Source organism: Schistocerca americana, chromosome 2 (assembly GCF_021461395.2).
Source record: "Schistocerca americana isolate TAMUIC-IGC-003095 chromosome 2, iqSchAmer2.1, whole genome shotgun sequence".
In the NCBI taxonomy this organism is placed as follows: domain Eukaryota; kingdom Metazoa; phylum Arthropoda; class Insecta; order Orthoptera; family Acrididae; genus Schistocerca; species Schistocerca americana.
Genome location: NC_060120.1, coordinates 686,015,192 through 686,453,479, shown reverse-complemented (window position 1 = coordinate 686,453,479; position 438,288 = coordinate 686,015,192). Strand labels below are relative to the sequence as shown.

At 41.0% G+C, this 438,288-nt stretch overlaps 1 protein-coding gene and 2 non-coding genes across 3 annotated transcripts; all 3 read left to right on the top strand.

Annotated features, from left to right (window-relative positions):
- Window positions 1-102,834: 102,834 nt before the first annotated feature.
- Window positions 102,835-436,794, top strand: LOC124594792. Its single transcript, XM_047133210.1, has 23 exons — window positions 102,835-102,853; window positions 161,284-161,505; window positions 161,621-161,805; window positions 210,414-210,484; window positions 229,324-229,388; window positions 252,165-252,309; window positions 258,975-259,062; window positions 261,303-261,381; window positions 266,139-266,495; window positions 306,064-306,308; window positions 313,064-313,189; window positions 332,258-332,395; window positions 343,990-344,149; window positions 374,796-375,165; window positions 375,242-375,417; window positions 387,491-387,717; window positions 388,117-388,281; window positions 402,751-402,937; window positions 410,933-411,137; window positions 426,699-426,834; window positions 428,196-428,371; window positions 433,076-433,352; window positions 436,575-436,794. Exons 2-23 carry the CDS (start codon window positions 161,322-161,324, stop codon window positions 436,629-436,631), a joined length of 3,819 nt encoding a protein of 1,272 aa, XP_046989166.1. The 5' UTR covers window positions 102,835-102,853; window positions 161,284-161,321; the 3' UTR covers window positions 436,632-436,794.
- On the top strand, window positions 199,894-199,968 carry Trnas-cga. Its single transcript has one exon. It is a non-coding gene; the product is annotated as a tRNA-Ser (tRNA).
- On the top strand, window positions 250,953-251,027 carry Trnas-uga. Its single transcript has one exon. It is a non-coding gene; the product is annotated as a tRNA-Ser (tRNA).
- Window positions 436,795-438,288: the final 1,494 nt, after the last annotated feature.

The following is a 438,288-nucleotide window of genomic DNA, read 5'->3' as shown; positions in this document are numbered from 1 at the left end:
TCAACCGTCAGCATGAGAATACTGCATATCTCTATGGCCACATCTATTTTAAATTGGCAGAGGTGTTGTAACCTTGGAGAGTCATAGACGTTGTATGTAGAAATAGTTTATTTTTGCTGCACTGTGGTCATTGCTCAGTCTCATTTGGGAAGCAGAGATGTCTATACACTTTGAATTTTTCCATAGTTATTCATGAGCCTTATTCTGACCTCATGCACTAATAATGCATGAAATATTTGTTTAAAATATTATGTTGTGTTAGGCTAATCATTTTCTTGCTCTTTTTTATCCCACCTGGGAATGTTGTCTGACTAGCCCACACACAGTTTCCCTAGTATTAAAAGCAGGATGGTTGGGAAGCTTGTTTCTTGTTGGTCCAGAGAGAAAAGGAGGAGGGGAGGGGAGTGCTTTGCAGTTATATGCATAGGTGCCAAATTTTTACACTAGCTTTTCAGAACTCTTTTCCAATAATCACATGGGTGGGATGGTCCTCCTCGAGTGCGTGCTTCCATATCAGTGTATTCTCTACTAGCAACCAGGTCAGTCTGTCAGGGATGACTACACATGCATTGTTAAAATGTTTCCAATGTTTTGTCTTTGCTGGGTGGTCAGATAGCTTAGGTTTGCAGTCCTCTGTTGATCACAGCTCTGTACACACGAGTGCTCAAAGTGCTGCATATCCTATACAGACCTCACTTATCACAGTAGAGTCATAGCAGCTCCTGCAGTTGGCAGTGGTGGTGTATACTGTATTCACATGTCTCGTAGATAAACCTCAGAATTTTGCTATGACACCATAAATTTTGTGAATATTTGCACAATATGTTGTGATGTCATTATTTCTGCCATTAGGAGAACACTCTCATTTTATTGCACACACTGCCATCACACACACACACACACACACACACACACACACACACATACACACACTCACCCACTCACACACAGACACACACACACATGTATACACACACACACACACACTAGTAATGTAAGGATGATGTAGCAAGAGCTCACTTGTTAATATGTAGCACAATGATATTTGTTAATATTTACGCTCTTTGCAAGAGTGTATTTATTGTTAAATATTACATTATTAGTTTATAAATCATACTGTGATAATTGTTTAACATCTACATTCTCTTGAGAGTGTAGTTCTCATTAAATAATGTGTTGCAGTAATTTGCAATAAGAACATATTTGCCAATTTGTCATGGTCCATCTGAAGTTTCGGATGAGATTATGTCAAACACTATACATCGGGTAAAAATAGTGGGTAAGACAAGTTCGTAAACTCAAAGGGGGACATCAAATGATACTACACATGACCCCCAACCCTCGCCACCTTGGGTGGGATGGGGGGTAACTTATAGATGTTAAATGGAAACCCTCATTTTTTATTGCAGATTTGGATTCTCCACAAAATAGCACTCAAGTTTTGTTTGAAACATTTTTTAAACCATTGACAGATGGTACTGAAATCGAGAAAAAAGTAAAATTGGGGAAGAACTCTGATTTATTTAGAATTATCCGAGAAAGACGTATCAAATCGATAAAAATGTGCACCAGTCCTTTCGTTACGCTAAGTTAAGCTATTTTTGTACAAAATGTACTGTATCCTACTTAATGGTGTTCAGGAACGTTTGCCACGACCTCTTCTTGCTCTCACGAATAATGCGGCGACATCTTGCCCTCGCCACCCGAAAGTTCCATTGTGTGGGAGACCATCAGGAGAATTTCTGGCAGAGGAGGGAGGTGCCCCATAGCTGCTGTAATGGCTAACGGCACTCTCCACACGGATCCGCGAGACATTGCCCAGACTATGGCAGCGTATTTTGCCACAGTTACTGCAACAACCAGTCAGGATCCAGGTTTCCAGCACCATAGAGCGGTTGCTGAGAGATGTAGTCTGAACTTCCAGTCCACCTCTCATGAAGTTTACAACTGCCCATTTTCTATGTGGGAGCTGGATTCTGCATTGTCTGGAGCTCGTGACACATCCCCTGGTCACGACAGGATCCATTACAGTATGCTATGGCACCCCACAACGCGCAACAGAGAACTCCTCCTCGCACTTTTTAATGACATTTGGGCGTCGGGTCGCTTTCCTGACGCGTGGCGTGAGGCAGTTTTAATCCCTTTTTTAAAACCTGGGAAAGACCGCACGAGCCCAAGTAGCTACCGTAGTATTGCCCTCACTAGTTGCATAGGGAAGACCTTGGAGCGGATGGTCAACCGCCGCCTTGTCTGGATGTTAGAATCCCAGCAACTCCTTAGTTGCTTTCAGTGTGGGTTCAGGAGGTTTCGTTCCACCTTCGATAACCTTGCCCTCCTGGAGGCGGCTATACAACAAGCTTTCCTACGCCGTCATCACCTTCTAGGTGTATTTTTCGACATCGAGAAGGCCTACGATACCACTTGGAGGCGTCTCATCCTGGAGCAGCTTCACGAATGGGGTTTTCGTGGTTGTCTTCCTCTTTTTATTCAGTCTTTCCTCTCGCCACGATATTTTAGATACCGAATTGGTGACGTCCTGTCTGATCGCTTTGAGCAGGAGAACGGTGTCCCTCAGGGTAGCGTTTTAAGTGTGACTCTCTTTGCCATCGCTATTAATAGCATTACGTCCATAGCGAAAAGTCCTGTCCAGTGTTCTTTGTTTGTGGATGATTTCTCTTTGTTCTGCTCTTCTTCAAGCCTTGCAACGACAACTCATCAGTTGCAACTTACGATTAGGCGTTTGGATGACTGGGCAAAGAAGAATGGTTTTAAGTTTTCCACCGAGAAGTCTGTATGTGTTCTTTTTAACCGTTCTCGTTCGATTTTAACCTTTCCTGAGTTGCGGTTGAGGGACACTATTCTTACTTTTAAAGACACGGTGAGATTTCTGGGGCTCATTTTTGACTCGAAGCTCACGTGGTTACCTCATCTTAAGGACCTGAAACGGCGGTCGCTTCAGGCTTTAAGTATTTTAAAATGTCTTAGCCACAGTACATGGGGAGCTGACAGGACTTGTCTGCTCCAGTTTTACAGGGCGTTTGTGTGATCTCGGCTCGATTATGGGTGCACGGTGTATGGGTCCGCGAGGCCTTCTTACTTAAAGATTTTGGACGTTGTCCACCATGAAGGGCTTCGGTTGGCCACTGGGGCATTCCGAACTAGCCCCATACCAAGCCTCTGTGCAGAGGCAGGTGAACCGCCACTTCATATGCGGCGACGGCTACTTACAGTACGCCAGGCGTATAAAACTTTGTCCACACCATACACACCTGCGTACCATACCGTTGCTCAGCCTCCTCTGGCACGGTTATTTCATAACCGGCAACGTGCGACGCAGCCCTATGGGATTCGCACACAGGATTGCCTCGCTGCGATGTCTATGGCTGGTCTTCGTGTTTTACGTCGCGGTTGGAGCAGATCTCCACCTTGGCTCCTCCGGATACCCAAACTTATTTTAGATTTGACTCGTTTTAAGAAGGATGGCACGCCAGATTTTACATTCCAGTCACTGTTTTTTAACATTGTTGATGTGCATCACGGTTTCACTGTCGTTTACACTGATGGCTCCAAACAGGAGAATTTCCTTGGCTGTTCTGTGGTGTTCTCTGATCATGTTACCCGGATTCGCCTCCCTGCTGAATATACCGTTTCGCAGCGGAGCTCCACGCGATCCTGAAGGCACTGGAGCCGATGCATCGTGTTCGGGGCGATCGATTTCTTCTCTGCTCTGATTCTCTTAGTGCCTTACAATCACTGCAGAAGTTATACCCGACTGAGGAGATGGTCCAGCTGATATATGACCAACTGTACTTGCTCCAACGGCGGGGTAAAGAGGTATCCTTCTGCTGGGTGCCTGGTCATGTTGGCATATGGGGCAATGAACAGGCCGATTAGGCTGCCAAGGAGGCCTGCAGAGAGCAGGATGTGGTCCAGTGTCCTATCCCCTTGCAGTCGGTCATTGCTGCACTCCACAGGAAGTGCATGGAGTTGTGGAAAGACGAATGGCTGGCGGTGACGGCCAATAAACTGCGGTTGGTAAAGTCCACCACTCGGCCGTGGCGTTCCTCCTACCGGTTGCTCAGGCGGAAAGAGGTGGCCCTCACACGTCTTCGGATCGGGCACTGTCCTCTCACACATAGCTTTTTATTATGGCGTGAGGATCCTCCGTTTTGTGATGCTTGTGGTGTGCACATCTCTGTCCGGCACGTTTTAACAGACTGCATTTTATACTGTGACACACGGTGAAACACGTATGTAACATAGCAGCGATGGCGAGGCATTGTAGCATCTGTGACCAGAGAGTATGCGCTTGACCGCGCGAGTGTTGCGAGCGGGTCTCAGTCTGTCGGTCAGTCGTTGCGAGTCTGTAGCTCTGTCTAGTTGAGAGCAGTACTCTGTCAGTAGTAGTCGTGCAGTAGTCGTCGCGTGCGGTACGCCAGTAGTCGTCATGCAGAGCGGTCGATCAGTGGTAGCAGCCCAGTGGGGTTGCGTGATGAGGTCTGGCGACAACACTGGTCAAGATGCTGAATGAGGTATACTGTTAATTAAGATAATCATCGGATAATGTAAAGTTTAATTATTGTAACTAATTTTCAACAAGTGCCCCCAATAATAACTTTGATTTCAAAAGCAATTTTACATAAAATTTTCATTTAATTGAAGTAACTATTTCGTTCCACTTCCCTTAAACAAAAGTTTCAGTTTTCAATTAGATTACAAAAAAAAAAAGGGAATATTATTATTTGCAATGCAGTTCCTCCAAGCGGTGCGCAACAACAAGAGCAGAAATTTGACTAGGTGTTGCAATGAGGTAAGAATTTAATTTTGATTTTTTCACAGGGCCAAAGACCGATATTTCGGTTTAATTGAATCATTATTATCACTGAGATTTTCTTATCACTGAATGGACCTTAAATTTTTATGAAGAACTTATACTTGAGTCAGATTGCGATTCTCACTTTTATTGTCATTAAATTTAATTGCTAGGGAGGTTACGTTTGACTCCTATTCATTTATTATTTCTGTCTTTAAAATTTCAGTGGAGAGGTTACACATAGAGCTATGTCCATTGGCATTCCTAAATAATATTTCTGTCTTGTAAAAATCTTGTGGGGAGGTTACACTTGGCGACACCCAGTCCAGGATCGAATTTCGTTGAGAGTCTTTTGAGCGACAGTCAGATATCTGCTCTTATTTGCTTAGATATAATTAGGATTTGGCGCAACGCTTTTATTAACTTGTGACTTTCTTTCTACAGGTCAACGGCAATTTGTTGCTCTATTGTATTTGTGTGTTGCCTTTGCATTTGTGCTTATTTGTTTTTGAATAATTGTGACTACTGTAAAAATGCCGCGAAAGACTGTGAATAGTGTATCGCGAGGTATTACGAACGAAACTACCGATTTAAACAACTTTACCGATAGGACATGTGACACGCAGTGTAATGATGACAATCCTGCGTTCACTAACAATCAGTGCATTCCAACCACTAGTGATGACTTTTACCCTGATAATGAACAAACGAACTCAATTGTCTCGTCTGTTAATTTGACGACAATTGATGACGCAGAACGCTCTATAGTAATGAGCGCTGACGAGCTTAACACACCCGATTTAAAAAATCCAAGTAATGTACAGACAAATTTTTCGAATGAAAATGGTCAGTGTAGTGAAAGTACGACGGATTTATTTAATTCCGAAATAATGTCTGACAGTGTACATCCGACTGACAAACGTTTTTCTAAATCTGAGAATAACCAAATGGTTACAGTAAGCGAGAAAGTTCCAGATCCACCACTAAACAGCACAGAGAGTATAAACGCTAACTTTGGCTTTGAACAAATTATGGCAAGATTGCTCAAACAACAATTTAGTGAACAGGACAAAAAATTTAATAAAATTAATGAAAAACTTGACAATAATGACGTAAATTTCAGACAACAGAGTGAAGATTTTAAACAACTTAGGGAACAGAACAAACAAGATAATGAAAATCTCAAACAACACTTAAATGAAAAATTAGACGACAATTCCAGACAGCTTAGTGAACAAATTAGAGCCGTTGCCGCGCAGTGCCATGACGCTAAGGAACAGTTGCGCTTGGAAATTGAGGCTTGTTCTCAAAAAAATAGCGAAGAAATTAAGTCTGTTGCGCAAGAATTAAGGGAAATGCAGACAGCCGCAACAGAAACACTCAGAGACGAAATTAGCGGAGTCGCTAAACAATGCTCTGAAAAAGCTGCACAATTACGGGACGAGTTTAAAGCAATGACGGTAGAACTTTCGCGCACAGTGGACGCAAAGATAGACGCGAAATTCGAACAACAGAATACTCAGATTGACGAACGTTTTAATCTTCACATACAAAACAGTGATACGCGTTTCCGTAAATTTATTCAGGATCAAAACAAAGTAAAACGACAAGTAATGGAAACAATCACAGCACAGAGACAAGAAGACAAACGTAAAATGTTCGCGAAAGCGAAGACGTATGTAGACAATAATATTACTACAGTGTCCGACAAAATTAATACCATAGAACAATTGAACGCGGAATTACGGGATGAAATTTCTGATCTTAAATCAAAAACAGATACACACACAGGAAATATTCAAACAGTGACAGACAGATTCGAACAATTAGATCTAACACAGGATTGCGATGTCATCAAAGCTGATGTTAAAAAACTGAGCGAAACTACGCGTAAGTTGCAAAAACAGATTAATGCGTCTGATTCTAAAACCGATGATCAGGTTAAAATGCTGTCTGAAAAATGTGATGAATTGGCCAGTCGTATTGATGTCATCGAAAATACTAATGACAATAAATCAGACGATACTGCACCGGTTTCATTTATCCAAACACCTGAATTTCAAAATTTACAGCAGGCAATTAATGAGATCGATTCGTCTAACAACACGTTACGTAGGAAGTTATCAAATTTACAACAAGAAGTAACAGAGATGAAAAGCATCTCAGTTAATAACACATCACAGCAGACGCCACTTAGCAAACATTTGTCAGACTTACGCAGCGCGTATAATGTGAGCAATTTACAGAGACTACGAGACGTAAAATCCGAAAAGCCACGCGACTTAAAATATGAAAAGCTACGCAACTTGAAGTACGAAACGACACAGACGAACAGATTCACACACAAACCTGAACGTGTTCTCAAATTCAGTGATGAGAGCGTTGATAATAAGCAATTTGTATTTGTAAGAAAATGTAAAGAATTTAATAATGACAGAACACAGGTACACGCTTTGAGCTATATACGACAATTTGTTTTTGTACTTTCACCGCTATTATCTGTAATGGAGAAACTAGCTTTGAATCTGAGGCGACAATTTGCTATTGTATTTTCATCAGCATTATCTATTATGCAGAAATTTGAATTAACATGGTTACAACAATTTGGTTTTGGAATTTTACCGCCATTGCCTGCAACGCTAAAGCTAAAATTTATTTGCAGTGCGTAATAGACCTCAGGGGATTCATTACGCTTTAATGAATATGTGCCGTAGCGAGCATAGGGCCCCGAGCTGTAGTAGTGCTGTTTCATCTTTAGTTTTCTGCACTGCTGCCTTCTCTTCTACTATCCTTTATATCTATCAAAACTGCTTTTTAACTATTGCTCTACCTAGTATTACGAAACGAGTAATGAAAACACGATATGACAAATCTTTTACCGAATGTGACAATTTTCATTAGGCACTCCAGAATCACGAGAACTTAAATAACAGATAAAATCGTAATAATCAGTATGTACAAAATTTTCGGCAGTCGCAACCACATTTTTGTAACAATAGATGTTTTTCACCACAATAGCATGAAAGTCAACCGCTTAGCATACCTAACCAACAATGCAGTCTACAAGGTCAACCAGGCTTTAATGTTCCGCCGCGTGCACGTATAGTCCCAGCTCCAACAAATAGTAATGCACGGGAGCAGTGAAATAACTATGTACAAAGAAGACAGTATTTCAATTCCCATCGCAATACACCGTATAGGAATGACTATTACGACAGACGTAAAAATAACGAGCACAATTTTCAGCGTACACTTAATAACAGTCGATCTTTTCAGCAGCAGGAACATCAGCAACAACATATTATCACGAATGAAACAGACAATAGGTGTCATCTATAGCGTAACACGTCAGTAAGAAATAACAGAACAGTTCATATAGTGGATATGCCACAACATTCTCCCGTAAATAATAACACGTACGATAGATTTTAACCAGATACAGCTCAGATGGCATATTACAGAAACGCAAACATTACTTTTGACACGCAGAATTTTGTTCACGAGAATGTTATTTGAAACATGCTTTGTTGAATGCTCCACTGTTATCGCATCCAGATCTTACCAGAAAGTTCTCCATTGCCACCGACAGTTCTAACACGGCTTTAGGCGTACATATTTTCCAGGAAATCGAAGAAGATGGTTCTACAGTAATTAAAAACATCGCATTTGCAAGTCGCATTCTGTCACCTGCTGAACGAAATTATTCTGTTACAGAACTTGAAACATTATGTGTTGTATGGGCTTTCACGAGATTTAGGCATTTTCTTTATGGCAGACATACCACCGTTTACACAGACCACAGAGCGATACAATTTTTACTTTCGGCCAAATTCACGCATGATAGATTAAGCAGATGGAAACTTTATTTACAGGAATTTAATTTTACAATAGTTCACATTCCTGGCACACAAAATGTTATAGCAGACGCACTATCGCGTTCTCTCGGCAACAATCAGCAAGACGTAGCAACCAACTTCTGCAAAACAAATTTCAGTGTCATGTACATTCAGCAAGTTGCATTTGAAAACTTTATTTCATCGTCATTACAGGACGTAGCACAAGAACAAAATAAAGACAATGTGTGGAAAGAAATTAAACACCTTTGGCAAGATAAGAATAATGTTACGATTAGGAACCACTACACAGTACGCAATGACATTCTGTTTCGCCGCTCTCATCCTGACAGCAACAATTGGTTATTATGCATTCCTGACGAACTGGTTAACAAATTAATTTGGTACACTCATTTAAGTTACGCACATAACGGAGCACGAAAATGTTTTCTTATACTGAGACAGAACTGTTATTTTACCAACATGGAGAAACGTATACGACGAGTTTTAGCGTCGTGTAAAATTTGCCAGAAAGCTAAATCAGACACCACTTCACATATTCCTCCTTTATATCCCATTATACCTGTTAAATTAAGACACATGGCCGCAGTAGATATTTTTGGTCCGATTCCGAGAACTAACAGAGGTTTTTGCTACATCTTTGTCGCTGTTGAGCTCACTTCAAAATTTATTACTTTCACTCCATTACGCAAAGCTACTGCCAAAACTGTTTCGAAAGCGTTTGTAAAACATTTTCTATTTCATGTAGGGCATGTGATGAGAGTAATTTCTGACAATGGATCTCAATTTCGTAGTAGTGTATGGACACGCATGTTACGAGCCAGAAACATTCCTCCGATCTATATATCCAAGTACCATGCTTCTTCGAACCCCTGTGAAAGATTAATGAAAGAAATTGGTAAGCTGTGCCGAATATACTGCCACAAAAGACATATTGATTGGGATACACACGTACTCTCATTCCAAGATGTAATTAATTCCATTCCAAATGAATCCACTATGCTATCTCCGTCTGTTATATTGAAAAACGTTGAACCACCAAACAAAATTAAAGAATTAGTAAACTTCCCTAAATGTCGTCGCCTACGACACCATGAAATAATTGACATTGCGCTGAACAACATCAAACGTGCCGCAGAGCGCCGGAGAAAACAGCAAAAACAGGTTTGTAGACGCCGCGACTTTCACGTTGGACAGAAGATATTAGTACGTACACACTATTTATCCAGCAAAATAAAAGGTAAGTGCAGTAAATTTGAACTTCTATACGCAGGTCCATATCGGATTCGCAGCATCCCTCACCCCAATGTTGTACACGTCGAAACTTTGAGAACCAGAAAATCGAAAGGCAACCACCATATCTCAAACATTAAACCGTTTATTGAGTGAAGACACTTTATGATTCAACACACTATGATGTCATTTATTAATGCAATTATTTCACTTGACTAATTACTGATGATTATCGCATTTTTTCACTTGAGTAATGACTTCTTAATGAGACAACAAAAATACACATATATATTAAATAATGCTTAGTAACTGGCTAGTAATTGCCACTGTTATTGTAATGAGACTACTTATAATCCCCATGATTATTAATGCTATGACTATAATTAACTGATTTTTAATAATGACTTCGTAATGATCTGAATAATAATGAATGAGGAACAATGCTTTATACTATTCGATACCTGATGGCCACTGAGTGCCAATAATTAGTGTCACTTAATGAATTGTTATATATAAAATAATGCTTAGTAACTGGCTAGTAATTGCCACTGTTATTGTAATGAGACTACTTATAATCCCCATGATTATTAATGCTATGACTATAATTAACTGATTTTTAATAATGACTTCGTAATGATCTGAATAATAATGAATGAGGAACAATGCTTTATACTATTCGATACCTGATGGCCACTGAGTGCCAATAATTAGTGTCACTTAATGAATTGTTATTAATTATGCCATTAATTAGCTCTTGTTTTCAATGTTCATACTTTATAATTGGAAATGAATGTGACTGTTTAATAATGCTTTGTAATTAGAAGAAGGCTAATGATTCTTACTAGATTGGAATGACACATAATTAATTAACTATGCTATTGTTTCATAATGCTTTGTGATTAGAAAAAAAACTAATGATTATTACTATTGGAAGACAAATGATTAATTAATTATGCTATACTTTATAACTGGAAATGAATGCTATTGTTTCATAATGCTTTGTAATTAGAAAGCTAATGATTATTACTATTGGAATGACAAATGATTAATTAACTATGCTATGCTTTGTAACTGGAAAAGAATGCGATTATTTAATAATGCTTTGTAACTAGGAAAAGAAGATTACTGATTCTATGTAAAATAATTAATGAACATTTTTCTGTAATACTACATACATGGTACAGAAATGTTCAATAACTGGGCTATGAATGCCGCAAACTACTACTGTAATTGACAATATTATGTGACTTAATGTCCTTCACCTTATGAGCTAACTACCCGGAATTACTGCAATGTCCATTTGTCCTGTTTATCCTAGTGATCATGGAGCACTATCTTTGGTTTTGCACTAATTCTACGTTGGCGTGCCTTGTAAGAGCGTGGTGTTGACACGACATGCTGTCCACCACCGTGAGCGATGAAGACGTTATTATGGTCCCACTGTTTGGTGTACCTAATATACTGCCAAAATAAAAAAAAAATGGAATATTACTACGACAGTTCAGTGTCTTGGCTACGCTGATAAATTCTGAGGGGAAAAGAACTTCAAGTTGTGTCACTTGGTGTTGTACTTCTGTGGAAAGATATGGACTTTCAAAACAGCTGTGTGCAATCTAAAGTGCTACAACCATGATGCAATCCTTCCCTTTCCTATCCTAATTCTTGTCACATAGTGAAAATCATTTTTGCTAACATTATTTATGTTCATGGCTATACATTTTTTCAATTCGCTAAACTCCAGTGCGAGTACACTTATGTCACTGGTCGACATGATATTTTTTTGCTATTATGTTTATTTATTGCCAAAATGCTAAAGACATTTTTTTGATTTGTTCTGAAGTACAGTATATGTGCACTTTTGTCTTTTATATTGTATATACATTTTTATTTTCTGAACTACAGTGCATGTGCACTTCTGTTAGGTGTTAATATGTTTTCTACTGAACTTCAGTGCCTGTACACTTTTCTCATTTTTCAATATGATTTCTACTATTCTGTATATTCAATACTTTAATGCGAATGCACTTACGCCATTTGTTACTAATTGTACATACATTTCATCAATTACTGATATGTTCTCAACTGCAGTGCATGTGCACTCATGTCACTTGTCAACATAATATTTTTTGCCAGTCTGTTTATTTGTTCTGAATATGCTAAAGAATTTTTTTTTCAGTGCCTGTGCACTTTGTTATCTGTCAAATAATTTGTATATACATTTTTCTGATTTGCTACTATGTTTTGTACTCACATTTTGTCTTTGTCTGATATATTTTGTACTTAGTGCGTGTGCACAACATTTAAATATTCTGTAAGTTGTAGAATTTTGTTAATTAAAGAAAAATTTTGCCGCGCTTGGCAAGTCCAAATGACTCACCATCGCTGCCAAATTTTTGCCCCCCCAGTGGAGGGTTATGAAACACGTATGTAACATAGCAGCGATGGCGAGGCATTGTAGCATCTGTGACCAGAGATTATGCGCTTGACCGCGCGAGTGTTGCGAGCGGGTCTCAGTCTGTCGGTCAGTCGTTGCGAGTCTGTAGCTCTGTCTAGTTGAGAGCAGTACTCTGTCAGTAGTAGTCGTGCAGTAGTCGTCGCGTGCGGTACGCCAGTAGTCGTCATGCAGAGCGGTCGATCAGTGGTAGCAGCCCAGTGGGGTTGCGTGATGAGGTCTGGCGACAACACTGGTCAAGATGCTGAATGAGGTATACTGTTAATTAAGATAATCATCGGATAATGTAAAGTTTAATTATTGTAACTAATTTTCAACAAGTGCCCCCAATAATAACTTTGATTTCAAAAGCAATTTTACATAAAATTTTCATTTAATTGAAGTAACTATTTCGTTCCACTTCCCTTAAACAAAAGTTTCAGTTTTCAATTAGATTACAAAAAAAAAGGGAATATTATTATTTGCAATGCAGTTCCTCCAAGCGGTGCGCAACAACAAGAGCAGAAATTTGACTAGGTGTTGCAATGAGGTAAGAATTTAATTTTGATTTTTTCACAGGGCCAAAGACCGATATTTCGGTTTAATTGAATCATTATTATCACTGAGATTTTCTTATCACTGAATGGACCTTAAATTTTTATGAAGAACTTATACTTGAGTCAGATTGCGATTCTCACTTTTATTGTCATTAAATTTAATTGCTAGGGAGGTTACGTTTGACTCCTATTCATTTATTATTTCTGTCTTTAAAATTTCAGTGGAGAGGTTACACATAGAGCTATGTCCATTGGCATTCCTAAATAATATTTATGTCTTGTAAAAATCTTGTGGGGAGGTTACAACGGGCAGAAGCACAAGTTGATGGGGATCTGCCTTCTGTTTTAGCTAATGATGAGTCGTGTGTGTCTAGGGTTTTTAAGTTTTGTGACGTGTCTGGACTCTGGGATCAACTTTTAGGCTGGAGGTTTTAGTGTATTGCAGAGTGGCTGCTCCTCCCCTTTTTTCATTGTGGTCAGCCAGCCACTTCCATCTGCTACATTGTTTTAGCTCCCTCTATCATTTTCTTCCTGTCTTGTCCATGTTTTACTGTTGACACCCTGCTTCATCCCATGCTTCGGTGTGGATGAGCACATATTTTTCAACAATTGTTACCCGTGTTTTATGTTCCGTTTTATATTCCTGTTCTGGGATTTTTCTTGACACCCGTCTCCCTATGTTACTGAACGGGCGCTGAAGACCTTGCTGTCGTGCGCCCAAAAACCCCTCTACTACTACTCTACTACTACTGTATCCTACTTTTAGCGCTGCCCAGGAGCAACGGCATGAACTTAGTAGAATGACGTTGCCATAGGGTGCTTCATTAGCGTGAGTCCCTCGCCTCTCACATGTTGGATTGATTCATTAGTGTGAATCACCTTGCCTCTCACAATTTGGGTGCTTAATTAATGAAATTAGCCACGAAGAAATTGTTCAAAATTATCCCCATTTGCTTCAGTGCATAAAGTCAAACGTCTGCGAAAGTTGTCCACCGTTTTGAGTAGCACATCCCATGGTATGGCTGCACACGCTCTTCGAATGCATTGCTCCATATCGTTTCGGATTGTGGACTGTCTTTCATAAACAATACTTTTTAAATAACCTCACAAGAAAAAAAATCAGGAGATGTTAGGTCTGGTGAACGTTGAGGCCACTGAATTGGTCTGCCGCGTAATATCCACCGACCAGGGTACTGTAAATTTAAAATATTCCACACATTTTTAGCATAATGGGGAGCTGCTCTGTCCTGTTGGAACAACATTCGTTCCTAGTTTCTAAATCAACATCTACCATTAGCTCCAACAAATCATGCAGAGATGTTATTAATAAGATTCCCCAGTAACATTTCGGTCAAAAAATACGGTCCTATCAAGTAACCGTTTAAAATTCCACACCAGACAATTAACGACCATTTGTGTTGATTGTCAACGTGTCTGTACTAGTGTGGATTGACAGGGGACCAATAATGACAATCATGACGATTTAATTCGCCATTGTTTTTGAATGTGGCTTCATCAGTGAACATAACGTATGTAAAGAATTCATTGTCACCTTTTATCATTTCCAAGGTCCATTGGCAGAAATGCACACGTATTTGCATATCTTTCGGCGTGATGCCTGTGTCAGTGTGATATGATACACATGATAGTTATGTGCCTTCAAAATCCTCAAAACAGTTGATTTCGGTATTCCAGTTTGTCTCTTAATCGCATGACTACTCATTTCAGGATCCAGTTGAACACAGACAAGCACAGTAAGGGTACAAACCTCATTTTCATTGTATTCGAGATGACAAGGTGGACGGTGCATGCATCCATTTCGAGCTCGCTGAGTGCAATTTCGAATAATGTTTTCGCTTGGATGTCGTCTGTTTGGGAAACGATCAGCGTACAATTGTGCAGCTGCAGCGTAATTATTATGGCATTCACCTAATATTAACATCACATCAACAATCTCTGTAGGTGGATAGTGAGCCATGTTTCGATAAAGAATAATTTACTTTCGTCAGTTGATGTTTACAATTCACAATCTGAATGTGAAGTGACGTCTGGTCGCATTGCACCGCCCTTTATACTGAGACATAGTTCACAGTTTGGCCACAGCAGCACCAATTGGGTTAAGTAATGCAATTGTGAAAAGTTCTCTAACGAGATTTGAATACCATTCCGAATCCCTCCATCAAAAACTGTGGCAGATAGGATAAATTTTGTAAAAAAATAGCTTAATTTGGCATAATGAAAGAATTGATGCACATTTTGTATCGATTTGATGTGTCTTTCTCGGATCATTCTAAATAATCATTCAAATGATACGTGTAGTATTATTTGATGTCCCCCTTTGAGCTTACGAACTTGTCTTACCCACTACTTTTACCCGATGTATAGATTTCGAGATAATCTCATCCAAAACTTCAGATGGACCACCCTGTGTTAAGATATCTCAATAATTTTATTTTTACATGAAAGCCTGCACTTAAATCTACACACTGACGCCATTACAGTCTGATTCTTCGTTGTTTATGTTGTGTACTGAGTGTTTAAGATGCCTCCAATAATCGTGAGTCCCGCCGACTGTGAAGTATGGGCTGTTATAAGACTTCATAGTGCTAAAGGCCTAAAAGCAGTCGATATTCATCGTGAGATCTGTGCAGTGTACGGAGAAAACATTATGAGTGATGGAATGGTAAGAAAGTTGGTGAGAGCATTTAAAGATGGCTGCACAAATGTGCATGATGAAACCGGAGTGGGCGTCCTTCAGTCGATAATGAAAGTTTGGTGCAGGAAGTGGACAATAAGGTGAGAGAAAGCAGACACTTTATGATTTCCTCCTTGTGGGATGACTGTCCTAATGTTTCTCATACTGTTTCGTATGCCATTGTGATCGAGAACTTGAATTACCAAAAATTGTGTGCATGTTGGGTACCGAAATTGTTGACGGATGTACACGAAACCAAACGTTTAGACAGTGCATTGACTTTCCTTGAGCAGTACCACAAAACGGTGATGATTTCTTAAGACAAATTGTTACAGGCAATGGAACCTGGGTGGCCTACGTCATACGAGAATCAAAGCAACAGTCCATGGAAGTTGAGCAAGGGCATCGTTTTGCTGCAAGACAATGAACGTCCGCATGTGGCGAATCAGACCAAAAATCTCATCACATATTTTCGATGGGAAACTCTAGATCATCCACCGTACAGCCCTGATCTTGCCCCCAATGGCTGCCATCTGTTCCTGCACTTGAAGTAACAGCTGGGCAGTCAGCGTCTTCAAGACGATGACGAAGTCAAAACAGTGGTCATGCAGTGGTTAACAAGTCAGGCAGCAGACTTTTATGAGGAGGGTATTCAAAAACTGGTACAACGTTATGAAAAGTGCCTCAATATTGACGGAAATGATGTATAAAAGTAGATTAAGGTACAGGCTTTCATGTAAAAATAAAATTATTGACATATCTTAGCACATTTTTTTTAAAATTTGAAAACAGTACCTACTTAAAAAACATGCCTCATATATATATATATATATATATATATATATATATATATATATATATATATATTGATTATCCTGAGGCAGCTCATAGGAAACCAGTGTAGAATCTGTATCTATGAAAGCATGAAAAAACCGTGTGACAATGAATAGTGAAAAATTCGAAACCATATACACTCCTGGAAATTGAAATAAGAACACCGTGAATTCATTGTCCCAGGAAGGGGAACCTTTATTGACACATTCCTGGGGTCAGATACATCACATGATCACACTGACAGAACCACAGGCACATAGACACAGGCAACAGAGCATGCACAATGTCGGCACTAGTACAGTGTATATCCACCTTTCGCAGCAATGCAGGCTGCTATTCTCCCATGGAGTAGATCGTAGAGATGCTGGATGTACTCCTGTGGAATGGATTGCCATGCCATTTCCACCTGGCGCCTCAGTTGGACCAGCGTTCGTGCTGGACGTGCAGACCGCGTGAGACGACGCTTCATCCAGTCCCAAACATGCTCAATGGGGGACAGATCTGGAGATCTTGCTGGCCAGGGTAGTTGACTTACACCTTCTAGAGCACGTTGGGTGGCACGGGATACATGCGGACGCGCATTGTCCTGTTGGAACAGTAAGTTCCCTTGCCGGTCTAGGAATGGTAGAACGATGGGTTCGATGACGGTTTGGATGTACCGTGCACTATTCAGTGTCCCCTCGACGATCACCAGTGGTGTACGGCCAGTGTAGGAGATCACTCCCCACACCATGATGCCGGGTGTTGGCCCTGTGTGCCTCGGTCGTATGCAGTCCTGATTGTGGCGCTCACCTGCACGGCGCCAAACACGCATACGACCATCATTGGCACCAAGGCAGAAGCGACTCTCATCGCTGAAGACGACACGTCTCCATTCGTCCCTCCATTCATGCCTGTCGCGACACCACTGGAGGCGGGCTGCACGATGTTGGGGCGTGAGCGGAAGACGGCCTAATGGTGTGCGGGACCGTAGCCCAGCTTCATGGAGACGGTTGCGAATGGTCCTCGCCGATACCCCAGGAGCAACAGTGTCCCTAATTTGCTGGGAAGTGGCGGTGCGGTCCCCTACGGCACTGCGTAGGATCCTACGGTCTTGGCGTGCATCCGTGCGTCGCTGCGGTCCGGTCCCAGGTCAACGGGCACGTGCACCTTCCGCCGACCACTGGCGACAACATCGATGTACTGTGGAGACCTCACGCCCCACGTGTTGAGCAATTCGGCGGTATGTCCACCCGGCCTCCCGCATGCCCACTATACGCCCTCGCTCAAAGTCCGTCAACTGCACATACGGTTCACGTCCACGCTGTCGCGGCATGCTACCAGTGTTAAAGACTGTGATGGAGCTCCGTATGCCACGGCAAACTGGCTGACACTGACGGCGGCGGTGCACAAATGCTGCGCAGCTAGCGCCATTCGACGGCCAACACCGCGGTTCCTGGTGTGTCCGCTGTGCCGTGCGTGTGATCAATGCTTGTACAGCCCTCTCACAGTGTCCGGAGCAAGTATGGTGGGTCTGACACACCGGTGTCAATGTGTTCTTTTTTCCATTTCCAGGAGTGTATATATATGTGTGCGTGTGTCTGTGTGTATGTATATGTATATATACTCCCAAACCATATACATGGTTTGGGGGTATCAAAATAAATTGTTGATGGTGTACAGCAACCAGCTACAAATTAGTCACTTTATTTAAAGAGAATGTTAACAGGTTTGGAATTTTTCACCATTCATTGTCACACGGTTTTTTCATGCTTTCATAAATACAGATTATACACTGGTTTCCTATGAGTTGCCTTAGGATAATCAATAATTTACGAATTATAAATGTGTTACCAAAATGGATTCGTTATGTATTTGTGTTGGAACGTAATTTACATGAAATGTCCATCTGGGGCATTTGTATTAGCAGTTTTCCTGTAATTAAATGCGTTCTCAAGCAGGTTTGTATTTTCAGTCAGAAACGTTGGACTGCATTGTAAACCACTTTTGTACAGTCACAAAACGAATTTTCAATTTGTGCCAAATGTTTTGACTTATGACATATGAAAGCAGATACACAGTTTGCATTGTACATGAGTATCAAAGATGCTGAAACCGATGATACAAAGATATGGCATTGTTTTAGAGGAGGGTGGAACGAAACGTAAATTACTGTTATGTTATATTGAAATATGTGATGCACTACAATTTTTCCATAGCAACAACACTGCTGCAATAAAGTCAGATCCCACAATGAAATTCCAAAATAAACTCAGTAAGCTTCTAAATAACTGCAATTCTTTATTGAACACATATAAAGTGTGCAGCTGTCCAACAATGAATCCATCAGCACCAAAACTATGTGCACAGCTAAAGATATATAAAGAAAGCTGCTCTAATCACGCAATCATGAACTCAAGAAACAATCCTGTTTATTTTATAGCCTGTGACTGAAAGACATCATTACTAAATATTATACCTTTGAAAATAGCTTCCCCATACACAACACACATGAACTCATAGCCTCTAATGAAGACATGCACATCCCACCCACAGCTAAACTTGCATTACTTGATGTAATTGATCGATACACAAATAAACCTGTTAAAGAGACTATTAGCATTATAAAAAAAATCTGCTTAGCTAAAAGACAATTAGTACTGCAGAGACCTCTGAACACAGAAATACTCACACTCATCCTGAAGCAACATTATTTTAGCTTCAACAATAAGGTTTACCAACAGCATTATTGTTTGGCAATGAAAAGTAGCTTAGCTGGGATATTAGCAGACATTCCCATCAACCACACAGAACAAAAATATTTCTCAACTAATCAATAAATCACTAACAAATTAATATACTAAAAAAGTATGTTGATGCTACAATCCTGCTTTTTGATGGTGCAAACAATAAAATTGGTACACTGGCAACAGAACTCAGGAAAATGTATAAAACTATTAAATTCGCAAATGAGCATGAAGCAAAAAGAGCATAAATTTTCTTGATCTTAAAATCTGTAACATTATCCATAAACGTCGGTTTAGCATACACAGAAAACCCACCACCACAGATGTCATCACTGACAAGTCTTCATGTAATCTCAACCAGCACAAAATGTCATATTTCAGAGCCATGGTGCACCAAATGCGAAAGCAACAAAATGAAATCTGTTTAATTAAAACAATTGCTCACATTAATGGCTATAATCCTATAATAGTTGATAAACTCCACAACAAAATAAAAACAAAACCACAACTCCATAGAACAGCAGTTCACACATTAGGCGTATTCAATCCAAATTAAATCAGTCTCCTGCAGAAGCCAAATCTGAATATAGTGTTATCCAATACACATGCCCAGTATCATGTTAAACTGCAACTTATTTAAAAGGTAGAATATTAATATAATTTTCTCTACCAACAGTAAACTCCAGCAAAAAGTGATCGACAATGTAACATTTTCCAAGGCTCCCTACAGTAAATAAGCTCCAATGTGGTTCAGCCCGAAATTCTACACTGGCCAGACAGTGAGAAGTTTTGAGAATAGGTACAAAGAACACCACTTTGGCCTTAAGGCTCGCAAACTTGAATAAATCTACATTTGTAGCCTCCATTGCAGAAGAAAACCAGTCAGTAAGATACTGAAAGCAATATGAAAATGTTGCACTTCAGGGAAAAAGGAGACACTGTGAATATATTAGAGGAAATAGAAATATATACACACAAAAGCACTTCATGTCATAATATCGAAAATGAGCAGACTGAATTGGCTAATACTCCTTTCCTGAAAAACTTCCAGAAAGTACTTTCTATGCATCAATATAAATAACATTTGTACAGCTGTCTGCAGATCAAGTAACAAATCTTTCAATATTGTATGTACGTACAATAGTCAGTACTATTTACGGCAGTAAATACTAATAAATTCTAATATATTATCATCATCGATGTTCAAAGCATGTAAGAGTTTCACACACTTCTAGCTCACACTTGTATCTCTATTGTTGTATAAAATAAGTTTTTAATGCTGTAATATTCGACATCCCATGTATTTATCGTTTCTGTCTGCATTTAATGCCTTAGATTTAACATAACACACTGTTTCAATCTTTCATAACAGTAATTTAATTTTCCTGCCCCCCCTCCCCCAAAAAATTCCATCTCTTTGTATCATTGAATAGTAACATCTATGACACTTATGTGATTTAAAAGCTGTGTATTTGTTTTCATATGCTGTAATGACCAAACATTTGGTGCACATTCGTTTTGTGACCGAACGAAAGTCGTTTACAATGCAGTACAACGTTTGTGACTGTGAAAACATATACATCCTTGAGAATGTATTTCATTGCAAGAAAATGCTAAAAGAAATGTACCAGCAGGCATCTAACGTAAGTTGTATTCCAACTCAAACATGTAGTGGAACCATTTTTGTTATATGTTTGTCATTTATGAATTATTGTTCATTCTAGGGAAACTCACAGGAAATCAATGTATAATCTCTATTGATGAAATGATGAAAAACTGTCTGATGACGAATTGTGAAAAATTCGAAACCAGTAATGGTACTTTTTGAATAAAGTAACATTAAACCAATTTGTGCCTGGTTGCAGTACACCATCAACAGTTCATTAAGAACATATGTGTTCTTATACATCTGCCTTTAGACTATGGAAAATGTGGAACTATGTAGAATAATGTGTAAGAGTGGCGAAATTGTGGAAAAATCGAAAAACACGAAAAATGATGAAAATAGAGAAAAGCACAAAAAAATGAAAAATGTAGAAAATATCGAAACAACGAAAAACAATGAAAGAGCAAAACAATACGGAAAAAATGGAAAACGAGAGTACTTACATGTCTGTTTGTGGTAGGGGGGTGATGATTACTCTCTGCTGGCGCCTCAAATGATGAAATTCGCTCGATTGCAATAACATTAAATTTAATTCGTTATTAAAAAATACATGCACACTGGTTTTCTCACTAGATGTCAAGTGATAAAACTTACATAATTATATTAATAATAATAATAATAATTCATAACAAATATCCACACTCTTGTTATCTCCCTAGACCTCGAATGATGAAACTTACGTAATTAGAATAACTATAATGCATTATTATTTATAACAAATACCAACACCCTGACCTCTCCCTACAGTGTGCAGCTAAAAAATGAACTCACCCACTCAAGTGCTCTAGTTATAAAAGCAGGAGGGGCAAAGAAGTTGGAACCTCAGTCCCATTGTTGCAGGACTGACCTTCATTTCTCCACCAGTTTTGCCACCCTACAGGCATGGGTGATATATCAGGCTACATCCTGACTTCGAATATACCACACACACACACACACACACACACACACACACACACACACACACACACACACACACACACACGTGTGTGTGTGTGGGGGGGAGGGGAGACAGGATCATGGAAGTCCTTATGCAAACCAATAATTATTGGTCCTTTGCTTGAACAGGCAGTACCCTTACTGTTTTGGGAGGAGGGGGAAGCTGGATGACCTAGAATACGAGTTGCGCAATTGTGCAAGCTGACTCTGGAAGTCCTTATCATGATTGTGGTGCAGCCTAAGTGTGGGAGGGAATGGGGGTTGATCTTGAATGTACCTTGCACAATTGTGTCAGCTGTAACATGATAGTCCCCTCAAAAGCAAGTGTAACCAAGCACCAGAAGTCCTTCTCTTATAACTGCCACCTCATACCATCCTTATCAGTTGGTTGAACCAGATACAACCAGTTACAACCTGTTTTTGCCTTGAACTTGTACTGTGTAACTATTAATGATTGATTGAAACAGTAGAATGGAACACAGTAGAAGACAAGATATGAAACAGTGAAGGCAGCAATGGATCAAATGGGCATAAAGACAAGACCAAGTAGAAATCCTTGGATATTACACACAATACGGAATTTAAGTGATAGAAGAAGAAACTGCAAAAATGAAGAAAATGAAGCAGGTGAAAGGGAATACAGATGTCTAGAAAACGAGATTGACAGAAAGTACAAAGTCGCTAAGCAGGATTGGCTAGAGGACAAATGTAAGTGTCTAGAACAGGGCCTTAAGCACATGTAAAATTGCACACACACGAAGTGAAGTGTAGAAAATATTTGTGCAGTGCATCAGTGCAATTCAGCTTAATTTGTCTCAATAGATAAGGGCAAGACAATTACTAGAACAATGGAACAACCTTTTCCAAAGAAAGAAAAGATTTCTGAACATCCATTTAAATCAGGGTGTGAATTTTCCTTTTTTCTTTTGTTGGTTTTGACAGAAATTCCAAATGTCTGATCTGTAGTACAGTAATTATGTTGTAAGAAAATCGTCTATTGAAAGAGACTACTGCAGACTGCACATAGGAAAATGTAGTGTAACGATAGGGGACACCAGAGAAGAAGACTTACGGAAGTTGCAAACTCAAAATAATTCTGTATCCATAAGTGAGGTTTGCACAAGTACTTAAACATGTTTACATTTGTTAAAGGTCTTTCAAAATGAACTGAAGTTTGTGTATATTCCTCTCAATAACGTGTATTCATTTTCGCTTGTATTATTCCTAAAACAATATTTTTCACTAGTTTAGGGTGAAGAAGTTGAGGGATGCTGTGAAAGGATTCTTAGAGCTAGTTATAAAATTGCTCTATGTTTACCAACAGCTAGGAAGCCATTTACAAAGGGCTATTAATAAAGAATATCTTTTTAGACATAGTAAAGACAATGAATCACACATTAGTTCCAGCATAAGGCAGAATACCACTTTCCAGTATAACACTATCTCTGCGAATCAGTGGCATAGACTGTAATTTGCACGAACAATGGGCAGCCAAAATCAAAAACTGGTAGTGTACACCACAGAACTTGATGAGTCCAGAGATCAGTTAACCATTTTTTTTTTGTATGGCATGGATGACGACATACATGCAACGGAGGATCTCCTGGATCTGATTTCGATGGACCCTGCTACAGGAGCGGATATTTTATAAGCAGTTGAAGTGGCAGCTGAAGCAATAGGACTTACATGGGAAAAGCTGTTTCCATAACCACACATGGGGTGCCAGCAAGTGCAGTGCAGTAAAAGGGTTTATTGATCAGCTGCAGAAAAAGTTTACACGCCAAATTTACCTTTTCTTCATTGTTTTGCTCACCAACGGGCTCTTTGTGAAAAAGTTGTTGGTCTACAAGACGTGATGAACGTAGTGATGCGTATTGTGAACTACGAGTATATTCGTTCTCATGGGATCATTCAACATCTGTTCAAAGAATTTTTGATTTCATTTGAAGAAGAGTATCCAGATATTCCCTGTCATGCTGAAATAAACTGGTTGAGCAAAGGAAAAGTGATTTCCCGAGTTTTTCGACTACACCACTCTGTGGCCCAGTTTCTGGAGGACAAAGGAAGTCTGGAGCCACTTTTCCATGGCCCTGAATTGGCAGCTGATTCAGGATTTTTAGCTGACAATATGACTCTCCTAAAAAGTTGTACACTGAAACTTCAAAAAGAAAATAATCTCATCAACAATAGGGTCAACAAAATACAAGCTCTTCAAAATAATCTTCAGCCCTTCAAAAACAGTCGCTCAGAGAAAAGTACGTAACACTTTTGTGAGCTAGGCAAGTGATATATAAATTTTACCTTTAATAAGGTGCACACATTTTTGAAGTGCTTTATTCCAAATAGTACTATGGTTTTGTTTGACGGGATCTGTGTGGGAAGGAATGCACTTTGAAAAATATATCAAGGTCCTACAATCAGTCAAACTGAGTTAAAATGAGTTTAGCGACTGGTGCAAGGTAATAACTGATATATCATTAACAGGAAAATAAAACCGATTTTGTTAAATGTACAATTGTAACACTACATTAAAAATAAGAGACCACAGTACCTGTATATTAAAATATATCGCCTTTTAGTTTTTCGAAGTAACTTTACACATTACCTTCATTTACTAACATTTGGTTTTGTTTTATTGCAGGAAATTATTAACTTGCAGCAAATACATGATGTGTTCATAAAGGCCTTATAGATGTCAACTGAAAGTGCGCCTCCTGATTTAGTTTTTGTACTAACTGATTTGCAAACCAGTGATCACTGACGGGATTTATTTTACGATATGAAAAGTTAGCTCGGATTCTATCAGAAGTTGTTGAAGGAAGAATTTCCTTTGGTCATACAGAAGCAGCGAGGATTAGGGGTTTTGCTGTTTTGTCCTGTACACAAACAAGATTGCATACAAGTATTTCTGATTGTAATTTAAAAAATGCTCTATGAAGTTTTGTCAGCCGACCCCTTGTTTCAGATCTTAGTATCATAATTGCAAATACACAAAGAAGAAAATGGAAGAGAATTATCTTCTAAAAAAAATTTAAAGTTATTATTATTATTTAAATATCTTTTGCACTAGCGGTCATGTCCTACCAAACTAAACGCTCCGCCCTCTGCACATAAACATTTGGCAATGACGAAGAAAACAGAGGTGAAGTCTTGGAGAACGTCAACACAGGTGGAGCAAGCGAGTAAACTTAAGGAAAGAGACGGCGCTACTGTGCAAAGTCGAGGAGTCGGGGGTTGCACTGTCACAACATAGCGAAGCCATCACCTGCACTATGCACTGCACGATACGTTGGTGCAAATACCCTGGAAGTCCTGGTCTAGAAACACATGTAACTAGGGGAAAGATAGATGCCACGCATAGGACAATTAAATAGACGTTTGGAGGAAAGAAAAGCAACTGCATGAATATCAAGAGTTGAGAGGGAAGACTGGTAGTAAGCACAGAAGGGAAAGTGTATAGGTGGGAGGAGTATATTGTAGTGACTCGAGAATTTCGGTGTAAATTCTAGAGACACTCGGCCTTCCACCGTCTCGAACACCCGATATTTTAAAAGTAAGTAAGAGAGCAGAAACGTATCTACTGCGCCTCCGGTTTCTGTGTGCAGGTTGGAAGTTTGTAATGAGAAGACGATAAGTGGGGCAGTCGAACGACGCTGATAAGTGTTTGCCTCAAGAGCCATAGACGCTGTGTGAGAGGACACAAAATAATTAAATGCTATTCTCTGCTGTGTTAGTGAATGTGATCGTTGAAAAAAAATGAACATTGGACTAAAGACTTTTAACTTACTTCATTTCTTAGCTCTGAACGAAGCATGATGCTTGGGATGTCTATAAATTATTTGGTTGTTAAAACCAGGCAATTGTGATTATATTTAATTGTATCTAATGGGTATTGGTGTAGCTGACTTGCAAGAGTTTGTATGCTTAAATGAAACTTGTGGAAATGAAAATACACGTGAGCTGAACTGAAAGTATGAGAGTACAGAGTTGGAATAGAATAGAATAGAATAATTTTATTGTCAGGCCATTAAGGCAATGATGAAAGTCATACATATAATACAATATAATTCATGTTGCAATAAATCAATAGGTTTGTTATTACGGTGTAATATTACGATTGGTGAAATCCTACAAAGTCATACTTATAATACGATATAATTCTTGTGGCAAAAGAGTAATCGGATTGTTATTGCAGTATAATATTACAATTGATGAAATCCTTTGTTGTAGAATGGTTGGGCAACTAACCAGTCATACAGTGCTTATTTGAATGGTTGCTCTGGTAAATCTTGCATAGCTAGTGGAAGTTTATTAAATAATTCGTGCCCTCATTAGTTCATAACTGTTCAATGATTTTGAGAGTCTGTGGAATGGAGTATAAATACATCTATTCATCCTAGTGTTGTAGCAATGTATATTTTCTCTGCATTTAGCTTCGGGTAGATTATTTTTTGTATAGATCAAGATATAGTATATGCATAGGTTTACTACTGTCATAAATTTTTGCTCAGAAAACATAGGTTTACAGTGTGCCTTATATGATGAGCCTGTAATTACCCTAATAGCTTTCTTCTGCAGTTGCAGGACGTCACGCACACAACTGAAGTTTCCCCACAAAATGATACTATAGCTTATTATGCTTTGGAAGAATGAGATATATGATATTGTAACATAATTTTTAGGTACAAAATCCATTAGTCGCCTTAACAGATAGATTACCCTTGACCACTTACCACTAAGACACTTGACATGTTGACCCCAAGATAATTTGTCATCCAAATATACCCCTAAAAACTTAACATAACTAGGATCATCAGATGGTAGCTTGTCTTTTAGACTAAATACTATCTGATGAGCTTTATTTTCACTAAGCAAAAATCCATTTGCTTTAAACCAGTATGATGCTTGAGCAAATGTCTCTCTAACACAAGTTTTAAGGCTATGGAGCTCATTACTGCTGTTCAGAAAATTTGTATCATCTGCTTATAGTACAGTTTTTGATTCAATGCAGAACAGCAGGTCGTTAATCATTATTAGGAACAGGAAAGGGTCCAGTACAGATCCCTGTGGGACACCTACCTTAACTAGTTCTACACTGGACAATTCTTTGCCAACACAGACAACTTGCTTACAGTTCTGTAAAACTGATCTTAATAGTTTAAGACTACTACCTCTAACACCATAGAAGTTCAATTTTTCAAGTAGTAGTGTAAGTTCTACACAGTCATAGGCTTTGCTTAGGTCACAAACAGTGACTTGGGCAAAGTCTTTATTCTCAAATACTTGATGGATGTATTTTACAACAGCATCTATCACATTGATTGTTGACATGCTTTTCCTTAAACCATATTGAGACCCACTAATAATTCCTATATTATCAAAGTATTCAGATAATTGTTTGTAAATTGTGCATTCCAGAAATTTAGAAAAGATGGGACTATGGAAACTGGCTGGTAACTTGAGGCAGAGTCCTTATCCCCTTTTTTTATAAACTGAAACCAACCTAGATAGTTTAAGCTCATCAGGAAAATATCCTTCAGCTAGACATTTGTTTATACAATGTGATAGAGGGTACACTATATTGCCTATGACTTTCTTTAGTATGTTACAGGATAAGTCATATATGTCTACACTGTCTGATGATTTTAACTGTTTCACTATTCTTAATACAAAATCTGGTGAGACCTCAGAGAAACTGAAGATACTTGTATTTGTTGATGATCTACAACTATTTTTTTGCAGTAACTGTGATGAGCTGATTTCGGGTTTAGCAATACTACTTCCTACTTCTTCAACTGACTTAACAAAATAATCATTGAATTTTTGGGGAGAGATATTAACTGTAACACTTCATTCATCTTTAGCAAAACTATTTATTAGCTTCCAAGCAGCTTTGCACTTGTTGATGGATTTCTCAATACTTCTGAGATTGTGTGGTTTTTTGGCTTCTATGATAATTTTTTTATAATCATTCCTACGTGTAACATAGGCTAGTTTAGCTTGATTACACTTCAATCTACAATAACCATTGTGCAACAACATAACTTGGTTTTTCAGAGTGGTCAACTGTTCTGTATACTACATATTTTGTCTTTTTGGAACTTTAGTTTTCAGGACTCAATCAGTTACGGCTACTTTGAATTTTTTCTTTGGAATGCAGTCATTAAAGTGTGCCAAAAATACTTTAAAAACCTATAAAATAGTATATTTGCTGGCAAATCGTTACTTTAAGTATAATGTGTATCTCCATAATACTGGCCAAACCAGTCTCTGTCAGGAAGGGAATTACAAAATCTATGAATTTTTTCATCTGAGACAGGTCTGGTGATCACAATTTTGTAGGACAGGCTTAGTTATACTAGTCTTATCAGGAGAGAACCTACTATTATAATTTAAGGTTACAGAACTACGATCAGAAAATGCTAACTCTGACACATCACATGATTCGTCTATTGTTTTAAAATTCACAAAAATATTGTCAAGACATGCTTGTTCTCTTGTGGGCCTATTATTGACACAGTGTGAGTTGGATTGTTTAGTAGATTCTCAAGTTCAGTGACACTACGTTTGTGTGTTGTTAAATCAAAATCTGAATTCAGATCACCACCTATTACAATATCATAATTTATCCATCTAGTTTCGCCAAATACATGTAACAGCTGGTCCAGTTTCTCTAGAAATAGACTGATGATGCCCTTAGGCTCTCTGTACAGGGATATTCCAATAACTTAAAACAGTCTAAAACTATACCAGCAGCTTCAAAGTTCAGTTCATCATACAAAAAAATCTACTTCCAATCTACTGAGTGAACATCTAAATGACTTGTTAACATAGATTGCTACACCATCTCTTAAATGCAATTTTCTGCAGTAGCTATTGGCTATATTATAATTATCAAATTTAACAAATGTTAGGTCACTCTCAGTAGCCCAGTGTTCACTCAAACACAAAATATCAACCCCATTTTCTATTCCGATTATTGACAATACGTTCCTTATTCCTCACTCCTTGAATGTTAAGATAGCATATTTTAAGATCAATGTACCATTATTATTAAATCTCCTGCACTATTTACCTTATGGGCTTCTTCTCCTTGCTGCCTTCGACTAAAAAATCGTTTAGATGGAGAGGGGGAACTGTTTTTCACTTACCCACAACGCTTGACACTGCTACTGCTCGTTGAACTCTCTTCCCTTCTTCATTTTCATGTCTTATTTCAAGTGACAGAGATAGTAATTTTTTCAAACCCTTCAGTGTACAGAACTTATGCAGAGCCACGTCTGCACAGTCATTATTCTTGTAATACAGGCTTACAAGCAGAGCGCGATCCTGTATTGAGGCAGTCATGGCGAACGTCGCAGACGCGAAATGAGAAATGCCGAGTGGCCGGCGTGTTTATACCAACTTCAATGGGTCGTGCGCATGACCAGGTGTTTTCATTTACGTATTCTGACACATACAGCACCATCTATTGATCAATTTTCACACTATTTTTTTTCTTCTATCGTAAGTTATTCCACTCCTCCGATAATATTCCGTTGCAACTTGACGTCCTTCTGACCAGTGGTGTCATTTCTATTGTCTTTTGAAAGTTTAACTATAATTATATTCACACTGTATGTTGCTGGCAAGAGTTCTTTTGGAAATGCAAATCCCTAAATTCCAACAGCGACTCTTCCATATATTCATTATCACTTCCCTTTAAGAACTTCACTTTCGCTCATAATATAGTTCCAAAGGAGTTTGGCGAATGTCATTGGCCAACACTCCTTGTGTCTCATTCATTCTCCTCTAGGATATCCTAACGGTGTGATGTCTCTCTCACCCATTCCACACAGCCTATACCATAGTGGGTTCCATTGCCTTGTTCCACCAGTTCTCCATTGGAAACTGACACATGCATACACCCCCTGTGTCCACCAATACATTGCAATTCTTTTTTCCTACTATTCCCCTGATTGCATAATCTATCTCTGCATATGACTAAGTGGTATCTACGTTTACTGGAAATGCAGATAGGTGCACCTTGATTCCCTTTGGCGTTTATCATCTACCACTTTCCTGGTAACCTATCTCTGAAACTACTGTTCCCACTATGCTAACCTCTGCTTCTACTTCCACTGACCTGAGGCTGGTGACATTTCTTCTGTACATGCCCAATCCATAACACCTTTTATTCACCAAAGACAGTGTCTGTGTAGCTTGCAATCCGGTTGACATGTTAATTTCCTTGCATTCTACTGCCAGTCTGACAGCTGCAAGCAAATCCTTTGGAACCCCTGTTTGTAGTCTCGACATCTCTAAAGTTAATCCTCTTAAAAATGCATCAAATACGCGTTGTCAGCCTTCCATAAAGTTAGTTCATTCACCAAAGCATTCTGCTGAAAATTAGATATCATTGCTTTTCCGTATTCTATCCGAAATTTTTCTAGCGATGCCACATGCCAGTTCATTAACATTCCCAATATATGGGCATTTACATACTGGCGCCATAAGGGAAGTGAGAATAATGCGGATTATTTCGAGGTGTGTGACTGGTGGATACTTTCACCATCAGCAATTCACAGATCTAAGTTTGCACCTCCACGATCTCTCGTTATGATTACCTCTCAAACAGTCAAAATTGATTAATATATTAACTCTCCTTCTAACAGAGTGATATTTACCGCTTGTTTCTTGAATAAAAGGGAGCGCCATTCATCGCCGTATTTGAGAATGCAATATAATATGGTCATAAATAATGTCGCCGTTACATCTGAAAATCGCAGGCTGTGGTGCATTCAGCTATCATTTTCGTTGTGAACACTTTAGAAATGAAAGAAACTGCCTCCCTTTCCAGAAGATATATTGTAAACACTTTTACACAAATACAAATAACTGTCCTTCACACACACAACACATCCACCCAGAATCACAGACGGGAAGTGATAGATACTTGAAGCATGAGAAATTTGATGTCAGTTTGAGGAAACATGAGAATACAAATATATGTTCGTCTTTCTTTTCGTACATATCTCTTTTTGCCATGGGCATGTTTATATTGCATCTTTTGCATAGTATTTCGATATTCATTCAATGACTTATGCTTTATGAGTAAAACAAAACAAAATCTATTACAACTGCCCCCCTAATGTATGCTGGCGTTGTCCATGATTTCTGGACGACATTATATAGTAGTGGTGCATTTTACAAACATACCTAATATAAATAATCAAATTTCATATGAAAGTACCACTTAAATTATTTTTTTGCCTGGCTGGGGATCACACCAATTATTTTTGGCCAAGTTTATATTTTATTTATACATTGCACATGTCAGTTTTATTTATACTGCAATTAGTTTACACGAAATTTACAAAACTTTTGCTCCATTATTGGGGCTTGACCGCTACCCATAGTTTCTGCAACTACAAATCCACATGTTAAGTGGTGTTCTTTGTGCACATGCCTTGTGGTACCATCAGTGCATCTACAGAGAACAGTTCAGCTTCAGGTCTGTAACTTTGTAGATGATGACGAACTGCAAGTTGCTATAGTGTCCAGAGGGTAACTCCATAGAATGAGTGCATGTTGATATGTGTTTGGTTAAAAAGTTCAACGCCTTGATGGACAAGCCAGAAAGTTCCAACCATGTTTATATAGAACACGTCATCCATCATATATTTCAATGTCCTAAATGATTTTCCAGGTAAGTCCACAAATGTTTTAATTCCACTAGCATAGTAAAGTTTGCCGTCCAACTCCACTACAAAGGACACTTAGAATGTTTTCATCATTGTAGGCACATACAAGTTTGATCACTGTTTCACACAAGTGTGTCTCCTTCATTTAACACATGATAAATATGTGATATGTCTGTTGAAGTTCCCTTTCGTTTCACATATGTTAAACACCCTTTTCATATACATTTTTCCTTACATATCTTTATACAAGTCCATAAAATTTTACATGACTTACATAAAGAAATTAAAACATGATGTAAATTTGCTCTTGTAACTACACATACATGTCCTTTTAAAATTAGCTGGCATGTGAGGTCTAATAAATTTCACTAATATGCAAGTTTATATGTGAATTTGTCATATCATTTTCGATATTTGCATGACAATATTTAAGTACGAGTTAATAACATTTAAAAAGTCCTTTTCACCTTCAAAAGTCGTGAGGCAACGTTGCAGTGATAAGTTATTTCATATTTATTCTCACACATAATTTCTGTTTAAAACTTTTATGATGAGCTAGTACTTCCTTTCACTTATAAACTTATGATGTAATCTTTATTTACATGAATAATTTGCAAAACATGTTTATGTCAGGATGGAAAAAATAATATACATATCTGCAATCTGATGACATGTGTGAACTACTACATCATCTCATTTAACTCAAGGATTTCTAATTGAAGATAACTAACGAAAGTAAAACAGAACTTCACTGTCACGTTTCCAGCACAAACAAGCAAAACTGTGCTTAGCCACACCTCTCTCAATTCTACCAGGATGTGGTGTGCAAATCTACAGGGACTTATGATAAAGAATGTTGAAATCCATCATTTACACATCACACAATAATTGAGAAAATTCTCTGTGAACGATTCTTTGTGTTTTGCAACAAACTATTTATTCAGTGTTTGCAGTGCTATTGATAAAATTCTAACATCAATGTGTAATATAAGTTTATTAATGTCGTTTCCTTATAAGTACTTGTAATGATTGTACTTCCATGTACTAAATTTGTACTTTTTGCTGTGGCGTATAGCTGCTGTGTAAACTATAAAATGTGTATGTGTAAATACTTTACAATGAAAATTGTGTCAAAAGAAACGTTTGTGGAAAGACATTCAGATGAGCTATAATCATGTGTAATTGTGACTTGGAACTCTTGTATTTGGTGTTCATATGTGACAATAGCATTCTTCAATGTACAGTCCAACACCTTATTTTTATCCTTCAGTAGTACAAGACTCCATTTCATAACATTTTGCTTCCTTTCACTTCTTTATATTCACACATAACATTCAAACTGTCACATTCATACACAAATCTATATATAAATATTACTCATATTGCTGCATGGCCTGTTTCTTTTGGTACCAGCTACGTAAATTCTTTTTCTTCGCATCACACAGATGCATCCTTGCATCGTTCCCTGTAAAAAAATTAATATTAACTTATAATGTAAGTACATAGTTGCTGTAAGGCCAACTAATCTATCATTAACACTTATCATATATATATATATATATATATATATATATATATATATATATATACAGGATTATTACAAATGATTGAAGCGATTTCACAGGTCTACAATAACTTTATTATTTGAGATATTTTCACAATGCTTTGCACACACATACAAAAACTCAAAAAGTTTTTAAGCCATTCACAAATGTTCGATATGTGCCCCTTTAGTGATTCGGCAGACATCAAGTCTATAATCAAGTTCCTCCCACACTCGGCACAGCATGTCCCCATCAATGAGTTCGAAAGCATCGTTGATGCGAGCTCGCTGTTCTGGCTCGTTTCTTGGTAGAGGAGGTTTAAACACTGAATCTTTCACAAAACCCCACAGAAAGAAATCACATGGGGTTAAGTCGGGAGAGTGTGGAGGTCATGACATGAATTGCTGATCATGATCTCCACCACGACCGATCCATCGGTTTTCCAATCTCCTGTTTAAGAAATGCCGAACATCATGATGGAAGTGTGGTGGAGCACCATCCTGTTGAAAGATGAAGTCGGCGCTGTCGGTCTCCAGATGTGGCATGAGCCAGTTTTCCAGCATGTCCAGATACACATGTCCTGTGATGTTTTTTTCGCAGAAGGAAAAGGGGCCATAAACTTTAAACCGTGAGAATGCACAAAACACGTTAACTTTTGGTGAATTGCGAATTTGCTGCACGAATGCGTGAGGATTCTCTACCACCCAGATTCGCACATTGTGTCTGTTCACTTCACCATTAAGAAAAAATGTTGCTTCATCACTGAAAACAAGTTTCGCACTGAACGCATCCTCTTCCATGAGCTGTTGCAACCGCGCCGAAAATTCAAAGCGTTTGACTTTGTCATCGGGTGTCAGGGCTTGTAGCAATTGTAAACGGTAAGGCTTCTGCTTTAGCCTTTTCCGTAAGATTTTCCAAACCGTCGGCTGTGGTACGTTTAGCTCCCTGTTTGGTTTAATTGTCTACTTCCGCGGGCTACGCGTGAAACTTGCCCGCACGCGTTCAACCGTTTCTTCGCTCACTGCAGGCCGACCCGTTGACTTCCCCTTACACAGGCATCCAGAAGCTCTAAACTGCGCATACCATCGCCGAATGGAGTTAGCAGTTGGTGGATATTTGTTGAACTTCGTCCAGAAGTGTCGTTGCACTGTTATGACTGACTGATGTGAGTGCATATCAAGAACGACATACGCTTTCTCGGCTCCTGTCGCCATTTTGTCTCACTGTGCTCTCGAGGACTCTGGCGGCAGAAACCTGAAGTGCGGCTTCAGCCGAACAAAACTTTATGAGTTTTTCTACGTATCTGTAGTTTGCCGTGACCATATGTCAATGAATGGAGCTACAGTGAATTTATGAAATCGCATCAATCATTTGTAATAGCCTTGTATATATATATTCATATATATATATATATATATATATATATATATATATCTATATTATTGGTGTTTTGCCCTTAAAGAGCGCATTTGGACTCAACTACATGGCCAGTTCCTTTTGCTGCCTTCCTTGCTTTCCAAACTTCCCTCATTCGTTCGCTGTGTTTCTGTTTCCAGTCCTCTGTCTATGCTTCTTGTCGGCTTTGTGTCTTCGGCTTCATCTTGATTGCCCTTTTGGTTGTCCATATTTCTCCCATCTTCCAGCTGTGATCTTGCTTGCGTTCTTTGGTCCATTTTACGCCTGTTCGTTTGTCACATTGTATCTCATGTAGTTTACTTTTCTTAATGATGTTTCTGAATTTTATTCTGTCGTTTATTGTGTCTGCTGTTATGTTGAGTTGGTTCAGGTCGTTTTCTACCTCTGCCACCCATTTGTTGTTTCTAGTGGTTACACAGTCAAAGATCTGTTTGGTCAGCCTGTGTGATTGCATTCTGTATAGGTGTCCATAGAATTGTAGTCTGCGTTTTCTAATCTTTTCTGTGATTGTCTCCGTATGTTTGTATAGTTCCTCTGTAGGTTTCTTGATCCATATTCCATTGTTGTTAATTGCACCAAATATTTTCCTAGTATTTTCCGTTCTACTTTTTCTAATTGTCTGATATGTGTATGCCGTAGGGTTAGTGTGGCCTCTGCTGCATATAGTGCCTCGGGGAGCACCACGGTGTCGTAGTGGCGTAATTTGGCTTTTTGTGAGATAGACTTCTTGTTGTAATGGTTCCCCACTATTTTGAATGCCTTGTCCAGTTTAGTCTTTCTTTCTTCGTTTGAGTCTCTATTACGTCCACTCATTTGTAGTGTTTCACTGAGGTATTTGAAGTTTGCCATTTTGTAAATCGTGCCATACTTTGTGTTCAGAGATGAGAGTTTCTTTGTGCTCATAAACTGTGTCTTTTCGTAAGAGATCTGTAGTCCAGTTTTGGAAGCGATTTCGTGCAGTTTTTCAATAGCCTCTTTTGTTTCCTTTATATCTTTCGTGACAATCGCCAAATCGTCTACAAAAGCCAGGCATTTAATCTGTAGGTTTCCTAAGGTTATCGCCTGTTGTGATGTTTCCCATTCCTTTATTACCTTATCTAACACCAGATTGAAAAGGAGAGGCCATTGCCTTGTCAGACACCTGTGCGAATTTCAAAGGGCTCTGATAGTTCCCCACAGAACTTTACTTTGGAGGTCGTGTTGGTTAAAGTTTGATCTACGATAGCCCGTGTTTTGTTGTCTACTTTGTATTCTGCTAGAATTTTGAAAAGAGGTTTCCGGTCGATAGAGTCGTACGCCTTTTTGAAGTCGACAAAGGTAATGATCATGTTCTCTTTGTGTTGTAAAATCATTTTCAGGTTCCAAATTTGTTCTGCACAAGACCGCCATTTACGGAAGCCTGCTTGGTATTCCCCAATCAAGTGGTCGGTCTGGCATTCTATTCTGTTCAGTAAAGCTTTAGAGAGGATCTTGTATGTGACCAGTAGTAGGGATATTCCTCTTTAGTTGTTCGGGTCAGTCTTGTCACCTTTTTTGTGTAGTGGGTGTATCAGGGCAGTTTTCCAGTCATCAGGAATTTTCATGGTCTTCCAGATGTCTTCCAAGATCCTATGGACGTCTCTGGTGAGTTCTGGGTCTTGTAACTTCCAGATTTCCACGATGATGCCGTCTTCTCCTGGTCCTCTACGATTCTTGAGTGACTTGATTATTTCTTTAACTTCTTCTAGAGTTGGAGATTCACTATCTGGATTGTATGTGCTCGTTTCTGTCATCATTTCTTCCATAGGGGGGTCCGTATTGAGCAGTTTTTCAAAGTACTTTGCCAGAATGTCACAATTGTTTTTGGTATTGGTTTCTAGGGTTACATCCAGTCTTCTGAAGCACAAGTTGAGTAATTGATATCCAGTCATATTTTCTCTGAACGTTCTGTAGAAGTTTCTTGTATTGTTCTTCATGAAGTCCGATTCGATCTCCGTCAGTCGCCGTTTATCATACTGTCGTTTTTCACTACGAATGATTTTGCTTGATTGCTTCTGTGTTTTCAAGAAGTTCTTCCAATTCTCTTGGGATTTATGGCTACTAAATTTTTTCGATGCACTGATTCGTTGTTCAGTAGCTAGGTCACATGTGTGGTTCCACCAATGGTGTTACCTTGTGCGTGGTGCTTGTGCTAGTTTCATAGCCTCTCGGATTCTTTGTGAAAGTTGTGTCCAGTCTGTCGTTTCCTCCATTTTAATTTTGTGTAATATTTGTGTCTGGTTTTAAGTAAGGTATTCTGGATCTGATCCAACAATTTTGTTCTTCTGGAGCTTTTTCTTGCGCAAAAGACGAATCCTGATCTGTAGTAGGTGGTGGTCTGAGTCGAAGTAGCCTTTACGTGTGCCTATGTTCAAAATTTCTTTTTGTGAGTCTTTCTGGACTATTACATGGTCGATTTGTAGTTCTTGCTTTCCGCTGGGGAATTTCCATGTGGTAAGTTTTAGTGTTATACACACACACACACACACACACACACACACACATATATATATATATATATATATATATATATATATATATATATATATATATGTATATAATGCAAATGTTTTTAATTCATTATTTTCTGATTGATTCTCAGATTTCAACCTTTCTTAGTGAGACTGCAAATATTAATAGCATGTCTATCATTTTACCTTACTTTTCAATCTCTTTCATATTCATACAATAGGTGCACATAAAAGTAATAAGTATCTACCTAGATAGGGTACAGTGTCATTATCCCCTCTTGCAACTTATTCAGAGTGCGAGCATGTTTCTAGAATTATTCATTCTTTCGTGGTATATACAGATTTCCTATACTATAGCGCTTAATTTATTTTGTATATAGTCATAATGTAGATTGTGTGTATATTGTAAAGAATAACCTAGTAGCAGTAGGACAACAGAGGCATCAGCAGGTTACCTACATCAGGGGCAAGTATACATTCAAGAGCAAACCTATTGTTCTCTTTTGACTGACAGGTCCTTCACTTATTGCTTGGATTATGACCCTCTGGGGATAATTTGTCCTCAGAAACCTGCCTCTAACCCTCCCCCTCCTCCTATCAACCTCTCCAGAAGCCTCCAACCCTCCCACACGCCAATATAAGTACACCTTCAGGCTGACTTATTCGAATAGCCCCTCCCACTCTATCAATTTGATTGATTAATTAATTAAATTGATCAATTAATTAACCCCTCACCCTGGTAAATCCCTCAACCCACCCTCCCAAACTCTCACCTGGGAACTGGCGGGGCTGTGCTGGAGAGGAGGGATCTCATGACAAGAAATTCAACCACACAGCAAAGGGTATATCGTTTATTTATAAAATTTATTTTTCAGGGGTTGGATCTCTCTTGCTAATCATTCTTTGCTGTTTGGGAAGATGCAGGACTTGTAAAATACATCGAAAAGAATTAATTAATTCGATTGCTTTTTCTTATTCTGATCGCACAAGGAAAACCATCATGAAACACTCATCACATGTAATTACACTGTTAAAAATCTTTAGATCGTGAAGCACGCACCGTTCGCTGTCACCCAAGAGAAGGCACTAAGCCAGCTTGGGACCCCACAGCCGATGTCATGTTGGCTGCCACAGAGCCAGTTGCCTCGTGCGCTGCATAGCGACACGTCCGTCAGTGGCCGCAGCTCGCCGCAGAGTGAACAGGCGACCAGAAGGAGTCTTCCTGGTTGAACTGAAGAGCACGTCCAGCACAAAGACTGGATCAGTGGAAGAATGTGGTATTTCCAGAGTGTGCCAGAAACCGCATGCGAAAGTGTGTGAAATGTGCCACACTCCTACTGACACCCTGAGTGTAATGGTGGGTGCATGTGCTATGGTTTACTTCGGGAAAAAAATGAAGCGATCAGTTGCATTAGGTGGCAAATGCCTGAGGCATCCAGAATTACCAGATAAGCATATATTTAATTTCATAGCGTGAGATCCCCCCCCATGAACCATGGACCTTGCCGTTGGTGGGGAGGCTTGCGTGCCTCAGCGATACAGATAGCCGTACCGTAGGTGCAACCACAACGGAGGGGTATCTGTTGAGAGGCCAGACAAACATGTGGTTCCTGAAGAAGGGCAGCAGCCTTTTCAGTAGTTGCAGGGGCAACAGTCTGGATGATTGACTGATCTGGCCTTGTAACATTAACCAAAACGGCCTTGATGTGCTGGTACTGCGAACGGCTGAAAGCAAGGGGAAACTACAGCCGTAATTTTTCCTGAGGACATGCAGCTTTACTGTATGATTAAATGATGATGGCGTCCCCTCGGGTAAAATATTCCAGAGGTAAAATAGTCCCCCATTCGGATCTCCAGACGGGGACTACTCAAGAGGATGTCGTTATCAGGAGAAGGATAACTGGTGTTCTACGGATCGGAGCGTGGAATGTCAGATCCCTTAATCGGGCAGGTAGGTTAGAAAATTTAAAAAGGGAAATGGATAGGTTAAAGTTAGACATAGTGGGAATTAGTGAAGTTCGGTGGCAGGAGGAAAAAGACTTTTGGTCAGGTGAATACAGGGTTATAAATACAAAATCAAATAGAGGTAATGCAGGGGTAGGTTTAATAATGCATAAAAAAATAGGAGTGCGGGTTAGCCACTACAAACAGCATAGTGAACGCATTATTGTGGCCAAGATAGACACAAAGCCCATGCCTACTACAGTAGTACAAGTTTATATGCCAACTAGCTCTGCAGATGATGAGGAAATTGATGAAATGTATGACGAGATAAAAGAAATTATTCAGGTAGTGAAGGGAGACGAAAATTTAATAGTCATGGGTGACTGGAATTCGCCAGTAGGAAAAGGGAGAGAAGGAAACATAGTAGGTGAATATGGATTGGGGGAAGAAATGAAAGAGGAAGCCGCCTTGTAGAATTTTGCACAGAGCATAACTTAATCATAGCTAACACTTGGTTCAAGAATCATAAAAGAAGGTTGTATACCTGGAAGAATCCTGGAGATACTAAAGGGTATCAGATAGATTATATAATGGTAAGACACAGATTTAGGAACCAGGTTTTAAATTGTAAGACATTTCCAGGGGCAGATGTGGACACTGACCACAATCTATTGGTTATGAACTGTAGATTAAAACTAAAGAAACTGCAAAAATGTGAGAATTTAAGGAGATGGACCTGGGTAAATTGACAGAACCAGAGGTTGTAGAGAGTTTCAGAGAGAGCATTAGGGAACGATTGACAAGAATAGATGAAAGAAATACAGTAGAAGAAGAATGGGTAGCATTGAGAGATGAAATAGTGAAGGCAGCAGAGGATCAAGTAGGTAAAAAGACGAGGGCTGGTAGAAAACTTACGTAACAGAAGAAATATTGAATTTAATTGATGAAAGGAGAAAATATAAAAATGCAATAAATGAAGCTGGCAAAAAGGAATACAAACGTCTCAAAAATGAGATCGACATGAAGTTGCAAAATGGCTAAGCAGGGATGGCTAGAGGACAAATGTAAGGACGTAGAGGCTTATCTCACTAGGGGTAAGATAGATACTGCCTATAGGAAAATTAAAGAGACTTTTGGAGAAAAGAGAACCACTCGTATGAATATCAAGAGCTCAGATGGAAATCCAGTTCTAAGCAAAAAAGGGAAAGCAGAAAGGTGGAAGGAGTATATAGAGGGTTTATACAAGTGCGATGTACTTGAGGATAATATTATGGAAATGGAAGAGGATGTAGATGAAGATGAAATGGGAGATATGACACTGCGTGAAGAGTTTGACAGAGCACTGAAAGACCTGAGTCGAAACAAGGCCCCGGGAGTAGACAACATTCCATGAGAACTGCTGGTGGCCTTGGGAGAGCCAGTCATGACAAAACTCTACCATCTGGTGAGCAAGATGTATGAGACAGGCGAAATACCCTCAGACTTCAAGAAGAATATAGTAATTCCAATCCCAAAGAAAGCAGGTGTTGACAGATGTGAAAATTACCGAACTATCAGTTTAATAAGTCACAGCTGCAAAATACTAACGCGAATTCTTTACAGACGAATGGAAAAACTGGTAGAAGCCGACCTCGGGGAAGATCGGTTTGGATTCCGTAGAAATGTTGGAACACGTGAGGCAATACTAACCTTACGACTTATCTGAGAAGAAAGATTAAGAAAAGGCAAACCTACATTCTAGCATTTGTAGACTTAGAGAAAGCTTTTGACAATGTTAACTGGAATACTCTCTTTCAAATTCTGAAGGTGGCAGGGGTAAAATACAGGGAGCGAAAGGCTATTTACAATTTGTACAGAAACCAGATGGCAGTTATAAGAGTCGAGGGGCATGAAAGGGAAGCAGTGGTTGGGAAAGGAGTGAGACAGGGTTGTAGCCTCTCCACGATGTTATTCAATCTGTATATTGAGCAAGCAGTAAAGGAAAGAAAAGAAAAATTCGGAGTAGGTATTAAAATTCATGGAGAAGAAATAAAAACTTTGAGGTTCACCGATGACATTGTAATTCTGTCAGAGACAGCAAAGGACTTGGAAGAACAGTTGAACGGAATGGACAGTGTCTTGAAAGGAGGATATAAGAAGAACATCAACAAAAGCAAAACGAGGATTATGGAATGTAGTCGTGATGCTGAGGGAATTAGATTAGGAAATGAGACGCTTAAGTAGTAAAGGAGTTTTGCTATTTAGTGAGTAAAATAACTGATGATGGTCGAAGTAGAGAGGATATGAAATGTAGACTGGTAATGGCAAGGAAATCGTTTCTGAAGAAGAGAAATTTGTTAACATCGAGTATAGATTTAAGTGCCAGGAAGTCGTTTCTGAAAGTATTTGTATGGAGTGTAGCCATGTATGGAAGTGAAACATGGACGATAACTAGTTTGGACAAGAAGAGAATAGAAGCTTTCGAAATGTGGTGCTACAGAAGAATGCTGAAGATAAGGTGGGTAGATCAAGTAACTAATGAGGAGGTATTGAATAGGATTGGGGAGAAGAGAAGTTTGTGGCACAACTTGACTAGAAGAAGGAATCGGTTGGTAGGACATGTTTTGAGGCATCAAGGGATCACCAATTTAGTATTGGAGGGCAGCGTGGAGGATAAAAATCGTAGAGGGAGACCAAGAGATGAATACACTGAGCATATTCAGAAGGATATAGGTTGCAGTAGGTACTGGGAGATGAAGAAGCTTGCACAAAATAGAGTAGCATGGAGAGCTGCAGCAAACCAGTCTTAGGACTGAAGACCACAACAACAACAGCGTGAGATCGGATTTCACAGTGTATATTTTTGTAAAACGTTTTGCAGTATCAAGTCACTGCATATTCAGATTTCGAAATAGATTTTCGTAAAAAAGCATAGTATCAAACCCTCATGCTTTCAGATTTCGAAGTTAAGAAAAGTTTTGTAGCATGTGTGTTCAGATTTAGGCGTAAATTTTTTTTCTTATTATTTCAGCATAAAACCACCAAATCACGGAAGAGTTGGAGGCAGAGGTCCAACAGTGGCACCAGCAGCAATATTGTCATAAGTAGTATACGTATATTTTTCTTCTTATATGTAATATGTTGCTATTATTTAACGGTCACACAACGAGTCTTTGCTGTTGTACATGATTACGTGTATAATAATCCATAAATGTTACTTTTTCATAAGAAGTTTGTATATGAGTATTGGGGATAGGCCAATACAGCCCCAAAGAACCGTTATCAAAGATGGCGGCGATACGTCATCCAAGATGGCGGCGATGACATCACTCAAGAAGGCGGATTTTGGCGGGAAGTTTCAATTTTGGTGGGAAAGTGCCAGGCCCCCCTCGCCCAGAAAAATAGCGCAAAGTTCAAATTCCAGCATGATAATGCACCACACCTCACTTATCTCTACTAGGCAAAGAAAATGGCGGGAAAGAATTACTTGTCTTTATTATTTAAGCAATTTCAAGGATATGTGTTTGTCACTAGTTCTGGACTCCAACTGGCTTAGTTGATATCGGCGTCACCAGAGGACGCCAATGTGATGTCAGGTGATAACACTCATAGTGTTATTCAAGATGGCGGTACCCAGTGTGTTCACAATGAGCCTCAGAGACCAACTGGCTTAGTTAATATCGATGCCACCAGAGAGCGCTCTCCTGACATCAGATCATGACGCAAGTACTGGTGTTCAAGATGACTTCACCCAGTGTGTTCAATGCGAGCTCCAGAGCCCAACTGACTTAGTTCATATTGTGACCATCAGAGGGCGCTACCGTGAAGTCGCGTGATGACACAAGATCCTCTGTTCTATCTCGCACCACACCACTGGCCCGCGGGCGTCTGACCACTTATGTCACTCACCCTCGGCCGCAACCTCAATACACACACTGGACATAGTCTTCTGCAAATATGCTACTAAAGTAACACCCGCATCGCGCATCTAACCTATCAATTACCAAAGCACTTAATTCCATTTCAATTTTAATCATATTCAGTAAGTCAATTTACAATTTCAATATTCAATGAACAAATGAGAAGTTCCTCATTTTCCCACTATCAGCACGGTGTTCATTCATGACCTAGCACACCCCCACCCCTCGAATGCTGCACTCCTATTGGCAACTGCATTAGTCACGTGATTCGACTTCGTAGAACCTAGGACTTGGAATCAATTTTCATCAATACCGCACCCACCTGGATTTGAAATCAAATAATTAAATTTTCCACCACGATCCTCAACCCAGCACCACACCCCCTTACTCGCCTATGTTAGTGGGCAAACGTCCTCCAAGATGGTGTGGCGAAATGACGGGAAAACAGATCTGAACACAAGTCGTTATTTTGCAGTCCATGTCTTCACCATTACATTTATTGTCCAATTGACATAGTACACAATACTGCCATCAGATCGTACTGTCATCCCTCCTATGACCTAATCCCAGATAGTGCGCTGTAGGGGCGAGAATTATACTAAAATAACTGAGGCTGCGCTACGTTGCTGGGGAGAGTAAGGAAGGAGTCCAATCTATTTACTTTCGAACATTTTATTTAGAGATCGAATATATTTATCACACTGAGGCAAAATACTCTCCATTTTATCCTTGCGCTCACAATACACACTCTGCAGACAAGCAAAAAACTCCTAATTTACGCAAATAATTTACACAGTGTAAACCACAGTAATTTTACAATACAATATATAGACATTTTTGACAAACAGTGCAGTTATCTTTTATATCTGTACAGCACCCGAAAAAATTTTGTCTACAGATCATCAAACATATACCAGACTCGCAAGAATATTGGAGCATGAAACCTATCACCATTCCAGCGATATATCACTGAGTACCTTGTCGATCTAGTAAACATATAGTTCATATCCCCCATCATACAAAATCACCCCTTTTACATCAATGAACCAAAGTCACTCTCAGAACTGTTCCACAAATTCGCGATCGTTTCCCCTCTGCTTCCTTGCCATCTCGCTTTTCTATGCACATCTCCAAACTTGGGGATTACAAGAACACACTTATGTTCGCCATAATAGTATACCATTTTCGCTAAACATCTCGATATCAAGTACATAGCAGTAGCCTCTCAATAGCTAACGCAACACAATTCCCGACATATAGACTCGAAATCATTTATCTACAAACACGAAACTTTAGCTACGTGGAGCGTCCTCTGGACCACTGAGTAACTAGCAACAAACATATGAAAAATCATATTTACATCCGCGAATACCGATCTCGCTGATCTAACATACTCCAAATCGTCCATATAATTTACAAATCAACTAAGGTCCTTCTCAAGTCTAGAGAACAGGCAAACGTATCTTCCACACATATCTTCCACACACTACATTCGATCTTCTCTCACCTAAATAAAGACGCGAAATGTGCAGAAACAGTCAACCAAACAATTTGCTTGGGAAGTAATAACACTCCATCGCAATCATACCATTTTCTCATAGTTCCACTTGATCACGTAAGGAGCCGAGCACATACTAAGTATTAGTTCGCTATTTGGCCGTCTAGACAAGGACAAAGTCAACTCATATACATGCCTACAATCCAACGGACCCCTACATACACACGGATGCTGTTGTTAACAGGAAACGTGAATCATTACCACCAGGGACTATTCATACACGGATTCATTCCGGAAAACCGGTCGCGTATATGTTTATAATTATACTTACAATTAAATGTTACAATCGTGGTCTCAACTGAACGGTATTCGGCAATGAGCCAAGTTTGGGAAATACACTCGGTTGACCGCTGTGGCTCTGGAAATACCTGTACCTTCCTTACGACCAGAGACACTCTGCCATTCGCTATAGGAGTACTCCAAGTAAAATCCATACCCTCCCTGCAATAGGACATAGACATTTCGTTTACACAAACACATATACTTTATAAACCTTAGAACCCAGAACGAGCGGTTACGTCGTGATCGCATGGACAAATCTGACATAAAATCGATAGAGTTGCGAAAAATGTCTAGGGAATATGAATAAATTGATCAAATATACACCGAAATGTGGGGAAATTGAGGAAGTATTTGTGTATGTTCCGGATCGCGCCGAACAGTTTGTACATGGGATAAAGTATGCGCCAACAAGAGGAATGCGAGAAAACGTTGACATCGAAACGAAGGGGAATCAGGGAGGTAGTCATTTTTTTCCCATTGAGTCAGTATTACACTGTATATTTAGTGAATTATCGTTCGCCCCCGGTAGCTGAGTGGTCAGGGCGACAGACTGTCAATCCTAAGGGCTCGGGTTCGATTCCCGGCTGGATCGGAGATTTTCTCCACTCAGGGACTGGGTGTTGTGTTGTCCTGATCACCATCATTTCATCCTCATCGACGCGCAAGTCGCCGAAGTGGCGTCAAATCGAAAGACTTGCACCAGACGAGCGGTATCCCCGACGGGAGGCCCTCGTCACACGACATTTCATTTCATTGAGGTATCAGTGACACAAGCGAGTTGACTACTGTATTTGGTGCTTTTGAGGAGTACGGAGATCGGTTCACCTCTAAACTTCCTTGCATCTGCGTTATAGGATAACGGAGAGTGGAGGGGTTGATCGATAGAGAAAGGGTTATAACGAGGTACGATTTAAAGGTTGACTAATTCATTCTAGAGAAGGAGAAGTTGGTGCAGGTCAATTTTTTTTCCAGTGTTCTAACCGGATGCATGAGTCACGTGACAGCCTGCATTCTACTCGTATACAGCTACGTGTTTAGTATGTGGTTTAAAGTAGTGTCTACTTGCAATCGTTAACTTCGTACTTCCATCAGATGTGTGATGAAACTTGACACATTCCTCTAAACGAATTTTGATTTTATGCAATCCCCCTGTCGCATCTTGTGTGTAAAATCGAGACTTCAGGGTCATAACTAACTTAGCGGTAAGAGCTTGTGATTCGCTGCAATCCCTGTGTACACATTTGCCCGACTGGTGTGCTGTTTACACAGTCAGTCATGGAATGAGTTGTAATTTTCACATGTCGGACGCTGCTGGTATGCGTTTATCTGTTTCCTTGTAGGATGTATCCCCCGCTACTAACATCCATTTTATATATAGACCCGATGCCGGCATCGTATAATTTCTGAACCGTGATCGGATGTGAACAGTGGACATTATACGTCTCCGCAAAACTATATTGTGTTCGTATCATGCAACGTAAATGTTTTACGATTCAATAAGATAGTTCAGCACAGAGAAGCCAGGAAGAAGGATGTGTGTCTGATATGTCGGAAACGTATGCGATCTAACATTATAGCCAGTTTTTAAGTGCAGAGCGTTGTAGTCATAGGAGTGCGTGTGTTTATGTCCTCTCTCTCTTGCCAATACCTTCTTGGTATCGATCCTAGACTCTAGAACAATACTTTAGAATTGATAGCTTGGATGATTTAAGTAAAAATGTATCGAACTCCATTCGTCTGGAATTCGATTGCATATAAAAATCAGTCGGTTCTTGTTCTTCTTAACTGTATGCTGTTACATGACGGCAGTTTGAGATCTGTTACTATACAGCAGTAAGGAGTGCTTAACTCCTTGACATGGCCGCATCTCGAGAAATCTCATGCACTTGGATTGGTTAGGACTCGGAAAGCTTTATTCATACACGAGACGTGCAGTGTAATGGTCTTCTTCTGATCGGTTGCATTCGGTAATGGTGCTGCAGGGCGGGTTGGTCAATGAAGTGTGAGGATGGTCTTTTAGCCTAAGACGGCGAGAATGCTCTGTGACTCCCACACGCAGAGAGATGGATCCTAAATTAAGTACTATACTCGAGGTCTTATAAATATGTAGAGCGCCGTCTGGTATACTTTGATGATTAATGTGTTCGAGAATTAACTGTGAATGGGCGTGCTGAGCAGTCATATATCCATGTTCGTAATGATACTTGCAAATAGAGAAGAGATTGTTTAGCTATGATACTGAAATTGAGGTAACATGCTGTCACATGATTGGCCAGTGTGGGATTTAATGTAAATTTCTTCGCGCTATGAAGTGTGTTGCTTAATATTACAGTACATCAGCGGTGTCTTTTCCATCACATCCGTGCATTGGTGCGCCGATGGTTATCACATAATGATTGAGTGAGATCCCTTGTTTGAGTTGGGGAAGAAGTTTTGTGGATGGGTGACAATTTCTGGGGGTTGCTAGCAGCTAAACAGTGATCGCGTACATGAGTGCAAAATTAGGAATAACTCGAAATGGAACGCGGAGCCATCATCTATTCCGTCACTCTGACATACGAGTTTAAATGTGGAGGTCGTCAATCACTTTTGGACAGTAGTTTGGAAACTCTCCACGACGCTGCCAAACTGCTCTAGTTTCCTTATGTTGTAATTGTCTTTTATTTAAAAATCATCCAGTGTTATGCTATTCGCCATAAGAATATGATTTACACCATGCGGTGTCTAGTTTTCTGTGAGAGGTCGTGGATCAGAGCGTCTTAATGTCAGTTTAAAATGTGACATAGACCTCGAAGGCGTGGTAGAAAACGAAATGTTTGACAATGTACAAAAGCATGTTAGAAAACAGTGTTTGAATCAGGACCAGAGGGAGCGTCTCCTACGATAATTCGCTTAGAGTATAGGTGATAAAACTTTAAAGTGGTCTCTGCGGTGCCTGTATATTTAATATGATCGTGTCCACATAGGCAGGTGCAGCTTGAGGTGTGGGACTTGGTGAACTGTTAGGAGTTCCTGGATGGCTACACGCTACGCTATTCTGGGGAAGTATTGTGAAATTTCTTTTTTCGTTCTGGAGGCCGACCACAGCCATATATCACTGCGCCCGCATCGATGCCTAGGTGACTTGTAAATAGGATGAGCTTTTATAGTTCGTAATTGTTCTATGTTGGGGTGGGTATAGAATAACGAGGATAGCATGTTTGGGATCTGTAGTACTTGTATCTAGTTTGGGGACGTACCACATTGCGCGCATTTCCACCGAATGCTCAAAACACGGTCCTGCTGCAGTAACTCAGCTCGATTTGTTTCTACACGTGTTGCAGAAGGTGTTGGGTATGTCTTTCTCCGACTTCTGCTCAGTTCGGACTTAAGTTGGAACGAGCACTTGTGGGAAGCTGTAGAAATGGGTGTGACTGCAAGATGTGTAGGGTGCGATTAAAAGCAGGTTGTAATTTTACTGTAGTAGACAGGTTCGAGGAAGGTGACTCGTTTAGAGATATGAGAGTGCGTGAAATATGATTGACTTGTGGATGTGAGCCTATGCAAGTACGTATTTGAACGGACGTAATTTCTAACATATAGCATAACGCTATAGATCTGAGAAGATAGTGTATGTTTTTCTTCTTATGACCTCGATCAGCACATCAACTACTACTACTGTCTGTCACCACCTATAACTCGGTGGATATATCGCGGAACCTCTGATATGATGTCGAGACAGAGTGCGTTACAAATAGTAAAGAATTATCTAGTTCGGTGTAGTGTGATGGAGTCGCAAATAGCGCGTACATACCACGTTCCTTAGCCGAATCACTTTCATAGTTCAGTGATTTTATCCTGAGGTTGCTATTAATAGACACATTTCTACGATCACCGTTATGGTATTTGTCAGGAAAACACCACCTCATTCAGAGGTAATGTCTTATCTCCATTCGAAACGCGGGTATAGGTTTTAACATGTATACTTGGTGCACTGTAGAACCAAGACTGATTGTGGCAGTAACGTGCAGTAGTTGTTGGGATCGTGTTTTTTCTTTAACATTTGCGCGATTACGTCTATGACACGGTGGTATGACTCGCAGGAAAATGTAAGAGACGTGCACACCCATCGTTGATTTTCGGTCAGTATTATTTCGTATCATATGCATCCAGTTATTGATGAGGTAATATTATATTTAGTATTACTGCTGAATGTGTGATATGTTCGCATTTGAGCATCAGGTTTATAAAGTATGTGTCTTTGTGTAAAGGAAATGTCTATGTCCTGTTGTAGGCGGGGGGTATGAATTTTACTTGGAGTACTGCGATAGAGAAGGGAAGAGTATGTCTAGTCGTAAGGAAGGTACAGGTATTTCCACAGACACAGCAATCAACAGAGTGTATTTCACATACTTCGCTCAATGCCGAATACCGTTCAGATGAGACCGATTTTCTGGAATGAATCAGTGTATGTGAAGTCCGTGGTGGTAATGATTCACGTTTCCTGTGCAAATGTAAAGGTCTGTTGGATTACTGGAATGTATATGAGTTAACTTTGCCCTTGTCTAGACGGCCAGATAACGAACTAATACTTAGTATGTGTTGGGCAGCTTTCGTGATCAAGTGGAACTTTGAGAAGATGGTATTATTGCGATGGAGTGTTATTCCAGCCCATGTAAATTGTTCCGTTGACTGTTTGTGCACATTTCGCAACTTTATTTAGTTGAGAGAAGATCAAACGTGGTGTGTGGAAGATACGTTTGCCTGTTCTCTAGACATGAGAAGGACCTTAGTTGGCTTGTAAATTATATGGACGATTTGGAGTATGTTAGATCAGCGAGATTGGTTTTCGCAGATGGAAATATGATTTTTCATATGTTTGTTTCTAGTTACTCAGTGGTCTAGAGGATGCTCCACGTAGCTAAAATTTCGTGTTTGTAGAGAAATGATTTCGAGTCTATATGTCGGGAATTATGTTGCGTTAGCTATTGAGAGGCCTGCTGTGTACTTGATATCGAGATGTATAGCGAAAATGGTATACTATTATGGCGAACATACGTGTGTTCTTGTAATCCCCAAGTCTGGAGATGTGCATAGAAAAGCGAGATGGCAAGGAAGCAGAGACAGTAACGCATTTGTGTCGAGGGGAAACGATCGCGAATTTGTGGAACAGTTCTGAGAGTGACTTTGGTTCACTGATGTAAAAGGGTGATTTTGTACGATGGGGGATGTGAACTGTATGTTTACTAGATCGACAAGGTACTCCGTGATATATCGCTGGGATCTTGATCGGTTTCGTGCTCCAATATTCTTGCGAGTCTGTTATATGTTTGATGATCTGTAGACAAAATTTGTTCGGGTGCTGTACAGATATAAAAGACAACTGCACTGTTTGTCTAAAATGTGTGTATATTGTATTGTAAAGCTACTGTGTCTTACACTGTCTAAACTGTGTATATATTGCATTGTAAACATAGTATGGATAATGTTATGGCATGACTAGGGTGTATGACTGCGTGCCCTATCATGAGGGACGTATAGATTGAGGAGGTTGATAACGACGAGGGTATGAGTGAGAATTTTTAAGTGGAAAAGTATATTCGCTATAAATACTGAAGTACAGTCGTCAAGAGGAGAGATTACTTGTACATGGATAGGTGTCGGACTGTAGCAGGAACAGTAATATTTAATTGTAGTTACAGTGGTAAATATATTCCTGGCTTGCAATATTCTTGTGAGTCTGGTATGTATTTGATAATGGGGAGACAATTTTGTGGGTTTAACTGTGAATGAAATTTAGCGTTCTGTGTAATATAACGACTGAAAGCACCAGAAAGAATAGGTGGATCATGCTTCGATACCGGCTGCATAAGTGATTGGGCCTGCAAATCAGAATGCTCCATCGTTTGTGCTGGGATATAGGGGTCTGTACATAGCGGAGGGAACGTTTGCGTACGTTGAAATCTGGAGGGAAAAGACGTTAGGAACGCTGGGATGAGTGCATCCGATGTTATTTTCGTAAGGAGGTTCTGTTAGAGTAGGAATTTCCGTGCATACAAGCTGGGACATATAGAAAGCTAGAGTTAACTATATCTGGGAGAAGAGAATATACATTCCGGAGAGGTGGAGGAGGTTTTTTTTTTTTTTTTACAAAGCAATGTGATGTAAGAATAAGATAGGGACCGTTCATACATGGCGAGCCGCGGCGCAGACATTTCGCGAGGAGACTCGGTGTGAGCCATGCTGTGGCGGGCAAGCACAGCTGAACACGTCACGTATGTTCCGTCAGATGGAAGCAATTCTTCCATCCACGGTAAAGACAATACTGGCCTGAGGTGTCTCGAGTATGGGGCTGCGCCTTGGAATTCTGTGACATGGGTATAAGGGACACTGTATACACGCAACTTTCGCCAGCATTCAGGGGCAGCTCGTGGCCGTGCTCCCGCCCGACCACGTAAGCATGAGTGTCTAGGTGAACACGTATTTAGATAGGAATTTCAAAGAAATGAAGTATGAATGAGATGTCGCCGCTTGCAGTACACGGGCAGGGGCCTGTGCATGGTTTGACAGTTGACGGCAGCACCACGTCGTTGGGGCTGGCTGTACGCTGTACTGGATAGGGGTTGGCGGCGGTTGCTTGCGGGCGTTGATTGAATTATTTTGCGAGCAGGTGTGTAGGCTGTGCTATGAGTTATTTGAACAGTTTACGACTACTGAGCGTGTCTAGACACACCTGTGCTGAATTATTTAGGAGGAGTGTGAATGTCTGTAATTAAATTATTTGCGTAAATTAGGAGTTTTTTGCTTGTCTGCAGAGCGTGTATTGTGAGCGCAAGGATAAAATGGAGCGTGTTTTGCCTCAGTGTGATAAATATATCTCATCTCTAAATAAAATGTTCGAAAGTAAATAGAGTGGACTCCTTCCTTACTCTCCCCAGCAACGTAGCGCAGCCTGAGAAATTTTAGCATAATTCTCGCCCCTACAGACCACTATCTGGGATTAGGTCATAGGAGGGATGACAGTACGATCTGATGGCAGTAATGTGTACTATGTCAATTGGACAGTATATGTAATGGTGAAGACATGGCCTGTAAAATAACGACTTGTGTTCAGATCTGTTTTCCCGTCATTTCGCTCCATCATATTGGATGACGTCATGTGCTGTGCACATTAGTGCGCTTTAGTGCACATTAGTACACGTTAGCCTACCAACATGGGTGGCTAAGGTGGTGTGGTGCTGGGCTGAGGATCGTGGTGGAAAATTTAATTATTTGATTTCAAGTCCAGGTGGGTGTGGCATTGGTGAAAATTGATTCCAAGTCCTAGGTTCTACGAAGTCGAATCACGTGACTAATGCAGTAGCCAATAGAAGTGCGGCATTCGAGGGGTGGGGGGGTGCTAGGTCATGAATGAACACCACGCTGATAGTGGGAAAATGAGGAACTTCTCATTTGATCATTGAATATTGAAATTGTAAATTGACTTGTTGAATATGATTAAAATTGAAGTGGAATTAAGTACTTCGGTAATTGATAGGTTAGATGCGTGATGCGGGTGTTACTTAAGTTAGCATATTTGCAGAAGATTATATCCAGCGTGTATGTTGAGGTAGCGGTCGAGGGTGTTTGACATAAGTGGTCAGACACCCGCGGGCCGGTGGTGTGGTGCGAGAGAGAGCAGAGGATCTTGTGTCATCACTTGACGTCACGGTAGCGCCCTCTGGTGGTCACGATATGAACTATGTCAGTTGGGCTCTGGAGCTCGCAGTGAACACACTGGGTGAAGTCATCTTGAATACCGGTACTTGTGTCATGATCTGACGTCAGGAGAGCGCCCTCTGGTGGCATCGATATGAACTAAGCCATTTGGGCTCTGGAGCTCGTTGTGAACACACTAAGTACCGCTATCTTGAGTAATGCTACTTGCGTCATAACCTGACATCGCATTGGCATCCTCTGGTGACGTCGATATCAACTAAGCCACTTGGTGTCCAGAACTAGTGACAAACACATCTGCTTGAAACTGGTTAAGTTATAAAGACGAGTAATTTTTGCCCGCCACTTTCTTTGCTTAGTAGAGATAAGTGAGGTGTGGTGCATTATCATGCTGGAATTTGAACTTTGCGCAATTTTTCTGGACGAGGGGGGCGTGGCACTTTCCCACCAAAATTGAAACTTCCCGCCAAAATCCGCCTTGGTTGACGTCATCACTGCCATGTTGGATGACGTCATCGCCGCCAACGGTACTTTGGGGCCACAATACTTACATGCCCATTAATTTTTTTCATCATAGTATCTTGTATACGTAATTTCTTTCTAAAAAAAAATCAACATTTACACAGTATCTTATTGTAGATGATTTTGAGAATCAAAATCGATAAATGTTACTTCTTTTTTTCCGTACATCTCCATTAATTTTTTTTCAAAGTAGTACTGCGTGTACGTAATTTCGTTCTAAAAGTTTTATCATATACATAATACGTTGTTGTTGTTGTTGTAAATAATTACGAGGATCGATAAAACGTTACTTCTTTTATTTTCAACAAGAATTTGTTTTGTTTCAGTGCATGTCCAGCGGATAACTGACAACCTGGCTGTTGAAAGCCAGCAGCAGCAACAGTAGTATATACATTTTTCTTCTTCGTGATACTGTGTGTACCTGGCATGTTGCTGTATGACAAAACTTTCATCGTATTAATAAAATATATCAGACATTCTTTGTTGCAGATGACTTCGTGACAGAAGAATATAAACAGAGAGGGATATGTGTTGTGGATAAGCTGGAGCCATTGCTATACTCCTGTAAGTTTAATGTTTTGCGTGTGTCTCTGTTTATTGTTCGATAATTATGTTGCAGCTGATTTACGGAGCTGGAAAGATGGGTCTTCCCCAATTCAAGCGAGGACGAAATGCCACCTTGGTTGGAGGAGACGGAGAAAGACCTTCATCGACTTGAGGAGACGAGGGAGATGCCAAGGAGCCAGAGCGAAATAGGTAATACATACTCACTCTGCTTACAAATGAACCGTACGTATTCTTTCTTTCTTTGCAGCCGCTGGCGATGTCTGAAACATTGTGCTTAACTGTGTTAGTTTCTCTTTCTCTACAGCACCACCGTCCTTGCAATACGACGTGCTGTGGGTACCGGGGCGGCGAAGAAAGACACGCCTCGCCGACAAGGGCGCCGCCGCTAGAAGTCGCTGTCGCCACCGCCGCTGCCACCCTCGCCCCCGCCGACGCCCCAGGTCCGCTCTGGCGTCCATGGGCCACCCTGCCTCTGGCGAGTGGGTCAGGGCTGCAGCAACGAGGCTGATCGTACTGGCTTGGTACTACAGCATCTCCTCCTCCTCCTCCTCCTCCTCCATCTCGTCCTTGCTGATCTCGCAATTTACGACACATACCTCACAACACATAATAACAAGCGACTTCGTAATCTAGTTGTAGTTATAGTGTTTGAAATAGCAAAGATCCTGTGGCTAGTGGTAGTTCCCTCTCCTGTCATTCAGTGAAGGACATCAGATCAGTGACACCATACCATAGTTAGAATTGATTGATTGATTGACTGATTTTAACAGGAGAGCTAAAACAGCTTAGGTCTGACCCGCCACTGTCCGCACCGAAACTAGGTTTATTGTGCGCTATCGCTCCCCGTATATCTAGCAAAGCCAACCAGTGCCGTTAAATAGTGCAAGCAGTCCCTCTAAGCAAGAACTTGCGAAATACGTAACACCTACTGAGTCCAGTACCCTATTCCCATACCGCCTGAGCGTGGACAGGCCGACTTCTACAGTCGAATCCGCCGCGTTTCGGGACTAGGGGGAGTGGGGTGCAACACTACCAATCATTGACAAGCACCGAACTTGACTTTAGGATAGAATTAGTTGTAGGACTTAGTTTTTTGGTACTTATCTCTAGAAACCTGCAGAGACTAACAATTTGGCCTGCCCAGTGTCAGGGGCACGCTCATTGGGCTTAGCTCAATGAGCAAGGCTCTACAAGTAGGTTTATATTTTGACTGATACATATGTAACACTGTAGGCAGTAGTAACTAGTTAATAGTTAGGTTTATTAAGTAATTCCTATAAAATCAAAATCAACTAGTTTTGCCTATTGCAATTATCCTGCAGCTTACTCTACTAATTAGTTACTTAAATATAGTCACAGAGGGCGGGCCTATTAGTTATAGGGAGCTCCAACGTTAGGCGGGTTATGGAGCCCCTTAGGAAAATAGCGGGTAGGTCGGGGAAGAATGCCAGTGTGCACTCGGTGTGCTTGCCGGGGGGTCTCGTCCGTAATGTGGAGGAGGCCCTTCCGGCAGCTATTGAACGCACTGGGTGTGACCGGCTGCAGATAGTAGCACATGTCGGAACGAATGACGCCTGCCGCTTGGGTTCTGAGGCCATCCTTGGTTCCTTCCGGCGGCTGGCTGATTTGGTGAAGACAACCAGCATCGCACGCGGAGTGCAAGCTGAGCTTAATATCTGCAGCATAGTGCCCAGAGTCGATCGCGGTCCTCTGGTTTGGAGCCGTGTGGAGGGTCTAAACCAGAGGCTCAGACGACTCTGCGACTATAATGGTTGCAAATTCATCGACCTCCGTTATTGGGTGGAGAACTGTAGGGCCCCCCTAGACAGGTCAGGCGTGCACTACACACCGGAAGCAGCTACTAGGGTAGCAGAGTACGTGTGGCGTGCACACGGGGGTTTTTTTAGGTTAGAGGGACCCCCCTTGGCCGAAACGATAAAATACCTGACGGCTTACCAGAGAGGACATTATCATCGTTGATAAAGAACGTCCGTCCTCAGAGACCAAAAACAGGAAAAGTTAACGTAATATTGGTAAACTGCAGGAGTATCCAGGGCAAGGTTCCTGAATTAGTATCTCTTATTGAAGGAAATAGTGCGCATATAGTATTAGGAACGGAAAGTTGGTTAAAACCGGAAGTGAACAGTAACGAAATCCTAGACACAGAATGGAATATATACCACAAGGATAGGATAAACGCCAATGGTGGAGGAGTATTTATAGCAGTAAAGAATTCAATAATATCCAGTGAAGTTATTAGCGAATGCGAATGTGAAATAATCTGGGTTAAGTTAAGTATCAAAGGTGGGTCAGATATGATAGTCGGATGCTTCTATAGACCACCTGCATCAGCAACCGTAGTAGTTGAGCGCCTCAGAGAGAACCTGCAGAACGTCGTGAAGAAGTTTCGTGATCATACTATTGTAATAGGGGGAGACTTCAATCTACCAGGTATAGAATGGGATAGTCACACAATCAGAACTGGAGCCAGGGACAGAGACTCTTGTGACATTATCCTGACTGCCTTGTCCGAGAATTACTTCGAGCAGATAGTTAGAGAACCAACTCGTGAAGCTAACGTTTTAGACCTCATAGCAACAAATAGACCGGAACTTTTCGACTCCGTGAATGTAGAAGAGGGTATCAGTGATCATAAGTCAGTGGTTGCATCAATGACTACAAGTGTAATAAGAAATGCCAAGAAAGGAAGGAAAATATATTTGCTTAACAAGAGTGATAGGGCACAAATCGCAGAATATCTGAGTGACCACCATCAAACGTTCATTTCTGAGGAAGAGGATGTGGAACAAAAATGGAAAAAATTCAGAAACATCGTCCAGTACGCCTTAGATAAGTTCGTACCGACTAAGGTCCAAAGCGAGGGGAAAGATCCACCGTGGTATAACAATCATGTACGAAAGGTACTACGGAAACAAAGAAAGCTTCATCATAGGTTTAAGAGTAGTCGAATCATAGCTGATAAGGAAAAGCTGAACGAAGCGAAAAAGAGCGTAAAGAGAGCAATGAGAGAAGCATTCAACGAATTCGAACACAAAACATTGGCAAACAATCTAAACAAGAACCCTAAAAAGTTTTGGTCATATGTAAAATCGGTAAGCGGATCTAAATCCCCTATTCAGTCACTCGTTGACCACGATGGCAGCGAAACAGAGGACAACCGAAGAAAGGCAGAAATACTGAATTCAGTGTTCCGAAACTGTTTCACTGCGGAAAATCGTAACACGGTCCCTGACTTCAGCCGTCGCACGGACGCCAAAATGGAAAATATTGAAATAAACGATATCGGAATTGAAAAACAACTGCTATCACTTAGTAGCGGAAAAGCATCCGGACCAGACGAGATACCCTTAAGATTCTACAGTGATTATGCTAAAGAACTTGCCCCCTTTCTATCAGCAATTTATCGTAGATCGCTGGAAGAATGTAAAGTACCTAGCGACTGGAAGAAAGCGCAGGTCGTTCCCATTTTCAAGAAGGGTCATAAATCAGATGCGAATAATTATAGGCCTATTTCGCTTACGTCAATCTGTTGTAGAATAATGGAACATGTTTTGTGTTCTCGTATTATGACGTTCTTAGATAATACAAATCTCCTTCATCATAACCAACATGGATTCCACAAACAGAGATCATGTGAAACTCAGCTCGCCCTATTTGCCCAAGAAATTCACAGTGCCGTAGACACTGGCGAGCAGATTGATGCCGTATTCCTGGACTTCAGGAAGGCATTTGATACGGTTCCGCACTTACGTTTAGTGAAAAAAATACGAGCTTACGGAATATCGGACCAGGTTTGTGATTGGATTCAGGATTTCCTAGAAGAAAGAACACAACATGTCATTCTTAACGGTTCAAAATCTGCAGATGTAGAGGTAATTTCGGGAGTACCGCAGGGAAGCGTGATAGGACCTTTATTGTTTACAATATACATAAATGACTTAGTTGACAACATCGGTAGCTCCGTGAGGCTATTTGCAGATGACACGGTTGTCTACAAGAAAGTAGCAACATCAGAAGACTCGTACGTACTCCAGGAGGACCTGCAGAGGATTAATGCATGGTGCGACAGCTGGCAGCTTTCCCTAAACGTAGATAAATGTAATATAATGCGCATACATAGGGGCAGAAATCCATTCCAGTACGATTATGCCGTAGGTGGTAAATCATTGGAAGCGGTAACGACCGTAAAATACTTAGGAGTTACTATCCGGAGCGATCTGAAGTGGAATGATCACATAAAACAAATAGTGGGAAAAGCAGGCGCCAGGTTGAGATTCATAGGAAGAATTCTAAGGAAATGTGACTCATCGACGAAAGAAGTAGCTTACAAAACGCTTGTTCGTCCGATTCTTGAGTATTGCTCATCAGTATGGGACCCTTACCAGGTTGGATTAATAGAAGAGATCCAGCGAAAAGCAGCGCGATTCGTCATGGGGACATTTAGTCAGCGCGAGAGCGTTACGGAGATGCTGAACAAGCTCCAGTGGCGGACACTTCAAGAAAGGCGTTACGCAATACGGAGAGGTTTATTATCGAAATTACGAGAGAGCACATTCCGGGAAGAGATGGGCAACATATTACTACCGCCCACATATATCTCGCGTAATGATCACAACGAAAAGATCCGAGAAATTAGAGCAAATACGGAGACTTACAAGCAGTCGTTCTTCCCACGCACAATTCGTGAATGGAACAGGGAAGGGGGGATCAGATAGTGGTACAATAAGTACCCTCCGCCACACACCGTAAGGTGGCTCGCGGAGTATAGATGTAGATGTAGATGTAGCTGCAATTGTAAGCATTGTATCATTATCTGGACCCACTAATCATATAAGGTAGTGGGTTAAAATTGTATAATTATTAAGATTCTGGAAATAAAGATTTTTTTTTAAAAAAAAAGGAGTCCCTCTACCAGTTTTTTGTTAGACACAATTTCTTCAGGTCTAGTTGTCCTGAAGATTCTGTACCTTTTTCTCTCCAATGCCATGTATTGAAAGAGGTGTGTGCAGTTTCTTCATCCTCGTCACAGATCTTACATTTAGGGTCCTCTTCCATTACACCCATTGTGTGTAGGTGTTTTTTGAAGTTCCCATGGCCGGGCATCAGTCCAGTCATGAGTTTGATCTCTTTCATGCTCAATCCCAGGATTACAGAGCTTCTTTTAAAACATGGCTTGGGCATCATTACCTTACCATGTTTTTGTTTATGGACCTTGGTCCAATATCCTACGTGCTGTTTCCTAAGCCACTTCCGTAGTTCTAATTTGATCATAGCCTTGGTGATTGTATAGACAAGTTCCATAGTTAGAATACTCGGTGATTGCAGATGCCTTTGAGGAGCGAATCTCGTTCACGAGGATAGAGAATTCGTTGGAGGGTACCGCGACCCTGCTGGTTTTGTAACAGTGCATGTGATGACCCAATAAATGAAAGGTCTAGTTATATAGAGCTTCCTAAAGGTACAATGATCAGAGGGCATGCATTAATGTCGAAAATAAAAAGGATCAGGCACGTTTTGCATGGGCAGTCCTGGCTTGAGAGAGAAATTACGAGAAAAATCCGCAACGCACATCTCAGTACGGCAGATAACTTGACATTTATGAGTGTTATAAAATTGACGATATTGAGCTCTCCGTCAAGATCCAGGACATACCTAAATTTGAGGCCAAGTACACCGGAATACAGGTTCATGTTTATGACCTGGGGAAGGAAAGAAAGCCAAATGAGCAAGACGAGCATATTGTCGTCCGCCCCCTCCAGTCCTCAAAATTTGCTGGTGAGCAAAAGATGCATGTAAACATGCTGCTTCCCTCTGAGAGTAATAATTATCATTATGTTTGGATTAAAGACACGTCTAGACTTCGGTTCTCTCAACTGAGTAACTACAAGTGAAAAAGGCATATTTGCTTAAAGTGTCACAATTATTTTTCCCCAGACAAGTTACTAGCAGCACATTTAGTAGACTGCACTTTCAAGGGCCTGGTACATGTAATTATGCCTACCGAGGAATAGAAATTCATGAAGTTTAAAAATGCTCACGGGTATGAGGGATGCCCGTTCGTAGTGTAAGCCCACTTTGAATGCCTCCTCGCTGCTGTGACCCGCTGTGAAGGTGACCCTAGGGCCTTACATACCATCTTTACAGAAAAACATGGACCATATGCGACAATGTACCAAATTGTATCGTCCTAGGATTCAAGTCTTAACAGCTGCAAATCATATGTCGGGGTTAATCTTGCGGTTTGGCTGCTCACTGAGCTTGGAAAACTTTCATGGGAGGTTAATAAGCTTTATAGCGAGAACGTTCCCATGACCAAATCGAAGCAGAATGAAGATCTGTACAATAAAGCTGTGGACAGTCATATTTGTGGGTTTCCGTAAGGTTGGAAGAAGGAAACTCGTAGCACTGCCATTTTATGGGTAAGTTCTGTGGCACAACTCACAACACATGCAGTTTGAAGTACCAGTTGCGAAGGCACACAAGTTTTCTTCCATAATTTAAGCAAGTAAAGAATCATATTGTTTGTTTTCTCTAGATCTTTTCTTTTATATAATATAATAACAATTATGTACCATAGATAATATTGGCATACAAACAAAACAAGGAGAGATATGCTCTTCAATTGATCAATCGCCACCTGTTTGTCTCTGTAAGTGATAGCGGGCGGACGTACCACGAGTTCCGCCGAGTTAATATTGTTTTTAAAAAAAATGTGAATTCCAACCGTACATTAAAGAAGTGTTGTAGAAAGTTATTAGGAAAACAAAGTTTATTCGTACATTCATATTCTGTTCATCATTTCGCCCGCGTCGAGAATCCTGCATCAAGAGGATCGAAGCAAACGAGAATTTGCGTGAGCAGAGGAGAGGCCATCCGGAACCAGTATTGTATTACCAATCTCTATGCACAATAGCGGTAACAGGAAAAGGATGTACGTAAATTAACAAATGTTAATCTAATAATGTATTGAATATTGAAGGACTGTTGATATTAATGCCAGCTAAAGTTCACTCAGGTTATGAGTACTTTACAATTTCTTTCAATTATTCTTTCAAAATTTCTTTTTTAATTATTCAAGCAGCAATTTTTAATCAGTTTCCATTATATATAATATTTTATGCACGCCCCCCTATTCTCTCTAGACACTATTCAATGGCGACCGTTCAAAGGAACACCCCTTTCAATTGTTGAGATAAATATTTTAGAGATAAATGGTCCATTCTATCGTTACAAGAAACTGATGAGGCCTTTGTTGCATTTGTTAAATGTCCGTGAGATTGGGACTAATAAAAACTTGAAGGAGCAAACTAAAATTAAATTCAGCCTCCAAACAAGACGCGCCAGGAATGCTGATTCAGTGGTAAAGGTAGGAAGCTGCTATGCTGTATGCTTAAATGGCCGCGCTTGGCGGCGTCTCTCTCGACGTAAATAAACTCTTTTGCTTCTAATTAATATCCTTTACAGAAAGTTCATTTCTATAGGAAAGACGAAAATTTGTGTAAAGTGAACATTAAAGCGCAAAATAACTTATTAAAATTCTATAAGACTGTATCAGAGAATAATCAGGTTCATTAATGAATATGCATCTAAAACTGCTTTAATTGAAAGGTACTGATACAAACAAAATTTCGTTTTTGAAAATATTTTTTCATAATTTTGTTAAACATTCTTCACATTGGATTGGTTGGTTGGTTGGTTGGTTTGGGGAAGGAGACCAGACAGCGAGGTCATCGGTCTCATCGGATTAGGGAAGGACGGGGAAGGAAGTCGGCCGTGCCCTTTGAAAGGAACCATCCCGGCATTTGCCTGGAGCGATTTAGGGAGATCACTCTTCACATTGGAGTCAAAGGGAATGGCCATGGTTGAAAACTCATTACAAAATGCAATTTGCCAAGATGTCGGAAATCCGAGCTTGTCAACAGTTGAAGGTAATGCGCCAACTCGTGAACTGGCCGATGGTTACCAAAACAACGAGGTTGGTGTCCCACTATCGAAAAATGATGACACTGGTAATATAACTAAACATTATGCCACTTTTATGACGCTCGATGAGACAGTTTCTCAGATCTCTCCGGGGAACATTTTTTCATATAGTGAAACTGAAGCGCGCGACAGCGAAACTTCCTTTGATTATTTGCTCACGACGACGAGATCGCAAGAACACGAAACAGTTCACAAAAGCAGTGCTAATATTAGTGAGACACACACTTTGATACATCTCATGCAACTAATAACACAACAGTTTGCACCGAAAAATCAGGCATTTAAGGATTTCAAGAATAGGATTAATCAACAGTTCAGTGGGGTGGCCAAAACTGTACGCACTGACGAATTATCCGGCAAGATCACAGAACTCGGTAAACAACTAAGACAAGAAATCATTATCGACATGTCCCGCAATATAAATACATTAACGGAAAAAGTAACATCCGTAGACTATAAACAGGAACCACTTGTAGGTGAGTTACAAGACCCTACTGAAGCATATTCTCAAATTCAGGAGACGCAATCCGAAGTGGATGCGTCAGTAAAAATGCGACGAACGGAGTCAGCGAGCTGCAAGACGTATACAAAAACCTACCTACAGAAATACACAAGTTGAGTCTAAGAGTAGATCAGTTACGTTTAGAGTCAGAATGTGCCAAAAAACAGAGAGATAAGTTATGTGCAGATGTAAAGGAAATAACTGAAAAAGCTGAAGCCAGGATACTGGATAAGGGCAGCACCGTTGCTGAAAAGGTAGTGTCAGAATCCAAAATTAATGTAGATACTGTAGAAGAAGCTTTAAAAGAGAAAGTCGACTTCCAGCTAAAATAGATTCGGGTTTAAAGGAAGCAGAGGAAAGGTTTCGAGGCAGTGCTGATAAAACTACTGACATTCCAATACAACATATGACAGAAAACAAACCCATGCTTTTGGAGAAGTAAGATACCTTCACTGGTTACCCACAATACGGGGTGAGCCCGTCGAAGGAAAATAACGAAGTTTGCACAATGCAACAACACTTGTCGACAGTTGCACCTGTCGAGCAAGCGTAGCTGCCATTCGCTACGCCACGGGCGAGCACAAAAACGCCTGTCACCGACAGCGCGGCGTGTTTGTCAACATTACTTGCAGATGAGGGATTACTTAGGCATCCACAATTTCCGATATTTACTTCTGAAGGTAAAAGAACACACCCTGTGGTCTTTATCAGAGCATTTCGATATGTTTTACCTCGTACCTGGATCGAAGCCCAAAAAATTAGATTTGTTGTTGGGTATACACAGTGTGACTCTCTGCTAGGGCTACGGACATGGCGGAACGTTGCTACTATTATGAACAGTTGCCGCGCGGGATTAGCCAAGCGGTCATAGGCGCTGCAGTCATGGACTGTGCGGCTGGTCCCAGCGGAGGTTCGAGTCCTCCCTCGGGCATGGGTGTGTGTGTTTGTCCTTAGGATAATTTAGGTTAAGTAGTGTGTAAGCTTAGGGACTGATGACCACAGCAGTTAAGTCCCATAAGATTTCACACACTTTTTTTTTATGAACAGTTTGAGAGAGCATTTCTGGGTAAGTATTGGTCTGAGGCCGTACAACAGAGGCTCAGACGTGAAATATTCAACCCAGCTTCGTTCAATAGCAAGTATGGAAGCTTAAGGGGTTATTTTGAAAAAATATTTGAATAAAACCAGGTACTGGGCGAACCCGGTATCTCAAGTAGACGTGCTGAAAATTTTAAAGAGCCATCTTCTTTTCCACATTAGGGAAAAACTCATTACCATCCCGGAACACGACTCCGAACACTTTCTATCTGTACTGGACTCAATAGATTTGATATAGGAAGCGAGACCAGTACAACCCAAGCCTGTTAATACGCCGATAGCGACAAAGAGATTTACGGACCAACAAGTAGACAAGGTATTCGTAGTACAACACGGATGGCAATCTTAACCTCACACAAGCCTACGGTAATGGTAACGGTAATCACAACGGCGATGGAGAAAGCCGTAAATACAAAGGTGAATATAAAAGAAATGCGCAAAGATCTAACAAAAACAACTACAACGGGCGAGTAGGTACGGCCAGCCTGTACAAAAAAAAAAAAAAAAAAAAAAAAAAAAAAAAAAAAAAAAAAAAAAAAAGGTTCAAACGGCTCTGAGCATTATGGGACTCAACTGCTGTGGTCTTAAGTCCCCTAGAACTTAGAACTACTTAAACCTAACTAACCTAAGGGCATCACACACATCCATGCCCGAGGCAGGATTCGAACCTGCGACCGTAGCGGCGTGCGGTTCCAGACTGTAGCGCCTTTAACCGCTCGGCCACTCCGGCCGGCCCAGCCTGTACAATATGTACAGACACAAGCTACTGGCATTAATCATTCGATCGCTTGGCAAACGCAAAACAATAACAGACAACCGGATAACCCACAGACAGCGGAATTCGGCCAGCAAAGTAACACACATATGCCGAATAACACGCAGAGACATAGAGAATTTCAGTCGAGAGCCTCGCAGGATAGTAATTGGCGTAATCAAACACCAACAGTTCACAGTGGAAGTTACGCCGAATACAGAGACCGATGCCACCGCGACGCCGGAAAGCTTGAACCGGTCACGGTAGGACTCCGTTCTATGACTTTGGAGGGGAGCGGGGGCACGAGCTTGTTCAACACTTGCGTCATCAGATATGGTCAAGGTAGGTATACCCTCTAAGCTGTATATTTGTATAATAATATTAGATTTAGGATGCTGGAAAATCATATTCTAGAATTTATGTTGTTAGTTGATGAGGAAAAAGTTTTGTTTGTGTTTTTTTCTTGTATGTCAAATGTGTAAATGATATGGTTAGTGGATGTAACAAGGAAGAATTTTACTTTAATGTGTCTAAATACGATGATACTTTAAACACAACGCTTCACCTTGCGCGTAGCCCAGTTGTAAATGAATAAACGAACTTGTGATACGCACGGTAGCGCGCAATGCACTACACAACCCGCCGAAGCTAGTCAACAAACTGCAAGCGCGTGCGCGCCAGACAAACACAACTGGAAGTGTTGGAGCACCCAAAGCAAACAAACCCTGTGAGCTGCAGCCTGCACTAGCATTTTTTAAAGCCTATTGCATAAACGGGGACATAGAAAATTAAGGGAGAAACTATACTACAACTACAATGTGTAATGCAATGGAATGAAAGACGCTCAAAAACAAAGCATGAAAACATACGAAACCTGCCTGCAAAGTGTTAAGTGTGCGCGTGATGAACTAAAAAGGACAATACTTCGTGTAACATGGATTTCCTGTGCTCTACAACCTCGTAAAAACATGATTTTTTGTGCTAGACAACTTCGTACAAGCGGCAAGAAACACCTTGTAGGCGAATGTCAGATGTACGGCTGGAATCCCCATTGAATAAGTGCGAACGAGGAGGTGAAATACATTTTCCGGGCCGCTGATATGGAAACCAGTTGTCACCGCATCGAAGATTTCACAAGGGATCATGCCGCTGAACACGACCTTCACGAATTTGTGCGGTGAAGGGTATGTGAACGCACGACACGGGCACTCTTACTTCGTATTAAACATGTGAAAGCGAGCTGGGACGGTAACGGACGTAGAGCTGCGTGCGCATGCTGATATTAGTGCCAGCTAAAGTTCACTCAGGATATGAGTACTTTCCAATTTCTTTCAATTATTCTTTCAAAATCTCTTTCTTAATATTTTAGCAGTAATTTTTAATCAGTTCCATTACATATTATATTTTATGCACGCCCCACTATTCTATCAGACATTATTCACGCTCACTTTCTTGCTGAGCACTTGGCGGTCACAACATCTTCAAGGTACCGATGAAGTGGGGATTTGCCCGTACGACCGTTTCACGAGTGTACAGTGAATGTCAGGAATCTGGTAAACATCACATCTCGGACAATACTACGGCTGGAAAAAGATGGTCAAGAACAGGGCCAACGACGACTGAAGATAATCTTTCATCTTGACAGAAGAGCAACCCTTCCGCAAATTGCTGCTTATTTCAGTGGTGGGCCATCAACAAGTGTCAGCGTATTTAACAAAATATCGATATGGGCTTTCGGAGCCAAAGGCCCACTCGCGTACCCTTGATGACTGCTGGTCACAAAGCTTTATGCCTCGCCTGGGCCCGTCAACATTGACATTGTACTATTGATGACTGAAAACATGTTGCCTGGCCGGACGAGTCTTGTTTCAAATTGTATCGAGCGGATGGGCGTGTACGGGTAAGGAGACAACCTCGTGAATTCATAGTCCCTGCATGTCATCAGGAGACTGTTCAAGCTGGTGGAGGCTTTGTAGTGGTGTGGGGCATGTGCAGTTGGAGTGATATGGGACTCCCGATACGTCTAGATACGACTGTGACAGGTGACATGTACATGAGCAGCCTCTCTGATCACCTGCATCGATGTCCATTGTATATTCCGACGGACTTGGGAAATTCCAGCAGGACACCCCACACGTCCAGAATCGCTACAGAGTGGCTCCAGGAACACTCTTCCGAGTTTAAACACTTCTGCTGGCCACCAGACTCACCAGACATGAACATTACTGAGAGTATCTGGGATGCCTTACAACGTACTGTTCAGAAGAGATCTCCACCCCGTCGCACTCCTAGGGGTTTATGGACAGCCCTGCAGGATTCATGGTGTCAATTCCCTTCAGCACTACTTCAGACATTAATCGAGTCCATGCCATGTCGTGTTGCGGCATTTCTGCATGCACGCGGGGGCCCTACACGGTATTAGGCAGATGTACCAGTTTCTTTGGCTCTTCAGTGTAGTATGCAATTGAGAGGATACGAGGTGTACACTGTGCTGCAGTCTAAAATAGGCCTGTCGCCTAGTGACAAAAAAAGTTAAAATATGTAAACAAAAACATAAACAAGCCAAACATATCTGTACATTTATTTATTCATACACTGCGTATGTGTACCGTGTAAATATATATATCTACGCCCCATGTGCGACATGTAAACAGAATAATTTTTATGTTTCACCTGCCGCTAGCTGTCCAAGACTGATTAGTTTCTAAGTATACACAGTCCATCAGAATTACTGTGCCACCTATGATTTTGGGACTGTGGAAAAGAAACAGTATCTCCGCATTAATTTGTAATGCAGACTTATCCTGTACTACTGGAAAAAAAAGTTCTAAGAAATATTCCCATCCAGTGTTACCATTATAGTGCGTAAGAAGTATTTCTGCATTGAAATATCAGAGCCTAATTGTATCTCAAGAACTGAACTCTACCTTAAGATCTGAACTGTATCTCAAGAACTGAACTGTATCTCAAAAATCAAATGGTATGTGTGTGAATTGATAAAATGAAAAATTCGTTACCATGTGTCATTGTCGTTGTTGTTTACAAAGGCAACTTATCCCCTATTGCTTTGTGTATATAAAAAGAATGTGCATGACACAGACGACGTTGAAAGTTCCTGGCAGATTAAAACTGTGTGCAGGACCGAGACTCGAACTCGGGACCTTTGCCTTTCGCGGGCAAGTGCTCACCATCTGAGCTACCCAAACACGACTCACGCCCCGTCCTCACAGCTTTAATTCCGCCAGTACCTCGTCTCCTACTTTCCAAACTTCACAGAAGCTCTCCTGCATACCTTGAAGAATGAGCACTCCTGGAAGAAAGGATATTGTGGAGACATTGCTTAGCCACAGCCTAGACGATGTTTCCAGAATGAGAAATTCACATTGCACCGGAGTGTGCGCTGATATGAAACTTCCTGGCAGGTAAAAATTGTGTGCCAGACCGAGACTCGAACTTGGGACCTATGCCTTTGGCTCCGCAATATCCTTTCTTCCAGGAGTGCTAGTTCTGCAAGGTATGCAGGAGAGGTTCTGTGAAGTTTGGAAAGAAGAAGACGAGGTACTGGCGGAAGTAAAGCTGTGAGGAAGGGGTGTGAGTCGTGCTTGGGTTGCTCAGATGGTAGAGCACTTGCCCGCGAAAGGCAAAGCTCCCGACTTCCAGTCTTGGTCCGGCACACTGTTTTAATCTGCCAGCGCGTACTCCGCTGCAGAGTGAAATTCTCATTCTACAAATGACATTACTTTTCTGAAGATGGGTGCTATTAACGAAGTGAAGTTTAAGATCGAAGATAACAAAATAAATAGAACGGTCCCATGGGATTACCCCTATCGTGCAACACAGATTGGCTTATGGGAGCAGGAGGCAAGTGACAGTGTCTGCTTCCAAAAACATATAACAAACATATCTAAAATTATATCTCCTGTGTTTGAAGAAATCCACAGGCATAGTATCTGAGTAAAACTGTATACTATCAAAGGGGGAATATGGTGGGAAAAAATACACACGGACTGTGAGGTAAAAATACATTTATTTCCCATAAAGCTTAAAAGTAATTTTGCTTTTTGATAAGCAGACACAGAAAAAATATTTTCACACATCTTCTTCTTGAGTCGCTGGAGAACAAGACACCCATAGAATTCCAGGTCTTGAATAGCAGCAAACTTGAAGATTGGACACATCCATGAGATCTTCTACATCCTCTTAACGTCGATGATGGTATCTGTGTGGTCGAATACTCGAAACAAAGTCACCATATCGTTGTAGGGTATACCAGGATCATCCCAGTAAATTCGTATACCAGGATCTTCCCAGCAAATTCCATACTAGAAAATGTGTTAATCACTTTGCACTCTTCCATGTTTTAGCGCACCTCATATGTTTGCAAGCCCAAGGTGATGCAATTTTTGTTGAGAATGTCTATATTATTACGGCATCTTCTGTGTACGCTAAGAATGCAACATCTTTAAATATTGACTGCCTACGCTCATCATCGTAGAAATCCTGAACGCCTGCAATTATGTTCACACCTTGAGACACCATTGTGGATTGCTCTGGGTATGGCGCAGCACCTTTCCATTTATACAGCTCATTACACAACACCAATGATCGGGCAGTAACTGACCATAAGGTCAAGTAGGACTAAAGCATACGTTGCAGTGCGTTTCGGGAAATTTGCCAAAGATTCAAATTCGATTCGTGCAGCTACAGGTCCAGATTTAATTATCTCGTTCTGTTTTCAGCAGTCTGTTACGATGATTGCGTCAGCTCCTTGAATTTCCGTGGACTAAGTAGACACTCCTCCACTTCACAGTATGAAGTACAGAACCTCTCATACATGTCATATGCTAGACAGTACTCATTTTATTTCCACCGCAGGAGTAAATTATCATATGGGCAGAACTCAGAGTTTAGGTAAACTCCAGCATTAGTTAACTTGCAATTTTCAAATTTATTGGAATCATTTCCTATATTACCTCTTATACTGGTCTGAAACACAAGTATGATGAATCTGGGCGTCTCCAGCTGAGAGGAGGTTGTAATAGATCCCGTTTGTCTGCTTGCCGTCGGCAGCACTGGGTGTGTGTATTGTGTATTGAACCGGGGACCTAGAAACGATGGAGAGGCTTCGTCCCGCCGTAGCCCTCAGTGGTACACAACCCCATAACAGGCCACAGCATAGCACTGGGTACTCGAAAACTTCCCATGAACGGAAAGATAGCGGTAGAAATAAACTGCCATTCAGAACTTTTAAAAGCTTCAAACGCTGCTCATCCGGTACTGTGTTGTGTGACATTTTCCATATTATTTTATTGATGGTGATCTCGTTCTCCTGTTTAGTTCTTGAATGTTTGAGTTGTTATCCGTTGCACTCCGTACCAGAATGAGTTCCTGTTTAGCATTCAGAACAATTCGCCGCTTGTCCCCAAAGTACCCTATAAGCAATTTGAAAGATATACACGTAGTAAAGCTCTTCTATTCTTCCACTGTTCTATCGGCTGTCTCGTCAATGAACCATACATCATTTTCTAAATCGTTCAAATCCGAGGAGAAGCAGAGACATATGTTTCAAGAGTTGACGTTTTGCCTACATTGCGTGTACGGTCAATCTCGGCCCCGTTAAGTTCATATCGTATCTCATGAAACGGGAACGATAAAGCAGTAGGTGTAGGATTCGATGCCATTCTAGCATTACCATCCCTTTTCGTAAATGATCCATCAAGACATATGAAACTCTTGCATGGGAAGGTTAAAGTGTCTGGTGTTGGATGACAATCCTAATTTCACTGTCCTTGTCAAATGTGGTTGAGGCATAACGTTTATGGAAGAAGTATTCTTGGTTTACGGTTCTCTCATAATATTCCACCGGGGTAGTTATATCGAACGACATAATTGCGAGACTTCAGCCACTGATTTAAGAAACTCGTAGTTTGCATGTGTTATCACCTTGCTGTTCTGTTGTGAAGTGCCGCACTGCATGGTATGCACTTTGATTTTATACCTTACTCCCATCCTGTCTTCCTCGATAATACAGGGCTGCTGCGATCCCCTGACTGGTTGAAGTTCTCCTCCACCGCTTCTGGATCTCTGCACTTTCGAGGTCACTGGTTTAGATTAGATTAGTTTTTCGTTCCATAGATCCGTGCTGAGGAGATCCTCGTGGATGTGGAACATGTCAATTTTTTAAAGCTGAAATAACAATACTAATAGTATGAATATATACAATACATCATTTGTTTCTATTAAAAAATTCGTCAATGGAGTAGAAGGAGTTGGCCACTAGTAAGTCTTTCAGGCTCCTTTTAAATAGATATTTATTTGTAACAAATTTTTTATGTTTGCTGGCAAATTATTGAAGATGAGTGTTCCTGAGTAGTGGACCCGTTTTTGAACTAAAGTAAGTGCTTCTAAGTTCTTTTGCAGATCATTTTTGTTCCTGGTATTGTATGTATGAACTGAGCTGTTTGTTGGAAAAAGAAATATATTATTTAGGACATATTTCATTATGGAGTAAATATACTGAGAGGCAGTAGTTAGTATACCTAGTTCTTTAAAGAGGTTTCTACAGGACGTCCATGAATTTACTCCACAAATAATACGTATTGCACGCTTTTGGACTCTGAAAACTTTTGTTTGACTTGAAGAGATACCCCAAAATATTATACCATATGACGTTATGGAATGCAAATAGGCAAAGTATGCAAGCTTTTTCATTTTTATGTCGCCTATGTCAGCTAACACTCGAATTGCAAATACAGATTTGTTAAGGCGTTTCTTCAGTTCTGTGGTGTGCTCCTTCCAGCTGAATTTATTATCAAGTTGTAATCCCAGGAATTTAAGACTGTCAACCTCTTCTATCTGCTCTTCTTCACACTTTATGCATATGCTGGGTGGAAACCTCTTACAAGCTCTGAATTGCATATAGTGAGTCTTTTCGAAGTTTAATGTCAGTGAGTTGGCTTTAAATCATTTATTAATGTCTATGAAAATATCATTAGCAGATCTTTCTAGAGCTACACTCAACATACTATTTATTGCAATACTTGTGTCATCTGCAAACAAAACGAACTCTGCTTCTGGCAGTGTATCTGATGAGAAATCATTAATGTACACAAGAAAAAGCAATGGCCCTAAGATGGATCCTTGTAGGACACCACATGTAATTTCTTCCCATTCTGATGATGACTGATGACTTAATTTACTAGTCCCTTGCACTGACACCCTTTGTTTCCTGTTAGTGAGGTATGACTTGAACCATTTTGCAGCATTGCCCGTGACACCATAGAATTCTAATTTATTTAAAAGGATGTTGTGGTTCACACAATCAAATGCCTTTAACAAATCACAGAAAATACCTGCTGCTTGTAATTTGTTATTTAATGAATTAAGTACATTTTCACTGTAGGCGTAAATGGCCTTCTTGATATCAGAACCCTTCAGAAATACAAATAATATGTTATTTTTGGTCAGATGGTTGAGAAGCTGCCTGTACATTACTTTTTCTAAAATTTTTGAGAATGCTGGTAAAAGTGAAATCGGTCTGTAGTTTGATGGTATCTCTTTATTCCCTTTCATGAATAGAGGCTTAACATCTGCATATTTTAGCCAGTCAGGAAATGTCCCAGTTATAATTGACTTGTTACACAAGTAACTTAGAATTGTACTAAACTCACAGGAACATGCCTTAATTAACTTTGTTGATATTTCATCATAACCACTAGAATGCTTTGTTTTTAAAGATTTTATTGTGGAAGTTATTTCTTTTGGTGAAGTGAATGACATTTTCATGTACCTGAAGCTATTTGTAAAGGCTAGTTTCAGATATTCAAGGGCATTATTTACTGATCCTGACAACCCCATTTTATCAGTAACTGATATAAAGTACTTGTTAAATAGATTTGCCACGCTATGCCCATCGGATACTAATGTGTCATCTAGCCTTCATGCTATTAGCTCCTGTTCCTTTCTGGTTCTACCAGTCTCCTCTTTCACTATATCCCATATCGTTTTTATTTTGTTCCCTGACATTGCTATCTTCTTCCCGTAGTGCATTTGTTTAGATGTCTGAATTACTTTTTTTAATATTTTACAGTATTCCTTGTAGTTAGTTAAATCAGCAGCATTGGAGCTATTCTTGGTCGACAGATACATTTTCCTTTTTGTCTTACAGGAAGTCTTTATTCCTTGTGTAATCTGTGGTTTTATTATAGACTTCTGTTGTATTTGAGTAACTTTTAGAGGAAAACAGTTTTCAAACATGGTACTGACATTGTTCATGAATATGTTATATATTTCATTCACGTCATGAGCACTATAAACTTCTTTCCAGTTCATATCTTTGAGCAGTTTTCTAAAACACTCAATTTTTGGTTGATTGACTACTCTCCTGCACTCAGACTTAGCAGTCTTGATAATCTGCTTAGAATTTACATCCAAAACAAGGAGCTGCATGTCATGATCTGATAGTCCATTTCTTACACGTTTTATGATATGATTTTGTTCCTTTGATTTGTCTATAAAAATGTTATCAATGGCTGTCCTGGAGGATTTAGTGATTCTAGTTGGAAAGTTTACAGTTTGAGTTAGATTGAAAGACAACATTACTAACTGCAGTAAATGTTTACTGGAAGATTTCATTAGAAAATCTGTATTAAAGTCACCAGCAATCAAAATTTCTTTGCTTCTTTCTGTTAAATAACCCAAAAGAGCTTCTTGATGATTTATGAATAGATTATAATTTCCTGCAGGTGCTTGGTAAATAGTTTCTATTATATAGGATCTGTTATGGAACTCTACTTCTGTTGCACATGCTTCTAGATGCTGCTCTAAACAGAATTTATCAATGTCAATGTTCTTGAAATTATGGCAGTTTTTAATAAATGTGGTTCCGCTTTAGATGTAACCGTGCAATGATTTCCTCGCCGCGAAAATCGATAAGTTGGTTATCCTGGTCCACAATACGCAGGTCCAGGTAGTTCAAACCCTGAACTGCTATGTGGATCGTTGGTAGGGCTCTCAACGATCTTATATCCTGTCTCTACTGACGGGAAGAGTCCGTAAATTGTATGAATCAGTCTATTGTTGAGATAAGAGTTTGTCGCTACGTTACTTTCGACGCGAATTGTACTGACAGGAAGTATATCCACTGACTGGTCGGATCTGTAGAATTTATTAGGATCCTTCTTCAAAACTTGTGATTTGTGAAACTCAGTAGCCTTCCTATTGATCCTTTCCGGTTAACTCAGTCGTTGCACTCATTGTCTTTATTTCAGATTTAAGTGTGTTTATGTTTGCACGTAGTGTAATCCTTTGTACAGACCGTTTGAAAACTTCGTTGAATCGTCAATATCGTGTGCCCCAGGTTCTATTTCCACAATTTCTTTTCTACCATTAATTTCCAGATGAAGTTTATCGTTAGCCTCTGTGATATTTGGAATGCTGTTGTAAGTCTCCAGTCCAATAAGAGCAATACTCCACTCCCCGTTGCGTAAATCAATCGGTGGTAAGTAATTCACGGGTAATACTGACGATCGTTATTTTGAAGTCAGAGTGCACGACATTGTATAGGAACTTCAACTGACGGATGGATGCTTAATGCGTTTCCTTACATATATGCTCCTTCGTAAACCTTAGCAGGAACATGATGCACAGATGCCCGCATAAGCATGTATTGAGGACTTGGTAGCGATCAGAATTGTAGAACACAAGTCTTCTGTCGGTGAAGTATCGTTGTGACTCTTCCAGAGGTTGCAGATCACCAAATGAGTCGTAAGAGTAGACGCTATTTATATTTTTTCTTAACATACGGCACCCAATGGGTTTCTCGTCCCCCAGCAAAATCTAAATCCACAATTCTACATTCTCTGTATTTTCACATAGTCTTCGGTAACGTATCCCGCATATACACTCCAAGGAATCTTGGAATGCTGAAATTTTTCCTGACAAACTTGAACAGATCTGTATTTGTAAGCGGTCTGTCCGGTAGAACAGCTAAGGGGCCTTTTTTTTATTTGTCCTAGTCCTTTCTTGTATGGTTTCAGTTATAATCCTTTTCCAGTAGCTGCTGTTTTCATTATGCGGTTATGTCTTCTTGCTTATTCTAGCTGTTCCTGGGTGTTGTGCGTTCTTCACTGTTGTGGCAATAGCCGCAGCGCCACCAACCAGTGAACCCATAGCTGAGAGTCCTGCGAGGGCAGAAATGAGGAAGGGGATAATTCCACCTTATGTCTTGGGCATCGGTAGGACCCTGGGTGCTTTAACCGGTCCTTTATGCTTCAGGGCACATTTAGCTGCATACATCTCTGTCAGGATACAGTTTTACAAACACCCCTTCTTCTTCTTCGTCGTTGTCTTCTTCTTCAGTGCACGACGTGCAGCATTCATAACTTGCTTGAAATTCATCACCTCCAAGCCCAACTTATTTTACCACACATGGTTTTATCAACTGCAAGTGCCACAACGCGCTATTCTATACCAATATCCTTTCTATTGCGTATCGCCTTAGCCTTATCATCTAAACTCGATTCGCGACGTGACGTCCTGGGAGATCTTTATTTTTTGCGTATGCAATGTCGCGTTCCAAACACGCCTCGTCAAGAAAGTTAATCCTCTTATCACCATGGGCCAAACGTTTTTCGAGCTTTGTACCAGGTCCACAGCAGTTATACCCCGGAATGTGCAATTTCACTGATAGTCTGTCTAAAATACCACCGCCTCCTTTAATTCGCCTTCTACCACACATGTTATACCACTGTTCTGGTTGTACTCTGTGCACCCCATTATATAGCAAATCATCAGCGTCAAGTCATCTGTTTTGTGTGGCGAGAAAACCAAGCCATTTAACTAGTACTCTTTTCCCTCGACGTCTTATGAGCCGCTACATGAGAAACACTTGTGGTTATGAGCTCTTATGCATTTCATCGGTGTAAAAGCGTCCCGAAATTTCAGTGTCATTCCTATCCTTTAAGATGTAAGTTCTGAGATTTTTTTCTCTGCACTTTGGAAACTGTGAATATCTCACTCGACCAGTTCGAGAGGTATAGCATCTCAAATGCTGCCTTGTGTTTTGAGATACGTACCAAATCACCTACACTAAATTTCTGTTTACGTGGGTCCATCATTTTTATACCATAGTATGCCGTATACATCACTCCATCATTGCGAACATCGATTGGCCTTGTATTTATTTTGCTATATTTGACTCGATCATACTGTGCAGTTATTTCTGGGCGGATATCTGTCCATTTGTATGCGCCGCAAAGATGAAAACGCATTCACATTCGTACTTTTATTGTCATGTTCAGACGTTCCACGACACTTGCCTTCATCCAGGTGAATGTTGAGTAGTAATGTATCCCATACTATTGCATCACAGTCTTGAAATACCTATTGTAACACTCTCCACCGTGACTGGTTTGGAGGTTGTCTGGGTATCAACTCCTCCCTGTCTGCAACAAACGCTCAAACACATCTAGAACATTTCTGCACATTTTTGTTTTAACAAGTAATGCCTAGGCAAATTTGGAGTATGTATCAGTAACCATTAAAATATAATTGAATTCATTATTCTCGTGTGAATAACTTCTTGTAACTACAAGATCAGCCTGCCATAAGTTATCCAAATCTTTAATCGTAACATGCCCGCGACACTCTATTTTGCGAGCTGGTTTGTGCTATTCTCGAACTACTGTGTCCATACTTATTCGATTATGTATCTCTCCCTAAGCTCTGAAATTGTTGAGACAACCTCATTCGAATGAACTGCAGTGGCTGTAGCAGCTGATGCCATGGGCAGTCGTAGTCGATCTTACTGGGGTCGTCGTAGTAAATATACTGAGGAGACATTGTTGACACTTTTATGCTGAATGTCAGTACCATCACCATTGCTGTACCGGCCGACTAATAATAATGGTTTTATAATGTCTCTGCATTTCGCACTGCACTGATTTCTTACTTTCCTCTGTACACTAGTCACTTGTAGTATTTCACCATACATCCCCAGATCTTTGGGTGAAAATTTTACTGTTTTTCAGGGTTTTAGGAAAATGAGGATCCGTAGACCTAGTGTTCTTTGGAATTCCCTATCCCCTATCTGTGTTGTTTTTTCATTTAAGGTTATAGGCTGCGTGCCAAACAGCTTTTCAACACTGACACCGAATGTTTTGTCTATCCTAGCAATGCTATGATGGTTAATGAAACTAGCAATAGCATCATCGTTGTCGCTGTGTAATTTTGCAGGGAGTTCATCGAGAGATTCAGTATCTGGTTCAACTATTTCTCGCGGTGTCTGCTCTCGACCCAAATGTCCTAACCTCAGCAACTATAACGTCTCTCGAACGGCCTTCCGTACAGTGATGACCTTATGCTTTATTGACATCTTGCTATGTACTAAGCGGGGCGCTTCACAGGCTGCAACCTTTACAGTTAAGTTATGTACTTTCTTTTGAGCTCCCTCAGCTTTTACAGCTAAATTATCTGCTTTTTTTCTCAGAAGGATGCGGGAACATTTCTATTTCCTTCACCATAGCGCCTAATTCACTGATCAGTCTCACAAGGATCTGGGCGTACGTCCCTAGCTTCTTAATTTTAAGTTCGAGAGATTGAAATTTTCCATCTGTGTACAGACGTATTCTCTGTTTAAGAGACCTATCCACTCAGGCTGACACAAGTGCAAACTGTCCATGGTGTGATGTGTATTGATATACTCATCACGTTTTTCATAGCTACATAGACAGAAACTCCTGTAAGTTCCATCCATACCTAGCGTCATTCAGATTTTTTGGCTTATCAGTAACAAGAAACCCACAGTGTGTGATTCCAGCAATGTGCACATACCTTTACAAAATCATTGAATGACGTGTTGGATACTATATGTGCCAGGTAAATGTTTTTTAGATTCAAATTTTCTTGTCTGAAAGCTATAATGAGATTTGCATTATCCCTTATCAACTGTTTCAGGATTCTGGAACATGTCTGACTCAAATGAAATACGGCAATACGTTTATCACAACCAAAACAGAAATATCGTAGAATTTAATCTTGGGTATCCACAGCAACATCGTCAAACACGAACACTGTGTTTAGCTTTAATTTTTCTGGTGAGGGGGATTTGACACATTCACTGAGGCAGATGGAAAACTGCCTAAAAACCATCCACAGACTGGCCGGCTCACCGGACCTCGACACAAGTCCGCCGGGCGGATTCATGCCAGGGACCAGGCACTCCTTCCCAATACAGAAAGCTGTGCATTAGACTGCATGGCTACCTCGGCGGGAAGAGCCATACATAGTTTGCTCTGCTACTGAGGAGCGTGTTTAAGCTCTCAAACGTCAGTACACACAAGACTTCAAATATATTTAGCGCTACAATCTATTTGTGACACAAATTTCATTATTTGATTTGCATACTGTTTCCTTGTGATACTCAAGTACTGAAAATATATATATTTTTTTTATATGATGAAGGTGGAAGTGAGCGTTTTAGCGACGTATTTGACTCCTGTAATTTGCTGTACAATTAATTTTTACAGGTAGTACAAATGGATTATTTCACTCTATTTTTGATATCGAAATTGCGTCAGCTGGCCCTTTGTCTCCAGTATTCTGAGGAGAGATGAAAAACTGCATCTTCATGTTTGAAGACGTTGGTTCACACAGAAGTGACCTGTTGAGAGAGACAGAGACTGGAAGCAAGTCTGAAATTTGTAAATTTGTCGATCAACAGAATGCCTCCACTTAATACTTTGTTTGGGGGGAGGGGGGGGGGGGGGCAGGAGATCTAAGGAGGCCGAGATATCCAGTCCGTGGTCAGTGGTATTCAGTAACATGATCTGTAATTAGGAACTGGGCTGTTTTGACGTTCGTAGCGGCGCCATGATGACGGACATACACGTGGAAGATCCCAAACGGTGGCTACTGTACCGCACATCATTCCATTCCGTGGTGATTACAGTTATTATCTTATGCGGAACAAAGGGGGGGGGGGGGTGCTGTCATGATGTCTACCCAAGTGGAGAAACCCTGTCTCCCACAAATTGACTAAGTAAAGAATATGTATCAATATGTTGCTGACTTTGATTTCAATTCCGCCTGTTGTGAGATCCTGCTTCTCCAGCACAGAGTGAGTCATTTTCCTACACATTTGACACATTCTCTAGTTGAAAAATGCCACTACTGTTGGGAAATATGATCATCACGAAGGGGTGCACGTAGTCTGCAAACAGTGTACGACACTCCTTGGCCATCATAGTACCTTGCATGAGCTCTACTGGACACATGGATTCCCACACGAATGTTCCCCAGAGCATAAAGGAGCCGCACCATCTTGTCTTCAACCCCATGTCGTATGGATGTGATTTCATCTTGGTTTCGCCACGTGGTGAAGACACTCAACCACAGCACTCCTAGAAGCGTGACAAGTCGTGTAGTTTCCGAAATGCTTTTGCCAAGCGTATGGGCCATCAAAATCTGTCCTCAGTCAAACTCAGATCGCGCGCCTTCACCATTCTACACATGGACAGCACGCTCTCTGATACTACATACACTGTGTGTGACTGATTACCAGTCATTCCTCACAAGGTGACGTTGCTACAGCGTGGACGATCTTATATGTACAAAAAATTGGTGGTCATGTAAGTGTAAGTTGTATCCCATTTGAACAAATGTACTTTTCACCAACTTTCTCAGTTCCCTTAACATTTTGATAACTAATGAAAGGAAATTGAGCATTAAAATCACCAGTTATCAGTGTTCTGGAAGAACTGTTAACGACGGAAGGGGGACAAAGAGAGCATCATCCCACATTGTGGGTTGCATGCGTCAGAGGCAAGCATACATTCAGGGGCAAACCTATTGTTCTCATTTGATTAACAGGTCCTTAACCTATCGTTCTGCTAAGACGATAATGACCCACTGGGGATAATCCATCCTTATGATTGACAGGTCTTCAACCTGTTGTTCCCCCACCCCTCTCCATCCTCCTCCCCCGCCCACTCTATCGGAAATCTGGCACCACGTTTGATATAAATTTGATTGACTAATTGATTAAATCTATCAATTAATTAAATCCCACCTCAGGAGACCCTCCAGCCCGAAAATTGGCGAGAAAAAGACGCAGCTGATCTGCCATTTGGAGGGAAATCGATTGCAGTGTATGGAATATTGTTTAAACAAATTAGACAATATAGTTTAATTATAAATTTAAAGAATTTGGTGGGAATCGATTGCAGTGTATAGAATTTAGACAACGTGTGGCATATTGTTTATTTCATCAATTTATGGGATACGAGACTGTGTATGGCATATATTGTAGTTTATTTATTTATGTAAGAACTTGGGTGGGAAATCGTTTGCAATGTATGGAATATTGTTTAATCAATTTAGAAAATGTGTGGAATATTGCTTATTTAAACAGTTTACACGATAGAAGGTTATATATGAAATACTTAAACACTGGCGATGCTTTTCCATCCCGACTGCGCAAGGAACACCATCATGAAACATCCATTACACGTAATTATACCGTTAAAAGTCGTTCGATCGCGAAGCACTCGTCGTACGCCGTGCTGCACTTAGTGCCGGCTCGCTTCACACAGGAAGATTGCTCAGGGTCTTGCAAAGCGACGTGTATATTTGTGGCTGCCCCACACGCCACTTACAAGAGTGTCCGCTAGGGCCCCGCAACTGAAAGCCTGGATGCCATGCTAATCTCTGGACAGTAGCATCGGGTGGCGGTAAGCCTTTGACACTTGATACTTGAGAAATTCCTCTCGAAATACATGCTCTTGCTCTCTCTCTCTCTCTCTCTCTCTCTCTCGTCATGTAGCATCCCACTGTCGGGCCTGCACGCACCGTCGGATCGAACCACAAACAAAGCAGCATTTACCTGGTAAACCCCTGCAGAATACTGACACACGCGAGAACTCCTTCGAGGGCAAACGCCTGAATGAGAATGGCTTCTGCCGTGGGCTCTAAGCTGCCCTCTGTGCTGGAGGGGAGCGGTCTCACTACAGGAAATTCAATTATATAGCATAGGATATAATATTTATTTATTAAATTCAATTTGCAGGGGCTGTATCTTACATTTATGTGGTCATAAAAGCTCATATCCAGCAACTAGATGTTCTAATTATGTAATTACATTGCTGCAGACTGGAGGTGTCGTCTTATTGGAAAATTTTCGTCTGTGCGCTCACATTGACATGCAAGGATCGACTGAGCTAGTGCACAATGCCACCATCTAAACACATCCCACCTGCTACCCCTCGACCTCTCCCACACCCACCCATTCCAGAAAAATTGGTAGGAAAATGACTCACTCTGTGCTGGAGAAGCAGGATCTCACAACAGGCGGAATTGAAATCAAAGTCAGCAACATATTGATACATATTCTTTACTTAGTCAATTTGTGGGAGACAGGGTTTCTCCACTAGGGTAGACATCATGACAGCACCCCCCCCCCCCCTTTGTTCTGCATAAGATAATAACTGTAATCACCACGGAATGGAATGATGTGCGGTACAGTAGCCACCGTTTGGGATCTTTCACGTGTATGTCCGTCATCATGGCGCCGCTACGAACGTCAAAACAGCCCAGTTCCTAATTACAGATCATGTTACTGAATACCACTGACCACGGACTGGATATCTCGGCCTCCTTAGATCTCCTGCCCCCCCCCCCCCCTCCCCCCAAACAAAGTATTAAGTGGAGGCATTCTGTTGATCGACAAATTTACAAATTTCAGACTTGCTTCCAGTCTCTGTCTCTCTCAACAGGTCACTTCTGTGTGAACCAACGTCTTCAAACATGAAGATGCAGTTTTTCATCTCTCCTCAGAATACTGGAGACAAAGGGCCAGCTGACGTTTGAGGGCTTAAACACCCTCCTCAGTAGCAGAGCAAACTATGTATGGCTCTTCCCGCCGAGGTAGCCATGCAGTCTAATGCACAGCTTTCTGTATTGGGAGGGAGTGCCTGGTCCCTGGCATGAATCCGCCCGGCGGACTTGTGTCGAGGTCCGGTGAGCCGGCCAGTCTGTGGATGGTTTTTAGGCAGTTTTCCATCTGCCTCAGTGAATGTGGCTGGTTCCCCTTACTGCGCCTCAGCTATACCATGTCGGCGATTGCTGTGCAAACAAGTTCTCCATGTACACGTACACCTTCATTACACTACAACGCAAACATAAGTGTTACACTCGTCTGGTGTGAGACGTTCATTGGAGGGGGGGGGGGGGGGGGGATCCACCGAGGGTGAACCACACAACAACCCTGAAAGAGTGGTTCTGTGTGGGGTGGCAGAAGGGAGAAGTGGACTGCGATAGTCATCGTGGGATTGTGAACCAATGCGGCTGTGGCAGGGACGGATCCTCTCCGTCGTTTCTAGGCCCCAGTTGACATACAATACAATAAATACAATACAATGTATGACCCCAATCTGCATTGTTGCTAGATTTATTCAAGATGGCGGATCCAAGATTGCGGCAATAGATGTAGCAAAGTCGCAATGACATCATGGTGGGAATTTCAAATTTTGGTGGGAAAATAGGTCAATTGGGATACCTCCACTAACCTAACACCCGCCCCTCCCTCCTCCCCTCTCCCCAAGAAATTGGCGGAAGTTCAAATTTTAGCGGAAAAAATGTCAATTGGGCCACCTACACTAACCTAAGAAAATGGCGGGAGAGATCACTTGAGCTACCTCCACTAACCTAAGTCTTCCGATCACCATCTCTTCCTTGGAATAGGGGGAAAAGAACTCAGCCTGTTCTACGCTGCTGGAGAGGAAGGACTGTACTTGATTTATTTTCAGTGTGAAGTTGGAGCAATTTATCTAGCGATGGATTTCACATACTTCATTTATTACACTGATACAAAACACTCACTCTGACGAGCTCGGGATCACAATACACAGCCGACAGTCCTGCAAACTACTCGTAAATCACCGAAATAATGCACTTCAGACAATGATGTACAGACAAGTTCACTAGGAGTAAAATTGGCGAGATAATGCATGTATAACGATCTGCAAACACACTCACAATGCTTAAACAGCCAAAATAATGCAGTGCAGAAACACTTATTGTATGTAAAAACGGTTAGTGTCCTGCTATTTACCTGTGTTCTGCTTCATGTCAGCCACTCACCAACCCCATCCCATTAACTATTGTGCCACTAACACCATGTTGAAATAAAAAATTCATGAAAGTCAATTATGCACATTAATTACATTAATATCCGTCATGTGTGTGGAGTAGTACTTTTATCTCCCAGAATCCTTTTGGTGGGGGAAATCAATGGAATGTAGTTTAAACACAAATCGCTAGCAAAAAACACATACTGCCGTTCGACGCCCGACACCGTCTCTGCCAACTCCGCACACATGCTTTGTAGGGCCAGCTGGACTCGAGCCTCCGCTAAAGAGACAAAAGCCGGGGCTCGAGCCAATGCCCTCACGACACTGCCGCCTGCAGCCAGCAGGTGAAAATCGCGTCAGTTTTCGGGTATACAGTTAGAATTCTTCAAGTGTTATACTGACGTCACATGTCTATGTAAATAACAGCCAAGTCTACCTGTCGGAAATCGTAAAGATATAGACTCGAAATTGTTTCCTTAGAGACCCGAGACCTCAGCGAGGTGCAGCGTGCTGTAAACCACTGATTAACTAGAAACTTACCCCATCTGTTAAGATCATTATGTGAACACTCGAAAAAAATAGAGGAAACCGATATTTCCACTCGCGAATACCGATGTCGATGTATAACAGATTCAAAATCATCCTTATAATTTACAAAGTCATCTAAAGTGTTTGTCATGTCTAGAGAACTAGCAAACATGTCTTCCATCTGTCTTTCACCTGCAAGATGTGCTCACTACAATCGATGATCTCTTAACCAAATAAAGCTGGGAAATGCGCAGAAGCAGTCAGTCGGACAATTCACACGGGAGGTAATAAGGGTCCATCGCAAACACACGTCCACATTGAGTCTTCTCACCTAGCATCCCCATCAGTCAAACAAATCAGTAACAGCTTGCACTGTACGTGGTTGGGCATTGCCCTGCAAAATGATGGTCAGGTCCTGCAGAAAGTATCATCACTTCTGTCTCTAAGCTGGTCGTAGGTTGTGTTCCAAAAATGAATGGCCTAGAGACAGAAGTAATGACACTTTCTGCAGGACTTGGCCATCATTTTGTAGGATAATTCTCAAGCACGTACAGTGCAAGCTGTTACTGATGCTAAGTGCTATACCATCTACAACACTCCCCTGACGTAAGCTCTTGTGAGTTCAACTCGATTTCTAAACTGAAGGAAATACTTCATGGTATTCGCTTCAGTACTGCTACAAATTCGTCGCGTAATAGACTACGCCGCTCGATCTGTCAACACAACTGGCACTGCTAAGAGTATCCTACGACTTCTACATCGCTGGCAATGGGATATACACAATGCTGGTGACTACTCTGAAGGTCAGTAAAACTTTGAAATACGTATCTGTTTTGTACGAACTGTAAGAAAATAGTTGCCACTATTCAAGTTCCAACCCTCGTATCTAGTGGCAGCATGAGGGAGTTGCAAATACTGGCTTCATACCACGTTCCTTAGCCGAACCACTTTTTAAATATGGTGATTTTATTACAAGGTTGCACCGTCGTCGTCGTGTAACCACACTGTTGGTCTGATAATTTACACTCTGGCGATCACTGTCTATATTCAGTGTTGCTGTTTTCGTCTGGAGATACCGCTTTATTCAGAGGTAATGTAGTATTTCGATTTATAAAGCCACTATAGCTTTTAACATGGATACTTGTGCACTCTGGTAGAACGAAGACCGATTGTGACAGTAACATGGTCGTTGTAATTGTGTTTTTAACATCTGGTGGCTTGTAAGACGATTACATCTCTCTTTCTAAGATACAGTGGTTATCAATCGCAGGAAAAACTTATGAAACATGTCCACCCATCGCTGATTTTTCGCTCAGTATGGTTTCGTAACGCCAGCAATCAGTTATTGGCGAAGTATTGTACTTAGTAGTAGGGGATGCATGGTAGGTTCGCCTTGAGCATCAGGTTTATAAAGTATCTGTGTGTCTGTTCCTACATTTGCAAAGAAAATGATTATCTCCAGTCATAAGGAAGGTATGGATTTGATGTGGGATACTGTGATAGTAAACGCAAGGAAAGATTTTTTTTACTTGTAAAAGTATGTCAGGTCATAAGAATGGTACATATATCTAATTCCAGAGAGACTGCCGTCAGCAGGGGGTATTTGCGATACTTCGCTCATATATACACGGTTTCCTAGGGGACTCTGTCTAGGAGGGGGCGTGACGTGCAGTGATAGTGGCCTGTGGCGGGAATTATTCACTTTTTCCGCTAAAGGTAGGAGCCCTCCAAATGGAGAGACCGATTGGGGTACAGGAACGTAGCTGACCTAACCATGTCGCCCTCTAGAAGGGTGAATAGTGCACTAATACTCAGTATGTGTTGGACAGCCTTCGTGATCGCGTGTGTTCTCCGTGGAAATTCGAGAAGATTCAATGTGGACTTGTGATTGCGCTGGACCATTATTGCCTCACATGTAAATTGTCTGACTGACTGCTTCTGCCCATTTCCTGCCTTTATTTGGTTGAGAGAACATAGACTGTGGTGTGCGCATCTTGTAGGTGAAATACAGGTGGAAGACACCTTTGCTGGTTCTCTAGACATGAGAAACACCTTAGTTTTCATAAATTATAAGGATGATTCCGAATCTGTTATACACTGACATCAGTATTCGCGAGTGGAAATATCAGTTTCCTCTATTTTTTTGTGTTTTCACGTAAAGATCTTAGCAGATGGGGTAAGTTTCTAGTTACTCAATGGTTTACAGCATGCAGCACCTCGCTAAAGTTTTGGATTTCTAAAGAAATAATTTCGAGTCTATATCTTCGGAATTATACAGTGCAAGTGATACTGCTATCCAAGCGATATTTCTATGTGCTTGATATCGAGAAGTATCACATAAATGTTATAATATTCTGGCAAACCTTGTTAAAATACTTATGTTATGGTACCCCCAGAGTCTAGAGGTGGGGTAGAAAGAAAGCAAGAAAAGCAGTTTGGGGCCAGAAACAATGACTCCCTTGTGCCGAGGGGAACCGACCCAGCCTTTGTACAACAATCTTCACGGCATATGTACGAGTGTCTGGTGGTCGCTAGCTATATGTAGCATGTAGAAGTGATGATTTTCTATTGCGATGGATACAAATTGCATGTATAACACATAGATAAAATATTTGGTGATATTTAGGTGGGTTGGAGATCGGTTTCACACTGTAATATTCAAGTTCCATCGTCAATGCCCGAGCAGTGTAATTGAGGAACTGTCTTCCCATATTTGACGATCTGTCGACCACTTTTGCAAGGTTTAACTGTCAGTGCAGTATGGTGATCTGTACAAAATAGCTGAAAGTCTCGTCTGCAGAAAAAAAGTTAGGCAGTGCTCCCACACTGGCAGCATTAGTAATTTGGCAGGTAAAATGGGCTTCAGTAGTGTGTTTACATTTTGCGGCATGCACTGGAACTGTAGTGGTTATAAAGCTAAGTTATGACAAACTTATTTGTGCAATGTTATACAGTTAGTAAATTTAATAGTTTTCAGTGGTGTTTCATGCCGTTTTGGCGAAATAACGATTTAATAAACTTTTTGAATCGTTTGCTCGTTGTGTTTTTTAGAGTATTCTGTGCATTGAAGTCGTTTAGTAAATTTCGTGCTTTAGTTTTCAACTGACGTTTCTTATTGTTTCTAGTGAAATATTTCAGTCAAATTTTCATTCAGTGTTTTAACTTCGATTAGCGTTCCAGTGCCCGTTTGAATTTTTTGTTTTAGCTAATAATTTTGTGAAATTTTGTTGGTATTGGCATTAGCTGTGGTGTAGTAGTATCAATACAAATAGTTGCTTTCTTAGTAGGCAGAGAATTTCGAGACCATTATTGTCAGTTCTATAAATAGTTCTACTGGTGTAACTGAACTTTGGTAATGTAGATATATAGTTTATTTCAGTAACTGTAAAATTTTACTATGAGTGAGAAGTGTGGGCTCTGTCATAGGTTTGTGAGTAGTCAGTTATGGAGTGGGATTTGTTGAAAGTATTTTCACTGGCGGGAATGCAGTGGGGATGCCAGTGGTCATTTAAGTGAGATTCTCTCCTGGGAATGCAGAATCTGTAGTAGAAGTAAATTGATACAGGAATAGGGCGTAAGATCTGTGCCCTTCGGGTGCATTTACAACGCACAAAGGAGGAACTAGATAGGTTGAGGAGGGTGAAGGGTGGTGGGGAATGGGAAGTGGCAGTTGGCGAGAAGGCAGGTAGGAAGAGGAGGTATTCAGACAGTTTTACTTTGTGTATATGCAATAGATTTGACCAACTGTCAGAGTTGAGTGGAGAGGAGCCTCATGTAACTGTAGATGTAGGGAACATGCAGCAGTTCTTAGCAGTTATGAGGCCTAGGTCAGTTGCAAAGTCTAACAGAGAGAAGCTTCTGCTGCTAGGTAGTTCGCATGGTAGAAGTGCGGGCCAGCAGTTGCAGGAAGTGTTGGGGAGTGAGTACCAGGTCGCCAGCATTGCGAATTCTAGTGCAGGGTTGGCTCAGGTGACTGACTGCATAGGGGAGTTACATAGGAATTTTACGAAGGAGGATCAGGTAGTGATAGTGGGTAGAGCAGGGAACAGTCTTGATAGGGATGGGGAATATGGTGTAGGTGGTAACCTGGTAAAGATAGCTACTCAAACTGGTGGCACTAATGTACATTTTGTGCAAGTGTTTCAGTGTCATGATCGACCTCACCTTAATGTGACTGTTGGGCACGTTAACATGGGGCTGGGGAGGGTGCTAATGGCAGAGGGCATGGGTCACATCTCAGTGGTGCCAGTTGGGTCTATCAGTTGATCAGGTTTCACACTAGGCATGGCCTGCACTTCAATAGGTATGGGAAGGGGAGGCTGGCTAAGCTTATAGGTGACAGTGTAATGGGTGATGGTGGTGGTGGTGGGGTTACTCATGGAATAATTCCTGTAGTAGTTGTTGTTTGAGCTGTACCTTTTTTAGACTGAAGTCAGCTGATAGGTATACCTGCTTAAAGGAAGTCCCTCTAACTAAATGTTCACATTCCAAAGATGTAATGTTTCCATGTAGAGAAGGAATTAGCACATTTCATCAAAATATAAGAGGTATTAGAGATAAAGTTAGTGAACTGCTTATAGATCTTGACTGTGAAATTATTGGTATATAAGAGCATCACTTAAATAATTTGAGAATTCAGAGGCTCCCTTTACCAGGATACAGATTAGCTGGGTGTTTCTCAAGGAATTCCTTGCAGGGTGGGGGAGTGGCTATGAACATAAAAGTATTCCATTTGAGTCCATAGACGTATCACGACACTGCACTGAACAGATCTTTGAATGTTGTTCTGGGGCAGTTGAATTTAGTGAAATTAAACTTGTAATTGTTGTTGTTTATAGGTCCCCTAACTCTGGCTTCAGAGAGTTTTTGCTCAAGCTAGAGAGGGTTCTTGATTCACTTTGTAGGATGTACCAGAAACTAGTTATATGTGGTGACTTCAATATAAATTTTGTATATGATGGTGCAAGAAAAAGGATGTTGGTAGATCTCCTAAATTCATATGATCTGATGCAGATTGAGTTTTTTCCAACTAGGCTCCAGGGGAAAAGTAGCACAGCCATAGACAATATTTTTATTCATTCTTCATTACTAGATGGGCATTATGTTGGTAAAAGGGTGAATGGCCTTTCAGACCATGATGCACAAATTTTAACACTAAAAGGCTTTTTTACTCAAAACAATGTCATATTTAATTACAAACTATGTAGGAAAGTTAATCCAACAGCAATAGAGAGTTTTTAAGCCTTATCAAGGATCAAGAGTGGCAGGACGTTTACATTGCCAATAACATATATATTAAATATAATACTTTTCTTAACACATTTTTCATTCTCTTTGAGAGTTGCTTTCCATTAGAACGTTCTAAACAGGGCACTAGCAGTAATAGGCAGTCTGGGTGGCTAACTAGTGGGATAAGGGTATCTTGAAGAACAAAGCAGGAATTATATCAAAATCTTAGAAGCAGTCACAATCAAGTTACAGTAGCTCATTACAAACAGTATTGTAAGGTGCTTAAAATGTTATTAGGAAGGCAAAGAGCATGTGGTATGCAAATAGAATAGCTAATTCACAGGATAAAATTAAAGCCATATCGTCAGTTGTGAAGGAAGTGTCTGGTCAGTGGCACAAGATCGACAATATAGTCAGCTCACAGCACAAATATTTCTGTTACTGATAAATCAGATGTATGTACAGTATTTAACAATAATTTTCTGAGCATTGCTGGTGAATTAAATAAAAATTTAGTTTCTAAAGGAAATCGTATAACTTTATTGGCAAATGCCTTTCCGAGATTGATGTCTGAAATACTCTTCTGTGATACAAGCAAGAGGGAGATTGAGTCAATAATTAAATCATTGAAGACTAAGGACTCTCATGGTTGTGATGGAGTTTCTAGTAGAATATTAAAGTACAGTGCTGCACATGTTAGCCCTGTATTTAGCCATATTTGTAATTTTTCCTTTAGGGATGATCAGTTTCCTGAGCTATTAAAGTACTCCGTAGTAAAGCCACTTTGTAAAAAGGGAGCAAGGGATAATGTAGATAATTTTAGACCTATTTCTATACCATAAGTGTTTGCTAAAGTCATTGAAAAGGCTTTGTATGTAAGGATAATTGATCACATTATACCACACGATTTGCTATCAAATGTACAGTTCGACTCTAGAAGCTATTTAAGAATTGAAAATGCTGTATTTTCTTTTCTCTGTGAGGTTCTGGATGGGCTAAATAAAAGGTTTCGAACGCTTGGCATATTTTTTGATTTAACTAAGGCATTTGATTGTGCTGATCACAAAATATTGCTCCAGAAGTTGGACCAATACGGAATATGGAGAGTAGCTTACACATGGTTCACCTCTTACTTTAGCAAGAGGCATCAAAACGTCATTATTCACAATGTTGATAACGGCTGTGATGTGGGGTCTGAGTGGGGTACTGTCAAGTGGGGGAGGGGGGGGGGGCAGCCCAGGGATCAGTGTTGGGGCCACTCCTGTTCCTTATACATATAAATGATACGCCCTCTAGTATTACGGGTAACTCTAAAATATTTCTGTTTGCTGATGACACTAACTTGGTAGTAAAGGATGTTGTGTGCAACATTGGCTCAGTTTCAAATAATGCAGTACATGACCTCAGTTCAGGGCTTGTAGAAAATAAACTAATGCTAAATCACAGTAAGACTCAGTTTTTACAGTTTCTAACACACAATTCAACAAAACCTGACATTCTAATTTCACAGAACGGTCATATGATTAGTGAAACTAAACAGTTCAGATTTCTAGGTGATCAGATAGATAGTAAGCTGTTGTGGATAGCCCACATTCAGGATCTTGTTCAAAGATTTAATACTGCCATTTTTACTATTCGCACAGTATCAGAAGTGAGTGATCGTTGGACACGAAAATTTTTCTACTTTGCTTATTTTAATTCTCTTTATGTCATATGGTATTATATTTTGGGGTAACACTTACCATTCTAAAAGGATATTTTGGCTCAGAAACGGGCGGTTTGGGCAATAAGTGGAATAAGTTCACAAACCTCTTGTCGACCCCTGTTCACGAGTCTGGGTATTTTGACATTGGTCTCTCAATATATACGTTTCTTACTGTCATTTCTTGATAACAATGTTAGCTTATTCCCAAGAATAAGCAGCTTTCACTCGGTTAATACTTTGCAGAAATCAAACCTGCATTTGGATCGGACTTCCGTAACTCTCATGCAAAAAGGTGTGCAGTATACTGCTGCATCTGTTTTTAATAAGCTACCATTCGATTTTCAAAATCTTAGCAGTAATCCACACGCTTTCAAATCTAAACTGAAGAGTTTCTTCATGGGTCACTCCTACTATTCTGTCGAGGACTTCCTTGAAAAATTAAGCTGATTGTTATTGTATTGGTGATTGTGTTTATGTGAACTTATGGACTGACTTTTTTCGGGTTCATGAACATTTATTTTTATTTGTTATTACTTTTATGTTATAATTTCATGTACTGACACATATCATGACCCTGGAGATTTGCTCCTCAGTTTGATCCTAAGGAACTAGACGTGTAAATAAATAAAAAATAAATTCAGTAAGAGCCAATCAGAGTGCTCTATTCATTCGTAAAACATCCTTTGTGGTGTGATATAGGAGGCTCTACAGACTGGTTCTAGCAAGGTGGGGACAAGGATCTATGGTGAGATGCCATTCCTCATCCGCCATTGTGGCATTGTGACATCTCCAGCAGCTGTAGGGAACTCACAATTCCGGCCATTTTTCTCTTCTGCAGGGCAGTGCTTGGAATTATATTTGTGTAAAATTGTTCTGATTTTCCCGTCTGTGCTTAGACAGTCCTCTCTTTCTAAACAACAAGAATGCTTTTATGATTAATCTTATTTTCCTAAGCGTGCACATACATGATGAACATATGTTGAAAGCAGGATGTCTCGATTTCCAGGAAGGGTAGCATGGGATGCCTCGTTAGGACCATCACAAAGAATGTGTTCGGTGTTATTCTGGACTGTTTTCGTAAGCGTGTCCTGGTAGGGCGCGAATTTCCATGCAGACAAACTGAGACATCATGGAGGCGCCTATAGCAATAAAAGCGACCGTTAACTATTTCTACGAAAATTTACGATTGCCAACGGAAGACTTGGCTGTTATTTACATAGAGATGTGACGTCAATGTAACACTTGAAGAATTCTAACTGTATACCCAAAAATTGACACGACTTTCACCTGTTGGCTGAAGGTAGCAGTGTCGTGAGAGCGTTGGCTCGCGCCCTGGCTTTTGTCTCTTCGGCGGAGGCTCGAGTCCGGCTGGCCCTACAAAGCATGTGTGGGGAGTTGGCAGAGACGGTGTCAGGCGTCGAATGGCAGTATGTGTTTTTTGCTAGCGATTTGTGTTTAAACTATACGATTTGTGTCTAAACTATATTCCATCGATTTCTCCCACCAATGAGATGCTGGGAAAAAACTACTTCACACACATGAAGAATATCAATTTAATTAATGTGCACAGTTAATTAGCATGAATTTTTTATATCAACGTGGTGTTAGTGGTACAATAGTTAATGGGAGGGGGTTGGTGAGTGGCTGACATGAAGCAGAACACAGGTAAATAGCAGAACACTAACCGTTTTTACATACAATAAGTGTTTGTGCACTGCATTAATTTGGCTGTTTAAGCATTGTGAGTGTGTTTGCAGATCGTTATACATGCATTATCTCGCCAATTTTACTCCTAGTGAACTTGTCTGTACATCATTGTCTGTACTGCATTATTTTGGTAATTTACGAGTTGTTTGTGTGTCTGTACATCAGTATAGTGCATTATTTCGGTGATTTACGAGTGGTTTGCTGGTCTGTCGGCTGTGTATTGTGATCCCAAGCTCGTCAGAGTGAGTGTTTTGCATCAGTGTAATAAATGAAGTTGTGAAATCCATCGCTAGATAAATTGCTGCAACTTCACACTGAAAATAAATCAAGTACAGTCCTTCCTCTCCAGCAGCGTAGCACAGGCTGAATTCTTTTCCCCCTATTCCAAGGAAGAGATGGTGATCGGAAGACTTAGGTTAGTGGAGGTAGCTCAAGTGATCTCTCCCGCCATTTTCTTAGGTTAGTGTAGGTGGCCCAACTGACCTTTTTTTCACTTAAGTTTGAGCTTCCCGCCAAGGGGGGAAGGGGTGAGGGGAATGTGTCAGGTTAGTGGAAGTAGCCCAGTTGACCTATTTTCCTGCCAAAATTTGAACCTCCCACCATGATGTCATTGCGACGTTGTCACATCTATCTCCGCCATCTTGGATCCGCCATCTTGCATAAATCTGGCAACAATGCAGAGTTGGCCCATATATAGTTTGTCGTACTACTCTTTTCCACCACAATGTTTCCACTAAACATATCCAGTAAAAAAGAGTCCTGATGATCACACAAACTCGGGATCACAAATGCTCACTGTCCACTGACTGCAGGGTAGCCTCGTCCACACTGGCTGGGAGAGAGAGACCCACACCTGCACTAGCCACACCTGCCCATACCGAACGCATGCATGAATGCAGTACAATTATTTTAAATAATGAATGGACCAGTTGGGAACTAGATGTCACGGTTGGATTTTTAAAAGTACTATAGACTTCTTACGTTACTTCTCTCCACTACATTCAGAAGGAGGGAAGAAGGTTCTCTCTGTGTGATAGAACAGAGTCAACAACAAATACCACTGCAAAACAGACTTCACTGCAATGTATTGAGAAGCACACTATGGAAATGTCCTTTATGATTACAACCACTGGTGAATTATATACATGTCACTCTCATGTCACGAATAGACTCACCTTTTTCGAACTTATCTGCAATAGCAAGACTCTAATGTGGCTTTAGACAGTCCTTCTGCATCTTGTAACTGTTCCTCAGTCTCTGCCTTGCCCTTCCTGCAGCTTAGTCAGCTTGGCCTGACCATTCCAATTTAAATTGGAACTGCGCAAAAGTCGGACAGCACCATATCTACCATATTCTGCATCCTGTGGAGATAGTGGTTGAGCTGAATTAATGCGACAGGACCGTCTTTTTTGACCACTCGGTGGAAATGAGGACTTTTGTCGTAGTTCCACCAACGACCTATATTGTGTAAGGTCAGCGCCAAAACGAAGCTTTCTCCTGCAACACGACGTAGTATAAAAGACAGTATGGGAACTGGAAGAAGGACGGCGGTTTTGCAACTTGCATTGCTGTGTGTCTCCAAACTACATACAGGTACTGCAGTCCAAAGATCTGCATTCCTCAGGGTGCATTCACGTTTGTCACCCAAACATTCTATCGTCGTTATTTTGTACCATCCACCAGAGAAAAGTTACGAACTATAAAAGCCCTGTTAACGTCATCTGGCAGAGAACTCGATAAGATTTTTCTGGGTTCCTGTCTTCTCATATAGATATCGAAAACACATACCGTCTGTGTGCTGGCATCGAGTGTGTGTGGCGGTCGTAGTAAATATACAAGTATTGGTCCACTGGAGCAGTTGGCCAGTGATTAAAGTAGCTTGCACAGACCAGTGTGAAGTTTCATCGCCTGTGCTGTAGGAGGACCCTATCCCACTGACTATCAGTTGCAAGAGAGGGTCCCTGTTTTGCTGTCTGATACTACGTTGCTTTTCTGCTGTAACACGTCCAAGCACTGTATTGCTACAGCTTTGCACACAGACATAATTTTGTTTTCTCCACCATGACTTTGAGATAAGTGTCTGGTTCTAAACTGACGTTAACGAGTTTCGATAAAATGACTCTCACAGAAAACTGGACATCACATGGTGATGATTGAAATAAAAGACAGTCACAGTATAAGGAAACTGTAAGAGTTTACTCGCATTGTTGGGGGTTTCCAAACAGTTGTCTGAAGATGATTGATGACCTCTACATTTAAACTAATCTTTCACGGTGATAGGGTAGTGCTTGGCTCAGTGTTCTGTTTCGACTGATTCCTAACAATGCAATCACTGTTTCAGTGCTAGCCATTCCTGGAAGCTGTTGCCCCTCCACCAAAACTCTTTCCCCATCTCAAACAAGTGGTTTCAGTCAGTCATTATATGGCAATCACCATCGTACCAGTGGCCAGGGGAGATGGAAGAGATACTGTCGATGTACTGTAATAAGCATCACAGTTGATAGTGCAATCTATTTTAGCAGTTTTACCAGTTTTTCAGCCCTGACCACTGACATAGCAGAATGCTTCCCAATTTCTGTGTCATCACTAAACCGCCATTCTACTACTTGGTAAGTACCATATACTAGATTTTGAATGTAGACAGATGACTGTGCAGTACATCCATTCATTTCTCGAACACACACACACACACACACACACACACACACACAGAGAGAGAGAGAGAGAGAGAGAGAGAGAGAGAGAGAGAGAGAGAGAGAGAGAGAGCGAGAGAGAGATATATATACCGATCTACATATTTCTAGCACCTCGATCATAGGACGTAATTTACGTTTGCGATTGCCCATCTTTCCCTATTCAGATAAGAGTCACAGAACATTCTCACATAGTTAGGAAATCGTCGATTTAATTTGCAGTTAATAGTCATGGGTGACTGGAATTCGATAGTAGGAAAAGGAAGAGAAGGAAACGTAGCAGGTGAATATGGATTGGGGGTAAGAAATGAAAGAGGAAGCCGCCTGGTAGAATTTTGCATAGAGCATAACTTGTTCCAGACAGATTATATAATGGTAAGACAGAGATTTAGGAACCAGGTTTTAAATTGTAAGACATTTCCAGGGACAGATGTGGGCTCTGACCACCATCTAGTGGTTATGAACTATAGATTAAAACTGAAGAAACTGCAAAAAGGTGGGAATTTACGGAGATGGGACCTGGATAAACTGACTAAACCAGAGGTTGTACAGAATTTCAGGGAGAGCATAAGGGAACAATTGGCAAGAATGGGGGAAACAAATACAGTAGAAGAAGAATGGGTAGCTTTGAGGGATGAAGTAGTGAAGGCAACAGACGATCAACTAGGTAAAAAGACGACGGCTAGTAGAAATCCTTGAGTGACAGAAGAAATATTGAATTTTATTGATGAAAGGAGGAAATATAAAAATGCAGTAAATGTAGCAGGCAAAAAGGAATACAAACGTCTCAAAAATGAGATCGACAGGAAGTGCAAAATGGCTAAGCAGGGATGGCTAGAGGACAAATGTAAGGATGTAGAAGCTTATCTCACTAGGGTTAAGATAGATACTGTCTACAGGAAAATTAGAGAGACCTTTGGAGAAAAGAGATCCACTGGTCTGAATATCAAGAGCTCAGATGGAAACCCAGTTCTAAACAAAGAAGGGAAACAGAAAGGTGAAAGGAGTATATAGAAGGTCTATACAAAGGCGAGGTACTTGAGGGCAATATTATGGAAATGGAAGAGGATGTAGATGAAGATGAAATGGGAGATATAATAATGCGTGAAGAGTTTGACAGAGCACTGAAAGACCTAAGACTAGTTAATATTTTTTAGTTTAAGACATCTTCTGGCATTCGATTGTAATATGTTTAATGATTCGTTGTTTTTTCTAATCGTCTTCTTTGAAATGTAGATTGCCTCACGACCATGCAAGAACGCCACACATGCAGCCTGGATAATGCTAAATGAGTCCGAGCGGCCTTCGGCAGCCAGATAATATCTTAAGATCTCCTGGCTTTGTTATAAACATGGGTTCTCGCACCAGCCATTCTCAGGGCCGAATGACAAAAAATCTCGTAGGCATTGTCCATATCTTTCAATTAAATGTTGAAGGTCTTAGCAGATTTTACATATCAAAGCTCATATTAGACAAAAATATAGACGTGGCTATTATCCAGGAAACCCACACACAAAACATAAACCAGTAATTTCAAAGATGCAAAATACATGGATATGACCTGCTGGGAGCCATCTACCATCATTCATATGGAGTCACAACATCTCTAGAGACGCCAGTAGCGATAAACTAAGCTCCAGAATAAACTCAAATGTTGAACAATAACAACAAAAATAGCTGATGTCATCATTGTCAAAGTTTATAAGCCACCTCAAATATCTCGACCTGACAGTGTGTTAGAAATAAACACACACCCCGCAATATATTCCAGCAATTTTAATAGTCACCACACTGCCTGGGTATACTGAACTGCAGACGAAAATGGCCAACACCTTATAAACTAAGCTGATTACAATGATCTTAATTAAATTTTGTGCCAAGCAATATAATTCGTTCAAATCGTGTGAGTGGAAGTTGGAATCGAATCCGGACCTGTGCTTTGCCTCAGAGGTTTCTCAAAACTGACTGAGTCCAGGTTCAAGGAGAGTTCTGGACGATTTTACTCACGCCAACACCGTCTCATTAGCATGGAAATTGGAATTCAAATCTGGATCATCCATTATGCACTCGAGGATAAGGTGAAATTTTGAGAAAGTTCAGTGGGACACATTGGCTGCACAGTTAGACACAATCGTACGATAGATCCTCCAAAAGATACGAACTATGACAGATATGTCAAGGCTGTTACAAAAATAGCTAAAAGGCATGTACCCCATGGTTTCCGAACGGAATGTGTTTCAGGTTGTAATGATGATACAGAGATACTTTACCAACAGTTTTAGAACACTGGAGACTCTGAAATACCTGACAAAGTCCTCAAGCATCCAGATGTACAACATCACAAAAAATGGGAACAAACAATCAGTAAATGGAACTTCAAAAAATCAAGTAGGAATGCTTGGAGCCTCCTTACGCAGCTGTGTAGCCCACCTGAACAGCAACCTCAAGAAATATTGATCGACCAAGTTGTAATGCGAGTTGCAATGCTCTCTAAGATTCCAAGTACTGAGCAGTGTAAGAAAGATATTCGATACAACTGAAAGTATGCCGCCAAGCAACAACAGCTCATTCTGTGTGCTCCAGGGTATTTTCTGTCATGTAAATAAATCTCTAGGAAACACTAACCCTGACTAAGTTCCTGGATTTGATCGAATCCGCCCCAGATTCCTCCAAAACTCAAGAAAACATACAAAACAAGGCTAAGCAAATTTTTTCTGGCATCCTGGTAATCACACCAGTCTTTAAACATGGAAACAGAAAAGATTGTAACAACTACAGAGGTATCTCTTTAATCAGCATTGTGGGTAAAATCTTCTCAGGTATTGTTGAAAGGAAAGTGCGAGTATTAGTTGAGGACCAATTGGATGAAAATCAGTGTGGGTTTAGGCCTCTTAGAGGTTGTCAGGACCAGATCTTTAGCTTACGGCAAATAATGGAGAAATGTTATGAGTGGAACAGGGAATTGTATCTATGCTTTATAGATCTAGAAAAGGCATATGACCGGGTTCCTAGGAGGAAGTTATTGTCTGTTCTATGAGATTGTGGAATAGGAGGCAAACTTTTGCAAGCAATTAAAGGTCTTTACGTGGATAGTCAGGCAGCAGTTAGAGTTGACGGTAAATTGAGTTCTTGGTTCAGAATAGTTTCAGGGGTAAGACAAGGCTGCAACCTGTCTCCACTGTTGTTCATATTATTTATGGATCATATGTTGAAAACAATAGAGTGGCTGGGTGAGATTAAGATATGTGAACACAAAATAAGCAGTCTTGCATATGCGGATGACTTATTTGTGATGGCGAATTCGATTGAAAGTTTGCAAAGTAATATTTCAGAACTAGATCAGAAATGTAAGGACTATGGTATGAAGATTAGCATCTCCAAAACGAAAGTAATGTCAGTGGGAAAGAAATATAAACCGGTTGAGTATCAAATAGGAGGAACAAAGTCAGAACAGGTGGACGGTTTCAAGTACTTAGGATGCATATTCTCACAGGATGGCAACATAGTGAAAGAACTGGAAGCGAGGTGTAGCAAAGCTAATGCAGTGAGCGCTCAGCTACGATCTACTCTCTTCTGCAAGAAGGAAGTCAGTACCAAGACTAAGTTATCTGTGCACTGTTCAATCTTTCGACCAACTTTGTTGTATGGGAGCGAAAGCTGGGTGGATTCAGGTTACCTTATCAACAAGGTTAAGGTTACGGATATGAAAGTAGCTAGGATGATTGCAGGTACTAGTAGATGGGAACAATGGCAGGAGGGTGTCCACAATGAGGAAATCAAAGAAAAACTGGGAATGAATTCTATAGATGTAGCAGTCAGGGCGAACAGGCTTAGATGGTGGGGTCATGTTACACGCATGGGAGAAGCAAGGTTACCCAAGAGACTCATGGTTTCAGCAGTAGAGGGTAGGAGGAATCGGGGCAGACCAAGGAGAAGGTACCTGGATTCGGTTAAGAATGATTTTGAAGTAATAGGCTTAACATCAGAAGAGGCACCAATGTTAGCAGTGAATAGGGGATCATGGAGGAATTTTATAAGAGGGGCTATGCTCCAGACTGAACACTGAAAGGCATAATTAGTCTTAAATGATGATGATGATGATGATGATGATGATGATCCTGGTAACAGGATATATCCCTGAGAGCTCAATAAATTCGTCTCAGTACTGAAGCTGAACATAACAAAGAACCAACCTGAAAGCTACCAGCCTATAGCCCTACTAAGTTCATGTTTCAAAGTCCTAGAAAGAATGATTCTAGAGCGAATAAGCCATTAATACTAGAACACATTACCAATTAACAGGCTGGATTCAGATCCCCATCGCAATTGTGCCGTACAGGTACTCAGTTTACTAACATACATTGCGGCTAGGTTTCAGAAACAGTTGAAAACTACAGTATTTGACTTTACTGTGGCATATGATGTGGTTGCGGCATGCCTTTTCAATTAATACAGGAAACAGTAAGAGTAAAATGAGACATGTAAATAATGATGGGCGTGATGGGCTACCTTAAAGCTCAGTACTCACCACACTGTGTGTGTGTGTGTGTGTGTGTGTGTGTGTGTATGTGTGTGTGGTATACCAAATATGACATCTACAGTATTTATACTAGATGACAGACTTGTCCTTGCCACGTGCAGTGAGTTGATAGAGGAAGGCAGCAATATCGTATTGGAAGACCCTACAGTGCTGGGGAGATACTTTTCCGGCTGGAGACTAATTCTAAACAAGAAATGTCGTGCTTACACCTCAATAATAAACAAGCACATCTAGCGTTCCAAGTATATTCCAGAACTACTTAATTTGCTATAAGCCTTTCCCAAAATATTTAGGGATAACCATGGACTGAACATTATCGTTTAAAAAAGATCTAGAAAAGACACTAGCAAAACTCAACACCAGGAACAGTGAAATCCATAAACTGTGTGGTGACACTTGAGGTACAAACGCAACCAGCCTCAGAACACCAGCATTTAGTCTTATGCAATTGATTGACAAATACTGCTCTACAGTCTAGTCAAACAGCGAGCATGTGAAGAACAGTGACACAAACTGAATGAGACCATGATAATATTAATGGCTGTCTTAAAAGCACTCACCTACCTTGGATACCTGTTTTGAGTCATATTGCTCCTCCTCATATTCGCAAACAGGAAAAATGAGGTAAGGAATAGAACAAAATTTTAGCCAATCCCCACCTTCCACTGCACAGTGACAAGGCGGATGATGCTCTGCAGAGGCATAAGTCTAGATCTCCCCCACTACGATCAACAGAACTTTTGAGGGACCATTTCAAAAGTTAATGATATGTGAAGAGAACACTGAAAGCCTTGAAACCTACTCAGACTCCATTATCGACACCTTCACTACAGCCAGGAATGGAACTGCTTCGCCACACATGGAAACCAATCAACAGAAACAGAGTGTCACATGGAATCTATCGTAATTTATTTTATAAATGGGAAATAACCGAATTACCGACCTGCAAGTGTGAGCACCTTGTCAGGCTGTTCACCACATTGTCAACAAATGCACTCTTACAGCACAACCAAGAGAAGAATGTGATTTCTTCGAAGTATCAGACTAAAGAGTCTGATTGAATTAATAGACCCAACTTTAACATTTCATTTTATATGTACACTGTTTGTATGATTTGCTTTATCTTTGTGACTACACAGGAAAATCATATCAGTTTTTTCTAAATATTATTTTTATATATTATGCCAAATCTATGTAAGCCATACCAGTAATCTAAATAATAAACCACCCTCTTCTGCTGATCTGATGGAGGACTGTTTTAACACAGGATACATTTGTACTGAGATGTAGGCTATTTTATGTTCTGCAGCCACCTGCTAGCAATTGACTGTTTGAAATGTTGTTTCATTTCTCAGAAATTTACCTTGCAAAACTGAACAAGAACATCTTTTATGAAATTCTGTTTTTGCCATTAATAAACTTTATTATTGCAAGTTTTTTTAATTCTGGCACTGTATTCTGGTTTTTGTATCCCATATCCTCACTTTCACCATTCGGTACAGGACTAAGCGAATTTGCGACGTGTCAATTTTACTACTGGTGTGATCGCTCCACCATCTAACTGTGATGTCACCTCAGGGCTAACACGCATGGGTGAGTCCTGTCATAGTGAAAAAAATGCTTCTATCACTCTCACGTCACGCCATCAAAGTGAACTGCACCCACAAAAGGTGGCAATAACTAAACTTTTTTTCAAAATCCAAGCGTAATTCATTGATGTGCATTTTGAAGAGATGGTCATTATTTGCTAACTGATAAGATGTATCATAACAAAGAATAGTGGGTACAACACCTTTCGAGTGACAGGCTAATTTGTGGAAAGTTTTACACAATATTTCATAAACTTTAACAACGTACAGAGGAACGTTTTCATTATTTTCAAATGGCTTTGAGCACTATAGGACTTAACATCTATGGTCATGAGTCCTTTTCAAATGTGTGTTGAAATTTTTGATGGCTTACTTCTCATTTTACCTGCATTAAGACAGGAAAATACGAACATGAGATTGTCTGTGCCAGATGAACACAAGAAATTGAAAACATTATTCATCCAGTCCTTTAATTTTCATAGTTATATCCGAATAATCCAACTTTTTGTCGACAAGCGTCTGTCTTTTTTCCACTTCTATAAGAAAATCATTATCGGTATTATCTTCGTGCACAGTCAAGTTGTGCGAACTGCGAATACTTTGATGCAATGTTTGAGTGCCCCTCACTGCGTTTACATGCGACACATCTTCCAGAAGACGAAAACCGAATTTCGGAAACAGTTGCTCGCTGTCGCGTTTACATGTGAAGGTCTGAAGTGGATTTGCTAGCCCAGTTAAATGTGGTGCCAGGAAAACAGCTGTTTCAGTTCGTGATTTAGTCAGCACAATCGCTATTTATCTTCAATTAGACGAGGTATAAACAGCTTCAGTCTAATATTTCTACTCATCCTTCACTGCACAAAGTGCGACTCCGTCCATATTAGCCGAAAATTTTTAAAACCTAGACGAAACCTGATAGCCCAGGCACCTTTCAAAACCGGTTTCGTTTACATGGGAGCGAAAATCGATTGCGGAATTGGAAAACCGGCAACCAGAAGCAGATTTCCAGAATCGATTTTGAAGTGTTTACATGACCATCCAGAAGCGCTATTTGGAAGTCGGTTAACGAAATCCGGTTTTGGGAGCCCCATGTAAACGGGGTGATTGTGTCCATAGCTGGAAAGTAAATGAGGAGAGGAGAATGCTCGCGGAGTGACAATTTTGTCACCCATTCGCGTATGGCTATCAAAACCTGGCGCCGTCGTGACAGTTTGTCGCAGGATTGTTCGCGGGTCTGTTAGCAACAGACTGGACAAGAGTGACGAATCTAAAGAGTCACAGTGACAAAAATCAGCAGTAGCCGCTAGCCCATACCAACTCCGTTGACATTTAATGTGAATTTGCCTTATATCCATGGAGGTAAAAATAAGAGGAGTTGTCATGACGTCACAAACTTGAAGCCGACCCAAGAGAAGGTCCGCCATGTTAGCTACCCCAAAACATTCGCTTCTGGTGGTTTGATTCCGTGTAGTCGTGAAGTGTTTTGATAAAAAATGCCGGGCTTGCGTCGCTCACGGGTGTACTAATCGTTCTGATTGTAGTCTAAAGTTTAAACAAATCACATTTCATTCGTAAGTGGACTTATTTAAGCGCTATTTTCTTATATATACTTGAAATTCTGATGCACTGTAAAGTTTTACAGTATGGTTTTATTTCTGTGATTTAACTTTAGATTTCTATCAATCCAACGCGAAGAGCTGTCTGGAAGTGAGCATTACACTTGGTTTTCACTGTGTGGTTATTCTGAAGTAACTGAAAAGTCCTGGCAAGAAATATCCTGGAAATGGGGACTAATGTTTTAAAATGCAATAATTTAATATAAAACTAATGTAACTACATGTAGTTAATTAAATCTTCAGTAAAATGTGTGGAACACCTGTTACAGTGGTTAAATTATAAGTACTTAAATGGTTACATATTTGTTAAAGCAAAGTTCCCTATCGAAGTTCAGGCTTAGATCATTACATTAATCACTTTGTTGTCGTATTACCCTGTAAATTTCTGTTCTTTGCCACGCTGAATGTCATTTGGTAGGTACAATTTAAAAAGAAAGCAGATGTGGAAATTGCAATGGGCCTGACAATGTTAAATTCAGTTCTGTTCCTTCGTAATTTAACATATTTTTCACTTTGTTGACATGACAGCTGGCTTGTTTATGTCATCCCTGCATACATCTATGGGACACCAAAGGAAATAAGGTAAGTTTCTTGCAAACGTGAACATTTAAAATTTGCATTTGACTTGAAAATGCAACGAATACAAATCGGTGCCTCTAAACTATCAATCATCGTTTTTGGAGTTCTGGCTTTATCAATTATCGACACAAACAGAATGAAAGTGAATAGAAATGGATTAGAAAAGCACGCTTTTCATAGCACATACGTCTCTTCTCGATTATTCTAAGTGTATAAACAAAAAGGAATTACAGTACTGAGGCAAGAAGCGTAATATTTTTACGTATTACTGTATCGAATACGCATTTAAGACCAGAAAAACATTTGAAGTTGCGTTCCTTATGCTGTGTTGTTCACTAAAACAGAGTAACATTTACTATATAAAACAAATATCACGTGCACACGACATAAATAACGAACAAGAAGCAATTGTAAACACTCGTCTGCTAATGTTTTGGGGGATCCAAGATGGCGGCAGGCCCCGCCCACTGGCTTCAAAACAACGTACAGCGCAAGTCTGTAGCGCCATCTCCCCTTATTCTACCTCCATGCTTATATCTGCGGTTTAGTTATCTTTGGCATAAAGTGCGCCATTTCCAAAACTTGGAAACCTGTTGTGTGTTGTTAATAGAAGTTACAGAGTTTGACACTGTAAGTCCCTTTCGTTTGTATCTTTAATATCAGACAAAAGTGATTGATTTTTTAGGATAATTATGTTACCTTCCTTCGTCATAATGTTTTTGGCCGTTTGTGTTGGTCTTAAGCTTGTTTGCAAATGTGAACTTACGTGTAAGCCCTGTGTGAATTGTCATTCAAAACATAGAGGCCATAACATTTGTTGCTGCATCATTCCGAAGTGTAAGTGTAACTGTTTGTACAAGTCTTTGTTGCAAACGCCAAGTATTTTCCATACTTACGTTGGTAGGTCTTATGATTAGCGCCGAGTTTCTGTCGTGACATTTTTGCTAGTGCTGGTGTTGAATACTGTCGACACTTTTGGATACATAGGGCCGTTGTATTACATTACTTCATAGGCTTTAACAATTTTCAAAACTGTGTGCAAATAACATGCTCCTCAGTCCACACGTTTAATCAAAGGTACTACGAAACACGCATACGAAAAAGTTAAGTTTGTTAGGTTGCGACTCGGCGAGAGATTCTCAGTTTGGATAACATATAAAAATGCCCTCATACAGATATTTTGTTGGGAAATACATTAGGTGAATAATTGGAGGATATATCTATGATCAAATGACACAATTTCACTTTTTATTGGGCCCTTGAAGAAAGCTTTTCAAGCCCGTCTTCATTTTGCTAACAACGTTCAAGCATGACACTACAAGATTTGAATAAATATGGTGTGTTGAACACTTCAAAGATCTGGTCTTGGAAGTATGGAATATTGGTTGAAACATCTAAGTTACACACTTGCCGTTATCTTCATTGAAACTTCCCTGTAAAATGATTGCACAGTATTCAGTACGAAGATATGCTTGAAAGTCACATGAACCAACTGTTGAAATTCTTTAGTTTATTTCTTCAGTTAATAATTAATGATTTTTTCTATATTACAAAAAAACAAGCGTTCATATTTGTCATTGTCTCTGGCCATGATATCACCACTCACTGCAGTGAGACTGACTACTGAATTTAAACATTCAAGTAATGAAGTAAAATGGAAATGCCATGTGGCTAGGGCCTCCTGTCGGGTAGACCATTCACCTGGTGCAAGTCTTTAGAGTTGATACCACTTCAGCGACTTGTGTGTCGATGGGGATGAAATGAGGATGATGACAACACAACACCCAGTCCCTGAGCGGAGAAAATCTCTGACCCAGCTGGGAATCGAACATGGGCTGTTAGGCATGACATTCCGTCACGCTGACCACTCGGCTACCAGGGGTGGACAGCAATGAAGTGAACCTGGAAGGATGGACCTCAGATCGTACTTTTGTGTTCAAGCAAAATAGAATATGTACTAGACATGTGAGTGTGAATATATGTTGTGCAGTTCAATGGAATAAGGAACCAAATGATAAGATGACCTGGTTACTCTGCTAAAATATGTTAACATACCTTGTCACATGGTTGTATCAGAGCTGTCAGTATCAAAAAGCTGCATAGGCTAACTATGAAAGAAGAAGAAACATGACTATATACTAATTCATGCAAGATCATTGTATTCCAGGATATGATTATCTTACAGAACTACAGTCTAAGCGAGAAGCTAAGGCAGTTACTGAAATCCAAAGCTGATTTGAGAGGAGCAATAATTGTTTAGGAAGAAGAAAAGAGGGGGGGGGGGGGGGGAGAGTGAGAGCGCACGAGCGAGCTCCCCCCAGTGTTGAAACATTAAACCCAATTTTAATGGATTATAAAATCGTCATTACAGTAATAATAATAATAATAATAATCATGAAAAGTTTTGAAACCAGGCAGGGTCTGTTTCAAACATAAGTCTCACCATCTAGCCCTGTTTTCCCACCATCTTTCTTTGTATACTCTGGTTTAGTCCTCACCTTTTCTTTTTTAATCACTCTCCTCCACACCTTCCAGCCATCGTGAGACATTATTTATAAAATCTACCGTAGCGTTTTAGCTAGTTAAAAAAATGACCACTACTGCCTACTTATATGAAACTACTCACTGGTGAAACATAAATGACACTTGGAACAGAAACATCTTGATCTTTAGTGAAGAAAGAGGAATGTTAAAAGAAAAAAGTGTTTCTTCTTTGCTGATTGTAAGAAACTACTAAAAGCCATGCTACCACATGTGCTAGTTTTAGCACGCGATGTGACCTTGTAATTCATAAGGCGAGCTCTTGAACAACAGTCATCCATCACCTTCCTCCAGTGGGAGAAATAATATAAATAAGCACAGTAAGATGGAATGTTGGGAGCGTGCATCTCCTTGGCAATATATGCCTCTACATAACCGTTGTGGGCCAAGTTTCGTAGTTCACTTTGCCGCCGAAGATCAAAAACTGTCCTGGGCTCCTCACTCAAGGTGGTCTCTCTATCAGTGAATTGATTCTTGTCAAACACCTTGCAATCTGTTTTATGATTGCATACATATCCTTTGCTTATTGGTTATGTTTCAAATTCTTAAAACTCGCTCTCTGCCCTCGCTCTCCAACCCCAGTTGCGCTGAGTTGTATAATGAGCCTGACTTAACTGCTTCATCCTCTTGACTTGTCACATGATAGTCACAGGCCCTGGTTAAATTCATAATCAGTTAATTCAACATCTGAATGTTAATCAAAGACTCCATCCACCGAGCGTCTTCAACAATATTTAGCTAGAAAATCAAGCAAAACGCAAACATCTGTTGGCATCTGCCGACCAATTAGCAACATCATGTTGTGCAAACTGTTTGGAAGGATGGTACCCCAATGATTATGCCGGCTTCTTGAACCACAGGACCTTTGTGCTCCTACAGTGTGCTTTCTGAGACAGACAATCCACAACTGACCATCTGGTTTGAGAGAGGAATCAGATAAGCATTTTTCCAAATGGGAACACCTCATTGCAGTATTTTTTGATTTTGATAAGGAATAAAACACCACTTGGTGTCATCACATTTTACTTTCCATCCATGACTGGGACTTTCAAGGCTCCCTAGCAATTTCTTTGTTAGTTTTTATCCAATTGGTTGTTTTGGATTCAAGTTGGTACAGAACTAAGATCCTTGTGGGGACCAATAGAATGGCACCTTGCTTTGTTTCATGCTGAATCAAGGACTAGTGACCTCTGTTGGACCACTCGTCACATCTGCACTGTATGTCAACAACATTTGTGCTTGGTATAACTCCACCCATAGGTCTGCTGCCTGGATACTTTCCCATGACTTCTATTATCTTCCACAAAACTGATAGTCATGTATTTCTGTTGTACCACGGTCCATCCTGACCCAGAACTTTACTTGGATATGCAGCACTTGAACATTGTTGCACAGACCCATTTTTTTTTTGGACTCTTTGATAAAAGGCTGTTATGGCTGCCCCATATTTGACACTAACAACTAGCTGCATGCGGAAGCTTACTGCTCTCTGCCCATGTCTTTTGAGGTGCAGATCGCACTACTTTCCTACACATTTACGAGGCCCTGATCTAGTCCCAATTGGACTATGGTTGTCAGGTCTATGGCTCAGTGGCATTGCAGCTTTGAATTTGTTAAATACCATCCATAGTAGTGGAAAAAGACTGGTTACTGGCATCTTCGGGACTGGTTTCACAGGTAGTCTCCTTGCAGAGGGAGGAAACGAAGATTGTCCCTTCAGTTCTGTGATACCAACTTTTGTTCACTTACACAGTCAACATCCAACAATTGCCTAATCATCCAGTTTTGCAGATTTTTTGCTTACAAAGATAGCCCACTGACACCCATCTGTTGGTGGTATTACAAGTTGCTCTGCACCTGAAGGCCATTTGCCTGGACCTTCACCTTAAAACATGTTCCCCATATATTCCCACCCTCTGTCCTCTTTGTTAGTATCCATACTGTGAATTAGAATCGATCTATTTCAGGGACTTAGAAGTTTGTCACCCGCATCATCTTTCGGCGATTCTTCCTCTCTGTTCCTCAGAAGTACCAGGATGATTTACATTTACACTGAAATCTCTAAAACGGTGGATAGGATGGCATGTGCTTTTATATCTCTCACTGGTGAGGAACATTTGTTTGTGGAAACTAAGTACTATTATTACGGCAGAGCTGGTAGCCATTGAATGAGTCGCACCTTTTATTGAACAGATCTTGCTTGAGACGTTTCAATTTTTAGTCACTCATTGACCAGTTTCCAGGCTACTGATCCATGTTACTCTTGCCACCCTGCGATGTCTGCCATTCACAACATTTTCTCTGATCCTAGTTGTATTTCCTGCTCAGCTGTCTTTCTCAGAGTTTAAAGTCGTGCGTATCCCAGGGATTGTATGGCTGACCATTTGGCTAGAGAGGCGATTAGTTGCCCTGCATTCACTTTGATGATCTCACATGTAGATTTTCGGGTGCAAATAAGACTTCTTCTTACTTTGAGATGGACGACACCTAGTACTGTCCCCTCTAATAAACTTTACACTATGAAGGAGACTGCAGCTGCATGGAGCTCCTACCTTCCATTACTCCAAGAAGTAATCCACAGTCCTAAATGGCCTCCACATTGGTCATACCAATTAACCCATAGTTTTACTTTATGTGATGAGCACATCCACACGGTAGAGTCTTACAGACAGAAGCTCATGTCTTGATGGAATGTCGTTTGGGCTCCCAAAAGTTAAATTCGTATTGGATTCTTTGCAATATTGGCAGACGACCCATGGACAGTAGGTCTGGTTTTCTGTTTTCTCCATGAAAGTGGTTTTTATTCCCAGTTGTAACATTTTAAATTAGTTTTGGTGCGGGGGCAGGGTGGAATGTGTTGGGCGTCTCCCGCTGCATGTTGGGTCTGGGAGACCCTGGATCCAACCCTTTGCCAGCTTCCTTGGATATCCTTTTTACTTTGTTTTAATTGTATTTAGATGCTGTTAGCCACCTGCTGTAATGAACTGGGAGTGGGACAGATGTGGAAGGGACAGCACCCGTTACATGCAGAGCTCTTGGGACATTCACTTGGGGCCACTTAGCTTCTGACTTGATTATTTCTCAATTGTCTTATTTTATTATTGTCAGTCCAACTGATATCCATTACATTTTCAGACTTCTTGCTTTTACTGTTATGAATTTCCCTGTTAGGAGCATTCTTTACTCTGTAACTGTCTTCGCCCTTAATCAGATTGGTGGGGGTTTTGGACGTGGCTCATGTTCCTTTCAGCACATATAAACCCTGGGAGATCCTTCGTCTGCTCTGATCTATATGCTGATCCAATCCATATAATTTACTTCTCTTTAAATTAATTCTCACCTCTGGCACCAAAATTGCTGTCATACCTTGATTTTTACCACTCCTACATATTTTCATAATTCGATCAAGTTTCTGGCTGACATCACTAACTTCAGATGAATTCTCTCTTGACCAAGGGATGGATGACCTCACATTTAATCCTACCCACCCACCCAACCAGCCAACCCACCTCTGGTTTTGAAGGTATGCATGCTGGTATCATTCCTACTCAACGTGTGGTGCAAGCAAAGGCCAAAAGTGACTCATCTTCTCACACTCTAGCCACTAGTCATGGGTACAATGATGGCTATTATCTGTTGTAACTGTAAGAGTTATTTTTACCTCCTCTTCGAGCACTTCCTATCATTTCATACAACAATATGTATTACCTTACAGGACACTTACTTCCCTGAAATATATACCCCCAGCCCAAGTAAATATTGTGACTATTGCAGAAATAGAGTAGGTTAAAAAAGAGTATAATCAGGCTGGGTCTGCACATTGGTACCTGCAGATATTTTACTGATGAAGTACCACTCAATACAGCATTTGAGACTGTGGTGTGTTTCAGTGCCCACAGTCCCTTGTGGGACAGAGCTACAACATGTAACTGAGACTGTCAAATAGGACAAATGATTGCAGATCTTGGTCTGTGTTTATTGAACAGTGGCACTGAAACAGGGCAAGTACTCACCATTAATCTTGTGATCTCTAGCTCTAACCTCTTCTTCTCAGTGCAATGCCGTGGAAGATACATGGCAGCCTCTGTGAGTGCAGTCATTTCAGAATTGTCATTCCCTCCCAAACAGTTGCCTAACCAAGTGCCCACCATGATGGGCTGTCATATTTTCCAGCCACACCCAGAACCCCGCTTCAGTAACGAGTTTCTCAATTCGGTGAAGTCTTATCACTTTCTGGGGCTGGTCTTCAATGCCTGGCTGACATGGCTTCTCCATCCTTGCCAACTTAAGTGATGTGCTGCTCACATCTTAATACTCTTTGTTGCTTCAGTGACTCAGACTGGGGCTGCTTTACAAAGCTCTGATCCCATCCACATTGCTTGTGCTGAACTCGATACACCATTGTGCGGTCCGACTTCAGACAGGAACCTTTCGGACCAGCCCTATGAACAGCCTACTTGTGGAGGCTGGAGTTCCTCTGCTACAGATCAGGTGTGAACAATTGCTGCTCAGCTGTGTGATACCCATTCCTTGCTCCCCTATTCATCCAAACTACTGTCTTCTTTCGTGCTAGGGAGATCTGCCATCCACAACAATGTTCCAGGACTGGAGCCGTGACTGCAGTTCGCATATGGTGTCTCTACTCTTAACTCCCAACTTCCTCCACTGTTACCTCTTGTCAGGGAGCAATTGTATAAGCCTCTGTGATGTGTACCATGTCGTCGGATTTGTCTCTACCTATCTTTAGACCAGAAGACTCTGTTCACCCTATGATTTTTTGCTGGCTGTGCCTGGCCATCCTTGATGCATTTCCAGGGTCGAAAGTGGTGTACACTGAAAGCTCCATGGTTGACAGAAAAACTGATTTTGCATACTCACGTGCAAGGTACAGAGAACCATGCTCCCTGCCGAATGGGTGCAGAGCATTTACTGCAGAAATGATGGCCATTGCCTGAACCCTCAGTCATGTTTGTTCTTGCACCAGTGAAGCTTTCTTAACCGGCAGTGATTCCCTGAATAGTTTTCAAGCTATGAACAGTGCTATCCATGACACCCATTGGCCCTGACTATCCAGGATATTCTTTCTGACCTCTATCGTGCTGGACAGTTGGTTGCCTTTGTGTGGATCCATCACATCATGTTGGGGTATCAGGGAACAAACATGAATATGCTGACTGGCTGGCCAAGATGGCTATCAGGATGCCAACTTTGGATATATGGATACCAGAAATGGACCACTGGTTGCTCCTTCACCATCAATTGTTGGAGGCTTGATACACAGATTTGTGTGCCCTACTTTCTGTGAACAAACTGCGGGCAATAAAGGGGACCACGCCAATGTGGCAGTCTTCCCTTTGTGTCTCTCATGGGGAATCTACCGTCCTGTTGGCTTCACATTGGCCACACTTTGCTGACCAATGGCCACATCCTACGATGTTGTGCTGTGGTGCGTGCCTGTGTGTGGCTCACATCCTACAGGACTGCCCCAATTTGGACACCTTACATTGAAACCGTAAACTTGCTGACACTGCCTCTGGTGCTAGTGTGTGATGCCAAAGTGGCTGTGTAGGCTGCTTGAGGGATGTCCTGTCACCTGCTCTGAACCAGGAAACCTATGACTGCCTTTGCTTAGTTTTCTGGTTTGACTCCTACCCTTCCCTCCATTTTAATTATTCTTGTTCTTTTACATCTATTGTTGGTTTGCTGTCTCGTCATCGTCATTCTCTTTCCTGAGGTTTTATCAGCTTTTCCACTTTACTAGTTTTCGTGTGTTAATGGACAGTGAGGAAGCACCGGTCGGATGCCAGGAATACGTCTCCCATTGTGTAACATGTACTGCATCCCGAACAATAAATGGATAATTTTCAGCAAAACCTGTTAGGATAATCAGCTCATCTTCTTCTAGGTCAAAGGTAAGGGCTTTAACTCTCCTACTACCAGGATGTTTTGGTCTCTTTGGGTATCATTGGGGTCATATAGACCCTGAGTAACTTACACCAGATACGGTAGCAATATTTCAATGAACTAGTGTAAAACATACACTAGAGTTGTTCAATGTAACAGTAATGATTCTATTTTCATAAATTTTGCATCCAAGAAAGAAAGAAATTTAGGCTGGGCCCATTGTGCTACTCAAAAAACTAGAATAAATTTTAAAGTGTTGTAAATATGAAAATGAATGAAACATTATTGGATACAATTAACTCCGAGGGAGAAACTTATATATTAAAAAAAAAAAAAAAAATAGTTTTCAGAACAAGGGAGATATATATTCTCAGATTGCATACAGGGTCCCAGTGGTACTAGGAGGGCTAAGATGCAAATTATTGTTTGGCGATGGAATGACAGAACAAACTCCAAACTTTTGTTCCCACTTGGAACTTAGCAGGCCTGGTGGAGGTTTATAAAATGTATTAATTAATCCCATCTGACTATCTCTGTAACTGGAAGAATGCTATCCTTATTTTGGCTTCTTTATGCTCTTTAATTTTTTATAAAAATGGTTATAGAGTTGAACACTTTAGAGACCACTTTTCAGCCGTTTTTAGAGTTTTCTGATTCAGGCTCAGTTCCTGTTCATTAGGGCGTTTGATTTTACTTTCCCCAGACACTACTAAACAATTGTAAAACACAATAAAATGTCAGTTAATTTGAGTACCAGCAGAATATGGGACTATTTCTATGGCATCTTTGTCTAGTAATTCTTTTTTTAAGGCCCTACATGCTCGTGTTTTCTATGCTATCACTACCTGCTCTTTCGCTGCTCCCCCTCCTATTCTATTCTTTCTACAGCTTTGGAATGTCACTTGCCTGTTGCCTACCCTTCTGTGGGTTTACTGGTTGGCCCTCACCTCACTTTCCACTGCCGCTATTTCCATCTTCCCTCTTTTTCCTGGTCCCCATGTTTTCTCCCAAACACTCTGCCTTGGTTAGTTTTCGGATAGAGCTCTCTCAGGGTCTGAAAGCCTTAGTCACGTTATTGCGTTGTTTGTGCCACCCACTCTTGTGAGACTTTCGGAATGCTATTGTTTTTTATACCAGTGGCTCCAAATCCACCAATTGCATGTGATATGCCTTCATGTCTTGTGATGGCATGGAGCACCATATCTTGCCTTCCATGTGTGGTGTGTTTGTTGTGGAACTGATGGCCATTTACTAGGCTCTGTACTTTGTTACACGGTCCTCCCTCACCAGAGGTTTGCTCTGGATAGACTCGATGAGTGGTCTTCAGGCTATCACCTGGTGTTTTTCCTGCCACCTCTTGGCCTCTGCTGTTCACAAACTTGTTGCTGATTTTCATTGTGCTGTTTTTCAGTTGGTATCCTTTGGGTTTCTGGCCACTTGGATATCTTGTGTAATGAGCTTGTTGAATGTTTGCCTGGGGGTCAGCCATCTATTCCCTGTTCAGTTACCCTTCCAGGAGGAATTTGTGACTTTGTCGGATTCCTTTTTGCCCAGTTGTGAGCCGATTCTTGGGGTTCACCCTATCTCCTCTCCCAGCAAGAATCATAACAGTTTGGCCTGTGGTTTTTTACTCCGTGAAGTGCACCCATAGTCTAGGGGTAGCTTCTTTGATTAGTAATCAGAACGTCCTCGGTCCTAGGTTTAAACCTCTCAACTGCTTAAATTTTGAAAAAAAAAAAAAAAAAAATCGTCAGCAATGGGGCCAAAGACTCCCAGCATAAGGAGTCACCCTCATTCTGCCAGCAGCCTTGTGAAAAAGGGCAGAGGAGTGGACAGAGGTTCAGGGCACTCTCTTGCCTTTGGGGTGGGAAACTGTCTCTAAAAGGCAAAGGAATCAGCAGTGATTTGTGGAATGAGGCTGTAGGAGGCAATGGAAACCACTGCCTTAAAAACTAGTAGTGTTACACACAGGACATGTGGCCTGTAATTGAAAAAGTCATGATCTCACCATTGGCAAAAGATTTTGGACTAGTCCTCCATTCAGATCTCTGGGAGGGGACTGCCAAGGGAGAGGTGACCATGAGAAAAGATACAATAACCAACAAAGGGATAATGTTTTACAAGTCAGGTTGTGGAATGTAAGAAGTTCGAACATGGTAGGGAAGCTAGAAAATCTGAAAAGGGAAATGCTGAGGCTCACTCTAGACATTTGGGTGTCAGTAAAGTGAAATGGAAAGAAAGCAAGGATTTCTGGTTTAGGATGAGTATAGGATAATATCAACAGCAGCAGAAAATGGTGTAACAGGAGTTGGATTCGTTACAAACAGAAAGGTAGGACAGAGAGTGAGTTACTGTGAACAGTTCAGTGATAGGGTTGCCCTCATCAGAACTGACAGCAAGCCAACACCGACAACAGTAGTGGAAGTATACACGCTGATATTGCAAACAGAACATGAAGACATAGAGAAAGTATATGAGGATACTGGATGGGTAATTCAGTATGTAAAGGAAGATGAAAATCTAAAAGTCGGGGGGGGATTGGAATGCAGGTGCAGGGGAAGGAGGAGGAGAAAGGGTTACGGGAGAATATGGGCTTGGTACTTGGAATGAGAGTGGAGAAGGACTAATTGAGTTCTGTAATAAATTTCAGCGGTTAATAGCTAATACCCTGTTCAGGATTTGCAGGAGGGGGAGGTATACTTGGGAAAGGCCGGGATGTATGGGAAAATTTCAGTTAGATTACATCATAGTCGGGTAGAGATTCTGAAATCAGGTGTTGGATAGTAAGATGTACTCAAGGGGAGATGTAGACTCAGATCACAATTTAGTAATGATAAAGAGCAGGCTGAAGTTTAAGAGATTAGTGAGGAGTAATCGGCATGCAAAGAAGTGGGGTATGGAAATACTAAGGAATGAAGAGATGTGCTTGAAGTTCTCTGAGGCTATAAATACTTCAATAGTGAAGAGCTCCGTAGGCATTTCAGTTGAAGAGAAATGGACTTATCTAAACAGGGCAATCACAGAAGCTAGAGAGAAAAATGTAGTACAAGAAAAGTAACTGCTAAGAAAGCATGGATAACAGAAGAAATACATCAGCTGATTAACCATGGAAGTAAGTACAAAAATATACAGGGAAATTCAGGACTACAGAAGTGCAAGTCAGTCAGGAATGAAGTAAATAGGAAATAGAGGGAAGCTAAAGTGAAATGGCTACATGAAAGATGTGAACAAATTGAAAAAGAAATAGGATATTGAAAAATAGGAAAGTCAAAACAGCCACCAGGGTCAATCCATACCAAGTGGTCCAGCACTGGTTGCTTGACCATCTCAGAAAAATTTTATATTTGCTGGGTGAATTCCCCAATGCTTAGTAGCCACAAAATATTTTTTTAAAAATTTATTGTTTATTATTTTAAAATGGTGGCCATATTTGTTCCAGGCTGCATGCCTATTTTCGTATTTGCAAGCATCTACATTTTTTACAATTATTCAGTAATGGATTGTCCTAAGCCTTTCAGATAAAATGCATGTAGTTCAACACACTCTGGGCTACAAATTAACATCATTATCACTTATCTGAATGTATTCTTTAATATATTTTTAATAGTTCAAAGTTATCAGCCCCAAATAAAAAAAACTCAATTTATTAACAGTAGTTTTCCAAAGAAAGATTAATTTCTCAGCGTTAATATTTTTTGTGCTATTACACTGTATAGTATAGTAACTTTTTATTGAGTATCAATGGTGAGCAGCTTACAGTTAAAAAAATACATTATTTTAAAATATGAATTTCTTAATTTTTCTATTTTGTGGCCTGCAATATCTTTCTTGGGGGACCAGATGAAAATCTAAAAATTTCACAATCAATAGACCTTCATGATATCAAACTTAAGTATAAATTTCAACTTTGAGATTCAGTTGAAAGTTATGGGAAAAAGATTACAAACACGACTCAAAAATAAGTTTTTTAACATCTGTGATATCTGGTAGGCTAAGCAAATAAAGTATACCAGTTGCATAATGTAACACACCACATTACACTAGCTAATGATTATTTGTTGAAACAGTGCAGTGGTAATTGTTTCAGCAGGCTAACAATTGCTTCTGCAGGCCTACACAAGTCTGATTGTTGTCTTCCCCCTTACACCAACAATTGTCTACTCACATTTATTTAGCTAGAAGTTCTTGAAGTGTGCAGTTGAAAAATGGTGCCTCACTGTTCTGTTGGTATTAGTATTAATGAAGCATGTTATAAAAGTGTGTATGGAGTGTATCCTAAAGACATTACTTTAATCGAAGATTACAGTGAAGAAGAAAGAGTTGTTTTATTTGCAAGTTGGCCCAGAGGCCAAATCAACATGCAAGTACCATGAAATGAAATACTTAAAAAAATTTCATCACCTTTTTGGTCAGTCTTGCATGGACCCTTTGAAACCTATAACATAAGAAACCTATAACAAAAGGTCTGCAAGAAATAACATTTGATCATTATTCTAAAAATAAAAGACCTTTTTTCAATCTCATATCAGGAAAATCATTGTGTCCAACATGTTATTCTAAGATATTTGTAATTCACAAGAGGAAGGATAGTGAAACCTCAGATACAGAATTTTGTGACGTATCAGCAACCATTAAAAAAGTGGATGCAGCTTGTGAAATTCTGGATATATCGCCAGCTAGTAAAATTAGAAAACTAAGTCAAGATAAAAGACAAAGTGCCTTGAATACAAAAATTGAGAAAGTGGCAGCTACAGTCAAAAAGAATTTGGAAGTTTCATTTCAAGATACAATTTTTACGAAATCAGATGGAAGTTCTAAAACTTCACCAACCGAATGTGATAATTTGATAGAAAAACTAAAAACTAAATGCTGTACTTCAAGCGAAGAGGATAAAACTAAGATTATCAGTTTACTGCTGAATGCTTGGAGTTGAGCAAAAGTTAGTGATGAATTTAATGTGTCAGAATGTCTTGTTAAGTTAACAAGGCAATTAGTAAAAGAATAGGGAATTTTAGCAGCATTACAAAAGAAAAGTGCATCTAATTTGGTATATGAAAACGCAATAAAGTTATTAAGTATTATGACTATGACAATGACGGCCGTTTGAAGTCTGGCAAAGAAGACTGTGTTTCTGTGAAAGAAAATGGTTCTAAGAGTCAAAGACAAAAAAGGTTAATATTGTGTAATTTAAATGAACTATTCGCTGAATTTAAGAAAGAAAATCCTGACATTAAAATTGGAAGATCAAAGTTTTGCAAGTTGAGACCAAGGTGGTGTATTGTTGCAGGGGCATCTGGCACCCATAATGTTTGTGTTTGTTTGTATCATCAGAACATAAAGTTGATAATAGATGGGGCCAATCTTAGAGTTGACTATAAAGACCTTTTGGAAGTTATGGTACACAGTATTGTCAGTTACAGTTGTATGATCAAGGGAAGATGTGAAGATTGTCCAGACAAACAAGCTTACTTTATGTGTTTGAAGAAGCCGAAGACGACGATTTGATGCTTGACGATATAAAATACAAACAATGATGGGTGACACAAGACAGAACTGAAATGGTGACAGTCATAAAATCACGAGAAGAGTTTTTTGAAGTGTTGGTGGCTAACCTTGAAAATCTGAAAATGCATAATTTTATTGCAAAAGATCAAAGTAAATTTTTGAAAGAAAAAAAGCTAACCTTGGCAGCTGATGAATGCTTAGTTCTTCCTGACTTTTCAGAAAATTATTCCTTTGTTGTTCAAGATGAAGTACAAGGGCACCACAGGATAAACAAACAGGCCACAGTTCATCCATTTGTATTTTATTATAAAGATAAACTAATGAGCCACAGCCTTTGAGTCATAAGTGACTACCTTGAACACAACACTATAGCAGTTCACAGTTTTCAAACAAAATTAACAAACTATGATAAACAGCACCACCCTCCCATAAAAAAACTGATTTACTTTTCGGAGGTGGCAGCAAGTCAATGCAAAAAAAAAAAAAAATTATTAACATCTCCTTTCATAAAGAAGATTTTGGGTTTGATGTAAAATGGCACTTTTTTGCTTCATGCCATGGGATGCATGCTTGTTATGGTGTTGGAGGCTACAACAAAGCTAGCTGTCACAAAAGCAAGTCTGCAGTGGACCAAAGACAATCATATCATAACTCCTCAAGAAATGTTTCAGTTCTGTAAAAAACATATCAAAGGAATTACCTATGTTTTTGTACAATGTGAGGAAATACAAGAAGTCTATGACAGTGTCGTGAAGGAAAGGTACAACACTTGTCACAAGATTAAAGGCACTTGCTCTTTTCATTGTTTTGTACCCCATTCACACAACTTGCTGAAGTGTAAGATCACATCAACTTTGCCTGGTAGTGAACTTCATCAATGTGGAAAACTTGTTCTTCAAAATAAATACATCGTGGCTTGTTTTTCGATGAACAGTGGTGGATTGGTGAAGTTGATAATATTGACTGTCGAAACCAAGATGTACATGTTGTATTTTATCACCCTCCAGGCTAAGGACAACTTTTTTTAAAAAAATGAGAAGGATCAAGTTCTGGTGCGACTTAAAAATGTACAAAGGAAGCTGTCTCCTGTGTAATTTACAACTGTGACTGGGTGAACTTATAATCTAACACCGAAACTGAGTGAACAAATTTCTCAAATGTTCAATGAGCGATGTACTAAAAACAAATAGCAAGAGAACAATATAATGTAATTAGTAGGCTTATTTTCAATAAAAAAGTAAGTAATCATAGATATGCTTAAATTATATACTGTAACTGATACATTTTATTCCATAAGCCTAGATATTGCAGATGTTAAAAAAGTATTTTTGACTGATGTTTGTAATTTTTTCCCCATAACTTTCAATTGAATCTGAAAGTTGAAATTTATACTGAAGTTTGATATCATAAAGGTCTGTTACCTTGGAAGTTTTCAGATTTTTATATGGTCCCCCAACAAAGATATTGCAGGCCACAAAACAGAAAAATGAAAAAAAAATCCATTTTTTAAAATAGTGTATTTTTTAAATGTAAGCTGCTCACCATTGATACTCTATAATGTTACTATACAATACAGTGTAATAGCAGAAAAAAATATTAAAGCTGAGAAATTAATCTTTCTTTGGAAAACTACTGTTCAAAAATTGAGTTTTTTTAATTTGTGGCTGATTACTTTGAACTATAAAAAATATGTTAAAGAATACATTCAGCTAAGTGATAATAATTTTTATTTGTAGCCCAGACTGTGTTGAACCAAATGCTTTTTATCTGAAAGGCTTAGGACAATCCACTACTGAATAATTGTAAAAAATGTAGATGCTTGCAAATATGAAAAAATGCATGCGGCCTGGAACTAATATGGCCACCATTTCAAAACAATGAACAATAATTAAAAAAAATATATTTTTGTGACTACTAAACATTGGGGAATTCACGCAGCAAATATAAAATTTTTCTGAGATGGTCAAGCAACCAATTATTTTTTTCTTGGACCACTTGGTATGGATTGACCCACTGGTGAAATTAAATGCAAGGGTGATAACATTAAGACTGCAGTGGGAATTACACTATTAAATGTGGAAGAGAGAGCAGATAGGTGGAGAAAGTATATTGAGGGCATCTGTGAGGGGGAAGACTTATCTGATGATGTGATAGAAGAGGAAACAGGAGTATATAACGAAGAGACAGGGGATCCAGTATTATAATCAGATTTTAGAAGAGCTTTGGAAGACTTAAATAAGACAGAAGGGATAGACAACATTCCATTGCAGTTTTTAAAGTCATTAAGGGAAGTGGCAACAAACCTATTATTCACATTAGTGTGTAGAATGTATGAGACTGCAGATATACCATCAGACATTTGGAAAAACATCACCCACACAATTACAAAGAGTGTGAAAGCCGACAAGTGCAAGAACTACCACATAAGCCGCTTAACATCTCGTGCATCCACATTGCTGCCAAGACTAATATACAGAAGAATGGAACAGAAAATTGTGAATCTGTTAGATGACGATCAGTCTGACTTTAGGAAAGGTAAAGGCACCAGGAGGCAGTTCTGACATTGCATTTAACAGCTGAAGCAAGACTAAAAAAAAGAAAATAAAGACATGTGCATAGGATTTGGAGACTCGGGTAAAGCTTTTGACAATGAAAAATAGTGCAAGATGTACAAAATCCTGAGAAAAATAGGGATAAGGTATAGTGAGAGATAGGTAATACATGATAGTATAAGAATCAAGAGGGATCAATAAGAGTGGAAGACCAAGAAGGACACGGATTAAAAAGGGTGTAAGAAACGGATGAGGTCTTTTGCCCCAGCTATTCAGTCTGTGCGTCAAAGAAGGAAGCAATGATGAAAATAAAAGAAAGGTTTAAAATGGGAGTTAAAATTCAAGGTGAAAGGATAAACCACTCAGAAGACTGAACACTCAAGATATATTCTGACTTCCCTCCCCCCCCCTCCTCCCTCCCCCCCCCCCCCCCTCCACCCGACCCGCACCTTTTGGCCCTTCGCTCCAAGTGTACCCTCCCACTCTTCGTGTCACAAGTGTTAGCAGATGACCCTTGTGCAGTTACATCTGTCCTCGGTTTTCTTCGTGAAAGCAGTTTGGCCTTCCAGATGTAAGTGCCTGAATTTCCTTCCAGAATTATAGTACCTCAGTTAGCATTGGCATTGGTTTGGGAGGCCTTCAGCTTTGCCTTCATGCCAGGCACATTTTTCCTACCCTTTCCCTATGTTTTGTCTGGTCTTTTATACCATTGTTTTTCCCCTTTTCTTTTCGTGCTCCCCTGGTGTTGTCACAATTGAAGGGGGGATGGGTTGGTGGCGGTGCTGGTGCTCAGTCACATGTAGTGGCCTCTGGGGCACCTCTGTTCTTGCCCCCCCCCCTCCCCTCCCCCCTCATGTTCTTTACTTTTCCTGCCACCCTCACTTACATTTCAAACTACAATTTGCACACCATTCAGGCTACTGGAATGTACCCAAATGGTATTTCAGCTTTATAATGCAGTACAACCCTTTCAGCAGTTTGTCAGTGAGAGAACACACGAAATTTTGTTTTGTTGTGAAGATTGATGACATTCTCTTCATGTCTAATGGTGGAGCAGAGTATCTTGACTGGTTTTGCAGATTTTTGATGGCTGCATGAATACTGGTTGATCATTAATCAATCAAAATATGCCATTGGAGCAGTAATAATACAGTTTCTGGAATATTCAATAATCGGTGCACAAGGAATTCTTCTGCAAGAAAGTGTCCCCACAGGGGCCCCATGACTCTTTGGTGAGTATGTGTTTGGTGGCTACCATGGGGCCTCAGCCTCTGCATCACTGCTTTCACTTTCTGTGCTGCGAACCTTCACTTCATCTGTTACCTCCTCTGACTTTCTGTTGGATGGTCCTTTTGGTGCAGATCCTGCTTCGACTTGGTTCACGAGTTTGGTCTTGATTTCCAGTTTCACATCCAGTACTATCTTCACATTCCATTAATGGTTATATGCTCCCTATTCTTGGGTTTCCCTGCCATCTTTTCCAAATTTTACAGAAGTGCTCATCATGCAGGGACATTCACCCACTGTGGTGTACGCTCCACCTCTGTGCCCTTCTAACCTGGCACCCTGCCTTCTTGTTGTCATAGTACATATCCAAAACCTAGCATGGTAGCCTTCCTGTTATGGGGAGCTTGTCAAGTACTTGCATGCTGGTAGCACCTCACCTGACCACACAGGAATCGCACTGTTGGTGCCTGCCCTTCACAGTCCCCATGTATGCGGAATATGTGCCTGTCACAACTGGGCCATGGAGATTCCTAGTAATGGATTGCTGGCCAGGTAACATTTGCTGTGGCTGGGTAGCATCCATTGGGGAGCCCACTTTTGGAGCGGGTGGCACCATGGTGGACAATTCCCACATGAAGTGAATTAAACTTTCCCCTGCTGGTGGTCACGTGGCCACAGCAATCTCTTTGAATGTAAAGTTGTCCTATGATGCAGCAAAATATGATCCCAATGTGTTCCCTTCCCTGACACTGTGGGAGGAACGTAGGACTAGACGACAATGAGAAAAATTCTTCCCCCAATACCTGGTCTGCACAAGGACTGATGGGGACATCTTTTTGGCCACAAAGCCTTTATTTTTTGTTGAACACGTTGAAGACAAAGACAGGGAAGTTTCAGCCATGTCTAAGATACAGAGCGGTTGTCTCTTGTTCAAAATGTGATCTCGCACCCAGTCACAGGCGCTGCTCTCTTGTGAAAAGTTGGGTGACATTCCCGTGACTCACTCCTCACAAGACTAAGTGTGGTCCAGGGCATCATCTATCACCGTGATCTTCTTTAGCAATCTGACGATGAACTGCAGGCTGACTTAAAGTGATGGGGTGTGCACTTCATCCGTTGTGTCCATAGGGAACCAAGGGAAAACAGAGTTGCTACCGAGGCCTTCATCTTGACTTTAGAGGTTGATACATTACCTAGAAGGTCAAGATGATGGTTTACCAGTGGGACGTAAAACACTATATTCCTCCTCCTATGAGGTGCCTCAGATGCATGAAGTTTGGACATATGTCTTCTTGTTGCAGCCTTACTCCTGTCTACAGGGATTGTGGGAGTCTGTTGCCTGTGAAATTCCCTTGTGCCCCTTCCCCCATCTGTGTAAACTGTGGGAAGCTCCACTCTCCCTGTTTAGCAGATTGCATTATTTTGAAGCATGAGAAGAAAATCCAGGATTGTAAGACCCTGGACAAGCTCACACATCAAGATGTCAGAAAAAAGTAGAAGCATCTTAATCCTATGCAAATAACGCAATCTTAGGCTACAGCTGTAACATTGTCGCCATCTCTATCGATGGTGATTACCCTGAGTTGTGCCTCTTACAGTGGGTCCTCAGAGCTACCCACCAATATCTGCTCTCCAGGTGGTTGGGAGCCCTTCTTGTGCTTCCATTGCACACACTTCGGGAGAATAGGCTCCTCACCTACCAGGGACACTGGTCCCCATCCCCCAGCTGGAGGCACCTCATCCTTCTCCAGCTTCTTTTGCTAGAAAGAGGTCCCTCGGGATTCTCTCTTCCACAGTTTCAGCTGGTCCACAGCCAGATGTCAGTCGGTGGCTGAAGGAACCACAGGCTATCAGACTTCTTGTTCTTCCTCTGTCCCTGGAATCAGTTCAGGGAAATCTCCCCAGTCCTCATCCACTAAGGAGAAGGACAAAAGAAAGTCCTATAAGGCGAAGGAAACTCCAGTGGCCCCTATGCCACTGGACTCTGCATGTACTACTCCTGTGCCCATGGTGGAGATCCAAGTGGCCCAAGTGACCAGATCTTCCCAGACAACGTGCTGTAGAACCTATGTCATTGGATCCCCTGACGTCTCAACCTGTGGCAGCACATGACCGAGTCGTAACTTATCCCACCCTCGTCACTTCATGCCACCACAGTATTCAGACAGTGTGATGCTCCAGTGGAACTGTAATGGATTTTTCCACTACCTATTTTTCCACTACCTAGCTGAGCTAGGCCTACAGCATCTTTTAAGCACTTTGCTGTCTGTATTGCCATCCAGGAAACATGGTTTCCAGCAATTGAACCTCTGTCATTTGCAGCTACCAAGTTTATTTTAAGAATCGTACAGATTATGGGAGGGTATCAGATGGAGTTTGCATGTATGTGCTGGACTCTATATAGTGACCTTGTGCCCCTCGATACACCTTTGGAGGTTGTGGCTGTTTGGTTAAGGGCACATCAGGATTTTACCATCTGTAATGTTCATCTCCCTTATGATTGTGTTGTGTCCCAGGATTTACTGTCTGCATTACTATCTAGCTCCCCCCACCTTTCCTGATCTTCGGAGACTTCAAAGCCCAGAACCCTTTGTTGGGGTGGAACAATGATCACTGGCTGTGGTAAAGATATCAAAACTTTGCGGGCACAGCTCGATCTTTGCCTCTTGAACTGTGGTTCCCCCACACACTTAAGTGTGGTACAAGAAACTTATTTGGTCATTGAGCTTTCCTTTTGCAGCCCTAGTCTTTTAGCCCTGATTTTTCCGGTCCCTCCCTCAGCGTTACTCTCTTGGTCACCCGCCCAGATGGGTTCTCCGTAATACTGACAGGGATGGGTTCACCTCTGCTGTCATCCTTAGCTCCCCATCACAAGGCAGTATTGATGCGGTTGTTCAGCATACAACGGTTGTCATTCTTTTGACAGCCAGTCAAGCCACCCCTCTTCCTCAGGACTCCTCATTGGAAGATGGTACACTGGTGAACCCCAGAGATCACTGTGGCCGTTGGAGATTGTAGACAGGCTCTCAAATGCCATAAACAGCACCCTTCGCTGGAGAGCCTCATTGCCTTTAAACGGCTCTGTGCCTGTGTCTGCTACCCCATATATTGACGAAAGCAAGAATTGTGGCAATGGTATGTTTCCACCACTGGATCATGTACCTCTCCATCGCAGGCTTGGGCGAAGATCAGATGCCTCTAAGACTTTGTGCGGTTGTACCAAGTATTTCCATAGCTAGTGCTGTTTACTCTGATCCAGACACTGTCGTCAAACATTTTGTTGAGCATTATGCTTGCGCTTCTGTGTCTGAGAACTACCGCCCCGCCTTTCGGCTCATAAAACAGTAGGTGGAGTGATTGACCTATCTTTTACTACCCATCATGTGGAGTCATATAATACTCCATTCAGTGAGCGTCGGTTGGTCACAGCCAGTGAGCTCCCTGCAGCTGTTGGATAAGCAGCAGCCAGCAGCAAGTCCCACTCTTAGCTCACTTATTTGTTTTATAGTTTAATTCTTAATTTCTTTGCGTGTTTTTGGGTACTTGCATAGTTTAATTCACAAATTTCGGGCATATTGTAGTACTTCAGAGGTGTAGCATCATGTTTTAGTACCCGTATAGTGTAAATTCGCATAGTCGTCAGTTATCTGTTTGTTTTGAACGGCTTGTGAGATAGAAGAGAGGAAAAGAAATTGTTAGGGATGGATTAGTACAGCACCTGTTATGTACGGATTCAGGGGGAATTGGCCGCTGTCTCTAAACAGCTGGAAGCTGTGTTGGCCGTGGTTGTCAGGCTCCGGGCTGGTGTCCTGGGCCGCGATGACATTGGGACACCCAAGGCGAGCACTTTGGCCCCTCTGGAACCTGTAGCATCGCCTGGGACCTCTGATGCCACTACGTCCTCTGATTCGGACGTCCCTGCCGGTCGACACTTGCCTGACGGTGATTGGCGAACCTTGGTGGGGCCGTGAATCCCTGGGCGGAAGGCGAAAGTTGGTGCTAGCTGCAAGGCTGTACCCTTACGCCTCCATAACAGGTTTGAAGCACTGCGCACTGCTGAAAGTACTTCTAAGCTAGAAAGGGCGGCCTCGCCTGTTGTGGCAGTGACTGGTCTTCCTGAGAGGTCCGGACAAGTGCAGAGGGTGGGATTGGTTGTCATTGGGAGCTCCAATGTTAGGCAGGTGATGGAGCCCCTTAGGGATATGGCAGCTAAGGACGGCAAGAAAGCCAATGTGCACTCCATGTGCATACTGCGGGGAGTCATCCAAGATGTGGAAAGGGTCCTTCCGGATGCCATGAAGGGTACAGTGTGCAGCCAACTGCAGGTGGTGGCTCATGTTGGCACTAATGACATGTGTCGCTATGGATTGGAAGAGATTCTCTCTGGTTTCCTGCAGCTATCTGAGATGGTGAAGGCTGCCAGTCTTGCTAGCGAGATGAAGGCTGAGCTCACCATCTGCAGCATCGTCGACAGGACCAATTGCAGACCTTTGGTGCAGAGCTGAGTGGAGGGTCTGAATCAGAGACTCAGATGGTTCTGCGACCGTGTAGGCTGCAGATTCCTCGATTTGTGCCATAGGGTGGTGGGGTTTCGGGTTCCGCTAAATAGGTCAGATGTGCACTACACACAAGAGGCGGCTACCTGTGTAGCAGGGGCTGTGTGGCATGGACTGGGTGGTTTGTTAGGTTAGACAGTCTCGGGAAAGATCAAAAAGGGCTCCAGTCTCAATGGGTACACGGCAAAGAAACGACGAGAATCAACCAAACAACAGTCTATATTATAGTTGTAAATTGTAGCTGTCTTGGAAAAGTACCAGAGCTACAAGTGCTGATAAAAAGCACTGAAGCTGAAATCGTTATAGGAACAGAAAGCTGGCTAAAGCCGGAGATAAATTCTGCTGAAATTTTTACAGAGGCACAAACTGTGTTCAGAAAGGATAGATTAAATAAAGTAGATGGTGGTGTGTTTGTGTCTGTTGGTAGTAGTTTATCTTATAGTGAAGTTGAAATAGATAGTTCCTGTGAATTACTATGGGTAGAGGTTATACTCAACATCTGTACCAAAATAATAATTGGCTTCTTCTACCAACCCTCCAACTCAGATGATATAATAGCTGAATGGTTCAAAGAGAACTTGAATCTCATTACAAATAAGTACCCCATTCATACAGTTATAATTGGTGGAGACTTCAATCTACCCTCAATTTGTTGGTGAAAATATATGTTGAAAGCCGTTGGAAGACAGAAAACATCTTCTGAAATTGTACTAAATGCTTTCTCTGAGAATTACTTTGAACAATTAGTTCATGAACCCACACGAATTGTAAATGTTTGCAAAAACACACTTGACCTCTTAGCCACAAATAATCCCGTTCTAATAGAGAGCGTCTTGACAGATACAGAAATTAGTGAACACAAGGTCATTGTAACAAGGCTCAAAACCATATCAATCAAACCACTAAAAGTAAACACAATATATATCTATTTAAATCAGCAGATAAAAATTCGCTTGATGCCTTCATAAGAGTGAGTCTCCATTCCTTCCAAGCTAATTATGTAAGTGTAGACCATATATGGCTCAAATTCAAAGATACAGTATCGACAGCAATAGATAGATTCATACCGCATAAGAGACAGGACTGATCCACCATGGTACACAAAACACGTCAGAACACTGTTGCAGAAGCAACCAAAAAAGCGTGCCAAATTCAGAAGAACGTGAGACCCCCAAGACAGGCTAATTTTCACGGAAGCTCAAAATTTAGTGTGGATGTCAATGCGAGATGCTTTTAGTTGTTTCCACAATGAAACATTGTCTCAAAATATGGTAGAAAACCCAAAGAGATTCTGGTTGTATGTAAAGTACACCAGTGGGGGAAAAAAAAAAAAAAAAAAAGAAAACAGTCAATACCGTCACTGTGTGATAGCGATGGAAATGTTACTGAAGATGGTGCCACTAAAGCGGAGTTACTAGATACAGTTTTCCGTAATTCCTTCACAAAAGACGACAGAGTAAATATTCCAGAATTCAAAACCAGAACAGCTGTTAGCATGAGTGACATAAAAGTAGATGTCTTAGGTGTTGCGAAACAACTCAAATCATTTAAGAAAGGCAAGTCTTCCAGCCCAGATGGTATACCAATCAGGTTCCTTTCAGAGTATGCGGACACAATAGCACCTATTTTAGCAATCATATACAACCGCTCACTTGACGAAAGGTCTGTTCCTAAAAACTGGAAAGTAGCACAGGTCACAGCAATATTCAAAAAAGGAAATAGGAGTAACCCATTGAATTACAGACCCATATCACTGACCTCAATTTGCAGTAGGATTTTGGAGCATATACTGTTCTCAAACATATGAATCACATTGAAGAAAATGACTTATTGATACATAACCAACATGGATTCAGAAAATATCGTTCTTGTGCCTCACAGCTAGCTCTTTATTCCCATGAAGTAATGAGTGCTATTGACAAGGGATCTCAGATCGATTCCATATTCCTAGATTTCCAGAAGACTTTTGATACCGTTCCTCACAAGTGACTATTAATCAAATTGCTTGCATATGGAGTATCGTCTCATTTGTGTGACTGGATACGTGATTTCCTCTCAGAGTGTCACAGTTCGTAGTGATAGACGGTAAATCATCGAGTAGAACAGAAGTGATATCTGGGGTTCCGCAAGGTAGTGTCATAGACCCTCTGCTGTTCCTGATTTACATAAATGATCTAGGTGATAATCTGAGGAGCCGCCTTAGATCGTTTGCAGATGATGCTGTAATTTACCGTCTAGTAAAATCATCAGACGATCAGTTCCAATCACAAAATGATCTAGAATTTCTGTATGGTGCAAAAAGTGGCAATTGGCACTGAACAAAGAAAAGTGCAAGGTCATCCACATGGGTACTAAAAGAAATCCAATAAATTTTGGGTATATGATAAATTGCACAAATCTAGGGGCCGTCAATTCGACTAAATACCTAGGAATTACAATTACAAGCCACTTAAATTGCAAAGACCAGATAGATAATATTGTGGGGAAGGTGAAACAAAGACTGCGCTTTGTTGGCAGGACACTTAGAAGATGCGACAAACCCACTAAAGAGACAGCCTACATTACACTTGTCCATCCTCTGCTGGAATATTGCTGAGTGTTGTGGGATCCTTACCAGGTAGGATTGATGGAGGACATCAAAAAAGTGTAAAGAAGGGAAGCTCGTTTCGTGTTTACACACAATATGGGTGAGAGTGTCAGTGGTATGATATGATATGCAAGATGTGGTGGCAGTCACTGAAACAAACGTGGTTTTCTTTGTGGCGAAGTCTATTTACAAAATTTCAATCACTAACTTTCTCTTCCAAATGCGAAAATATTTTGTTGACACCCACCCACGTAGGGAGAAATGATCATCATAATAGAGAAATGATCATCATAATAAAATAAGAGAAATCAGAGCTCGAACAGAAAAATTTAGATGTTCCTTTTTCCCCACACGCCATTCGAGAGTGGAATGGTAGAGTAGTAGTGTGAAAATGGTTCGATGAACCCTGTGCCAGGCACTTAAGTGTGAATTGCAGAGTAACCATGTAGATGTAGATGAATGGAAATTCTCCAGTACTCTAGCCCATTGCTCTTATATGGCCACAGGGTCAGACTGCATCACAACCAATTGCTGAAACATCTCTCAGTGGATTGTCAGCATCACATCCTTGCTCTCTTTAATCAGATCTGGAATGAGGATGAGTCCCCATCTCAGTGGCAAGAGAGCATAATAGTTCCAGTACTGAAACTGGGTAAGAACTCTCTGGCAGTGGACAGTTATTGCTCAGTCAGCCTTACCATTGTTCTCTGTAAATTGATCAAACGCATGGTGAGCAAGTGGCTGTGTTGGCTCCTTGAGTCTCGGGGCTATTTGGTTGCATCTCAGAGCAGTTTTTGCAAAGGCCACTCTATTGCTGGTAATGTGGTTTGCCTGGAGTCCACCATCCATATGGCCTTTGTCAGTCGTCAGTACCTCATTGCTGTCTTTTTCGACCTACAAAAGGCTTATGAAACTACATGGTGTCACCACGTCCTTATCACATTACATGATTTGAATCTTGGTGATCCACTCCCTATTTTTGTTAGGAACTCCTTGTCACACTGTATGTTCCGGCTTCAAGTGGGTGCTTCACTCAGTACCCCCCTGTATTAAAGAGAACAGGGTCCCACAGGGCTCTGTCCTGATCCCTCTTTCTGGTGGCCATTAATGGTCTAGTGGCAACAGTAGGGTCATTGGTATCACTCTTTTTATATACTGAAGATTTTTCCCTTTATTATTGCTCCTCTAGTATGGATGTTGCTGAATCTCATCTACAGTCTATGAAACACACAGTCAAGGGCTCTTACCCATGGCTTTTGGTTTTTAGCCACCAAGATTCATGTCATGCACTTCTCTCTGCCATACTGCCCACTCCCAGAGCATTACCCACGTGATCAGTTACTTCTTATAGTTGAGGCACACTGCTTTTTGGGACTGGTTTTCAATTCCCGGCTGATGTGGCTTCCTCTGATTTGCCGACTTAAGCAAAAGTACTGGTGACACGTCATTAGCTGGGGTACAGATTGTTCTACTCTTTTGCAGCTCTATGAAGCCCTGTTTCTGTTCCATCTGGATTATGGGAGTCTTGCATATGGTTCAGCATCCCTCAACATTGCAGACACTGGACCCAATTCATTATTGTGAGGTCCAACTTGTGGCAGAAGCCTTCAGAGCCAGCCCTCTGAAAAGCATACTAGTCGAGACTGGAGTCGCTCCATTACTTATCAGGCGACAACCACAGGTGCTGAATTACAATATGCACATTTGTAGCTTCCCTGAACATCTCAAACACCATGTCCTTTTCTCTGGAAGGGAGCTCCACCTCCCATGACAGCAACCAAGAACTGGCTTTTCAATTGCTGCACGCCTCCAATGTTTGCTCAGAACTGCAACTTCTTCCATTGTCACCTGTGGTCAGTGGGCATTTCATCTGCCCCCATGGCTTGTGCTCTGACCTCGAATTTGTCCTGAAGTTTCCTTTCATCCAAAAGACTCTGTTGACCGTATGATTTTTCACCGCCTGTTTTTGAGACATATCCAGGTTCAGAAATGGCATTCACTGATGGTTCAACAGTTGACGGATGAACAGGCTTTGCGCACACACATTCACGGTGCAGTGAACTCCATTCTCTGCCAAACAGTTGCAGTGTTTTCGCTGCTGAATTGATGATCATTTAACTAGCTCTTAGCTATGTTCGTTCTTGCTCTGGCAAGAGTATACTAATCTGTAGTGACTCCATTAGCAGCCTTAAGGCTATAGACCAGTGCTACTCTCCTCACCCAATGGTTATGGCTATCTAGGATCTTATCTCCGACCTCCATCAAGCTGGACAGCCAGTTGTTTTCGTTTGGATTCCTGGTCATATTGGGATCTCGGGAAATGAATGAGCTGACCAGTTTGTCAAACTGGCTTCCAGGATGCGGATTCCGGAAATGGGGTTCCAGATCTAGATGTTTGGTTGTTTATACACCGTCGATTGCTGGAAGTCTGGAACTCAGAATGATCTGCCCTGATCTCCTCAAACAAACTGAGGAGACTACGACCATTTGACAGTCTTCTCTGCTTTTTGTAGGGAATCCACCGTCCTGTTGACTTCGCATTGTCCACACTTGGCTGACCTATGGCTACATTCTCCGACGAGGATCACCCTCAGTGCTGATGCGGATCCCGCACAATGGTGGCCAACTTATTCATAGACTGTCCTAATTTGGCTGCATTGCGGTGGTATGTTACTCTTCCTGACACACTACCTCTGATGCTAGCAGACAATGCCAAATTGGCTGACCTGCTGCTATGTTTTGCCCACCAAGGTGGTTTCTGTTCATCTTTGTAATATACCACAGGAGCACAGTATTTGGTTGCTGGATATGGACTTGGCAATGCCGGATTCCTGAGCGGGGGACTGGTAACCACCATCAGTTATCAGTCCTCTGTTACTGTAACCTCTAGGCATGGTTCATGGGACACCGTGTGGTGTAGCAGTGGAAGGTTGTGTATTTTGAAGAACGGCATCCTTGGCTTCACCTCCTGGACCTCTCAACCTCAAGGTGTGCTACATGCTAATGAGATGAATGGCTGTTGAGGCAAAACAGTGTGTAGTGGGCAACCTCTGGGGCACCTGCCACCCCTCAGTAGTATAATGCTTGCTCAGACCTGCGGTCTCTGCCTGGATCAACAGTTGTTTCCCTTGCATCTCATGGGATCCCTGTGGAATGGTCTCATCAAACTACTACTCTTGACGGGAAGGGTGTACTGTCAGGTAGCACCTACACCCACTTACCAAAGAGAGCTTGGTTGGTCAGTCCTCCCAGAAAGAAATCTCAGAATCATAGTAACAGGGCATTAGTGTGCCATAACACTATCATTGTAATCAAGAGAACAGGGAGAACCTTTGAGAAGGCATCCCCTTTCTATATTCACAAGGCATTGGAAGGTATTGCTGGGTCTCTAAAAAGTGCCAAACGATTTCGTAATGGAATGCTTCTAGTTGAAACTGCTAATTCAGACCAAGTATATAAGCTTCTGGGATGTAAGGGCTTAAGTGGCTACCCAGTCGAGGCAGACTTGCATACCATCCTTAACTTTAGTAAGGGCGTGGTTACCTGCTCCAATATAATGGAAGTGGACTCTGTGGTGTTACATGCAGAATGGAAAAAAATGTAGGCATCGTGGAAGTGCAGAACTATATGAGGAGAGTCAATGACAAATTGGAAAAATCTCCAACTTTTTTTCCAATGTTTAGTACTCCAGAATTAAATGAACATATCCTTGCAGGCTATATCTGTCTTAAGGTTCGCAAATTATTCATAACCTAGTGCGATGCTTTGAATGTCAAAGATGTGACGTTACCACTATGGGATGTTTTGGGAGGACTATGAGTGGCAATTGTGGAGGCTCAGCTCATGAATCGGGAATTCTTGTACACTTCCATCTGAAATGTGAAAACTGCTCCAGGAATCGCCCAGCATGGAGCCAAAGCTGTGAGGTTTATGAAGAGGAAAGAAAAGTTCAGGAGTTGAAAGTCAAGAGACGCAAACCCTAAGGTGAAGCTAAAAAAGCTTTCAAATCAATGCAACTTCAGATTTTTGCTACTTCTTTGCATCAGCCCTTAAGATGCCAATCGCCAAGTGTGATGGCTCCACACAAACTCGGGCCACAGATTAAAGTACAAGTACAAGCACATGCGCTTGGCGGCGTGCATTTGGGAGAAACGCTGCACTTGGAACAAAAGTCATTCGGAAGTTGTCGGCAATGGGCTTACCATCTAAGCCACATACAGTGGCCCACCATCAGAAGCCTACTAAGCTGTCCCCTCAATTCAAGCAACCACCTCCTCCTGTAAGTAAAGAAAAAGTCATTCGAAAAGTAGTTCCAAGTCAAAGAAAGTGGTAGTTAGATCTTCGGATCAGTGAGCTCTCTCCTTCTCTGGTGGGGACTAAGCTCTTGAGGATATGGACTTCCAGCTGGAGGAACCGGAGAGCCTGGTACCAGCTAATGTTCCCTCTGACCTCCCCAGTACATCAACACCTCTGAGGGAGAAAGAAAACAACCACCATTGCTAAACAATGGTAAACAATGGCTTCCATAGAGACTTCTGTGTTGCAGTGGAATTTAAATGGATATTGCTCACATTTTGAAGAATTACAGCTCCTGGTTCAAGAGAAATCGTTCTGCATCTGCTTACAAAAAATGTCTCTTAGTCAAAGACCCACCTGCATTATAGGGTTACCACCTCTAGAGGAAGGACAGTGTTACTGGAGACAGGGCTAAAGATGGAGTGTCTGTTTTCTTTGATGACAGACGCCACTCCTCTCCTGTCCCTCTTATCACAACCGTACAAGCAGTTGCTGTGAAAGTTCTAGCACCTTTACTATCACAGTGTGTTCTTTGTATCTTCCACCTAATGATGCTTTGGATTCTTATACACTGTCAGAACTCTTCCGGGCACTCCCAAGCCCGTTCCTCCTGGTGTGGGACTTCAATTCACACAATGTGCTGTGGGCCTCAGCCACCACATGCTCCAGGGGTCGGAAGATCAAGCGACTCGTCCATTCTGAGAATATCTGCCTCCCAAACATGGGTCAAATGACAATTTTTCCACAGCTAAAGGGTCGTTTTCAGCCATTGAGCTTTGTTTTTGTTTCGGAGCCATTGCAGACTCTGTTCAGTGGGAAGCAGCTACAGATGCAGATGTCACTAGTACAATACAAGTCCCCTTATGGCCTTGTTAAGTAATGGGGTCATGGTGGACACACTAGAAGACATGGCTCAGATTTTAGCTGAAAACCTTTTTATTGTCACTACCTCATCCAGACAGCTCCTGCTTTTCAGGTGTTCTATAGGACTGTGGAGATGAAGCAGCTCAGGTTCTTCTCACATAATGAGGAAGTCTGCAATGTTCTGTTCTCTATGTGGTAATTCGAAGCCCGTCTGGAGCCAGGCACACTGCTCCAGGACCTGATGAGATCCATTGTGCCATGCTTCAACATCTGTGTCCTGAAGTGAAAGGACAGCTCCTGTCTTGTTCAGTCAGATCTGGTCTGATGGACAGTACCCCATGATTTGGAAGGAGGCAATATTAATTCATTCTGGAAACCAGGCAAGGACCAGAGCACCCCTAACAGTTACCAGAGTGTAGCCCTTACCAGTTTTATAGGTAAGACTCTTGAAAGTAAGGTCAACCACCACCTCGTCTGGCTGCTCGAATCCTGAGGTCACCTCAGTCGCTCTCAGTGTGGTTTTACTGCTACAGTTTCACCCTTGACAACTTAATTCTATCGGAGGCAGCAATATAGGAGTCCTCCTTACGGTGAAACCAGTTGGTTTGCGTGTTTTTTGACCTTGAAAAAACATAAGACACTACTTAGAAGCACAACATCCTTCGGCAACTTCATGAATAGGGACTACGTGGACGCCTACCACTTCTTATCCAATCCTTTCTTGAGGACCGATGTTTTGGATATCGCGTTGGTGATGCCTTGTCTTATTGCTATGTTCAAGAGAACGGGGACCCCCAAGGCCGTATCCTCAGTGTCACATTGTTTGTTATCAATGACATTTCCTCTGCAGTCAGGAGCCCTGTCAAATGCTCTTTGTTTGTGGATGACTTTGTAATCTTCTACTCTTCCTCTGGCCGTATGATGATGATGATGATGATGATGATGAGGCAGGTACAGCTGACCAGCAGGAGCCTGGAAACCTGATTTTTGGTTCTCAACAGAGAAGACTACATGTGTCAATTTTAACTGTGCTAGTTGAAGTTTTGACCAACCAGTGCTCACAATGGAGGGACAGTATTTTACGTTCTTGAGAAACTATGCGCCTTTTGAGTCTATTGTTTGACTCGAAATTAGCTTGGTTCCTACACCTGAAAGACCTATGAACAAAGGGCTTCCATTCATTGAATATTTTGAAATGCCTTAGTGAAAAAACATGGGAAGCTGACAGGTCCTGCCTCCTGCAGTTTTATAGGGCATTGGTTTGATCACATTTAGATTATGGCAGTATGGTCTACGGATCAGGCCGTACTGCTTACTCAAGATGTTAGATGCTGTCCACAATGGGGCATTCAGATATAGACAGGAGTCTTTCGGACCACCCCAGTTAAAAGTCTGTGTGCAGAGGCTGGTGAACCACCCCTCTGGATTTGTTGTCATATCCTTTTGACTCGACAGGCACTGGAAATCTCAGCATCACCTCTGTCATTGGCATTTAGTGTTATGGTCCAACCCACCTTTGAACGGCTGTTCAGGAATAGGCCCTATGTCACCAAGCCATTTGGGATATGTGTACAGACTGTCTCAAGGATCTGGGTCTATCAGGCTTTCAAATACACAGTCAGGGATGTAACCTGTTGCTGCCTTGGTTTCTTCAGAGGTCCAAAGTGATTTTAAGCTTGACACAGTACAAGAAAACTTGTACTCCGGATTATGTTTTCCAACTTTGTTTTCATCCATTTTAAGTATGTAACACCGTTTTATCGTTTATACAGATGGGTCCCAGCAAGAGAATGTCTCGGTTGTTATGTTGTTTTTTCTGATACGGTTTTTAAAGTGCGTCTTCTGGAACATTTTACAAATTATGATGTGGAATTATATGGCATTCTGATGGCACTGGAGAGGAGACACGGACATCACCGTATAAGGTTTCTTGTCAGTTCAGATTCGCGTAGTGCATTACAAGCACTTCACCTAATGTATCCAGTAGACCAGCTAATTCAGCTCATTCACGACCCCTTACAGTGGCTCCAATACTGTGGTAAGGAGGTGATCTTTCGCTGGATACCTGGCCGTATTGGGATACAGGGAAATGACATGGCCGACAAAGCCATCAAGGAAGCGTGTATGAAAGGTGCTGTCCATCAATGTCCCATCCCGTTGCATGCCATCATCTCATTTTCTGACAGATGCATCATGCGTTAGTGGGAGACTGAATGGTTGCAGGTGATAGAAAACAAACTGCAGTTGTTCAAATAGACCGCACAGGTATGGCGGACTTAGTCAGTCTCACTGTTGGTAGGAGGTTCTGCTAACCAGACTGTGCATCAGACATAGCCCTTTAAGGGGAGATGGAACACCCTATCCAGACAATGTTAAATTTAGTGACTTGGCTTCCCTGTATTTCAGGAACCATTGTAGTCATTGTCATGAAACTTTTACAGGACAGTAAACTGTATGTTCTGAGTGTACTGAACTACAATAATTGCATTTCAGCCACTGCTTTCAGAAATACAATTTTTTAAATATATGGTTAAAATTTTGTGTATTTTTTGTATGTTATCCTGAATAATTTTAATTATACATAACATTATGCTCTTCTTTTAGTTCATTGGACTCAGGGTATATATGTTATTACTCCCTGATAATTTGAATACTCTATTCGAAGTGGTTTCTGGGATTTAGGGAAAAATGCAACAGAAAATGTAAATTTTCAGGAGCGGCTTCTAAAGTTTCAAAAGACTGTAACTCACTTAGTATATGCTTAGTTTCCTATTTTTAGTCACTCAGAAGCACCCTGCACCATACTGTATATCATCCTGTTGATCTTTTTCAAAGTTTTTTCTTCTTTCTGGACTCCTTAGTGGCCGACTGTGCTGCATACTCGTCTTTATCAATGCGAACCTTGTCCATCCGTTCAAGTTCTCTGATTCAGTTTGCTCCAGAATTAATTCCATTATGCAGTAGCTCTTTCACCCTACCAATGTTGCCATCATTAAAAGCAATAACAGCATCACTGACCCCTCACTTTAGTGTCTTCATACCAACAAAAACATTTTTTGGTAAGTGAGTCCATATAAGATTATTGAATGACTCATTGGGATTTTGAGTCTGACTATAGACACTTCTTCAATAATTCAGAATTTGTCAGGTCTCTGTAAATAGTTTTTATGATACCCATGACTGCTACTGGGATGGAATGTTTATGGCTGTATGAACTGTTTGCGCACTGGGCATTGCGGTAATTGCACCATGTAACAGGTCCAGGAGGGCAAAGGTGGTATACTGGTTTTTCATAAGTTGATAGACTGTGGAAGAAGGTAGCCTATACTGCCTGATTTATTTTCAACAAATCCTCAGTATTATTTCTAATGGCCCTCCCATAATACTGCAGTAGTTCATCAATATTTTTGTGTGTCAGCCTGCCTCTTATGGTTTTGCCATCAGAATGTTTCTTGTCTCTCAGACTTTGTTTCAACTTCCTCAACCTGGTGCCCATCCTCTTCTGGACATGACCAGCATATTTCAGTTTTGTGATAATCTTCTCACTATAAGGCTGAGTGGCTACTATACTGTTATATGCTTTTGAGTCTCCATCACCTAAGAACTTAGTGTAACACACTCCCCCTTCGTTCAGAGATCGACTAAAAATTTCAATAGCTGCAGAGGCCTCCATACCAGCACTTGTTCCTTCATAATTTATGTTACAGATATGCCCTACTTCATTCCCTGATTTACACTTATGACAATGTTTGGTTAAAATCTGAAAATCTATTACCTTTTCAGTATCCACGCTGGTCACCATAGCAACAGAATTCTTAGAACTGTGGCTGCGCTTGTGCCCAGTACCATCAAAAGCTACTGGAATGTCAGTCATACCATCATTTATTTCAACAGCTTCGTTTGCAGCACCCTTCATTGACTCACTTGCAACAGATTCTACAGCAACTCCAATAAATCGTGCATACTTGTTGATTTTACAAGGTAGGCGTGGCATATTTATCACAGCACACATTGTTTATGCTGCAGTAAGTCCTTTGCAAATAGCTCTCAATCAATAAAACCACCTAACATTTACTTCAAAATAATTGTCTTTACACTTAATAGAATTTCAAAATGAATGAGTATATTTACAACTGGCACAATTAATGATAAATTTCCTGGCTAATCCATTTTATACCTCACTGTCTTCATCTAAACTAACTGGCTCTTCACATATTTTACAACACACACACACACACACACACACACACACACACTCTCTCTCTCTCTCTCTCTCTCTCTCTCTCTCTCTCACCTGACTTCCTTGTTAGGATGTGTAAATCTATCAGAATATAACCTAACCTACCATTTACATCACTTTTGTTTTGAGAAAACTGTGTATCAAAACATTTTATTTTAATCTTTGAAGCACTGATCGGTGTATCTCTAAATACTGACGGGTTTTCCTGTATTTCATTGTCTGTAACTTCACACACCACATGCTGAACATGATGTTTCCCTTTATTCAAAAATCTCTTACCATGAAATCCACGTTTCTTAAAAACACTTCATTTTGCGGTCAGATTTTACTTTTTGAGAGATTTACCAATCTATTAATCACTTTTCCTTGGAAAAACATTAGCTCTTCGACCTTCAATGCTTGTTTATACTATGAAATGATACAGTACTGTTTTTGACAGTGCTACCAATACAAACACGTAATTTAACCTTTATATCACAGCAATCCACAGCCTTCTATATAAAAAATTACCGATTTTATTAGATCTTGAAGTAATGCATGTAAAAATATTCAACTATTGTACATTATATTTTTAAAAAATAAAATAAAATACTTACCATGTGAGTTTAGAAGTGATGTATATCATTTCATTCAGAAAATTGCAAATTTTATAGTGAGATAAAAATCCGAAAATTGAAAAATTTTTCCCATTCTAATTCCGGCGGTAGAAGTTTGTGAAGTGCCACCTTCAGTTCAGCATATTTTGACTGTGTTTCCTGTATACTGATATTAGAGCAGCCGTCAGTCTTGCTGGAGATACGAGGTGTGGCTAGAAAAAAACTGGACTAGTACTGGTGAAACAATAAAACGAATGCAATAAGGCTGAAAGTCGCGTGGCCTGTCACGTGACTCTCGCTCCGCCTACTGCTCGAGTTTCATCTGCCTCCTGCACTCAGTCTGCCCGTGGCGTCTGTTTTAAGTAGTTGACATTTTGTCTGTGCGTCGGAAAATGTTGAGTGTACAGAAAGAACAGTGTGTTAACATCAAATTTTGTTTCAAACTAGGAAAATCTGCAAGTGAAACGTTTGTAATGTTACAACAAGTGTACGGTGATGATTGTTTATCGCGAACACAAGTGTTTGAGTGGTTTAAACGATTTAAAGATGGCCGCGAAGACACCAGTGATGACACTCGCACTGGCAGACCATTGTCAGCAAAAACTGATGCAAACATTGAAAAAATCAGTAAACTTGTTCGACAAGATCGCCGTTTAACAATCAGAGCAGTGTCTGAGTTAACAGGAGTTGACAAGGAAAGTGTTAGGCAGATTCTTCATGAAAGTTTCAACATGAACAAAGTGTGTTCAAAAATGGTTCCAAAGTGTCTCACAATTGAACAGAAGGAACGCCGAAGAATGATTTGTTCTGACATCCTGGAAAACATTGAAAGTGATCCCACCTTCTTACAAAATGTTATTACTTGCGATGAATCGTGGTTTTTTACTTACGATCCCGAAACTAAACGCCAATCGATGCATTGGAAAACTCCTGGTTCTCCACGACAAAAAAAAAGCATGAATGTCAAAATCGAAATTCAAGGCAATGACGATTGTTTTTTTTTGACATCAAAGGGATTGTGCACATTGATTGGGTACCAGAGGGACAAACAGTGAATCAGCATTACTACATTAGCGTCCTGGCTACCCTACGTGAGCGAGTACGGAGAAAACGGAACGGTTTGTGGAGAAAAAAGTCGTGGATCCTTCACCAAGACAATGCCCCAGCTCACAGTGCGTTGTCAGTGAAGACGTTTTTGGCAAAACACAACATTCCCATCTTAGATCATCCACCCTACTCACCTGATGTGGCCCCCTGTGACTTTTTTCTTTCCCTAAAGTCAAGTCAGCTTTGAAAGGAACTAGATTTGAGACTGTTGAAGCAGTAAAAGAAAAAGCGACGGAACTAATGTATGGACTTACCGAAAATGATCTGCAGCATTGCTATGAACAGTGGAAAATTCGTATGGAGCGGTGTAGAGACCGAGGAGGAGAGTACATTGAAGGAGATAACATGAAATTGTAAATAATTGTAAATAAATGTTTTTTCCAGCATCAGTCCGGTTTTTTTCTAGCCACACCTCGTATGTCCACAATCCTCGCCAATACTGATTCCAGGGTTACAAGAATGGTGTAGTTTGGTAACTGTCAGGCCTCGTCCCTAAATTGGTGGGGAAGGGAGGCAGACTTTAATGCATTATAAACTGCTCCACTTGTGGGGACAGCCTTCATCCACACTCATGAGATTGGCATGCTGACTTTACGCCAGGGTGCTGCTGAACATGATGAGGTGCTGCAGGTTCCCCAGAAGTTGCCCGCTAATCAATGTTCCACCTCAACAGCCATGCATCCCATCAGTGCTCAGCACACCTTGAGATTGGCGGTTTTTTTTTATAGAGATTTATTCTGTGCTCACGATCCGAACGGTCAAGCCAAGATCCCCGTTCCCTGAGACACACAACGTTCTACTGCCGCGCCACGCGGTGGTCGCTGTAGCATGCCCAGAGCTTACAGTGACGGGGGACTGGCGCCACTTCCCAGTCCCCAGCTTAAGAACCCCGGGGTCACCAAACCCATACCCAGCAAATGAATGCTGAGCCCCTGAGGGCATATGGGGCCAGTCAGGAGGGGGGTGCAGGAGAGGAGCACCTCACCTCATTGACTACTGCAGGGGTTGGTGAGGTGCTCCTCTCCTGCACCCCCCTCCTGACTGGCCCCATATGCCCTCAGGGGCTCAGCATTCATTTGCTGGGTATGGGTTTGGCGACCCCGGGGTTCTTAAGCTGGGGACTGGTAAGTGCCGCCAGTCCGTCACTGTAAGCTCTGGGCATGCTACAGTGACCACCATGCGCCGTGGCAGTGGAACGTTGTGTGTCTCAGGGAACAGGGATCTTGACTTGACCGTTCAGATCTTGAGGACAGAATAAACCTCTATAAAAAAACCGTCAATCTCAAGGTGTGCTGAATGTTGATGGGATGCGTGGCTGTTGAGGTGGTACAGTGACTAGCAGGCAACTTCTGGGGAACTTGCAGCACCTCAGTTGTATAAGGTTTACTCAGGCATGCGTGGCTCTGTCTGAGTGAACCTTTATTTCCCTAGCTGCTCGTGGGACTGAGATAGAACCCTTGAAATCATAATCTTCTCCCCCCAGCGGAAAGGATGTACCGTCTGGGAGTATTCACACCCATTCCTCCATAAGAGTGAATGGGGCTAGTCCTCCTGATAATAACAATACTTGGGACTGCAGTAACAGGGCTCATGGAGTCATGAATAACAATGTGTTTCTGGTGATAAAGAGAAAGGAGGGGACATTTGAAAAAGTGTCCCCGTTTTATGTCCATAAGGGTTTGGTAGACCTTGCTGGAACATTAAAATCTATAAAATGATTGTGTAATGGATCATTGTTAGTCGAAACTAACAGGTCAAAGCAGGTAGGACTTCTTAAGAAATCGCAGAGACTGGGTGAGTATGATATCATTGTTTCCCTCTCATCGTCAAAGGGACAGAGTGCAGGAAAGGCACACGATGTTCAGGTCAAAAGCTGTCCTGAGTGCTGTTAGACGTCATTCTTTCCTGTCTGACTGATGAGGAGGACGTCATAGAGTTAGATGCCTTGGATCCAGGCAGCCCCTCCACTCCCCCTTGCTCTTAAAGTGATTCACTCCCCCCCCCCCCCCCCCCTGGTGCAAAGATAGGGGTGAAGTAAAACCGCACCAGTGACATGGCTTCCATACTACAGGACTCTTGTAGAGGAACTGAAACTCCTAACACAGGCACGTCCCTTGTGCTTTTTTTTTTCCTCCCACAAGAAACACGTTTTAAAGGTGCAGGGATATATGCTATACTGCAAGGATGACCTGTTGGGGGAAAGGGCCAAGGGAGGTGTCGCAGTGTTTGTCATTGATGCGCACTGTTCCTCTGCTCTCTCTAGCTACTGACCTGCAAGCAGTTGCAGTTCAAATTCAAGTGTGTTGAAGGATCACTGTTTGCTCATTGTATTTGCCTCCGCAAGGTGCAGTAGACTCTGAGGCTCTCACGGATCTTATCGCACAACTCCCTTGACCATTCCTCCTCCTGGGAGACTTCAGTGCCTATCATGTCCTGTGGGGGTCGACCAGACTTGCCCTTGGGATTGGGTTATGGAGGGCTTCATGATGTCTCACAGGCTGTGCATCCTCATCAAGGATACTCACACACATTTCTCTACTGCTACTGGGTCATTCTCAGCCAACGACCTCTCTTTCTGTTCTCCAACCCTCGCCAACTCTGTTCAGTGGGAGGTAATTGATGACCTTCACTACAGTCACCACTTCCCAATGTGCCTTCACCTACTAAGTGGCTCACCACCTGAAGTTAAGCCACCAAAATGGATGGTCAGCAGGGCTAATTGGTTGCATTTCAGCCAGGTCGCTGTGTTCAAACACTGCAACAGTGTCCAAGGATGGGTGAATCACATTACACGATTGATCCATCATGCTGCTGACCTCTCCATCCCAAAGTCCTCAGGTAATCCTAGGAGGCAATCAGTATCTTGGTGGACAGATGAGTGCTATTCCACATTCCAGTAAAGGTGTGCGACTCTTTGATCTTTTAAATGCCGACCAACAGCAGACAACCTTAGGGCCTTTAGAGTTGTGAAGGCCAAGGTTTGACACATCATTAGGGAGAGTAAGAAAAGGACATGGCAAGTGTTCATGGACTCCATCAATCGTTCCACTTCTATAAAAGTATGGGAAGCCATCCGGAGGATTTCCAGTAAATGCAGCCGTTTACCGGTAGCAGCAGCACTGAAACACAGGGGTGCCTCCAAACACCACCAGGAGACATTGCTCAGATGCTGGCCTAGCATTTTGCGCAAACTACTGCCAATACAAGCCAGATCAGGAGTTTTGTCGCTACCGTGCTACTGTAGGGAGGGAAAAGTTGGTCTTCAGGTCCAACAGTTCTGAGGCGTACAACTCCCCTTTCTCCATGTGGGAGCTCAAATCGGCACTGACTGAGACTTGTGTCACTGCACCCAGTCACGACCAAATCTGGTACTGCATGCTTCATCATTTGCCAGCGGCATCAAAGAAAATCCTCCTTGAATGTTTAAATCTAATATGGTAGACAGGCAACTTCCCCAACTATTGGAGGGAGGTAATTCTGATGCCTCTCCTCAAACCAGGAAAGGACTGCACATGTTCCAGTATTTATTGGAGTATTGCCTTAATGAGCTGTGTAGGAAAGACCCTGGAGTGAATGGTTAACCCTCGTCTGGTCTGGTTGTTAGAGACCAGGCAACTCCTTAGCCACTCTCAGTGTGGATTCTGAAGATTTTGGTCCACTGTCAACAATCTGACCATTCTAGAGGCGGCTGTACAGCAGGCCTTCCTCCGTAAGAATCACTGTATCGGCATATTCTTTGATATTAGTAAGGTATGCGATACTACTTGGAGGCTCTGTTATCTCACACAACTGCATCAATGGGGCTTTCGTGGCCACCTCCCCATCTTCATACAGTCTTTCCTGTCTCAGCGGATTTTTAGGGCCCGCGTTGGTGATACGCTGTCTGATCGATTTGAGCAGAGGACTGGAGTTCCGTAGGGCAGTGTTTTACGTGTTACCCTCTTTGCCATAGCCATCAACAGTATCACATCTATGGTAAGGAGTCCAGTACAGTGCTCCTTATTTGTAGATGATTTTGCTACTTTCTGTTCCTCCTGCAGTGTTGCAAAAGCGAGCCATCAGTTGCAACTTACAGTGTGGAGGTTAGAGGAGTGGGCTGCAAAGATGGGTTTTCAGTTTTCTGCGGATAAGTGTGCGTGTGTGCTTGCGTGCGTGTGTGCTTGCGTGCGTGTGTGCTTGCGTGCGTGTGTGCTTGCGTGCACGTGTGTGTTCATTTTAATCGTTGTCATAATTGTATTAATTTGCCTACTTTAAATATGGGGGACACCATCCTACATTTGAGAAACACAGTGCAGTTTCTGGGCCTCATTTTTGACTCCCAAGTGTTGAGGTTACCACACCTGGAGACCTGAAAGCCAGAACCTTGAAGGCACTGAACATCATCAAGTGACATAGCCACAGGCCTTGGGGAGCAGGAGGGTGTGTCTCATCCAGTTTTATCAGGCTTTTGTGCGTTCGCAGCTGGATTATGGTTGCATGGTGTATGGATCAGCAAGGCCCTCTTACTTGCATATAATTGACAATGTCCATCATGGGGGGGATTCAGCAGATCACAGTGTGCCACATTTTAGTTTGTCTCCACATTTGTTTGTTTTCATAAGTGTCAAGGTGCTGATGACCTTGCTGTTGGGCACCCATCAGGCCAACTTCTGTTGAAGGTTTGTCTGCCCTGATTGCTTCTTTGGTGAGTGTATTTGTTTGAGAGCCTACATACATTACAGTGGACTATGTCATGGACATTGTTGTTACTGACTTAAAGGGCGCAATTGCAGATGTGACTCATAGTTCACCTACCCCCATATCACCTCAAGCCCTTAGAGTATAGCCGGCCGGTGTGGCCGTGCGGTTCTAGGGGCTTCAGTCTGGAACCGTGTGACCGCTACGGTCGCAGGTTCGAATCCTGCCTCGGGCATGGATGTGTGTGATGTCCTTAGGTTAGTTAGGTTTAAGTAGTTCTAAGTTCTAGGGGACTGATGACCACAGATGTTAAGTCCCATACTGCTCAGAGCCATTTGAACCTCAGAGTAGATGTGCCAGTTGCAATAGAAGCTACTTTTCTGCAAGATGCTTTTAGAAGTTTTCTGTCTGGCTGGCATGACAAAATTTGATGTGTCACATGCGCCTTTATGTTGAAAGTTCACGTTTTACACATATCACAGACTGGTAATACACATTCTGTCAGAAACTGAAAATGGAATAGGTAGTAGTGATCGTTAATTAAAATTTGTGTATTAAAGTAATGCTGTAAAACCAACAAACTGCTCTTTTATGGTGATAGATCTATTTTAGTCACTCTTGCTCTCTTATAAAGTTGCTGTACTAAAATCCACTCTAGGGTAAACCACTCAATAAACACATTTATGTCATCATAAGAATCTCAAAAATTATAATGACTTTGCCTCAGTTTTTTCATGTCAAAATTTTTTGGTGTGCATAAATCACCATTTCAGAGATGCCCATTTCTCACGTCTACAAGTCACACCGTGACATCGAATCTTTGAAGACACATATGGCTTGCAGCCTCAATCATGTTGCATGGCTATATATTGCTGACAAAAATGATGTATGTTGTGCAAATTTTCTGTAACTTAATACACACACTTCTGGCTGATACATGATTAAACTACAGTGAAATCCCGCTTTTCAGAGGACTTGAAAAAAATGGTATGAAATGTGGGAAAAAGTGAGAAATAAAGTTTTAGCTGTTAAAGTTGTGTGTAGGATACCCCATTGCATTTTTGCATATAGAAATGTTTGACTCAGTTTTATACGTCATAATCAATGACTTTGGAAAGCAGGCAGCTGTTATTTAAACAATGAAACATGCACCAGTTACGTATTTTTTCATCCTTAGCACAATGCATTTTGAGAATTTTTTCCTCATTATCAAGTGCTAATATGTACAAAAGTATTTTGTATGGTGTTCGCGTATATGTTGTTCTGCGTCTCTTGCAGTGTAATTGTCTTTTTAATGTTATCAGGTAATGTGCCTCCTCAGTTATGTAGAAAACCGTGTACACACAAGCTATCACTCGCATTGTTTGGGTAACATAACAAAAAATACATACGCAAATACCGCACTTGACAACGAGAATAAATTCTCGAAACACGTTTTGCTTAGCATGAAAAATATTTAATTGGCACTGTTTAAACCAAAAACATTCGAGCAACACAAAGTGAGTGAAGGTGTCAAATAGCGTTACAAGTGGCCAAATGATAAAAATCACAACAGTCACGAAGCTGTGCATGCACAGTGGAGACAGTTTGGAAATGGTTGTGATTGGGCATAAGACATGAATTGCTCCAACTTGTACATGTTTACAGATTAAAATCCTAAGAGTAGAGTGCCCTGGTGTCAAGAAACTTAACAATGTAATGTTTGTAAACACTACTTGACTGCCAGTGTCATTTTACGTCAGTTTTTTGTCCATGGACATTTTTCATAAAATGTGTATCGCGGGAAGATTGTAAATATGTTCTTGCAAAATTGCATGTGAATAAACATTGTGGACCTAGGAAATTTGACTTGAATGATAAAAAATGTAGGTGACAGGAAAATGTTAATTCCGGGGACATAAAAGTGGGGTTATGCTGTATAAGATCAGCAGGGGAAGGAAAAATAGAAAAATTATAATTTTTCAGTCAGCAAGCTTGTACAGAGAGGGGCAGGTGACACATTTTCATTGATCCATGGTTCAATCTCAATGATCCCACACCCATTGCAGTTGTAACTGACGATGTGTTTGGATCAACAGGGGAACACCCAGAGGTCATCTGTTGCGGAGTGCCACGTTCAACTATGTGCGCTGAATGGTATGCTCTGAAACATTTGTGTCCACACTAGCATTGTACTTTGTCATCAGATCTACCACAGATTGCTGCCTATCCTGTTTTACAGAGTGAGCAAGCCTCTAAGCTCCACATTTTGTGATGAGGTGTGGATGTCCATCAGCTTGTTGGCTACTCTTGTTTCACCATCCTGTAATTATTACCATAGTCGCTCACGACTGTGGCATGTGAACAGCTGACCAGCATGCTATTTCAGAAATATTTATTCCCAACTAGCTGGCCATACCAACTTGGCCTTTCTCAAAATCACTTATGTCAGTGGATTCCCCATTTGTGGCCCATGTCATCGTAAGATGGTACCACATTCATATGTGCCCCACTGATGTGCATTTCTTGCCGCAGTCTTGCACCTGCAATGCCACCAAGCAGCATTCACTCTTGTGGTGGCCAGTAGCCGTAATGTTTTGGTCCATCAATGTTTGAAGAAAGGTCAATGAAGTTTATATTGCATTTTTTCTACAGGTTCATTGAGAAGTGGGTAACTTGAAAGAACCAGAGATTATTGAGAGTTCAAAAAGAGCATTAGGCAACAATTGTGACACAGGGAAAAGCTCTCTCTCTCTCTCTCTCTCTCTCTCTCTCTCTCTCTCTCTCTCTTTTATTTTTTTTTTAAAGTAAGTGTGAAGCCCCTCCACGTCTACACCAACATGGTGACGATCTCAATAGATCTAAATCTGTCATCCCCGTATTGTTAGTTACAAACCATGGGGGCTGTGCTGTTGTCCATGTATCTGGGTAGGACTACCCACTAACACAGGCCCATTGAGATAGTAGAAGTGGATGAAAAGCCATGAAGAACAGTGATTTAAAGGGCAGTGGGGAAAAAAGTGCCAAGGCAAAAAAAAAAAAAAAACCCTCTGTGACAGTCTGGACAGATAGTAAGAGCAGTAGTGGATTGCATGCCATCTGTGACAGATCATGTAATGGTAGGTTATCTTCGATGCCATGTTAGAGCTAATGTTCGCCGTCGTAAGATCTGTCCTGTGTACTGTGTCCTGTGTCCTATGTACTGTGCCATGTCAGTGGTGCCTTGGTGCAGCATCAGGCTGGCGTTAGTTGGCCGCAGCTCACTGATGTTCAGCCTCTTCTATCACCGTGTGGCACAGTTTTTCTGCAGCTGGTCTCTGGGCAGAGCTACTATGATGAGTGCTGGTTTCTTGTCTTCCTTGACAGTTCACTCATGTGGCTTGTGGCATCACCACCGTTGCCGAAGAGGCGATGGGTGTCTTTAGGAACGGTTGCCGGATTAGGCACCCAGCGGCTGGTCTAAGACCTTGTGCAAGCAGTGTGGACAGTTGTCGCAAGGCCGCCTCCTCCTCAGCAACTAGGGTTGCTGCGAATGGAGGTGCCTCTACAGCTATTATGACTTTAAGGGCCACTGTTGCCGCCTCTATGATGGTGTGAAGGTCATCACTCGTCTTCATCAGGGGTGGGAGGTGCTTTCTGACCAGCCGCCTTTGGCCTGTCTTCCCCGCTGCTGTTCTCCCTTGCCGCACTGTTGCAGCTGCCACGTTGCTGTCGGCACCACTGTTGCTTGACAAAGCCGGCCAGCCATGCCAGCTGGCTATGTGTGGCCCACTGCACCAAGCTCAGGTTGGCGAAACTTCTCTGAGGCCGTCGCAGTTGCGGCTGTTGTGCTCAACAGAGCGTTTTACACATTGTGTTACTTAGCGCCAGTACTAGGTCATATGGCCCTTGCATTGGCACTTGTAGCACTGGGGCTGAGGGTCCATATTCGCACAACTGCTTCTCCCTTCTCTAAAGGTGTCCAAGTTTCCTACTGGTGACATTTACCTTTCCACTGGTCATACATGTTTCAACAGCCTTGCATTTCTTTCCTAGCCATTCCTGCTTTCCTATTATGCACTTTCTGTCAATCTCACTTTTTTAGATGTCTATTTTCTTTTGCTTCTCTTTTTTATGTTGTTGTGGTCATCAGTCCTGAGACTGGTTTGATGCAGCTCTCCATGCTACTCTATCCTGTACAATCCTCTTCATCTCCCAGTACCTACTGCAACCTACATCCTTCTGAATCTGCTTAGTGTATTCACCTCTTGGTCTCCCTCTACGATTTTTACCCACCACGCTGCCCTCCAATACTAAATTTGTGATCCCTTGATGCCTCGGAACATGTCCTACCAACCGATCCCTTCTTCTAGTCAAGTTGTGCCACAAACTCTTCTTCTCCCCAATACTATTCAATACTTCCTCATTAGATATGTGATCTACCCATCTAATCTTCAGCATTCTTCTGTAGAATCACATTTCGAAAGCTTCTATTCTCTTCTTCTCTAAACTATTTATCGTCCATGTTTCACTTCCATACATGGCTACACTCCATACAAATACTTTGAGAAATGACTTCCTGACACTTAAATCTATACTCGATGTTACTCTTTTTTATATTTCCTCCTATTGTCAACTTACTCTCTCTTGTGTTATCCAATGATTTCTACTGGGCATTTTTCTTTTCTTTTCTTTGGCTATTTGATCCTCTGTTGCCTTCAACACAGCTTCTCTCAACTGTACCCGTTTGTCTGATATTTTATTCCTTTCTCCTGGGAGTTTGGCCTGAAGCCACTGAGGTGAGCAGTCCATTGCTGCCGCACACACACTGCTACTAAGGCTGAAGGAGAGAGCTTGCAAAGAAGTGTGTACTGTCCCTTTTGCGATGTTAAAGAATAATGCGTGTGAAATGTGTATAAAAATATTGAATAAGACCACACAGACCGGACTGACAGTCAATTGTGAAAAAAATATAAAATTATTTATAAAAAATATAACGTCGATACTATGGTAGGGAAAGACAATAACGATGATAAACAATATCGCAGTAAGGAATAGGGTGAAATAAAACATTTATATATTTGTATAACTATAGAAGATGGAAAAGATAAGTTATTACTCCCTCTTCTGCTGTTTCTGATTCTCATGTTACTATTGTTAGATAGATATTTTGTGTAGCGGTGAATGCTAGCAGACGTTCTTTTTGTTCTTTCGACTAGACGATAAAAAATGTGTGTATCAGGTTATTGATGGAAATATGTGTGTGAAAGTGAGTTCACTGTATTATTCCAAGAACATGCCAGCCTCTAATCACAATGTTTTAATTGAAAAGAGAGAATAATTAGTATTTTTCAGCTATCAAGAAGATGAAAGCAGTTATCACCGACTGGCAAAAAGTGGCCGCTATTACTCGGCGAACTTAGTACTTTTCTTACAGCTTTCCACGAGAGCAAAAGTGATAAAATCATTTTAAAACATTATTTAATTTAAATCTGAATAGTTCCACGAGTTAATTTTGAGAGAGTTCAAATACTTTCAGAGATACCATTTGTCGTAGATCTTTGAACTTTGACCTTGACTGTATTTAGATGAAAACCAGTTACGATAATCTTGTAGTGAGCCTGGTGCCCATTTAAATTGAAAACAAACATTTATTTTGGCCTCCTATAAGATACTCTGCTTCTAACGGTCTCACCTACGTAAAGAAAATAATTAATGCTAACCTCTTATCTTACGTAGTACCAAAAGCATAAAACCAATATAGAATATTAAAAGAGAACCGTTAGAAGTGTCTTGCTGTGGTAGTCGTGAATATAGAAAATTGTCGCATTGTTATGGCAATGAAGCAAATTATCAAGTCTCTCCACACCACAGCACGGGCAAAAAAGGAGAAGGCACCGCCAGTCGTGCAACTCACTGAGACTGCCGATTGATCCAAGAAGAACCGTGAAGAGGAGTCACAGCCTGCCCCCTTTGTACATTGAGGCAGACAGCACAGGTCGTCACGATGTCAAGCTGCTCTAGGCACAACGTGATCTACAAGTCTGTTGACTTAGACTCACTGATGTGTGTCCAAGCAGCAAGCATGGCTGTCCATTGGGCATTATTCTTTAACATCGCAAAAGCGACAGTACACACTTCTTTGCAAGCTCTCTCCTTCAGCCTTAGTAGCAGTGTGTGTGTGTGTGTGTGCGGCAGCAACGGACTGCTCGCCTTAGTGGCTTCAGGCCAAACTCCCAGGAGAAAGGAATAAAATATCAGCCAAGTGGGTACAGTTGAGAGAAGCTGTGTTGAAGGCAACAGAGGCTCAAATAGCCAAGGAAAAGAAAAGAAAAGAAAAATGCCCAGTAGAAATCCTTGGATAACACAAGAAAGATTAAGTTGACAATAGGAGGAAATATAAAAATGAGAAGCAAAAGAAAATAGACATCTAAAAAATGAGATTGACAGAAAGCACATAATGGGAAAGCAGGAATGGCTAGGAAAGAAATGCAAGGCTGTTGAAGCATGTGTGACCAGTGGAAAGGTAAATGTCACCTGTAGGAAACTTGGACACCTTTAGAGAAGGAGAAGCAGCTGTGCGAATATTAAGAGCTCAGGTGACAAGCCAGTACTAAGCAAAGAAGGGAAGGTTGAGAGGTGTAAGGGATATAGAGGAAGGCTACACGTGACAGAGACCAAAGAAGAAATAAATGAAGATGAGCTGGGAGATATGATATTGCAGGAAGCACTTGACAGAGAACTGAAAGACCCAAGTCAAAGCAAGGCCGCTGGGATAGCTGATCATCTCAGAATTATTGAAGTCCTTGGAAGAGCCAGCACTGACAAAATTGTTCCACCTGTTATTCGAGGTGTGTGTGACAGACATAATACCCTCAGAACTGAAGAGTGTAATTATTCAAATTCCAAAAAAGCAGTTCTGATAAACATGAATATTACCAGACTATGATGTGGTAAATTGTAGTTTCAAAATATTGACAGGAATTATTTACAGAAGATTGGAAGAACTGTAACAGGCCAATTTTTTGGATTCCAGACTACATTGAAGGACATGAAAGGAAAAAAATAGTTGAGAAGGGGATGGAGTCCCTCCCCAGTCTTATTCAAACTGTACGTTGAGCAAGTGGCTTGGTGGTTTATGTTTCAATCCTTGGTCAGTCCTAAGATTTTTGTGTGTCACTTATCACTACTTTCACTTCTGGCAGTATTTTTTGATGTGAAAAACGCTGAGTTGTGCTGTGTTTTGAAATCCATAATGAACCGCAGGTCCCCCTATAACTGGATTTGTAAGTCAGTTCAGAGGTTGGAGGAAGGCAACGACATTCCATCTCCTACAGGACAATTCCTGGTGAGCACTGTGGTGTTCAAAACAATCTTCAGATTGGTGACTGTGTTGCCTTACTTTGAAAAACCAGTAAAGGAAACCAAAGAGAAATTTGGGGGCTAAAGGTCAGGGAGAAGAAATTGAAACTTCGTAGTATTGCCTGTTGGCTTTCATCTTGGTATTCTCAGCCATCATTGGTTTAATGATTTTTCTGATGATGGCAGTGGTGGATGAATTCTTGACAATGTCAACCACTTGTGCTGGCAGAAGTCTGAAAAATGATTAAACAAACATCAGCCAGAGATCCCAGGATGAAAGCTAGCATGCAACATCTCAAAAAGTGGCAAGCAGTGAAAGCCCCAACAGTCTATATAAAAACTTTGAGATTTTCTGGTGACATTTCTGCCAGAGACAGCAAAAGGCTTGGTAAAGCAGTTGAACAGAGTGGATAGTGTCTTGATCAAAAGAGGTTATAAAGTGAACATCAACTAGGGTGATGGAATGTGGTTGCATTAAAACAAATGATATTGAGGGATTTAGATTGGAAACAGACACTAGACAAAGCAGATGAATTTTGCTGTTTGTGCAGTAAAATATCCAGTGAAAGAAGTAGAGGAATAGAATGCAGATTGACAATAGCAAGAAAAATGTTTCTGGAAAAGAAAAAAAAAATTGTTAGTGACAAATAGAAATTCAGGTCTTAGGAAACGTTCTGTAAAGGTATTTGTATGGATTGTAGTCTTTCAAATATGACTCCTGCCTCTTGTTTACAGTCACATATGTAACTGAAAATGTGGTGCAGATGAAAAAAGTAAAGTAATCTTATTATGCACTTTCTCTTATAACAAAAAGAATATTTTGAATTTTTGAGGAATATTGATCTGATGAAATTAGCTCTCGCTGTTTATCAGTGAGAGGCCCAAGTCATATTTTAAGACTATACAATGAAACACTGACTTTTAGCTCATGTCTTGTATTGTCCCAGTTTTCAAAGAAGTATTCACACAAATTAGTACATTTTTTGTTTCAAACTTTTATAACAATTCTATGTCCTTCATACTTTAATGTTGTTGTTGTTGTTGTTGTTGTTGTTGTGGTCTTCAGTCCTGAGACTGGTTTGATGCATCTCTCCATGCTACTCTATCCTGTCCATGCTTCATCATCTCCCAGTACCTACTGCAGCCTACATCCTTCTGAATCTGCTTAGTGTATTCATCTCTTGGTCTCCCTCTACAATTTTTACCCTCCACACCGCCCTCCAGTACTAAATTGGTGATCCCTTGATGCCTCGGAACACCACAAACTCCTCTTCTCCCCAATTCTATTCAATACCTCCTCATTAATTATGTGATCTACCCATCTAATCTTCAGCATTCTTCTGTAGCACCACATTTCGAAAGCTTCTATTCTCTTCTTGTCCAAACTATTTATTGTCCACGTTTCACTTCCATACATGGCTACACTCCATACAAATACTTTCAGAAACAACTTCCTGACACTTAAAACTACACTCGATGTTAACAAATTTTTCTTCTTCAGAAATGCTTTTGTTGCCATTGCCAATCTACATTTTATATCCTCTTTACTTCGACCATCATCAGTTATTTTGCTCCCCAAATAGCAAAACTCCTTTACTACTTTTAGTGTCCCATTTCCTAATCTAATTCTCTCAGCATCACCTGACTTAATTCAACTACATTCCATTATCCTCATTTTGCTTTTGTTGATGTTCATCTTATACCGTCCTTTCAAGACACTGTCCATTCCGTTCAACTGCTCTTCCAAGTCCTTTGCTGTCTCTGACAGAATTACAATGTCATCGGCGAACCTCAAAGTTTTTATTTCTTCTCCGTGGATTTTAATACCTACTCCGAATTTTTCTTTTGTTTCCTTTACTGCTTGCTCAATACACAGATTGAATAGCCCCCTGCGGGTTCGTGGGTTAGAAAAGGCTCGCGGTATTCCTGCCTGTCGTAAGAGGCGACTAAAAGGAGTCTCAAATGTTTTGGCCTTCTGTGATGGTCCGCTCTCGGGTTTGACCTCCATCTTCCTAAATTGTTCCGAAGAGCGAGCCAATTGGGGAAGGGCGCCTTACATGGTGCACTGTATCTGTCGTGCATTGAGACCTTTAGCCGGCTTTCTCGTCATTGCAATGGTGTCCAGCTCATTTTCCATCTCTTGGGCGAGGATACGTCCATGGGTGCGATTTCCACGCTGCACTGTGTAGTGTTGTTTTTTGCTGCGACGACGACCTCATACATTTTTGCACCTAAGATCCAGCACGGTAGCCAATCCGTTGTGGTGGGGCCGCCATGTACCCTGTTGGTTGTAGCCCCCTGACAACACAGGGATTGCTCTACTGATGCCTGTGCCGTTTACTCCCCATTTATGCCAAGGAGTAGATGCCCATCACCCTGGGACATCAGGACTCCCGGCAATGGCCATCCTGCCAGGTGGCCCTTGCTGTGGCTGGGTGGCGCCCATGGTCAGGGCCCTTGGTCGGAGTAGGTGGCATCAGGGTGGATGACACGCAATGAAGCGTGGCACATCATCTCTTGCTGGTGGCCAGCCACCAGCAGTCTCTAAGTGTTCGAGGGCTCATTTTAAAGGTAACGTTTATGACCCCAAATCGTTCCCATCCCTGGCCACACCATGGGAGGAACGAAAGGCAATGAATGACAGTGACACGTATTCGCCCCGGTATCTCGTCTGTACCAGAGCTGATGGGGAATCCTTTGTCTCCGTGAAGCCTCAGTTCTTTGTAGAGCATTTAGAGGACAAGTTTGGGGAGGTGGAAGGCTTGTCCAAAATGCGCTCTGGGTCAGTTTTGATAAAAACGGCATCGCCCGCCCAGTCACGCAGGTTACTTGCTTGTGACAAGTTGGGGGATCTTGATGCTACCATCACACCACATAAGAGTTTAAATATGGTCCAGGGTGTTATTTTCCATAGGGACCTACTTTTGCAGTCTGATGACGAGCTGCGCGCCAACTTAGAGCGTAGAGGTGTTCATTTTGTCCGGCGCGTTCATCGGGGTCCGAGGGACAATCAGGTTGCTACCGGTGCCTTCATCTTGCCCTTCGAGGGTGATACATTACCAGAGAAGGTCAAGGTGATGGTCTACCGTTGTGACGCCAAGCCCTATATCCCTCCTCCGATGCGAAGCTTTAAGTGCTGGAAATTCAGCCATATGTCTTCCCGCTGCACTTCCAGCCTCACATGTTGAGATTGTGGACGCCCATCTCATCCCGATACTCCATGTGCTCTGCCTCCCATCTGTGTCAACTGTGGAGAGCCTCATTCACCTTGCTCGCCAGACTGCAGGATCTTACAGAAAGAACGCAAAATCATGGAATATAAAACCCTGGACCGACTGACTTACACTGAGGCTAAGCGGAAATTTGAACAGCTACATCCCGTGCGCATGATGGCATCTTATGCCTCAACTGTCACTCCTGCTTCAGCTCCTTTAGCTGCACCACAAACAGTCAGCTCTCAGAGTCAGAGGACCTCACCTGCCCCCTTGACGATGGGGGCCCCTTCTCTTGCTGTTGCTCCCACACCATCCACCTCGGGAGCAGCACCCACTAAACCACCGGGGAAACCAGTCCCCACTTCTAAGCCGGAGAAGCGTAAGTCTTCTTTGGCTTCTCTCGGTGGGAAGGGATCCCTTCCCAGGTTCCTACCAGCGGCACAGCAGACACCAACCAGTGGCTGAAGAAGCCACAGGTCGCTGGTCGTCGAGCTTCGCGATCATCTTCGGTCCCAGAGACTGACTCCAATAAGCCCTCTCAACAACGACAACCAAAGGAACAGCGAGAGAAAACGACATTGAAGGCCGTAAGACCAAGACACCTGCATTGGCACCTACTCCACCGCTACCTACAAGCTCTGCGTCTGAGGATGCAGTGGAGATTCTTGCGTCCGCTGAGGACCTCGATCTCGCCAGTCCCTCAGACGCAATGGATAGCACTTGCACGGGTGCTCCATCGGAGGCAGCAGGTGACCCAGAGGCGTAATCTGCCTTCCCAGTCCCGTCACGCCTTTCTCAGCCATGGACAATTCCATCCTCCAGTGGAACTGCAGCAGTTTCTTCCACCATCTAGCTGAGCTCCGACAGCTTATCAGCCTTCACCCTTTCTTCTGCATTGCTCTTCAGGAAACTTTGTTTCCAGCAATGCGAACCCCTGCCCTCCGTGGCTATCGGGGTTATTATAAGAACCGGGCAGCTTATGAAAGGGTGTCTGGTGGCGTCTGCATATATGTCCTTAACTCTCTTCACAGCGAGTCTATCCCTCTACAAACAGCTTTAGAGGCTGTCGTTGTTCGGGTGTGGATGCCACAGGCTGTTACCGTCTGCAGTCTTTACCTTCCACCGGATGGTGATGTCGCACAGCATGTCCTGGCTGCGCTGATAGCCCAATTGCCGCCACCTTTCTTATTACTGGGCGACTTCAACGCCCATAACCCTCTGTTGGGTGGGTCAGTGGTGACAGGTCGAGGCGCCACCATTGAGCATTTATTGGCACAGCTCGATCTTTCGCTGTTAAATGATGGTTCCTTCACACACTTCAGTGTGGCGCATGGCACGTACTCCGCCATTGACCTTTCGATCTGCAGCCGTAGCCTCTTACCATCTGTCCAATGGAGAGTGCATGACGACCTGTGTGGTAGTGACCACTTTCCGATCTTTCTGTCACTGCCACAGCGTCAGTCTTCTGGGCGCCCTTGCAGGTGGGCAATGAATAAGGCTGACTGGGACTTGTTTTCCTCCATTGCCGCTATTGAGCCTCTCTCTAATGATGGCACTGATGCGGTGGTTCAATCGGTCACCACGGGCATCGTTACTGCCGCCGAATCTTCCATTCCCAGTTCTTCTGGGTCCCCTCGGCGGCGGACTGTGCCTTGGTGGTCGCCTGAGATCGCTGAAGCGATTAAAGATCGCCGACGGGCACTCCAACGTCACAAGCGACATCCCTGCATTGAACACCTCATTACCTTCAAACGTCTGCGTGCGCGGGCCCGGCGCCTTATCCGCCAAAGCAAGCAGGAGTGCTGGGAGCGGTATGTGTTCACCATTGGCCTCCATGTCTCTCCACCGCAGGTCTGGGCCAAGATCCGACACCTCTATGGCTATCGGACCCCTGTCAGCGTCCCTGCGCTCTCACTGAATGGAGCAGTTTGTACAGACTCAGACGAAATTGCCAACCGCTTGGCAGAGCATTTTGCTCTGAGTCCCGCTTCTTCCAATTACCCCCTGGCCTTCCGCTCCATTAAAGAGCGGATGGAACATCGGAGCCTTTCTTTTTGCACCCACCATTCTGAATCCTACAATGCTCCATTCAGTGAGTGGGAATTTCACAGTGCCCTTGCCGCTTGCCCTGATACCGCTCCTGGGCCAGATCGCATCCACTGTCAGATGCTGAAACACCTTTCAGTGGACTGCAAGCGACACCTCCTCGACCTTTACAACCGTCTCTGGGTCGAGGGTGAGTTTCCGTCTCAGTGGCGGGAAAGCATTGTCATCCCCGTATTGAAACCGGGCAAGAGCCCTTTGGAGGTGGACAGCTACCGCCCCATTAGCCTCACCAACGTTCTTTGCAAGCTTCTCGAACGGATGGTGAGCCAGCACTTGAATTGGGTACTGGAGTCTCGGGGCCTTCTGGCTCTGTCCCAGGGTGGGTTCCGTAAAGGCCGCTCCGCCACCGACAATCTGGTGAGTCTGGAGTCTGCCATCCGAACTGCCTTTGCCCGCCGTCAGCACCTGTTCGCTGTCTTTTTCGACATGCGGAAGGCATACGATACGACATGGCGTCATCACATACTTTCTACGCTTCATGGATGGGGTCTTCGGGGCCCTCTGCCGATCTTTATCCGAAATTTTCTGTCGTATCGTACCTTCCGCGTGCAAGTCGCGGCCTCCCATAGTTCCTCCCGAGTCCAGGAGAACGGGGTACCATAGGGATCTGTCCTCAGTGTCTGCCTGTTTTTAATCGCAATAAACAGGCTCGCTGCGGCGGTGGGATATTCTGTCTCCGCTTCCCTGTATGCTGACGACTTCTGCCTTTACTGCCGCTCTACTGGCATTGCAGCTGTTGAACGTCAGCTACAGGGCGCTATCCGCAAGGCGCAGTCTTGGGCTGTAGCGCATGGTTTTCAGTTTTCGGCTGCCAAGACCCGCGTTACGCATTTCTGCCGGCGCCAAACAGTCCATCCTGAGCCGTGGCTTTATCTTGCTGACGAACTCCTTGCTGTGGTGGAGACCCACAGGTTTTTGGGTGTAGTTTTTGATGCCCGGCTGACTTGGCTACCTCATATTCGGCAGCTTAAACAGGCGTGTTGGCGGCATCTAAATGCTCTGAGATGCTTGAGCCACACCCGCTGGGGCGCCGATCGATCTACCCTGTTACGGCTCTACCAGGTGTTAATCCAGTCTCGTCTGGATTATGGGAGCCTGGATTATGGCTCAGCATCCCCATCTGCGCTGCGGGTACTGGACCCAATCCTACACAGCGGAATACGCCTTGCCACTAGTGCTTTCCGGACCAGCCCAGTGGACAACATACTTGCGGAGGCAGGTGTCCCTCCATTGCGGTTCAGGCGCCAAAATTACTGGCCACTTATGCTGCCCATGTTTTTAGCTTGCCCGGGCATCCAAACTATCGTCTCCTGCTCCCGCGATCGGTCGTCCATCTGCCAGAACGTCAGCCCCAGTCAGGTTGTACGATCGCGGTCCGCGTCAAAGAGCTTCTGTCTGGGGTTAGGGTTTTCACTGTTCCACCTCCTTTTCGGGCCACTTTGCGTACACCCCCATGGTGGTGTGATCCTTGCCCTTGCCTTCGGCTCGACTTGGCACAGGGCCCGAAGGACTCAGTCCCTCCAGAGGCCTTCCGCCGCCGCTTTTATTCCATCCTGGCCACGTATCAGGGCTCTGACGTTGTTTACACTGACTGTTCGATGGTTGCTGGTCGTGTCGGTTATGCGCTAACTCTAGGGGACCATTCCGAACAACATTCCTTGCCGGCTGGCTGCAGCGTTTACACTGCTAAGCTGGTCGCCATCTTTCGTACCCTAGAGTATATCCGCTCCTGCTCAGGTGAGTCCTTCGTGATCTGTAGCGATTCCCTGAGCGGTTTACGAGCTCTCGACCAGTATTTCCCTCATTCTCGTCTGGTGATGGCTATCCAGGAGTCCCTGCATACTCTTGCCCATTGCAGCCGCTCTGTGGTCTTTGTGTGGACCCCCGGTCATGTCGGTATCCCGGGCAATGAACATGTTGACCGCCTGGCGAAAGAGGCCACCAGCCAACCATCTCTGGATGTTGGCCTCCCAGAGACTGATTTGCGAGCGGTCCTCCGCCAAAAAGTTTTTGCGCTTTGGGACGCTGAATGGCGCGATCGGATCACGCCCAATAAACTCCGTGCCCTTAAGGAGACGACCACTGTGTGGCGGTCATCCATGCGAGCCACCCACAGGGACTCAATCGTCCTTTGTCGGCTCCACATTGGCCACTCCCGGCTGACATACAGTTACTTACTGCGTCGGAAGGACCCTCCTCTGTGTCGCTGCGGGGTGGCTTTGACAGTGGCTCACATTTTGTTGGCCTGCCCCCTTTTAGCTGTGGTCAGGCGGACATTTGCGCTGCCTGATACGCCCCCTGCCCTTTTAACTGATGACCCTACTATGGCTGGCTTAGTTCTACGTTTTATTCGGGCAGGGGGTTTTTATCATTTAATATGAGTGTTTATGTTTTATTTTATTGTTTTGCGTTGATTCTGGCCTTTAGCCTACAGTTTTAAACTGAGTTTTTAATGTGTTTTCGGTGGTTGGCTTTTCCCTTTTTATTCTGTGGTCGGCTAACCACTGCCACACTCCGTGTGATTTTAATTTGTTATGTCTGTTCTTTGTCCGAGTTTTTCTTGTCCTGTGTTTTCTGTTGTCTCTATTATCCGTTTTTTACTCTGTGTGGTAGTTTTTAAGTTTTGGAACAAGGGACCGATGACCGTTGCAGTCTGGTCCCTTTAATCCCACAAACCAACCAACCAACACAGATTGAATAACATCGGGGAGAGGCTACAACCCTGTCTCACCCCCTTCCCAACCACTGCTTCCCTTTGATGTCCCTCGACTCTTGTAACTGCCATCTGGTTTCTGTACAAATTGTAAATAGCTTTTCGCTCCCTGTATTTTACCCCTGCCACCTTCAGAATTTGGAAGAGAGTATTCCAATCAACATTGTCAAAAGCTTTAAGTCTACAAAAGCTAGAAACGTGGGTTTGTCTTTCCTTAATCTTTCTTCTAAGATAAGTCGCAGGGTCAGTATTGCCTCACGTGTCCCAACATTTCTACAGAATCCAAACTGATCTTCCCTGAGGTCGGCTTCTATCAGTTTTTCCATTCATCTGTAAAGAATTCGCGTTAGTATTTTGCAGCTGTGACTTATTAAACTGATAGTTCGGTAATTTTCACATCTGTCAACACCTGCTTTCTTTGGGATTGGAATTATTATATTCTTCTTGAAGTCTGAGGGAATTTCGCCTGTCTCATACATCTTGCTCACCAGATGGTAGAGTTTTGTCAGGACTGGCTCTCCCAAGGCTGTCAGTAGTTCTAATGGAATGTTGTCTACTCCCGGGGCCTTGTTTCAACTTAGGTCTTTCAGTGCTCTGTCAAATTCTTCACACAGTATCATATCTCCCATTTCATCTTCATCTACATCCTCTTCCATTTCCATAATATTGTCCTCAAGTACATCGCCCTTGTATAGACCCTCTATATACTCCTTCCACCTTTCTGCTTTCCCTTCTTTGCTTAGAACTGGGTTTCCATCAAAGCTCTTGATATTCATGCAAGTGGTTCTCTTTTCTCTAAATGTCTCCTTAATTTTTCTGTACGCAGTATCTATCTTACCCCTAGTGAGATAAGCCTCTACATCCTTACATTTGTCCTCTAGCCATCCCTGCTTAGCCGTTTTGCACTTCCTGTTGATGTCATTTTTGAGATGTTTGTATTCCTTTTTGCCTGCTTCATTTACTGCATTTTTATATTTTCTTCTTTCATCAATTAAATTCTATATTTCTTCTGTTACCCAAGGGTTTCTACTAGCCCTCGTCTTTTTATGTATTTGATCCTCTGCTGCCTTCACTATTTCATCCCTCAAAGTTACCCATTCGTCTTCTACTGTATTTCTTTCCCCCATTCCTGTACAACCTCTGGTTTAGTCAGTTTATCCAGGTCCCATCTCCTTAAATTCCCACCTTTTTGCAGGTTCTTCAGTTTTAATCTACAGTTCATAACCAGTAGATTGTGGTCAGAGTCCACGTCTGCCCCTGAAAATGTCCTACAATTTAAAACTTGGTTCTTAAATCTCTGTCTTACCATTATATAATCTATCTGATACCTTTTAGTATCTCCAGGGTTCTTCCATGTATACAACCTTCTTTCACGATTCTTAAACCAAGTGTTAGCTATGATTAAGTTATGCTCTGTGCAAAATTCTACCAGGCCGCTTCCTCTTTCATTTCTTCCCCCCAATCCATATTCACCTACTATGTTTCCGTCTCTCCCTTTTCCTACGCTTGAATTCCAGTCACCCATGACTATTAAATTTTTGTCTCCCTTCACTACCTGAATAATTTCTTTTATCTCATCATACATTTCATAAATTTCTTCATCATCTGCAGAGCTAGTTGACATATAAACTTGTACTACTGTAGTAGGCGTGGGCTTCGTGTCTATCTTGGTCACAATAATGCGTTCACTATGCTGTTTGTAGTAGCTTACCCGTACTCCTATTTTTTTTATTCATTATTAAACCTACTCCTGCATTACCCCTATTTGATTTTGTATTTATAACCCTGTATTCACCTGACCAAAAGTCTTGTTCCTCCTGCCACCGAACTTTGCTAATTGCCACTATATCTAACTTTAACCTATCCATTTCCCTTTTTAAATTTTGTAACCTACCTGCCCGATTAAGGGATCTGACATTCCACGCTCCGATCTGTAGAACGCCAGTTTTCTTTCTCCTGATAACAACGTCCTCCTGAGTAGTCCCCCGCCCGGAGATCCTAATGGGGGACTATTTTACCTCTGGAATATTTTACCCAAGAGGACGCCATCATCATTTAATCATACAGTAAAGGTGCATGCCCTCAGGAAAAATTACGGCTTTAGTTTCCCCTTGCTTTCAGCCGTCCGCAGTACCAGAACAGCTAGGCTATTTTGGTTGGTGTTACAAGGCCAGATCAGTCAATCATCCAGACTGTTGCCCCTGCAACTACTGAAGAGGCTGCTCCCCCTCTTCAGGAACCACACATTAGTCTGGCCTCTCAACAGATACGCCTCTGTTTTGGTTGCACCTACGGTACGGCTATCTGTATCGTTGAGGCACGCAAGCCTCCCCACCAACGCCAAGGTCCGTGGTTCATGGGGGGGAGGCATACTTTAATATGTGACCAATTACAAATAACTCTTAACAACCACAATAATAACTAAACATATTCTAACTGGACAAGTTCATTATTAGTATTAATACTTTGCTAATTATAATGAAAAATTACATAAAGTGTTTTAAAAAATGAAGGAAATGTTTAACATCATTTGATTTCTTATATAGTTCCTTTTTTTTATACAAAATTTTGTGAAATATGAGTTTTAAACAGTTGGTTTCTGTAACATGCCAATTCCAACTAAATGACTTAATTATTTTGACTGCTGGTACTAATATTTCAGAAGTTTCAGTGCTAAAATTACATTATGTGAACTTTTCTCTGACAATTTTCTGTATTTCATACAAAAACTGCATTACATAAATGAATTATTATCTTTCTCGATGTGAAATTATTGTTTAAACAGAATGGCGATATATGTACATGAAAATCAAAACTATATAATTTTTTTTAATCTTATAAATAAAACAGTTAATACTTAGAAAAAGTTAACTATTCCAAATAGTGTTAGATAATGAAGTAATTTTGACCAAGGACATGTACTTAGGCATCAAGAAATCATCAGTTTGGTAATGGAAGTTTGTGTGTGTGTGTGTGTGTGTGTGTGTGTGTGTGTGTGTGTGTGTGTGAGAGACATTGACAATAGCTTGAATACAATAAGCAGGTTCAGATGGTGGATTTTGGTTAAGTAGTTACATGGAGAGATGAAGAGGCTTGATTGTGATCATATATCATAGAAAACCAATCCTTGGAATGAAGACCACAATGACATATCCAATTAGAAAAGCAATTTATTTATTGTTAGCTTCCAGTGTTTTATCTCATAGGCTTGGCATAGTTGTTTCATGTAAAATAAATATTCTTTCTATCATTTTAAAACAGGGTGGAGACATGTATGTTGCTCGTTACAAAAGATAAACATGTGGCATTACGCTGCCATAACTAAAACAAGTGAAAAGAAACTTGATGAAAGTTGTGGAGCCACTTTTGACAGCAGTGTAGACGGTAATATGGAAAGGAGTGAACTAGAAGCTGATCTGCAGCTACGAATGCAAAGAAGTCTTGCACAAAAAGTACTGGAAAGATCAAATTTGTCAGAAACTAGTAAGTCACTTATATAACATATTTTCCATTAACAATCCTTAATGAAGAGCTGAGTTTTACACATTTTTCTGTAAACATAGTCATGCCAAACTTTAAATTTTGTTTTGTTTTGTAGGTTCATTCCATGAGTCGCTTAGAACAAGTACGTCAGACTCACTTCCAAATCTATCCAGCCAAAGCTGTGCGGAATCAGAGAAACCAGAACATAATAAAGATAACAGTTTATTCCATTTTCTCAATAACATGAAAAGTGGTTCAATTTGTAATAAAAAGCAAATGGATACTTCATCTTCAAGTTTTGTAAGTATGGAATTTATTGTTGCACTGTGAGTGTAGTTTATAATTTTTTCCCTTGGATTTGAAGTTGTATAGGATTGTTTAAAACACATGAGCTTTTGGAAATATTCCTCCTTGGCATTGTCTGGTGACTGCTAATTGTGTAGTGGAAGCACCATCTGTTTATAGGTTCCACATGCCAGTCATGACAGCTTCGATGACGATGACGATGATGATGATGATGATGATGATGATAATACCATGTCATTAACTGTAATAATAGCTAAGCAGTGAATGGGTACTGCTATGGCCAATATTAATTTGTTTGGTTATGGAACTGAAACCTTACCAGATGTGATGATGACACATTAATGTTGTGACAGATGGTGGGAGCTAGTGTAATGATCATTGCTACCATTGTAAACCAGGTGAAGGATCACGCTGAAGATTTATTTTAAAGCATGTGAACATGAATAAAGTACAGGGTGCCCATGATTAAAGTTCCAGCTTCAAAACACTGTAAAAAATTGGGAGAAACATGAAGGAACACACAAAAATTTAACAAAAATTTTACCAATGGGTGGTGCTGTAAGTGTCCTAATGTAAACTGGGTCACTGTAAATGACAGGTGAAATGCATTACAATGGCTATGGTTTGAGTTGCACATTGCACCATCCATACCATTCAGTGCGTGTGACTACACAAGTTCGGCAGCCAGCAGTCATGGCATTGTTAGTTAGGTAAGCCCATCCACCATGGAAAGATCATGTCACATCAGATGGGAAAAATTGGATTTTAAATGTCCTGAGGCCAAAAACCTCGTAAAAAAGCAAAATGACATTGGTTTCTAATTGTTGAGAGACTGACACAAGACAGGCTCAGTGTGCTGTGCACTGTTTTCTGTCACTAGTTGAAACTGAGAAACAGCTCTTTCCACAACAGATTGGAGTTTCTTGGAGCTCACATTCAGAATGCGTTGCGGAGTGCGTGCCTTTGGTTCAACTCCGTTTGTAAATGGAGCTCTGAATGTAACATCTTTTAGATAACCCCACAGCCAGAAGACACATGGTTTAAGATCAGGTGATTGGGATGGCTAATTCTATATAATCACCAAAACAGTCTTCCTGTTACTGATAGACTGAGCAATACCGAAGACAGGAATTTTGTAGGATGGTGGAATTACCTAACAATTCCATTTTAATATTGAATTGAAGAAGAGACTTTCCCTAAACTTTGCATTTTTAAATAAATTACTTCCATTTTAACAATTAAAAATTTATTTTTGATGTTGAGAACATCCTTCATGTGAAATTGTAACAAAAGAACATATTTGCCTATTTTGGACATTGTATTTCAGATTATTATTCACTGCTGGCCAGGGTATTTTCCTGCACCAGTTTTTTCACTGCTAGATTGTTTCCTTACAGGAATGCTTAAAAACACACTGTGTCAGCCGTGTGCTACAGCAAGAGATGATATGCAATACTGAATGTGGAAAACTTGCCATTTGCTGCATACTGCAGACATACTTTGGAATACCAAAGAAAACAAATCTCTTAAGGACAATTTGGAAACTTCTGTGAATATTCAGTTCTTCAGGAAAAATTTAAACTTCACAACATGGAAAGTATTTTCACTATTTGTTACAGAACACTGAAAAAAGGAAAAAGTCTTCTTTTGCAAGTATCTAAGGGAGGAGATCATTTAAAATTTAGGAAAAAGAATTTTTTCCCTTATAACAATATTGCATTATGTTTGTAGCATATCTAATACCCTACTGAGATCCCGTTTTCCTTCAGGCATTGCTCAATGTATCACGTCCATGGAGATTGTTTAGCTGGTATTGCATCAATGCAGTATATGAAAAACATTTTTAGAGGTAAAAGAAAAGTTCATTTTTTAGTGCTCAGTTCAACCATAATATGCTTGGGCAGTCTTCTCTCTTTAAATTCTGTAGCTGACAACGTGGTGTGTGTGTGTGTTTTTTTTTTAATAAAAAGAGTCTACTTGATTCCAGGCAGTGTGAGGTGCACAATTCAGTTAGCTCTAAATGGTTTACCTAAAAATGAATTTTATCCAGCAAACTTACAAAGAGTATTTTTATAAAAATTCTTATGGTATAGAGAGGTAAAAACACTAAAGTACAGTGCCTGGCTATACTAGACTCTTTTGTGTAGTGTCTGTGTTTTGTGGATAATTATTCTGTGGGTTGTGTATTGCTTTTGGTTACTGTATTCTCGAGTGCTGTTTGACATAAAATGTGCCAGCGGCCAGCTGCTACAGATTCAAAGTCTGCACGAATTGTGACATGTGGCAAATGACATTTCCACACCGATAACACAAAGTCTGGCTATCTGCACAATCTGGCAAAACTGTAGGCTGTAGCAGTTCTTGGATGAAGTCATGCCTTGTGTTTGAGCTGTAATGCTAAGTCTACGCCTGTGATTTAGCAGTAAACTACACATTGTCTGAATACTTGGAATGCAACTTCTCACAATTGAAACCAGTTGTTCTGTAAATTCTTGTAGCACCTTCTCCCTGAATGTTAAGGTCATGAGTGTAACTGTAGCACAGCTACAATGCATTTCATTTTATGACACACCAGTAATAACAGTTCTGTCCAATAACATTTTTGTATTCACGCAATTTCAAACAACAGAAAATCCAGGATGCAATAACGACAATATTATGAGGAGGACAGATTGCTTCTCACCATATAGCGGAAATGTTAAGTGGCAGACAGGTACAGCAAAAGGACTGCTAAGCAAGTAAGCTTTCAGCCAAAACGCCTTTATCTGAATTTAATACACACACACACACACACACACACACACACATTCACACAAATGCAACACTCACACACATAACCATTGTCTCTGGCTGCTGAGGCCAGGTTGCAAGCAACTGCATGTGATGGGAGAAGTAGTCTGGATGGTAGGAGTGAGGAGGAGACTGGGAGGGGGAGGGATAGCAGGTTGGGGGTGGGGTGTGGGAAAGAAGTGAAGTAAAAAGGCTGTGGGTAAGGTGATGCAATAGAAGGCTGTGTAGTGCTGGAATGGGAACAGGGAAGGGGATAGGTTGGTAAAAGACAGAGTGGTGAAAGTTGAGACAAGGAGAGTTATGAGACCAAGTATGTATTACAGGGAGAATCCCCACCTGCATAATTCGGAAAAGCTGCTGTTGTAGGAAGGATTCAGATGGCACAGGCTATGAAGCGGTCATTGAAATGAAGAACATCATGGTGGGCAGCATGCTCAGCAACTGTGTGATCCAGATATTTGAAACCCTGGCGGAGAATGTGATTGAGTTGGGTACTGAGCTACGAGCAGAATGCTCCTCTGTGGCTGGATGGTGTGACCATTCCAGCACTACACAGGTACACAGCCTTGTATTCCATCAAGGCCCAGTCTTGTTACTTAACTCCGTTTTCTGCTTCCACCCTACACCCCCCTCCCCCCCCCCCTCCCCCCTCCCCACGCCCTCGTCTAACCTCCTGATTGCACCTACCCTCTCTTCACTTCATCCCTGTTTGTTCCCCACAAGAAGCACTTCAATGTCCCCTTCCCTTATTCTGCCATCCCTCCCTTTCCCAGTCTCCTCCTTACCCCCACCATCCAGATTGCTTCTCCCACCGTGCGTTGCCCAGTCTGACTTTGGCAACCAGACACAGTGGTCGCCCGCGCGCCTGTGCCTGTGCCTGTGCCTGTGCCTGTGCCTGTGCCTGTGCCTGTGCCTGTGCCTGTGCCTGTGCCCGGGGGCCCGGGGGGCCAGGGGCCCCGGGGCCAGGGGCAAATTTAAAACCTGCTTTGCTGCCTGTCAGACATTTTATGTTACTGGGCAAATGGTCAAACATTTTTTATTGCTGAATATTGAACTCTTCTCTGAGCTACTGACAGTTTTAACAGTGGGTAATACAGATCATTTTTTCCTCCAGTGTTGTAGGTATGTACATCACTATTCTCAATTTTTTTTGGATTATTTATGATGAATTTCATTAGTGAAACTATGTTTTGTGGTAGCGCAGCTAAAATGCCTAGCTCCTTGAAGAGTTATCTACATGACTTCCACAGGTGACTGGTGCATATTGTTCTTACTGCTCACTTTTATGCAATTGACGCTCTATTTCTGAGTAATGAGTTACACCCAGAAAATTATTTCATACAATGCTATTGAGTGGAAATACGTAAAATATGTCAGGAAGTTGATATGTTTATTTCCGAGATTAGCAATTGGAGCGTGGAATGTCAGATCCCTTAATCGGGCAGGTAGGTTACAAAATTTAAAAAGGGAAATGGATAGGTTAAAGTTAAATATAGTGGCAATTAGCAAAGTTCGGTGGCAGGAGAAACAAGACTATTGGCCAGGTGATTACAGGGTTATAAATACAAAATCAAATAGGGGTAATGCAGGAGTAGGTTTAATAATGAATAAAAAAATAGGAGTGCGGGTTAGCTACTACAAGCAGCATAGTGAACGCATTATTGTGGCCAAGATAGACACAAAGCCCATGCCTACTACAGTAGTACAAGTTTATATGCCAACTAGCTCTGCAGATGATGAAGAAATTGATGAAATGTATGACGAGATAAAAGAAATTATTCAGGTAGTGAAGGGAGACGAAAATTTAATAGTCATGGGTGACTGGAATACCCACAGACTTCAAGAAGAATATAATAATTCCAATCCCAAAGAAAGCAGGTGTTGACAGATGTGAAAATTACCGAACTATCAGTTTAATAAGTCACAGCTGCAAAATACTAACGCGAATTCTTTACAGACGAATGGAAAAACTAGTAGAAGCGGACCTCGGGGAAGATCAGTTTGGATTCCGTAGAAATGTTGGAACACGTGAGGCAATACTAACCTTACGACTTATCTTAGGAGAAAGATTAAGAAAAGGCAAACCTACGTTTCTAGCATTTGTAGACTTAGAGAAAGCTTTTGACAACGTTAACTGGAATACTCTCTTTCAAATTCTGAAGGTGGCAGGGGTAAAATACAGGGAGCGCAAGGCTATTTACAATTTGTACAGAAACCAGATGGCAGTTACAAGAGTCGAGGGGCATGAAAGGGAAGCAGTGGTTGGGAAAGGAGTGAGACAGGGTTGTAGCCTCTCCCCGATGTTATTCAATCTGTATATTGAGCAAGCAGTAAAGGAAACAAAAGAAAAATTCGGAGTAGGTATTAAAATTCATGGAGAAGAAGTAAAAACTTTGAGGTTTGCCGATGACATTGTAATTCTGTCAGAGACAGCAAAGGACTTGGTTGAACGGAATGGACAGTGTCTTGAAAGGAGGATATAAGATGAACATCAACAAAAGCAAAACGAGGATAATGGAATGTAGTCAAATTAAATCGGGTGATGCTGAGGGGATTAGATTAGGTAATGAGACACTTAAAGTAGTAAAGGAGTTTTGCTATTTAGGGAGTACAATAACGGATGATGGTCGATGTAGAGAGGATATAAAATGTAGACTGGCAATGGCAAGGAAATCGTTTCTGAAGAAGAGAAATTTGCTAACATCGAGTATAGATTTAATTGTCAGGAAGTCGTTACTGAAAGTATTTGTATGGAGTGTAGCCATGTATGGAAGTGAAACATGGACGATAACCAGTTTGGACAAGAAGAGAATAGAAGCTTTCGAAATGTGGTGCTACAGAAGAATGCTGAAGATAAGGTGGGTAGATCACGCAACTAATGAGGAGGTATTGAATGGGATTGGGGAGAAGAGAAGTTTGTGGCACAACTTGACTAGAAGAAGGGATCGTTGGTAGGACATGTTTTGAGGCATCAAGGGATCACAAATTTAGCATTGGAGGGCAGCGTGGAGGGTAAAAATCGTAGAGGGAGACCAAGAGATCAATACACTAAGCAGATTCAGAAGGATGTAGGTTGCAGTAGGTACTGGGAGATGAAGACGCTTGCACAGGATAGAGTAGCATGGAAAGCTGCATCAAACCAGTCTCAGGACTGAAGACCACAACAACAACAACAATTATATGAAGAGCATAAGTAGCTGAGCTTAATTGTTTGAGAAGCTCAGTAATATGCTTCTTCCAATTCGAAATTTCATTATGTACACTCAAAAATTTGGAGCATTCTGCCCTACTTAATGACTTCTGCTCAATTGTTGGTATGACACTCTCCATTGTACAGAACTGAATGCAATGATTTTTCAAAATTTGGGGTGAGACCATTTTCAGAGAATACTTAATAATTCTTTCGGAAATATCATTTATCAACTCTTCTTTTGCTTTATCTCTGATGGTACATCTGCAAAAAGTACCAATTTTGATTGTTGAATGTCAAGTGGAAGGTCATTCACATATGTAAGGAATAGGCGTGGATCCAAAAGTGAACCCTGTGTGACTCCCTTTGTGATTTTGCCCCAGTCACTAAAATTTTCTACCTCTCTGACATTATCTGAATTATTCACTATAACCCTTTGCATTCTGCTTGTCAAGTATGATTCATACGAGCGGTTTTTCTAAGAGAGTATCATGATCTTCGCAATCCAAGGCCTTACTGTTGAGTACATTACTTTCTTAAATATTTTGGAAAACAATGTCAGTACGGAAACTGGACTCTAATTGTGTAAGTCTCCCTTGTCACCTTTCGTATGGAGTGGTTCAGTAATTGGATATTTCAAACTGTCTGGAAAAATTCCCTGTGCCAGTGATGCATTGCTTGTATCACTGAGAACATTACTTATTGAGTTAGAACCACTTTTCAGAATTCTGTTTGAAATTCCATCAACCCCACAAGAGCTTTTATTTTTCATTTTAGAATTTTTATAATTGTATTAATTTCAGTGTAGGATATTGGTGCTTCTTCCAGTTGCATAAAGTTTTGTGGAATGACATTTTTAAATATATATCTTGCTTCAAGTGAACCATGTATTCCTATATTTGCCGCTATATTTAGAAAGTGATTGTTATAAATACTTGCAACTTGTGAATTATCAGTCATTACATTGTCATTTAGTGTAATTGTTATGAAATCTTGCACACTGACTGGCTGCCCTGTCTCACATTTGACAATGTCACATGTAGTTTTAATCTTATTACCTGCATTATTTATTTCTGTCAGCATATGCATACTTCTGGAGATGTTAATGACTTCCCTTAAAATACTACAGTATTTTTTTGTAGAATGGAAGTAATGTTGGATCTTGATTTAATCTGGCCTATTTCCCTCTTTCTCTGACATGAGATTTTCATTCCCTTAGTTATCCATGGCTTACTTTTTTTTTTTGAATCTTTTCAATAATATTTTAGGAAAGCAGTTTTCAAATATTGACACAGGTTTACTGTGGAATAAATCAAATTTGACATTAGCATCTCTTTCCATATATACCACATCCCATACCACCCATTTTAGCTTACTCTTAAAACAGTGTACGCTCTTCTCATTAATAAGCATCACTGTATTTGATGAACCTGCTTCAGGGTTGCAAGGTGCCATGTTGTTTATTATTTCCATTAATTGTGCATCATGATCAGATCGTCCATTAGCAGTTGGGTTTACGTTAATTGTTACAGTCTAAGCATTGCCTGTAAAAATGTTATCAATCAGTGGCCTGATATTTTGCTGCATTTGTTGGACAATTGACTACTGAAATTATATTGAAAGACCCAAATAATAATTCTGGTTCATTTTTCGTGTATGTATCTTCTAAGAAATCTACACTGAAATCTCCACAAACTACTAACTTTTCTTTTTGCCTGATGGGTAGCTCAATAATGCATATAGATTTTTCATAAATAGCGGAAAGTTTCCTAGAGGGGATCTGTAGACTGTTAAAATTATCAGAGAAGTATTCTGCAGTCACAAGTCACAAGCACATGCTTCTAGCTTCTGATCAACATAAAAACTATTTGTTTCAATATTTTTGACTTTGTGTCCAACTTCTACAATTTGTTTTGGAGCATCACTTTATAACAGTAAGGCATGTCATACTGCCTTGGCCAGCCGAAGTGGCCGTGCGGTTAAAGGCGCTGCAGTCTGGAACCGCAAGACCGCTACGGTCGCAGGTTCGAATCCTGCCTCGGGCATGGATGTTTGTGATGTCCTTAGGTTAGTTAGGTTTAACTAGTTCTAAGTTCTAGGGGACTAATGACCTCAGAAGTTGGGTCCCATAGTGCTCAGAGCCATTTGAACCAGCCGTGTCATACTGCCCAGAGTGGTGAGTGGTAGCTGATGCTTTTGACAAAGGGCGGGGAGTGTAGCATCGCCATAGCAGCCATTGTAGGGTGTCCGCAAATGGATCCTTCGAGGGCTCTGGCACATGTGGTGTTCAAAGGCAGACAGTCTGCCAAGAAATCTTTAGCAAAAATGTTATTGGATGTAACTGTTGTGTGGCTTTGGTACCATTACTCTCATTACTTCAGCATACAGATGAAAGATGCTATAAAAACTGAGTCAATGAGTGGTTTTGACTGCAAGAGGCTACATTCAGATGATGTGTGGTTTACCTGTAGACCGTAGGTGTAAATGTAGCATACCGGCTCCAATAGAAGACTATACTTCCTCCAGGAACTTCTGCAGCCTACAGTGTTACCAAATTTGAAGATAGCTGGGTTTAGTGTTATCAGCATGGCCATGTTATTTGTCCCATGTCGTGATTGGTCTGGACTTAGTCACTGTGGCGGTTAGCTGCTGGCCATGTTTTATTTCAAAGAGTGTACTGTAGTACTTCGGCACTATATGAGTCATGCATGGTTGCCTGTTGTGAACAGTTACGTGCCAAATATACAGGAAAAGAAAATATGTAGACTGCTGGTTTTGTGAAATATTAAGTTTTGTAATCTTTTAAAATAAAAGAGTGGTACTTGAAACCGAAGAGATAGAAATCAGATGATTTGCAAATTAAAACCAAATTAAACCAAGTAATAAATTTGTAAATGCAAGTATTAGCAGATGTAGCACATTTATTACTGGGCTATGATAGAATAATGTTCATCATCAGCTGAATTAAAACTTCAGTTATCATTGTGTGAAACACAAGAGAGAGACATGTCTTATCCCAGGGTGAAAGAACTGTGAGTGTAGAGCAACAACTAGGCTTAACGTGATTTGTGTTTTCAGTGTATTTAGTATCGTTACAAATTGTTTTAGTCAGATCCCTTGTGAAGTAATAATGTGCTGTAATCAGTACTAAGTATGCCATGATGTAGGGCTGTACAGTCACACAATATTGAACCAGATATATGTGACATACAGTTTGTTTGGCTCTAACATCCAGCTAACCTGCCTGTATGCACCCATAGCATCAGAAAATTGGGTGACAGGCATACACCAAGCTGTATATAAACTGTTACAGACTTCACTGCTTGAAAATCAACACACTAAATATGAAGCATATTTCTGCCTGATGCTAAACCATGGTCCTGTAGTCAATACAGGGTACACATAAAGTCTGGCAGCACTTTCAATTATTTATTACAAAAGAACTAAACATTGACAGATGTCATACTTATTGCATTTCGAAGAGAAACTCTGAAAGTTTTTTTACAAACATTCGATATGCGAACCATGAGTGACCCGGCAGTTGTCAATAGGATAATTGAATTCTTGCTATACATGTCCCAGCATGGCATAGTCTACTGTGGCAGTTGCTTCCCGTATTCTCTGCCGGAGCTCTATTACATCACGTGGTAGAGGCGGTACGTACATCAGATCTTTAATGTGTCCCCACAGAAAAGAATCACATGGAGTGAGATTGAGGAGGCCATTTAGTGAAACCGTTGTCCCCCTCTGTAGCATGGCTGATCCATTGATGTAGCAGCTTCGTTTTCGGGTACCCATGAACTTCATGATGAAAATGGGGTGGAGCCCCATCCTGCTGAAAGATGAATGGAGAGCCTGTTTGCATTTGAGGCATCAGCCATTGGTGCACCATGTCCAAGTAGGAATATCCAGTGACAGTGCTCTCGGTGAAGAAGAATGGCCCGTACAGTTTTCAACGTGACAAGGCAAATAAAAAAAAAAGAGAAAAAAAAATACCTTTGGGGAATCATGCTCAAATTCAATGCATTTGTGTGGATGCTTTGTACCCCAGATTCGACAGTTATTCCTGTTCATTTTCCCATTAGTGCAAAAAGTGGATTCTTCGTTAAAAATGGAGCGATCAACAATGCCATCCCCATCGTCATTCAATCGTTGCAACTGGGAACAAAACCCACAACACTTGTCTTTGTTGTCGTCATTGAGCTTCTGTACTAACAGGTAGCAGGCAAATATTGCAAATGGTGGTTTGAAAAGCATTACTTTCAAAGTAAATTTCCTTTTAAGCAAGATGAATTATGTTATGTGTGAGAATGTGCGATGAATTTCTTAAATCACAGAGCGTTTGACTCTCATTTAAAACTTAACACCTTGAGGACTAGCGTCTTAGAAGAATTTTGAGCCCAGGAAACCAGACGTGTATGTCATTATTAAAGTTTTACTAGCCACTTGTGTGATATATCTGTGATTATAACAAATGCAGAAAAGGCCATATTATAAGTGAAGGCTTAGCATTTCTTGTAGCTTATTAATCTTCAAGACTACTATTATATGAGGAAGCCTAGCTTTTCTTGTAGTTACTACATGTATATTAATTTAAATCAGTAGCTTTTCCTATTTGTGTGTTTGCGCTACTTATGTGATCTTGCTATAGGCTGACTACATTACATGCCTATGCTCTGAATATGTGGGTGTCATTGGCTGGCGAGATCACGTGACATGAACTATGATTGGCATACAAGACGGCATTGCAATCTCGATTTCAATGCTTCAGAAACTAACGTGCTGTTTTTGGTGGAATTTGAGTTCATACTTTCGTAATACGAAGATATGCAGCATATTGAAATACGAAAATATGCAGCATATCGTAATACAAAATATGCTGTGTACATATTGTTGCACATCAAAGATCTTTCAAAAAAAGTGTGTTTTTTTTTTGTTTTTTTTAAAGTTCTAAGTCGGTGTACAAGACCTTAATCGTTCAAAGGGTTGATAGGCTTTACAGTTCTGAGGGAAAAAAAAATACTGTCACTTAACACGGAAAAGTGTATTTTCATCTCGGAAAAAACTATTTTTAACCAGGAAATCACAGAAAAATCAAGCAATCTTTTTCCTTGTGTGCGTATACACCCTGGAGAAGTATTTGTGATTGAGTGTGTAGTTGGTCATGGTGACCAAGAAGGCTTGTAGGTTTGGATTAGTCAGACATGGGAGAGGTAGTATTCAGTGGTAGCAAGGCCATTTGTATTGGTGATGTTAATGTACAGGGAGAAGGCTTAGACAGTTTTGAGCAGGCTGCTGGGGAGTAAAGGGATAGCAACTGTGGAGAATTGCTAGCTGAATATTTCTCTTTTATATAGAAGGGTAGATTACTGGTGACAGGCCACAAGCCCAGCGATTCTCCCTGTGGATGTGCAGTATCCACCCACCATGAGGTGTGCAGAGTGGTTTGGTATATGATTTTAGGAAGTGTGAAGAAGCAAGAATGCAGACAGTGGTGGGGATGAGGACCAAGGTTCACTCGGGAGAAAGTCTGCGATGGACTTAGGAATTTGAGAAGGGACTGTTGATCATGCTGGATTTCTGGAATGGGGTCGCTGTGGGAGGCCTTGCAGTTGGATGTGTCTAAAATCTTGTGGAGCCTCTCTGTCAGGTAATACCTGAGATTCATAACCACAATGGTGGCAGTTAAAATTGTAGGTCAGGTTGTGTTTTTTTGGTGATGGATTGCATTTCTTTAAGTGTATTTGGTGTTAGATCGATGTTGAGAGGTTTGGGAAATGGTGACGATGCAAGGTTTGAGATACATAGTTCAGGAAAGTTGTCATTGAGTGGTTGGTGGGAGGGGGTGGATCATGGTTAGATGGAGGAATAAATTGAGTAAGACAAGATTCAGTACTGGTGTTAGATTGAGTTTGGTTGGTAGGATTGGTGGGGAAAAAGTTTCCACTCTAGGGACCAGGACAAGAAAAGATCTGTAGTGAGCCCAGCATTATTGAATTTGGGAGTTGGGCAAAATGGGAGGCTTGTATGAGAGCTGGGTCTTTTAGAGGACAGGTTAAAACTTTGTTGCAGATGTGTTTAGGCTTCGGGTTCTGTAGAGTGGCAGAAAGAAGTTTATGAGGGTGTGGTAGATGTAGTAAGTCCTCAAAGCAGCTGTTCAGTGGCTTTGATGTGGGAGGAGAGGAGGTCCAACTTGATGTAGGCTCTGGTGGTGGAGATGGAGGTGGAGGTGGAGGATAGCAGTAGTCAAATACTGGTGTACAATTGTAAAAGACTGGACAGTGTTTTGAGGTGGTGCTCTGCATGCTGCTCTAGTTCCTGGAGAGCGAAGGTTTGTTTAGAACATGGGGCACAGGAACTTGGATTGCAGAGCAGGAGAAATTTAGGGATGGACCAGATGTAGTCAAAGGAAACTTGGGCCTGAGCTATATGGTTTTGCAGGACTAGGTCGACTGACGGAATTTGAACAGATAGAATTAATTGTGGTAGGATTGGTTGCCGCCGGAGCTGGGTAGCATGGTGATCATTTGGAGGAATAGGCTATTTTATGTTAAAAATATGGTTCAGATTGTTGTTATTCTGATTGATTATAACATTCAAATAACATTTATGGTCAATATTCTCACAAAATATGTTATTTTTATGTAATTAAAGATCAAGATCTGGTCATATGATTGAAAATGCTCTGTTATTGGCTGATGCTCTGGTGACATCACAGGCTAGGAATAATATTAAGCTATATGTGTGTTACAGGAGCATTTGCCAAAGTTATGTGGTTTGTACATAGTTTTTCTGCAAACAGTTTAGCTATTAGTGATGGAGAATGCAATTACAACTTTTAAGTAACAATAGAAAGGAATTTTGTGAATGCTGTTAGTGGAAACCATGTGAAAGTTGATGCGTTGACACTCCACCCATTTAGAGTGGCGATATGTGCAACAACGGACATTCTTTTCCCTGCTCTGCATCATTGTTGAACTTGCTCAAAACTGACGAATTGGAGAACTTTTGCAAATGTGTCTGTATATTATAACTAGATTGTTGACTATCAGTCATGAGCTACGACCCAAAGCACAATGAAATTATTCTTGGGAAAACTTAGTGTCGATTTCTTCTGTAAAAGATGCTCAGCAGAGATACTGCTACCAACAGATGTTCCGTGGCACAATGGATAGCACATCTGGCTGCCAATGAGGTAGTCACCTGTTCGGATCCTGGAAGGATCATATATTTTTAAAAGTTTTGCACGCAATACGAAAATAGTTTTAGCAAGAAGGATTGTAGCGGTTGTTTGAATTGTGGAATGTATTATATATAGCTTCACATTAGTCTTAATCTAAGAAATAAAAAGCGGAGCCTAAATGCATTTACTTTGATAGCAAACAATTCCCTTTTTGAAAAGCATTGCTAGTAATGAAGATATTACCATACGCCCACAGTACAATGAAGTGTAGGAGGATGAGGTTACACGGAGAGATATAAAGTGTGTACAACATGCAGGTGACACAAACATAAGGGCTGTGATGTTTGTGAGTATAAACTAATGTCAGCGTCTGAAGCAGACTTACTTCATCTTTATGCAAGATGATGAAACTGCAAAAGCTTAAACAGTAAGAATCCTAGTTGGAGAGTAAGAAGATTAAAAACATTGTTTCTAATAAAGTAAAAAGTGTGTGGTCACATTAACTAGAAAATATCTTTTTGAATGTGACGTGTGAAAAGTGATTGCAAGTTTAAGCGCATGTAAACAGCAAGGAAAATAGAATAATATTCTGTTTCTGATCGGTGTGGTGAAGTTTTGTAATTGTGATTTGCTTTTCATATGAGAGGACTGTCAAGTCATTTTACCAATAAGTTAAAATGTTGTCCAGCTTAGATTCGAACCAGCAATCTATGGACTTCATCTTACATAATTTGATGGTCTACTGCTCTAACAACTGAGCTACCAAATGATTGAGGTGTAGTTGGGTCGACAATTTTCACTAGGAGTTCAATTTTGTTGAATGACACTGTTCTTTGTTGTAAAGTGGGAGAACATATCTTGGAGATAAGTTAATTTTAACTTCACAATGCAACACACTTTTAATCAAGTTAGTGAATGTGTGTGTTGAGGTGGTGGCAATTTGCTTGTGCAGTGCAACCACATTTTACACATCTTCTCATTATCAGGAACACTCAAAAACAGCTTTTCAGGAGTTTTTATAGATGTATTTATACAGTATGGTACTACACACCATTTTCAACCCATTTTCGGAAACGAAGCCCCCCAGGGGCTCAGCATTCATTTGCTGAGTACGGGCTTGGCGACCCCGGGGTCCTGGGGACTGGTCAGCGCTGCCAGTCTCCTGTCACCGTAACCCCTGGACATGCTTCAGTGACCACCGTATGGTGCGGCGGTGGAATTTTGTGTGCTGCGGGGAATGGTAATCTTGGCTTGACCGCCTGGATTGCGAGGAAGGTCAATCTCTATAAAAACCCCTCAATCTTACGGTGTGCTGCGCGCCTATAAGATGCATGGCTGTTGGGGTGGAACAGTCGCAAGTGGGCAACCTCTGGGGCACCTGCCACACCCCAGTTGTATAAGGCTTACTCAGGCACGCGGGGCTCTGTCTGAGCGGACCTTTAGTTCCCTAGCTGCTCGTGGGACTGCAATGGACCCTTCAACCTCTATGTTTCCCCCTACCAGTGGATTCGGTGGGCCACTGGTAGGAAAGCACACCCCATCGAAAAAGCGACTTCGTGCTGCGAGTCCTCCAGCGCCTGGTGTTACTAGAGATTTATCAGACTGTCGTAACAGAGCATGTGCTGATAACCAGAATTTGTTTTTGATCGTCAAACGGATGGAGGTTAGCTTTGAGAGGGTTTCTCCCTTTTACATCCACAAGGGTCTTGAGGGAATTGCAGGAACTCCTAAATCTGTGAAGCGACTGTGCAATGGGACTCTGTTAGTTGAGACTTCTAGTTCCCGTCAAGTCGCTTCTCGTCGGAAAGCAGCCTGTCTCGGAGAGTACGCTATCGAGACCGAGCTCCACTCCACTTTGAACTATAGTAAGGGTGTTGTGACATGTAGGAACTTGGTGGATATCCCCAAAGACGAGTTGAAATCTGAGTGGCCTGACGAAGGTATTGTTGACATGCAGCATATTATGAAACGAGCCAAAGGGGGCCTAGTCAAATCCGACCTAGTCAAATCCGACTCGTTTATTCTCACATTCAGTTGCCCGAGACTCCCAGAGCATGTTAAAGTGGGTTTCTTACGTTTGCCAGTTCGGCCGTATTTCCCCAACCCAATGCGCTGTTTTAAATGTCAGCGCTTTGGGCATACTATGTTAGGGTGCAATGGGATAGCCACTTGTGGTAAATGTGGTCAGCCTGCCCATGAAGGAGCCGATTGTTCATCGTCTGTGAAGTGCGTGAATTGCTCTGGGAGGCACCCTGTCTGGAGCCGGGTCTGCCCCATCTATCTCGAGGAATGGAAGATACAGGAGATCCCCTATGGTGAGGCCAAGAAGCTTTTTAAGGCCGTGCAGCCTCCTGTGTTTACAACATCTTTTGCTTCCGCTCTGCAGAAACCAGTACAGTTGACCACTGTTGCTACACAAATAAAGGTTGCTAGTGTCAGCACTAATACCTGCATTTGCCAGTGCACTTGTGCTGCTGCGGTTGTTTTGCAACCTGCAGCTCTCCCCACAACGTCGGACAAGGCTGTGGTTGCTGACATTGGGGTACTTCCTGCCCCTCCCCATATGGCGCCTTCTGCCCAGGTGAGTAAAGCTCCAACTGTTGACAAGGTTCTGCATTCTAAGCCCTCCAAGACAAAGACGCTGAAGGTGAAGGTTTTGCAACCTGAGGAGACTAGTCAGGGTCAGTCTGATGACGAGGCCACTGTACTGTCTGACATCTCCATTGGGTCGCCATCGAAGCTGATGGACATTGATGTCGACCAGGGGCGATCTTCTCACCCCAGGAATAAACCTCCGGCCAGTACGGGCTCTCCTCCAAAGCACAGAGGCAGGGTGAAAGTTCAGCCACCCTGATCACTGGCTCCCATATTACAGTGGAACCTGAATGGGTTCAGGACGCATGTGGCCGAATTACAACTACTTTTACGAGAGTGTCCCTTGTGCTTATGTCTCCAAGAGATACATTTTCGGGCCACTGATGCTCCTTCTTTACGGGGCTATACCATGTATCGAAAAGATGATCTGATGGGGGAAAGGGCAAAGGGTGGTGTTGCGGTTTTTGTCCGTGACATGCACCACTCATCTGAGCTCCCTCTTGTTACGGACTTGCAAGCAGTTGCAGTTGATCTTCTTGTGGGTCGGAGGCTCACAATCTGTTCCGTTTATTTACCGCCTTAGGATGCAATAGACTCTGAGGCTCTCACAGACCTTATTAGCCAACTCCCCTGCCCATTTCTCCTTCTGAGGGACTTCAATGCTCATAATGTCTTATGGGGCTCTACGACTACTTGCCCCAGGGGTCGCATTCTGGAAAGCCTCATGATGTCTGAAGAACTGTGCCTCCTCAACTCTGGTGCTCCCACTCATTTCTGTACTGGTTCTGGGTCGTCGTCAGCTCACCTCTGCAGAGCTGACTGGACACTTTTCAGCCATTTGGCTGTTTTGGAACACCGTGCTAGCGTCCATGAATGGGTCGACCATGTTACAGCCGTGATCTCCCATGCTGCTGAATTGTCGATCCCACGGTCCTCAGGTCATCCCAAGAGGTGTCCTGTCCCTTGGTGGACCACTGAGTGCCGCTCAGCCATCCGAGCCCGCCGTGCAGCTCTGCGCCACTTCAAGTGCTGTCCCTCAGCTGACAATCTTGCTGCCTTTCGGGTGGCAAGGGCCAAGGCGTGGTGAGTGATTAAAGAGAGCAAACAACGGTCATGGCAATCATTCTTGAACTCCATCTCCCGCTCCACTAGTTCTACGAAAGTATGGGAAGCCATCAGGAGGATTTCCGGGAAACGCAGCCAACTACCTGTTGTGGAATTGCTGCATCAGGGATGTCTCCTCACGGCGCTGAGAGACATTGCCCAGACACTGGCCATGCATTTTGCGGAATCTACTGCCACTATTAACTGTGATCCAGATTTCTGCCGCTACCGCACTGCCCTCGAGAGGGGTCACTTGGACTTCCGGTCTCCAAATTCTGAACCCTACAACTGCCCCTTCACAATGTGGGAACTGGATTCGGCACTGTTTGTGGCTAATGATACTACGCCCGGTCATGATCAAATCTGGTACAGCATGCTGCAGCACTTGTTGCTGCCATCCAAGGAAGTTCTCCTGAATTGCTTTAATACGATATGGTTATCCGGCATGTTCCCTGACTCGTGGAGGGAGGCGATTTTGATTCCCCTCCTCAAACTGGGGAAGGACCGAACGCATCCCAGTAGTTACTGGAGTATTGCTTTGATGAACTGTGTCGGGAAGATGTTGGAACACATGGTCAACCGTCGCCTGGTTTGGCTGCTCGAGACCAGGCAGCTCCTTAGCCACTCTGTGTGGCTTTCGGAGATGTCGTTCAACTATAGACAACTTGACCCTGCTTGAGGCGGCCATCCAGCAGGCCTTCCTACGTAACCAGCATTGTCTAGGTGTATTCTTTGACATTAATAAGGCGTATGACACTACTTGGCGCCGCGTTATCCTCTATCAACTCCATCAGTGGGGCTTTCGTGGCCATTTCCCCACCTTCATTTGGTCCTTTCTTTCCCACCACCTCTTTTGATATTGGGTTGGTAATGTGCTATCTGATTTGTACGTGCAGGAGAATGGTGTTCCTCAGGGAAGCGTTTTAAGTGTCACCCTCTTTGCCGTCGCCATTAACAGTATCTTTTCCACTATCCGGAGTCTTGCCCAGTGCTCCTTGTTTGTGGACGATTTTGCTGTTTTCTGTTCTTCCTCCGGTGTTGTCACTGCTAGTCGGCAGTTGCAGCTTACGATAAAGCGATTAGAGGCATGGACTGCGAAGACGGGTTTTACCTTTTCTGCAGACAAATGTGTGTGTGTTCATTTTAATCGTTCTCGATGTCTTTTTACCTCCGCTGAATTGCGTCTGAGGGACACCATTCGTACTTTTAGACACAATGTGAGGTTCCTGGGCCTCACTTTTGATTCCAAGTTGTCATGGTTGCCGTACCTTCAAGACCTCAAGGTGCGGGCGCTGAAGGCACTGAATATTTTGAAGTGTCTGAGCCATCGGTCCTGGGGAGCAGATCGGGCGCATCTACTGCAGTTTCGTAGGGCTTTCGTCTGGTCGCGTCTTGACTTCGGATGCACCATGTATGGGTCAGCGAGGCCTTCGTATCTGAAGAGTCTTGACGCAGTACACCATGAGGGTATCAGGCTGGCCACTGGTGCCTTCCGTACCAGTCCCATCCCCAGCCTGTGTGCAGAGGCAGGGGAACCGCCGCTCGCCAACCGGCGGAAACTCCTCATGGTGCGACGGGTGTGTCAATTCCTTGCCTGTCCTACCTCCCCTGGAGGTACCCTACCATGTCCTTCATCAGGGCTTTGATTATCTATCATCCTGCTCTGAAATGAGGTACATTCTACCCAACAAACTTCCAACCCCTCCCATAGTGGTGTTCCATCACCCACTCAACCTCCACTCCTCCTCCTCCTCCTCCTCCTCCTCCTCCTCCTCGGTTCCCTACATTGTGCTCAGTCGATGCCACCTCTTTTCAGCCCCATGCTAACTGTACAGATGCATCCACACACAAACTATTCGGTGGAGGGTGGGAGGGTGCAGTGAGTTGCCTTAGGTTTAGACCAGGAGGGCTATGGCAATGAAGGATGTGCTGTAAGGATAGCTCCATCTGCACAGTGCAGAAACGCTGGTGGGGGTGGGAAGGGTCCAGATGGCATGGGTTATGAAGCAGTCATTGAAATATTGCATTTTGCACTCTACTGCATGTTGTGCCACTGGTTGGTCCACCTTGTTTTTGGCAACATTTTGGCTTTAGCCATTCATTCTAGTTCACAGCTGGTTGGCTGCCATACCAATGTCAAACATTGTGCACTGCTTGCAGCAGAGCTGGTTTATAACATGGCTGCTTTCGCATGTGGATTAGCCTCCGAAGGGACAGGGTAAGCTTGTGATGTGACTGGAGTAGTAGGTGGTGCTGGGTGTGTGGATTGGGCAGGTCTTACATCTGGGTCTTCCACAGGGGTATGATCCGTGTTGCAGCTGATTGGGGGTGGGAGTGGCATAGGGTGGACTAGGGTGTTGTGGAGGTTGAGTGGGTGACGGGACACCACTTTGGGAGGGGTTGGAAGTATGTTGGGTAGGATGTACCTCATTTCAGGGCAGGATGATAGATAATCAAAGCCCTGATGAAGGACATGGTTCAGTCATTCCAGTCTGTGATGTAATTGTGTAACAAGGGGTCACTTCTTTGTGGTTGGTTCTTGGGATGTATGTGAGGATCAGGTGTGTATGGGGATATGGCATGAGAAATATGTTTGTGAATTAGGTCTGGAGGATATTGCTTGTCTGCAAAGGCCTTTTTGAGGTCTTCAGTGTACTGGTCGAGGGAGTTCCTTACTGCAGATTTGTCTACCACAGGTGGCCTGGCTGTATGGGAGGAAGTTTTTGGTGTGGGGGTGGTGGCAGCTGTCAGTTACTGTTGGTGACTGGTGGGTTTGATGTAGACCGAGGCATGGACAGAGCCATTTGAGAGGAGGAGCTCAACATCTAAGAAGGTAGCACAATGTTTGGTTGGAGGACCAGGTGAAATGGATGGGAAAGAGGCTGTTGAGGTTGTGGAGGGATGAGGATGAAGTGTGCTGGCCTTGGGTCCAGATAATAAAATGTCATCAATTAACCTGAATGAGACCAGAGGTTTTGGGAAGATAGGAATGTTTCCTCTAGGTGGCTTATGAAGAGGTTGGCATAAGAGGATGCTAACTGGATGCCCATGGCTGTGCCATGAATTAGTTCATATATCTTCTGTTCAAAGGTGAAGTAGTGATGGATTCGGATGTAGTTCGCTAGGTGTACGAGGAATAAAGTGGTGGGTTGGAATCTGCAGGGCGTTGGCAGAGGTAGTGTTCAATCGTGGCAAGGCAATCGGCATGAGGGTTGTTGGTGTATAGGGAAGTTGCATCAACAGTGATGAGTAGCTATCTGGGAGGTAAGGGTGTAGGTATGGTGGAGAGCTGGTGCAGGTATTGGGAGGTTAATTTTTGGTCAGTTGGTTGGAGAAGTTGATCCTACAGCTAGAAAAAGGAAGTACATTCCAAAAGCTAGCCAAGCTCTGTATCTTTTGTTTGTGTGCCTATCAATGTCACAGTGCTCCTTCCTTTCAGTGAGGCTCCTTTATTCCTAAATATTTCACAAAGATTAAACTTTCATAGGCTTTTAACTTCTTTTTATTCCACATTGTTCCCAGTTTCAAGTTTTATGGAACTATTTGTCTGACACTTGGAAAATGTAGTTAGGTAATATTACATTCATGCTGTACTTACGTTGTGATGGGCTGCTGTCTGCCACTCAACATGGGAATATGCCCCACAGCTAGTCAAGGTTACCATCAATCCCCAGGGACTGGTTGGTTGATCATCTGCTCACACACACACACACACACACACACACACACACACACACACACAGGAAGTGGGTTTTAAGGGAGAGGGTAAGGAGTCATTCCAATCCCGGGAGCGGAAAGACTTACCTTAGGGGGAAAAAAGGACGGGTATACACTCGCGCGCACACACACACATCCATCCACACATATACAGACACAAGCAGACATATTTAAAGACAAAGAGTTTGGGCAGAGATGTCAGTCGAGGCAGAAGTGCAGAGGCAAAGATGTTGTTGAATGACAGGTGAGGTATGAGTGGCGGCAACTTGAAATTAGCGGAGATTGAGGCCTGGTGGATAACGGGAAGAGAGGATATATTGAAGAGCAAGTTCCCATCTCCGGAGTTCGGATAGGTTGGTGTTAGTGGGAAGTATCCAGATAACCCGGACGGTGTAACACTGTGCCAAGATGTGCTGGCCGTGCACCAAGGCATGTTTAGCCACAGGGTGATCTTCATTACCAACAAACACTGTCTGCCTGTGTCCATTCATGCGAATGGACAGTTTGTTGCTGGTCATTCCCACATAGAATGCGTCACAGTGTAGGCAGGTCAGTTGGTAGATCACGTGGGTGCTTTCACACGTGGCTCTGCCTTTGATCGTGTACACCTTCCGGGTTACAGGACTGGAGTAGGTGGTGGTGGGAGGGTGCATGGGACAGGTTTTACACCGGGGGCAGTTACAAGGGTAGGAGCCAGAGGGTAGGGAAGGTGGTTTGGGGATTTCATAGGGATGAACTAAGAGGTTACGAAGGTTAGGTGGACGGCGGAAAGACACTCTTGGTGGAGTGGGGAGAATTTCATGAAGGATGGATCTCATTTCTGGGCAGGATTTTAGGAAGTCGTATCCCTGCTGGAGAGCCACATTCAGAATCTGATCCAGTCCCGGAAAGTATCCTGTCACAAGTGGGGCACTTTTGTGGTTCTTCTGTGAGGGTTCTGGGTTTGAGAGGATGAGGAAGTTGCTCTGGTTATTTGCTTCTGTACCAGGTCGGGAGGGTAGTTGCGGGATGCGAAAGCTGTTGTCAGGTTGTTGGTGTAATGCTTCAGGGATTCCGGACTGGAGCAGATTCGTTTGCCACGAAGACCTAGGCTGTAGGGAAGGGACCGTTTGATGTGGAATGGGTGGCAGCTGTCGTAATCGAGGTACTGTTGCTTGTTGGTGGGTTTGATGTGGACGGACGTGTGAAGCTGGCCATTGGACAGGTGGAGGTCAACATCAAGGAAAGTGGCATGGGATTTGGAGTAGGACCAGGTGAATCTGATGGAACCAAAGGAGTTGAGGTTGGAGAGGAAATTCTGGAGTTCTTCTTCACTGTGAGTCCAGATCATGAAGATGTCATCAATAAATCTGTACCAAACTTTGGGTTGGCAGGCCTGGGTAACCAAGAAGGCTTCCTCTAAGCGACCCATGAATAGGTTGGCGTACGAAGGGGCCATCCTGGTACCCATGGCTGTTCCCTTTAATTGCTGGTATGTCTGGCCTTCAAAAGTGAAGAAGTTGTGGGTCAGGATGAAGCTGGCTAAGGTAATGAGGAAAGAGGTTTTAGGTAGGGTGGCAGGTGATCGGCGTGAAAGGAAGTGCTCCATCGCAGCGAGGCCCTGGACGTGCGGGATATTTGTGTATAAGGAAGTGGCATCAATGGTTACAAGGATGGTTTCTGGGGGTAACAGATTGGGTAAGGATTCCAGGCGTTCGAGAAAGAGGTTGGTGTCGTTGATGAGGGATGGGAGACTGCACGTAATGGGTTGAAGGTGTTGATCTACGTAGGCAGAGATACGTTCTGTGGGGGCTTGGTAACCAGCTACAATGGGACGGCCAGGATGATTGGGTTTGTGAATTTTAGGAAGAAGGTAGAAGGTAGGGGTGCGGGGTGTCGGTGGGGTCAGGAGGTTGATGGAGTCAGGTGAAAGGTTTTGTAGGGGGCCTAAGGTTCTGAGGATTCCCTGAAGCTCCGCCTGGACATCAGGAATGGGATTACCTTGGCAAACTTTATATGTGGTGTTGTCTGAAAGCTGACACAGTCCCTCAGCCACATACTCCCGACGATCAAGTACCACGGTCGTGGAACCCTTGTCCGCCGGAAGAATGATGATGGACCGGTCAGCCTTCAGATCACGGATAGCCTGGGCTTCAGCAGTGGTGATGTTGGGAGTAGGATTAAGGTTTTTTAAGAAGGATTGAGAGGCAAGGCTGGAAGTCAGAAATTCCCGGAAGGTTTGGAGAGGGTGATTTTGAGGAAGAGGAGGTGGGTCCCGCTGTGACGGAGGACGGAACTGTTCCAGGCAGGGTTCAATTTGGATAGTGTCTTGGGGAGTTGGATCATTAGGGGTAGGATTAGGATCATTTTTCTTCGTGGCAAAGTGATACTTCCAGCAGAGAGTACGAGTGTAGGACAGTAAATCTTTGACGAGTTCTGTTTGGTTGAATCTGGGAGTGGGGCTGAAGGTGAGGCCTTTGGATAGGACAGAGGTTTCAGATTGGGAGAGAGGTTTGGAGGAAAGGTTAACTACTGAATTAGGGTGTTGTGGTGCCAGATTGTGTTGCTTGGAATTTTGAGGTTTTGGAGGGAGTGGAGCTGGAAGTGGGAGACTGAGTAGATGGGAGAGACTGGGTTTGTGTGCAATGAGAGGTGGTTGAGGTTTGCTGGAAAGGTTGTGAAGGGTGAGTGAGTTGCCTTTCCGGAGGTGGGAAACCAGGAGATTGGATAGTTTTTTGAGGTGAAGGGTGGCATGCTGCTCTAATTTGCGGTTGGCCTGTAGGAGGATGCTCTGAATAGCCGGTGTGGATGTGGGAGAGGAAAGATTGAGGACTTTCATTAAGGATAGGAGTTGACGGGTGTGTTCATTGGCTGAGTTGATGTGTAGGTGAAGGATTAGGTGGGTGAGGGCAGTGGATTGTTCAGTTTGGAACTGGTATAGGGACTGATGGAAAGAAGGGTTGCAGCCAGAGATGGGAACTTTAAGTGTGAGGCCTTTGGGGGTTATGCCAAATGTCAGACAAGCCTGAGAAAATAAAATATGTGAGCGTAATCTGGCTAGGGTGAAGGCATGTTTGCGGAGGGAATGTAAATAAAACTTAATGGGGTCGTTGTGGGGGTGTTGTGAGGGTGACATGGTATTAGAAGGTGGAAAGTGTAAGATGAGGTTGAAATGAAAATGAAAGATAAAAATATATGGGGAGAGATAAGGGTGAACATATATATATATATATATATATATATGTTGTTATGACCCTGGAATTACTTGTGAATTTTCAAACGTAGGATGAAGCACTTGTTCCTCAATTTTATACCCCTCCTTTAGAACATAGTAGGATATTATAGTTGTCCAAATTGATGCTGCTTGTTGATACAATTCATAAATGTGGTTATTTGAACTTTGTCTTTGTCAGTGGAGACCTGATTGAACTGCTAATCTGACAATTCCTGCAGTGGCATTGCATGACTCATTTCTATAAGATATTACAGAACCTTCCAGATGGTGGCATAAATTGGAAAGTTTTTATATTGGGACGAAGCAACAAATGTAAAGTAATTGTTTTAGCTAAATTTTAAAATTTATCATTGGCAAAATTTATTCAACACCTCTAAAACAAGTGAACTGGGACTATATTAACCAGAAATTGTAACAGATGCCATACAGTTCATCATTATAGTACATAACAGAAAGATGTAGCAGGTCATTGTTGTTCTAGTGAAACCTGGACACCTCATGTTGTATGACAAATGAGTAATTCACCGAAAACTCCATTACATTGGCAATATCAGTTGCTTTCAGCTTGGTTTTTGTTTCTTTGTAGTGATGCTATAAACGAGTTTTTATTTTCAGTACTATCAACTTCTTCAATAATGTGTCTATAGATTCATCTGTAGGTTTCTCAGAGGACTCTAACATTGTTCTTTCCATTGTAATCCAATGTTTGTAGATTGTTGTAGCCACCAAGGCAGACTGGAAAACAGATTTAATATGTTCTTTCAGTCGAGAAGAGCCCTACACATTTTATGTTTATTAAAAAAGGAAGAGGGTTGAAGTGGATTACAAATGACTCTTGATATGCAGTGGTAGTACGTTTTCAAGGGAAGTTCTTCCTGATGAGTTAAATGTGTTGCGCCATCCATCATAAGTTACACACAATTTTGAGGTTAAAGTTGTCCGAATTTTGAGAAATCTCTCTTATTGGTAGGATATTTGACTCTGAAATTGAGAGTTCCCGTAGATTGCACAGTATTAGTTTATTTTGCAATTGTTCTTTTTTCATGTTTCCTAACTTTCATGTAATCTTTTTTCCAGGGATTTGTTAGCCAACTTCTTCTGACTGGTAAAACTCAGTAACTAAATTCGTAGTTTCTTTCGGAGGAGATGACCCATCTTTCTTTCCCATAAACACATTAATAATGCCTTTGAGGCCAAGCCTTTTGTTGTTGAATCATGTGATTTTTTGCCCAAAAATGATTTTGAATTTTTGCGGGAGACCAGTTTAACAGAAGTAGAGTAAGGAACTGAATTTTATTTATAGTTTCTATTCCGAGCAAAAGTAATTTTTTTTAGATTTTCTAAAATGTCTTCAATTAGATCCAGGTGTTCGTGATTCCTCTGTGTCTGACTGCTGAAAAACTTTAGCTTGTAATGAAGTCAGGCCCTCTGCTGTCACTTCTTAACATATCCAGAGCAGCAAGTTATGAATTTAGCTTTTCCCATGTTTCACTAGTAGCATATTTCTTAAATTTCATTTATGGTTTTCTATTTAAGAGGTTCAATCTCAAATTTTCAACCATAAGTGTACATTCAACCAGTCTAGCACAATTTTTTTTGAACAGCTGGCTACACAGCTCATTAAGGCATCAGCGACCATTGGCGACACGTCAGGAGGGTAGCAAGTTGCATATCTGGGTTCTGTCTGCTTTTACATTTTATATCTTCAGATAGTCTTGCTAGGATGGGTAGGACGTGCACATGCTGTGTCCAGATGCGGGAGTTGGTCGCAGTTCACGAACAGCTGAAAGTGCATTTGGCTGCAGTCATCCACCATCAGGTTGCTGCCTTGGGGTGCAATGGTGGTGGAGACTGTGGAATGGTGCATGGGATATCCCAGGTGTCGCTTGTTTCACCCAAGGGCTCTGTTGCCCAGGTACCTCCTAGTGTTCCCTACATTGTGGATCTGCCCTTACAGCAGGGCAAGTGGCAGGTGGCACTACATCCATGTCACTGGAGACAGAGGACCAATGTCGAGGCTGACCATTTGGCCTTGCATATTCACCCTGAGGGTGAACGTGTGGCTGTTCCTTCAGCAGGGTCCGAGCAGGCACTCATATGTGGGGGTTTGCTAGTTTTTGGGAACTCCAACATTAGGTGCATTATAGAGTCCCTTAGGAAGATAGCGTTCAAGGCTGGAAAGAAAGCCAATGTGCACGTGGTGTGTCCGCCAGGAGGGCCTCAGTCGAGATATGGAGGTGGCCTTGCCTGCGGCTATTGAGTGTACAGGGTGCAGTTGTCTGCAAGTTGTGGCTTACATTGGCACCGACGTCGCTTGCCACGTGGGTTGTGACGCCACCCTCATGTCATACAGGTGGCTGGTGGAGGTGGTGAAGGCTGCTAGCCTCATGCACTAGGTGTAAGCAGAGCTCACATTTTCAGCATTGTTCCCAGAGTTGATCTGGGTCCTTTGGTTTGGAACTGAGTGGAGGAGGATCTCAACCAAAAGCTTTGTTGACTCTGTGACAATCTTGGCTGCAGATTTCTAGACTTGCGTTATGAGTGGGGATTTGTAGGACTCTCCTTGATAGGTCAGTGGTGCACTATACAAAGAAAGCAGCTACTCAAATAGCAGCATACTTGTGAAGAGTGTATGGGAATTTTTTGGCTAGGTGGTAGTTCAGTACCACCTAGCCAAAAAATCCCCATACACTGATGAACACATGCCAATCAATATGCAGAAAGGAAAGCCAGAATGCATCACAGCAAAGACACTTCAGCTGTTGAAATTTTATCAGTAAATTGTTGAAATATTCATAACAGAGTTCCTGAATTTACTACTCTCCAGGAATGTTCTCGCGCTGAAATTATTCTTGGGGCCTAGAGCTGGCTGAAAACTGAAATAGAAAGCTCTGACAAGAAACTCATTAAGTGCAAGGTTGCAAGTTAAATCTTTAGTGAGGCTCATTTGAAAGTGTTGTGTTGACAATTATGGCAGGAAAAATGTTAGCTGATAATGACTCATCATGTGTATTAGGAGGGGGACAGAAAGTGAGTGTCCAGGAGATCCAGAGATCAACCTTCTACAGGATGTATGTATTACACTTCACAAAATGGACATTGTTGATATTCAAGAAATTTTCAAAACAAACCTTTAACTTGCACAGTGAACACCAAGTGAAAAATGGTGCGTCACAGTGATCACAAAGGTTCGCACCATCAAGATTGAAGGTGAACTCTGGGGAGTTACAAACTCTACCTGGATTTTCAGCTAGGTATCCACTCTTAAAGAATGCATATATAATGATATTGGCCTAACAGAGTGATGAAAACTGATGGAATGTGATGGGATGCCATCAAATGCGAGACAGTCGGTCGTGGAGCTAATCGTGAAACTGACTACCCTGTAAGGTGTAGCTGTAGATAGTGCGATAATGTTTTATAAGAATGGAAAGAGCAAACTTCCAGAGGCTGAATTTGTCCAGTGATTCCATGTGATATGAATTGTAATGTCGTGCACTTTTCAGGAGGGATAGTTTGCTCTAAAGGAGTATGATTTCTATACACAGACCAGGAATCAAGTAAAAGCAAATTATTTTGACCAACTGTTGTCCAAAAGCAGTGCTCATACCATAGTTTTTGTTCTCTTATGCCCATTTTCCCACTCTTGCTTGCTGTGTTGTAAATATTCCATAGTAATTTTGTAAGGTCTTGCACATGAGAAAGAATCGGAGGGTGCAGAGCACCTCCAACTTCTTGCAGCACAATAAATAACTTCCCAGCCAATTTACCATTCAGATTAAAAGTCAGCATAATTGTATATGAATGTGTTAAGGCATTGATGTTAGTTAATCTTGAGACAGTTCTTCGTACTTCTAATACCCAGGGTTCATTCCACATGCATTTCCCCTGTAAATCCCAATAGGTCGGTGTTGAAAACTGATTCCTTAATGAATGATGGGATAAGTTTTTCTGTCTGATCTACGCCCGCATCTCGTGGTCGTGCGGTAGCGTTCTCGCTTCCCACGCCCGGGTTCCCGGGTTCGATTCCCGGCGGGGCCAGGGATTTTCTCTGCCTCGTGATGCCTGGGTGTTGTGTGATGTCCTTAGGTTAGTTAGGTTTAAGTAGTTCTAAGTTCTAGGGGACTGATGACCTAAGATGTTAAGTCCCATAGTGCTCAGAGCCATTTTTTTGTCTGATCTACAAAGATTCAGGCCGATTCCACAGTTTTCTGTGCTTCATCAAGTTGATGCTTTGTTTGGAATTTTCATTATCTTACGTCCTCAATTTCTGTACCACTATTTGAAGTTATGCAACAATCCCCCGCTTTCCTTGAAATCACGGTAATCTATGTTACATGAAATTTGATGTGAATGATATAGTAGGTCACTATCCTGAACATCCTGTGAACTGCAACAAGCACCCTTGAAATGTGCAAACACCAGTTTTTGTAACAAGTGTGTGTTATCCTCCCTTGAATATCTGTAGTTTTTCTTATGCTCTACACTGTCCTATTGCTAAGGACTTACGTAAAATCTGTTCATATTTTTTTTTAATTTTTTAATTTTAATCCTTTTCTTCTATGCTGTGGGTGATCTTCCATGTACATAATTATGTTTAGTACCTGCTCCTTGGATGACAATCGTCCTTTACTGGGTTTCTCTGGAGACAGAATTTGTGGCTCCCTGTCTAACAAGGATGGTGAACTACATGGCTCAACATTTGTTTTGGTATCGCTTTCACTTGTGAAGCTCATATTGTCACCATTGTACTCCTCATGTACATTGTCCATTCCGTCAAGCAAACACGATGCCATACTTTCCTCCAAAACATTAATATTTCATTTGGCAATTCCTTGGGTTCCTTTCTGATGAAATGTCAACTTCCAAGTGTTGTAAATATAATGCAGCGTTTGCTTTGTTTGTTGGCATTGTTTTGTACCAACACAAGCACTGTAGCACTGCTGTGAGTTAGTTGTCAATCAGCAGTTAAACTACACCCCATAGCCTCATGCTGTGCTCACCACTGGATACCTCCAATCCCCTGCCCCCTGTTGACATCAGCAGTGAACATTGTGGTTGCATGGTAGACAATGTGTGGGGCATTGAATGCTGTAGACATCGCATCACACTCAAGGGGTTCCTTGTGAGATACTTAGCAAGTCATGTAAAGTATATTGGAAAGACAGATTAGGAACCATAGGAGTGGAAGTGTTCATTGCAGTTGATAAAAATATTCTCTCTATTGAGGTCGAAGTTGTGTGCGATAATGAAGTTATTTGGTCACATATAACAGGTATAGGTATAGGTGGAACCAAATTAATTTTTGGATGTTTTTACCAGTAAACATATTCTATCCTGACAGTTTACATGCTTTTCAAAGGAAATCTGTGGTCAGTAGTGTGTAAATACCCAGACCATGCAGTACTAGTTGGAGGCGACTTTAAGCTATCAAGTATAGACTTGGATGTCTGTGGATTCATTCTCGGGGGTACAGACGGACAATCTTGTGAAATACTTTTGAACAGAAAACTGTCTTGTGCTGCCAGTTCGGCAACTCGCACACAAGTATTTTAGACCTTGTAGCTACAAAGAGGCCAGACATTATCGACAGTGTCAGTATAGAGCCAGGGATTAGTGATTGTGAGTCATTATAGTGACTATGGTTATAAAAGTGAATAAATTGGAAACAATTATCTGGCACAATCAGATCTACTCCAGTTTATTGGCTTCCACTGTTAACTGGTATAATGCCTCCTGATCTACGCAGATGTACTGCCCTTATGAGAAAATTCCACAATATCTCCAGGAATTCTAACCTACCCGTGCATAGCAACCTGCCACTTTTAAATCGTAAGAGAGAAATCACGCCATCCAACTCTGTGTGATGCTGCTGACATGATTCTAAGGATTTCAAACCTCTTGAAGGATGGAAAGGTCAGTGGGAAGCAGTGACAGATTTGCACCTACATAACATCTTCTCAGGTGCTAAACTTCCAAGTGGATTCGACCTACGATGCAAGACCTGGACTACTCTCAACAGAATCCGTACTGGCCATGGCTGATGCAGGGATGCTCTCTTTGAGTGGAAGAAGCTGCCTAATCCAGCCTGTGACTGCAGGGCTCCATACCAGATGTTCACCACATAGTCAGTGAATTCAGGATTGGATCCTATCACGGAGCCGAAGAGGACTTCCTGCTAGCAACTCCAGATGCAGTGTGCTGGATTGAAGGACTGGATATTCAGTTGTAAAGACAAACTTAAGTTTCTTGTGTGTCAATATGTACATATGTATATGTAATTTAATTTCATGATATGTCTGTATTAGCCATATGCTAAATAAATAATAAAGTGAATAAATTGGTCAAGAAGTCTAGGAGAGTGTCTCTTCTAGAAAGAGCAGGTCAGCAGTTGTTAGCACCACACGGACACACTGAGCTGACATCCCTTAGTACCAGTAAAATGGATGTAGAGGAATTATGGGCATAGTTTAAACACATTGAAAATTGTGGTCAAGAGAACTATTTGCCTAGTAAATGTATAAGGGATGGAAAACACCACCATTGTTTAACAACGAAATTCGAAAAATGCTGAGGAAGCACTCTCGGTTCAAAAGAGAACATGCAAATGACGACAGGCAAAGGTTAGTAGAGATTTGTGCATCTGTGAAAATATCTATGCATTAAACGTACAACTAGTACCATCGTCATACCTTAGCAAAAGATCTGGCCTAGTACCAAACAAAATTCTGGTCCCAAGTAAAATCACGAAGCAGATCTAAGGCTCCCATCCGGTTGCTCATTGACCAGTCTGGTGTGGCAGTTGAAGTTAGCAAAACAGAAGCCGAAGTTTTAAATTTTGCATTTAAGAAATCATTTATGCTGGAGAATAGTACATACTTAGCTTGCATCATTTATTGTGAATCTTCCCCCCCTCCCCCTCTTTTACACGAAATCCCAAGCGACTGGAAAACAAGTGCAGGTGACTCCTACACATAAGAAGGACAAAAGAACAGACCCGCAGAATTACAGACCAATATCTCTAACATCGGTTTGCTGCAGAATCCTTGAACTTTTTCTCAATTTGAGTAAATTCTTGAGACAGAGAAGCTTATTAGCACGAGTCAGTGTGGTTTTAGAAAGCACTGCTCATGTGAAATTCAGCTTGTACTTCTATCACATGATAAACTGCAAACTACAGATGAGGGGCAACAGGTGGATTCCATATTTATAGATTTGCTGAAAACATTAGACATGGGACCCCCTGTGTACTGTTAACGAAGGTACAACCATACAGAGTAGGTTCCCAAGTATTGCGAGTGGTTTGAAGACTTTTTAAGTAAATGATCCCAGTATGTTACCCTCGACAGTGATAGTTCATCCGAAGTGCCCCATTAAAGTGTGATAGGGGTATTATTATTTTCTATATACATAATGATCTGGTGGACAGGATGAGCAACAGTTTGCGTTTGTTTGCTCATGATGCTGCTATGTACGGGAAGGTGTCAGACGAGTGATTGTAGGATGATACAAGATGACATGGACAAAATTTCTCTTTGGTATGATGAATGGCAGCTAGCTCTAAATGTAGAAAAATGTAAGGTTATGTGGTTGGGAAGAAAACGCGAACCTGTGATGTTCAGATACAGCATTAACAGTGTCCTGCTTGATAGTGTCATATTATTTAAATGTCTGGGCGTAACGTTTGAAAGCGATATGAAATGGAAAGAGCATTTGAAGATTGTGGTAGGGAAGGTGAATGGTTGATGTAGATTTATTGGATAATTTTGGGAATGTGTGTTTTATCTGTAAAGGAGACTGGAAACAGGACACTATGGTGACTTATTGAGTACTGCTCAAGTGTTTGTGATCAGTACCAGGTTGGATTAAAGGAAGACATAGAAGCAATTCAGAGTAGGGCTATTAGATTTGTTACTCATAAGTTTGAACAACATGACGGTGGCTTACGGAGTATGTATGTAGATATTGATGTAGATGAAGCTGTTTTTCTCTCTTTGACTCTTCTATATTATTTCCATGAAAATTTTTTTCTGTTTAGTTGGGGACTTGGCAAACAGGACAAGAGTTCGATTTAATCCTGTTACTGTAGTTTCCTTAATTAGTTTGGTCGAACTATGTGAACGATTCTTTTCACTACACACACAACTCACATTAACACTAGAAATTTCTAATTCTTTCAGTTCTTGTTAATTTAATTCTGCAGGCAGAACAGATGTTTACAGCTCCTTTATATTTGTCTGGGGTGTCATATTTTCTTTCATTTGTGGCATTAACTTCAAAGATGTTTGTCATCAGCTGTTTTAGTGTATGCTAATTCTAGGGATTGAAGCAACGATGATTTACATAACATTTTTCTTCCATTTTAAGCAATCTGTGAATTATCCATCGAATTGAGCTTTTCTTAGATAAAGTAGTAAATTTTGATATGAAATTGACTAAAAACTATTACACAAGCACATATAACTCTATTCAATACACATCTGTATGACAGCCACAGCTGTGAAAGAACTAACCTGCTTAGATCAGGGGAACAAAAGAAAGTTGCTTGTTTATTCACTGTGCTTAGCAACCGACTTGTCAGCATCTTCTCACAGTGAAACATAAACAGCAGTTCATCGACCAGCCCCTTGTCGTGATTCATGGGTGTAGTGTAATGTGAGCAGAGCCGAAAGGTTTTGCTGCTGTTTTTATTTACTTTTTTCTACAGCTCTCCATTGAAGATACAATAAAAAATTTACTAATTGTTTTTAAATCAAATGCTGAACAATATGGAATAAATTTGTGTTTTTTGGAAAAATGACACATGATTAAAATTACATTAAGTGTAAGTTCTAAAAATGTTGCATAAATAGCAACCCAAAACTAGACAGTATTACTTTCATTTTGAATTTTGATACTTTGACTTTGCGTAGTTTCTGAGCTACAAGTCTCAGAATTGCATGAGTTTATTAAATTATAGTAACTTTGACCCTTAAAAAACCTGGAAGCACTTGTCATAGCTGTGATTTTGCAAAAGAGATTAACTTAACCTCTACATTAGAAGACAGAAAATTGAACACCCACAAAAAATTCAATGCTTTTATGATGTCCAAACTGAAGTGGAACAGCCCATTCCAGGAATCCAGCCTGATCTTGAGTCCCTCCATCCCAGAACCTCTCCTCTGTGTTTGCCTCTCTCCTTACTACCACTGTCCACACTCATACCTTCTGCATGCATCCGAAAATGTGATGTTATGGCTAGATATTGTACCCAACAGAGAGAATATCTATATAGAATTCTGAGTGGCTGGGATGGATTCGTCTAGATAGCCTGTGAATATGTTGGCGTGGAATGGTTTTAAAATAGATGATGCCTATAAAGGAGAAGCAATTGTGGGTGAGGGTACAGTTAGTTATGATGACCGGGAAGGAGGTTGTGGGGTTGGAGTCAATCTGATGTAGGGAGAAGTAGTTTTCATTGACAATGACTAGCAGGTAGTAAGGGGACATGAAGAGTGGAGAAACTGGGGGAATTGGTTGGTGTCTTATACGAGGGTAGGATACTGGCTATTTTTAAGTGTGCTTGTCTGCCCCTCAGCACCTTATCAATGTAGTGTGGAGAAATCCACCCTATTTCAGTGTTGTTATTCCATCCTGGATTTTCCGATGTTAGATTATGAGGTGAATAATTTCTTAGCACAGAAAAGAAGAGGGCTGGATTGAAGACTGAAGAGGTTGACAAAAGGAGAAATGGAAAAGTAGAGGGAGGGAGGGAGGCAGTGTGTGAAATAGTACTAATTTTGTTTCCTTTCTTAGTACCACTGATAAGGGAGTCATGAGGAAGTGTGTGATCAAGAGTGCAGAGTATACATGAATTTGAATGTAGGGAGTGCAAAATCTGCCCAGCACATAATGGGCAACAATGTCAGTGTTGATGATTGGTGTGAGACACTGGCATTGTTATTACAGCAGGTAATAGAAGTAGCTATGAGCAATAATGTGGATCCCCCAATACTACTTTGTGCACTCGCGAGGCAACATGCCTGACCATCATCGTGTCCTGCTCCGTCTCTCATGATCGTTAGTTCTATTAATCAAGTCATTTAAATGATGTCTTTTTCACTAAATTGGGAGGCAACGCATTTGAGCGTCTGTGGGGTCTGCCCCCTGCTCTGCTGAGACCATTGTCAGCACTACCATCTATGACACCACCCACAAGCAGCTGTTGGCTGTTCAGTTCTGTATTCCTGGCTCGCTTTTGCAGGTTTCCTTCAACAGATTTTGTACTGTAGTGTTTGGAATTATCTTCACACAAACACAGTTTACCTAATTTTACTGCCTCTCTCAAATTGTCTTTTTGATTTGCTTCTTTCAAGCTTAACTTTTAAATTTTGAATTGTCCTTCCTCCACTTTCACCTATAAGTGGGTGTCCTCAAACTTTCTCGAACTTGGGCCTCATACCAGTGCTGCAACTAAGATTGGTCTCTGCCATCATATAGTGCAATTGTGTGTAATTCACATAACATTAAGAAAAAAATTTCTTCTCCCTTCAAATGAAGCATGAAAGTTACTAACTTTTTCAAGCTGTATGGACTTTCGGCAGAGTATTTCTTGGTTATTGTTGGGTCGTAGCTACTGACTTCCACTGTATTTGCGCGTCCATATGTACCGAGCTACTGCTTAAACCTTTCTGAATTAGCACTATTTCAGAATATTGCAGTGAAGAAATGTTTGAATGGATAGCACATCGTTTGGATTGAGTGAAATAAAGTTATTTTAATTCTAAATCACAAATACTTCAGTGTTAAATGTAAAAAAATTAGAAGAGTTGGGAAGTACTGTTGTTGTTGTTGTTGCTGTTGTTGTTGTCTTCAGTCCAGAGACTGGTTTGATGCAGCTCTCCATGCTACTCTATCCTGTGCAAGGTTCTTCCTCTCCCAGTACCTACTGCAACCTACATCTTTCTGAATCTGCTTAGTGTATTCATTTCTTGGTCTCCCTCTACGATTTTTACCCTCCACGCTGCCCTCCAATACTAAATTGGTGATCCCTTGATGCCTCAGAATATGCCTCACCAAGCGATCCCTTCTTCTACACAAGTTGTGCCACAAATTTCTCTTCTCTCCAATTCTATTCAATACCTCCTCATTAGTCAGTTGATCTAGCCATCTAATCTTCAGCATTCTTCTGTAGCACCACATTTCGAAAGCTCCTATTCGCTTCTTGTCTAAACTATTTATCGTCCATGTTTCACTTCCATATGTGGCTACACTCCATACAAATACTTTCAGAAACGACTTCCTGACACTTTAATCTATGCTCGATGTTAACAAATTTCTCTTCTTCAGAAACGCTTTCCTTGCCATTGCCAATCTACGTTTTATATCCTCTCTACTTCGACCATCATCAGTTATTTTGCTCCCCAAATAGCAAAACTCGTTTACTACTTTAAGCATCTCATTTTCTAATCTAATTCCCTCAGCATCACCTCATTTAATTCGACAACATTCTATTATCCTCATTTTGCTTTTGTTGATGTTCATCTTATATCCTCCTTTCAAGACACTGTCCATTCCATTCAGCTGCTTTTCCAGGTCCTTTGCTGTCTCTGACAGAATTACAATGTCATCAGCGAACCTCAAAGTTTTTATTTCTTCTCCATGGATTTTAATTCCTAATCTGAATTTTTCTTTTGTTTCCTTTACTGCTTGCTCAATATACAGATTGAATAACTTCGGGGATAGGGTACAACCATGTGTAGCGGTATATAGTAACTTAAGTGTAGACTTCCTGAGGCATTCTGCAGATATGAAAAAGGGACATACTCTCAATCATTAAATTCTCTTTCCATTGTAAATTTCCAGGCAAGAATAGTGGACACATGCAGTATAGCAATTGTTAGTCCTATGGGTTCACATTTGTGGACTAGGTCACATTTAAAGTAATAGTAATGGGTTATCAGAACAAGAAAGTCTAACACTAGCATTGAAAGATCTTAAGACAGAAATAAAGACTATTCTGACTAACAGTAAATTTAAATGTCAGTTCTCTGCCACTAGAATCATTCATACAACTTGTGAAAGACCTATCGGTAACATTTGTTGTGTATGCATATGGCATAAATAATAAGTGTAATGAATTCTTCCAGAAATTTCCATCAAACATCCTATTGACAGACAGACATAAAGTGCATCACAAAATGCACCAGGGTACAGTATGGAAAGAATCATGTATTATGTCCTTATTTTGGGCTGAGACAATCTGAACTTAATTTCAGTTTCCAGTAAATGCTTCACACAATATCTTCAAATAGGTTGTCTTGACATTCCTTTCAATTCTTCTCTCAGTTTATGGTCAGTTTTTAATTTCCATCATTGTGTTTTGTAGAAAATTGCAGAGTGAAATAAGTTGGAGATAAAATAACAAATTTCTCTTTTTATTAGAAACCAAAATGTGACACAGAAACCACAACAGTAAAGAAAACCAAAGATATTTGTTTTATAATTTTACAGAGTGAACATTGATAAGTGCTCTCTGGTGTACTTTCTTTAGGAAAATTAGAAACAAGACGATCAGCTCCACCACCACTCAATATAACAAGCTTGTTTTTGTTGATACTTCACGTTTATTCTGTTGAGTTTGTTTTTGAGATCGTTGACAGAGCTTTTCTGTTTGGTGTGGACTTTTTTCTTGTTAAAGGTTTTATAAACAAATTTGCCAACTGTTTGTCAGAACAAACATGAATCTTCATTCTCATGGTTTTCAACAGTTTTGCATATATAATGATATTTAATGTCTTAAGTGTTTGGTACATTTTTATGATCTGTGTTTTTAATCAAGCCAATAGCACATTAATGACAGAGTGTAGTTCATTTTTAGATCTGAAAACAGTTCATTGAGAAAACCACGGAACCAAACAACTTCAGTAGCTACACATCTGGCCTATTTCTTGACCTTGTTACCCATTTGCCAATATGAACACAATGACACAAGTCCTGTTGCTAACCAGCCCACATAGCCTGTTGTTGACTGACAAGTGTTATGGTCACCACCAGAATGGGCATCAGAATAGACCACCAATCCAGAAGTTGGCTTTGTACCTTATGGTCAGACCTTTGGTCCCCTGTAGATACTTCATAATACTTTGAGCAGCATGCCAATTATCAGGAATTGGATTATGTAGAGACCAACCCACCATGCTCACATCGAACAAGATGATTAGTCATGAGACAGTTGCAAACATTAAGCTGCTGACTACCTGTTGATAGGCTTGTTATCCATATCCTTTGCCTCATTTTGTTTGCAGGATATTGTCTAGTGTGCAAACTGGTTCCAGGGTCAAAAGGAGTGGAGTTTGGTTTCATATCATCCATATGGAATTTCTGAAGCACACAGACTTATGTAGATTTCTTTTGCAAAATGGTTGTGTTCTATTTTCAATCCACTGAAGTATTTTCAATTGCCCACAATATTTCATATGTTGGTTCCACTGTTGTCAAAACTTTTCTAATATTTCTAGAGACTTATAGATGAGTAAGCTGTAATCCACATAAAGTGCCAGCTGGACATCAGTGTCATCTGTTAAAGCGTTTGTCTGTATTCAGTTGCTCAAATCCAAACATTGTGATAAACTGTACAAATTTTTGACTCCAACAGTGTGGTTATTGTTTGAGTTAATATAAACTCTTCTTCAATTTGCAAACAATATTTGAGTCCTCTAAAACACACATTTTTGATTATTTCATGTAAATTTCTTTCAGATCCCTTGACATCAAACTGCCAGATTTCCGTATCTTGTGAAGCTTCTATTGGTGATAACTCTAGGTTGAGTCATACAGGACCACAGGAGAGAACATCTCTTCATAATCAATGTTTTCTTGTTGCGAACAATCTTTTGCGCATAATCTAGCGATCAGTCTTTCCCTCAGAACCTTGCTTCACATGATAGAAACACTTAACACAGTTTTGAATTTTCTCTTCAGCTTGCCATACTGATGCGATTGTATCTTTCCTTTTTTCCTTCCTGTCAGAGTTCTACTCCTATTTGGCATGCTTACAGGTACACCGCAAAGAGTGAGAGATATATATGTAGTAGTGCCTATCTTCCAGAATGAGATTTTCACTCCACTGCAGAGTGAAAATCTCATTCTGGAAACATTCCCTAGGCTGTAGCTAAGCCATGTCTTCACAATATCCTTTCTTTTGGGAGTACTAGTTCTGCAAGGTTCGCAGGAGAGCTTCTGTAAAGTTTGGAAGGTAGGAGATGAGGTACTGGCAGAAGTAAAGCTGTGAGGACGGAGCGTGAGTCGTGCTTGGGTAGCTCAGTTGGTAGAGCACTTGCCCGCGAAAGGCAAAGGTCCCGAGTTCGAGTCTCGGCCCGGCACACAGTTTTAATCTGTCAGGAAGTGTCAGTGCCTATCTTGTTTCGAAATGGAAAACCTGAACTTTGAGGGGAACTGATATTACCTAGAAAAGTGAGCCAATTCTAAAAGACTCAGAATTGTGAATATATAGAAACAGAGGTACTGAGTTTGTGTTGTTGTTGCTGCTTCTTCTTCTTCTTCTTCTTCTTCTTCTTCTTCTTTTTTCATTCTTCTGACTGGTTTTGATGCAGCCCACCATGAACTCCTCTCCTGTGCCAACCTCTTTATCTCACAGTAGCACTTGCAACTGACATCCTCAATTATTTGCTGAATGTATTCCAATCTCTGTATTCTTTTACAGTTTTTGCCTTCTATAACTCACTCTAGTACCATGGAAGTCATCCCCTGCTGTCTAAACAAATGTCCTATTATCCTGTCCCTTCTTGTCAGTGTTTACCACATATTCCTTTCCTCTCAGATTCTTTGCAGAACATCCTCATTCCTTATCTTATCAGTTCACCTAATTTTCAACGTTCTTCTGAAACACCACATCTTAAATGCTTCAATTCTCTTGTGTTCCGGCTTTCCCATAGTCAAAGTTTCATTACTCTACAATGCTACACTCCAAACATACATTCTCAGAAGTTTCTTCTTCAAATTAAGGCCTTGGCCAAGAATTTTGGGGATGATATTTTGTCGAAAGTCAGATGGTATGTTACCTGACTCATACGTTCTACACACTGATGTCAATAATTATTTTGTTGTCTCTCCCCCAAATGATTTTAGAAATTCTGTTGGAATGTTATCTATACCATCTGCTTATTTGATCATAAGTCCTCCATAGCTCTCTTAAATTCGGATTCTAATAATGGACTCCAGTCTCCTCTAAACCGACTCCTGTTTCTTCTTATTCCTTAATGAAATTTGTCATTAAAAATATATCACTTTTTCAAACCAACAGCTCAATTCATGGAATCAATACTAGAAATAAGAATAATTTTCACAAGGATTGAAAGTCACTTAGTCTTGTACAAAAAGGTGTGCATTATTCAGGAACACACATTTTCAATAACTTGCCAGCAGCCATAAAAAGCTTAACAACCAATGAAATTCAGTTTAAGAGAAGCCTAAAGGATTTATTGGTGGCCAACTCCTCCTACTCCATTGATGAATTTCTCAGTAAAACCAACTGATATATATATATATATATATATATATATATCAGTTGGTTTTACTGAGAAATTATATATATATATATATTAGAGGGAAACATTCCACGCGGGAAAAATATATTTAAAAACAAAGATGATGTGACTTACCATACGAAAGCGCTGGCAGTTCGATAGAAACACAAACAAACACATACATACACACAAAATTCTAGCTTTCGCAACCAATGGTTGCTTCGTCAGGAAAGAGGGAAGGAGAGGGAAAGATGAAAGGATGTGGGTTTTAAGGGAGAGGGTAGGGAGTCATTCCAATCCCAGGAGCGGAAAGACTTACCTTAGGGAGAAATGTCTGCTTGTGTATGTGCGGATGGATGTGTGTGTGTGTGTGTGTGTGTGTGTGTGTGTGTGTGTGTGTGTGTGTTGGGGGGGGGGGGGGGGCGCACCCGCGTGCGCGCAAGTGTTCCCCCTAAGGTAAGTCTTTCCGCTCCCAGGATTGGAATGACTCCTTACCCTCTCCCTTAAAACCCACATCCTTTTGTCTTTCCCTCTCCTTCCCTCTTTCCTGATGAAGCAACCGTTTGTTGCGAAAGCTTGAATTTTGTGTGTGTGTTTGTTTGTTTGTGTGTCTATCGACCTGCCAGCGCTTTTGTTTGGTAAGTCTCATAATCTTTGTTTTTTATATATATATATATATATATATATATATATATATATATATATATACTTCTGCACAATTTCAGTGCAGTAATGTGTTCATTGTAAATAAGTATTATAGTAGTTGTGTTACATGTTTATTACCTTATAAATAAATAAAAAACTTTTTTGTTTTAAATTCAGTGCATTAGTATTTGTAAAATTACTTTCATATAGTGTTCATTAAAAAATGACGATCATTCCACTTGGGACCTGTGGAATGGTACATTAGCTTATTTGTTTTAGTTGTAAGTATTTGTCATGTATTGTTGTTTTTCTGACATGTTCCACATCCTGGAGGACCTCCTCACTACGGATCAGTTGGAATGAAAGTAAATCTAATCTAATCTAATCTAATCTTCTATCACTTAAGACAAATCTTCCCCCTCATAGAGGCCTTCAGTATACTCTTTCCACCTGTCTGCTGTCTCCTCTGCATATAACACTGGAATTCCTGTTGCTCTCTTAATGTTACCACCTTTGCTTTTAATTTCACTGAAGGTTGTTGCTGAGTCAGTCCTTCAGACAATCATTTCTGTTCGATTTCTTCCCAGTTTTTATGGAGCCATTTGATATCAGCTTCCCTGCACTTCCTATTTATTTCATTCCTCAGTGACTTGTATTTCTGTATTCCTAAATTTCCCTGAGCATTTTTGTGCTTCCTTCTTTCATTGATGAACTGAAATATTTCTTCTGTTACTCATGGTTTCTTTGCAGTTACCTTGTTTGTACCTATGTTTTTCTTTCCAACTTCTGTGACTACCGTTTTTAGAGATGTGCATTCCTCTTCAACTGTACTGCCTATGGAGCTATTCCTTATTACTGTCTCTATAGCCTTAGAGAACTTCAAACGTATCTTGTCATTCCTTAGTAATTCTGTATCCCACTTTTTTTTGCATTTTCATTCTTCCTAACTAATGTTTTGAACTTCAGCCTACTCTTCATCACTATTACATTGTGAGCTGAGTCTACATCTTCTCCTGCGTACACCTTACAATACACTATCTGATTCTGGAATCTCAGTCTGACCATGATGTAATTTAATTGAAATCTTCCCGTATCACCTGGCCTTTTCCAAGTATACCTTCTCCTCTTGTGAAGCTTGAAGAGAGTATTTGCTATTACTAGCTGATATTTATTACAGAACTCAACTAGTCCTTCTCCTGTTGTTATGAACCACTTACTGAAATTATGTTTTGGAGAATAATATGTTTCCAAGTCATTGTATAAGGCTTCACCTTGAAGCAATGCACTAAGTTGTTATGGTATTAGTTTTTTTGGTTGCACTGATATACTGGATGGTCAAACACACCCTTATTTTCATTATTTTCTGTTGTTTCGATTCAGACTGCATTATGTATGTCATACCAGCTATGCCAGGGGTTCCAGCTTGCAGGCTGCATGTGCACCAAAGCAAGTATCAGTGCGGCCCAAGAAGAAACCATCAATCACACGATCAGCAAGGGAGAAAAAAGGCCGTTTATGTAAAGATATGATAAATTGAATACTTTTAGTTGGGGGGGGGGGGCAAGGGCCATTAATCACCCTTTTTAAATATGCGTTTGAGCACACGTTTTCTTATCTGTAATAGTATTTAGGATATATAGTTTTCAGTAATTTCAGTAGAATCTACTGCAGTTTGCTAATTTGAGTGTCATGGTTTAAGTAGACAGTAACCATAGTGCAATGAATATGAAAACTAAATTATTGTTATCCAAATTTATTAATGTTACATATGTGATGCAAAGACTCTTCTCTGGTTTCCCTGGTGTACCAATGTGTATGACCACCTTAAAAACACAATCCCAGAATGATGACACTGAGGATAAAACTTCAATCTTCTCATAAAACATGTGATGCCCCATCTTCAGCCAAAGTTCCACTACTGTTAATTTATCTGGTTGCCTCTGGTGTGTATGGTGATGGTGTTCAACACAACATTCTTGCATGGTTCGTGTCTGCCCAGTATAAGATTTCTCACCTTGGCATGTGAACCTACATACTCCACATCTTCTAAGACCAATATTGTCTTTTACTGAACACAAAAAATTCTTCAGTTTTGCCGTTGGATGAAAAATGTACTCGGTGTCATGTCTCTTGGGGGTTCTTTCTATTCTTGAAGACATTCTGCCAAAATACAGCAAGAAGGCTGTTGCAGTGGGTGCTCTGCATCTTCTTTTACATCCCTACATTGAACTCGCTTTGATCGGAACATACTGCATATCTATCAGAAGAACTTTCTGTTGTAGCTCACTGGGCAGACAATCTGTATTGGAGACCACATGTGCTCAATGTACCAGATAGCATAAAATGCTACCGCACTGTACAGGATGATGACAGCTTCTGGCCTGCTAATATATATATGTGCGAGTTGTTTGCAGTGAACAGTATGTCCCAGTGTACCGTGAGCTTTTTCTAACCGTGACGCCAAGGAATGGTAAGGTGCCATCTTTTTACATGTGTACAGTGAACTGAATATTCGAGTGGAGTGAGTTCAGTCAATAAAATAGTTGGCTGTTGTGGGAGACAAAGGACGTCCTATAGTGGTGCTTTCACTTGTTCAAAATACTGATTACTAAATTGGACAAAGAAATTAGGTAACAACATGTTTAAGCAGTGCGACAATGTCTTTCTCAAACTCGTCACTGGTGAGCTCTAGTGTGTCCAGTAGAGATACTTTTGTAAAAATATGTCAAAGCTAACCAAAAGACCTGATGGTTGTAGTTTAAGCATCTTCAGGCACCTTATGAAGTCTGGATATGATGCTCATATTTGCCTATGAGGTCTCAACAGAGAGGTAAGATGTTTAGCCAGGAAATAGATAGGCATTCCACTGCTGGCCAAAGAGAAGACCCATCCATATGAGTCTTTGGTAGGCTATACAGTCTTGAGGGAACTGCAGCGTGTTGGTCCAGGTCCTTGATGATGATGGTCAGAACAGAGGTCTTGTTGAGTACCTCTAAAGTATTTCTCTGAACCTTGTCAATTTGATCCTCTCTTAGCTTGTGATATGCAGGGTCATCCAGCAATGCTGTAGTACTCAGTTTATAACTGGCGGAGTGAGACTTTCCTCTTGCCAGCAAATAAAATAACAGTCTTTGTCGGCTCTCAAGTCTCGCAGTCGTCCTTTCTGCTGAATTGATATTAAACTTTTTAGGTGGAGCTCTGGTTAAAATTTGGCAGGTTTACCTCCTAACCTCTTCTGCAATGTATCTTCTTCTATAGTGATACAGTCCTAGGTGAGCCTTTGCTTCTTCAGCTATTTTCATCTATGCTGCTCAGTATTTTGTATCTCTTTTATAGCCTCAGGCTCCCATGTTGATGTGATCTTCTATTACGTGAATCCACCTCCCTCTGGGTCTCCCTTTACCTCTAGCAGCATGGATAATAACTTTCATCATTTTCTTTTGCATTCTATCCTCTGCCATTCTCTTCACGTGTCCAAGCCATCGTATTCCTTGTGATTTGACAAATTTTGCAATATCTCTTCCTTGTAATAATGCTCATAGCTCAGTGTTATAGTGAATAATCCAGCCTTATGCCTCCCTTATTTGTCCATAAACTTTACGTAGTACTTTTTGCTCAAAGGATCTGAGAGTTTTTGTCATCCTCTGTCAGTGTTTGTACTTCTGATCCTTATGTGACAACTGGTTGAACTACGTAGGTATATATTATGAGATTTGTTGTTCTTGTAATAGGGCTGTTTCTGAATAGTAAATATGCTAAGTAAGCTCTGTTCCTTGCCTGTATCCTTTCCTTCCTAGGCGTTTTCAATGCTGTTATCATCCAATATTAAGGCCTCCAGGTAGTTAAAAGAGGACACTCGCTTGAAACATTTTTAATTTAAATTTAGATCTTTAGGGGTTCTTCTGGCCATGTATTTTGTTTATTTTCAGTTACTATGAGCCAGTTTTAATGCTTCTGTTTCCATTTCCAGGTACGTTTCTTTAATTATGTTGGCTTTCTTTCTACTAGTGCAATTTCGTTGGCATATGCACAAATCTAGCTAGTTTTCATAAATGTGGTGCCTCTTATATTGATTTTATTGAGGCTAGATCTTAGAGCTATATTTAGTAAGAGAGCAAAGAGACTATCACCTTGCTTCACTGCTTTTTGAAGACAGTGTTCACTTGTCCCGTTACATATTTTTACTTTGCTTTCATCTGTCATTGTCATTTTGATTATGTAAATTAATTTGGCACATGCACCAACTTCTCTCAGCAATCTGTATAGTTCTTGCCGATTTATGCTGTGAAAGGCTTGTTCGAAATCGATGTGTAGGATGTACAGATTTATATTATGTTTGTAGAACTTGTCTGATCACAAATATTTGACCAGTTGTTCCTCTGTACGGTCTAAAGTCACAGTAATATTCCCCAAGTATGCCTTGTGCCCACTTTTGTATCTTTTCATTCAGTGTCCTGTGAGATCTTAGAAGTCATGTTTAGCAGTATTATACCTCTGTAATTTTCGCATGCTGTTCTATCTCCTTAGTTGTAAATCGGGATTATTATTTCTTTTTCCTAGTTATCTGGCATAGTTTGTTTCCGATACATCTGATATTAGTGTGTGCGACTCCTTTATTAAATTTATTTCCATATCATTTCAGAGCCCGCAGCTCATGGTCTAGCGGCTAGTGTTTTTGCCTCTGGATCATGGGGTCTCAGGGTCAGTTCCCAGCTGGATTGGGGATTTTCTCTGCATGGAGACTAAGTGTTTGTGTTGTCCTTATTATTTCATCATCATCGTCTTCATCATTTACAACAGTGTCTAGATTGAATTGTGGAAAAATAGACTGTATAAGAATTGGGACTTTGTATGGGCGCTGATGACCGTGCAGTTTATCTCTCCACAAACCAATCATCATCATCATCATCATCATCATCATCGTCATCATCACATTTCAGTAATTTAGAGATTATGCAGTCTTCACAAGGGAGGTTGATTGTTTTTTATCTTGTGGGCATTAAGAGAAACCTCTTACAGCATTGGTTTTCTTGCACTGTTCCCCTCTTTCTTCCAGTGTGGCTGTCTGTTCTTCTGGGCTGTTATTTAGTGTGTCTTTGCGGTATTCTGCCCCTTATCTGTTCTTTCTCCCTTACCGTTTCTTCATCTTTACTTGAGCATGTATCTCTTTGACTCAAATCTACTCTTCATTTTGGCTATGTCACAATAGAACTTTCTCATTTCACTCTGTTCCTTTAGCTCTTCTAGTTCTTGATATTTGTTCTTGGTCCACACTCTTGTCATTCTCTTGCACAGCCTGCTAGCCCTTCTCCTTATTTTGCTATATTGTTCCATGTTAATTCTGGTTTCTCTTTGTAACAATCTTGTTTTCCTAGGTTCCTTCCAGTGCCTGTTATTTCTTGTGCAGCATCCTTAATGGCTTTTTAAATCCTCCTCCACCTTTCACCTACTCCTGCTGGTGTCTCTTCATTACTCAATTTCTCACTTTAGTATTAGTTGGTGTTTTTTTCATTTCTTCAGTAATTTTAAGTTTGTCTAAATTCCAGGTCTTTCTCTTTTCTGTTCTACTGCTATTCACAAACAGCAGTTTTACCAGATTGTGATCTGAATCACAATTTGTCCCTCTGCAGCTCCATATGTCTATAACGATGTGGACTGGTGGGCATTTCGTAAAATATGGTCAGTCTGGTTGGCTATTCCACTGACTGCCAACTTTAATGTCATACTCTTAATCATATTATTCTGTGCTCCAAATTGGCAAGTAGATCCCCATTCATGTGGTTTTCCTCATGCAATGAATGTTTTCCAGACACTTCTTGTTGATGCTCATTCCTCCCAATTTTTGTGTTAAAATCTCATACTACTAACATCAGCTCTTACTTACGAACTGCTCAACATACTTTTTCCTGATCCTCATAGCTGTTCTTTTATTATGCCCCTTTCTCTCCGTTGGTGCATTTACTATTGATATGTTCATCAATTTCTCTCTTATTTAAGTCTACACATTCTGACATTAATGGGTTCAGATTCCAATAAACTTTCCCTAGCTTTCCTGGTTACTATAAACCAAGTTCCAAATTGGCTGGTTTATTCCTCTGGCCCACTATATATTAATGGGTATTCGGATGTGTCGATCTGCATATTTCCTGGCCCTCTTATTTCCTGTAGTCCTACAATGTAATACTTAACTCCTAAGATTTCTTTGGCTATTTCTTTCATTTTTCCAGGCTGGAGCATTGTTCTCACATTCCATGTTGCTGTTGTCAGTATCCAAGGCTCCTGTTGAGTTTTCACAATTGCCTTTTTTTACAATTTGGGTTTGTCAGTTCAGTGCGCAATGTGTGGATTGTAGAACCAGGATTTTTTTATCAAGTTACTCCTTTAGCAAATCTGGCTTTACCACACCCCTAGAGCCCTCCTTACCTTCCGTTGCGGGACACGCTTTGTCTGGCTCCTCTGTCAAAACTGCTCTGGCTTGGGTGAGCCTACCGATAGCTATGCTACTGCTGGCACAGTCCTCGAGTCCAACAAGGCATGCAGACCCTCCTACCCGGCACTGAAAATGCTTTCTATAAGGCAATGTCCCTTTCTTGAGCACCAAAATCCCTGCATTGTCTGTGAGTGTAGTGCATTTTCTCCTTATGTTTCACCTTGAGACAAGTATAATTTAACATTTGGTGACCTTAGCTTGTTGTTTTGTTCGGTCATCTAGTGCCTAGGTAGTTCCACCTATCCGATCCCAGGGTACACCTGTGAAGTTCGAAGAGGTCTTTATATGCAATGATAGTAAATTTGCGGGAACCATGTGACGTTCCTGTCGCATATAATGTACCATCAGTCACTAGGGAAGCATTTTCTGTCACTTAATTCTAATGGGAGCCTCAGAGTCAATATTCAGTTCACCATGGAAGTGGAAAAAATGGCTCCTTGATGTCAAGGTTAGAAAAAGCCAATGATATGCTGGGTCATTGTGCCTACCACAAACTGACTCTCACAGAGGTAGATTTGCAGGCCACAAGCCGTTGCCATCCTGCACAATGCAGTAGCAGCTTGTGCTCTCTGGTATGTAGAGCCCACGTGGTCTCGGATACTGAAGTCTGCCCAGTGAGCTACACCATGTAAGAACGGTGTTCCAGCAGAACAGTTCTTCTGATAGACAAATATGCAATATATTCAGATTAAAGCGAGTCAGTGTAGTGATGTAAATGAAGATGCAAAGGCACCCATATGCAACAGCCATCTTGCTGTATTTTGGCACTGTGTCTTCAAGAACAGAAAGAATCCTCAAGGCACATGACGTCAAGTGTGTTTTTTGTCAGCCACCAGAACTGAAGAATTTGTTTTCAGTATAAGATGATATTGGCCTTAGAAAATGTGGTGGATATAAGATTGCATGCGAATGCGGGAAATCTCATATTGGGCAGACATGTCGAAACATGCAAGAACATTGTGTTGGAGACCACTGTCATACATGCAGGATGCAACCTGATAAATCGGCATTTGCGGGGCGTTACCTGAACATGGGACATTGCGCATGTTGTGAGAAGACTGAAGTTTTATCCTCAGTGTCATCATCCTGGCACTGTTTTGTAAAAAAAGAAGCCATTCATATTCATATGGCTCTCATTCTTATGAACAGGGATGCAGGTTTTCAATTACGCACTGGCAGCCATTAAACTAAAACCAGAGACAGGAGAACCTCTAGTTCATTACTGGCTGCAGCACATTGTTGAGATTAGTTTCAGCTTTTAATCACATGAGTGTGTGGCAGTGCACCCAATGCCCATTGTGCAGAGGGAAGGCCTCTCTTCAGTTCCCAAAACGAGTCACTATCGGTGCTGCTTTTATCTAACTGTGAATGGCTCCTTGTGCATGTGTGTTGCCTGCTCATATTCTGATAAATTTCGATGATACCACGTGGTTATCAGTCATGTCTTGTAGCAGTGATAGCAGCAACTACCACCTCCTGAAGACGTCAAACAGTTGTATCAATGAAATATTGTGGGACTTACACAATGGTGTATGGCGACAAACTAGAGAAGTGCATTTGGACAGATCCATTGATAAAGCCTGCAAAGTAATGCTTACAGTGATGGTTGTTCTGAACATGTACATGTTGGTGATTTTCAATATGCTTAAGGTTGTCACACATTGACCTGGAATCGCATCATAGTAGGCTACATTAGCAAAGGGCTCTCCAAAGGTGACACAGATGTTTAAAAACATTGAGATAGCAGAATTGCTTCAATTTTTGTGGGAGTTTAAAGCATCCCTTCAGTAATTTTTCTGCAGAATATTCTCTGTCGAGTTTCCTGTTTACAGAAGCTGCTAGTATATTGATCCCTGCCAGATCAGAAATAATTCTGATCTGAGCCAGTCATGGTTGCACTATTTGTTTGAATAGTGAGAAGTTGACCAATGAGCCATCGGGGATCAAATAATACTTTGTTCAGTACTTAATGGAAAAAATACTTTGGTTTCTGTAGTTATTGTTATAATGCTCAAATCCTGTGAACTTATAACATGCCAGTGAATGCATTGACTACTTATAGTTGTGGTCATTTTTGTAAAAACTTACTAGGTATTGAGCAACACATTACTAATGTTTGATTCTGCTGTTTGTGTTCTGTGTTTCAGGAATCATTCACCATTAAGAGATCTGCACATTCCACACCCAATGCATTTCCTTTAAGACTGAAGTCAGAGAAGTAAGAACACAATTATTTCTTCAATATACAAAGTACTTGTGTAGCAGTGAAACAAATTATTTAATTGGGCAGACTGGTTTTCATTTATAAGGGGTATTCATTTTTCTCAGTTGACATGTTATTCCTCATTTTATCCATAATTCCTAGAGACGGTATGCTAAAGTCTTAGCAGTTTCATGTTGTAACAGCGCTGTTTCATTTTACTTTATTAGTTTGTTCAAAATTTAGTAAAATATTTAATAAATAGGGACAGGAAGAAATAATTTTATTTTACTTTTTTATACATATTTTGGTGTTCTTTTCTGCCAATTTTGGCATTAGTTTTTGCCGATTTTTTAAATTAGTTTCTGAGGGTTTGTTTTATAAAGTATCTTATGTTCCTTATTTTTGTCTTATTTCATTGTTTTTCAGTGTTTTACTGAAAATAAAAATCCACTCATCAATTACATTATATATCTTGATTTCACAGGTCACATTTATTTGCATCATTAAAAAAGAAATCATTTGTATTAAACCCATTGAATGTAAGCAGTTAAAGAAAAAATAATTGCACACATTTACTGCTGAAAGTTTTTTGTCAGAAAGCATTGTCATAACTTCAAAATTATCTTGTGATACATTATGTGTAAAGTTTGTCAAACTTTTACTGTTGTGTTAAAATAGTCTCCAGATTCTAAATTTGAACTTGAAAGACAAATTGCTTTCAGCACAATACCAGACATTTGACAATATCCATATGTTCTGCTGGCATGGAAAGTTGTAAACCTTAAGAATGTCGTGGCTGAGACTTGCCATTCTGTGTATAGTCTGTCTGTAAACTCAAGAGCGAGCAGCACTTTTGGTGGGGGAGTGGCCTTTCCTGGAAGAATGCTGCAACCAGCCTACAGGTGCACACAAAATCTGTTGCCCGTTACCTGCCTAGTGGAGTAGATCGGAGTGCAGTGACATATGTTATTTCTCTTCATGGAATCTTAGTTGCCAGTGTCAGTCAGTTCACTGCGTATTCTTACTGATATACTTCGATATCCGGAAGTCATGGATAATCATCTAACATTGCAATACAATGTGCAGAATAAAAGAACAGGAGTAATGCACGTTCATTGTCGCTGATGTGATTACAGCGTGTATTAAAGAGGCGACACAAAAAGAACTGTTGGCTAATATTACCATTCCCTATTAAAGGTCTCCAATTTATGCAGACATCAGCCTCACCCAATAGGGCGCATAAGGAAGGAACACGAAAATAAGCCACATGGTTTACTGGAATCGCCAAAAAGGAAAACTAATAATTTTGGGAGGAAACCCATCGTTACAGATAGTTTCAAATTCACGTAAAACCTTTGATGCTTATAGAGCACCAAATCTCTATCTCGGTCACTATTCACCTAATTCTAAGACATATTGCTTAAAATGTGTGCACAAGAGCTATTCTAAACACTGCTGAAATTTCCTTTGAAACATGTACACTGGTTCTGGATTTCTAAGCAAAAAGCTTGACACACGAGGTGCGTTCACATATTAATTTTTAATTTTTGGTAAGAACTTTATTTGTTAATCTACAGCAATGTTATCCTCTTCAAAATATTCCCCATTACATACGGTACACTTATACCAGTGTTTTTTCAATTCTCGAAACACTTTTAGGAACTGTTTCTTCGTGATAGTTTATAGGTCTCTCAACTGTGCATTTTTAATCTCATCCATGCTTGTAAAACCGCTGTCCTTTTAAGGCCTGCTTTGAAATGTTTATTCCACTTGTATTCCCTTGGTTTACTTGTTACAGGCTCACCAAAAGCAATATTTAACACTTCTAAAAATTTCATACACTTTATTTCATTCTTATAACAAAATTTAATACAGATTCTCTAATCTATTTTTATACAATACAAGTAATCGTTGATGCTACCAAAACACATGTAACCTTTTTGACAGCTGAAACAGTGTAATACCCAATATGCATAACATTGCATGCATACTTTTGAGACATGTTAACGAAGACAGTGACAAAAAAAAATAGTGCAAATCGGACTAATACAACACACAAAATTATAAATTTCTGCTTACTTTTAAAACATGTTGCAAGAATTCTTAAGTTTCAATGCAGCCCTTCAAAGAAAACTTCTACCTTTTAGTAGAAACACAAAGTAAGAACAAGCTTTAAATTCTACAATTGATTACATTATATGGGGTTCATTTTACAAATAGCAATAGAGGAACATACATGCACATGAACAGGCATTCAGTTTTACGTTTGTAGTAGAATCCTGACTTCCGTTCTTATGTTAATATTATTTACTCTATAGTGTTTTGTTTCGGGAGAAGCTATCGTTTTTTGTATTCCTTATGGTCTTAATGCATTTGTCTAAAAGTAAACGCAGCCGAGACATATCTGTACATGGCGTCACCACAGATTAAAAGCGCGCACTGCGGCAGGGCCGGTACTACGTTGTGAAAGAGCCTGTAGAAGTGCCTTGTGACGTAGCTGGGCTGGCATAGTGGGGACTTGCTCGCTCTTCAGTTTACCAACAGACTGTACTGTTAGATGACCCCTGGATTGTCACTCATGGAGAGTGAAATAAGGCATCATTACAGCAGTGGATTTGTTTGATTAACTTCTTTGTTCTGTCCCTCAGCTGTAGCATATCAGAATCAGCTTGCTGGAGGCGTCCAGTTGCCTCTAATGTGAAACAATAAACGTCTGGCATTGCTGACAGTGCAAAGAGCAGAACTGAGTGTGGCATCATGCGAATGCCACAGTCAGTGATGTCTCCAGCTGCGACCATAATAACAGTGTGGCAGCGCTTGTGGCAGTACTACAAATTTGGCAGTGACCTCCTTCCAGCAAGCAGGCAGATCGCTGCTCTGGCAGTGGCCGGCCTTGTGTCTCATGACAGGCTGTTCTGTCCTGTGGTTAAGCAACAGACCCTGTACTGCATTCCATAATGTTGCTCAGAGTGTCACAGGCTCGTGGTGTAGGCTGTGATACTGAGATGAGAGTATTTTAGTACATGAATGGCTGAGTTCTTATACGCTCCAGATTATGTTTGTTTAGGGCTTGAGGTACATACTCTAAACACTGCCTTGGTGGTAAGTGAGGAAAGTCTTCCGTCCTTGCACTAACGTGTTGCAGTGTCGGCTGTTGCTATATTATGCCCAGCTGGCTCTGCTTCATAACCTCTGTCAGATATGTTTTGCTTCACAGTGCTGGCTGTGACTGACTCTGTTGCAGCTCACTTCCCCTCTGGCATAATTTTTGACTGAATACTGTCAATACGCTAAATTTCCGCCCTTTCCATCAGGACTCGGCTCCTCGGGTCGACCAAACTAGATTATCCTTTACACTATAATTCCTGGCCACCTGCCCTTCTGGCTTTCTTTCCTCTTAAGAATTATTCTAACAATTGGTTTCCTTAATGCTATCACTTAATGTTACACATTTCTATAGGCCCCCTAGCCCTGCTCCTTAACTCGTATACTATGGAACTTGTTTCATTACTGGGCTTTCTACACAATAACTTCTCTCTATTGCAAACTCGCAAGCTAAAATGAATTAATTATCCTCAATACTACCCCCTTATGCATTCTTATTCTTTCTGTTGCTTTTATGCTCAGGGTATCTAATCCACTGGAACCTGAATGATGGCTGGGTCTGAACTCACTCTTGTGCTTCATCTTCTATGTGCCAAAAGAAGGACTATGCTCTGAAGAGCAAGCGTATCTGCAGTGGCTGGCATGGCAACAGTCAGTGCTGCCTCTTTCCAGTACTAATTTTTCTTATATAAATTTACGTGTTGCAGTAAGGTTTCCGGGAGACTTGTCCCTCCTGCTGGTTCAGAAGCAAGTTTATAGACTGCATTAGTTCTGGCCCTAGAGTTTGATTTAAGCTAGTTAGGTTTGTAGCAGGTAGCATTTCCAAGGGCTCCTCTGGGCCGTACAAATGATGCTGTGAAACATTCAGGTGAGTTGTCCCTAAAATTGTAGTGATCATATGGAAAGTAGGCCCCAGTATCTCACAAGCTGTTCCCTTTCATAACAAACTGCTCCTGTTTAATTTTAGCCTCTTCGCTGACATAAGGTTCCTTTGCTCGAAACAACTAGCCACTACTACCACCTTGTTGAAGGTAGAGTACAACCAATGCGCCTCGACCTGTTGAAAGTAAAATTCTATCTTGACCACTTCTTTATAGCATTCCTTTACCTTCTTCTGTCTCATTAACAATTTCACTGTGCAGGAATCCTGCCCCCTTCTTACTACCATATTCTGACTGACTGTGATTTCCCCTAGTAGCATTGTTAAAACTTCATTTCCCCCATCTGTACATTTCTTCCCTTGTCTTTTGCAATTAATAATAATTGTTGCCTTTTTTTCTCTCTTACAAATTGTTTCAGTATTCCCCACTTGACAGGGTATAAATGAACTATGTAGCACTTGTAACATGTTTGTTTCCCTGTCACTGGTATAGAAATGGAAATGTAAACTTTTGCTTCACGACTTCTCACTGATGCTGTGGCTACCTCAAAATAAAAAGGTAAGTTTTTGTGCTCGGGTTCTAAAACCAACCTCAACTCCGGCAGTAGTTCCTTCTGTGCTTTCCTTAGATCCTCTAAATGCTGCTCTGACAAGAGATTTACCCCTAGCTGACCTCTTACAGCCTGCTGCATAGTCTCCTGTAGTTCTGTTACTTTCCCTCGTTCTTCACAAACACTGTCTTCTACAGACTGCTACCATTTTGTCATTACTACTTCCTTATGTAAGACTTCTACTTCAGTTTGTAGTTCCTTGATATTCTGATTAACTGCCTCTTCTGCAGCTCTGTCATACTGCATTACTTCTCCAGCAAGTGTCATAGTAGTTGTGTGTTGTCCGTTATGTCCTTCTCTGAAGTTACAATCTATGTAGTGTGGCAGTCACTCGTGGCTTTGTTCCCTTTTACCCACTGCTTAACCTCTTGTATGGTGTTGTTCACCCTTTGAATGTCTTCCTTGTCAGCAGTGACAGATATTGTTTTCATAAGACAACCTCCAGTGCCGATCCAACCTTTGTGTATGTAGAATAACCCTCAGTTCCTGGGTCATCTAACTTCTTACTTTCTCATATGCCCCATGTACTATCTCACATACCCTGGCATTTCCTTTGGGTATCCTGTGCCTTTCTGTTCCTGTATGGAATTTGTCGAATGCTTCTTTCCAATTTTCTCACCTCATTATGCATCCCCCATGTGCTAAATACCACCTGTATCACACAACGATTATTGGTGATCACTACGTTTTCATGCTTGGTGAACAGCACTTATGCCTCCACCTCGACAAAGATCAGTAGTCCCACTATGAACAGCATCATCTCACCTTCTCCGCACCTCAATTACAGGCGGGAATACTTATTGCTTTCCACCCTCTTCAATTCATTGCTGCTCTGCAACTGCTTATGCTAATTACACTAAATCTATACCTAAAATAAAAAAAAATCTTAAATTACTATCTCCTAGGCCTTAATCCATACGGGTTCCTTGTTGCCATTTCATTCATAACAACTTTTTTCTTCAGATACCTTTCTCCTCACTCCCCCCTTTCTGGTCTGCATCTCCTATCCCTGAAATAACTTATAGTCTCCCTTGAAAGGGTTTCAGCCACCCTACATGCACAGTCGTCGTTCTCTTTGGCAATTGAATATTGACATTTACTGGTGACATAGTCTCTACCACTTGGTATGGCCCCTGATACTTTGCAGAAACACTTCTTTCCCTTTCCCTTTGGTGTATATGAAGTTGATAGCATCACCCACCAACCAATCGTATACTATGGCATTATTGCCATAAGGCCCACTGTTTCTTCCTTTTATCTCCAGTGCTCGGGTATTTGCCCTCCTTACTATATTCCAGACGTCCCTAATCACTCTGGTAAATTCCTCGACAGACTCTCCAGTCTCCCCTTTCTTTGTTTTCTATATGATAAATGTCCAAGGCATTTTACGACCATATACTACTTTGTATGGCGATAATTCTGTGTTCGTATGCTGTTTTGAGTTGTAGGCAGAGACAACATACTTCTAATAGACATACCAGGTAGTGTGACATGAGTCAATGTAGGCCAAGCATCTTCCCAATTGTCCTGTACACTCTTTCACTACTTCCATTGGCTTGTGGATGGAGAGGACTCGTGCTTAACTTCTTCACATTCAATAACTTACATGATTCCTTGAATAGATCTGATACATGAAGTTCATTCCCTGGTCTGTTACTATTGTTTCGGGCATTCCAAACTTCAGTAGCCAGTTATTCACAAGTGCTTGTGCCACTGCATGCTGGTTTGGCATCACGACCATTTCTATGTATCTTGAAAAATGATCTATGATTGTGAGTGCGTACTTATTCTGTGCAGATGTATTATTGACTGGACCGAAAACGTCACTCCCCAGAAATTCAGATGGTTCTTATGCTTCAGGTTCAACAAAAATCTGCTCCCTGTGGGTGCTGTATTCAATTCAACTCATACTGGTCTACGTCAGTCTGCCTACTCCTCCACCAATAACTTTTTGCTACTCTTCTGTTGGTAGATTTGTAATATCCATGACCTGATAATATGTGAAGATGAGGTTTTTGTAGCACGTGGTTGATTAGCTTTGCTGGTATCACTTCCTGCAGTCCCAACTTGGTTTCTCTGCTTAGCAATCCACCCTCTACACAGAATTGCTTAAAATACTGCTTATATTTGCCATCTGCTCTCTGCGAAGTTTGCCATTCCTTATGCTCAATACCCCCAATATGCAATACTGCTACTTTCCTGCTTAAGCCGACCACATTTTTGTGCTTCTTTCCAGGTTTATGTGTGACTTCAAAATAAAATTCACTTGGTCTTGCTGCCCATCGTGCCAACCTACTAGAAGGATCCTTTAACTTGACCACCATTTTAATGCCACATTATCTGTTACCAGTCTAAACCTTTTACCGTACAGATAACATTTGAAATACGTGATTCCATAAATAAGGCTTAAAATCTCTTTCACCATTGCGGAATAATTTCTTTGTCCAGAATTTGGTTGTCTGGAAGCATAAGCTACTGGATGTTTCACGCCTTCTGTCTCTTGTGACCACACACAGTCAAGTACATGGTTTGATGCATCACATGATAAAACAAATATTCTCTGTCCAAATCCAGAAATACAAATATCGGACTCGATGTTAAAGCTTCTTTCAGCTCCTCAAAAGTGTGGTGGTGTTCTTCTGGCCACACACATTTAGTACCCATTTGTAACAATTGTGTAAACCGTATGGCAGTATTCGTAAACCCTTTTATGAACTGGCAGTAGTACTTTGCGATCCTAAGAATGATTGCAACTCCTTTACAGATTCTGGTACAGGAAATTCATGTACAGCGCTAATCAATCTTGGGTCTGTCTTGAACCCCATCTTTACCTACAATATCACCTAGGTATGCTACCTCTTCCATCACAAAATTATATTTTTCTGTATTCAGTGTTAACTTTGCTGCTTTTAACCATAGGAATACTTCCAGTAATCACTGCATATGCTGTTTCATATCACTCCCACAGATGATTATGTCATCGAGATATACTAAGCATTGCCATTCTTTTAAACCTCTTAGTGTTCTGTCCAACAATCCCTGAAACGTTGCAGGTGCATTTTTTAATTTGAATGAGATTCTTCTGAAATGATAGTGTCCCCAGGGTGCTGAAAACATTGTATTGTGTTGATCCTGTGGTGCAACCTGTATCTGGTGAGAACCACTGTTCATATCCACTATTAAAAAGTATTTGGATTGCCCTATGTGATCCAACGTTTCTGTGATGTTTGGCAAAGGGTAGGTGTCTGTTACGCTTTTGGGTTCCATCTGTTGATTTTTTTTTCTTTTCTTTTCTTCACGGTGATTATTGCCCCCGCCCCCTTTCCCATGCCTCCATCCACTATTATTTTCTTCAGTTGTTCCATCTTTCAGCTTTTGTTTGATAAATTACTTCACAATTGCCTGTTAGTATCTATGTATTCTGTATGGTTTGTGGTAGATGGATGATTAATTTCCCATTGCTATGTGGCGCTGTTAATATGCATAGCTGGAATCCTTAAATCCCATAAGTAATTTTTCCATCCATTCCCTATTGCTTCCCTGTAGGTGCTTCACCTTTCCTTGTAACACTTTTTCAATGGTGTCTGACGACTGTCCATTGCTGACACCCCTTTGTGCCTCACTCTCCTTCCTCCGGGATATTCATATTAGCAATTAACAACTCCTTTGTTAATCCTATGCCCTCTACACTAAAGTTATGTATAGAAACAGGTACCGCCTTTCTGCTATTTATTTCTTATACACACACAATACCTTTTTTAACTAAGCATCATACCTGATATAATACTTTATTCTTTTTCCACCACACACAAAATTTCTACCATTAAGCTAGACTTAACACTGACCTAGAGTGATTTCCCAGTACCCTTAGGTACACAATCATGCGAATCAAGTCTTAGTATGATCGTTCGCAGTTTAATCGGTTCATCTTTCACTACAGACTCCCCCTTGTGACTTTGCTACACTGGCATCACCTGACTGAAACATTTTTCTGTCAAGTTCCACCCTATGTTGCCGAAGATTAAGGCACAATGCTGATATAAGAAACCAACCCCTAGAATCATATCGTAGCCCACAATCATGTGTGGCACGATCTCTACACATTGTTTAAATTGAACTGTACCCAGACAAAAGTCTCTCCACCAACCCTAATAGTGTGACATCTTTATCCCCCCATTCCACACAATCTGTTTGGTGGTGGGTCCCATTGCTTAAGTTTCATCAGATCACTACTGGCCCCTGTGTCCAATAATATCCTGCAGTCCTTGATTCCTACTATTCCCGTTATCACACAATCCACTTCTGCATACAATTTCATAGCATCTTACAGGAAATGACTGTAGGTGGATCTGGGGGTTTCTGTTATTGTTTAACACCTTACTTTTCCCCAGTCCTCTACTGCTAAAACTATTACTTCCTCTTACTTTATTGACATGACACTGAGGCTGGTGACACTACCCTCTTACATGCCCGATTTGTCCATCATCTGAAAAATTTTATACGAGTTGCAAGCACTGTCCATTTACTCGACATTTCAGTCGACAGATCGATCTCCTCGCACTGTGTAGCTAACTGCAGCACTGTGCACAAATCCATGAGACCCCCTGTCCATACACATCTTGACATTTCTGAATGCAACCCTCTTAAATAGCATTGAGTGCCTTCTGCTCCTCTTCTTGCAAAATAATGTCATTGACTTCAGCATCCTGTCCTAATTCATAGGTGCAATCATTAATTTTCCTTACCCTCCGCACAAATTGTCCCACACAGTTTGTATTTCTCTTGGTTACTACCTCTAATTGTTCCATGTAGTGTCTGGCACTGTTTGGTTTCATATATCTCTGAATTAACCTTTCTTTAAATTCTTTGAATGTTGTGGCTTCCTTAAGAGCTTCTGTTTACTGACATGAGTTTTAACTTGCCGTGTTAGTCTGTCATACAACGCTCAATAATTCCATATCAGACCAACCTTCCATCTCGGCCAGACTTCCAAGATCTCCTACAAAAGCCTGCACATCCTCGGTTGGCTTATCCAAAAAGGAGCAATTAAACATGTGACTGACAAATATACACCCTGTTGTGATGAAACGCTATTCTACCAACCCAAGCAGTTTCATATTATCTGTATTATCCACTTTTAATCATGCTACCTTTTTTAACAATGTTGTACTGCTTTTGGCTTTGACATAGCTTGCGTCTCTGGTTCTGCCGAAGCTTTGTCCTTGACAACACTAATTTTGATGACTAATACTCACAAGGCAAGAAAACAAAATACATTATAATATTATATTTAATTATGAGCCATCGCGACTCCTGGCATTGCCTAGGCATATACCCCCAACGATTAAGTGTATAACATTTTACTGTAACTGGTTCCATACATAGCGGTAGTGATGATTGTGGCCCTCAAGGTTACACTGAGCACATCTAACGGGCACTAAACGATTGCGACTTCCATTACCTCCAAAACTAGACAAATCCACTGGTTCCCTAATCGCAACAAAATTTTCTCCATGACCTAAATAAAATCAAAATTTTTTGGACTTACAGTACCCAAGGCTGTAGGTTCACATGTGGCTCTTAGAAGGCGACGTCAGTGATCTGACACCAGCATTAGATGATCCATGGATTGTCACTTTGGAGGAGTGAAATAAGATGTCAGGATGGCAGTGGATTTGTTTAATTAATGTCTTTATTCTGTACCTTGGCCATAGTACATTAGGAACAGCTCGGTGGAGGTGTGCAGTTGCCTCTTATGTGAAACAATAGACATCTGGCAACTATGACTGCACAAAGAGCGGGGCTGAGTGTGGCATCATTTGAATGCCAATGTCAGCGATGTGTCCAGCTGTGACTGTGATGACAGCATGGCAGCCATGACCTCCCTCTCGTGAGGGTCAGCTCCCTGCTCCGGCGGTGGCTGGTCTTGTGACTCAGGACAGGGTGCCCTATCCTGTGGCCGAACAGCGGACTTCGTACTACATTCTGGAATGTCACTCTGCGTGTACCAGGCTCATGGTGTAGGCTGTGATATTTGAGACGAGAATATTTTAGTACACTAGTGGCTAAATAATTACACGCTTCAAGCTATGTTTCTTTAGGGCTTACGGCACATACTCTAAACACTTCTGTGTTGGCAAGTGAGGAAAGGCTTCCATCCTTCTGCCAGTTGGCAGTTGATGGTTGGAGTGCTGCACATTATCTGTGTATCCAGTAATGCTGGCAACTGATGTGTTATGGGGTCATATCAATCTGTAGCGCATCAAAAACAGCCTGAAGATGACGCACTGAAGTGTTGAAACTGGTAATAAAATAAAATCAAATGATAAGGATGGCTGTAGGTGTTTTTATTTACAGGGTGCGTCAAAAAAATGTATACACACTTTGAAGCGTCATAGAAAAATTTATTTCCCATTCTACAATGTTAAATTTCTGGAAATGGAAAGCTTAAAGTCCAATTGGAAAAATAACTGTACTTTGCAAATGTGATTAATGTTCAAACTGCTGGCCTTCAGCATCAATACATTTCTGAGTACGAGTCACCACTGATTCCATACATCGTACGAAAGTGTGCAATGAGATTTCTGCGCACATCACCTGAATCTTATTCCAAAGTGTGTCCAGGTTACGTGGTTTACGTTTGTACACCTCATCTTTTACTGTGCCCCGTAAGAAGAAATCCAGCGCCGTGAGGTCTGGAGAGAGTGCAGGAAACTAGATTGGTCCCCTGTGTCCTATCCACTGGCCTGGCACATTGTGATCCAGGTATGCTCGTACGTCCCTATGATAGTGCGGCGGGGCGCCATCTTGTTGGAAATAAAACTCACAATTACTGTATAATGCATGAATGGCAGGGAATATGGAGTCAGCAAGCATTGTTAGGTACGTTTCTCCGGTAACTGCACCTTCAAAGTGGAAAGGCCCAATGAGTCCCCTTGCAGACAAACCACACCACACATTTACACCAGGCAAATTCACAGCCTTCTCAACTGTAATGTGAGTATTATCTTCAGCCCGGTACACACAATTGTACCTATCGACAGCTCCATTGAGTTTGAATCGGGCTTCATCCGACCAAATTATGCTACCCATAAATCCCGGTTCACGTCTCACCATCTCCTGAACCCATTCACAAAATTCTAACCTTTGATCTGGATCGTCGTCACTTAGCTGTTGCACCAGCCTTGGAAAGTACACACGAAACTTGCCTTTCTTCAGAATGCGTAGCACACTACTAGCACTTACATTGCTCTCACGTGCCGCTTGCCTTGAAGATTTTTGAGGCGAACGCTGAAACAGTTCCAAGACCACAGTTGTGGAATCATCACTTGTAGCTTTTCTAGGTCGCCCTGATCGACCTTTATGCAAATCATACACTGTTCCATGAATTTCGAATTTGTCTCGTAGATGTGTAATTGTTAACCTTGAAGGTGGTTGTGTACCATACTCACTTCTCCACTGTCTTCGAACCGCAGCTACATTCTCAAACATCCAGTACCACTTAATTATCTGCTTCCGTGCTTCAAAGCTCAAACGCACGTCCGCCATGTTGCAGTTACTTCCTTGCCACTGCTGCCACCTGTTGAAGAAACATAACATTACTTTCTCACAGATATTTAACCTTGTAGAACAGGAAATAAATTGTCTATTACAGTTTAAAGTGTGAATACATTTTTTTAATGCACCCTGTGTTTCTCACGGTAGTAAATGGCTGTCGTCCCAGAGACCTCCTGTGAAAAGGATGGACATACAAAACAATTTAAATATGTTGTGTACATACAAGAATTCGAGACAAACAAGTAAAAATCAAAGTTTTAGTAATATTTGAATTATGATGTTTACTTTTAGGGTCTAAGCAGGTGTCACGACCCACACCAGCTGACAGTCATTCATGCATATGACAGGTGTGGCCGTGACAGGGCCTTGACGACACTGCACGAATCATATTGGAGGGGAAAGCATTTTCTTGAGGTGAATGGCAACTCAGCCACACTTAGCCAGCCATGAAACAGACAAAAGTAAATACATACTTCTGAAAATAAGATTACTGGAATATGAAAAATAGCCAAGCAGGAAAGGTTAGAGGGAAATCCAAAATTGTATTAGTATGCATATTGGTTGCATTTAGGAAACTTAAGAAAACCTTTGGAGAAAAGTGAAGTAGTTGCATGAATATAGAGACCTCAGATGGTTGCCAGAACTAGAAGGGAAAGCTGAAAGATCAAAGGCTTATATAGAATGACTATACAAGGGAAGTAAACTTGGAGGTATTATGGAATAGAAGAGATAATAGGTGAAGATGAGATGAGAGAAGGTACTGCAAGATAAATTTGACATTGCACTGGAAGACCTGAGGACATACCATGACAAGATTACTTCACCTGTTACGAAAGAAGTGAGAGATAAAATACTCTCAAACTTCAAGAAGCCAGGTGCTGGGATGTGTGAGTATTACTAAGTAATCAGTTTCATAAGTGATGGATGCAAAGTACTAACACACACTATCAACAAAACAATGGAATCATTGATAGAAGCTGATCTGGGAGACCATTAGTTTGGTTTGTGGAGAAATGTAGGCTCTCATGAGGCATTACTGACACCTCAGTGTAATTAAGATGATATGCTGAAGAGAGAGAGAGAGAGAGAGAGAGAGAGAGAGAGAGAGAGAGAGAGAGAGAGAGAGAGAGAGAGAGAGAGATTCATATAGAGCATTTGTAGAGTTAGAAGTAGCTTTTGACAATGATGACTGAACTATTCAAACTTCCGAGGTTATCAAGGATGAAATACATGTAGCAAAAGGTTATCAAAAACTTTATAGAATACTGGAATTGTAGGAGTCAAAGGGAATTGGTTCAGATGGGAGTGAGTCAGTATCATAATGTGTCCATCATGTTGTTCAAATGGTAAAAAGAGGAAGCAATAAAAGAAATTTGAAAAGAACAGAAATTCATAGACCACTGATAAAAATTTTTGTATTCAGTTGACATTGTAGTCCATCCAAAGATGGCAAACTGCTTCTAAAGACAGTCAACAGCAATACACAATATTGCCAGAAATCTACACTCATACATTCTCACTCGCACTGTTTTTCAGAACCCTTTTCACTGGTTGGATTTACATTTTTTTTATGGTACTCATTGTTTGAAAATATGCAATATATTGCAACACATTCAAAGGTTTTGACACAGTCTGTGAAAGATAATGAGGAAATGAAATGGAACAATACAGTTAGTTGGTACATAAAATATTAAAAACTAAATGTTTTAGGTGAATTTACCTGACACATACGATCTTGTTCTTATACAAAGGAAAATCCTTAAGTCATCTTGCATAAGTAAAGAAATATGCAAAATGCACTTAGCTAATTTTATGACACCTTCTACAGAAGTGTTTAAATGGACACTGTAGCATTAGTTTATCCCATTAAAAATGGAAAATCATGGAGCACAAAAATGTGCATCTTCTAGTTGACATTGCTGATGATCCTTTGAGGGGTGGTGTCAAAGTGAACATTGCCTGGAGATAATGGTAGCAAGCTTTTTGAATGTCATTACTTCTCTTAAACAAATTCCAGCATCAGAGCCCATCTATGTAAAACTGGAGGTGGTTGACATTGTCATTTCTTCAGTGAAAAAAAGCACAACTACTGGTTCTTCATGTGGGTACTAGAATCTGCTCTACCTGTGGCACAAGAATCAGCTGCAGGACCAAACTAAGTTTGTTACTATACATAGTGTCTCTTTTGTGCAGTGAACACTTACCATTCTTTTGTCCTGTTGTATGACATAATGAGTCATCTCATACTTAGTTTCCTCCGTAGCTAGATGGCAGGGCAAGGGGGCCTGCTGCATTGTGTGGTGAAGATGTATTTCTAAATTGTTTTAATAAAATCTGAGTCGTGGATAGTATCCCATCTCTTGGATGGCTGTCTAGTTCATTCTTTCCATGCCAAGCAAAATGTATTGCCAATTCTTGCACTTTCTTCTCAAATCATCTTAAAACCTACATCTTTTTAATGGCATCACACCTCACAAGCTGTGAACTCATCAGTGCTCAAAGTACAGCACATGGTATAGTGTTCCTTCAAGCCTATAGCTTCTATATTAACTAAGTGATTTCAGTAAGTGTTCAAGACACAAGAAATCCAGTTGTTGGATCTGATTCAACTTGGGTGAAGGAATCTTGCTTGCTTTCATTGAGGGTCACACATGTACTTCTTTGAAGTCAGTTTCACAACTGATGTATATACTGTAGTATGTTATAAATTGATGGGTAAACAAAGAAGCGTCACAAAGAGCTGAATGACAAAATAATTATTGAAACAGTTGACAGGACAACTCAAAACACATCGTGTTAAATAGCTGTTGGCTTCAAATCGTAGTGTTTATAGGTGATCTGTCACAACAGTGGCTTCAATTTATGAAGTGTACCAAAACATAAAATTTCTGAGAAAGTTGTAGACATTTTTTTGAGGGACCTAACAAGTAGTTAGATTTATCAAGATTCAAATTGGCAGAAGTTGCCTGTATATGCGAGATCTTAAGGGCATTGCAGTGAATAAGATCTATTTAACCCATAAAATTCACCTAATCAGATTCTCAGAATGCAATTCAAGCTGCCTGAGTAGCTCAGAAAAGCTGATGTTGAGAAGAAGGATCCAGATTGCAAAGCTTGTGAACAGCCATTGAACTCGAGCATGTTGTGCTTAGCAGTTCCTCCATTGAGTTGTGTCCTCCAGGACAACCTATCCTCATGCCTCCACTGCCTGAACACCTTCTCCCCCATCTGTTTCGTATGTCCTCCTCAACCCAACATGCCACGTTCTTAGACAGTGATCTCTACCTTTATGATGGTTCTATCCGTACATATGTCCACATCAAGCTTGCTAACCACCAACACCACCTGCATTTTGACAGATGTTACCCCTTCCCCATCAAAAAATGGCTCGCACTTAGACTGGCCACCCATGAATGCCGTGTATGCAGTGATGAGAAGCCTTTTGTCCAGTTTGCACTAGGCCTTCACAGACAAGCACTACACCTCCAAAACTAGTTCACAAACAGATTTCTCACTCCATATCCTCACATACCCTTCATACTCCCATCATTCCCAAGAACCAGCTGCAAAAGAGTGCTGCTGCATCACTCATTATCACCTTGGACTGGAGGAACTGAACTGTGTCCTTTGCCAGGGTTTTGACTATCTATGATCATGTCTGGAAATTGGATACATTCTTCCCTCAATCCTTCCCACTCCTCCTAAAGTTGTAGGTGGCCGACCACCCACCCTACACAGCTTCCTAGTCATTCCTTTGCTACTCCCACACCCAACCCCTTGTCACAGGGAATGTATCTCTGTGGAAGACCCAGGTGCAAAACATGCCAAATTCACTGACTCAGTACATTCGACTCAAGTCCTGTCACAACTTATCCCATAAGAGGCAGGGCCACCTTTGAAAACAGCTCTGCTGCAGTTTTTGCACAGCATTTTATGTGGGCAAGGCCACTAAGTATCTTTCCACTGAGATGAATGACCACTGCCATACTGTGGTCAAGAATACAGTTGACCATACAAATTGTGGAACATTGTGCTGAGCACAACATGCTAGAGGTCAATGGCTTGTTCACAGCCAGTGCCAACTGGATCCTTTCCCCCCATAACCAGCTTTTCTTAGCTATGCAGATGGGAGTAATCATTGCAGCACATCCTTTGTTCCTGTAATTCTTCTGACCTCTTATCTCCCTAACCCACTGCACCTACAGCCTCTAACCGACAATCTCCCCAACCTATGTCCTACCACCTCCTCCCAGTTCACCCTCTCATGGCACGGTCATTGTGTGTCACACGAACTAAGTGCTTCGGTGATAGTGCATTGTATTCCTATCCCATACATTTGTTTCTCTGTATAGCCACCCTACCTGACATAATCCCTCACACCTCAGTCCACCTGCTGGACTGCAATCCTGGCATTGTGTGTTCAGCTGACCTAATGTAGCTGCACATCATGTCCTTTGTTTAATCCATATTGTATACCATATTGTATCATCATCTTGTTATTGTTTCCTTTAAGCTCTTGCCTACTTGTAGTAGTTGCCACAACCATTTGACAATTTTTGATTTGCCCTTTTCATCATGTAACATCTTTTACTGATTGCATAAATACATTTGTCAAATAATTGCTCATTTCTCGTGTCTGTATAATCTTCATTCTTTAAAGCATTGAACATGTTGCATATTTTAAATTTGTTTACTTCTCTATTGGTAAATACATTCTCATAATGTATGTTTTGATTTCCTGACAGATAAATCTATATCTTTGTGTAAGTTGGTGTCTAGTTTTATTCTCCTTTTTAAATTTATCATCATTTGAAATTCTAAAGTAGTTTATGTCTTCTAAATACTGTGCAGTTTCTTTATTATTAGATAAAATATATTAAATTTATTCTTTAGTTATATTTGCCTCTTGTCAAGACTAGTTCTTATATCTTGAAGACAAATCTTGCTGCTCTGCCTGATATTCATTCAGTACATGCAATATTGCTTTTAGTTTATTTATAAGAAAGTTTATTAGGGAATTTTATCCCTCCTCTGTTCCTGTGTAGTGAAATATATGTCCTAATTGTAATTCTGTTTGTTCATTTTTTTTTTTTTTTTTTACTGAACTTTTGATAAGTCAGTGATCTTATTTAAATTGTCTTCCTGCTTCACTACCTATCATCAGATCATAGAGTTCTGCAATTTATTGTTCCTAAATAGACAATAGTGGGAATAGCTGGACTTCTAATGTTCCTTATGTTAGGTACTCTGTGTGATAGTAGATAGGGGAACAAAGTATTTGGCTGTGCTCTATGATCTTAAGTTATTGCTAGAATTTTGCTCAATCCACAACATCAAAAATATTTTTTTCAGTCAGGCCACAATTCCAAAATTACAGGTACCCCCATGAGTCAGTATGTACTCAAATAACCCTGATGATGGTATACTAGCTGGCTACGGCCCCGAATGGTTGTGAGACATATGAATGGCACTGATAAATCTCAGCCGGCTGCTGTGGCTGAGCGGTTCTAGGCACTTCAGTCTGGAACCGCGGTGCTGCTACGGTCGCAGGTTCGAATCCTGCCTTGGACATGGATGTATGCGATTCCTTAGGTTAGTTAGGTTTAAGTAGTTCTAAGTCTAGGGGACTGATGACATCAGACGTTAAGTCCCACAGTGCTTACAGCCATTTGAACCATTTGATAAATCTCCGGGAAGCTGTACTGACAGTGGTCGTGGACTAGACTCGAGCTCTTGAGAATCTGAGCCTGAAGTCAGTAGGGTCAGTTATCATGCTGATCATGTGCCACTTGAGCCTGCAAGTTTCCACTCACTGTTGTGAGTTGGCATTCAGTGTGCCTTTGTATCATACATAATGCAGTGAGATTGCAATGGATTTTGACTCATCACACAGTATGTAATGGGTTGGTGAGTGGCCCATCCATATTTGTTCCACGTTAACTAGCCCATCTAATTTGTCAACTTAAGAATGCTATGAAACGCATGACATGAATGTCTGGACTGCATATGGGTATCTGCCCTGGTTGGCTCCCTGAGTATCAATCCTCAATAATGTTACATTTTTATGTGTACATAGTAAATTTGTTTTAGCCTTGTGTATGAAGATTGTGTCCTGGTGAGAGTGTTGTTGCATGTTAGCTGTGGTAGGAGACAACCACAGTAAGTGGCAACTTGTGCATTGCAATGATATATTCATTTAGGTTACGACAGAATCTGATTTCAAGTAATATAATGTGACTAATATATTATATTACTTGAAATCAGTTTTTAGTCGGATAACCAATGTGTTTCTTGGTGTGGCTGATATCATCGGATAAGTTAATGACTAGTAGTCAGAAAGTGTAAAGCATTATCAGTACAGTGATGGGGTTGTAACTAATTGACAATGACTTTTATATATTCAGTGATGTTCATACTAATATTTATTTATTCTGCGTGAATGAATTAAACCTGCGGTGTGTTTTTTTTTTTTTTTTTTTTTCCCCCCCCTAGCCCAGTTTCAACAAGGGTGGTGTATTTAATTAGTTATTAGTTGTGACCTGTTGAATTTCCATCTTTGGGAGGCAAATGATAAAATCAAACTGCGCATCATATTTATTGATGAACTTTGAAATGAAAGTTGTCTGTATTCTTGAAATAAGCTTGGTGTTAATTTTTCCTTCATTTAAATAGCTGATGTGGTAAAACTACTTTTTGTTCAGGTTCCATAGCTTTGGCGATGACGATTTTGCTCCAGAGGATGCAGCAGATGAATTTATGCCAGCAGGTACTTTTTACTCTAGTTTTTTCCATATTATTTGCATCTAATAGCACATCATATGTTTGATGTGTGAACTAATACTATTAAGCATAGCAGGAGTAAACTAATTGACACTTGATGGATTTGGGCCACGAAGTATCATTTGTCTCATAGGCTTCAAATCTGAGATGAGCTATATAAAGAGCAGATTTGTTAAAAAAACACTAGAATGTAAAAAGTGGTATGGTTTTGAAAATTTATTACAATACTGCATTTGGAGTGGGACAAGTGGGGTTTTTGTGTGATGTATTCCACTCAATCAGTCACAGTACTGATGTGTGTGCCAACATTTACCTTATAAATATCTTGTGGTCGCCATTCTTGGTGCTATCCACTGTTGTGGACCTGCTATGCAGTGCCATCAGACCGTGAAGTGTTCTCTTGACAGTGGACTTCTTCACCTTTCACAGGGACAGATGCTGAAAGAGAGCTCTGATCTATTCAAGCTACTAAAATTATGTAAGTCACATTTGCAGTAACTGTTCTGTATTATAAAGTCAATCTTTCCACTGTAAAGCTGCTTTTACAATTGTGGATAAACAGATATTTCTTAACCTGTAGCTCAAAATAGATCAAAGCGTGATATTACAGAACACCAGTTCTCAGACATTCTTCAGTTGTTCTGGCAGTGACATGATTGGCCACACCATTTGGTCTGTGACTTCCAAGGCACCACCAAGCTGCGTCACCAAAGCATAAGCAGCCCTCCACATGAGGTGGGGACACCCACTCGCTGTCATGCCTTGTTGATGTTCTGAGTTGCCATGTTTTACATCGCATCTGCACATATGGCAAACCAAAGTGTGCACAGTGGGATGTTCCACGCTTATCGCCGGCCATTGTGGCAGAGCGGTTCTAGGCGCTTCAGTCTGGAACTGCGCGACCGCTACGGTCGCAGGTTTGAATCCTGCCTCGGGCATGCATGTGTGTGATGTCCTTCGGTTAGTTACGTTTAAGTAGCTCTAAGTTCTAGGGGACTGATGACCTCAGATGTTAAGTCCTATAGCGCTCAGAGCCATTTGAACCATCCACACTTATCAACTACCTAAACAATGTTGATGGTTTCCACAAATATCTTTCTTTTGCCTGGGTGGTTAGAAGTGGAACATGTTACTCCACATAACTGACATGTTACACCACATACCACAGTAAAGTATAGTACATTACCGTACAGTACAGTACAGTACAGTACAGAGCTGAACTATACTGTACTGTATTGTATTACGATGTTATTGTTTGCAAGAGTTCTACTCTCAGATGTACAGAGTACATTAACCTCTGAAATAAGTTATCCTTTTCTTTGGAATTGCGATTGCTTCTTAGATTCAAAGTTCCTTGTGGCATATTATAAGTTCAGAAGCACATCAGTATTGTAGTAACTGTGACAAACAGCTGCATTGAAATGAGACATATAATGAAGTAGAGTATATTGCAATATATGGAAAAGACTAGTATAGTAAGGGGAAAAACAGTGAAACCAACGAGAGTCAATATATGGATTGAGTGGGGAGTTAAATAAATGATGCACAGTGTGCTAGAGATAATTGGTGTAAATTGTATCAGATAAAACAATATATATTTCTGAGGAGAAGTTATTAGGATCTCCCTTAAATGGTAGGTGTGTGGTCAAATACTACTAGCAGCTTTTATAGCACTACACTGTCAGTGTTCATATATTTATGTAGTTAAAATAGTCACAGAAGAAAGCTGTTGAGATGAAATTTGTTTGTTATCTATGCTAGTATGACATGACATTTGATTTCTAGGATTCATTGTAATGCAGTGGGATACGGTAATGACAAGTTTAAATCAATAAGTTGATAGCAAAGCACATGCAGTAATATGGAGCCCTGGCATTTCAGTAGGTGTCCATTACCTCACATGTATGTTTTGTGAGACAATTTATACAAACAGGAAAGTGAAAAGGAAATTGGTGTATTGTATCAAAGTGCTGTGTAAATACAATAATCTACAAGTTAAGCATAAAGAACTGTGAATTAGGAGCCTATTTCTGAAGGGAAAATATAGATACAGCAGTGGGTAGTCATGTATGTTAAAGATAACATCCAATTCAAATTTTTGAAACTTTTTGCGTAGATCAACAATGGGAAGCTTGGGCATGTGAACTGATGTCAACAGAAAATTCTTTAATGATTATAATGGTATATAAGTCCATCCATTCATCCAGGTAATGGGAAATATGCAAATGCACAAAGATTGGATGTAGGACATAGTAAAGTGGGGACTTTGCATCTAGGTCTATTATGGTAGCTGTGAAGTCTCTACAGCAACCCTAAAGTGACAATTGTCTCTGATAAAGCTGTGTTAGGTGAAGGTTGCCAGTGGTGGAGAAAAATCATACTTTCAAAATGGAAAGGGGCCTCTAATGTAACCTAAAAACACCAATGCAAGAGCCTCAAGTCAATTGAGTGACATTTCACGTCCTTGTGTTACACCAACTATCAGAACCAAACACAGACAGATTATCAGGATGGCAACATTGAATGTTCTAACACAAAAAAAAAAAAAAAAAAAAAACTGAAGAGCAATTCTTTAAATATTCTCTGTATAAAGAGCATGCCATGTAATTTCGGGATATCAGCCAGATGATGTCTTCTTATCATCATGATACTTGAAAGGCTTTGAGGAGGGGGCACTGGATTTGGCAGAACTTCTTCTAGTGAAATGTAGGTGATACTCATGTTGTGTGACCCCAGAGTGAAGGAGAACTGTCACACTTTTTGTAGCATCTGAATTAAATCCAATTTATGATGGAAGTGGAGATAGAGGCTATAGGTATTTCTGGGGGCCTTGGTCAGCTGGAAAGTGGATGGATAATTGGGCCATTCCATTCACCACAAGCCCACACCTACAGACATGTGTTTGCGGGTATCTCACTTCCACCACTCTTCACAAACTATGGGTGCCCTTTGAATATTGATACACCAGACACGTGATAGAGACAGCCATGCAAAGATGCTAGAACACCTACAATCAGTGTTCAAAGATAATGGATATTCTTCATAGCAGATCAGCAGAGCTTTAAGGAGGAAGAAACATGACCACCCATCAGGTCAAGAGGAGGTGGTGCAGTTCAAATCCAGCATGTTCCTTCCATATGTCCACAATTTCATCGAAATTAGGCAGAATCCTGAGGAAACATTATGTCAGAGTAATCTTCAAGCCACCTTCAAAGACTTGTGTTTCTCTTAGTTTGTCAAAGGGTGATTGGGACTGCAGAGGGCTGGAATCTATGGAATCCTTTGTCAGTGTGGCAAATCCTACATTGGTCAAACAACACACACGGTATGTGAAAAGTGTATTGAACGTGATCGCCACACTTGGCTTTCACAGACCAGGAAGTCAGTCAGCCATAGCCGAACATTGTATTTCCACAGGACATTCTATGGTTATTCTGCTATAGAAGTCTTAGTCTCAAGATGATCATTCCACGATTCAATTATTGAGGAATCAGTGCAAATAAGTTTGACAGGAAGATATTAATCATGATGGCAGCTTTCAGTGAATAAGGTGTGGGACCCAGTGATTTCTTTACTGTCTACAGAAAGAAAACATTTTATGACTCATGGTACACCTAGTGACTGTTTTATTAATTTGACATTTGAATTTTAACTCTCCGAGCCCACATTCCGACAGAGAAAGCGCACACCAGGACACCAGGTGCACTCAGTGTGTATGCCTTGGGGCCTCATTCAACATGCCTCCCAGAGGTATCACCACTCTGGGGAGTCCGTGCGTGGCTTCCATGGGCCCCAGCCTTTGCAGCACCTTTTCCTTCTGTGCTGTGTGTCGGAACATGTCTGGGATATTGTTGGGAATGTGTTCTGAATTTTCAGTAGCCCGACATCAGAACAGTCCCCACACTGTTTCTTTCTTTGTTCTCCATCTCCTATCCCTTCTCTGCTTTGGCATTTAAGGTTCCTCTTTGTTTCTTCTTCCTCCTCCCTGTGTGCTACTCAAGGCCAACCCATCTGTCTGCTGCATAATAGGTGACTGGGTAATTTCCAGCCCTGAGTTGACAGGTAGGGTTTGCATGTTCCCCCCTAGAACAGGCCAAGACTAGGCAGGATGATTGCCTGAGCTGCTACCTTTCTAAACTGCCAGTTGGTCCTTCTGTTAGGAATTCGGGAGGTGTTACCTGAGGTGAGGACAATCACCCTAGATGGATTAGCTCCCCCAGCTGGAAGGGGTGTGCCATCAGAGATGCTGACAATCATGGGGGATTTTCTCGCAATGAGCCAATCGCCATCTCAATCTACGTCTACTAAACATAAACAGAATGAGGGTGAACATTCCAAGACACTCTCAGCTTCACCTCGGTTTATCGTGGTACCATGTGCTGAAAGAAGTCAGTCCTTTGCTATGGTAAATCTGTTTATTATTCAGAAGGGTATTGATGCAGTTTCAGGCCCTGTGAAAACCTACTCTCATTTATGTAGTGGCACATTGCTTTTGTAGACAATTTGTGACACTCAAGCCCAACAACTGCTTGCTGCTTTGCTCCTCTGTGGCTATCCTGTTCATGCTGAGGCCCATTGAACACTGAATCCTTTGCGTGATGTGATTTACACTAGACTGCTCATTGGTCTGACCGAGGGAGAAAGCCAAATTTACCTATGATCAGGGCATCACTGCAGTTCATTGGGTAATGAAAAAGGTTGATGCAGCCTGCACTCTATTTCTCACATTCGAGATAGTGCTCCCATCAAAGATAAAAGCAGGCCATGAAGTCATCACGGTCCGATTTTTCATTCCAAACCCAATGGGCTGCTACCAATGTCAGTGTTACAACTAACTCTAATATCCTGTTGATACACGGCCAAATGTGTTAATTGCGGTAGGGATGCTCACAAGGACGATTGCCAGTCTCCTCCTCCCCACTGTATCAATTGCAATGGTGAACATGCAGCCTCATCCTGAGAATGTCTTGTGTATCTTGATGTGTGGGCCGCCCAGGAGATCTGGAAGAAGGAAAAAAGTGCCTTACCCTGTCACTCACAAGTTGTTGGCTAGTCGAAAGCCCTGCGTTTTACTATCTGGCATTTACAGTACTGTTCTTGCTACACTTTGCTCCATGAAGGACACAGCCACGCAGACTTGCAACCTGAAATTCAGCACCAGGGTTGTGAAATCTCCCAATTCCACGATAGCATCCCTGTCTCCTTCGTCTCCAGTTTTGCTACAAGCTACCACATCTTTGCCTCCAGCAGCGGAATCACCTGTTATATGACTGATAGGCCAGAAAGGACAGAAAGAATACTCGTGCAAAGACTTTTTACATCCCTCCAGCCAGCAAACATTTGAGTCTTCCTCTTCCAACCAGAAAGGCTCCAAGAAATCAAACAAAGGCAAACAATTTTCTTCTTTGCCAACTCAGTGATCCTCTTAAATGGTGTCGCAGTGTGATACCCTCAGCCACTTGACCTCTAGTTCGACAATGTGCACTGTTAACAGTTTCTCTGCTCTGGAATCTGTAGGTTGACCTAGTGAGAATGCCGATGCCTCTGTATATCTCAAGGAACAAGATCCTCCAGCCTCTGTGCCATGTAGCAGAGATTATTCAAAGGCTGGCACTCGCCAGCTGCCGAGGTGACAATCCTTAATTCTTTCCCTCTTTCCCCTTTCCCCGTCATGACTCTCCTCCAATGGAATGTTCGCAGCATTAGATGGATCAAGGAGGAGCTATGGCTGCTCTTGGAGTCGCAATGTCCACTTGTTTCCTGCCTCCAGGAAACAAAATTGTGTGCTCTTGACTGCTTTGACGTCTCGCATTTTTCTCCAGTCTGCTTTGTCCTTCGCCCCCGAGGATAGCATTCCATCTCATGAGGGAGTCACACTGCTCATCCGGGATGATGTTCACAGTCAAATTATCTCACTGAACACCAGGCTGCAGGCTGTTCCAGTCCACATTTTCCTTTCTCGCTTCACCTTTTCTCCTCATAACATGTGCATCCCTCCATCATTTGGTGTCACCAGGGAAGACTTCCTCCAGCTTATTGGTCAACTCCCTCACCCCTTTCTGCTGCTCAGTGACTTTAATGCACACCATTCCTTCTGGGGCTCTTCCAGAACCTGTCCAAGAGGTGCCCTCTTGGCTGACCTTCTCAATCAACTCAACCTTATCTGCCTTAGAACTGGAGCACCCATGTTCCTTTTAGACTACTCCACACACACTTATTCCCATTTGGGCCTCTCATTCTGCACTGCCCAGCATGTCTGTCATCTCAAGTGGCCCATTCTCTTTGACATGTACTCGAGCCACCATTTCCTGTGTGCTGTCCATTTGCTGACTCCTACCCAAATATGTGTGAACCCAACTGGCAGCTTTCTAAGGCTGACTGAAGGCTTTACTCCATTACAGTGGTTTTCTCTGAACAACATTTCCCCAGTTGTGATGACCAGGTAGAATACCCTACCGACGTTATCCTTACTGCCGCAGAACGTCACATTCCTCGCACTCCATTTTTACCACACAGTGTCCTGGTCCCTTGGTGGACCGAGGCATGCCATGATGCATTTCACGCGTGGAGACGTGCTCTCCACATTTTTAGCGACCATCCTACGATGGCAAACTGCTTTCATTACAAATAGTTGTGTGCTCAGTGCCATCTCATTCTTCAAAGACAGGAAAAAAGCCAGTTGGATTTCATTTGTTAGCTCTTTTAACAGTTCCTCTACCTCTTCTACAGTGTGGGCCAACTCCTGGCGGCTCTTTGGGACCAAGGTCCATTCCCCAATTTGTGGCCTGGCTGTAGCTGATAATGCCATTGTTGACCCAATAGCCATCTCCAAACCTTAGGCCACTATTTTGTGGAGATTTTGAGCTCTGCCCAATATCACCCTTCCTTCATCCATTGAAAATGAATGGAGGCTGCCCAAGTGATTTCCTTCTCCTCTCAGAATTGTGATTACTATAATCCCCCCTTTACTATGAGGGAGCTAGATTATGCTCTCAATTTATTCCGATCTTCCACCCCAGAACCGGATGATGTTCACATTCAGATGTTGCAGCACCTTTCTGTTGCAGGCAAGCACTTTCTCCTTCATATATAATATTGCATATGGGCAGATGACACATTTCCTGGGCACTGACATGAAGCCAGTATCATATCCATATCTAAGCCCGGTAAGGACAAACGCCTTCCTTCTAGCTGCCACCCCATTTCTCTCACCAACTGTGTTTGCTAGATGATGGAACGTATGATTCATGTCTGGCTGGCATGATGGCTAGTGTTTCGCAATCTACTAACCACTGCACAGTGTGAATTTTGACAATGCCGTACTGCAGTTGACCATATCGTCACTTTGCCAACCCATGTTATGAACGGTTTTCTGTGGAAATACCAGACTGTGGCCATGTTTTTCAATTTAGAGAAAGTGTACGACACGTGCTGGAGGACTGGTATCCTCTGTACACTCTACACACGGAACTTTTGAGGCCGCATGGCCTGTCTCCTTCAGGAATTTTTAAATGACCGAGTTTTCAAGGTCTGTATGGGTTGTCGCATACCTTTAGCCAGGAAAACGGAGTGCCTCTGGGCTCCGGTCTGAGCATAATCCTCTTTGCTGTAGCTGTTAGCCCTATTATGGCCTGCCTCCCACTGGACACACCTGTCTCCCTTTTTGTTGACGATCTATTGCAGTTCTCCTTGGACTTGTCTCCTGGAGCGTCGTCTTCAGCGTTGTCTCAATTATCTTTATTTGTGGAGCATCAAAAATGGCTTTTGGGTATCCACGGACAAGACCATTTGTATGAATTTCTGGCGGCGCAGTGGATTTTTTCCAAAGTTTTTACAGCTTGTGCCCATTACTCGTCCATTTGTCGACACTACTAAATTCCTGGGGTTTATGCTTGATAGATAACTTTCTTGATCCTCCCACATCTCTTACTTGGCCGCACGCTACACAGCATCCCTCAGTGTGCTACGTGTCCTAAGCAGTGCTTCCTGGGGAGTGGATGAGACCACACTTCTCCATTTGTACTGATCCATTGTCTATTTGAAACTAGACTATGGGTGTTTTGTTTATGCATCTGCACATCCTTCCATCTTGCACTGTCTAAACACAATGGAATCCGTTTGGCCACTATCACCTTTTACACTAGCTCCGCTGAGAGTCTCTCAGCAGAAGCTGCCTAATGTCCACTGTCATAACAGCATGATATTCTACTCAGTAGATACGCATGCCGTTTGTCTGCCACCCATCCTATGCCTCCTCCTTCGATGGTTCCTTTGACTGCCAGTATGGGGCATGTCCCTTCTCTCTGTTACCTCCTGGAGTTCACTTTTGGCTATTGCTCTGGCAGCTTAACTTCATGCTACCTGCCACTTTCCCAATGAGTATGAACCCTTCACCACATTGGCTTTGTGCTGTGGCCTGTGCTCACCTTGTACTTAATTTGGTTCCTAAGGAAACTACCCCAGATTCAATATATCACTGCAAGTTTCTCAACCTATACAAGGAACTTTGCAATAGTACTTTTGTGTACACAGATGGCTCTTGGACTGACAAACGATTTCTGGTATCAACTTCTGGAACACTGCTGAGTAAGCCGGCCGTGGTGGCTGAGCGGTTCTAGGCGTTACAGTCTGGAGCCACGTGACCGCTACGGTCGCAGGTTCGAATCCTGCTTCGGGCATGGATGTATGTGATGTCCTTAGGTTAGTTAGGTTTAAGTAGTTCTAAGTTCTAGGGGACTGATGACCTCAGAAGTTAAGTCCCATAGTGCTCAGATCCATTTGAACCACTGCTGAGTAAACACTTGCGTTCTAATGTATGTTTACCATCTGAGTTATCAGTCGCTTTAGCAAGTGGTGTGGGAGCTGTCACCTAGGTTTTACTTTTTATCTGTCATAGCAATATGGCAAAGTACATTTAATCTTTAGTTGGAAACTTCTGTTGCTCTACAGCGTGTTTTATGGACCTTTCTCCAAGAGGAAGTCCTTGTTCTTAGCTCTCTCTCCTCTTATCAATTGGGCTTAATTTATAACTCCCTTTTCTTAATAATGTTCTAAGGTTCTGACATGGGCACATATGACATTAGTTGTTTTTGTGCCCTAAAACAAAACAAAACAAACAAAACATCGCACATCAAGTTGAAGAGGCTATTCCAGCATCCATTGAGGGAATAGGGTGCAACCAACTGTAGATTGTGGCATACAGTGGAATAAATTATGCTTGTTGTTTGGGCTCCGAGGTCATTCTTTGGTCATTCGGGTGACTGGCAGAGAAGTTTGAGAAGGCCAATCTTGCACATAGAGTTTCAACAAAGCTCATAATTTGCAGCTTTGTTGCCAAAACTTATCATGGCCCTTTTAGTTCTGATTCGAGTAGAAGGACTGAATCAGATACTTCCAAAGTTCTGTGTCAAGCAGCTTCCTGGATTTGGACCAGAGGGTTGAGAACTGTAGGATCCTCCTAAATACCGTAGGTCAGGTGTGCACTACACAACAGAATCTGTTACTCAGCTAGTTGACTGTGTGTGGGGTACGCAGAAGGCTTTTTAGATTAGGCAACTCTCCATTCAATCCATATAATGATAGCTGTATGAAACCCGGAAGTATCAGTGTAAGATAAAAGAAATGGGTCCCACAGGTTAGTGTTAAAATCCTAATGGTAAACTGCCAAAGTATTCACAACAAAGCACCAGAGTTTGAAGCGCTCATGAAAAGCAGTGAAGCTCATATAATACTAGGTACAGAAAGCTGGTTGAAGCCTGAAATTCATAGCAATGAGATGTTTGGGAAAAATTTAAGTGTACCGTCAAATGGGGTGATTTTGGACACCGGGGCGAATTCAGACAGCATGCCTTATTTGCTCTGTGCCACTGCATAGAAACGGAGTTACTTATTTTAACGTCTGTGCGCCAGTTATTTTAAGCTCAAGATTGAATTTATCTCTTCCCACAACTTTCATTTTGCATCAATTGATCCCTAGGTGAATAATTGACGAACAGTCTCAGTGTTAAAAATCCATGCATTATTGTAAAGTGTAAACTTTCTATTGTGCCGAGCGGGAAGTTATTGTAACTGTAATTGTTGATGCACTCAGGCTCAGTAGCTAACAGCATTGAGACAATTTTTGTACAAGTTTGTTGAGTTTCTTGTGCAAGGTTATAAAATAATGACGGTTTTTGTAAAGTTTTGTGTTGTGTAGGGTGATTTCAGACAATGCCAAGAACGTATAAGAGCAGGAGAGGTGCTACAATATGGTGTAATTATGACCCGGAACTTTTAGATAAAGCTGTGATATTCAGAGTGGTAAATTATCGTACAGAAAACTGTGAGATTTGTATGGTATACCTGAATCAACCCTACAAAATAAAGTGCAGAAGGCACATCCGAAAAGAAATGGGAGGACAGCCAGTGCTAAATAAAGAAGAAGAAGAAGAAGAAGAAGAAGAAGAAGAAATGTTGAAGCAAGGTATCTTGAGGGCTGCACATTGCGGATTTCCCTTCACTAAATTGGATATTAGATATTTAGTTAAAGGCTACCTTGATAAATCTGGCCGAAAAGAGAAAAAAATTTCATAATAATTTGCCAGAAGAAGAATGGGTGCATTTATTCCTCAAACGACAGTCAGAAGATCTTTCTGTTCGCTTAAGTGAAAATATTAAACGAGCTCGTCCAGAACTTATCTGTAATATATAAAATTCATTGTATCATTCCATATCACTTATTCGTAACAAAGGGCTACCTTAAAATGTGTAAAATGTCACCAAAATCAAATAAAAAGAATGTAGAATTTTTAAAAAAAGGCAGTAACTGTCCGAATACTGTAACTTTGGACAGAGATTTAAAAAAACACGTGTGTCCGAAATCACCCCACTTTATTTAACTGCCTCAGATAAATATACCTACACATACACTTTCTGGTTCTGGGATATTTTATTTGTTACACTTATACCCTATCACTTCCGTAACAATCAATTTAATCTAACGATATATACGAAAGTTACAATCAACATTATGACAAAACCGTCCAAAATCACGCCGTTTGACGGTATATTAAAAGGGTAGCAAATGTGGAAACGGAGGTAGTGTATTTGTCACAGTAGACAAGAAACTCAAATCCATCGAGATAGAAATTGAAGCTGCGTGTGGGACTTTTTGGGCAAGACTCGGTATGAGGGGTGGGCATAAAATGGTACTTGGATTCTTCTATTGCTCACCAGACTCATTTCCTGATGTTACCAAAAACTTTAGAGAAAACCTCAGTTCACTTGTACCTAAGTTTCCCCAATCATACTGTAATCATTGGTGGAGATTTTAATCATCCAACAGTTAATTGGAAAAACTTTTTTTTGCTAGTGGTGGGCATGAAAAAACATCCTGTGAAATGTTACTAAATGCCTTCTCAGAAAACTACCTAGAAATGGCAACAAATAGACCTGACCTTTTTGAGGACGTCCACATTGAAACTCGTTTCAGTGACCACGACATGGTTGTGGCAACAGTGATTACCAAAGTACAAAGGACAACTGAACTGAGCAGAAAGAGTTATATGTTTAGTAAACTAGATAAAAAGGCAGTAGTGTCATATCTCTATGAGGAACTTAAAACTTTCAGGACAGGGCAGGAGCATGCAGAGGAACTATGGTTCCAGTTTAAAAAAAAAAAAAGGCTGACCATGCACTGATATGTCCCCAATAGAATAGTCCATAACAGGAGGGAACTCCATGGTATACAGTCACTGTAAAGGAACTTCTAAAGAAACAGTGATTTGTGCGTAGTATGTGTAAAATAAAGAGCATAGCGCTAGAGATAGAGAGATACTGAATGAAATGCATTTGGCTGTCAAAAGAGCTATGCACGATGCCTTCAATGACTACCATAGCAGAATACTGTCAAATGATATTTCACAAAACCCAAAGTAATTGTGGTCATATGTGAAGGCTGGTCAGTGGCACCAAAGTTAGTGTCCAGTCCCTAGCAAATGAGACATGAACCAAAATTGAGGGTAGCAAAGCAAAAGCTAAAATGCTTTACTCCATTTTCAAAGGTTCCTTTACAAAGAGAAACCCAAGCAAATTGCCCCAATTTAATCCTCGTACAACTAAAATGATGAAGGAAATAAGTATTAATGTAAGTGGTAGTGAGAAACAGCTGAAATCGTTGAAATGGAACAAAGCTCCAGGCTCTGATGGAATCCCTGTCAGATTCTATACTTCATTTGCAGCTGAGTTAGACCTGCTTCTAACTATAATCTATTGTAGTCCCTCGAACAAAAAACCATGTCCAGTTCTTCAAACAAGGCACAGGTCAGAAGGGCAATAGAAATGATCCACAAAACTACCATCCAGTATCCCTGACATCAATTTGTTGCAGACTCTAAGAACATATTCTGAGCTCAAACATAATGAGGTATCTCGAACAGAATGACTCCTCATGCCAACCAGAATGGATTTAGAAAACATTGATCATGTAAAACGCAACTTGCACTTTTCTCACATGACATACTGGAAGCTTTGGATCAAAGCAACCCGATAGATGCAGTATTTCTTGATTCCTGAAAAGTATTTGACTCAATACCACACTTACACTTATTATCAAAAGTATGATCATATTGTGTATCAAGTGAAATTTGTGGCTGGATTGAGGACTTTCAGGTAGGCACGCATGTTACTGTGGATGGAGAGTCATCATCAGATGTAGTGTGCCCCAGGGAAGTGCATTGGAACCCTCGCTGTTCATGTTGTATGTTAATGACTTTGCAGACACTATCAATAGTGAAACTTCCTGGCAGATTAAAACTGTGTGCCGGGCAGAGACTCGAACTCGAGACCTTTGTTTTTCGCGGGCAAGTGCTCTACCGTCTGAGCTACCCAAGCACGACTCATGCCCTGTCCTTACAGCTTTACTTCCATCATACCTTGTCTCCTACCTTCCAAACTTCTGGAAATATCAATAGTATCCTCAGATGTTTTGCAGATGATGCAATTATCTATAGTGAAGTACTATCTGAAAGAAGCTGCATAAATATTCAGTCAGGTCTTGATAAGATTTCAACATGGTGCAGAGATGCTTTAAATGTTCAGAAATGTAAAATTGTGCACTTTGCAAAATAAAAACCGAAGTATCCCATGACTATAACATCAGCCCTGTGACTATAGAATCAATGGAATCGACCAACTCGTACAAATACCTGTGTGTAGCACTTTGTAGGTATATCAATAGTGAAACTTCCTGGGGCAGATTAAAACTGTGTGCCGGGCAGAGACTCGAACTCGAGACCTTTGCTTTTCGTGGGCAAGTGCTCAGTTGTGGATAAAGCTGGTGGTTAACTTCAGTTTATTGGTAGAATACTGGCAAAGTACAATCAGTGTACAAAGAAGATTGCTTGCAAATTATTCATGCGACTGGTTCTAGAATATTGCTCAAGTGTGTTGGATCTGTAACAGATCTTGTACTGGACTGCTGTTGAAACTGCTCGTCAATATTTTATAAACTTTTTGTCTTCAGTTACTTATTTTAAAGCTTATTTGTGTTAATATTTGCTGTAAAGGTAACTTATTAGTGGATTTTCATTAATCTCAGTCTTTCTTCCTGTGTTATTGACTCGAGTGGACTGTTATTCGTGAGTGTGCTTACGTCGTTCGTCCAAGCCTCGCGCCTCAGTAATGTGTTTACATTTTGCGGTGTGCAGTTGCAGCTGTAGCTGTTATTAAGCTAAGTACTGACAAAGTTGTTTGTGCACTGTTATACAGCTATTAAATTTAAGTTTTCAGTGGTGTTTCGTGCTGTTTGTGGTGAGATAAAGATTTAATAAACCCTTGGAAACAATCGCTCACTGTGTTTTTTTAGAGTTTTCTGTGCATTGAAATCGTTCAGTAAATTTTGTGCTTCAGTTTTCAGCTGATGTTTCTTATTGTTTCTAGTGAAATATTTCAGTATAATTTTCATACAGTGTTTTGGCTTCGTTGAGTGTTCCAGTAGCCGCATGAATTTTTGTTTTAGCTAATAATTCTGTGAAGTTTTATTGGTATTGGTATTAGCTGTGATGTAGTAGTGTTAATACAAGTACTTGCTTTCTTAGTAGACAGAATTTTGAGACCGAATTGTTAGTTCTATAAATAGTTCTACTGGTGTAACTGAACTTGGGTAATGTAGACGTATAGTGTTTTTTTCAGTAACTGTAAAATTCAACCATGAGTGAGAAGTGTGGGCTCTGTCGCAGGTTTGTGAGTAGTGGGTTACAGTGTGGGATTTGTTCAAAGTATTTTCATTGGGGGAGGATGGAGTGGGAAGCCAATGGGCATTCTAGCGAGATCCTGGCCTGGGAATGCAGAATCTGTAGTAGAAACACTTTTAACATTTTTGAAATGTTAAGGATAATAAGTTGCCGTCTCTTCATCTAAGAATAGATGATGAATGCAGCTAGCTGATAACTTTGTGTAATGTCTTGTCTGTATAGACATGTATCTGTTGCCTTTAAGATCCCTTCACCTTCGCACATAAATCTATACAGTAAAGTAAGGGCCTCCCATTTGTTGGCTGATCCGTGATAAGACAGGCGAAAAGTTAGACTAATGGAGGATTATTAGTATTATCTCTATTTTCATTCGCTCTCTCTCTTTCTCTCCTTTATCTATGTACAGTTTTTAATATAATATTTCAATACGTGAAATCAGCCAAATAGAATCTTTGGTGGAGTCCTTCGTCTTTGTAATCAGCGGCTGGCTTGCTGTAAGACATCTTTACATTTATTATTACTGTTAGACACTGCATTCAGTCGGGAGAATCAATTGTGTGGACAATTTGTTCCTTTTACGAAAGATTGCGAATTCCAGATGTGTACGAAGCCTTTTTGGACGATTTAACACAGACTCAGTGATTGCAGGCTCTCTTCGACACAGCTGAAACTTCCCCACTAATTACAGGGCCAACGTGATCATCAAATGATTCAGAAAAAACTCATTCGTTCATTCACTCCAGAACAAAAAAGTCACAAACCTTATCTATGAAGGAAATTGTGTATTAAATCCATCTCCATTACATGCCCAGATCTCCGGTGATTTTACGTCTTAATTATTTTCCGTTTACAGTCTCTTTCTCTTCAAACCAACCGCTAGCGGCACAAATGTTAATTGGCTCACTTTAGCGAGAAGAAAAGCAGAATATGTATCTCTCAGAAACTCGCCAATCCCTCAACAGATACTCCAGAAGCTGTCCTAGTTACCACTCTAACAACTATGGAGAATGCATATATGCATCTCTGTTATTTCAAAGAATAAATGCACTAGAATATACTTTGGCGTCGTCGAGCTGTCGCCTCATATGTTACGAGAAAATCAGATCAGATACTTTTCCAAAGTGAATGAATGTGGATGGTTTGATTGACAATGATTAATTGGTGTGTGGTAGAGGGTATTTTCTGTGGGGACATTACAACACGTTGATAGAAGAGCAGGAGCATATGATCTATGGCCTTCAGATGCAGTTACAATGCGCAGAGGAGGAACTAGATAGGTTGAGGAGGGTGAAGGGTGGTGGGGAATGGGAACTGTCGGAGTTGAGTGGAGAGGAACCTCTTGTAGCTGTAGATGTAGAGAACATGCAGCAGTCCTCAGCAGTTACAAGGCCTAGGTCAGTTGCGAAGTCTAACAGAAAGAAGGTTCTGCTGCTAGGTAGTTCGCATGGTAGAGGTGTGGGCCAGCAGTTGCAGGAAGTGTTGGGGAGTGAGTACCAGGTCGCCAGCATTGTGAAGTCTAGTGCCGGGTTGGCTCAGGTGACTGACAGCATAGGGGAGTTATGTAGGAATTTTATGGAGGAGGAACAGGTAGTGATAGTGGGTGGAGCAGAGAACAGTCTTTATAGGGATGGGGAATATGATGTAGGTGTTGACCTGGTAAAGATAGCTACTCAACCTGGTGGCACTAATATGCATTTCGTGCAACTGTTTCAGCATCATGATCGGCCTCATCTTAATGCGGCTGTTAAGCGCGTTAACATGGGGCTGGAGGGGGTGCTGATGGTAGAGGGCATGGGTCATATTTCAGTGGTGCCAGTTGGGTCTACCAGTAGATTGGGTTTCACTAGGCATGGCCTGCACCTCAATAGGTATGGGAAGGGGAGGCTGGCAAAGCTTATAGGTGACAGTGTAGTGGGTGGTGGTGTGATCACTCATGGAAAAAATCCTGTAGTAGTTGGTGTTCGAGCTGCACCCTTTTTAGAATGACGTCAGCTGATAGGTATACCCGCTTAAAGGAAGTTCCTCTAACTAAGGGCTCACCTTCAGAGTATGTAATGTTTCTAAGTAGAGAAGGAATTAGCATATTTCATCAAAATATAAGAGGTATGGTGACTCTGAAATTATTGTTATATCGGAGCAGCACTTAAATAATTTGACAATTCAGAGGCTTCCTTTACCAGGATACATATCAGTTGGCTGTTTTTCAAGGAGTTCCTTGCTGGGTGGGGGAGTAGCTATGTATATAAAAAAAACAGTATTCCATTTGAGTCCATAGATGTAACATGGCGCTGCACTGAACAGATATGTGAATGTTGCGATGGGGCAGTGGACTTTAGTGAAACTAAACTTCTAATTGTTATTGTTTATGGGTTCTCTAACTCTGACTTCAAAGCATTTCTGCTCAATCTAGGAAGTACCAGAAATTAGTTCTGTGTGGTGACTTCAATATAAATTTTCTTTATGATGGTGCAAGAAAAAGGATGTTGGTAGATCTCCTGAATTCATACAATCTCATGCAGATTGTGTTTTTTCCAACTAGGGTGCAGGGGAATAGTAGCACAGCCATAGACAATATTTTTATTCATTTGTCATTACTAGATGGGCATTCTGTTAATAAAAGGGTAAATGGCCTTTCAGACCATGTTGCACAAATTTTAACACTAAAAGGCTTTTGTAGTAAAACAAATGTCACATATAATTATAAACTATATAGGAAAGTTAATCCATCGACAATAGAGAGTTTTTTTAAACATTGTCAAGGAACAAGAGTGGCAGGATGTTTATAGTGCCGATAACGTAGATGATAAATACAATGCTTTCCTTAACACATTTCTCATGCTCTTTGAGAGTTGCTTTCCAGTAGAATCCTCTAAACGGGGTACTAGCAGTAATAGGCAGCTCGGGTGGTTCACTAGTGGGATAAGAATATCATGTAGAACAAAGCGAGAATTATATCAAAATGTTAGAAGTAGTCACAATCAGGCTACAGTAGCCCATTACAAATGGTGTTGTTGTTGTTGTTGTTGTTGTGGTCTTGTCTTCACTCCAGAGACTGGTTTGATGCAGCTCTCCATGCTACTCTACACTGTGCAAGCTTCTTCATCTCGCAGTACCTACTGCCTTCCGAATTTGTTTTCTGTATTCATCTCTTGGTGTCCCTCTACAATTTTACCCTCCATGCTACCCTCCAATACCCGTGATCCCTTGATGTCTCAGAATATGTCGTACCAACCGATCCCTTCTTTTAGTCAAGTTGTGCCATAAATTTCTTTTCTCCCCAATTCTATTCAATTGTACGGTGCTTAAAAATGTTATCAGGAAGGCAAAGAGTATGTGGTATGCAAATAGAATAGCTAATTCACAGGATAAAATTAAAATGATATGGTCAGTTGTGAAGGAGGTGTCTGGTCAGCAGCACAAGGTCAACGATATAAAGTCAGTTCATAGTAAAAATATTTCTGTCACTGATAAATCAGATATATGTACAGTATTTAACAATCATTTTCTGAGCATTGCTGGTGAATTAAATAAAAATTTAGTTTCTACAGGGAATCGTATAACTTTCTTGTAAAATGCCTTTCTGAGAGTGATGTCTGAAATACTCCTCTGTGATGCAGACAAGGGGGAGGTGGAGTCAATAATTAAATCACTGAAGACGAAGGATTCTCATGGTTATGGTGGAGTACCTAGCAGAATATTAAAGTACTGTGCTGCACATGTTAGTCCCGTATTTAGCCATATTTGTAATTTTTCCTTTAGGAATGGTCAGTTTTCTGAACAATTAAAATACTCAGTAGTAAAGCCGCTTTATAAAAAGGGAGAAAGGGATAATGTAGACAATTTTAGACCTTTTCTAAGCCATCAGTGTTTGCTAAAGTTATTGAAAAGGCTGTGTATGCAAGGATAATTGACCATTTTATATCACATGATTTGCTATCAAATGTTCAGTTTGTCTTTAGAAGTCATTTAACAACTGAAAATGCTATATTCTCTTTTCTCTGTGAGTTACTGGATGGATTAAACACAAGGTTTCAAACACTAGGCATAATTTTTGATTTATCTAAGGCGTTGTGTTGATCACAAAATATTGCCCCAGAAGCTGGACTATTGTGGACTACGGGGAGTAACTCACAATTGGTTCACCTCTCACTTTAGCAACAGACAGCAAAATGTCACTACTCACAATGGCTGGGATGGGGGGTCCGAGTGGGGACAGTGAAGTGGGGGGAACCCCATGGATCAGTGTTGGGGCCACCCCTGTTCCTTATTTATATAAATGATATGCCCTCTAGTGTTACAGGTAACTTTAAAATATTTCTTTTTGCTGATGACACTAGCTTGGTATTAGAGGATGTTGTATGCAACATTGGCTCAGTTTCAGATAGTGCAGTTCATGACCTAAGTTTATTGCTTGTGGAAAATAAACTAACGCTAAATCACAGTAAGACTCAGTTTTTACGGTTTCTAACTCACAATTCAACAAAACCTGATGTTTTAATTTTGCAGAATAGGCATAAGATTAGTGAAACTGAACAGTTCAAATTTCTAGGTGTTCAGGTAGATAGTAATCTGTTGTGGAAAGCCCACATTCAGGATCTAGTTCAAAGACTTAATATTGCCATTTTTACTATTCGAACGGTATCTGAAGTGAGTGATCGTTCGACACGGAAAGTAGTCTACTTTGCTTATTTTCATTCGCTATTGTCATATGGTATCATATTTTGGGGTAACTCTTCCCATTACAAAAGTATATCTTTGGCTCAGAAATAGACGGTTCGGGCAGTAAGTTGTGTAAGCTCATGAACGTCTTGTCGACCCCTGTCCACAAGTCTGGGTATTTTGACATTGGTCTCTCAAAAAAGAATATATATATATATATATATATATATATATATATATATATATATATATATATATATATATATACTGTTATTTCTTGTTAACAGTATTATCTTATTCCCAAGAATAAGGAGCTTTCACTCAGTTAATACTCGGCAGAAATCAAACCTGCATTTGGATCGGACTTCCTTAACTCTTGTGCAAAAAGGTGTGCAGTATACTGCTGCATCCATTTTCAATAAGCTCCCACTCGAATTAAAAAATCTTAGCAGTAATCCACGTGCTTTCAAATCGAAACTGAAGAGTTTCCTCATGGGTCACTCCTTCTATTCTGTCGAGGAGTTCCTTGAAAAATTAATCTGATTCTTGTTGTACTGTTGATTGCGTTTACTTAAACTTATGGATTGACTTTTTTTGGGTTCATAAACATTTTATATTTATCTGTTATTACTTTTATGTTGTAATTTCATGTACTGACATGTTCCATGACCTTGGAGATTTGCTCCTCAATTTGGTCCTATGGAACTTGACGTGTAAATAAATAAATATATAAACAGCACTGATAGAGGGGATATTGAATGTATACAGAGAAGGCCAGCATGAATGCTCACTGGTTTGTTTAATCTATGAGGGAGTGTCAGAGAGATACTGAAGGAACTGAATTGGAAGACTCCTGAAGATAGACATAAACCATCCTGAGAAAATCTATTAATAAAATTTCAAGAACTGGCTTTAAATGATTACTGTAGGAAAACCCCTTGCGTATCGCTCACATAGGGTTTGTGAGGATAAGATTAGGATAATTACTGCATGCACAAAGGCATTCAGTCAATCATCTCCCATGCTCCATACGTGAATGAAACAGGAGGAAATGCTAATAACTGGTACAGTGGGACATCCCCTCTGCCATGCATCTCGTGGTGGCAGAGTATAGATGTAGATGTATTATCACCACTGTACATTAGCCTGTGTGCTGTAGATGGATCAGTATTCAAAGAGGGCACTAAACACGACAGAGGTCACTTACATAGCAACTGTCTCTGTGCATGAATCTACATGCCAAATTTTTGGAGTAAAGTTAGCAATGTGAGCTAACAATTTACAGTGCAAAACCCTCATCTGAAGATGGTTGAATGATTGTCAGCTAAAATATCTTGGCAAGAAGTCATCATCAGGCTGCAATCCTGAAACTTCATGGAAAACTGAAGAGGTTGGGAGGCATCTACTGCTTCAGGTTTAAGTGAAACAAATTGGAAGAAAATGGGGTGAAAAATCTCGGACCAAACTACAACTCTCCTGTCAGGCAGCTAAATTTTCGAAGAATGACATTGATGCTTGCAATTTGTTAGTGAAAGTGTAATCAAATTGTCCATGGAACTGAAAGAGACAAAGTACAGCATGTTCAAAGTATTTTTGCCCTAAGTATAATATTCGAAAGGCTACATAGGCTTCAAAGTTACTCAGGAAGTCAGAGTTTTCGTCTGTCAAAATCTGATTGTGATGGGTGATTTTAATACATGTTTGTTAACAACAAACCAAATATCAAAGCTTTTCAGTCTAGAAATCTACTGGATCTGTTCGTGAGAAATAACCTAATGGAAAGCAGCACGTGGTTCAATATAAGGGACAACTATGAGACAATTATTAGCGTATGTTGTACAGGAAAGACATCCAATAATCCACAACAAAAGAATCCCAAAAATTTAAAAAAAAAAAAAAAAAAATCATGACTTAGTGAACCAAGCGTAAAGGAAATAATTAGGGAACATATCTCCAGGTTTATCGCATGAGAGCTGCTACTAACACTGAAGAGGATTGTGGGTACATCATAGGTAACTTCCTGGCAGATTAAAACTGTGTGCCGGGCCGAGACTCGAACTCGGGACCTTTGCCTTTCGCGGGCAAGTGCTCTACCAACAGAGCTACCCAAGCACGACTCACGCTCCGTCCTCACAGCTTTACTTCTGCCAGTACCTCGTCTCCTACCTTCCAATCTTTACAGAAGCTCTCCCGCGAAACTTGCAGAACTAGCACTCCTGAAAGAAGGGATATTGCGGAGACATGGCGTAGCCACAGCCTGGAGGATGTTTCCAGAATGAGATTTTTCACTCTGCAGCCAAGTGTGCGCTGATAAGAAACTTCCTGACAGATTAAAACTGTGTACCGGGCCGAGACTCGAACTCGGGACCTTTGCCTTTCGCGGGCAAGTGCTCTACCAACTGAGCTACCCAAGCACGACTCACGCCCCGTCCTCACAGCTTTACTTCTGCCAGTACCTCGTTTCCTACCTTCCAAACTTTACAGAAGCTCTCCCGCGAAACTTGCAGAACTAGCACTCCTGAAAGAAAGGATATTGCGGAGACATAGCTTAGCCACAGCCTGCTAATTCTGCAAGTTTCGCAGGAGAGCTTCTGTAAAGTTTGGAAGGTAGGAGATGAAGTACTGGCAGAAGTAAAGCTGTGAGGACGGGGTGTGAGTCGTGCTTGGGTAGCTCAGTTGGTAGAGCACTTGCCCGTGAAAGGCAAAGGTCCCGAGTTCGAGTCTCGGCCCGGCACACAGTTTTAATCTGCCAGGAAGTTTCATATCAGCGCACACTCCGCTCCAGAGTGAAAATCTCATTCTGACATCATAGGTAGTCCACGAATGTAAATAATGTATGAAATGAAAAGGAACACTATGTTGGATATGAATATTAAAATAGTTGTCAGGGATAAGATTTGCACAAGAAAAATCTTGCATCCAACAAAAACACAGGACTCTAAGTGCAATAAAGGAGAAACTCTCAGTTTACAGACAGAAGAAATTAAGCAGACTATTGGTTGTAACTGAGAAGTATTGAGAATTCCCATGTACACCTATAAAATACTCAAAAAGGCACATTGAATGCTGGGCGGCTGACCACATAGGAATTAAACTGGCCAATATGGCAGCCAGGATTTTGCGATCACTGCTGTGACGCAGTGCAATATCCCCAGTGTGTAATGGTCCTGTTGTTGGGGCCCAGAATCCTGCCTCACACCTAAACATATGAAAAGGTGTCTCCCTCCAGCATGCTGGTTCTGTGCAGCCAAGGAGAAATTAGTTTTCATTTTGGGGTTCTTTTAATATTTTTTTGTACATTTTGCTGTAACACAATAACACAATCTGATTTATTTTACATGTTTGTTAACATCCACACTGTGATGACAGTGGGCACATGCATGCATGTGCGTGTTAGTGTTGCTCCATCTAGTATTTTCTATTGTTTAGAAGAATCTTAATTTTGATTAAAAGAAATTTAATTTAGATATTTGCTGGAAAGATAAAAATTTTCTTTTTAATAAAATAGTGTGCAAGAAACTGTTGGAAGTAATATTCACATACAATCAAAAAAAGATGAAGCTGCCCCCCCCCCCCCCCCCCCCCCCTGAATAAGTTTAAAACTCTGACAACCTCTAACATATCTTGACTAATGACTTAAGTGTATAACAGAGTTCTGAACTATATTGTTTGCCATTCTTGTGATTTTTCGGTTCCCATATTCCACTGAATTAAAACTGTTAAGGTCAGTCCATATTTATACTGTGAATGTGAGCCTGCCAGATTTCTTCATTTTCGAATCAAATAGCTATAAATTTTTGAAAAGAGTGCATGTGGTTGTTCATCCATGTTGTTGTTTATTTTGCTTATATGTGCCTGTGGATTTTTTTTAGACCAGCTGCAGGACAAATTGCTGGCAGATGAAAAGTCATGGAAAAGGATGTTTGGGGACTTTCCAACCAATGAATCACAAATTAAGCATGGATCAGATGCATCTGGATTTTCTGGTATTAGTGGAGATGCAGAAATAACAGTAGGGTGAGTTTCCTTGAAGTTATGAGAATTTCTCATTAATTTTGTACTTTGTTTCCATAGTACACTATCTATGACAATGTTTTGCAGCAGTGCATACCATTAAGTTTTATTTCATATTATTTTAACTGTTACAATAGTGCATTACCTGAAAAGGTAAGCATTGGCATCGGTGGTTCTGAAAACCCAATTTTAAAGTTCTTGGTCTGCAGACTTAACACCAGGTTTATAAAGATGAGCGATTCCACAAACAAAATAATGTTTATCAAACAGTGGAAAATCCAGGATGGAATATTGACAATACTGTATTATGAAAAGCACAGTTTGCTACTGACCATATAGTGTACATGTTGAATCACCATCAGCCGTACCAGACTCAACCAAAGACCAATGTTTAACTCTGTCTGACTCAATTCACTCCTCCATCCAACATTGATCCACCCACACTGCCCTAAAATCACCCCCTGTTAACTTTCCAGGATTTCCTAACTTCTAATCTTGCCTCACCTTAATTCCCCAAATTCCTCAAAATGGAAGCTAACCTTACATCAACCAACTAAAAACTGATCCCGAACTTATCAGCATACCTGCTGACCTGGGACTCAACAGCTCCGCTATAAGGTTAGTAGCAATCTGTCAAAATGACATTTGTGTTACCTTGGGGTGAAAATTCTAGCCAGTCTTTCCAATCTTCAATGTTTAGATTAATATGGGAATTGACAATTGCAGTAGATGACATAACTGTATTTATTATAAAAGAAATAAGAGAAATGGATTTGAGAATATTGGAAGACTCTGAGGTTGGTTAGTAAATCCACCATCAACTCAAATGTTGCTTTAAATATCACATCATCATACTAGAGTGAAACAGCTGTACCGTTTATGCAGTGTGCCTGGTAATAGCAAAATAAAATTATAAAATTATGGGATAGAGTGGCTGGTAAGTACTTAAATTGAGGAGGAGAAAATTTTTGCTGAAAGTTCACACATTGTGTGAGATGCCATAAACCTCCCTAAACTTCTGAAACCATTAGTGCTGGGGAAGCAAGAGGATTAGGTTGTGTGTTGGTTGGGAGGGGGAAGGGGGGGAGGGAGGATAAAAAGGAAGGGCAGGTCACTCAGATTCCAGGACGACAAGCACCTACTTGTAGGGAAGCCACTCTACACTGGTGCCTTTTACACTAGACCAGTTGCGAGTCTGTATGCAGCAGCTGCCAAACTACCACTGTCCTACCACCTTGACTTTCTCCTCAGCAAATATGCATGCCATTTGCCTGCCAAGCATGGCCACCCATCCTATGCCACCTTCTTCAGTGACTCATTTGACCACTTATATGGGTCAGGTCCCTCTTTTGTGCTACCTCCTGTCGTTCGCTTTTGGCTCTTGCCCCAGCAGCTTGACTTCATGCAACTCACAATTTTCCCTGTGGGTGTGAATCCTTCACCACCTTGGCTTTGTGCAGCAGCCTATGTTCACCTTTGCCTTCATTCGCTTCCTGAGGACACTACTCCACCCTTGCTGTTTTGACTTCCGTTTCACAAACTTTGCATGGAAGATCGCAATAGTACCTTTGTGGACATTGATGGCTCTCGGACTGACCATGGTGTAGGGTGTGCCTATGTCATGGGGCACCGAAGTTTTTCAGTATCACCTTCCGGAACACTGCTCAGTATTTACAGCAGAGCTGTTCATCCTGTATCTGGCCATTCAGTACATCCGGTGCCACAGGCTTTCCAATTTCGTGATCTGCTCCAACTCTCTATACCCTTCAAACTCTCTGTGTGCTGTACACCGTACATCCCTTTGTGCAACGGGTCCAGGAAAGCTGTCACTTGCGCACTGTTGATGGAGCCACTGTGATGTTTATGTGGGTTCCTGGTCACATCAGTCTGACAGGAAAAGAGGCCCCTGATGCTGCTACCAAGGCTGCAGTCCTCATACCTCAGCTCCCTGTTTCTTACATTCCCTCCAATGATCTCTGTGTTGCTGTCTGTCAGCAGGTGGTGCCACTTTGGCATCACCACTGGTCCTCCATTTATAGAAATAAGCTCCGGGTTATTGAGCCTCTCCCAGCGGTTTGAACGACCTCCTCTCAGCCCTCTCGCTATGAGGAGATCATTTTAGCTAGGTTACGTATCAGACACTGTCTTTTTAGCCATTGCCATATGCTAAGTGGTACTCCCCTACCACTTTGTACTCATTGCATTCAACCTTTGAAGGTCCACAATTTCCTGATGGAATGCCCTTATTTTAACCATTTACGTTCTCATTTGTGTTTCCCATCTGAGTTATCAGATGTTTTAGAAAACGACGCATGGGCTGTCAACGGCATTTTACTTTTTTATCCATTCTAGCAATATGGCGATGACCAATTAAATTATAGTTCATGACCTCCATTTCTTTATGGTGTATTTTATAGACCTTTCTCAACGTCCGTTTTTAGCTGCCTTCTCTTCCATCGATTGGGATTACCATATAGTCATTTTTAACTCTTCTCTTTGTCTTCGTGTTCTAACAGTTTTGACATGGATGCATATGCCCTAGTGGTTTTTGCACCGTGAAATGAAACAAACATACATTCTAAATACACTTTAAGATTGTCCTCAAACATTTCCCTTCTGTCAGTTTTGAATTTTAACTTCTTTTCTGTATGTGTTATCAGGGTGTACATGACCTGGGAGATCCGGGGAAATCCCGGGAATTTTTTCATCCGAGAGAAAACTGGGAAAATCACGGGAATTTTTCATTGTTATAGTTTTCAGTTAGAACTTTATAATTCTGACTGGTGTGAACGAAAATAAAACTTAAATTGCAAAGGAAATGCGCCATGTACAACAAAACACAGTACTCATACATACATCTGCCAACAGCAAAATGTTTCAAAGGCTTTAGGAAGACTACGCAATGCTTAAGAACAACAAATTGCCTCCGATGAGCGTGCTGTCACAACTGTTTACATTAGCTCCATTTGAACAGTTATGAGCAGGCTCTTGCGCGTGCGCAGTTGAGTCGCATGTGAGTAGTACCTTCACCCACTTTTGGCTACAGAAGTTTGGCTGTTAGCTGTATAAGCACGAAGCAGCCAGATGCTAGGCAGAAAATTTTTACTACAGCGCCCAAGCTGCCAGATTCACACATGCACAACAGGCCTGGATCTAGGGGCGGGGGCAAAATGGGGTATCTGCCCTGGGTGGCAATTTCGTAGGGGGGTTGGGGGGGGGGGGGCAAATTCATATTCTTGTGGAAAAAACCTTGTTTCACAAAGTGCCTAGCATCCAGTGCAAGTAGGTCTATTGATTATTCATATGATTTTGAAACGCATCCCTCTTGGTTTTTGAACATTTTTGAACACATTCTAAGTTGGTGTCCATGAATCTTAAGCTAATTTCAGGATGTATGAGGTACGTGACGTCTCTGCCTGGGGAATCCCCGTCGCATCTAGAAATGCCAGTTGCTGTGTGTTTATGAGGCTGACTGGGTTTGCGAATGATCAGCCTTTTTATAATTACTAGCAAAAGCCAAAGATTCAGACTGCCAGAGTGGAAATAAGTGACTAATAGGAAGATTACGTGTTATCTTCTTGGTGTATCCAAGAAAATGAACAGAAAGTTTTTAGCCCGACCGCTACACTAGCAAGGACCAGTTTCACAGTCCCCGACAAGCAGGTGCTCAAAATCTATTCTGGGAGAAGTGTAGAAAATGCGTTGTACGAACCACGTAATAATGCCTAACCAGAGAATAAATGCGGGATAACTAAACCGGTGATTGTGGCAGGGTTAGCGAATTTAACTGATTGTGGCAGGGTTAGTGAATTTAACCAACGAATAAGTTTTGGCATTGGCAGGAATAGTTACAGAATTAGTGAGGACAAGATTGTTAGGATGAGGAAGTAGAAGAAATGGGGACATCAGACAAATTATGGAAGGATATGACGATTCCAAATTTATATAAAAATTTCGCACTACTACTTTTCAATCTCGTGCTTGAGAAGCTGGATCATATAACTGAAATGTGAATCTATTTCCGAACATAAAGCTTTTTGCTTGTAGTAGTCCTAATAGATAGTTTGGACAAGAAGAGAATAGAAGCTTTCAAAATGTGGTGCTACAAAGAATGCTGAAGATTAGACCTGTAGATCACATAACTAATGAGGAGCTAGTGAATAGAATTGGGGAGAACAGGTTTTGTGGCACAACTTAGGGATTGGTTGGTAGGACATGTTCAGAGGCATCATGGGATCACCAATTTAGTATTGGAGGGCAGCATGGAGGGTAAAAACCGTAGGGGGAGAACAAGAGATGAATACACTAAGCAGATTCAGAAGGATGCAGGTTGCAGTAGGTACTGGGAGACGAAGCAGCTTGCACAGGATAGAGTAGCATGGAGAGCTGCATCAAACCAGTCTCAGGACTGAAGATAACAACAACAACAATCCTAATAGGCATTTGATATTGGTACTTCATGAATTATATTCTGTCGTATCAAAAAAATGAGCATTTTTTCCAAAAGAGTCTCGTTTATTTGGTGAGTATTACAATTGCTGCAATATTAGAGGCCTATTTCGTTTTATCTAGCAGACAGTGACAAAATACACATTATCATTTTGAGAAAACACACTATTGGTACTATTTTTATTTACGGCACCACCATTTAGTATTGCCCCAGTTCGGAAGTATCGTATATCCAGGACTGATACACATGGCAGTCTGAGTTGTTGTGGTGAGGTGGGTGGTCTCCACATGACCTGTGTTTACATTCAGTGATTTTGCTGTTTCCTCTTCGTTTATTGCTCTCACATCAAATGAAAACGAAACGGATTTCTGTGGCCAGGAGCTATCAAGTGAATTAAAATACATTCACATGATTAAGGAAGGCTAAAATAAGTTATTAGTTTCAGATTTTATTTTATTTCCACTATTCTGACAGACAAGCATTAATCGCCTTGCAGAACAATGAAGTTTTTTTTGTCGGTTTGCTAAAGAAATTTGGCTTTTATTAATCTTTTCTGCTGAGGCAGTCCAGTTATTTGAAATGAAGTGATCAATTCCACACTATTGGCTAGTTACAACTGTTCACTGAATTTCAAGTGCACATTTTCATCTTCTAGTACATATGGCATTATACTATAATAAAGAACCAAACACGAGATAATACAGTACCGGTACTCCAAGAAAATTTGTATCCAAATCTGGACATATGAATGTGCAGTTTGAGGCGAATGATGCATATTAGTATGGTTCACGAAATTCCGATGTTCTTGGAGTGTCCTCTGATGTCTTGTTTCTTTTATGACATAATGTAAGCTCTTTTAATGTTTTACATGTACGAACATATGGACTTCCTGCGTCATCGTAGCTGCGCAAGGGCGGTGACACCTGTTACCTGGTGCTCTCTGGCCACTGCTTACACAAACCTATTTGTAACGTCGTCTTTGAGGATGACCATTAGAAGAATTTCAAGACCAGATGATCAGACATTTATGTCCTTATTAAAAATTTTACTGGCACATTTGTGTGATGTATCTTAAAGTGTAACATGCGCATAAAAGATAAACATTATATGTGAAAGCTTAGATTATCTTGCAGCTTATTATTTCTTGTAGCAACACTATGTGTATTAATTTAAACCATTAACTTTTCCTGTTTGTGTGTTGGCGCTACTTAACAGTGATGTTGCTATTGACTGACTACATCACGTGTCTTATGCTCCGAATATTTGCTGTCATTGGCTAACGAGATCACGTTACATGGGCCATGACTGGCTTACAAAACTGCATCGCAATCTCGATTTCAGTACTTCGGAAAGTAACATGCGGCGTTTGGTCGAATCCGAATTTATGCTTTCGTAATAAGAAAATATGCAGTATACATGTTGCTGCACATCCACAGATCCTTCCAAAAACGTGTTTTTTCCCCCCAAGTTTCGTTTTGTAAAGTGCTATGAAATTCTACACCGGTGTATAAAAGCATAATGATCCGATGGATTGATAAGTTTTACAGTACCAGGGACAAGTATACTGTCACTTAACATGGAAAAAGTGTATTTTCAGCCAGGAGAAAGTGTATTTTTAACCGGGAAAAATCCGGCCATTTTTTTTCCTTCTCCGCTTATACATCCTGGTCATAAGCTCTCACTGCTTATTAGAACTGCTTTGAAACCTTACATTTCTGTGGAAAAATTTGACAGCTGATCACCTGAATTTTAATCTGTTCATGTGTGGGGACACTTTTCTTTGGGTTTCCTGTCCTATCAAATCTTCTCTTTCCAGCATTCCTTTACCCCCTATCCTCCCGTCCTCTGTTCCCTCAGCCTGCGCTCTCTCTCTCTCTCTCTCTCTCTCTCTCTCTCTCTCTCTCTCTCTCTCTCTCTCTCTCTCTCCCCCTCTCTCTCCCTCTCCCCCTCCCTCCCTCCCTCCCCCCCACCTCTCCCTCTCCCTCCCCCCTCTCCCCCCTCTCCCCCCCTCTCCCCCCCCCCTTCAGTCTCCCTCCCTCTTCTTTAGTCCCCTCCCCCCCCCCCCCCCCCCCACCTCTGTCTAGCCCCCAACACCCCTTTCTCCTTATTTACATTATTCAAACATCAAAATTGCTTTTGAATTTTTGCTGCACTGTATGTTACGTGTAGAAATTTCAATGTTAATCAAGATATAGGAAAATTTGTTGTCATGTTTCAGATCAAGTGTATTAGGGTGTGGTGCTGGAAGAAAGAAAATACCAGTTGATGAATTTTTCCACCTGAAAAATGATGATCTGAATAAGAGGGTAAGTTTTGTGGTTAAGTCTCTTTACATTTCAGTATGTCATTCATGATCATTGGTGAAGATCAAAATCCAAGTGTCAGTTACATCATTCATAATTTCTTTTAGTTTCCTTTTGGGTTTGAATTCTTAGAGCAGTTAGGGAAATATTCCACGTGGGAAAATATATATAAAAAACAAAGATGCTGTTAACTTACCAAACGAGAAAGTGATGGTATGTTGATAGACAATGAAAAACACACAAATACACACACAAATTTCAAGCTTTTGCAACCCAAGGTTGCTTCATCAGGAAAGAGGGAAGGAGAGGGAAAGACGAAAGGATGTGGGTTTTAAGGGAGAGGGTAAGGATTCATTCCAATCCCGGGAGCAGAAAGACTTACCTTAGAGGGGGAAAAAAAGGCACACGCAAACACACATCCATCCACACATATACAGACACAGGCAGACATATCTAAATGCAAAGAGGTTGGACAGAGATGTCACTCGAGGCGGAAGTACAGAGGCAAAGATGTTGTTGAATGACAGGTGAGGTACGAGGGGCGGCAACTTGAAATTAACGGAGGTTGAGGCCTGAGGGGTTATGGGAAGAGAGAATATATTGAAGGGCAAGTTCCCATCTCCGGAGTTCTGACAGGTTGGTGTTAGTGGGAAGTATCCAGATAACCCGGACGGGTTTAGCCACAGAGTGATCCTCATTACCAACAAACATTGTCTGCCTGTGTCTGTTCATGCGAATGGACAGTTTGGTGCTGGTCATTCCCACATAGAAGGCTTCGCAGTGTAGACAGGTCAGTTGGTAAATCACATGGGTGGTTTCACACGTGGCTCTGCCTTTGATCGTGTACACCTTCCGGGTTACAGAACTGGAGTAGGTGGTGGTGGGACGGTGCATGGGACAGGTTTTACACTGGGAGCGGTTACAAGGGTAGGAGCCAGAGGGTAGGGAAGGTGGTTTGGGGATTTCATAGGGATGAACCAAGAGGTTAAGAGTTCTGCACCTAAAGAATTTGCTTTGCAGCATAGTGCAGGATAGAAATGTTAAGTCTACAGTATATGTCTTTCCTATTTTATCTTTTAACTTACTAGACACTAACACGTTTCATGGAAGATGAACTACAGAGGAAAATAGTATTGAAGAACGTGATAACATCTGTAAATTTAGCAGAGTAAAACACTTTTTTTAGTATTCTGAAAGCCTTCTCATATCCTGTGTGTGTATTAATAAATTGGGTTTGTTGCGGAGCTGGGAATTGTATCGAAAATTTAATTATAAAATGGTAACTGCAGATGAGTGATAATTGGTGTGGTGCAGGCAACTGACAAATAAATGAAACTGAACACATTCTCATTATGTCTTATGACATAGATCTCAGAGGACCAGAATGTTCTCAAATACAGTGTTTTGTATAGAACTGTGGTGCCATGTTAGTTAATCTTTGCTTAAAACATATTAAAGCATATAAAAGAGAATGTAAGCTGGGTTTTTCATTCTTTTTTAAATATCAGAGATGTTGATGAAAGTATACTCACAGGTGTGATTAGAACCCAGTAGTTTATTTTATTTGCGGATCTGTCTTATGAAAAAATCTGTTGCAGAGTTCTTGTTTGATAAGCTGATAACCCTATCATGCCAAAGACTGATGCTATAGTCATAATGTATTTTAATGCTTACACCACCCTCAGGTGGAATTGCTTTTTTTCTGCAACTCTTTTTTAGTGAACACAGGCCTTCTATCTGATGATGGTGCAAATGTTGGGAAAAAAATTGGAACTTACTAAAATATTACACTTAGATTAAAAATTGCAGTCTTTACAACTCAGAATTAATTAGATATGAATTTGTGTTTTACTTCTTAATTCTTACGAATAGCAGTGAACAATATGACCCAACGGTTAAAGTGCAGGGCTGATATTCGTGAAAAGGAGTGCTAAAATCCTCATCTAGTTGTTCTGATTTGGATCAAGGTTTTCCTAAACCATTGCAGCTGAATACTGACCGAAATATTCTGCTACTGATGGTTTGCTCCCTCTCTCTTTGTCTTGATGGTTGCAGGAACTTAAACTTTCACTATCGGAGGTGATACAGTTCTATCAACCATTTAAATCTTCTGTTAGTATCTCTGTTGTTGTTGATTAACTTCAAGCTGACCGCACAGATGTTTAATTTTCCTTGAGCATCTTAACAAGTCATTCTTTTGTGACTGAAATTTTGTCAACTCACTAAAATGCAATTGTTTTCAGCCATTCTTTGGTATCGATGTCACAAGTCCTGATGGAAAACAAGTGCCTCAGCCTCTTATAGATAGTTCATCGCTCAAAGGTCAGTACTTTCATATTTTGTTTAGTAGTTTTTAGTACTAGATGAATTATACTGAAATTAGATGCTTAATGATTTAATGCTCCAATCCTGGTTTATGTGACTCTGGTTGTACATGTGATTTTGCGTCTCCTGTATGCCAAGACAAATGTGATAGTCCTTACACACACACACACACACACACACACACACACACACACACACACAGAGGCACTATCACCTCCAGCAATGTCAGATGGAGTGGATAGTGGGGCACAGAAGAGGCACTGGGAAGAGAGAGGGAGGGATAGTTGGGTGGGTGAGGGAAAGATGCTGTTGTGCCGCCTGTGATTGTGTTCAGGGATGTGGTCAGGAGAGGATGGCTGTCCACTACGTGCAGCATCAGGAGAGCTGTGCTTGGGGGGGGATCAAGAGATGACATGCAGAAAATCAGGCAGGACTATGCAGGTGAACTAGGAGGGTAATATGTATGTAATAGGCTGGATTGGTAGCAGGGAAGGTGACAGGGCGGGTGGAAGACAGCGATTAATGAAAGTTGAGAGCAGGGACATTATGGAAACGACAGATATGTTCTAGGGACCCACCTGCACAGTCTTGGAAGTGGTGTTAGTGGGAAGGATCCAGATGGCATGGTCTGTGAAGCAACCATTGAGTTGAGCACACAGTAATGCACGGCATGCTCGGTAGCCTGGGTGGTCAAGCTTTCTTTCAGCCAGTTGTTTAATTTTTTGTTAATCAGTTGTCACGTCTGTTTTGTTTCGCTGCTCAGTACAATTTTATACTAGTTTTGGTAGGTTTTTGTGTTTCCTAGTTGCTAGTGCACTCTTTTCTTCGTGGACAGATTTGACAAAAGGAAAAAGAAAGCCTTAGACATCAACAGCTCTTCTCCATGTGAGGGGAGTGCAGATGAATACACCACAATCATATATATATATAAAAAAAAAAAACAAAAAAAACACAAAAACTGTGCCATCTTCGCATCTGCTGACCAAAACCAGGATCAAGCAAGGTCCTGTAGAACTGCTACTATAAAGAAGAATCTATTTATTTCTGATTTACGTTAGCAGGCAAGGGGGACAAGCCTGCACTGAAATGGTTTGATATGTGGCACAGAATTGTCAAATCAGTATATAGTACCTAATAAGCTGAAGAGACATTTGGAACGGAACCACCAAAGCGTCTCTCAGAAACATGCGAGAGTGTTTTCAAAGTCTGTATACTTCAATTCAAGCATTTTATGTCATGATGGAAAAAAATAAAGTCCTCAGATAAAGCTCTTTTAGCACAATTCTGAATTTCTGAAATGAATGCCAAGGAACTGTTTTACCAAATGTAAATAAATTGTTGCTGTTATGTTGGGACTGGAAGTAGTTGAACAGTTTTCAAAAGTACCTCTTGTCAAATGATACAACTCACGGGTGCATTGTCAACTTGCCAGCTGATATTCAAGATAATGTTATAGAAAATGTAATGAACATGTAATTTGGTCTACAGTTAGATGAAAGCACTGACATTTCTGAAAAAACTCAATTATTATTGTTTGTGAGATTTGTTGGTGGCTCAGAAATTAGTGAGCAATGCCTATTTTGTCGAAAACTGAGAAAAAACAACCACCACTGCAATTGATATATTAATTGCTGTTGAGAGTTTCTTTCAAGACAATGGACTCTAGTAGATATATTGCATTGTATAAACTGATAGCGCTGCTGAAATGACAGGAAATATAAAGGGGTTTCTAACTTTGGTGTAGAATAAAAACTGTTCAGTAATAACTACTCATTGCATCTTTTGGATCTCTCTAAGAGGGGATATCTAACTGCTTTTCCAGCATCAATTGAGTTGAATACAGAAAGGGGGGGGGGGGTTAACGAACACATAAAAGAGCACCTATCTGAGTTCCAAGAAGGGATATCCAAATACTTTCCCTTGATCTCGACTACTGGCTGGGTGCAGTTGATTGCACCTAATGAGAAAAATGTATCCAAAACAGAGTTAAACTCCTCTGAAAAAAGCAACTTATTGAAATGTGGTTGTATACAGTACTGAGTTATAAATTTAAAGAAAATGCTCCTGGTTTTTTTTTTTTTTTTTTTTTTTTTTCTATCTAAAGTCTGGTTATCAGAAATAAAGCAATATCTCTTTCGCTGTCCTCTAGGTCCTACTTGTGCAAGTGTGGATTCTCTACATTGAATAATATAAAATATTATTACAGGTCTCTCCTCCTCAATGTGAATGGCAAGATGATATTGTGTCTGCCAAGGGTTCGTCCGTGCAAAGATCTATTTTGCAAAAACTGCCAGGTCCAAATATATCATTAGTTTTAATTTTTGTCTGCTAATATTTATGATGTTGACAAAAAAATAATTTCTTTCATTGCATACATTATGTTTATGTTCATATGTTCCTATTAAATAGTCTTACAAATTTTTAAAATTTGCTTCTCATAGTTGTTTGTTTATTTAAAAAAATATTGCTTGTATTTTGTGTTTGTTTGCTTCTTTGCGTGTAAGGAAAAAAAATCACATGTAGTGGTGTGATGACAGTTTGAAACATACATTGATGTGCCGCAAAGGAAAAAAAAAGGTGAGAAATGTGGCCCTAGATGGTCTATGAATAGGCTGGCATTGGATGGTGCCCTACAGGTGCCTATGGTCTTACTAAGCCATGATAAGCAGGAGGTGATTATGAGTTTGAGCTAAGTCGAATTTTGGGAAAAAGCAGCGTCCACTGGTGACAATGACAGTGATGAGCTGTGTTGGCCCACAAGGACAGGTCTTTTTTTTGGGGGGTGGGGGGGTGGGGTGGGGTGGGGTGGAAGTGCAGTATCTGACCCCTATGAAGCATCCAGGCTGGCTTGTTTTATGTATTTTAGGACTTATGTAGGAGGTAGGCATGCAGAAGAATAAGTTGAATGAGCAGAGTTATATATTCTCATGAAATAGAGTCTGATTTCTAGTGTTGGTGGCAAAAAGTGTTCACTGTGGGTACCTGGAGATGGAGAGCAGGTCCTTCACAAGCACACCATGACTGACTGAATTTGCTGGTGGTGGGTGGTGGTGGTGGTGGTGGTGGTGGTGGTGGTGGCGGCGGTGTGGGGGGGAGGGGGGGGGACAAGGCAGGAATATGAGGCAACTATAATGTATTGGATAGCTTTTTGAGATGGCGCTTTAACATGATTCTCTAGTGTCTGGAGGGCAAGGGTTTCAATCTAGGATATGGCATATACAAATTTGGGATTGAAAAGGAAGAGGATTGCTTCAGCAGACCTAGGGGAAGGAGGGTTGGTCCTAAGTATGAAGGACTAGGTTGATAAGGGCTAATGAGTTACAGAACATGAACAGATAGAGGACATTGTGGAAGGACTGGTTGCAACCAGAGTTTTCTATATTGGCACAGATAGAAGGTACAAGGATCTCTAGTGGAGGATAAAAACACACACAGAAATATCTTAAATGTCTAAAATAAAAAGCAAGACTAAGTACAAAAAAAAGAAGACGGGTATGAAAACAAAAGTGGGATGATGATGATGATTCTACATTTATGTGTACACCCATACTCCGCAAACCACCACAAAGAGCATGGCAGTGGATATGTCCCTTTGTACCAGTTATTAAGGTTTCTTCCTGTCCCATTCACCACATATGGAGTGCAGGAAGAATGTTGTTTGAAATCCTCTGTGTGTGCTGTGATTAGAAAAATCTTGTCCCATGATCCCCATGTGAGCGATACGTAGGGGCTTGTAGTATAATTTTGTAAAGGTTCAAAGCTGATGGGTAGGAATGAGTGGAGAGAGGGTCTGGAGGATGAAAGGAATTGGTGAAGACAAGTATTGTGTGTGTGTGTGTGTGTGTGTGTGTGTGTGTGTGTGTGTGTGTAAGTAAAAGAGAGAGAGAGAGAGAGAGAGAGAGAGAGAGAGAGAGAGAGAGAGAGAGCTCTGAGCACATGGATTTAACCAGTTTGGAGATGATGTCAAATGACTCACTGGCAAGTCTTAAATGAGGGTACAGGGATCATTTCTGATCTCTAGTATTATAAGAGACTAAATCCAGATTTTGGGATGCAAGGATGAGTTGTAGGGCAAGATCCCATATCCAGAGTTCTGGGGAAAGTAATATCAGGTGGAAGGCAATACCATAGACACAGGCACTCACTCGCTCACTCACTACTCAGATATGTGTTTAAAATTGATTCTATGCAAGTTCTTCTCTTGTAATGCCTAGAAAATATCGAAAAAATGATTTGACTCTCAAAGTACTTGGTATTGAAACAAAAGTGTCAAATACTTGTTTATAACTACCTCCATTTCTACATCGCTACCTCCATTTCTCTTTCATTAGTTGAGTAATGATCTTATGTTATATCCATATTATTTTCCAAAATAAACTTAATCGTGTGCTTCAAGGTTTCCTGTTTCTGCATCTTGTCACGTGGTTGCAAAATGCTAATTTGGGCAAAAGATCTTTGCACATCTACATGCTCTGTTTAATTACACAACTGGAAAGCAACTCCAATCACATTGTTATAATGACTGTGTTGGCTGCATGAAGAACACACACTAACAGAAAATCGTTAAAGTGAGTGCGGTCATGTTCTTTTCTTGTGGATAACATCACCTGTGAGAAGCAAAATTCGACTGCATAAAGTGAAATTCACTAATCAAATTTTTGAAAATTTTTTATCTGTTAATGTAGAAAGATTTTAGAGGGTTCTACTTCGCAAGTGCCTAAGTCTCATGAGAGCATTTATGCATTTTTTTTCAGATACTTCAGATAGCAGTTTGACAGATAGTGAAATGCCATACAGAAAATTGAAAGTATCAGAAAGGCTAGAAGATATAACTTCAGAAAGCTCGCCAATAAGTGTTATAAGTGTTTCCAGCATTCAAAAGCTAATGTCCGAAGAGGAAAATTTATGTACTCCGCGGACTTTGTTTCAAAATCTAGTAAATTTTGATTCAAAAAAGCCTGTTGCAACTAAACCATTGAAGCAGACTGTGGACAATAAAGAATCTTCTGCTAAGAGTGATTCCTACTGGATAGAGGATAAAGAAGCATTTTCTTGCAAGACTGATGGAAAGACTCAAGTTGAGGAGCAAGATGACACGGCAGATAAAGCAGGTAAATATGAGAACAATAATAGATGTTTCCCTAATGTCCAACTTTGGTAGTTATTAATAAATCTTCAGAAATATAATCTCTGAGGTTTTCTCAGTGTGATTGATTAATAGTTCACTTCCAGGTGTCCTGACAAGTTGTTGTTTTCCATTTTATGCGCAATATTTCAATGGCTGACCAAATTGTCTTCTTCAGGTACTGCTAGTTTTGTTGTACATGTACTTGCTTCTTGGACTCTAAGCAGACTGGGAAGTGCTTTTAGTCTCATGCCACTGTTTGCAGGAGAGTTTGGTTCCCAGCACCCCCTATGCCTTCTGGTTCTCTCTCTCTCCCACACTGACTTTCTGTGAAATGCAAATTCACTCAGCATTTCCCAGCTCTGGTGGATGTGGTCAAGATCTTGCTAAATTGAGAGTGAACCTCAAGCCTTGTGTACATTGAAATCTCCATCCCTGTTTGTTAGGTCTTCTGACATCTTTATTTCAATAGACTTCTTAATTATGCTGTCTCAGAAACTTGGCATTTGCATCATGATACTGTTCTCATTGTATTTCATTTCATGATTAGAGCCAGTGCTAGGCACCAGCTGAATTGCTTACTTTTTTTCTTTTTTCTTTTCTTCTTTTTTAAATTTATTTTTATTTTTAGTGTGTTGCTGAGGTCCTAAACTGTTCCAATAGTCTGTTCTACATGAGTTGGTGCATTCACATGGAATGCAATATGAGCTCGGTTTCTGGGCATCTAGATTGTCGTTAACATTACAAAATACACTTTTTACCTTAGTTGAAGGTGGTGAAATACACTGCATGTTTCTGTAAGAACCTACAGTTATTTTCGGGTATTGGGTCAGCTTAAAGTAGGTAAGTGACTTTCAGCATTACTTCCTTGGTCTCTGTATCAATCTGTAATGGTTAATAAAAAAGAAAAAGAAAAGAAAAGAAAAGGTGGAAAATGTGGGTAGAAATGGTGAATAAAAAAGGGGTTTTAAAATCGTTAATGACCTTGAAAAAGGGAAAGAATGAAATGCAAATCGGACTTCGTATTACAGAAAAGCTATCAGACTTCATGATTCGGAAAAGCTATTGTTGGGGTTGTCCTTGTGGCGTTTCTGAGCAAAAGTCAAACCAGTTTCCACTACAAAATTATTTGAAAGAGAACAGAGAACAACAAAATATGATTAACAGGGGGAAATGGCGTAGATAAGAGTTCATTCATTACCAAGTTAATATGTCTTCTCTCATGCGGCATTCAGGTCTTGTTCTCCAACTATCTCCTGCTTCATTTCTGCATGAAAAAGTCATAACTGCTCCAAAATCTTGCAGTAAATTTCATCGCCCAGGAATTACTAATGTCTACGAATTAAAACCATCTTGATATTGAATGCAATGTATTTTACGGTTGCTTCCATCCTCCAAATTTCTTACAAGCTTCCACAATACTATATGTCTGCACATCAATAAGTTTTTATGTCTTAATCAGACCAAGACTAACGAATAAGTTTTTACATATGAATCATACCAAGACTAGTGAATAAGTGAAGTTAAGCTTCTGCTCTCATGAGACAAGAGCGTGTAGAAAACAAAAGGAGTTACCATTTTTGTACCTTCATTTTCTTATAAATATTTTCTCTGCCGTCGAGCGCTCATACAGCTGCGACGGTATAATGTATATCTGAGGGGACGAGTGTAGCGCGGCGAAATTCAAAGTCCCGCTACAAATCTCTTTCTAAGACATTCTTGATTTTCACTGCTGTGCACTTTCAGTGTGGCAACCTAAATACCCATTGCTTTGGAACACTATGTATAGGTGTTGTCATGCTTCAGCAAGGCTCTCCTTGTCTGAAAGTGCGAGCTCCTTCAAAATGCTCTCCTCCACAACAGATACACCGCTCCCAATGCTGTTTTCACTTCTGGAAGCGGTCTTGTTACTGCTCTTGCTGGATCGCATGAAGTGCTATCTACGTATTTTCTTTTATTGTGTCTATCATTGCAAATCTTTGTCTTGTCAACAGGTTTTTCAACTCTGGAAACAAACAAAAAAACGTCCACAGTGGCCAGGTTTGGAGAATATAGAGGATGAGGTAGCACAATTATTTCGTTTTTGTGCAATAGTCACACACCAACAGGAATCAATATGCTGGTGTATTATTGTGATGTAAGAGCCATGAATTGTCTTGCCATTCTTCAGGCTGTTTTCTTCTCACCTTTTCTTGCAGGCATCGCAACAAGTTCTGATAGTACCATCGATTAATAGTTTGTCCCTGTGGCATGAATTTATGATGAACTAATCCTTCAAGTTGAAGAAGATTATCAGCATAGCATTGACGTTTGACCAAACCTGACAAGCTTTTTTTTTTTTTTTTTTTTTGAACCGAACCTTGGTCTCAACATGATGACTGTAGACCCCTGTCTGTTATGATTCTCATAAGGAACGTAACATTCTCATTTATCTGATCCAAAAGCTCTTTGCAGATTGTGAGGTAAAGGTCTTTCTGGTCTTGACTCATGAGCCATGGGACAAACTTGGCAGCAACATGATGTATTCCAAGATGCTGTGTCAGGATTTCATGACATGATCCAATGAAATGTTTCATTTTCCTGCAGTCTCTCTGGCAGTCAGTCGTCGATTGGCACACACAGTTTCATTGATGTTCCTGACATGAGCGTCACCGGTGGATGTCAAAGGCAATCCTGAATGAGGGTCATCTTTAAATTCTATCCGGCTATTTTTAAATTGTGTGAACCATGCTTATCACTGAGTGCAGCTTAAGCACTCATCACCGTAGGCTTCCTGCATAATTTGATGTGTGCCTGTATAGGTTTTCTGGAGTTTCGCAGAAAATTTAATGCAGACGCTCATCTAACTCTTCTATCTTGAAATACACACACTGTGCGACGCAACATTCTACTCTATACACTATTGAACAATAACTAACATACATACAACAATGAAACTCCCAGCAGGTATACATTAAACACAGGTGTGCGCAAGATGTCAACCATATTTCATTCCAACACACCATTAGCAAGAAATTATGAATGTTCCAGAATTTATTGTGGACAGACTGCATACTCCTCAAAATGAAGAAACACAAAATAAAATTTAAATATGCTCATTCAACTTATGACACTACTTCAAATCTGATCATTTTAATTGATTTTAAAAAGCATATTTTCATGTCTTCTATTTTTTAAACATTGAGTGGCATAATTATCGATTAATGAAATGTGTTTTCACAAGTTACATTTTTTTAAGTAATCCAGGCCAGCATTTGACATGATGAATGTGGAAAACAAAGCAAACCACTCACAGTAAATTTCTCATTGCAATTGACTCTTTAACAGCCTAGGATTGAAACAAAATGTGTTTTATCCTCCCTCTCCCTCAACTTGGACAAATTATTGTGCAGCAATGCCAACTGGACTGCTGACACCATTCCTTGAGTACATTATGTGCTGTGTTGCACCCTGCAAAGTGTTTGAGAAGATCCCATTTCTGTAAATAGGAATCTTTTTGATTTTGATTTTCATGCTTTTTTTTTACTGTTGGCGCATTCTGGTCCATTGATGAGGTACAGGTGAACACACTTAAGTTAAACCAAAATAGTGTTCTTTAGAGTCTTCTACAATTGAAACTACTGTTGTGATTAAGTTGTGCAGTAGAAGGAGGAAGTATCCTTGTGGGAACTGGGGAAGTATATATATCAGGTATACTGTAGCCATGTTTATTTTATGCCCAGAATAGGTGCCTGAATACATGTGAGAGAGTGCTGAAATGGTCCCTTTCTGGAGCTTGATCAGGACTGTAAATGAAATGGAGAGAGTAGTTGGAGACTGTATTTTGGTAAGTTCCGTAAATTGTCATATCCACCTTGAATACAGAGAAATGCCAAAACCACTGCCATGCTACAGGAAAGGCATAGTTTCTCGTGAACAGCCTGTGTAGCCCAAATTCCAGGAGGGAGCATATGCTCCCTCTGGTAACATTCCCCTTCCACTTGTGGGTACTTGTAATTTCTGTTATTTTGCCAGCTGGTATGTGGTTGTATAAGTATTACTAACCATGGATTTTAGAACGCACTATTAATCCCCAAGAAATATGACAGTGCAATATGCTTAATTGATTCTTAAGATTCAGTTACTTGCTCCCTTCCTATCAGGATAGTATCATTAACTTATTTGCTTTGGTCGTTATTGTTTTTCTATTATCTTCTCGTGTGCAAAATATCAAATAATTGCCCCCCCCCCCTCCCACACAAACACCTTGGGCACTGTAAACTACTGTGGACATTCACATTGCCTGAAATAACTGACAGTAAGAGCAAACAGCAAATATTTACGGGGAACTGAAGTTTCTCAGTAATTCATGAGACAGTTATTGTTGCTTCTTGTAGATGACCATACTTTTACTAGCTGATTCGTATCAGCCTGCTTTCCCCTTCGCTGGTAACCAGCATGATACAAGGCCTATTGATGATTGTCAATGTACTATTCTTCCTCCAGCCTTATGACAACAACTTGCCTATTGTAATCTACACTTCAGGGTTTAGAGAGATGGCCTCAAAGTTCGAACTCCATTATTCACAGGGAAGATAATCTGCATTAACAGTCTGTGTCAATAAACTACACAAGAGATTCTCAGTTGACAGTTCTATTGCTACCTCAGAGAAACTCCTCATTAAACACCAACAAAGGGAGTTTATTGTCTTTGGTGCAGAATGGTATGTAGTCCTCACAGTTCCGAAGAGAAGATGTAAGGAAGCACTGTTACCCATTCTTTTAATTTGCTGTGTGCTCTTCAGATTATACAGTACATATACACAGCAGAGAAGCATCTCCAATATGTCAGGTGAACCTTCTAGCAGCAGGGTACTGAGCATGTTGAAACCCTTAGTAATTAGGTGGCAAGTGCACTACCGAAAGAGGATTGTGTGGGAATCATGGAATCATTGCATCTGAATGCACGATCCTTTTGCAATCAGTAATATAATCTCAGGGAAAGGAGATCCTTGGGGAATGAGCAGAAGAGTGGTTTTAAGTTAGGGAAAAAGATTCAATTGATCAGTCTTTCTTCTTCTTCTTTCTTGGCTCTACAGCTCATGATGAGCCTTGGCCTCTTCTACAATTTCCTTCCATTTCTCTCAGTCCTTTGCCAATACTCTCCAGTTTCTATAGCCCATATTCCTATGATCTTCGATTACTCCAATATCCCATCTGGCTCTTGGCCGACCATGTCCTCAGTGCCCTGCTGGCTTTCCTTATAATATTCTTTTTGGTACTTCTGTATCATTCATGCGAGCCACATGTCCCGCCCACCTCAGTCTGGATGATTTCACTATCCTTCTGCTGGGTTGGTCTTTGTATATGCTATACATCTCATGGTTGTATCTCCTCCTCCATTTTCCTCTTTCACAGGTTGGGCCAATAATTCTAAGTACCTTTCTTTCAAATGCATCCAGTATTTCGATATCTTTAGTTGTTAATGTCCAGGTTTCAGAGACGTATGCAAGCACTGGTCATATAAGTGATTTATAGATAGTTAATTTAGTGGTATGAGTCAGGAGCCTTGAGGTAAGAAGTTTTGTTAGGGCAAAATAGGCTCTATTGGCTATCATTAATCTCTGCTTAATTTCATAGGAAGTATCATTTATATGGGTAACTGTTGAGCCCAGGTACCTGAAATGTTCATCTCTCTCAAACATAGTAGTTCTAAGTTCTCGGGGACTGATGACCTCAGATGTAAAGTCCCATAGTGCTCAGAGCCATTCTCTCAAACATATAATTGCCTATTGTTATTGCATTTGCCATATTTTCTCTCTGCTTTCTGGCTTCCATGTATTTTGTTTTTTGTTCATTAATAATTAACCCCATGTTCCTACTAGCCTGTTCGAGAGCTGTAAATGTCTCTTCCATTGCTTTTTGCATTTTTGCTACTATACCTGTGTCATCTGCGTAGGCCAGTATCTGCACTGACTTATAGAAGATCGTTCTTTTTAATACTCAATGTATTGGACATCATTCCTCCTATTCTTATAGTACCTTGTGTTTCGCTCATTGTCATTCTCACCAGTCTTACCAACTTTCTCAAGATTGTCAGTTCATCTAGAGCTTGATATAACTGCTCTCTATTTATGCTATCATAAGCTGCCTGCTTTGAAATCTATAAAGAGGTGATGCATGCCAACCCCATATTTGTTTGTTTTTTCCAGAATTTGTTTTAAGATGAGTATTTGATCTATAGTTGACTTCCCGGGGAGAAATCCGCATTGGTAAGGCCCCATCTTCCTCTGTATGATTGGGAGGATTATGTCGAATAGTATATTAGAGAATATTTTATATCCCAGATTAAGTAGTGTGATCCCTCTGTAATTGCCACACTCCATCTGATCTCCTTTCTTATATACCCTCTTCTCATTGTTGGGGCATTTTCTCCTCTTCCCATATTCTGGTGACCATTTTTAGAAGGCTTCGTACCAGCTCTCTGCCTCTTTGCTTAAACAGTTTTGCTGGAATACCATCTATCTCTGCCGCCTTGTTGTTTTTCAATTTCTTCATGGCAGTTTTCACTTGTTCTATATTTGGTGGGGCAGTGTTGTTGTCTGGGTCCTCTTCCCCTTTCGTTTCTATTGGATTCCCTGGTATAGTTGTTCTAGGGTTGAGGAGACTATCAAAATGTCTGCACCATCTTTTGCATATTCCTTTTCCTTCACTTATTATAATCCCTATCTCATCTTTTATTAAGCTTGTTTTACTACCAAAAGGCTTCAGTGCCACATTCACCTCTCCATAGAATTTCTTATTTCATTTTTGCTTCTCATGGGCTCCATTTCTTTGACACTTGCTTTCATCCATTCTCTCTTTTCTTTGGTGAGTCCTCTTTTCAATTCTCCTTTTTTCTTTGTAATCTTCTACTATCCTCCTCATACAGTGTGAGTGCAGTGTCCTTCTGTATGCTTCATTCTTTTCTTCAGTTGCTATTTTGCATTCAGTATCAAACCATAGTGGTCTTAATTGTCTTGTCCCAATTCTAAGAACATCTGTTGCCGATGTCTCCACCATCTTTTTTATCGCTTCCCACTGATCTTTGATGTTGTTGTATTCTCCAACATTTTCCAGAATCCAAGTTATCTCCTCCTGACACTGTTCTCTAACTTCCACTGAATCTAAAGTTGTTATATTTCTGTGCCCTGGGTCGAACTCCTTTTGCTGCGCCATTGCCCCTCGCCCCCCGCCATCTGGTTTAGTTCATGTTCCCTTATGTATTTCTTTATGTGGGAACAGTGTTGATCCTATTACCATATTTCTAGATGCTGCGAACAGTATAATCTTGTTCCATTCTCATTACTTGTTGAATGTTTGGTGTGGGGGCCAATTATCAGTCTACAAAGCTGTTCTTTCCCCATCTGAGTGTTTAGGTCTCCAATTTTTATTTTAATATCATGACCTGGGCTCTCATCATATGCTCTTTCCAAAGATTCATAGAATGCTGTGGTATAGTCAATGACCACACCGTGGCGCATGCAGCTGCGTGGCCGCGGTCCTTACGTCATACAGCCAACAGCCGGCACGCCCCACTTATGCGCAGCTCTCCACAGCTGTACAGTGCAGGCGTGGGCCTCACACACTGAGTGCCCCCGCACTGTCATGGCAACCTCGGCTGGCGTCCTCCCGAGAGATAGTTGCGTGAGGCCGCGCTGCCAATCATAACAGGACATGACAAGCGGACTCGGTTATGGCGGGCATATTCCTCCGCCACTCGCCCTATATAGCCGCATACGCCACCAAGCCTGGCAGTCTCGTGTTGGGCTACCTACTTGCTACGTCGATGTCGCACCCAGGAACGACGCTACACTGTGCTACGACTGTTTACCATACCGGACTTGGACTCTGCAGCCCAGTCACTGCTCTTGATCAAGCACCAAGATGTGTTAGTATTGTGGAACTGTTGGCAATAAACAAAATTTGTAACTCACGCCAATAATTATTTGTTGTTTCTCCAATTACAGATACAACAAATACTTCTTTCTCTTCTTATTCACATTCTTCTGTTGGTGCATGGGCATTAATTATGGAATAGTTAAAGAATTCGCCCTTTATCCCGAGTGTTGATAATCTTGGGGTTTAAACCTTTTTACCAAATGCTTTTCTTCCCCAGCTCATGATTTCATTTGCTGCAGCTGTAGAATATATTTGCTTCTTTCTTTTCTAAACCTCCACTCCCTGTCCATTTAATTTCTTGTGGTGCTATTATACTTTGTTTCAGATTCATTATTTGATCCAGCATTACTTTCAGTGCTCCTGGGCAATATAGGGATCTCACATTCCAAGTACCAATTTATAGGTCTGATCTACGCCTTATATTTATCTTCTTCCTTATTTTCCCTCCTCCATTTACTTGTATTCCATTCTCATTGTCCTTTTCCATGCCAGGCCTATCTTCCTTCATCCTTCCAGCTTTACTTTGTAGAAGTTTCGCAACAATTGTTTTTTACAGAGCAGTCTGTCAACCCTGTATCCAACCCCTATCGGGGGACGGGTGATTTTTAATCAGGGTTTTCTTCCGTCAGGCTTTGGAGACACAACTCCCAAAAGCAACACAGCAGTTGTTGTTTTGCTAGTTTTGGTCCACCCCGGGTATTTTGTTTCCCGGTGTCCAACGTATCTGGTGAACGTTCCCCAGTCTACCATTTGGGTAGGCGCCCAATGAGAGACTAGCAACTCCACACAGGATTGATCAGACTTAACACTTCATTTTATAGTAACTTCTTGCACTGTCTCATAAAATTATACACTCCTAGCTTTTCTGAATACAAAGCACTGCACTTAAACCCATTGCTTCCAATTCTGTCATGAAGGCCCATCAGAATGTGATGGCACTATAATTGTTTATCAGACTTGTACTGATCATATTCAGAAGGCAAGTTGTTTAGCTAATTATATGCCCACCATTTTAAGTAATGACCCAACCAGAAACCAACACCTTTTAAATTCTGTGTAAGAATTATTATTTTAACCTTAAAATGTTGGAGAGGTGACTGTAATGTCTCTTCACTTTGAGACCTAAGGTTTCTAAATTTGTGATATCTATTTTTGTTTTGCTTCCTGATTCAAAGTACCTTGCATTGCTCAATTTTACCATATCAATTTGGTATATGATTTCTGATGTTTGCTCGACTTAATTGGCAATCTGTTTTTTAGTTTTTGGGCAAATCATTGATACTATTTTCACGGATGATGTATCAACAATTGACCTAATTTTCATTATCAGGGGTTCCAGGAAGTGCCCTTTTTTGCACACTGCCTGGACTCCAGTCAAACCCTAAAGTTTTATTGGTGTTGTGCACTTGTTCATAACATCCGTGCTTCTATTCCATGAAACACACATCCATTGATTGTTAATAGGCTGTGGTAGGTAAGTTGACGGACAAGATCTTAATAGTGTGCTGGGTTCCAAGCTTTACTTAAATTGAAACCTACATACCTGTTTATCATATCTTCAGCACACACCACTGGTCTTGTTTAACACATTGGAGGGCTTTATTAGTATCAAAAGTTGACCTCTGTTATGAATAGTTGGGTCACCAAGCGTGCTTTACTGTCTGGTTAGAGTTCTGTATTGAGCGTACGTGATATCATTGCTTGGACCACCCAAGGATGAGGGCAAGGTGAATCATTAGAATGTCATCACCGGGAATGTAGTTATCAATTTGCTTAGAAAGCAAAAACATATCATCACTAATTTTTAGTAGTTGGAAAGTGAATGTGTCCATGGAGGCACTTATTTTGTCAAAAGAGTCATTGTGTAACATTAAGCAAATAGTACTTGTACAGATAGGTCTGCTGGGATGTTTCCTTAGTCTTTATTTCCCTAATGGGGGTGTTAGGACCAGGCTGTGGAACAGTCCAGTAGTCAATTTGTAACTTCGGTATCTTGCTAGGCTTCTTGCTTCTCTTACTTTTTCTTGCAGATGCTGTACAGTACCAATGCTGCAAGGGTCCTGTTGTTCAGTACCATTGAACCCATGGCATAGCTTCTCCCCTGTGGGCTTCGATCTGTTGCGCCAAAGATGCTGAAGAAGAATTTTCTTGTTCCCGTGGTTAGAGAAGTTGAGCTCATTGTATTTCCTATAATGTACAGCTCGAACTTCTCTTAAGGAATAGACTATGCATGCGTTGCATTGACATCTAAGTGTTATCATGCGTCCATCTCATCTGAGACTCAGAACACTAGTGCAATAAAATCTAACCTTCAAGCCATGATGATTTCTTTGGTGTCATGGAGGTCACGTGTGCTCCATGCCTTTCCCTCATGGCTGGCTCCACGGAGCAAACAGCTCCACCCGGCAGACAGAAGTGCCCGTCCACGGCCCACATCGATAATAGTACTCAATCAGTATAATTTCAGTCCGCACAAACTGTCAAAAATCCTCGTGAAAGTGAGGTGCTTCCTCCTTACTAACTACCTTAGCTCATAAACATCTTTCATCGGTCAGTGGATATCAAGGACATGAAACATCTCATTTTATGACTGGCATGTTACACCTCAATTCACTGTTAAATAATGGCAGATCATTATGGTCCTGCTTCATGGATAAAAGAAACTGCCATATAAATTATCTCATTGTGACTGACTGTAATACTGGAAACATTACAGATGTTTCTTTTTAAGGCTAACTGCATGTATTGGAACAGGAAACAAGAAAATGCGTCTACTAATATAAGACTGAATGGCAATCCACAGGCATAGTTTCTTATGGCTTCATGAAAATAGGTAATGTCTGGAGAACATATAAATTCTTAGAACTTCTTCAGCTGAGCAGTTTAAGAATGTTTTGGTAGTTACAATAATTTTAAGATTACGTAACTGTATAGAAAGGTCCATATTCATTATGAAATCATAAACAAACATAAATAGTGACAAAGTATACACAGTGTAGGTAAAACACTTTTTCCCTCTTGCTTAGAGCCATTAGAGAACACGTCGTCGTCTGTCTTTCCTTTTGTGTTCAGCCGCTATTCTGCTTTTGCTCATTGTGACAGCCCTCAAAGTTGTTGATCAGTGATCTACATACTGATCGGTCCTCTTGATTCGATACAATGCTCTTGAACCATTTATCACAGACTGTTGTCCAATAAATTAAAAATCCGCTTCATTAGTCTGGTTGCATCCATCCTGAACTTTAGTCATTATTACCCTGTTGACTCCCATCAACTGTTAACTATCGCTGTTTAACTCTCCCCTTCCACAAAGTCTTTACTCTCCATTTAACATCCTAGGACCGATTATTTTGTGAAGGATGTAGTGCTCACACTTCTCAGCTTCTCTCATTTAAGCCTTTCCTGTAATTCTGAGGCATTCACTCGCATTCAGATGTTCGGTCTTGATCATTGTGTTATAGTGCCTGAAAGCAGCTTCTCTTTAGAGTGCCATTGTCTCGTGTAGGACACGCGCCCTATGAAAAGCAGCCTAATTCTTTTTTGCTGGTTTCATCTGCTCTATCTCACAAAGTTATCTGAAACTGCCCACTTTTCCTATTTTACTGTAAACTGCTGTTGGGTGATGAGGTGCTGTGTGGATGCTGGTAATGTACTTTTCTTTTCTTTTATTACTCATAAACAAGTGAAAATTATGAATTACATAAACTGTTGATGTTACAGACGCTGCAGTATCTTAAGGTAAGTGCCATTGCTCCCCGCAGCAATGTTGGCTCTCAGTGAGAACTGCCTTCCAAAAATAATCAGCCTCGAAGTACTGTATCTGTACTATTAGACAGCATTTGAGTCTAAATAAAGAACTTTTCGAGTGTTATTGCCATAGTTCCTGTCTTTAACAGTTATACTAGAAAGCTGAAATATTTCTTCTTTATTCCAGTTACGTCTTAAAAACTGGAATTTGTAGATCCATTAACTGGATCATTAACAACTGCTCGTACGTGTCACTGTAGGAACATTTCCCCTTATCATTTAATGCAACAACTAATAAGTGAGGTCAAGGAGGCTAAATGGTAAAAATTACTGACCAGCATCTGTATAAGATCCACGAAGTATATGCTATCCACATGTCCCTAAATGCACTGAGTATCTATTGGAAAGTGCACTACTGATGCTGCCATGGTGATGAAGCAGTTTGGTTCATTGATAGCCCAATCACACCTTAGTGTAAAACACTTGTGTAACACGCTAGATGAATTGAGTAATGTTTTGAAGCAATTATTCTTATTATAACAGCCTGAATCTGTTGCAGTGCGTGCATGAATGGGGGCGGGATCAGACTTAATTCTTAATCTGAGTAGTTGATGACATTCAGTGATTTCATTCAGTGTGGATTTACTTTAGATATGATGGTACATACTAATTACAGTTTCCATGTAGACAGCTTAATGTGATTGTGTTGTTACTTCTTGTGAATTATGTATGGTCTTAGACGAAAAAATTGACCTCCAGCTGGCCGCCACAGAGGCTAAGTCTGAGTTGTTCACTTAAGGTTGGCAACAAAGTTGATCACCCCTCAGAATTCCAAGTCCAGCAATATGCATGATCTGGCAACACTGTAGAACGTCTGGAGGAGGTGTTGTCGTTTCCTCAAGAGGCTGGAAGACTGTAGATGTTTGCGGTCTACTGGTAAACATTGCACAATATAGCCACAAAGTCACGGGATTGAATTTGCTCCAGTCCAATTTATTTCTTTTTTTCATCACATTGCTGTTGTCTGCAAAAGCAGTCAGTCTGATGGAGCTCAGAAATAATTACCTTCACTTTCTAACCTATCTGTAATACTGGAAATCTCCACAAAAATTTTGCCACCCAGGTCGTGGCTGTCTCGAAACTAAGTTTATGGTTGGGAGTTCCCCTACCCCACAGCAGCCAGCTACCATCTGGATGCCGTTTGCAATCTTCTTCCAACGTCGTACAACCATATGAATGCAGCGCTATGATTGCGTTTATCAGATGTTATTTTCTAATTTGAAGTTCTTTTCTCTTAAAGTTATGTATTGGATTTTGCATGCTCCAAACTTATGAGCGTTGTTCAAGAGTTGTAAAATAGTCACAAGTGGGAAAAAGTGTAACGTTTGCAACATAATTGTTTGCTCCGGGTTTAACAAAGGTATGAAGGCAGAAAGGCAGCTCGGAACACTTGCACTGTGTGTGGAGCGAGTGCTTTTGGGCAAAACGTATCGGCCAAAGGTTTTTACTGTTTCAAGAAATGCCATTCGTTCCGTTGTGACTCATTTTCTGCGCATTCAGGAAGTTTTGATAACTGATATATGTGATGAACCACAACCATTTAACTGTAGTAAACCATTTGTATTCAATAGATAAGATTCAGAAGTTGGGTGTAGAAATACAACAGGCTCAAACTGAAAGCAACAAAAATCAAAGGGATCTCTATTACTGCATTTTAGCTTAAATGTTACCATTTCGCTCATTGGGAATTCTTTTTCAGTACTGCTACTAGTGTCTAGTTAGGACATCTTTATCTTAACTTCCTGTTAGGAAACTGATGGCTGAGCCATGAGAAAAGACTTCTGCTCAGCAAACGGCAGTGTGAATATAACATTTTGCTCAATAAGGATGTTGTGCTCTGCGAAATCCTCTCAGGGTCGCGTCTATTGCAGCAGAACTGAAATTCAACTTACCATGGTAACCTTATGATGAAAGTGTACTTTAATAAAACAGGAAGTACTGTAACATGAGTGTGCCCATAACACCATGAATGAATAAGATATCACTCATTCTGGGCTTTGAAACGTTCTGCGCTCATCTGCTGTCCTATGTCAAACTGAAACAGTATGCAAATATGTCATTTCGTATCTTATAATGTATTTATTGTTCTTGGATCTGACTGCCTACAGCTCTGCTATGAAACAGCGGAAAAATCTGGCCTTCAGCAAGACTGTAACTATGACCCAAATTAGCCCTCACTTCAGAAGCAAACACATTACGCCAGTGTCACTGAAGCGCTGCTGTGATAGTTTCTTCCTTGTTGTCCCAGTGGTTGCTAAAACTGATAAACTTGCGGCAGGGCAGAGCCGGTCGTCTGCATTCTCTCTTTCACTTATCGAAAGTTGACCTACCTCGATATACCGTATTTACTCGAATCTAAGCCGCACTCGAATCTAAGCCGCACCTGCGAAATGAGACTCGAAATCAAGGAAAAAAAAATTTCCCGAATCTAAGCCGCACCTGAAATTCGAGACTCGAAATTCCAAGGGAGATAGGAGTTTTAGGCCGCACATCCAAATCGAAACAAAGTTGGTCCATTGTAATACAATTTAGGTCGAATGAATGACGATACAGCTACAATAGTTTGGTTCGAGTTTTAAGCTTAGCAGTTAAGCTTTACCATGTAGCCATTGCTATGCGTCAGGTGCTCCGTCCATATTTATACGGGTACCATTCCTTTATCACATGCTTCGTCTGGTTTGAATTGATTGCTTATTTTTCTTTGATCTGGCAAGTGCCGTTCTCTTTGTTATATGTGTTCACGTCATTCTAAGCTGAAAATGCATTACTGTACTGTGTCATGCATTGGTTGTCGCATTCTGATAATGAGTGTTTACGACCTGCCGCCGCTCGCGGAGAGAGAGAGAGAGAGAGAGAGAGAGAGAGAGAGAGGGGGGGGGGGGGGGGGGATCGTCTCATTAGCGGAACAATGGCAAGAGACTGCTTGCTATTTGCTGTTACTTACACTGGTGCTTTCTTTGATAATGATCAACAAGAACCAAATAATAGACTGCGTATGATAGAAGATGTTCTGAACGAGAGTTAGTGAAAATTTTTCTCCCGTTGAAAATCTTTGCAGACGCCTCTGTAGTACATTACATTCTGTACAGAAATTAGTCATCTTAGATTTAAAAATCTTGTCAATTGCAGAGCTTCATTTCTGACTGTATCACTATTAGGCATAAGAACAATACGAATATAAACATGACATGATATGTATATTATTCCGCGTTTGCTGTTGTCTCACTCTAGTTTCGTAGTTTATTAGGCAGACAGGATTTAAATGAGATAGCAGCAAACACGAAAGAATACATGGCAAAATGTTTATATTCGTATTATTCTTATGGTGAAGAGAATACTGCATATGATTCACAATTCATAAAAGTTCTTATTAGCAATGATCTCTTGTCCCAGGTAGGAAAAAATTCAGACAAACAATCTTGCCAGTCGGATTTTCGTAGTACGCTGAAATGCTGCTACATTCGAAGATGAACAATACGGAATTTGTATTTACTTCGTTGGATAATGTATGAAAATGCAGTGGTCGAAACTTGGGGTGGTGAAAAAAAGTTCGTCTTCCACTTTTTTTTTAATTTACTGACGCAGGGGTTTTGTCGCCAGTATTTATCTTTGTGCCTGCAAAGCATACCTGTGTAGCGCTACATAATTCGACGGAAGAAGTTAGTTGTGGCGGCACCTACCAACATTTTTCAGAACTGCCGCTTACTTTGCACTCGAGTCTAAGCCGCAGGCGGGTTTCTGGATTACAAAAACTGGAAAAAAAGTGCGGCTTAGATTCGAGTAAATACGGTACTTCTTTCCGATGTCCCTTCACTCCGTAGTAGCAGATACGTGCTAGACAGTGTAAAGCAGCATTGATGATACCACTACCTTATACGTACCACACAGAGGCCGCGTAACTTTAGTTGAAAGTCAGTTCCTGAAAGCTCATTTTTAAAAAATCGGGCATTTGGAGGATGCAGTCTACTTGCAGAAAGCATTTAAAATTAGATTGAATCTACTTTTTATTCACATGGAAACACATGAAATGGCTATCAAGTCCATATTTACTATAGTAATATTCTATCATTCAAATTTCACTGTCTTTAAAACATAGTTTCACTCGAAAAGCAGTCCAAATTTTTCAAATCAGACCCAACTAATTTTCACGTTCTACCAGGTACCAACCCACAACTATTCGTGAGTTAAAACATTTGGTCGTTTCAGTGGTCTTCTACGAAAGAAGTGCTCTCCAAAGTATTCCTTACAGAGCACGAAACGTCATGCAGAATTGTTCCTACGACCAGAAAGTTCACACGCTAATAACTCTCAAACTATTTGATTAAGAAACACAAACTTTCATTAAAATGTTCATAACTCCAGTCGATTCACATAAGGTATTTGAACCGCAATCAACTTGCTATTTCTTCATTCTTCAGAGTATTTTTATGGAGCTGTCTGTCATGGTGTTATCCATAGACTGGTTAGCATGCGACTCTCTTGAACGATTCTGCTCACTGCCCACTCTACTATTTTAGTGCGGGAACAGCTTAATTCTGATTGACTGTTGATCTAAATGACCAATCAATGTTCCTTCCAGATCATTATCGTGGCAAAGCGTGCCTCATCCAATCAATAATCTGATAGTAATTAATGTCATTAAAACTTCAATTTCTAGTATATTGTGTAATCAAAATAAGCAAAGCACGAATTATTCTCCAAGTTGATAAATAAACTTATTCCATCTCTAACTTTCATTCTGATTTCTTTTATACAAAAGCAAGCCCACACCGCCATCCGTCATCTGAATCATGGTTGCACCATAACTTTCCCACGGTCTGTTTGTACAAGGCGTTATGAAAAATGACATACTAAGTTTTAACGTATGTCCCACATACACTATCTCAGTCATTCTCATGCACTTGCACAACAAAATATAACCAAATAATAATTTTGACCGGTTTTTGTATTACGTAATGCACAGTGACTAAAGTGTTAAAATTGTAATTAATTTATATTTATGCACTGGTAACTTTGTAATGGTTTCAAATGATAAAGCAAGTCAATCTGTATTTGTTACTAACATGGTTTTAAAAAAACCAGCATTGGTTTTTGGTCTTTTAGGTAATTTTCTTTATCTCCGGTACTATAATAAATAAAAATCTGAAATTTTGACAGCATCATTCCATTAATAACAAAAGGCTTTGTACCAAATTTGAACACAATCGTATAATAACTAATATGGATTATTTAGATTTGTAGAGGGTAAGAATCTTTGTATTGAGTGACATACGCTATGCAGTTCTCACGGCAGGCAGCATCAACTGCGCTGTGAGTAAAGCGACAAAAAAAACAACAACAACAACCTAGCCATCCTGCAGCCACCATACCAAATGGCTGCGTGCCTTACTGCAACGAATGTCATCTCGTAATAACTTGCTACGTTACAAACTGTAATGGGGGGAAAGACAAGATTAGTTGCAATTTCGGATTGGAATGGCCTCGCTGGACTCAAAAGCATGAAGTGATATGCCGATGTCACACCTTTAAAGGAATAACTCAGATCATTCAATCAAACTGACAAAGAGAGAGCAAGTGAATTTGTCAGCATATTTATAAGTTGTCTATTAAGTAACTCAGTTGTCACTCCATTGTCAAACTTATTCTACGTTGACATAATAGTTTCCTGGGTATGATACTGCATAGTAACATACAAAACTAAAGCTGGAGAAAACTAACCTATTGGCCATGGTTACAACAGCCTTATTCAGTGTATACTGGTGCCTTTTATCTGTGAAGTGTCACTTACATTTTGTCATTGCTGTTCATTGCACATAAGATAACGTCACAATTTAAAAGGATAGTTAATTACATTGGTCTCTTAAGGAAGAAGTAGGGGGAACTTTATTTTAATATTTTACTGTGGGGGAGGAAGTATATATCTTCTGTCCTGTGTTGGCTCTTGCATTATGGGCCATGATTGGTGATCACTGGCAAATGAGAGGGTGGTTCCTGTTTACCTACAGCTGGATGCCACCATGTGGCGGCAGTTGCTCACCTGTAATGGTTGTGCCTCTTGTTGACAGTGCGGCTTGTTGGGCTCTGATGCCTGGCAGCCAGAATGTGGCAAGCCTGAGTCCATCATATTTAAGTTGTTAGGGTGTTTACGCATTTTGATGCCTCTCTGAGCTTGTGTTTGTATCATGCACGGTTGCTTTGTTACCAAACAGGCTTCGTTGAATTTTATATCTATTCCACAGACTTGCTGATCTTCTCTTGTCGTTGACCACCAGTTACAGCACTTATTACAAGAGCCAATAGATAACAGAAGATATGCACTCCCTCCACTGCAGCAACTTATTAAAATAAAGTTCCCTCTCCTTCTTCCTTAAGAGATCACTGTGATCAACTATCCTTTCAAGTTATGAGTTTGTCATGAGCAGTGTACAGAAATGACAAAACAGTGACTACCCTGCATACCAAAAAGGCACCAATAGATCCATGAGGTGGTCACTGTAACCATGGCTGAAACGTTGGATTTCTCCAGCAGAAGTTTTATACATTCTAACATAGTACTATACCGAGAAAACTTTTATGTCAACTGACTCTGACCACCGAAGCTTATGCAATTATATATGCTATGTTGTTGCCAAGTTGTTATAGTATGAGCAAGAAGAATAAGTGTCACCATCTGGTGAGAAGCCTGTTGCAGAAGTGAACACATCTTGTATTTGGAGGACACTGTAAATGAGGGCCTGGATACCAAGAGTAAACTGACCAGCCATAAACATTATCACCACCGAACTGCTATCGACATAAACCCATCCGGGCAGTACCAGCATTGTCTAGCGAGGAATGACTGCTAGTCAGACACAAGCACAAGGCATGTAGTATCAGCAAGTCTGCTGTCCATATGTAGAATGGGGAAGGCACATGATCTATCTGAGTTTGACTGAAGGCAGGTTGTGATGGCCCGAAATCTCAGCACAGGGATTTCGGAAACTGCACAACTTGTCAGGTGTTCAATGAGTGCTGTGCTGAGTGTCTTTAACATTTGGCAAAACCAAGGGGAAACCATGTCCAGAGATTGGGCGGTTGGGTGGCCACCTCTCATTACAGACGACGGACGTCGTAAGCTGGGCATACTGTTAAAACAGACAGGTAGTGGACTGTGGTGGAATTAACATTGGATTTTAATGCTGGGCAGATTGCAAGTGTCCCTTAGCACACAGTGCACTGAACGCTCCTAACGATGGGCTCCGCAGCCGATGATCCATGCATGTGCCAGTGTTAACACCACGACATTGGCAACTACAACTGAAATGAGCTTGTGACCATAGGCACTAGATGTTGCCGCAGTGACAGAGATTTGCTTGGTCTGATGAATCCTGATATCTTTTTCATCATGCCGATGGGAGGGTGCGAATCCATTGCCTTACAGGGGAACAGGTCCTTGACATCTTTAATGCGGGATGCAGACAAGCTACATTATGCTCTGGGGATCAGTTACATGGACATCCATGGGTTCAGTGGAAATCATACAAGACACCATTATGGCCAAGGAGTATCATACACTAGTTGAAGACCATGTACACCCTTTCATGAAGATCATGTTTCCTGATGGCAGAGGTGGATGTTCCTTAAAATATGTCACTGGATGCAGTTTCATACCTACCTTACCAGCTTCTTGGTGTCAGCTTTTTTGAGTGGTTATTCTGCTATTATATGAAGGTAAATACATAAGGTAAATTCTAATTTTTTTACTGTGGTGAACTTCCAGTGTGTCCATTCTTCCAGCTCCACTATATAAAATGCCGTGAAAATGAGCTACATACAGTAGTAAATGCACTTATGACTAACAAACAATATTATAATAGTAACTGGCAAAGTGTGACAAACTCGGTCATCTGCCAGTTATGAACTCAAGTGTTTCACAGAAGTTCTTTAGTAGATTATGTTGCAGTTGGTTTCAATCAAAATAGAAGAAGAGGAAAAACGTTTGGTTTTAAACATACATTTTTAGTGAAATCTGAATGTATGGCTACAGTTTCAGCAGTACATAGGTGGTGAGGTATTGTTGAGAACACGAACATTCTCTCATTGCTTTAGTACAGGCTAAGGCAGAAATTAGCTGTTATAATTTGTTGGTTTGTATTTAATTTAACATACTGCAACCTATTTCAAGCATGTTTTCCTCATCATCAGATATTGATGCATGTTCAAGATTGTTACTTAAAGATAAATTGTCTTAGCGTAGAACTGTTTTGTTCACTGTTCACTGCTGAAGTGGCTATTGAAGTATAAGTCAGTCGTACACTTACATTTTCGGTGTCCCATGCTTCATCTGCATCCACAGCACAGTGAGTGAGTGGTTTATGATGTTACACTAGTGCACTGCTTAATCTGACACAGATATGAACGTAATTATTCCACACAAATGTGGTCCTTAAACTCGGCCAGCATGACAACAGTGCATTAAAAAGTAGGTTGTTTCCCATACGGTAAGTTACAGGAGACATTTAATTTATTTGTTAATACCAACTAGTAGGCTAAGCGAAAACTTTAATTTTGCTACGCTCTATTGTTTACTCTGCACGGATTATTCAGGCATCAAAAATACAAATAAATATCTAGTGAACTACTTTAATTCAGCTCTAGTCCTGAAAGTCCATTGACTAGCACTGGATTGCCAAACACCTTTCCGACAGCATTTAATACATAATTGTTTTTCAGACAGTACATGTAATGGGACGTTATCTGCATCCATTCATTAGTCATTTTCTTGTGATGCAGCTAAATCATGTCAAATACATATGACTCAAAGTGAAACGTCTATTGCTTCAAATAACTTATGGGCAGTATATTTCATAACAGTGGAAACAATACTGCAGTAGACTGATTACTTAACTAACCGTAACATATAGAAACTTTGCAATAACTGTCATTTCCTTTGTGTAGCAGGTGGTAATTTGCCTAAGCATTTATCTGCAGAATTAATGCATTTACCATAAGAATTAATTCTGAGTCTTCTTATTACTAACGAGATAGTGCTTCGTATATTCGATTGAGCAGATTGATGGGGGTTTCCCTTCGAACATTAAGCGTTTTTGTTCCATTCAGTGCTTGTTTTTGATGGAAATGTGAGGCGGTAAGTAGCAAAGATTTTCGTATTTACACAACATTGCATAGCGGAAGGCATCAACACACTATCTTTATTTACGTAGTCAGTACTAGATAAAGTGCACCAACACTAATCTCGTGCATAGCTGTGGACAGCATGATGCCACACCATTCTCTGAGCATCCGTACCATTCTTCTTGTCACTGTCATCTAAATGCAATGGTTACATTATAACTGCTGTTGACGCTTTGTAAAGAAATGTAAAAAGTGCCTTATAGATGAGAATTTATATTTTCAGTGTGCCTTGATTCTTGCGTTTGATCTAAATAAATTACTGACAGTTTCATACCAGTGGGCCCCTTCAGTTATTGAATTATTTGTATGGGAATTATCTAAGCATAATTGCTGGAGCTCTCTACTGCTTCGAGTAATACACAATTTTGGGATGAATACAACTCAGAAAGTGAAGTTAATTTGATTTTCTGTCCATGTCCTGTCAACTTACTGAATGCTTCTGTTGCCTCACCTGTGAATTCTGTAAAGTGTTGTGGTAACTGCAAGTAAGTGCTGAATGCGCACATGTGAAGAGACGATCACTGCAGTAAGAGTGGGCAGGGGGAGGATCTACTCTCTATCCTTGTATGTCCTCATACCATAATGAATAAGGCAACACAGGATTCAATCACAAGAAAACCTCATTGTCTGCAAATCCATAAAGAAGAATTTGTGAGCGGTGAAAGAAGAGACTCTTGTGTTTTATAATGTTTCCGATCAGGATTGCTATTAGAATCTGGTATCTTATTATGCTCCACAACCCTAAAAAGCTTTATTTTCTCACTTCATATTGAAACAAGTGCATCTATGCGAGAAGGCAATGAAATATACGCTACTCAGAGAAGCTGTTTACTTTGTTGAGTAGATTCTCTTCCTATTGGAGTCAGAAGAATGTCATCAATTACTGACATATATTCTGATGACTAATCACGATACTGATACCACATGCTCCATTGGATATGGGAATAGAGTATCAATTTGGCTATGCAAAGAATGTGCAGATAGTGATGTCGGCACACTGCATTCAGAGGCAAGATGATCTCTTTCTGTTGGTATCTTAGTGTATGCTGGAGTATCCGTCAGTCAGTGAACATAAACAAATTGTGCTCCGTTTATCGCTGCACTTGTCTTGACTCAAAATATCCAAAGTGCGCTGTCTTTCCCCAATTCTATTAGGTACCTCCTCATTAGTTACGTGATCTATCCATCTACTCTTCAGCATTTTTCTGTAGCATCACATTTCGAAAGCTTCTATTCTCTTCTTGTCTAAACTATTTATTGTCTATGTTTCACTTCCATACACGGCTACAGTCCATACAAATACTTTCAGAGAAGACTTCCTGACATTTAAATCTATACTCGATGTTAACAAATTTCTCTTCTTCAGAAACTCTTTTCTTTCCATTGCCAGTCTACATTTTATATCCTCTCTACTCCAACCGTCATCAGTTATTTTCCTCCCCAAATAGCAAAACTCATCTACTGCTTTAAGTGTCTCATTTCCTAATCTAATCCCTTAGCATCACCTGATTTAATGTGGCTACATTCCATTATCCTTGTTTTGTTTTTGTTGATGTTCATCTTATATCAAGACACTGCTCATTCTGTTCAATTGCTCTTCCACGTCCTTTGCCATCTCTGATAGAATTACAGTGTCATCGGCAAATCTCAAAGCTTTTATTTCTTCTCCATAAATTTTAATTCCTACTCCAAATTATTCTTCTGTTTCCTTCACTGCGTGCACAATATACAGATTGAATAACTTCGGGGAGAGGCTACAAACCTGTCTCAGTCCCTTCCCAACCACTGCTTCCCTTTCATGCCCCTCGACCCTTATAACTGCGATCTGGTTTCTGTTCAACTTGTAATTAGCCTTTCGCTCCCTGTATTTGACCCCTGTCACCTTCATAATTTGAAAGAGAGTATTCCAGTCAACATTGTCAAAGTCTTTCTCTAAGTCTGCAAATGCTAGAAAAGTAGGGATGCCTTTCTTAATCTACCTTCTAAGATAAGTTGTATGGTCAATATTGCCTGGTGTTCCAACATTTGCACGGAATCCAAACTGATCCTCTCCAAGGTCGGCTTCTACCAGTTTTTCCATTCGTCTGTACAGAATTCATGTCAGTATTTTGCATCTGTGACTTATTAAGCTGATAGGTCAGTAATTTTCACACATGTCAACACCTGCTTTCCTTGGGATTGGAATTATTATATTCTTCTTGAAGTCTGAGGGTATTTTGCCTGTCTTGTACATCTTGCTCACCAGATTATAGAGTTTTATCATGGTTGGCTCTCCCAAGGGTATCAGTAGTTCTAATGGAATGTTGTCTACTCCTGGGGCTTGTTTCAACTTTTATTTTTCAGTGCTTTTTAAATTCTTCACGCAGTATCACATCTCCTATTTCATCTTCATCCACATCCTCTTTCATTTCCATAATATTACCCTCAAGTATATTGCCCTTGTATGGACACACTGTATACTGCTTTAACCTTTCTGCTTTCCCTGTCTTGCTTAGAACTGGTTTTCCACCTGAGCTCTTGATATAAACTTTATGTAAGTGTCTTTTAATTGTGCCTGTCTGCAACTTAACGTGTTTTATTTATGGTAAGTAGCAGTCTGTCTCTTCCTATGTTGTTGAATATTAACGATTGACGAGTCTTTTTGTACCCCAATCGGAAGAGAATGTTGTTGCAAAGCAACACACACAAAAGACCCTTTTTGCACTCTATTGTAGTACACAAGTAAATAGCTTTTCTGGGACCCATATACTTTGTTTCCTTTTCTCGTAGCAATGCACTTGTTTCATTACGAAGTAAGAAAAGCCTTTCAGGGTTTGGAAACATAACATGATACCATACTCTAATTGCAGTCCCAATTGGAAACATTATAAAACCAAAGAGTCTCTCTTTTTTTTCCTTGCATGACTACTGCACACAAGCTATTATTTGTGGATTTGCAGTCACGTAGTTTTTCCTGTGAATACACCTTGTTTTACTTGACTCATTACTGTATGGGTACATCTAAGGATGAAGAGTAACCCCCCTCCCTTAGTGCAGTGAACACCCCCACCCCCCTCCCCTTTGTGCAGTGAACATCTCTACACATGTGTGCATTCAGCACTTACTCACAGTTACCATAACACTTCACAGCATTTATGTATGAGGTGCCACTAGTGTCAGATCAGTCGGAGAGCTTTCAGTAAGTCGACAAAACATGAACCAAAAATCCGATAGACGACACTTAGCAAGTCACATTCATCCTAAATGCAGTATTACTCAAAGCAGTCAACTGCTCCAGTAGTTGTGCTTATATAATTATCAAGCAAATAATTTGGTAGCCAAAATGATATGCTAGTGTGAAACTGTGGAAATTGGTAATGTAAATGTACAGCTGACTTACTAAAAGTGTATGGCACAATATCACATCACAATAACTGAAGGAACATTATCCGTAACCCGCACAGGCTGTGATTTCAATCACAACAAACGATGAGACACAGCTCCACTCTCACAGCAGGTGCCACAGGCAATTGATTTCTGGCCACTCACTGGCACCGCTTCCCCTAAAATACTTCAGTAGCCACTCCAGGAGGAAATAGTGAACAAAACAGTTCTATGCTAAGAGAATTTTTCTTATAATAACATGCTTGAAATAGGTTGCAGTATGTTAAATTAACCATAAACAAAAAATTATAACAGCTAATTTGTGCCTTAGCATGTACCGAAGCAATGAGAGAATGTTAGTGTTCTCACTTCCTATGTACTGCTGCAACTGTAGCCATGCGTTCAGATTCCAATAAAAATATATGTTTAAAACCAAATGTTTCTCCTCTTCTTCTAGTTTAGTTGTCACTGACTGCAACAAAATCCACCAAAGAAATCCGATGAAACACTTGAGGTCATAAGTGGCAGATGACTGATGGAGTTTGCCGTACTCTGCCAGTTACTATTATAATATTGTTTGTCAGTTATAAGTGCATTTATGTCACTCATTTACACTGCATTTTGAATAGTGGAGATGGAAGAATGGACACATTGGATGTTCACCACAGTAAAAAATTAGAATATACCTTATGTATTTACCTTCAGATAACACCAGAACAACCACTCAATAAAGCTGATAATAAGAAACCAATAATGTAGGTGTGAAACTACATCCGGTGTTTGAGTACATACTTGTCATTCTTTCAGTATTTATAATCGTAATGACAGTTCTTTTTTTTTTTTTTTTTTCTTTTTTTTCTTTTTTTTTTAAGGCTGACTTACTCCAGACATTATTGTGTACATTTTTCGTTCCTTATTCCTTGTCCTGATGACAACTGCTTCTCCTTTCGAAGGCCAGATTTTTTACCTGTTTTGTGACAGAACTACAGGCAGTCAGATCCAAAATGAATAAATAAATTATAAGCTATGAAATGAAATATTTGCGTACTGTTTCCTTTTGACCTAGGGCAGCAGATAAACACAGAACATTTCGATGCTCAGAGTGAGCGATATCTTATTCATTCATGTTGTTATGGGTACACTCGTGTTATAGTACTTCCTGTTTTATTAAAGTACACTTTCGTCATAAGGTTACCATGGTAAGTTGAATTCCAGTTCTTAGTTGTTGGCAAGAAATACTGGCTGTGATAGACACGACCCTGAGATGATTTTATAGTGCACAACGTCCTTATTGAGCCACCAGCTGCAAAATGTTTTATTCACACTGCCGTTTGCTTGAGGAGAAGTCTTTTCTTATGGCTCAGCCATCAGTTTCCTCTAAAGAAGTTAAGATGAAGATGTCATAACTAGACACTAGTAGCAATACTGCAAAGGAATTCCCAATGAGGGAAATGGTAATGTTCAAGCTAAAATGCAGTAAGAGAGAGCCCTTCGATTTTTGTTGCTTTAATTTTGAGCCTGTTGTACTCCTACAGCTGACTTCTGAACCTTTTCTGTTGAATGCAAATTGTTTACTATAGTTTAATGATTGTGCTTCATCACATATATCAGTTATCGAGACTTCTTGAATATAGAAAATGAGTCATGACAGAACAAATGACATTTCTTGAAACAGTAAAATTCTTTGCTGATGTTTTTTGCCCAAAAGCACTTCTTTTACACAGTGCATGTGTTCGAGCTGTCTTGCTGCCTTCATACCTCTGTTAAACCCTGAGCAAACAACGCGTTACAAATGCTAGACTTTTTTCCACTTGTGATTCTGTTTTACAACTCCTGAACAACATTCATAAGTTTCGAGCATGATAAATCCAAAAATAACTGCAAGTTAAAAGGACTTCAAATTGAAAAGTGACAGTTGATAAACAACAATGTAGGAAAATATAGATTGCCCATAAAAAAGACACGTCAAGTTTCAGACAGGCAGGATTAAAAGACATATAGCTTTTGGGCCAATCTTCGTCAGTAAAGAGAGACATACATGCAAGCAAGCACGCCTCATGCATACACGACTGCCAACTCCAATGTGGCAGGCTGGAATGCAGCATCATGCGAGATGCAAGCAGCAATCTGGAGGGAGTGGGGAAGGGAACACATACATACAAGCAAACACACCTCATGCACACATGACCACCAACTCCAACACCTTGGGCTGGAATGCAACATCATGTGTGACACAAGTAGCAATCTGGAGGGGGTGGGGAAGGGGAAGGGATAGTAGTATACATGTGTGGAGAGAAACGAATGCTATCTGGTGGGGTGTGTAGGGACTGGACTGTCAGCAGGTACAGTGTCAGGAGGCTGTGGGGCAGAGTGGTTTGGGAGGGGGGGGGGGGGGGGAGAAAGGAACAAAAAAGGAGAGGAGTGGGGAAAGATGGGTGGGTGCTTTGGCAGAGGGTTGCAAATAAACAGCATGGGAGATGAGAATGGGAATGAGTTGATAGGACAGACGGGATGTAAACTTTTGGGTGGAGGGTGTGAGGACAGTATGTTACCATAGGTTGAGGCCGGGGTAATTATGGGAGAGGAGAATGTGTTGTAAGGATAACTCTCATCTGCACAGTTGAAATAAGCTGGTGGTGGAGGGAAGGATCCAGATGGCTCAGTTAGTGAAACAGCCATTGAAATCGAGTGTTACATTGTGCCACAGGGTGGTCTACTTTGCTATGGGCCACAGTTTGGCAGTGGCCATTCATCCTGGTGGACTGCTGGTTGGTAGCCATACCAATGTAAAATGTTGTGCAAGGATTGCAGCAGGGCTGTGCAGTTATTGCAGCAGAGCTGGTAAATGACGTGGCTGCTTTCGTAGGTGGTTGGCCTCTGGTGGGGTAGGCTACACCTGTGACAGAACTGGAATTGGAAGTGCTGTGTGGGTGGATCGGGCAGGTGTCACACCTTGGTCTTCCATAGCCTTGTGGCAAGGATTTGGAATTGGGAGTGGCATTGGGATAGACTAGGATGTTGTGGAGATTGGGTGAGTGACAGAAAACAACTCTAGGAGGCGTGGGAAGTATCTTGGGTAAGATGTCCCTCATTTCAGGGCGCAATGATAGGTAATGAAAGTCCTGGTGAAGATGTGGTACAGTTGTTCCAGTCCGGGGTGGTACTGGGTGATGAAGTGGACTGTCCTTTGTGGTTTTTGGGGGCTGTGGGAGGATTGGGGTTGTGACGGGAAATGGCTTGGGAGATCTGTTTGCAGACTAGGTCTGGGTGTTAGTGCCTGTCAGTGAAGGCCTTGGTGAGACTGTCAGCATACTTAGCAAGGAAGTTTTTCTCACTGCAGATTCGCCATCCCTGAGTAGACAGTCTATATGGGAGAGATTTTTTGATTTGAAAGGGATGACAATTGTCAAAATGGAGGTACTGTTGGTGGTTTGTGGTGACAGAGGTGTGGATGGAGCAATAGGAGGAGGTCTACCTTCTTAGATGTTGGCTACCTTAAGAAAATTACTTGCACTTAGCCTCTGAAACAACCAGCTGGTGATACATTTTTTCATCTACGATTGTACTTTGATTGTTAAATACAAAATGCAATGTACAGAGTTCATTTTGTTATTAAGATGTTGTGAGTACTGAGTTTGTTCTATAAGGTAATTCATCTGTGTTAGTGTTCTGCGTGTTAATTTACTGCAAGTGTGCCATATGTTAAATTGCTTCATGTCCAAACACAAACTCTGTTGTGTATTTGTGCCTCTTGCTTGCCTGCTGTAATGAATGATTAGTGAATGGGTTTTACTAGATAATTTTCATGGTTGCATTATTTCTTTTCATGATTTCGTATGTCTCAATGTGACCCATCCTTGAAGTAACCTTTATTGTTTTTCCCCCTACATATACATATCAGAGAATGCTACCTCTATTACAATAAAAACTAGGCATGAGATAATTTTTAAAAAAGTGAAACAGGTAAATTAACAATGAGAGCTACAGCAATGGAAACAATAAATCTGAGATACCCTGAAAATCTGTGGCTTTATATCTACACAGATGATTCATTAATAGAAAAAAAGTTGGTGCAAGAATATACACAGGGCTGGTTTGGGACACAAATGACACAAGCCGCCATTTAGGGTGCCAAGCTAAGAGGGGTGCTGGAGGCACTAAAATTGTAAGACTTCCATATTGGACCTAAAATAATTTGTATTGGCTGCTTGGGGCCCTAAGCTGAGAGGGGTGCTCTCAATTGCATGATTTGTATCCCACTTAGTAGTGAAAACTGACACATGTGAAATGAAATGTAAGTGGAAATGGGGGACGGAAAATGATGATTCACTTGTGTGACAAAATATTGATGGTCGGCCATGAACACACAGCAAAATTTTGTCTCCTTATCAAACTTTGGAACCACACTACTCAAAGTTTAAATTTAAGCCAGCTGAAGCCATTAGAAGCAGTCATAATTTTGTGATTCCAGAACAGAAGTATCACCATTATCAGTGACAAAGATCCAAAAATCATTCATGTTAAAACAGTCCAAGATGTAATAAAGTCTATAAAACAGAATAACAAGACAACTGCAGTTCAGTGGCTTAGGTGGTAATGAGCAAACAGATTTTCTACCCAAAAAGTGCACAAAAATTACACTGATTGGGAAAGCTCACTGCAAGAAAATTTCGTGAGAGGTAGAGATCTGGGAAACTTCATGGACAACTCATTAGTACTTGATGGTTTAAGAAGAGAACTGGTAGCCATATTCGACACTACTGGACATGACTGTGTCGCCATCTGCCTGCACAATATCTCTATTCTGCCATCTCTAGAATGTGTTGTCACAAGATTGGTTCAGCCATGACTAAGGAAAGTGTAAAAATGTTAAAATTGATTATAATTCAGACTAAACACCATTCCATTACGAAGGAAGAAGGTGAATGATAACCAAGTGCCAGTACATTAAACTAGTAATACGTTAATCATGTATGTCTGAACTACAGCGATCTTCAGTTCATAAAAAAGAATAAGGAATCACAAAAAGGCAGAAGGAGATTCCAGTGGATACGTGAAACAAATGTACTCACTAAAATAAAAGTACCACCTTGGAAAGATGAACTCCACTACCCCATTCAATAACTATTTGATACATTTGCTTTTGCATTACAGACAGCCTGTCATTGCACAATTCACATAGGAAAAACAGCCATAATTATTCCTAGCAGTTTCTTCTCGGTGGCTCTCACTGATTTGCCCTTCCAGTTGCATGAGAAGTGGTTGATTCAACAGGTGTTAGTGTGCATTGCAGCTGGTTGCTTGCCACTGCGGTAGCTCCAGGGAAGTCTCTCCCACACATACTCACATGCTGCTTTTTATGTATGTAGACACACGCATTAGCCTTTTCATTGCTGCTTAACACCCACAAACATAGCACACATCTCCTACTCCCCTTCACTGTGTCCAACTCTTCCTCATACCTCTATCTGTCCGTCTCCTCCTCCTCCTCCTCCTCCTCCTCCTCAATCTCTCTTCCTCTTTATCTCCTCCTGCTCCCTCCCCTCTTCATTTGTAATTTTTTCCTCGCTCCTCTCTCTCTTTCCATCTCCTCCTTCCCACTACTTCCTGAGTTGTCAGCCTCTTTTATGGACCTGCTTTGGATGGGCCACAGGTTTCGATGGGGATGGGATTGGGATTGGATGGGGGAGGGGAGGTTGAGATGGGTGGTGGACGGAATGGATGGAAAGAGTGGAGCAGGTGGGGTGGGTAGGGAGAGAGGGTGGTAGGATGGGATTGACAGGGGGAGGTAGGCAGGAGAGGATGTATAGGGAGTGTGTAGGAAGGAGGAAAAGGGCAGGAGGGAATGGAAGGGGGAGGGGGAAGAGAATATGAGCAAAGAGAGAGTGCGCATTATGAGTTGGGAAGGAGGAGATGGACAGAGAGGAGGGACAAGAAGATGAAGAGACTGGAGATGGCGAGATAGGGGTGAGAGAGGAAGAGTTTGACATTGGGGGGGGGGGGAAGAGGAGGAGGAGGAGGAGGAGGAGGAGGAGGAGGAGGAGGTGGAGGTGGTGGTGGTGGTGGTGGTGGTGGTATGTGCAATGTATATGTTGAATGCATACACATGTGAAGCCGTGGGGAAAAGGTGTGTGTGTGTGTGTGTGTGTGTGTGTGTGTGTGTGTGTGTGTGTGTTTTTGAGGTTTTGATTGGTTTAGTTCTTCAAGTGTTAAGACACTCCTTGTTGATAACTTTTAATGGTCTGGGCAGATTGCAGTGAGTTCCCCCAGTTAGCGAGTTTTAAGTAGAAACCTGTACCCCGAGAATGAGTGGTTAAGTCATCTTAGACTATCTGTCTGTGGAATTATGGTGGCGGCAGCAGCAGCACCATTAACTTGCTGAGCTTCTGCAACTGTTGACATCTTGAGAGTAACCACAGCATCAGGTGCCACCATCCACAGAACCACCACCCATTGACTCAACCACCCCCTCCCCCCACTCTGGCTTATATATCTTTTGATATAGGAGCTTTTCTGTCCATCAACCTAACTTCATTGAAACCTGTTAAGTTGATTCAGTGTAGACTGCACATTTTGAGCATAAATCGCATGTTGTGGCAGTGCACATTAAGTTAAATCAGCGACGAAAGCAGCGTAGAGAATCATACGCAGAATGGATAGCAGTTACATGCTTGTCTAGGCATGTTGAGTTTGATTGTGGTCATTGTGACATTGCTTACTTGGTTTCCATTACCTGTCATGTAATTACTTAGTTAGCCCCAGATAAGTCATCTCAAGATAAGCCTTTAGAGTTGCCTAACCCTCTCTAGCAGATGTGACACAGTTAGGACAGCCGCACGAGTTGTCTGCGATGGCCCAGGAAGCTCATTTATGTCAATGAGTGCCACATAGTGGAACTGGATTGTAGTTCTTCCCATAGTCCATCATGAGCCAACACCAGCACAGTCTCATTCACTAGGGCCAGGTGTGCCTGATTCAACTGTAGTTGTCAGAAAGTGGTCTGGCTGCCACTCTATTAAGTAACTTAATAAGGTAAATATTAGCAATGAGCCATTGGACTGACCTTCACACAAAATGCACAGTGATTGTCACAGTTCCTAGTCCAGTACAGCAGATAGTAACAGCCATCTCTCCTCAGTGTCAGAGTGTCCCTTTGATTATTATATATTTTTTGTGTTGGTTGATGTACCCTACAAAAATGGCAGAAATGTCCACATTTAAATAAAGTTAGTTTCAAGTGCAACCAAAGGGCCGACATAGTTGATGTCTGTACTACGCAGCACAATGTTTGCAATATTGACCAGTTGTCAATTAACGCACTTTCCATGTCGAGCTTACGTATCCTATGGTCACCAACGAATTCTGTTGAGAGTTCAACTGGTTGTGAAGACAAAATATAAGAATATGGAGAGCTAAGTAAGATAATTAGTGGTTGGTTCCACTTTAGCTTCAAATATTTTTGGATTGGACACTTTTACAGAATTTGGTTTTCAAATTGTTAATCACATTAATTTGGTGCACCAGTAATTCCTTTTCACGATCTTGAATCTCTTTCATAGTCCCACAAACAGTCATTGGAGCCAGTGTTGGATAAAGCAAGGGATTTTTTACCCTACATTCATCTTAAGCTGTCTGTGACCCCAAAGTTTTGCCTTGCTAGCCCTTTGCCATTTGCTATGAGAGGTGTAATTATAGCTGAATTGGACAGACTACAGGAATTTAGGGGTTATTTCATCTGTAGCATCAATTCAATGGGCAACTCTGTTATTACTGGATAAAAAACCCAATGGTGCAATTCAGTTGTGCAGTGTTTTTAAAGCCACAATTAATACCCAGAGTGAGCTGGAAATTTATCCAATCCTTTGCCTTGAGGAGTTATTGGTGAGGTTAGCTGGTGAACACAATTTTTTGGAGGTCGATTTGAGAGATGCATATCTGCAGCTGCCCTCAGTGCTAAAGTCACAGCAGCTGCTCTTTACTAACAGGCTGTTTGGCCTCTAGTAGTTTCAGACCGCCTTGTGGTGTTGCATCAGCTACAGGAATTTTTCAGCATTTTATATATCAGTGTGTTCACTATTTCCCAAAATGTGCAACTTATCTGGATGATTTAATTGTCACAGGTTCCATCATGGAAGGACATTTCCAAACTTTACAGGCAATGGTTCAAGTGCTGGAGGACAGTGGTCTGCTTTGCAAGGGAAAGTGAAGACTCTTGCACCCAGTGTCAAGTATTTAGATCATGTCTTAAGTAAGGAGGGCATGTCACAGCAATTAATAAGTTGCGCGTCCTTCAGAGCTTGAAGGAACTGCAACCATTCCTTGCAAGGTGAACTATTATAAGAAATTCATACCAAATGCACTGAAGATCTCACACACACTAAATCAGGTTTATAAGAAGGATATGAAATATGTTTGGTCAGATGCTTGTCAGCAAGATTTTTTTTGTGACTAAAATATTGTTTATGCTCTGCTCCTTGCCTTGCTACCTTTATCCAAAGAAAAGCTGAATACTGGCTACTGACATCGTAGAGTGGGATTGGAGCCATATTGTCTCTCAGAAATCCGAATGGATCAGAACAGCAGATTGCTTTCGCATCTGAGACCCTGTAGCCTCCCCAAAAGAATTACTCCCAGATAAAGTGGCTCTGGCTGTCATATTTTGTGTTAAAAAGTTTCACATTTTCTTGTATGGCTACAAATTTCACATCATGGATCATCAACTGTTGGTATTGTTGTTTAATCGTAACACCATAATCCCTGACAAGATGGCTCAGAGGCTACAGTGTCAGGCATTATTTCTCGGAAATTATTTTTCAATATCCATTTTATGCTCATGGCACAGCATGGTAATGCTAACGCTTTGTCCAGGCTGCCCATGGGTCCCGTTACGGAGTTTGATAGGGATAGGGTTTGTTTTACGATTGACAATGCTTTAGAAACAGTGTTGCTAGAATTTTCCATCACTGCCAAGGAATTAGCAGTAGCCACAAGTTGTCACACCAGTTCAAACAGGATGGTCTGCAGAGCTCCCTAAGGATGTCCATCAAGATTTTCTACCTTATTTCCGCATGAAAGAGTGGCATAGTAAATGTCAGGGAGTGTTCTTGCTTACAACAGAGGAGAAGTGCTGCGTTGTAGTACCACCTTCACTTAGATGTGCATTGAGGCAGTATCAAGCCTGTGTACAGAACCAAATGACTCCTCCACAGAAGTTTTCACTGTGGCCTCAACCGTGGGATAAAGTACACGTGGATTTTTCCAGTCCTTTTCTTGGGGAAATGTGGTTGATAATGGTGGATGCTGTTTTCCAACTTTGCATATATAGCATGCATGAGTACCAACGCCAGCAACATTCACCATTGGGTGTTCATGACCATATTTGCAGTAGGGGGTGCACCAACCATGCTGGGCTCTGATAATGGCCCCCCAGTTTATCACATCCGAGTTTCAGGCATTCTGTTGTCACAATGGTATCCAGTACCTGACCTCTGCACCCTTCCATCCAGCATCCAAGTTAGAAGCAGAGTGGATGGTCAGGACATTTAAGACCCAAATGAGGAAGGCAGTGAGTGCAAATCATGCTGGTGGATGATGCTCTCTTGCACTACTTAGCCGTGTACAATACCATCTCTGTAAATGTGAGTAGTCTGGCGGAGCTTCAGTATGGCCAGTGCCCGAGAGTTGTTAGATCTCTTGCAACATACTCCCTGCCCTCAGCAGTCATGTTCCCATGATTCCGGAATAGTATGTTGGTTTAGGCTTGTGTAGTTGTGTGTGAACTGGGGTGGATGGGAGGAGTGATAATCCAACACAGTGATCAGCAACTTTTTGAGGTCACAGTCGGAGACAGTATGTGTAGGAGACACAGAAATGAATTAAGAGTGCGACATGAGCATAGCCAGCAGTACCCTAGGGAGAAAATTTTGGGGCCTATAACATAAATGACTGATGATAATATTTCCCCCTCAGCATATAAGTGCAGGCGCTCCCGCCGCCACCACCACCACTACCACCACCACCACCACCACCACCACCACCACCACCACCACCATCATGATTACTTAATTTCATGGTAGTGTTCATCTTTTACATTGCAGGGAGAGCAACCAAAGGGGGTTGAGTCAACACCTGCTACATCACCTCCACATCCCATTGAACACATCGGAAAAGACTTGCCTTATTTTGAGCCACCCTTAGCCTTGGCTGCCACATCTGAAGATAATGACATCTAAATGGGACCACTGGCTAGGCTTCCAGTCTCCCCCCCCCCTTCCCCCCAATTGTTTAAGACACAGACCTAGGCACTGTTGTACTTACAGCCCATTACAGGGGGAGGGATTTGGCATCCATTCCTGCCAATAATGCCATGGCAACAAAGGACACAGAACCAACAATGCTGCTAGCCAGCAAATGGTTATGATGGCTTCAAACATGGTGCGCCCATGCTGTTTGTGTTGGAAGGAGCATCTGGTGTCAGGCGAGAAGGTAGAAGGCTGCTGCTGATTTGGTTCACTTGTGTGTTCGCTAGTTCAGAAGCCAGACCTGCTAACATTGTGCTACACATAGACAGTTGCTTGTTTAGGGATATTTCTTTCTCACAGTTTGCTCTCTTTGTCATATTACATGTGCTGTTGACATTTCTGGTATGTGTACAGCTTCGATTGGTTTATTTCTTCAGACATCAGAACACTTGCCATTGTCAACTTGGTACAGCGGAACATAGTGCAGTGTATTTGTCAAGATTGTGAGTTTAAATTAGGCTGGTGCATAAGTTCATTGCGTTTTTGTTTTGCATGTTGGTATCCCAGTTGCTGTAGGCTTATTTAGCAATTGTAATTTTTTATTTTTAGTGCACTGTTTGCTATTCGAGTTTATATATTATTATTTCGAGATAGTGAGTGGAGCTGTGGATGCTAGGAAATGGAGTGCCAAGTGGAGAAATTGGAACATTGCCAACATATTATTCTGTTTGTGTTCAGTAGAGGGGTGACAGCAGCAGAGGCAGCCAGAAACATTTGTGCCATGTATGGGGATTATGCCATTGGACAGAACAAGGCAAGAAAATGATTTTCTCATGTTAAGGAGGATTGTTTTGACATTAATGACTCTCCACGTTTGATGAAGATTGTTTAAATGCATTAATCAAAATGATCCAAGTCAGTGTACTTGAGAACTGCCAGATGTAATGAACTGTGATCATTCCACTGCCATGCAACATTTGCATGCAGTGGGGAAAGTTCAAAAATTGGGTTTGTGGGTACTGCATACTTTAAGCCAAAAACCACAAAAATCAGCAGTTGGCCACATGTGCGTCTTTGCTTGCACATCATCAATTGATTCGTGAACAATGCTGACCATGCCTGTCCTGCATTGTTATTGGTGACGAGAAATGGTGTCTCTATGCTAACATAAGGAAAAGAAGGGAATGGTTAAACTCAAACAAAGCACCAACTCCCTGTACGAAGATCTGCCTACATCCACAAAAGATAACATTGTGCATCTGGTAGGACAGGGACAGTGTGGTGTACTGTGGTTTGCTTCCCAAGGTGTAATCATCACTGCTGATATTTACTGTCGACAACTGAGACATCTTGCAGATGGAATCCAAGAACTTTGATGAGGAAGACTCGATGAAGTGATGGTGCTCTGTGATAATTTCTGCTCACATTCTGCTAGACTGACAAAACACACTGTACAGGAGTTGGATTGGGAAGTCATTCTGCACCCACTTTCTTCACCTGATCTTGCGCCCTCAGATTTTAACCTTTTCTGCTTGCTATTGAACAACCTTCAAGGAAGTTTCTTTCTGGATGAAAATGTGCTCCATTCGTGGCTTGATGAGTTCTTTGCCTCGGACACACGATTTCTACAGATGTGGAATCAAAAAGTTACCCCAGCATTAGCAGAGCGTTGTAAATAGTGAAGACAATATATTATGGATGACTTAAGTCTTTGAAATGTGTATCTGTTGTGCTTAATGAACATACGGAAAAACACTATGAACTTGTGCACCAACCTAATACTTTAAAACCGTACTACAGGAACAAGTTGCAAAAGTATTGGCGTATCTTGTGGGGGCTACATGTGCAGATGGGGATGGCTGACCAGAAAGAAGGGGCTGGGAGAAGATAAAGTGGGAGAGGATGAGGCCGGCAGAGAGTGCGAGGGAGGGTGTGAGGCCGGCAGAGAGTGCGAGGGAGGGTGAGAGGCCGGCAGAGAGTGCGAGGGAGGGTGTGAGGCCGGCAGATAGTACGAGAGAGAATGAGGTGGACAGGGGAGCGATAGATTGAGCAGAGGCGGTGGGGGGAGGGGGAGAGGTGACCATAGAGGTTGGGGGGGGGGGGGCAGGGGAGAGGTGGAATATATCTGTTGAACAAGTATATGAATGAAGGTGTGAGGAAAAGACTGGATGGCTTGCCCATTTCTTTAGATTTGGTTCTTGCCATCATTTTCTTTCTGGGGTTTCACATTGCCTTGTGTCCTCTGTCATTTTATGGATGGTGGATGCGTATTTACTTGCAACTTTCAAGGCGGAAGATAAGGACAATTTATTATTTATCCTCATGGAGATCTATTCATTATTTAAGGTCCATAGTCCTCACAGGTGAATGGACACTGCAACACTCTGAAATAGTCAAGTTAGGTTAGTTCTAATTGTAAACTTCGTATCTTCTTTTGGACCTCCTGTTCTTCATGTGAAGATGTGAATTTGTGGTCACTAAACTACTTGTGACTGAATGTGTAATAAATTGATTTCTGGCAGCTGCTGCACTTTTGTCATTTGAGTGAAATTCATAGTAGAAAAGAGGACACTGTTCCAAGATCAGTTGTTCACAATTTATGAAGGTATGATATTAGTGAGTCACAGGTGACTTATCCAGTGTTAAACAACTAAAATTTTTATAGCTGGAGAATGCAATTATTATTTTTCATACTTTTCAGTTTGATGAGTTTGTAATAATTTCGAAGTTCAGGGTTGTAAATAAATAATTGTTCTTCAAATAAAAACTGTGATCTCTCTAACATTTTTTCCCACAATTATTTTCTATCAGTTTTTTGAATGTGGGATACGTATATCGACTCTAATCTGAACTGAGAACGCAGGCTATGTATATTGGCTGAATCTTAATAGAGATTACTCAGTTTATTCGATACTAACAGACTGCTTCAGTTGTGTTTCAACTGCAAAACCAAACTGAGCATTTACATTATGTTGATTGCAGAGTTCAGTAACAATGCTTTTTTTGTTTAACTTATTTTGTTATTGTAATAAAGTATAAACAAGGCTCTTGGCATTGTGGATCCCGTCTTCTTGTGGTCTCTGGTCATTGACTAATACATTGACTGGCACTATAAAACACTGTGTTAATAAAGGAAAGCAAAACTGTATTGTCATAATCTCATAAACTCCATGTGAAACAGAAAAGAAACCGAACTGTGTGAATATACTGAAATAAAACTGATGTAAATACATTGTAATATAAATTTATAAACATTTACTTGATGTTGCTCATATGGAAAAGAAATCAGTGCTACCACCAAAATTTCTGATGCCACATTGGGCATGTTATAACAATTACTAACTCTTCATGTGTTTCAACGATGGAAATTCCTATAAGAAATAGGTCAGGTGCAAGTAGGACTTGCCCTCTGAGGGTTCAGTACGCACTTATGTATATAGACAGTTCATCCATCCTGCAAATTGAGATTCTCAATGGTTGCCTGTTATCCAGATTCTTACTGGAAAGATATTGGTCCCAGGAATTCTAAGACTTTTGTGAATGTTTTGATTTTAAGGTTCAAGTTGGATAGTGGATGACAACAGAAATAATTTTTATGGGAAGTATTTACAAATTAACAATTTTTGAATTTTTTCCTTTACTTTTACTTTGTACCTTTGCTTCTAGCCAAATTTTATGATTCTAAGTCAGTGGGAAGCACACTATAGGGTTTGATGAGTGAATTTGTCAGTATCAAAATGTGACGTAAGTGGCCGTATTTTTTGATTGCACTGACTTATCTCACATTTATTATACCACTAAGGAACTATAGACCTTAGTATGTGATGTAAATTTCATCTTAATAAGTGATCCCATTCCTGAGAAAAAGTATTTTTAATGGTTGGACAGAAAGACAGACAGACGTACGGACAACATAGTGACCCTGCATGGTTTCCATTTTTACTGATGTACAGAACCGAAATAAAGGAAAGGTAATCACTTACCTGTAACTGACTGATGTGTGGAACATAGAAACACTCAACAGAATACAGTATTTACAGTAGCTTTTGAGCTCTTGCTCATTCTCTAGGAAATGGGCACACATTCACCCACTGTGTCTTACTGCATCTGCTGGTACGAGCATTTGTCTGGTTGTGTGTGTGAATGTGAATGTGTGTACTTGTGCTAGAGAAAAAACAAGAACTTGAAAGCTCGTGTAAATACTGTATTCTTTTGAATGTTCCTATGCACCACACATCAGCCAGCTATAGGTAAGTGGTGGCCTTTCCTTTATTTTATGTATTCTTTGTGTTTTGAGGGAGGTACCAATGTCAGCTACTGTTGGCACTGAAATGATTCAGTGGCCAGTTTTAACTGCTTCAGCATGTCTGAGCATGCTTTCTGTACAATCCAAATTCTCAACTTAGTGCACACTACTAAGTAGTATCTCTATTCATGCCTCATTTGCTTGCAGTGTTCACTGTATTCCTGCAAGAGGTTCAGACCCTATTGTGCATTCGCATGTCCGTCAGAACAGCATTTGTCTGTTTCAGTGGACTCTCCTGCCGGAAAGACACTTCGAATACCTATCTGATGGTCAAAACGTTAAGATTTCCTAAATTCCTAAGGGCAAATGCCAGGTTGGTTCATTTGAAAATGACCAGTATAGTTATCCTTACCCAATCCAAGTTGGTCCTTCATGGATTAATGGGTCCATCAGTGATAGGGCATTAAACCCTGTCTTCCTTCTTCATATGACTCCTTCATGCTATTTCAATTTTTCTGCCGAGGATTATATATGTCTGTATTGTTACAGAAGCTGCAATATTGTGAAATGCAATGTGATCATAATTTTGATGCTGTTGATTTAGAGTTGGCTCACTGGTTTTTAAACTTTGCAGCTCACAGGTAGTTAATAATATTTATGTGCTTAAAGATGAAGTGCTTGTTGATTGTATTACAGTGTGTATCTAAGACTGTAGTAAATGTAAAAGTAAAAAGTTTTATCTGTCATGTTTGGTGTTAATATACTTCTCCACGTTTAATTAGTGCCATTTTTAATTGTTTCAGAGGAAGACAGGTCATGGGTGAACTTCGTAGTAAATGGTGGTAAGAATTTAACTGCTGGTGTTGGACTGGAGTCACAACTGTTTCTTACTGTCGAAAATATGACCAATAGAAGACTTAAATGTCGAATGAAACTTCATAAAATAAATTCTCAAAATGTGGCACTTGATAGTAACAATCCTGCAGCACACATTAATTTTCCATCAAGAGAGGCAATAATAAATCCCAAAACTAAAAAAGAAGCAAAGGTGATTGTTATGAGCAAGATCATTTGTAATTGCTTAAAACTGTGGTGTGTGTGTGTGTGTGTGTGTGTGTGTGTGTGTGTGTGTGTGTGTTAAATATTGAGGAAGAAATCGGAATTCACCATCTTACTGCTGTTTACTTTTCTTTTTTTGTCATGTAGATAGTGCTGGCCATAAGATTCCAGCAACTTAGTAGTGGCGAAAGTTTCTCAACGTCGTGGTGCCCTACACAAGGACTGATATTAAAAAATATATACATCCTTTTAAAATGTGATCGGTTGCTGTTTGTACTTTCAGTAAAAGGCTGTCTATGTTTTCCTCAGCAATAATCTCATTGTGTGAACTTTCAGTACAGTATCTGTGATAACATTATCAAATGTTTGGATTCTTTCAGTTGTGCATACTTTTTTCCCTCCAGAAGAGGCTATTTAGAAGCTACAATAGACTCTCGCTAGTCCAGCCCTCAGTAGTCCGACCTCTCAGTAATCCGGCACACATCCAATATCACGTACACAATGAATTATCGTGCACAACAATACTTAGTGAAACAGCACTTTACATACTGTATTTGAAATTGTAGCTTTCTTTACAATTCGGAATCACATCTTCTAAAAGGAAAGACTTTACTCTAGACCTCAAGCAGAAACTCGAAATTTTGGATAAGTTAAAACGAGGTTCTTCACAGAAAGCCATTGGTGCTGAGTTCAGTGTTGGACGAGCAACAGTTTATGACATCAAAAAGAAAGAAAATGTTATTCAACAGTACTCAACACAAATGGATAGTGAGTTGAGAAAATGGAAGGTTATGTGAAAGAGTGAGAATGAAGAACTGGACGTAGCTGTTTATAGGTGGTTCATACAAGAATGCAGTAAAGGAATTCCAGTCAGTCGCCCGATTATAAAGGAAAAAGCAGCTGCATTTAACAACCAAGTTGGTGGTAGTAACTTGTTTGCAGCGAGCGAATGCTGGCTATCGAACTGGAAAAAGGACTCGGCATTCGACAGCTGACTGTCACTGGGGAAAGTTGCGCAGCTAATGATAAGGATGCTGATGAGTTTGAAAGATACAGAAAATAATAGAGGAAGTAGATTTAAGTGCTGATGCCTTGAATAATGCTGATGAAACATGACTCTCTTAAAAGATGCTTCCTTGAAATACATTAGCTGCCAAGAATGAGAAGGAAGCTCGTGGTTACAAGCAACAGAAATGGCGTGTAACATTAATGGCATGTTGTAATGCAAATGGGATTCATAAACAACCACTAACCGTGATTGGAAAATCCCAACATCCATGTTGTTTTTGACACACTGGCGTAAGTCTTCTAAGAGAGCAGTGTTGTGCTCAGACGAAAGTGTGGATGGACAGACAAATATTGTATCGGTGGTTCCGTGAAACGTTTGTACCAGCAGTGGAAAAGAGCTAAAGAAGAAAAGGTGTCCACTAAAAGCTATCCTTATAATTGACAATCCTCCCTGTGGTGTCACCGCCAGACACCACACTTGCTAGGTGGTAGCCTTTAAATCGGCCGCGGTCCATCAGTATACGCCTGACCCACGTGTCGCCACTGTCAGTAATTGCAGACCGAGCGCCACCATACGGCAGGTCTAGAGAGACGTACTAGGACTTGCCCCAGTTGTACAGCCGACTTTGCCAGAAGGGGATCACTGACAAATACGCTCTCATTTGCCGAGACGATAGTTAGCATAGCCTTCAGCTACATTTGCTACAACCCAGCAAGGCGCCGTATTCAATTGATATTGAGATTCTCTTAATGTATCATCAAGAGCAATGTTCTACAAATGTGGATTAAAGTTAAGTATTCCAGAAGCTACGTACTTTTCTTTATAGCATTCATTACGTGTCCTGTTTCAGACCTCACGCCAGCCTGCGTGAGTTTAAGCGCGTGCCTTTCGGCTTCCTCTCATTGTGTCTAGGCTGTCTTGTCTAGACACAACGCTCCCAGTCATCCTTCAGATGTTTTTCTAAAGTCTGTTGGTGTACATGTATAAGCACTCTTTCTCCCAACCAGTGTGACAGCCATAATTCAGCCCATGGATCAGGGAATTTTGGAATCAATCAAATGTCATTTTCGACATTTACTTCTTGTCTCCTTGCTGAATAAAAGTGAAAAAAAAAACTCTATTGAGACTATGCTGAAGGTGTAGAAAGCAATTAATATACGAGATGTTGTTTTCCAAGCAGCTGAAACATGGGATAAAGTGGAGAGTCCTGCCATAAAGAAGAGCTGGAGAAAATCGTGGCCATCCATTGATGCCAAGCTGGATCCAGTAGTGAGTGACAGCGATAAACCAGTCAATTTGGAATTATCAATTACTTTGTACAGTGACATATTTCACAAAGTTCCAGAAGGAGAAGAAATTGACGATGAAGATGTTACTAAGTGGCTGAATGAGGAAAACTGTGATATGGAGCAAACTTTAACAGATGAAGAAATAATCAAAAGCGTGCAAGAAAGTAATGATGAAAGTGATGATGAAGAGGACACAGGAGGAGAGAGCATGAAGGTTTCTCACACTGCTGGTGCTACAGCTGCGGAGGTCTTCCTGGAGTACATTATGCAACAACCAGATACCAATGTAAGGCTTGTAAAGCGGTTGTGTGATAAAGCATACCATCATTGTGATAGTTAAAAATTAGGACATGTTCCCCCCCCTCCCTCTCCCCTTCTCCATCTCCTCCCTCCCTCTCCCCTTCTCCATCTCCTCCCTCCCTCTCCCCTTCTCCATCTCCTCCCTCCCTCTCCCCTTCTCCATCTCCTCCCTCCCTCTCCCCTTCTCCATCTCCTCCCTCCCTCTCCCCTTCTCGTCCTCCTCCCTCCCTTCTCGTCCTCCTCCCTCCCTTCTCGTCCTCCTCCCTCCCTTCTCGTCCTCCTCCCTCCCTTCTCGTCCTCCTCCCTCCCTTCTCGTCCTCCTCCCTCCCTTCTCGTCCTCCTCCCTCCCTTCTCGTCCTCGTCCCTCCCTTCTCGTCCTCCTCCCTCCCTTCTCGTCCTCCTCCCTCCCTTCTCGTCCTCCTCCCTCCCTTCTCGTCCTCCTCCCTCCCTTCTCGTCCTCCTCCCTCCCTTCTCGTCCTCCTCCCTCCCTTCTCGTCCTCCTCCCTCCCTTCTCGTCCTCGTCCCTCCCTTCTCGTCCTCGTCCCTCCCTTCTCGTCCTCGTCCCTCCCCTCTCGTCCTCCTCCCTCCCTTCTCGTCCTCCTCCCTCCCTTCTCGTCCTCCTCCCTCCCTTCTCGTCCTCCTCCCTCCCTTCTCGTCCTCCTCCCTCCCTCCCTTCTCGTCCTCCTCCCTCCCTCCCTTCTCGTCCTCCTCCCTCCCTCCCTTCTCGTCCTCCTCCCTCCCTCCCTTCTCGTCCTCCTCCCTCCCTCCCTTCTCGTCCTCCTCCCTCCCTCCCTTCTCGTCCTCCTCCCTCCCTCCCTTCTCGTCCTCCTCCCTCCCTCCCTTCTCGTCCTCCTCCCTCCCTCCCTTCTCGTCCTCCTCCCTCCCTCCCTTCTCGTCCTCCTCCCTCCCTTCTCGTCCTCCTCCCTCCCTTCTCGTCCTCCTCCCTCCCTTCTCGTCCTCCTCCCTCCCTTCTCGTCCTCCTCCCTCCCTTCTCGTCCTCCTCCCTCCCTTCTCGTCCTCCTCCCTCCCTTCTCGTCCTCCTCCCTCCCTTCTCGTCCTCCTCCCTCCCTTCTCGTCCTCCTCCCTCCCTACTCGTCCCCCGCCCTCCCTACTCGTCCCCCGCCCTCCCTACTCGTCCCCCGCCCTCCCTACTCGTCCCCCGCCCTCCCTACTCGTCCCCCGCCCTCCCTACTCGTCCCCCGCCCTCCCTACTCGTCCCCCGCCCTCCCTACTCGTCCCCCGCCCTCCCTACTCGTCCCCCGCCCTCCCTACTCGTCCCCCGCCCTCCCTACTCGTCCCCCGCCCTCCCTACTCGTCCCCCGCCCTCCCTACTCGTCCCCCGCCCTCCCTACTCGTCCCCCGCCCTCCCTACTCGTCCCCCGCCCTCCCTACTCGTCCCCCGCCCTCCCTACTCGTCCCCCGCCCTCCCTACTCGTCCCCCGCCCTCCCTACTCGTCCCCCGCCCTCCCTACTCGTCCCCCGCCCTCCCTACTCGTCCCCCGCCCTCCCTACTCGTCCCCCGCCCTCCCTACTCGTCCCCCGCCCTCCCTACTCGTCCCCCGCCCTCCCTACTCGTCCCCCGCCCTCCCTACTCGTCCCCCGCCCTCCCTACTCGTCCCCCGCCCTCCCTACTCGTCCCCCGCCCTCCCTACTCGCCCCCCGCCCTCCCTACTCGCCCCCCGCCCTCCCTACTCGCCCCCCTCCCTCCCCGGCCATTCCCCCCTCCCTCCCCGGCCATTCCCCCCTCCCTCCCCGGCCATTCCCCCCTCCCTCCCCGGCCATTCCCCCCTCCCTCCCCGGCCATTCCCCCCTCCCTCCCCGGCCATTCCCCCCTCCCTCCCACCTCCCCGGCCTCTCCCCCCTCCCTCCCTCCTCCCCGGCCTCTCCCCCCTCCCTCCCACCTCCCCGGCCTCTCCCCCCTCCCTCCCACCTCCCCGGCCTCTCCCCCCTCCCTCCCACCTCCCCGACCTCTCCACGCCCTCCCCGACCTCTCCCCCGCCCTCCCCTCCCACCTCCCCGACCTCTCTCCCTCCCCCCCCGACCACTCTCCCTCTCCGACCTCACCCCCTCATCCCCTCCATCGCTGACCTCACCCCCTCTTCCCCCTCTATCCCCGACCCCACACCCCTCTGCCCCCTCCATCCCCGACCCCCCCACCTTCCCCTCCATCCCCGACCCTCCCTCTCCCCCCTCCCTCTCCCCCCTCCCTCTCCCGCCCTCACCCCTCGCTCCCGTCTCGACCGCCCCCTCGCTCCCGTCTCGACCGCCCCCTCGCTCCCGTCTCGACCGCCCCCTCCCCCCTCGCTCCCGTCTCGACCGCCCCCTCCCCCCTCGCTCCCGTCTCGACCGCCCCCTACCCCCTCGCTCCCGTCTCGACCGCCCCCTCCCCCCTCGCTCCCGTCTCGACCGCCCCCTCCCCCCTCGCTCCCGTCTCGACCGCCCCCTCCCCCCTCGCTCCCGTCTCGACCGCCCCCTCCCCCCTCGCTCCCGTCTCGACCGCCCCCTCCCCCCTCGCTACCGTCTCGACCGCCCCCTCCCCCCTCGCTACCGTCTCGACCGCCCCCTCCCCCCTCGCTACCGTCTCGACCGCCCCCTCCCCCCTCGCTACCGTCTCGACCGCCCCCTCCCCCCTCGCTACCGTCTCGACCGCCCCCTCCCCCCTCGCTACCGTCTCGACCGCCCCCTCCCCCCTCGCTACCGTCTCGACCGCCCCCTCCCCCCTCGCTACCGTCTCGACCGCCCCCTCCCCCCTCGCTACCGTCTCGACCGCCCCCTCCCCCCTCGCTCCCGTCTCGACCGCCCCCTCCCCCCTCGCTCCCGTCTCGACCGCCCCCTCCCCCCTCGCTCCCGTCTCGACCGCCCCCTCCCCCCTTCCCCCCTCGCTCCCGTCTCGACCGCCCCCTCCCCCCTTCCCCCCTCGCTCCCGTCTCGACCGCCCCCTCCCCCCTTCCCCCCACGCTCCCGTCTCGACCGCCCCCTCCCCCCTCGCTCCCGTCTCGACCGCCCCCTCCCCCCTTCCCCCCTCGCTCCCGTCTCGACCGCCCCCTCCCCCCTTCACCCCTCGCTCCCGTCTCGACCGCCCCCTCCCACCTTCCCCACTCGCTCCCGTCTCGACCGCCCCCTCCCCCCCGTCTCGACCACCCCCTCGCTCCCGTCTCGACGGCCCCCTCCCCCCTCGCTCCCGTCTCGACGGCCCCCTCCCCCCTCGCTCCCGTCTCGACGGCCCCCTCCCCCCTCGCTCCCGTCTCGACGGCCCCCTCCCCCCTCGCTCCCGTCTCGACGGCCCCCTCCCCCCTCGCTCCCGTCTCGACGGCCCCCTCCCCCCTCGCTCCCGTCTCGACGGCCCCCTCCCCCCTCGCTCCCGTCTCGACGGCCCCCTCCCCCCTCGCTCCCGTCTCGACGGCCCCCTCCCCCCTCGCCCCTCGCTCCAGTTTCGACAGCCCCCCCCCCCCCCCCCCGCGCCCGTCTCGACTGCCCCCCCCTTCGCTCCCGTCTCGACCACTCTGTCACCTGCTCTCGCCCCTGTAGTTGCTTCCTTCAACTTGATAACCATAAACTATATCCAAATTCTGTTACAGATATTAGGTTCACTTGTAAAAAAAAAAAAAAAAAAAAAAAAAAAAAAAAAAAAAAAAAAAAAAAAAAACTAGTTCTCAAGAGTCTCTTGTGAGAAATATTAAATAGAGAGCAACAAATCAGTTAGCAGCTTTTTGATGGGAACTCTTATACCTGCAGTGTATTCGATTAGTTAATGTCAAACAGGCCCGAAATACCGGAGCTGGCGTTGGCAATAATGTAGGTGTGAGCTGTGCTTGCTTGTGTGTCTGAATGGCATGTGTGTCTCTTACGAAGAGGAAGGTGGCGGCCAAACTCTTTAGGTAAATGTATTTTAATTGTGCTCGTCTTCAACTTGATGATTCTTCTTTCTGGAAAGTAGCAAACTGTGTTTTCCTACATTGTCAAGTAGTTACTGTGTTATGTATAAACTTTGACAGCACTGTAACAAAGCTTAGGAGTTACTCTCTCTTCACAGAAATGGCCTTTAAAGTTGAATAATGTACTGGCCCACACTGCTTAAAGACTGTAACATAATTATTTATGTGATGTATGTCTTCAGCTGCTTTCACATAGGACTATTCTTTGCAGGTATGCTTCATCCTGTGTGCTGAAGGGCCCCTAAGAATTACTGTGAATGTTTTCCTTGAAGACATGGCAACAAAGGAAACACAACAAAAATATAGGAAGTTTAATATTATTGGTGAACAACCAAAGGTATCACAGGATAGTAATATTTTTATAGTGACGAAAACTGTATATTATGTGCACCATTCTTCACTGCTAACTGTTTTTTATTTCATTTCATGGGACTAATGTAGTTTTATTTATTTCATTGGTTATCTTCTTTGCTAATAAAATGGCCCCACCCCATCCCCCCCCCCCCCTCCCATGAACCATGGACTTTGCCATTGGTGGGGAGGCTTGTGTGCCTCAGTGATACAGATATCCGTACCGTAGGTGCAACCACAACGGAGGGGTATCTGTTGAGAGGCCAGACAAACGTCTGGTTCCCGAAGAGGGGCAGCAGCCTTTTAAGTAATTCCAGGGGCAACAGTCTGAATGATTGACTGATCTGGCCTTGTAACACTAACCAAAACGGCCTTGCTGTGCTGGTACTGCGAACGCCTGAAAGCAAGGGGAAACTACAGGCGTAATTTTTCCCGAGGTCATGCAGCCTTACTGTATGGTTAAATGATGATGGCGTCCTCTTGGGTAAAATATTCTGGAGGTAAAATAGTCCCCCATTCGGATCTCCGGGCGGGGACTACTGAGGAGGATGTTGTCATCAGGAGAAAGAAAACTGGCATTCTACGGATCGGAGCGTAGAATGTCAGATCCCATAATAGGGCAGGTAGGTACAAAATTTAAAAAGGGAAATGGATAGGTTAAAGTTAGATATAGTGGGAATTAGTGAAGTTCGGTGGCAGGACGAACAAGACTTCTGGTCAGGTCACTACAGGGTTATAAACACAAAATCAATAGGGGTAATGCAGGAGTAGGTTTAATAATGAATAGGAAAATAGGAATGCGGGTAAACTACTACAAACAGCATAGTGAACGCATTATAGTGGCCAAGATAGATACGAAGCCCACGTCTACCACAGATGATGAAGAAATTGATGAAATGTAAGATGAGATAAAAGAAATTATTCAGGTAGTGAAGGGAGATGAAAATTTAATAGTCATGGGTGACTGGAATTCGAGAGTAGGAAAAGGGAGAGAAGTAAACATGTTAGGTGAATACGGATTGGGGGTAAGAAAGGAAAGAGGAAGCCGTCTGGTAGAATTTTGCACAGAGCATAAATTAATCATAGCCAACATTTGGTTCAAGAATCATAAAAGAAGGTTGTATACATGGAAGAATCCTGGAGATACTGAAGAGTTTCAGATAGATTATATAATGGTAAGACAGAGATTTAGGAACCATGTTTTAAATTGTAAGACATTTCCAGGGGCGGATGTGGACTCTGACCACAATCTATTGGTTATGAACTGTAGATTAAAACTGAAAAAGGTTGTAATTTGACGGGATGGAACCTGGATAAACTGAAAGAACTAGAGGTGGTAGAGAGCTTCAGGGAGCACTGACGAAAAACAATTTCCATGTAATGTATGCTTAACAGAAGACTAATAACTGCGATGAGTAGAATAAACTATGGGGAACTCCATAAATTATTCAGTATTGTCCTCTGCATACTTTCAGTAAATGAAACAAACTCATTTGGTACATAATGAATTCTGTAATGGCTAATTATACCCCCAACCCCCCTCTACCCTTCTCCTCATAGAATTTCAGCCTTCACAGCTGGTATTTGCGATATTGGTGATTTTTGTTTTGTGGGCAGTATGGTGTGGTCCAAGATGTAATTCTGTGCCTAAAGTAAGTCTCCTCTTCTGATGCTGGAGACCATCATCAGGTGCTATAATGATTCTAAAGAAGCTCAAAAACAGCAAGTTGAATTGCTTACATGCATTCGATAAGACTGCTGCCTAAGGCCGGTATTACACTATCATATATCTTTGTCAAAGTTGTTGTTGTTGTTGTTGTTGTTGTTGTTGTTGTGGTCTTCAGTCCTGAGACTGGTTTGATGCAGCTCTCCATGCTACTCTATCCTGTGCAAGCTTCCTCATCTCCCAGTACCTACTGCAACCTACATCCTTCAGAATCTGCTTAGTGCATTCATCTCCTGGTCTCCCTCTACGATTTTTAGCCTCCAAGCTGCCCTCCAATACTAAATTGGTGATCCCCTGATGCCTCAGAACATGTCCTACCAACCGATCCCTTCTTCTAGTCAAGTTGTGCCACAAACTCCTCTTCTCCCCAATCCTATTCCATACCTCCTCATTAGTTATGTGATCTAGCCATCTAATCTTCAGCATTCTTCTGTAGCACCACATTTCAAAAACTTCTATTCTCTTCCTGTCCAAACTGTTTATTGTCCATGTTTCACTTCCATACATGGCTACACTCCATACAAATACTTTCAGAAACGACTTCCTGACACGTAAATCTATACTTGATCTCAACAAATTTCTCTTCTTCAGAAACGCTTTCCTTGCCATTGCCAGTCGACATTTTATATCCTCTTTACTTCGACCATCATCAGTTATTTTGCTCCCCAAATAGCAAAACTCCTTTAGTACTTTAAGTGTCTCATTTCCTAATCTAATCCCCTCAACATCACCCGATTTAATTTGACTTTCAAGACACTGTCCATTCTGTTCAACTGCTCTTCCAAGTCCTTTGCTGTTTCTGACAGAATTACAATGTCATCGGCGAACCTCAAAGTTTTTATTACTTCTCCGTGGATTTTAATACCTACTCCGAATTTTTCTTTTGTTTCCTTTACTGCTTGCTCAATACACAGATTGAACAACATCGGGGAGAGGCTACAACCCTCCCTTCCCAACCAGTGCTTCCCTTTCATGTCCCTTGACTCTTATAACTGCCATCTGGTTTCTATACAAATTGTAAATAGCCTTTCACTACCTGTCTTAAACCCCTGCCACCTTCAAAATTTGAAAGAGAGTATTCCAGTCAACATTGTCAAAAGCTTTCTCTAAGTCTGCAGATGCTAGAAACATAGGTTTGTCTTTCCTTAATCTCTCTTCTAACGAAAGTTGTAGGGTCAGTATTGCCTCATGTGTGCCAATGTTTCTATGGAATCCAAACTGATCTTCCCCGAGGTCGGCATCTATCAGTTTTTCCATTCTACATCTACATCTACATCTATACTCCGCGAGCCACCTTACGGTGTGTGGCGGAGGGTACTTATTGTACCACTATCTGATCCCCCCTTCCCTGTTCCATTCACGAATTGTGCGTGGGAAGAACGACTGCTTGTAAGTCTCCGTATTTGCTCTAATTTCTCGGATCTTTTCGTTGTGATCATTACGCGAGATATATGTGGGCGGTAGTAATATGTTGCCCATCTCTTCCCGGAATGTGCTCTCTCGTAATTTCGATAATAAACCTCTCCGTATTGCGTAACGCCTTTCTTGAAGTGTCCGCCACTGGAGCTTGTTCAGCATCTCCGTAACGCTCTTGTGCTGACTAAATGTCCCCATGACGAATCGCGCTGCTTTTCGCTGGATCATGTCTATCTCTTCTATTAATCCAACCTGGTAAGGGTCCCATACTGATGAGCAATACTCAAGAATCGGACGAACAAGCGTTTTGTAAGCTACTTCTTTCGTCGATGAGTCACATTTTCTTAGAATTCTTCCTATGAATCTCAACCTGGCACCTGCTTTTCCCACTATTTGTTTTATGTGATCATTCCACTTCAGATCGCTCCGGATAGTAACTCCTAAGTATTTTACGGTCGTTACCGCTTCCAATGATTTACCACCTATGGCATAATCGTACTGGAATGGATTTCTGCCCCTATGTATGCGCATTATATTACATTTATCTACGTTTAGGGAAAGCTGCCAGCTGTCGCACCATGCATTAATCCTCTGCAGGTCCTCCTGGAGCACGTACGAGTCTTCTGATGTTGCTACTTTCTTGTAGACAACAGTGTCATCTGCAAATAGCCTCACGGAGCTACCGATGTTGTCAACTAAGTCATTTATGTATATTGTAAACAATAAAGGTCCTATCACGCTTCCCTGCGGTACTCCCGAAATTACCTCTACATCTGCAGATTTTGAACCGTTAAGAATGACATGTTGTGTTCTTTCTTCTAGGAAATCCTGAATCCAATCACAAACCTGGTCCGATATTCCGTAAGCTCGTATTTTTTTCACTAAACGTAAGTGCGGAACCGTATCAAATGCCTTCCTGAAGTCCAGGAATACGGCATCAATCTGCTCGCCAGTGTCTACGGCACTGTGAATTTCTTGGGCAAATAGGGCGAGCTGAGTTTCACATGATCTCTGTTTGCGGAATCCATGTTGGTTATGATGAAGGAGATTTGTATTATCTAAGAACGTCATAATACGAGAACACAAAACATGTTCCATTATTCTACAACAGATTGACGTAAGCGAAATAGGCCTATAATTATTCGCATCTGATTTATGACCCTTCTTGAAAATGGGAACGACCTGCGCTTTCTTCCAGTCGCTAGGTACTTTACGTTCTTCCAGCGATCTACGATAAATTGCTGATAGAAAGGGGGCAAGTTCTTTAGCATAATCACTGTAGAATCTTAAGGGTATCTCGTCTGGTCCGGATGCTTTTCCGCTACTAAGTGATAGCAGTTGTTTTTCAATTCCGATATCGTTTATTTCAATGTTTTCCATTTTGGCGTCCGTGCGACGGCTGAAGTCAGGGACCGTGTTACGATTTTCCGCAGTGAAACAGTTTCGGAACACTGAATTCAGTATTTCTGCCTTTCTTCGGTCGTCCTCTGTTTCGGTGCCATCGTGGTCAACGAGTGACTGAATAGGGGATTTAGATCCGCTTACCGATTTTACATATGACCAAAACTTTTTAGGGTTCTTGTTTAGATTGTTTGCCAATGTTTTATGTTCGAATTCGTTGAATGGTTCTCTCATTGCTCTCTTTACGCTCTTTTTCGCTTCGTTCAGCTTTTCCTTATCAGCTATGATTCGACTACTCTTAAACCTATGATGAAGCTTTCTTTGTTTCCGTAGTACCTTTCGTACATGATTGTTACACCACGGTGGATCTTTCCCCTCGCTTTGGACCTTAGTCGGTACGAACTTATCTAAGGCGTACTGGACGATGTTTCTGAATTTTTTTCATTTTTGTTCCACATCCTCTTCCTCAGAAATGAACGTTTGATGGTGGTCACTCAGATATTCTGCGATTTGTGCCCTATCACTCTTGTTAAGCAAATATATTTTCCTTCCTTTCTTGGCATTTCTTATTACACTTGTAGTCATTGATGCAACCACTGACTTATGATCACTGACTTATGATCACTGATACCCTCTTCTACATTCACGGAGTCGAAAAGTTCCGGTCTATTTGTTGCTATGAGGTCTAAAACGTTAGCTTCACGAGTTGGTTCTCTAACTATCTGCTCGAAGTAATTCTCGGACAAGGCAGTCAGGATAATGTCACAAGAGTCTCTGTCCCTGGCTCCAGTTCTGATTGTGTGACTATCCCATTCTATACCTGGTAGATTGAAGTCTCCCCCTATTACAATAGTATGATCACGAAACTTCTTCATGACGTTCTGCAGGTTCTCTCTGAGGCGCTCAACTACTACGGTTGCTGATGCAGGTGGTCTATAGAAGCATCCGACTATCATATCTGACCCACCTTTGATACTTAACTTAACCCAGATTATTTCACATTCGCATTCGCTAATAACTTCACTGGATATTATTGAATTCTTTACTGCTATAAATACTCCTCCACCATTGGCGTTTATCCTATCCTTGCGGTATATATTCCATTCTGTGTCTAGGATTTCGTTACTGTTCACTTCCGGTTTTAACCAACTTTCGGTTCCTAATACTATATGCACACTATTTCCTTCAATAAGAGATACTAATTCAGGAACCTTGCCCTGGATACTCCTGCAGTTTACCAATATTACGTTAACTTTTCCTGTTTTTGGTCTCTGAGGACGGACGTTCTTTATCAACGATGATAATGTCCTCTCTGGTAATCCGTCAGGTATTTTATCGTTTCGCCCAAGGGGGGGTCCCTCTAACCTAAAAAAACCCCCGTGTGCACGCCACACGTACTCTGCTACCCTAGTAGCTGCTTCCGGTGTGTAGTGCAAGCCTGACCTGTCTAGGGGGGCCCTACAGTTCTCCACCCAATAACGGAGGTCGATGAATTTGCAACCATTATAGTCGCAGAGTCGTCTGAGCCTCTGGTTTAGACCCTCCACACGGCTCCAAACCAGAGGACCGCGATCGACTCTGGGCACTATGCTGCAGATATTAAGCTCAGCTTGCACTCCGCGTGCGATGCTGGTTGTCTTCACCAAATCAGCCAGCCACCGGAAGGAACCAAGGATGGCCTCAGAACCCAAGCGGCAGGCGTCATTCGTTCCGACATGTGCTACTATCTGCAGCCGGTCACACCCAGTGTGTTCAATAGCTGCCGGAAGGGCCTCCTCCACATTACGGACGAGATCCCCCGGCAAGCACACCGAGTGCACACTGGCATTCTTCCCCGACCTACCCGCTATTTTCCTGAGGGGCTCCATAACCCGCCTAACGTTGGAGCTCCCTATAACTAATAGGCCCGCCCTCTGTGACTGTCGGGACCTTGCCGGAGAATCGGCCACTGGCCCAACAGGCGAGGCATCCTGTGGTGGCTCGGATACAATGTCGTCATCACTAGGAAGCACCCCGTACCTGTTGGAAAGGGGTAAGGCAGCTGCCACGCGGCCAGATCCCACCTTTGCCTTTCGGCCAGGCACGCGCGAGCCCACCACTGTCCGCCATTCACCCTGGAGTGATGGCTGACCGGTAAGATGCTCACTGCCGGAAGACGCAGCGACATCAGGGGTTCCATGTGATTCCAAGGCCACCGAAGTAGGCATAGGTCTCACCACAGTTGCCCCAACGCCACTACGAGCCGACGCCTGCGCCTCGAGCTCGATGAGCCTAACAGACAAAGCCTCCACCTGCCCCCGAAGAGTGGCCAATTCTCCTTGCGTCCGCTCACAACAACCACAGTCCCTACACATGACTATGTTTACCCTACTCTATACGGTGACAAATTCCCAAGATAATCTTCTGATGAGCTACTCTGATAATCAAGAAACACTCACTGAAATACGAGACACGAAAACTACGCTAGGTTTTCCCAGAAAAACTATTTAAAAGCTAAGCGCAGCAAATAAGTACAAAAACGCTTTATACAAACAGTACTCGCTGCTGCTGGTGCTCTCGCTCTGGCTGTCACAAGACAACTGCTGATTCAAGTGACTAGTGGCTAACGGCCGCGAAACAAACAAAAGACGGTTTTAGGGCGCTTTCTGTTCTAAACGATCAAGAAAACACTAAGAAATCTAACACGAAAACTACGTAAAGTTTTATCAAGAACTGTTAGTTACTATGCAGAGCAGATAAACACAAATAGAATCCCTTCCTTAGTGGAAGGTCGTAAACAAAATGCAAAATAAACGCTTTATACAAACAGTACTCGCTGCTGCTGGTACTCTCGCTCTGGCTGTCACAAGACAACTGCTGATTCAAGTGACTAGTGGCTAACGGCCGCGAAACAAACAAAAGACGGTTTTAGGGCGCTTTCTGTTCTAAACGATCAAGAAAACACTAAGAAATCTAACACGAAAACTACGTAAAGTTTTATCAAGAACTGTTAGTTACTATGCAGAGCAGATAAACACAAATAGAATCCCTCCCTTAGTGGATGGTCGTAAACAAAATGCAAAATAAACGCTTTATACAAACAGTACTCGCTGCTGCTGGTGCTCTCGCTCTGGCTGTCACAAGACAACTGCTGATTCAAGTGACTAGTGGCTAACGGCCGCGAAAGAAACAAAAGACGGTTTTAGGGCGCTTTCTGTTCTAAACGATCAAGAAAACACTAAGAAATCTAACACGAAAACTACATAAAGTTTTATCAAGAACTGTTAGTTACTATGCAGAGCAGATAAACACAAATAGAATCCCTTCCTTAGTGGAAGGTCGTAAACAAAATGCAAAATAAACGCTTTATACAAACAGTACTCGCTGCTGCTGGTGCTCTCGCTCTGGCTGTCACAAGACAACTGCTGATTCAAGTGACTAGTGGCTAACGGCCGCGAAACAAACAAAAGACGGTTTTAGGGCGCTTTCTGTTCTAAACGATCAAGAAAACACTAAGAAATCTAACACGAAAACTACGTAAAGTTTTATCAAGAACTGTTAGTTACTATGCAGAGTAGATAAACACAAATAGAATCCCTTCCTTAGTGGAAGGTCGTAAACAAAATGCAAAATAAACGCTTTATACAAACAGTACTCGCTGCTGCTGGTGCTCTCGCTCTGGCTGTCACAAGACAAATTCGTATGTAAAGAATTCGTGTTAGTATTTTTCAGCTGTGAATTATTAAACTGATAGTTCGGTAATTTTCACATTTGTCAACACCTGCTTTCTTTGGGATTGGAATTATTATATTCTTCTTGAAGTATTAGGATATTTCACATGTCTCATATACCTTGCTCACCAAATGGGAGAGTTTTGTCAGGTCTGGCTCTCCCAAGGCTGTCAGTAGTTCTAATGGAATGTTGTCTACTCCCGGGGCCTTGTTTCGACTCGGGTCTTTCAGTACTCTGCCGAACTCTTCACACAGTGTCTTATCCCCCATTTAATCGTCGTCTAAATCCTCTTCCATTTCCATAAAATTGTCCTCAAGTACATTGCCCTTGTATAGACCCTCTATATACTCCTTCCACCTTTTTGCTTTCCCTTCTTTGCTTAGAACTGGGTTTCCATCTGAGCTCTTGATATTCATAAAAGTGGTTTTCTTTTCTCCGAAGGTCTCTTTCATATTTCTGTAGGCAGTATCTATCTTACACCCTAGTGAGATAAGCCTCTACATCCTTACATTTGTCCTCTAGGCATCCCTGCTTAGCCAGTTTGCACTTCCTGTCGATCTCATTTTTGAGACGTTTGTATTCCTTTTTGCCTGCTTCATTTACTGCATTTTTATATTTTCTCCTTTCATCAATTAAATTCAATATTTCTTCTGTTACCCAAGGATTTCTACTAGCTCTCGTCTTTTTATCTACTTGATCCTCTGCTACCTTCACTATTTCATCTCTCAAAGCAACGCATTCTTCTTCTGCTGTGTTTCATTCCCCTATTCTTGTCAATCGTTCCCTAATGCTCTCCCTGAAGCTCTCTACAACCTCTAGTTCTTTCAATTTATCCAGGTTCCGTCTCCTCAAATTCCCACCTTTTTCCAGTTTCTTTTGTTTTAATCTACTGTTCATATCCAATAGATTGTGGTCAGAGTCCACATCTGCCCCTGGAAATGTCTTAAAATTTAAAACCTGGTACCTAAATCTCTGTCTTACCATTATATAATCTGTCTGATACTTTCTAGTATCTCCAGGCTTCTTTCACGTGTACAACCTTCTTTTATGATTCTTGAACCAAGTGTTAGCTATGATTAAGTTATGCTCTGTGCAAAATTCTACCAGACGGCTTCCTCTTTCCTTTCTTACCCCCAGTCTGTATTCACCTACCATGTTTCCTTCTCTCCCTTTTCCTACTCTCGAATTCCAGTCACCCATGACTATTAAATTTTCGTCTCCCTTCACTACCTGAATAATTTCTTTTATCTCATCTTACATTTCATCAATTTCTTCATCATCTGCAGAGCTAGTTGGCAAATAAACTTGTACTACTGTGGTAGACGTGGGCTTCGTATCTATCTTGGCCACTATAATGTGTTCACTATGCTGTTTGTAGTAGTTTACCCGCATTCCTATTTTCCTATTCATTATTAAACCTACTCCTGCATTACCCCTATTGATTTTGTGTTTATAACCCTCTAGTGACCTGACCAGAAGTCTTGTTCGTCCTGCCACCGAACTTCACTAATTCCCACTATATCTAACTTTAACCTATCCATTTCCCTTTTTAAATTTTGTAACCTACCTGCCCTATTATGGGATCTGACATTCTACGCTCCGATCCGTAGAATGCCAGTTTTCTTTCTCCTGATGACAACATCCTCCTCAGTAGTCCCCGCCCGGAGATCCGAATGGGGGACTATTTTACCTCCAGAATATTTTACCCAAGAGGACGCCATCATCATTTAACCATACAGTAAGGCTGCATGCCCTCGGGAAAATTTATGGCTGTAGTTTCCCCTTGCTTTCAGCCATTTGCAGTAGCAGCATAGCAAGGCCATTTTGGTTAGTGTTACAAGACCAGTTCGGTCAATCGTCCAGACTGTTGCCCCTGCATTTACTGAAAAGGCTGCTGCCCCTCTTCAGGAATCACACCTTTGTCTGGCCTCTCAACAGATACCCCTCCTCTGTGATTGCACCCACTGTACTGCTATCTGTATTGCTGAGGCACGCAAATTGCCCCACCAACGACAAGGTCCATGGTTCATGTGGGGGAGGGGGGGTGTCAAAGTTGATATGTCAAATATCAGATTTCTTTGACATAAATATTCGTCAAATATTTGTCATAGAAATTTGATAGTGTAATAGGGAACTTTGTCAAACCTCGCCTGTCATCAAATAAATATGATCAAATCTGGGGCCTTGTGGAATATTTGATCATAAAAGTTGCTTGTCTTCTGTTCACTGCCATGTGAAATGTTACCACTTCGAGCGCTAGCATCGCTGCAGTGTTCTGTCACCAGTAGTGTGTTTGTAAACATGGGTGTGAAGCTTAATTTGTATGTGCCATCAACTAAAAAATTAATAGAAATGTATGAAGCTGATGAGGCACTTTACAACGTAAGACACCCAAAAAAATGCGGAGGTCATTAGCCTTGAGATACTGAGATACAGCGGACGATATAAAAAAGAAAATTAATGACCTCCACTCCAGCTATTCTCACGAGAAAGCAAAAGAATGCATGCATGCGTGCTTGTGCGTGTGCATGTGTGTGCGTGCATGTGTGTGCGTGCATGTGTGTGCGTGCATGTGTGTGCGTGCATGTGTGTGCGTGCATGTGTGTGCGTGCATGCATGTGTGCGTGCGCATGCATGCGTGCGCATGTGCGCGCGTATTATATTTTTGTACTCAGGATGCCCCACATTGTAAAGCGGCTCATTAGCGTCATACATTTCTATTAATTTGGAAGTTGTGGGACACAAAATGTAATTACTACTTTGATCTACAATAAAATAGTTCCTAATGCACATAAAGTGCATTGAACATTTATTTACTTTCAGATACTGGTCCCCTAGTGCTTTATAAAGCTTCACAAGTTTCAGGTATTATTTTACTTAGTGGGCAATGGACACTGTGGCATTAGAGTGCTGTACTACAAGCTAGAGTAACTCTCTCCTGTAGCAAGGAATCTGAATTTTACTGTGAGTCTGTCTTCTGCAGCTATAGCAGTTCTTACGTGAGTATTGTGCTTTGTGATATGACGAGACACTTCACTGAGCAAATACTGAAATGTACAACTTGTGTCCTCCACTAGAAGCTTGCGTAATAAATTTTGTTGAATGCTTTTATTGTTTCTTTGTAAAACCCATGGCTTCACCCAGGTAGGTTTCTTTTTTTTCTCCCGCTTCTCTTCCAAATGCGCACACAGTGCTAGTGTGGTACATGCAACTGTGCATAACAAGAAGTTGTTGCCAGCCATCTTGAACTTTGACAAAAAACATGATGACAATGAAATACCCCTTTTTAGTGCAATGTCAAATATTTTTGTCAAAGAAATTTGATGAATATTTGATCAAATCTTTGACAAAGAAATATGATAGTGTAATACCAGCCTAAGATGGCACTGTGGAAGACTTGGTGCTGTTTGTTGTATTTAATACCAAGGGCCACAACTTGTCTAATTTCATCCTCCTCCTTTTCTGGTAAAGTTACTTTTGTATTTTGAATTTCTACGGCCCCTCTGTACACCCTAGCATAATAATGATTAGATCTTGATAAAACCATAGTACCAGAGAAACAAATTTGTTGGTTCTCAGGTCCCAGGGCTTGACTTGTTACTACAGATTTATCATTGTTGTGCTTACACCTTAAGACTGGTGTTAATGCTTCTTTTCATAGTTCCTGTGTTTACTTGACAACAGTGCAAGGAATGTTATGTATTCATGCTGTGTTAAATGGCATGCATAGATCCTTTGATGTGTTTAAATATTCACACAACTTTCTTGTCGGTTTAAACGCTGTGTCAGTACTGTGTCTGAGTGTTCTGTTGATGACATCTGTGATAGCTTTTTACAAATGAGAGGGAAACTTTCTATTTAATTGGTACGTTTCATTAGCAGTGCCAGATATTTTAGAGTGTAGTACTCTATTTATCTCTCTTCACAGTAGCCGTTTCTCAAATGATCAAGCTCATACTCAAAGTATTGCTGTTCACAATTTTGGGCCTTAGTCGTAAATAAAACGAACAGCTCTTCATCACAACAAGCTCGATAACATACGCTGATGCCTCTCTGCAATCAGCAGCTGTCTGTCATGAATTGGCTGTTGTGTAGATATGTATAAAGTGTAGGGTGTGCTGAGATTGTTTGAGATTGGAACTGCTTTCCGAGTTGTTGTAGTCCCGGATGCTGTCCCTAGCATTGGAAGACAAAGCGAAGGGCAGATTTTGCCTTGGACTGTGGCTTAATACCCACAAAACAAAAGTCACCAGTCCTTTTCTTCTTCTTATTCTTCTTCTTCTTTTTTATCATGACATACAGAGGATGATGCACTGTTAGCCGAAACAGGCAGAAGATCTGCTGTTTTGGTGCTGCACATTTTGGCCATTTGATGGAGATAAACTCGTGCTACAGTGTTCTTCGACATACCAGTGATGTATAGAAGCGGGCACAGAAACAGTTAAGTGAAAAATCTGTGAAATACGCACATTTATTTGTATATACAAGGTGACTTTGGAACTTTCATTTGTATGAGACTGCTTGTACAAGATTCATTGTCGATTTGAAGATCTAGATTCATGTATTTTATTTTTCACGTCACTTCTGCATAATCTTTTATTGATTGTATCAATACTCGTTTGTATTGTGATATAATGGGAAATTTCAAACATTCGCGAGTGCCATGATAAACTCATACTATTACTGACAGTTACAGGATTAAACTTAATTGCACTCCTCTAATATTTTTGAGATCAGTAGACCTGTCCTCCTCCAAAACAATTGCTCTCTAATTTCGTTGTACAATTATGAGAGGGAGGCTATTTTTAAGAATTTTCAGATGCTTCTGAATTGATATTTTCGTAAGTTACTGGTATGAGTGTTTTGGATACATAACTTATTTCATAGCAAATCAGCATTTATGGTTCATGGTTCTGCCAAAGAATAAATCAACCCCGAATTTCACTGTATATCAACACAAATAAACATGCATTTTTCAGAATTTTTGGAAGCTACCATTTATTTTCATTTGCATAATCTGTGAGAAATTTGTAGTAAATCGGCATTTGTGATTTAGTTACTATATCAGTTGTTAAACCTAGTTTTCCCTTGAAGAGAAGTAGCCCTATAAATTATCTGCATTAATTGTAAATTAACTCTGTTTTTGAGTTTGCTAACAACTGTAATTAACCTCAAAACATTGTAGGAAAGAGGTAATATTTAACACAGGTTTTTGTGGTGTCTTAATAGAAATTTTGCTTTGTGTATGACAGTGAAAGTGACAGGAAAGGACACCAGATGCACTGGGAGTGTATGCTTGGGGGCCTCTTTCAATATGTCGAGGAAGCTATCCCAGTAGTCATTGAGGAACAGCATGCAAGCAGCTGCAGATTGTGGTGCACATTGGAACAAATAATGCATGTCATCTGGCTTCTGAGGTCATACTTGGGTCATGCCAGAGACTGGCAGAGAAGGTTGATGAAACTAGCGTTGTGCACAGTGTTTCAATACAGTTCACAATTTGCAGCATTGTCCCCAGAAATGATCATAGCCCCTTGATTCTGAGTCAAGTGGAAGGACTGAACCAGAGACTTCGAAGGTTCTGTGGCAAGCTAGGGTGTGACTTTGTGGACTTGTGCCACATGGTTGAGAACCATAGGGTCCCCCTACATGGATCAGGTGTGCACTACAAATTAGAGGCTGCTACTCAGGTAGCTGACTGTGTGTGTGTGTGTGTGTGTGTGTGTGTGTGTGTGTGTGTGTGTGTCTCTCTCTCTCTCTCTCTCTCTCTCTCTCTCTCTCTCTCTCTCAGGGAAACATTCCACGTGGGAAAAATATATCTAATAACAAAGATGATGTAACTTACCAAACGAAAGTGTTGATGTTGATAGTCACACTATCAAACACACACACACACACAAAATTCAAGCTTTCGCAACCCACAATTGCTGCATCAGGAAAGAGGGAAGGAGAGAGAAACACGAAAGGATGTGGGTTTACCATCTCTCTTAAAGACGACCTAGGCTGTAGGGAAGGGACCGTTTGATGTGGAATGGGTGGCAGCTGTCATAATGGAGGTACTGTTGCTTGTTGGTGGGTTTGATGTGGACGGATGTGGGTCCAAGGCCAGCTCCACACATCCGTCCACATCAAACCCACCAACAAGCAACAGTACCTCCATTATGACAGCTGCCACCCACTCCACATCAAACGGTCCCTTCCATACAGCCTAGGTCTTCATGGCAAACGAATGTGCTCCAGCCCGGAATCCCTGAACCATTACACCAACAACCTGAAAACAGCTTTTGCATCCCGCAACTACCTTCCCGACCTGGTACAGAGGCAAATTACCAGAGCCATTTCCTCATCCCCTCAAACCCAGAACCTCCCACAGAAGAACCCCAAAAGTGCCCCACTTGTGACAGGATACTTTCCGGGACTGGATCAGACTCTGAATGTGGCTCTCCAGCAGGGATAAGACTTCCTCAAATCCTGCCCTGAAATGAGCTCCATCCTTCATGAAATCCTCCCCACTCCACCAAGAGTGTCTTTCCGCCGTCCACCTAACCTTCGTAACCTCTTGGTTCATCCCTATGAAATCCCCAAACCACCTTCCCTATCCTCTGGCTCCTACCCTTGTAACCGCCCGCAGTGAGAAACCTGTCCCATGCACCCTCCCACCACCACCTACTCCAGTCCTGTAACCCGGAAGATGTACACGATGAAAGGCAGAGCCACGTGTGAAAGCACCCACATGATTTACCAACTGACCTGCCTACACTGTGAAGCTTTCTATGTGGAAATGACCAGCAACAAACTGTCCATTCACATGAATGGACACAGGCAGACAGTGTTTGTTGGTAATGAGGATCACCCTGTGGCTAAACATGACTTGGTGCATGGCTAGCACATCTTGGCACAGTGTTACACCATCCGGGTTATCTGGATACTTCCCACTAACACCAACCTATCAGAACTCCAGAGATGGGAACTTGCCATTCAGTATATCCTCTCTTCCCATTACCCACCAGGCCTCAACCTCCCCTAATTTCAAGTTGCCGCCACTCATACCTCACCTGTCACTCAACATCATCTTTGCCTCTGTGCTTCCCCCTCGACTGACATCTCTGCTCAAACTCTTTGTCTTTACAAATGTCTGCTTGTGTCTGTATATGTGTGTGTGTGTGTGTGTGTGTGTGTGTGTGTGTGTGTGTGTGTGTGTGTGTGTGTGTGTCTGGGCGCGTGCGCGCGCCAGTGTATACCTGTCCTTTTTTCCCCCTAAGGTAAGTCTTTCCGCTGCTGGGATTGGAATGACTCCTTACCCTCTCCCTTAAAACCCACATCCTTCCGTCTTTCCCTCTCCTTCCCTCTTTCCTGATGAAGCAACTGTTGGTTGCGAAAGCTTGAATTTTGTGTGTGTGTTTGTGTGTCTATCAACATGTCAACGCTTTCGTTTGGTAAGTTATATCATCTTTGTTTTTAGATATGTTTTTCCCACGTGGAATGTTTCCATATATATATATATGTCTGCTTGTGTCTGCTGTATATGTGTGGATGGATATGTGTGTGTGTGTGCGCGAGTGTATACCCATCCTTTTTTCCCCCTAAGGTAAGTCTTTCCGCTCCCGGGATTGGAATGACTCCTTACCCTCTCCCTTAAAACCCACTTCCTTTCGTCTTTCTCTCTTTCCTGATGAGGCAACAGTTTGTTGCAAAAGCTTGAATTTTGTGTGTATGTATGTGTCTGCTTGTGTTTCCATCGACCTGCCACTGCTTTCGTATGGTAAGTCACATCATCTTTGATATATATATATATACATAGTGCAAAGTTCATAGTGTTCGTGAAAAGCAGTGAAGCTCACATAACACTAGCTGCAAAAAGCTAGTTGAAACCTGAAACTGATAGCAGTGAGGTTTTTACGAAATTGTGTATATCAAAAGGATACGCAAATGGGGAAGTGGAGATGGTGTATTTGTCATAGTAGACAGGACTGAAATCCACTGTGATAGAAATTGAAGTTGCATGTGGGACTTTTTGGGAAAAACTCAGTATCAAGGTGGACATAGAATAATTGGATCCTTCTACTGTCCACCAGACTCATCTCCTGATGTAATTGATAACTTTAGAGAAAACCTCAGTTCACTTGTACGTAAGTTCCCCAATCATACTTTAATCATTCGTGGAGACTTCAATCATCCAACAATTAATTGGAAAAATTACATTTTTGTTAGTAGTGGCCTTGATAAAACATCCTGTGAAACGTTACTAAATGCCTTCTCAGAAAACTACCTAGAACAGATAGCTAGGAACCCCACTCATTATGGAAATATGTTGGATATAATGGCAACAAATAGACCAGACCTCTTTTGGGATATCCATATTGAAATTGGTATCAGTGACCATGATACGGTTGTGGCAACAGTGCTTACCAAAGTAGAAAGGACAACTGAACCAAGCAGAAAGATTTATATGTTTAGTAAACTAGATAAAAAGGCAGTAGTTCATATCTCTATGAGGAACTTAAAACTTTCATGACAGGGCAGGAGCATGTAGAGGAACTGTGATTAAAGTTTAAACAATAATTGACCATGTAATCGATAGATCTGTACCAAGTAAAACAGTTCATAGTGGGAGGGAACCTCCATTGTATACAGCCACTGTAAACAACCTTTCAAGAAACAGAGGTTACTGCATTAGTAGGTATAAAACAAAGTGTAGGGCTATAGATAAAGAGATGCTTAATGAAATGCGTTTGGCTGTCAAGAGAGCAATGCGTGATGCGTTTAATGACAATCATAGGAGAATATTGTCAAATGATATTTCACAAAACCCAAAGAGATTCTGGTCATATGCGAGTGCTGTTAGTGGCACCGAAGTTTGTGCCCAGTCCCTAGCGAGTGAGACATGAACTGAAATTGACGGTAGCAAAGTAAAACCTGAAATGCTTTACTCGGTTTTCTAATGTTCATTTACCAAGGAAAACCCAGGAGAATTACTCCAATTTAATCAGGTACCGCTGAAAAGATGAATGAAGCAAGTATTAGCACCAGTGGTGTTGGGAAGTTGAAACAATCTATAGGGCACAATTCAAGCCTCGTCAGATTCTGTACTGAATGTGCAGCTGAGTTAGCCCTTCTTGTAACTATAACGTATTACAGATCCCTCAAACAGGCAAACCATGCTCATTTCTCGGAAAAAAAACAGCACAGGTCACACCCATCAACAAGAAGCGTAGTAGGAGTGATCTGCAAAACTACCATCCAATGTCCTTGACATTGATTTGTTGTAGGATCTTCAAACATCTTCTGAGCTCAAACATAATATGGTACCTTGAACAGAATGACCTCCTCAGTGGCAACCAGAATGCATTTCAAAAACATTGATCATGTGAAACTGAACTTGTGCTTTTTGCACTTGACATACAGAAAGCTTTGGATCAAGGCAGGCAGGTACATGCAGTATTTCTTTATTTCCGAAAAGCATTTGACTCAGTACCACACTGGTGCTTATTCTCAGGTGACGATCATGAGGGGAATGAAGTGAAAATAGTGACTGGATTGAGGACTGTTTGATAGGGAGGATACAGATGTTATTTTGGATGGAGAGTACATTGTCAGATGTAGAAGTAACTTCAGGTGTGCCCCAGGGAAGTGCATTGGTACCCTCACTGTTCATGTTGTACTTTATGTCCTTGCAGACAAAATTAATGGTAACCTCAGACTTTTTACAGATGATGAAGTTATCTATAATGAAATACTATGTGTAAGAAGCTGCATAAATATTCAAGCAGATCTCAATAAGATTTCAAAGTGGTGCAAAGACTGGCAACTTGCTTTAAATCTTCAGAAACATAAAATTGTGCCCTTCACAAAACAAAACAAAATCTTAATATCCTAAATACCTGGGTTAACACTTTGTAGGGATATGAAATTGAGTGATCAGTTAGACTCAGTTGTGGGTGAAGCAGGTTATAGGCTATGGTTTATTGGCAAAATATTGGTGAAGTGCAATGAACCTACAAAGGAGATTACTTACTAATCATTCGTGTAACTTGTTCTAAATACTGGACAAGAATGTAGGACCCCCACCAAATAGGACTAACAGGATGTTGAATGTGTACAGAGAAGGACAGCATGAAGATGACAGGTTTGTTTGATCCGTGGGAGAGAGGCCCAGAGATACTGAAGGATCTGAACAGGAGGACTCTTGAAGATAGACATAAACTATCATGAGAAAGTCTATTGACAAATTTTCAAGAACTTTCTTTAAATGGTGATGGTAGGAATATACTAAAATCCCCTGTGCATCACTCACACAGGGATCATGAGGATAAGATTAGAATAATTACGGCATGCACAGAGGCATTCAATCATTCTTCCTGCCCTCCATATGTGAGTAGGATGGGAAGAAACGCTCATAACTGGTAATGTGGGCTGTACCCTCTGTCATGTACCTCATGGTGGTTTGCAGAGTATCTGTAGATGTAGATGATGACATGAATAGGCTACATATAAATACAGTCTGTTATATTCTAGAGTAATGAGCCTGTTTTATTAGTGTACATGTCAATTGCATTATTAATGAAGTATGCTTTGTAAATTGTAAACTTTGTACTATCACTATAGCATGTCACTGTTCTAGAATACACTAGGTAATCAGAAACATAAAAAAGTCTGCAACCAAACATAAAACATTGAAGTAAGCTTAAAAAACCATGATACAGTTTTTCAATTGTTATCAATCCTTTTATTATGTTTATTTTTGTATGATGGATGTAGGAAAATAGTGCTTTATTAAGTTTTTTGGTTTCATTTGTACAGATACAGATTACTGTCAATGACATATCAGAAACACGAATGGATTTTGGGATGCTTCCAGAGAACTGTACAAAACATTTGCCCATAACAGTATTCAATAGAGGAAATTTTGATGCACCAGTATGCATAGCTGTGGAGGAGGTATGATTGTGTGTTTGCCATTTATTAATTACAGCTTATAGTCCTTCCCACTCAGAATGCAACAAAATTAAACATAGTAATGTGCATTTTAGGTATAAATACCCACCCTTCATCCACCACATAATCAAGTTTTGGAAGAAATAATTCCTCACAAACTATGTTTTATTTATCTTGCATTCTTCCTTCCACCTCGTTGTCCAAAAGTAGAGTTTGTCATATAATGATTGAAATACATTTCTTTGCCTTTTCCGCCATTTAGTAACATCAGAACACCTGTTTACAACTCTTCTACACAGAAATGAAACAAAATAACAAACATCCTCAAATAAAGACATAGTATGTTCCCAGGACAAAATCAAAACACAGAGTGAGATGCAATTTGCCATATTTATAATTTTACATTTCCTGCAAGAATTTTTGAGAAACAGAAACTTTTTAATTATAATAACTTTACAATTAGAACACTAATTTTTGACAATAGTACTCAATTTTAGGAATGAGAAAATTATGGTTACAGGAATACAGTATTGGCTATGCAAATCCCTTTTAATTAAAACTGTGTTCTAGAATATGAAACTTTCTGTCATTAGCAATTTTTCGAAGAAAATATTTAAGAAAAAGAAAATTGTTCTTTCAGAATGGAGAAAAGATGATTTCAGCATTAATACAAACAACTTTTATTTGTGCAGCAGTAATGTAAATTCCCGGATGGAACAATACATAAAATTTTCCTTGTTTCCTGTGTAGAATTTATTTGCAGCAGGTGCTTGGTAGACATTGTAATTTCATTCTATTTCTTTAAACAAAATAATTTTTAATAAAACTAATTTTACAATCAAGAGACTGATAACTAAATACTGAATAATATGTTAAATTTGAAACATCTAATAAACTTTCATCAGTTTTTGGGACTTACTGATTATAGGTTACATATTTAATACACAGTATAAAAGTAAAAGAAAAGTGTTTTTCAGCTCATTACTTCTCTCTTTCATTTTAATTACTTCCTTTATTTTACGATCACTAATGTGATGACAAACACTTATTAGCCATGTGTCAAACATACGTGTTGTACTTAACTATAGCCTAAAAGACATGCATTTGTTTGTTACAACATTGTTGTTTGTTGTTGTGGTCTTCAGTCCTGAGACTGGTTTGATGCAGCTCTCCATGCTACTCTATCCTGTGCAAGCTTCATCATCTCCCAGTACCTACTGCAACCTACATCCTTCAGAATCTGCTTAGTGTATTCATCTCTTGGTCTCCCTCTATGATTATTACCCTCCACGCTGCCCTCCAATGCTAAATTTGTGATCCCTTGATGCCTCAAAACATGTCCTACCAACCGATCCCTTCTTCTAGTCAAGTTGTGCCACAAACTTCTCTTCTCCCCAATCCTATTCAATACCTCCTCATTAGTTATGTGATCTACCCACCTTATCTTCAGCATTCTTCTGTAGCACCACATTTTGAAAGCTTCTATTCTCTTCTTGTCCATACTAGTTATCGTCCATGTTTCACTTCCAAACATGGATACATTCCATACAAATACTTTCAGAAACGACTTCCTGACACTTAAATCTATACTCGATGTTAACAAATTTCTCTTCTTCAGAAACGCTTTCCTTGCCATTGCCAGTCTACATTTTATATCCTCACTACTTCGACCATCATCAGTTATTTTACTCCCTAAATAGCAAAACTCCTTTACTACTTTAAGTGCCTCATTTCCTAATCTAATTCCCTCAGCATCACCCGATTTAATTTGACTACATTCCATTATCCTCGTTTTGCTTTTGTTGATGTTCATCTTATATCCTCCTTTCGAGACACTGTCCATTCCGTTCAACTGCTCTTCCAAGTCCTTTGCTGTCTCTGACAGAATTACAATGTCATCGGCGAACTTCAAAATTTTTACTTCTTCTCCATGGATTTTAATACCTACTCCGAATTTTTCTTTTGTTTCCTTTACTGCTTGCTCAATATACAGATTGAACAACATCGGGGAGAGGCTACAACCCTGTCTTACTCCCTTCCCAACCACTGCTTCCCTTTCATGTCCCTCGACTCTTATAACTGCCATCTGGTTTCTGTACAAATTGTAAATAGCCTTTCGCTCCCTGTATTTTACCCCTGCCACCAATAGAATGTGAAAGAGAGTATTCCAGTCAACATTGTCAAAAGCTTTCTCTAAGTTTACAAATGCTAGAAACGTAGGTTTGCCTTTTCTTAATCTTTCTTCTAAGATAAGTCGTAAGGTTAGTATTGCCTCACGTGTTCCAACATTTCTACGGAATCCAAACTGATCTTCCCCGAGGTCCGCTTCTACCAGTTTTTCCATTCGCCTGTAAAGAATTCGCGTTAGTATTTTGCAGCTGTGACTTATTAAACTGATAGTTCGGTAATTTACACATCTGTCAGCACCTGCTTTCTTTAGGATTGGAATTATTATATTCTTCTTGAAGTCTGAGGGTATTTCACCTGTCTCATACATCTTGCTCACCAGATGGTAGAGTTTTGTCAGGACTGGCTCTCCCAAGGCCATCAGTAGTTCTAATGGAATGTTGTCTACTCCCGGGGCCTTGTTTCGACTCAGGTCTTTCAGTGCTCTGTCAAACTCTTCACGCAGTATTGTATCTCCCATTTCATCTTCATCTACATCCTCTTCCATTTCCATAATATTGTCCTCAAGTACATCGCCCTTGTATAAAACCTCTATATACTACTACCACCTTTCTGCCTTCCCTTCTTTGCTTAGAACTGGGTTGCCATCTGAGCTCTTGATATTCATACAAGTGGTTCTCTTCTCTCCAAAGGTCTCTTTAATTTTCCTATAGGCAGTATTTATCTTACCCCTAGTGAGATGAGCCTCTACATCCTTACATTTGTCCTCTAGCCAACCCTGCTTAGCCATTTTGCACTTTCTGTCAATCTCATTTTTGAGACGTTTGTATTCCTTTTTGCCTGCCTCATTTACTGCATTTTTATATTTTCTTCTTTCATCAATTAAATTCAATATTTCTTCTGTTACCCAAGGGTTTCTACTAGCCCTCGTCTTTTTATGTATTTGATCCTCTGCTGCCTTCACTATTTCATCCCTCAAAGTTACCCATTCTTCTTCTACTGTATTTCTTTCCCCCATTCCTGTCAGTTGTTCCCTTATGCTCTCCCTGAAACTCTGTACAACCTCTGGTTTAGTCAGTTTATCCAGGTCCCATCTCCTTAAATTCCCACCTTTTTGCAGTTTCTTTAGTTTTAATCTGCAGTTCATAACCAGTAGATTGTGGTCAGAGTCCACATCTGCCCCTGAAAATGTCCTACAATTTAAAACTTGGTTCCTAAATCTCTGTCTTACCATTATATAATCTATCTGATACCTTTTAGTATCTCCAGGATTCTTCCAGGTATACAACCTTCTTTTATGATTCTTGAACCAAGTGTTAGCTATGATTAAGTTATGCTCTGTGCAAAATTCTACCAGACGGCTTCCTCTTTCCTTTCTTACCCCCAGTCTGTATTCACCTACCATGTTTCCTTCTCTCCCTTTTCCTACTCTCGAATTCCAGTCACCCATGACTATTAAATTTTCGTCTCCCTTCACTACCTGAATAATTTCTTTTATCTCATCTTACATTTCATCAATTTCTTCATCATCTGCAGAGCTAGTTGGCATATAAACTTGTACTACTGTAGTAGACATGGGCTTTGTGTCTATCTTGGCCACAATAATGTGTTCACTATGCTGTTTGTAGTAGCTAACCCGCTATGTTACAACATATGCTGAATGAAGTAATTACATTTTTGTGATTACCTGTTTCATTTCATTCAGTGTTATAAGTTCTTTTTGAGTATTTTATTAAACATTGATACCAATGGAAATTTTTCTCTTGTCCCCCCCCCCCCCCCCCCCCCCCCCCCCTCCAGATAAATTTCAAGCTTCATAAGATCAGCCATTTCAATCAAATAAAATCCTTGCCATGTTACATGCCTCCCACAATCGAAGATTGTGACATTGATAATTTTTCAGTTGTAAGACAATACATAGAGTAACAAAATTAATCTAAAATTATGGTATGTATGATTACATTTACAAATAGCTCATATTATAGTTCACTAGACATAGTTGTCAAATTAATCGATACAGCAATATATAAAAGTACTTACTGATACAAAATGAATATACTTAATAATGAAAATAATCAATTTTTTGCAATATAATGTGATTGGATAAGTAAAAAAGCTACTCACCAAATGGCAGACGGAGAATCCACATGAAAAAAAGTAAAAAAAAAGTGTGTGTATGCAAGCTTTTGGAGCCAGTGGCCCCTCCTTCCAGCAGAAAGGTTGAAGGGGAAGAAAGAGGGGTGAAGGAAAAGGACTGGAGAGATTTAGGAAAAGGGGTAGAGTTCAGAAAAGTCACCTAGAACCCCAGTCCAGGGGCGACTTAGCAGAAAGACTCTTTGCTTCTCTTCCGAACTGGTAAGTCTGCCCTGACTGAGGGTTCTGGGTAACTTTTCTGAACTCTACTCCTTTTCCTAAACCTCTCCAGTCCTTTTCCTTCCCCATCAATCCTTGTGTGGCGGGAGGAGCCACTGGCTCCAAAAGCTTGTGTAAGTATAATGTTCTTTCTTTTGTGTGTGTGTGTGTGTGTGTGTGTGTGTGTGTGTGTGTGTGTGTGTGTTTTCCTGTCCAGAGGAGGCATTGAGTGGCAGATAGGCACATGGAAGAATAATTTCTGGATAACATCAGTTATCGGACTAAGTCCTTCGTCACACATAGACAAAATATGCAGGCACACATACTCACATAGGCATATCTCACACAGATGTCGCCACTGTCATCTCTGGACAGTAAGGGTTAGTGCATGGGGACTTCATAACTGATATTAGTCAGTAGTTTTTCTTCGGCGTGCCTGTCTGCCACTCAGTGCCTCCTCCATGCAGTGAGTAGCAATTACCCATTTCATATTGTAGTTAATCTGTCCCAGATTACACCATTGTTTACTTACAGATACAATTTTACATGATATTCACTCAAGAAATATACAACTTTATAAGAGCATTTTCTTTTGTGGTTCATTTCCAGCTCTAATTCAGTATTTTTAGATTTAGGTCACATTTCCACTTCAAGATTTTATTTATTAGTTTCATACTCGTATAATGTGGAGTTTTTCCATGCAGTTTGTTGGTAGGTAACACATAACTTAACCTACATTTAGTATCCTACTAATGTAAAAAGGAAGTGTTCTTGAAAAGTTGTGGGTTTATCTTCATGAAAATAAGGGTCTCACATGTATTTATGTTTGGAAAGGTCATCAGATTTTGCTTTTCAAATAAAAACTTTTAGTGTTGTTTCCTTTTAGTTCCCACCATGGCTTGGATGACCTGTTTGAATAGTGTAAAAGCTTTGAGTAGATAAATTTTCTCAGACTCTCATAAACTTATAGTATACCTATAGTCTGAAACAATGTGTGCATAATACAGTATATAGTTTTTTACAGGTAAATCAGTGGTATCACTTTAGATGTTAATGTGACAAACACGGCTATTTAATTGACTCAGTACGCTGTCTGCATGATTACTCCGCAACATGTTTTTATTTACATTTGCTCCAAGGAATTACACATTGTTCACAGAGTCCAGTTTTTTTGTCCATATACTCATTTCGTTACACAATGCATGTGGTGAAATAAACAATTTCTGATTTTACGAAGCTTAGTTTCTAGAATGTTCAATTGAAGACTGCAAAAGGCACCCCCCCCCCTCCCCCCCCCCCCCAAAAAAAGCACCACACACACACACACACAGACACACACACACACACACACACACACACACACACACACACACACACACACTTCCAATCATTGTGCTCTGTGGATCACACCATGAAGAATAAACATCTGGGATGTAGAATGAGCTGACGATGTTTAATTTCAAATTGTTTCACAAGATTTCAATACACAGGTCATGATTTCGCTTGATCTAAAAATAGACAAAAGATACTCCATGAAAATCATTTTTGTTCAATTGAAGACTGCAAAAGGCACCCCCCCCCCCCCCCAAAGTTCAATTGAAGACTGCAAAAGGCAACCCCCCCCCCCCCCCCAAAAAAAAGCACCACACACACGCACACACACACACACACACACACACACACACTTCCAATCATTGTGCTCTGTGGATCACACCATGAAGAATAAACATCTGGGATGTAGAATGAGCTGACGATGTTTAATTTCAAATTGTTTCACAAGATTTCAATACACAGGTCATGATTTCGCTTGATCTAAAAATAGACAAAAGATACTCCATGAAAATCATTTTTGTTCATGCACCACTATCTAAGTCTGATGTGCAGGGAGAAGACCTCTGTTAAAGAGTAAGGGAAACTGATGAATGGCAGTAAATCCCAATAGGTGATGTTGATATCAAAGTAAGACAAATTCTTATTGAGTGAGAAACTTCTGATATGCTACCAGAAATGCAGAGACCACATACTGCTGAGAAAGAACAAAATGTTCGTTCTTAAAAGATTTTTCCAGAAGAGTGCCTTTGAAGGAAACAAAATGATTGTTAATATGATGCACTGCGATGCCAATATCGCTACTTACCTCATCACAATAAAACATTTCACTGGAAGAACAAATATTATGTTCATGGAATGTGTGTTCCACAGAAGTTTTTTTTTTAAAAAAAGGGAGACTGAAAATTATAAGATGAGTGTAACAAGTTAAACTGAAAAAGGAAATGACCATCAGCTAGTGTATGACTGGGGAAACTGCATCACCATAGTGCTCTGAATGCCATCACTGGTAAATACTTACAGTTTATTGTCAGTAAGAAAGCACATTGACAACCCACTGCTGCTTGAAACATTGAAGTGATTTTCAGCTTGGGAAAGACTGGAAACTTGTATTCAATGACTGAAACATTGATACCAAATTGTGACTTTACAAAAGTCAGAGTATGCAATACGCTGTCTGCCATAAGAGTTACATGGTGCTCCCAAGTATTGTTTCCATAAACTGATTTCTCAGAATTGCTTCTGATTGGTCATGTGAAGACTCCCAGTATCAATATTGAAATTGTGATTCTGGTTGGTGATTTTGCTATTCCACAATTGATATTCACTACCATGTAAATGGTCTATAGTATTTGAATTGTACTTGCATTTTCAGGGTCCTACTGGCGTTTAAAAATGTCAACAAATCTGGTCTTAGTGACTTTTTGTGTGGCAAAAGAGAAAGCAGAAATATTAGACTGAACAAGAAACTATTTATTTCTTATATTTAACTGAAGAGATACAGCAATCATACTGATTAAATCAGAAACTGAAACAGCTGATTTTCAGATGCTATACATGTGAAACAACTGATTACCACAAAACTGAAGTTTGAAAAGGCTAGCAAAATATATTCAGGCCCCAACATGTAGACTCGGCAGTGAAGACCAGCTGCTGTCACTCAGTTTTCATGTTCCATGTTGCATGTAAATATAGTGATTGGTTGACTTAGAGATCCCCAAATTGTGTGCCGTGGCATCTCAGAATGCTGTGCTGCAAAAGTGGCAAAAATAACACTACATTCAACACCTTCTATATCAATAACAGATACAGAAAGCACAAATAAAAATCCATTTATTTATGTTTGCAATTCATTGTAAGACATACACCATGCAGCTGTGATATAAATGTCTCTGTAAAGGATACTCCAGTAGCATTCTTTGTTTAGCTTCTCACGTGGTGGTTGGTTGACTGAAGGATATGACATACAAAATGTTGGATGTGTATGGCAGAAGTGATACAAGGACCGCATTATGTCTGCATGATCCTAGTGAAGCCTTCATTATCTTACCACTATCCTTTGTGAGCCAACAATATCATAAGAAAAGTAGCAAGTTGTGCTGCTGACAACTGTTTAGTAAAACACAGCTTTTCCACATAAACAATGTCAGTAATAAGTGTGTGTTTGCAAATGGTGGTTGCACTCTAATGTTACTTCAGTGGTGCCTGTGGAAGATATTTCACGGTGATAACAGCAAGCCAAGGGAAAGTCTTCTTGTTGGAAGTTACAGTAGAAGAATGGGAGAGCTGACATTCTCCCCACGACCACCAGTTTCATTGTTCTCAGTGTAATAATGTGGTGATTAAGTTAATTTTGAAACTTTATTGTTCTCATCACTCCGAAAGCCATTTTTTTAATGAACTTCTATAAGTGAGCCATAACTCAAAATGCAGAGGCCACACCACAGAGTGACAGATGTACGAGGATTTGAAAATATCATAAATATGATGACAGTTAACTTTTGTAATGATTTGCCAAATGATGTACAGTTGTGAAATTTAAAAATATCCTTGTTATTTAGAGAAAAGCTAATTGTACTGGCTGCTGTAGATTTAGTGAATGTTACAATTGGCGAGTTGATGGAGAAACAGCTTTCAAATCTACTTTTGTGTCAAACACCATCAGTCATAGTATTCAGCAAATGGTGGAGAATCTCAGTACACAATAATCTGGTTATGTATGTAAACGAACATGAATATGGATGACGATCCAGTGAGGCCACAGACAATAATGATGCTCCCTTCATGTCTTGTGTATGGTTCTTAGACAGTAACTCCACTGTGGAGAACATTTTTCTTTTTTTTTTTTTTTTTTTTTTTTTTAAAGTATCCCTACAGGCACATTGGCTGTAAAGATCTGTTTGAAGGCTGATGACATTTACATTTGAAAAGAATTTGGAATGCTAATACTAACCAAGGTTGTATTGCATCAGACACTTGTGGAGGATTGTAGATTCTTATTTGAAATTATTTAGTAGGAAATAACACGTCACACTCAAGGTTTAACTTTGCTGATGAAATATGTCAAAAGGTTTCATAATGTGTAAGTTAGGCAAAAAGACCGGACAGCCCAATGTGTGGGAAATTCTGCGCAGAGACGGGGTAATCTATGGAAACCATAAGTCTGGTGAATGGTATGGGTGTCAAAACACCACCACCCTTTGTGCAGTGGTGTCATTACTCTGTGCTGGTGCCATACCAGAGATGAGCTTGACCCATGGAGTAGCACTGTGGACGACAAAGCAATACTGGCTCAGTAAATTTCTATATACTGTGTAAAATGTAAATTTGAAAGAAAGCTCAGGCGCTACAGTTTTGCTTGATGCCCTCTATCACAGCTGCCGATCTTTACAATCTACAGTGTGTGGTGCAATCTTTACAATCTACAGTGTGTGGTGCAAAGTATATACTGTACATGTTTATTATATGTAGTTGTTGCAACTGTATTGTGTCGGATTTGAACACAACAGTCCTTAAAATGTGCTATCGCAAAATCTTCGTTCTATTTCTATGTGACGTCTCTGCCATAGCACATCATCTGCATGAAAAGTATATTTCCAGCACTTCGCAAAATGCTTCCACCGCTACCTGCACTCCAGTCATTGAAGGGCAACTTCCCCTCTCCACACGGCCAGTAGGTGAGCTCATTTTACACGTGTTAGTGTGGTGTTGTGGCTGCGCTGGCTGATGGGTGACTTAACAAGTCGCCAGCCAATAAGAGTTCCCTAGCCAGAAATGGACAGTGTTTCCTTGATTATGACAGAGCATATTCTTCGAGACTCAGTGTTTGAGTTTAAAATGTTGACAATTGATATTGTTGCTGATTACAGTACATAGGAAAAACATGCAAAAAGATGAGAACGTGTGGCACAAGAAAAGGTGGTGGCTGGACGCCTTCATCACATATTGGCTTGGTCAGGAACACTTTCTGTCGATTATATTGTTTTTTCATTACTGCTGCAACCTAACAGTAGTTGTATCATAACAGCATGGTAAAGCTAAAAGCTGAAAGTTGTGTTGGCAACACCAATCACGGATTACGTTGGCATTTCCTCTCTTACGTCTCCCGTCTCCACAATGGCCTAAAATATCCCCTTAAGTCTGCCACCACCCGTATTATGAACCATTTGCCTTTTGTGTCACTCTTAACTCATTCAGTCACATCAAATGTCAATAGGAAGAAAATGGGATGAAGTCAAGCGAGGTGTCAAGTAAGAACTTAGAATAGAGAGAAACCTTACAAGGAAGAAATGTAAAATCAGGGAATTTTTAACATTGATGTTATGAGTTTTTCACAGGGGCTAAGTATTTATGGTGTAGAAGTGGGAAAAATGTAATGAACAGAAGGGAGCAATACATATCTTTGTTAAATTATTGCCACTCATGGTGGCTCTCTAGTAGTATTACCTGATATGTTCCAGTTACGGCAAGAAATAAATACTCTTCTCGAGTGAGAAAAATATGAGCATACTACACAATGGGAGTTTTTTAACCAGAATACATATACAATATCTTTGAAAATCCAACCAAATGTGTTTCCTTGCAGGGACTACGTACAATTGTAATATTAACTCAAAAGGTTTTAGCTTTCAGAAAAATTAAAATGTGGGAAAGAAAAATGAAGATGGTGCAAGTAATTATTTTCCCTTGTAGCACTAGTTCATAGTCTCCAGCGAAGTTTCTTTGGCTTGCAGTGTAAAATCTTTTTTTGAAGGTCACCTGTCATGGCTTATCTAGTGGTTCAAAAACTAGCCAAGCTGATGATCAACAAATCGTCATAGATTCATGACTTATTTTGTACTGAATCTCAATCTGAATGTACTTCTTTTGTGGGGGAAAAAATCTTATTGATTTACTTTGTGACACTACATTCCAGACAAAATTTGGCAGCCTGGAACTCCACACTTTTTGGTTATAAGTAAAAGATGAATATGTGCTGCTTAGTGGTAAAGTTCAATGAACAATATGTCTATTTGCAATGTCCTGTTTATGTGAAACTGAGTTTCTGGTGGTTACTGTAATAAAGGGAAATATTGTGCAAAAATTAATGTAGAAAAGGAAGTGAAAGTAGCTGCAGCCAGCTTTATTCAGTTTTGAGAAGTTGTGTACTGTACAATAAGCTCGTCTCTTCCGTCAAACATATTAGTGATAAATCTATTCAGAAAATTGCTTGTGAACTGAAATTACATGTTTCATTTAATTCATATTTCATTTTTAAAGTAACCTAACCCACCAAGCTACACATTTCAACTGTTTTAGATAGAACAAAATTTTGCCTTAAAAAACTTACTAAATTATGTTATATTAAGGGAACCAGGAACCAAAAATTTGTAGGAACCACCAGGTTGTCTGAATATCATGGGGAGTGCCTACAGTTGTGTCCACAAACAGTCTGCTCCCTTTTTATTTCAGTACATGATTGTTGGGGTAAGGTTGTTGTTGTTGTGGTGGTGGTGGTGGTGGTGGTGGTGGTGGTGGTTTGGGTTCCAGAAATGTCACTGAAACAATTTAACACTTATCCTTAAAATTTAATTTTATGCTGCTATACATTTAACTACATTGTAGTGTGACAATCAAGTGTTCCTTTCAGAGAACAGTAATGAATAATAGCGTGAGATTTGCAATATAAACTGAAAAATAACACATGAAAACAAATCACCCACTTTTCTGTAAAATATAACTTTACATACTGCTTGTCTGCCATTTCCGCATTTAATATGGCATCATCATGAATTTTCTTTTGCCTACAGTGTTGTAATCTTCCAGTATTCTCCATCACAACAAATACAGATGATGATATGGATACCTGTGAGTCAGGCGGTTGCATGTCTTCAACTTGCATTTTAAGGGCCAACAGTGAACAGATTGTCATTATCATCTTTAAGGCACCATCTTTACAACAAATAGCAGGTAGGTTAGCAAAACACGACACTAGGGTGAGTTTAATAGTCGTACATGTGTGATTAACTTCCACTGACACTGAAAGCATTTTTCATTCGTGTTGTTAGCAACAAAACTTTTTTATTGAAATAAATGGTTGTAGCTCTGTAAATGGTTGTAGCACTGTCATAAGTTGCATTATCACCTGCAGCATGCTGCAAGTTTGTTGTCAGAAACATATTTGTTGTTTTAATCGATTGCAGCTCACATACATGTGCTTTGAACAAACATTATCAAAACTTCTGAAGAAACTTTACTTGTGATATCTTCCATCATTTGAGGTGAAGAAAAAAATAATGTCTTTAGTTTGTTACTGTTTGAGCCTAAATATTTAGTCATAAATTTTGACGACTTAGTCTACAGAGAGCTGTGACCTGGTGTTATATTTACACTAAAATGAACAGTTGAGATTGCAATAATGTTTCTTTATTAATATTAAATTATTAAAATATTGTGATCTTGGCTGTTCATTTTAACGCAAATATTTGGTGCCCAGTATATACAGGGTAGTCATAAAGTAATATGCATGTATGATTATTATCTGTGTGTGTTTGTGTGTGTGTGTGTGTGTCTCTCTCTCTCTCTCTCTCTCTCTCTCTCTCTCTCTCTCTCTCTCTCTCTCTATATATATATATATATATATATATATATATATATATATATATATATAAAAAGAAAGATGATGAAACTTACCAAACAAAAGCGCTGGCAGGTCGATAGACACACAAACATACACACAAAATTCTAGCTTTCGCAACCAATGGTTGCCTCGTCAGGAAAGAGGGAAGGAGAAGGAAAGACAAAAGGATATGGGTTTTAAGGGAGAGGGTAAGGAGTCATTCCAATCCCGGGAGCGGAAAGACTTACCTTAGGGGGAAAAAAGGACAGGTATACACTCGCACACACACACACATATCCATCCACACATACACAGACACAATGTCTGCTTGTGTCTGTGTATGTGTGGATGGATATGTGTGTGTGTGCGAGTGTATACCTGTCCTTTTTTCCCCCTAAGGTAAGTCTTTCCGCTCCCGGGATTGGAATGACTCCTTACCCTCTCCCTTAAAACCCATATCCTTTTGTCTTTCCTTCTCCTTCCCTCTTTCCTGACGAGGCAACCATTGGTTGCGAAAGCTAGAATTTTGTGTGTATGTTTGTGTTTGTTTGTGTGTCTATCGACCTGCCAGCGCTTTTGTTTGGTAAGTTTCATCATCTTTCTTTTTAGATATATTTTTCCCACGTGGAATGTTTCCCTCTATTATATTCATATATATATATATATATATATATAGTGGATGGATATGTGCGTGCGTGTGTGCGAGTGTATACCTGTCGTTTTTTCCCCCTAAGGTAAGTCTTTCCGCTCCCGGGATTGGAATGACTCCTTACCCTCTCCCTTAAAACCCACTTCCTTTCGTCTTCCCCTCTCCGTCCCTCTTTCCTGATGAGGCAACAGTTTGTTGCGAAAGCTTGAATTTTGTGTGTATGTTTGTGTTTGTTTGTGTGTCTATCGACCTGCCAGCGCTTTCGTTCGGTAAGTCACCTCATCTTTGTTTTTATATATAATTTTTCCCACGTGGAATGTTTCCTTCTATTATATATATATAAAAATGATGTGACTTACCAAACGAAAGCACTGGCGGGTTGATAGATACACAAACATACACATAAAGATGCTGTTACTTACCAAATGAAAGCGTTGGTATGTTGACAGGAGACAATAAAAACACACACACAAATTTCAAGCTTTCGCAACCCAAGGTTGCCTCATCAGGAAAGAGGGAAGGAGAGGGAAAGACGAAAGGATGTGGGTTTTAAGGGAGAGGGTAAGGAGTCATTCCAATCCCGGGAGCGGAAAGACTTACCTTAGGGGGAAAAAGGGACAGGTATAAAGGCGCGCGCGTGCACGCATCCGTCCCCACATATACAGACACAAGCAGACATTGTAAAGGCAAAGAGTTTAGACAGAGATGTCAGTCGAGGCGGAAGTACAGAGGCAAAGATGTTGTTGAGTGACAAGTGATGTACGAGGGATGGCAACTTGAAATTTGAAATTAGCGGAGGTTTAGGCCAGGTGGGTAACGGGAAGAGAGGGTATATTGAAGGGCAAGTTCCCATCTCCGGAGTTCTGATAGGTTGGAATCAATGGGAAGTATCCAGATAACCTGGACGGTGTAACACTGTGCCAAGAAGTGCTGGCCATGCACCAAGGCATGTTCAGCCACAGGGTGATCCTCATTACTAACAAACACTGTCTGCCTGTGTCCGTTCCTGCGAATGGACAGTTTGTTGCTGGTCATTCCCACATAGAACGCTTCACAGTGTAGGCATGTCAGTTGGTAAATCACATGGGTGCTTTCACGCGTGGCTCTGCCTTTGATCGTGTACAACTTCCGGGTTACAGGACTGGAGTAGGTGGTGGTGGGAGGGTGTATGAGACAGGTCTTACACCGGGGGCAGTTACAGGGGTAGGAGCCAGAGGTAGGGAAGGTGGTTTGGGGATTTCATAGGGATGTACCAAGAGGTTACAAAGGTTAGGTGGACGGCGGAAAGACACTATTGGTGGAGTGGGGAGGATTTCATGAAGGATGGATCTCATTTCAGGGCAGGATTTAAGGAAGTCGTATCCCTGCTGGAGAGCCACATTCAGAGTCTGATCCAGTCCCAGAAAGTATCCTGTCACAAGTGGGGCACTTTTGGGGTTCTTCTTTGGGAGGTTCTGGTTTTGAGGGGATGAGAAATTGGCTCTAGCTATTTGCTTCTGTACCAGCTCGGGAGGGTAGTTGCGGGATGCAAAAGCTGTTTTCAGGTTGTTGGTGTAATGGTTCAGGGATTCAGGACTGGAGCAGGTTCGTTTGCCACGAAGACCTAAGCTGTAGGGAAGCGACCGTTTGATATAGAATGGGTGGCAGCTGTCAAAATGGAGGTACTGTTGCTTGTTGGTGGGTTTGATGTGGACGGATGTGTGAAGCTGGCTACCTTCGTAACCTCTTGGTTCATCCGTATGAAATCCCCAAACCACATTCCCTACCCTCTGGCTCCTACCCTTGTAACCGCCCCCAGTGTAAGACCTGTCCCATGCACCCTCCCACCACCACCTACTCAGGTCCTGTACACGATCAAAGGCAGAGCCACGTGTGAAAGCACCCACATGATTTGCCAGCTGACATGCCTACACTGTGAAGTGTTCTGTGTGGGAATGACCAGCAACAAACTGTCCATTCGCATGAACGGACACAGGCAGACATTGTTTGTTGGTAATGAGGATCACCCTGTGGCTAAACATGCCTTGGTGCACGGCCAGCACATCTTGGCACAGTGTTACACCGTCCGGGTTATCTGGATACTTCCCACTGATTCCAACCTATCAGAACTCTGGAGATGGGAACTTGTCCTTCAATATACCCTCTCTTCCCGTTACCCATCTGGCCAAACCTCCGCTAATTTCAAATTTCAAGTTGCCATCCCTCGTACATCACTTGTCACTCAACAACATCTTTGCCTCTGTACTTCCGCCTCGACTGACATCTCTGTCTAAACTCTTTGCCTTTACAATGTCTGCTTATGTCTGCATATGTGCGGACGGATGTGTGTGTGTGTGTGTGTGTGTGTGTGTGTGTGTGTGTGTGTGGGTGGGTGGGCGCGCGCGTGTATACCTGTCCTTATATATATATATATATATATAAAATTATGTGACTTACCAAACGAAAACGCTGGCAGGTTGATAGACACACAAATAAACACAAACATACACACAAAATTCAAGCTTTCGCAACAAACGGTTGCTTCATCAGGAAAGAGGGAAGGGGGTGTGTGTGTGTGTGTGTGTGTGTGTGTGTGTGTGTGTGTGTGTGTGTGTGTGCACGCGAGTGTATACCTGTCCTTTTTTCCCCCTAAAGTAAGTCTTTCCACTCCCGGGATTGGAATGACTCCTAACCCTCTCCCTTAAAACCCACATCCTTCCGTCTTTCCCTCTCCTTCCCTCTTTCCTGATGAAGCAACCATTGGCTGCGATAGCTTGAATTTTGTGTGTATGTTTGTGTTTGTTTGTGTGTCTATCAACCTGCCAGCGCTTTCGTGTGGTAAGTCACATCATCTTTGTTTTTAGATATATTTTTCCGACGTGGAATGTTTCCCATATATATATAATTTTTCCCACGTGGAATGTTTCCTTCTATATATATATATATATATATATATATATATATATATATATATATATATATATATATATATATATATATACACCTAAAAATTGCCTCTGATCATTTTGAAGCATTGCTTGCTTCATTGAAGAGCAGCCTGAATACATTCTGAAGCATATCTCTGAAAAAGCCAACACTGCATCTGGGAGCTGAGCACTTAGATCTTGGCAATCCAATACCTTTTCTTGTACGGCCTTGAGTTTATGTATCCACAGGAAAAAAGCAAAGGTCTCAAATCAGGTGAAGGCGATAGCCACAGTCTTGCTGAAGCTCTGCAACCCTTCTGTTGGCAAATCTTTGATTTAGGTACTCTTTTGCAATGAGGGCAAAAGAAGTGGTGCTTCATCCTGATGGAGCACAAGTGTCTGCAATGCCTTCTTGCTGAAGGTGTGGCTCCAGGAATTCCCCTTTGATTTTAAGGGATAGTGTGAGATGGATCGTTACCCCATCTGAGGCAGTTATGTTTCTTGACTTTTCCGCAGGTGTAGAATGTGGCTTCATCAGTAAACAAAATGTGATGAATAAGGTAATAGTTGTGTGCAGTTCCTATGAAATCATAACACACAGCTTGCCAAGTTGCATAACCTTTGTGGTCTAATTTGTGAAGAACCTTACTGTAGTACACTTCTTTTCCTTAGAAGTGTAAAACTTTCATAATAGTTGATGTTGGCATGTCTGACTTGTATAAACGATGATTTGATGCAGTCAGACTTCTTTAGAATATTTCCCTGGTACTCTGAACAGTCTCTTATGGTGTAGGTGGTCTCCCTGTGCCCGATTCATCTTCATTTTCAAACTTTCTGGCACATAACCAGGTGTTTTCTCTTGTTTGTGCTGGCTTTTGAAATTTTAGAGTGAACTGCTGTTGCACCTCCAGATAAGAAAATCGCACACTAACAATAGTCACACGTTCTTATATTGTAAGCATTATTATTGATTATCCTTGAAAAAAGTAGGCCCACTTTATGACATTAGTGGATTATAATGGTACATTATGTAGATGCATCCAAAATTGTTTGGAAATGGATTGTGACTTTATGACCAATCTGTATATCATCTGCGACTGTGCTTAGAAAATTAATGCATCATTACATTTACTTGTCACTGGGTTAAATAGCTTATTAGCAAATTAATATTGCAAGAGAAAAAACTGGGTGCATAAAAATCTGGACAAAATATTGCATAATAAAATCAGTATCTGTATATTGTTATCTGGAGTTGATTTTATTTAAACTGTTGGTAGGGACTTATCCCTTTGGCTCACTTATAAAATTGGACTTGAGATTGTACCAACATGTTAATTCCCAAGCAAGTTATTAAAAAAAGGACTGGTCATTTATTAAATTAATACTTACTTCAGTTAGTCACTTTGTTGTTGCTACACATTCATTAGTGTCATATGGGACAGAGCCATATGGGCTAATGCAGTGCAGATGTAACACGTCTCCTTGGTGTAATATGGGACTCTCACCCTCCCCCTCTTGACCCTTCCTCTCCTCTCATGCATGCATAACCCTGATGGTGCATCCAACGTGTAGGCCTCTTAAATCCAAAGATAGATGTAAAATAAAATGTGTGTGTGTGTGTGTGTGTGTGTGTGTGTGTGTGTGTGTGTGTGTGTGTGTGTGTGTGCACACGCAAGCACGTTTCTAGCTCTCTTTACCTATTTGCCCATAATTTTTGTCTTTGATTAACTTGTATTATGAACAATTACGAAGTTGACACATCTGTACAAATAGGATACCATTCAAGTATTCCATTTTAATTGTACACTTAATATTTTATTTAAACAATGACAGGAGATGTTTTATATTGCCATCCAATATTGACCACCCTGGGCATAATCGGCATAATTGAAAGCATCATAAGCATCATCAGATGTTCACCAATTTCTGGTTTGTTAGATTATAAAGAAAATACTAGGGTGCAATTTAGAAAAGTCAGACCTTATCTCCACAAAAAATGTTATTTTCTCCCAAAAGTATTAAATTTTATTATAGTTATAGTCACACTATATATCACAATATATCACTAGAAGGGGACAAACAATAGCTATCAATATAGGTAAACATAACTATAGCAGCAAATTGACCCGCCAGGCTAGCCGAGAGTGCTAACGCGCTGCTTCCTGAACTTGGGTAGGCACGCCAGCCCCGGATTGAATTCTCCCGGTGGATTAACAACGAGGGCCAATGTGCCGGCCAGCCTGGATGTGGTTTTTAGGCGGTTTTCCACATCATGCTAGGTGAATACCAGGCTGGTCCTCCTGTACCACCTCAGTTATACGGCTCCCAGACATTCAAACACTTTCACGCTATTCCATGGATTACACTTGACGCAGACAGTTGGGTTCAAATGGTTCAAATGTCTCTGAGCACTATGCGACTTAACTTCTGAGGTCATCAGTCGCCTAGAACTGAGAACTAATTAAACCTAACTAACCTAAGGACATCACACACATCACCCATGCCCGAGGCAGGATTCGAACCTGCGACCGCAGCGGTCACGCGGTTCCAGACTGAAGTGCCTTTAACCGCACGGCCACACCGGCCGGCCAGACAGTTGGAATACACTAATTCTGTCCCGGGGGGTACGGGGTTGCAGCAGGAAGGGCATCCGGCCACCCCTTAAACATTAACATGCCAAATCCGATTAACAATGGCTGACCCTGCGTAACTGCAGGACAAGGCTCAAGCGATAGATAGATAGAACTATAGCAGCAAATTCAATTATAGAAATTGTTTGAGCGCATCTGCTAATTCTTGGCATCTTAGCAGATGTTGTAAATGCTGAGTACAAGAGAAGACTGTAATAGAAAAATAATAATATATTTTCTGTCAGCCTGTGAAATAGGTTGAAAAAGTGTTGGTATAAGTTTATATATGTGGCAGGGTCATTCAATAAAAGTTGCAAGAACTACTACCGTATATTATGGACTTAAAAGATGCACCTTAATTTTAAAGTAATTTAAAAAAAAAAAAAATTAAGTAACCGAACTGTCATTCACAATCCCTGAAAATCGTCACTTGAACTTCCTCCTCCTCCTCCTCCTCCTGCTTCTTCTTCTTCATCATCTTCTTCTTCATTGTCATGTCACCATCATTGTCCTCTTTATGTATAAGATGGTGTTCACCGCCATAGAGAAAGTTGGAACAATAATGTCTTCTCTCACTCTAGACCATGACTGTTTTATCCACTAACATACTTGTTTGATTATGTGTCATTTTAATGCTCCCTTTGGCATGAATTCATGTTGAGTTTCATCTGTCGTCTATTTGTTCCATTCCTCTCTCATATATACATCAAGAGGTTGAAATCATGAATTCGGTCCTCCCAAAATAACAGCAAGCTCTGTAGTTCCCTGTATCAATTTCTCTTTCACAGAATTTTTGAAATGACTACTAAACTGGTCTTGCACAAAAAGAGAACTCCTCTTCAATAAAGCAATTTTCCTTCTTCCTGTTGTTGTTGTGATCTTCCGTTCAGAGACTGGTTTGATGCAGCTCTCCATGCTACTCTATCCTGTGCAAGGTTCTTCAGCCCAGTAACTTCTGCAGCCTACATCCTTCTGAATCTGCTTAGTGTATTCATCCCTTGGTCTCCCTCTACGATTTTTACCCTCCACGCTTCCCTCCAATACTAAACTGGTGACCCCTTGATGTCTCAGAACGTGTCCTACCAACTGATTCCTCCCCCTAGTCAACTTGTGCCACAAATTCCTCTTCTCCCCAATTCTTTTTCCTACACTTCATTAACTGATAGTTTCATATCAGCCCCGTCTATCCAACCCTTGTGAAGTATGCGAACACCACCACCACCACCTGGCAGCGTTTCAGAAGGTTTTGGCGTTGTTTTGTGCTTGAAAATGATCGTTGGATTAAGTTTAGTACCATCTGCACATCATCAAAGGGCAACAGCATAGTGCATCTATTCATGTCCACTTCTTTTTGTAGTTACAATTTTAACTCCTTTCATGACAACAGTTCTGTTATTTGGCACATCCATATTCACTATCTGGCTTAGTTTCACACTGATTTTCTTTTGATGTCGGATAATAAAGCAATGGGATGATAATATTTTCTCTTTGTACTCTCATGGCATTTTGTGAGATATTTTGGTTTTGATTAACATGCTATGTCCATGATGCTTCATAAACCCGTAGCACTTACCAACTCTTTAATTAAAGCCTGTTAGTTTCCACTATTGTGCTAGCTTACAAGCATGTATTTGAATCATTTTTGTATTAATTCCAATGCTATTTTGATGGTGTCCTTGAATCCATTTCAATACATCGTCTTCTAGTTTTGGCCATTTTGTATTCAGTCCTCTATTTGCACATTTAGTCTTCCTCATTTTTTTCAGTTCTTCTTTACTAGCCTGTCAATCACAAATGGTATTTTTCTGTTGGCGGAGGGTTCAGCTGCTCTGTTTCCATGTTGTTATGCATATGTCACTGTTGTTTTTGTTGTTGTGATCTTCAGTCCTGAGACTGCTTTGATGCAGCTCTCCATGATACTCTATCCTGTGCAAGCTTCTTCATCTCCCAGTACCTACTGCAACCTACATCCTTCTGAATCTGCTTAGTGTATTCATCTCTTGGTCTCCATCTGTGATGTTTGCCCTGCACGCTGCCCTCCAATACTAAATTGGTGATCCCTTGATGCCTCAAACATGTCCTACCAACTGATCCCTTCATCTAGTCAAGTTGTGCCACAAACTTCTCTTCTTTCCAATCCTATTCAATACTTCCTCATTAGTTATGTGATCTACCCATCTAATCTTCAGCATTCTTCTGTAGCACCACATTTCGAAAGCTTCTATTCTCTTCTTGTCCAAACTATTTATCGTCCATGTTTCACTTCCATACATGGCTACACTCCACACAAATGCGTTCAGAAACGACTTCCTGACATTTAAGTCTATACTCGATGTTAACAAGATTCTCTTCTTCAGAAACGCTTTCCTTGCCATTGCCAGTCTACATTTTATATCCTCTCTACTGCGACAATCATCAGTTGTTTTGCTCCCCAAATAGCATAATTCATTTACTATATTAAGTATCTCATTTCCTAATCTAATTTCCTCAACATCACCCGATTTAATTCGACTGGATTCCATTGTCCTTGTATTGCTTTTGTTGATGTTCATATTATGCCCTCCTAGGCCACATCATATAAATACCTTTTATTTTCATCCATTATAAAACTAGCCGCTAACAATAATATTGTACTGTTACTGATAACACAAATAACTTTCAATTCAAGTTCACTGTCTGTGAACTGCAATGAAGCATCATAGGCTAGACAGTATTTCGGGTTTGTAATGGTGGGTCGGGTGGGAGACAGTTTTAGCAAGCTTATGAATCTCTGCGATTCACGTTAATCGTACTGGTGCGCTGTTGCTGCAAGTTGAAATCAACATTGCCAGGCAGAGAGAAGTTTTCTGTGGCATCAAATATACGGCCATTTTTATGACTGGTGGGAATATTGAATCAAACACTGGACATTTTATATTGATTTTGAGCAGAAGACCTACCTGAATTTTGGAGGCATTTTTTCGAAGAAAAAAAGTTTACCTTTATAGTCCATAAAATACAGTACCATTTCTAACACTGAAGTTTTCTCCATAGTGTAGTGAGCATACCAACTATATAAAACACCACTTTCCTGTCTCCTCCTTCTGTATCCTGTAACTCTGTCATTACTCATATATTAAGAAGTATTCCATACTGAGACATTTCTTTCTTGTACCTGTCTTTGTGGACTGATTATTTAAAACATATTTTCTGTTACTAGATTATAATATTTTGATGCATTTTTTATCACCAACCATAGCACAGTTACATACTACTAACAAAATATGAGCTTGTGTATAGTTCTTTCTTTGTTCTGTTTCTTTTAACACACATCCACCACATTTATTATTGAATAGATTCTCATGTTCATTTTAGCATAATTGTATGTTTTTTCTTAATATCTGTTGCATATCTCTCAATGGTCAACAAATTACAAACTTTCGCTGCCTAGTAGCTATTTAATTCTGTCTTTATTATTTCAAAAGATCTAAAATTCTTTAGTTATTACATATTTATTATGGTTGTACAAAACTTGAAGGTACAAGTAGTATCTAATGTAAGCTTTTAAGCTTACTGTTGCTCTTCATCTGTTCATTGCTTGATTAAGAGTGGTAGACATGGCCTGAAGAACAGTCTTGCCACATTTACACTCACAGCTCTTGGAAATGGGTCGTAATACACCCCTGTGGATACCTAGACTGCAACCCGTAGGTATCCCATCTGTAGTGACGAGCAGTCTGCCAAGAGTCTGACTGAGCTCTTCAAAAACTGTAATTACCCTCCCAACCTTGTACAGCAACAGATCTCCTGTGTCTTATCTCTCCAGTTGCCCACCACCTCACATTCTCTGCCTCTCACCGTGCTGTGAAATTAGGAATGTCCTACCCACTATCCTTCCCAACTCTTCCACAGTGTTATTCCATTGCCCACTGAACTTTGTCCATCTCTACACAGCCTGTGCTCCTAATCCCTTACTTCATGGCTCATATTCCTGTAATAGACCTACAGGCAGTACATGTCCCGTACATCCAGCACCAGCTACTCCAGTCTGGTCACAAGCATCATCTATCCCATCAAAGGTAAGGATACGTGTGAAACCAGTCAAGTCATATACAAGCTAAGCTGCAACCGCTGTGCTGCATCCTATGCGGGCATGAAAAGCAACAATTGCCTGTCCACATGGATGACCAGTGACAAACTCTGAGCATGCTTCCCAACACAGTGTTCTTCATTTCAGTGGCTGATTCACAGCCTGTGCCATTGTATCCTACCTACCAACACCAGCTTTTCTGAATTGCGTAGGTGGGAACTTTTCTGAATTGCACAGGTGGGAACTCTCTCTGCAGTATGTCCTATGTTCCTGAAACCTTCCTGAACTCTACCTTCGTTAGTCATTGTCCTTCACCCACCTATCCCCTTCCCTGTTCCCCCTGCAGCACTACAGAGCACTCTATTTCCCCAATGCAGCCACAGTCTTTTTACTTTTCTTCTTTTCTGTTACCTCCCCCACCCCCACCTTTCCCCTGTTCTTACTTTTCTACTTAAGTTTTTCAAATAATAAAATTTACTCATATGTGTAATACATTTCTGCACGCTGAAATGTCCATATCCTTTATGTATGAACCATATCAGATTATGTTGTGGTTTGGTGAATACATAACAACCAATTGCCTTTGTTGTCTCGTAGCTTCCAAAACTACCAGTCTTCACGTATTGTCCACATAGATTTCTCTTCCTGTAGCAATGTTGCCTTTTCGTGTCATTCTCACTTTTCTCTAAAATATTCGTCTGTTTTTATTTCTTGTTTTGTTTTCAACGCTAATCTCCTTACCTCATTATTTGTGTAACTTTTCTGGAAAACTTGGGGAAATTTTTGTGTTTTGGCTAAAAATCCAAGAAAATGTAGGGTATCTGGTTTGATTGGGGTCAGAGACATTTCCTCTCCTTCTGTTTGGCTTGATACAATGCCGCTCTCACCGGTCACCCTCATCTCATCTCAGTGCTGTGCGACTGCTTTCCACCCACGTTTTGGCATCCCCCAACACCTCTCCTCACTCAGTCTAATGCAGTGGTTAGCACACCTGTCACTGCAGCCTGGTTGTGCTACCCTAGTTCATTGTTGTGCTATGGATTTGTGTGTTTGTGATGTGATGGGACCAGCAAGAACCTGTGATGAGTATTTGGTGCAGTTTGCATTTACATCTGTTCAAATAGAAGTTTGCCTTGTTTGCTGATACTATACAATCACAAAGATGTGTGCTTGTTAGAGAGTTTGTGGCCTCTTCAAATCCATTTACTTTGAACCAGGACTACTAGGGCATGAGAGGTTTGTATGCAGTAAATTGTTTTGCATATATACTAAAAAATTACTGTTATACATGCCAGCAGCTTTCGATATGATTCACTGTGTGCAAATAAGAGTGATTATAGTTCTTTAGTGGTAGGCATAAAACATTGTAATTGGGATACTAGCAACCAGTCATTGAGCTTTGGCTTGCGCTTGGTGGTTTAGTTAACATTGAGCTAAAGCCTGCCATGGGAACAGGACAATGCAGATGGTCACATCGTGAGTGGGGCTGTGGGAGTCAGTGGCTGGGGCATGGGGGGCTGAGACGATTCTTAGGTTCATTTCTATCCTTGATGTGTAACATTTCTGATGCTGCTGTGGCCTTTACTCAACATAAATTATTTTCAGTTATAAGCATGCCAGGAAAATTTCATTGCCTTCCTTTGGATCCAGTCAGTATGACATGTAGGTGGGGAGATGAGATGGAAGTTGCTAATAAGAAAGAAGTGCAGGTTGTGACCAGTTATGTTTCATTGAAGAAAAGTAATATTTCTGATTAGTCTCCATGTATCTGAGCAATCAGGTCCTACCCCCAAGGCAGTCGCATCAAGTGCACACTGCAGGAACTTTTGGTTGATGACTGATGATGTTAGATTACATGCAGAGGGATGCCATGATGGAAGCGGATCTCAATTTGTGTATGTTGGCTGCTGTGACATACCCATCTTATTGGGACATTGACAGCTTGTTAATCTCTTACCAGATGTATTTCTAGACAGTAACATTGCCTCCAAACTGCTGCTTCAAAACTCAAAAGTAAATTAGAGCATTGTGTTCGGACTGGAGCCATTTTTAACTAAACAATTACAGGATATTATTGCTGCACATGATGTGGTAATGATTAAGCTTGATCTGTTTGTACATTTTTGGAATAGTGTGTTGGACCAGGTTTTGAGAAGGTTTCTCACATCACTGTTTTTGAGGAAAAGTTCTGTAAAAGATATAGTTGGATCTGGAGCAGGTGCATTCCAATCTAATGTAAATCTGAAAAGTTAAGTTATTCAGGTGTACATGGATGCCCTTAATGTTAATGAGGCATTCCTAAGAGCTCTGAAAAGAAAGCTCAAAGTCGAGGGTACCCAAAGGATACTGTGTTTTTGGACTTGGGAACATGGGAATTACACACAGTGCATAGTGACTTTGACAGGTTCTGCTGGCATTGGTTGGGATCTTGCTCAGTTTCTGAGAGCTTTATATAACACATTTAAAAACATTCCTTCAGGCCAAGCTGATTTTGACAGTATTACAAGCATCTTTGTTGGGTAGATGGAAAATAAAATGGTGTCGCTCAGGGCTCAGCAAATATTAACAGCTGTTTAAAAATGTGTTTACAGAAGTAGGTAAAAGCAAAACCTAAGGCCAGTGCTGGAATCCTAAGACTCACAACTACCAAAAAGTATGTGTGTCTTTGAGGGATGAGATGCTGTTAGTTCATTTTGCTTTTTGTGAGACTGTGGCTGTGTGGCTGCTCAGGTTGAGTCATTTCTGCCCAAATTTCAGTCAGGTGCCCTCTTTACTCCATTTCTCTGTACTTCCCTCCATTCTGTGGTCAGAGAATTAATGAGAAAATTTGTCAAACAAGAAGTTTGCAGAAACAGACTAGCATCAAAATAGAGCTGAATGACAACATTAATTAGTTGCAACCTCAGAAAGTGGGCATCAGGCACTGAACCAGAAAACTCTGGGTCAGTGTGACATATCAGAGAAAGATATCTTCGTGTTCCGGAAGGAGTGTCTTAAAATTATGAAGAGTATGGCATCCAAAATTCTGGATAAATTGTCCCTGACATACTCCTTTACAAAGGACATTCCGTGTTTAGACCCAAAAGTGGCAAGTTATACTGACTACGAGGAAAGACAGACAGGAATAGCATTGACACCACTTACTACCTTAGGTCACATTGGTGCTCATAAAGCTGATGCCATTGCCAATGAGTTCCAAAATCTAGTAGAAATTATAGCAATAAGGGCAGTTGTCAAAGAATTTGATGGGGATCGTGTTCGCAACAATCTGTTCTGGATTATGATAACTGGTGTTGAGAGTGGCCATCAAAATGTGAAGGGATTTAACAAGTTTTTTTTTTTATTTATTTATTTTTATTTTTTTAAAATCTCTTCCATAGCACTGCCAATCTTGAAAGAAGTATTCTGGCAAATCTATTCTGGTCAAAAATTTGACTGAAGCCTCTTTCATAGCTGTTCGTGCTGGTCATGGTGCAGTCTAGGTCACAGGGGGTAACTGTCACAAAGCCGTTAATGCATAGCTTCTGAAATGCACCTGGTAGATACAGTGAAATGGAACAGAGAATCAATCAGCTGGGAAATCCTCAAAAGAAAATGAAAGAGAGGAGGAAGTGAGTAGAGAAAAGAAGCTAAGAGCGCTAAGTAATATGAAAACAAAACTCATGGAAAATGCTGTCAAGGGAACCTCCCCATCGCACCCCCCTCAGATTTAGTTATAAGTTGGCACAGTGGATAGACCTTGAAAAACTGAACACAGATCAATCGAGAAAACAGGAAGAAGTTGTGTGGAACTATGAAAAAAATTAGTAAAATATACAAACTGAGTAGTCCATGCGAAGATAGGCAACATCAAGGACACTGGAAGTCTAGGTGCGCCGTGGTCCCGTGGATAGCGAGAGCAGCTACGGAATGAGAGGTCCTAGGTTCAAGTCTTCCTTCGAGTGAAAACTTTAATTTTTTATTTTCAGTTTATGTGACAAACTCTAATGTTTTCATCACTATTTTGGGAGTGATTATCACATCTGCAAGAAAACCTAAATCGGGCAAGGTAGAAGAATCTTTTTACCCATTCGCTAAGTGTACAAGTTTGGTAGGTCGACAACATATTCCTGTCATGTGACGCACATGCCGTCACCAGTGTCGTATAGAATATATCAGACGTGTTTTCCCGTGGAGGAATCGGTTGACCTATGACCTTGCGATCAAATGTTTTCGGTTCCCATTGGAGAGGCACGTCCTTTCGTCTACTAATCGCACGGTTTTGCGGTGCGGTCGCAAAACACAGACACTAAAATTATTGCAGTGAACAGAAACGTCAATGAACGAACGGACAGATCATAACTTTGCGAAAATAAAGAAAGTAAAATTTTCAGTCGAGGGAAGATTTGAACCAAAGACCTCTCGTTCCGCAGCTACTCACGCTAACCACGGGACCACGGCGCTGCTGAGCTCGCATTCTCCTTGATGCTGCCTATCTTGCATATGGACTACTCAGTTTGTATATTTTACTAATTTTTTTCACGGTTCCACACAACTTCTTCCTGTTTTCTCGATTGATCTGTGTTCAGTTTTTCAAGGCCTATCCACTGTGCCAACTTATAACTAAATCTGAGGGGGTGCGATGGGGAGGTTCCCTTGTGAGAAGGAGGTTTCTCAGATTGAAGTAGTTCTATCACTAAAAACTACCTGCTTGTGACGTCATTTAATGTATATGTTCTTATCAGACTAGTATACTGCTAGTTCTTCCATAATCATTTTGCTGAATTTGTATTTGTATTTTATTCTTGGCTTTCTTTGTAAAAAGTGTAACTTTTTTACTGAAATACATAATGCTCTTTGTTTATGTATCTGCATCTTCCCAACAGCTGGTTGCTCATAACACAAATGTTTATTAATAATGTTTTACTTTCTTTGAGTCTCATTCTACTTTTCCTGTAATTTTTTATTCAAATTACATTTAAACTTTATTCTGCTGTCAGCTCCTAATATGTTTGTTTCTTGGTTAAAATAAACCATGTTCATTCAGAGGTTTTTTCCATATTATAACCTCCATTATGTTCCTATAAATTGACCAAATTTGTAGATTTTGTCTTAAAATTGATCAAAATTAGTTAGGGACTAAGCACAATACGACTCTGCAAAAATAAAATATTGGTCTTAAAAACTCAAGGAATTTCTTTTAGAATCGCTGGGCACCCTGTTATCATCACGAAATTAATGAAAAAAATATGAGTAACTCTGGATCCTCCATTTCTTTTATTTTACTCATGCATAAAAGTAGTCATGATAATGCATCTGGTACTATTTTTTATTACCCTTTTGTATAGTTAACTTCTATTTGATGTTGCTGTAGGAATAATATCCATTGCATTGACCTTTCCATGAGGAAAGCTGAGACCTTGTGATATGTATATATTGCTATGTTGGATCCCAGACTGCGCATTTGAAATTTTTGTACACACCATATAACAGCTAACAACTCCTCTATCGCTATTTAATTAAGTTCATGTTCATTGAGTCTGCTAGCAAAAGCTAGTGTTCTGTGGTTACCTAACTCAGGATTCTACTCACCTTGAAATAGTTTGTCTGCAGTACCAAGCTCAGAAACATCAGTTGCTAACTTGAAGACCTGATTCATCACAGGATGGAATGTAACAATTTTATGAAAAGGGCAGTTGATACTCACTATATATTGGAGATGCTGTATCACAGACAAGCACAAAAAAAAGACTGTCAAAAAATGAGCTTTTGGCCAAAAAGACCTTCGTCAGAGATGGAACGTACACACACAAATTCACGCAAATGCAACTCGCACACATATAACTACAGCCTGTGGCTGCTGAGGCCACACTGTAACCAGTGGCCCATGATGGGAGATGCAACCATGTGGTGGGGGTAAGGAGGAGGCTGGAGTGGCAAGGCAGAGGGATAGCAGGATAAGGGGGGGGGGGGATGGTAAAATGCCGCTTGTGGGAGTATACAGGGATGATGGGGGGAGAGGTTAGGGCAGCTAGGTGTAGTTGGGAGGTTAGACAGAGAGTAGTGGGTTATCAGAAAAGGTGCAACGTAAAAAGGCTGTACGTGCATAGGTGGAACAGAAGACTACGTAGTTCTGGAATGGGAACAGTGAAGGGGTTAGAGGATAAGGACAATGATAATGAAGGTTTATGTCAGGAGGGTTACGGGAATGTAGGATATACTCCAGGAGAGTTCCCACCTACACAGTTCAGGAAAGCTGGTGCTGGTGGAAGGATCCAGAATTGCACAGGCCGTGAAGCGGTCATTGAAATGAAGAATGTCGTGTTGGGCTGTCTGATCAGCAAGGGGGTGGTCCAGCTGTTTCTTGGCCATAGTTATTCGGTGGACATTCTTGCGGACAGACAGCTTGTTGGTTGTCATGCAGCACAGTGGTTGCAGCTTGGCTTGTAGATCATGTAACTGGTTTCTTAGGTAGCCCTGCCTTTGATGGGCTAGGTGATGGTCGTGACCTGACTGGAGTAGGCGGTGGTGAGAGGATGCACAGGACAGGTCTCGTATCCAGGTCTGTTTAAGGGATATGAGCCATGAGGCAAGGGGTTGGGAGCAGGGGTTGTGTAGGGATGGATGAGGATACTGTGTAGGATTGGTGGGCAACTGAGTACCCCTGTGGGAGGGGTGGGAAGGATAGTGAGTAGGATGTTCATCATTTCAGAGCACAACGAAAGGTAGTCGAAACCTAGGTGCATAATGTGGTTTAGTTTCTCCAGTCCTAGGTGGTACTGAATCACGGGGGAATGCTGCTCTGTGGCCGGACAGTGGGACTTTGGGAGGTGGAGGTTGACTGGAGAGATAAGGCATGGGAGATCTTTTGTTGTACAAGTTTGAGAGGGTAATTACAGTGTGCGAAAGCATCGGTGAGACCATTGGTATTGACCATTGCTCATCACTATAAATATGACAGTCACCGGTGGCTAGGCTATATGAAAGAGACTTCTTGCTTTGGAATGGGTTACAGGTGCTCGAGTGGAGATATTACTGGTCTTTGGTAGCTTTGATAGGGATGGAAGTACTGATGTAGCTATCTTTGATGTGAAGGTCAACATCGAGGAAGGTGGCTTGTTAGGTTGAGTAGGACCAGGTGAACCAGTAGGGGAGGAGAAGGTGTTGAGGTTCTGGAGGAGTGTGAATAGGGTGTCCTCACACTGTGTAGATCATGACAATGTCATCAGTGAATCTGAACCAGGTGAGGAGTTTGGGATTCTGGGCATTGAGGAAGAATTACTTGTTATGGCCCTTGACTGGGTTGGCATAGGATTGTGCCATGTGAATGCTCATAGCCATACCTTGGATTTGTTTGTAGGTAATGCCTTCAAAGGAGAAGTAATGTGGGTGAGGATATAGTTGATCATGGTGATTAGGAAGGAGGTTATAAGTTTGGAATCTATTGGGCCTTCGGAAAGGTAGTGTTCAACAGCGGTAAGCCGATGTGTATTACGTATATTAATGTAAGTGGAGGTGGCATCAATAGTGACAAGCTGGGCACCATGTGGTAAAGGAACAGGAACTGTGAAGAGTCAATGGAGCAAATGGTTGGTGTCTTTATATAGGAGTGTAGTTTGTAGGTAATAGGCTGAAGGTGTTGGCCTATGAGAGCAGAGGTTCTCTCAGTAGGAGCATGGTAACTGGCCACAATGGAACATCCTGAGTGGTTCAGTTTTTGGAATTTAGGAAGCATGTGGAAGGTAGGAGTGCAGGGAGTGATATGGGTAAGGAGAGAGATGGTCTGTGGGGAGTGGTTCTGGGATGGGCCTAAGGTGTAGAGGAGAGACAGGGATTCTGCTGGATTTCTGGAGTGTGGTCACTGTGGCAGGCATTGTACATGGATGACTCTGACAGCAGGCAGAGTAATCCTTGTGGTTCAAAATAACAGGGATAGAGCCTTTGTTAGCAGATAGGAGTACATGGTTGGGATCAGTTTTTAGGTGAAGGATTATGGTTCTCTTTTTGTGCGGATGTAAGGTTAGTTTGCTTGCTGGGGAATTTGGGGAATGATGGTGAGGCAAGGTCTGAGGCTGAGAAATTCTGGATAGTTAGCAGGGGGTGGCTTGGGGGGGGGGGGGGGAGGGGGGGGGGAATCACAGTTGGATGGACGTGTGAACTGAGTCAACCATGCTTAAACATTGATCTTTGGTTGAGTCTTATTGGTAGGGTTGGTGGTGAAAAAGTTTTTCCACTGTAGGGACTGGAAGAAGGAGAGAAGGTCTTTAACAAGTCCTGCATAATTTTAATTTGGGAGTGGGGCAAAAGGTGAACCTTTGGAAAGGACTGATACTTCCGAAGAGCAAATGCTTGTGGGAGAAAGGTTCATGACTGTATTTCAGGTCTCATTGTGTATGGTGGTGGGAGTGAGTTTTTGAGGGTGAGGTGAATGTAGTAGGTCTGCAAGGCAGTGTTTGTCAGCTGAGAGGGGGATGTGGGGGAGGTTTGTAGGTTGTTGTAAAGATGGTGGATAATGGTAGTCCAAGGTGGGAGCCGGAAATGAACAGGGTGGAGAGTTTTTTGAGGTGGCATTGTGCATGTTAGTCTAGTTCCTAGAGGGCAAGGGTTTTGGTGTGTATATGGGATCCAGGAATTTGGGTTTGCATAGCAGGAGAATTTGACGGACGTAGAGGAGGTATTGCAAGGAGGTTTGGACCTGATTGATATGGTTTTGCAGGACTGTGTTGGTGAGGGTTAAGGACTGGCAGAATCTGAAAAAATTGAGGCCATTGTGGGAGGAAGGTGGCAGCTGGAGATGGGCAATTTTCTAGTAAGGTCATTTGGAGGGATTCCGTGAGACAAGAAACAATACAGGAATACTATGTGGGACTGGGTTCTGGCTAGGGATAAGGAAACTTTTCTGTATTGATGCAGGTGAAAGGGGCAAAGATCCATGGTAGTGGATAAAAATGCATAAACATACATAAATAATGTAGAAATGTGTACAAAAAATATTTGCAAAAATACAGCCGAACATGTGGGAAAAGTCACAAAAAGGATGAAATGGATGGAGTAGGGGGTACAAGACGTAATCTGAGGGAGAAGACTGAAAGTGAAAGACAAAAACCAAACAAAAGTGGCATTACGTCACAAGGAGATCAAAGAGAAAATAGAGAGATTGTAATGAAGATTGTTGGTGGATAAGATTGGATAAGTCTGAAGAAGGGGGATGGCAGATGTGACTAGTTAGGTGAAATTAGTATGTTCAAACTGGATTGGTGGGGAGAAAAGGGGGGGGGGCAGGTTGGTAGGATGAGATAAAAGTTCATGTGGCACAGGAAGATACAGGAAATAACACACGACAGGAAGAGTAATTAATTAGAAGGTATTGGATTAATCATGAGATGCTGCACCAAGAATCAGCAGTCTCACAATATGTTTCAAAATCAATTCATTTATTAATGCTTGTTTAATGTTAAGAAATGCTTCTGATACTCCTTCATCCCATACCCATTTAGTGCATTGTTATAATAATGACAGTACTCCGAGATAGTTCATCATTTGACCCTGTATGTAACAACTATAAAATCCAGCCAATCCCAGAAACGAATGTACCTGTTTTACATTTCAGGGCACTCTTTGATGGCTCTTATTCTTCCTTTGTGTGGTCTTATATCCTAAAAGTTCGAATTCTTCTCTTCCAAAATGCAGTTTCACTAATTAAGCTGTGATGCCCTTCTCAAAAAACTGGTGTAATGTTTTAGTTAATAATGTACAAGGTTCTTCCCTCATTTTGGATAAAAAATCATATCATTCAAATAAATTATTAATTCTTGTAATAACTCTTTATCTAGCGCTTCATTCAGAGCTTGTATGAACTCTGATACAGAAATGATTAATCCAAAGGATAATACTCTAAACTGATATGATTTCCCATCACACAGGAATGCAGTATTTTTTTGTGAATTCTCATGTAACCTTATCTACCAGTATCTAGCCATCAGATACTTTCTTTGCTCAAATTTGGCTAACAACTCATCGGTCCTCATAGGTCCCGGTCTTTCTGCTTCTGTGTGTCTGTTTAATGTCCTCCCTCCTGGACAAGCTCACCCCTCTGTGGCTTTCTTAAACCTTACTTGGTAACATGTAAAAAATGTGTGCTAATGGTAATATCTGTATGGGAGACTAAGATTGCCAAAGTTTGCAATTTATACCCACTTTAGTGGATATTGAAAATAAATAGCAGTTTAAAAGCCTGATGAAATATTAATACTAATATTTTTTCTGTGTTTAAATCATAATTTGCATTAAAATATTTAAAAATTATCCATCTTTTCTTCATGAAATAGTTTATAAACTTTATTATTCTTTTGAAAAATTCAACAAATGAAACATTAATGTTTCCAATGAAGAAGTTTGTCAAGTTGACATGTTTTCTCAGATATTTTGATATACATGGAAGTAAAGAAAAAAATTACAAACTTTCTGCATATATTTTATATATTTTCGTGGAGCAACTGGGTTTATCATATTTCACACACTTGCATGCAATCATTGTGTTGGATGTGTAGGGACAGTAACAACAGTTTTTTTCTCTTGTCTAAAATGTCTATTTGTTGCCGTTTTGGTGGATGACCATCTCACTGCTCTTCACCAAAAATATTTGAAATAGTTTTCCTAAGTTCGTCCGGTAAGTTTGGAATCTGGAGCCTTCTCTGTGTATGTCTACTGATGGAGCTCATTCCAGTGCTCTTCATGAAATCAAATCTTGACGTTGTGCTCTTAGGTAAATTCATTTCATAGACATTAATGCAGCTCACTGATATTAGGAAGTAAAACATTGCCAGTGGCCACCTCCTCGTTCGGTGGTCAGCTGAGTAGTTGCTGCATTTCACGTTTAGAGTGTATATGCCAGATTTTGTGGCATTATAGAAATGAATAATTTTTGGTTTGTTGCTTTTTTCATTGATATATGCAGAGTGGTGCATTGAAGAAAGCATCATAACTTCCGTAGATTTTATTGGAACAAAAGACAATAGTGTAAGATCTTTACTGAAACCATAAATTCTTGAGCCCTCTTCTTTCTTTGGGTCTAGAAGATTCATTATCTGTTATCTTAAACTAACAAACATATTTACCCTTTACTTCTGGTTTATCACAAAAAGAGTCACTATGTTTGAATGTAATCCTACATAAATCATGTTGTTGTTTTTGTTCTGTTAGTAGAACAGATTCCTCGGTTTTGATCCTTATTTGCTCATTTAGTTCAACACGATTTCCTGCTGCTTTATCGTTATTCAATATTTGAGCAGTAGCAACTAATGACAACTCATTATCATCTACTAGACAGTTTACTTTAAAAGGGCACACCATACGTAGGCTCTTCATTAGTCAAATATAGTACTTTAGTATCAAAATCTAGTTTTACTTTATACTTTAATAACCAATCAATGCCAATTAATGCTCTTGAGTTACATCTTCCACAGCTGCTGTTACGCAATATCTCAGTTCATTCATTGTTGTTGATAAGACATAAACAGTCTTTTATAACCCTCCACAAGAAATAATCACATACAGTCAGGTCTGGTGACCTTGGAGGCCAGTAGTATAAGGCTGAATCATTTGGTCCAGTGCGGCCAATCCATCATTCCATAATTCTTTGATTTAAAAATTCCCGCACTTCCAGATGTCAGTGTGGTGGTGCCCCATCCTGTTGGTAAATGAAGTGGTTTGAATCAGTCTCCAACTGTGGTAAAAGAAAGTTCTCAAGCATATCAAGATATGTACTTCTTGTAACAGTTTTCTCAGCAAGGAAAAATGGACCATACACCTTTTCCCATGAAACTGCTCAAAACCCATTAAATTTTGGAGAGTCCCTCTCATGTTGTACAACTTCATAAGGTTGTTCCCCACCCCATATTCTCACATTATAACAGTTCACCTTTTCATTTAAATGGAATTTTGCCTTGTCACTAAACACTAAGCTTGGAAGAAAACTGTCTTCCTCCATCTTGCCAAGAAGAACTCCAAAACGTTAGTTTGTCACCTTTACAAAGAGCTTTTATTAGAACTGAACTACGTAGCAGGAACCATGTAAAACTCGAATGTTTGCTCTTTCCATCAGTATGCTGTTGGTGCGCATATCTCAAATAACGTAATAGTTATTATTTTTTTTAAATCGGATGATTCTTTTCGATACACCTTGTATTTGTTACTTCTTTTCATATTCAATTGTATTAAACAAAACGTCCTAATTGCAACCAAATGAATTGACTATATATGTTCCTACCAATGAATGGATGCAGGTATCGGTCCTACCTAAAGACTTGACAATTAATCAAGCAATCAAAATGAGCTTCAAAACCATATGAAAAATGAGCTGTACGCTTCACTCGGTAGTCATTGGGGTCTGCTCTATCACGTTTTGTGCAACAGCTGTATAATAGCTTTCTTCCAGTCCTTTGGAATCATTTCAGTTTCTATGTTTCTGCTAAAAGTACATGAATTCTTCTTATGAAGTCATCTCCTGTTTGTAACATTTCTGCAGCTATACAATCCTCTCCAGGCACTCTATTTTTGAGTGATTGAATGGTATCTTGTTTCTTGAATTGTTGGCAGATGAGTGTCATGATTTGGTACAGGTTTTTCAAAATGCAATTTTTCCATTGCAGTATCACAGTTCAATAAATTTTGAAAGTAATCAGCTAGTATTGTGCAGTTTCCTGTATTGTTTGTTCTAGTTACCCACTAATATGAGAAAAACACTGTTCTCGTGATATATTGCCAGATAAGTCCTCGTGTGAGTCTTGTAGAAATTTTGGGTGTTGTTTTTCTGGCCTATTTCTATGAATCTGCTTTTGTTATGAATTGTTTTTTAAAGTGATTTTTGTATCTTCTGGAAGGACTCCGATCTTTCAGATATTTGGCACCCATTCCAGTGATTCCATACTTTGGTTCGTTTAGTTCCATTACATGTTATGTTCCACCATCTGTGTGTTTTAATTTCAAGGCCGATGTTTGTAATGTCTTCAAAGCCTGGCCACTCCTTGGAATTTTGTTCTAGTATTTCTTGTATGTCACAAGCAAAAACCTCAGCATTTTCCTTCAGGGAGTCTGTATAAACTCTTTGAAATAGTTTCCTGTTAGGTCTGGATCTGTTTGTTTGGAACCTAATTTTGATATTTGTTAAGTAGTGATCTGAAACGACAATTCCCTTCTGTTCTCTAACATTTTGAATCTCGTGTGTATTCTTTATAGAAAATGCCACATGGAATTCCCCTAATAGTGAATTAGGTGACCTCTAGGTTTTCTTTTTTGCAAAGAGGTCTCGTAAACCTTGTAGGCATAAGATTCAGTTCAAATGAGTACAGAAGCTTATTAGACATTCTTCATTCTTATTTGTCCTCTGATGCACTGGATGAAATCACACTATTGATCTGTATTTCTTCTCCATGCCAAGTTGTGCATTAAAATTGACTAATAAGATTTTTACACTGTGTTTGAGAACCTTGTTTGTTGTTTCCTCTAGTATTTCTCAAGCCTTCTACTCTGAGGATTTCTTTTTTTCTCACTATGACTGGGAGCACGAGCATGTTTCTGGATTGCTAGGATTTGAGTGTGTAAATCAGCTGTTTAAGTTTACCAGTTTTCAGCACAGTGTTGATATTAATTGTGCCTAAAAAGTTCACTCTGGTGCTGCTACTGCATCAGTAATAGCCTGGATGTTGAGCATATCTTGTGCCTGGTGAATAATTGAATGTAAGGTGTAAGTCTATCTTGAAAGTATTTGTCCTATGGAACTGAAGTGTGGATGATAAAAAGAGTACAGACAAACAAGAGGTTGTGGGTGGTGTGGTGGTGTTTTTTTAAAAATGAAGTGAACTGGTGTGGGGGTTAAAGTTGTAGATGTCAACAGTTTGAAATGGGAATCAATTTCGGTTGGATTTTGTTTGCATAGCTATGCAAAAGTAATGGGGCTTGTACTAGATACACTAGTGTGAAGAGCTGTGGCAAACAAGTCTTTGGGCTGAACGACGACGACGGGGAGCAGGAGGAGAACAAATCAAAAATAATGTGACATGTAGTAACTTTTAAGAAATCTCTTTAAAAATCACAGTTCTTACAACATGAAACCAAGTGATTAATTTCTTGTAAGGCAGATGGACACACTCCAATAACAATCCCAAATTTGGGATGTGATGCAAAGAATGAAGTCTTGCCAATACAATAAAATTTGCTGGTATTGATTTCTGCTGGACACAGGGCAACATTTGTTCACCAAGTAAAACCTAACCAAGAAGGATTGTACTACATTTTACTGGAAGTGAGAAGTTGTTAAACAAGCGCTGTTCGCTACAGGAGTATGAATTATTAAGACATTATGAATAATTACACCCATAATCTCGTTATACAAAATAATGATCTGGAATCTCAACACTAACACAAACTTCAGGCACCTATATATAATATGAAACACAGTGGAGATGGTGCCAAGTGCTTAAAAAGTGATGACAAACAAACAGTTTTGCATGTGGAGATGGTGCAGTAAATACATGTTTCGTTCACTATGTGACTTAGGTAACATGGGTGCAGTGGAGCAGGCACGGACCATGACTGTTCTTATGAAGACCTTTGGTATGTCTGAAGACAGTGGCTAATGTGGCAGGTGTATTCCTGCTTCAAGTCAGAACTGTGACGGCAAGATGGTCTTGATAAATTAGACTGTCATTGTCAATCTAAGCTCATAGATGAAAGCTGCTTTGGTACAAGGCAGAATTTGCTGCAGGGTGTCAATACAATTTCTTCCTTACATGTTTCACTTCTGTCATATAAATATGTGGAAAAGTGACATCCAACAGGCCTTTGCCTATTTATGTAAACAAACATATCTAATTACAGTTGGCAAAGATGCAGCAAATGTTGACTTTAAATTAATCATCTGGTCAGACGAATCATTATGCACATTTGTGAAGTGCGTATAATGTTGAGTTCATGGGGACTACTACTAGAGAGAGAGTGTGCAGGGGCTATGTGAGATCTGTAGTGCTCTTCTGATGATCTTAACTGGACCTTTTCATTGAAGGTGCTGTACCGAGGCTTAATGTCTGTGGTTTCAGAAACCATCACCACATCATTGCTTGCAAGGTACCTAACACACAGAGGACAAGTTTCCAGAAGATTGGCAGCCTTGCTCTGACTGTCCACAACCCAGCGACCCAAGCGCCAGTGGAGACCACAGGCCGAACGGACCTGTTCTCTTCTGCAAGACACAAGATTGAATATAGGTCTAGCTGTATCCTAGTGCTAAGTGATATTTAGAGCAGTGATCAGACCAGTTCGCTCAGAGTGAGGTTTCCTGAGCCAGTTGCCAATTCAGCAAGGATTCCATCAGTCAAGATTCTCACTCAAGAGCCGTCTCCGCGACATTGCTGTCATTTACGTCTGACTTCGAGACCCTTGGAGCTGCCAGCTGTGGACTAAGTTTATGCAGCCGTCTCACCAAAGAAAAGAGCTACTCTGTTGCCATATGCAGGCTTGTGGACTTGTAAATTTATTCCTATTCAACTTTCATATCTCAACACTCCAGATGTGTACAGTTTTGCTCCTTATGTGACTTTGTAAAAGTAAAGTATGTGTTTAATCGAGTTAGACTCTATGACAATGTAATCAGCCGTCAACTGTCAGAAGTACTAGTGTGCTGTTTCACGAAGTGATGTATTTTATGCTGTGTTTCAATCCACATCTGATTAGACTTATTATTAATCTTTCATAAATAAACTTGTTCAATCATTGCTACATGGAAGTATTTTGTTCTGCCATCAGCAAACATATCAGAAAGGATAAACATTTTGAATTGTAATGGCTTCATTTACTTGCTGTACAGTGAGTTTTCGTGTTTTACCCCACCACCTTATTGAGTATTAAAATACTACCAGCACTATTAATATGTGGGACTTTGCAGATTGGTAACCTGATGTTATATTCAGGTGGGAGGATTCTTCCACAACTGATGATGGCTCATTAGTTAAATGAAACCTTTCTGTCAGTTAACCTGTTTTTTATCTGTCTTATCAGTTTTGATTCATTTGTGAATCAGTTTCAAATTCCTGTGCTATTATCTTTGTTGTTTTGCAGCTAAGGAAACTAAATAAAATTCTTTCACCTACTTGAAAATGTTTAATCAGTTAGTTGAAACTAACTGCAAAAATGAAGTGCAGCTTAATTGCCAACTGGAGTGGTTTTGATTAAATGATAACAATGACTCCTGCCTTCCCAGGATGTGAGTTCTCCAGGATATTAGGCAAAAATTGTGCTTGCATGGCAGGGGGAACAGACAGTATTGTCCAAAGATCTGGAATGATCTGAAAAGCCTTCTGCTGCTAATGCTACTATTAAAAATAAGTAAGTCTACATGAAACAACAAGCCTGATGTGAAATGAAAGGGTCTTTGGTTACAGGTTGTAACCAAATCAACTTCACTAATGATCAGTCACCCTGACATTGTTTTTGAGCACATTCATCTTGATTATTTTCTTACAGTCGCATTCTCATAGTTTCTTGAAGCTGTGGGCCTGCTATGCTGTGCCACTCCTTGTACCGTGTGACTTTCTTTCCATGTGCAGTGCATCAAGGACTGTTAAGAGAGCTCATGTCTATGCCAACTCTCTACAAAATGACATAATTGCCTTTTTAGAGACTCCTTCTGTATTGGTAATTCTTGTATTTAATGTTTACAACATTAGGTGACATATCTCTTGTCACTTGCAACAATGTATCTGAAGTGAAGTGCATAAGAAAATGTCGTTTCTCCTTGGCTTCTTTCAACTTTTTCTGAGTCTTGTCATTGTAGACAGAAGTGTTTGCTCTGTACCTTCTAAAACACTGGCAAGCTGCAATTCCAAAGTATAAATGCCACCTCCCCACAGCAAGTGAAGACTTGTGGCAGCATTACATGTTACAGACATATTGTGCTCACACTTCTGACATCATCTCTGCACAACCAAATTCAAAATGCACACAGTGGAAATTCTCTAGCTTTTTATACACTTACGAACATCTTCAGTTGGCCTAAGAGTATAATAGTAGTAGCATGTTCCCATGCTACTCCTAAGAATCCTGTGGAGCACTGCAGACCATCATATGGGATTGTTTCACTTTTGTTGAAAAGTGTAAGTTATGACAGGCATGGGTGGCCGTGCGGTTCTAGGCGCTACAATCTGGAACCGCGTGACCGCTATGGTCGCAGGTTCAAATCCTGCCTCAGGCATGGATGTGTGTGATGTCCTTAGGTTAGTTAGATTTAAGTAGTTCTAAGTTCTAGGGGACTGATGACCTCAGATGTTAAGTCCCATAGTGCTCAGAGCCATTTGAACCATTTTATGACAGGCATGGTTAATCATTGATTTCTTCCTTCAACCAGAATCTTGTGTAGTCTATACCACAAGGAACTGCATCTGTTATTAAGGCATGTGGGCTATAACAAAGGTAAGTCAATTATTATCCGCAAAGTAGTTATAAAATTTTATTGTAATCAAATAAGAAACTTACAAGAACATCATTTTTTGACATAGTCTCCTTCGTTTCAACACACTTGGTACATCTTTGTACAAGCTTCCTGATGCCCTTATAAAAGAAGGTTCATGGTTGAGCTGTGAGCCAGAAATGCACCACTTCTTTCACTGCTTCGTCCAAGGCAAATCGACGGCCCCTTAATGCCTGTTTGAGTGGATCAAACAAGTGATAGTCAGAAGGGGCAAGATTGGGACTATATGGAGGATTATCCAGTACTTCAAATTTGAGTTTCTGGAGTGTTTCAGCAGTGAGGGGCAGCAGTATGCAGACGGGCATTGTCGTGCAACAACACAACACTTTTTGACAGCAATCCTCGGCATTTGCTTCGAATTGCAGGCTTTAACCTGGGAGTAAGCATCTCACTGTAACGTACATTGTTTACTGCTGTGTCCCTTTCCCCATAATGTTTCAGTACTGGACCTTTCGTGTCCCAAAAAACTGTAAGCATAAGTTTTCCCGCGGATGGTTGGGTCTTGAATTTTTCTTGCAAGGCGAATTTGGATGTTTCCATTCCATACTCTGCCATTTACTCTCCGGCTCGTAATGATGTATCCATGCTTCATCACCAGTAATGATCCTGTCTAAAAAGCTGTCCCCTGTGTTACCATAGTGATCCAAATATTTTTTGCAGATGACGAAGCGTGTTTGTTTATGCAGTTGTGTCAGTTGTTTTGGGACCCATCTTGCACAAGCTTTATGAAACCCAAGTCTGTTGTGGATGATTTTGTAGGCAGAAATGTGACTAATTCGCAGATGATGTGCCATGCCACTTCATCAGTAGTTAATCGTCTGTGTAAGAGAATCATTGCACGTGAACGCTGAATGGTTTCTTCATATGTGGTGGTAAACAGTAGTCTGGCTCCTCCATCGTGCGTAACACTTGTGCGATCATTTCGAAATTTTTCAGTCCATTCGTAAACACTTCACTGTGGCAAAACACTGTTCCCATACTGTACTGAAAGTCTTCGATGAATATTGGCCCCTGATGTGTCTTCCGACCACAAAAAAACGGATCCCTGAATGTTGCTGTTCTTTGGTGCAAATAGACAGCACAGCAGCCATAATTAACAAAATGGCAGTGATAACAAAACTAACCTAGTAACTTGAAAATTGCAAAGATATAACAACAATTAAACAAAGCATGCATCATCAACATAAAACGGCAGTACTACCAAAATAAACAAAAATATAACTAGATTGCGGATAATAATTGACTTACTCTTGTACATGCTATTAGGATGATAGTAATTATTTTTATTCTGGTTAGGTCGTGTCACTGCTTATTCATTTCTGTTGGAAACTTTCAGAAAAATTTCTTTATTTCATGTGTGTTAGTGAGACACTGACAAGCTTGGGAAAAGAACATACTCAATATAGTGACTCATATTCTCTTTCTTTTGTAGAAGAGGATTAATTCACAGTTCACACATGCACCAGCTCTGTCATGTAATTGAATGTTAAAGGGTTGTAAATGTATTCATGGTATTAATTACTGTTTAAAATTTATTTTCCTTTCCCATAATGAAAAATACCTCTTCATTTAATTAGTGGAAACATGGAGATTTTAATGAGCCCAAGCAGCTAAGTGCACTAAAGTGCCTGCTGCTGTAAAACAGGGAAGCATTTCAGCCCTTTAATGAATTTATGGATTGGCAACAGGGGTCAGTGTGCCAGCCAGTTCGGATGTGGTTTTCAGGTGATTTGCCACATTCACTGAGGTAAATACTGGGCTGGTTCCCATGACCCATCTCAGACATACTATGCATACACACTTTGAATGATTGTCACATATGACGATGCAATTATACTAGTGCAAACAGCAAGGGTACATGAATTCCTCCCTGGGTGGGAGCTGGCAGTAGCCTATATGCAGTTGTGGTTGGTTCTTTTTAATTACCATGTTTTTGTATCTGTTACCATCTCAAATGTACACACTGAACAGACACGTCAAACTGGTTTCAGATCTATTTTAATTCAGAAAGCTACCATTAATAATTTAAGGGAAAAATGACCTTTGTTTGGCTTTCTGCTTTGTACAATTCCAAATCATCTTTTGCATCTGCTGGTAAGTATCAAAATATAACAGAAACATGAATTTTTCCTCTTCATAGTTGATGACAGCAGTGCTGTACGTGCTGTCTTTAATATTAAATATCTGAGAAGCTCTAAATTTGAGATTTGATATACTTAAATATTTACGTGTATTTGTTTCAGCACAGACAGAAACTGTTGAGTTGTCTAGTGAACTGAAAGTTTTGCTGAATTTACCTTCTACTGAAAGGAAGATTCTTCAAAAGTTGAGTTTACTAGGACACGTTGCCCGCACTAGATTGCTGTTATTAAGGAAAAGTCTTCCTATCAACTTGGTGTGTGATGTTGGTCAGAGGGTGACACAGTCTTTTTCCTTAAAAAATGATGGAGCAATGCCACTGAATCTGTCTCTAAAGATAGTTGATGAGCGTTTCAAGGAAGTTCACGATGACATTATACAAGTTGAACCAAAACACTTGGTGGTAACAGTGAAACAAAAATCATCTGTTGATATTATTTTCCAGCCACAACCGACATTAAAAAGTGTCCTCAGGTAAGTGAAAACAAAATTAAATAATTCATTTTATGCATGATAATTCTGCCATATTTATTTAACTAACCTTTTGTAGATTGCTCTTTGTTGAAATTCAACCAAATGGTCAACTGTTCAAAATAGACATTTATGGGAAAGTTGCTGCAGCAAAAGAACAACACATGGAAGGAAAGAATAAGAATCTTCCTGTTCAAATTAGGAATGATCCATGTTCACAGAAAGTCCTTTCAAGTAATGGAGTTTCCACACAGGGTGAGTATAATTCATCCAAATCATTTGTATTAATAGTTAACAATAGTGCTGATCAATCTTCTTTGTTCTGCCACAATTTATTACTTCTTTAAAAATGGACACTATGCCTCTGTATAATCATATGTTCATAATTACAAGTGTTATATGGAAAAATATTAGTGAATGATCTTCACAAGTCAAAGTTTAAGAACTAGAATGAAATAGAAATATTCACGTAATGTATGTTTGTCTGTGATGCTTGGTGTAGGTTGTTGTTTGTTGCACTATTTTACAACTCTCAAACAAATAAAACAAACTAATGTCAGTGCTTTGGAAGATACATCTTTGTCCCTCATTCAGCAGAGTATTAGAACATTGTTTTGCATTCTGAAGAAACACTCACAACGTAACATTCTGTAACTTCATTAATCATCTGCATAAATGACTGTACATTATTCCAGAACTTAAAGAATTCTTTGTTACTGATTACGAAAGTTACAAATCGATAAGAATAAAAGAACAGAAAAAATGTCAACAACAGAACTTACAGTAAAGTGGCACCAGGGATATCTTGACCCTTGAACTTGATCCGCTGACTGGGTGTTGTGTGGGTCAAGTGTCACAGTGATGGTGACACTGCCAGCTTCTGTTTCAGTATGGTTTCTGTTGTGGAGAGTGGTCTGTTGGTGTTTGCGAAGCATGACTTGCCTATCCTGGACTTGTACTTGGAATGTTGGCGTGGTGCGCAGCATGGTTTCAGGTAAAATCCGTGCTGCTTTGATCCGTTCAGTTGATACTTTCGATGGCGTGCCTTTGCACAATAGGTTTATGGTATCAATACCTCTGCTCAACACCAGAAAAGGGCCTATGTACGGTGGCAGTAGGGACGACTTGATTAAGTCCATTCACATCATCACATGTGAGCAACTCTTCAAATCTTTGTGTTCAATCACCTGATGGTTGCCATGGAGAGAAGAGGGCAGGCAGCATACATATTATGCAGTGGTGCTTTAACTGCAGCACCAACTCAGGAAGTTCCTCTGTATCTGACAGTGATGCTGCCACTAAGTAGTCCACTGAAATCTGTAGAGTTTCATCATAAACCATTGTTGCCATGGACACCATAATGTTGGGTGTGGACGTTGTTTGAAGGTCTAGCAGCATAAGGGTACTGTGTCTGTCCATTTCTCTTGGTGAGACATTAATGACATGTTCAAGGTTCTGTGCCACTGTTCTGACATACCATTATGGCAGGACAGTAGTTGGTTGTGTCATAACATGGAGAGAATGCCCAAAGCATGCAATCAAAGTATACACAAATGTTTTTGCCATAGTTTCATCGATATTTCTATTAATGCTGTTCCCTTCATCCACTTTATACAGCTGTCTGTGGCATTGAATAAGTAGTTGTATCCATCTGACTGCAGAAGACGTCCTACAACATCAACATGAGTGTGCGTGAATCTAAATGGTGTACCTTTGAAGTTAACAATCTCAGCGTTTACATGACTGCCCACTTTACTTTATTGGCATGGAATGTGGGAACCTGGCTACTTGCATGTGTCTTCCTTCATAGCAGTCCACAGGAAACAGTATGTAAGTAATCTCATAGGAGTTCTGGCTTCTGGGTGAGAGGGGCCATGGCTGGTCTTGAAGACCACCTTTTGGAACTTCTGTAAAATGTATGGTAATGGTTTGTGTTGCTCCACTGCTTGAACTTGTACACTGGAATTAATTAGAGTTTGTCCTGTGGATGAGTCATTTAACAGTTATGGGTCCTTGGCTTGCCCCACAGGTAGTTCTCTATAGTCTATAATCTGACACTCCTTTCTGAATGTCAAGGTAATAGGTTTGTGATCTGTAAAAATAGTCAGTGGTCATGCTTTTATTTGTGGACAGAGGTATATGACTGCTTTGTATATTGCCAACTACTCCCTATCATATATGATCCAGTTCATTTGGGTCAGTTGCAGTTTCTTAAATCCATACCTCCAGTTTTCTTTTGGCGGTATGCTTTCACTTTGTTAATTGAAAGTAGCAACCCTGTAGAGTACGTTTTTATAGATAGGTGGCGTGTTCTCTCGGACATGTGTGACCGAACAGACACCATTCGTTATGGAGCAGCTAATACATTTGTAGTTTCAGAGAATAAACATAAACAATTGGAACAGTAGAATAAAGGTACAGTTGCATCACACATAGTCCCATATAACACTTCCATGCATAATACAGTCAAAAAAAGATTGTCATTATTTTTGTATGAACCCGGAACTAGAGCACGTCAAAATGCTGCTCAATCTCGCTCGCTTCTCGCTGAGTATGCAGCTCATTATCGCTGGCACAGAGGCGTGAGGTGGGGATGACTGACGTCACGCTACGATACTGAGCTGAGACGAGGATTGTCAAATAGGACACGTGCCGGCCCGAAACTGTGAGAGCGCGAGCTGGCCAAGAGACTCGCATTATCGTAACTTCGCGGTAGGCAGTAAATTGTCATGGGATTAAACTCAGCATGAGTGGTTGCTGAACCGGGACCAGTGCAATGACTACCATCACAAAAGATGTTGTGTTGAAGAAACTTGCTGATGGGACGTACATTCTGATAAATGAAGTGGGAGTAAGGAGTGGCAGTTCCAGTTGGGAAAAATTTAAGGTAAGCCTACCCAAGACATGCTACCTTCCCCAAGGACTATAGCACGACATATTAAGGAATTGGCTGATCAAGTCAGGAGTGAACTTATTCCAGTAGTGAAAGACGCAATTGGTAAAAACCAGTGTTCAATGACGTGCGATCTGTGGACAGACAGTTATCGTAGGACCCATTATCTGACTGTCACATCCAGCTACATTGATGAGTCGATGGACAAATGGAAACTAAAAAACATTTGACAGTTTTGGATCACTGTTCATATACGCGACTATGTCGCAGCTGGTGAAAAAACAGTGCACTCTTAACTACGAGGTCTCCTGATGTTGCCACGACTGGTGAACATATCATTATGGAAATACATGAACAAATGGCAGAGTTGCAGATAACGTCCTTGGAACTAAGACAGGTTACGTTAGTTGCAGATCAGGGAGCTAACACCAAGAAAGCATTAGAAACACACAAACGACCCCCATGTGTGATGCACTGCATTAATAAGCACTGAGGCACACATTCAATGAAGGTTTCTTAATGGATGAGATTCCTGCAGTGTGTGACTCCATCCTGACTGTACATAAACTGGTAGGCTTTATGAAACGATCTGGCTTAGTCACGAGATTAGATAAAACCTTACACTATGATGTAGAAATCAGGTGGAACAATGTGTACATGATGCTAGACTCATTCCATTCACAGAAAGATCAAATAGAGACCGTTTTGCGTGATTCAAACAAACACGAGATGAAGACGACGTATCAGAATGCGACTAAGGAAAGCAGTATTCCATTTCTGAAGGTTTTCAAAGAGGCCATGGACGTTTTGGAAGGAGACAATGAGCCAACAATACCATTTGTAGTGCCGTGGATTTTGAAACTCGTAGGTATCTGCAAAACTGGAGCCGACGCTGTGACAGTGTGTACTAAATGAAAGGGTAAAACTGTTTATAAAACACAAAGTTCTAAATGAACTACATGACATTCATTACGTGGCAACGTTCTTGCATCCCTGTTTCAAGGAACTATTGGTTTTTCCCGAAGAAAGAAGAGAAACTTTCATCAAGATGTGCGAAAAATGTTAAATAATGTTGTTGATGTGAACGTAGCCAAAGATTTCGTGCCTTCTCCCACAAAAAAATCTCAAAATTGGCGAACACCCACCTCAAAATTGAAAGATGAGGTTGAGAAATATATGAACATGGAGGGTCCAAACGATGAGTTCACAGATCTTCTTTCATGGTGAAAAATAAATACGTGTGCCCTGTCGAAACTCAGCAAAGACGTTTTCTGTATACCTGCCAGTAGTGCCTCAAGTGAAAGGAATTTTAGTAAGGCAGGTAAGATACTGACTCCGAAAAGAAGTTGTCTAGATTCCGATGGCGTTAATGATATTCTCAACATCGATAACAATAAGAGAACCAAATAAGCTAAATTTGAAGCACAGAAGCAAAAGTAACTGACAACTGGTTTTCTGAGGTGTGTACGTAATCAAATATAATATTGAAAATTGATAAGTAATGACTGCACAACTATGCTGTGGATATTACGTACTTCATACTAAGTAATGTAAGTTGTTGTATTACTGTGCTACTAACAGGAGAACAGACTCATCTGCAGTGCAATATCTTCAGAAATAGGACTGCTGAATTAAGTTTTCAGATTAATTTGTGAAACTATATTGTACATTATTCGTTTTGAGTATGCACACTTTCTTTTAATTAAATGAATTTATTATTGTGTGCTGCGGTCGTTTACATAGATTGAGTAGAAGAAAATTGGGTGTGTATAAGACGCGACTTCTTCACTAAATAACAGAATAATATCAACGTACAGTTTAGCAGGTGGAACAGATCCCCAGCTGCTGCTCTAAATCGTTTTTCTTTCGGGTGCTATTGTACGACCGTTGCCACAACAGTCTTTGGTTTGGTCAATTAGTTAAATGTTCGATAGATCATTTGAATGATTCTTTTATGGAAATGATATGGAAAGAGCGTGTTTTTTTCTCTGGCTAGCACCTTTTCAATACACATTCATCAATGGAACAGAAGGAGTTGTCCAGGAGAAGTGATTTTTAAGTTACATTTGAAACTCACTTTGCTACCTGCCAGACATTTTTATTTTTAAATTCAATTTAAAACTTACTTTGCTACCTCCCAGGCCAGGCATTTTATGTTATTGGGAAAGTTATCAAAGATGTTTGTTGCTGCATACTGAACTCCTTCCTGAGCCACTGATAGCTTTAATAATGGGTAAGATCTTCTTTCCCTCTAGTGTTCACCCTAAGGACATAACTTTTCTTCTCAAACTGTGATGGGCTGTTCATGACGAATGTCATTAGCAAATATATGTATTTTGACGGCACAGCTAAAATGCCAACCTCCTTGAAGGTTATTGTGCCTACATGATTTCCGTGAGTGAACATCGCATATTATTTTTACTGCTCTCTTTTGTGCAATCAATACTTTCTTTCTAAGAGATGAGTTACCTCAGAACATCATTCCATAATGCATTTCTCTTTGTTGAGTTCAAGCATCGCAGTCTTCATGTTATTTCAGCTATAGCATCAGGTGGATCCGGCTTTTTGTAGTTTTCTTATGTCTGTGGATGTTATTTGTATATTTTCAGTCAGAAAACACAGCATATAAAAATAAAATTGCAAGGCGGTGATGGTTAGCAGAAGGGTATCAGATAATAACAAACAGTAATTACATACAGTGATTAATACATGAAGCACCTCTTACCAGAAAAGTGGAACAACTCAAAAGGTGGTAGTTTCCTTCAAGTGTTCCAAGTATGTAGCTACAGAGCCTGCGAAAGACTGTCAGGTTACCTCGTTACTGAGACTGCACTCTCGGAACACGATAATCTCGCAGGCAGCATTCTCGCTGCTCAGTCTCGCTTACGAGAACGGAGCGGGAATACGGCGACAGCTGACGCCCTCTACCCAGAACCCATGGTATGACAGCCTAATGCTCTACCAACTTCCCCATGGAAGCTTCTTCTGCGACATTGCTCCCTCCGTAAGAGATCAGCATCTCGGTGTTACGTCCTCCTAGTCTGGGAATGAGTCATCGGTCCTGCATACTCTGACTCCTTGTGACTGATTCTCACCCTGGTGGTGATCTTCTTAGAACTTCTTTTGCCACTATGCTCTTTGTCACCTTTCCCACTTGTTGCCTGTTGCTGGAGAGTCAAATATACTCTGGGTTGCAGGATCCTTATAGGGCTTCATTCTAAGGACGTGGGACGTATCTCTGATTTTTCGTCGTCTTGTGTCTGGGTCAAAATCTTCAACTTCATAAGTAACATCAGACAACTGTCTAACAACCTTACAACCTTATGAGGTCCAAAGTAGCACCTGAGGAGCTTCTCGGAGAGACCAACCTTCCGAACAGGAGTGAAGATCCAGGCGAGGTCGCCAGACTGGTAGACAACAGGACGGTGGTTCGCATGATACCTTCAGCGATCATTTTCTTGAGCCTGCAGTGTGCAGAGTCGAGCTAACTGCCGAGCTTCCTCAGATCTGGTTAACACCTGGCTGATGTAGTTGTCGTCCACATCATCAGGATGTAACGGAAACACAGTATCCATTGTTGTTGTCACCTCACGCCCATACGCCAGCAAAAATGGTGTAAATCCTTTGGTGTCTTGTTTGGCGGTGTTGTAGGCGAACATCACGAAAGGTGGCACCTCATCCCAGTTGCTCTGCTCTACATTAACGAACATTGATAGTATGTCAGCCAAGGTCTTATTAAGGCGTTCAGTAAGCCCGTTAGTTTGCGGATGGTAGGCAGTCGTCATGTGATGAGTCATGTTGCACCGACAGTGTATCTCTGTCACAAGATCCGTAATTAACGACATTGGGACACCGTGTTTTAATACAATGTCTTCCACGATGAATTTGGCTACCTCACATGCTTTGGCTGTTTTTACGGCTTTTGTAATGGCATAGTGTGTCAGACAATCAGTGCAATCAATAATCCATCTATTGCCACTAGCAGACATCGGGAATTTCCGAGGAGGTTAATCCCAACACGCTGGAAAGGCGTTTTGGTTGGTGGAATTTGTATGAGTCAGCCAGGTGGTTTCTTAGGAACTGCCTTTCTCCTCTGGCACTCTCGACAGTGCAACACATAGTGACAGACACTCCTAAATAAACCTGGCCAGAAAAATCTCTTGTCTATCATATGTCTTAATAAATCCTTAATGTCTGGCCTCAGGTGTGTCATGTAATTTCTGTAGAACACCTAAGCGCATGTGTTTAGTTGTCGCGGGAAGCCACCTCTTTCCAAATGCACAGTCGGCATCATGGTGTTTTCTTCCACTTTTGTACACTATGCTAATGTCATACTCTTGAAGACATAGTGCACACCTGGTGAGTCGTCCTAATGTATCCGTAAGACCTGTCAACCAACAAAGTGAATGATGGTCTGTAACACCTGTGAATGACCTGGCTTCCATAGAGATTATGTTGAAATATGCACATGGGCCAGATTAAAAGAAGACATTCTCTTTCTGTAGTTGAGTAGTTTCTCTCGGCTTTAGTAAGTGTCTTAGAAGCATAGGCTATAACCCTCTCTTTTCCATCTGAAATTTGCACCAGAACAGCACTGATCGCATACCCGCAGGCATCTGTGTGTAGTTCTGTAGGTGCTCTCTCAACATACAGACCAAGTACAGGGTCAGTCGTCAGATCTTTTCGCACCATATCGAAAAAAAGTTGTTGAGCACCACCCCAGATAAATTTAGCATTGGCTTTCAACAACTCTTGGAGTGGCCTGGCTTTCATACAAAAGTCTTTGATAAAAAATAATAAGAACATGGCAAGGAAAGCGTTTCTGAAGAAGAGAAATTTGTTAACATCGAGTAGAGATTTAAGTGTCAGGAAGTCTTTTCTGAAAGTATTTGTATGGAGTGTAGCCATGTATGGAAGTGAAACATGGACGATAAATAGTTTGGACAAAAAGAGAATAGAAGCTTTTGAAATGCGGTGTTACAGAAGAATGCTGAAGATTAGATGGGTAGATCACATAACTAATGAGGAAGTATTGAATAGGATTGGGGAGAAGAGAAGTTTGTGGCACAACTTGACCAGAAGAAGGGATCGGTTGGTAGGACATGTTCTGAGGCATCAAGGGATCACCAATTTAGTATTGGAGGGCAGTGTGGAGGGTAAAAATCGTAGAGGGAGGCCAAGAGATGAATACACTAAGCAGATTCAGAAGGATGTAGGTTGCAGTAGGTACTGGGAGATGAAGAACCTTGCACAGGATAGAGTAGCATGGAGAGCTGCATCAAACCAGTCTCAGGACTGAAGACCACAACAACAACAACATAATTCGAGGAAGCTTCTCAGATCACTAATACTTTTAGGAATAGGAAATTCCGTTACAGATCTCACCTTTTCTGGGTCTGGCCGCACACCTTCATTTGACGCATGGTGTCCAAGTATTTTCATTTCTTTTGCTCCAAAGATGCACTTTCTTGGATTAAGTTTCAGTCCACCTTGTTGGAGACACTTAAGAATGGCCCTCACTCAGTCTTTTTACATGTCTCTGAGAACACTATAATGTCATCTAAATAACAAAGACACATTGTCTACTTCAGGTGCCTTAGAAGATTATCCATCATCCATTCAAAGGTTGCTGGTGCATTACACAAACAAAATGGCGTTACCTTAAACTCATATAGGCCCTCAGGGTTGATGAATGCAATTTTATCATGATCAGCCTCATCTACTTCGATTTGCCAGTATCCCCAGTTCGTGGAAGAGGGTGAACGTCCTTTTTAGTTATCTTATTAAGCTTCCTGTAATCAACACAAAAGTGCCAACTGCATTCCTTCTTCCTGACAAGAACCACTGGTGACGACCATGGGCTCTGCAAAGGCTGAATGATGTCATTCATCATCATTTTCTCTTCCTCACTGCGAATTATTCGGCGTTCTGTTCCTGACACACGGTATGCTCTCTGGCTTATTGGTTGATGGTCTTCAGTGCTAATCCAGTACTTCACTGTTGATTTGTCTAATGTGCTCTACACCTGTGGATTGAAGCATTCAGAGAACTCTTGAAGAATGGCAAGTAGTTTCTTCTGTCGTTTCTTAGTGAGATCTGGTGATAGTCAAGCTAAAAGATCTTGTCCTGTAGTGGTAGCACTATTTTCGCCCACAGACTCTGCTTGGGAGGTTTCTATGATGCTCAGCTGTTCTACAATTAACAGCTCAGCATTTGCTACGCTGATGTGTCTTGGAAGGATCTGCAGTACTCGGCGACAGTTAACTATCCACAGTTAACCAAATCCATTCTTAAACAAGACGACAAAGGCTGGGATGACCAAGTTATTCTTCAGTGGTATGCTTCTCTTACATTCCATTACAAGATCCGTGGGTTGATGCATGGCATGATAAGTGACAGTTACCTTTCTAGTGCTGACTGCAGGAATGATCACTTCATCCACCACACATACTCTCCATACACTTGGATGTGGATCTTCCTGTCCACAGTATCTCATCTCGTCTAGCATAAACTTTGAGTGACCACAATCTATAATTGCCTGAGAAACTTTCAAAAAGTCCCATCCAAGAATGATGTCATGACTGCATTCTTGGAAGATGATGAATTCTAAGGGCTGTGTATGGCCACTTATACCTACACGAATGGTACATCTTCCTGTAGGTTTTATGTACTTCCCATTAGCCACCTTCAGCAGATATGTTTTGTTGTCGACGAATACGGTTTTCCGCATTTCTCGGAAATGACTGAATATGATGCTCCAGAGTCCACAAGAGCTTGGGCTGTTCGGCAGTCCATGAGGATATCGACGTCCTATCATTTCTGTAGTGATCAACGGAGGATTTTTTTCTTCGGCTGCCTTACCTCCAAGGAAGGTCGCACCCTTTATTTTTCCAGGTTGCGGCAGCTAGGTGATCGGCTGGAGCTTCTTAACAAGACATCGATCGGCATGTTGGGGAGTGTCCTCTCCAGCGGCTAGCTAGCGGCAATGGTGACCTATGTCATCCTGCACCCACATCTTCTTGTTCATCTTCTTCGTCGCAGAGTTGGCATTGACTATGGTTGGTCTGCTGTCTTCTGGCACAGGCGTCATCAAATATCCCCCGCCTTTCTCGACAATAGTGCACCACATGTCCTGGTCGTCCACAGTGGAAACATACTGGTTGGTTATCCTGGGTCCTCAAGATTTCAGTCTTCCTTGATGCCAAAACAGTTTCCTCATGCTGCATTGTAGTAATGTAACTCTGCCTGGGCCTCAACTTTTTCACCGTTTTAAAGGGAGATGAAAGATGAGATTGGGTTCAATGTCTGTTCCACTTACTCCCTTATGACCTCTTGAAGCATCTCGGTTTTTTGCTTGCCGTGCAATCCAAGTGCCTTCTGAACTTCCTCTCTCACTATCTGACAAATAACACTTGTGAAATCAGTTGCTTCCCCTATCACAGACATCGATACGACGTTTGGAAACTGTTCAAATTTCTTGTATGTAATCCTTTTTTGTGGCATTGTGTGGATATACTGGCACCATTTGATGAAGTTGTTTGCTTTCGAAACTTCCTTCAGTAGTAGGGCTGCTACATGTCCTCAGCAACACCTTTCGTGACACGTGAAATCTTAGCTTCCTCCGTCATTCTAGGATCCACTATTTTTCACAGCTTCAAGACATCTTGAATGTAGGATGCTGTAGTTTCTCTTGGATGCTGTGCTCTGCACTTTAATTTATCTTCAGCCTTGCACTTCTGTTGTTGTGTGTCGCTGAAATACTTGCGCAATTCCGCCTGGAATATTTCCCAGCTTTTGAACTTCTTCTCGTTGTTCTCATACCATTGCTTGGCAGTGCCCTCCAGGTAGAAAAATACGCTAGCCAAACACACGGTGTCATCCCATCTGTTAAATTTGGCTATAAGCTTATATACCTTCAGCCACTTGTTTGGATCTTGGCCATCGTCACCAGATAACCGAGAAGGATGTGTCGTGTGGTGGCACATAGTTGCTGTCATCGTAACATCCTCTTCTTCTTCTGCCTCCGATAGATTGATAGATTGTGATCTGTTGAATATTGCTCGAACTCAGGTTTCTCACCACATAATCGACGGCTCTGTCATGGCCTGATGGGAGCCACGGTGTCGTTGATAATGTGTGCTATCACAAGTTCCAATACCCAGTGCCTCCACCAGAATAACGTCATATAGAAGGAGGTGTAATTAGATGAATTACGAATACTAACTTCATTTAATGAAGGTTTATTCAGCACTGGCACATACAAGAACGCAGAGCGAATTGCCTCTGGCCAGAACACACACAGTATATATACAGCTACAGAACATTCCAGTACAATGATTCTTGACATTTCTGGATACTTCTAGAATGTACTCGAACCGAATATAGAAATCAAAATTGTACATTCCAGGTGCGTTTTGAACTCGCAACCCTCCATGCAACAGTTTAGTATCATAACCACTACACCATGGTGCTACTCAGTGTCTTCTGCGACAATATGGTAACTGTGAGCCTCTGGGGGCTTGAGTAATGGATAGTGGTTTTGTAAATAGTTTCAGGGTTCCCCAGCATCATCTTTTTAATAACATATGATAAACATTTTGATGATTTGCCATGAATGGAAATGACAGAAGTGGCTATCCTCAGAATTGATACTTTTGGTAGCCAAAAATCATGGTTTTACATGCGTATCTCAGTAACAGATAATGAATTCCCGAAACAGTTAATGATATTTCTAGATGAATGTCTAAAGAATATAGAGTTAAAATTTGAGCCATTTACTATGGCTAGGTATTTAGAAAATTGCGGCTCATGGAGCAAAAGAAGGTTAATAAAGTGGTTTTTGCAGTGCCATGACAAAGTGGTGCATTTATAAGCTGCCTAAGGTCCACCCTGAACCATTCCTGATACAAAAGAACAAAATGATTTGCTCAATTTGCCTGGACTACAAGAAGTGTGCAATGCTTAAATTTTGATCCTGCACTGTAGGATAGCTACAGTATGCTCATTGTTCCAAGAGGTGTAGAAATGGTCACTGGTCCAAGGGCTGTCCAAAACACTTGACCCCTTATCTCTGTGATCAATGGAACCCAAATATGTCCTCTGGAAAGTGGAACATTTGCGTGCGGCATTTTCGAACATATTGGTACCATCCACAACAGTGCATGGTACATAACAAAACACTGGAAAATGTAACCACTTGTCTGTTTTGGGAGTTTAGTATGATGTTAAACTGTGATCCTCACACTCACACCAATTTTTCCTCTCTTCCTTGGAATCAGTAGTAATGCTAAATAAGTTCTTAACCTGAAGACAATTAAATATTGTTTTGATCACTCTAATATTAAAGTACTTGTCAGAAACATTATGACTAAATATCTCCAACATTTTATGTGTGGGGTTCAGAAATTGATTTATTGCCATGGTAATCTTTTGTAGGTGCTATTAATGGCAGTGGAAGTGTGTCAGCTGAAATTGCATCTTCACGCAGCTCCCAGAGCAGGAATTCTACTTCTAGATTGCCATTAGCTGCAACGCAGAAAGAATTAGTATGGAGTAGTGTTCCCATAGGACAGCTAGTGATGGAATCATTTATGTTGAGAAATGAGGGAAATTATACAATGAAGTTGCACATTTCTCTGCAAGACCCCACAGGCCCATTTAAAGTAAGTTATTGTAATATCAGTTGTGACTAAATGTAATTTTGATACTGAGAAAATTAACTGGACCCTACTATTATAGAGACTGAGAGGTTAGATTGTGAAGGCCATGTGGACATTGGCATGTGCCCACACGTAATTGCACATTGTATTAATGTTGACTCTGTGTGTGTGTGTGTGTGTGTGTGTGTGTGTGTGTGTGTGTGTGTGTGTGTGTAATTTCAGAACTGATGATTTATGTGGTTTAATGTTAATATGTACATGCACTTGATTTCTTTAAATTAGACAGTAAAATGAGATACATTAGCCCAGAATTGCAATGTCTACAAATAAAAGCAGTATTTGAAGGTTAATTAAGAGCTTTGCACTTATTAGCATCATTATTACTGCTATTGATTCTTGCAGATATTAACTGAACAGCAGAAAAGTGTCAAGGATCTAAAAATTGCACTGCAGTCCATGGAGCGTGTGAAGCTGAACATCTCATTTGAACCACTGAGACTTGGGGCAGCACATGATAAACTCATATTCAAGAAATACCCACACCAAGAATTGTCAGCTAAGCTTGTGGTATACTCTTTTAGCACTTATTTCTGGCTATTTTCTTTCTCTTTCTAAACAAAAATCTCTGTCAGATATGTAAAGTATTTTTAAAAATGTGTACTGAAAATATGAGATGCACATAGATTTGCTCAAATGTGCTATGTTTTCATTATCCAGTACAGATGAAGATTTTGTATTTAACAGCTCTAACTGCTAAAATAGGAACATCTGGGGCAGGACAGACGGACATGCATACACATATGGAACTGTTTTGTAGTAATTTTGTTGTGTTTTCTATATTCATAAGAAATCTAAGATTTCATTTAGTTTTGACATTTTCTTCTAGTAAATACAGGGGTTCTGTGGACAATATTGAGTAGAGAACAGTGTTAATTAATTACATTTGTAGAACTTTTGAGTCGGAGATGATCATTTCAGTTAGCTTTTAATTATTCGAATAAAATACATTGAGGCTCTTGAAAATGTGGATCTCATCAATTTCAGTCACTGGCCAACAGCCAAAAAGATCACAAAGTACCACATCCACAGAGAAGTACTATGCCATATTATCTTGGTCCAGTAAACTCCACATGAAACAGATAACAAACAAAATTGTGTGAATATTTGAAATATGAAATATATCTAACACAAATACATTGAAATATTTTTTTAAATATTTGCTTGATGTAGCTCAAGCAGGGAAGATACCTGCATTACCGTCAATACTTGTAACCCTGCAAGATATTGTGGACAGAAACATGAACAACAGTCATCAAAAGCAAAAAGAGATCTTGCGCTTCACAAATCACCTCCATAAAAGTTACGGAAAACCATAACGAGAACTCCATCAGGCATGTAAAGTCACCAGTAATAGTAGGTGTACTGGAGAGAGAGAGAGAGAGAGAGAGAGAGAGAGAGAGTGTATTTCAATATGTAACTGTTACAAAGTGATGGAGGAGAGGGGGTTTACAATAGGGTTGACCATATCAAACTCCCAGTGTGGAACTTCAGTAAAGCTTCATATAATTTCAGTAGTGTTATAAGCCAAAACATTATTTGACTGTTTAGTTGTTCAGGCAGTGACCACACATAAGACCGCTGATTAAAACACCAGGCAAAGCCAGTGTGAGTTGTTAAAATGTTATGCACAAAAGTGGAATGATCAGTTAGGTTGTAAACTCAAAAAGTATCAAAAAGTGCTGAGGAAACATTAGAAATAAGAATCCAGCTCCCAATCAGCACAGAGCAATAATAGGCAGACACTACTGCAATTTTGTTTCCAAGAAGAGCAGAGCAGACAACTGCCTTTCAATGTGGGTGTGCTTCCACATTTTGTAACATGTGAAGCTATCCTTGGACACAACTGAGGGAGGGGCACTCTTAGCTGTTATGTTGTATTCCCTTAAAAGTGATCTCAATGGCATTTTAGAAGATGAAATGTAATCATTCTATGAAATTACTCATCACATACAACTTGAGTGCCTTTCTTGGCTTCCAGTTCTCGTACCTATCATAGAAGGAAACCAGGAATGACACGAGACGCGTCTTCATTTACAAATGCAGCAAGCAATAGTGCATTTTAAACATTCATCTTACTGCTCATTTTAATAAATGAAAGAGAGTGGGAAGGGGGATTGTGAGTGGTAGAGAAAAAGTGAAATTCAAACAAGACTTGCAGTTGTCAGTGTAGAGATTTTAACCTCTTGACCATATTCACTCCTATTTGATATAGTAAGAATGCTGAATATCCTGTAATTGAGGCCAACAATGCTAGGTAATTATAACAATAATAATCATTTATTTAGTGCATTTTCTCCGTCCAGCACATCCACATCTTACCCTTCTCTTTCATTATTTACAGTTTTCCCTGTTTTATTCCACAGATACTCGTTTTTTAAAGTTTCAGAATCTAGTGTCTGAATTGTGTTGTAAAACTCATACGCCTCCAGTTACTGTTTCAGACACTGATAATGAAATAATTTTTTGTTGTAAATGTTGCTCATATTAATTTTTCAAACAGTGGAAATTCCAGGATGGAATAACAACATAGCACCAGAATGAAATTTTTCACTCTGCAGCGGAGTGTGCGCTGTTATGAAACTTCTTAACAAATTAAAAGGGTGTGCTGGGCCGAGACTCAAACTCGGGACATTTGCTCTTCGCGGGCAAGTGCTCTATCATCTGAGCTATCCAAGCACGACCCAGGACCCATCATCATAGCTTTACTTCCGCCAGTACCTTGTCTCCTACCTTCCAAACTTCATAGAAGCTCTCGTGCGAACCTTGCAAAATGGCTCTGAGCACTATGGGACTTAACATCTATGGTCATAACATCTATGGTCATCAGTCACGAACCTTGCAGAACTAGCACTCCAGGAAGAAAGGATACTGCGGAGTCATGGCTTAGCCACAGCCCGGAGGATGTTTCCAGAATGAAATTTTCACTCTGCAGTGGAGTGTGCGCTGTTATGTTGTAAAACATAGCACCACTTACAGGAGGCAATGAATCGCAGCCACGCACAATGATAAAGATTGCTAGAAATGTTACAGCTTTCACACACTGTTGGTCTTCAGAGGTAGAAAACTCACACACATAACCCCTGTCTCCGGGCACAAAGGCCCAACTGCCACTGTCAGTGGTTAAAGCAGTAGATTCCTACCTGTTAGGAATGATGCTACATCTGATTCTTCCCCAGTTTTTCTTTGACTGAAAAACTTTCTCTTCTGTCACTGTGGTTTTAACTTTAACGTTCCTTCTTTCTTAAAATCAGTTTGCTTTGTGTTTGTGAGTCTGTTACTAAAATTAGCAAAACCTGCAACTATAGATAGAATTTTATGGGAAAGATGAAAAGATGCATGCATTTCTGCGGTTGTAAGGACTATATATTGCTGGGTGTTGCTTGTTTTTGTGTGTTTATTTTTTAATATTTGCTTGTGAAGGTCTTGCAACATGTGCAAAATAGAATAAATATAAAGAGGCTGTTGACTCACAGACCGGCACAATAAAAAGTCTGTCAAACGAATGAGCTTTCAGCAAATAGGCTTTCTTCTAGAGTAGGCACCACACACACACACACACACACACACACACACACACACACACACACACACACACACACACACTCGTACATTCACAACTCTCACATGCATGGCCAGAGACAGTGGTCCTGTGTGGGAGAGTTGTGCTTGCATGAATGTGTGTGTGTGTGTGTGTGTGTGTGTGTGTGTGTGTGTGTGTGTGTGTTTTGTCTACTTTAGAAGAAGGTTGTTTGGTCAAAAGCTCACTTGTTTAGCAGTCTTTTTGTTGTGCCTCTCTGTGACTCAGCATCTCCACTATATGGTGAGTAATGATCTATCATTTTTATGATATTGTCATTATTCCTTCCTGGATTCTTCATTGTTTGAATAAATGTAATGCAAGTGCACAGGTTTAAATTTTTTGTGGGAATAGGATTGGATGTAGTAGTCATTACAGTTAATGTTAAAGAAGCAATACTGCATACATAAGAATAATAGAATGTGTGAAAAATGGTATAAAAGACTTAATCATACTTGCAGCAATGTTCCATTCCTAACAAATTATTTTTGCAAACTTACGAGCGAAGTACCCCAGCTTGAACCAAATAAAGATGGTTTTAAAATGCGTAAATGAATTTGTTCTACCACCCATCAAGATCCTTTATTTGTAAAATTGCATTTGTCTACAATCTATGATTAAACTTAAATAATTCCAAAGACTACAGTAGCAGCCCTGCAGCCAGGTGACTAGCGCGCACTTTGGTATTTTCGTAAAGATAAGTCATTTTGATTATAAAAACATTTATTTTAGTACTGATTATGTGGTAAATAGGTGTATTAGTGTGCTTTTTAAGTATACCATTAAAGGTTTCATTTTTCTTTATATAATATAGTAAAAAATGTGAAAAGATCGTACAGTCGGGTTACAGTCGTATTTTCCGTTTACATTTTGCCGCAAATCTGTAGAATTTCATTTAACAGCAATTTAACTGTAGTATACCTCTTCATTATTTAACTCACATTTCTGGAAAGTAGCTTAAAGTTTAAGTTGTTGTTTCAGAAACTTTGCACTGTTATTTTTGTCAACACACAGTTGCGTATAGGCCAAATTTGTGGAATCATATTTTCGTGTTTATCTGTAATTTAACTGACTTATGCTTACTAAACTATTACGTTTATCATGAGTGAAAAGTGCTTGTCTTGCCATAGAATTTTTAGGTCGGGGCTTTGGTGTGACGGGTGCTGTAGTTTTTTCCATGTGGGTGACTGTAGTGGCATGGGAATAGGGGAAGTAAATGAGACGCGTCAGTGGTTTTGTAGGATGTGTAGTAGAGATAGGAAGAGACTAGAACCGGAGGGGAAAATTTCCACCCTTCAGGCTGAGTTTGACAAGGCTAGGGGAGATATTGACAGTTTAAGGAGGGAGAAGGGTAAAGAGAGGTGGGAAGTGGCAACACGAGGAATAGGCCTAGAACTTTGTCTGACAGCTTCATGGTGAATGTGGAAAATAGATTTGACCTTTTGCTTCAGTTAGAAGCTGGTGAGCCTCAAGCAGTTGTAGATGTAGACAGGGCACAACAAACTTTCAGCAGCAAATTGAAAAGTAAGAATGTAGGGAAATCAGTAAAGAGAAAGAAAGTGTTGTTGTTAGGTAGTTCCCATGGAATAGATGTTGGCCAACTTTTGCAGGATGAACCATGATCAGAATACCAGGTCACCAATTTTTTTAAACCAATGCTGGTGTGGAGCAGGTGACAGAGGATTTATTATCACTCTGCAAAGATTTCACTAAGGAAGACACCGTGGTTATAATGGGTGGGCCAGGTCATAGTATTGACAGAGATCCTGGGTACAGTATAGAGTGTGACCTGGCAAAGATTGCATCAGCATTGAAGCATACTAGTGTTGAGTTTGTATCTGTTCTTGGGTCCCATAACTGACCTCATTTAAACTCTTCTGTCTACATCTACATCTACATCTACATCTACATCTATACTCCGCGAGCCACCTTACGGTGTGTGGCGGAGGGTACTTATTGTACCACTATCTGATCCCCCCTTTCCTGTTCCATTCACGAATTGTGCGTGGGAAGAACGACTGCTTGTAAGTCTCCGTATTTGCTCTAATTTCTCGGATCTTTTCGTTGTGATCATTACGCGAGATATATGTGGGCGGTAGTAATATGTTGCCCATCTCTTCCCGGAATGTGCTCTCTCGTAATTTCGATAATAAACCTCTCCGTATTGCGTAACGCCTTTCTTGAAGTGTCCGCCACTGGAGCTTGTTCAGCATCTCCGTAACGCTCTTGCGCTGACTAAATGTCCCCATGACGAATCGCGCTGCTTTTCGCTGGATCATGTCTATCTCTTCTATTAATCCAACCTGGTAAGGGTCCCATACTGATGAGCAATACTCAAGAATCGGACGAACAAGCGTTTTGTAAGCTACTTCTTTCGTCGATGAGTCACATTTTCTTAGAATTCTTCCTATGAATCTCAACCTGGCGCCTGCTTTTCCCACTATTTGTTTTATGTGATCATTCCACTTCAGATCGCTCCGGATAGTAACTCCTAAGTATTTTACGGTCGTTACCGCTTCCAATGATTTACCACCTATGGCATAATCGTACTGGAATGGATTTCTGCCCCTATGTATGCGCATTATATTACATTTATCTACGTTTAGGGAAAGCTGCCAGCTCTCGCACCATGCATTAATCCTCTGCAGGTCCTCCTGGAGTACGTACGAGTCTTCTGATGTTGCTACTTTCTTGTAGACAACCGTGTCATCTGCAAATAGCCTCACGGAGCTACCGATGTTGTCAACTAAGTCATTTATGTATATTGTAAACAATAAAGGTCCTATCACGCTTCTCTGCGGTACTCCCGAAATTACCTCTACATCTGCAGATTTTGAACTGTTAAGAATGACATGTTGTGTTCTTTCTTCTAGGAAATCCTGAATCCAATCACAAACCTGGTCCGATATTCCGTAAGCTCGTATTTTTTTCACTAAACGTAAGTGCGGAACCGTATCAAATGCCTTCCTGAAGTCCAGGAATACGGCATCAATCTGCTCGCCAGTGTCTACGGCACTGTGAATTTCTTGGGCAAATAGGGCGAGCTGAGTTTCACATGATCTCTGTTTGCGGAATCCATGTTGGTTATGATGAAGGAGATTTGTATTATCTAAGAACGTCATAATACGAGAACACAAAACATGTTCCATTATTCTACAACAGATTGACGTAAGCGAAATAGGCCTATAATTATTCGCATCTGATTTATGACCCTTCTTGAAAATGGGAACGACCTGCGCTTTCTTCCAGTCGCTAGGTACTTTACGTTCTTCCAGCGATCTCTTCTGTCAAGAGAGTTAATTTGGATTTGGAATGGCTGCTTATGTCTGGTGCAGGGTCACACATTGGTGTGGTTCCTGTCGATTCTCTCAATAGGTGGGATTATACTACGCATGACCTTCACCTCAACAGGAAAGGGAAGGGTAAACTGGCTGGGAAAATAGCAGGAAAGCTAAAGGGGGGAGGCACTGTCATGAGCGATAAAATACCAGTTGTTATAGGGTTAAGAAAAGACCCTTTTTTTATGGTAGAGAGGACAGAAAGAAACCAAATTTTAAGAGAGGTTAGGACTGAGACAAACCTTCAGTATGAGAAAGAAACCTAAAAACATAATTCTAGCGTATTACATCAGCATAAGCAGCTCTTGGTTAAGAATTTTCAACCATCGGCAAAAATTTCAACTCTACCCAATTTTAACTCAGTCAGTGTGAGATTTCAGCTGTCTTTATTGCATCAAAATATTCGAGGACTGAGAAGTAAAATTAATGAATTAATTATCTGCATAGATGAATTCGAGTCCTCAAACCCAGCTGACATAATCTGCCTCTCTGAAACACCATGTGACCACTGGTATAGAACTTGCAAGTGTTACAGTGTTTAGGTTAGCATCTCACTTTTGTAGAGCAGAAATGGGGGAAGGAGGAGTCATCACATTCATCAGGAACTGTCATAAATTTAAGAACACAAACATTCATAAATTTTGCCTAGAACAGCCTAGGGAAGCACGTGCAACAGAAGTAGAATTTCACAAAAAATCCTTCATATTATTAAGTGTATATCGAGCACCTGCAGGTAACTTTAATCTGTTCATAAACCTCCCTGAAGTTGTACTGGCCCATTTAACAACCAAAAGCATTTACAGGATATTATTGTAGGATACTCCTCGGAGACATCCACAGGACTGATGATGTTTACAGTGCTCATGGCGTGAATGAAAAATATAACACTTTTGCTAATAAAGTGCTTATCTTATTTGAACACTGTTTTCCCCCAAAACTAATGGTCAAAACAAAGTCTACAAAGAAGCCATGTATTACTAAAGGAATAGAGGTATCTTTTAAAACAAAAAGAAAACTGTATCTGTCAATCCGAAACAGTTCTGATGTCAATGCTATAGCACATTACAAGAAATACTGTAAAATATTAAAGTCTGTAACACAAACATCAAAGCAAATATATTACAAGGAAAAGATAGTCATATCAGATAGCAAAATAAAGACAATATGGGATATAGCGAAGGAGGAGACTGGTAGAAACAGGCAGGAAGAGGGACAAATAGCATTAAGAGTAAATGATACATTGGTGACAGATGTGTATAGTGTTGCAGAACTTTTTAATAAACATTTTATAACTGTTACTGAAAAGATAGGGTTGTCAGGTTCTGTAGATGCTGCTATGGAGTACCTCAGACCAGACATTTCAAGTAACTTCGATAATATGAATTTGACCCTCACTACCCCAGCAGAAATAATGTCCATCATAAAATCTTTAAAATCAAAAACATCTAGCGGATATGATGAAATATCAACAAAGTTATTTAAAGAATGTGATTCTGAGTTAAGTAACATATTAAGCTATCTGTGTAACCAGTCGTTTATCAGTGGGATATTTCTTGAATGGTTGAAATATGCTGAAGTTAAGCCACTGTTTAAGAAGGGAATAAAGAAATAGCATCAAATTTCCATCCAATTCACTTTTGCCTGCATTCTCAAAAACTTTAGAAAAGGTAATGTACAATCGGCTTTATAACCATCTTATCACAAATAACATACTGTTAGTCACAGTTTGGATTTCTAAAGGGTTCTGATATTTGATAGCTATCTACAATTACAGTGAAAATGTACATAATTCATTAGACAAATTGCAGGCAACTGGTATGTTTTGTGATCTGTCAAAGGCATTTGACTGTGTAAATCACAATAGCCTTTTAAGTAAATTAGAATATTATGGTGTAACAAGAAATGCTGCAAAATGGTTCAAATCTTATATCTCTGGCAGGAAACAAAGGATGTTATTAGGAAAGAGACATGTATTAAGCTATCGGTCATCATCCAACTGGGAACTAAATACATGTGGGGTCACACAAGGTTCCACCTAGGGCCCTTACTTTTTCTTGTGTATATCGATGACCTTTCATCACTAACATTACCAGATGTCAAGTTCGTTTTGTTTGCCGAAGATACAGACATTGCAATAAATAGCAAATCAAGTGTAGTCTTAGAAAGATCAGCTAGTAAAATATTTGTGGACATTAATCACTGGTTCCTAGCCAATTATTTGTCACTAAACTCTGAAAAAACACACTACATGCAGTTCAGAACTTGTAAGGGGTGTCCCACAAGTATGTGCCTAACATTCGATTACAAGTGGATAGAAGAAATGGACTGTTAAATTCTTGGGATTACAGCTTGATAATAAACTCAACTGGGAGAAGCACACCACAGAAGTGCTGATGTGTTTTAACAAATCTCTATTTGCAATGCAAATTGTGTCAGACATAGGGGATATAAAACTGAAAAAGCCGGCACACTATGCTTACTTTCATTCCATAATGTCATATGGGATTATTTTTTGGTATAATTCATTAAGCCAAGCTGAAGTTCTCCGGGCACAAAAACGTACAATGAGAGTTATATGTGGTGTGAACTCAAGAACATCCTGCAGAAGACTGTTTAGGCAACTAGGGATACTAACTACTCCTTCCCAATATATTTATTCCCTAATGAAATTTGTCTTTAAAAATATATCACTTTTTCAATCGAACAGCTCAATTCATGGAATCAATACTAGAAATAAGAATAATCTTCACAAGGATTTAAAGTCACTTACTCTTGTACACAAAGATGTGTGCACTATTCAGGAAAACACATTTTCAATAACTTGCCAGCAGCCATAAAAATGAAATTCAGTTTAAGAGAAGCCGAAAGGATTTATTGGTGGCCAACTCCTTCTAATCCATTGATGACTTTATCAGGAGAACCAACATATTTGTGTGTGTGTGTGTGTGTGTGTGTGTGTGTGTGTGTGTGTGTGTGTGTGTGTGTGTGTAAGTACAATCTAACTTCTGCGCCATTTCAGTGCAGTAATGTGTTCATTGTAAACAAGTATTATAGTAGTTCTATTAGACGTTTATTACCTTATAAATAAATAAAAACATTTTCTTAAAATTTTAAATCAGTGCATTAGTGTTTGAAAAATGATTCTTCCATATAGTCATCATTAAAAAAATGATCATTCCACTTGGGACCTGTGGAAGGTACATTAGCTTATTTGTTTCAGTTGCAAATATTTGTCATGTATTATTGTTTTTCTGACATCTTCTACATCCTGGAGGACCACCTCACTACAGATCTATTGGAATGAAAGTCAATCTAATCTAAAATACTTAATGGACAATTATCACCAGTAGGAACACAAGCTTCTTAAATGACATTATTTGTCAAAAAGCTAAACATTTCCCTGAAGTAATTCATGTTAATGCATGCAGTGCTTACAATGTGGTGTTATTGTGGTCTTCAGTCCTGAGACTGGTTTGATGCAGCTCTCCATGCTACTCTATCCTCTACAAGCTTCTTCATCTCCCAGTAACTACTGCAGCCTACATCCTTCTGAATCTGCTTAGTGTATTCATCTCTTGGTCTCCCTCTATGATTTTTACCCTCCACACTGCCCTCCTCATTAATTATGTGATCTACCCATCTAATCTTCAGCATTCTTCTGTAAACCGCTTTTCAAAAGCTTCTATTCTCTTCTTGTCTAAACTATTTATCGTACATGTTTCACTTCCATACATGGCTAAACTCCATACAAATACTTTCAGAAACGACTTCCTGACACTTAAATCAATACTCAATGTTAACAAATTTCTCTTCTTCAGAAACGCTTTCCTTGCCATTGCCAGTCTACATTTTATATCCTCTCTACTTCAACCATCATCAGTTATTTTGCTCCCCAAATAGCAAAACTCCTTTACTACTTTAAGTGTCTCATTTCTTAATCTAATTCCCTCAGCATCACCCGACTTAAGTCGACTACATTCCATTACCTAGTTTTGCTTTTGTTGATCTTCATCTTGTACCCTCCTTTCAAGACACTGTCCATTCTGTTCAGCTGCTCTTCCAAGTCCTTTGCTGTCTTCTCCATGGATTTTAATACCTACTCCGAACTTTTCTTTTGTTTCCTTTAATACTTGCTCAATATACAGATTGAATAGCATCGGGGATAGGCTACAACCCTGTCTTACTCCCTTCCCAACCACTGCTGCCCTATCATGTCCCTTGCCTCTTCTAACTGCCATCTGCTTTCTGTACAAATTGTAAATAGCCTTTCGCTCCCTGTATTTTACCCCTGCCACCTTCAGAATTTGAAAGAGAGTGTTCCAGTCAACATTGTCAAAAGCTTTCTCTAAGTCTACAAATGCTAGAAACGTAGGTTTGCCTTTCTTAATCTTTCTTCTAAGATAAGTCGTAGGGTCAGTACTACCTCACGTGTTCCGATATTTCTACGGAATCTTAACTGATCTTCCCTGAGGTTGGCTTCTACCAGTTTATCAATTCGTATGTAAAGAATTCATATTAGTATTTTGCAGCCGTGACTTACTAAACTGATAGTTTGGTAATTTTCACATCTGTCAACACCTGCTTTCTTTGGGATTGGAATTATTATATTCTTCTTGAAGTCTGAGGGAATTTCACCTGTCTCGTACATCTTGCTCACCAGGTGGTAGAGTTTTGTCAGGACAGGCTCTCCGAAGGCTGCCAGTAGTTCTAATGGAATGTTGTCTACTCCCGGGGCCTTGTTTCGACTTACGTCTTTCAGTGCTCTCTTCACGCAGTATCGTATCTCCCATTTCATCTTCATTTACCACCTCTTCCATTTCCATAATATTGTCCTCAAGAACATCGCCCCTGTATAGACCCTCTATATACTCCTTCCACCTTTCTGCTTTCCCTTCTTTGCTTAGAACTGGGTTTCCATCTGAGCTCTTGATATACATGCAAGTGGTTCTCTTTTCTCCAAAGGTCTCTTTAATCTTCCTGCAGGCAGTATTTATCTTACCCCTAGTGAGATGAGCCTCTACATCCTTACATTTGTCCTCTAGCCAACCCTGCTTAGCCATTTTGCACTTTCTGTCAATCTCATTTTTGAGACGTTTGTATTCCTTTTTGCCTGCCTCATTTACTGCATTTTTATATTTTCTTCTTTCATCAATTAAATTCAATATTTCTTCTGTTACCCAAGGATTTCTACGAGCCCTCATCTTTTTACCTACTTGATCCTCTGTTGCCTTCACTATTTCATTCCTCAAAGCCACCCATTCTTCTTCTACTGTATTTCTTTCCCCATTCCTGTCAATTGTTCCCTTATGCTCTCCCTGAAACTCTGTACGGCCTCTGGTTCTTTCAGTTTATCCAAGTCCCATCTCCTTAAATTCCCACCTTTTTGCAGTTTCTTCAGTTTTAATCTACAGTTCATAACCAATAGATTGTGGTCAGAGTCCACATCTGCCCCTGGAAATGTCTTACAATTTAAAACCTGGTTCCTAAATCTCTGTCTTACCATTATATAATCTATCTGAAACCTTTTAGTATCTCCAGGCTTCTTCCACGTATACAACCTTCTTTCATGATTGCTGAACCAAGTGTTATCTGTGATTAAGTTACGCTCTGTGCAAAATTCTACCAGGCGGCTTCCTCTTTCATTTTGTCCTCCCAATCCATATTCACCTACTACTTTTCCTTCTTTCCCTTTTCCTACTATCGAATTCGTCACCCATGACTATTAAACTTTCGTCTCCCTTCACTACCTGAATAATTTCTTTTATCTCATCTTACATTTCATCAATTTCTTCATCATCTGCAGAGCTAGTTGGCATATAAACGTGTACTACTGTAGTAGGCGTGGGCTTCTTGTCTCTCTTGGCCACAATAATACGTTCACTATGCTGTTTGTAGTAGCTTACCCGTACTCCTATTTTTTTATTCATTATTAAACTTACCCCTGCATTACCCCTATTTGATTTTGTGTTTATAACCCTGTATTCACCTGACCAAAAGTCTTGTTCCTCCTGCCACCAAACTTCACTAATTCCCACTATATCTAACTTTAACCTATCCATTTCCCTTTTTAAATTTTCTAACCTACCTGCCCAATTAAGGGATGTGACGTTCCACGCTCTGATCCGTAGAACGCCAGTTTTCTTTCTCCTTACAATACTATTCCCAAAATATAAACTGCCTTGTTATCATATTTACTTTCCTTATTTCTCATTGAAGTGTAAATGCCAAGTTTCTTTGAAATGTGTTTTAACACAATGGAAGCAAGGACTGGATAATGTCACTGTGACATTCGGTATAGGACTTCTGCAGTTTGATACATTGAAAATGATGTAGCATATCCACATTTCACCTTTGTCTAGTGTGCTGTGTTTTAATCACTTCATTAAAATTCCTTATTGTGCTTTGATGATGAATAAGAGAAGAGTATACGAAAAACACAACATATAGCAGAGAAGCTGAGTCACAGATTGGCACAATAAAAAGACACTCACAGTTACAGCTTTCATTTGTCAACAATACATCACACACACACCTGCAACTGTGGTTACAGTTGCCTGAAACTGCAGTCTTGTGACATTTGTGTGTGTGTGTGTGTGTGTGTGTGTGTGTGTGTGTGTGTGTGTGTGTTTTCGTAATATTTTTACAGTCCATCCTGGATTTTCCATTGTTTGAAAAACACAACAGCTTCTTATTTTGGGAAATTGATTATGGTGCTGTAATGTTTGTGTTAAAGACGCATGGTTCCAATTGACTGCTTAACTTTTTATTACATAATGGTTCACTTATGACCATTGTGAACATGCTGGTCATAAATGCTTGTTACACTTAATACCACTTCTTCGGCGACTTGTCCTTCCGTAACCTTCAGATTCGTCAACCCTAAGCCATCAGTTGTTTGTAAATCCAGCCTTTTACATGTAAAGGACCTATTTGGGTGGTAGAACACAAACATGTATGTATTTTAAAATCAATTTTAGCCAATCGAGCAGGGATATTTCTCTTGTTACAACAAGCCATATTAACTGAGACTTCATTTTAACAGGCTGCATTGGCATCCAAATATTTATGAGAGTCATTCGCAAATGAAAAAACGTTTTGTTTTGACACATGACCATGTTCCCCTACCTCCACTGCCAAACAACCATTGACCTTGGTATTCGTCCGCTTCAGTTTGGTGGCAGCTGGGATCCAGTGCTGTTGATTACTGCTTAACTATGCGACAGTAAAATGTGTGACAAAATTTTCAATCCTGCCAAGTGTGAAGTGCACACTTTTTAAATTCGCAAAAAAATCCAAGCACTGAAATTTGTTGACAGATAACTGAGGTTTATGGTAATGTTATGAATTAAGCATCAGTTTGAAAGTAGTGTATCATGTTTAATGGCAGACGTAAGAAGAATGAAACAAAAATCCAACCAGACAGGCATTCCACAATTAGTGGACTGCAGCAACCTACTGGCAGACGCTTCACAACTATTTTGAGCCAATAAAAACAAGCAGTAAGGAACGCTAACCAGTTGAGTCATCCTCTTCCATGATAATGCATGTCCAGGAGTGACAAGGACTAGCTTCCATGGTTTCAGTGGGAAATGTTCCAACATCCGGCATACAGTCTAGACTTAGCCCCCAAGTGATTACAATTATTCCCCACATTCGAAGATATTTGTTTGAGTGAACAATGCTATGGAAGTGATGATGAACTTAAAAGAAGCCATTAGTCAGTGGTTCAGAAAGTTGGTGGCAACTGTGTATGCAGAAGGCACAGAAAACCTGGTAAGACACATGCCTAAATTTGTATGGTAATTATGTAGAAAAGTAGCTTCGGTATCAGACTGTATGTAAAATACAGTTTTTTAAAATTACATCAAATAAACATTTTTGTAGAAGAAGGTGTTCTTTACTTTCGGAATGACTCTTGTAATATTTTTTTAAAAAATTATGTAGTTGCAATATGGTTGAATCACTTGTTTGTGCAATTTTGCATTTGTCTTTGTTCTTCTCTTTTATTGTTCCATTATTATATTTATTATAACCTTAAATTTTTTCTCTTTTGTTTTTCAGTTTCCCCTTTATGCTTATGGTGGCCACCACCGGATTACTATCAAAGGTGTACCAAAAGATGGAACAGGTCATATGTGGCTTTGCATAGGTGCATTAGATTATGGGAAACCTTGTATGGAAGCTTATTTTATCATCAGTAATTCTGGAACACTGGATGCATTTGCAATTGTGAATGCCACAACAAAAGGCAACTTTCTTATTCTCCTCTCATTTTGCTCAAAATTATGGTGCTTTACACATTTTGCTTTAACTATTACAATGATTTTGTATTGCTTTTAACCCCCCCCCCCCCCCCCCCCCCACACACACACACACACACAAATTGCTCACTCACTCATTCACTTTCTACTCCTCCACCACCTCTGTCCTTTCCCTCCCATTTCCTTTTCTGTTTATTAGAGTTCCTCTTTATATTTCCTTTCCTTTTCTTTCTACCCATTCTACTCACTCCTCTTTTCCTCACTTTCCTCTTAATCTCGTCACCCTCTAGACTATTGTTCCCTTACTCTCACTTCCCAACTCCCATTACTAGAGCACTGCCGGTGTAAAGTGAACATAAGTATCACTCACTTCCCATCACTTGATATCCATACAGTACAGTCTCATTCGCTTCCATGTAGGTGAGCGTGCTCTAATTGTGTCTCAACAGCCGGATTGCCCCTTCCATTTGGCGAAGGAAAAATGGCAGTTAGCTACATCGCAATGCAGCACAAGACATAGTGGGAAGCCATTGAGCCTGAGCTCACTGCAAGTCCATGACCGGTGCACAACTGTAAGGCTATGTAAGCCATGCAGATAACTGTCATCAGGCAAGGTAATGTCAGTTTTCTTTGGCAACTTCCGCCAAGCTGTGTGAATTTGATACTCCCCCCCCCCCCCCACTCACTCTCTCTCTCTCTCTCTCTCTCTCTCTCTCTCTCTCTGTGTCTCTCTCTCTCTTTCCCCCCTCTCTCTCCCCCCCTCTCTCTCTCTCCTCCCCTCTCCCTCTCCCCCCTCTCTCCCCCTCCCTCCCCCCTCTCTCTCCCCCCCCCCCTCTCTCTCCCCCCTCTCTCTGTCCCGCCCACCTCTCTCTCTGTCTGTCTCTGTGTGTGTGTGTGTGTGTGTGTGTGTGTGTGTGTGTGTTCACGTTCACTCACTGTGCGCCAAGTGAGTCCCCTCAGAATGGGTATGTGGAAGCAATGCTGTGCTGACTGCCATGCACCTCAACAGGCATCCTGTCTGCAATCCATCTGCTTATGATGACAGATTATGAGAACTATGGTCTACTACATTATTAAGAACTGTGGTCTACCACATTATTAAGAAAAGTAAGAAGAGATTACTGCATGAAGTGTGAGTCATATTAATTGTTACATGGCACCTACAAAAAACTGGAAGCTATCTAGGAAATTCTGTGATAAAGGAGATGAAACCCAGTGAATGTCATACTAAACACCATAGCTGTTACTATTTTATCCAACAAGATAAATCAGATGATTTCAGAACTCCATTGCAGACATAGCTTGTAATAGTTCATGACGACGAATTACGTAAAAGGTAGACAGAATATCAGTTATGAGAGTGATAGTGTCTACCGTCGTGCATACCACATATTGGAGTCAGTTTTCTTTATGGTGTGTTATAGAGATCGTAAGGTGGATTTAACTTGGTGCTTTGTGGTGATATAACTGTGCTTCCAATCGGAAAACTTCCATCCTTCCCTCCAGTTATTAAATAAGTTATGTCTTGATTTTACGTTTCCAGAAACATAAGATGCTGCATATTGCTTCTCAGACAGGAAACAGTCCACCACAAGTTGACAGAACAACACTGGAGTAATGAGTTCATTTGGAAAGTCACTGGAAAAATGATCACATATAATTTTACATGGATCTTAAAAGCTCAGAATATTTCCTGACACAAGTTCAAATGATGTTTCACATTAGGTAACTTAAACCAACTGGAAACATCATTCTAAGATTTTACTACACAGTCAACACCAGAAGAGAAAAAGAGTGAAATATCTCTGATGGTACATCAGTATGTGAAACCTCTATTCTATATAGTTCTTTGTCATTCATAATTAGTTGTACTACAGAGTTAGTGTCATATATTTAGATGGTTCCAATCAGGAAAATCATGTGCTACATGGTAAACTTTAAAGTATTAGTTATCGCAAGTTCATGTGTTAAATTACAGTTTGTAACGAGATCAGCAGCGTTACTACTGCAAAAAGATCAGAAGCCTTGTAAGAAACTAATAGAAAAGAGAGTATTAATATATATAGAATATGTTACAAAAAGATTCACATCTTTTATATAAGATTACCTGTTGCAATGTGTTAAACCATTACGGTGAGACTTATCCTTTGACTAGAAGTTTTCTATGAGCTGTTTTGCCATGTGCCTGACTTCCTTTAAGTCAAATACTGAAGTGATATCTGTTGTTGTTGTTGTTGTTGTTGTTGTGGTCTTCAGTCCTGAGACTGGTTTGATGCAGCTCTTCATGCTACTCTATCCTGTGCAAGCTGCTTCATCTCCCAGTATGTACTGCATCCTACATCCTTCTGAATCTGCTTAGTGTATTCATCTCTTGGTCTCCCTCTATGTTTTTTACCCTCCACGCTGCACCTCCAATACTAAATTGGTGATCCCTTGATGCCTCAAAATATGTCCTACCAACCAATCCCTTCTTCTAGTCAAGTTGTGCGACAAACTTCTCTTCTCCCCAATTCTATTCAATACCCCCTCATTAGTTATGTGATCTACCCATCTGATCTTCAGCATTCTTCTGTAGCACCACATTTCGAAAGCTTCTATTCTCTTCTTGTCCAAACTATTTATTGTCCATGTTTCACTTCCATACAGGGCTACATTCCATACAAATACTTTGACACGACTTCCTGACACTTAAATCTATACTCCATGTTAACAAATTTCTCTTCTTCAGAAACGCTTTCCTTGCCATTGCCAGTCTACTTGTACTTCGACCATGATCAGTTATTTTGCTCCCCAAATAGCAAAACTCCTTTACTGCTCTAAGTGTCTCATTTCCTAATCTAATTCCCTCAGCATCACCTGATTTAATTCGACTCCATTCCATTACCTAGTTTTGCTTTTGTTGATCTTCATCTCATACCTACCTTTCAAGACACTGTCCATTCCGTTCAACTGATCTTCCAAGTCCTTTGCTGTCTGTGACAGAATTACAATGTCATCAGCGAACCTCAAAGTTTTTATTTCTTCTCCATGGATGTTAATTCCTACTCCGAATTTGTCTCTTGTTTCCTTTACTGCTTGCTCAATATAGAAATTGAATAACATCGGGGAGAGGCTACAATCCTGTCTCACTCCCTTCCCAACAACTGCTCCCCTTTCATGCCCCTCGACTCTTGTAACTGCCCTCTGGTTTCTGTACAAATTGTAAATAGCCTTACACTGCCTGTATTTTCCCCCTGCCACCTTCAGAATTTGAAAGAGAGTATTCCAGTCAACATTGTCAAAAGCTTTCTGTAAGTCTACAAATGCTAGAAACGTAGGTTTGCCTTTCATAATCTAGCTTCTAAGATAAGTTGTAGGGTCAGTATTGCCTCATGTGTTCCAATATTTCTACGAAATCCAAACTGATCTTCCCCGAGATCAGCTTCTACCAGTTTTTCCATTCGTCTGTAAAGAATTTGTGTTAGTATTTTGCAGCTGTGACTTATTAAACTTAAAGTTCGGTAATTTTCACATCTGTCAACACCTGCTTTCTTTGGGATTGGAATTATTATATTCTTCTTGAAGTCTGAGGGAATTTCACCTGTCTCATACATCTTGCTCACCAGATGGTAGAGTTTTGTCAGGACTAGCCTCCGAAGGCTGTCAGTAGTTCTAATGGAATGTTGTCTACTCCCGGGGCCTTGTTTCAACTCAGGTCTTTCAGTGCTCTGTCAAACTCTTCACACAGTATCACATCTCCCATTTCATCTTCATCTACATCCTCTTACATTTCCACAATATTGTCCTCAAGAATATCGCCCCTGTATAGACCCTCTATGTACTCCTGCCACCTTTCTGCTTTCACTTTTTTGCTTTTGACTGGGTTTCCATCTGAGCTCTTGATATTCATGCAAGTGGTTCTCTTTCCTCCAAAGGTGTCTTTAATTTTCCTGTAGGCTGTATCTATCTTACCCTAGTGATATATGCCTCTACATCCTTACATTTGTCCTCTAGCCATCGCTGCTTAGCCATTTTGCACTTCGTATTGATCTCATTTTTGAGATGTTTGTATTCCTTTTTGCCTGCTTCATTTACTGCATTTTTATATTTTCTCCTTCCATCAATTAAATTCAATATTTCTTCAGTCACCCAAGGATTTCTACTAGCTCTCGTCTTTTTACCTACTTGATCCTCTGCTGCCTTCACTACTTCATCCCTCAAAGCTACCCGTTCTTCTTCTACTGTATTTCTTCGCCCCATTCTTGTCAGTTGTTCCCGTATGCTCTCCCTGAAACTCTGTACGGCCTCTGGTTCTTTCAGTTTATCCAAGTCCCATCTCCTTAAATTCCCACCTTTTTGCAGTTTCTTCAGTTTTAATCTACAGTTCATAACCAATAGATTGTGGTCAGAGTCCACATCTGCCCCTGGAAATGTCTTACAATTTAAAACCTGGTTCCTAAATCTCTGTCTTACCATTATATAATCTATCTGAAACCTTTTAGTATCTCCAGGCTTCTTCCATGTATACAACCTTCTTTCATGATTCTTGAACCAAGTGTTAGCTATGATTAAGTTACGCTCTGTGCAAAATTCTACCAGGCAGCTTCCTCTTTCATTTTGTCCTCCCAATCCATATTCACCTACTACTTTTCCTTCTCTTCCTTTTCCCACTATCGAATTCCAATCATCAATGACTATTAAATTTTCGTCTCCCTTCACTACCTGAATAATTTCTTTTATCTCATCTTACATTTCATCAGTTTCTTCATCATCTGCAGAGCTAGTTGGCATATAAACTTGTACTACTGTAGTAGGCGTGGGCTTCTTGTCTATCTTGGCCACAACAATGCGTTCACTATGCTGTTTGTAGTAGCTTACCTGCACTCCTATTCTTTTATTCATTATTAAACCTACTCCTGCATTACCCCTATTTGATTTTGTATTTATAACCCTATATTCTCCTGACCAAAAGTCTTGTTCCTCCTGCCACTAATTCCCACTATATCTTACTTTGACTATCCAGTTCCATTTTTAAATTTTCTAATCTACCTGCCTGATTAAGGGATTTGACATTCCACACTCCGATCCGTAGAATGCCAGTTTTCTTTCTCCTGATAACGATGTCCTCTTGAGTAGCCCCGCCCGGAGATCTGAATGGGGGACTATTTTACCTTCGGAATATTTTACCCAAGAGGATGCCATCATCATTTAACCATATAGTAAAGCTGCATGCCGTGGGGAAAAATTACAGCTGCAGTTTCCCCTTGCTTTCAGCCGTTCGTAGTACCAGCACAGAAAGGCCATTTTGGTTAGTGTTACAAGACCAGTTCAGTCAATCATCCAGACTGTTGCCCCTGCAACTACTGGAAAGGCTGCTGCCCCTCTTCAGGAACCACACATTTGTCTAGCCCTTCAACCAATACCCCTCCGTTGTGGTTGCACCTACGGTACGGTTATCTGTATCGCTGAGGCACGCAAGGCTTCCGACCAATGGCAAGGTCTGTGGTTCATTGTGATATCTAAAATACCAAAACTCCTTCCCGTGCTACTAGTATAACTTGGTGGTGTGATGGAGACGTGGTGAAGTGTGAATGATAATAACACCCATAGACAGATTCAGACAGCACTTTCAGGTTCAACTGGTGTATTTGAGTTTGAGATACATCTGAGGATGTATTAATAACTGATAATGTGAAATAAATCCAGAAAATCATTACAGTGCTGTCTGAAGAGTTAATTCAGTCAGTCAACATAAAATTATAATTACATGTTCCTCAGAACCATAATGATGGATGGGAAGGTTTGAACAGATACTACTTTGTCTTCCTTAACCCATCTCAATTTTCTACCAGAACTTTACTACTTCTTCATATTTTCAGCTTGCTTTCGTTTCCATCTCTATCCTCCTCTTCCTTTTGAGTGCAGCTATTTTTTTCTTTTTCTTTTTGTCACTTGCCTGCAGCCCATTACTACTATAAGATATGACTCTGTTTTATAGTCCAGTGTTACCTCTGATGTTATTTCAGAAGCTAGTCTCTCTCATGACCTACTTTATTACTGATAGTATCATTCTACCAGCACATGTTCAGTGCTCCTCCTTTTCACCCTAAACTAGAGGGCACAGTGTTATGGTATTAAGCTCACATTTTGAAAAAGGCGATTACCATCTGGCCATCCAGATTAGCTCTTTAACAGTTTTCCTAAACTACTTTGAATTTCAGAATGGTTCCTCTGAAAATATCACAGCCCACACTCTGGGGTGCCTTTTTTCACCTCATTCAGTGTTCTGACTGATTTGGTGTGCCCCACCATGAATTTCTCTACTGTGCCAACCTCTTCCTTTCATGGTAACCTTTGCACCCAATATCCTCCATTATTTATTGCATAAATTTCCATCTTCCCCTACAGTTTTTATCGTTTACAGCTCCCTCAAGTACCATCGAAGTGATGGGCCATATGACATTTTTAGAATGGCATGTCTCACTTCCAAGCTTCCATGACGATGAAAAATGTTCATGATGTTTAGTAGTGAGTGACTGTCGGGACATCCCACTATTATTAGAATATGTGCAGATGGCAGAATGGCTTAAACCCAGACAATAAATGAGCATCTCCACCAGCTATGTGGGGCTGCTTGTTCCTTGGCATCATGCTTTGAAAATGCTTAGAAGAGGAGGAGTAACGGTCATGGCTACAATGGACACCATCACAAATGGCTGTCAGATTGGATTGTGGACAACTTACTTCTTGTCTTGCTTTTGTACAAGCTACGTATGTATAAGATGATCTGTCAAACCGCTTAGTGTATGAGATTGTGTTGTTGTGAAAGGAAGTTTAAATACAGAAAGTTTAAAGTTTAGTTGTTTGTCATTCGTGTAGCTTGGAGGACAATTAATGCTCTCTTTCAGCACCCATCCACGCACAAGGAGATGAAGTTCTATGATGATTTCTGGAATACAATTGGGTGGAACTGACTAGCAGGCCCAATGTGGCAGGAACCAAGAAAAATGACCAAAACAAATCTTATTAAATAAAGCTGCTGATATAAAATATCAGTGGGTTACAGATCACACACAGGAAAAATCAACAAAGTTCCATTCCAGAAGTAATTTCCAAATGCCTCAACAAGTGTCCCATCATCCTGTCCTTCCATCTTGTCAGTTTCTGGACGTCTTCCTCTTCTCACAAATTCTGCAGAGAACTATGTAATTTCTTAACATATCCAGCCACCTAATTGTCAACATCCTTCTGTAGCACATCTTGGATGCTGTGATTCTGGTCTTTTCTGGCTTTACCACAGTACACAATTCACTTCAATACAGTGCAGTGCTCCAAATATAAATTCTTAGAAATTGCTTCCTCAACTCAAGTCCAGTGTTTGATGCTTGTAGTCTCCAGGCATGTCTTTGTTGCCTGTGCTAATCTGCTTCTATCATTGATACCATTTTACCTTGAATTTAAATTCCTCTCCTGAATCCCTCTTTATTATTTCCGCCATTGCTTCTTCAATGCATAGTAGGGGTGAAGACTAAATCCCTGTCTTATACCCTTTCTAACATGAGCATTTATTGTTGGTCTTCCATTCCAATTTTTCCCTTTTGGCTTATTTTCCTGAGAATTTCAAACATCTTGCACCAGTTTACCTTGTGAGACTTTTTTTCTGTGTTGACCAATACTATGAACTTAATCTCACTTTGTTGGCTCAACATAATTCAATTTACATCACACATTCTCTTTCTTTCCCCTGTCTGTGCCTTTCCCCTGGCGAAAAAAATGACTTAAATGACAAAACATAAATTTTGTCTCTGTTTTAGAAAGTTTTGTGTTTGTAGGTCCTTCACAAATTAATTTTTCTAGACAGCTGCTCATGTGATGCTTATTTTTTTCACACATTCATATGCTGAATTAAATTTACTTATGGAGTATCCCCTTTTTAGGAAATACTACTATCACGCAGAACATATGTTCACTATGAATGTTATAATACTTTCTAATATTTTCAGGACTGGAATTTCTGAAAAAGTCAGCTATAACTGTTGAGCCTAGCAAGTTTATAATCCCTGCTGGTAGTTCCAGTACAGTTAAAATTACTTATCATGCACAACAAGACCTCCTGAAGTACTTCATAAGTGCAGCCAAGGATGTCTTGGAAATCGGGGTTTTGAGCATTCTAACAGGTGATGAGCCTACCAGACAAAGACTGAGGAGGTAATACTTATTGAAATAATTTTTCATCATATACTGAAAAAAGTTATTAATACCATACTATCGTTGTTTCATTTAAATGAAAGTAGATTTAAAATATTGTAGTAGTTTTTGCAAATTTATTGTCACTAAACTCATTGAGAGTCACTAATTGATCCATGACTCCAATGACTGAACTCCAGGGTTGTGGATTAAATTAGCTGACGAAATGGAGCAACCAGCCTTTTACGTAGACTTATTTATGCTGAGGTAATGCCAGGTTCTTGCCAATTTTTTGTTTTTGTATTACTGTTCTGTCTTAATCAATACTACCTTTTTCCCCATGGGTTCGCCTGTTTATGTGTATGTCACATAAAATGCACACATATTTTGGTCCATCACACACCTGTCATGCATGGCAGCCTATATACAGGGGCTTCAACACAATCTGTTTATCCATAAATATTAGAGCTAGAGTGTTATTAATGTTGTCAGTTTCACAGTATATACCGGGCTGTGAGTATTAGGCGCATGCATTACAATCAACTTGTCAGGTGGACCACACCACATGGAGCCAGTGCACTCTGTCATCTTCAGTGAGAACAAATCATGGATACCATAGTTTTCCACACGTTCCATCTGTCAACTTGATTTTAACACATGCGCGAAATACTCGCACCTATTTAATCTTTATCATTACTCATTTGCTTTCCATTGTGGGTTTGGTGTCCATTGGTGTCTCAACTGGGTTACAATCATTCATGTACAAACATTCCAGTACTTTCCACAAGTACATAGATTGCCTCACAATCTTCATCATAGTTACTTAGAGCAATATCATCTACATACAATGGAAGATATGCTGTGCTGTATCCTCCCAAATTACCTACATACAAATATCTGAGAACATTTTACTGTCCGATTGCAACACTTTTGACAAACATATCAAATGTTACATTATGTGAACGAGGAGCTCGTTTCAATCCTTAGAAGGACTTTTTAATTTGAAGATTGCATTCTTTTGACCCATGACATCTTGAGGTATCTTCATGTAGACATCTTCATATTCCTCCCCAAGAAGGAAGGCAATTTTGTCATCTTTCGTGTGCATAAAGAGATCAATCATCTTCAATGATGATGGACACAGTGTTCTCAATGTAGCCAAAAAGACAAATGGAGTGTGTGTTTCATCACGATCATAACCCTTCCTCTAAGCACAGCCTTTGACTACAAGCCTTGCCTTATATCTGTCAATGTTTCTATCTGGATTTTGTTTCATTTTAAACATCCAGTTGCTATCAATTGGTTTCTTCTCTTGAGAGTACCAGTCAACTCCCATGTCTCATTAAGTTCCAGTGACTTTATTTCTTCGCTGATTGCTTCCCTCTATTAATTTTCATCGTGTCTCCCTTCTATATCTTCATAGCATTCAGGAACATCATCAATAGATGATTTAGCATGCAAGACCACTATTGCCTAATCATCAAAGGCATGTTTCATTCCCTGTTGTTTCATTGAAGTGTTTGTACCTTTACAGACGTCTTGATTAGTGCTCTAGAGTCTTCTGTCATATTTTCTTCTTTTTTGTTTTCATCTGTCTTTTATTCTGTGCTGTTTTTGTTTTCTCTTGAAAGCTGCTGTTCACTAGTTGTCCTGTCGAAAGTGAATTTCGTTTCATCAAATATTGCACCCTTTGCTGAAATCACTTCCTTCAGTCCTGGACACCAAAATCTGTATCCATTTAGACAATATGCATTTAAGAGAATGAGAATCAAACTTTCTAACTAACAGTTCCGTTTTTAAAAAGGCTTACAATCAAAATCTTTAACTTCTCCAAGTTAGGTTTTCTCCCATACCATAGTGCTGCTGGTATTTTTCCTTCCAAGGCTGTAGTTGGCCTCCTACTTGTAATATAAACTGTGACCACACTACTTCTGTCCATAAACTATTGTCAAGTTTTGATTTGAGAAGCATACTGTGTGTGTTATCCAAAATAATCTTGTTTAGATGTTCAGTATATTGCATTGTCAACCCAAATCGAATACCAAAGTCTTCACAGAAAGTCTTCAGCTCATTCAGTATATACTCTCACCCATTGTCACAATCAAGGTGACTTATTTTCCAATTGAAATGAGCTGTAGACTTTGGTTAAGAAATTTTAAAAAGTTTCGCAACTTCTGACTTTGCATCTAGAACATACACACAAGCAAAATGGGTAAGGTCATTAACAAATGTTAAAACATATCTTTTATTATCATATTAGCTTGGAATAATTTCCAATTTCCAGTTGGATCAGTATGAATAAGTTCTGGTGGTCTGGTTGTTTTTACTCTTCGTGATTTGTGGAGGTTGTAATGAAGCAGAGTTGCCCACTGCTATTCTGTTTTGGTTTTACACTCCTTCAGTAACTTAGTTAAGCAATGAACTTTTATTTTTTTCATTTTCATTACTCAGATTCCGACTACAGATTCTGTGGCCTACAGCCTCATAGTACAGAATTCAGAAATGGTTTAAATAAAATTTTCGTAGTAAAATCTATTATTTCAGTACATTCTAATATCTATTCTGAAAGTAATGAGCTAATCAGTTGTATTGGAAATGCATACTATTAACAGTTATGGACAATGACGTGTATTGTGCAATACATATTAAGTAAAATTCGAGTGAGCTAGTAGATCAAATTGAGCTGTAAGACTGCATCCAAAAGGGAGCCTAAATTTTACTGATTCCAGCAAAGTGTTTAAATTAACCTAAAGTGTATAAATTAAATAGATATTAAGACTTAAAATCTGTAGCCTGTATGACTTTCAGTGCCAATTGTGACCAAACTACCAAATAATTCAGAGATCTGTTTCGATACTTTTGCTACCTTTATTTTTCTACGTAAAATAACTCCAGTCTCAACTTTGTAAGTGCATTAATTAAGAATTAAGTAAATTTGAATATGTAAAAATTATTGTTCAAAAGGGCTGCCGTGGTTATAAGTCGGGAATTCCCACGGCGGATGCATAAGTTAGTTCCGTGGATTTAAATTGATACAGCTCACTCATAGTTAACTTCAAAACCAGTTAGAAAGGATCATTTTAACCCTGAGAAATTATAAACTATAATATATTAACAGAAATAATCAAATATTCAAGCGCTCGTCTATATAAGGTCCGAGCTGGTGCAGTAGTCAGTTAGTTCTCGGTCAGATTCTCTTGGAGAAAAAGTGCGGCAAGTTGGTTAATTTCTCGGTAATTGCAATTGTGAACTTTGTTAAAGACTGGAAGTTTTCGACCTACCTATTGTGACGATTAAGTGTAAGAGCCCTGGTCACATGAATATTGTGTGTGCGAGTGATAACAAATAAATCGCACTGTGGTTGGCATAAATGTTCAACAATGAATACGATCTTCACTTTTGATTTTGGAAAACTTCACCTAGGATCCTGGCTTCTTAATTTCAGTGTGATTTAGGTGAGATGGACACAGCTACTGGGAAGACAATATTGAATAAACAAAGCAAGGTAGGTCGAGAACACTGCGCACTATCTACTGGGTGAGGAAATGTTTCAATACCGGTACATCCCGTTGTGACGTGAACTGTAAGTGGCACTAATAAATAAGGACATGTAACGGCACATTACAAGTGGTGCCCCGGGTGAGGACATGTCCCGGCACATTACCATAATGAAAGGACACAGCACGGCACGTTACAAGGTGTGACATCTGGTTCCCTTTGATACATGTATGGCATAAATAGTAGTCTGATGAAGTGTCAGATTTAAAGTTCATTCCATCTCTTTGCATCTGCAACTTACCAATATTATTGTACATTAGATGAGCCAACCTTTTGTGCCATAATTCAATCATCTCTGTTGATGAAGCTACTTGACATTGAAGTCTCTTATGTATAAAATTATCGCATGCATGTTGGACTCACTCCTTTGTGTGACAGTAAGAGTCACAAAGTTGTTTTGAATAATACCTTTACAGATTTATTGAAATTATTGCAACCAGTTACCTTTCATTTTGTTTTTAAATTTTTACTATCCCATTACCAGTTTCGAACGGCTTAGTGGTTCATCATCAGATCGTACATATTTATTGATTGTATGCAGCTGTGTGGGAATCTTGTGGCTGTGGTAAGATATATAAATGAAACTTGTAAGTACTGAGTGTGATGAGAATTATTCACATAATGAGATCGATTTTGTCTCATTGCTTACAGTTATTAGTATCCATTGATTAGCTGTTGGTGTACGCAGTGTCCAGCAAAACATAATGAATGTTTCCCAATGACATTAATTTCACTGAACTTCACACACTTAGTTATGTTTTCCAGAATACTGTGTACACGACCAACCAATGGATACTAATAATTGTAAGTAATTCAACAAAATCAGTGTCATACTGGGAATAATACTTCCCACACTCAGTGCTTACAAGATTTGTTTATACATCTTACCACAACTACAAGACTTCCACATTGCTGCAGACAATTATAAATATTTTCTATCTGATGATGAATCACTAAGCAATTCGAAACTGGTAATGGGATAGTAAAAATTTAAGAACAAACCAAAAGGCAACTGATTGCAGTAATTTCAAGAAACCTTTACTTATCACAGTTACAGTGATCCTCATCCATAATGGATAAACGTTATAATACCTTCACAGTTCTCAAAAACTACTTGCAAACCTTTTGATTCTAGTTTACGTGCTGACAGCAGGTTATAGCTGAGGTCTGTACCTGACAAAAATCTATAACCAAAATTGGAATTTTCTTGCCCTTCACACAACTCATAACTTCAATTTCACCAACACTTGTAGCATATAGCAATATTCCAGATGTCGCAATATTGATTTTAATTGGCTGTGGCAATGTTTCACATTTTTCATTTGTGTGTTACTATTTATTAAATGCTCTGTAGCTCTGGAATCCAAATACCATTTAATTTCAGTTTATGTTGACGAATTTTCATAGCCGGTTGCAGGGATATGGTACTTATTCTCTTTTCCATCCTGATCATCGAAGCTGCCCTGCAGAGTTTTGTTTTGTTTTGGTTTGGTTTCTGTGCATAATGTTTCTTTGGTTTTCAACAATCTGACATTCTATGCACTATCAACCCATAGCTAGAACACCAAAAAATAAAACTATTAATACCTGTGCTATCAGAGTTAATACTGTTACCAGACTTCAGTTTCTGTCCTGACAATGAGGAAAAAAAGTCGATGACTTAAAGTGGTCTTTCTTGAAAACCTCTTCTTTGTCTTTTCATCCAAAAGTTAATTCTTTACACAATATAGAGTTAACTTACCTGGTGACAGTGTTTCTAATGCTGTGACAGGATTATCATAATCCGGCAGCATTGTTAACAACAGATGGCAAACAGCCTTGGTTTCTTCTAATCTTGCTCCAGATAGTCCTAATTCTTGAATTAATTTGTCGAATTCAGAAAATGATCAGTAAACATGTTATTTGTTGAATCAAATTTCATCATTAGCAAAGTGTTCCAAATTAACAACTGATTTGCCATTCCTTTTTGCTCGAAAACATTGCACAGTGACAACCACAGATAAAACGTGGTAGCTTCATCTTTGGCATGCTCCAGAAAACTATCCACAATTCCCTGTTGATTTATGACTTACATTTGTTGTCACTCCTCTTCCAAGTTGCTAACTGCGCATCTTGCTTTGTATGTACTTCTGCCGTATCATTCTCTTCATACACAACCACTTCATACCATTTCATTTGAATAAATTCCAGCAGACCCATCTCATTTAACAGTACCTCAAATCAAAATTTCCAGTTACTAAAATTGGTTCCATCAAACAGTGGAATTTTATACTTCTCTGCATCGCCAACCATAATCAGTAGTGAGGTCAGTCCTTTTTGTTATACAACCAAATTACATGTCCTGTAAATCAGTACAGCTCTAGGCCCATAACCTAATTGATTAAAAAAGCTATTTGAAGTTCTCGGGCACACGAAATATCAGTTCACTTGTATTAATGATTTATTTGGTGAACTACAGACAACTTGGGTGTAGTGAAGCAGGGGACACAACAGGTCGGCTTTGACCAATGATGTCTCACATTACTCAAAGATAATAATGTCTTCACTTCCAGCCATAGATAATAAAACAGTTCTGTGCTCTGGATAAGCGCTATCATTGTACATTAAAATAATTGGTTGTGATTTTAAGAGATTGCTACATATTGTTCAAAATATTCTTCGTGTGCATTTATTTAAACAATTGGTTGTTTGTAATTCATTCGGTACTTAATTTCATTCCTAGTGATACTGAGGTAATTTGGACTATTAGTTTCTTATTTAAGGACAATTTTTACTATCTTATTTTCGTTTGTATGTATGGATTTATCTGTTCCGATGAACCTGGATGATTTGAGAGAGGCTATGGGCATAGACATGTTGGCCACAATTTGTTTTTTACAAATGTATGGTGTCATTGCCAAGTATGTTCGATGTCGTGAGTGTGGCAAACATAAGTGCCTCACAAGTGTATCTCGTCGCCGTACTCACGACTTATTCGTATAGTGCTGCAGAAAAGATCGGTTGTGGCGATCCATTAGACGAGGGACGTGGTTCGAAAAATCTAAGCTCGCCTTGAGAGACATTAGGAAAATCACGTACTGTTGGTGTTTGAGATATCCTGTGTGGCTGTGTATCCATGAATGTCATGTGAATGAGCTAACAGTTGTGGGTTGTGAAGTTTGTGGGGAATACATGAAATATAGGGGGCCGTTGGGGGGGGGGGGGGGGGGGGGGGGGGGGGGGAGAGGGTGTGTGTGTGTGTGTGTGTGTGTGTGTGTGTGTGTGTGTGTGTTATGGTCAAAATTGACGAGTCGCATTTTGGCAAAAGGAAGTACAACAGGGTGGAACCCCCGGTGGGATTATGGGTTGGGGGGGGGGGGCTGTACTTTCAGGTCAAGATTGTGACGATGTAGTGTTTTAAAGTAGTACCCAATCAAAGGAAGGAAGTTTTGGTCAGCTTAATTGAAGGTCACATTGCAGAGTGTTCCATTGTAATTTCAGATGGGTTGTCTTCATATAGGGATTTAGGGGAAAAGGGTTATCAGCATCTCGTAGTTAATCACAATATTGAGTTCAGATCATTATCTACAAGGGCTTGGACAAATATTCTTTTACTGAATTTGACATATTTAATTGTTGTATTACACCATTATGTATGTTTTCGTGTACTCCAGTACGTAATAGAAATTTCGCAGCGGTCGTTCTTTTTCGTTTGTCAGCACTAGTCCTGGTACGACTTTTTCGAATCTGTACTAGTAATATTAAAGGCAAAACGCCCGACACAACTAAAATTTGTATCCTGTCCTTCAGTTGACCTTTACACTGACACTAGCTATTTGAAAAGAACGACATATGTAACATTAAGGAGATTTACCTATATATGCCAACTGGAGAGCAGGATACAAATGTTGTGTATAGCTACATAGTTCAAATAAAGAATGAGATCTATTGTCACTCCTGTGGAAATTTTAATTTTTTTTTCTTTATATATATATATATATATATATATATATATATATATATATATATATATATATTTTTTTTTTTTCTGGGGGGAGGGGGAGGGGGGTGACGAACTTTACCCCATAGTGAAGTACGAGATACAAATTGTATATGTGTCGTCTAACTGCCTCTTCGCGTAGTTTGACTGAGGTACAGGTTGCAAATGCAACTTATGTCCATTTCCACGTTTTCATAAGCGGTGTGTGTGTGTGTGTGTGTGTGTGTGTGTGTGTGTGTGTGTGTGTGTGTCTCTCTCTCTCTCTCTCTCTCTCTATATATATATAAACAAAGATGAGGTGACTTACCGAACAAAAGCGCTGGCAGGTCGATAGACACACAAACATACACACAAAATTCAAGCTTTCGCAACAAACTGTTGCCTCATCAGGAAAGAGGGAAGGAGAGGGGAAGACGAAAGGAAGTGGGTTTTAAGGGAGAGGGTAAGGAGTCATTCCAATCCCGGGAGCGGAAAGACTTACCTTAGGGGGAAAAAAGGACAGGTATACACTCGCACACACGCACATATCCATCCACACATACAGACACAAGACAGGTATACACTCGCACACACGCACATATCCATCCACACATACAGACACAAGCAGACATATGTCTGCTTGTGTCTGTATGTGTGGATGGATATGTGCGTGTGTGCGAGTGTATACCTGTCCTTTTTTCCCCCTAAGGTAAGACTTTCCGCTCCCGGGATTGGAATGACTCCTTACCCTCTCCCTTAAAACCCACTTCCTTTCGTCTTCCCCTCTCCTTCCCTCTTTCCTGATGAGGCAACAGTTTGTTGCGAAAGCTTGAATTTTGTGTGTATGTTTGTGTTTGTTTGTGTGTCTATCGACCTGCCAGCGCTTTTGTTCGGTAAGTCACCTCATCTTTGTTTTTATATATAATTTTTCCCACGTGGAATGTTTCCTCCATTATATATATATATATATATATATATATATATATATATATATATATATATATATAAAGATGATGTGACTTACCATACGAAAGCGCTGGCAGGTCGATAGAAACACAAACAGACACATACATACACACAAAATTCAAGCTTTAGCAACAAACTGTTGCCTCATCAGGAAAGAGGGAAGGAGAGGGAAAGACGAAAGGAAGTGGGTTTTAAGGGAGAGGGTAAGGAGTCATTCCAATCCCGGGAGCGGAAAGACTTACCTTAGGGGGAAAAAAGGACGGGTGTACGCGAACGCGCGCGCGCGCGCCCACACACACACACACACACACACACACACACACACACACACACACACACACACATATATCCATCCACACATATACAGACACAAGCAGACATATTTAAAGACAAAGAGTTTGGGCAGAGATGTCAGTCGAGGCGGAAGTGCAGAGGCAAAGATGATGTTGAATGACAGGTGAGGTGTGAGTGGCGGCAACTTGAAATTAGCGGAGGTTGAGGCCTGGTGGGTAACTGGAAGAGAGGATATATTGAAGAGCAAGTTCCCATTTCCGGAGTTCGGATAGGTTGGTGTTGGTGGGAAGTATCCAGATAACCCAGACGGTGTAACATTGTGCCAAGATGTGCTGGCCGTGCACCAAGGCATGTTTAGCCACAGGGTGATCCTCATTACCAACAAACACTGTCTGCCTGTGTCCATTCATGCGAATGGACAGTTTCTTGCTGGTCATTCCCACATAGAATGCATCACAGTGTAGGCAGGTCAGTTGGTAAATCACGTGGGTGCTTTCACATGTGGCTCTGCCTTTGATCATGTACGCCTTCCGAGTTACAGGACTGGAGTAGGTGGTGGTGGGAGGGTGCATGGGACAGGTTTTACCGGGGGCGGTTACAAGGATAGGAGCCAGAGGGTAGGGAAGGTGGTTTGGGGATTTCATAGGGATGAACTAAGAGGTTATGAAGGTTAGGTGGACGGCGGAAAGACACTCTTGGTGGAGTGGGGAGGATTTCATGAAGGATGGATCTCATTTCAGGGCAGGATTTGAGGAAGTCATATCCCTGCTGGAGAGCCACATTCAGAGTCTGGTCCAGTCCCGGAAAGTATCCTGTCACAAGTGGGGCACTTTTGTGGTTCTTATGTGGGGGATTCTGGGTTTGAGGGGATGAGGAAGTGGCTCTGGTTATTTGCTTCTGTACCAGGTCGGAAGGGTAGTTGCGGGATGCGAAAGCTGTTGTCAGGTTGTTGGTGTAATGGTTCAGGGATTCCGGACTGGAGCAGATTCATTTGCCACGAAGACCTAGGCTGTAAGGAAGGGACCGTTTGATGTGGAATGGGTGGCAGCTGTCATAATGGAGGTACTGTTGCTTGTTGGTGGGTTTGATGTGGACGGACGTGTGAAGCTGGCCATTGGACTGGTGGAGGTTAACGTCAGGGAAAGTGGCATGGGATTTGGAGTAGGACCAGGTGAATCTGATGGAACCAAAGGAGATGAGGTTGGAGAGGAAATTCTGGAGTTCTTCTTCACTGTGAGTCCAGATCATGAAGATGTCATCAATAAATCTGTACCAAACTTTGGGTTGGCAGGCCTGGGTAACCAAGAAGGCTTCCTCTAAGCGACCCATGAATAGGTTGGCGTACGATGGGGCCATCCTGGTACCCATGGCTGTTCCCTTTAATTGTTGGTATGTCTGGCCTTCAAAAGTGAAGAAGTTGTGGGTCAGGATGAAGCTGGCTAAGGTGATGAGGAAAGAGGTTTTATGTAGGGTTGCAGGTGATCGGCGTGAAAGGAAATGCTCCATCGCAGCGAGGCCCTGGACGTGCGGAATCTTTGTGTATAAGGAAGTGGCATCAATGGTTACAAGGATGGTTTCCGGGGGTAACACATTGAGTAAGGATTCCAGGCGTTCGAGAAAGTGGTTGGTGTCTTTGATGAAGGATGGGAGACTGCATGTAATGGGTTGAAGGTGTTGATCTACATAGGCAGAGATACGTTCTGTGGGGGCTTGGTAACCAGCTACAATGGGGCGGCCGGGATGATTGGGTTTGTGGATTTTAGGAAGAAGGTAGAAGGTAGGGGTGCGGGGTGTCGGTGGGGTCAGGAGGTTGATGGAGTCGGGTGAAAGGTTTTGCAGGGGGCCTAAGGTTCTGAGGATTCCTTGAAGCTCCGCCTGGACATCGGGAATGGGGTTAGCTTGGAAAACTTTGTATGTGGTGTTGTCTGAAAGCTGACGCAGTCCCTCAGCCACATACTCCCGACGATCAAGTACCACGGTCGTGGAACCCTTGTCCGCCGGAAGAATGACGATGGATCGGTCAGCCTTCAGATCACGGATAGCCTGGGCTTCAGCAGTTGTGATGTTGGGAGTAGGATTAAGGTTTTTTAAGAAGGATTGAGATGCAAGGCTGGAAGTCAGAAATTCCTGGAAGGTTTGGAGAGGGTGATTTTGAGGAAGAGGAGGTGGGTCCCGCTGCGATGGAGGACGGAACTGTTCCAGTCAGGATTCAATTTCGATGGTGTCTTGGGGAGTTGGATCATTAGGAGTAGGATTAGGATCATTTTTCTTCATGGCAAAGTGATATTTCCAGCAGAGAATACGAGTGTAGGACAGTAAATCTTTGACGAGGGCTGTTTGGTTGAATGTGGGAGTGGGGCTGAAGGTGAGGCCTTTGGATAGGACAGAGGTTTCGGATTGGGAGAGAGGTTTGGAGGAAAGGTTAACTACTGAATTAGGGTGTTGTGGTTCCAGATTGTGTTGATTGGAATTTTGAGGTTTTGGAGGGAGTGGAGCTGGAAGTGGGAGATTGAGTAGATGGGAGAGACTGGGTTTGTGTGCAATGAGAGGAGGTTGGGGTTTGCTGGAAAGATTGTGAAGGGTGAGTGAGTTGCCTTTCCGGAGGTGGGAAACCAGGAGATTGGATAGTTTTTTGAGGTGGAGGGTGGCATGGTGTTCTAATTTACGGTTGGCCTGTAGGAGGATGCTCTGAACAGCCGGTGTGGATGTGGGAGAGGAAAGATTAAGGACTTTTATTAAGGATAGGAGTTGACGGGAGTGTTCATTGGCTGAGTTGATGTGTAGGTGAAGGATTAGGTGGGTGAGGGCAATGGATTGTTCAGTTTGGAACTGGTATAGGGACTGATGGAAAGAAGGGTTGCAGCCAGAGATGGGAACTTTAAGTGTGAGGCCTTTGGGGGTAATGCCAAATGTCAGACAAGCCTGAGAAAATAAAATATGGGAGCGTAATCTGGCTAGGGCAAAGGCATGTTTGCGGAGGGAATGTAAATAAAACTTAATGGGGTCATTGTGGGGGGGGGGAAAGGACAGGTATACACTCGCGCGCAAACACACACATATCCATCCGCACATACACAGACACAAGCAGACATTTCTGTGTATGTGCGGATGGATATGTGTGTGTGTGCGAGTGTATACCTGTCCTTTTTTTCCCCTAAGGTAAGTCTTTCCGCTCCCGGGATTGGAATGACTCCTCACCTTCTCCCTTAAATCCCACATCCCTTCGTCTTTCCCTCTCCTTCCCTCTTTCCTGATGAGGCAATAGTTTGTTGCCAAAGCTTGAATTTTGTGTGTATATCCCCTGCTTCAGTTGACCTTTATTTTTCAACTGAACAACAGGATATTAATGCTAACGAAAACGAAGAAATTGACATATGCTAAACTTGTATCCCATACTGCAGTTAACCAATACAGTTCCAATGAAGTTCAAGATACAACCCATATATATGTGACGTGAGGTATTCTATGCTACCAATATTTCCATCCATTTTTCCCCCCTTCATTTTCCACCGAAATAAAATGATACAAACGTACGATAGGCTTAATGTGAAAATACTACTTGCCTCTTTCATCTGTGTAATAAATGCTCTCCGGCCAATTCTGACGTCATTGGTCAAAGCTGACAGGTTGTATACCCTGCTTCACTAGACTCGATAACTTTTATTGTGTCGTCAATCAGCATAGGAAACTTAACATTTGGCAACCATATAACAACAACAGAATAAAAGATAATAGCACAGAGTTGCCATCAAAACAGAAAAAGGAATATACTGTCATATAAATAAATGAATGAAGAAAAAGAAGAAACTAAAAGAAGAATTGTCATAATTCTGTTGAGAGATTTGGAGTGCAACCGTCAACAGTTTAAGAAATTTTCACTCTGTTTGGGAACGAGTTAGCAGCATATTTTTTACAACAGTATCATGAAATATTGGTTATTCACTCTCTTGCCATATATTCTACTTTGGGACTGCTTCTCTGTGCGTAAGCCAGACAAAACTCAATTTGAGTCAGAACACTTATATCATGAAAACTATAGAGATAGAAGACAGACATTAATTTTGGAAAATGGAATGAAGCCTGCACGAATGTGGCTCACTGGGCAGGACCAACCTGCTAAGAGATCATCTAGTGAAATGTGGTTATAATCAAAAGGTTTGTTGGCTGTTGCAACCTTTACAACTTACCCATGGGCACCACTACCAGAGCCAACATCAGTTTTATCTTAATCACTTGCAGTTCGACCAGGACCTTCACGGTTAGGATTTAGGCATGCATGTAGACTTCTGTGAATGAATCTTAATAAGTTGTGGGCAATGACACTGTCTTTGCAGCACATACTCTATATTCGGATGGATCTCTGTTCCACAGCAGTTAAGCCATTAATTGCCAAAAGATGCCTGATATATGCACGGAAGCCAGTGAATCAAAATACATGTGACAGATTATTACTGAAAGCCACCAGTTTGTTATCTGTTAGATGTTGCAAACTGCCAGACAATCCTTACACTGTTGTGCTCAGTATTGACTATGGAGGTCATCATTTGCAGCTGTTCTCTCTTTAAATGACATGGGGAACTTGGTGTATCATGTTTATTAGCCACAGGTTATAAGTCTTCAGATAATCCAACACAATGTAAACAGTCCTTTTCAGGGCCAGATAAGAAAATCGATCTTTGAGAAAGAATATGCTGTCTTGTTCCATTCAAGATAATAGGTGATTATATAAAAAGATGGTACCTGGTTTATGTTTAAATACTGTTACATTATCCACTACATTTTATTTTTTCCCAGTGAGCAGTTGTAAAGCATGGTAATAGTTGGCAAAAACTCAGTAACACAATATATTTTCCTTGACATTGGTGGTTTGGAACTTGTGATCATTTTATGAGTTCATTCCGCTATTCACCATATAGAGGAGGCACTAAGTTACAGAAAGGCACAACTAAAAAGACTGCTATACATTTGAATTTTCAGCCAAAATGCTTTCTTCTAAAGTAGAAAACACACACGTGTTGTCCCCCCCCCCCCCTCCCTAATGGACACACACACACACACACACACACACACACACACACACACACACACAAAGATAAGGTGGTGCTGTCAGAGTTGTTATATTTTTGTTACTGCATCCTGGATGATCCATCATTCAGTATGTAATTAAGAATCACACTAAGGATTTTTGCTTGCTATCTGCTACCAGCTCATCTCATTGTGTTATCTAGAATTGTGCAGGGGAGCTCTTTGTTTTTGATACATGAGGGTTGGAACTTAAATAGTGGCAACTATTTATCCACAACCGATACAAAAGAGTTACAAGTTTGTATCTGTTACTGTCCTTCGAAGTAATCACCAGCGTTGTGTAGAACCCGTTGCCAGCGATATGGAAGGTGTAGTGCACCATTAGCAGAGCCTGTTCTGTTGACGGTGCGAATGGAGCAGTCTACTGCCTGTCGAATCTCTGGAACAGTTCTGAAGCGAATGCTACGAAATGGTTCCTTCATCTTTGGAATCAAATCAAAGTCGCAAGGACTTAAGTCCGGGGAGTATGGGGGATGGTACAGTACGTCCCAGTCCCATCAACTGAACAGAGAAGCCACAGCTTGCGCTGTATGTGCCCGCGCATTGTCGTGCAAAATGATGGATGGATTGCACAAAAAATGTTGCCGCTTCTTTCGCAAAGCTGGTTGCAGGTGATGCTCCAAAAACGAACAGTAATATTGTATATTGACCGTCTGCTGTGGAGGAATGTAATGCATTAGGATAACCACCATCACAGTCTTACACAAGAATCACCATAACTTTCACTATACTGGGGCTCCGATGCACTTTCTACTTTTATGGCGACCCATAATGACACTATACTTGAATTGGCGTTTCAGTTTAGGCTTGTATGATGATGTGACCCAAGTCTCATCCAGTGTTACGATAGGGCATAAAAAAGCCTCTCCTTCGCGCTCATAGCGCTCCAGGTGTGTGTGAGCAGTGTCCATTTCTGCATTTCCGTCAAGTCATGCGGAATCCATCATGACGCAATTTTTCGCATGCCCAGGTGTTCCTTCAGGATCCGAAGCACAGTCGTATGTGCTAATCTGGTTTTGTGGGCGAGCTCATGAATCATATGGCATCGGTCACTGTCCACTAACGTGGCAACAGCATGCACTTCTTCAAAGATGGTAGAATGACCTGCCCGAGGCACGTCTACCACAGTTTGCCGACCTTCGTTGAAGGCTTTTACCCAACGTGCCACTGTTCTGTACAGCAATGCCAATTCCCCGCGTGCATCTTGAAGACCTTGATGATAATGTCGTGCTGTACGACCCCTGGTACATTCAATCTTGATTTAACTCCGTTGTTCCTGTTTCGAAAACATAGTGACACCGTTACGTTAGACCGCTCACTCACAGGTGATTGTGTTTCCCTCGATTGTGCGCATGCCCGTGACATGGGATGGGCGAGTCCATTTGCTCGGAGGTAAGGTAGGTATGTCAACAACGTGTGCTATCAGCGACAATAGTAGATTCCAGTGCATAGTGTCTCCACAGCAGTGTTGTCACTATTTAAGTTCCAACCTATGTATCTATAAATTACGATTGTATTAAGGTAGATTGGAAGGGGGGGATGAAATACTTAGTGTTAATAGTTCCTATAAAGTTTAACACCTCACATTTCTGATAAGAGTAAGATAAAGGCATATTTGTATGTTTCTGTTATAATGTTAATTTTTATCTGTGAACAAAATACTTTCACATGAACGTATAGAAGCAAGAGCAACCATTTTATTTCATTTTCTAATGTTACAGACTATGGAATGATATGAAATCTAAGACTACATGTAATTCATTGGAACAATATTCATTCATGGACTTATCAAGTATTTGTGAAGCTTTTGCTGGAGAGAAAGCCCTAACTGGATTGGAACTTTTAAGGGACCCTGAGGTAAATTACTCTTGATTTTCTTGTTTGAGTTCTCTGGAGAACTCTGTTAATAAAAGAGTAAAAAACTACCACCTTGATGTGTAAAGTAATCATATTATTGACAAGAATCACTTTCTGATGTGAATAGGTGTTGAGATTGTAATCTTATGAGACTAGTTCCTTCTGGAAAGCCAACTTTGTGAATGTCATTTCATTTAGGGCATTTGTCTGACCCATTGGTAGTCTTATAGTAATAATTTAGGAGTAAAATTTAATATCCATATACAGAAATAATCAATTGTTTCTTTATTTAAAGGACTTCATATTTGCAATTGACTGTACATCTATTAAAAAGTCCACTAATTGAAATTTCAGCCTTTTGGCCACTTTTAAGTGGATTACAGCTGCTGTATACACAGCAGTGGTCAGCAATAAAAAAAGTAAAAACAAAGTGAGCCTCTATGGCATACACAGCTTTAGTCACATACACCAACATTATGTGAATATGGGATGAAAACACATGAAATGAAATTAATGGTTACCGCACATGTTAGTATGTCATTTAAGTATGGTATCTGTTTCAGCATGTGTAATAAGCAAAAGTTTTATTTCATGTGTTTTTATCCTGTATGTCGCTTAATAAAGGTGAAGCTGACACAGTTGGTAGAGGCTCACTTCATTTTTATTCCTTTTATTGCTGTTTGCTGCAATGTTTACAGCAACTGTTACCCACTTGGAAAAAGTCCAAAAGGTCAAAACTGCAATAATGGACTTGTAATAAATGTACAGTCAATGGCAAATAAGACTCCTTTTTCCAAAAAAAATTGTGAGAGTGTAAACCCATGAAAATACAGTTGTGTAATTTTTTTCCTTGGTTTAGTCATTATGAATTTATTTCTCACTTTTTCTGCAAATAAATCCTCATACTTAAAGACTCTTTATGCAAACAGGAACAAGGTTTCTATCACAATTTGTGTTAATTCTCTAAACTATTTCGGATATGAAAAGACGTTTCTTATAAAATGTCGGTAATGACTTTACAAAATATAAAAAGTTTTTACATTTCCCATATGTGCTCGCATTATTCGTTGGCTAGATTGTTCTCTTACTGTAATATGCTAGTTTCAGTAGTGAAAGAAGTCATATTTTTGATTTCATGTCTCATATTGAAATTAGTCTCACGAACATCTATAGTTTACTTTTTGTTGGTGCTGTTATATCTTTCGATGGTGGTATGGTGACAGATTATTTAAACATGACTTACAGCTGCATATGTTAAGGACCTTGTATTCTCCTCGTGTGTAGGAAGTTATAAAGTGCCTCAAAATCGTTGGGAAACACTGTTGCCTTTTATATATTTTACTTTATTTTACTTTTTGCAGCAAGCTGTGGATACTCTGTGCAGATCCTTTGTTCAGCAGGACATTTCACTCACTGTTGAAAATAGTGGTGAGAAGACATACGGTCCAAGTTCGGGTTTGACATCAGACTGTTCAGGAAGCCAGACACAGTTTTTTACTTCCCTGTACAATGAAACAGTTGATGAGACAATAAAAAGGTATAGTGACATTTATTTATTAAACATGCATACTTACGTTTCTTTCGTTCCTCCCAGCGTATTAAATGACAAAGTAATGGATGTGCGTACTGCCAGCTGTTGGTGTACAAAGTCCACAGTAGTATAGTGATCCAATTCTTATTCCATCATCAGGTGTGTTAATGAAATGAGTGTCTAGTGGCTCAGAATACGATTATATCTTCACCTTGTCTAGTGTTTGTCTACAGCCACTGCTTGCAGCACACCTGGGTGTCAACCATCACAGTATTCAGCTTCCTGTCAGAGGTTCACTCCTCACTTAAGACAGTCCTTGGTCTATATATAACATTATCTACCAGTCTAGTTCAAATTGATTCCTTGAAATCATAGTCCCAATAGTGAGATGTAGGAGGATTTATCTATGTCTCATCATACATCGTTGTCTGTCCCTTAGTCAGGCCATGCTACGCCACCATCCATTTTTCAGGTTGTAGTAACTCTGTGGTGATGGTGCTCAACACAACTGTTGTGAACGGTGAAAATTTGTCAGGCTTGTGGAATAAGGTTTCAGGATCTGCATATGGAAGGAAATAAAGTGATATTATTTGGCTCTCTGCTAGAGCATTGGTAGCAGTGGCTCCATTAGTCACAGGTCACTATGTTTGCTGAAAGTTTCATTCTATATCATAATTAAACCAAGTGCAGGGTTCCAAGCTTTGCTGAGAGTGTTGCCAGGGTAGCGGTTGATTAGTTGGCTGTTTGTTTGTATTTCAGTAGATCCCTCGATAACAAAATGGTGTAGGAACCACAGCTGCTTTGGTCACGCTTCGTGCCAAGTATTTCTGATAGTGTTTATAACCACTGGCTGGTCTTGTTTGATTGTATTAAACAATCACGTCATTGAAGTTCTTGGAGTACTCATCAACAGCATGCCCTTATCTGTCCAATGTACAATTTTCTGCATTGTCAAGGAATTTGATACAGCCTGGTGTTGTGAAGTCCAAGACACTCCTCAGTTATGCGACAACTGCCTAAGACTGTTACTGACAACACCAGTGACATACTTGTGCTTAATGCTGCGAGTCAGGGATCACAGGACAGTGTGTATCGGTATGGGCAGTGGTGGGAATATAAGTGGCACTTGGTTCACCAGATGGACAGTTCATCAGATCACTTCATGATGTAGACACTGTTGTTGTTGCGATCTTCAGCCCAAAGACTGGTTTGATGCAGCTCTCCATGTTACTCTGTCTTACGCAAGCCTCTTCATTTGCAAGTAACTACTACAACCTACATCCTTCTGAATCTGCTTAGTGTATCTCTTCGTCTCCCTGTACGATTTTTACCCTCCACACTTCCCTCCAGTACTGAATTAAACGTGTCCTACCAACTGATACCTTCTTCTAGTCAAGTTGTACCACAAATTCCTCTTCTCTCCAATTCTATTCTGTACCTCCTCATTAGTTACATGATCTACCCATCTAATCTTCAGCACCACATTTCAAAAGCTTCTATTCCCTTCTTGTCTAAACTATTTATCATCCATGTTTCACATCCATATATGGCTACCCTCCATACAGATATTTTCAGAAAAGACTTCGTGACACTTAAATCTATACTTAGCATTAACAAATAACTCTTCTTCAGAAACACTTTCCTTACATTGTCCATTCCGTTCAACTGATCTTCCAAGTCCATTGCTGTCTTGGACAGAATTAAAATGTCATCGACAAACTGCAGGTCTTTATTTCTTCTCCCTGGATTTTAAATCATCCTACAAATTTTTCTTTGGTTTCCTTTACTGCTTGTTCAGTATACAGATTGAATAACATTGGGGATAGACTGCAACCCTGTCTCACTCCCTTCTCAACCATTGCTTCCCTTTCGTGCCCCTTGACTCCTATCACTGGCTTCTGGTTTCTGTGCAAATTGCAAATAGCCTTTTGCTCCCTATATTTTACCATTGCCACTTTCTTAATTTGAAAGAATTCCAGTCAACACTTTCAAAAGCTTTCTCTAAGTCTACAAATGCTATAAATATAGGTTTGCCTTTCCTTAACCTAGCTTCTATGATAAGGCATAGGGTCACTATTGCCTCACGTGTTCCTACATTTCTGCAGAATCCAAATTGATCATCCCCAAGGTTGGCTTCTACCAGTTTTTCCATTCATCTGTAAAGAATTCGTCTCAGTATTTTGCAGTCGTGACTTATTGAACCGATAGTTCTGCTTTCTTTGGAATTGGAATTATTATATTCTTCTGTAAGTCTGAGGGTATTTCGCTTGTCTCTTACATCTTGCCCACCATATGGAAGAGTTTGGTTGTGGCTGGCTCTCCCAAGGCTCTCAGTAGTTCTAACGGAATGTTGTCTACTCCCGGCACCTTGTTTCTACTTAGGTCTTTCAAGTGCTCTGCCAAATTCTTGATGCAGTATCATATCTCGCATCTCATCTGCATCATTGTCCTCTTCCATTTCCATAATATTGCCTGTAAGTACATCACCCTTGTATGAACCCTCTGTATACTCCTTTCACCTTTAGGCTTTTGCTTAGGATTGGTTTACCATATGAGCTATTGATATTCATACAGGTGGTTCTCTTTTCTCCAAATATCTCTCTTTCTGTAGGCATGTTCTATCTTACCCCTAGTGATATATCATCCTGCATCCTTACATTTGTATTCTAGCCATTCCTGCTTAGCCATTTTGCACTTCCTGTTGATCTCATTTTTGAGACGTTTGTATTCCTTTTCGCATCTTCCGTTTACAGCATTTTTATATTTTCTCCTTTTATCAATTAAATTCAGCATCTCTTGTGTTACCCAAGGATTTCTGGTAGTCCTCGTCTTTTTACCTACTTGAGCCTCTGGTGCCTTCACTATTTCATCTCTCATGGCTACCCATTCTTCTTCTACTGAATTCCTTTTCCTTGTTCTCATCAATCATTTGCTAATGCTCGCTCTGAAACCTCTAGTTCTTTCAGTTTATCCAGGTCCCATCTCCTTAATATCCTGCCTTTTTACAGTTTCTTCAGTTTTAATCTGCGATTATAATCTATCTGAAACCTCCTTGTGTCTCCAGGTCTCTTCCACGTATACATCCTTATTTCATGATTCTTAAACCAAGTGTTAGTGATGATTAAGTTATGCTCTGTGCAAAATTCTACCAGGCGGCTTCCTCTTTCATTCCTTATCCTCAGTCCATATGCACCTATTACTTTTCTTTCTCTTCCTTTTCTTACTATCGAATTCCAGTTCCCCTATGATTGTTAAATTTTTGTCTCCCTTCATTATCTGAACGATTTCTTTTATCTCATCATACATTTCTTCAATCTCTTCATCATCTGTGGAGCTAGTTGGCATATAAACTTGCACCACTGTGGTAGGCATGGGCTTCATGTCTATCTTGGCTGCAATAATGCATTCACTATGCTGATTGTAGTAGCTTATCCACATTCCTATTGTTTTTATTCATTATTAAACCTACTCCTGCATTACACCCATTTGATTTTGTATTTATAACCCTGTATTTGCCTGACCAGAAGTCCTGTTCCTCCTGTCACCAAACTTCACTAATTCCCACTATATCTAACTTTAACCTATCCATATCCCTTTTCAAATTTTCTAGCCTACCTGCCCAATTAAGGGAGCTGACAGTCCACACTCCGACACGTAGAACGCCAGTTTTGTTTTTCCTGATAACAATATTCTCCTGAGTAGTCCCTGCCCAGAATATTTTACCCAAGATGATGCCATCATCATTTAACCATACAGGTAGCTGCATACCCTTGGGAAAAATCACGGCTGTAGTTTCCCCCTTGCTTTCAGTTGACAGTGTCCTGAAATATTGTGCATTTAGGGCACCAGTAGCCAGCAGTACATTTATGAATTAGTTGGTTGTGCATACATTATTAATTTTTCTCAAAATAGTTACAAAAGTGGGAGACAGTATTCTCAAATTCTCAGCATTGCATGTATTGTAAAGCTGTACCCAAGACAAAGGTTGGTTTGAACTTCACTGTGCTTAACCAGGCCTGGTCCACTGACCTTGAAACTGACTTGCCCAGCAATTTGCAGGGGACCTACAGTTTAATGTTGACTACCAACTGCTGTAAAATGTGGCCTTTTCACATTAATAAATCATTGCTAGAAATGAAAGGACTAATGACAGAAAAGTTTGTAGCACCAACTAATGCGTGAACTCCTAATATTTTGATTTGCAGTCTGATGCTTGCCCATAGTGGCAAATTGCATGTTTTACTATTTCAAAATTATGGAGTTCCTATGTTTTACCCATTGGTGTCAAGTTTTGTGGAAGATACAGAAAGTACATGGGCATCTCCTAAACTCACTAGCATATATGAAAAGTAATATGTTTGTCTAGCAGCTTACTGATTCTGTTGTGTTAATTTTGGCTAAGTCATGAGGTATTTTGACACCATTCATATTGTAGCCTCATCGCTGCGCAGGTTGTCAGACTTCAAATTTGAAGTTCTTGGAGTTTCATATGTAGCTCTTCTCTAAAAACACTTTATGTATAGGAAAAATGACTGTTAATAGTGGTTTGAATTTAATGTTAAACTGCAGGTCTCCTTCTAATTTAGATTATAAAAAGGATGTCATGTTGGATACAAAGTCAAGTAGCAGTAAAGCTTGGTCTTTAAATAAACTATTGATTTCCATCATTCTTTTACTTGTTATTAATCCACAACTGTCTTATGGTTACAGCTCTTCAGAAGCAGGTTTTGAAAGTGGAAATCAAAGTTCATTCTGGAGTATTTCAGCAGAGAGTCTTGTGCTGTTGCCACCACGTATAACTGAAGGATGCATACAAGTGTTCAGCAAATCTCGAGGTCCGCAAATATTTGAAACCCAGTTAAACAACAGATTCTTAGCCGTCACTCCTGCAGAAGGAGTTGTTCCTCCTAATGGAGAAGTGACGATTACTGTGTCATGTTCTGCATTACCTAAGAGCACCTGCAAAGAAATTGAGGCTGTATTAAAGGTAAATAATGTATTAAAGTTCCTAGGCAGAAATGAGTTGATACGACATTGTAATGTGAGTTCTATTAACTATGAAACAATGGAAACTGCAGGTAGGAATATCAACAATGTAGGAAAAAGAGATTGCTACTTACTGTAAAGAAGACACGTTAGGTTGCAGACAGGCGCAATTAAGACATGCTTTCAGCCACAGCTTCATCAGCAAAAGAGAAACACACACCATTCATATGCACAAGGTGTGCTTGCTTGTCTGTATGAATGGTGTGCTTCTCTTTTGCTGATGAAGGCTGTGGCCGAAAGCTTTGTATAAGTGTCTTTTAATTGTGCCTGTCTGCAGCTTAAAGTGTCTTCTTTATGGTAAGTAGCAATCTCTCTTTTCCTACATTGTTGATATTCTTTTAACTGTGGTCATATGACAGATAGATCAAAATTTCAAGACATATTAGGTAATCTTAAAACTCTTGCAGTTTCTTCTGGATTTAATATTCCTTATGCACCACTATCTGATATAACAAGATAGATGGTCCTTCCAGATGTGTTCTGGAAGCTAAGAGAAGGGCAGTGGTGGACATAAAGCTATGAATGTGAATTGAGAGTCGTGCTTAGGTAGCTCAGTTGGTACAGCACTTGCCCATAAAAAGCAAGTCTAGAAGTTTCAAATTGGCACACTCTTTGCTCCAGAGTGATAATTTCATTCTGGAAATACTTCTAGTTCGTCAAAACATACTGACAAGATTACTTGATTCCTTAATACTCAAGTTTTAATTTACATCAATTTTATTACAATGTTAAAGGGGCTATTTTATCATTTACTGGATCCTCAAAATGATAGTGATTGCTGTCAATCAAGCTCACTTTTGCTAGTAATGGTAAAAACCATTCTCTCGAGATTTTGCAGCATTTACATTGTCTTCCATGCAACAGTAAAAATACTAATTAATGTTTACATAGTGTATTTCCTTAAGTGTAGATACGAAACATACTTTTATGTGGATATAATTAACAAAATGAATTGCATTTCACTCGAAATTTATTCTGATTGGTACATTGTCAAGATGTATTGAATAGATTTTACCGTAGAATCTGTCGGCATAAAACTTTGTAATCTGTCTTTGAAAGGACATACTCTGTCGTCAAATTAAAGCAAAGAATGGCCACAATTTTAGTTTGGTATCAATATTTCTTTTTCGCCCCATATCTCGACATATGAAATTCTAAAACTAAGAGATGAATCATAGTGTACCGTATTTACTCGAATCTAAGCCACACTCGAATCTAAGCCGCACCAGAAATTTGAGACTCGAAATTCAAGGGGAGAGAAAAGTTTTAGGCCGCACCTCCAAATCGAAACAAAGTTGGTCCATTGTAATATGAGACCCAATTTAGGTCGAATGAAAGACGATACAGTAGTTTGGTTCGAGTCGTAATCTTAGCAGTTAAGCTTTGCTATGCGTCAGGCACTCCGTCCGTATTTATACGGGTACCCTTCCTATTTCACGTGCTTCGTCTGGTTTGAATCGATTGCTTATTTTGCTTTGATCTGATAAGTGCCGTTTTCTTTGTTATAGGTGTTTACGTCACTCTAAGCTGAAAATGCATTACTATACTGCGTCGTGCGTTGCTTGTCGCATTCTGATAGTGCGTGTTTACAGCGTGTTGCCGCTCACGGCATGGCTTGCTTTTGTGCGCGCTACCGCCGCTTACAATTAAAAAAAAAAAAAAGAGAGAGAGAGAGAGAGGAATCGTCTCATTAGCGAAACAATGGCAAGAGACTGCTATTTGTTGTTACTTACACTGCTGCTTTCTTTGATAATGATCAACAAAAACCAAATAATAGACTGCGTATGATAGAACATGTCCTGAACGAGAGTTAGACAAAAATTTTTCTCCGTTTGAAAAATCTTTGCGGCCGCTTCTTTAATACATCAAATGCTGCGCAGAAATTAGTCATCTTAGATTTAAAAATCTAGTCAGTTGCCGTGCTTCATTTCTGACTGTATCACTATTAGGCATAAGAATAATACGAATATAAACATGACACGATACGTATATTCTTCCGCGTTTGCTGTTGTCTCACTCAAGTTTCGTAGTTTATTAGGCAGACAGTATTTAAATGAGATAGCAGCAAACACGAAAAAAGAATACACAGCAAAATGTTTATATTCGTATTATTCTTATGGTGAAGATAATGTTAGACTGTGATAATACTCCATGTGATTCACTTTTCATCAGGTTCCTATTAGCAACCATCTCTTCTCACAGGTAGGAAAAAATTCAGAACGTAGAGTTGGTCATATTGACAAACATCCCAAACAGTCTTGCCAGTCGGATTTTCGTAGTACATTGAAATTCTGCTACATTCGAAGATGAACAATACGGAATTTGTATTTACTTCGTTGGATAATGTATGAAAATGCAGTGGTCGAAACTCGGGGCGGAGAAAAAAAAACTCGTCTTCCACCCCCATCCCCCCCTTTTTTTTAGGACGCAGAGGTTTTGGCGCCAGTATTTATCTTTGTGCCTACAAAGCATGCCTGTGTAGCGCTACATATATTCGACGGCAGAAGTTAGTTGGGACGGCACCTACCAACACTTTTCAGAACTTCCGTTTGCTTTGCACTCGATTCTAAGCTGCAGGCGGTTTTTTGGATTACAAAAACCGGAAAAAAAAGTGCAGCTTAGATTCGAGTAAATACGGTAGTGCAGCAAAGCCTATATCGTGCTGTCATTTTAAACTGTGTATACACGGTCAGTTATGATTTTATTTTAAGTTTGTGTTTTATTCCTGAGTGATAACTAGTATGTGGGGTACACTAAAGAACTAAGCATTCAGGGTTTTAGAGTGCATTTATTATTTTCAAATTCATCAGAGACTGAGATGTGATTTGCTTGAAACACTGGGTTTGTATTAGGGAGAAGAAGTGTTCAGATCTCTATCAGACTATACAGATATAGGTTTTCCCATGTTTCCCAACATCATATCAGGCAAACACTGGGATAGCTACTTTAGCAAGGTCGTGACTAATTTCAATATATATTCTTGTAAAACCCAAGCTTGTGCTCAGTCTGGAGACTTTTAAATATTCTTTCACTATACTTAAGACTTTGGAAGTGACTGCATTTGTGTTCCATGTTTTAATTATTGATGACCTGTGACTTATTGAAGTACATACATTTCTTTTATTACTTTATTGTATTACTTTAATGTGTTTCGGTTTTTCAGATCTATCTGGAAAATGATGTGAAGCATGTACGTATTGTCATTAAACAGGGAATGTGAGAAGTATTGACAGTAAACTGAAGACAAGTGGTGTTCATAGGATGTTTTGTTAAGAACAAATGTAAATATTCTTTAGTACTAAAAGATGTAAAAGTACTTTATGGAAGATGCTTTATATTTGTATGTATGACGGCCACTTAACTTGTATAAAAATGAACAGTGTCGTGTTTTATAACTGTAATTGTTTCATTAAACAAACATTTTTAAAGTTTGTAATTCATTTATTTGCTGGTAGAGCAGAAAAAAAGGCTTGTTAACATTCTTATTTATGTTTTTACAGTGAATCGTACATATCCTAGTATAGTGTTCTTGGAAAGTTTAGAGTGATAGATAACACCAGAAAGAAAGTAACATTGTGGTGGAGGAGTGTTTATAACAATAAAAAATAAGATAATACCTTGTGAGATTGCCACAGATTCAGAAAGTCAAGTAATTTCGATGAAGATAAGTGGTAAATGTGGAAGAAACATAATCATTGGGTGCTTTTATAGATCTCTTGCCTTAGCAGCAGCAGCAGCAGCAGCAGGAGTAGTGGTGGAACATTCATTTAAGGCGGAACTTGGACAATATTTAATGTAAATTTCCCAGTCATATTGTAGTTTTAGTGGAGATTTTAATGTTGTTGTTGTTGTGGTCTTCAGTCCTGAGACTGGTTTGATGCAGCTCTCCATGCTACTCTATCCTGTGCAAGCTTCTTCATCTCCCAGTACCTGCTGCAACCTACATCCTTCTGAATCTGCTTAGTGTATTCATCTCTTGGTCTCCCTCTACGATTTTTACCCTCCACGCTGCCCTCCAATGCTAAATTTGTGATCCCTTGATGCCTCAGAACATGTCCTACCAACCGATCCCTTCTTCTAGTCAAGTTGTGCCACAAACTTCTCTTCTCCCCAATCCTATTCAATACCTCCTCATTAGTTAGGTGATCTACCCACCTTATCTTCAGCATTCTTCTGTAGCACCACATTTCGAAAGCTTCTATTCTCTTCTTGTCCAAACTAGTTATCGTCCATGTTTCACTTCCATACATGGCTACACTCCATACAAATACTTTCAGAAACGACTTCCTGACACTTAAATCTATACTCGACGTTAACAAATTTCTCTTCTTCAGAAACGATTTCCTTGCCATTGCCAGTCTACATTTTATATCCTCTCTACTTCGACCATCATCAGTTATTTTACTCCCTAAATAGCAAAACTCCTTTACTACTTTAAGTGTCTCATTTCCTAATCTAATTCCCTCAGCATCACCCGATTTAATTTGACTACATTCCATTATCCTCGTTTTGCTTTTGTTGATGTTCATCTTATATCTTCCTTTCAAGACACTGTCCATTCCGTTCAACTGCTCTTCCAAGTCCTTTGCTGTCTCTGACAGAATTACAATGTCATCGGCGAACCTCAAAGTTTTTACTTCTTCTCCATGAATTTTAATACCTACTCCGAATTTTTCTTTTGTTTCCTTTACTGCTTGCTCAATATACAGATTGAATAACATCGGGGAGAGGCTACAACCCTGTCTCACTCCTTTCCCAACCACTGCTTCCCTTTCATGTCCCTCGACTCTTATAACAGCCATCTGGTTTCTGTACAAATTGTAAATAGCCTTTCGCTCCCTGTATTTTACCCCTGCCACCTTCAGAATCTGAAAGAG

Bases quoted from the DNA above. Each gene is read 5' to 3' on its own strand.
- LOC124594792 (XM_047133210.1), top strand. From the start codon at position 161,322: ATGTGGCATTACGCTGCCATAACTAAAACAAGTGAAAAGAAACTTGAT. The intron at 313,190-332,257 runs GTATCACAGGAT...TCATTTGTACAG, and splicing joins TTATTGGTGAACAACCAAAG to ATACAGATTACTGTCAATGA. The intron at 428,372-433,075 runs GTATAGTGACAT...TTATGGTTACAG, and splicing joins GTTGATGAGACAATAAAAAG to CTCTTCAGAAGCAGGTTTTG.